At 43.9% G+C, this 576716-nt stretch overlaps 8 protein-coding genes and 5 long non-coding RNA genes across 25 annotated transcripts in view; 3 read left to right on the top strand and 10 right to left on the bottom strand.

The window, feature by feature from the left end:
- Positions 1-32270, bottom strand: part of RAVER2 (ribonucleoprotein, PTB binding 2) — a 35102-nt gene extending 2832 nt beyond the window's left edge. The window contains exons 1-13 of one of the 9 annotated variants that reach the window (XM_040566424.1): positions 31998-32270; positions 22819-22885; positions 16456-16925; positions 14128-14319; positions 12735-12861; positions 11708-11790; positions 8134-8238; positions 7827-7938; positions 6478-6731; positions 4155-4266; positions 3633-3778; positions 1529-1618; positions 808-936 (exon numbers count right to left, since the gene is read on the bottom strand). In XM_040566424.1, the coding sequence (XP_040422358.1) occupies positions 808-936; positions 1529-1618; positions 3633-3778; positions 4155-4266; positions 6478-6731; positions 7827-7938; positions 8134-8238; positions 11708-11790; positions 12735-12861; positions 14128-14319; positions 16456-16925; positions 22819-22885; positions 31998-32153 (2043 nt within the window). In that variant the 5' untranslated portion in view covers positions 32154-32270. Of the gene's footprint in view, positions 1-807; positions 937-1528; positions 1619-3632; positions 3779-4154; positions 4267-6477; positions 6732-7826; positions 7939-8133; positions 8239-11707; positions 11791-12734; positions 12862-14127; positions 14320-16455; positions 16926-22177; positions 22292-22818; positions 22886-31997 lie in introns of those variants that run through there. The other 8 variants (XM_040566416.1, XM_040566417.1, XM_040566418.1 and 5 more) reach the window with 8 other exon arrangements.
- Positions 32271-33909: 1639 nt separating this feature from the next.
- Positions 33910-38701, top strand: LOC121074151. The gene is made up of 3 exons (XR_005822172.1): positions 33910-34526; positions 34613-35480; positions 38111-38701. It is a non-coding gene; the product is annotated as an uncharacterized LOC121074151 (long non-coding RNA).
- Positions 38702-43229: 4528 nt separating this feature from the next.
- On the bottom strand, positions 43230-146337 carry CACHD1 (cache domain containing 1). Its single transcript, XM_040565754.1, has 27 exons — positions 146107-146337; positions 110138-110200; positions 99187-99335; positions 87933-88039; positions 78221-78347; positions 76025-76169; positions 74232-74448; positions 71097-71246; positions 69854-70087; positions 67464-67613; positions 66789-66912; positions 65924-66041; positions 64467-64635; positions 61820-61962; positions 61010-61191; positions 59259-59369; positions 55621-55743; positions 53548-53647; positions 53309-53425; positions 51910-52070; positions 51468-51554; positions 51144-51260; positions 50025-50176; positions 49636-49797; positions 48585-48662; positions 47553-47654; positions 43230-44909 (listed from the first exon to the last, which is right to left on the bottom strand). The coding sequence occupies exons 1-27, from the start codon at positions 146335-146337 to the stop codon at positions 44671-44673; spliced, it is 3858 nt and encodes a 1285-aa protein (XP_040421688.1). The 3' UTR covers positions 43230-44670.
- Positions 146338-156176: 9839 nt separating this feature from the next.
- On the bottom strand, positions 156177-177648 carry LOC121074096. The gene is made up of 4 exons (XR_005822119.1): positions 177171-177648; positions 175994-175995; positions 172323-172465; positions 156177-156450 (listed from the first exon to the last, which is right to left on the bottom strand). It is a non-coding gene; the product is annotated as an uncharacterized LOC121074096 (long non-coding RNA).
- An 8105-nt stretch (positions 177649-185753) lies between these two features.
- LOC121074095 lies at positions 185754-186737 on the bottom strand. Of its 3 annotated transcripts, none has more exons than XR_005822117.1 (3): positions 186234-186737; positions 186035-186138; positions 185754-185860 (listed from the first exon to the last, which is right to left on the bottom strand). It is a non-coding gene; the product is annotated as an uncharacterized LOC121074095 (long non-coding RNA). The 3 variants fall into 3 exon arrangements; XR_005822118.1 differs by having other exon boundaries at positions 185760-185961; positions 186035-186156; XR_005822116.1 differs by having other exon boundaries at positions 185760-185961.
- Positions 186738-206339: 19602 nt separating this feature from the next.
- On the bottom strand, positions 206340-362709 carry ROR1 (receptor tyrosine kinase like orphan receptor 1). 2 transcript variants are annotated; one of them, XM_040565292.1, is made up of 9 exons: positions 362370-362709; positions 257915-257986; positions 245500-245787; positions 244012-244042; positions 219091-219218; positions 217990-218307; positions 217142-217387; positions 212976-213187; positions 206340-209309 (listed from the first exon to the last, which is right to left on the bottom strand). In XM_040565292.1, exons 1-9 carry the CDS (start codon positions 362476-362478, stop codon positions 207885-207887), a joined length of 2829 nt encoding a protein of 942 aa, XP_040421226.1. In that variant the 5' UTR covers positions 362479-362709; the 3' UTR covers positions 206340-207884. The 2 variants fall into 2 exon arrangements, with proteins under 2 accessions (XP_040421226.1, XP_040421227.1); XM_040565293.1 differs by lacking the exon at positions 362370-362709 and adding an exon at positions 316520-316657.
- LOC121073857 lies at positions 347759-351430 on the bottom strand. Its single transcript, XR_005821969.1, has 4 exons — positions 351165-351430; positions 350795-350891; positions 350185-350457; positions 347759-350085 (listed from the first exon to the last, which is right to left on the bottom strand). It is a non-coding gene; the product is annotated as an uncharacterized LOC121073857 (long non-coding RNA).
- On the top strand, positions 361439-362083 carry LOC121073858. The gene is made up of 2 exons (XR_005821970.1): positions 361439-361540; positions 361767-362083. It is a non-coding gene; the product is annotated as an uncharacterized LOC121073858 (long non-coding RNA).
- Positions 362710-379966: 17257 nt separating the features above from the next.
- PGM1 (phosphoglucomutase 1) lies at positions 379967-402011 on the bottom strand. The gene is made up of 11 exons (XM_040564858.1): positions 401600-402011; positions 390598-390760; positions 390079-390225; positions 388799-388924; positions 387797-387987; positions 387215-387369; positions 386500-386615; positions 383723-383858; positions 382091-382274; positions 381601-381735; positions 379967-380668 (listed from the first exon to the last, which is right to left on the bottom strand). Exons 1-11 carry the CDS (start codon positions 401843-401845, stop codon positions 380579-380581), a joined length of 1689 nt encoding a protein of 562 aa, XP_040420792.1. The 5' UTR covers positions 401846-402011; the 3' UTR covers positions 379967-380578.
- Positions 402012-403302: 1291 nt separating this feature from the next.
- EFCAB7 (EF-hand calcium binding domain 7) lies at positions 403303-427199 on the bottom strand. 2 transcript variants are annotated; one of them, XM_040564855.1, is made up of 14 exons: positions 426938-427199; positions 424543-424730; positions 421637-421848; positions 419366-419452; positions 418619-418814; positions 417468-417592; positions 413823-413964; positions 413279-413388; positions 412172-412329; positions 411853-411986; positions 409490-409638; positions 407320-407529; positions 404952-405059; positions 403303-404077 (listed from the first exon to the last, which is right to left on the bottom strand). In XM_040564855.1, the coding sequence occupies exons 2-14, from the start codon at positions 424727-424729 to the stop codon at positions 404003-404005; spliced, it is 1893 nt and encodes a 630-aa protein (XP_040420789.1). In that variant the 5' UTR covers position 424730; positions 426938-427199; the 3' UTR covers positions 403303-404002. The 2 variants fall into 2 exon arrangements, with proteins under 2 accessions (XP_040420789.1, XP_040420791.1); XM_040564857.1 differs by having other exon boundaries at positions 426942-427199.
- Positions 427200-427210: 11 nt separating this feature from the next.
- LOC121073686 (integrin subunit beta 3 binding protein) lies at positions 427211-456462 on the top strand. Its single transcript, XM_040564859.1, has 9 exons — positions 427211-427325; positions 430946-430988; positions 434138-434273; positions 439649-439730; positions 441726-441804; positions 442931-443024; positions 444879-444938; positions 452746-452844; positions 455233-456462. Exons 1-8 carry the CDS (start codon positions 427321-427323, stop codon positions 452802-452804), a joined length of 558 nt encoding a protein of 185 aa, XP_040420793.1. The 5' UTR covers positions 427211-427320; the 3' UTR covers positions 452805-452844; positions 455233-456462.
- A 2135-nt stretch (positions 456463-458597) lies between these two features.
- On the bottom strand, positions 458598-480659 carry ALG6 (ALG6 alpha-1,3-glucosyltransferase). The gene is made up of 16 exons (XM_040565753.1): positions 480655-480659; positions 479612-479796; positions 478567-478677; positions 474913-474997; positions 471422-471511; positions 470437-470525; positions 468085-468167; positions 467348-467412; positions 465033-465218; positions 464415-464550; positions 462412-462497; positions 461729-461813; positions 460534-460604; positions 459687-459755; positions 459357-459555; positions 458598-459083 (listed from the first exon to the last, which is right to left on the bottom strand). The coding sequence occupies exons 1-16, from the start codon at positions 480657-480659 to the stop codon at positions 458886-458888; spliced, it is 1743 nt and encodes a 580-aa protein (XP_040421687.1). The 3' UTR covers positions 458598-458885.
- Positions 480660-484852: 4193 nt separating this feature from the next.
- On the bottom strand, positions 484853-486215 carry FOXD3 (forkhead box D3). Its single transcript, XM_040565853.1, is given in 7 exon segments — positions 484853-485088; positions 485091-485518; positions 485520-485658; positions 485661-485925; positions 485928-485981; positions 485984-486151; positions 486153-486215. Coding segments are annotated over 7 exon segments (1200 nt in total). The 5' UTR covers positions 486201-486215; the 3' UTR covers positions 484853-484990.
- Between the last annotated feature and the right edge of the window lie 90501 nt (positions 486216-576716).

The raw sequence follows: 576716 nt of genomic DNA, 5'->3' as shown, positions 1-576716 counted from the left end.
AGCCTTTCCTCACCCCTCGGCAGTTTTACTAATGAAAACCAAGTGTCTGCTGGGTCCAACACTGCTCTGCTCACGCAGTCTGACAGAGGCAGGCTGCATCTGACACGTTATGCACTTCAAGTGCAAGCTATTTTACCATGTTTTCCCTCCCAGGCTGTGGTTCGCACTATTACAGAGTGCTGGCTGCAGGTGACCCACCCGCACGCTGCCATAACCTAATCACTCCACTCCAGAGCTTTCACCCCAAGGGCACTCACTGCAAAACACGGCCCTGTCTGCACGTCAGACAAAAGCCATCTGAAACCAGCGCGAACCACCTCCTCACCCTCTGTTCACCTCCTCCTTCACCTGCCTACTTCGAGGCACTTCTGCAGGTTGGCCCTCATGGATTCGATCTTTCCCAGGAGTTTGTTGACAAATGTCCGACCTGTCCCTGCCCGTGGGTTTTGGTGCCTGGTGGGCACTCATCCTTTAGGTGCCGGAGGCTCCAAAGGGATCTACCCTACCACGGATTTCATCCATCACATCCACCAGGAGCCGTGTGTGCTCCCGAGCTACTCTGGATCCTGACTGGCTGTGACGCGGCGGAAAAGCTCTGCCTTCGTTTGTCACGGGTCCAAAGTCTACAAAAAGCATTTTATTTTTCCTGTTGAGGCTGGGGAAAGGACTCGGCACAGCTGGGCCTCCAAAACCCTCTCCTTTACCACTTAGCCACTTGGTGGCAGCATAAGACAAATAGGAACGCTTCCACCAGCAGCTGTAGCTCGGGCTGCATCTGCAACCGCTCTGCTCGGGATCTCCTCTCACCTTATTTAATTGGTTTTGTGGAGGAAGCTGCAAGCTGCCTGGCTGGTATGATCCCTGGGCTCCACTGTAAAATGTAGGCATGACCTGCAAGCAGGTACTGTAGTCTGGGTAAGATCCACCTGTAGATTCCTAAATGCAGAATGGGATCCGTGATAAACCACCATGTGAAAGAAAATAGGTTCAAGCATTCATGTTTACTCGATACAGTAATGAGCACCGAGCAGGTAGAAAAATATCTGAGTCCCACTCTGTTGCTAAAAACACAAGTGCACAATTCACAGCAGCTCAGGCATGCAGCAAGTTCTTCAGCAAAATGTAGGATTTCTTTTTTTTTTTTTTTTTTTACTTTACACAATTCCTTTAAAAAAAAAGTGTCCTCATTGTTCACACAAACCTAGGGCTATAAAATGGCCCGGGGCAGTCCTTCAACAGACACCCTGAGAAATAACGTTACGGTCTACTGTTTCTCCGTAGGAGTATTTTAATATCCTCCTGAACGGAGTAGGTAACTTCAGATGGAGGGATTTAAGGAGAGGAACAGCGGGCATCGTGAGTACGGATCCTGGAGAGTGGCTGTGCCGGGGCACCCTGCAGAGGGAGCGGGGCAGGGCCGCCCTCCTGGTAGCAACACGTGCAGCAGTGTCCAGAGTCCTAAAGCACCCGTAGGGCTGAGGGAAGAAACAGCCAGCAGAGACATGAAGAAAATAAAATTCATTCTCACCTCAGAGGCTTCATTTTCAAATTCATCGACTCTTGCCTGGGTAGAGTTATATGCCTGAGCATAATGCTGATACCACTGCTGAGCAGCCTCCTATAAAGGAGGAAAAAACCTCTTCCCATTAGCTGTCTACTAAGATCCCCTTAAATTAAAACACTTCTTATGACCTCATGGGACATAAGAATGAATTAAAGGCAAAGCTCTCAAAGAAGCATCAAAACACGGTTAACATGAACGATAAAACTCAATCCAAACATTTAAAACTATGTGAAGTGCATAAAGATACCCGAGGCACCGCTGCCTTGCAGTGGGTGCAAGCACTTGGTCATTGCTGTTACACGAGAGGAACGGACAGCACAAATGGAGGTGAGTGATGGCAAGAGGCATCTCTACACCTACGTGACATCTCTGGAGCTCTTCGTGCCTCTAATACTAAAGGTAACGCTAAGTACTCTAATACTGCAATACTACTAACTTTTTGACAGCACATTTCAAGGATTTGGGGATGCAAACTACCTCCAGGAGGCATCAAAATGAACTTAAAGCCAACAATCAGACAACAAAAATATTCAAGATGACGTTAGTGCTTGCATGATACACACGACAACCGCCCGTGGGTCACGTCCCCTGCTCCTCTGACCCACACTTGTCACCAGACCCGATCTCAGTGGGAGCCTGGCCCACCAAAGGTCCCCACTGCAATGAACGCCGCGCAGTGACCCCATCCCTGCCAACCCTCCTGGCTGAGGGGACACCCTCCTAACACAGAGCAACCCCGTGCCCACCTGCACGCCTGCTCTCTGTCCTCCAGACCCCACAGACCCTCACAGCAGCCCTGCTCTACCCGCAGAAGTCCTGGGGCAAGGCAGGGTTCCTCACCATCAGCCCAGGAGAGGAGAAGGGAGCACAGCGTGTTTCTGTCTGCCTGCTGTGGGATGAGAGATCAGGAGACTCTGGGGAAGAGGGAACACTGGGACAGGGCAGGAAGAGAGCTAAGCACGGTCAGGGTGGGTGTCTCAGAGCACACCCACGATTTTTTATGGAGCACCTGTTCTACAGTCCAGTTCTCGTATTTGTTTTGTATACTGCATTTCTACACTGGCTAACAAAAATATAGAAATGTTGTTTCACAAAGCATCCCAATGTCTGTGAAATCCTTCTGGAGGATCTTGAGAGGAGGCTCGGGGGGATCCCCCCGTGCCCACCAGCACCTGACGGGAGGTGCGGGAAGGATGGGGCTGGGCTCTGCTCCACGGTGCCAGGACAGGAGGCCCTGGGCATGGCCTGGGAGGTGCTGGGGGTCCTCGGGGGGAGCTCCGGGGCCACCTGGGGCTGGGCCCTGCCCGGGGGGGGCCCTGCTGTGATTCTGCATTGCTTTCGGTATTACCACAAAACGTTCTCCAGACCAGGGGCAGCCCATCACCTTCATGGCCGTGCTCTGACCACCAAACGGTACACACAGGGAAGAAATCCCAAGCAGTGAATCCAGCTGGCAGAGGCTATACAAATTCCCAAAGCTACACAAGAACTTCTGGTACACAGAACACACTCTTCTCTGGGATCTAGCCAAAGCTCAAGAAAACTTTAAAACTGTCTTGGGAAGGGAAAGAGAAAAACTTCGTGGTTTTGAAAAGAGACAAAAGCCAAGATGGAATTTGTAAGAGAATAATTATTTCAGCTGACTGTACTGAATTCAGGTTCTGAAGAAGCAATCTTCCAGCAGTTATGACCTCGCAGCAGGGAACGCACCAGGGCTTTTTGTGAGTGACATCAGGTATACTTTGTGCTAAATCTATTCTGCACCACTGAAAGAGATAAGCTACCAGCGAAGAGGACTTACAAGGTTCATTCTGAACAAAAAGGGTGGGCTTCGGTTGTAGGAAAGCCTAGGACTCCTTAAGAGTGATTCGTGATGTTGGGCAATGCTGTTCAACTGCATGCAGGGCTATCAGACCACGCGTACCGAGAGGTGCATTAAAGGTAGGTACACAGAGAAAAACAACGAGCAACTCAGGCAGGGATCTCTGAGCAGCCTGCCAACAATCCTGCTACCAGAGCTCTGAGTGACAAACCAGGCTTCAAAACAAAGTGCTGCAAAACGACGTACCTGTGTGTACTCTCCATGCTGTTGGGAGTAATTAAAATAATTTTCCATTCCGTGTTGTGATGTAGCTCCCTGAGAAACAGCAGCATCCACGATGTTGTTCGGAAGTCCAGTCTGCTGTGGTGGACTGGAGGCTTTGCTGGCAATCGCTGTTTGTAACATAATGAATATACACAGTTCACATAAATTTCACAAATTAGGTTGCACTAATGTAATAGCAGTATCCTGGGATGACAACAGAAATTCGCTAATTCAGATTAGGACATGCTTAAAACTGTGCTACAAATTATGGAACGGATTTCTACAAGTTTATCTATATCAAGCTAGCCCATCAGCTCTGAAAATCTACCCTTCTCACATAAAATATTAACTATGAGGATACACTACATTGTGATTTTAAGACAGAATTCAATATTTGCTTAAAGATAAATGCTGTGGTCACTGGAATCACCTGCCGAACAGAAGAATGATTTGTACATTTGAATTGAGGAAATTTTCAGCTAAAACTGATGAATGTTTGCTTACCTGGAAGACATATACCAGGCAACACACTTGCCAAATTCAAGTAGGGGTTGGTACTAAGACGTATTTCTTTTGGCGGTTCTCCTAGTAGTGAAGTCTGTTTTTTCAAAGGAGTCTGTGAAATAATTGGACAGATCAGTGTGCATTATGTTCATACAAGAGTTGTCAGAAATAAGATAAGTATCTCTGCATGATTTTGAAAAAAGTCTAGCCCTCTGAAATGTAACAGGACAAACTATTAAAATAAATACTGGGGACAACTATCTGGAAACGTTGCCTACATTTTTTTGACAAATGATTTTGTAGGAATGTTTCTCTTTAGACTGTAAGTTACTAAAAGATATTAAACAACAACAAAAAAAAACCTTTTACATTCAAGTAAATGCATAATAACCACCATAATGCCTCCAGATGCAGGTAGTTAGCATTTTGTACATGGCCAGGACAAAACCAACTCTAGTCCCCCAGACACAAGCAAATGAAGGACAAATGAACCCTGGCCTGGAGAGATGATACCATCTGCGATCTGCCATTATAACACATCTTACCAATCACTCTATTTATAAACCCTTACTTGAAAGAGGAAAATGTTTATGAGTGGAAATGAAGCATCAGAACTGACTCACTTCTCCAAACCACCAGAGTGTTTTCCTATGAGGGACTAGGAAGGGTACACTACCCGCTTATGTCCCCTTGACAGGGAAGAGCTCTCTGTGGAAGAGAAGAAAATCTGTAGCTATAGACAGAGTGTAATGGGAGAGAAAAGCAAAGCTCATTCCAAGGGAAAAATCATTGCCAGCAGCTGCTGGTTTCAATAACTGAGTGGCTGGGTAAGACAAAACATTACATTACGTGTATGAGCAAGAGATTTATGCACAGCATTAGAAAAAACACCAGAAAGACGGAGGAAATAAGTAGCTATGGCAAGTTACATAGCTTGTCTGAAATAACAGAGCTCAAAGATGTTTACAAAGCATTCTACTCTACATTTAGTCTGCTCATTTTTTCAAAGCCCATTAAAGAAAAACTCCATTACTTTAATGGATTAATGCTATTTTCAGTAAAATAGCATTAAATCATCAACTTTTCAAAAACTGTGAGCATGGTTTTTGAACACAAAAAACTTTAGAGTGCTGAAATCCTCTCTCTCGATGCAAAAACAGGCATTTGAGATAGTACGACTGTTCAGTATCAGGACAGGGCTTGTGGATGTCTTGCAAAGGAAGTGATTTTTGCTAATTGGGACATCTGTCTACTGCTGCAGAAAAGGAGACAATTAAAACATCTACCAGGATTTCCAAAAAGAACTTTTCCTGATAAACGTATGTATTCATAGAAATAAATGGAGTATCTAGACTTCTAATGGTTTAATTACATTTCCTTTTAACTAAATGAAAGGCAGAAATAAAACACTGATTTTATATATTTATACACAAACACACTGTGTATTTTATCCAAGTGTATCTACCCATAGGTAAAATCCCACTTCATTACAGTGAAAAGTGATTTAAGAAGCATACTTTCTAAAGTAGGATCAAAGGTGTCTAGCAAACGCAGACACCACTACTGTGTATAATCTAATCACTTCAGGTGCTCCAAAAACATATAGGGAAAACTCAGATCTGGTATCAATTAATTAAGAACTTGTCAAAGTACTTATGCATACTATTAAAAAAAAAAAAAAAAAGTAAATGCATAGACCAAATTCTGTTAGTGACAGGACGTGCTGAAAAAATTTCAATGGATCATTTTAATCCAACTTTAATCCCATCCCATTCCCCTCTTGCCTTCACGGGAATAAATATTAAAACTGATTTTAGACTAAGAAAATGTCAGCTATGCCTAAATGTGTACAGATTAAAAGTGGACTATTTACACACACACACAACATGCACCATCTGGAAACCCAAAGGCCCCATGTACCAGCAGAATTGCTCCTGATTAGTCATGTCATTCAACCACAAGTTCAATTTTCAGTCTTTAAAAGGGACACTGCCCTTGAGATATTTGCATCATCAAATACTATGAGACATACACAGGGGAAAAAAAAACCCTCTAGCACTGTAAAAGATTCCTTTGTTAATTCATTTGGACCACCAAAGAGCATTATTGTTCTCTCTCTATAATTCATAACTGAAATGACCTTAAAATGTCTCATGAATGATCCTGTGATCTAACAAATTTTAGTGAAGAAATACAATAAGCAGTCGCAGTTAACTCTAAAGGTTATTCAAAAACAAACAAACAAACAAACAAATCCCCACGCAAGAAAAAACAATGAAAAGCACCACAAGAAAAGGAACCAATTATATTTAATGTTTCTTACCCCCAAACTTGTATCAGTGCTTTTTAGTTGATTTTGTTGTTTGGCATGACCAGCCCGCAAGGCTCCTGCAGGAAGATTTGTTAAGGTCTGATGATAAGGCTGTGATCCCGAGACAACCGCTTCGGTAGTTGATTGTTTCTCTGGAGCGTTATTTTGCCCTGGTATAGCTTGTCCAACAATGTGCTGATTCGGAAAGAATGGCAACATGCCCATCCCTGCTGCTGCTGCTGTTTGAATTGTAGGCAGATTAGATGCTGCAGTCAACCATAAATGGAGAAACTTTTCTGTTAGACAAGATTTATCAGTACATTTTGTTTGTGGTTTTTATTAAGCGATGCAAAAAAACACTTAGCGATCTATTTTACAGCTGTACAAGAACACTGACTTCTGATGACAGTTTTTCTTCTTTTACCATCCTAGGAGCAAACTTTATTTAAAGGTAATTCTATAAAAGGAAACTAAAGAAAACTATAAAAGAAAGTTACTAACTTTCAAAAAACCTCTCAACAACATCCTTAGAGGGTCCTGTGCTGGAAAGCAGGGAAAACCCCTGACTTCAATTTGCATTAGTAAAATTCTTTACAAACTAAACAGCTAGAAAGTATCCTCTGAAAGTAAATTCTAGACATTCAGAACAGGTTTCTTTTTTTTTTTTCCCCAGAAGAAAGGTTTTCCTTGCTACTGGCTACTACCATTAACCTAACTGCTTGTGGAACTGCCGAATACACATCTCTGTGGAGGAAACAAGAGTGATGCTCCAAGCAGTATCACGACTCATCTTGCTTCATAAAAATTGAGGGCATCACTGGCGCAAGAATTTGCATTCAAAATTGATATCTGTCATAGATCAGACATTGAAGTTTAATAAACGGAATGCTAAGAAACTCTATTTGCAATACTTCTCCAGCTACTCAGATTTATCTTCTTTGAAGTAACAAACCCCAAAATTTTGATCCTGAATAAAAATATATTCCACATGTACTAGCATGGTAGTAACTGAGCAAGCAGGATTTTAAAAATACCTGTAAGTATTCAACAAATGGCACAGTGCACTCTTTCTTCCCTGAGTATGAGATAAGTCAGGTACGACAAAGCAAGGCATTTCAAGTTCATATGGCAATAACCTGCCAGATGAGCAGGCTAAAGCCAGTTACATAGCTATGTGCATTGTTAACTTGCCTAACTATATAGCTACATGACTTGCTTTATTGTCTAGCTCTATGCCTACCTTCCTGTGCAGTAACAAGGTTCAAAGACATTATTGCTTTTAGTAAAGTGGGAGAAAGTAAGGTGTTTAATTTCAAGGTGAGCATTTTTACTGATTTGGTATGAAATAAAATATCATTTACACTTAAGAGCTTCTCCACGGGTTCCCATGCCTGAAGTCACTGATGGCATTACCCCTATTCCCAATACTGTCTGAAGTAGCATTGTTGGAGGTTCTCCCAGCAAACCTGGTTTCTATAAGGAAGAACAGAAAACCGTGTAAATGATTAACATAATGTCTGTAGCTATTTCTTATAACTTTCACATTCAGTTACTTTTTACATATGCTAAATAGTTAAATTATACTAGATGAAAAAAAAAAACACACCACAATTGTTTATTAGTTCTAAGAATGTCCAAAGACAGCCAAAATTAAAGTGATGACCTTACACTATTGGCCTGGACATTTTCAATCTTCATCAGTTGCTGCTGTGGCAATGGCAGGTGAGCAGGGCTCTGCAGCAGTAAGTTAGACGCACTGCCTAGAACTGAATTCTGTGAAATTAATAAAAGAAGTGTCAGTTGACAGTCATGGAAAACAACATATTCTTGAAACATTTTCAGATGATACTGCTTACAGAAATTTAAACTACTTTCTGAATTAATGCAACACGGGAACATAACTATTTCTTCCACATAATTAAATTCCTGATTCATTCATAGCAAGTGACTTTAAGTTCTTTTAACCTCTTTCTCCTAGAGATTTTTTTCACCTCACAACCACAAATATGTTTTCTGATGGCTTTTAAAGGATCAAGAGTATAGTCCAAATATAATCCAGACTCCACTGAAGCCCCTGCATCTAAGCCAACAGGGAAAGTTAGATGTGTTTGAAGCCTCTGCAGACAGACTAGGCAAGGCAGAGATATGGGAGTTACCTACAGCGTGCCAGTAAGAAAGATGAGACGCAAGGACTTCAGTGGATTATGAGCTGTATGAATAAGGACTTCATTGTTTGTTAATGTTTGCATTGTGTCTTGCATTGCATTTCTAATACATAATCTCTGTCAAACATCTACACAATTTCCAGGACTGTTATAATTGGCAGGGACTCTCAACCCTTGCTTTGCAGTTGCCAAACAGTATCACTACTTTCAAAGAGGAATATCCACATATGTTTTTATGCCCTCTTCTATTTGGAATTATCTACATGAAGCTCTCTTGCAGAAACATTAAAAAGCTGACAATTTGTTGGCACTGTGATTTATAAAGTCTACCAAATACTAATAGTTTTCATTCAAAGTTCCTGGACCATCGGTTGCCACCACAATTGAGACACTTCATCAACAACCTTGGGGCACCATGGTCAGACTCTGCCACTGGTATATTCAGCAATATGTGCTCGGGCTCAAAAGAAGACTTACGGCCACTCTGTATCACAAAAGCACGTTGTGATTCATGCTAGCTGAACACAGGCTTGAAACTGTTCTCCTGGCAGCAGCTCCTGAGAGTGATTTGCCAGACAAAACATTAGTTGCTCTACAAACCTTCTCGTATGGCAGTGCACTGACCATGTCAAATCACAGCCAGTATAGCCTTCCTTGTGGTTTGAAATGTCCTATACAGGAAAGGTCACCAAAGCCAGGTAAAGAAGCTAAAAAGATGGCAGCTCTCAGGATGTATGGCTTTGCAGATCTTATTGTCCCCTGCAACACGCCTCACACATATTTTCGTGCCTAAGTATCTCTGTGTGGTAGGGTCAAATTCATAAGGGTAAACCCTCTCCAGGCCTTTAACGTGGTCTTTTCTTAAACAAATTCCTTCAGAGGTTTTCTAACTCTTTAAAACCTAACACAATACACCAAATTAGAGTGTCACACAAAATCTGATGAGCTGCAGTGCTGGATTCTGGACACAGAAACAAGCAGTCTAACACAAAGGGCCATATATACATCAGTTATGCCTCTGCTATTTTAATTGTATTAGCAATTTCCGGTAGAAATTAGCCATGGCTGTTTATTGTCACTAATGCATGTTCTTTCTAAACTTGGTTATATCAATAAAGAAAATATGCAAAAGTTCAACTGCAAAACTTTCAGAAATAAAAGACTGGAAAATCAGATTGGTTAGATTCCTCAGAAGAAAGTCTCTGGGTTAATAAAGACTTAGTAAAACTTCACTGCAACAGCTCAAAACGTATTGTATTGGCACATGATAAGTGTAACTAAGAGAAATTAAAAGAAAAAAGTTAAAAGTCATGCTACCTCCAGAGTTGAAAGAGTACTGGACGAATAACCTACTTGTTCAAATTTCTCTCTGTTGATTCTATTTTTTAATCAGTTATTTCATAATGTTGTGGCACAGTTATTCTAAAAATATTGTTTATACTCATTAAATTACTTTACAAAACTTTGAACATAAAACAGCAAAAGCAAGATATACAGGAAGCTGAATCAGTGTGCGTCTGAGGAGGTGGTGGGGAGAGTTAAGCCAAGACACTGTTTGTTCTTGTATGCTGTATACTGAATTTCGGGACAGTAACAACAGTGACCTGGTTCTCTGGCTTTAGAGAATACTCTGAAATAAGTCACCGAATAACAGAAAAACGTGCCTAATAGAAGGATCTGGGATAATCAAATCACTGTCAGTAAAATTCAGGTTATTAGATCAGGTTTGGAGCTAATTAAATGACAGGAGGCTCCCTGGAAGTGAATTAGACAAGTAAGTCTATCCAAAAAGAAAGAACTAAGTTGTTTGGCTACAGTACTCTAAGCCAAAAACATTGGATCATCATCAATCACACTGTTAGCTCTGTAGAACATGCCTCTCTCCAGCTGTGATTAGAAAACATTCACATTGCCTTCCAAGGAAGCATAGATTCTCCAAGAGAGAGCCCCAGCAACTAAATATACCAATTGAAAATGTCATTTAAATACAAGAAGTACAAGCAAATGATGATATATTTTTTTCATTGAAGAGGACAAAAGCAATTCATTTGATGGGGGAAAATTAAATAACATATTTCACATGCATAATGGATATATTCACCCTGTGTTTTTTTAGCAGAGAAGAAACAGAAAAGCTAAATATACTTAATATAATGAGTAACTCCGTATTTTAATTTAGTCTTTTTGAAGATCTATTAAGTCTATGTTTGCCAGAAGAACAGCACAAATAAGAACTAATAACGAAGTGGATTTTTAGATGGGGAATTTCTGAAACATCAGAAATAGTTAAGTCAAAGCAATTGACTAGTCCCTCAAAGATACTTAGGAATATCCCCCTCTGTTAACATTAATGGCATATTTTGGCTCCTGGCAGAGCTGGAGAAATCTCTGACAGAACCTCAATATAAGGTGGAAGCTACGCTGGCTACTGGCCAAATGAACTGCTGTGGTTATGGGTGCCACATTAGCCTGTTCTCCTCACCACTTCCTAGGACAAGGTCATCCCCAATATCCCTTATAGGGTCTTTCAGAAATTCCAGAGTCCATATGGAAATCCCATCAACTTTACACTGAATTACAGATACTCTGAGAACACTTGAAGCAGCCTATAGTCTTTTGTTTTGTTTTGGCTTTGTTTTTGTTGTTGTTGTTGTTTGTTCATTTTTTTGCTAAGAGCTAACATTTGCAAGTTACTATTTTTATGGCATATATAGCACATTTTGGTTCTTTTGAGCTTTAAAATGAAAACATCGATGCTAAACTTCTTGGCTTGAATAAAATAAAACAATTAAGTCTCTGTATGAAGCACGTGTAAGTAGCTTGACTTTTTTTTTTTTCCAGTTGTTGCTACATCAGCAGGTGTTAGCAAATAAAAAGCTAAGGTAAGGTAAAATAAGTCACTTGTGAATAGCAAGCACAGTCTGCTGCTCTTACATCCCCATAAGAACCTCATCATAGAGTGTGTTTTTTAAAAGACTGCTTTAGTAAGCTCACTTGCTCTTAGTTGCATTTTTTTGAAAGTTTTAAAATATTTTTTTCATGCTGAGATCTCCAGAAATAGCTGTTTTGATGCCTACCTGATGAACTTTATTCAGCTGTAAAAAAGGAGGGCCAACTGCCGTATTTATAAGGTGAGGAAAACCTGCAGATGCTCCAAGAACTGTTTTAGAAACAAGAAAGAGTTGCAGTGACTTTATAAGTTAGGCAAGTAATGATCTTTATAATAGTTATTCTATATTTTTTAGATTTGGTATCCGCAAAACTTTCCAGTATACTGTGGGGCATTATAATGAAACTTTTCAATACAGCCAGCTTTGATCTGCAATTAACAACACATTAGAGATCAAAAGTACTTTCCTGGAGCTCCTCTAAAGCTGGCAGTTTAGCTCCAAGGCAGAAATGCCTGCAGCTGATTGCCAGACCAGGGCATTAGCCAAGGTGCTTTGAAACACATAGTCACTTCCCACACAGTGTCTTTGTATCTTCTGATGTTATTGTAAAAACGGAAAAGTGAGAAGCAATACAGTATTTACATCACAAACTTAGCTGTCCTCCACTTGAGTCTTCAAATTATCCGTCTCCACGCCTATTCCTAATACCTTCACTATGTGGAATATGATGATTACTTAAAACATTTATTCACATCCATCCTAATGGGAAGGCAGAGAATGTTTTGGGCTAATGCTGTTCTTACTGTTGTGTACAACTACGGTAGCATACAAGCGAATAATGACTTTAAACTCGAGTCAAGAGGAGAGACTCTCGGACTGCAAATTCAGATCCCAAATCAGATTTAAAGTTGCAATTTTAATTAAATCTGCAAAAGATATTTCATTTTAAGCTTAATTCTAAATGACACTGAGAGACCACAGAATTAATGTAAGAACATTTCTATAGGTAACACTATATTCTACCCAGACACAATAGCCTATCAAACCATCTCTCGCTTTTGCTTTTATAAAATGTAAAAAAGTATCTACACAGACACACTGAAACAGTGCCTGCACAGATTTTGAAAGAGTATGGGTGCTTCTCTCCTTTGCAGAAAGCCTTGTCTCACTAAGAACAGGGTTTCTTTATTAACCCCTTTGTAAAACAACTTACCAGGTTTAACAGCATGTCCACGCAACTGGGGCTGCAGCAGTATTTGCAACATTGCTGGATTATTAAAACTTTTCATAATCTGCACTGCATTCGGCTCTGGAAGCAATCCTTTTCTATTGTTTCTCATCTCAAATTGAGAGATACAAAAATGTTACAAACAGGAGATAACAAAGAATGCATTTACATCCCTGGAAAAATTCAATTTCCTTGAATAAGGTATCGTAAAGATTGAAGTTTGAACATCCACGTGCCAACCCAAACAATTAACTCCTTCCACGTTTGTTCTCTAGAGCTAACTGACAATACTTTCCAGCACTACCTCTCCTCAGGTAACACGCATGTTGTCTTTCTCACCTGTCTTTCTTCGCCTTGTCTACGTTTCTACTTTCACACTTTTTCTGTTGCTCCCTAACATATTTAACAGCATCTCGATGTTTTCACCCTCTCTCCAAGATTTTTTGGAGTAAAAAAAAAGGTATAAATCATAGGTCAACATGGCAACTTACACATTACAAATTATTATTTCTCGGATCACAAAGAGCTAAAAGTTGTGTGACATTAATGTACATATTTCTTTTTACACAAAAAAATAATCCAAACATCTGCTTCCCAGTTCCCTGCTCCCTTTCCCTCAAAGGAAACAACTAACTACTCCTCCAAAACTTCAAGCGTATTATTTTCCTGAGAGGCATTTCTTTTTTCCCTTTTAACCAAGGAAGTGTTATCAATAAAGGAGGATATGAAATGCAGTGTTAACAACAACAACTCGTGCTATCTTGTAATAGCACCATGCATCACTTTTATAAAGATGTGGGCTAAAGCTCTCAGAAGTAATGAAACTGTTCTGCTTCTACTTTTAAGACAGCTTCTTGTAACACTTACCAAATCCAATTTTCTAGGAAATAATTTGATATGACAAGTGGGTATAAAAAGCTTTCTTCTATACTGAGCATGAAATTAAACTATTTCTCCTATCTTGAAATTTATCTTAAAATTGACAAATTCTTTTCTGTTTCAAACCAAAACTAAAACTCTGTTTTAGCTCATCAAATGTCTCCACCTCAATTTACTTTTGTTTTGAACTAGAACAACTTCTCTTGCAGAAAATTGATTTTAATAAAATCCCAAAGCTATGCAAGTATAACTTTGTAATATCTTCTAGCCATATTTCAGCCTTCCTCTTTGCAGTGTATTGCCTTCTTTAGCCTAGGAAAGAGACTGAGTTAGGCTGACTAGATAAAAAACAATAACAACCAAATAAAAACCCCAAACAGCTAAGGCTTCCAGAAGCTTGGCTAGTTTTTGTAATGCAAAGTGGTGAATCCCTTTGACACAACTCATGTTGCTCAAGGTATAACAAACCCATTCTGAAAACAGATTTGCAAAATCTTACCATCCTTTGTGCTGCTATAAGTGCTGCTAATGTGCTTCTGCCTGGCGCTCCTGGAGCACAGTAGGACACCTGGATTCTCTTCCCTTTGATAATCATGCCATCGGTGACTTCTTGTACTTTCTCAGCCTGCTCTGCAGTTTCGTACTCAACCACTGCAAAGTCACCAATACAGCTGTCTTCATCCTGAGCAAACTGAAACAACATTTCACAACACACTGAGCGAAACGGAGAATTTCAGGAACCGTCCTGAAATATTTTCACCTATTCCCTGCAAAATACTTTGCTAAAAGTTGACGTCCTATGTTAATGCCTACCCAAATTAGCATGTTTCTTTTTCAAATGTGCTAAATATAAGTATCATAGCTTCATATTAGATTTGGCATGCATGCTGTGTCTACTTGAATTACCACCTTAACTTCCATGTAATCTCATGGAGAACCTGAGTTGTGAAACATATTTAACAGTTATTTTACAGAATAAAAAGGGTGAGAAGAAGAATTTAAATACAGCTGTGTTCTACATTTTTTTAATTTTTTTTTTTTTCAGGATAAGAATTATAAACTCTTTACTGTTCAGTTTTTCAGACTACAATAACAAAAATGTCATTCATCAGACTGCATGATAGCTGTTGAAACATGTAACAATGCAAATTCTACTGCTATATACTGCCTTTTAGGAGAATCCGAAGTCTGTGGCTGCATTTAGTGTCAACAGAAGATGCCAGACTGATCAATCAAGCAGACTGGAAACAGGCTTACTTGTCAAACAATGCTCTGTCCTTTGTTTGCAGAGTTTTATAACAGAATGAGCAGATTTAAATCAAACAAAAAAATGGGAGTGAAAAGGGAGGGAGTAAAGCTTAGGCAAAAATATCCATTCCCAAAATGATCAGAAATGACACACTGACACTGGTTGTGAAGCGGAAAAGTAAAAACCTCTCTAGATTTTACTGGAAAAAAACCCCCAGCCTATTCCCAACAGTTTGGCTGTATAAACTTACAGTAACAACTGAAATAAAAATCTCAGAGATTTTCAAGAAAAGAGGGGTTGTCAAATCTTCAATGCCATTGCTAAAGACTCACCTCCAGAAAGAGCTCTAAAGAACACATATCTTGATAAATATTGCTGGGGAAGCTGATAACAGCCTCTGGATTATCTGACAGCTGGAAGAATGCCCCATACTAGAAGACTTTAAAACATCGATGTATTTAGCTAATTAAAAAAAGATTAGGCAAGTGACTTCATTACAGCACGCAATACCTTCTTTCAGAAGAAAATATTGGGGAGCGCTGGCTGCTTACCCTAGTAAGCAGTGAAGTGAAGCAGAAGTCAGATACTTTCAATCCGGGAAACAGAGTCGAGTACAAAATAACAAGGGATGGGCAGTTTCTGGAAAGAATTACTTGCAATTTATTCATCTCCCCATGTACTTGGATGAAGCAAGTATATGGATATGGTTAGCTGACAACAAATTACTGGGGCTCCAAAACAGCACTAGGTGGGTCAGGCCAGACAGCCCGACAGACCTGTCTTGTCTTAGATGCCGAAAGTCTCTGGTTACTTATCCTTGAAGCTAATCCCTAAGCAGCCTTCCCAGATACTTAAGAAAACAAAAAACAAGTGAAATCATACCCAACTGCGACTACAAACAAAGCTTTCTTCTTACTGTCTGTCTAGGTGTGTTTGTCTGCAGCACTTCTATGAGCAACATTTTATGTGTGGTCTAGTATCTCACAAGCCATTAAGACAGAAAGGAAACCTTTACATGTGCAAAGGCTAGTAAGGATCTACCTCTTCTGTACCTGCAAGCTTTCCAAAAGATGCAGCACTTCTATCCCCATCAAGCCCAGTGACTCATTCTCCCCAGTTAAAGAAAAACTCATTAAATATTTGCAGAGGTTTCTTATATGTGTTAATTTTATATATATATTCTTCCTGATCTCCCTGAACTGTCGCACTTACAGCATTCACACACTCTGGCTTGCTTTACTGAGCAATAAAACCATCAGCAACATTTACTTTAGAAGCTCTCTAAAATATTTCTAAAATGATTTTCCATAAAATACATGAGAAGGGGATGTGCTATAAACATTTTACTGGTGCTTAACAGGAGCGGTCTCCTGCAGAATTCCCAGATGACATGTAACAATCACTGTGAACCCGGACCAATAAAACAGTTGTACCACATCATATTTTGCAATGCAGATGCATGCTCACTCACCACTTAAGTGGAAAATAAAAGGATAAGACTACAAGCAGTGAAGTACACCAATACAGAACAATTTAAATCATGACCTTGATCTTCCAAAAGATACATATTCAACATACCTGGCAGAATACAGGTTTATACTTCAGTGAGAAAGCCTGCATCAGTTCTTTTGAATCAGCGTAGTCTTTTTGAAATTTATCTACACAAAGGCACTTGGAGTGAATAAGACTTGTGGTCAGCTGGTTCACATCCATCCACTGCGCAAAGAGAGTGCTCTCGTCTAACTGTTTCCCCAGAAGTTCCAGTCTCGCCTTCGCAGCAGAGTCCTTCTTCATATATTCCACAAAACCGTAGCCCTTGGAATAGCCAGTAACTTCATTATACACCAAAAAACACCTCTCAACGTTGCCGTAAGCACGCACAAGTTCTTCAAACTCTTCTAACGTAAATGAAATGGGCAAATTAGTGATGCACAGCAAAGCATCTGTTGGTTGGAGTTGCACAGATATTTCTTTTCCCCGAAGAGAATACTGGTGAAATTTCCGAATCGCATTTTGAGCCTGCTCTCCGTTTAACAGAGTAACAAATGCTGTAAGAGACCAAAACAAGTTACATCGCTTATTACTTTACAAATAATCACTATAGCCCCCCTCGCCTCTATAAAAAACAACACAAAACCCACCAATAGAAGTCACAGAAAAATAAGTTTGGAATTTACTCTGAAGACGCAATATGTAAAAAGAAATGCTGTAATACATACTTAAAAATCTGAGAAACTTAGATATACAAAACCTCACTACTTGTAACACTACAGAATTTTACATCTGAGAAACAAAAAGTAATTAATTACATTTTCTACTTAGGTCAACATATTAGTGATTCAACTAGATTTCTTTGAAGACAGCATCCATACATTCTCACTAGGGAATTACTGCATCCTTTCTGCATTTTGAGTCTTTAGGATATTTCCCAAAATTGCAGAATCACAGACTGGCTGAGGTTGGAGGCACTTCTGGAGGCCAACCCCTGCTCAAGCAGGACCACCAGAGCTGTCTGCCCATGACCATGCCCAGCCGTCTTTTGAAGATGTCCAAGGACGGAGACTGAGCCACCTCTCTGGGCAGCCTGTGCACAGCACCAAAATGTTTCCTGATGTTCAGAGGAAACCCCCCTGTGTTTCACTTTGTGCCTGCTGCCTCTTGCCATCTTCTTGCCCTCCTCTATAGAGGATGTAACAGTCTGTAGTGAATCAAGCAGATGAAGATAATCTACGGGTTTTGTTCTTGAGTCCCACTCAAGTATGCAGCACAGGACAGCCCCTGGCAAAATCTTTGGTTCATGTAAGGGAAAGAAAGACGCAAGTCTACAGCTCTGGCTGAGACATCCTCAGCACTGTCAGCCACTTGCAGACACCGGGTTGGGCGTTGGACATCTTTCATACCCAAAGCATGCAGCATCACCTCCAGACAGCAAACATTTTTCTGCTGGAGTTGAGCCTTCAGGCCCACAAATCTCAGCAGCAAGTACCACACGAATCTTTAAAACGTGGCAGTAGGTAGTACCTGCAGGATTTGATTCCCTTTTAACCTTTGCTGAGCTGCTGACCTTCAAACCGATCTTAGAGCTACTGAATTTCCCTCCCCAGAATGACAAGTGGCTGTTGTTTGTTATTATACTATTATTTTATTTTATTTTACTTTATTTTATTTTACTTTATTTTATTTTATTTAACCGTTTCTTCTCTTCAGGGGGCACTAGTCCTGGTGATGTCATGGCCATGCCACAGGGGACAGAATGTTGGCGGCGGCCGTGTCACAGGGGGGAGCCTGTGATGCGGCCAGCCCTGGCCGCTATAAGAAGGGCTGCAGCAGGCCAGTCTGGTCAGTCTGGCAGAGGAGTAGCCAGATGAATTTGGGCTGAGAAGGCAGAGGTAAAGGTCCACCGTGGCAATGGAGGGTTGGTGCTCCCCTTCAGCTGCTTCCTCTTATTATTTATTATTACAGATAGAATCCTGGAAAAGGACAGAGCAAGACACTTCGCTGGAGACGGCTCAAGGTTTTACAGGAGAGATCCCTGGACTCCATGGCCACATGCTAAGGAAGGTCAACTCCCAATCCCTTCCCACATTGTGCCGCTGGCACAGGCCCTGGTGATGTCACGGCCACATCACAGTGGGGCTGGTGAGACGGTGGGCCCAGGAGGTGGGTGGCACAACACACAGGGGTTCGCTTGGTGCTAGTGCTTGCTTCTCTGCTAGCCTCAGCACTGGATAAGGACACAAGACGCGTCGCTGGAGACGTGTCAACATTCTACAGGAGAGATCCCTGGACTCCATGGCCACATGCTAAGGAAGGTCAACTCCCAATCCCTTCCCACATTGTGCTGCTGGCACAGGCCCTGGTGATGTCACGGCCACATCACAGTGGGGCTGGTGACATGGTGGGCCCAGGAGATGCCTGGTGTTACACATGGTGGTTCTCTTGTTGCCAGTACTTGCTTCAATGCTAGCCACAGCACTGGACATCGACACAAGCCCATGACGCCATACTCCTGGCCTCTCCTCGACGCGTCGCTGGAGACGTGTCAACATTCTACAGGAGAGATCCCTGGACTCCATGGCCACATGCTAAGGAAGGTCAACTCCCAATCCCTTCCCACATTGTGCCGCTGGCACAGGCCCTGGTGATGTCACGGCCACATCACAGTGGGGCTGGTGAGACGGTGGGCCCAGGAGGTGGGTGGCACAACACACAGGGGTTCGCTTGGTGCTAGTGCTTGCTTCTCTGCTAGCCTCAGCACTGGACAAGGACACAAGACGCGTCGCTGGAGACGTGTCAACATTCTACAGGAGAGATCCCTGGACTCCATGGCCACATGCTAAGGAAGGTCAACTCCCAATCCCTTCCCACATTGTGCTGCTGGCACAGGCCCTGGTGATGTCACGGCCACATCACAGTGGGGCTGGTGAGACGGTGGGCCCAGGAGGTGGGTGGCACAACACACAGGGGTTCGCTTGGTGCTTGCTTCTCTGCTAGCCTCAGCGCTGGACATGGACACGAGCCCATGATACCACACTCCTGGCCACCTCTCTTTGACGCACCGCTGGAGATGCGTCAACGTCCTACAGTCCTACAGATGAGCAGATGGCACCATCAGCTGCAGACAAGAATTCTGCAACACCCCACACTTGCTATATGAACTTGTCTGTGTAACCTTTTCTTAATAAAAGAACTTAATTCTTAATAAAAGAACTTAATTCTTAATAAAAGAACTTAATTCTTAATAAAAGAACTTTTCTTAATAAAAGAACTTTTCTTAATAAAAGAACATAATTCTTAATAACTTTTCTTAATAAAAGAACTTTTCTTAATAAAAGAACTTTTCTTAATAAAAGAACTTTTCTTAATAAAAGAACTTTTCTTAATAAAAGAACTTTTCTTAATAAAATGTAATGAGAACCACTATGAATTGTGCTGAAGTATCTTTTAGCTGTTTCCTGCTGATTTCCTGTATGCTGTTCTCCCACAGAGACCAATGGAAACTTAATAATACCCATTGTTCAGCCCTGAGGCCATATTTACACTTCAATCCTTTGTATGCATAAAATATTAAACCGCTCCTACACATGTCTAGAATTAATTTATTTGGGAAGAACTCAAAAAGCTAAAACATTCTAACTTGAAAATAAAATGAAATTGAAAAGCTAACCCACAAAAGGTATTGTTATCCCTTCACACTTTGTCTCAGGCTTCACCCTCAACTCTTCAAACGCCACCCCTAAGTGTCTGCCACACTGAATAAATATCACAGTCCTGCCTGCAGGTAACTTAATGCAAGGCAGAAACACCCCAGGAAAGCTCTGCTTGCACCACACAGCCATGCCAAGCACAGCCCAGTGCCCACAGACCTCAACCTCCCTGAGCACTCAAGCTTTGCCATAAGGACGTTGGCCACCTTAACGCATCCAAACAGGGCAAAATCAATTCTCCCTACATCTCCTGGAGACAGAGCAGGAAGTTTTCTCCATTTCCAGTTTGCCTCTCCTGACTTCTCTCACAGTGGATACTCACGAACAGGATAGAAAAATGAGGAGCCCAGTTAGAAAGGTCCAAAGGCAAAAGAAGCAAGTCGGCAGCAACAATACTGCTTAGTGCAAGAAACTTTTCTGAAACCACAGCCTGAAAACTGCGCTTATCCTACACCCAAATTTGGAGTCTCAGTTGTCCAGAAACAAGTATAAACAATACTTTCCTCCTCAGTACACAATTATCACTTTTGTAAGAGTCACACAAGCCAAAAAGCACAGAATATTTCTAGCTATCCTGAACCTAACAGCAGCACAGAATTCTTTGTCATAAATTAGATGTCCTAGTACAATTACTTACACAATGCTTTTTAATTTTTTCCCCTTTAAACACAGCATATTTTTTTTTTTTTAGCTTTCTGCCTTCCTTGCTATCAATTACCACACCATGACTACGGGTAGATTTGTGCTAGTCACAGCAAAACCTACCATACTGCAATACAATCGCTTCCTGAAATTCAACTCCAGGAAGCTCTGGTTGCAAGATTATTCTTTAAACAGAAAACATCTTTTATTCCAGATCACCTATTAATCATCCGTTTCCACTAACATCGCTGCACATGTGAAAAAAGCAAACGAATTGTAAGATGACACCATTCAGAGGCAGAAATGCTAACATTTTCTTTCATGTCTAAATAACCAGAAGTTAAAACAGTCTAAACGAAGATTTCTAAATAAAATATAAACATTCACAGGGTTCTTAAAGCAAGTTCTGATCTATGCTGTAACTGTACCTATCCTGTAGCAAAGAAAACGAAGCAAGTAAAACCCATAGAATATATGGATAAATGCAATGAATTTTAAAAAGACTCATCTTTTTTAAGATGAAAATGCTTTTTCAAAACGTTCTGAGGTCATTAAAGACTTCTTCCTTGTGTTTATCACTATTTTAAATTAGTTTGTGTAATCAAGTGAAAACATTATTTTTACTCTGGAAAATTTTACAAGATCTCATTGGGAAGGTCTTCAGAGCTCTACAAGTTCTGATTATGTCCATCAAACTAAAAAGACATTAAATGTATCCAAAAAAAGTCAATACAAATGGAGTTCCTTATACAAGTAGTTCAAACTACAATATCTATGTTCATCACCACAGAGAGGAGAGAGTTGACTGGTGACAGCCAACATGGCTTCACTAAGGGCAAATCATGCCTGTCAAATTTGGTGGTCTTCTATGACGGGTTTACAGTGTTGGTGGATAAGGGAAGAGCAACTGATGTCATCCCCGCAGCTTTGTGCAAAGCTTTTGACACTGTCGCACATGACATCCTTGTCTCCAAATTGGAGAGGCATGGATTTGATGGATGGACCACTTGGCGGGTAAGGAATTGGCTGGATGGTCACACTTAAAGAGTTGCAGTCAATGGCTCGATGTCCAGGTGGAGACCAGGGATGAGTGGTGCCCCTCAGGGGTCAGTGGTGGGACCAGTACTATTTTACATCTCTGCTGGCAACGTGGCCAGTGAGATTGAGCGTGCCCTCAGCATGTTTGCTGATGACACCAAGCTGTGTGGTGTGGTCGACACGCTGGAGGGAAGGGATGCCACAGAAGGACCTGGACAGGCTCGAGAGGTGGGCCTGTGAAAACCTCCAGAAGAACTTCTTTGATTGTCATCAAGTTAAGATGCTGTAACCCAGGAGATGTTAATAGCTGTATTTTAAAAAATTTCCCATCACACCAAACACAGTCTTACAAGGACAGGTGTCAGAAACATCATTATCCTAGCAAAATCCTGACAGCAATTTGCCACAGTCACCACATTTGTCCTTCAATCCAAGATTACCTCCTGAGGTAATCCAGGCTGTAATATCTATGGCAATCTGGATGTACAGGATCATGTAGAGAAACATTTGTCCAGCTCTGTACTCAGAAGTGCTAAAAATCCGTGACTCCCCTAATGTAGAGAATTGATTTGTAAATGGAAGATCTGACTTAGATAATACAAGACTTAATGCAGGGCAATGTTTCCTTCAAAGACTTAAGTATTCCTTTAAATTGCTTCTGGCTCATGTTACCTGAAACAAATGCATCTGGAGCTAGGTACGTTTTCCTCTGATCAAGTCATATGCACATGTGAAGGTTTGTCCTAAGAGAAGCCTCAGGATTAGTTTTTCAAAGGGATTTGGACAGTTGAGGTTAGATTAGTCTCAAAGAGACACTGACTAAGGGGAATATGCCTGATAGATACCATACAGGGCCAACCTACTTCTCACTACTATCAATAGAGTTTCCAATTCTCCACTGGCTTCAGAAGAGGCTGACAAAGCATACAGCCAAAGGGCAATCAGGCTACATGCCAGCAGACAAGTTAATGACTTCATGCATAGCAGACGATATTCCTCACTAGTTTCATCACAGAATTGAAATGCGTGACACTGGAAGATTTTAATTTCTTACCTGTTCTTTTATTTCTGTCCACATAACAATACTTTATTTCATAATCTTTAAATAAGTCATGGATTTCCTGAAAGAGAAAAGTACAAGTAACATCAGAGAAATAATTCACCAGACCAAATAAATAAGTGTATAAATTTAGCTTTACTTTTTAAACAAAAACTTTCCCGATAAACACAAAACTTTACCATAGAAACACTATCAAATATTTGTTTTTAGAAGAGCTGGTTATACTACTACAGCAATGTTTTTATCTCATGTAAAGAATTGGCTTACTGAATGTGATTAATTTACGTTTCATTATACAACGTCTCATAAGCACAACAGACTGTCCTGCTGCCTGTCTTTTGATAAAGACAAATAACATCACAGCTCATTAAATAGCAAAAAAAACACCACACTATTTCTCAAAAGTACAGCTAGTAGAGTTAAAATGCCACACAGATGAGATATCAGCAACATCACATCATGCAATTTATTGAGGACAGGCAACACTGTAATAAAATAAAACAGCTGCTTTAGTTTCCTCTAACTGCTCAAGTTCACTTTAGCAGATTTTTGCTCTTTTAATAATGAATATTCTTTCAAGCAGCAGTGAATCCTGCCCAGAATACCCCACAGAAAGTATCATTTATCAATTACTGCACAGGTGTCCAATGAAGAATCAACCCCAACAGCATTATTTGCTCCCACTAATTAATGGGGAAAGAGCAGGGGAGTGGGAGAGGCGCAGTAGGAACAAGTGAAAGAGGTGTGTTAGTTTGCTAAAGCTGCTCCCCAACACAAGCAAAACACATGCCTGTGCCCCACACAAAACCCACGAACTATTATCAGCTCAGTGGCAAGAATGCAGAGATGGACATTAATCATCCCTAGGAAGAGAGCAATGCTTTGGGCATGTTTATATTTCAGCTGGGTAAGTCCCATACGTGATATCAAAAGACCATTTGAGTATCGAAGTAATCAACAAACTTTGTCTGAAAGTTTCAGTTCAGCCAATTTCCAGCAGACCAGTCAACTTGCCAGTGGGCTAATTCAGCGATATACAGCCTGAGTTAATTGGGCTCTCTGACTGGTATCAGGTGCACCCCTTTTAGTCAAAGGGACACCAATCTCTAGTTTCACTAGTTAACAGCTGTCAAATACTGCATTAATAAAATATGGCTGTTTCTCGATCTACCAGCCACCCTAATCAGACGTGATAAGGATATGGTTTCTGAAAAGCAAAATAAGCCAGGCACACTGCGAAGACCCGAGTCAGGAAGGTGACTTGGCTGAGGGCAGCTCTCTAACGAGAACCGGGCAGCAATGAGAGGTCCTCGAGGTCCTTGATACTGAGGGAAATGACACTTTCTGTGAAGTCGTACAGCTCAACTGTACAAAGACACCACATAAGTTGTTCCTGTCCTGATCAGAAAAAGGGGGACACAGTCACCCTTTTTTATTTCATATACCACGAGAGTAACTTTGAAAGTTTGATCTGGCGGTTAAGTAACAGGAAATGCTATTTCAAATGGCTCGTAACACTCTCTTGAAGGTCTTTTGTGTGAGCCAGATGATTTCCCAGCAACTGTTTGAAATTTTAATTGAGAGGGAAAATAGCCTGAAGCAAACTTATCTTCATGGGATAATCATGAGGTCTTCATGTTAAAAATTATGAGAACAAAAAGAAGATTTAAAACGATAACCTAGTTTAAGCTAAGTCACTTTAAAAGGCCCCTGTAAGGATTTTAACAGCGGTTTGCCCAGGTCGCTGCACACACTGCTAGCGTCTTGCACTCCCGCAGCAGGGCTGAGACCTGCAACTGCCTGACCGCGTCTGGGTATTATTTTGGCGAGGGCATTTTTCACATAAAGACAGTTTGAGACAATTTACAAAAATAAAACACAGCACGCTGACTCTTAAGCAAATATATACTCCTTCAAATTAAACAGATATCTACATATCTGTGTACATTAGACTAAGATTCTTCATAATATTTTCAGAAGTACGAAGCCAACTTTTGAGCTCGCGTCTTATTTAAAATAGCGACTCGGGCGCTTCTGTAAATCTCACCCTTACCTTCCAACGCTGGTGCCTGCTATAAAAGAATGAAGACTATTTCCATTTTAATTTATTTAACGGGGTGTGTGCCTGGCAGGCCCCGACCCCACGGGATGTAACCAATGGCCGTGGCTGTCCCCTGAGCATGGCAGAAGCAAATGTCTGTGGCTTGGGCCCAGCTCCTGGCAGCCACCCGGCTCAGGGCACCTGAGCGCTTCCAACCGTCTTCCATGCGGCGGTTACCAAACTGCTTCTCCTGAAGGATTCCTCCCTCCCCAGTCAGAGATCATTAAGGTTGGAAAAGCCCTCCAACATCTGGTCCAACCATCCCCCTATCACCAATGTCACCCACTAAACCATGTCCCTAAACACCATATCCAACCTCTCCTTGAACACCCCCAGGGATGATGACTCCACGACCCATCCCAATGCCTGACTGCTCTTTCTGAGAAGAAATGTCTCCTGCTACAAATGAATTAACCCAGTAGTCTAAAAAACGAGGCTGACACCCACCAGCAGCAACGATTTAACTGTGTCCTGTGACGTCTAAACAGAAGGGCAAGGTGCACTATCACGGGAAGGCCTCGCTGCCACCCCCAGCGCCAGGCCAGGTTACAGGATTCGGGCAGCACGAGCTGGAGGCACTTACAATGAGAGCTACAGCCGTCATGAACCCCATGGCAGCTCCAGTGCCAGCATCCTGGCCCCCCAGTAACCGTTACGAGTTCTCAGAAGTGGACTTCAAAAGCTAGTTAATCTAAGCACTACTAAAAATTAAAATCTTAACCACACAGTAATCCATTCATACTTAAGGATGGGCAGGAAAAGAAAAACCAAATATATTCAAGGGGAGTTAAGAGAAAGCACAAGTAAATAGAGGCTGGATACCCTTCCAAAATGTATTATTTACTGCCACAAGAAACGTCGTCTTGAAATACTTTAATTCTTGGCCTGTCCTGTCTTGTCTTGGGTAGAAAAATGTCAGCGTGAGTTTTTACCACATATTATCAATTTGAAATTTGCATCTCTCAAAGGGAAAGAATGCCTTCCTCAGAGACAATCTGTCTTTATGCTTTATGACCTGGATATTTTTTCTTTAAACACCAACATGAGTCATTAGCAGGAACATTTGCCCTACCTACCAAATCAATAAAGCTCAGCTATTAATTCTATTAAAATCACCTGGTCACACCAGGTGATCTAACAGCATAAGGAAAAAAGCAAAAATATATAGTCACCACCTGGATCAACATACTATATACAAGATTACAGCACCCCAAAACCAAGTATTTTTCTCTCTCTAGATGTAATACTGAATTACATTGTTCTGGCAACAGAAGCGTTTAACAGCTCTAACGGTGCCTGGCAATTTGCACCATGAGTGCAGGAAAGAGGCAGAGCATTACGTTTATGAATGATACAGTTCATTTAATTCAGTTTTAGACCACTAGATCGAGTCCATGACATGCCGCATGGACTTCACTACAGATATATAAAGTCTGTTGTGGAAAATAAGAAAAAAAAAAAAAGTTTTAAGCAAGAGAAGAGCAACATGCTTTAAAATAATCTTCTATTATTGAGGAAAAATCACAGAGAATCTGTTGGAGGGTTAGAAGTGCAGTGCACAGCACCAACAAGAGGGGTGGAGAACAACACACAAGGACTGGTGCAAGGTGCAATTTTAAACCCTGTCTGCTAGCAACTCCTGAGGTAGGAAATCCCCAAATTTTCACCACCTGGGCATCGACTGCCAGATGAAGCCTCCCTTGCTCCTACCAAGCACAGGTGCAGACAAAGATTGGGCTCACCATGCCAGCTGCACATATAAACTCATGGTGACCTATGTTCTCTTCTGTGAAAAATTCTCCAGTTTTCAAATTGTTTTAAAGAAATTTCTTCTTTTGTGAGCAATGGCTGTACGATCAAGCCCAGGATGTGCAGCAGATCTTTACCTGGCATTCAGGAAGACAGGACAGAGGTGGGCCCTGAGTCTTCTGCTCAGCACGTTCCCTCGGCACTGCCACAGGGTCACAAACTATGAGACTAGAAATAAAACCTAGCCTGGGATTCTAGGCCATAAACTGTCTTTAGGCCATACTAAAACAATGGCATCTTTTTGTTTGAGAAAAGACTTTCACATTTGTAAGACCATACCCTCCAAAGATCTTTCATATGATAATTTAAGAAAATATTGTCACTAAGACAGAAGAATTGCAATTTCTTAACAGACTTATAATGGGAATGAAAAAGGTAATTCTCTGGTCTTCCAAAAACACATTAGTGTGTTGATAAGAGGAAGACTATGGGATTGTAAACTGATTTCATCATCCTGGGTATGCCAGGTTATATGGAAGCTAAATGAAAGACGACGAAGACATTGTAGAGGTAATGTGAGAGAGGAAGAGCACAAAACAAAAGAAAAGCAATAAAGAAAATCAAAAAGCATGTACATCCTAAGGCGTGAGGGCTACTCACTACCTGGCCAATAAGCCTTTCACGTGCAGTCAGTGTGACGGAGGACAATCTAAAACACAAAGGCCGCTTCCACTTAAAAGTCCAGCATACAACAGATTGGGAAAGAGTGTTTCCTCAAATCACCACAGTTCATTAAAGGTTTTCAATTAAAAGGGAACATGGAAAAACTGTGGCTAATCAAGACAGAAAGAATAAAACCTCTGAAATAGCATCATTCTAAGTTGTAATTTGTTTTTTAATCAGGAACAAACACCACTGAAAAACCTGGACAGGCACATCAGGTCCCAAAACACAAAATAAATCCCCATTCTGGGTGAATTGCACCAGTTTCCTATGAATACCTAAATGTTTCATCTTTCTTTAGATTTTGCCACACCAAAGAAGAACTACAGGGCATTAAAATAATTAATCAGCCCTAATTTACTTCATGACCTACATTAAAGTAGAGCATTCCCTTCATTTTCTAGTCTCAGATATTAAAGGAGAAAAGCAGAATTGTGACTATAATACATCTGCATTCAAAGATTATAAGGGGCAGAAAAAAAACTTATTGAAAACAAGCGCAACTTCTGCACCACAGGTTCCTTACCTGCAAAGAGGGGAATCAAAAAGTGAACAGCCCTTGTCAGTCATCGGATCTTAGCAGTGAAGACTGGAGATTTTGCTACAAATCCCAGCAATGACTAGCAAGAAAGAGAATCCAAGTCCTACTGCTTCTAAAAGCAACTCCACGAGATCCTAACTGGTATGCCAGAGAACCAGACTGCTGACTTCCATCACATTTGTGAGCTACAGCTTCTATGGAAGTTAATCAGACAGAGATGACAAACCACTAACTCTGAAAAATGAATGACTTGGGGAAATCAAAAACAATTCTTCTAATCCGTTGGGATAATCGCGAAAAAAAACACAAAACACACAGAAGTTCATTTGCCATATGATACATATGATACGAAATAAAACTTCCCTGGTTTAGTATGGTACCAACCTCACTTACACATCCTGAAGTTATTGGTATCTCTTTCAGTGATGGAGAGAAGTTGTTATCACTTCCTTCCCTCCCAATCTCCCTCCACCCCCAGAAGTCCTCCTGCCTCCCAGCTTTTTGACAGTTCCAGGAGCCTTCAATCTGCGATACCTGCCTTTCGACACTGCACTTTCAACATCATATGCAACTGTGTTCTTTGCTATTGAAATGTATTAACCAATTCATCAGGGAGGCACTGGCACAAGGCAATTGCAAGAGACATCCAACTGTGGGATTGCCAATTGATTACCAAACATTGACCAGAGCAAAACAAACAACTACAACCAAGCTTACCTTCCAGGCTCTTTAGAAAGATCCTTGATACAAACATCAGTCTTACCACAGCATTGCATCAGATGATATTGACGCTGAGAAGGACAGACCCACCAGCTGACATTTCAAGAAGACGGACACCAGTGGGACGATCTTGCCTGTCTTACTGTAGAACATCACATACTGCTGCCCCACTAGGATTCCTTGGATCCCGCCTAATGCCCTTCATACTAATGGAGACACAAATTGATTACTCTGATGAGAGCACTTCCCCACTATCGCAAGAAGAAATAGAAGCCAGCAGAGTATGCTCTGCAAAGGCTGCAGGAGGAGAGAGGACCGTGGTTTGGAAAGCACATCCTGTACCCGAAGGCTGGTATGCAGCACAACATCCTTGACGTGAGCAGGTAAGCTCCACAAGGAACACGATGGCCAACTGAACACATTTTCAGCATAGCTTTCATATAGCCGCAACGATAAACACTTGATTGAGGGAGGGAGGAAAACATTATTTAAGACAAGAGATGATCTGGCAAGTTATTTTACTGACAGCACTAACCCAATGGACAGAAATCAGTCAGCCCAATAAAAGTGCATTTCTATCTAATTTTATAGTTCCAGCAACCTAAAAAGTAGTACGTGTATAGCTGCACGGCTCTCCACGTGCTTCATCTCAGCCCCAGAGAGGTGACAGCACTCATGCGTCAGGCTGCCGAGCCCCGTGGTCGATGGTGTGCACAGCCAGGCGCCGCGCTGGAGGAATTGGACGGGGACGCACGCGGGCACTCGCCAGGACGCCTGGAAGGCTTCACTGCGACAGGGCGCTACCAAGTTGAGTAACTTGCCAGCTGAACAGTAAATGGAGACTTTGCTTGCAAGAACGGTGAAGGTGGTAATAAAAATACTTACCACAGGTCTGTTGCAAAAATACCTTTCTCGGTGGCTGTAGCAAGAGAATTGCTTGTAGCAGTATTAATCCTGCAAGTACGTATTTGCAAACTGAGCTATAAAACCCAAAGCAGAAAGAACGTTCTTGGGTTAATTCTGACTTAATTTGTTCTCCCGTCAGATCTGCCACTCAATGAAGAAAGTCCTAAAGGGAGTGCTGATCTCCTTGGCTCAACAGACTGCAAAATGCCTTCTCCAGATTGCCCTTGCTCCTGAAAACAGGTTCTGGATTCCCTTAGCAGTACAGATGTTGCCAAATGCATTTTGAGGGAAACCCCACTTATCAAGATTCCAGCGTGGGTTACCTTTGTCCCCTCGCTACAGCCACCCAGCACCTGAAGTGCTGAAGGCTTCTGACACTTCCAGATCTGTTTGTCTGGTTTCTGAGACAACAAATCTTCGGTGCTCCACTTCTCTGTCAGAAACCTCTAAAGGTAACAGAAGATTATAACTCCAATAACAAATAAATAAGTTAATATGTAGCTATAATTGGCAAAGGAAAACGTTTGTTATTTAATTTCACCTGAAAAAAATGGAGTTTGGCTGTCATTTTGAACCTTCCGAAAAAAAAGTCATCACCTCCACCAATCATATCGCTATCAGCAAAAAAGCTGTTTCCCACTTGGAAACTATTTTGGTAAATCTTGGCCTCAATCTTCACTTAGTAACAACAAATGACAGCAAACCCAATGTCCCAGTGATTAGAGGTTAATAATTACACTTATGAAATCCCATTCTGGAAGACTTTGCATTTTCATGATGTTCATCTCTTTCTTATTGGAGAATAAACTGGCCAGGGGAGCAGCATGTTACCTGATTTCACTTGTCTAAGCAATCATTTCAAAAAGAAAACAGCAGAGAAATCACCTCTGCACAGTTTACCAAGGGTATTAGTTCGATTCAAGAAACGGTAAGCTTCATGGTAATGTTTGGAAATAGATGACAGCCAAGTACAAAGGTGTACTTAACATGCCTGACCACAAACACACTTCTCCTTTCCAAAACTGCTCCAGGACAGAAACTTCCTCTCTACAGCACGAATATTCTGCCTATGCATACGAACACCAACAGCTCGATGATGTTAAGAATCACACTGCCACCTTTTCCAACTGTAATTGAGAATCTGTATGTGGTGGTGCTGCCATAGCCTAGCAGCAGGGGAATGCTAGAACCTTACGTACGGAGAGAAAGCCACCAAAGTGCTACTTTTAAGTCACCAAAACAAAATGGCAAACTCCCACAGTGCTGCATGGTTGCTGAATTGGACCTTCATGCTAATGCTTCCTTGCAGCAGTCTTTGTCTGACCAAGCAACACCAAATTTGATGGTTTCTGCATACACGAGCCATGTTTTTAACTGGACCACAGGTGAATTCAGGTGAATTCAGCACCTGCCGTGTGGAACAGGAGGAGCGAGTCACACACCCGCTCGGGCGTCCGACAGAGCGATGCCGTGCCAGCCGCGGGCAGCAAGCAGCTGGGGATACACCAGCAAGCCCCTGTGCCAACAGCCGTGCTTGGCAGCTCCTCGAAGAGAAGACGAACATAAGCGAGGTTTTCCAAGTTGCGAGCTAGCGAGAACTTTTTATCGATTAGCTCGTGAGGTCGCTACACATGGCAGCGAGGCTCTACGTATAAATCACCACGCTGGGTCACAGCACAATCAGCATTTCTAAGTCGGTGACCACCTACGGCCATGCAGACCGAAGGCACCCGGCATGTAGGCACGGAGCACGGCGGTGAGCACGCTTGGGGCTCTGGATCGAGTTATGGGGATCTTTGGCAGACTCTCCCCAAAACGAGCGGACCTTCGGGAGCTGCTGAGAACCTGTGAATCCTCGCTGCACCTACCCGCGGGCAACAAAATTCCTTGTGCTCGGGAAAGCAAAGGGAAGAGACCGAGGGAGCGGCTTAGAACAAAAGCTGTAATTACAGGTTTTACCTTGTGCACGAGTTCAGCGCGCCCACCGGTCTGCAGGTGGCCAAAACCCGACAAAGCGACTAAATCGCTGCGAAGCTGACCGGCGTGCCGCAGGCTCAGGAGATCGCCGATGTTCCCCTGCGACCCGCAGCGCTTTCCCCCAGCCGCCAGCGGGCTCTGGAAGCCGCCTCCACCTCCCCCGGGCAGGACTCGGGGCTGGCGGCTCCGGCGCGGCGCTCCCACACGAAACCCCCCGACGGAGCCACCCGGAGCCCCCCGGGCGGGGATGCGCAGCCCGCGGCTCCGGCCGGGGGCAGAGCGGGGCCGCCTCCAGCCGCCGGCGGTAACAAAGCCGATCTCCCCTCGGTCGCGACGGGGCCGGGACGCGGCAGCCCCGGCCAGCCCCGAGCCTCCCTCCCTCCCGCCGGCCCCCCGGGAGCGGCTCCCACCGCAGCCCCCCTCGCCCGGTCGCCGCCACGCCGCCGCCGGCCGCACCTGGCTGCTGCTCTCGGCCGGCAGGTTCCTCAGCAGGATCTTGCGCCTGTTGCTCAGCTCCCGGCGGGTGATCGCCAAGCGCCTCGCCACCTCCTCGGGGCTCGGCGGCGGCGGCTCCGCGGGCAGCTCCGAGCCGCGTTCGGCTGCTGCCGCCATCTTGCAGCGCCGCCCGGCCGAGCGGGGGGAGCCGCCGCGGCGCTGGGAGGGCGGCGGGGGAAGCCGCGGGGCACGGCCGCCGGTGGGGCCCGGGCGGCCCCGCCAGCCCCCGCCGCGCTGCCCGCCCCCGGCCGGGCCCGCCCCGCCGCCGGCAGCCCTCGCCCTGCCCCTGGCGGGGGAGGCCGAGAGCGACGGAGCCCCCGTGAGGGGGCCGCGGGCCCCGCTGCCCGAGGGCGAAGCTGAAGCGACCCCCCTCGAAGCGCGAGCCCTCTGAGCAGCGTGGGTGCAGAGGGCCAAGTTCCATCCCGCACTAACACCTTTGAGTCAGGGGTTGGGGAAGGAGGCGAAGGTCCGTGGGGTGCTGCGGGTGTGGGGGAAGCCTCAGAGAGCCGTGGTGACAGGGGCAGCCCGAGGAGACAGAGGCCAAGGCCTGGACAGCAGACCTGGCACAAAGGGGCTCGTCCCTGCCTCCACGGGGTTCATCACCCCGCAAGGGATCGTGTCCACAAAGTCCCCCTGCTGCTACCTTCCTTCAATACAACTCTGCCTTCCACACCGAACTGCAGGGCAACAACAAAATAAAGCAGATGGTGGACGGGCCCGAATTCTCCATCAGCGGGTAGAGGGTTAGCGGGCACGCTAGCCCAAGATGATCTCGTTCTAATTTTGTTCTTCATCAGAAACATACCAAACAAATTACAAAACATCCAAATGGGTAAACCAAACCCTGGGTGCTGCGCTTGTGGCAAAAGTCACCCTCTTGCGGCAAGGCACACTGTAACGAGGGCCGGGCAGGCACAGAGACAGCAGTGCTCATGCAAAGAAGAGAAGGGCAACACCCCTCCTGAAGGAAAGTAGTTCTGGAGGTCACTCTAAAAGAAGGTTTGCCTTCTACGAAGCCTCCATCTTTAAAAGCAGTTCATGGTTTTCATTGGTGCATCAAAAAAAGTGTTCTCTTGGAAACCTAATTTCTCCATAACAACTTGCAATGCCATTTACAATGCAATAAATTTAGCTGTTTAACGTTGTCATCATAGCTATAAATGAATGAAGAATAATTTAAATAGTTGTATCCATTTTTAGATACGAGCCTGACCACAAAGAGCAAAAGAAAATCTCCAAACCTGAAAATCCAAACTGAAAAACAGTAGTCTTAAAAAGGAAATTGGAAACACACTTTGAGTTAAAATGGGTATACGTGAACACATCCTTATCAGAGAAGAATTTCATCCAGAATTAGATTTTCCTAAGTTTGAAGTGCCATTTTACAGACTGGATTACCAGCTACAGGAAACAAAAACTTGGCAAATACCAATAGTGATTTTAGAAATTTGCTTTGGTCCAAACCAAAGCTTGCAAGTTAAGACTACAAAGCATATAGGACCTTCATTACTTTTAAAAATTAATTTTCAAACTACTGAGCAATCAACACTCAAGGTACTTTTTTTTTCTTTTGGTGTTGTTGCTGACAAAAAGAATGGTCAGAGCTAACAAGCTTCTGTCAAGAGTTTCCTTTTCCCTGATTTCTTTAAACAGGTAGTGTTCCTCTTAAACATCTGCATTATGTTTAACCAATTGTTGGAAATCCAAATTATGAAGGACAGTTATAAACAGTTCGTGTATTTATCATGGAAACGTTTTAGAGCTGCCAGATTCAGTCTGTCTGAACAACATTAGCTTAGCCTTCATACTTAAACCACACAACAGGAAAAAATATTTTAACACATTATTAGTGTGAGAGCTGATCTAGAGAATCAAGTGAGGCCGATGAGTATAAGCTGAAGTATAGGTTTCTTATGCCTATGGATGTATGAATTATTAATAGTACTACCACTATAAAATTACCCTTGCAAAAGATTAAAAAAAGAGAAAGTAATGACTGAAAAGACTGTTAGTAAGTATTTACAAATTGATTTTCAGGTCAAGCTCTGAAATTAAAGAAGTAATACTGTCTTCTCAAAACATTTCCAAGTCGTATCGTAAATTATGTGATATAAATTGTCGAATCACTTTGCTAAGAATACTGCAACACGTAACTACCTCCTCAGAAATAACTGCCAGATTAAGCAACCAGAGTATAAATTATAGTTCTGCTCAAACATTATACAGCTTAGTGAAGCTAAAGAGTAATTAATTATCCCATTAATTTTTGAATGTGGGCACACTGAATCACCTGTGCTTTACTGATAATTAATCCTACCTGTAGTGATTACCTTCTCAAAAGTTGTCTTTTTTTTTTTTTTTTTTTGATAGGCTGCAGGTGTACCTGAATACAAGTCAAAAGTGCATTGCTAAAAGTATTTCAGAAGTTAATAGTTCTAATGGCAAAAATAAACCTACTGCACTATTAGTTCTAAATAGCTCCAGAGAAAAGTAAGCATTTTTCTTGCTTAGAGATATTTATTTAAAAGACTGTATTTTACAGCTAAAAATATTCACCTTTTTTCTTTCCCTTGCAGTGCTCACAGTTCATGCTGTATGCAGGCAGTTCGCATTGCACAGGTAGGCTACGGAACTGCCTGCACTACAAGGCAGCTACAAAGTGCTGCAGGACGAGAGCAGAAAAGTTTGAAGACGTTGCCGTTGTCCATGGAGATGGTCCATGAGAAGGGACAGGAAAGGAGGCCGTGCAGCACCTTATGTGACAACTCGAATCAGCTAAACATGCATCAGCAGCAACAAACAGTCTGACCCAAGAAAATATTCCTTTTTGAACCCAAATGTCATGCCTGTTTTGAACTACAATACACCATCCAACAGGTACCTGGAGAATTAAAATGTGATTTGATATAAAACAACAATCCAAGTAAGTAAAACACCCAAATCCTTTGGTGCCCTGACAGAGCACCTGTGGGTACATTAACACAATAGAGATGGTGCAAACCAACAGCTCGCCTCAGTTGAATCTCCACAGAAATATCAATGCATTAGATATGCAATTATCTTATTTCACAAGTTAATATTCTGCCCTCGGGAATCCTCCCATTTCACCATATAGTTTCTGCCAGAAGTTCCAAAAGACCAGGTGGGTGTCACAGGTTTCTGTCCCCTGAGCGGATTTTGGCCACTACCTCTTCAGATCAGCCATTGTGGCTCTCAGCTTTGTTCTTTGTAACTGCCAGCAGAGAAAAACTGCAAGCTTTACCAGTCCTTGCTAACCATTGCCATGAGAACTGACACAGTTTAGGGAACCCTCTCATGCGCCTCTGTACTGCTGCATCCGCAGGACCGAGAAACCTCTTCAGGAGGGTGGTGCTGAGCAACCCACGATGAAGTGCAAGCGGTAAGAGTCTCCACCAATACAGCTGTACTCAGCAGAGGATGCACGTATGTATTTTCCTTAAAGAATTTCCTGCTGTTGATTACAGATCATCCATCTATATGTATGCAAATGGTTGTATGAGTATAGTTACTTTATGTTGCTTTCAAAACAATACCCTACATGTTGTTTTGCACTCTAAAACTCTTCAGTTTGCTAATGAACTTCCATTTGGTTTCAAATTTGCTGCATAAGCAAAAAACACTTAAATACTGGAAAAGTAGAGTGATCTGCAAGTGTAACATTGGTTGCTAGCTTGATGCTATTAGAGATAAACCACTTTGCAGTAATTTATTTGTAGCTCACTAAATTCCTTGTTTATTAAGAATAGTGTACCTTTCCACAGGAGTTGCTTTTGTAGCTCTTCTAAGCTGAAAATTAACTTACCCATGCTTTTACAGCTTTTAAGAAATACAAGCCTATTATTTATTTATTTAAGGGACGAGAGCATTAAAAGAGAATTGTGGCACAAACATCCTTTCTGAATTACGGATGTATTCAGGTGTAAGCGTCCATGTTCAAATGTACAAACAGGTTCAGATCTCTGCAGATAAAATAAAAGCCAAAGTTTTAGCGTCTGCTAGGTTCTCAAGTATGGGGTATCCTGGGAATGCATCTGTAAGCTCTTTAGGAAGTTGGTTTCTTATACGAAAGAGAAATACAAACAGTCTTCTAAAACCTGAAACAATTTGAATCATTTTCCTGCAACAAGGGTCTGGAATCCATCAGTTGCTGCAAATTGCAGCGTCCATTAAAATCCACGATTGCTAGCACCACTTCACATGAGCAAAGTGTAAACAATGCTGTTCTCTCTAGTCCGTACTACCCCCACTGTTTCAAATCTCTAGATAGTCCTTTTGTTTCATCAGGAAACTACAATTTTGAAACCCAAAGATGTAGATTTGAGTGTCAACAATATTAATTAGTTCAGCCATGATCACATAGGCACTCAATCAACATGTTCATCTTACATCTGAGTTACTTCCAACGCATACCAGAGGTGCCACAAGGAGTTCCTTTCACCCTTTTACTAAAAAATTTGAATACACTCAGCGTTCTCAGTGTATCATTGTCACACAGTAACTGTGTGGTTCATTAGGCAACAAATGAAATTTCTTATCAAATTACCAAGCTAGCACAGCACAGCAAGCAACCGATACCGTCAGTACTGTGATGAAGCAAAAACTTCACCACACCCCTCTGCAGCTGCAGCATCATTTTGAGCTTTGCTTGTATCGTCTGTACAATTAATTCACCAGTTAACCATTAGAGTAACTCAGCATGTCTAGACTGCAATTTTGTTGAGACCAGTATTATGACACGGTCAGTCTTCCCAATTAGCTGCTAAGCTCATTTTAATACCAGAGGTATTTCGAATAAAGTTTAGTTCTCCGAGCACTTAGGAATTGCAGTAATACAGGATCAGACTTCAGGTCCATCAAATCACAACTCACCAGCTGTGACAATCTCTTGTCTAAGAGATGCCAGATGGGCAACAGATTGCCTCAGAGATCACAGCAGCCACATGCTTCATTCAGAGATGCAGACAACAAACAAGTATTTTCAGTTTGCTTGCACTCCTCTCAGGGTGCCTTGTCTGTACCACATGGAGCTCACACGTTCAGAGGAATTTGTCAGGTATTGCAGTGTATGACCAAAAATGGGATGTTTCTGAACTCCTGAAACATTCTTCCACACAGACACAAAAACACGCCGAGTAACTTTGCCTGCAGCTGAACATTTTCTTTTTAAGTGGGACTTGGTAGCTATTAAACTTGGTAATAACACTGCTCCTAAGTGCGTTAGGAATGATGGATTAAGTCAGTAACAGAACTGGTTAGCAACATCTCAGTTTCCATTCTGTAACAGTGGTCTGCAAATAAACAGTAAAGATAAAAGAAGTAAGAACTATAACTTATAAAGCGAGTAACTGTTCCGAGGAAACCATTACACTGAAGGGGAGTGTAATGGGCTATTTTCGGAATCATGGTCTTTGCAGTAGAATTTATAACCTTTGTTGCTTCATGCGTATCATTAGCAAATCACCGTGAAGGTTATATTTAAAGATAGTAAAAGCATAGTAAAACTCAAAATAAGCCACAAAACAAATCCAGCTTCTTGTATAATAACTGAGAATGAAAGACAGTAAGATCAAGCAACTGTTAGTCCAGTCCTCTTCCATAAATGGCCCTGAAGGCTGGAACCTCTGCAATACCTCCTCCTAAAACAACTCTCCTCCTGCTTTAAATCACCACTCTCGCCTTCATAGGCTTTATTTTTCCTCATTCAGACTCAATTTCAAATTTAACTCATTGACAGAAAGTATATTTTGACAATTTTAGTATAAAAAAATAGGTGATGTTCTTTGGGTTTCTAGTAAAAGCAGGTACAACCCACCGAGCATCCATTCCTGGAGTGTTTGTATGGGCTGACCTGTTGATATGCTACAAATCGTAGTTTGGAATCATTCTGCTTCAGCTTCTCCGTAAGTGCCTGTTTTCTAGGAACCAGAAACAAATGCTGATAATTCACAGGAAAACATGAAATTATTTCACATTAAAAAATAGCGCAATCCTAATACCGAATTAAAGCATTTACTAGTGTAAATCAGTTCATCTCCATACCATCTCTTTTACAGCCCCTACAGACCTGGCTAATTATAAACTTGAAGAAAATCTTCGAGATGAATGACTGAATTGCTGGTATGTATTGAGAGTGAAACGGGCATCATATGAGCCATTTGTTTTGATGTGGTAAAGCAGCCAGAGATTTATCCCTGCTAGTAGAGGTTGGAGACTTGAAACACCACCACAATATTTTGTCCTGAAAAATGCTGCAACTTGTTAAATATGGAAAACTGGCATGGGGGACATAACGCAAGCTACACTTTCCTAACGTGTTCTTAAAAAATTTATGAGAGTTTAAAGTGTTCTGCCATTCAGTTATAAAAAGGTTTCCATAGAAACTGTCATGCAACATGACTTTTTGCTATAAACACACCGAAGTGTCAAACTAACTTCTACATGTTTATTCTGCTTTCATGGGGAGCAAAAAAAAACCCATCCGCTTTCTGTTATCTAGGTTCCCTGGCAGGGGTTGGAACAGTAACATGTTTTGGCTTGCTTAGAGAGATTTCCTCAGTTAAGCTGCAAATGAAATAAACACACTTAGAGAGGTTAATATTATTTTGCAGGGATTATCTAGTTTAATTAATCAGCATTTAATCTCTCCCAGTTGCGTGTGATTTACATACTGTGTACCAAGAGAACTGATATCTGAAGCAAATTAAATGTTGAAAACTGTCAGAAAGTTGGAAAACTGAAAATAAGTATACTAAAACTATCTGACCAAGGTCCCAGTTTCCTGCTGTTCTCAGTGCCAACCTATCTCAGTGCCTGATTTTTTATTACCTCTAGGTGTGGCAGAAGAGTTTTAAAATTAGTAAAACCACCAATGTTGACCAAACTGGAAATATTTAGCAGTCTAATCTAAGGCCAGCCCATTGTTCAACGGGTGTGATGCTGCCTGCGCTTAAAGAGCAGAGCCTGCCAGTTTTATAAGAGCTTTTGTATGGCACGGCGATACCTCTTTCTTCACATTTTTTCATGCAGACATGCCGCTTGTAAAAAGAGCTGGCTTGATGGTCTTGGAGACTGAGGTTACTCACTTTAGTGGCGGAGCAGCTGTTGTACTCATGCCCTCACACTTCGCTGCCAGGTGCAGGGTGCGGTAGAAAGGCTCCTGGACTATGCTTTTTGGCCAACAGTTTCCCTTCCTTGCTATCATTATTTTTGTTCCATTAGTGGTAATAACAGTGGAGAGCCGTTCTTCAGACACTGCTCCAAGAAGCTGGTGGTTTTGCCAGTGTCAACTATAAAAACGTAAAATAAAAACAAAACAAAACATAATGGTAACTGCTGGCTCCCAACTTCTGAGAGCAGCGCCATTTACTGCTACCACTGATGAAGCCAGCCCAGGAATAAAAAGTTAATTTTTTTCCACAGAACTTAGATGAGGCCATTACGATTTGTCTTTGAGCTGAAGGTAAAAGTTCCAGACCTTATGAATATTCAGCCTGACACCAAATTTGTACTTGTCCGCTCAGGCTGTCAGTATTGCTAACTGCTATCAACTGTCACTTTCTGATGGGCATAAAATTGCCTTGGTTAAAACAGAGCAGATCTTATCATTGAAGGAAACTCTTCCTTTTGTACTTTGGATGCTTTTTTCCCCCTGAATATACTACTGGATCAACTAGTCACTGAAAAATCTCAGTTGAAGTTTGCAGAAGAGGTAGAAGAGGTTTACCCTGTGCCTGGTGCAGGCCTGCTATGCAAAGTGAGTAAGTCACTTTGGGAAACTGCTGTTCACATCGTGCTGGATATGCTCTAAATTCCTGCTAATTCAGGCTCCTTTGAGTTCCCAGGCAGAGGTTTTGTGTACCCCAGCCTCAAAAAGCACCATCCGAAGCAGGCAGTGTAAATCGTGCAGGGGCAGGGAAGCATCAGGCTCTTCTACTGGCAGCAATTCTGCGCAAGCACTGGCCAACATACCAGTTATGTTTGGCACTTTGCTAACGAGGCAGGGTTTGGAGGACTTCACTCTTGGACTTAAGTGTCTGAATTCCACTGTAGCCTTGGCTTCAGGAACACAAGCCCTTCTGGGCCAAGGTCCTTCCGTGACTCAGTTCAGAGCACATCAAGGAAACAAAATAATTACATCTCATCACAGAGACACTCTGCAAATAAGTAGTATGAAATACTCTGACATTTATATTATTTTTTCATAGTTAGGATCAATGGCAAAGGGAACATTGTACAGAAAAACAACCCAACAGTTACTGAATTAACTGCTGTAGGGATTAATATTCCAAACATCACCGAATGACAGAAGAGTTGAAAGCTCAGTGCAGGCTCCTTTGAAAATCCCAGCCATAGCTGGGATTCTTTTTTTGGAAAACAAATGAAATTGATATGTAAGAGCTCCAAATGCTGCAAACTAATCTTTATACTTGCACACAGCCTTTTGGATTACCTGCACTCTCTTAACTTGACCCAGGACTTTCGCACCCTATTTTCTCCCCTCCTCCCTGTTTGGTGCCAGCTGTGCAATAAATTCTACTCTGACAAATATACTTTCCCTCCTCATCACCATTTCTGGGTTACTTTACAGAATAAAGTCTTTGAAAGCTAGAGATCTCATTTTGACCAGTTATAGTCATAACTACTGCCCATGTGAACATCTGATGAATTCTTTCCTGTCCTCTCTCATTGCAAAGGGCAAGGGTAAAGATAATACTTCATGGTGTAAGTGGCCTTATAAGTGTTCATGAGCCAAATGTAACATACTCTTCTTTCCAAATCACATTTTTATCAAGGCAATAATGTAAACAAATTAAAAAAAGAGTCTCAATTCATTTAGAAGCAGCGTATTCTGAACACGTGAACAGCTTCCATCTCTATGCAGGCTAGCTGGTTTTGCGGATGGATGACCTGCTAGTTACATATAGGAAAAGTCGATACACTTCAGTGCTCCCAGACTGAAAGCATTAAGTCTATTTATCTCTAGTGAATGCAAACCAAAGACAAAACTCATTGTAATCTCAGAAAAAAAATTCAAAATAACTTCCTGGAAGAATGGAAGAAAACATACAGGAAAATAAGACAATTAAGTTTCAGAAATGAAACAAGTAACAAACTGATGGCCATGATATCTACCAGTTATAGGTAAGGAAGATACAGGATACAAATCCATGTCAGGCAAATAACTGCTCATTTTGTTCCTCAGTCAACACAATAATTATGGGGAGGGAAGGCCATGGCAGCAACGCCTGCAATAAAACTGGTAGTGCTATCATGCAGCTTCTTAGAAACCTTGACTACGTCAACGAACAGCAGTGTCTTTATCAACATTAAATGTATTCCTGCCGTAACAAGGTTAGCTGTCAGCATTTGAATTTGTGATCTGACACACCTCTAGATGTGTATTTTTTCCTTAATTATTCCTCAATAGCAACAGCTTCGTCTCTTCTCATTACCTCAAGCGTAAGCAAGGCTGTCCAGACCCCATGAATCAGGAACAGTTTTGTATGTCCTAGAACAAAAGCGATGAAACAACGATGAGATGCGGCTCATAAAAAAATAAAGATAAAATAAAAAGCAAGATAAAGGCAAAGGGCTTTTGATGGCTTGGACTTCTTGATAGCTGTTCAAAGAGCAACGTTATATAACACTTAGATATATTTCTAGCAAGGCTGCAAAGAGCACTGCACACACTTTATACCCAGCACATAATTCTAACACAACCACCAAAATCTCTCCACTGAAACAGTATTTTAGTCAAGGAAGTAATTAATTAGGGTTTGCTTGTATTTTAAGAAAGGTATTTTGACCTATTGTCTTCTACACTTTATGTACTTATTTTCATATTACTTTCTAACATTTTGAACTACTGTGATTTCTCACACTTAAAAAAAGAAGTACAGAATATGCCCGTGTGGCTGGGTATGGACATTGCAAGGTTAATAATGCATTCAATACAATCTAGAGAACACTCTTGTTTAATTAGAGAGGGACTCAATGATTTGTTTTGCACTACAAACATGCTCCATAACTTACCTGGTATAAATTAAGACTGACATCAGAGCAGGCAGGCAAGTGCAGATCTAGCCAGAGGTGCACTTTTCTTTATTTTTTGTTAATATTGTATTATATGCAAGGGAACAATTTTAATGTTGCTTGCCCTAAGAAAACTATGACCAGGGAGCAAATACTTAATTTCAAGAACTTGAGCAGCACAGTGAGATTCCTTCACATGTAGATGGACAAGATAAAATTTAAATTCTGTTTTACAAGTCGGTAACTTCCAGGGACACTGTCACGTAGCAACGACTTTTGGCTGAAAGCCCTCTACTGTTACATTAACAGATTCAAGCAAATAAAGTCCTGGCTAGAACTTCAAATTTCATCTACCTCTGAACTTTAATGCAATCACCTTCATGAGTGCTGCAGGACTAGGACACATCAACAAAGCATCTTGCTTGGTGTTTTACACAAACTCCTATTAAACTTACATATAGTTCAACAGTTTCCACACTGAAAGCTATTTTCCCGTCATGCTTACAAATTTTGCCTCTTGGCTGTGCATGTTTTTGTTTGGTCAAGCAGTGACATTAAGATAATTCATTTTCTTTTAAAGTCAAACCTGAAAAAACAACCAGTTTGTGCACTGCCCAACAGCCAGTGTCATTTTGGATTCAAAATTAGAGATTCTAGCAAGTTGGGTCTACAGATTGAACCATAAACTGTTATAGGACATCAGATTCAGCCCTTCGAAAACATAAAATGGTGCTTAATAGATTTGTACAGCTGTCTCATCAGCAAAAAAAACCAACCAAATGAAACAAAAAAAAACACGCAACCCCCTCTTACACAAAACACAACAGAATGACAAATCCAATGCAACTGACTTTTCAGTAACACACAAGAAAAAATAAACGTTTATCTTTGGTGAGCCTACAGAGTCACTGACCACTTCAAAATTGTTCACTTCCCAAACAATAACCAACAGGCTAAAACAAGAAAAAACTTTAAATCACACATCAATACTGTCATTTATATGTACAGCTTAGATCTTTCAAGATAGCTGATAAAACCAAGAGGAACGTGATCAAATGCTTCATTCCTACTACAGCACTCATTCAGCCAGAAAATTAAAGGAAATTGAGACCGAATAATTTCAGTCTAGCCAGTTATCCACAGAACTATACGTTATATACAGTTTATTTCACTAGAGATTTTAAATTTATACATAGTATAAAGGGGTATCCTGATATCACACATATAGTTATTTTACCGTAATGTTTAAGAACCATTTTTTTTTTACATAATACAGTATTAAGTACCATATTAATTAAAACAAGTGATTTAAAAAAACTACATATAAATGGATGTTTATCATATGCACAGTGCAAGAATGTTTTTATATCACTGTAATCACAAAATGTGAATCTAAAGTACAACACTGTGATTTAAAACTAATTTATAATTATGATGCCCTGTGTTGTAGACAGACTGATTAATCTTTGTTTGAATTACCAAGCAATGTTAAATTCCAGACAAACAGCAGCAGCTTATAATTATGATTTCAAAAAGATACCTTCCACAGTAACCCAAGTTGTACAAAACACTGGTTTATCCCTACTTCTGATCCTGACAGTTTCCTAAAGAAACACAAAAATGGCACAGATTTCATTTGGAATTCTCCAGTAACCAATGCTAAATAAACCCTTTATTACTTCCAAAAAGGAAACCTTTAAGGATGACCAAAGAGGTTAAGATGGAGAGATTTATGGGCAGAATTCTCAGAATTTTAGTAACAAAGTACAGGATTTCTCCTCTGCAAATAGGAAGAAAATACTGTAATGTAAATCCGGTTGTAAAATTAACAGAAAACAATTGTGGAGAAGAAAGCATTCATAATGTAAACACGTCAGAGACTACTTCTTCATTTTCCCTTTTGCAGAGTGGGGCAGTGGATGAATATCAGCTAATAAGAAACAGACGTCTTCCTCAGAAGAACCACTTCAGCATCAGAGAATATATGTGGTAGTTGTTGAAAATTGCTAACATGTTTTCTCCTCTCCCTCCCCCCAAAGTTTCAAGTTCAATAAATAGTAGAAAAATAATCCTTTACTTAAAAATCTTGAGATGCATTGTCCCAGGTTCCATACAGCAATTGTCTGAGCAACAAACTTTCGACAAGCAAAAAAACTGCAGAGAACCCGACAGGCTTTTCCCCCGCCCTCTCTGTCTGGCACCTTTTTAGTCTTCAGCTGCAGAGTTTTCTGCTCTTCCAGTTAAGGAAACCAAATCATCTCTGGCTCTTTTAAGCTCTCTCTTCTCTTGGCTCAGCATAACAGGGCTTCCAAAGCTTCAGCTGCTGTATAAACTTGCATCCCTGTTTTTGGAGGTCTAATGTGCCTCCTGCTCCATTTTATTAAATGTTATGGCAGGTCCATTCATCAAGCACATTTCCCTTCCAGTTCTGAGCCAACCTTACATTTATAAAAATGTAAAGCTTTATGCCTAACAATTTACTCAGGAAGTTAGCTAAATTGTTCCTGGTAAAAAGCACAGAACAAAGCTGCCCAGTGCTGCATGGATCGTTGTTCACAAGTTTTCTTTCTTTTGTTGTTCATTAGCATTCTGCATCCACAGTGTGTACCGTGACTGCAGCCTGTAAATGGTGGCTGTGGTGAAGAGTTGGGTGGTGCAACCGGTAGTGGTGAAACTTGTGACTCAACAGGGCAGCTGTTTGAGGTGGGGTATCCAGGTCTAAGTCTTCATCATGGTTTCCAACATCAACACCAGCTGACAACGGATCGTTGTTGCATGGAGGATTTTCACTGTCTTCCTGAGGACTCATAGTGCTGTAGCCTGGAACATAAAACAGCAGGGATGAGAATTAAAAGCAGACTAAAAGGTCAACATCCACAGTGCTGACTGCCACGTCCTGCATGGAATCAGGCACAGCTGGTGCTTTATAGAGAATAAAAAAGTAGCTGCCTCAATTAAAAGAAAACAATGCAAAAACTCACCTTCTCCTGTAATTACAAAATGCATCCCTTTTCCTGTCACGTTTGGAACCTAGCGCCTGTACAACACCTAGCAGCAAGACCAATTGTGCATTCAACAGTTTGTTATGGTAGAATTGCTAGCACTGAATTTAAAAACAAAACCTAGTAGAAGGGGTTTTTGGGTGTGGGGTGGGGATGGTATCTTTTAAGATATTACTTGGATTTTACAAACTGAAAAGAATTAAGTGGGCTCTACTACCACTACCTCTGTTACTATCAAACTGCAACTTTCCTAGTAAGGAAAAGTACTGAAAGTAGCAAAACTTACTCAGATCATCTCATCATATTATATTTAATCACAACGTTGTATTTTTAAAAGTGAAAGAACACTTGTCACCTATTAGTGGTCTATTTGCAAACACCAAACCCGTTTTCAATGCTGGTGATCTTCCCACACAGTTGAAGAAATCTACTGAATCCACATGGAAGTGTTTCACACAGTCCCATTAAGCCAAATAGTTCTGACTCTTCCAGATAAGCATGCACACACAGCATAATTGACTTGAGGCTCTTCCTTGGCTAAAATAACCTGCTACCAAAGTCTGAGAAGTTAAAACAAAAACAAACCAGATCAGCCAGATCACGTTTGTGAGTAACGAGGCAGTGCATTCATAGGGTTATCCTAGGGAAATTACATCACTAGAGAGTTAGCTAACAGCTAGCTGTTGCAAGACAAGATTGTGCTTTCTCAGTGAGAAAGCCATCTTGTAACAGGTCCCTTGGACCTGCCCCTTTCTTTTGAAGCAGGTGCTAGTAGTTGCTATGAGGTTTGGATTTACCACTAAAACCAGCTGTTACCACTCAAAACCAGTTTGCAGTGTCCCCAACAAAAACAGCTCAGTATTTCTAAATGCAGAAACGCAAACAGAAGTTTTCTTCTTTGAAGATCTTGCTTTAATTAGAACAATAATCCTTCCGAGAAAACTTTGGCTAAGAGCTGAACAACTCCTAGTGCTTCTGAGCATGTCAAGTTTTCAGCCTGAGACACCTAGAAGCAGCGTGTTAAGAAATATCAGGCTAAGTAGCCGAAGTTGGTTCTCACTTCGATGAGTCACCATCCCTGGAGGTGGTCTTCAAGAAACACGTAGATTTAGAACTTAGTAGCATGGTTTGGTGGTAGACTTTAGCACTAGGTTAAAGGTTGGATGATCTTAGAGGTCTTTTCCAACCTGAACAATTCTACGATTCCATGGTCTGAGTCATGGCTTCTAGTTGGCAGAGAAGAACTGGGGGAGAAGACTGGGCAGAAGACTTCAGCCTCTGAAGAAGATTACAGAGGCTAAAAACAGAAGTGCACATTCCGGAGACAGGTAGACAGTAACCCTGCTAACCCTCACATGTTAACGAGGGAAGATGGCAAGGATTTGCTGGGACTACAAGAAATGGAGCAAAAGGAGCATTAGTCTAGCAAATCTGTCTCAGCGCAGGTAATCAGACCCCAAATCCCAGATAATGCCTCCTAGAGCAAGATTGTCTCTCAGACATCTGTTCATTCACACTGCACGGTTTTGGCACTGAGATTTCCTGTCCATCAGTAATTCCATTAGTGCAACCACTGTCTTAAAATTGAACAGGTCTTCCAGACAATTGACACCCACTATGGCAGGCTGTTGTCTGTAGCAGACTGCCCTAACTGCCCTTCTCTTAAATTCTGTTAAGCTCTCCTCATGAGTCAACAGCACAACACCCTTCTAACTGCTTTTAAGACTTAAGTAGCCTCAGGGCATGAGAGAGGTATTAAAATTCTCTGAACCTAAACAGTACGTATGTGCATGTGTGTGGAACAACCACACAAGGCTGAACACCCTTCTAACTGCTACCCATGTACACAGTTAATATTGATATTTGCTTAACAGTGACATAAGGTGATGATCAATGGTGATGATATTGACTGAATGTGCAACAGAAAGGCTAAGGAGGCACCCGAGTCACTGACCTCTAATCCATGCTTTTTTTACCCTAACAAATGCAGGCATCCAGCACGTTGCTGGAATTTTATGAAAGACATGCATGTCCCATCGAAGACAAAAAGCAGTAGAGATGCTGACTTAATTGCAAGGGATTTGTTTCTCTCACTGAGTAGGAGAGGTTTATTATCTCAACTGAACATCTAGATTGTTACGGTCAGCAGTGGAAAACCAGTGTGGTAAATGTAGCAACATTTCTGTTAGTCTGAATTCTGGTCACCCAGTGAAGCTAGCAGAACCCAAGGACCAGACAGGGAGACCACAGCATTTAGCTGCTCTCACACGACCGCTCTGACAAAAACAGCTCCTTCGCCGGACAGCATCATTTGATGAAGAGTGTCAAAACTGTTTAACTGAAGCAATAACGTGCAAGGTGGTTTTTGGGGTTTTTTTGGCAGCCTTATCTGCAACATGCTAGACATCTGAATAACCACAATCATTAACCTGTAATTAGGATGGTGATTTTAAGGTATTACCGTGGTCGCTCTCTGTTCCCGATCGACCCCAGTATCGGCGTCTGCGTTCTGGGCTGTGGGCGTGCCGCTCTATTACCGCTGCGATGAACCGAGTGTTACTGACTGGGGGAGAAAAAGAAATGGAACTGACTTTTATGAGAGTGCTTTTACTGAATTTTATCAGTGGGACAAATCAGGCACAGTGAAACAGGCTTTCTGCAAGCTAACTCTACTCAAATACTACTATTAAGACTAAATTAAGACTGTCAAGTGACAGAGGACTAGAAGTAAAGAGATGGTATCTAAATATGGGATAGATCAAGATCCAAACTCATCCACCTCATCAACTTGAAAGAATTTACAGTATTAACTTATCCATGCTAAAGAAAGGACTTGGAAAAACAGTAGATGCAAGCCATGAAGCTCAGGTATGCTTATTTTTCCAATCTGTAAGTGTTGACAGAGTTTCAAATCTTAGGTGCTGTTTTAGTGTGGGATCAGAGGCAGGGATCTGGTCTGAATCTGGAGCTCTCCCAAAATTTCGGTACACCTGTGACATTTTACAATATAGCAGCATTACATTCAAAGTGCCACTTTTACTGACAAAGAAGAACAAGCACCCCAAATTCAATGCAAGTAAGATTTACTGACACATTTGTTGAAGGTAAATGCTAGACTTGGCCTCTCCTTGCCAAGGCTGAACAAAGGTAGCAGCTTTGCATACCTTTTGCATATTGTCACAATTGTAATTTCTAAGCTGCAGCTCAGCTGCTGTTGGAAATGGTCATGATTGGGGGGGGGGGGGGGGGGGGGGGGGAAGAGAAAAACTTCCTCCACACAGTTGAGATTATAATCTTTTAAAAATAAAAAATGCAATTTTTCAGCATGAGACTGTAAGTACTCTGGAAGTTACAACTTAAGTTAAAACATTGTCCAGTCATTTTCTACTGCTAATCAGCACGGAGTTTCCTTTTTTAATAATTCTAGCTTATTAAGAAAACAAATCGTTCATTTACTTTAATATTTTTGACAGAGAATTGATTTGGTACTTACTGATTCCTCTGTCTTCATGGCTGTCATCGTCTCTCTCGTCCCTATCATTTTCCAGGTTCGACATACGCACTGACATTTCTACACACCATTACAAACAGAAAAATGCAACTGTTAAGAGAAAAATTTTGGATCATCTTACTAATGGCTGTTACCCTGGTTTTATAGTGGAATCACTTTGTATTACTGCTTGAAGAGATGCAGCTTGGTGTGCTCTGTTTCCAAGACTGATGGGGCATAGGGATACCACGAAAATGATACACGCCACATCCCTGAACGGAACAGGCTTTATAGAAAGAGAACTGATTCAAAATGCAGACAGGGTAATCAAATCTACAGGTGATTAGCACCAATCACACTTTCCCTTCTGTAACTTTCTAATCACCATCACTCCTCAACAGCATTTTCTCCCAAATACAGTTTTGTCTCTCAGACTTCAGTGCTTCTGTCACAAAAATATCCTCTCATCACAAGTTTATAAGGGCTCCGTGACTCCAGAAAAGCTTCCATGCCCTGCCCAGGCAGCCACAGAAGAAAGGATTTTGCTCTGTTTTGCCTCTTTGATGTCTGTGATCAAGAACATCACGTGGAACAGAAGCAGGGATACAAGTAAAACAACAAACATGTCCCAAACAGCCCAAGCAGAAGGGGTGTGAAAACTAATACTCCCAAAATCATCACTCCAGTGCAGAAATAAACATAGATGACCAGCATGCTATGACAAGGCCCCCAAAGCTGTGAACTTGGGCTTATCATTTTAGCTCTGGAAAAATCATAACTTCAGCTTCCTGATAGGAAATGCTTTTGAGTTTTTCGGGCAGACTTTCCTCTGGAGGCAGCAGGTTGGACTACACCCAGAAGAGGGCAGCAATACACAAGCACCCTGGACATGACCTTTTACAGAGGCTGGCAAGAGAGAAATAAAATGGTATGAAGCACTGAGGGGAGAAAAAAAAAACAAGGAAAGTTTTTTTTCCTGCATGCGTTTTTGTTGCTGTTGTTTTCAGCTTTTAATTCCCATAACTACTACTTCTCTCAACAGTTATCAGCTCACCCTGTGCAGCCAAAGGTGACATGTGCTGGTGACTCCTCCGATGTATCTGGTGGCGATAGGCGTATACTGCTAGGACAAGCACCATAATGCAGCCCATAATGCCTCCAGCCACTGGCCCAACTGGTGCACTTTTTATCATGTTCAGAGTGATGACCTCATCTCCTAAATCAAAAGGTACAAAATATAGGGGGGAAAAAAACATAAGTGTTCTGCAGAAAGGTTTAAATCAACATCTCTAATGACTAGAGATGGAATCGGGTGATCTTTAAGGTCCCTTCCAACCCAAACCATTCTATGATTCTATTAATTCAAAGCATGCTCTGACATTGAAAGCTTAATGCTATCGAATGAAAAGAGTTAATGTAGCGACTGTTCAGAAAGACAGTTACCTATTGCGCCCAGGTCATCCACATACGGGCTCTTGGCTCCCACAATGCCACCAAAGCATTCCTTCTGCGGGGCACAATAGGACTTATCCAGATGGGTCTTCCCATCACTGTCTACCATACACCACTCACAGTCCAAGACACCAAAGCAATCCCTGAAAGTTAAGAACAAAAGAAAACAACATGTACTGCCAAGTCCAGAACTTTTCATTTGACACAGCTCAGCCTATTTTAGAATCATGAGACAAAGGGAGGCCAAAGTCATCTGTAAACTCTCACATTATGTAACATATGGCCACAAAAACTTCTCACTAAAATGGTCAGCTAGAACAAGGTAAGTCATACGGGGGAGCTGTATCTTGAGCTTCCAAGCCTGTTTGATTTGTGTTTTTTTTCCTCCCTCCCTCGCATTGAGCAAAGGGAGAACTTCCTATTTGTAACTCCTCCAATAAGACACTTCTCAGCATAGTGAAGTCTGACTACAGCTCCACCCCTTTTCTGCAATCCTTTGGAAGACAGAAGAAAGGATTTGGAAAAGTCTGGTCAGAGCATGATGTGTTCTAGCAATCTCAGTTCCCTAGAGACCACTCAAAACTGGCAAAAACTAAATAAGCCCTCAAGCATCTCCACAAAATGCCAAGAGTAGAAGAGAGACACAGGAAGCTGACAGGCAGCTAACATTGCTAGCATGTTCCAAAGTCACCACTGTTAATGTATTGTCTCCTTTCTGTGAACACTTCAGTCCACATGTTCCTCCAGAAGGCAGACAAACATAGCAGTACTATCTGTTTTGCTAAAAAGAAGAATTTGTCCTTTCAACAGCAAATGTTGTACTTGCACAATCCTCAGTTCTTCATAGAGTCATGAAGTGTGACTGGAAAGCCATTTGTTTGTTATTAACGGTGTTATGTGACTCAGACAGAAATAGTGAGGTCTTGTGTTCCTGCACTACAACATAATGTCATCATTGGTGTTTGCTATAATATCTCATTCTGGTATCATATTTCCCTTTTTTTTTTCTTCCTTCAAACCGTGTAAGGAGGAGCTATTTTCACTTAAAGGAATAATATTAATTATTTCAAGAACACCATGTATCTTCAGAAAGGGAGAACTGCACTTTACCCGCTCTCTGTCCTCTGATTGCACTGAGTGTTAATGCACTGCGGGAGAGCATCCTGGAGGCTTGGATCGATCGCTGTGAAAGTCATTGGCTCCTGATGTACTTCACAACTAGGATTCCTATATTGGGGCAAAAAGTAAAGCCTTGTAACGTAAGAAGTGGTCAAGTAACAATCCATGAAAAACATCATTTTACCTACTACATTGTCATTTGCTTAAATATACTAAAAAGTACTGTATGTTCTCTCCCGTACCACCTGCTAGTTGCATGAACAAACGCTCATTTTTGTTAACTTCTGTCCCATGAGACAGGACATTTGTCCTCACCTGCTTTCGGCGTTGGTGAGGTTGCCAGTACACTCGTTTACCTCCAGAGGGCACTCGCACGGGCACTCGCATTCGTTCTGCTCCATTCTTCAGAGGCAGAAAACAAAAACAATGCATCAGGCGGCTCGCGAATTTTAACCCCACCGTGCAGCTGCAGAGGGACTGCTCACCAGTGAGAAAGCTGTCCAGCATCCCTTCTTCTCTCACCCCCTCTTATGACCATGGCAAGAACAAACTACTCTTAATATAGTGACACTATGGATTAAAGGAATGCTAAACCACCATGACCCCTACAAGCAGCATGAGTAAATTAACTGGTTTTCTCTTTAGTTTTGCACTGCACATTTTCGTTTAGCTTATAAAATAAACACGTTTTAAAAAGCTTTTTATAAACTTTACAAAATGCCTCGACTAGCCCACTCATATCAGATCTCCAGCTGACCTGTGGCAGTTCAGACAGAGCCTGTCCACCATGCTGCAGGCACAGAAAGCAAGCGAGTCGCAGGTCTCGTTGACGATTCCCACAAAGGCATTGGTGCCCGGTATCCTTGTGAGCCTGTACTTGGAGCAGTGACTGCCATGGACAAGGTTTGTCAGATCTCCCTAGGGAAAAAAAAAAAAAAAAAAAGCTGCATTAATGGTATACCAAGAAACCTGTTCTTGCAGCTGAAGATTTTCCCCCTTCCAGGGAAACACACAAAGCCGAGGGAACAAAAATGCATGGGAGAGCTGCTATTACAAATATGAGGCTTATGAAGTTGTTCTTCAACCTGTTGAGTTTTGCACATCTTCCAAGCTGCTACTGGGTGGAAAGACTTTGATGAAGATAGAAAAAAGATGCTTAGCTTGTAAACATTATGAGATGCAGCGGTGGGGCTGAGCCTGACATCCCGCTGACAGCAGGTTACGTTTCACTCTGTGGCATTGCTCTCCCCACCCATCCCACTGCGCCAGCTCTCCGTGACCTCCGCTACGAGGCTCAGCTCCGACGGGGAGACACCATCATGACTTGCTGAAAACTTGCTGGCACACGTACATAAAGAACCCATACACCACAGCACTGTACAGCTGCGATCTATTTGGTAGGCAGGCTAATTTCTGATTCCGATTTGCACAGCGCAATCTTAAGGTTTTGCTCTGTCCTATACAATTTCCTTTAGAGTAATACGCTCTTTGCTTGGCATTTCAAATGCGGGGCAAATGTTTAAGCCTACCTGACACAAATCAATGTATTCTGACATCACTTTCAAATATTTTTGACACTCATTTCCCACCTTCTCATTAATAATTGAAAAGTATTATTTGAAGAGCAACTTCTGCCACAGAGCTTAACATCTTTTGAATAATTCTGCAGTAATCTTGCAAGGATGGATCTGTTACACTGCAGTCGGCGTTCACCACGCAGCAAGATGACAGCCCCTGGCTTGGACCTCGAAGCACGGCTGAGCACAAGAGGAATTCAGGTCTCCAGACTGCAGTTTGACAAGTGATAACCTGAAAATGCTCGCGCACGTTGCATCACCAAATGCATTTGTTTGCTTGCCTAGCAAACCTCTCTCATTTTCCTGATGCTGGCCTAGACTTTGCTGACATCAACCACAGTCGACCATCCATAATCCCTTGTGTGTCAACTGACTTCTCATGTGAGAACTATTTGTGCGGTTCAGATCACTGATTTCGTGTTTGGAGGGGGTGAACAGAGGCCAATCCACACAGAAGGCTGGCTTAGACTCATGTCTGCTGATCCTGGCAAGGCTTTGTGTTTCCACCAAAAGAAACCCAACCCAACCAATGCACATTCAAAAGCAAAATAAATAAATAAAAACAAACAACACACTTACCACTAAGCTGGTATTAAATTTATAAAACCGCTGAACTGTTCTGTCACTGAAGCTGTTGCAGAGGTTTTTCTTCACAAAGTTTGGGTGGTTAAGAATGTCATTCGCTACCAATGGCTCCTAAGTGAGAAACGCAGTATTTTATGCCTTTTAAATCAGGTACAAACAGCAACTTCTCTACAGTCCTTATCACTTCAGAAGCTAAAAAAGGGAGGAAGAGATCAACAAAAAAGGAGCCAGACCTTGTGCGTAATATGCTGTTGCTCTACTGGCGCATGTCCTTTGGGATCGATGAGGGTTGGGTGGGCCACGAGGTACCCCCTGTCCTCCATGATAAAGCACCTGCCCGTGACAAACAAGAGCCGTCAGTCTCCCGTTAGGCTTCCTTAGGCATTACAGGAACATGGTGAAATAAAGCATGATCTTCAATTTACAGCTGGAGGAAGAGCTTTTAAGGGCTTCCGTTTATTAAAATAACAGGGCCATTAAACAAATTCACTGGAAAACAGTTTTGAAGGCTGCATCAGTATTTCCCTGAAGATTTTAGGCCTATTATTGCTGCTGCAAGCCTGGGCTATGGAGAACTTGAAAACTGAACTGGTTAGAAACAAAAAGGGAAACCGATCGGTGCATGGTCATGTCTAATCTGGAAAGATCCTGAACTAAAGGAAGCATACTGAACTTCAAAAAGGTTTAAGAGTTCATTAATCTACCATGTTACTGATTAAACAGAGGTTTCAGACTCATTTAATGATGTCCTGCTTTAGAATTAAATCTTAACGGAGAGAGAAATGACTTGTTTCACTCGCAGCCCCCCCGACCTTTCCTCTCCCTTTGCAGCAATTCCCGTTAGTTTCCTGTGTGGAAGCGATGCCCCATCCGTGCCCCCACCCAGACAGCAGCGTGCTGCGAGGCTGGAGCCTGCCCTGCCCGCAGCAGCCCTGGGCTGCGTGTTTCCATAGCCACAGACACGGCGCTGGGAAGGCCGGGGAGCTGCGCGGAGCCGCTGCCGGCATGAGGGAGACAGGAGGAGGGCAACGCGGCTGCCCGACACTGCCCAAAGGAGTCATGAAAACATTTCATATTTTTTTCTTGGTTTTCATTTATATATTTATCTTTACTCCCTCAATCTTTTGGGGTTTTGCGTTAGAAATTCATGTTGTGGATGGTGTCTTCTATTTTTTTCCTAAAAGATGTTAAAGGAAACAGGAGAACCAGTGGGCTCGTGACTACCCCAGAATGACTGCAGAGAAAAGCTTTGTAGAGATACACTTAAAAACAAACAAATGCCTGCCAAATAGTTAGAATTGATATCCCCTGATACCTGCAAGCATTTATGCAAAGGCTGTAAAAGCATTAGATCCAGCTTCTACATTAGAATGGTCTAACAAAGCATTTAATGATAATGCTTGAAAATCCTGATTTAGGGAATACAGGAACAGAATAAAGTATAGAACTTTACTTCTGAAGCAAAGAATAAACTGGAGGAAAAAAAACAAAAAAAAGAATGCCAAACCAGAAATCCTGATATGCTTTTTAAACGTAATAAGATACACAAAAAACATCCAAACCAAACCAGAAAATAACTGGAAGGATGACAGAAAACCACTTCCCTTCCCAAATTCAAGATTTAAAAACAAAGAAAAAACAACAATGCCCAAACTACATTATCAAGTTACTCTAGATCCAAACTACAACCTCTCCCCCCATGATTCTTCAAATACAACCAAGGGAGGAGGAACAATTAGATACACGTAGGTCAAACTAAAATTAGATACTCCGGACACAACTGGACCTTTTACAACTAGTGCTGTGCTAGGTATTTTTTAAAAATATAATAAAAGTGTATTTTAATAATCACAGTTAAAATAACTAGAGCTAATATATCATTATTACACATGAATAATCACTGCTCACAAGAACTTGGTTGGTCAGTGTTCCAGAAGGGAGGTATCTAGAACAAACCCAAATCAAAACAAACAGAAGAGAAAGGAAGCGTGTTCATTTAATGAAAACTATCGGTCTCCCTCCCAAGATTTCAGTGAAGCCTAAATATAACAAATGGAAATCAGTTATCTTCCTTTTTTTGTATTACTGCAGACTGTTTTCTTAGCTCATGATCTTAGTTTGATCTTGAGCAATAAAACGTCCACATAATCTGTATGAGAACCAGCACAAATTCTAGTGCAAATCAGAGAATATCAACAGTAACAGAATTCCAGAGTAAGACAGGCTGGCAAGTACCTCTGGGTCACCTGGTCAAATAAAGAATAAAAACCACTGAGGATAGTTATTACCTGAAAGAAAAGGCTTACCTTATTTTGTTTCCTCCGTCTTGGTTACAAACTGGGAGCAGGTCCATGAGAACTTTGTAGAAGTACCGCAGGGTGAAGTCAATGCCCATCACAGCCACTGAATGTCCCGAAGACATCTGCGCGCTGCGAAGGAAGGAGAAAAAAGCAAAAAGGCTTTAACGGTTGTATTAATTAATATTTTAATTGCTCAGCTCCCTACTGGAACAGGGGACTGGATTCCCTGGCACGTGAACGACCAGCTCAGATCCATCCGTATATGGCTCAGATCCATCCGTACACCAGCTGCCTGCAGAGGAGCGAAGCTCCAGCACCTCTATCAGGCGCTATTTAACGAGCACTGTGTTAAATGCCTCACGTAGGGAAACTGCATGCTATTACCAGGACAGCTACCCATACTAGCGGGAATTCAACACGAGTAATTCAGTGATTAACCTCACATTGTCTCCCACTTGCCTACTGAGTGCCAAGTGACATTTCAATCCCCGTAATGTAACAAATGTTCTGATCCCGTATTTTTCCCCCGGTGCAGGGCAACAATAAACCACAGGAAAAGTGCAGAACCTGAAGTCTCTGTGGATGCTTACAAGCAGAGGCAGCAAGAGCTGCTCTGCATTCCAATATCTTGCCCACACTGAAAATGTGCTTGTGTTCCTATTTCTATGCCTCAGTCCAGGAATATACACAGTTGCCTTGGCAACTGATAAATGAAAGACCACAAGACAGTCTCAGGCTGATGTACAGAAGCACATTTTCTTGCAGCTCTATAAAGGTAAAAAAGTAAAACTTTTGCTCAGTCCTATCTTTTTAACTTTCCCCACCATCAGTACAGTAATTGCAAGAGCTCTCCTGGAAGAAGCACAGCCTTGACGTTTGGCTGAAACCATCTGGCTGCTGACAGCTCCAAACAGAAGTTATACTCCAATTACGCTGTTATTTTTCCGTAACTTCTGTCCCAGAAAGTTCCCATCTTCCCCTCAGGAGTCATGTCCGGATGCGCTTTAATTAAGGTGCAAATCCCCACTGGGAAGTTGGGCATCAGAGCAGCGAGGCCCTGGAACAAAACCCTTCTAAAGCAATAACAGAGGAAAAATACCTGATATTTATTACAATTATTTTCGTAAACTGCCTATTTTGCAGCGGCCTGTAGTAGCCCGAGGCTGGACTGAATGACCAGGCAATCCCGTCACATTTCTAACAGCCACATTCTCATTGAGCTGGCACGACGAGAGTACCTTACCTCTCCTCCCTGAAGAACGTAAACCATCAGCTCATCCGCAAAGGACAGGGTGTGCTATTTTGCACATATGTAGGCCTTACACTGATGACATAGGAGATGCATTTGACATGCTACTTAATCTACTCTTTAAAATAGTTTTATCTCTGAAGATAGGAATAAAATCGCTTAGAAGAGAACTGAGCAGCACAGCTGGACTGTATGAAGTGGAGGCTGCTGGCCACTCCCTCTGCATATAAAACCAACTCCATTTACTGGACTGAAGTTTGTTTGCTTTTAAAGAGGCACAGTGAAGATGTAGTGAAATTTAATGTAGTCAACTCTAATTTGTAGATTTCTAGATGTAGCTTTTAAAAACGGTATTGAATTTATTTTTAGTATTATCCATCTCAGGAAGAAGGAATGGAAAAAGAATGACAGTGAAGCAGCACAGACAAATTTAACTGTCTGTGACAAGGCATCAAGCTATGAAGTTAGCCCTCTGTCCTAAGAGACAAAAAGTCATGAGGAATGCTGTAAATATTGTAGCTTCATTATTAAGTATTAATTCCTTCTGATTTACTGATGCAAGCTGTATTAAGCAACTTCTTGCATGAATCTTCTATTCCCAGACTCCAAAAAAGAAGGAAGATACACATAAGATAGCAATGCGAGATAAACTTCAGTTCCAGACAAATTGATGTTGTTGCACAGCTGTTTCTAACAAGTATGTGTATTAACTCCACTGATCCCCTTCCACGCCCCCCTTTTTGGGGGGAGATTATAACTGCATGTGACTCTAAGCTTCAGAGGTCATATTTACCCAGGAATCACACTCACACCTGCCAAACTTCATTTAACTCTTCCTTAATCATGTTCTAGTCATCCACGCAACCTTTAAGTTTTTAATGCCAACTGAAACATCTCTTACTAGATAAAAATCAGAATTTGGATTACGAGCACTTCTCTTCTTACAAAAGTGCTTATTTCCCTTGAATAAATCTCTGCAAGAGGCACCACACAGGCATCTGGCTTGATACCACTCCTGACAGAAGAGGCAGATGTTGTGCGGTGGGAAGCCCCGAACAAAGCCAAGATGTGTCCGAGAACTAAAAAACCGTGTCTAAAAGATGCATCCAAGAACTAAAAAACTGAGCTTTGCTGGCTTTGTGATCTGTATCTGTTAGATAGAGCGTGCAAGTAAGCCACGTGCTCAGTGAAAACCTTGGGAGAGCCTCCATATAAAATCCAAACTGAGTACCAATATTTCTGAATCTTGGGAGTGCTTGTAACAGAAAGCTTCAGTACCCATTCTACCAACCGAACTCCTGTAAGCATCCTAAGTCTCAGAATGAACCACAGCCTTAGGCTGGGGGCCTGGCCAGGAGAGAGGTGAAACACTGAAGGTCTGGTCCTTGAGGAACGGGTCACCTAACACTGAGAAGGTTTTCCCAGACAGACAGACTCCACTTCACGGCAGCAATACTAATTGCACTGAGAATAACGGGAACACCGAGATTCTCTTCATCAACTTTGAACAAAAAAACATTAGAATGTTCCCTTTTTCCTTTTTCAAATCACAGAAGATGTTAATTATGAAAACGTTCCCTCCCATCTGGCTGTGATGTTCCTTTAGCTATATGTGGTGCTTTAACCCCAAAGGCACAGGCTGCTGCTTTCATTCTGATTTGTTTTCTGCAGTCCTGTAAGTACAGCTCAAGGTTTACGGGCTGCTCCACAAGTTGTTCTTCCTCCTGAACAACTCGCTACAGAAGTGCTAAATTTAAACAGCCCAGGCGAGGAGCTCTCTGAATTTCTGGAGCACAAACAGCTCTTTAAGGAGCAGCCTTGTGGATTCACCTTCACTGGCAGCTCAGCAGATCTGCTTTTACCTATCCCTGTCCGAGCATCACCCTGGTACATACGACTTTTGTGTGTGTGTAACTTCAGGAAACTTCCAGAAATTTAGAGATTAGCTGTCTTGACGAGAAAGTAGATCATACTATTTGACTAGTGACAGAGAGGGAACAGATCACAAAGAAGGACCACAAGGAAGTGGTCCTTCTCCCTCTCCTAGATCTTCATCTTGTACACATGAAATTTCTCCTCATGGTCATCCAGAAGCACTTTCTCACCCACCCAATCAATCTTTTATTTATGCTATTCTTATTCACATATTAAATAAATAAACCAGAATATAAACTCATTCATATCCCAGGGATTCTTCACAATGTCAACATCCTATTTCCAATGAATCTACCCAAGGTTAGATTACATTTCATCAAATGCACTTTAAAAACAGGCTGTTTTTCAGTTCTTGAACACACAGGAGTCACCCAGCCTGTTTCAGTCCCACCTAAAACAAACCTTTTCAGAAGATTTTCAGAGTATTCTCACTTGACACAAACCTACAAACACAATTTACCTGGAAGAATGGACTGTGTGACTGATGGTGACGACATAGCCTGCGCCTCCAACATCTAAGTAGGGACCAGTGAAGGTAATTAGTCCTGGATTAGCCACTGCATGCAAGTACCTAAGGGGAGCCAAAAGAAACATTTGCAACTAGTGAAAAACAGTTACTTTAAAAACTTTAAGGCAGTATCCTAGATTTTGCAGAAACACAGACAAGCATTGAATTCTGCACACTGTGAACGTGCTGCCAAATTAATACTTCTTAATATTAACCAAGTACTTAAGCATGACGAGGACCCAGATGTAAAAGAGACTAGCTCAATAAATGGTTCCTCAGTAGACAACCGCATTTAAAAAAATAAATCAATTTACTTGTGCATAGAATATGTGTAATGTCATTTTGGACATTTTTCTCCCACAATAACACAGGATGCAGTGTCAGCGGAGTCTCAGACTCTCAAAGGAAATACAATCAAAATCGTGACATCACAAACAGAGGGGAAAGTACATCCTACCAGCAGAATTCACACATGAAAATCTGGAAAGATGTCAGAAAGCAGTAACAAATCACAATCTTTTAAAACTTATTGTCAATGTAAAATAATCCACAACCTTGTCAAATATCTTCCTACTGCCACAAGAAAGTTTCTAAAACATTCTAACTGTTGAAAACGCTTTTATGCATGAAGAAGCTATCACCTGGCTTTTTTCTGCCCCACTGTACTAACTTGCAAGTTTGTGCTGCTCTGTGCAAGCAGCTGAGCCGACTTGTACTTTATTACTGTTTTGCTTGCATCTTCTTCCCAAAACACTAACATTTGGCCCTATTTAAAAACAAGACACTATCTGATGCTGCATGTGGAGACTTAAAAATGTGGTTTGAGGAAATCAGTGAAGTATGAAAGCAAAAAACCAAAAACAACAACAAACAACAACCAATAATAAAAACAATAAGAAAGGCCTTTAAAATGGAAACCAGGGATTGCAAAGGTACAGTCGGCTCATTTACAACATGAATGCACCCAGAAAACCTAAAGAAAAGGTAATCAAGAACTATGGTAATGATCTTTCAGGGGAAACATGGGTCAGGAGAGCTCCAGCATGGGTGATGCCAGGAGCATTCGGAGCCCCCCCCATACAGCTGGAGGGCCGGGAGCCAGGCTCAGCTTGTGCCTCGCAGCCTTTCATGGGCTTGCTCCGAGTCACAGTGTGGCAGCACCTGGCTGGCTGCTTTCAACAAAGCGCACGTCAAAACACACTCCAGACGGCTCTCATGTCTCAGGCTCTCATTTGTAATGTATACAAATATTTTCCCAAATCAAATGCTAGTGCATAATTAATAGCTCGCAGCCAAGCCAGCAAATTCCTATTTTGAAGCAGCGAAGAACCCACTGTACACAAACAAACAAGATGACTAAAATATTCACAACCAAAAATGGCACAAGGAGCTGAAAAGACTTCTGAGGGCTGAATTAGCTAATCCCTAAAGGGGATGCTCATTTTCTGAATATTTATATTCCCATCTGCTATAGCAGGGATATGAAACAAACGATCCTTTAAAATAAAATGGTTTGAAATTAGAACCAATAAAGGTTCTAACTAGCTGCATTTAAGCACCTTTTACCCACGATGAAAACATTTCTAGTTAAATAGTTTACAGCTGACCGTAACAAACCCAGGCTATGAAATCGATACCAAATATTCTTCTTTATTGCCCTCCCAGATTATCCAAAGCTTTGATAACAGGACCCTAAAACTCACCATTGTCTCCTGGTGGGATCAAATGCTTTGTCCATGAGGGAACCGGGGTAAATTCGGAGCACCCCATTGGGAGTTGCTATGTAACGGCGCACAATATAACTGTTCAGGCTACTCATTTCCATTTGTGTCATCCATTCATCTGTGACGTGACTGGTAGCCATTACTTCATTTCTGACAGAGAACTGCAAAACAAAGGCAGACCTAGCAGGGTTCCTCTAAGACTTGCATGAAAAGATAATAAGCTGCTCGCGGGGTTTCCTAAAGCGCGATCAGAGATCATCTAAACTCAATTACTTGTTTAAAGTCTTCTCACACCAGACGGATCTGGCACATTCCGAGCAAAGGAAAAGCTTATTATAATGAAATATTGTCGTCGTTATCTCTGTGGCTTTTAGCACTTGCTTTTTTAATTCAGGTAAATAAAAATGCTGCTTTGCTCGCAGAAAGAAATAGTTTTCTCATTTATATGCCTAGAAACACAAAGGTAATTTCAACTAACAATTTTCTGCAGCTTTATTTTTCCTCACATTTATTTCAATAGCTGCTTATCAACTTTTTTCCACCTCATGGGGAAGGATGCCCTCCCCTTCCTCTCTCTGCTCCTGTGGGCCTTCAGGCCCATGGCCATCTCTCCAGGCATGGAGATACCACTCCAAACCACCATGCCGCTTCAGAGCCCTGCGAGCACCAGGAAATAAATGTTTCAGGTAGTCCCCTCCGGATGAATGTTGTACAATCCAGGAGGTCGAGCCAGAAGCCCTGGATGGGAGGAAAGCAGGGACAGAAGAGTGGCCAACACCAAGGACATACCTTAAGGCCAGGATTAGCAATCAGACGCGTGTTGTCGCTGAGGTACGCCGTGTAATGTTCCACCATCCGCTTTGTCTCGGGCTGGCTGAGATGTTCGTAAGGAGAAGAGAAGCTGCCCGCAGAGAGCATTACCGTAGGGCTTTCTAAAAAGAGCAAAATAGTAAAAAAAAAAAAAGTTAAGGACAGTGAATGGGATGTATTGCATTGTAAATACATTCATATCATGAAAGGGCTTCTGATGTTGGTGTCCTATCTGAGGATATATGGAAGGAAATACACCAGCGTGCTCTTTACTCCTGTTTGCTCCTCCACTCTCCCACACATCAGTAGGAAAAGTACACAGCTTTCTGGGGTAATGAATGGACTGTGAGTGAGGTGAGGAAATGTGAAGCTCTCCACCCAAACCAGGACACTTATGAGCACAGCTTGTCTCCCGAGGCCCTGTCAAAACTCACTTTGCACAAACATTTCTACAGTGCTGGATACAGTTTTTGATAAAGTACCGATCTCACAGTCATCTAGGCACAGCTCTGGCCCATTGGGCTACGCTGCTTCCAGGATGTAGACAACATATTCTTTGCTTCTGGCAATAGTCTTAATTGAAGAGGGAAAAAAAGTTAATACCAGCTCACTGCATCGGATCTGCTATGCTGCTACCCATACACCTGAAAGGAGATCTTAATGAAAACAAAGAAATGGCTAACTGGGATTTTGGCCATTCAGGACAGCGTAAAGGTGTACAGCAAGGGAAGCCAATACTGGGAAAACAGGCTGGCAGCAGTGGAGTAATTTAATGTCTTACCGTAACACGAATAAAGTTGTGAAGTTTTAAAAAAAAAAAAAGCAGATATTGAAAAAAGGGAAGCCACTGAAGAGTCAGAGATGGAAACGCTCAAAAGGAAACAGAGGAGTAGTGCAACAGCTGGAGGAACCCAACAGTTGTCCTGCATTCACTCAGCGCTACAAAAACATGGCCCAATGTCAACTATCTGCTTTCGTAAACCCGAAAATGCCACATAAAACAGGCTAAGAATGGAGAGAATGATGCAGCGTCACATGGCAAGGCATATGAAATGCTAAGGGACTTCAACTCTCACACAAGGCAGTGGAGAACATAAATCACAACACAAACTCCCAATTCTGAAGCCAGCTCTCGACCCAACAGACCACGCTAAACGCTCACAAACTACCTTTCCTGTTTCAAACACAGAAGTGACAAAATTAATCCATTTACTCTGATCTCTGTGTGTTATTTGGTAGACTTTAGTGCCCTCGTTCTCAAAGTCTAAACAATTTCTGAATTGTTGGTTTTTGAAAAAAACTACAGGAGTTGGTTTCCCTTAAGAAAAAAAGATTTTGCGATAAAGAAGAAGAAATTATTTCTCCATGTTAACGCTGGCTATGGCAGAGGAAGACACAAGAGGAGCCTTCAGTTCTAGACAATGAACAATCAGAGAATTACAAATACAGAGGAGGGAGCTTACTGATAAATATATAGCTGGAAGGGTTGATTGTCAGAACAGACTAGCAAGTAATTTTTCATTGTACGTAACTGCAATACCAGACAGCTTTTTCTTTTTAAAAGAAAAATCATGATGATGGTGCAGGGCTGAAGGTTGAGAACAACATCTTCTCTGAATATTTGACCCATGTAACCCAATTCTCAGTGTGCAATGGTCTCCAGAAGAAAAAATTAACTGGAGTAAGTGAAGCGATCTGCTTTTATTCACATTCCTCTAAAACATATCACTGTACATCCAGCAACCATATGTACTGCAGTCATAACTTATGAACTTCTATTATAGTCCTTCATCTGCTTCCCAGACCAAATATTCTGATATGACTACATTTTGCTTTGCATGAGGTTTTTCCACTTGTCAGCTTAGTACTGTGGTTTTTGGATATTTTCCATTTATATCTTGTCTTTCTGGATAGAAGACAATCAAGACTAGGCACCACATTAAAGAAAGAAAGAAAGAAAGAAAAAAACACTATTTTAAACAATTGACAGCAATTTCTATAGGTTTGTCAAATTCCTCCATTACTCCTCCAGTCTAATCTCACTTCACTGTTTGTGGCACTGCATTATTGCTAAGAAAACATCACTACTGTCTCTCTAATCCATCATAAGACCTTAAAACCTTGCTACAAACAAAAGCAGTTAATGCAGAACTTCTTATAAAATAGCACAGATTTTAGCAAAAACACCAAGATTAAAATTTAAATGTAAATGTTAGCAATTTATATAGATATATAAAAGGTGTATGTTCTTAGGATGTATTATGTGCCAATAAACTGCTTTACAGCCAAGAGAACAGCAGTTAGTTTTAAGCTTGGTGAGACATCTTTCACTCTCCCCACTCCACTTTCTGGGAACTTGATCAAGCAGGACTGACAGCGTAGTTACCTCCTGCTCGGATGAGCAGTCCCACTGCATTCACCCACACACGTGCTCTCCAACAAGCAAGTTAGCTATGATCATTGAAGAGCAAAAAAGCCACGTAAAGCTGATTTTCTAACCAGCCTTGGAGGAAAAAAAGTCTCTCCAGAGGACAGTATTTCCAGCGTTTTGTGAGAAGAGTTTTCCTTTCTGCTGCCCCACTCCCCAGCAGCATCACAACGTCAAGAAGGACTACGAGAGCTTTACCTAAGGTTGCCAGCTGCTTGAAGTGCAGGCAGGCGTTGGGCTGGCCCAGCAGATCCAGTCGATGATACAGGAGCTTGCTGCTGGGGACAGTGTTGAGATTCTTAAGCTGCTTAACGGGTATTTCTGGTTGTATCACCACGACACACAGAATAAAGGAGGTGTCCTGGACCTGCAAAACACGGACAAGTCAGTAATACCTTCCCCTCCACTGTTTAGACAGCAGTGACTTCTAACACTGGGTCATGGATACTTATTGAAGGGTCATTAACAGAGAGGCTCCAACCTCACAGATGATAAAAACACACTAGTATTTGCATTAGGAAGAATACTGGCAACTTAACTCCAGAGAATAACATTTTATCATTGCCACACTTAATTGTGTGCTGCATGTGCCACATGCTTTCATGGTTTGCATATCTATATTTTTTTTAAGCACCGTCTAGTACTTCAGACTAGCAAAACTTGGAGCTGCCCAGCTGCCCCGTATGGGTGTTTGATATTTAATGTGGCATTACAACATTAGACAACCTCTTCTGTGAATTTCTGTTACCCAATGACAGGTTTAATCTCTTAAAGTTACTCAGCTTAATCTTTAAAGTTTTATTTAACTTAATACTGTGAAATGATCCACAGGCACCCTCTTAAGCTTGCTGGCACATAGAAGCAGCCAATTATTTCTGGCATCAGTAAAATTCACCTGGATTATATATAATTTTAGGTTCCATTTTAACCCCAAGGTCAAGATTAGTGTTCAGTTATGTTCAAAAACTGAACTGAAGAAATGAAGACAGCTGTTAGAAGCTCTCTTAAAGCTCTTACAACTGGTAACATAGCCTGTTGCATATACATTGTACTCAGCTTCAAGGAAAGCTGTTATATAACTATAACGTTAATAAGAAAAGTGTTAAATTACAGCAAACATCATTAACGGCTTCTGATATAATTCTGAAATGAGATACTATCAGAATGAGAAGCTGACATTTTCCCTATTAAATTAATGAATCACACCACTCTGCCCCAAACATAACAACAGTGATAAACAAAAGAATGACTTAATGCCATACAGTGCCTCAGCCCTGTTTTTGTACTTGGCCTCCTTACACATCACTCAGCACGCAGTATGCTCTTCGGCCCCGCAGATTTACTTCCCTTGGGAACGCAGGGTACAGTCACCATGTAACTGTACATCACGTCTTAGGAAACGGGTGCCGTCACGAAGAAAGAGCACACACGTGTCCATACAGACATGTCTCTAAGGTTTACATGGTAACAAACATGAAACTGTAATTTCACTCATTCTTTACTAAAAAAACAGATTCATGCAGTTTGAGTAACTGAAACCTTTCATGCCTCAACAGTAACGTTTCGTGCTTCAGTATATTCAATATGTTAATCTACTCTTCAATACTTTAACTTACTTGATGCCAACATACAACAGTGTCACTTTAAGCACTTACCATTTTCCAGGCATAGCTGACATTGTAGGCTTCTTTCCCAATTTCTCTCAGTTTGTTTACATGCCAAGACAGTGAGGAGTTCACAGGAACCGTAATGATCTGACTGCCCAGGGGAATGCTACATTGGCAAAAACAACATCCAACGCTTTATTAAACACAGAAAAAGCTCCTAAGCAGTATGCTTATAAAATATATCACAAGATACGAAGAGGTCAACTGTTACCTGTCTTCAATGAACAGAAAGATTGTTTGCTGAAAGTGTACTTGTGTACCACCACATTTTGAGTCAAATCTGTCTTTTCCAACAAAAAAAAGAAGCCTTTCAATTTCTGTTCTGTACATTCATATAGCACATGACCACAACTCATCTTTTCCTGGCACACTATTAATACTGGAATGGTCCTCATTTAGTATCACTTTAAATTTAAACTAGGAAAGGCAAGGCAGACTTGAAATTAGATGTAATTTCCAGAATCAGCAAGGTTTACATTTACATATATCATGTTGTATCTTTGTCTACTCTACTGTTGCTTCCTGGCCAGAAATGTTGAAATTCATGCTTGAAGACAAGAACTAGTCTACTTTAGCAACGTGCCAGTTCTTAAGAAGGAAGTCAAGTATAAGATTTGCAATGTTGGTCACAGAAGTGTAATTTCTCCAAAGTCTATCAGACATAGAGGGAAAGAAGGTGAAGGAAGTTCACCCCCTCAAAAAAAAATATCTTACATGATTAAGACTAGGAGATACCCAATTACAGCTGTAAGCACAGTAATGCAAGGTAATAGACAAAATGAAAGTCCTGTATTAACGATCATGTTAATGAGAATTCATTTACTCATTTGGACTTGCATCCCGGATCGCTTACCTCAGGATGTTCTGCCGCACCAGCTCAAATTTAGGAATGTTCTCATAATGTATAATATCTGTGTGGAGCGGTGGCTCAGACAGCAGGTAGGGCCTGGTGAGGGATGGGTGCATAAGAGTGTATCCTAAAAAATAAAGACAAAGACATGCATTAAACGTATTAAGATAACTAAGCCCAGAATGAATGTTTATAGGGAAAAAAGAAAAACAATACAGTAACTACATACAGGTGCTGCTCAAATTGTACATATTAATAGAAGCGAACAAGCAGTATTATCATCAAAGAAGTTGCAAAGTAAAAACTACTGAAGTTGCCAACAAAAGACAGCTCAAAGAACCAAGCAATAAAATCAATTTGGGAACAGAAGAAAACAGTTGACAAAGGTATGCACCAGTTTTGCCTTTTGCCCTATACACAGAAACATGTAACAACAATTTCAGCAGCAGTAAACATTTCCACATCAAAACTCCAATACTGAAATTTCGTGTCATGAATCCACCTACAGTCTCTAGCTGGCTGGCAACTCTCATGCAAAGCTAACCAAACACCACACAATCCTCTAATAAACATTACCATTCAATATTTATAGACAATTTAGACACATGAGAATTAAGCATTTACTTTTGATAGCTAATGACCTCAGTGGGAGTAAGATTATTTTAACCAAAAAGTTACCTTTGTTATCAATGAGAAACGTGTAGGAACCCAAGGAGTCCTGGTAATAGGTGACATCTTCCAAGATATATGCAAGATTAACATCTACTCCAACAATCCCCAGCAGCAGGTTTCCAAAGTAACATGGTTTACTTACAGTCATTATCAGGCCTTAGAATGAGAGAAATAACAGAAAAACATCAGCAATCTCCAGTTAATTTCTGGCAGAGGTAGCAGCATGTGCTTTATCATTTCAAAATGTTATGCAGTTAAATTTCATACAGTATTACATGCTGAAATATGGGAAAAAAAATGGTGTACCTATGGGGAAGCTGAGCAGGTCATCTGTTGTGCCTGGCTGTTTTTAGCTACTCTCACCAGTTATTTTTTGTTGCTGATAGTGACCTAAGGTACATTTAATCAATTTATTAAAATACACAGAACATGTAATGTTTTGGGTTTGTTGATTTTTTTTTTTTGTCAGCCTACAAATGAATGCCTTACAAATAAGAATCATTCACATGAAAAGCCAAGATACTATTTTGTTCCTTCAATGCTATCATTTAAGGCAACTGCAAAAAAGGAGGAAGGGGGAAGGGAGACAGAATTCATACCTGTAAAGTAACAACAGGATGAATTATTGCTCATCTAATTGCATATTCAGAATATTAAACCTCCTCTGCTCAACTAAATCCCAATATAGACACTGTACTGGGAATTATACCTGTAATTACACGATCGTTTGAGAAGCATCTCTTGTGCCTGAGGTAGGAACTTTAGGTAATACCTTACTGCTCCTACTTTCTGTGCCATTGCTATTTAGAAACTCTTCCTTCAAACCAATCTACAATTTATTTGCATGCATAAATACTGAAGTGTACTTAAAAGCTTATATAAGCAAAACTTTCTCTGTTGCACCATTTCTAATCCTTCTGATGCTCACATTTTCCATTATACTTGGATATGGCTTTGTGAGAGAATAATAATAAAGCTTAATTACAGAGGTTAGGAAACACAGCAAGAAACAAGCACTCTGACTCAGAGCAGATTTACTCGGGAATGGTCTTAAATTTGTTTCGGGACTCAAAACCTAAACTCAGGCACCTTTGAAAACCATTCAGCATAACCCCTAACTACTAGGTAATAGCCAACACTAAGAATATGCAAAGTCTTGAATGAACAAATACAGAATTTGTACGTTGTCATAGCAATATAAAATCACCAGTGTGATTTCCTTACATCATCGTCATGTGTTTCACCTCTCTTTACAGAAAGTCCTAGAGATATGTCAGGTGAGCTACCCAAGACCAAGCAGGGGTAAACCCTACAGCTCTGACCTTTCAGGTACATACACTGATAGCCGTCACTGACATCCATCAATGCCTACACCTTGATTCTCTCCATTATCTGGCTGTAGGAGCGAAATCAGATGAAGTTGAACACACTGTGTTTGTTAACGTGGCATCGAGTTTTAAGGTAAAAGGGCAGATCCACACACCTTCCACCATGTCAACACAAATTAGCCACTGATGGAAGAACCAGGCTGCAGACATCCGCTGCGCTAAGGTATTCTTCAGGATGCAATCACAGTCTAGGGAAAAACTGACAGCAGGCTTCCACTAAATTCGATGTATGCCTTGCTGCCAGACTGCTCGGGGCCACGGGCAGCTGGCTGTCAGGGCAGCCCAGCTCTGCTGAAGCTAGAGGAAGAGCTAAGGACAGCACATTTTGGACAGCATTTAATAATCTCTTTATGCCATTGTTAAGCTGGTTGCCTTCCCTCTCTTAACAGGGGTCTGACTGCCAGTGCCTGACATCCCCATCTTCACAGACAAGACAGAAAAATGGAAATTGCAGCAGCAATGATGGCCCAAAAGTCATGTGCATGGCTGCAGAGCAGAGAAGGAAAGGGAGGCTCAGGTGATGATAAGTTTTCTCTCTTCCAGTGTGGGAAACTATGCAATCCTCTGAGTCTACTGTAAGACCTCAAGCCATATGCAAGTACTGAAATAACGAACCCTGCAATGGTGCGGCATGGTCGTGGGTGTCACTTCAACGTGACACGATTGCTTTGCTCAATTAGAAAGAATTTCTCTCCACAGATTAAATTCAGGGGTGATATATATATATATATATATATATATATATATATATATATTCACATATATGAGAAACTCACCCCTGAGAATCCAACCTAAATCTATCTACCTCCATGTCCTATTACCCCTTTTTTCATAACTAGACTTTCTGCAGATAAAAAGCCTATGGGCATGAAAGGCTAATTTTACATCTGCCTTGGAAACATGCCCAGAAGCATCACCTTACAAGACTACAGCATATCTGGGAATACGTAAGCAAAAGGGAACCTGATCTCTTAGATTTTTATACCCAATTTCAATGTAAGCACTTACCATCTCCCATTTCATCTGAGAAAGGCAGACTGAAGACCGCCTCATCAATCATTCGGTTAGGGAGGTTGGTATAGAATCGGCCAACTGTAGTTTCCAGGTTACTCAGCTGGTTTAGGACCATCATGCTGCCCTTGATCACTGGCAGGGCTGTTCGATCTGGCACCCCGTACTTCACCGAGTTCTGCTCTGCCAAGTCTCGCAGGAAGGCCAGTTCTTTCAAACCTGTCACTCCCTCTGAAACCAAGAAATATAAGGAAGGAGATAAAAGAAGCTTACTGTCCATCACGAATTGTGCATCTTACTCTAAAGCGCCATAAATATAAGCAATTAGCTAGTACAAAATGTAATAAGGTTACTTCTCACATACTCTGACATACAGCACACAAAAATTCAACACGCTGTTCATACCACCACTTTAAACAAAGATTTCTTTTAACAAAGACTTATGTGACCTATAAATCCACAGGACGGCTCTTTGTTCTCCACTGGTGGCTAGTCCACGTAAAGAACCCGGAGCATATTATACGCCCTTGGAGATAACAGGCTTTGTTCTTTAGCTTAAACATTAAAGCCTCACGTTTTACATAAGTCCCAGGTTCAATTCCTGCAAGCAAATCAAAGACTTTTGTACATATTAGGACTCAAATGAGTATTTAAACGTACAGTAAAATGATATATCAGCTTAAGCATTAGTTTCCTTGGGTAGAGTCTGTGTGCCATTTTCAGTAATGCAACATGTAGCCTACTTAGTGAAGAGCTTTGCTGGAAAACGGATGAAGTCAAACTGAGCGGGTGATCTTCATATTTATCTTCACTCTCAAGTTAGGTCCTAAGTTATCAAAGCACTTCAGGTTGTTTGATGTTACATTCATGCTCACTAGCTAACAACTCCAATGTAAGTCACATGTATGCTCATTTTGTGGGAGCAAGAAACACTGGCAACGCCAGGAAGGTTTACAGTTGCAATAGTTATCAAATTTAATTCAGTCTGATTACCACTAGACATTCTAGGCAAAAATCTTTTGTATCCTGAGCAGCTGCACTTTGATATACAAGCATATAGTGGCACAGGGTTTTATACGTTAAAGAGGCAACATCTGGATATGGCCTGGGGATTACACGGACCAAAATCCATTAACAAACTGCTCCCCAACAGGGCGTGGAATTACACTTGGATGAGCTTAATAAACTGGCTGTGCTATGAAAGGGAATTTCCATCCACTGGAAGGAGAACATTTCTCACCATTCATAAGCGCGTAAGTGAGAATCATTACTGAGTTGTTGAGAAAACTATTTTCTTCGTTGATGACGCGTAGAGTAGCCTTTTTATCATCTTCTGAGGAATCTTTCGATGTGATCCCAGCCGAGAGATAAATTATGACCATATCAGTATCTAAAACGAATATAGCAGAAGGTGCATTAGAGTTTTAACTCAGTAAAGTATTGTGGTAAGAGTCCTTACATCTGCTTGCAAATATATACTGCCAACAGCTTCATTTGTAAGATTCACAGGAATCTACAGTGGATAAACACGCTGGAGCCTTACGAATTATATCTTTTGTTATTAAATGTCCATTCACACCATTTAGCAAAGCCCTGGTTGGTTTGGTGCCTACCAGCTACCCAGAAGGAACACTGATGGGCTTTGCAGAGCAGACCCCACCGACACAGTCTGGCCTGGCTGCAACTAGGCAGGAACACACTCGAGATGAGCACACAGCGTGCTGCAGAGGCCTCTTAACAAGACTTAACAAGAGCAATAAGCCTGCAAGTTTCACCTGCTGAGCCCTGCTCTCCCCTGCAGAGCGGAGCTGTGCGCCTCGCGGGGCAGCACCTGACTGCATTTCCTACAAGAGAACTGCACGGTGCTTTTTGACAGGCAGCGCGAGAGCTGAGGATGCCAGGGGATGAAGGGCACCTTACCTTTCCTGTGGTGTAGGTCAGAGCGTAACGCCTGAGAAACGCAACACGCAGCCCTTCATCTCCAGCTCACTTTGCATGAAGCTGAACACGTTTTTCAAGCCGAGTATGTTCTATGCAAACGGCCTGCTTCGAAGCCTTTGAACATGCAAATCCCAGTCTTTGCTTACACGCAATCTGATTTCATCATCTCAGTGTTAGAAGTGTTTTATGCATATAATTAAGACACTTGTAGTGATCATGCAACACCACATAATCTGAAGCACATGAGGCTTGTTGGTTGTATGCCAACTTTGTTGTCCCATCTGTTCTCTCTTATTTTTTAAATAGTTATGAATATTGACTTGTATATTTTGTCCTCCTGACTTGAGGAGACCTTCAGCCAGAACTGGGTTATGACACAAACGAGTATGAGGAGCTGTTTATTTGCAGGGAATTTCTGCTGTATTTTTTAAGAAGCTAAAGCTAGAAATAAAAGCAAAGCCAGATATTAATACAGCTTTAGCTGTATTTAAGGAAAGCCATTCATCTGTTTCCCAGACTACAGCACAGATATTTTATGTCGCAGCCTGGGCATGGTGCTTTTAACACTTTTTAAACGTATATGTTTGATTTAACATATCTGTGTGTGTGTATAGAGTTTTCAAGGAGTGTTGGCTCTCAGGGACAGCATTTTCTTACACTTTGGCATGAAGGTCTGCTGAGCAGGACTGCAGTAGGAACTGGCACAAGGCAGGAAATTCTGACGTGTTCAGCAGCACAATTCCTCCATCACATACCAGTAGTTCCCTTCTAACTTTTCCAACGCGAATTCAGGAGCAAGGCTGTATCTCAATAGCTTCCCTGACACACCTACACATTGTTCTTCAGGAACAGGATGTTAGAAAATTAACATTCAAATGAATAATACTTTTTCTAGCTTTATTTTATGTTTTTGAAGATAAAAAGATTATTTATAAGAAAACGAATCATGGTTTATAAACATCCTCTTCTCAAATCTATTGTGTCTCATCCTATGAATTCTGAAGCTTGCTATATTCATATTAGATCTTCAAAAATCTTTTACTTAGAGAAAACCAAAATCCATAGTATTTACCTTGTATTTTAATTTTACATACTTCTGCTCCCAAATAATTGTTCTAAATGAAACCTAGTAAAAATGTGTTCTTCCACATTAGTGAAGAGGACGCCAAAACCTTCTCATCCTAATACACAAACAATGCCAAACAGAAAGGTACGTAGGAGGATGTTGTAAGATTCACAGACAATGTTCTTGGAATAACTACCCATGACTAATACGTCTTATCCCAGCCAGCTTCAGCAGCCATAGATTTTTTTTTCTCTCTAGAAAGTTGCACCCCTTTCATCATTTTGCCAGAGGATGGTAAAAACCTGCCCTTGACAACCCTGTCTTTCAGCTAAGCAATGTACAGACAGATAAATGCTTCACTTTATCTATGGCCTAAAGCTCAGAAGTTGAATGAACCTTTAATAGCAAAAGCACCATTTTATAAACTGAGGGAAAGTGACCTGAAACAGGAGCACATTTCCTTAGTCTTTCAAAAGCACTTTCATCCCTGGGGTTTTCTTTTTAACCTTCTTCCGTTCTGTACAGCAATCTGAGCTGCTGCCCTCCAGGACAATGAAAAATTTGCAATCGTCTGAGCAGGCCCAGGACCAGGCTATGGGATCTGCGTTACATAAACAAATTGGCTAAAATGACAAGAGATCAGGGTGCTCTCTCCACCCTGCCACGGCCCTGACAGTGCTACTTGACTCCCACGAGCACTCGAGCACAGCCTTAAGAGCTGCCTTTCCTTGGCTTCCTGGTAAGCAAACGTGCCACTCGATTTCACATCCACCTTTCACCACGTCCCCATTACAAAAAACACACAAAATAAAACAGTTTGGGGAATGGGAAGGAGAAAGCCCATTATGCATACACCAAACTTCAGGAGGACATTAGATGAAGAAAAATTTAGCCAGGCCAACCTCAGATTCCATAAAATATCATCCATAACTGGTATTCTTAAAACACCCTTTTCCCTGAGAAGTAAGGACCACATCCTAGGATTCCAGTAAGGGAATTACCCGCATGCATACATTTTAGCAATATGCCAGTGAACCTGCAGCAACAGCAATTTCCATTGAAAGGACCCCTGCATACCTCTGGGACATAATTCTGTTATCAGCAATGCACTCCTGCAATTTCATATTATAGCTTAAACGAAAGGAAAGTCAGCGAGTAGAATAATTTTAAAAGGAATGGCGACATTCAACAGCCATTTGTGAATATTTCAGATCAAGTAAATGCTGTTTAATAAAAGCCATGAGTTTGTTTTTTTGGGAGGGGATATTCCAAACTCTACATTCCTTTGGCCTCTGTCAAAGTGAGAATCTCAAAAAAATATAATTGCAAGCCTCAGAAATAATCAGGATTACACAACAAGAGACTTACTTCCTTGGAGTTTCGTGCCATTGTTTGTATTTCGTATCAACTGGAAAGCCTTTTGAAATCCTACTGCATGCTGTGTAGGGCTGTCAGATGACTTTATACTGCTAACGAAGGTGGACATCTTCCTTTTTGTCTCACTAGTGGCAGGAGACAGAAACGTCTTATAGCACTGATCCAGCGAGCAGGTTCTTACTGTGTCTGCCACGGTTAACACAGAGATCTTAAAAGAGAAGAAACTATATTGGATTACCTTACCATTTATAATTCCTTACATACCAATATAGAAAACACAATGATAAGCCAACTGAAGAGATTTGGTGGATTTAAATCCAATTGTTAAGAAATAAATGCTTGAGGCATAAATCCATCAAATTTGAAAAGGATTAGACTTATGGTGATTTCAAGAAAAAGAGACTTCGGTCTTTGTTTCTCAGATGAAGTCAGCTCTGCTCTGTTCAGGGCACAAACCTAAGCAGACTGGAGATATCTGAAAACAAAATCAGCAGAGAGCATTTCCGGGAAATCCTTGGGTGTCTATAGAAATGTGGAGGGTGCACAGAAAATGAAAAAAAGAAAACCCTCTACAGAATTTTCACAGGAGAAGTGTTATGATTTTTTTAAAATGTTTTAATCAAAGCGACCCAAATCTACCATCCATTTTTATCCTGTAAATAAGTTAAGGCATGTAGTGGTAACACTTGCATTAATATACATACAACATACCAATCTAATTAAATGAGTGGCATACTTTATTCTAAATTATGACTGATGCAAGAAAGTCACAGAATAAAGCAGTAATTATTTACTCGTTTAACAGGTTTCGTAACCACTGAGCTACTGACCAAGTAATCTCTCTCTCAAATGTATTTTCTTCATTATAGGTCTGTATTCAGACAAATACGTTTGACACTTAGATTTAAGTACTATTAATTCTGGTTAACTGTAAGCATTATTATACTGCATTAAAACTCTCTAAAAGCAAAGAAGTTAGAGGTGTTTTTTCTATACTATTTACGGAAGGCAAAGATTGTAACCAGTAATTCTTCAATATAATTTGACTAAAACTCCCTTCCAACTAGGAAAACAAGCAGCAAGAACAAGCAAGGTCCCACTAACAGAGAATTACTGAAAGTAAAGACAAAACTGGGGACTGCTTGTGGACTTGTAGAAGCACTTTTTGTGCCCATGTTGTAATCCCTACTTCAAAAAAAAAAGATGGGTTAAGTGACTTTCTCAATGTCAAGTTGAATGTATATGGCAGAACAAGAAATACAATAGAGATTTCTTGGCCCTTTGCTTTATCCTTTTCTTGCTGGTATCACGGCTGTCTGGGAATCTTCCAAACACTAATTACATTTCAGATCACTCCAGTGTAACAGCAGAATAAATCATTTCCATTTTCCCAGGCAAGAGGACAGCTTCAGAGGCAAAATGAGTCACTCAAAGCAACACTTCAGTCATCAAGCTCCGAGCATGGTTCCAATTGCCTACTGAATCTCACTGCTGACCATGACCTAAAGTCTCTGCCAAGATCGATAGCCTTTAAGGATTACTCAGAAACAAGATTTTGCCTTAAATCAGTGGATTTCATCTTTTTCAGCCTCTGGATCCCCAAATGCTTCCCCCACAGTAACACGGGCTTCCAAAAGTTGAGTTTGATTCTTCATCACCCATGAGAAGCAGACCACAGATCTCCATGAATCCATGGACCACAAGTTAAAAACACTGCTTGGGCTGAAAACATCAAGCATGGCTGAAACCAGCAGAACCATGCTCATCGCTTACAGAAAGCTCACCTTATCGTGTTCATCTATAGAGCTCAGAATAACCTGAGCAGCATCTTTGGCGATCTGAAGCTGTGTCTCAGTGACCGAAGCCCCGTGGTCCACAATGACGACGATATGCTTGGACTGAGGTCGGACAGTAGAAACGTAGACGGGCCTGCAGGAGAATGGAACGCAAAGCACTGCCGTGAGTCATCATTTCCACTAAGATGTTTACAAGTGAAAATAGTCAAGAACTAAAAACAAAAATAGCCCCACGTAGAAACAATAACTTACAAAAGGAATTTTTGATTTTATAGAACTTCTACCAGGAAAGACCAGCTGGGAATCCAGACCTAAAGAAAAGGCCCTTGCTTTCACTCCCTCTGACTTTAACCCAAGTCAGGTGTCAGATCCTTCTCCCTCTAGCACAGCAGCTGCTTCCAGCTAGAAATAAAAATTTTTGCTGAAGCAGTGGCAGTGTTTGGGACTACTGTTCACACCAGGCTTTGGACTGAGCACGATAAGCACGAATTGTTTAATGATAACTGTTGGGTGCCGGGAACATTACTCACATGGAAAGGTAAGTGCAATGGTGGGTATTTGCTGGTTACATGACAAGTAAAAACCTGTGCAGCTGTGCAGAGTTGTATTAGCATAGGGAGCTTGGTTTATTTTAATAAGAGAAGGCTTCTGGCCAAGAAAAGTTTTTCTCTTGGAGCCCTGGAGGATTTCACACGGGTTGTGCTCCACATCCCCTCGGGTATGCGCAGCTCTGAGCCGCATGGCCCACCTGCGTCAAACCTGGGTCAGGGCTCAGTGCTGCCACGCGTCTGTTTGTGCTAACATCAAAAAACATTTTCAGTGAAGCGCTGCTCAGATATAGTTCAATATTGTGAGGTATGTGAGAAAGATTTCACGAGCTCTCTCGCCAAGGTTTCAACCTGGAAGAAATTAGGAGTATCTTCAGCAAGAAGGAAGGGGAAAAAAAAAGATAGGCCCCTTTTTCCTCTTTAGCCCGGACCCAAAAACTACTTAAGAGTCAAGTGTGAGTTCTGGAACCTAAATTTTGTTATATTAAAGACAGCCACAGCAATCGTATCAACAGATAAAGAAATGCAGAAGGTTTTAGACAAGGCACTGCAGTAAACAAGTGGCACAATATTAGCAGAAAAATAATATCCCTAATTTATCCATGGAGAAGCTAAGACCAAGATTAGGTGATACGTATGAAATCGTCAATGGTTTTAGTGTCAAAATTCTGATGGAGACTCAGGTACTCCCAGCTCTCATGTCTTCAGACCGCACCTTTCCAAGACTACAGGAAACTTAATCAAGCCCAGACGCTTCAAGCTTTGATGATACATAGAAGATAGTACCAGTAAACATCTGATTGCTCAACACTGTCGAGAAACCAAAGTGCTGCTCAGCTTCTGTGCATTCAGCTCTGTGGAAATGTACTTGGATGGGCTAATGCTTCCCCCGCGCAGATTGATTAGCTGGTACAATTAGCTAACTTGTGACTTAATAGTGACTAAAGCCGCTGCACTTTCTCAGAAGAATCCACCCTTCAGTCTTGATCAATCCCCATAGCGTTGACAGCAAACGCCAGGGGTAAAATACCGCACTGCAACTGCTCTGCTGCATGCCTACAGACGGAACAGGCAAGTTATTACCCTGAATAAGAAAATCGTGTCACCATTTGATCCTCTTTTCCTACAATTTTCTCAGCAGAAACAGAAAGTGTCCACTATTGCTGCTTCCCTGCTACCCACGACGTGCCACTTGAACCTCGGGGGGAGGTTCCAGAAGCGCTCTTGCTGAGGGCCTTTCCCATCTGTTATCTCCAGCCCCCTTCCCCAAAGCGATGCACCTGCCTCAGCAGCAGAGTACGTGCTTACTGCTTTGCTAATAGGGGTCAAGTATGAGTCAAACACAAACCAAATTTTGCCTGTGGGCTGACCTTCAATTTACAGGTTGCTGCTCTGTACAGCTTATTTGATCTGAGAGAGGTGAGGAACCTGTTGGCAACTGTATTGTACTCCAAAGTTTCTTTTTCTTAAGTGAAATCTAGTACTTTAAAAACAAACCTAAGGAAACCAAGGGACCCCAGCAGAAGTTACTCAGGAATGTTGTTGTCTTGGAAAAGCAAAACACTGGAAAGAAATCAGTACTCGAGGAATGCAATTTTTGTGCTTTGCCCACTAAACGTAAGGAGTCGAGTCGTACCTGCTGCGGTGTTCATAGCTGCCTTTGCACCGGAACTTGTGGGCTGGGAAAACGGTGAAAATGCCTTCTTCTGAGCTGAAATACTGCCATTTAATTCCCGGGTTTGACTTCAGATTATCAGCAAGAACTGGAAGTTGGACAGGAAAAACGACAAATGAAGAAGAGTTATGAAGGGAGGTCAAACTTGGAGCCATGTTTAATGAAAGGCCTCTCTCATATGTACTTGGAGAAGAATAACCAGGGTCCCAAGCAGCTCTGTTTGAGGATTGCTAGAGCTTCATGTCTGATTTGCAAACAGTTGAAGTCTTTTAGAAACCTAACATAAGACTTGATAGATTTTATTTAATGGGACGACTGTTCCTGAACCTCTGAAGCATAACTGCGACGAAAGAAGCCAAGGCAGGAGCAAAGAAGGAAGAGATTAAGGCAACTATATATAACATATATTGTTATGTATGTATATAAACATATATTTACACATAAACACAATGTCCATATGGAGTTTTCATCAAGAAAAAAAATGTTTAAAAGAAGTATGTTCTTTACACTGAAATAACTCCAAAATACAAAATATGTTTGCAGCTTACAGCCCCGTAACCCAAGTTACTAACATTACCTGTTTAAAAATGTCTACATGAACATTTGGCAAAAATAGTTTTACAAACAAATGTGGGTCAATGAAAACCTCACCAAACAAATAGCTGAAAGGGTTAAAGAACAGGGAGAATCTTTCTTTGTTCATCATGCTTTCATTTGTGAAGGGTAGACAGGTACAACTCCCACTCTCGGGACTGAAGAAGTTCTTCAGGTTTCTCATTATCCCCGTGCCATAATTGACAGGGCTGCATGCTCTCATGTTGCTTGTTAGGAGAAATAACCACTTTTCAGGAAAATCACAGCATCTCCTCTTGGGGTTATGCAGCAGCCATCCTGTCTAGGTGCTGCCTGGCAGCTGGTGGCTCCATGCTGGTTCCACCAAACTCACCACGAGCATCACCACCAGGTTCCCATTTTCAAAATCAAAGTAGAGGAAGAATGAAGGTAACATTCATCCTTAGCAGCTACACAGTGACTTTCCTCCAAATCTCTCTAACTCCTCTGTGCCAGGTGATAATTACTCAGTGTATGGATAAAAGCTATGAATAAAGAAGGTACATGACATGTTTCCAGGTAGTGTGGTCAAGCACGAACCGAGTTCAGAACGTAACTGGGGAGCACAGATCTCAAACCCTCTTGTAGTTTATAGACCACATTCATTCTTCTTAAAATGTGCTTACCTTCCCTTTCAAATAATCTTTAAGAAAGCGCTACTTAACACCCACAAAGTCACTCGAAAGCTCTAGCTCAGCAGCATTAACAAAACCGACTGCATCAGTAAAAACAAAGCACTGCCAAAACCAACAACCAAGTAAAGCAGCTTCCCCAGGGTTGAGATTGTTCACACTAACAACTTGAAGATATTTAAATCACACTAACCGAACAGCTTGTAAGGATATCGCAGAAATCATGAGCACTGAGAGCCCAGGTCAGGAGAACCAGCTTTGAGTTGCTGGCTGCAGAGGTGGCACTGGGCTCTCTGCCCTGCGGTGACACGGGGATGTCCCCGCTGCCACCTCCACTGCTCCCCGCAGGCCTGGCGAGGGGACAGGGGCAGTGCTCACCAAAGCCATCGCCAGTTTTGCCACACGGGTGACATTAGGCAGCCGTGGGCTTGCTGAGTCCCTTACAGTGAGAGCAAAAATGCTCCCAGAGAGAGGGAAGGGAAAGTCACTAGCACGGGAGGCACAAACATCTCACCGACACAGCGCAAGCAGGACTGTATTCTACCTAGGGGAAGTCATCTCTGCTGCTGCAAGCTGAAAACAAAACTCAAAGGTTTGAATTCTGTAATTTTCATCTAACAATTAAACGCACTTTATAGCTCTAAATGTGCTAAAAAGAAAAAAAAAAACACGTTCCTTGTCATTGCTCCCGTCACGTTTTTTGATTGAGGAACTTGGCAGGACTGGCGGAGGGAGCTCTGCTGTGCAGCTCTCCACCTTTCCTTGAGCAGTTCACTTCTGGCACTCCCCTTTGTGCTGACACTGAAAATAGGCCAGACAGCTTCATCTCCTGGATCTCATTCATTATCAAATACCCCAATATTTGGGTTGGAAACCACCGCAGGGCACATTCAAACCCTAACCAGATGTTCTACAACAAACTACGCAGGCAGCCTCAGTTTAAGTTCCCATCCTCAGCAGTTTAGCACCTTCTCGAGTTTCCCAGGCTGGCTGTGGCCACGACATTCTCCCAGCATTCAGCTCAGTGCAATTACCCCATAAAAACCACTATCTCTCCCCCCCCCCCAACCTTATGCTACAGTTGTTTGCATTTCCACTGTGCCTACGAGCCCGTGGCTGCATCACGCTGGCCTCTGCCCAAAGCGGCAGCTTTGCACGATCTTCACTCCGAAGAAGCTGCTGCCTTATGAGATGAGGAAGAGGACCCAGGAAGAAACAGAAGAACAAGGCTCCAAATCCCCACAAGGATGTCGAAGCTCGTTTCTCTGCCCCTGTGCGCAGGTAACATCAACCTGGTGATGTTCTTGGGAGCACAAATCATTTTTCCACTTCATTTTCACACTTTCAAAGAAAGCATCCGTGATCTTGCAACCAAAAGTCAAACTCATTTGCAAATGTTTTTTGTTTCACTCAAGCTCTCTATAAATTTCTCTCAAGTCCTTGTGTTGGCGTCACACTTGAGACGATGCCAGTTTATCGGTGCCATTTCTGTTTTGTAAAAAAGCAGGTTTTTGTCACAAGTAGTTTTTGTGTGGCAGGGACACAAAGCTGTGTGAAATTTTAATACTGCCAAATCAGAAATTTTAAGAAAAAAATCACTTTCCATTACAAATGAAATAAAGCTAAAACCACACCGAATTTCTAGCTTTTATAGCTAGGCCTACCAGCAATTCTTCTCCCCAGTCCCCTCCGGAGTGCACCCAACCTCTTCTTTTCCTCTCCAAAATCCTGTCTGGAAAGCCGGGATGTGTTTCAAGCTCATCTAGGGTGTTTCAGCCTCGTCCTCCACGCATGGGAGCATGATGCCTGGCCACAGCCATGGGGATCCAGGGAAGTATCTGGTAGCCTTTTATTAAGCTGCAAAGAAACACTTGAGGGGGAAAAACCAACAACACAGCACCGCCTTCCCAAAAGCACCAAAACCTTGGAAATATATAGATGCAGTTCATAAATACATCAAAAATGTAATTGATTTTAAACAACACTGCCTCTCAGCATCACGTGACAATGTTTTATTTTCTGAAAGACTTTGACCCAGACTTCCTTCGCCCTCCTGTAACCGCTGGGAAATCTAGGTGTCTCATTAAGCTAATTGCTCAGACTGCTTTTACTAACCGAGACCGAGCCGGCACCTTCCGAGGGCTCTTCACTGGGTCATCCTCGCCGGCTGCACGCTGAGCTGCCAAAACCCCAGGCTTAGGGGAGCTGCACCTGCCCTCAGAAGTCAGCAGTGCTGAACTTAGCTCATTAGCAGCATTATATATTTATAATATAATTGCCATCATAAAGAGGCTGAATTTCTGGCGTTTAAGTTCTTCTCATGTCTTACAGAGTCTGAAGACTGTATTTTCAAATCAGGTACTTGAGCACTCAAAGCCTGGCTAAAACAACGTGCCCATTTTAATTTCACCAAGAGCATTAAAATAAAGGAGTTTATAATTACAAGGATTTTTTTTAATCATTGCTATATTGAAGGCAAACTCCTCATTCCCACAAGGCCATGCTTTGTATTTACTTTCCCATGACAGCATCTGGGCTTAGATGCTCATTTTCCCAATAAAACAATTGGTTTTGAACCCCTAACAAATTGCTCGCAGCCTCAGTGCTCCCCGTCTGCTTTTCCTCCTTCTGCTCATGCTTCCTTTGACAAGTACATCAGGTCAATACTGCCTTCCCTAGACACTACCAATTTTATCGTGACTCGTTGCTTATTTCTTTTTCCCATGACCACAAGAGACAAACTCCCATCAGATAAGCAAAAGCTGAAAAATACTCTTTTTTTTTTTTTTCCTCTTTAGGTGCACTCTTAATTTTCCATCTACTAAAGTCACAACAATGCCCTGCAGATACTTCATCCTTTCTTGGTTTCTGCCAGGACACAAAGCAAATGTTCTGCCTCTTTTTTTTTTTTTGTTTTGTTTTTGACAAACCTCCCCTCCCCTAAACTTTTCACTCCCTCAGCTGCTTGCCTGTACTTAATTATCGCCTCATCCCTGCAGCAAAGCCAGGCTTTGGACAGGTTATACAATCAAAAGACCCCCAAAAAACACCTCGTGAGCTGCCTGCCCAGCCTAGAGCTAACATCGATGTTTGTCCGAGTAGGCAGCAGTAGCAGAAACGTGCGCAGGGCATTTCACCGCTACTCATTTTCTAGGCTTTCGTAGGCTTGCTAAGACCTGTGGTTCCCATTTTAACTCAAACACCAATCTAATTTTTCATTTTCTGGTCAGGTTCAAGTTATTTTTGCACGTACAGCAAGCCACCTATCTCCCTATTGTAATACAAATCACTATTTTGCGTTACATGCAATGATTTTGCAGTTCTAAAACGAACATCTCCGCTCCGCAAAGACCCAGCCTTGATATCCCACTTACTGGGAGGAACCCGGAGGTCTAAGCCTAACGCAGAAATCCCAGAGGTGTCCCTCACTTGGAGGCACAGACGGGGACACGAGCGTCCAGCTGGGACCTGCCCGCGGGCCGCCACCAGCAGGCAGCCCCGGAGCCTCCGTCCTCGCCACGCACGATGCGGCACCACCTGACCCCAAACGCTGCCGCAGACAGAAGTTGGGAAGAATTAGCATGAGAGCATTTGAAATGATCATTCTCTCTAATTATAAATATCTAACAAAGCAAAAAGGACTTTTAGAGAGAAAGCCCTGTGTGATAGAGTTTATAAAACTTCAAAGGGAATGCGATATGATAACACTTAGCACTTCTAGATACCACTTTACATCTTCAAAGCGTAGTCAAATCATTAACTAATTAATCTTCAAAGAAAAGCACAGTCAGTAAAAAAGAAAAAAAAAGGAACTGCTGAACATAATTGCTCATTATAAGAGTTTCTTACAGTCCTCTTCTTCAGCATTACATTTATTGAGCTGCAGACCTCACAGCGCTCACCAGGCAAAAAAAAGAAGTTGAGTTTTCAGTGAAACACACACACACTGCAGCTCTTCTCCAAGAGACAACAGCTCTTCTCTGTTAAAAGTCATCGTTATGGAGATACTTCAGTGACGCTCTGGAACAGCAGCAGACAGTGAACGTGTTTAGTTTACAAGTAAAGACACCCTCTGACTCCCCAGACCCACAAGACTTATCCGGGACTTTCTGAGTCAAGCTGCATTCTGCCTCATGCATTTTCTCCAGAAATAAAAGCCTGCAGCTTAAACCCAATTAAAATTCTGCTGATGGCACGAGCCAGGACTGAGCCCAGCTCACTCCTTGGGAGCTGTTTGGACTCTGAAGGGCAAAGAAGTAACAAACATCATGTGAAGGAGTGATCCCAGCTTCCGAGCTTTAAAAGGATTTGAGCCGTGAGTTACCACCCCCCTCCAAACGCCTCCCAACTCCTTTACCTCACCCGAGCTACCAGCTCGAAGTATAGCAATGTACGGAGCATGACCAAGGCACTCCACATCTTACATGATCAAGACCTTGAATAAGGCACAGACAAAATCTCTTGGGAAACGTGGTCCCACCCCTGCATGTTCCTGGGGAAAAGCACTCTGCTAAAGCTGCCTGATTTGAAACAGACATTTGGACGTTTTGGAGGCTGAGAAAAAGAAAGCTTTACTGGTTCCTTGTTTATTCAAGAAGATAAAGAGCAAGCAATCTGATAACATAATGCCCAGGCTCTGGGCAGAGTTTTGTCATCTAACAAATAAAGGACTACTCATAGAGTGAGGGCAGATCTCTTAATCTGACTGACTGAAGCCTGTGGTTCCCCGTGAAGAATAAAGACTCTCTCCTCATCTATTTCGTAGTCATGGCTAAAGGTAATCCAAATGGAAAACTGAAGCCAAGATAAAACAAAAACTTTTCAAGGAGAAAAAAAAAATAAATGACCACCACCACCAAATCACCTCATCTCACAAAAAATTAGCAGAAGTGGAATTTAAGGGCTGGGAGAAGAGATTTTTTTCTATTTTTTTCTATTTTTTTCTTCTTCCTCCCTTCTCCAAGATCATGTTTATTTTCTATGTTATAAAAGTCCAATCGAAAATTACAAAAAAATGTTTATTTTTGCAAATTTCACGAGCTACACTCCCCCCGTTTAACAAACTGCTCTGACTAGAAACCAGGCTGGCTGGCTGCACCACGGGCTCTCCGAGGCTCGGGTCCTGCGGCTCGCCCGGAGCCTGCGGTGCAGATTCCATCCCGTCCCGACACCTCCAGCTCCGCCACGCCAGCCCCGCGCTCTGACGCTCTTCCTGGAGCCAGCCAAGAGTAACATTTAAAGAACTGACATCAAGGCCCAACGCGGCACGAGTTGAATTTACGTTTTGCTGAGAGCTTTTTGTAGGCCAGATTATTTCAACTGCAAAATTCACGCAGGCAAAGAGGGACACCCACGGGGATTTTTTTACACGAAGAATGAAATGACCGACCCGGTCAGGAGGACAACCTGGCTGCCGGACCTGCCAGCCTCGTTTGGGAAACCCTGAGCAAACCAGAGCAGGGTACAGGAGCTCCTGCTCTGGGAGCTGGGGCAGCAGAAGGCTTGCAAAGCTTTTCTCTAGAAGGCTGACAAGCTCGGGGTCCATCCCCAGCATGCTGTATCCAGGGGAAAAGCCAGGATTGGCAGGATTTTGGGGAAGCCAGGGCTGCCCATCCTGCCTGGAAAAACATGATCAAAACAGCTTTTTAGAGCAGGAAAATAATTCAGACTAAGGAGGAGTCTGGATTCGAAGTGCAACAGATAGTCCTCACTAGCTCTGTGTGGGGACCCCTACGAAAGGAGTAAGGAAAATAAGAGATTAGGGAAACCTTCTCTTGTTTGACCTTTATCCTCTTTCGAAGAGATCGTTAGTTTAGAATAACAACTTTGCATGCACTGATTCATCCAGAAACAGCTCCTGCGCAGACCAAGTGCTCTGTCTTAGGTGCACCTTCTAAAGCAAACGGCCTCACAGAGCCGGGTCACTAGGCAGGATGGAAAATCCAGTTTCAAGAGAGAGATGACACAAAGGAAGTACTTTTAAAATACATTTCTAACCCTGCAGTAATCTGCACAGCTGTCTCTCCAACCAGAACTGCCTCCTGGTCTGTTTACATCCCCAGCCTGCCTAAGGTCATCTGTTGTTACAAGACAGTAAATTTTGGGGGCAGGACTGCTTTTCTGGCACAGTAGGTTGTGGCCTGTGACTACGCAAGCAAGAGCTCCAAACACCACCAACACAGTACCCTCCACCCGCTAAACAGACACGGCCACCCTGCCCCTGGGCCTCCCCACACCCCCTTTATTCCCAAACCCAAACAGTTTGGCAGGGACAGGCGACGTGCTGCTTGGGCAGCGGGCGATGGCAGCCCCGCGCCGGCCCCGAGCCAGGCCAGCCCCGTGTTTCCCAGCCGGGGCAGCAGAGCTGAGGCACGTTAGGTGTTCTCACCTGAGGAACGGGGAAGGAAGGTGGGAAACCTCCCCTACCGGACCTCCAAACACCTCCAGAAAAGGAGGCGAGGGACTAGGGGTGCTTACTGCTTGCAGCTCTCCTACAGAGAACTTAACTCGGTGTTTCACTGGGTTTCACTCAGCATCAGCTGGTGGTTCTCAAAGAAATCTGTTTCTGCCTCATTTTCAGCACCAGCCCCGTCTTCCCGTTCCATTCCTCTCTCAAGAGCATCTTCTCACTAGTAGAAAAGATCCCACCAAAGGCCGTGCTTGAGAGCTGCTAAGAGGAAAGCCAGAGGAGAGTTGTTCACTGTCACCAAGTCCTGCAGCGTTTCCCTGCTCCCACCATCGCTCCAATTCCCTTGTTGTGTGCTGCCCCGCGCTGCCAAGGCCATTTCGGGAAGCTTTCGAGACAGAGGCAAGGGCAGAGGAGGCACTCGAGTCTCAGTGGTGAGTCAGGACAGTGAGAACTTGCGCTCACTTTGTTTTTGTAAAAATTCAAAACAAACGTGAATGCTTAAGGGAAACTCCAACTTAGGTTGTTTTCCACCACTCAAGCCAGTCAGAGAAGGGATACTTTTTAATGCATTCTTTTACATGGATGTTCTGCACTATAAAAGTAAAGAATGGCTTTTCTGTTTCAAAGGACCAGTAAGTGATTGATTCAGTAATTTGCTTTTACTGCAGTGCCTGAAAATCTGCTTTCAAAAATTATTCTGCTTAATGAACAGTTGAATGTGATTCTAACCATTACTATACTAATAATTACTATTTTTTATTATTTTTTTAATTTTTTTTTTTTTTTTATAAAGAGAGCCTGCAAGTAAAACGAAGTCCAGTAGAACACAGTAACTGAACAAAGACTGCATATCTTCAGGATGGGAAACACCGCACAAATTACAGTGATGAGACATAGCAGGAAATTAGCTTGTCTGGCCAGCACCTGTATTCAAGATGCAGCATACAGTGGATGAGATGAAAAGGAACCTATGGGGGCTTCTGGGGGCTTTTTTTTTTTTAATTTTGTTAAGACAGTAACTAACCAGAAACAATGCAAAGCTACAAGAAGAGATACAGTAAGAGAGGCTAGGCAAATATATCTATATTATTTTTTTAATCCAATTCTATCCTTTTTTTTTGCAAATGCTCTGTGTGTGGTAAGGATAGAATTCTGGGTCTGGTACAAAAGATGCATGAGAATTAAAATAAAAAACATTCTCTCTGGAATCTGCATCATTTGAAAAAAAAAAAAAGGAAATTTATGCTAAATGAAATCCTCAACCAAAATCTATAGTGCTCTCTAATTTACAGCACTAAGCATAAAAAGCTGAAAAGCAAGATAAAACAGCTGGGCAAAACCTGAACCATGAAAGAAGAACCTGAAAACTACATATTAAGTTAAGTTGACTGTGTAAAAAATGAAAATCAAAAGAAAAAAGCAAACTGTGCCACATTGCAGAACCAAAAGCTTGATTGCTCAGGGATAAGTCACATGCATTTAAGGGTTTGAAGCATATTTCCAGCTCCTCAAGTGTGTTAGCACAACAGGTTGACAGTCAAGATAGAAATGCCCTGAGAAGACAAAGAAAGGAAATATTTTAGAACGTCCTCATATTTTGTAGTTTTTGCACGTCACTGCAAACACAGCCTCACATTAGCTGAACTCAGCTAAGAAGATCAGAGAAACTTCGCTGCTTGGCCCCATCAAGAGCCGGCACTACTGATGCCAAAGCAGACAGGCCTAGGAAGGAAAATGCCTTGGAAGAAAAAAGAAAAAAGTGCATAAACCACAACAAAATTATCCGTGGTAGGCTGGAATAAAATCTTCATGACATTTTTATAAAGTCCTTAAGACTAAGGGCATACTTTAGGTATCATCTTTCCATCATGAAATCTCAAATTAAGAGCAGTGTGACAGTTTCAAGGAGAAATAGCTTGTTGCTATGGCAATCCGTGCTAATTCTCCATGCCAAGGAAACGTTACAGTCTAGTGGAAAAAACCTACAAGAGAAGGAAAATACCCAAACTATACTACTTACCAGAATTTAAATCACGTCCAGGATTGAAGGCTCTGCTGTTGACAGTGGTGGACAGTCTATCACAGCTAATCGTTCTAGACACGTTGGTGTTAAAATTGCCATCAAATCTGAAACGACAACAGCAGGATTAGCAGAGCAGACATTACCTATTAAACACACACAGCATTTACAGTGGAAATAAATCTTTCTGAAGGTTCAATGAAAAAGAATTATTTGTTTGGAAACTCCAACATTACACATGTTTCTAGGGTCCATGACAAATTGTGAAACCCAAGAGCAGGGGGGATAAACTCATCACAGCTGGATTGCATCTGCTCCCTAATATGATACATTGCATTTTTCCTCTCAGTACTCCCTGAAAGATAGGATCAGGGGAGACTGAGCCCTTTCATCTAGATTTGTAGAGGCTCCAGGTTGGGAACAGGCAGAGCACCCAGGCCCTCGGCAGGTGTCTCTCCTCCTGATGTCGCACCAGATTTTTTCTTGCTACTAAGATCCTTTCATCAGCACTGATATTTCCTCTGTTGCTTTTAAAAAAAACATATAAACCAAATACCTCCTATGAAGGGGATTTCCTCTTTACGTCCTTAGGAAAAAAATCTAGAAGTAGATCAACACAAACCCACTTTCTGTAGCAATATTTGAGGATTTACATTCTGAAGAGTGCAAGGAATTTGAGTCTGAAGCTTTGTTACATTTCATTAGGCAAAATAATTCCAATACATCCCTAATTCTAATCCCAGAATCATCTAGGTTGGAAAAGACCTTCAAGATCATCGAGTCAATGCAAAAAGTAGTTCAGTGCGTAATTTTAATGACAGCAAAACCTAATTAAACCAAGGCCTTAATAAAATTAAAATAAAAAGGGTTTACAAGGTTTTAAGTAACTATAAACATTTCTGAAGCTTTCAAGGACTTAAAGGCAGTTTTGTATCATTTATATAAGGCCAGTTTTGCTCATTAATATCCCTGTGACCTTGAACTCTTGATGGCATTTGACTTACAGTCTCATTGTTCACGGACCTCCAGAACTATTTACCTCCTATCAGAGATTTTTCCTACCATCAATTTATTTCTGAGAAATCACAACAAACTGCAAGTGAGGCCTGTGGAAAATCATGTTTTGGAAGAGGAGCCTGGCTTGCCTTGCTGGAGTGCTGGCTGATAAGAACACTGTCTTGGAGAGAAACCGGGCAGAACAGGAGGTTGTTGAATATTGTCGAGACTGAAATAGCAAATTAGAGGACATACGGCTGTGTCAAAGGATACTAACTTGATTAATACCAGTGGCACATCAATAGCTTACATACATGTACACAACCCTCACCCAGTGCCATCCCTTTAGATCAAAGCACGTACGTATTGTATACACACTTTATTTAGTCGTTTATTGTCAACTGCACAGAGATGTTTAACCCGAGGTTATTTTTTCATGCACATGTATACGCACATATATAAACATACGTACACACACAAATACACACGTGCTGTAACACAGTGGAAGCCCAAAATGCTGGGAGTAACGCTGCTGAGGACAATAAGCAGCGCTCTTCTGGTTGAAAATTGTCATTAAGAAATTGAAATCCAGGAAGATGCAACTAGTTCAACAAGCAAGGTGCCCAGCAAGAACGGGAAGAGATGGATTTTCTTGTTCTGAACTTGCAGGGTGCGTGCTGTAATGGCTGGGCCTCCTAGGCACAACAGATAATGACACAACGTGCTTCTAAATCATCCCGCTAAAACAACCATCAACAGAAACAAAATCTGAGCCCACAGACAGATGGAACTGGTTACCACAAGGAAATATCAAGTTATGACCACAGGAAGTGAGCCTTTTAAAGCAAACTAAATCTCTCCTAATCCACTATCTTCTGTTCAGCCCAAATCAAAGTAATTTCTTCCTAAAGGAACAAAGCTGAGGCTGCCTCAAGCCAGCCAGACCCAGGATCTGCCCCATCTCCTGGCTATGGGACCCTCGCATGCAGGATGCGGCAGAACCTTTCATAACTTGGAAGAGATCTACAGAGACTAAGGAAAATAAAAAAATGTTAGTAGGCTTAAGGCCACCACTTCTGTACATGACTGGATCCACTTTCAGAAACGTTATCATCACAGAACCAAACTGATGTTATTGAAATGGGGGCTAGAGCTCACCGCAAGCAGCACGGCTGCTGCACGCAGAGGTCACGAGTTGGCATTTTGGGCATCGCTCACGCCAGCACAGCCAGACTTCAGGTTGGGAAGAATTATTTCCTGAAAGCAGAGGCTTAACTTCTGAGTGGAGAGTGCAGCACAGCCTTCCCCATATTTAGAAATTTGCCCCTCAAGCAGACAAGTCATTTCCTGAGAACTTGGTACTCAGCTCCTGAATAACTTCCTGAACCACAAATAATTACTCATGCAAATGCATAACAGAACGTCAGACACTGACTTCTTCGGTCCTAACATCAAATTAAATATTATGACTTCTGCAGAGTCACAAAACGTTTTGTTTTACATGGCTACAGCTCACGAGAGCCACGGCTCTGTTTGCAGAAGCCCTCTAACTTAACTTCGGAATATGCAAAAATAAGCATTATTGATTACAACTCTTTAATTTTTCGGATCTTCACTGCTATGTAGAAACCTCATTGAAAAAAAGTATCTCCTTAAACTAGCATGCTTTAAAACTGATTTAATCAATACTCATAAACACTACATACATTTTAAAGTGATTGTATTAGTCTTAAAAAGATGAACGAGACTGTCAATGGACAGAGTTAGAGTTACTGAGGCATCAATGTTTTTTTCAGCTCCTACCAAGCAAGCAAAAGTTGTGTTGATTTTTTGTTGGATAGGGAATCTCAGGATTAAGACGAGTTGATGAAGGATGGGCTGCCCAAAGAACACGTTTATCTTTGGGCAAAACCAGCTGGGGAAGAGCTAGAGACTGCAAATTACACATCTCAGTGCTAAAGAAATATTTCCAAGGAATACTACGGAACAAACTCTCAGGGAAGGATAATGACTTTTCAGGATGTTAGCTAATTGCCCCAGTGCTCCCATCAAAATCTATTAGCAATGGCAACAGGCTACCTCATTAGCAACTAACATCATTCGTGTCTCAGGGCACCAGCAATAAATGCTGGGGTTTAACTCAGAATCATCTGGAGTCTTCCTCCGCTCCTAATTTTATTTTATGGCAAAAATCACCTCTCACACCCACTGAAAACAACATGTGCACCCTGCCGCACAGTTCTTACACCGCTCAAACTACCAGCTTGAAGTTACCAGACTGAGAAGTTGCATTTATCTGGATTTATAACGTCGTGCAAAAGATCAACACAGGCAAGGCCCTCAGCTCTTCTCGGGGAGTCCTGTGCTGCCATCAGGAAAGCGAAGGAAGAGATTCTAAATAATCAGCAGCAGAGCTGGGGAAGGAAAGGGAAAAGTTACTGCAGCCTGTGCCAGCCCTCCCTTCTCTTGCCACAGCACACATATAACAGAAGGAGGATAAAGTTAATGTCAAAGGGATATAAATAAAATACAGAAGAATTCTATTAAACGCCACGAATTAACACCAGCCCTCAGAGCTGCCGCCCTAGCGCCGGGCTCCTCCAGCCTGAGCCGTGTGGGACATCTGCTCCACGCCTGGCCTCAGGTGCAGCCCACCCTAAAGCCGCCTTTGGGGTTTTTGCACCTTGCACAATGCAACTGATCTGCGACACACGGAGCTGGAGGGGAGCAGATCCCGTCGCTAGCGGGGGTGCTCGGGAGACCAGGAACAGGGGCTGGACTGAGGCAACGTGCGGCAAGCTGACAGTCCGGCATTTGTGACCACTTCGATCACGCTGGAGAATCTCACATGTGCTCCTTTTGGATGCCCTTATGTTGTTTCAATTGAGAAGGTGCTATTAAAGAACCCGATGATCCTCACCATTAAAACAGCAATTAAAGCGAAGCCTCAAGACCGCAACGTGTTCGTTGCGGTGAACACTGGTTTCCTCCGCTGTACCTGCTGGCTTTACCTCCCCTACGATGTACGCACGCGATGCACATTTTCAGCAGGAGCTTTGCAAATCTTCACATCATTTAGTTTGGAAGAAGTTATTAAAAATTAGTGATTGAGGATTTGCAGACAAGCATCGATCACCACCCCTTCTCTATACAGAAGAGACTGGATTTCAACAGTATTTCTCATTTAATTTTAACAGTATTTCTCACTTCTGCCAGCAGAAAAGATGACAAAGTGGACAAAGTGAGTACCAGCTGTCTGACTTGAGACCTCGGCTGGAATCTGGCCCAAAAATTTCCAATACCACATCCAAAACTTATGGATGTCTTCCAAAATTCTTACCAGAAGAAAAAAACAAAAACACCACCACAACTCTCCAGTCAGATGTAATTAGTTTTTGTATAAACTTAAACAAGAGACAAAAAAAAAAAAAGAAAACCCCCACACTGGCTGAAATTCAGATTCAAGAAAAGCCCTGCTCCCCCCATCCCCCTTTCCCTGCCTCTCTCTAAAAATCCCTTCCTTCTGGATTCACTTTAATGAACAACTGATCGAAACTGCATCCCGAGGGAGCAAACAGAGCCGCGACTCCCACTTTGATCTCTTCCCCATGGAGAAACGCGCTCCCTGCCTGGCTTGCAAGATGTTCACTTGATTGACGTTTGCTCTGATGTGCAAACTGCTTTGAACTTCAGACATTTAATTCCCATCAGGCTGCACTCATTTTTATTCTCCTTCAACAGGATTTACAAGCAGGAGATCAGCAAATGCAGAAGATAAAATAAATTTGCAGAAGCTTTGAATCTTACATCAAAACAGCGCTCAAGTGAGCTCCAATTGGATTTTGCTCAGCCTGAATTTGCAGTGTAAATCAACCTCTTTTGTACAGTTGCAGTTTAGGGAAAAATGAAGGAGCTGTGCACAAAAATGGCATTTGAGCAGCCACCGCGGGGTCCACGTTGTTTTGAGACTCATTTTGTTCTGTCCCAGGCCATTTATATGAATTTCAGGATGAGTTCAGTATGCAAATGAAATTAGGTAAGTTCACTGAAAAAATCAGCATTTCCTCTTAAGTTCTCCACTAGGCACGTTTTCCTGAGAGTAAGGCAAGATCTGCACTCCTATTTTACGTGCTAACGTACTTAGGTAGAGCAGGAACCATCTATTTAAACAGAACATTGGAAAAACAAAGTTTTAATGAATAAATTCAAGAAAAAGCAACCGATGATTCAGTTCACCACTTTCTTATGGCATATAGGTTGTTCTAATTATTTCAACTCCTGCTTGAGAAAGTCGAAGTGTATTTATTTGTATATGGAGAGAAATTTGTCCACGAGGGGAGTTTCCTACCTACCTGCTGCAGCTCCTGAACAAAACCAGGCCGTGCCAGGACTGGCACAGTGCACGCTCCCTACAGCTTCTGGAAAGCCACATGCATCGCTGCAGCCTGATACTCTGCAGGAACAGCAAACACAGCTTAAATTTCATCGAGTGCAGCCCACCCACTTCTCCTTTGGAAGTGCAGCTCTTAAGATACTGCAGCGACTGAATGGATCCCCGTTATCTCCCACTTGACTGCTCAGAGAGCAAAGATAAACACCGAAAGAGCTGCGATAAAACCCAAGCGCGTTAGCAAATATTTAACCATCTGTTTAAAAAGGAAAAAGGCAGACCACTTCTGAGGGCGCTATCGCGGTCCGGGAGTAAATGATTTTCCAAAATAGGTTTGTAAACTCGCTTCCTCAAACAGCTCGACTAGCGCGGGTAAGGCAGCGCTGCCCAGCGGTGTTTCACCACCAAATATTTCTGCATTCTGCTCCGTTCCCAACTTTAGATAAAGGCATTCCTTAAGCACTTGTCCACGTTGTTAAACAAAGAACCAAAACAGCTTTCCAGCTGCCTCAAACCACGTACATTAGCAGCAAAAGCACTAGATGCGTAGCCACGCACATCTCCAGGTCACTGTGACGCTTTTCGACGAGCGCCAGCAGTGACACCCGTGTCGGGGAGCAGCGAGGGGGACGCCCCACCTGCACGCACGAGGACAAAAAGCTGTTTGTACTCCTGGCAGATGGCCACTCCAGCGTTACACACACTGTCAGACACACTCTTTCCTTCTCTGCAGAGCTTTATTTTCCTTCACCTGCAAGCCTCCGGTATAAGTCGCCTGTGTGACCTCCTCGCGGCCATCCAGCCCAACCCCATTTTTACCAGCACAGCCGCTCCAGCTGCCATTCCCAAGTCAGACACCACAGACCTGCAAAATTACAAGCACGCGGAAAGCGAATGCTACCAAACAGCTCCCCCAGCCCCCTAAGTCCTTATTTAGATCCACTTTTGACAAGAACCCCGTGGGTTCCCACCGAAGGGCAGGGCAGCGGCAGGCACTCGCCAGAGCCCAACGGCAGCTGCACATCTCCCCCCATACACATGCTGCAGCCCCATCTCCCCCCATACACACCAGGCCATCCCAGTTCCCAGACTTCCCAGCCCATCGAGGGCTTTCTCGGGACAGAGGCATCCCTGATGAACAGAGACACGGAGGCATTATCCTCTTCAGCAGGAAGATGCTTTAATTACAACACTGTCGTGTAAATGACCTCCCAATTCGAACCTGAAAGGGGATGTCTGCAGACTGCCTGAAATCTGTTTTCATGGCTTCTTCAGCAGCCCAGTAAGTGAGGGAACACGAAGCCCTGTGTTTCCAGCAGGGATTTCTTCAAGGGTTAGAAGACGCCTGTCACCTGACATCCATTTTCCTTATCTCCCATCAGTTTACCTACGCACTTCGCTAAGAGCCCGGAGCACTTTACCCATCCCAACCCTGCCTGGCAGGAGTGCTGCCTCGCTGCAACCGCTGCAGGTGCCCCTCCGCGTGGCATGTGGCCCTGGGAAGGGGATCTGGGCTCCAGGCTCCGTCCTCCCCGGCAGCAGGGCAGGGAGGGGAGATTTGCACCGACTGCTGCTGCGCTCCAAGCGCCTCTCTCCGGTTGCTCTTCTCAGCTGTCGTCCCTCCTGCCGTTGCCATCTTCTTTTTTCCATTCCCAAACCCTGAGTAGAACTGAAAACACCAACAGCTGTACGTGAAGCACCAAACAGCAAAAACTGAAGAAAAAAACACAGCCTCTGCTCTGCTGCTCTACCTGGAACCACAGCTGCATGAAGCGCATTCACTGGGGCTCTTCGTTGCAGGAGCCAACACCACACAATGGCAATAAAACAAATATTGTTCTCCTGGTCGTATCTTACTACGCCGCTAAACAAGCGACCTAAAGGCCAAGTTCATTTTCTGTTCCAGTTCGTGTTTTGCTGGTCCTATTTGGTATCATTTATTTATAGGCGCTGGGTGTGGTATTCTCACAGCTTATCTCCAGCAACACAAACTGTCTGCTAAGCCAATGCTCAGATTTTCAGGATGAATACAAGCAAACGCAAGGCCACACATGGACAATTTTGTTAATAATAACAAGTACAAACTAAATAAAGATGCCAAGCCATTACAAAAAACTCACGAGTAAAACAATAAACCTCTCTCTACATATTTCACCATCACCAACTGATACAGGCTTTAGCAGGGTAACAAAATCAGACAGCAATAAAACTTTAAAACAAATGAAGATACTTGGAGGAAAAATGTGGAGAAAACCACTTTAAATTATACTGCTCTAATAGCTTTGGGTACTGCCTTCCAACGGAACGATTCCCAATTATGCCGCCTTCTTTTAATGGGTAGGGGCATGCAACCAAATAACGTGAAGGACATTTCAGGAGTTTTTTCACTTCAGTCAAAATGCTCAGGTTCTTCTTTTTCTGACCAGAGAGAAAGAAACATGATACGAGAGTTTTTACTGAGATCAGCTCCCTTCACGGAGGGGCATCTTGTATGTTGGTGCCTGAATGAGTTAAGTGGAAGAGGAGCCTCTCTCTCACTTTGACAGGTACACAGGACAGCAAGGAAGTCAAACTGACAGATATTATAAATACCTTCCACCCAATTTTTCCAACACCAACCCAAACTCCTTGCATTCCCAAAGCAATTTCTGTAAGTTACGCAGCAGTGTAAAGGAATAACGCAGGAATCACCTGCCAACATGAGTTGCCCTCAAAGTGAGGAGTGTCAGCGTGTATTTAGAGGCTGAACACGGGACAGAAAGCCTCAAAGATCCCGGCACAGGCCCTTAGATCTACCTAAGAAACACAGCCTGCAGGTAACGTGCTTCTGCCACTGTGCTTGCACCAAACTTTTACCCAAGTGAAGAAGGCTGCTTGACAAACACCGCTCTAACCAACAAAAGGAATACACAGGGTTCAGCAGAGGTAACAAAATATTTCACAGCTCTCCTAGAAGAAAAACAATAGCCCGAAGGATGCACAAATTTTCAAGTCACAATCTAAAACCATCTCCTAAACAGCACAGACAAATCAGGCTCTTTTTCAATGCTCTCTCTTCTATGGCACCACCTACTAAAGGCTTGAAACCAAACAGAAAGGTTATTACGTTTATTGTTGCTGGAACAGTGCTCACGCCTAACACTAATGCACTTCTTTTGGACTTCAAGGATAAGCTGTCACCAGCAAAACTGTACCTAACTTCACTTCTCAAAGTACTGACCTCCTCGTAGCTGGACCACGTCAGCCCAAACGTCAAAGGCAGAAGAACTGAGGTCAATCAGTACCTCTCAAAATACCATCACAGCGTCCCGGTGGGAAATCCTTGGGTCTGAAGTTTAAGAACTACTCCTAACTCCATGTTCAACTACTTACATGTGTCCCTGTTCTCAAAACTCTAACCATTAATTTAGGTTTCCTAACTTTCAGTATTTTCTGTTAAAAATGTCAGTATATAGCTCTTTTGACAAGAAATAAAGAAAAAAAAGAAAAACTGTTGCTGATTTCAGATGTCTCCCTGCAAAGACACTCACTCTGCTCACTGATTTCCCCCTTTTAATGAAGTTTGGAGATGTCCAAGAGGACAATGCTGACTCTGGCCAGGAAATAATCTATTTATTTTGATGGAAAGCTTCTGCTTAAAAAGAAGCTTCTCTCATTGTATTATAAATTAATCTCTTGTCTGGAGAGTCAGGGCAGGGGAACGGTGTCAGGCGACCTCCGGGCTTATCAGGAACCACCGCCTCTTGCCCCCGGGAACGTTTCCACCTTCCCCTTAGCATCCTTGGGTCAAACACCAGACCTAATAATGCCACCTGAATATCAACATCACCTTTCGTTCCAGACAATTTTAACCAGAACAGGCTAACCACAAAACAAAGAAAAACGAAAGGAAGAGCAACAGCCAGGGGAGGCAGAAGGGAGGGAGACCACAACTGACGAGCTGGCAATCGGCCAATTCACAAAGCGTGATGCTAACAACTTGGAAGCTCAGTTTCACCAGATAAACGTGGTTTTACATTCTCTCTCTGTACGACTTGCAGACAACTTCCTAAAGATGGCAGTGGATATACTTCCAGTGGTCTGCTACGCTGCAGTTCTTCCATCAGAACTACCTGCCTGGCTCTTGCCGAAGCACAGTCCGGAAGATCCTGCAGGCTGACAGACTGATCTGGTAACCACTTAAACAGATTTACTCTGATCAAGCCAAGTAACTAAATAATGGAAATCACATTATACAGCCCAGATGAGGAGCTCTGCAAATAGAAAATTCACGTCTCTGCTTTGCCAGCTGTCACCTCCAGTTCATTTTTTAAGCTGCTTTCTGTGAAGGCTCCTTACGCAGGTCCACCATCGGGAAGGACATTTCTGAAGGCCTTCCAACCTGAGTCATTTTGGAGGACAAAGTGAAAAGAAATTCATGGAAGCTTCCAGACTAAGAGCAGAGCTCTCATTTTTTATTAAAAATTACGCCATCGTGACAGGGGAGGTTGTAAGTTTCCTCATTCCTCCTCTTCACCCCTCACTGGAAGGTGTTACTGCTGATGGTCGGCTCCTGCATGGAGATACTAGGCACCTGAAAAGTTTTCATCCTCAAATAATTCTTGACCTTCCTACTAACACTGCCCAAAGTCTGGCCATTTAGCACCAGGTACACCAGCATTTTATGCAGCCCCTCTGTCCAGCAGGAACTGCGCTGAGACCATGAGATTTACCCCATAGCCACAACCAAACAGCAGGGTACTGCTTTCTTCAGAGCCACCTGAGGCTTAACCCTGTCCAGGTTTCTTCCTTTCATGCCAAGCAAAACAAATAAAACCCAAAAAAGCAGCCTCTCTCTTCATACACGGATTCATGACGCACGTTTTAACGCAGTGAATATTTTAAAACCTTACATAAATAAAGGTTAATGCTGTCATTAAGAGCTGTCTTAAAAAGTTAGATTACAGAAAATAGTTTTAACATTTATTACCCAAATTACCTTCCTCCCTCAAATGTTTTTAAATCAGAAATGAGATATAAACAATGAAAATATACTCTGTATTCAAAGTTTACTGTGTATAATAAATGGTGAGAAAGTTACTCTTGTTCTTTCCTAGCACATATGGAAGTGAAGTGTTTAAAATGTTGATTGTTTAAAAGAAACAATTACACTGTTACTGGAAAAATCAGGCACTCCATCACACCTTCCTGCAACTAGGAAACGCAAAGATGTTTCTGTAAACACGCAACATAATACAAGTTGATTAAAGACAACCAACTGCCTGCTGCCTGGATTTGGGCTATTCAAAGCTCTTTAAAAAACAAACTGAAAATGAACAAACTCAGTTTTCAAGCAATGTTCTCAGTTTCCGTAAATCTGTGTATCGAGCAGCAGCAAGTCAACTGGATTAAGCTGTACCGCAATACTTCTAGCATGTGATGTACTGACCAGCTCGTGATTTTGGTTACCGCACTTCAAAGGGGAAAAAAAAGAAAGTCCCATGACCAGCTTCAGAAGAGTTATTCAGCCTAAGTAGTGTCTCAGAGCAGAACAGGTATCTTGGATACGGACAGGCTCATTTCGTAGAAAAGTTTGTTCAACCCTTAATTGCATGAAATAAACTTTTGTGTGAGTGTGTTTTATTTTACGATCTATCATAGCAGAGCCCAGTCCTTGTTTAGAGCTCCTCATTAAACATGTGTATACTAGAAACACAAGAGCAGAGGAGGAGACAGGATACGGAGCACCTCTGGAGTACTGCTTTCCCTATTTTCTCCCAGTTAACAAGAGTAACAGAAAATATGTGCTATTTTGCAAAAGACAGATTTTCATCTTTTTTCTTCACATATTAAATGGCAACCTAAGTAATTTCAGAAATCGGTACTTACTCCATCATAGATGGTGGAATAGTGCAGCAGTCCTGGATTGCAGTCAAGGGCGACGTGAGATGAGCGGTATACGACGCTTCTACTACTTGCTTGTTTCGATTCACGACATCCAAGTAACGGTTAAACTTCTCACGGATTTTTTTTGCCAACTGAAAAAAATAATAAAAAGAAAGATGAAAATTCAGTCAGTTTCTTTGCAATACCATGTTCCTTACTAAGAAAACTGAACAGAAAGTAAAAACCACATATGTTAAAGCTAACAGTTGTCTGCCTTGCTCGCTGTACTCCCTGTTTTGGTGGCTCAAGGTACTGTGAAGTCAAGTAATTAATAACATTGGCCAAAGAAGGCAGTATATATAATAAGATAAAGTAATTTTACCATCTAGTACTTGAACACTGAGTTCTGCGTGCATGAGGAGTGAAGTTTCCATTATATCTAACTTTCCTTTCACCGAACTGGGACCCTGATAGGGCTCTACCTGCACTACTGCGCTCAGCACTGAAGCTCCAACATGGTGCTCTTGCAAGGTCTGACGAAGATACGATGCAGACCAAAATAGCTTGACTTGTGGTCTAACATCCACAAATGGACTCCTAAGTAATACCACAAATAATACCCCTAATGTTACCCCCTGTGAAAACGTAGATAAATATCGTACAGCTTCAGGAGCAAACAGACAACAGCACATCCGTCAGAGCACTGAACGTATTTAGGAGAGCAAGCTCACGACCCAGACAACTCCAAATACTGTCACGCAAATTTTCTCTTGATCAGCAGTCTCCTCAGGCAGGTTGATCGGTGCAGAAATATTTCACAATTCCTTTCACGTACTTCTCTTCACCTTGGTTTGGGCAAAACGAACCCTCCCACTTTTTGCTTCTGTCTTTGCCTCTCCTGCTGCCTTCCTGGGGTGCCCCAGGGACCGAGCCGAGCATCTCCCAAGTGAGGCTCCTACAGATCCAGCAGCTCACCGCGGCTTGCCATAGGCTACAGCTACTTAACTACAGTTTAACTTCAAATAACAATAAAATGAAAAATCTGTAATTACTATTACAATACAATAGGAAAAAGAAGGCAACGTCTCACAGACAGAATTATTCCACAAGCTTTTTGTCGTCAGGGTTCCCTGTCACGGAGGCAGCCTCTCACAAACCAGGACAAGGTTTGGAGGTTGCACTACCACCCGTAACAGCTGGCAATCACATTTCTCTCCTTTCGGAAAGTAAAGCCAATCAGCCTGAAGTCCTGCCCCAACAATTCTCGGACCTTCAGAGACGAGTGACTATTACAAACTAATTCTAACTTTAGAAATAGCTAATTTGCGTACATTAGCCTCTTTCTTAGATTTGTCTTTTAAACATTTATTTTAAAATGTCGAAATAATAAATACATTTTCCATCTAGCAATGGTACTTGTGCAAACATGCAGCGTGGGGCTGGCGGCTGTGCCACCGGAGCTACGGTCACAGCCCTGCTCTCCCCGTGCCCAGCGACTCCGAACCGAGGCTGAGAGGCGAGGGGTGCTGCAGGGGCACGGGGCAGGACCCCTGCAGCTGCCCTGCTGCGGGCAGGCGCTTGCTCGTGCATCATGCGAGGCACTTCACGGCCAGCTTGCCTAATGACTTGCAGAGGAAAATTGGAAGGGAAAATTTGTGGCTGTTATTTGAGCGGACGTGACAGCAAACGCAGCCACCAGGGAGCATCGGGCCGTACGAGGAATGTTTATTAGGGGTTTTGCTCCATCCTTCATTCAAGGTTAGGAATAAATAAAATAGATTGGGCATACAGAAAACTTGGGCTGGCACATTCGGCATGCTTCTCACACCTACACAGTCACCCCCCACGTGCACCCGAAATGAAAGAGAATACTCTCTGAGCAGCTGCGGTGCTGAATACTCGGAAATATTTCATTCTGCATTTCTGCAAACTTTCAGGGCTGGGGTTCGTTCGTGAGTTCACAACTCCCACGTGTCCTGCTGTGCTCCTCCTGCACGCCCCAACTCCGCCGGGCTGATCGAGCGGTGCCGCGGCATTTGTGCGCCCAGACCCGCGGCGGGTTGTGCCAGACCCCCTGGCTGACAAACGTCTCCCCTACCTGTTACTAACAGGACACTTCACCACAATTTACTTTGTTATGCGAATAACGAGGCCCACAGTGGTAAGGTCCATGACTTGGCCTCCACCGTTCCCATCACACGCAGCAGTTCAGCAGCAGGTCTCTGAGGAGCACGGGTTTGGCAGAACCTTGCCCGGATGACCTGCAGCATTACACCTAATTACCTTCCTGCAATGATTTATTGCCAAGGCACCAGAGGACTACCAACGGCCTCCTCCACGCGAGGCATCCAACGCTGTTAAATCGCTCCCAGCTGTCAGATAATAAGCTGCTGGGTGGTTCCTTCTCTTCTCTATTTTCAGGCAAACTTTCTCTTTGTCCAACCGTATGTCTTAACACGACCTTGGGAAGCGCTGTCTTCAGCAGTGCCGCAAAATACACAAGGCAGATTTCATACACTGTAGCATTTACATTTCTTGGTGACCAAGCTCCCCCTCTCAGTTTGGGCAAATGAAATACTTGGGCTTAAGCACTACGTAGTCCAGATACTTGGATCTATACACTTCTTTCTTGGTTCCCTATTTGAAAGCTTTAAATGGGGAAAGAGCTTAAGTTTGCTGAAAAAGGAACCGCGTGTCCTTCGTTAGCGGTAGCAAAACTAACATGGAACATCAGAGCACAAGGAGGCCCACCTGCAATCGCTGCCTCTCGCTGATAAACGCCTGCTGCACAGGGCAAGATTCAGCTATTGACGAGCTTTCGCCTTGCAGGTTGCGCGATGAAAGCTCCCCACACCCTTTGAATTCACCCTGCCGGGCAGAGTCTGAGGATCTGAGCAATCTGTTGTCAGAAGAGCCCGCACCTCAGAAGCTGATAAAAAGGAAATGCTTCGTGCCTAAACTGCATCTCCCACCTAAGGACCACTAAGTGGCACAAAGTCATTACGTTACCTTTATTAAACAGGCTCCAACGCTTCAGTCACATGTGTTTCATCAGCAAGGGAACCAAAGTCCCCCCATGCTGTCCAACCAACCAGCCTGCCCCTGGCACAGGCATGCAGGAAGGGCAGAGTTTGGCCCATCTAAGCACCCCAAAAAACACCACCCCCTGATAATATGAGGATATGCTCCCAACAACCAGAACAGATGAAAACCGGCAGGCTCAAAACACGCCATTAACGGCGAGATGATCCAAAAGCGTTTTTTTCATTGAAAATTCATCACCATGCACAAATCACGTTAAGACTCTGAGGACAACACACCAATCAGCTGAAAAATTTGTTTTAAAATGGTTCGAAGTCATCAAATCGAGATGTGTAATCCGCATGAAGCCTAACAAAGCTAACTTGATTTTTCTTCCATAGCTGGGCTTCACTGGAGCACAAAACATCCTAACATCCAGGACAGTGCACAGTCATTCCAGTTCTGGGTGATTAAACCAGCAGCAAAAACTAACACACATTTCCCAGCTCCTCATCTCGGCGCTGCGTGCCCATGCATGCACACACACTTCATTAGCTCGGGAACATTATTCAGCTTGCAAAGGGATGCACTTGGCTGTTAGCGCCTGTCAGAAGAAAAGCTGCAGCCTTAAATCAGTTTGTTATTTTTCTAAATTAAAAAAAAAAAAGAAAATAAAAAAAAAAGAAAAAAAAAAACTTTCATCCAGAGATCACTCGCTAATTTTCCAGCCCACACCCTGCCTCTTTCAAGCTGCCCAGAGCTGCGCACTGAAGGATGTGCGCGCTGAAGCTGTGCCACGTCTGTGGCCAAAACTCAAAGGTACAGAAGGAAAGAAAGGACAAATGACAGAGGAACAGAGCTCTGAAACACGAAAACATCCTAACAGGGTTATTTTAAATATTTTAGAAGGCAAAAATGGAAAACTGTGTCCTTAACCAAGCACATAAAAGGGGATGGAGGCTCACATGCCAGAGCTACCCATGGGCGCGGACCGGCTGGGACAGACATTTCCTGCTCCTGCAGAAGGGCTCAAATCCACCCGTTTTAATGCAGGCTAAAATAAACTCGGATACCTTGAGATTGACATAAAATGCTATTATCCCCAGGTGAATTCTCAAAGTGCTCTTCACTTCATTTTAAAAACAAAGAAAAAAACCCACCTTGCTCAGCATTCACTGCATGTTTTTCTTTGTTTTTTTTTTTTCTTTTTTTTTTCCAAGCCAGATTTTTACATTTTCTCCCTAATTTTAAGAAACTGGCTACCAAGAAACGAGTGCCCGCGCCAAACAATGCAGCCATTAGCTCTATTTTTTCCCCCTTTTTGGCAGCTGGCGTGCAGCCAGCGCCTTTCAGTTTGCAGACAGGTTGGACGGTAACACCTGTTCCTATTACAGCAGCACCCATGGGTAATGCACTTCAATTGTCACCATCTCCACTGACAACCTTTCATCACAACATCAGGGAGCTTCCCTAATTTTCCCAGAGACATTTTGCTCATTTGCATCGCTCCCTGGAGCTTTGTTAAAGCCTCGCTCCCCTCAAAGCCCCGCTGCTCTGAAGTCTTCCTTTTTCAGGGGGCACTGAGGGAAAGCAGAGCTCCGAGGTTAGGTTTTAGTTCTGGCTGCATCTCAAAAGCCAAGGTATTTTTCATGTTATTGAGACTGTATATAAAATATGTATCAATGAGGCTGACAGGCATGGATGCCCTAACGGACTTACAGGGGGGATTTAGTGCCGCCGGGCTCCTCGGGAAGCGCTGCTTACACACTAACGAGTTCAGGCAGTGGTTTTGTTTTTAAACCCCATTTATGAACCAGCAGAATCTGGAACAAAAGACGGCCATCACGCACCCCCCCAGCTGCATCACATCACGGTACTATGGATCCGCAGAGCCCTGTTCTAAGAGGTTTTTCCCATACTTATTCCCAGCCTGCTGGGCTCCTGAAGAAGCCGCTGCTTCTGTACAGACTCCGAAGAGGGTCTTGCTGTCTCCAGAAAGGACGCAGAACCACCGCCAGGTTATTCGTACACCTTTGCATTAACTTCAAATCATTCTTCCTTCTCTGGATGATAATGAAAATATATTCTAGATCATTGCATCAGGAGGCAGGAAACTACTTTCCAACACACATTTCTTCAAAGGGAATGGCACTCATTTGAGGCACTCCATCCTCCCGTAATTTTAGCAAGGTTTCCCAAGATATACCAAAGGAAAGGGACTTCAAATGTGGTCCACAGCAAAAGCTAGAGAAAGGACCACAATTCCCTAAATTATTCTGGAAAAATGTTAAACGCCGTACGGACCGCCTTTAATCACAAGCCTCATGATTAACGGATGTAAAATTCAACATCTTGTGACCACATCGTGGCTCCCAGCCAGGGAGATGTCATGCTTAACAGTAAAATCTTGATTTTTCACTGTGCTCGTTTCCCTTGGAAATTCGAGCCATGTCTGCCAACAAGGGCCATGCCCTGAGTGACACGAGACAAGTCGTGCTAAAACATCGGGAGGCTGCAGAGGCTGTCCTTTAATTGCCACTCAGGTCATTAACAGGCAGTGCTGCAATGTTTCTCCCACCCTACAGAGGAAGGACCACAGGAGGAGTCCCCAGCAGTCTCACCAACAATTAATTGTTTACAAAATCCGTTCCTTCTTTTCTCAAAATAGTTCCAAAAACCAGTTTTGCACCAGTTGTGTGGAAGTCCTCCATAAATCCAGAAGATGAGAGCAGCCCAGAAGCACTGAAACAAATGGGAGAGCAGCAGCGATGATGAAACTCCCAGAAGCCAAGTCCAGAAGTACAGCATTTCAACTGCTGGTAGAAAAATAAAACACCAAACATTATCTACAAACAGCATAACAATCCAGCGAAAGAAACCCAGAATATCATCATCTGGGATTTGTATTTGTCTAATGCTTTCCATGGGACAAAAAGCTAAGATAGTTTGCAAAATGGCTATTTAATCTTTAGGGAGTTCTCCCAAATTCTGTGTCTGACTGGGTCTGGACAGCTCCACGTCCATCCCTTGCTGTATTTTCAGAAGGAAAGCTGACCTTCTCTGTAGGAGCTCCTTCCATAACAGTCACCAGAGAGCACCGTGTGAGTTACCACCTCAGACATCCCTGAGACCCCTTCACAACCACAGGACCGCGTGCACTTCGCTCACGCGGCGCTACGTACCTAAGAGCAACTCAGAAAGGTGTCCTACCATTGAGAGCGCCCCAGCAGCCGTATCCCACTTGTGCCCAATTTCTAATGATTGCAGCTCAAGCGTGAAAAACATGCACCTCCCAGAACTCGCCCATGACAGCAAGATCAATATCTGAAATAACACTGTCCATCAGGAGCATAGGACCAACGCAGACAGAACTCCGTGAACAGGGGATCCACGAACTTGGATAAAACGTTCTCCAGCAGATTAACAAGAAATACAGTTAGGTGTGCCTTGTAACACAGTAAACAACAAAATAGAAGTTTTGCTTTACATTAGGTAACGTGTTTCACTTGATGTCTGATTTTTTTCAACCACTTGATTGAGCTTTTTTAACTCTGAAAAACGAGCATCATTTCTGAATTAAACATATATTCTGCCATTCTAACAAGAACGTTTTGTTTTTCTCCAGAAGGCGTTTTTGAGGCAGACATAATCCCATCGATTCAACCACAAGCCACTGATGATTTCAGCTTTCAGAGGTTTTTCAGAGGTTTACTTATTTAAGATACGCTATTCATCAAAAAATCCTTTAGGTAACCTGGTTCTATTAGAAACAAACATGTATACGTGCAAATATAAGTGTTTTGCCTTAAAATTCTGTTCCTGAGCCTCCTAACCAACTTCCTTCAATTCCTGAGCAGCTCCTAGCAGCTTTACACAAAATTGATTCTCTAGGTAATTATGGGTATTTTTATAGCTGATAATTACGCTCTGGATGAGCTAGCAGGAAAGGAAATGACTTTTCTAGCTCCACACATAGAAGTTACATAGGGAGTAGGAGCTATTAAATCAGGTAAAACCCAGCGGCAGAAGACATATCTCACTGCTAGTGCATTTACTTATTGCAAATTAAAATCCTTCCCTCTGTCCCCATCCTTCCCAGACCTCAAACTTCAGTGACTATGCCCAGGAATATTCCAGCAGGGTGATTTTCAAGGGACACGCGTGTCCTTACAACTGGCCGTCTCGATTAAAGCAGTCACCAGGGGCGCACGGGCAGGCTCTGCGGAACCACAAGACGTGACCACACACTTCTCTCTGCAGGGACGTCCCTGCGGAGCTGCGTGGCCCCGACCGCGGTCCCACCGCTGCAGGAGGCAGGGCAGGGCTAAGGGCTCCGGATGGGCGCGCTGCTGTCTGACTTTGGTTGTGCCATCAGGACAGACAGGACGGGGAGACATGGCCACCTTTAGGAGGAAGATTAACATTAAATAAATCTGTTTTACCATGCATCATCTCCTAGGCTGGTTTTAAACCTAGAGGTATTTTAGCCTACCTCACAAATACAATCAAAAGGGAACCGAGTAACCCAGTTTGAGACCGGAATAATTTGCAAGACAGAAAGGTTCAGACAGCGGGGAAGAGGGGACCCATCTGGTAAAGCAGCTCCCTGGAACAGCCCCTGGGATTTGTGCCGGTATCGTGGCTGCTGCGCTCTCAGTTCTCTGGCTAGAGCTCAAGCAACATGACTTTCTGCACGAGGCTGCTCAACACACACCTGCTTGGGGCTGCTCCGCCGTCCACCTTCCTCTCTGGTTTCCAGTGTCACGCTCTCTGTACTGCAGAACCCAGACGTTTGGCACGATGCTGAACACATGCTGCCTTCCCTAAAAAGGGCTAACCTAGACTGAAAATAACCATTTTCCACCTTTTTACATCACGAGTTCACACCACTACAATTTTCTTAGTGTACGAGTTCTCTGATACGGAAATAACTGTCAGGAAAGGTACTCAAGTTATTTTTGGCAACTGTCATCCAATTTTTGATAACCTGTTCAAAGTGAAAAAGGATACTTTGGATAGCAATCCTACAACTCTCGACCTTAAAAGTGTAAGCAGATTAACGTCAAAAGGTAAACGTCTCCCTGTGTGGCACAAAGAAAGCCAAGTGTATTAAATTGTTCGGCCTGAAGGCCAACAGCTGTAGTTTTTCCACTTTCCCAACGAACTGGAAGTCATTATTTACAGTTTGGAATATAAAAAAACAACCCACACAACAATCCAGTGGCCTGCCAGACAAAAATCCCAGCTGACATAACCGTAATTAATTGCCTTCGGGTATCAGTTGCTAAGAAAATGTTAATGAATGACAAAAGCAGGAAAAAAGTGACAGGGGATTGAAATCTGCTTACATTTGTTTGCATTTGCTCAAGATGATCCCATTCGATGCTCTACTCTTACTCATAAAACTCGGTTACATCGCTCGTGATTCATTAGGGCTGGAAGACCCAGTTATTAATGGAACAGAAGTGCTCAATTATTCTGCTATCCACTTCACTGGTGAGCTTTTAACCGCAGTAATTACGCTTCACCGGGGCCTCGTTTTTCTCCTCTGACAGCTCAGAATTCATCACACTACCTACAGCGTTTAGACAGTTATTTGTATCTACTTGGAGTGAATACGTCCATCTGTGACCGAGAGACAAGCAGTGCCTTTTTCTAAGGGCAGAATCTATAGTCAAAACTTCAAAGTAGTTTTAATTCGGTTTCTTGGTTTCCCGAAAACACTTTTGGCTTTCAAGAGCCATCTGATACGTATAATCTAGCCCACATGGCCCTTTTGTGGTGTGCAGACCACCCAGAAACACTTGTGAAAACCCGATCGCTGAGTCAAAGCCAGCGAAGCCTTCGGTGGAGATGTCGGGCTGGTTTCAGGCTGACACTTGTGAGGCCACGCCACAGCTCCTCTTCTGCAGCGAGCGCACCTGCGCGTGCCCCAGCGCCTCTCTCCTGTCCGTGCGTCCGACCTCGGCCCCTAGGGAAAGCAGCTGGCAGCAGAAGTGAGGGTGCAGTGCCCTGCCAGCAGCGGGTTTCTTGCACAGGATCCCAATTCGGGCATCCAAAATCTCTGTGCACCCTCCCCTCAGCTTTAGGTGAACGCAGCTTTTGTCATTTTTTTGTTTAGTTCCACTTCTGCAGCCAAACTGCACACGTAGGGCAGGGTCCCACAACAAGACCACACCTCCAGAAAAACTTGGATCAATGTTCCTTAGCTGACTGCAGATAGGAGAAACCCCCATAATGCTTAACTTCCATCAGAGGGGTTGAGACACTATTATCCACAGGGTCAAGCAATTGTTAATGCCAGCATTGGGGTAATTTACTAGAATTAATTCTTTGCTCTAGTTTCTTCCATCGTTTCTCACACACATCTGTATCTCACCAAACAAAAATCTGAAACAGAGACAAGCAGTACCAAAGGTTAAGCGCAAACAACTTTTTTTTTTAAGCAAACCTTACCAGTTTTTAGCTAACAGACAAGAAATTAATCCTAAAATCTGCATGATGTCATTCTAACAGCCTAATTTAAACCCCTTATCATTACTCACACGGCCGTATATTATCACAGTTGTCTGTCAGCATTACTACACACTACAGTTTAGTGCTGGTATAGGATTCCTACACCAAAGACTCGGTTTTTGTCTAACAAAACCCAGTATTTCTGGAACTTTTCCTGCACTCCCCCATTTTCTGCAGATTAAGCTCCCACATTGATCATAATCCTATCAAAAGCCACTGTGTTTGTTTGGAAAGAGCAGAGGAGCTGAGCCCCACTCTCTACTTCAAAATCACCCACAGCTTAAATATATCGCACATAGATTCAAAATCTCGTTTGATCCAACTCTGCTTTGACTTCTTCCTTGGAGAAAAAAAGAAGTATCTGGCAATTTTATTATTTTACAGTAAACATAAATTTGCTGCTATTACATGACTCTTTTTAATGCACGCGTGCACATACGGTAAGCTCTAGGAAACATCCAACAGAGCTCACATGCACATCTGACTACCTGCACAGCTAGAGAGCAGTTCCCCTTTCCCCAGGGAAAGCTCCACTCTGAGGCACTTTTGTTTTCGCTGAACATTAAAACTGGTTTGATAGGGGTCTAAGAAGGTCAGGTTACTCGCTGAAGGTTGTACAAATGAGTCTGTGCTTCAACTGGAAGGAAAAGACGGTTCTTTGTTCCAGCCCCCAAGCAGCGCCTGCCACTGCTACCAAAATTCATCATGTTCTGAATGAAGGTGCAAGTGGGAGAGTACAGAACCGGTACCTTCATTTCTTAAAGATGAAAATTGGATCTCTTTGATCTGTCTTGAAATTTATCCACCACTAATTTTCCAAAGGTATACATGCATTAAAATGCAAACAGCCTACATGTTAAAAGATACATCACCTCACTGTTAAATTGAAAGTTTATTTTCCCCACATCTTCAAATGTGATCTCATATGGGGAAAGAAAACACATAAAACAACAAAAAATCCTAAAACAACTGTTACAGGAGGCTGCAGCTGTCCCATATTTACACACAGCAATTGATACCATTTCCACATTTACAAACAATATTAGTGTTTTCACCTCAAATGAAAACAGTTTTAAAAGAGACACTTCCAACATGAAAACCAGTCAATTAACGTGAGATACTACACAAGGACCCCACCTCTGCATTTGTTTTTTGTTTCCGAAGGGAAGGACCCACAGAAAGCAGATGGAAAGGCTTTCCAAGACAAAAGAAAATTGTCAAATACACAGTCAGCTCATACAATACATTTCCATTTAGATTCTATTCCACTTATTTTCCTTGGTGTTGCATGTTAGAAAAGTGGCCACAATAAATTCAGACAGAACTATAAGTGCTAAGCTGACTGTGTTTGTGCAGCAAAACAGAGCTTTTGTCTGTGCCATAGGGCAGCAGTAGGTGGCAGGGGGGTCTGACTTACCTGTTGAACTTCACTTTCTCCATTCGATATTTTCTCTGTGTACACAAAGGAGTTGAATATCCTCTGCAAAAAAAATCAGAAAGGATGCATTAGAGACATTTTATCCCAAAAGTCACATTAACGCAGTTTCAAAAGGTGCACATGAGGAAATCTGTGTCAGAGATGGACCACTTCACCTGGAAGTCTCTAATGCCAGGTCTACCTAAGGGGAATCAAGTTCACCTGTACCTGCTCCTGGATCTGCACGAAGCATCTGTTCTCATGTTTGAAGGCAAAAAACGTAACAGGTTGTGGTTTCAAAACATGTTATTTTACTAATAAAGTGAGGATATTTAAGATTATACACTACAAAACAGAAAAAACACCCATTGCTTTGTGTCCTTCCCTTGATGTGATACTGGTGAAATTGCTAAGGCTTGTGTTTTCAGCAAGATACCACGACAGAATCAGATCACAAAATTATTAGTAATAACTGCAGATACTAAAGAAGTCTCAATTTCCTCCAAACACAGCGTAATCATCGATTAGCAACTCCTAAGAGTTTTCCTGACGCAGGTTTGGCTGATTTCCTCCTAGGAAGGACACCCGCAGCCACAGCTGGCAGAGGCAGCCCGGAAAACCCTTCAGTTTGCTCTGCTGCGCTTCCCATCATCACTTTCCCTTATCCCTCTCCCTCCTGAGGGCTCCAGGAATTTCAGAAATTTGAACTCTTAATTCTAAAGCAGCATTTGGAAGGGCAGCAATAAATCTCCTCAGTTTACAAGTCTCAGAGAGCCAAGGAGGACGGGGGGGGGAAAAAAATCTGCTCTTAAAAGCTGCCTGTACATAGAGACTTCCTCTTCTTCCAGACCTTTGTTTAAAGTTCTGCTTGGGTACTTTAACTACAAACATGTTTTTTTTTTCCTTCCCCCTTCATGAGATGAAAAGATAATTTAAACATCAGAAGAAAATACATTAAAGCATGTCATTTCGATGCAAAATGTTTCAAATGAATTGAATTTTTCTCTCCACGCAGCATTTAGTCTGCAGACATCAAAAGGATTGAGAAGGAAGCAGTCTGTCAGCTACCAGAATGGGCCCTCCTGGCCTCAGCACGGAGCTGACCCCTTCCTCCGCGCCTTTCGAGCACAGCTGTGCTTCCCAAAGTCCAAAACGACAACAGAGACCGTCATGCACAGTTACATAGTCACAACATGAGCAGGAATTTACTTGTGCTAAGCTTTCAATCTATTTTAGCTTGATTTGTAATCTAAACACGTTCTTTAAGAAGTGTTTGGACTGTGCGCTTAGTCACATGGTCTAAAATTTCGGGTAGACCTGTGTGGTGCCCGGAGTCGGATTCGATGATCCTTATGGATCCCTTCCAACTCGGGATATTCTACGATTCTTCAAAATGTTGCGTCTTCTACTCACTGAAAAGCTCAGTGCGTGCAGAGGGGTGGACAGGAGCCTGCTGGCTCAGCGTCCTCACAGACCAACCCCAGACACCAACAACTCAACGCGGACAAGGAGCACGAGCCACACAGGTGCTAACCATGGCCACAGCCCTCTGCTCAGGACGAAAATAGGCTGAACGTGAAGAGAAGCCACTTGTTAGCGTCTGTACTTCATTCTTCCCAGCCCGGCCGTGCAGCGGGGCCTGCCGAGCAGATGGCCGCCGGCTGAGCTGCTCCACCAGGCCCCACCTGACACAGAGCAGGCCCCGACGGCCATCACCCAGCCCTGTCACACCCCACCTGCAGCCAGTACCATCCCAGCCCGCTGCACTATCACAAATTGCCTGAAGGATCCCTCCCAGGTTGCCCCCCTTGGTGTCATCACCACCTATTTTAAGTGTATCATTGTCCGGAGTACTCAGGTTCTTGCTGCACACCGCCCACCTGTGTGAAAAACATTCGCTTTCCCTGCAGTTTTCAAGTTCCCTCAAACCCCACATCTGTAAAAGACACCGGCTCCTGGTGGCAGAGGGCAGATCCTGTGGACAGGGCTCCCTCCCCACACCTCTCTTCCACCGTCATCTCCTTCCCTCAGGAAAAATGCCTTCATTTTTTTAATTCCTCCCTACCCAAGGTCTGGCCGTGGCACTAATTAAGCTTGTCAGTCCACTCCCGATTCCTCTGCAGCATTTTTAAAGATTTGGGAACAGTTGTTTCATGGCTATGGTGTGTCCCCATGTGCCATAACACACCTGGCATGGGCAAACACTGCATTTCAGCCCCTCAAGTGGCTTGGTTTCATCAAGCAGATTTCCATAAACTTAAAATAAATAAATAAATACATACACAAAGACAAAGCAGCTTTTGTTTTCTGATCCAAACTCTGAATTAAATTTCAGGATGGTTTAAAATCCAGCACTGTTACCACTCTCCCTTTATGCTGCCAGAGATTACCCGGAATGGCAAGCAACCTTCACCTCATTCCCACCACAAAGCACCGGTTTTCAAACACAACCTTAAGAAGCAAACAAAGCTGAAAACGTCTTCAGAACCTACATAAGTTTGAAATCATCTGCATTTTCCATGCTTTGTTCTGCAGGAAAGCTGCAGCACTGACATGTAATTCTAGATTTGGCCAGGCTACAGTACTGGAAATGAGGGAAAGCGTAGTTTGCATTTTTCCTTTTCCAAGTCACTTCAAGCATCTGCGATGCTCAGTGGGAGCCCACGCTCGCTGGGCTGGCTGCACCCACCGCCCGCTGTTTCACTGCGCATGGCACTCATGCCCAGCGACACGAGCAGAAGCCAAGGGAAAATAAATACATAAAAACAAAAAATAATCAATCATGGTATCTGCAAGGACCGCTGCAGGATTTCTGCCCACTGGCAACGGCTCCAGACAAGAAGCACCAAGAGGTGCAGATGCGTCCACATCAGTCCGCTGAGGGTGAACACAGCCGGGATGGAGTCCTCAGAAGACTGGGTTTTGTCTTACAAACACACATTTCAACACATTAGAGACCCCTGCTTTCCTAAGATCGTTAATTACCTGTCTGGTTCAAATTACTTGCAACTTCCTAGAAAATACTCCTCTGCAGCAACCAGCTTTAATGATTTTCATGTAACCAAGTGCTTCTCGGTGCCACCAGCTGCCTCGCTTTCAGCTTTGAGGACAAGCGCTTGATGAGCGAGATAAATTACGATGTGACCAGGGGCTCCAAGGGTAGGGGTCCATGGGGGACCCCTTGGGACGGGGAAGATTTGGGATGCCGCCGTCGTGATGCCTTCCACAGGTGCGGTCTGACAGTGACGAATGGGCGCAGCGCCGCAGCCAGCCTCTGCTGCTAGAAAGGGGTCAGGCTTCCTACCGAGCCTCCGAGATAAGGGGCAGCTCGGGTTCAGCTTGGCGGCGTACTGAAACGAGACTTTGGACACTCACAATCTGTAATTTTAAATTCGGGAGGTGACTAAACTGAGCTTAACATAGAAAGCGAAACATTAACCAACGTGTTCCCTCAGTGCCTTGAGGTGAGAACAAACTCAGCAGCAACGCACTGCAGCAAGAAAGCACTTCAAAAGCCCCTAACTTGACAAAAAAGCACAACCACTGCATCAAAACAAACAACAACACAAAAGCAACAACCCCCAAAACCAAGCCTCCAAGATCCCCAACCAAACACAAGCAGCAGCTGTTCATGAGAGCCACCAACGAGCCGCACATCACTATTTGCCAGGCGAGATACGAACCCATCTCCCCACCAACAAAAACCGAATTTTTACAAACCCGGAGCATTGGGAAAAACAAATACAAGATCAGGAAAACATCAACTGAGCTGTAAATACATTGAGGCTGCTTTAACATTTATACTGCAAGGCATTTAAAAGAAAAAAAGTTTGAGCAGATTTTGGACATGGGCTGCTGGTACCTCGTATTTGGATCGTGCAGGATGAAAAAATGACCATATTAAGAAAGGATACAGAACAGCAGTAGCAAAATGTACACGCGTCAAATATAAGCAGTATTAACTCAGCGGGGCTGCTGTACTTAACCTCAAGTAGCAACTAACCAGGGTCTGTTTCTTATTTTAAAGGTTAATGTTTTAAAGTGAGCAACCAAATATATAACAACTCCTTTTTATGATGGAACTCGCAGAGCTAGACTGTTATGAGGGAAACCTGTGGCTTCTTCTGGAGTTTGTTTTTGCAGCGTCTGAAGCCATATCACATTATGTTTTGTTACCATTTTCTAAAACTGAGAAACATTAAATAGTGGGTTCCCATGAGATCAAGGATATGCTTCATGCTTTCCTCCAAGAAATTTATATATATATTTATATATGAAACTAAACTGGAGGAAGTCATAGCAAAAGGCAAACTCCGATGAGCGCAACGCCCCCAGCAGCGCTGCTACACCCCCTGCTCAATGCAGCTCAGCATCCCGAAGGACTGTCCTCACATTGTACTGCCAACGCCCTTCTCTTTCAGGGGGTTTCAGAAAAGAACAAGTTTTCAGGAAGGATTTAACTAATCGATGCTTTTTTGTTACACTATTTGTCAAGCAGCGCCAGGCATCCTCTTCAGACAGCAACAAAGAGATGCGACCAGAGCTGAGCTGGGTCAGTGCTCTTGTGGGAGGGAGCCTCTCCTTGAGGGCAAGGCACCATGAGAAGAGCAGCACCTTCAACTAAATATAATAAAATTAAAAAATAAAAACGGGAATGTAAGGACTCATACAACCTGTGATTTCTGCAGTTCTGGCCCAGTTCATCTACTGTCATCTACTCAAAATTCCCTTTTCCAATTCCTTTTCCTGTTGTCCTCAGACTACCTTCCCTGCTGTACATCCTCTCCCAGCAGCTCCTCACAGCGTCGGCCTGATGCTCTCCCCTCACACCTCCACCTGTCTGATGGGTGGCAGAGAATCCCTGCAAGGTCTTCAGTGCTGTTAAGTACCCTGATCCCAAACCAGCCTTGTGTTCATACGGAAAACAGCCAAAACCGACCTGCACTAAGGTATGGGTCTTCATTTTGACTAGCAAAGAGCACAACCTGAACAAGCACTTTTAAAAATCATCAGTAACTCTGGTGAAGTGCTTCTTCTTATATAAATCAGTGGGAGTTCTGCAAGTTTTTATCCCTTCCTTTAACAGCGAAGCATACGGGGCAACCTCCATCTGTTGTTCCTCTTACCCATCTTGCTTGTCCTGGCGTTTGGCTTCAAATACAGCATGAGGTTTGAAACCTTGAGGCACTGCCTGGTGCCCACCAGTTTTCTTGCTTTGAGGAAATAAATGGCATGGAAGAGGAGCAGAACGCAATAGTGCTCTGTGGGTATAAGAAATCTTCACAGTAACGCTGCTCAGGACCGGAGAGTAACTCGCCTGGACTCTGCGGTTTGATTCACTGCCCAGCACGTAACTGGAAAGTAAATAAAACACCTGGCTTTGAATTCAGAGGCCTGAGCATACATCTTCCTTCGTGCTCTCGCAGGGGCCATTGCCAGTTCACCAAGCTGCAAAATGGTTCTGTGGGACCAAAAAGTTCCCGGTAATCCCTCCCGAGGCAGACGCACCAGAGCCCTGCACGCAGCTGGTACCGAGGCAGGCTGCTGCAGCCCACCGTGCAAGGGGTGCTCCGGGCACAGCTGAGATCCCCCGGTGTCCTTAACCTGCAACTATTCATGGTAATCTGTACGGTAAATGATTGCAAAATTATGGCAAGATAGAGCAGGCTCCACCTAAGCAGTTATCTGGGGCTCAGTGTGTGACAACAGCATTCGGACACCACGTGGAAATCCCACTCCTGTTCCCATCTCGCTCAGTGCTAGAATATCGTTTGCTCCTACGCCAGCACCTGCAGAGCCTTTCCAAGTAAAATGCATGTTGCTAGTAGGCAAAAATCAGCCCACGCTCACAGGTCTTCCTTGGTGGAGCATTGTTAAACCACACCACCATCTGAAGAGATCCCTTTGGCAGCTTCATTAAATGACTTTGCGATTTTACATGTAAACTTCACACAAGGTTAGTTGCAATGGGGAGGAATTGGTGGAAGATACTCAGTTGTGAGAAAACGCTCAGACTATCTAACACAGCTTTCCCGTAAGCAAACCGAACACAGACCCTCCCGGTACTCAAAATGCGAGCGTGCGTCCATTTGCAGATGGATCTTAATTCTGAGGGGAGAAGGTGTCACAGAGCCAGCGTTTATAATTCACCTACCACCATTAGCCTGTGGCCGATAAAAGCCTTTCAGATCATTTCAGGAGCTGCATTCAGAACCAGGGGTGCTAGGTAGGTAGGGCATTGCTTGGAAACAGTCAGAGTTTAGCACAGTTCTTGTAAACGTGTTTCCCTGGAAAACTTCTGGCATTTACAATGAGGGAAAACTATGGAAAACTGAGTATCTGCCAAAACCGCAATCAGACACCAGCAGATTTTTCCCTCTTCTTTTTCAAGGGAATGGAGAAGAGGGGGGAAAAAAGAGAGTGAGAGGGGGAAAATACCCTAGGAAAATTAGTTCCACATGTTAAAAAGATTATTCATTTAGCCAATGTAACTTGACTAAAGTTATACTCATGACAATGTCAATGGCAGTATTTCAGAAAAAGGAAAGTTATGCTACCCAACCTTAAAATATAAAGCAGATGGTCTTCTCAATAAAAGTGGATTTTTTTCTCCCTGCACTTATCCCTCCTTCTAGACTTTAGGATGTGAAACTTATAATATTTATATGGATTTCTTCATGTTTCCAGTATATTCAAAACTGATTAATTGTCTATAACCAAATGGAGTTGAAATTATCAGAGCAACCCTGAGCAACACAAATGCAGCAAAATGTTGAATCTGAGTTTCAAGTTCTGCAGCCTGAGAGCTTGACAAGACCCATAAAAGCTGCACCTCTGCAATTCTCTGGCCCTGAACGGGACACTGCCTCGCAGCCTTCCCAGGAAGGGATTTAAGAACTGACAACGACGAGGGCTGCTATCTTTTATCTTCCTAGGAAGACGGCCAGAAGACGTTTTTATTGATCTCTTCCCAAGGACGAGGCTTGCAGAGGCAGAGTGCTCGGGCAGAGCTCTCCGTTCCTCCCCGGCTGAGACGATCCGACGCCGACACGAGCGAGCAGCTTGCCATCTTGCCGCCTGCTTCTAGGCACGGTGCAGCACTGTAACGCATTTCTAATAATTACTTTTAAGGTAAAAATAACAAGCAATGGTACTCCTACAGAACATTTTCCAACTCACTGCCTTTTTTCAGTCCTCCTAAGTCAACAGAGAAGTTGCCCTGGTGCTCCTTATTCTTCCTTAGGCAGTGTTTGGCTAGATGTTGTGCCCATCGCTCAAATAACGCAGTTACCCCTAGGTTGCTCTATCAGGATTTTAAAATCCAGCCCCCATTTGTCATCCTCTCTTCCTGACCCAGCCAGCAGCAGCCCCGGAGCAGAGCTCTCCCTCACTCCGTGCCACCTGCCCTTCGGGGAACAAAGGTGAGCACTTGCTGGGAACAAAATTAAACTGAAACTTCATTCAGTGGGGAGAACTCTGCCTTCATTTCCTGGTTTGGTTTGAAGTTCGCGTCAGAAATGACTGACTAAAAACGGTGCAACAGTTCAGCAGCAGACCGATACAGGTAAATAGATGTAATCCTATAGCCAGAGGAGTTTAACACCATTTTAGTATCCTTACGGTGCCTGTCCGACTGGTGGCGAATTCAGGATACAGCAAGCATGCAGAGCATGGATCGATTTACCTAACGCTCCAGTGTGTAATTTTACCGTGAAGTCAAAAGAGAAAGAAAAAAAAAGGAGGGAGGGTGGGATGGGAAACCAAGAGCACACGATTTTTTTTCCTGATGTGTTTAACACAAGCGAGGCAGAAGCTGTTTGGCTTTGCTTGGACAAACGCTGCAGCACAGAAGCACTGAGGCTAGAGCAACGCATTAAAGAGATCTACTTGAATCAGGAAAAAAAAAGTCCCAAACCGACCAGCTTAAACATAGGAATGTATAAATCATTACACTGAACTTCTGTGCATAAAATGGATGGGCTGATGCTAACACAATTACAGACTGTTTTCTTTCAGTGTCCGAGCGCATCATTTTTCAGGATCTCTCAGCAAGAGCCATCAGCGTTCGGAGCAAACACCCTGATAGCAGCCTGCCCCTGCAACCGCCGCTGCAGCGCTTCTGAACGGTAACCCTCCAACACTGCCTGCATTCACAACGAGATGAGGTTTAAACCTTCAACCACGCACTGTAGCCAGATCTCAGCTGTCTCCAAGCAAGACACTACATTTTTTCCAAGAGAAAAATCATTTATCAGTAACAACCTGAAGCAGACTGTCTGTACACACAAGTACTTTCCTGTCCAAGTCGGTGTCCATAATAAGAAGCACAAGAGCACCCTCCGATTACCATGTTGATTCATTAGCAGAAGTTATAAAATCACCTATTTCCGTATCTCATTTGTGTTGTTTTGCTTTGCTATAATCCACCCATTTCCTTGTTTGAGAGGCAGAGAGCAGGAGGAATTCCTCGTGCTCCTGAAGCCTTACAATGTTTAACTTCCCAAATGCTTTTAAAAGCAGATAAAAAATTAACGCCAGGAGATAAACACTTTGTGTTATCTTCATTATCTCAATTGCTCTCTCTAACCTGGATGTAAAGCTGTTTTCAGGTAACTCCTACGTTTCCAGCTGACCCCAGCTCCGAGGCCAGCCCCATCCTGGTGCTCACTGACTCCCGGCCGTGTCTGCGGGTGCAGCAGCAGGGGCACACCAGCCCTGGCCGTCAGACCCAGGTGAGCAGGACAAGCCTCTGGAAGTGCTCTGGGAGCACACGGCCGATGCCTGCGAGGTCTGCCACCTCCAGCCGCTGCAGCTCCACTCCTCTCCTGGCTTCCGTGTGGCTGCCTGCTCTTGTAGGTGTTGCAGCTAGAAAATAGTGCTGTTAAAAAAGCCTTATGGGATGGCATATATATATATATTAAAAATCTTCCAGTTTAATGTCAACATATCATATGGGTTAGAAAGAAGTAATTCCTTCATGTACTAGGGGCAATAGCCCACTTGCAGGTGGAGCCTTTCAAAACACTTCTCCAACCAGTCTCACCTGCTTTACGCAGCGGCTGGGAGAGCTGCAGGTGCGCAGGGGCAGAAGGGCTGCGCTCTGCCAAAAGCAGCCACTGGAAACAGCATTTGGGGCAGAGACAGCCGGACCGTGCTCAAGGAAGAGGTGCTCGGGGCAGCTTTCATTACACTGGATCCGGCTGGAGAACGCCTGGTGCTCCTCCCGCCTGGTACAGCCTCCTTTGGAGGCGGCAGCGAGGCTACGGGCAGGGGCAGAGCCTCCCGCTCAGGCAGCGCCGACCTGAGGGACAGACAGAGGCTTTGCAGACCTTTCATTCTACCATCACCCTCTATAACAACCCTGGTAAGACCAGGGCCAGATGATTAAGGGGTAGGAGAGTCTTTCACGTGAGGTGAGGCTGGGAGAGCTGGGACTCCAGGGGGATCTTACCCGTGTGGACAAATCCCTGAAGGAGGGAACCAGGCTCTCCTCCGTGGCACCCACACACAGGACAGGAGACAACGGGCACAAATTAAAGCATGTGAAATTCCACTTGGTCACAAGAAAACATTTACTTGCTGCGAGGGTGGTCCCACACTGGAACAGGCTGCCCAGGGAGGCTGCGGAGCCCCCTCCCTCCAACAACCCCACTGGTTGCATCCCACTGCAGCCATCCCGGGATTCTCCAAGGACACGGTGCCAGTCCCACAGCCACGATCCCCACACCAAAATGTTGGCTCAATCACCAGATTTTTACAAAAGCAGAAACAAGTTACTTTAATTTTCTCTCTCCAGCTTTGGCACTTGAAATCTCACGGTCCTCTCTGAGTGTTAAGTAAAGTGAAATGTTTCCTTAAGTGCTAAGGAAAATAGAATTACTCATCAAGCAGCACTGGAAAGATCCCATTTCTCTTCTCATTTTCCAACCGGGAGTGGAACGAGCTCAGGGAACAAGCTCACTAACAGATTACTTATCTGACAATCTCTCTCCATTATGTTTCACGAGCCAGAAGACCATCAGACATTATCAACACGGCTGAACAGACCTACACCAGGAATGAATGTTGTATCCTGGACCCCCAAAAACCAACGTACGGGTGCAAAGTAGCAACTACTTGCTAGGATGGTCAAACTGAAGAACGCTTCTAGAGGAAAGTGCCAGAGCCCATCGAAGCGAATCGCTAGAGCTCATCCAAGGTCAGCTGCCTCGCAGAGATAATGGACACCAGCAGCAGCGGAGCTGACCCAGGGCACCCAGCAGCCCCGCTCCCACTGAGCAGAGTCCCTGAGGTCTCCAGGACCGCTTTTCCCTCGCTCTGTGAGAGCCGCAGCCCAGCAGGAGTCACCCCGATGTTAAACAAAACCTGGCAGGCGCGCTCAGCGGAGGCTGGCCGGTTCAGCGGTCCTGCTCGTGTTTAACTCATCTCAGGGCACAGGAGGAGGCAGCGCAACCCGCAGAAAACAAATGCAGTCTTCGGGAAAGAGCCGAGCCATTAGATGTTATCTGCTCACAGAGAAATTAAAAATTGAGACCAAGGAGAGGCTCATGAATTGAATTCCTACGGCACTTCAAAGCAATTTGTGCATGAATGCAAGCATTTATTCTTCTAATTAAAAAAGAAAAAAGCAAGTAAAAAAGCAAGACATCATTTACATGAAAGGGGGGGAGGGGGTTGAAAGAAAAAAAACACAACAAAAACTCCAGTGTTAATCAAGAGCAGAGCAGCTTCCAACCCAGAAACGGGAGAGAAAGCTCAAGATTTAATGAGGGAAAGCGCCAAAGAAGAGCAGGACTTGCCTCAGAGCCTTTTGTAGCACGGTCTCCCTGCAGCCAAAACCCATGCCAAGGCAGCCCACGAGAATTGCCACAGCCACCCTTTGGGAGCAAAAATTATCTGATGCTTTGCAAAGCGCAGGCCTTTATCTCGTACCCTCATTGTTTTACAAACCGAGCAGGCTGCAGGCCAAGGGTGGGACACCAGAGGCCGGGAGGGGAGGACGGACTGGCAGGAGGGAACCATCCCGCCGACAGAGCCGCGGAGCGTCGAGATGAGTCGGGGCTGCACGACCCGCGCCCTGGCTGGCCCTAGGAGAGCTTGGCACTGACAGAAGGAGCTGACTTTTTTTTTTCCTGTGACCTTACTTTATTTTTATGGTTCTTTGGCAACCCCTTCTTTTCCACCTCTATACTGGGTCTCCCCAGTACAGACACGCAATAGATCGTGTGTGCGTGTTTCCTCATGTGACAAGCACCAGGCAGTTCAAGTTCGCTTAACATTCAGGTCCATGCTATCCATGGAGGCACAGTTATTTTAGTTAAACAGACTCCACAGTTGGACATTTAAGCACTTAAGCACAAATTTTTGTAGGTATTATATCGGTCTCTAAGAGTGCCTGACAGATTCTATTGTAATCAGGGAGTCCCTAGCTAACTATTTTTACGTTTCGAAGCCCTGGTTAGGTTCTGTTTCTTGCCACAACAGCAACTTTAACATAAAAATCATGCTTCAAGAACAGAACACTACATAGCACAAAGGCTCATGGAAAAAAAGTCTGAAAACAAGCCAGGTTCTCTAATCCACTGTTCTAATTATATGAATATCAGCAAACCGATATTTATCACCTTAAATAAAAATAGTAAGTACACACCATGAAAACAAGTTCCACTTTGAGTGACACTATTTCGTAACTGAAAATAATCATTCCGACCTTCTAAAAAAGATATTTTTCTGAAATTATTACAAATACACTTATCTTCCAAGCACTCAGTAGCAAGGAATTATGCTGAATGTCAATTTAAAAAATCAGCATATGCACTCTTCTGATGAGCTGCTGATTAGCAATACAGAGATGGAAAGCACCCGAATCATTTCCGTGTTTGAAAATGGATGCTACAAATCAGCAGTTGAAATTCGCAGGATTTCCCTGCCGCCCCAAATCTCGACAAGTGTTTCACCCCTCTGAAGACCTCCGACTGCAGGGCAGGATTTGCCCGTTTCCAGCCATGCCCCTTTTCGGACGGTCAGTGGAGTGGCTTCTTGCAACTATTTCAACATATCAGATCCTCAGCGCCGTGCAGTCAAATTCCTGCGCTTTCACATGAAAGCCGTACAAGCTTGGCAGGAGGAGCTTTCTGCCAGGACCGGCCCGGCATCGCCGCTGTTCGCCACGCGGTTTTCAAGAGAAACAGTATTTTCAGCTATGGCAGGCCTGCGCTGCTACGAGCTTCCGTAAGCTGTCATTGCTTTGGGCTTTGTGTTGGTTTTAACGAGTCTTTGCAAAATATACTTGTCCTAGGGGGTAATTAATACTGGTCATTTGATAAGTGCACCAAACGTGCAAACTGATAATGCTGAGCAGAAATTATTTAGGTATTAAAGGTAAATCAAATATATTTCGGCATGATTCCTTCCTACTTACTGAAAGAGATAAATATTTAAAAGATAAAGGCTAATTCTTCTAGTTTATACCAAAGTTTACAGATGCACATTCCTGAATTCCTCTTCTAACCTAAAGGGAAGACAATCTTCAGTGTCTGTTCTCCTTCAGCCCTTTGAAAAGAGTACTCCGATTTACTTTGAAAGCTCAGCTTCTTTGTGAAAATGCGAAGAAAAGGAGCAAGAATACAAATTGCGGGGTTTTTATTTTTTTAATACTTCAGCTGAACTGGCTTCTGTGGATTACCGAAAAGCAAGCACGTCCACGCAGGACGCAGCCAGCCCAAGGTGGACCAGCACAAGCGCCAGCACAGCGGCACAGCACCGCTCGGCGAGACAAGAGGCTGCGCTGGCGGCTCCCACATCCCCTTCCATCGCTAGATTTGACTGACATCAAGTTTAAGTCTTGCAACCCAAAAAACCACATAGAAACCACGCAAGGCAATCGCTACAAACCTACGAGCACAGTCCTGGGATCCTGCACATCCACACAGCCTTGCAATTTACGGCCAACCTCACACAGCACCGTGAGGGCAGGAGGAATGGAGCAAACACCACAGATCAGGAGCAGATTTCCACGGTAAAAAAAGTTAAACTGGAAGGAACCAAATTGCGAAAGAAAACAAAACAACACAACCTTGGAAACGCATTACAGTAACATTAATTCCTTTTATAATCTGATGTCATTGCCAGCTGGGTTGTACCTATTAGAAAGATCAAAAAGGACTCATGCATACACACACTGCTAAAATTAAAACAATGACAAAGGCAAATACTATTTTCATTCCTTCTGTAAATATTATTACAAGCTGCTTTTCCACAAAACACAAACCATAAAGTGAGCTCCACTGCTCCTGTCAAATGAACACAATTAAAACAATTTCTGTTTCAAAAGAGAAGAGAATTACTTGACCTTTTTGTAAGTCTCAATTCGTGTTTAACTTTGTCTAAATAAAGTATTTTTGAACCTCTGGAGAAAAGACTGCTCGTTTGCTCCAAATAAATCTCTGCTGTGATTTCCTTCTGAAGAAACCACTTACATGAACATTCTTATTTAAGCAGCCCTCATGCTGATCACACATACAGTGTCATCTTCATTAAGAATAATCAAGAATCCCTAGGCAGACATTTGCTCTTGGAATTATAAAATCTCAGTGGTTCATAGTGTTCAAGGTTTCCTAACATTCACTCATATTTAATTTTTTGAGGATGCACATGAAAACCCCTTTGACTGGAAAATATTTTAAATTGAAGTGTTTGGTATCAGCTTCTTGCTCAAAATAGCTTTCTATTTTCAGTAAATCCTCCAAGCTTTCATTTGTTAGACAAAATTTTATCCAAATTCAGAAACACAAGTAATCAATGAAAAGCCTGCACTTGCATTAGAAAGAACAGTGTTTTACTAAACCCCGTAATTCCCAAACTTTTAAAGCACTAGATGGTAATACCAGTCTTCAGGGTCGCTGGATGAGCTGTGTTAACGGGCATCGACATCCCGCTCCGCTGGGAGCCCAGCTGGTTGTGGCATTCAAAGCCACGCCGAAGCGTGCCCAAGGCAGCACCTAGGGCTGGGAGGAGAACCAGGAAAGCAGCGGCTGCCCACCTCATCATTTGTCACTGCCGGATGTTTTCCATTACACGTAGATAACTACGGTCTTCAGGAGGCTCTGACAGCTGCGTTACTTCCAGTGCTACCAGCGAGCACGAGGAAAGGCCAGAGCTTCCCTTGCGTTTCCCCGAGCGAGATAACAGCGGTCTGGCAAACCTGCAATTGAATTACGCATTTAAGGTTGCACAGAGACAGCCTCCAACTCGGCAACCTAAACAAATTCCTTTTCTTTTGCTTTTCCGTGCAATTATCTACGTATTGCACATATGTCTGAACACAGAAATGACTCTGTAATCCACTTTTGTATCAGGATTAGCGAGTTCAGACACCAAGGAGAAATAAAGGCATTAACGGTGCTTTGAATGCAGACACAACTGAGGCAGATTAATGCTTCTCCGAGAATGAATATTCCTGATGTCAAACACGGTTACTACTGCCCTGGGATCTGTATTTGACAGCCAGAAAGTGAAAGAAAACGTAATTTATCGGACAAGAAATTTTTCATTGCGTTGATACTGATATATTATCTTAACAAATTAATGAACAGATTTTAACTTTAAGGAATTAGTAAATGGCTGATACTCACCATTTCATTTCACCTCCCTGTTTCGACATGCAATCTCTATTTTAATTTCCAAAAGCCTTCCATGACGCAGTTCACACGAGTGTTTTCACCACATTTTTGTTACACCTGTCAGCTCCAGATGTCTCTAACTTGCTCCAATACCACTGCAACCCAGGCTTCTGCCTCGCCTCCCTGTCTGACTTTAATTCTTCTACGCCTTTTCAGTAAAGCAAGGATACAAGCACAAGGGCAAGGTTACAAGAGCAAAGATATCAAGGAATATAAAAATCCAAAATATTCAAAAAATATGATTCACCTCCTAATTTAGAGGTAACACAACACAGTACAGTGAAGTAATGGCAGGTATTTCAGGGACAGAGCTAAGGATTCCAAACAATAAGTCATTTAATATTGATTTTTTTCTTTTTTTAAAGAAAAAAAATCTTCTGAAAGCTCTGAAAAGATCACCTTTCCGTGCAAGGTAAGGTCCTTTCTCTGCAGCGCCTGACAGAACATTAAATCAGTGTTTCAACAACAGGTTTTTCCTAATTCACCCTGGGACTTAGAAGCAGATGAATAAGAAGTGGCAGTAACGCAGTGCCTGCATCTTCCCGCGGCGGATTCACAGCCTTTCACACTCGGTTTTTAGGATTAAAATTATGATGTGGCAATCGTAACAGTATCACCGAGTATGAAGTGAACTCCATTGATTCATACTCGTGTCTTCAGCACTCCTCAGCGACGTCTGGGGCCCCCTGACATCTGCCAGCATCTGTCAGAGCCGCACGCCTCCGCTGGCAGCGCTGCCAGCTGCTTCCGCGCTCCGGTTCTCCCCGCACGAAGTCAAATTTCCACCAGGAGCATTATCTAATAAAAACAAATTATCCGGACAGAAAACGTACCGCAGCATGCGTTTAATCCCACATGTTCAGAATTACGAGGTGGTGACCTTCACATGGAACCATGAGGAAGTGGAACGCTAACCAAATCCTTCCTAAGCAGCCACCCTATGGCCAAGAAAGATCCGAGTGCATCAGCCGAAGAACAACAACAACCGCAGCAGTTTAAAAACAATTTACAAAGGTCTCCTATTCGATAACCAGAGTAATCACTAGTTACTTGTGTTAATTCAATATTTTTTCATTTACTTGCATCCAATTTCCCCCTACTGAGAACCCCGAGCTATTACTCACACAACAGCGATGTGAGAAGCTGCCGCCTTGCTGCAAGCTGCCCCTCTTTTCAGCCACGGCAGCGAGGACAGTTTTTCTTCAAAGCACGAAAACCAGAGCAAACCCCTTACAATCCTTTGCAAAGTCTAGAACGCACGACAAAATTTAACACTCACGAGGACTTCCAATGTATTTATTTCATTAAACCAGCTCTGCCGAGGACGAAGCAGGCAGCAGCCGCTGGATGGTGTTGGGTTCGGTTTCGTTGGCCAGCTCCGCAGCGGTCGGGAAGGTTTACTTGCTGATCCTAGAGCACTACAGCCCCTCAAAACGCCACCAAGTCTAAGGATTACATTTCAAAACAATTCTGAAAACATTCACGCAAGTTCTGGGCACAAAGAATAACTCCAAGGTCCACCCTCCCACTCCCTGAGCTCTTTCTGGATGAAAGCAAGCTGAAAAAAGCGCTGCCAACGTTAACCTACCGCACGCTCAGTCCACGGGATCGGGCTAGAGCTAGGTCACGGCACACGCGTGGGAGTCAGGTCCTCAGCATCGGCTGTCCTGCCCTCCTGATCTGCCCCTACCACGAACCCAGACAGATCCACCCAGCAAGAGGCCTGGAGGAAGCACCACAGCTGTGATGGATGGGGCTCGCACTTCAAGCAGGATTAAAAGGTCTTTTCTCTCACTGTGAAGTCTAAACTCAGTCTTGAAACCTGGGATGACAAGCCTTCAGCGAGTGCTATTTTGTTCTGATGTAACAGAACAAAATTCTGCCTTTAAAACCTTTCATAGGATCCTTTAAATTATTTCCCCAGTGCTCTGTAGATCTTTCTCACAAACCCACTCACCATCTATTTTCCCTGATCACAGCTCCGACAAAAGCATTCTGCAAGTTCTGAACGTCACTACCCGATCCAAGCCGTGCCAAAATTTCTCGTTAAGATCTCTGTATGTCCACAGCGCTTTAAGCAGGGCACCCTGAGATGCACAGAAGCTGTACAACGCCGAGTGTGTTTTCCAACGTACGTACCTATGGCGCGTCCGCCAACAGCCTAACTAAAATTGCGGATGAAAAGCTTAGGGGTCCTTTTACACGTCTCCTGCCGTGCTGCATGCTAACAAGCAGCCCTCGGATTGAAGCAGTGTGAGCTCAAACAGCCCAAACCAACGCGCGGTCTGTTTTGTCGCTGCGCATGGGAACAAGCCTCCGAAGGACGAATTCTTTGAGACTGGCACGTAACAATGGCACGGTTATTGCTGACCCGAAGGGTGCAGTTCCCCACACCCAGGTGTGGGCAGCAAAGTGCCGTACAAAACGCCTCCCTTCGTGCTGCTGCGGCAGGGCACGGCCCCCCAGCCTGTCAGAGATTCAGAAGCTGGCACGCAGCCCGCTGCAAGAAAGAGGGCTGCTAGAAACAGCAGTTATCGGTGTGTGGAAGTGGTGCAGCTGATGGATCAAAGTCAATCAGGCAGTTCTGAAGTCCAACGCTCGTTTCCTCATTGCTTTGCACTTTCCTGGAAGCCTACAAGATATTTACAATGCAAACAAAGCCCATTTGTAAGCCCCTGGAGGCACCCGCACCTCTGCAACGTTGTAAAGCAGTACCAGTGAAAACGAGACCCGGGTTCCCACCTCCTCTTTTACCTTCCCCGGAGCTAAACCGTACTTTGCTCAGTCTCCGATTTGCTTTAGAGCCTCCTGAATAGCAAGACAAACAGGTCAATAAATGCTGTTCTTCCTGTCCCACAGATAAATGTGTGAAAAAGGTGCAAAGAAAGATTCCTTATTCCCTGCCTGACAAATGCTTTCCAGAAAAAGCACACGAGAATAAATGCATTTTAACAGGGCTCCAGCTGCAGCATCTGTAAGAGATACTCATTTTTCTTAACACTGCATTTCAAAATTATAATAATATCACTGCTTCTGGAACACATTTCTGGCATTTTTAGTTTTCAGGTTGGTTTTCATTTAATTGCAAGCAAAACAGGCTTGCTACAAGAATGGGATGGGGGAGAGGGATGAGCTGCTGGGAGGCAGGAGCCGTGGGACTGTCACAGCCACACGCGAACACGCCACTCTCTGCCCACGTACATTGGATCAATTTGATTTTATTTCAGCTTCTCACAGCGTGCATGCCATGACTCAGGCAGGAGATCGGATTTTGCAATTTCTACGTGCACAGCAGTTTCAGCTACAAACACTGCAACTGGGAAATGACACTACGGGAGCAGCAGCACAACCCGCGCTGCGCCCGTGCCTTGGGAAGGACTTCCCACCTGCAGGAGCTGGGGCACAGCCGTCTATTTCTCAACATTCTCTCAAACTACTCACCAAAAATCTCACAAGACACAACCTTAAAGGCTCTGTGAGCAGAGGGAGTTTGGAAACCCACCAGGATATTACCCCAGAAAACCCTGACGCTGCGCAGCGCAGCCGCTGCCCTCCCGCGAGGAGCGCGATTAGCGCGGCCGTTTCGTTTCTGTGCATCGCCTAAGCCCACCTGCACGCCCGCCGTGTCGGATCGCAGCACGCTCTTCCTGTATTCATTTTACATTCTCCTGCCTCGCAGACAGGCAAGGGAGCTAACAAGCAGTCCCCAAGGCTTAGTCTGAAGAGAAAAACTGGCACATGCTTAGGCAGCGCGACCACAGCTGTTGCCTAATAAAATCCTCGTCCGGGAAGGCAGAGGAGCTGCCCAACGGCAGCAGTCAGGCTGGTTTTAAGGCTTTTATTTATTTATGCTAAACCAGCTGTTTCAGACGGTAAGCTGCTTCCTTACCATTTCAGAAGTTACGAGCACGTAATGGTGAAGCGAAACGGTCTTACCTCAACCAGGCAGAGCCGTGTCAAATTCCTCCAGACCCATCGCTGCTGGTCATTTACCCGTGGTGCAGCAGATGTTCAGGCTCACAAACCACTGAAGTCTTTGTGAAAGACCAGCGACTGGTTGGATTAGATAGCTTCCGCTGGTGAGATCCTAATCTCCTGTATTCAAAAAAGGCTTGCTTTGATACACATGAGATAAAAAAGCAGGCTATTTGCCTCTAGTCTGAAGTATACCAACCAAGATGGCATATTCTGCACTTAAAAAAAAAAGTCAGAAGGATGAAACAACGCATGGTAACAGCGCTACCCAGCTGGAAACGTTTACGGGATCAGCAAGGTCCCAAGACAGTGTCCTTGAAACATTCCTACAACAATTTTACCTTCCAGGTATTCTAAACTTCATGGGAAAATAAGGGTAACCCAGGCAGAGCAGCAAGAGACGGACTGGAAAAGGCAGTTAGCTTCTCCATCTGGACAGAAAAACACCCCCTGAAGAAGACGAAAGCCATAAAAATCCACCCAACCACTCGTGAAAGCCCAATCTGATCTTGGGGTGAGGGAGAGGAGTCGTGTTTTACCGCAGTTGTGTCTTCCTGGTGCAGCCAGCTCGGGGAGAGCCCGAGGAGCCCTGTGGACAGCCCCGTGCCTGGTGGTAGCGGAGGGGCAAGCAAAACCCTCTCCTCTGGGCAGGCAGCCCCAGCTCCACTGCTTGTGTAACCCTCCTCACCATGGTTTGCCTCTGCAACCACGCTGCTAGGCTGCACGATGAGTCAGTCCGAAGATCCCCGGTGAAAATAAAGCAGGTTCTCCTCGGCTTGCTCCGCAGCCTTGCAACCCCAAGACCTGATGAGGCAGGAGAGAAGCATCTCCTCCTCCTGCGGCAGCCAGCCGCAAGGTTGGACGCGCCGTCAGCTGCCGATGTAGCCGGCCGCTGCCCGGGGCTGAACCCACGACAAGGTATCTGCCCCCTGCTTCCTCGGAGTAAGTCTGAAAACTCATTCAAAATGATTGTAAGTCAAGGTTTTTATGGAATTAAAACAAGGTTTTAAACCTAGCCTCTCGCTGCATTATTAGAGGAAAACTTCACAGTTTAAAAAAAGCAATCAACTGCATTGTTCTGAGGAAGAGAAAACGAAGAGCACCGTCCATGGAGGTGCTCTAGGGGAAGCGAGCACCACTTCACTTCGAAACTGCGCTCTCATCAGTCACATCCCGCTGCGTTACTCTGCCTCTCAGGATTCCTTCAGGACTTGTCCCTCAAATCAAGAGCAGATGCTGGACACCACTTAGTAACGGGCTTGTAGGTTTGTTGACTTAAACCACCCACTTTTGGATGAGACCTAAGTTACCCGACAGTCAGCGTTCTCAAACTGCGTGGGAGGGAAGAGGGAATAACGAACACGAGAGGGGACTGCAGGGCCTGCACTCTCATTTTTGATCCACTTATACCAAGAACCTGCACTTGCACCATATTGTCGAGTGGCAGAAGTAAAACAAACTTAAAACTGTCTGAATATCTAACAATTAATAGCTTTGCTACCTGAATTCAAACAATTCATCAAAAAAGCCTTTCTGCCAAGTATTTCACTCTATTTAAAACAACCAACAACCACCTTTGCCACGTGTCGGAAGGTTGCTGCCCACCACGGCGATTACAGCTGCATTAACCCCCGATCAGCATCCCAGTTGCCAGCAGAAGGCACCTCTCAGATTTAAACCCATCTTCCAAAGAAGTCCCATCTCCATACAGTAGTTCTGTAGGGGGTCGTGTTTAACGGCAGCGACAGGAGGGGACCCCATGGGCTCCCCGGGCTGAGCCGCAGGAGGAGCAGAAGGCAGAGCCAGCGGCACCCTGCCCTCACCAGCAGGCAGGCATACGGCTTCACCCGTAGGAGCTCAGCAAGGGAAATGGGGAGAGAAATCATGCTCCATTTCCTTGGAATTTGCCTAAACAAAAACAAAAACCACCACCACATTTTGCCGGGAGCAAGAGATTCTCTCATTCTCCCTTCACAAACCAACCTTTAGTAACACCTTTGGCTCAGTAGGTTTTTATTTCAAATTCCAGCTTCCCCCTGACCCCCAAAGCCACATTTATGCTTCCCATAATGTTTAATTTTCCTTTCGTTACGGCACTACTGTATTTCCTTGTCCTTGGAGGGTTTTATCAGGGATTATACACATGTCCTGAAACACAGCTGCTCTACTTCTTTTCTCCTTTTTTCCCCCCACATAAAACCCCGTCTCTGTCAGCCACCCAATTAGCTGCCCACTATCAAAAGGCTGCCTTGGCCTTTCATCTTCTTGAAGACTGGATTCAAGTGACAGGGAGTCATGGAAACTGGGGCTGGGGTCGTTTCCTGTTCCAGCATTTAGTCCCCAAAATAAAACAACAACAACAATCATAGTGGGGGTTTCTGTCGTGCAAAATACTGAACACCGCTCACACCATTCTGCAAAGCATGAAGGAGATATAAAAAAAAAATTCTCCACGAGCAATACTCACCTGACAAACCAGGAACCTGCTTTTCAATTCAGTGTTCATGTAACCATCCCTTAAAGAAACCGAAGTAAACGAAAATCAAAAGACAAAGCCTGCACCAAAGTCATACCTGCGTGAGCTGCTTTTCGCCGTGCTGAATACGCAATGAAATTAATGACATTTTAACAGTAAAATTCTTCCGCTTTCAGAGCCCGTGTGCTTTTTATAGCTCACAGGACGACGGCAGCACGCCCTGTGCTTCCCTAAGCATTCCGCTAAGCAAGGAGGACAGAAAGGCATTAGATAATTGTGCAGGGGCTTGTTATCACAGCCCTTCAGTTTCGCGTGCTTTATCTATTCCATCTACCTCCCTTCAGAAACCAACGATCTCCATTACCTCCCGCTTTCGCAAAAGCAGCTCGAAGCTTGCTGAATTTCAGAATTACACAAGAGCTGCATCTGACTGGTAAAGCCGCAAAAAGCTCATGAGAGACACCGAGTGCAGAAACACGACAAATTCCACCCAGCGGCTCCGCTCCAGGTACCGGCTACCACCACACCTGCGGTGTGAACCCACGCACGTGGGGAGCACAGGGCGCACTGCGACTTGCAGCGCCGCAGCACGTGTTTTCGTTTGCCTGCACCCACCAGGTGCTAAGCAACAGGAACCTCTCTCGGGAGCCCGCATGCATCGCGCTAGAAGCGAGCTGACTACTTGCGACCGCTGGGGCATCCCTGCTCGGCGCTGCAGCCAACGATCCTGCAATATTAACCAGCAGGGACTTAATTCCCACGCGTTCTGAACGCAAAACTTGCCTGTCATCTAACACCACGCAGCTCTCACCTGTGAGATTAATCTCAATTCAATTAATCTCGTTTTAATAACGGCATGGCTTGAAGGAACTACGAATCAGGAGAAATTTGGAGCCAGACCACTGTGTGGTAGAAAACTGCCAGGTTAACAACATCCACGTTACTGGGGAAACTGCAATCAGTGCTGGCCATCTCCGGTTTCTGAACCCTGAAGAAATCAACTCCTCATTTCATTTTTAAATGAACCCACTACAACAACGTGCTCTCAAAAATTCCACGTTCATTCTATCTTACAAAGGCCAGTACTCAAAACTGAAACACATGGGAGAGTTCATGAACCACGGAGCTTCTAACTTGGGTGGTAAATAAAGGTAATAAAGGAAAAAAAAAATCAATGGCTTAGGGACTTCAGCCCTTTGCCAGATTTTTTTTTTTGTTCTGATGAAAGAGGGAGAGAGAAACAAATGCTGTAAGGTTGCACATACATCCATGTAATGAAGTTTTCAAATGAACAGTTAAATGGAATCTAACACAGACAGAGACCCTCCTCTGGGAAGATGAATTAAACCAAGGATTTGGGAGCTTACTATCGCTGCAGCAAGATCTTTTCTTTGGCAAGAAGACAGTGAAGAAAATGAGGGGCACCTGAAATGAATCCAGGCACACCTTGAAAGAGATAATGCCTTCATCCAAAATTAGCACGCTGGCATCCTTTTGGTTTTACCAAAAGAAAAGCTACATCCTCACGCTAGGGCTGCTGGCAAAGAGGTATTGAGTGACTTGGCTTTTTTTTTTTTTTTTTAAGACAAAATCAGCACTCACAACAATGACAACAGTGCATGATATCTTAGTTAATCCTGAGAGAAGCACCTTCACATCATCTGGGAACACGGAGAGAGCACAGCCTACTGCCACTTCCACCTCTTGATTCATGCTCACTTTGGCCATGCACGTTCCTCTTTACTAGTTTCACGCTTCCATGAAGCTACCTGGGCGCAGCCCAGTCCTCCGCTTTCTCTCTCAGCCATGTCACAACTCCTTTATGCTTTGCGGCAACCTCCAGACACTCAAGCCAGACACTGACCTACTTCTGCTCTTCCTCGGCCATAATTTGGGATTCCTCAGAACTTGAAGCAATACCTGTAGTTATAGACGAAAACTCAAAAAAAAAAAAAAGGGAAAAAATACATGAAGTTAGACCAATGCTGATGTGTTGAAAGCTGCTTGAGTTCATGAATGAAAGAATGAAGAGACGACAGCCACCTGACCATATCAGAAACCCTACTCCAAAGAACTTCAATCCCATCTGTGTGGCATCACCACCTTAATTAAAAGGGCATGGCCTTTGTTCAAAAAGGAAAAAAAAAATCTCTGCATCTTCTATGAGATGTTCTCCAACTGGAATGCATTTCCTGGGAACGCGTAGTTCTTGCAACAGGATTAAGGTGAAGCTCTCTCTGTAACCCACAGAGCACATAAATTACCAGCAACTGCAAAAGGAAATGTGTTTATCAGAAAGCTTCAGTTCATGATTTTATTTATTTTATTGAAGTTTACTTCTTTTTGCTAGCTTTCAGTGGGAACTTAATTTTATACCTGCTAGATTCTTGCTCTCGTGAAGACGTTTGCCAGGTCAAACTGAAGGCATCTGTGTGCTTGCAACCTTATTTTTTCGTGAAAGAAAACCTTTTCCTTGCCAGGAATCTGTGGTACACCACAGATAGAAAAAAATACCGAAATCCAGCTGATGGATTAAATAGAAGATGAAAGATAACATCAGATCTCAATTAAAAAGAAATAAATAAAATGCTATTCTGGTAAAACGGCCACTACAGACAAACCTAATCCTTGGACCTAATCAGGAAAAAAAAAAAGGGCGGCGGGGGGTACCTGAGAAAAGTTGTCTCAATTTCCCTGGGCTGGGAAGCTGCTATTGTTGACTCAGACCCACTTTTACTGCCAGGAGAGCAGCGAGCTCATTGCAAATGCAAAGCCCCAGCTGGGGGTAGGAAGAACTAAAAGTGTTAAATGCTCGGCTCATGAGTGCCAATACCAATCACCTCTGCATTGCGGAGCCGGGGTTCCTCCCCCTCCCCTCTCGCTCCCCATTATTCTCCATTCAAGCTGAAAGCGAGAAGGTCTTTTCCTCTGCCTTTCTGTGTCAGCCAGACTTGGGAAGCTCCGCAGGAATTGCTGAGAGATCCAGAAATGCACAAAAGCCTCCTTCCACAAAGCGCCCTTTCATCTAGGCAGTGTGTCTATTAAATACGTCCTGTTAATGTGCGTACATTTTTATAAAGAGATTATAAAGTGAAGACTCAGTCACTAACTCAACTGCACAATAAGATTTTTAAGTCTATTACTAGAAAACCGGGGTTTAAAACGAGTAGCTGGGAATGCTTCATCACTCCTCTGTAGTAATACTCAAATAGGTCTCGCACCCACAAGTGACAGCCAAGTCGTACTCTGTACGTTTTAATGCTTTCATTTCTTTACCTGGCGACACGCAGGCACCTCCGGCCACGATCCCGCCGCATTTGGCGCTGTTCAGATAGGAAATGAAACGGAGGAGTCAAGCCCTAACAGCATCCCTGCACCAAACGCGATGCTCGGATGATATCGGTACCCTCTGCCTCGAGGGCCTTTGGGGTGACAGCTGTGTCACGCAAAACCCCACCGCACGTCACCACCGCTCAGACTGAAGGCACGCCAAAAGCTGGGGTGCTGCAGGTACGCTAAAAGTCACCTGTGCAGTTCCTGCCCTCCCTTCTTGAAGTGCTTTTGCCGACTTCTCACTGACCTGTTCCATTGGGCACAGTGGAAAAGAGGACACTGGGGTGCCCTGCCCTGCTCCGGTCACTTCTTGTCGTCCCAAGACACGCTCTGGGGAAGTCACAGCATCATCGCTGCTTCGGCAGGCTGGCAACGGGAAGCTTCAAAAAAAGACTGATGGGGATCCTGCTTGTCTGTGGTGGCTCCAGGATCAACTGGTGAGCTGCCCTTCGTTCCTTAGCATTTGCTTCTGCTCTCACCAAAACCAAAGCAGTAAACAGCCATCTTACCTGCCTTCTCCATCACATCCCTTCCTACACGTTTTTCTCCCTTTCCTTTGCCCACTGGGATCTCCCAAGAGTTTGAATAACTCAGGTAGATAGAAATTCCTGCGAGACCTGGGAAAAAACGAGTTATTTTTTTCAACCAAAAGGGGGAAACAGAAAGAATCCACCTTTCTTCCTTTCTGCATCAAAGCAAGGCCACAAGTTGACAGTCTTCACCAGCGTGGGTATGGCTTTACTCCAGCCTCACATAACGGCCTCTGCAGGATCTGCAGCTAGCCACACGACCAGCCCACAGACTTACTGTAGTAAGACTTTAATATTTTAAATATATTTTTGGACACACAGGCAATCAGACTTAGGGCCTTAGAACACGAGCACCACTTCTTGGGAACCCAAATTGTCACCTGCGCTTCCAGACGGGTCGAGGTTCGGGTCCAAAGGCATTGAATACACAAGAACTTTTTCTTTTCTTTTTGTATGAAACCCGTACCAAAGCGTAGATGAATAAAAAACAGCTAAGAGCCTGAAGAAGCCTCAGCTATCCAAGCGCACATCAAAGCCTAGCAGCCCTTTCTAACTTGGCTGAGAGGAGGCAACAGCTTTCATTACATCTTCAAAGCACCCCAAAACAATGCCGTTTCTCTGCTAACCTTTATAATGACTATCTTACCCTCTCCTAGCTGCTTATTTTTTCCTTTCACGGGTTTTCAAGCTGTTCCAAAGCATTCAGATGACACACGTGAAGCAGAGCACGAGGCAGCAGGCCCCGCTCCTCACACACGCCCTCCCGGAGCACGTCCATGTTCCCTCCTTGTGGGCCCGACTCGAAGCCTTCCCTTCCCTTCTCAGAGCACCTCTGCTCCTTCAGGAGAAATCCTCCACTTCGAGCACTGAGATCTGTGGTTATGGATGTTGGCTTTCATTTATTTTTGGAGGCTGTTATTCTATTCTTGGTCACTGCAACCTCAGACTTTCAAATGCTGCTTTTTCATGTGTCCTGAATGTATTTTTTTGACGTATTTCTAGACCCACAGCTAACAACTTACTGAATAAATGCATAAATATGAAGGGGGATGCAAAATTATACTTACATCATCATGATGAAGCACTATTTTAAAATTCATTAGGTCCAATTCCTTACCAGACAGAAACAAATGACTAGCCATTTCTATCAAGGCAGTTATCTGCTGTTAGGGTTATATTGAGGTTTTTTCTTTCATTTTGGCCTGGCATCCACAAGTTTTAATGGAAATACAGTACTGTAAGTAGGTCTGTATCTAAATTGTTAAAAACTGAATGGAACTTTGTGATAAAACGCCATACTCCTAGCCGAGAGCTGAGCACACAGCTGGGTCTTCCACTCACTGCCTTCAGCAACCATTAAATACCTCCTAGAAAGCCAGAGGAGTCACTGCACTCTGTTCCCTTCACCAAACTCAGTACCCAAAACTACTGTGAGAATCAAAGGGGAAGGACGTTGCTGTAGAAGAGCCAGATATTAAAATTTGAAGTGATAGCTCCATTTCAGTCAAAACTAAGCAACAAACAAGAAAAACAGCCTTCACCTTGCCCCAAATCTCACACCCAAGCAATAACGCATGAGGGAAGGTAGGCTTCTAAATGGCATCAGTCACTTGCAAACCTGACATTGGCGAAGCTAATCTAGAGCTAAAAAAGCTTGAAGATTGCTGTTTTCATCCTCCTCTGCAATGTATTCACTAACTTTTTTCCAAATATGATTTTTTTTTTTTTTAAATCATGGTCTCCTACAAGCAAAATACAAGAGACTGTATCCAGGAATAACACTTTCTAATTTTAATCTAACAGACCAAAGACTTTGAAATTTGCGGTTTAAAACCAGCTGCCTGCCCACAGCTGGGGGACGTGCCAAGTCTGCCATCCCCAGCGCTCATTCCCGTCCTCCTGCCGGCACCAGACAGAGCAGTTCTCCCCGTACATCGCTTCCTGTAGCCAAACTCCACCAAGCCAGACCGAGGGAATAAATCCCACATCACACCAGGCAAGCCCTGGAGAGCCACCAGGGCGAGGAATGAAAGGCAACTGAAAAATCCACGTTACATCAAATTCTCTGGGCAAAAAGTCTGAACGCCTAGCCCACGGTTGCAGCATATTTAAATTAAATGTCCTTTCATTGTTGAAATTGTTAAAGGTGTTATTCCTACATTAAATATCCTTTTGTTTTATCCTTCACATGCCTGTCATGCAACACAAAAGTTCTGCCCGTAAAGCGTTGGTTTGGCCACCGGCCTGCCTGTGCCGGCTGCTGGCAGCTGAGCCTCCAGAGCTCGCACCGGGTGAGCCTCCGCCACGTACAATTACCTCAACTGCAGTTTCTGATCCGCTGGAGGGGACTTTTCTCCTGTGTATTACACTTGTCGCAACGTGGAGAGAGCCTGCTTTTTTGCCCAATTGGTATTTAGGTCTCCAAAACCAAAGCCATCCATCCCATAAGACTTTCCAAGCCATTTCAGTACCGAACGCTGCTCGCACGCAGTAGGAAAGCCTGCTGTAAGACCTTACGCTCCTGGCCCGCATAATTCGGATTCCTTTGTTTTCCAACAAATAAAAGGCAAAGCAGAGCTCAGAAGCCTCTAAATGCAAAAGAATATCTTTAAGAGGCACGTTGCTAACAAAGCTTTTCAGCACAACAATGCATAATTGTACCTGACTTTTCCTTGGCAGCTTCTGTGATAATCACGGCACCTGAAGGGCCACCACAAAGGACAGACGGGATAAAGTCTGAGAAGCAGGGGAGGGACAGACCAGGGATGGCACAGCAGGGCCTGGGCAAGAACTGGGCAACTCCTGTGCGTGCAGAGCAGCCGCCCCCATCCACACAAGTCCCCCAGAGCCGCAGGAAGGTCTGCGGCGTCACGGTGGAGACCGCAGCCCCCGGCGCGCCAGGAGCGCACTCTCAGCAGCTGAAAAGCCAACAGTTTGTATCAGTGAATCAGCACAAGCTGCTCCCCCTCTCACTCAAGATGCAAACCCCTCCTGCTCCCTGGGCAGCCCTCCGCGGGCTGCTGAGCTGCCTCCAGCCGTGGCTCACAGCCTAGGCTCGCTCCAGGCAAGCAGGCTCCCACCACAATTATTTTGGGCAATCTGTACCTTCTCCCCTCCGCCCCAACACCACAAACACCTTCCCCTGCTGCGTTCGATATTGCTTCTGAGGTGAAAGTACAGCCCAGGAGGAAATATTTCTCATAGTTCCTCGGCAGAAAGGGAGAGAACCAGGAGCTGAACTGGAGACAGGGAGGTCATGAAGGCACCACACCGAAGGGTCGTGGTGCCATCACCCCGCTCTTGTGCCGCTCGGCTCACCTGCGGATGCAATCAGGGCTTTAGACTTAAAAACAATTTTCAAAATAATAATAATTATTTAGCTCGCACTATACATGCTGCTAAGGCTATAGCAATCAAAATTGGAAAAATTAGAGGCTGAACCAGGTGGCACGTGGTTTCCACAACCCCACTTTTAATCCAAATAAACGCTCATTAACAACAAAATAGGAAACAGATTAACTGCTTCTTCACACACACCCCCAAGCAACAACACAACCAAATTCCAGCCTTGATAGGTGTGTAAAAAAACCACCAATCATCAGAATAAGGAGCGTAACGTTGCCTCTTCCATTCATCCTCCTTGTGGCCGCAAAGCGAGCTTTGTAGGAAACCCACTGAGCTGCCAAGGGAGGCCGCTGGAAACACAGCTTCCAGGGGATTTGCTTGGTCTGGAATCCACAAAAGCAGCACAGGAATCCTCCTGCAACCCTACCAGGGCACATGCACAAGAAACTCTGCTTAAGAAGTTCCAGCTTCTAGAAGCTTTTACAGGAACTTCCAGATGTGTCTATTTTAAAGGCTTTTTCCCTGGCCTTATTCCCACCTGTGACAATCGTAAGCGTAGCCAAAAATTCCTCTTGCATCGCAGGAGTACGTGCAAAAGAGGGCCAAAAATGGACGAAGAGCACTCGCTAGACAGCCCCACAGAACTGCTGAAAGTGAAATTGCAGCTTTTCTCAGAAGCGTGTTACGGCTTTCCTTCTCTGCTAGGAGAATGGTTGCAGCCTCGAAGCACAGAGTGAAAACTGGGCAAAGCTGTGTTTAAAGGGAAACGACGCCAGTGAAAAGTTGGTTTCATCAGCTGCTCCTGGCTGAGAAGCCGGTAAAAGGAGATGTAATAGTTTGTTTTTACTAACGATTGGAATTGTGCAAATAGACTTTGGCAAAATCACTCGGGAGACTCTAGAGAGACCTCACCCACAGCTGATAAAAGTGACTCCGGGAAACCCTTCCGTGGCCCCGGAAACCACCAGTATTGATTTGTGTCACCGTCGTTATTTCACAAGGCAGCTCAGATTCTCTGCAAAATTAGCGCAGCACCTCCCAGAGACCCGTACCGGAGAAGGACACACGCAGTGCAGGATCCCAGCAACGACTTCGCACATACTCTATCCCATACTGCAAAAGGCACGTCTTAACGACAGATGCTGGATAAATATCAGTGTTAAATTCCATTTTCCATGGGAAAGAAAGCACGAGGATATCCTTTCAGACTTCATTAACACTGCACGTTATGCAACAACAAGAAGCTCCAGGAAAGCCATGACTGCAGAGCGCTCTGCTTTCCCCGATGCTCAGTACCTCACAGTTTTCGGCTTTATTCCGTGTTAAGCCCACGATACAAGAAGAGGTAGCACAGCTGTTAGTTAAAACTGCCAGAATTTCTGACATACAAAACCAAAACTGCTACATGAAATGCGCTACTTAGATTTTTAACTTATATTACCCGTGTTCAGGAAAAAAAAAAAAAAGAAAAAACCCAAGCGACTGGTTTCTACTCAACCACATGGAAATAAATCATTCCTGGGACGTTATCGAGCCCTTACAGAAGTCCCCAGCAGAGCCTCCCACGCACCCCGACACACGCCAGGTTGCCGTGAGCAGTCAGCATCGCACACGAGCAGCCCGGCATCGCAGCCGCGAGTTCAGGCCACAGAGCGGCCCTGGCAAGGGAAACGGGGAAATGGGGGACACTTCCTTACAGCCGGGCACTCCTCCACATCAGCATGCACAACTGATAAGGTTCCAATGTTTGTCTTTCTCCCCAGTTTCTTCATCAATAACTGATGAACAGAAAACAGTAACTGTTAAATAAAAGACTCAGCTAATACTTAATACACCCTTTCATCCATGAACATAAAAAACAACTGATAAACAAAATAAAATCCTTCAATACTTTATATCTTCTCCTATTCTCAAGCGTGTCTTGCCTTTCCATCTGAAATAAAGTGGAAAGCATTCAATTTTGCTTGACAATAAGCATTAAAGTTCTTCTCACGAGCACCTGGTCAAGCTATTGGCGCTATCGCAGCTTCTGCTGCGTTAGGACCATTAGGCACCAAGCACTCCTCCTCTGCTGAAGGAACCTACGAAAAAAAGTTGGCTGTATTTACTTTCCTGCCTTTGTAACCTACGTGTTATCAGCCCTGCCACAGCCGGGAGATTCCCCCTTGCTTTACGGCTCCCTTGGACGTCTTCCTGTTAGCGACTCCTCCGTCCCCCCACGCCTGGCAGGGTCCTCGGCGCGGCGGTGCAAGGGGACAGCTCATTATCTGCCGACCCACCTTGCTGCGCCGCATCCGGCAACTTTTATCTGCACAGGACAGCTGCGTTCTCCCTGTTTGAAGCGAAATGTCAGCCTTCGCTAATGCACCCAGGCTTACGGCGCTAACGATGCCTCGCCGCTTTGAAGAAGCAACTCAAAGCCTAATTAAAAATTCAGATTCGGTCTCCTACGCGCCGCCGTCCTCCCCGCGCTTCCACCAGGACCTCTCTGGATCTTTCTGAAATGTTTCATGCTGAAAAAAAAAAAAAAAAAGAATCCAAGTGGAACAGGATGAAAAACTGCTGCAGTCTCGGGCTTTCACAGAGCCTTGAAAAAGGCTGGCGGAGCTGGATTCAAACCAGGACATAATCATGTAAACCAGATGAGATTTTACTCCACTGATTTCTACCCTGTAATTATTACTAAAGCGAGCACTACTGCCAAATTGCAAAAAGGATCTACTCAAACATTTATCAGCCTTCCTTACTTCTTTTTCCCCTTTTGCATTTCAATTTCACAAGCTGGAATCTACCTGAAAATAAAAGGAAAAAGAACGGAAGCTGTTTTCCGTGCTGTCATTTGGTCGAGGGCTCTAAATTGTCCGCAGATGCCCAGGTTTCGGATCCAGTGCTTGAGGACTCGCAGTGTTTTACACCACTTGCTGCACAAGAACTTCCCAGTCACCCACAGATTTATTTGCAAATGCTTATAGAAATTAGAGGGGCAGTGTATGAAACCCCTATTTCAGGGGTGGAGAACCAAGGTTCTGGTATTTCGACTGGTCTGCAGTGCAGCTTGAAATGGGATTTCTCTCTGCCAAGCCGTAAATCCACTGTCACTAACCAGAAGAGCATCCCACTAGAAAAATATATATATATATTTGTACTCTGCCAGTGTTCTTTTTCAAAGGGATTAAATAAGCAGACGGTTCTTGTGACTGTGACTCTTTGCCATCACCCAGAAACCTTCAAAGACCGTGGAGTTTTCAGAAGGAAGGTGTCACCTCATCCTCCCCGCAGGAACCCCGGGACATCTCCGCGTTGCTGCACCGTTCTGGTCTGTGTACAGCCTGTGTGTCTTGAAGAACATACGGCTGGACGAGGTATTAGCAAAATAAACAGAACACATTTGCCAGTCAGCCTGCAGAAGCACGCACTACGCTGTTCGTTATTGTTACATGTCGCTACGTCATCTGAGCAAGTATTAATATAAAAACAAAAACAGAACAACAAAACCCACCACCGTTAGCGTGGAAAAAAAATGGGCAGCAAACTGTTATCTTCACAGTCAAAACCCATTTATTTCTTCCAACCAACAGACGATGAGAAAGGGCCCCGCTTCCTTCACCGAGTGAGTGTAAAGGATTCAGATGGCAGAGCTGTCTTCAGAAATATTCAAGGCCCTCTGGGCCTATAACTTTTGTTACTATCTGGCTAGAAACATCAGCGTGTATCTTGAAAGCTATAAAAGCACTTAACAGTGCTTTTCATCTTCAAAGCATTGCTTAATCCTTTCAACTCTCACCGAAAGCATTATATCCCCATTTTGTAGGCGGAGATGCTCCCTTGCCCAACGCTACCAAGAAAGCGCGGTTCAATAGTTCTCACCTTGTGCGCCCCGTGCCGCTCGGAGGGTTAAATCCTGCCAAAACCAAACAAAACGCTCGCAAAAGTTCCCACTTAACTCTTCTCCTGCCTTCACCTCCCGGCCGAAGAATTTCGGTTGGCTCAGCCAGCGACCTACTCGGTAATTTCAACTGAGTCACAGAGCCCAGGCTAAGCCTGGCCAGGTAACGGAGCCGAGGGAAATACCACTGGTAGACGAGGTCACGACACAGCCCCCATTTTTGCTGTAGTTTTAGCGTAAGGAGGTGCTTAGTTTGTAATTACCGCTGAAGTCTGCCGCCAAACTGAAATCTGTTCCCGATAACTACAGGGCCACCATCCCCACGCGCTCTCGCTAACCAAAAAGAGGATAACGGCTATGTGTCATTTCAGGTACCGTACCTGCATCCTGCTGCTGGTGCACAACCCCGTTTCTTTGCGTGGTTCTCTCCCATCACCCCGACAGGATCCTGCCCACGGGGCGAAGCCAGCAGAGCCCGAGCCTCACACTACGGCGCCTTTCCCCGCTCCAGCCCCACCAAAGCTGGGGGGCACGCACCAGTAAGGCATCTTGCCACAAAGACATCTTCCTTTGGATTTCATTTCCCAGGCACTGGATTACTTCAGGACGGGCCGTTACAAACAATAACGCTGTATCTTAAAATGGCAAACGTCTTCTGCATTGCTACGTCGCGTCCATCCACCCGCACGCCAAGCGGAGGCTTCTCCTCCTGCCTTTGTCACCGCACAGCGAGGAATGAAAGGCTGCGGTGTGGCTGCTTCTGGTTAGACTGGAAGCAGCGCTGATGAATTTGGGGGGAAACTTAACCGGATCACCCCGTGCAGAAAGACGGGCACACATTTGCACATACACCAACCCACGCTACGATGCATGAAAGGAAACGCACGCGGCGTTCAAACACGGCACCGTCACTGAGCGCGGCTCTTGCAGAACTGCCCTGCAGAGCAGGAACAGCAATAAATAGGTGCCGGAGAGAAGTCAGGCGACTGATGGACGTCACGTACCACATCTCTTCCCCAGGAGCAGCGCCAAGACCTGTAACGCCCAGCAGAGGCAGCAGCCCGCACACCTCCAGCCCAGCGGCACACGAGGGCTCCCACCCGGCGAACACCGTGCGACACCTCGCTGCCACACCGCTGCCCCGCCGTTCTGCACCCTCAGCTGCTCCACGCAGCCCCAGCGAGGAACAAATTCATACGTGCAACCGGAGCACTCGCAGGTACGAGAAAAAGCATTGCTTAGAAGCACCACAGAAGTCAGACACTCAGCACGCGTCTATAAATAGCTGAGATGCGAGTGCCAAAAACAATTGTCAGGGCGATGCTGGCATCAGAAATCTCTCATCCTCCTTCTTCCCGTGGCTTCAGCCGGTATCACAACGCCGATGTACACGCATCTTGTTCCTCCCAACGGGGCAAAGTAATGCGATTAGGTTAAAAACACCAAGCTCGCCTTACTGCTGCACTAATTACGTGAAATTCTGGTAAAGGAGAATGCAGGACAGGAAGGAGACACTGCGCAGACGAGACGGATCTTGTTTATAGCGCTGACTGCTGCTCCAGCAGAAATCCAGTGTATTCTCCATCTCCCAGCTTCCATACTTGTTACACCCTGCCCTTCTTCACAGGCATTTAAGGCTCAGAAATTTGGGGGTTCTCCTCTTACCTCTTCCACTTGCTCCTCTAACATCTCCTCTGTAGGCTCCACCTCGTCCTCCCTTCCCTCGCTTCTGGAGGCTCCTTTTACAGTTTTCTCTTTTCCCAGACTCTTCCCTGAGCTCAGACACACCCCAACCACCCTCTCACCTTCCCTCTCTTTAAGTAAGCATTTCCACCTGCTCCGCCACCCACTGGACGTTTCCTCTCCGACTCAGACCTACCCTTCCTCCACAGCCCTCTCCCCCACGCAGGTCCCGTTCCAGCGGCTGGTGACACTCCTCCTGCCTATCACCGGGACGTGCGGAGCGGGAGCTGCAACCGAGAAGGACCAAAGCGTGACGGCAGGGTGCAAGAGCAGCGTTCGGTCCTGCCGCTTCCTCCTCTACGACATATAGGATTGAATAAAACCACAGCTGCCAAGTGTTTGGGTATTAACCCTCCTCCTCACTGCCACAGCCACCTGTCTCCTACCTCCCCAGAACATCTCCCCCAGTTTCATCCTGTAATTATCGATGTCTCCCACCTCTGCCCCCTCACTCCCTTTGTCCTGCGCAGCCACAAGCACCAACCACCCATCGTCCCCATGGCTCCCCACCGACTTTGGACCTGCCTCCAAAACCAGGGCAACACCCATAGGTTTAGATCCAATTAAAGCACAAAAGCCCTCTCCCTTCTTCCGAAATCCCACCAGCCTCCCTTATCCGTGGGTAGAGCCACGCCACAGCGAGCACCCGCTTGTGCTCCGATGGTTTCCACGCTCACCACCAGCCCCACACAAGCGGAGAACAGGGGGACTCCGCGCCAGCTACACCCGGCCCCGTCTGGGCAGGCTTAGGCAAATTCTACCCTCAAATCAAGTACGAACCACGGGCTGCACTGACACATGTCATAACATTTTTTGTTCTACTGCGGGAGGTCAGCAAAGAAGCTTCTAAAATCGGGGGAGGTTCGTTTCCACCGGTTTTTAATCTTAAACAGCTGTAATAATGTTACAGGAGGGAGCACAGGACAGGCTGCACGTTAGCTTGATGGGAGTTAAGGCAGCCAAAATATTAAGCTTACAAAAATAGAGCTCGGTATGAAAAGGGTTTTCAGAGTTTAACTACCAGTTTCACCGCATTACATTACTTTGGGGCCTTAAATAGCCAAGTAATAGTAAATAAGGCATTCTAACGTTATTTGCATCCCTGTGCACCGGCATCCAGCTGGTTCCCAAGCCAGGACAAGCGACCCTCAGGGAGATGGGGCTCTCCCTCATCCCTGCAAGGCGCAGTGTGCAAGGTACCCACGTATATTGTTGTGCAAGTTGCTTGTTTTAAAGCCAATATGCATTGAAGATGATCATATTACGGTGTTTTTAATAGTTGATTTTTCTAAAACATGCCAGGACAGATTTAGCAATACAATTACACTGACTTACTTTCCACTACCCAGCACTCCAGCATTAAAGGATTACGCTCCTATCTTTTGAGGAGAAATATGTCCGTGGGGATGCACAGTGTGTGAAAAAAGCGACTTTCCCGAGTTGGGTACAGCAATAACCTCCCTCGTTAAGCGAAGCCATCTCAACCCACATCTTCCCAGCCTCGAGGACAAGACTGGCGTTCCCTCAGTGTTTCCCTGGGCAAAACGCGGCCCGGGGAGGCCGCCCCACACAAAGATGCTTCGGAGGTGACAGGACGGGGCCGGTTTGGAGCAGATAAAAGGCCATTTGGGTAGAGACCCCCGCTGACCGCATCAAAGCTTCTCCCTTTCAGCGCGGGAGGCTTTTAAAACTGAATTTGCTCCCCCCACGGCAGGGGCTGCCCGGGGGCCGGCGTGTGGGACCGCCTGGGGGCCGCGGGGAGCCCGGGGGCGACCCGAGGGGCTCGGCCCCTTCTTTTTGGGGCCGCAGAAACGCAGCGGGGACGGCAGCGAAGCAGCCCCCGGCGGCCCGGGGCCGCACAAAGGGAGGGAAAGTTTGCAAAGAAGGGAAAGGAGCAGGCGAAAGGGAAGAGAAAGGGAGAAAAAGGGCAGCGCGGGGATCGGCGGGGAGGCGTGTGGGAGGGCAGCGGGGCAGGAGAAGCGGGGCCGGCCGGGCCGTACCTGCATGGTGACGACCCCCAGCTCCTCGGCGGCCAGTTTCCTCATCTGCGCCGCCACAACTTGCGCTTCCTCCAGGATGGCGAACTCCGCCTCGGCGGCGCCCAGCCCGCACAGCAGCGCCAGGCACACGAGGCCCAGCGGCCCCCGGCCCCGCGGGCTGCGGCGGCCCCGGGCGGCTGAGGCGGCTGCGGCGGAGGCGGCCTCCTCCCGCCGCCCTCCGCCCCGCGCCATGCTGCCGCGGCGGGAGGGCAACTTCCCCCCCGGGCCGGGGGGCTCGCTAGAGCCGCGGGGCGGCCGCCATGCGGGGGAAGGGGACGGCGAAGGGGACGGCGGCGCCGCTGCCCGGCCGGCTGCGGGGGACCCTGCGCGCCGCGGCCCCGCCGCTGAGGGAGAGCGGCGGCGGAGAGCCGCAAACCGCGGAGCAGGGGAGGAGCGGCAGCGGCGGGGCCGGCAGCGGAGTGGCGGCGCGGAGAAGGAGGCGGCCGGGGGCAGCGCGGGGCCGGGCCGGGCCGGGCCCCTTCTCCCCTCCCCGCTCCTCCCCTCGGCCGCCGCCTCCCGCCCGCGCCGCCTGAGGAGGCCGCGGGGAGCGCGCTGAGGGGCCGCGACCTGGGAAGGCGGCGCGCTTTGTTACTCGCCTTTTATTTGGTTGTTTTAAACCAGCCCTGCTCCTCGTGTCAGCGCCGGGCACCCCAGCGCAGGAGGCTGAACGCCGGGCGCTGCGGCACCCTCCAGGCTTAGCTCCGTTAACACCCCTGACAGAAAACCTCGAGGGTCTGCGCTGTTTTTAAACGCATCTGACCTGCAGCGGCCAAGTGGCCCCGGTACCCACTCAGATAACTTTTCCTAAGAGCCCGTTGTGTCCTGCAGCAGAAATTCCACAAGTTAACGATTCATCACCATCCACCACCAGACTTGGTGCTCTCATGCTCTTACTTGTGCCGTGCCTCGTGTAAGCCGTGTGACTGCCCCTTAGCGCATGCTGTCGGCTCCTGGTGTATAAAGTACAATCAATACAGCCTCAATATTATTTCCCATAATCACAGAATCCCAGAATGGTTTGGGTTGGGAGGGACCTCAAAGCCCATCCAGTGCCCCCAGCCCAGCCCAGAGGCCAGTGACCTCGTTGAGCAACTCCTGGGATGGGGCGTCCACAGCTTCTCTGGGCACAAAAGATCCTATTTTCTAGAAATCGAGTTTCTACCATCTTTAACAGTTGTTTTGTTGGCTTCTCTCAGGCAGCTTTATCACAGCAATTCCCAGGCCCTCTTTGTGTAGGGCTGGAGCTGGGTCAGACCCAAAACTCTGCTCCCATGGGTGCCTCCCTGCACCAGGTTCCCCTGCCACCAGGCTTCTACGGGATTCAGCAACCACCTTTCATTTGGATTTAATAAATGCAATGTAATTCTTACTATACAAATGCTGTATCAGTTTATCCTTGGCTTTCGTCCTTCTAGGTGATTTATGGGCCTAAAATATTTTTTTTTCACTTATCCTGAGCAGGAATTATGGTTTAAGACTAAACCAAAATGACGCCTCTCAAAGCTGCTGTAATCACTATCTTTTATTTCCATTGCTAAAGTAGCATTAGCTACCTGAAAGACAAGGAATTTTCCTTCCATCATGCTGAAGCTCTTGGACTTCTGTTGGAATATTTTCCCTGGGCCCAAGAGATAGAGAGAGTGAGCCAAATTCGCTCTTAGCACCAGTCATTTTCATATTACATTTTATGTTTTTTTTATTAGATTCACTAGTGGGGGACGCAAAGGTTTTAAATTATAGTGAAAAGCCAAGTGGTTTTCAAATATCTTGGCTTGACTACCCACTTTTATTTTTTATTTCATTTCTGGCCCTAGCTGCTTGTTTGAAAAGAAAAATCCATCTCTGTAAACTTTGTTATATAAAAAATTGTCCCATCAAGGCTACAGCTGGAGCTAAGTCAGTAGCTAGCTGCATTAGCAGCACCACCGAATCTCCAGCTATCCAAGGCACCAAATTCATGCTCCTGATCCTGAAATCCAACATTCATTCTACAAATAGTCTTTTTTTTTTTTCTTTTTTTTTTAACAAACTAACCTCAGGAAATGAATGAGGCAATTGTCCTTCTGCTTCCAGAGCCCCAGGATCCTGCTTACGGCAAGGTAACCAACTGAACAGGTTTTGCATTTTCATACACAACCTAAACTAATTCACCCTGCAGCCCTCGAGGCAAATCTGGGCTGCTCCCGAGTTCCCGTCTGCTCCGTGGCAGCATCGCTGCCTCCCAGCCTGGCCGCCCAGCTCACAGCACAGCCGTGTGCATCCCGTACCCATCACGGTCCCACTTCTAGATTAGCTTTCACACATCTGAAGTTTTAAAGAAAAATAGGAAACAACTCCCTCCAAAATACCGAGGGAAAGAGCCAGGGGGGTGGGAAAAGAATATGATATCTAAAAAACCTTTGCTATTCAAATTGCGTGATCGTTGGAGTCACAGGACATCAGCCAAAACTGCCAACGCAGACAACCTGATGCTCCAGCACTCTCTCAAGCCAGGCTGGTCTCTATGCATTTATGTGGTTACACAGGTGTGGATTAAATCCGCCTCCTTTTGCCTTAGAATAAGCCTTGGAGAAGAGGGACATGGCCTTGTTGGTGCAGTAGTGTCATGGCATGGCCAGAAGAGGAGTCCCAGAGAGCAGGAGACTGGATGGGGAAGAAACAGATGCAATCAGGTCTATGCTGCGCTACCAGCATTCAGGCATAAATAATTTAGCCATTCAGATTTGCAAAAATGAGGCCATGCTAGAAAAAAAATGTCCTTTTTCTAAACAGCAAGGAAAAAATGAACACAGAGTTTAAGTGCTGGGGTATGGGAAGAAGAGGAACATATGTCAGGTGTAAATCCCAGAGCCATGTTGGGAGTAAGCATTCTCCTGAGGGCAGCATGAGCAGATAGGTTAGTGTGTGCCAGGAGGGGTAACAGAAGAAGTGCTGGTACATGTGATAACACCAATGAAAAGCCCTATTTCTGTAGCATATTATTAAAAATGTACTGAGCCAAGGTTTATTAACTGAATATATCTCTCTGTAGTGATCATGACTTTGTTGATGTATCTTCTGAAGTTCCTTTACTGATAAATATTTAATTTATATTTTCAAAACTGTAATCTAGCTATATATACAAGTACAGATCTGTAAGAGTACAGTGTTCTCCTCTGTAGAAAAAAGCAATGTCCTTAGCTTGCTGCACTTGCTTCACTTTGTAGCAAGTCCCTGCACTCTCCTAGCAAGTCAGGAGCATCATATGTCGGAAAGGCATGGTCTAATCTCTGGAAAATCTCCTTGAAAGTGGCACTTCTTGGTGATACCGATCTTCACACCTGCAAGCAATACAACACACACTCCAAAAATTGAAAGGCAGGCAGAATGTTCGTCTGGCAGCCCCATGCTTCCTGCCTGATCCGCTCTCCCAGTCCATAGCCCTTTTTGGATGGTTCAGCCTGCAAGCTGCATCCCGCAAAAGCAGCGGGATGTTGGTCACTCACCAAGGAGCTGGGAAAGTATTTGTGCCTCTCCTTTCTGACCTTGAAGCAAAGACTAAATTTAATCTTTTTGTATAAATCTGGCTTAAAATAGAGAAAATTTAAGTTTTTGAGGTTACTGTTTTTTGATTTTCTGCTATCTACCTTTTCTATCTCCCAATTTATGTGCTTTTACTCGCTTGTCTGATTCCTTTTCTACTTGTCTTCTAACCTGAGTAAGTTGTATACAGCCAAGTCAGAAGAGCTTACTTTGCTCATTTTGATTTTCATGTTTAGTTTCACTCCCCTCCCAGTATGTTTTTAAATATTTTCTGCTCTGGAAGTTGTATCTCTGTGTTATGTTTTGATACAGTTCTTACTCTCTCCATAAGTTTGATCTTTGCTCCCTGGTGAGAGTTACTTCCGAACATACCGACATGCTAGGATCAAGCCAAGAGTGGCATCTCTTACTCTTTGATTTAGCAGGGAAGATTGCAAGTAGTAATTGATCATTGCATCTTAAATCTGCTTCTCTAAACCTTGTTTCTGTTTATGCAGATTACAAACTGTGTTATACATCAGAAAGAACTGTCCCTGGAACATCCTTCATTAATTTCTGACTGGGAGAACATTTGTATACCTGTCCTTGTATCTACACTCCTTATACCCGTCTATTTTCATATGTATCATGTGGCAGGGCCAACAAGGCTGTAAACTCCAAGATTTATCTCATAGCCAGTGCAGCCTCTGCCCACCTAATCTGTCATTCCCCTATGGATTACAACCAGTAAAGAAAATGGAAAAAATGCCTTGCACTTCTCCCGCCCCAGCCTGGGTCTGTAAGTGTGCCTGTGAGAGTGTTCTTTCCATAACACCATCATCACCAGATAATATTTTTAATGAAAACCATCACGTTATGTAGTTTCTAAGTGTGTGGTGTGGGATTTCAAAGTGAGCATTGTGCCCAGCTGTACAGCTCGGGATGGAAAAAGCCTGATGCTAGCAGCATAGCTAGATCACAGCATGACTGGTATGGTCTCCTTTCAGGTCAACTAGCCTTTTACTAAATTTTAACTAAAAGGTGATGTAAGGAAGAAAATCCCTGCCGTGGGAGGAGGATGGCAGAAAGACAGGGTGGGATGGAAGCTAGAAGCTGATGGAAGGGGCCTGAGGTGCTGGGTACCTGTTCCTGCTGGCCCTGGAATACCCCAACCTCTGGTTGAGAGTCTCTCCTAACTCTGGCAGCCCAATATCCTCGGCATTTGTCTCCTGTAACCCACGCCTGGAGCCAGCCCTGACCTGATCAGTAATCTTAAACCACTGAGGAACAGGTCAGTTAATGTTCTACGTCAGCTGTACATCTCTATATATGTACATAAGTATATGTGCTTCACTTTATGTTTCAAAAATATAGCTGGTGAAGCGTCTTCAGTAATAAGGGTATAAAACATCCCATCACAGAATAGTTGTGATATACATACTTATATAGAGATACACACTATATATGTGTGTGTATAGTGCATGTACTGCATATATATATTACCTGGGATAACCTCTTTCAGTGACATGGCACCTAGTTCATGAGGCAGCTCCGCTAAGGAATGATGTGGTTGACCAGATGGTAACCCTGGCAAATTGTGAATGAGAGTCAGACTGCATTTGAAACGTGTTCAAAGAATTCTTGGCATATCAGTGGTTCTGTCCTGAATCAAGACCATGCGAATTATTATCATTTCTCATGCTTACGGATAAAAGGATGTGCCCATGCTGTGAAATAAAGGATGCTGATTTTCTAATTCACATTTCTTGATATCTTCATTCTTCCATGGTTGTTCTCATTCTGTATCATTTTTTATCTACACACATCTAATGGAAAGATCAAACACGCTTAGGAAGACACCGTTTATGAGATTATTGCTAAAATCAGAATATTGTGTCACTTGCACTTTTTTACATTTTTACAATAATCTGAAAAATATTTCTAAAAATAGCAGCAGACGCCGTCTCTGTTTTTATAAACTTGTTCCCGATTTCGGTATCAACTTGCACCAGGAGTACCCTGGCTTGGAGCGAGTGCACATTTGCCTCGGCAGCACATGCTAGGTTAGACCCACAGGAACCACGCATCAACCTTCACAAGGCTAAAACAGCTATTGGAATAACCAGTCCTGGGTATCCAAGAGTACAGGGTTGGACCTCTCATTACATTCAGCATCAGACTTCCTACTGATCACGAGAAAAATATAAGCCTCTTCCTTAGTTATCGGAATCACTGGCTTTCTTTATGCTGTGTGATTCCTGCCAGTTCCAAGCAAAGCCTTAATTCTGCACCAATTTCCACAGCACCCAGGGAGGGGACCGATGATTCTGGTTTTCCATTAAAACCCAAATTTTAATTTCCATTAAAATGAAATGAAATAAAATGGAGTTTAAAGAAGTCTAAAATTCCAAGTGAGTTATTGCTGTTTGGAAGGTCGTTGGTGCAGGGCTGTGTGAGCCACCAGTGCAGCCAGTGCCATCGGCCCTGCAGGGTGAGGACGGTCACGCAGACTGCAGGGTGCTGGGGACAAGAACGTGTCCAGCTGCTCTGCGACCTCTGCGGTCACTGCTTGGGTTTCCTACAGTCCACACATCGAGAGCAGTCGCTTCCACCCTTGGAGCTGCCAGACTCCAGCAAAGACTCACTGATTATACACAAGACATAGATTTTCAGAGACTTGTAATTTGGCTAAATCAGGCTAGGTTTTCAAAGGTGTATCAGATGGCATGCTGTTGGCCAGTGTGGCAAAACTTAAACAACCTCAGCTTTTTTCTTTTCAAGGAAACAACTTTGTTTATAGTTTTCTATAACTTCAGTCTTGGAAATGGCTGAACCCTTCAGCATGAATATCTTGGAGTCTACAGCAAAAAAATAGCTAGGAGCTTTCCAGCACAAATAGAAAAAAAGCTCTGAAAACCTGGCTCTTATCCCTGAGAAATGGCAGGCAGCCTTGGGAACAGGCACTGCTACTGGCAATATTTGTAATAATTCTGATAGGCTAATCTCTTTATCTTCCCTCTGCATCTCTTCTTTTATCTTTGTGTTGATGTCATGGAACTTGTGGCACCAAAACATTTCTTCTTTTCTTTTTCCTTTGGCTTCATTCTCAAAATTAAAATCACCTCATTTTTGTTATTTGAAATAAAGTAAAAAATACCGGGGTGCCTTCCATGCGCTCCCAGCCTCCCGTCTTGTGATAAGGTGCAGATCCCCTCTCCCTTGCCTAGGGGCCGTGTCTTGCCATGGGATCGAGCACGAGCACAGCAGTGCCCACCACGCAGTTATTCCCTGACTGGCAATGGACCCAGCACGTACTGGGGGGGTGGTGTAAAAGGTGATTTTTTTTTAGGGCAGAAGAGTATGACCTCCCACAGGACCAAAAGAGTGTCACTTTGTCACAGGGAGATGAGTTGGACAGAAGCATTTGTGTTGGCAACAGGGAGAACACGAGAGCCGTCCATCTCTCTCCTGTCCCTTGGGAAACAGAATACAACCTCAGCTGTCCCTGTAGTGGGGATTCCTTCAGATCCCCGAGCCGAGTCCCCCCTGAAGTACTGAGCTGGCAGTTTACACACGGTTCTGCACTGCTATTAATATCGTCGGCACCTAGGGCCCAGCCGCATGCAAGGCAGGCTTGTAGGCCGAAGTAATAACTTCTGCTCGGGCTGCTGACAGGGCTTGATGGGGCACTTTGTAAACACGGGCTGACAAGATCCTTGCTCCCAGGAACACGCTCTCTAATTAGGCAAAGGACCAAGCGTGCTCCTGGGAGCAGAGCAGAGTTTAAATCTCTCAGCACCAGCACCTGAACAAAACTTGAGAATGGTTGCAAGCAAGAGCAGGGATTGCCATGGAGTAATAGCTTGATCTCTGAAAGGTTTCACCAGCCTTTCTGGACCAGGGATGCAGGCAGTAACGGATCAGGTACCTGAGGGGCATTTTTGTCGTTTGGGATCATGCATTCAGCAGGACACAGGTATTTCTCCATCTCTCAGCCATATCCTGGGAAGTCCTTTCTGAAGTTACGACAGGATGGAGCTCCACTCACAACACCGAGTGACAGCCCTCTCTGTGCAGCACCACCACCCTTCCAGCCAACACATCCACTACCGGGTACGTCCCTCAGCAGCAAGGACGTCAAGCCTGGCCACTGGGCTCTGCTCCTCCCCTCTGGATTTTACATCCAACAACTATGGATAAAAATACAATCCCAAGAATGAAGGCCAAAATCCAGGGCTCTTTTCTGCCTCATGAACACCCTCGTCTGTGGCCTGGAGTCATCCCCTCCCCGTGCTCCTGCTCTGCCCCAAAACATCTGGCCCTCCTTAGCGCTTAGCAGCAGGGCTGCGAGGGCATCCTCACCCACACCGCCTGTGCTCCAGGAACACCTTGAGCTGGTTACAGTCTCTGAAATCAGGCAGTCAATAAGTGGAATTTTCTTTTATTGCATTTTTAGGAATACCTAATGTGCACCTAAGTAAATGCCTAAATTACACCATCTGTAAGTAGTTACATTTTCACTGCATCCAGTGGTTTGGAATCTGGCCACTCTTAAGGCCTACAGAAGTAACAGAAACGTGTATTCTGGTTTGAATATCAGCATCTCACAAGATCTGAATGAAAAGGTAGAATTTGCATTCTTCTGGGGAAAGTTATCAGAAAGAATCAGTGTCAGACTGTGCACAAGTACCAAAATTAAGAAACTCGGTGTAATTGTCTTGTCATTATTTTTCAGAGTACATTACTATCTTTTCTTTTGTCAGATTTTTAACTACTATTTTATGATCCATCTCTTTTCTTTAAGTCCCTCCAAAAAGTACCCCCTATAATCTCACCTCACTACCATGATATGTATGACTTTTTTTTTTTCTTAGTAGAATTTATTCTTGTAAAATCTTAGACCTCAGTCATCACTGCAAATAGCCAGTATCCCATGGGCAGGATTGTAAACTCTAGAGTCAGGATATAGTCAGGATCATATTTTAACTTAGTTATTAATTTTGCTACCAGTAACAATGAGAGAAATATAGATTTGACAATACAGACTGGAGTGCACCTGAATTGGCAGTTTGTAATGTTACAAGACAAAGAAAAAAATATTTTTCTTTAAAAGATTTTCCATTTTAATGGAAAATAGCAAGTAATGACACACTCACTTTGAACTTTGCATTTTTTGATCAATCAACTGGAGAAGTCTGCCTGCACCGAAGAAAATAAAGAACCCATCAGAGAGAATGGTTTTTAATTCTGCGTTCAGAATATAACCATGTATTCTAAACTACGTAGCCTACATGTTCATTAAACAGCTTGTTTACAGCCCAGTTGAATAACAATCAAAACATGCACCTCTGGTATGAATCCAGAGGATCCAGTCACTTATCTGCTGTTAAAGGATTTTTGTGGAAAAAGCCATTAAATGTCACTGTCAATGTTGACGACAGATTGCACGTACAAAAACTCTCTTCTAAAAATCGAAATCTGATTAGATTAGATGCTGGTTTTGGTACTGTAACTAATGAAGAAGCAGGGGGACGAGTGATTTCTGAATATCTGATTAACATCGAACTACTCTGTGCCTCCACAGGTTTTTTTGGCTTGCTCTTTGTCCATTGCTATTTCTTCTTTGTTACAGCAAGTACCAACACAAAGCTGCAATCCTGCCACTATTTTATTGTATTTAAAGTACACCGATACTCATCTGAAATTCTCCTCTAACCTAAAGTTAGACACATACATCAGCCATTATACATTTAAAGCCTGAGTTATTATCTTAAAGATAGTCTTTTAAAAAAAAATATATTGGAATACAATGAAATTGTGTATATTCTGTGAAAACTAAAACCTCAGACTACATTGCCTCATAAAAAAATCATGAAAAACTGTACTTACTTTCTTCCTATAATACACAAGATTTGCTGAAGAAATCTTTTTGAAGACTGAAACAGGTATGCCATTTTTTAAATGGAAAGCCAGGAGGGCAAGATGCAAAATCAGCTCGTTCATATTGCTTCCTTGTCATCAGTGATGTAAAATTCTAGTTTCATGGGAACAAGGAGTTAAATAAAAATAAAATTTTAATGTTTATTTTATGTAGCTAAAATAAATTTCAAACTGGGAGAAAGAATATTTCTGCCTTTGAAGTTCAGCTACGTTCTGTTAAGCAACCAGGATCTGTATAGCTAATATTTCATTTCTTTCCTAAATCCATTCTCTGTTCATTCTTTTAATTTGATTATTGACATAATAATCAGAATGCAATTTGATAAATATTTCCAGATATTTCCGCACTGCACAACGCATACAGTCTAGACTTAATTAAAAAACAAAGAGTGAAAAATCCCAGCTGGTTTTCTTTTTCTTCTTCCATCAACAGGATTAGAATACTTATCAGTTGGGCTCTGCCTGCTGATTCTTATCGCAGATTTCAGCTCCCCCACCTAATGAACAGCTGAAATGTGGTAAAGCAATAGACATTCATTTTCCAGTTATTCATGCCCTTAAATATGAAGGCTGAATCTAGCACATCTGAAATGCCTCTTGTTGGGCGACTGAATGAAACGTCAGAGAGCGTTATTTGCAGTCCTCCTTACGAGTGAAGATGAAAGTAGGGTCAGAGGGTAGATGAGAATGATAACATTTTAAAAGCTTCATTTAGTAGATTGGCCAGTAGCAACAAATGTAATAAATAATGTAATCATAGCTTGACTTTGCTCATAATTTCTCCCTTTTTTTTGCAGGTTTGGAAAGTACACAGCCAAGCCAGCACGGTCAGTCTGGAGGTGTTTGAAGGCCCTGGAGGATATCCTATTCAAAAGGAAAAGGAGAGATCATCATTAAAGAAAGACAAAAATCTGGTAAAGACACATTTTTTTAAAGGAGAAAAACAAACATTTGTAATGAATCCTTTGTTAGCATGTCACTGAACTCATCTAAAGATTTTTCATGGTTTCACTGCAGCAGAAGGAGATTCAAAAAATGTGATATAAGGATAGATAGCTACGTAGTAATGAGATCACAGCTCTGCAGGAAATACTGCAGTGATTCTTGGCTATTCCAGGCACTCTTAGCCTTCCTGGGAGGGAATCCATATATGTACATAGGCTCAGAGTGGCCTGCAATCAGCAGAACATCAATCATCTTTAATGCAAGTGGCAAGACTTGGTCTTGGAGCGCTGCAGCCATGGATGCCTTATGGGAACCACAGCATCTAGAACGGCTGGGGGTTTGTCTCAATCCCCACTTGAAACACCAATGTATTTCATGATGGGAGCATTTGATAAGTGCTACATAAGGCGATGTTCTCCATACATCGATGGAAGTGATCTTCACCCTTACCAAAAGGCAATGTCTAATGTCCAATTGCTTTAGTATGAGTTGTTACAGAACGGGCATTTCCAGTATGCCTAACTCTACCTAATAGCAAATTAATAGGAAAATAATATTACTGCATTGTGGAAACTGGTGGAGAATTTCCACAAAGCCTCTTGAAAATGTGTTGCTAATGATTCATCAAAGATAGAGGAATATAAATCATTTATAAATTGCTCCTGATACCCTTGTCAGTTAATTATTCACTTAACAACACTCCGTAGCCCCTGTATATATTCTGCAGAACGTTTGTACCCAACAGTCCTATTGGAAATGACTGTATACTTAAAATGAAAGAAAAGTAGACAAATCCATTCGTCATACTGGATATATATAGCCTGCTGGACTCAAGTGGTTGCAAGGAGCCTGCATTCTTTTGATCATCTTATCACCAATGGCCCTTTAAAGTATGATAGACGTGCAGCCATACCTCCTGCTGTTATAAACAAGGCAGAGACAAATGTCTTGCAAATAAAATGGCCTTTTTTAACAACAGCAATGAAAAGATCTCCCAGCAGACCCTTTAGCTGCTTTCCAGTGTGAATGACAAATTAAGATGGGGCCATGGATACAACAGCCTCAGATACATCAGAGCAAATCTACAGATAACAGTCCATCTTTTAGCTGGCGTCTGTTTAGCTCTGACTCCACAGAGACATTAATTCCTTCACTTCTCTTATGTATTATTTAACAATTACGCAAATCTAAATTGCACTTCTATTATAGGAAGAGTATGTGTTAAAATAGAACACGGAGTTGAAGCTGCTCAGATAGCAACATAAAATATTTCCCTTGCCTACAGACTCAAATTATTCCAGGTTAAAAAGCCACTTCTATGGTAGAACATTTCATCTTGTGCAAAGTAAATATATTTTAAACAATTATACAAAAAAGTCAGTTTAAATACATCTTCACCCAGCGTAACTAGCTCTGTATTAAGTATTTGCCACAGTGATATCAAATTTATTTTAAATTAGACAAGTTATGCTGGAACAAGCTCATAAATATTCATACATATCCAGGTTCTTCCTCCTTGCTCATCATTAATCTCAAAATAAAATAAAATAAAATAAAAAACAAAACTGTGGGCCAGTTAACTACTCAAATGCATCTTTTCACTCACTTTGACATTATAGTAAATTACCCCAGAATTATGATTTCCTTGAATTAGTTTTGATTTATTAGTCTAATTAGTTTCAACTTAGCTGGAGTACTGTTTCTCTCTTTTTTCTTGCAACTATTTTAATAATTTGCTCACTTTTCATTTCTCTTTTGGATTGTCCATGTAAAAGAAATTTAAAATATAACAGAAAACAGATGTGTTGAAAGCAAAATTCAGCATCATCTGTTAAATTGACTGTGGTTGCATGGCATTGCCTCCATTCAGAGGTGCTGAGAAAAGGCAACAAGACAGCACCATCAGTACTTCAGATATTCTTCATCAGTAGGAGTTTCATTTATTTCTGTATGCAGGCTATCCTTGGCTTTACCTCAAAGAACTAACATATACAGAGATTACATTGGAAATATTGAAAAAATACATAGAAATACTCAGATATATATATTTTTTCCCTAGCCGTTGAAGATGAGAAACAAGAAATTGGAACTAATAAAATTAATTCCTGGTCTAAAGTAGATGGTGTTGAAGTGTACCTGTGTACTTATACAGAACACTTAAACAATGTCTTGACTTGCTGAGCAGAAGCAATTTAGAAATTCAAAAATTTTGGCACGTGCAGAAGTAGGCAACTGCAGGAGTCAACCTGAAAGATAGGCTGGGTGTACATGCAAACAGATGAGTCACTTTGGAGAGATGCTTAAGAGAAGTATGCAACAAGACGGGTGCTAAAGAGAATGCGGTGGTCTCAATCCTGCCCTCACGGAAGGCTGCAGGCCTTCGGGGTGGGACTCTGTCCCTTTGTGCGCAGGAGATTTGGTGTACAACCAGGTGGGCAGAGAAGGGGATGTAGCGTCCCATCTGCTCCTGCTTTTCATGTTCAAGTAAGAGTTTGTAGAAGGAATAGACACAACAGGGTGGGTGGAAACCTGCCAACATGGGTCAAGGAGGATATTGTGTCTGAAGAAAGCAAGAATGTGGTACAATATATAGTTTGGCAAGAAGTGCAGAAATTGCTTGGATTGAAATAAAAGATAAAAAGACCAAAGAAGGAAGATAGGAAACTATTACAGCCCATCTGGAGCAAATAAAGAAGCAGCCTTGAATATTGGTGCAGATGAAGAGCCCATGGAAAAGTCTCACATCGGCCACAGCAAACTTCTCCTACGTGAGATGCGACGGTGAAACTGGTGTAACCCATCCCACCTTCTCCTTATCCCTGGCCACTTGTCCCACCGCTGCACTTATTTTGCGGTGCAAAAGCTCATGCGGGCAGATGAGGAGCCAGCCAAGGTCATGCAGGCAGGTTAAACTCGGACCACCAGGGGGAAAAACATGATTTCCACCCTGATCAGCTCCCCCAGATGGCTCAGGCAAGATGGAAGGGAACAAGTTGGCTTGGAACTTGAAATAAACTCATCCAGATCTAACAAGTTGGGGATGCTTTTACTTCCCTGGATGGGAACAATCCAGACCCATCCTGCCATCCAAATGGCAGGACTGAGAGAGGTGCTTGGCTCACCCACGGCACGTCTGCTGGCTGCGGCTGCTGTGGGGGACGAGGAGAGGACCTGCGGTGGCAGAGCCGTGGTGCCAGCAGGGAGCCCGTGCATGGCAGGAAATGGCCCCGGGGCACCCAAAGTGTGAATGCAGCCGTGGTGCTTCTGAATTAATGTCTGACGTTCAGACAAATTGTCTGCATTTTCAAAAGCAAAAAAGGAATTTCTAATAGTACAAACTTTCAAGTAAACAATGGGAATAAACAGAATGCTGCTTGAAGAAGGGAGCTACAGGAAAAGGCAGGTAGCCAGCACGGGGTGGGCTCTGGGCGCAGACGTGACAGTGTGAGGACAGCAAAGCTGCAGGTGGGCTGTACTGGGGGCATAATGCTTGGCCCTCCCCAAAAACACCTGGAAGTTTCCAAAATATCATGAGCAGGTATTGTAAATGCATTGAAAATATTCAGCTGTAACTTACACAAGGTCAACGGATAAAAATAGAGAGAACTTCAGGAAGGTGACAGCAGAGGCAGAGCAGAGGAGCAGGAGAGGAGAGAAGGGCTGCTTGTGTTTGGGAGCAATGCCGGCACAGAGAACGCGCAGGCACGAATTGACCGAGCACATTAGGCTAGGAGGTCGGATGGTCTGTAGCCACCAGGACACGCTATTCTGGACCAGCTGCCCAAAAGGAAGAACAGTGGGAAGAAAACCTGACACCCAGCTCAGAAAAGCAGCCAGAAGGTCTGGTGCCTGGCGGAGAAGTCCCTCCCAAGCCCCCTGCCCACATTGCGATGGTCCTGGCAGCAAATGGTGGAGCAAATCGAAACCACCAAGGACTGCCCCACCACAGAGCAACCACCACACGACGCTGGTGTGAGCTGCTTGAGAGCACAGGATCCATCGGGCAAGCTGAAACAAAGCATGTGTGTGCAGGGAAACCAAATGCTAGGGTAGAGCAACTGTTGGGGCAGTGGTGGGTATAGTTTATGATTCCAAGTGATGAGTATGAATTTTATTTCTGTTTTGTTTTCTCTATGTTTGGCATTCTGTATTTCAGACCATCATATTACAGAGAGCTACAAAGTGCTCATTTGGGGTTTTGTAAGCCGGGACAACGCCTTTTTCAGGAAGTGTCCTTTCAAAGCGAGCTTGAGCCTTATTCATGTCGAAAGAAGCCCAAATCCAAACCAAGCACCACGGGGCCAGTGTGGCTCCATGGCATTTGTGGTCATTCTCCAAATGCAGTGAGAACAAATCCCAGCAGGGGTTATCTCATGCTGCCCTCGTCAGCTCCTTCTGCAGGGATTTACGTTCCCCACCACATCCGATGCCCTCCTTCCACTCCTTCCCTGAGCCACCGCTCCCGCGCCAGCCAAAGGCGGCTGCATTGCAGTGCCAGGGGAAGTTTGCTGCTGCTTTATCCCTTCACCTACCTGTCTGACAGGTGTGGTGTCACAGTTAGCTAATGCGCTTAAAGTCCTGTAAGATCTTCAGGCAGAAGATGTCATAAAAGTGCAAACTGCTATTACTAGCTGGCAGAAAGATTGTGATTCCTGTTTCATGGTGGAACTATTATAAATAATGAGCAAAAAGTCCACCTGTATCAAATGCACTTACAAAACAAACCCTAAATTGCTTTAAAATGTTGGTGGACTCATTAGTCCTGTCAGCTCCTGTTCGTTATTACGTGTTTGAATCCTGGAGCATTTCAAGCCCTCTGCTGTGTGCGGTGCGTGGGTGGCGTGTGAGCCTTCAGTCCTGGCTAATAAGGGACTCGCGTCTGGTGACGTGACAAGATTGTATTTGCATTAGAGAACGATGATTTGGCGCTAGGAAAGAAGGGGTGATTGTGACGGACATTTTCATGGCTGTTTTCCATGCAGGGCCCTGAAACGTCGGAGCGGTGGCTGCTCCGTCTGGTGGGGGGCCTGACCCCTGCCCTGCACGAGCCGCTGGCCATGCCCGGGGCTGTACTCCTCGAAGTCCTTGTGCAGGGAGCTCTCGGACTCTGGCTGATAAAGAGCATTCAGAAATTTCTGTGAAAATAAGGTGTTAAAAATGGAAATAGATGACCAGATTTTTAAGATATTCTTTCTTTCTTTATTTTTTCCCCTGGGGACAGTAGCTCACTGCCCTGCTGGGTGGCCACTGCTTGAGCCGCACTGTCACACCTCCAGCACTCTTGCCAGCGCTCCTACCTAGATTAAGCCGACACGCTTACCCGCTCTACAATTATGGTTCACTTCTTTGTTGTGCAAACACACCTCCACTTTCTAGCTGAGTGCACCGAGGATCCAACCACCGCTGCAGCTATTTGTGCCGGGGCAGAGCACACGTGGCAGATCCAGCCGGTTGGATTTCTCAGTGTAAGACTGAGGACAGCAATGGTGTGAGTTTGGGGTGAGGGAGACATGGGGGGACACAAGGGCAGCTGTCCTGCTACGACACAGCGTTTGGAAATTTGTGTGAGATGAGGCAAAGCCAACGTGCTACAGGCTGCCTTTGGTCTCGGGCCTGCCAAGGGGCGGCAGGACGGGGGCGGTGGCCCCGCGTTCTGGCTTGTCCCGAGTGCTCACTTCTCCTCCCACCTCCTCTTGCTTTGTGCCAAGTCCCCTTTGTTCCATGCCAGAGGTGGGAGAGATGCTGTTTTTTTAAAATCACCTCCGTTCAAAGGAATGCAGCCTCAAAACCAGTGGAGCCTCAAATCCACACTTCCGCTGCCAGCGTGGGGTCGGCCTGGTTTAATCCGGGCCCTCAGCCCTGCAGAAGGAGTCCTGAGCCTCCCGAGGCTCCGGTGCTGGCCTGCACGTGGAAGGGAAGATCCACAACTCCCCTCCCAGCCTCTGGAGGCCCAGCTGCTGGGCCAGCCTCCCCCAGGCCTGACACCGGGCATCTCCTGGCTCAGAGGCTCTCTTGTGCATTAGCTGCAAGACTGGGGTTTCGTGAACGTGCCTCCCCTTTGTCACCCTGCCCTCCTTTTCGTCCTTATTGAACCTTTCACACTCAAAGGGCAACAATGGGAATTTGGGCACAGCCGGAGCTACGCGTTCATTGCAAGTGGTTTAACCACAAGCTTCAAAAAAGGGCGAAGAACAAAAGTTCGAAGTGTCCCCACTGCCACAAGGAGCCTCTCCAGCTGCAGTGCACGGAGGGGTTTTGCTGCAGTTCATAGCCCAGTGTTATAGCACATTTTTGCCCTTTCAAAAGCGTCAACTTGAGAACCTGTCCAGTCGGGCCACTTGTTATCTTAACTCTCCATTAAGAGGAACGAACAAAGTTCACATTTATCCCACTGTTATTTTAGCTCGCAGCCTAAGCACTTAGCCAGGAAGCATCTCAAGGACTTCAGGAGCTCTGTCGATGTATGCAGAGCCCAGACATATTTTATCTGATGCTCCAAAGTCTCTCTTCAGTTGCACCAGTGGATAATTTCTCTGATGTGCCAGTTTACTGAGAGGACAATCCAGATCTGTTTAAGTTTCGCGATATTCTAGTAGTAACTTATTTGACTCCACCAAACATTTTCTTTTCCCTTGCAGGGGCTATTTTCCTTGATAATTAACCAGCACAGTTACAGCTTCTGCCAGGCTCACCACCCTTACATACACGTGAAAGAGCTGACCGTGAGAACTCTGCCTGGTAGTTACTTGTTTTCAGCTGAGAGCTTGAGCTCTATTGCTGCAAGTATTTTTCTGGGACAAATATATCCAAAACCTGAAATTACATCCTTGCCTCTGGGAAAAGCTCAAAATCTCTTTTTGTCCCTCTGGCTCACCTCGGCTCTCAGCCTGCTTTATAAATTGCACTGCTTTGACAGGTAATAAGAACCTGTGCTATCGCTCGGCTGTTCTCCAAAGGCTGAATTTTGCAATTCTTGCTCAAGCAGCACTATCAGAGGTCAAAGAGAATATTGCCCCATTAAGCACTGATTAAACACTGCCGAGGGACCTCAGCTTCTCTGACTGTTTCCAAGCATCAGCAAAGCAAATATTTCAATCAACTCTTACATGCGTGGCGTAGGGTGATAGCAACCATCTGGCAATGTTTACAGCTCCAGCATTTTTTTTATAAAGTGAAATTTTGGTGGTGCAAGAATAAAAAGCAATTAATGCATTTCAGTGCAAATCATCTCTTAACCCTCTTTAAAAAGGAGATCTGCACCCCCTCTGCTGGGCTGCTTCTGATATGCAAAGATTTACCTAAAAGCAAATGCCAGATGAAGAGACCAGAACTGACTGTGAGTGTCTAGGCAGAGGAGGAGGGAGCTTTGCAACAGAGATAAACCGCTCATTAGTGCTTTTGAACCAGGCACAGGCACAGTATTGCTATAAAATGTATGGAAGAGCTCAGTCTGCCAAGCACTAGCAGGAATGCTGTACCTGTATGGATGTGATTGTTCTGTACCCACACAACTGACAGCAGGAAAGGGGTTCAGAAAAGAGCAGTGGAAATGCTGATGGATTTCTAAGGTAAGACGTACGAGGACAGTTGGGAAATGTTGACTTTGCTTCATACAAAAAAGCGAAGACAGATCAAAGACTGTAACAATCCTTGCAGGTTACTTTACCGAAGGCAATTACCAATTGGTTTCCATGTCCTCTAAGCACAAAACTAGAAGAAATTAGCTTAATTCACAGCAAGAGGGATTTATATTAGCTACTTAGAAAAAAAAAAAAAAAACATGAATATTATGCAATTGAAGGATGGCAGCAGAGGACACAGAGCTTGTGGATCCCATCACGGGTCTGTAAAAGTGAGCGAGACAGACACCTGCTGAGGATGATCGATAGACATTTGTACCTGGCCAGGACCAGGAGAAGGGATTAGGTGACACCTCAAGATCCTTCCTAGGCCCCTTTTTACAGCTCCCAGATTTAACAATAACACACAGTAATTCACAAGTCCTGCCAAGCTCAGGAAGGCAGAGGAGGAGGTTGCATGGGACCTCACGAGCATTTCCAACCCAAGCCATACCCAGGGGCTGGGGGCTGAGTGCTGGGCACGGTCCTGTGGCCAGGCAGCCCCTAAACCTCTCGTGAGGTCTCACAGGGGTCTCCCCACCAGGTCTTTCTCAACACCATGGCTGCTGTTGAAAATTTAAAACCTGTGGGATAGAATGGACAGACATACACATTCCCCTCCTAGGGCTGTTGTGGTGATTAACCGGGTCAATGCCTAGGCAATAACACTACAGAAATGCTAATTGATCTATACACTAATGAATCCATATATATTTCTGCCTGTGCACATATGCACGTACACACATCCTAGGTACTCAGATTGTAAAAATAAACATTCAGACTGAAGGAAATGCCAGAAGTGAGGCTCTGTGCTAGCTCAGCTCAGCCCTGCTGGAGGCAGCTAATTCATATGACACTTTGTATTTGTATTTTCTCCTCAAAATACCATTGACACATTCAGTACCTAGTTTAGTGCTCATCTAATGAGCAGCCATTTAATAATTTATTCCATTCCCATTGTCATCCACGCAAACAGTGCCGAACTCAACACTTCTTTGGTGTGAGAAGAAAGATTTTCCTTGTGGACTCCCTTGTCGTGCTTGCTATTAGCTTACTGTGTGCTTCCAAACCAACACAGGCCCTTCTGCCAGTCCCCTTCAGACCCGTACCGTTTGACACTTAGATCTCCATCAACAACCCATCTGGTCCTAACCTGTGCCTGTATCCCACCCCTGTTTGCAGAGGCTCATCTCTGTGTGCCCTGCACAAACCCCATCCAGGCAGTCGCTCTCTACTCCCATCTAAGAAAAAGAATAAAATTTGAACTCTGACAACACCAGCAGTCACTCGAGCATGTGAAAAACCCTCATATTGGACAAAACCTATGATATGCCGCAGGGAAGTCCTGCCCTGTGAGGAAGACATAGGAGCACAGCAGGGATTTCCCTCATTTGGCTCGACCCCATCCATGTGCAGGATGCAAACTGCTCGGGTCACTGCGTGCTACTGGGGCCGCTGCCGCTGCAACACCAGCACAAACCCCGCACTGACTTGCTAGTGCCTCATTACTGACTATGCTCCAGATTATGCAAGCCACAGCACTTCATTTAAAGAGAAACTGTCAACGTAATGGTGAATAAGTTTGTAAGCTCCAGCTTATTTGTCATTATTTTTTCTCTTTGGCTGTATTTTACATTTCAGTTCAGACAATGGGAACCTTTGAAGTCAGCCTCAGTCCCAGACTCACTGGGCTGAAATAGCTGGGTTTTAAACACTGTGAGGGAGGAAAGTTATTATTTTATATTTTTTCTTTTTACTATAAAATATAGCTCCTGATCACTGGCTTTATTTCACACATATTTGAAATGCAGCCAATGGACAACTGGTGAATTAAATAATCTATGTCCGTTGAGTGCGATGGTGGGTTTAGCTGCCAAATTTGAAGAAAGGAGAAGTGAAAAATAACTGTGTTGCATTACTTGATGGTGTGATGTGGTGCCTGTGTTCCCAAAACACACAAATATCCCCATGTAAGAAAGCTGCATGGTCGGTAACGGCAGCTGCGACGCTTCCCTTTCAGTGGAGGTCAAGAATAAATGGCAGTTGTGTTTGTACCTAAGCACAGCGCTTCAAGTGTTTTGAGTATTTATGCTTTATCCTAGTCTTTTCTCTGCCACAGTCCTGTGTTTTGATGCAATAACCGTTTGGGTGTCCTCTTACAGTCACCACACGCTCGACCTTCCCACGTGGGCCCACAAGAGAGGCCGCAAGGGCCAGGCACGGTGCTGGATATGCACCGTGGGGACGTGCAGGAGCCAGGGAGGCTGTGGGGCCTGGGGCATGCCTGGTCTGAGCTCCACTACTCATGGGGAAGGGGCTTCACCTGGCCATGGCTCGAGCACGGCCAGCATGGCCATCAGCCTCATGGCCATTAACCTCCCAGCCATCAGCCTCCCGGCCTCCAGCTCGCGTGAAGCAGCCCGGGCACCACGCTGGGCTTTGTTAGAGCCTTTCCTTCCTGTGTTAACACGGTTATTATTTATTTGAGTACATATACAGCAATTATAGTCAAGCTAAAATGGTTTTACTTCTAAAGTGTGCTAAGAGCAATTACTCTGTGCATCTACAAAGGGCTTTGATGCTATTATTTGCTCCCTAAGTGGGACGCAGATCTTGTATTTTAATCCGGTTCTCTAGTGTAGAACATAATGATGGAAATATCTGGGAGGCACATAAAGATCACACAGCATCGCAACTCATTCTAAATATTTACAGCACGTTTTAGAAAACGTCTTTGTTAGTAAGAATAAATAAAGTTATTTTGTTTACTTGGATAAGGAACTGTGGTTTGCTGACAGATGTGCAGCTGAAGTGTATTTCTGCTTCATAGAAGTTATTATGTGCAAGAAAATAAAACTAGATGATGAATTGCAACTGTCATTGATGATGACAAAAATAATTGAGATCACATTTTGGGTTGGGTGCATCTGCAAAAAAGATGGGGAAAATAAATACAGTGAAGTGCCCTCAGATGTTTTCCTACGCAGAGGCACTAGGGCTGAGACAGCCCGCCAGGCAGGATACAACCCAGCTGATGTGCGGGGTCGGAGTAAGGATCAATGGGACTTCCTTATTGGAAACACAGTTTCCCCACAAGAAGGGAATAATAGCAATCTGCATCCCGTGATCACAGCTATCAACAGCGAGACAATGCCTGTAGGATCAAACCAAACAACTTCCCCCCGCATTTAGACTTAACGATGCAGATACTCTGTTGGTGTAAAATAGCATCGCTTTGTAAATGCTAACGGTGCTCAGCTACTGTACCTAGCTAAGGATACAGCCCACAGCCCACAGCTGGTGACACGCTCCCACGGGAGAGGAATGCCGCGTGGGCCGACGAAAGGCCCGTGGGACAGCGCCCGCAGCGCAGGCTGAGAGCCGGGACCCCACCAGGCTGCAGCTCAGCCAGGGCGCAGGGCTGCCCTGGGGCACCCGGCAAGCATCACTCAGAATTTAGAGACTGGAGAACGGGAGAAAAATATGAATTCATCATGGATAGATGCTGAAATCTACGCTGAAGTGTAGCCAGCTTCCCCACCAAGAGGGCAGCAGAGGTGGTGAGCAAGGCGAGGCGTGAAGTGGCAGCTGGAAACCTCGTGAGCTTTGTTTTGCAGGGGTCGAGCATGAGAGGTGCAGAGCTGGAGAAGCTGCTGCTGCACAGAGCCTGCCTTCTCCTACGTGCCTTTGCTGTTTGCTCTATTCCTGGGCCAGCCTTGCCAGATCTAGGGTTAGATATGTCACAAAGTTATGGTTGGTGTATATAAACCATATGTAAGTGTATGTACGTGTGTACATGCACGCTATGTACAAGTATAGACATACTAGTTTATAATATCACATTTTGCATTAATACAAACCCAGTGCCTTACATTACTAGCGGCATATGCATGCCCATATAATTCAATTTTCATCATTTAGAAACCCTACCTTTTGCTCCAGCAACTGCTTCTGCATATGTTTGGTAAATACATAACTAAAAGAAATAATAGGGTTGACCCTGGCTCCAACCATTACAAACAAATCCTCGCCAGGAGCTGAAGCCCAACGGCAGGTTTCAGAGCAGAGCAGGGGGCACGTTGTCCAGTAGACTTCTACTTCGGAAGGGCAGGCCAAAATTAGAGGGCAATTTTAACATTACCCTACTGCATGTGCACTGCCCAACCTGCTCAGAACATGCCAACCAGCGCCGCTGTGCTAACCAGCTGCGCAAACCTCCGCTCGTTATTTCTTCCAGATGCTCCCCTTGTGCAGAGCCCGTCTTTGAACCATTAAACCTCCAGCTCGGGCCACAGCTGAGGGCTGAACCCCTCCCTTTGGTGTTCAATTCCCTGTCAACATCTATTATGTGAACTCCGAGGGGCCGGCGCTCTTCTGACCATAGGCAGCGTCCTCAGCACAGCAGCAGGATGAAAGGGCTGATGAATGCAAAGGACAGGAGATGGGGCAACTGGAAAGAACGGGCCGGCATACGGGAAAAGTTAAGTTTTCATTCGTCACAACGGCAGCCTGCTGACAACAGCTGTATTTCTGGCTTGTGTTCGGCTTTTGCCTTCGCAGGAACAGCCATAGCCGAGCGGCTGCCTTTGGAAATAGCGTTAACAGTTGGACGTAGCCTGCATCAGCCCCAGCTGCAAAAGCTGCCAGAGCAATAGCAAAGGGAGGGGTGAGGAATGGACCGGGCAGGGCTGCGGGTGTCGTGCTGAACCGCGTTATTATTCACAGCGAGAAATTCCTACTGGATTCAGGCACTGAAACTGATGCCCCGCGTCCCGTGTAATCAATATTGCGAATGCATCCCTTGCCTGTCTGTGGCGCCGTGGGCAGAGGAGCTGCCTGAAGGAGCAGAAGGAAGACGCAGGACTCCGGTCTGCAGGGAACACTGGCACTTTGCTCCCTATGCTCAGACATCTGCTGCAAGTCATCCTTTCCCAATACCTTTGTGCTTGGAGGGAAGAGTTCCCCCAGACTCCCAGTGAATATTATTACCGAGTCCGTACACATTGCCAGTGAGTTCTTTAATTCAGCTGCGTCTCTCGTGCGCGTTTAATAAGACACTTACTGGCACACTCGCTTTTGGGAATTACTGCACAACGTCACCACAAAACGCTCACGCTGCTCCCAGCCCCATCCCAGCGCGGGGCTGCGGGAGGCTTCGTGTGATAAAACAGCCCGGGGGTGCTTTGGGAGGGGGCTCGGGGTCTGCTGTGCCTTCACAGGGCGCCTGCGAGCACAGCGGGGTTCGCAAAGCTCCGTTCCCAGTCTGTGGTTAATGCGAGACAAACCAAGCCGATCTGTTTTTTAAATGGTTGGTTCCCTCAGGTGTTTTCTAAGACAAGTCTTGAAACGAGCAGAGACCCCTGGCCTGCAGTTAGCTGGGCTTCTCAAAACCAGCTTCAGTGTCTGGGAAGCATCTTCCTGGGGAAGAATCAAAAGATGAGAGAAAAATATTTCTAAGCCCAGTTGCATTCCACAGGGGATTATAAATAATACAGATGTTTTGGTATCTTTGGGCTCACAAAGAAGTCATTGATAAAACCCATTGCTTATCTGGCTGTGACTGAGTACACTCTATCTCTCAGGATTTTCCTATGACTGTCCAGAAATAACCCTTAAGATTTCAGGCTGTGTTTATCTGACCCAGAAAAATCACGGTATATGAGGGACTTGGTGATCTTGTTTTTGGGAAGGGTGCAGACCCTCTGGTCATTTTGCACCGGGCTGCACAAGATTTATTTGTAAACACACACCGATGCCGGACTGCCCTTTTTCTTCCCAGACTTAACAACCCCTCAGGGGCTGTGGATGGTTTAGGCAGACTGATTAAATCTGACTCGTCAAGTCAATGGGATCAGGAAGTTTGCAGCAGCTGCTAGAGGGAACACGTAGCTGCTGTCCTACGCCCCCCGCGCCCCTTCTGCCCCAGACACGCAGAGACGGGCAAGGGCTGGGCAGGACCGCAGCGTGGCTGGGCCTTTGGGGTTTTGCGTCTGGGGATGAAGGACTGCTGCTTGCCTTTGGTCAAACCTCCAGACGAACTCTTCTGCCCCCCAAAATCCCTGCACATCTCCCTTGTTAACTCTTTGGCTGGTGCACCCTCGCTGCAAGCAGCTGCACGCACCGGCAGTAGGTTGGCAGCCACTTGGCTTCTCACAAAGCATCCACACGGGATTTTTCCAGACTTGCCACGTGCAGGCTCCGTGCTCGTATCTCTTTGCTTGCAATAAACACAGAGTCTTATGCAGAGACTGCATGAATATCCAGTGTGTTTCACTGCAAAGGAAGCCTCTTGTGTCAGCCTGAGGTCAAGGCAGAGCTGTTTCCTTCTGCGTAGTTTCCAGGGCTTTTAATTTTCCCTCTAACTGAAAAAAAAATCTTCCCTTTTTTTTTTTTTCTTCTCGTGAAAATTATGAAAAGAAACCCATAAGCCTCACTGTCAGCCTGCGCATTTTCTTCTCCCTAATGATCAACCTAAGCAGTGCATTTCCAGCTTTGATATTTCTGGCTATTTGCATTCTTGCAGCCTCAAAAATCAGCTTCTTGCCCTCTTGGGCACATGCACTCTGCCAGCTCTTGCAGGTTGTAATTATAGCGGTAGGAAGAGGTGGTGGGGAAGCTGGTTAATGTCAAGGTCTGCTGGAGGGGAGAGTCAAGAATTCAAGCCTTCCCCCTACATTAAAGGCTATGGGGTTTTATTCAGAGCTCAAGCCAAAATCCTGACTGAGCTTCAAAAAACGAACACGCCACCTTAACATAATCCAATTTTGAGATGATTCCCCTGACACCTGTGCCGGATAGGGAACAGATCCCAATTTGCCTTCAAGCAATTTGTGCCTTCAGCAAGCCAGAGGTGCCAGCTGTGCTTGGCTGTGGGGATCCCCCTGCACTGCCACTGCCTGCACACCCACGCTGCTGCTCACACTACAGCCAGATCCTGCCGGCATAGGATATTGTGAAAACAAACAGCTCTTGCTGCCCTGCACCATGCCTGTTGCTGCTTCCCAGCCCGTAGCCCAAAGAAAGTGCATTTTCCCTACCTGGGATGCGTACGCAGCGTATTCAGAAATTTGTGTTCTGCTATAGAGGGAGACAAGAAGAGGGCGCAGGGATTTCATTGCCAAATATCAGCAGAATTAAATGTGTCACTGCTGGTTACAGGCTGATCGAATAGAGAAACATGATGTAAGGAAGGGAAGCAATGCTGCTGACAGTGAAGGGTTGGTGAAGGTTGGGAAGACAACTCCCAGGGGAAAATACTTATTGTATTTCAGAGTGCAACTGATAGATTTAATATATGATTATTACAAATTAACCATAAATTGAAACCCAGACAGTTTCCTGTTCACGGGGGTGGAGATGGAATATTAAGTACTTCATGCAATTATGAGGAATTGTTTCCATTTGGCATAAATCATTCTTCGGTCTCCATTATCTGCCCATAAAAAGCGCAAGTGTCTTGGCTTCTCCATATAAATAACTTCCTTTAAAATTACTCTTGCAGGGTCTGTGAGTGATGGGGTAATCCTGTTATGAGATTTTAATGCCAAATTACATATTCAGGCTGGAATGATGCTATTTAAACTACTTTACAGATGAAGAAAGAACATAATCATAGTTTTTCATTTCAGACGCATTTTCCCTTGTTAGTGCCTAATATCATTTACATAGACAAGGCTGTCAGTAACAGACAATGCCATCAGTAATCCACGTGTAGTGCTTGAGCTTCTGTGATATCAGAAATGTTCCTCAGATATACGGGATTACGTTTTGTTATCCCTGCACATATGGAGCATGATCTGAAGCAATAAAATGGGATGTGAGGTACGCCACTAACCAGGTGACCAGCTGCACAAACACGGCCAGTTTGTTACACTCCAGCAAACTGTTGCTATAATCAACAGCAATATTTCTTCCTTTTCAGCCTACAAAAGCAGACTTCAGAGTAAAGGTGCCCAGTGAAGATGTGCTGTGCAGAAAAATACACGGGTGTTCAGAAAAAGGAAAGCAGTGATTTCCGATGAGAGGGATACTCCTCAGAGTAGTGTATTTCTGTACTAAGGAGCAAAGAAAACAGCACCACATCCAAGCAGTAGAAGAGATTTGCCACCTTCCCTCTCCACAGGTTGGAGCACAGAGTTGTTAGAGCTTGTTTTTGGGCCAGCCCTAATTCACCTCTCCAGCTGCTGCAGAACACCAGGACAAGAGGCAGTGCCACGCGTTGGGGTCACTCATTTCTCTGGGACGCTCGGCTTCCTTGGGCGTTGCAATATGGTTTGTGTTCAGGCCAAACTTTCTGATGGAGCCACGCCAATCTGCTGACAAAATGCGAATTATTCACGAAGAGTATCCAGACCACGTATGCAGTAGGTATGCAATTACAGCAGGTATCGGCTGGGGTACTGCTGGCATCTGGTTAGGACGGTTAAGAAATACAGGAGCAAACCTGTATTCATTAGTCACCCTTAATTATCTAATTTTGGAAGGAGAGAGCATTAAAAAAATAAAAAGTGAGATGAAGTTTTGCAATTAATGCTTGTCTTTAATACAATTTTTCTGCTGTTACAGCTGTGCCATTTGTGTATTTTAAGAGGGATGTGCAGAGTAGCCCTGAAGGACTTTCTTTACTACGTGTTTTATCTCTGTATTTCTTTCGGAAAAGCAAGATTGCTCTTCACTTTTCTGTCATACAGAGACATTCAGGAAATACAATGAATGAGAGAGAGAAACTTCTTATAATAATAATAAAGATGAGGTAGCAGCTTTTGGTTAAATGATAGGAACAGTAAGATAAAACTGATTGACCTTACTGACTGTTATGGCACGACCTAATGTGCCTCTACTGTAGCTGCTAGAAAATTGGTTTTGCCCTACTTGAATATTCATCAAAAGCAGCTTTGATTCACAAATGATAGAAAATCTACAGGGGCTGGTTTGCTCTACAAATAGATGCAACTAATAATATAGCCTACTAACAAGCGCATTAACCAAAGAGCCCCCTTACCTATCAGAATGGATATTATCCTATTTTAAAGACCTAAAATTTAAAAACACAACAAACAAACAAACAAACAAACAACACAATTTACCAGGAGATGTCTACACAGATATTTCTTATAGAAAATGTTATGTGGACTTTGCTGTAAGTAGCTTCACAAATAATTTAAACAACTAGTTTGAACTTATTTCTAAATAGCTTCAGACAGGGCAACATGAATGGTGGTTTCTCAGACCCCTGCGTTTCCGCGTATTTTGCTGAGTGACAGTACAAAGATCACATCTCTGTTTCCACAGTAGATTATAAATAGCTTAACCAAACCAGAAATGCTTTCAGATCTACAAATGAAAGGTGTATTTAGATAAATCTGCAGGATCTTTGAAATGACAGGCAATAGACCATGACAAAGGATTTCCTTTTCAAGGCTTTGGGTCCCAAACAGATGGAAACCAGTGGAAATTCTTCTTGTGATTGCTCTGCAAGTTTCTGTTTCAGGAGAGAGGAGGAGAAATAATGCTGGCAACATGCGGTTCTCATCAAAAGGCTCAGGAGGCCATGGCAAACCTGATCTAAATATTTAGATGTTAAACACAGACCTCAGCAAGGCACAGAGGACGCTTCGGGTTTACATCACCAGCTCTGCAGAACTGATCCCAATTTCTGCTGATGCAAGTTTCTGGTTTCCAAAATTATACTACATTCTGCAAAGGTGGTTTGGGTGCTTAAAAGCTGGTGTTTTTAAAGCTTTTTGTGCTTTGACAGTTTTAAGTATTAAGAATTGCTCCCGTGGGCCTGGCAATCGGTACTTCAGGGCTTGAGGTTTAAGAATGTCCTGACCAGGGAAAATTGGGCTTGCCTAAACTTTGAGCACATTTGTCAAGAAAGCTCAGACCCAGCAGGCATGGGAAGCGGGGCCAACAGGCATTTCCAGCCTGGTACAGGGAGAGCTCTCTTCTCTGCTAAAAACAGGAATTTCCCTTCCGTTCTCCCAGAAATATGCAAGCAGCAAAACATGTGGCACGACTCAGCTCGTGAATCACCGCGGCGGTAAATTGTTTTAGCAGCGGCAGATGCATTCGGCGGCGTTTGGCTATGAATAGATGGGCTTTAGAGGTGTGTCCCGCAGCCGCTCTGCAGTCTGCACCAAGAAGGCCGGATAATAACTTGTTTGTCTTCCCTGCTGCACTTCTCACAAGCTCTTACCAAAGCAGCAGGCAACAAAAGGGGAATACTTCTGGTAGCGGCGCTGACTGCTTTATTCTGTGGTCTGCGCTGCAGGGACAGAAGAAAATGTAAACTTGGAAAAATGATCCGGAAGGCAGCTCATCCGCTAAGCTCCTCTGACAATCAGTTTTTCACATAATGGTTCCAAAACTTCTTTCTCCTTATCACCTCTAATTGCATCATAGATATATCAGGTTAACAGATTTTTAAAACATGGTTCACGTTCATTAGCCTTAATATTAGACTATTGTGTCGGTGAGCTTTCACAATACATCAGAAAAGTGAGCGTATTTTCAAGTCACTGCAACCATTTCCAGGTAAAGGAGCAAAAGCAACGTGCACTGCTGTCCTTTCAATGCATCGGAGAGGTGCAGAAAGCCCGTGAAGTAAAGCAAAGCAACCAAAATCAGTATATTAAAAATTCATCCTGACAAGCCTACCTTCATTACTGAAGGAATTAAAGCAGTGGAATGAAATAACACGTGACATTATGTTCTTTAAAATGTTAACAAATTGCTGCATGCTATTAAAAGCTGATCGTGAGATGTTTTTGCTTGCAAGAGCTGAATCAGCATCCTGATGGGGCAGCATCCTCTAGCCTTTGCACACTAACTTGGTCACGTAAAATGGCTCTGATCCATGCAGATTTCTACACTGGAGGTAGAGTAAAATCTAGACCATAGGTTTCACTTGTCTAGATAAGATTTTCTCTTACATGATTTAAATTAACATGACATACAGGTGATAAGATGGAAAGTCACCTTACTGTATCCCCAGGGCTGGCCTTTTTACATTTACATGTATGGAGAACAAGGGAAGGACCAAAAAAAAAACCCAAACCAAACCAAATACTAAGATGACAGTAAAATGTAGACAAGTTCAGCCTTTTCTTTTCAAGCTCATGATGGAGGGGTCACATTGGAGGAGAGGGAAAAACAGAACAGAACAAAACATCCCTTCTCTTCCCTTCCCTGTGTTGTAAGCCAGGCAGACGAAAGATGACTCCGGGAAGCCAAAATCTCTTCATGGCCAAATAGCTTTCTGTGCAGGAAGGGAGAGGTGAAGCTCTGGGATATTTCCCAAATACACTCAAGCCTGTAGGATGCCTCTTAAGAAAACACTGATCAGGTAGTGGGGGCCATAAGCAATTAGATTGATTAGATAATCCTCCTCCTTCGCCCCAGCCTGCTCCTTGCTGTGGTGCTCTAGAAAAGGCAGCTGGGCTTCATTCTTAGGTCTTGTTTTGAGAAGGCGGCACAGAAACGTCTCCATTCCTTGTGTTCCCTCATCTCTGAGCTCTGTTTTTTCCCGTGCCTCTCGCTTTAACGCTGCCTCTGACAACGGCAGTTCCAAAAAATCCCTGCCATCCACCTAGGGGTCACCCAGATTAGAAGTCCTAGCAGCACCAGGGACTTGGACTGGAAGCAGCAGAGCGCAAGCTCTGGGAGCTGCGGAGGAACCCAGGGTGCCTGCTGACTTCTGCTGCAGCTGGGCCAGAAGGCCGGCACGCCGCGGCTCTGCGCCTCACAGCTCTGCTTTTGGGCCTACAGCCCTCTTCTTGCTGCCACGTGGCAAGGGTGTGAGGGTGAGTGAAGCCCCTCTCCACTTCCAGCTTTCAGTGCACATCTGGGTACAATCTGGCTCTCCTTTAACTCCACTGGACTTCAGCTGCTGATTTCAAAAAGGAGAAGTCTGTGCTTTGTCATCTGCTTCTGGGCACAGGAAGATGTTCTGTTCGTCTTGAGAGACAGAGGTGCATCCTTCTAAACAGAGCCAGCCCTGGCACCGCTCCACCCGGCTAATGCGAACACATCCATTTGCACCAATTAGGATCCAGTTACTGCAATGCCATCCACCAGTGCATTTTAAAAATAGCATGCCATTAGGTAGAGTCTAGGTTTGCATGCCTTAGTATCACTGCACAGAAAAGGAGCCTGAGAGGTTTAAATATTTAATTCCTCCCCCCCTCCTTTTTTTTTTTTTTACGCCTTATACAGGAAGGGAAAAGTTACCGTGAGACTGAGGTTGTCTTCTATAAGAAATGAAGCTCTCATGGTACATCAAAAACATGTACATCAACTCCCTTTTAAAGCCTCATTTCTGCAGATAAAATAATGGAAAAGGAGAAAGAGTTTGGAGAACATTTCATAACTGTCACCAAGTCAAAACAACGATGTTTATGTACAGATAGCAGTGCTGCACTTTTCATCCACAGCTGCTGAGGAACCCTAAGATGTCAAAGTGACGATCACGTCCTGCGTTTGGGGGAAACGCAGCACAGAGAAGCAAGGCACCTTGCACAGCACTTCTGGCCCCTGGCAGAACCAAGAAAGGAGCTTTCATCTTCCCAGCCCCACACCCTGGCCTCTGGACCTTTTCTTTACATAGAAGAGAATAATTTTTCCATTTTCTCCAGCCACGTTACTCCCTGAGATGGAGGCAGTGCTGAATGTTGTCAGCAGGCTTTACATCAAGAGCTCTAGGAGTATGTGATCTGTGATTGTTTGCTTAGTGGAGTTTTGCCTCCAGAACCGGCCTGTGGGCAGAGCAGAAGCAGCGTACGGTGAAAAAAGATACACAGCCCGCAGGGACGGAGCTGATTTGCAGCTAGCAGCCCCCTTGGACCCGAACGGTTTTGGGCAGGATGCTGCTACTCCACCTATCTGTATTTTTCTGCTAACTGGAGCGTGGCAACCCCTCAACGCTGTAACTGGCAACGGATTGTGTTTGCCAAATTTAATGCAGATTTGCTAACAATTCAGGTTAAGCTTAAATAGGTTTTCTCCGTAAATTACTTATACTTGAATTTTTCTTCACTTTCCTTTCCACTGTAGGCAAAAACATTGCAATATCATTCTCATTTTAAATGTTTTCCAACTGCGTGTGAGGCTTTGTTGTAAACAATGATCCCCTTTCTGTTAGCACCCAGCAACAGCTCTACTCACAGCTCTTTTTTGACTGCCAGTTGTGTACTCCGTAGAGAAAGGGGGAACAGCTGCCAAATTGGTCTCCACTCTTAATTTACCCAGCATCATTCTTGTTTTCTATTTAGAGCCACAGCCTGGAAGCTATTAACCTCCAAGTTCTGTTACGCAATAACTTGAAATAATCCTTCGGGTTTTGCTCAGGTACAACTTGGGGTGTCAGAAGCAGCAGGGCTGATGGAGGCTGCAGTCCGTTCCCGTAGGTATGATTTAGGAAATGGTATCCACCTCTTCCAGTGACTGTGAGTAAGTTAATTCACCTCTTATGACTTAGCTTCAGAGACAATGCTTTTCCTAGTAAAGCACGTAATGTTTTTCTATGCATTGTCACTGGAAATTGCAGCTTTCGCTTTAGTTTGAGACTTGTGAGAATTAATGAAGTTTTACTTAAAATCAATTTAGAATGGTGGACGAGGACAAAAACATGCTAGATTCAGCGCAGCACGAAGAATACCTGCCCCAAGGAGATGCTTTTGCTTGTCTTTGCTCCCGCATTTTTTCTTTTATTTCACTAATCAATCACCAATGGCCATTATGTCAGCTCGGCTTCTTCTGGCATACATACCCTGGTATAATTATCGGTATGAATGGGTGATTGGCTGAGGAGGGGATCTGGGTGTTGTCTCTGGAGCCTGGCCTTTCTTTCCCATTGTATGCGCCTTCCTCCCTTGCCGACAGCTGATCAGACAGTGGTGTGGAATGTGCTATTTAATTTCTCTGCAATGAATCCACCAGCTCTGCCCTGTCATTGCAATTAGTCATACCCTCTCGGTGCATTATAATCCTCACATATCACATCTCACCAAGTCGTTCCTATAGTGTTAGGAACAAAGCTCACTCACAAAAAATCACGAAGAGAAGCATCCAGAGGAAGTGACTGCCGGGTGCTGTGTTTGGCGAGAATCACCACAAACAGCAATTTGATCTAACGCTAACCTATGGTTAGAAATTAAGAACGTGCTGGTGCCTTTTGTGAATGCAGGACTGTGCCTCGCAAGGCAAGGTGAAAACCTTCTTCTGCCTGCTCTGAGATGGGCACAAGGCCTGAGCTGTCAACGGGTAGAAACGATACCCAGATGCGAGAGAGGCTGCTGCACCTCGTCCCAGTCAGAGCAAGCACAGATTAATTTCACATCACTGTATATCCAGCTATGCCTTACCACGCAGACTCGATCCACAGTGCGTAACACTAAACTGAAGGCAAGAGCAGTCAAAGTCAAGGCTGACCTCAACACACAGAACCTAGCAGTTTCCTTCTCCAAAGGCTGCAGCAATAGGTATGCTCAGGGGCACTTGCTGCCCCTTGTACTTCCAGGACCATATAATTCTTCAGACCTTAGCAACATACCGAATGCTACTAGATTATTTAATCTGTGTCTGCACTAAACTTTAATACCTACTCATCTGACCACTGAAAGTGGGAAAATTGGCATCTGTTAGCTGTGGGAATGTAGATTATGGTTCATCACAGAGTTTTAGCCCAGAAAATGACAAGGGTAATACTTATCACAAACCACCACCCATAGTAATGACAGGCAGCTGTTGCGGTAATAAGAGAGCAATCAATAATTCATTTGATATTCCTTGTGCAATTAATCATGATAAATTAACGTGGCTTTAATGTGGCACTAACAAGCATTTCCTGGGCTCTCCAATGTAATTTAACAATTAATGTGCCATCATTTTAAATTGCAGCTGTCCTTACTCTGCAGACACACGGAAATCATCAGAGCCACAATATCCAACAGAGACGGGATAATAGCTGGAAAGCTTTCAAAGACTTGGGTTCTGGAAGGCTCATTTGCCCAGCTATGAGCATTTTGGTTTTGTCCCCCACCCTCCCCCAAAACTATTTAGGATTATTTCTGCCTTCAGGGCAGAACAACATTGCTTGCACCCAAGGAAGTCCGATCATGTATTTGCTGATACTATTTTTCCATTAACTACAAGGAGTGTATGTGTTCAGGTTATTTAAACTACCCAGATACATTGAAGGAACAGTATTAGTTACATCCAAGAGATGATTAAATACAGACAAAAGCTAGATAGAGTAATTTTGGATTTGTTCTTAATTCACCCACTGAGAGGCTACATTTTTTTCATTTACACCAAGCTCCACAGAGAAAAGCTTTTTAGCCCTCTCTGTGTTCAGAACTGCTAAATGGGCCAGATTAAAAGATCCAGAGCCATCTCTTGCAGAAGTGAAACACCTGTGGAAGGTATTGGGGCTAAAAAACAAATTCAAGATGACCAAATGGGTCATTACTGGGATGTTGTTATCATGACAATGGGGGATGCTATTCTCAGGAAAACAAAATTAAACATAATGTCTGCCTCCCTACTCATATCCCAAAACACGGGGCTGTATAAGGCCACGTGGCTTCAGCAGAGCATCCAAGAAGTATCCCCTGGCTATCTCAGGACTATTCTAAAAGTCTCCAAAATCCCTAACTGAACACTGCAGAAAAGCAGCATGCAAGGGCTGACTTGTGCCCTTACGGTTGCTATTCAGAGCAGCTGGGAGAGAGGGGCAAGATAGGGCTGATGATGCTGGCAGTAACTCCCCACAGGCTGGGCTTCACTTTACAGCAAATCTTGCAACATTTAGGGCTATTCACACCTACAGTCAACACGATGGGGGACCTAGCCACAAGACTTCAGTTTCTTATTTTATTTTCTATTAAAAAATAATAATAAAAAAGGCAGCCTAACTTCAGCATAAAGCACTTTGCCTTTGGGCATCAATCTCATTATGAATTTGTTCACACCTCTTTCTTATGCTTAGAGTCAAATGAAAGATGTGTTTGATTTAGCTGCTTCACAAACAACTCATAAACTTCTGCCATTCTTTCCCTCCTTTTCAAGCGCTATCTTTTTGTCCTTGGATGCTCTAAATTATTAACATATTTTACAGTGTGCTCAAGATAAAAGAGATCTTTCAACTTTCATTCTCTCACCCCTTGGTTGATCCAGTCACGTTGTTTCTCAATGGATACCTTTGATCAACCTGCTTGTTGGATGTTAAACCGCAGGACACCCCTAGTGAGAAAAGAAACCGGAGGAAGCCTTTCAGCAATCCCTTGCCATCAGAATTTTCTACTGATCTAGGGCAGCACTTTGAAGTCACCCCAGCTTACAGCTAGGCTCTGAGAGAGGTCACCCTTAATGTAAAGAAAAGCATAATTATAAAAGGAGCACATGATTGTTACAAACATCTTACAAAACTAGAGTACATGTAGCCATGTGTATTACTTTGCCTATCAGTGGAAGTTGCTAGCAGGGGTAATAAATCGTTTATTGACTTGACCCCCAGGCTGGTGTCACTACGAACAAGGTCCTCTGTACTTCACTAACCCTTTCTGACCTATTTTTCAGCCTGTCCTTAACATGAAATGTCATTGTGATACAGCTGCACAGAGCAAGTAATATCCTCTGCATGTAACCCTGCAGCTATTCACAGGATTATTTAGGGAATGTTATTCAGAACGAGGATAGCACAGTGCTAGAAAGTACAGCAGCCAGGAGACAAAGCACCTTCAGCTCTGTGTGTGTCTCCTCCCAGCACTGTGATCTGTATCGCAGACTGAAGACAGCATACTATCTTTGCTATATTTCTGTGCTAATTTGCAGACGTGCATTTGATGCTGTGCAACAACAGGGCCAGAAACCCCTGCAGAAATAAGACGGATTCCTGCTGTCCCACTGGCATGCCCTTCGTTGTGGCGGCCAGAAGTAGCGTGTGTGTCCCTCAGCAGTGCTTCACAGCGCTCACCAGCACCGTGCCCAGCACCCAGTCCTTCAGGGACGGTGCTTTCTGAGGGCTGTGTGACACACGGACGTTTATCACTTGTAGGGGATGGCACCAAGTCACCCTAACTTCTACCGGCACTCTGCAGGTGAGCGTGCAAGCCGGGAGCTCCCGGAGAAAGCAGAGCGTGCACAGCAAAACGACACCGATGCACATGGAGCCGACTCGTTTGGCACTGTGTTTTGAAGGGACTCAACCCCCTGCGGTAAGCCCGTAGGTCGCTCCCCAAAAGGCCGGGGAGAGCCGAGGGCCGCCGGGGAGCGGGGTGCCGCCGACGCGAGGCCCTGAGGCCGGCCTAGGCCCGGCGCGGCCCTGCGGTGCCACCCAGCGGAGCGGGGCTGCAGCGGCCGGGCCGGGGCCGCCCGGGATCCACCGGTACCCCGAAACAGATCCCGGGGGGATCTGCGGATCAATTAGTTTTACTTCGTGCGTTTGATAAATGGCGAGCGAACAGCCTCCTCCCTTAGGGGAACCGCCGCGAGTGCCGCGCCGCCTCTCCTCGCAGCAGACGCGCGCAGGTTGAAGAGGCAAAGGTCACAGATAAGAGCCCATAAAGAAGTGTGAAATTTAAAGGACTGCAGTTCAGTGTCCCATTACCCTGCACACAGGAAAATCTGGAGCTGGATTTTCATCAGAAAAGCTGTGAGGCAGTTGTAGCTGCAGATAATTTTCCACACATGGTCAATAGGATTAAGTGATATCATCCGCGTCCACAGGCTGAAGCACAAGCTGCAGTTTCAGTCAGATACGCCTTGAATTCCCAGCTGTGAACAGTTTCTAGAAAGGCACTAAAGGTACAGCACGGTGCCCTTCCATGCCTTCAGACACCTGTATGACAGAGCTAATGCCTATCCAGACCTATTGCATGTTCAGTGCCTGCTATCGTGAATGCCATTTTTAGGTCAAGAATGATTATTTTTCCAGATGTACAGGTATAGGTCTCTACAGGATGCAGCTTTGTCCCTTGTTTACCAAACCCTGTTACCTTGTTTAGTTATTTTCCTTGCTCAAACTAAGCAGATGTCACAAATCAGAGGCTGTGATGCACACAAGGTATCATAATGCCTCATATTGCAAGCCCAGTGTGAGAATTTTTTTTAGAAAAGTGAATTTATTGATAAGCTCCAAGTGTCCTGCTTTGCTTGAGAAATACCGCAATCTTTTCAGAGCATGGAAAGCATGCTGTGAACATTCGAGCACATCAAAGAAACAAACTCTGTACCTTTACTGCCCTCACAGACGGGAGAGGTCAAATGAGAAAGAAGTCTTAGGAAGGTGAAAAGACTTGATCACGGTCACATCGTAGCAGCACAGCTGCGGAGAGATGACAGGTTATCTATTCTTCAGTCCTGTGCTCTCTTCGTAAAGACTGCAGTGCCTACAGGCATGGCTGTATATAGATATAATACGGTTTTCGATGTTTTTATTCTTTCAGGACCATCCTCCTAGTCATAAAAATCCCAAGATGACTGTTAGTGAGAAGAAATGTTGTGTGTTACACCCACAGAGCCCTGGCTGTGGAATAGGGTTGTTTTATGATAGCTGCCCTGCTTGCCTGCTGTGTCAGCTTGGGAACAGGTTTCAGAGGTCTGACATTCATATCTTTTTATCTCTATACATTCTGCTAAGAAGTATTTTGAAGTTTAATTACACAACCAACATTTCTAATGGATTCCTACACCATAGTACTCTCATCTGTCATCATTATGCTCCAGTCCTGAGGTTTATTTTTTCCCTGGGACAAAGTGTAGAAGTATTAAAGCACACTTACATCTCTCATTAGGCAGTGTACAGACATGCGAAGAAGCCAGTGCCCTGAAGATTGTAAAAGTGTTTCTTTTGTAATCTCAGAGATCTGTGAATGTGATCCCGTGGACTTTGTAACCACATGGCTCTGGCTTACTTAATGAGTGTACCAGGCTGCCTCTTGAAACCTGAGCTTGGATCCAAGCTGTAGGAATCTCTACTGTCCTGTCTACCTACATGTCATTTGCCCTTTCTATAGGTCTAAACACAGCTGTGTTAATTACTTAGTGATGGCTGCAGCTGATAAGCCTGGCAGAGATAAGAGATGAGTACAGTTCTTTCAGAAAAACAACAATAGGCCACATTCACACATTTCATATACAGTACAGAAAAGAACACAAGATCTAATTTAACGCTGGAGTGCAAAAATAACATTATTGGTTTTTCAGTTCCGAATATATAGTCTGATTCTGAAACAAGTAACAACATCTTCTCGCTCAACAGATATTTTGTTCTGTGCATTCAGAACTAGATGTTTCTTCATAGGATTGGCTACATCTGTCAGTGCTGTAGTACCAGCAGAGGTTACAATACCTAAAGACACCAAGCTATTTAGGTAATAAGATTCAAAAAATTACAGCAACAGACCACCAAGGACTAGGGGAGGGCATAAATCCTGATAAAACGCCAGGCCTGCATGCACAGAACAGATCCTTATTCCATTCCTACTCAATCTCTAACCGAAGCACCATGCTGAAAAACAAATAAATAAACAAAACAAGCAGTGAACTGAAGATTTGCCTGGTAGGAATTGTAAGAAAAAAATCGTGAGATATTTAAAAATAATAAAGGACTTATCTGTACATGCAGCCTCTCTGATTTAATCACTTAATCTTTTGTTAGACAGAGAGTTAGTCCAAGCTACTAGATTATCCCGTTCCCTCTCCCATCGTTCTTCTTGCTTGTCATGACCATCTTCATCAGCTGTTTGTCTTTCTGACAGGAGGTGAGGCACATCTGTGGTTTGAAACAAGAAAGATTAATAATGACTGAAGGAAATGAAGGGCAGCAGGATGAGTAGAAAGGATGCTTCTAAAGCAAGCCAAAACATATTTTTTTATTTTAAATGCAGACCCGGATTTGTCATAATACATGAAATGCATCTGCTGGAAATACACAAGGAACAAGCTGATTCACATGCACTATAAATAGAGAAGTATTTGTATAACAAGTTGCAGAATAATGTAATAAACTACATTTTTTCATCTGTCTGACAGTTCTGAAATCTGACCACTAATCCATTTAAACTCAAACTTCATTTGTTCTTCCAAACTATTTTGGACAACTGCTTTTCAATCTGTCAAAAATAAAGTTTCTTTCTATCTGAGGCTCTGACTATGACAATGTTCTGTTCTGAATGAGTGAAATATCCTTTCTACCGCTCCCAGCATTATCAATATTAACGATTCTGTCAGCAGGATTCCTATTTACTCTTTTATGGCTCTAGGACTCTGCTGTGTTAACAGTATTATAATTTGTTTTTGTCAGTTAAGTAAGCCCATATGCCTCTAATACAAACAAGGAACAGATTTATTGAGAAAATGGTGCTATTTTTAAACATTTTTCTGACTAATTTGCAGCCAGTTAGTGATGTCATCTACTCTGAATGCTAAAAAATCACAATGCTCCAAACCACTAAACTCTTGCTTTGTATACTATTCTGAAAAAAAAAAAAAAAAAAAAAAAAAAAAAAAAAAGGAGCTTAGCAAATGTATTTTTCACATGCAAAACATGTGGTAAAATGTTTCAGGTTGTGAAGAATGGCCCATATTCCCATGAAGTACATGTAAGGATTTTCCTTCTGAGGTACTGACAAAAACATCGGTTTCAATGTGTCACCTATTTTCTTTCCAAGCTCAGGCCTGGTAATGAAAACAGTTAGGCTTATAAGGGAAAAAGCAATTATAAGACAGTGTAATCAAGCTGCAGAGTTCACTGCTCAGTCATGTGTTCTCAATAAACAGCTTCCCCTGCCTGCTGTACTGTCAGCCCCAAGTCCTGCCCCTCTCTTACTGAGTATGGAGGGTTCAAGCTGCACTGACTGTGGTGCAGGACTTTACAGAAAACGTTTTTTTTTTTTTTTTTTGGTCTCTGCAGTCAGAATTTTGCCATTTCAGTAGATCTCCATGTGGATGCAGCTCCTCGCAGCTAAAGCCAGGAGGGTGCTGGTTGATTTAGATTTGGAGATAGAGAATTTAGAGAATGAGGCATCCGAAACAAACAAATTTAATGCAGTACTATTCAGGCTTCTGATGATCTGATATCTTAGCAATCTGAGTAAGCATTATTTTTGAAAAATATATGGGGTCAACACAAATTATATCAAAAATCCTATGCAGACTGTCAGCAGACTGATAAATTTTGGAGAGCCATTAACAGTGCTCCCATAAAGTAATAAATATTTAAAACCAATGTGCAACAGCTGTACTTCAACAGCACCTCTTCCTAACTACTTTGCATCTGTTCTTTTTTTCTCTCTTGGAAAATGAAAAAATAATAGTAAATAAAACCTTATGCTAATAAAAGCATGTAACCCACCTCCTGACTTTAGATATGTAGAACCCAATTCTTCTTTCATTTGTATTACTTCTATTTCGGTAAATCTTCTACAGATTTTGGTTAAGTCGAGCCTGATTTCCTCCAGTTGGTAGGGAAAAACCCAACCTACAACTCTAGTAAAAATATGATCTGTTGCTTGGCTTAGGGCAGGCTTCTAGTCAACCCTCACTGAAGAAAAGTTCATCTATTTACACTCCTCAATATGTAAAAAAATAAAATAAAATTCTTGTGACTGTTACTAATATGCTGGGGATCTTCACGTGTATTTATAGTGACATTGATTTTCTTCCATAAAGTTTTGTTCTGTCCATAATTTCCAACATGATTTTTTTCCCTTGATGGAAGCACAGTTAAATCCACAAATGACACCATTAAAACACTTCATTCAAGACTCCCGATATCATTAAATTACAATGAAGTTGTGGCAGATTCACACTTGGGAAAAGAAAGAGTGGAAAATGTCATGTATATTCGTAGAAAAGATTAATTTATGTGGTACAGACTCTACCTGATGATGGGTGTTTTGCTGGCTCTATTTTGCTCATTCCAAGCACTCCTCTAGCGGTTTGTTTCCTTCACTTTCTGATGAGTTGAGAGATGATAGCATTGCATCTGTAAGCAAAAATATGTCTTGATGGGCAAAATCAATTTAGTATACACTTGCTTAAGACAATTTTATATAAAAGATGCTTCAAAGCAGTGCTTACAAAATGCATTTGGAGGCAGAGCTGAGTGGGAGTTGTCGGAAGGAATGTGTCGGATTTTCAGATCGCTCTTTGTTCGTGAACCAAACTTGAGGGGACACGCACGTGCACTTGTTTTGATCAGGATGTCATTCCTGTTGACATCTCTGTATCTTGATGTGTCTAAACTCAGAAAAAAACTCCTTCCTCTTCTGTGCTCGGCTTTATCCCCTCTCTTTGGTCTTGGAGATCAAAGTTCATGCTCAAGTCAAAGCAGAGAATTAGACTATCACATCCCATATCCTGGGCCAGCAATGCAGCACAAATACAGGTCTCTTACTCTGACCTCCTCCTAAGAACATTTTTTAAATGAGAAACCTCTGGAAGATGCAAAAGCCACCTGACTGAGCAGCTGCAGCAAATAAAGGGCTGAAAACGACACAGGCCTTAGAGGCTTTATCCTGTCAAGTGCTGAGAACTTTGACCCAGCCCCAGAGCAGCACTAATTGTACAGCAAACTCTGCAAGTACTGTTAAGGCACTCTGAAGTTAAGAGGTTGGAGACAATTACCTAGTTGTCTATTTTGAAGATAATCATTCAGTAAGGACTTTGCTGGTTCATGAACTGTTGAACGCCTTTCAGGACCGAGTCTCAAAAAAATACAAAATTGGTTGAAATTACTTACATGCTGTGAAAGAAGAGAAATGTAAAAGGGTACCAAGAGAACAAACAAACAACAAAAAAACAAAACAAAACAAAACAAGAAACAACACAAGAAATGTAACCTAGTATTAAAAGAAAAAAAAAAGCGATACAAGCATTTGTACATGCAGCTTTGTTTCTGTCACATGAAATGGTCCTTGGACTTGCCACATCCATCCCAGTTTTAGCAAACAAAACAATCTCTTTTTCTATTTTAAATCTGACAAACAAAAAGCACAAGTCTGAAAGGCAGTGGTGTACTAGGGATGAAACAGAACAAAAGAGGGATTAAATACAATTCTTAAAAATTGCTCATGTCCTCCACTTTCACTCCCTTGAGTAAAGTATTACTCTTTAGTTTGACTTCTCAACACTTCTCCCATGCTGGGTCAAAATATAACTGGGACTGGTAGAGAGAATTGTTGTAAAGAAAAAAATCAGAGAATAATATCCTCTAAAACACAGGCCAGACCATTATCTTGTCTAATACCTGTCACTCTGCCTTGGCTTTCAGAGGTTATTTATTATGTTCACACTTCCTGGAACATTCATGAATTATTTGTAGTGGGGGAAAACGGTTCCTAGATACACTGCTGTTGATCAGATGTTTGATTTCTCTCTCATGAAACAAAACCGAGTAGTCATCAAAACAGAGCATCTGGTTGCATCTCGTGGCGTTCTCTTTCCAGCCACGAGATGGCAAACTAGCTTTTAGCATGCAGTTAAACCCCAGCACCTCTGGGTTTAGGTATCTTGGCAAAACGCATGCACAAAGGCTGCCTGTGTGCTCTTTACTATCTTATCTTAGCAGCAGTGGTTTTTAGAGAGCAGAGCGAATGCCTGCTATAGCAGACAGGGAGAAAAGGAAAGAGATCTAAAAGAGCTAAGTACGTCTCTGCTGTGCATGTTTTTGTTTTACAGGTTTCGTAGGTATTCCCGAGAAAGGGCACGCAAATGCTGGTGCTGGTTGAAGGCCAAGATGTTGCAGAAATATTTCAGTTGGCTGTAACCTATCTCGTAGCACTGCCTCAGAGCCCTGCAGATTAGCATGTCTGGCCACATGAGTATTCACCTAGCTTCTCAGAGGGCTTTTTCAACCTGTACTGAAGCTCTTGATATGATAGCCATACCTATGAAGGTATTTATTCTATCTTACTCTAAGCTGACACAGATGATAGTCAGTGCAGCAGAAGCAGTCCTCTCTGCTTGTTCAACTCCCTGAAAACATGTTTTCAGTTTTATTCTTTTATCCCTGCACAGTAAGTACCACTTCTTCCTCTCACCATCTCCACTGTGATTGCTGAAGTGCTGCATTGCCATCCACTCTGCTTCTTGCCCCACAAGTCTCAAAGCTCACCAAATTGTAATCACATTTTTATACCTTGCAACTCCACATTTGCCTGTGTTTCACCATCATTTTTTAACACTATTCAGTTCTTCCTAAGGATGATGTGCAACAAGCTGCTCATTACAGCAGGACAAATCAGTAGTCCCTGATGGCTTACACTGATTTAATGAAGTCGGAATTGACTCAGTGCCACTGTAATTAGCGAACATGTAAAAACTCAACAGGGGCAAACTGCTCACAGTAATGTGAACAGCATATTACAGAAAAGCAAGCTATATTTCAAATCTCTTTTATAGAAGTAATTGAATTTAGAGATCCAATTTTATGAAGAAAACATATTTAAGTCGAACATTTGCCTTATTATATAACTGAAATTAAGATTTCTTCTGCTGCACTTATGTCAGCAAATTTTTGGCCTCTTTCCTCTCTAATCCCATGCCAGGAGTTAAGAACAGACTGCAAGCTTTTAAAAAACAAGCATGTTTTGTGAGCTGTTTGCAATTGAGGGAAAAAAACCCCAAACACAAAGTGAGACACCCTGTGTTTGAACCTGCAGCTTAACGCTTGGACCTGCCTTTGATCAATCAGATCCAGCAGTTCAAAGGCAAGCAGAAATCTGTTTAAAACATATCTGTTGCCACCAGGTGGCACCGAGCTGTGCCTCTTCCACATGACCAAGCCTCCTGTCCCCATCTCCCCGAAGCTGAAAAGTTCACCCTCGCAATTTCCTCTCCAGTTCTTACGGATTTAATGGGGGGAAAAAATCACTCCAGTTGAAGACACCACCCTAAAACAAGTCCAGGTTGTCGGAGCTGTACGCGCAAAAAGGGACGTTTGGAGCATTTCCTAGAGTCCCGTAGGATGGTGTGCCACTGCATAATGAAACAATTATCAAACATATAAAACATAGGAGTTCTGTTAAAGGAAATAAAAACAATGAAACTATGTCAAAGGAAAATTAACCCTACATTCTAGGTGCTTCTTGTGAAAGAAAAAGTCATCTTCATTTGAATCCAGGACTTGCTGTCCTTCAAATTCAATGAAGCAGCCCTAATCTTTCTAATTGATGTTGAAAACAAATGGAATTCAAAGGGAAAAGGGATTTTTTTGAACCGTTATAGAGTTACCACATAAGAAATAATAAGAAAACTCTAGTTACCAGTGTGAGACAAGGCAGCATCCTGGCTTTGAGATTTCCCTACATTTTTTCCACAAACTGACTCACAGAAGAATTCAAGAATTTAAGAAACTTGATCACATGTTCAGTGAAACTGAAACATGTAATTTGACAGTTACAACAAGGAATTATTTCCGCAGTCAGAGCTGTGTTTGGTACGGAGAGCCCCAGCGAAGCTGCCGGATGGACAAGTGTCCTCCAGGCTACCCCGTGTCCTCCCTCCCAGCCTGCCCTCAGCAGATGCACCTCACAGAGGAACACTGGACTTAAGGGGGGGCTTTTAAGAAAAAGATGAGGGCTGCTACAACTTAAGGATTCACAGGGACAAACATCCAGAATCTGAAAATACCGTGATACCCGGACATTGCCACTGCACTTACAAAGACCCCCAGGTGTAAATGTTCAGCAATGTAAACTTCTGCATACTCGTCCCAGTCTTCTGTTCTTTTCACACTTTTTGCCTTCTAGCCATAGGAGTTCCCCACAAATTCTGTGTCTTCAGAAGCTAAAATGGCATAAATACAGAAAATTACATTTAGATGGAATTATAGACCAACCATTAAATTCTCCAAAACCATTCACTGCGTAAGTCCTGCTGATATTTGCAGTGCTGATAATAAAATACCATTTTTATTATACTTTGCTACACATATTTAATTTTATTATAAGTCACTATGAATTTTCCTATGAATTTCAACAAGGACCTAACCGATTTACTGCTGAGCACTATAATTAAATATATTCCCCATGCTGTACATCTGATCTCACATCCACGGGTGGCAAATTCAAAGGAACTCTATGGCAATCACCCTGGTGCCTTCTAGACATCACCCTAACACTTCCTAGTGTAATTTAGAAATAAATTTGTCCACTTACACTTAAGGATGTGGCAACCCAGCACACACAGAGTTGAACCAGTCAGTCTCCTCTGCCTGTGAGTGGATTATTTGGGCTGACAAAAATTATTCCCCAGGCTCGGAGATACTTGTACTTGCTCTGTGTAGACCAGAGCAGTCTGTGCTCCATGTAAATGCAGCTCTGCTACATCTAAAGCCACCAGAGGATGAGAGGAAGGGCAGGCAGCTGCCTTTGTGCAAAGCTGTGTCCCCACCCCAAGCTCTGCAGGACCCCAGGGAGCTCAGACACTCTCCAGAGGCCTCAGACGAAGAGACCTCTTCAAAGACAATGGGGACACTACGTAAGTGTGTGTGAGGGAAGGAAAGGGATGAATGATCTAGTCCCCTTGGCCTCCATTGTAATTCCTCCTGGATATGCTGCTTCTGAACCCCAGCTGCTTCCACTGGTGGGATTGCCTCAACCCAGACACACTGGGGACTTTGGTGCCAGAGACAGCTTTATTAGCAGCTACGTGGGTCTCGCAGGTGGGTGCTGCTTCAGGTTTTGCCTTTAGTTGTGTGGCTTCCTCACCCTCCATGACCCCCAGTCTCCCACATAACAGAGAACCGGTCAGATTTGGCATCCCAGGGCAGTACAGAGTTAGCACTGAGTTGCTTGGCAGAAGGAAAACCCCAAAAGGGGATTGCCTGCTATTTGTTTTCCATACAGTACTACACATAATAATGAAACCCTCATGCCGCAGACCCAGATTAATAATAAGCCCATAAAAAAGCTTCGTAAATCATTACTAATTACCTGGTTTGGTTAGTAACTTAGGTACAGCAAAATCCTACAGAAGAATGTTGGTCTTTGCAAAGACCACAGCTGACATACATACACACATTTCTCCTCAGCTCTCGATGCTTTAATATTTGTGATCCTCAACATGACGGTGTCCAGTTCAAACTCAGATGCCCAAGGCTGTCCTGGGCTTGCATGCAGCCAACACGTTGCTTGATTCTGAGTCACATAACTAAGGCCTGAGTCCTAGCAGGTGCAAACTGCCACGGGGTCCTGACACACGTGGGTTCACGTCAACACATAATCTTGACTGCAAATTTTGGACACAGGTTTGCAAAAACAACCCAGGTACAGTCAGAATTGACACACAAAGATAAATCTGACATGAGGACAGCATCAAGTCCATTATGTTCAGTTTCTTAAAACAGGCATATCAACTTACATGAATGTTCAAAACGGCCTCTTGCTTTTGATGTAGCTATTCTAGACCACGTCCTGTGGTAATCTTCACATGAAATGCTTCTAATCCCTCTGAAAACTTAAATACAGAACAAGGGAAGAGTTACTGGGAATTACAGAATTGTAACACAGAGTCTCAGGTATAACTTTCACAAAAGAACTTACTCAAATAAGATCATTTAAAACTCTTACAGTACTTATGGGTGACAATGACAGAAAGAAGTAGGTGCACAAAGCTCCAACGAGTGCAAGAGGAATGACTTTCACAAGAAAGTGGTATGTCTGCTCATTACTGCTGCTAAAAGCGAAGATTCTTTTAATATTCTGTCCTCTCCTTCTATGCCAAGGAAAATAAAATGTTGCTTAAAATTGTTTAAAAAGCAAATCTTATGAAGCGAAGAAATATTTTTGCCATTAGGTAGAGTTTTGTAAAATCTACTTGGCATTTTTGCATGGGTTTTCTCTCTTAGTTTCAAGGTTGCTACACAAACACTGAAAATAAGTGAAGCAAAGTGTATATTTAACTATGATTCCTTCATGGCTCTTCACGTTGCTGGGTGGGCTATTCACACTGCAGGCCTTGTTCCTGCCTTGGTTAGACTATCCCTACTTCATCTTCATCTAACCTAAGTGAGAGAAGCTGCAACCTACTTAAGGTAAGGCCAAACAGGAACCTTCGGTTTCCTGGCAGCTTTAGAGAGTCCGAGCCAGTGCTGCCATGACCCCACCTTCTGCTGTGCTTATGTCCGCGCATTCCTGTCCCTCCCCAGGGCTCATCTGATCCTGCTGTGAACTGAGAGGGAAACCATCAAAAACTAAGGAAAAATAAAACACAAAAAAGGATCCTTTTTCTCCCAGTTCGGCTTTCTGAGCTGGGACCCTGAGGGGTCAGGCAGGCCCCAGGGCTGCGGGTCAGGGCAGGACCACAGCCATTTTAGAGAGGGTAAGAGTCCCATGGAGCGTCATCCTTAAAACAGAAAGTCTTGGGGGGCCGCTAGAAGCTGAGCTGATCTAACAGCCCAGGATGAGCCTCTTCCTTTGTTGGGCTGAGGTTCGGGCCAGGGCAGCAAGCAGGCTGGGGTGGTGGGAGGAGGGCTGGTCGAAGGCCCCATCACCATAAAACTAAGAGCTGCCAAGAACACCGAAAGCCAGCACCGATCACTTCAATGAACCCCATCTTAGGGCACTTCTTTTGAAACAATTCAGAATGCTGAAGGTTATTTAGCAAGATATTTTCATGGGAAGGAGGAAAATTAAAAATTGCATCCCCTTCACTGGCCTCCACCAAAAACCTGGCAAACTTGCCCCAGACTCCTGTCTACTCCCAGCTAGCCAGCTTTGTCTGACTTGGCGCCCTCCTAAAGCTCTGCATTATCTCATTCTTATTGCTCCTGCTTCTATAAAAATAGTTGACTGGGGGAGCAGACTAAATTGTAAACAAAACATACTGGACCAATGTAATTTTATACATAACAAAACATTGAGTCACCCACTGTCTGAACTGTGAAATCCCCTGTGATCCCGCTACTGTCTATTATTTTTCAGGAAGTACCAATGAAAGTGAGAGGAAGACACCAGTTATGAAAAAACATGGAGCCTTGCGCTCAGTGATCAACATTATTTTTGTCTCTTTGATATCCTTCCAACCTCCCTTGCCATGGTACTCCTGTAAAATGTCAAAAACTGCTTGCCAGGGGCCTTTTGCTTTTAGCAATATTCAAAGCTGTGTCCATAAAAGGAAACAATTCCATTACAGATTTCAATTTCCTTCCATTCCACACTTGGAATTTGTGATGAAACCAGGGGAAGTTGTACCTGAGCATTGAAGGCACAGCTAGATCAACAGTATTGTGCAGACAAACCAGCTATTTATTTGGGGTTTGTAAGCAATCCGATCCTGCACCTTCTGACACAGAGCAAAAATTATACAATGACATTCTGTTTTCACCAAAGTGAATTAGAATTTAACTTTAGCAGGGCCCAGATTTTATCCTTAACGTCCCAGACACATCCACATCACTCAGGTCTGGAAATAGAATGAGTTAAGAATCTGCTGCACTAGTATTACAGGGGCTGAGAACTTCATGTCCTGAAGGCAACTGTCAGCAGGCCAAGTACTGCCAAACTCTGGAGGGAGGCAAAGGCAACTGAACTGAGAAAAAGAATCTGGCTCCCTCTGCTAGTTTGGAAGTTAGCTTCAGAAATATTTCAACAGTGATGCCATGTACAACCCTAGAAGTACAAAACGAAATACATCATGAAAATGACCTAGTATTTTTTTTATATTGAATTCACTGGTTTCCTTATGCTATTTATTAATATAATAAATGACCTTAAAATATGTATTGCCTGAAATAAATGTCATTGATTAGGTCAAATAAAAATATCACTTGGCCCAACAATGACAAATTTCCTGGCTGTGCTCCTGTAGGCCAAGAACTTGTTTCATTTAGGAACAAGAGTTACTGGCAGAAGCTGGGAAGGAAACTGCTTGCCAAATGTCTCCATAGGAAATTAAATAATTGAGAATATTCACTAACAGGAAAAAGAAAATAATTGCTCACTTTAGGGTACAGACCCAAAACATCCTGGACTTATGTTGCTTTTTCTGAAATAGTGGCAGTGAAATCACAATGTTCATTGTAATTTGTTACCTGACAATGCCAGGAGAAGACCCTTGAGCTGGCTGGTGAAACTTCAGAGAAGAAATCCAGTCCTTCTCAACAGGAGGGAGTTCTGCAAAGGAACGCAGGTTCTTTTAAATCATTTTTCATCCAGATCCTACATGGTATAATGTGAATCTGTTCAGTGGAAAATGGTGCTGACTTTGTAACAGAGAAGGAATTTTCTCTCCTTCCCCCTCTCTAGTAGTCACATTGGCAAGAACTACGCATGTATTTGGATAGAGAATGGGGTTGATTCCCATTTACATGCAGTATATTTCCCCCCAGCAGAATACAACAAGAACATGGGAAAGGAAGGAACTCGGGGAGGCCGCTGACCCATGATTGTGGTGGCCTGAAAGCACAACTTTCCTGCTTTCAGAACAATGGGAACTTCTTTAAGATCAGCAGCCTCTTGACACTTTTCTGCCCTACAGGCCATCCATTCTGGCAGCTGAGCACTGTAAAACAGAAGCACAGGGCTTGGTCAGCCCCTCTGCTAAAAGCATCGCACCAGCATCTTTTCCAGCCCCTGGAGAAGAGCTTGTCCCCCTGCGTTGAGAAGCACCATGTCCCTGCTGTGGGAACCAACAAGGATCGGGATTCCTGGCTAAAGGGCTTCTCTGAGGGCATAGCAGGAAGGAATGGCAGAAATAGGTGTTTCTGGAGGCGGAGAACTTTTAGGGACTTTCCTTTGGGAAAGAAGGTTTTTTCCTTCATGCCAGAAATATCTGAGCAGGGAAGGAGAAAAAGACTCGAATGAGGGTTTCTGGCTGCTTTCACCGAATGGTTTGAATAGACAGTTTTGTTTTCTGTTTGTTTCCTTGAAATAAAGCCAGTATTTGTTGAGTGGCTGCACTGTGCTTAGATTGGAGGGTCGAGAAACCAGCTGGTGTGTCACAGCGAACATATCAGCGCTTCCCGTCTCCCTGTTCCCTCTCAGCTGTGCTCACCAGAGCCCATGGATTTTGCTGGTCTCATTCACCACCACGTCATTTGTAAGCTCAGGTACCTGAACTCAGGCCATATAGTTTCTTTCAAAACACTACTTCTTCATTAAAATTGCATCACCATTCAAATTCACTTGTTTAACAGGTTCTAGAACTTTTTTAAGAGTTTTAAAAATTCTGAACATTTAATTATGAACAAAAACAACAAAAAAAAGAGATAGTCCTACCTTCTGGGTGCAGGCTTTTTCTCACACACGGCAAAAGCACTTGCCTATATAAATATATATTGTTTTTTGGCATTTCTGCTGCATCCACAGATGCTGCATTTTCTGGTACTGGATTTGAAAGCATAAGCGTCACCTTAGGAAACATGAACACACACATGACTTTCTAATGCATGAGCTATCAAACCCCTGATTTCATACATAATTAGTAAAATTACATGACCCTGTTTTGTTAAACTGGTTGTTCTGTGGCCAGAACAATCATAGTAGCCTTTTAATTTTAGTATTTTGAAAAAGAAAAAAAAAAAAAAAGGAGACAATCTTCTTGCTTCTTTCAATTTTTCCTTCATTCTTTTATAAATCCCAGCAGGCAGCCATAAATGGTACACGACTTTGCCATTTGTTTTACTCATAATCAATATGAAGTTGTCTGGAAAAATCATGCATACACCTGGGGGACATATTCAGTTATGAGAGCAGAATATAATATTATTCAAAGTGATGGCAGGCAGCGAGGCTGGAAATGAGGATATAAAGAAGGGCAGTCCACAAAAAATCTGGATTATTTTTTGTCTTAAAAAAAAGGGGGGGAGGGGGGCAGTAAATCTGAAACAGAGAGGCCCACGTGGCAGAATGAAACAACACTTTAAATTAGCACAGATCTTAAGACTCATCCCAACCCTCTTGATCAAGATTGGCAACATGATAACCTTACTTTACTTTAAAGTTATCAGCTTCTTTAAAGCATTTTTCTGAAGCACAGAGAACTGGGTGGGTACAAACCTTTTGAGCAGTTGACTTACATGAGTTAAAATAGCTTAAATTCTAAAGATCAAAGGAACGAGGTAGGCTGGTCTATCTTAAAATTAGCATTAATAACAGCTCCAATAACAGCCCTTCACTTCATCATCTGGTTTCATCAGAGTTAAGACACTGCCAAATGAGCCACTGGTCAACAAATGCAGAAGCGAAAAGAAATTTTCCTGCGTGCAGAAAAGGCTGGCCGGCAGATCCTGTTAGCCCAAGCTCTGGAGTCAACCCAGAGTTTGCAGTTTAAAATTCACAGCTACTATGTAAAGCACATTTTAACATTTTCTTACAGAGGAATGTAAAACTGCATCTTTTTCCTCATCTGTATAGCAAGTAAAACATTACTTATTGCTAACTTTACTTTCCATTTCTCGGGATTGTCAGGGAGGTCTATGCATGGCCTTCCACTGTAGCAATCCTCTGCACGAAGGGGAAACATTCAGATGCTGTATAACTTTAAGGTACGCTGACTTTGTTGCTAGAGTCTAAGGGAACTAGAGATCATTGCTGTTTGCCCTATATATCTTGTATTTTTAAATGACTCAAAACCTGTTTGCAGACTTCCTGTTTACGGGACTATTTGTATGGTTTCCCAAATATGCCCATTTTTTTTTCTACCCAGAGAAATCTGTCCTGGCAAAAACTCTTAATATTTCTATTTTTGTCCAAGATTTTTGGACATTTAATGGCCAGGTTAGAACAAGAGCTCAACAGTTCCAAACAGCCTGTTGTATTTCAGCCCTATTTTGATGGCAAAAGCACTGAAACAGCAGAATGCAGCAAGTCCTACCTGCTGTAGATGTCCCTTCTTCTTGTCTTGGAGACAGGCATGGCGACGCTGCCCAGGTGACCTTTCAGTTATCTTCCTCATTCCCTTCTTTCTGATTTTTCAGGAATTCACACATTCCTCTGAGCTTCTAGTTAACAGCATGCCCGTATGGACATTGCCATAGCAATCTGATTGTTAACTTCACCTCTACAAGAAGGGCTGACCCTGCTCCCTCCCTGCCCCTTTCCGGCCATATAGTACCATCATCCACCTCGTACTGGGAATGCTCTCTTCCCTGCACGATCACACACGCTTTTCCTCCTTCTTACACAGTTTTCTACCAGCTTGGTGAGCAAAATTGGCTCATCAAGAGGTTGGACAAGCACAAGAGCTGGCAAAAGTGAAGTGGTAGGTCTGACCTTTCCTCCATGGCAAAGAGCTGTTAGGTTGACACCATCCACCTCATACATCAACAGCCTAAATGTTTTGAATTGCTGCGGGATTGAACCAAGAACTGAATGCTGACCTCAGCTGGACTCCTGTCACCCTCTGCAAGTCACTTCAACCAGCATTATTTTGAGGAGCTAATGAACAGGCACAAAGCAGCCGGCAGAGAATAAACACACATTTGCAGTCAGCAAGATGAACACTGACATGCAAACCAGACTCTGACCATATTTCTGCAAGCTGCTGCAACGGCAGAATAAAGGAGAAACAGTGTGTGACCATTCTTTTTGCACCAGCAAGGAGGAATACAGCATGTACAGTGTATTCAAGTACTGCACCATACACAGCAGCAGCTTTTGTATGATACAAACGAATAATAGCGTTAAGTCTTGATCCTGCTCTGCAAGTGGTCTGCATATTTTCAGGACTGAGTCTAGCTACTAGATAAGAAAATAAATACATAAATTATATTGCAAAGAAATTGCCTACAAAGCAATGTTTGAAAGGAACATTATTTATATTGCAAGGCTGAGCACTCAGAAATTAGGAAACATCAGATTTATGGCTTCTTGTGCAATCTTCATCGTTTGGCTACTTAGGAAGGCCAGCTTCCTTAGAATTTGAGATGTTTTTTAGCATAAACTAACTTGTACCTATATACAAAAGCAATTTTAACCTTTCTATCCAATCCATTTGAAGCCAACTGTCTTTGGAAAAACAAACAAACAAACAAAAAAAACCCAGTCTTTTTTGAAGATAAGGCTTATGTGAATCTAGTTTGGAATAACTATTCCATTTCTGGCACAGTTTCCTGCTATACCATAACGTAGTGTCCAGACCATCTGTTTATTTGTGTCTTCTCTAATGTGCCTAAGCTATTTTGCCTGGATCTGACCTCTTTGAAATGCTAGCACACAAGACACACGCTGCGTTATGGCTGGGACTCATGGTGGTTTTACAGGCTCAGAATCCCACCCACCCTCAGCACGTCAGCTTGGTCACGGGGCTTTGCTATTCCCACTGGGACCTGCTGCCCTCTGAGCAGCATGAACCCCTAACAGGAGCTGCTGGAACTATCAGGCTCTGCAAGCAGAGTGCCAAGGGAGAAGAGGCAACGACCTTCCGGAAGAAGAAGAACACCCATTTCTCAGCTAGAAATGCTCACATTGCTCCTGCTCACCAGGGAACTCTGTACAGATCTTTAAAAACATGCTCCTCCACAGCTGCAGCTGTACATCTGCCTGGGGTCCTTACTGTTCTGAATCCTCGTCTTCTCCCAGAAGTCAGTGTCACTGTGTGAAGTCATGTTAAAATCCTCGTTGTTCAGTTTCCTCCTTCTCCTTGTCCAGCAATATCCTTATCTCACTAGCACAGATATTCTTCAAGACAGCCATGGCCATCCAACAAAGTACCTGCCCTGATATATAGAAAAGCATATTCACAGTAAGCAACAGTCAGGCTGGCACTGCTCAGCAGTTGTCCTCCCAAGGACTGCAAGCTTTTGGGACAGTCACGACTACCTCACCTACCAGCAGCACCTCTGACACAGAAACCTGGAGCTCAGCCTGGGCTGCTCAGCAGAGCTTTTACCTCCAGACAGGCTCCGTAGCCCACCCGTGGTGAGGCTCGTACTGGCAGATGCAGCTGGTACCTGGGTTATGCCTGCACTGCAGTAAAGCTAAAGCAATGACTCCAGTGTGGACAAACCTCAATTCTGAATGAGAACACTTGCAACCTAAATAAAGTGAAATAATCTACTTTTAGAGAAGGCGTTTGTGCACAAAGTCCCTAGGAACTTTTGAAAAAGATATTGTCATAAGTGAAAGTAACAACCTCCTCAGGTCTCTGGCACAGTAGACAGGAGCAGCTGAGCTGCAGGAATAGCTGCTACCAGCAAAAGGGAGGAGAAATCTGCTATTTTATTGATAGCAGTGTCAGGAGACGGAGGTGTCTGTCTGCTTCTCCCTTTCCCTCTCCATGATCCAGAGAGCTCCAGCCCCGAATGGTCTCACCGTGCACTGTGGAAAGTGACTGTTAAGCCAAAACACATGGAATCAGCAAGTTCTGGACTTGGACTTTGTTAGACAGATGAAGTGGATCCATCCCATAGGGCGGCCTGAACATGCTAAGAAATATGCTGTGTGTTAAATAAGTTGCACTAAAAACTAGTGTTTTATTGATAACTAATAATAACACAACTGAATATTATTGCACTCTTCAATCTGCATGTAGTGATTTTTTTTCCAGAGAAATCTTTTGAAAGGATCAAAAATGATGAAACAATAGAAATAAACTGACAAGTTGCATATGATACTGCAAACACTTTGTCTTTAAGAACATGACAGACCTTCCCAAGAGACTCCTTGAATCCTTGGATTTCTGCTAACTTTTCCAGGAAGTGTTCATTAAAGGTCTGGCAACAATGCCTGAAACAAGGAAAAAGAGGGTAAATCTCACCTGTACTGCCTTTAAGTATGTTGCCTTTCTTTTTTTTTCTTTTTTTTCTTTCTTTTTTCTTTTTTTTCTTTTAAAGAAGTATCTCTAATGCACTCAAGTTCTTTGATGCATAAAAGTATTAGAGACAAGAAAATATGGTATTAAATGTAACTACAACAGAACAGCAAATACATTTTCTATGGTGACCCCGGATCCAAGTTAAACCCCTGCTTCGTGATGTGAAACTACCCAGAACCACTGTGATTTTTGCACAAGGGAATGAACTGTGATTTGGACTCTGCTCAGATTCTTATCACATTTCCTGTAGTTTACAGTGAAATTTGAGAATAAGCAAGACCTACTGGAGCAGAGTCATGTACAGCAAAATCTGTTTAAACAGCATTGGTTCAGCATAATGATTTTGAGTAATACCAATGAAAAACAAAGACAGCAGTATTTAAAGAAAACACGCTGTGACTTCCACAGACTGAGATTTTGCTTCATTTGCTGGAAACCTGGGTGTGAGAAGCTGAATGCAACCAAAACAGGGGAAACCCACAGCTCAGCTGGAAAATATTTCACTTCTTGTAAGTCAGTTCTGGAGAGCTCGGGAAGGGGCTCGGGAGTTGGGTGTGGGATGCAGCTGCCTCTCCACACCACCTCACTGGGCTCTGCTCTTCTCTCCAGATTTTGGCCAAGCCCTGACTCCAGCCCTGGTCGGACTGGGTGTGGAGAAGTCCCATGTAATGTCTGTGCCCCATCAAGAGGTGAATCAACCACTGTCTCCACAGCAGGGCCTCCTGGGGCGGCCTTGCTGAGGTAACCCACCTCAGGGCGCCATGTTGTGCTGTCAGGGGGATCAGGCGGTCATGGCTGCCCTGTTTCCTTGTGGCCGCACCCAGCAGGGTCCCTGTCTCCCAGACGGGTCATTCCTGCTCCCATCCCCTGTTGTGGAGGCACCTCAACCTTCATCTCCTGTCCCCCCTCGTCTGCCACGCTGGGGCAGTCATGGCCCTGCAGCCCTCCAGAGCCATCTCCACCTCATCTCCTCCACATGCCCATCTCCCTCGCTGCCTCCCCACAGCCAGCTCCTACCTCAGCCCTCATCAGTGAGACAAATTAAGCATGCTGCAGACTAAATGGGCTCCCCAGGTCCAGGCATGCCCAAAAGGAGATAAACAGAGCTTAGGGCTTTCTGCAAGAAGGGCACATTATGGCTGCTGTTAGGAAGCCAGAATGAACACTTGTCCTTTTCTATTTTGCCCTTAAAATAGGAAGATTTCTACATGTGTGAAAGCAGGTGATCTCACGTGAGAGGATCTTTTTTCCAAACATGGGCTATTCTGCTCATGGTCCCCAGCACTCTGGCAGCCTGGCTCCTCGTTTGGCTGATTCATCCCACAGCTGCACCAAGAGCCAGCATCCAAACCCGAGAAACCTGGCACCGCTCCTGCTGTAGGGACACATAAATTAGAGATTGCACCATAAAGGCAACATTTTCTGCTTCTTCAGCTCTGGATCTACCCAAGTACACATGCCTGTGTTTACACTGAGGGTGACTGGAAATAAATGTTATCCTGGTTCCTGTTAGTTACTGTTTCAAAACGTTGTTGGATTTTATTTTTTTTTATCTATGGAAATAAGTACCAAAAACATTTTAGTGTGTATGGATACGTGTACCCACATATATAAACAAACACATGCACATTGTACTCCAAGCACCAGCTGTGGCTTAAAAATTTACGTGCTTCTTATGAATCTAATAGATATTTCTGTTTTGTTTTAAATTCCTCCACTGACTGGAAAAAATAACCCAACTTCTTCATACTGGCTGCAGGTTGCAGCATTGGAGAACATTCCTTTGTACCTCAAGGTCAAAGCTCATTAACCAACAGCTGTGATTTCCCTCTTCAGGAGCAGATAAACCACGGGTTTTGGGGTACAAATCAGAAAATTAGGGCAGTACCAGGTTGCCAGTCTGAATAGTTAAGACATTCCAGAATGTGTTGCACTGTTAAATGGGAAATAAAGGACACCACAGATGCTTCTAATAATTCCAGTTTCAAGTCAGTTTTCCCTCCTTTGTCTTGAAGAGCTTTTGATGTGTAGTCACAATATTGTCTCTCTCTCTCTCTGTTTTTAATAATTTTATATTACCTCAGCAATATAACTGTCCTGAAATATACTGAACTTTAATCTTTGAGAGATCAAACAGGAAGAAATATGATGGGATAGAGAGTGACTGACTTGGGGGCAATATTCTCTCCTCCTATAAAAGAAAGCCCACAGCAAGATAAAAATTGCTTCTCAGATTCCACAAACATCACATCTTTAAGAGAGGCTTTCAGGCCCACAGAGAGAGCAGACTTGGGGCCACAAAAAAAACATAGCCATTGAAGATGCAGCCAAAAGAAAGCATGCTCTCCCAGAACTCGAGGATGTGGTTTGTGTGACTACATGCTTTAAGATTGGTCCCAGCATCCTCAGACCTCCTCGGTTTAGCATTGCTCTGCAAGGCTAACAGCTGAGAATCGTTTGGCTACTATCTTTCCACTGGAATAAATGCTCTGTCTCAAGCAAAAGAAGTATCTGGGACAAAGGTATGAGTTTACATACCGCAAAGACATTGTGATGTCTGGGGAGGGGAATGTAAGACAGCACCAGTACACAGAGATGATGGGACATAAAGGAGGTGCTCCAAGGCGCTGTTTCAAAACACAGCTAGTGCTTCCTCACTGAAAGACGTTTATTCTCCATTAGTTTAACCCACACAGGAGCCCAGCTTCCTTGGTTTTCTGCTGAGGTTCTCCAGCAGAACCAGAGATGGTGAAATTCAGCTTTGGATGCCTTGTCACTCCATTCTCTAACCACAGAATGATGATTAATTCATATTCTAAAAAATGTACTGGTTGAAAAATTTTGAAATACAGTAAAGATGCTCTTTTTTTTTTTTTTCGTGAAAAAAAGGACTATTTTTGGTTTATTGTAGCATTTTGGAACTAAAGCCAATTTAAAGTCTTTTGAACAAATGTGTCAATGTCTCTTTTGGCTGGCTTGAGAACCAGCTTAATGATAAACTGTGCATGCATCAAAACTGTTTACAAACTTGTGCTGCAAGATCAAATTTCTCACAGGTACAGCCTGAAGCTCCAGGGCTTCATCAAGTTCTTTAAAATTCCTAAGGACTCTTTAGATGGTAAAAAGACTGATTCAGACACCACTAAGCTCAATGAAAAGACTTCACGGATGGTGTTTTATGTCAAGCCATATGGAATGAGAAGCTTTTTATTCCGCAAGTGGCATTCCTATGACATTACCATCTTTGTCACAGGTAGACGGCTCTGTCTCATTGCCTGCAGCTCTCTCACCTTCATGAATTTCTAATTAATACGTATAATTTACAAACAGTTATTCTGTCATATGTTTGCATGTGGATGATAAAGTCATAGCTACTTTAGTATACGTAATATCCAGTGTTGACAGAGTGCAAGGGCAGAGGGTGGATTAGACCTCCACTCTCTCCCCACCAGCACTACACGGTGTCTCCTGAGAGCCACCTTGAGCAGCTCGGCCTAACGGTATGAAACAACAGAAAGTAGGTATCCTCTGGTCAAATGCCTCCATTTTGTGAGGAGGCGATGACAGTGGTCAGGCGTACTGAAAAGAGTGAATCCTGCCCACAAGCCAAATGCTCTTTGATAAATACCCTAACTAGAGCCAATAGATACTGAAGGCACTCATTTCACAGAATCGGGTCCGTAGGGAACAGCATGTGTTTGTACTTGAGATACTTTTTGTAGTGCCTGCTGTACTGTCAGGAGTGTTTTGAGTTAGGTGGACATTTAAAAGTTCTCCTGGTGAATGTAGGTTACAGAACAATATGGGAACAACAAGCAAATGTAACAGGGTATTTCCAGGCCTGCAACTTTCTTGGCTACCCTTATTCATGCAAAGCAAATAATAGATTCCTTTTTGACAATTGCTCATGCTCTGGATAAACATATACTGCTATTTCTGAGTTTTCCAGCTCCAATTTCCACACAAGTGCTTCTCTGCTTTACCTTCTGCTTTCAATCCAGAGAATGCAGAAACCCACTATAATCACTGCTTTGTGGGACCAAAGGATACAAATCTTCACTTCAGTCTCTGTATTTTGGTCTTTAAACCAGCAAATATTTATTCTCTTTTAATGAAATATAAGCTCACCTGGAGAGGATGAGATTGTCCAGATTGGAGGCTTACTAATCAGTGTTTATTCAGAGTTTTACTTCCAAATCTCTAGAGCTTCTCAGTCCGTTATTACATTTCCAACAGTCTTGGCTGTCCGTCTCTTTGAAGGAACAAGGTAAGATGATTCTTGCATTTAGCATGAGGAATCTGGAAAATTCCCTCTTATTTCGTTTGCCATGAAAATAACTTTTATCTGTATGTCTGCATTCCCACCTGAGGAGTAATTCTTTAATTTCTGGCAACATCTCTTTTCCACATTATCTAATTGGTTTTTAGAAGACTTATTTTTCCCCTCTAATCTCCCCCTGATGAATTCCTGCCTCTCTGCTTTAGCATTTGTTCCCTAAGCATCGTTTTTGAGCCAAGACTGTGATTTCAGCCTCACGGTTCACAAACTTCACCCACTGAGAGAGGGAGAGAGAGGAGGGCAGGAAGAGGTCTTCCTAAAAGTTTTCAGGTGTATTGTTCAGTGCTGGTTTCCATCTCCTAACCGTGAGTCTATTTAACCTTAACGATCCAGCTTGCTTTGAAATAAAGGGAAATAAATAAATAAATAAACAAACTAACCTGATCAGTGAGTGAGCTTGCACTGTAGCTCCTTTTTCAACACAGAACCACAAGGTGTGTGAGGGACCACATGAGGGATTACAGTCTTGGATTACTGCTGTCCTATCCAGATGATTAAAGTTAAGTGTGCAGATTCACAGCTACCCTTAACATGCATAAGACAGCAATCCTGTGGCAGTACGTACAGTATTGATGTGAGTGTGGTTTGACTTAAGTTTCATGCTTGTCTTCACAGAATTTAATTTAAATATGGCCTTATGTCTAATATGTTCAAATTTGCTCTGATGGGACATACATCACTTGCCATTCCAACTGGCAGAGACCATCTGACCTGATGTCTTGTGAGCTGGTTCCACTGCTGTCTCTTCCAGCCTGACGAAGCAACAAGAGCCTCTTGAAGGTATTTTCATTTTCTTCATACGTTCATCGAGTGAAGGCTGCTGCTTAACAGTGCTGAGCAAATATTTTGAGATCATTGATCATGGTATCTCCATATCTTTTTTAACTGTGTTTTTCCATATACTATGCATCATCCATGGTGCAAAGATTCTTTTTTCCCTATTGCCTTCATTTACAGCATGTTCTTTAATGAAGATTTTGCAACAGCAGCCTAGCCTAAGGACCACAAACCTGCTTGGCTGCATATAGCTTCTTCTTTTTCTGAAACTATATATTTATGAAGTGACAGACTCTCATTGTTGAAATTTCAAGCTCTTAATGGTATAGGCTAAGAAATGTCATAATATGATGCTGGTGAAAAAAAATGGCTTCTTCCTTCTCAGTGCATTTGATGCTTAATATGCACAAGAATTGTTTGCACTGGTGCAACCACTCAAGCAAGTATGCAGGAGTACATAGAGGAAAAAATGGTTCAAGAATGACAATACAGTGACTGTCTACCGAACAAGACACCAAGTGAGTGCTACAAAGCTGTGTGTGTAAATGAGTGAAAAAGAGCAACTCCCTAGCCACTGCTTACTTAACAGCTACAGCTCAGAGAGAACACATCTCATTGATTTCTGTAAAACAACTCTGCTCAAAAGTAAGTTTTCAGCATTTGAAAGTCCGGTAACCTGATGCAGATACAGAACTTTGTAAGATGTAATTAGTGTCTGAATCTTCAAAATTGAATTCTACCTAACGTGTAATATATATTTTCATGACTGATCCAGACCTAACTTCGATCCACATGGGAGGTGACATCTCAGATACTTAAAGTATCTCAGAAGTCACAAAAGCCATTGCTATTTAATTACTGATTGTTCTTAACCTGTAACTACAGCTTCACACCTGTGCAATGGAGACATTTGGACTCTGGCTGCCGCTGCAATACAACACACCACGACAGCTCACAGGCAGCGGGACATAAAACCTAAGCAAGGAGCTGAAAGGGCAATGCTCGGTACTCAGCTAAGCTGCACCTACGAGAGCACAGCAAAGACAGCAACATGCCCTCTTCTTCTGGGTGCTCTATAAATACTTGCATAATCAAGTGTTCAGCTAAGGCTGAGTAACCTGTCTGCAACTATTATTTTCAAAACTCTTGTGTCTTCTTCAAAGGAGCCTTTCAGCAGGCTCCCTACCAGAGCTAGGTGAGCAGATTTTAGCTCTCTGTTAAATACTAAATTTTTCAAATATCTTTTGCCAAGATGGAGGAAATACTGATATATTTACGTTAAAACAATGTTTTAATAAACAGCAGCATAAAATAATCAGTGTTTAATATCATCTCTGGCATGTGAAATACAAAAATGCACATATCTTAATTATAAAATAGCCTTTGTAATTACATTTTCATGCTTGCCTAATTGAAATGCCCATAATTAATAAAACAATCATCAAGTAATACAGTGATTAAATGCATGCAGTGAAAACAAAGAAAAATATTTGTATAAGGTAGTGGCTGAATATCACCATAATATATTTCAAGAACATCTACATCAGGTTAAAAATAAAAAGAAACAGACCAAGATATAAAATGCAGAGATGTATTTTCACTTCTGCTGTACAAAACATCATCACACTTTTGTGCAAAAGATAAAAATAAAGTCATATTATACAACATTGTCAACTGAGCAAAAGATTGTTTTCATTGTGTACAATAAAAAATACTATTCGGTACAAAAGAGAGTGTGAAAAACCATAACGTACACAGCACTTTTGTAACTCATTAAAGTGGTTTCAAATGAATAATCTAGATTGCTTATACCTGAATGAACTTTAGTAATTATACAAGTGATATTTCTAGGATGAAAATTAACACTAATTCACATTATTAGAATTGATAGACTAAATTGCTATCAATGGATTTGCTGCCTGATGGAATGTGAGTTTCCCTTCTTTGGGGTTACTGGAGTCGTAATCACTGAAATTACGGATCGATCTGAAACAATAAATATTCCTGGGAAAACTGATTGTCATATATAAAATTGTGGTTTGGAGCCTTTCCATTAAACAGTTGCATAGCAACAAAAGGATATAAAATTTCCACTTTAACTACCTATAAAGATTATGAAATGTTATCTTTGAATAAGTTGATCCAGGTTCTGAAATTAAAATACTTTAATTTCATTTCCTTTAAGGCAATTTCTTACACCTCCAGCCATCTTTGGCAGCCAATATCAGATGATTTTTGTAGACTGCAAGTTGATAACTCAAACTATTGTGCTGTCATATAAAAAGACTTTTTTGGTCTGAATCTGAACTCAGACTCCCAACTTAACAAAAGACCAAAATCCTACCTGAAGTAAATCATTCAGCTCTCAGATCACATACTTGAAACATAATCCTTGACTGCAAAATTTACAAATATTTTAACTAGCTATTGGAACTGAAATTGCACACCCAGTAGGTCGCCGAATATTTGCATCTCCTAAAAAAGAGACAAATATTAAAATATGTTTTCAGTATAAAAAAGTTTCTGTGATTTAAACCACATCAGATGCTTAAAAAGCTGTGAAAAAGCATATGATAAAATGTTTTTATTCTAAAAAATCTCCCCCTCCCCTTTTTGAGTTGTCGGTGGCACTTAAAGAAACCATGAGTCCATTCACGAAGCTGGGTATTCATACCACAATGATCTTTGTCTGGTTGAGTCTGCCCATCCTGTTAAGCAGTCAAACTTCACAGAAGATACTTGCTGCAATGTCTGTTAAACAACCAGAAGAATCTTTAATAAAATATTTGAATATAAATCTTTTCTACGACATTCTAGTTTGTATTGTAAATAGTTATATTTACAAAGGCCTCACTTATTTACAATTCAGCTGAAATCATAGATTCGTTAGGTCCATGGATGCTGGAGTCTCCTAAAAGGGAAGACTGCTTAGAGTCTATTTTGTACGGTTTTTGAGTTTTGTTTCCAAAAACTGTTATACCGATCCCGCCCGGATGACTAGGAATTGACATATGAGATAGCAAAGGAATATTTGCTTCCTGGTTGGATCCTGAAGACGGCAAACTAGTGACGTGACCTGTGCTGGTCGACCCACTGGCACTGCTGGGAGAACGACTCTTTGGAGGAGGGCAGTGCTGGATTACCCTGGGTGGACCTTGCGGCTGATAGTGGGCAGCTGGGAAAGCTGCATATCCTGGTGGAATCGGGTACCCATTGATCGGAATATATCGTTGGTTTTGAGGTATTGGTGGTCCTATGAACCCGGCAATTTGGCCTTGTGGTATACCTTGTGCTGGAAACATGTAGTTAGGGTACCTAGGATTACTTAGGTTACTCACTGGACTTGCACTGAGGGAAGTTGTTTGAGTGGTGGCATTCCCACCTGAGGGGGTGGTAGAACTAGTGTGACTTGAAAGGCCCTCCCAAGAGCGCAGCCTGGCATGGATTTCTTTAAATCGCGGCCTCCGAGATGGCAGATCATGCCAGCACTCTGTCATCAGGCTATACATTCTAGGAGGACAGTCTTCAGAGCATGGCAGCAGTTGTCTTTTCCTGATCATCTCGATGACTTCTTGATTACTAAATCCATAATACGGTTGAAGTCCAAAGCTGAATATCTCCCATAAAACGACTCCAAACGACCAAATATCTGAATCAGAAGAGAATTTGCCGTACATAATGGCCTCTGGTGGCATCCAGCGAATTGGCAAAAGAGATTTGTTTTGAACTCTGTAATAATCTGCCGAGTAGATTTCTCTTGAGAGTCCAAGGTCAGAAATTTTCACATGAAGTTGTTCTCCAATTAAAATGTTCCGAGTAGCAAGATCTTTATGGACAAAGAAATGACTTGATAAGTACTCCATCCCTGCTGCAATCTGGACTGCAATATGCAGGAAATCCCCGTGGTCTAGGCTGGATTTTACTGTCCCATCCTCATCACTGCTACACCCAACATCTGAATGTGGCGATCGCATGATGAGGAACTCATGTAGGTCTCCTTGGTTCATGTACTCGAAGAGCATGCAGACAGGTTGTTCCTGCGTCACAACACCTAAGAGGCAAACAATGTTAGGGTGATGGAGCTCGGCCATGAGAGATGCTTCTTGCTGGAACTCTGCCCACTGCTGGGGGTTGTTAAAGTCTTTTAGTGTCTTGATAGCAACAAGCTGAGCATGATCCATGCCTGGAAGGTAGAGATGTCCCTTGTAGATTTTGCCAAAAGCACATTCACCCAGTTCTTCCATGAAGCGAACAGCAGAGAGAGGCAACTCCTTAGCCTTACTCTGGGAACGAAATGACAGCAAAAAGGTGTTAGAAAAACAGGGCTGAACACGTGTTTTTAAATAAAAGATCTCTTCACACAGGAAGTCTGAAATCCATGCAAACCAATATGAGAGCTCCTGGGGCTGCAAACCGTTGTGGCAGGGAACCTGTGAGATGCAGGCACTAGTGCAGCAGCCCCAGTTCAGTATCCCAACACCAGTATCCCAACATCAGCACAGTTCAGGGCTGAAAATCACTTAATCTTACTCTGTACCCTGCTCCAAAACTAGATTTAGAATTACTTTTTACCCTCTGCACAAAATCACATAAAAGTAGTAAGTATTAGATATAAATATACTCAGGAACCATCAGCATTTCAGCAAAAGCACTTATATACTTGGGCTTGGGCATTTATATACTTGAAACTGAATCTGACTGATTTCAGGAATTGAGGCAATTCACATACTTTAAGTTAAGTGCATGCTGAAGTGCTTTCTGGGCCTGCGCCTAAAGTTTTAGCAGAAACCCTTTTTTTTTTAAGCTATGTTCTTGTAGCCAATTCTTCCTTGACTTTGCTATTAACCCTTCAATGTACAATAAAGACTCTTTCTGTTCACATTTGACTGAATGTTCAATCTCAAACATGCTGGACAGAGTCAGCTGGAAAAAATGAGATATTGGTTGAAGAAGAAAGGTAAACTTTTTAAAAACTCTGTTGTTCTTCACTCTTAGACCATAAAGAACTTGCATTTATATTCAGACATCAACTTCCACACGTGCTGTTAACACCTACACACAAAGCCAGTCATTTAGGATCTTCCATATAGCCATAGGTAGTAATTTAAGACTAATGAGTTTGGGATCTACATTTCATAAAACAGTGTAAACATTAGCATCTGCCTTCCTGAAATATAACTGCAGCTTTACAGCAACAATATAGGAAAACTGACATATTAGAAAAATCATTAAAAAGTGGCATTTTAGAAGAAATGAATTCTAATTATATTGACCACTTTCAATTTTCAGACAAATACTGCATAAATAATAATAATAATAATCATCATAAAGCCATTTAAGCAGGCAGCCAGTAGACTGTACGGTGATGGCAGGAAATTAGCTATATTGTTGAGGAACAGATGGTTTATATTATACAAATCCTTTAGGCTAAAACTTGTTTAGGTCTGGCATATTGTAAATTATATTTTAGTAATGAAAGTGAAATGACCTCTGTCTGACCTCAGGCAGGGTTTGTCTGTTTGAACCAACATAGTGGAAAACTATGAAAGAAAATGAAGTCATAAAGTTTTGGCAGGAAGGGCTCATTTCAAGTTAAGCGGTTATAAATCTGCTTAGTTTTTGTTTGACAAGTATTTGTCATACATCGGTGTACAAAATGTAAAGAAGTGTAAAATACATATGAGGCAGCACGCCAAAGTAAACCGAGTACAAAGGAAGAGCAGAAAGAGCGGAGCCCACCGCCTCTATCTCTTTATCGGCTCCTTCCATTAGGTGAATGACAGGACAAGCTCGGTTTATTATATTTTTTGAAGGCAATTAAAATCCCTTAAAACTGAAACAGGCTTTTGGATGAAATGCTAACATTTTTATTTGTACGAGCAAACACACATCTACCTCACTTGGAGCTTAAAGCTTAAGAGTGTTTTTCCCCAAAGTTGACATTAATACTGGATACCGTATTTAAAAATAGGATTCTACTTCCTTTCTTTTAAAATTTTGTTTGAAAAGCAATCAAAACATTTGAAACAGGGCGAATTGGGTTTCCCAGTAGGAAAATAGAGAATTAGCATAAATAAAACAGAAAGCTTTTTGCAGCATATGACTTTAAACATCAAAAGAAAACAGTCTGGTCTATATTTGGAGAACACTTCTGAGTAAGTTGCTTCCCTATGTAGTGTGCATAAGGCATCAGTGTGTCGGCAGCCTAGGTGGAAATTGTGACCTTGTTAAAATGATGCCGACATTTCCTTTATCTCCTGTTTAGCCGGGATTTTACCAAGCTACCTTAGAAGGGGAACCAAGAAGCAAGTCCAAATTTATCAAAATATTCCATGGTGGTTGGACACAAGATGTACTTTTGACACTTACCAAATTAAGTGGTTCTGGTACTATTACCTACATTCTGTCATTAAGCACATGTTTTGTTTTTAAGCATGTATTAAGCATTTTCAGCTGCTCTAAGCTGTACATGGAAGCTGAAATTAAGAACATCAAAGGGAAAACCAAGATAAAGTCACTGGGCTCGTGTGTGTCCAGGGGCTGAGGAGTTAGAATACACCAATGGGCCTAGCTGCCTGTCCACCCCAACCCCACAGAGCTGCCCTGCAGTCCCAATGTCCGTAACTGTTTAAAACAAATAGTTTAGCCGTAAGCTATGTAAAAACATCTCTGCATGCACTTTGTATTACTAAAGGGCAAAAGCAGCACCGCATTCTCCAGCAGAACCATGCTGTGGGTTTACCTTTATCATTGACTTAAAAGAGTCTTCTACACTTTCTGTGAGTGGGTGGTGAGCTGGAATTTTCCTCTGCAACGACCTTCTGTGTTTATCCCGACCGCTCTGAGCCTGCCACTCTACAGACACTGGACAGCACCCCCAAAAAAGCACCTCATGCCAGGGTGGCACAGCTCCATCCATCCCCTGCCCCTTGTACTGTACTCCCTGCATGTCGTGGGATACAGTGACTAAAGTAATTTTCCCTGGTCTGCCACAATTAACTCTTTATAATCTAATTCTATAAACCTGACCTTTAAGAGCAAGCAACAGTGGCAGCCCATAGCTCCTTTATAGAACTTAAGAAGCCACACTCCACTGCGTTTCTATTCTAATTACTTGTACATGTTGATTTTCACTCCGAAATGCTTCAAAAGAACAATCTCCACCAAGTTGTTGAAGAACTGGCATTGTGTGCAAAACAAGACAATTAAATAATCTTTCCAGGGCATTATTCTGCCTGTAGGTGGCAGAAGGCATTTACAGCCCGGAAGTGGGTGATAGATACAGGTTTGCAAATTGGCCGCCCAGCCCATAAACAAGAAGCTCATGGTTAATCATGCTTCAATCTGAAATGATTTTAAAAACGTTTCATGAACTGGGGACTAGAGTGAAGCAAAACAACACCAGCAACAAGAGCAGCTTTGCACCAGCTCTGCTGGCCAGCTAGAGGTAGATCCTTGGGCTCTGTTGTGCTAATTTCTCTTTTAACTGAGAAATCAGGTAAGCCTGAAATGGCCTGAAAAAACAAGGAACAAATCTTTCCAAAGTGATTTCAGCTGAGTTAAGGTGACGCATGACTACAGCAGATCCAGGAAAAAACTCTCTTGAGAAAATGCTGAATCATATCTGTACTACTTTCTGACTTAAAAAAGGCCTCCAAATAAGCTAATTAATCTAGAGGTACTTCAGGAATGGGCTGCCTTTTTTACCACTAAAAGCTCCAGCTCCTATATATGCAGACACATGCACACGTAGGAGTTACCTCCACAGGCCCAGCATGACACTTGCTATGCTGCTGACAAGAAAAGTCCTCCCAAGAAATAAAGGCACCAGCCAACAGAAACCTCAAGCTGGAAATCAGCTTAACATTTCAGCGCTGAGTTGATAAAGGATTTCACTCCCTGCCCTTATAGGCAGCAAACATGGAAGCAGAAACGAGCTGCAGGCTTACCTTTGGTTTATAGGCATTGAGCATTGACATCTCCACATTTTGTCCTCTTACATGTTTAGGCTGTCTTTGAACTGGAGGGGAGGATGACTTCTGATTGTTGCGACAGATGCAGATGAAGAAAAAGAGCAAGGCTATGGCCAGGGGAATGGTTACACTCGGCACCAGGATATATAGGATTTCCATTTTATTCTTTTCCTTGGAATCCTTAGAATCTGGTTCAGGGGAAAAAACAAACAATGAAGTATCCACACAGTTGAATACACCCCTGGGTCAACTAGAAGTCTTAAGAAGAATACAACTTCCAGGTAATACTACTGCAATCCACTTTCTTCAATAATAACAGAGCAGTTCATTTTGTTGAGTAATGTTTCTGCAGGAGCACAGAATGGAAGATACACCAACAAGGACAGGAACAATTTCATTGCAGCATGTCAGTTCAAACCTACTTATGGTTATGAAATAGCTGGATACCCTTACGTGGCTATTGCTTGGGGGGAATGAAGTAATGGTCTAATAGAGCCCTACAGAAAAAAATAATTTCTAAAATAGCTTATGGAAGAAAGGCTCCCGTGGGATTATGGGCAGCTGTTAAAAGGGACAGTTTCACCCCCCCATTTATTTCCAGCCTCCTATTCTCAACATCTAGCACTTTTCAAAGGATGCAGCAGTGACAGTTGAAAGAAAAGCTATGGCATGGACAAAAGCTGTAAAAAACAAGGATCTGGAAGAGGTTGGGATGCCAGTTTATTTTACAGAGTTCCAACACTAGCTGCAGTCTTTGCTCCCTCTGCACACAGCTTTCTTCACAGCTAGGGAAAGAGTGACTAATTTTAGGAGTACGAAACCCTCTTCTACCACTGCCCAGTGAGGACATCTGACACTCACCTCTCTCCAGCTGACTCTGGGTTCACAGAGCTTGTTGCTTAGGGGAAAGGTGTGGTGCAGGAGGAGGGAGAGGCTTTGGGAAGGCGATAAAACCCTTGCATTCATGCAGCACCTGCCTGTGTTGACAAAGATGCTGTCCAAGCACACAGCTACCGAAGCTTGCTTTGCTCTGGTATTTCCCAGCAGCATCCAAAAATTGAGGGTGTAATTACGCACAGATTAACACACCCACTGTAGGGCACCCCAGGAACTTTGAAGATCACCTGGAGCTGCGGGACTGGCTGCTGCTGCCCACTTGTTTTGAGAGGTGGTGGAAATCTGCAGCAACATCAGGCCAAGCAGATTCTGGCAGGACAGGGAATGTTTTATTATTCATGCAGAGTCATTTCACTTTGTTTGTCTGTGTTTTCCAAGCTGCATTTGTAGAAATGCTTAATGGCCCACACAGATATCCTTCATGCACTTAATTAAACATACACTCAGTCTGAAGCTTGGTTTGGCTCAAATGGTGCCAGAGGCAAAGTTCATATGTTTCTGAAAGTCACTTTACGCAGCCCCTCTCTACTGACAGGCTCACCCCGTCCTTCTGCTCACCCATGGGCTCCTTTTTGACCCTTCTTTTTATACTAAGTCGTGCCATCTGCTTTTCAATTGTGAGGGGAGGTCGTCCAAACATTTCTGCAACCTCTGGGGAACAAGAGGGACTAAAGCAAGGTCCCCTTTGTCGTGTCCCTGTGCCCAGCAGGACGGTGTGTGCTCTCACCCTGTCTGTAGTGAACATTCAGCTCTCCCCACCAGGCTGCACAGATCCCTGTGCCACAAGCAGGCGAGAGGCTCTCTCGTGTCCATGGGTGTAAAGACCAAGCCGTCCCTTCTACCTTCCCTACTCCACTGCCATCAGCGGGTGCCTTCCATGAGTTGCCATCTAGCACAGACATGCAGTGCCCTTCCCTCTCCTTCAAAACCTTATTATATTTGTCTTTGCCAAGCCTCACTCTTGACTTGCTCCATGTTTCAAATCTTCCTATATTCAGGCTGACAAACTTTTACGAAACCAATCTCTTACAGATTGTGAGACAACTGAAAGATACAGTTGAAGAAAGGAAAAGAAAGCAGCAGCATGAGGCAGATGGAGACCTGGGCACTAGTTCATCACCTGAGCTATTTCAGTCAAAGGAAATTATTGTTCTTATTAAGTAGCAGCCCTTGCCATGAAGCCTCATTAGGTTAATAGGTTTCTTGGGAGCCACCCCAATTAAATTCATTTCCCATCTAGGCAATTCCTGGTGAGGCAGAATGCACAATACTTATTAAACTGTGCCTGAAATGGCTCTTTCAGCCAGTGCAAAACCAGCAGAATGCAAGTCCCATGTGGTATCTGGGTTTTAATATGCAGATTGGCATTTAACAATTAAATTAGTACTCACCTGATATAGTTCTATTTGTCTGTATTTAAAATAACAATCCCATATAACTCGGCTGTACAGAGAGTACCATGTAAGGCAATGGTGAGAAGTAATTAAAACCCTTGTTAGGAATTCTTCAAGCCAGACAGCCTATCTCATTTATTATCTAGTAAAATGTTCAAATCAGAGACTTTTGCAACACGGCCAAAAGCGTTCTGCTTCCAACTATCCCAGATCAAAAGACCAAAACAGTCCCGGGATCTCAGAGCCCATCCAGAGCAGCCCTTGGAAGCAGCTCCCCATCCTCAGCTCTCAACTACCCAATTATCCCGATGCCCTGTGGGAAACAAAATGTAGGAAACACAAACTGCACGTGGCTGAAAGGTCACAGACTGACAGTGCCGAGGCATGCCGCGAGCTCAGTGGCACCAGAGACCCCTGAGCTTGCCCAGCCTGAGCTGCCCGAGGTCCCCAGGGCCAAGCCACATTTCCTTGCCCGGACCAGCCCGGGCACCCACAGCCACGCAGCTCCTGGGGCAGAGAGCCCAGCGCTGACCAGACCCTACAGGGAGTCTTGCTGACTGCTGCCTAGACCCAGGTTTCTGTAGTGAAGGGCTGAAGCAAGGCTCTGGCAGAGTTTATATAGCTTAAAGTACTCTTGTATAGTCAATCACTGTGCCTAATTAAGAAGAAAAATGAAAGAACTTATATGCACTGAAATAACATGAAAAGAGATACAAGACTCTAAAAAATATGTATGAATTTTAGAGAGGGTTTGTGATGCACGTGATATATCCCAAACTGTCTGCCTTTCCCCGATCTATTCTTTCACTAAGAACATAATTTAGATCCCACTTTGGCATCGATCCCCATCTTTCCATTAATTGAAAAAGACTTTGGAGCAGGCTCAGCACATGTCTCACTGCAGGAATGTTCATAACCATAACCAGAAATAATTTAATTTGGTTCTGGCTATCAAACAGTAACATCAAAAGCTATCTCCTTTCCAAGGGGAAAGGTACTGTTACTGTCACAATTTGGAGGCAACATAAAATTTTTTGTGTGAAACTTTCTTCTGCGGATTTCCAGAACATTTCTGCACACATTTCTGGCATGACCATGCAAATAGCTGTACGTTTTCTTGGCACGCTATTGATACTGCTGTTTTTTAACGCAGGTCAAACAATTAGGAACCATTTGTTCAGGTCTTCCATCCACTTACCTTGGGTCTCAAAAAAGCAAACTAAAATGTGAGCTGAACCTCAATTTTTGTTCATTTTGCAAAACCAAAACGCAGCTAGGGCAGTTTGGTAAACACCAACCTAAAAGGCAGCTAAAAGTATCTGGCAAACTCGTCTCTATTTTTTAAACAAGGCCTGAGCTCTGTTAAGTGATGTTTGCATTCATTAAGATGGTTCTTACTAAACCAAGCAAAAAGTAGAATGTTTTGTTAACTACTTTGCGGATCAGCATCAGCAGCACAACTTCTCTGATCCTATTTCGTTTGGATTAGAGAGTCATACTGATCGGAATGGCAACCTGGAAAGCCTGGGATGCTCGGGCTGCCCCACCACCTCCTGGGGAGCGCTCAGGTATTCCTTAGTAAAATATTTTCACGCCAGCCCTGCGCCAGCAGCACGGGCAGTAAGTGCTCATAGGCCTCCCTGGAGCAGGGGGATTTCCTGCACTGGATGCTGTGGCTTCAGCTACAAGCACTGCATTTATCCTTTCCTAGAGCTCTCTTTTCAGGGATTCGAAAAAGACACTGTGCACACAGCTCCTGCGGGCTCCTGGTTTGCAGGAGGGCTGCGCAGACGGGGCGAGCCAGATTCCCTTTTTCTCTCAAAGTGAGACATAAAAAAAGGCAGTAATTACCACACGCCGGCACGTCGCAAAGCTCGGACTTGAAGTTCTCGTCCAAGGTGAAGCACCACGGGGCGTCCTTCTGGTTCCCGGGGTTGCGGCAGTAGGAGTGCCCCCCGTTGAGCTCCGGGTACCTGATGGCAGTGAAGGTGTGCGTGTGGGGGTACTGCGAGTTCCACGGCTGGCACTGCCGCCCCGACCTCGTCACGCTCACCGTGCCCCGGTAGTCCACCCCCGTGCTGTTGTAGCATTTGTGATCTGAAAAGAAAAATAAATAAATTCAAGGCAAGGGTCGGTCACGGTGAGACAGATGGCGGCCGGACGGGGTGGGCACCAAGCCCCCCGCCGTGTGCTTCTGCTGGCCCGAGGCCGGCAAAGCCAGCTCAGGAGCACGGGCTCCCAATTTGCTGCGGCTGCAATGCGGGGCCTGCTTTGCATTCACATTCCTGGGAGGATTTAAAGCTTATGCTTCTGTAATGAAAACAGCCTATGCCAAGCGTTTTTAATATAAGATACACAAAAGAAGTAAAAACTACAGTGGGAATCTGAATCGCAGCCATTATTTTCATATGAAGGTGGAGAGTTTGTGGGAGCCACGTTTTATATTTGCCTGTTCAGATGTATAAAGATTGGGAGCAGGCTGCAGCCCAGCCTCACCAAAGACCAAGGTCAGTGGATCACTGAAACAATATTTCTGAATTTCAACCCACTCAAGACTGGCTAGGGAAGAAGTGTGGGAGTACAGTAACGCAACAGCGTGGTGCCTGTGTGCTTTCAAAGCCCAGCACTAGCTCCAGCACTAAGGCACAAGCAGCTTCACGGTCTTCACCACGGTATTTTCTGCACCGGTTTTCACTTACTTTTATTTATGGGATCTGCCATGGGAATCCCAATCCGGATACAATTGACGGCTTCGGGACTATCTGGCTGGGGCAGATCCTCGCAGTTGGGCAGCTTTAATCTCATCAGAATCATGGGATTAGATCTTGCAAAAATATACTCTGTCTGACACAGGACGTTTTCCAGAATTTCACACTCGTCACGGCACAGGTCTCGCGGCTTCGGAGCTGGCGAAGTCTCATCGCAGTAGGGGAAGGCGTAATGGCAGAGCGAAGGAATAGCAAACTGGGAGCATTTATCCGACAAATGGCTGGAAGTGCCAATCATGGTGAAGGCAGCTGTAAAATATACAAAAGGATTTTACCTAACCCGGTGGGAATTTTGCTCCTGTGCTCTCGCCTTCCCAGTATAACCCTCCCTTCCCATTGCGACTATTATTTTCAGACAGCCAGGTGATGAACAGGCCTTGCAGAAATACACAGCACTAATTACATTAAAAGTTATTAATGATGCTAATTTCGCTGACAGAGAAAAAACATCTGGTTTTCAACACTGGCCTAATGTTAAGCATGTTACCAAAACCCCAAACCTAATTATACATTTTTTCCCCAAGTAATTTATAATGGCTTACAAAGTCATAGAATATTTGGATGCTTTTGGCCCAACAAGTGAAAAATAAAGTGCTTGCAGGCTGCCCAATGACAAAACCTGTATCTTTGTGAAAAACGACAGCTTTCCTACCATCACAAGTGACTTGTCAAAATTTCACGCTTTTAAATTGTGCGTTTAAAACCTGTTTGGGTAACAGCAGCCCAGGGCAGCCTGGCATTGAGCCACCCCCAGGAGCTGTAAATACACAGCCCCTGCTACTCAGAAAATCAGTTCTGTAGCTTCTTTGGGTTAAGTGGGCCACCAGAGACATGAGGCTGCTCAAATCCTCCCTCTCCAGACGACTCCCTCCCCTGACACTGCGCGACGGAGGGGTCCCAGGCAAGCTTTGATGGGGAGCTCACAGCAAGAGAGGATAAAAAGCATACAAAAATAGCACTGCGGTTTATGAAACTTTAGCAGCTTTGGGGGAAAAACTTCTTGGGAAAGAGGCAAGTGCATTTTTTACCCACCTGTAATCTGATTTTCTATTTCACCTTGCATATGCAAAGACTCCATATAAATGGTCCGGTTTCCAATAAACCGCGCACAAGCGATCCCCCGGTAGGGCTGGCAAAACCCATCCTCTTCATACTCGTCACTGAAATCAATCATAAACACAAAAGAGCGAAACGTTTCACATGCGATTTTGCACCAGAATGTCCCTCCGGGGAGCTGGCACTCGCATTATCCGCAGCCGATGCGAGGGGCTCGCCGCGTTTGTCTCGCAGCCGGCGATTCGTTCTGGGGCTGCTCGCCCGGCGCGGGAGCCCGCACGCCGCCCTCACCTCCATTAAGAGCCTGTGATAAGGGATTATATGGTCTTTAGGTAGTGCAGAGGGCACGGCCCGGGCTTTGTGCCCGCGATGATTTTAACCTTAAAGGATTCCCACAGTGCTGCAGGTAGTTTTCAGTAGCTCGCAAAGGTTTTCCAAGTGAATATTAGGAATATACAACAGCTTGAGTTTTCAGTTGCATCACAAAATCAGGTAATGGCATTTTGGGTTTGCAAGAACATGCACGAATGTCGTGTGAAGCAAATGTTTTTGGGGGGCTATGAGGGGGCTAAATGAGGGGGCTATATTCAGGAATATACCCAGCCTTGCACAGAAGAGAAAACATAAACTGCCAGGAAAAATAAAATTACGTTTATTTAAGGCAGCTAAGATGCTGTTTTCTATTTGCGAACCAAACTTATACTTTAATGGTGATAAGCACAGCAGGAAGAGTCAGGCGAGCAGAGACAGAATTAAAGGCGCATACAAAGAATCACCCCCTCCCCGCGCTGATACCCTGCCATAGGAAATGTTTCCTCAGCCCCCACCAGCGTGGTAACAGTTATTGCTAAAACAGAACCGAAGCTAAAACAGGAGTTAAATAGACAGATTTCTTTCATTAGGTGCTTTGTTTTATACACTATAGGAGACATTTAATACATAAATCCAGATGTGAAATTATTTGCCAATATTCTTCAAACAGAGCAAAGAAAGGAAATTACTGAGCCTCTGCAGACCAGAGCAGTCACTGCTTACGTTGAAGAGATAAGCAGTAGCTCGCTGCTGCACACCGCAGAGCCCTACAGATGCTTTGAGGAGGATTTGAGCATACGTGGTCACTGCAACATGCCTCCAGTGGGTCAATCAGCCCTGTTACCTTCTCGCTGCGAGGATCTGGTTGGAGATATTTGGGACCTGTTTTCTGAACAGACACCTCAGCTCTGATGAGGCCACAGCAAATGGAGAAGCTTAATGAAAATTTCATAATTTCTCTTACTCCTTCCAAGACCCTCCTATTTAGCTCTCAAATTAGGAAATAATTGATATTGGAAACATGATATATGGGTATGATCATAGCTGGGTAGGCAACAGGTCACTTACTTTGCGTACTTTTTTTCCCCCAAATTCATCCTCCCCCAGCCGCCAAAAGCGTAACAGTGGAATCAGACTATGACTCTAATAGGGAAAAATCACAGCTTTTTTAATCAACTCTGCCATTAGGCTTAACAAAAGACACTTTCATCCCCTCCTGAAGACCTTGGCTGTGAGAGCTTGGAAATGCAAATTGCATTTAGCCTCTTTGAAGTCACCCACTCATTGTGTGCTGGGCTTAGAGCCAGCGGCCAGCCCAGCAGCCGGGCTCCCACTGCCCTGACACAGCGGCCAGGGCGAGCTAATGGGATTAGCGGGAAGAAGTGCTGGGATCGCCTTCCAGGACACCCCAAGCATCTCCCGGCCCTCTGCAGCTACCAGCTCCAGAGCACGGTCCCAGGACTCACGCAGCGTTGCTTTAAATTCACACGGAGGAGCTACGAACCGGGAATTAGCGGCGGTAATTTATGACTGTGAAGACAGGGGGTGGGGAAGCGGGCTGGGAGGGATGGAAACCTTCCCCAGCCATCCCGCATCAGCTGAGAAATCAGTGGGAAGGGCTCCAGGCTGCGCTGGATGATGGTCCCAAGATGTTCCCAAGTACATTGAAAACTGGATTGCAAAAGCACAACCTCTAATCTGCCAATTTAACTCCTCGTTACCTAGAACAAGGGTAGGCTGAGCTGCCTTGGGTGCTGGGCAGCACAGACACCGAGATGGGAACAGACCCGAGCACAGCCGCGTGTTTCTGCATGGAGTCGGCTCTGGCACAAGCGCCACGATGGTTCTTGGAGAGGAGCAGCCGCTGAAACCTGAACTGAAAAACCACAATGGCTACCGCAGGCACGGGAGGCTAATTCTCCATCTTTTAATCAATTAATCCCCCAAGAGGATACACATCGTTATTTATTTATTAACAATTTGGTTTTTATCCTTATTTATTAAATTGTATTATAATTTGTTATGGGATTAAACGCAGGGACTACACCTAATGGCAACTGCTCTTGAAGGCAATCAAGCAGCGCAATTTAAGCACACAATTAGCGAAGACAAAACCGGGAGGAATGCAATTAACATCAGCAAAGCAAATTCACCTCACACCGAGGTTCACCTTTGAACTAAAGAAGATTTAACTGAAATAGCTGCAGCAGTAAGGATTGCTGTGAGCAGGGCCACCAGCTTACCTTGATGGAAATGCCCCGAGGAGCAGGATTTGGGAGATTATCTCAGAAGGTGAAGATTAGAGGAAAGAGGAGAGCTCGGATCCTGAAGCCTCTCCCTGCCAGGGCTGCATGCCAGAGCAGAGTTTGCAGAGGTAAGACTTAAGATTAGTGGCTCACGTGGAGCAGGCACTGCTTTGAATCGTCTTGGAAGACAGTTCCAAAATGGAGCAGAAGGATAAATCAGACAAAAGGAACAGGAACACTGGAGTGGAACAGAAATACCCCCGGGACACCAGACCTGAAATGCCCTGGTCTCTGCTCAGTCAGGTCATGGAGGTTAGGAGGTGGTCCCGGGGGCACCAGGCCGTGAGCTTCATCTCTTGCTCCTGACAGCTAGCAGGAGTTCAAACGGCACTCCGTCTGATGGAGTCCTCATGGGATGTGTTGGTAATGTCCTCGTGCTGAAGTTACTGGCACGTGCTCGGCAGCAAACACCAGCGGCCACACAGCGCTCCCTGTCTCCGTTTCTGTATTGTCCTTCGTACCACAAGTAATCCGCTCTTGCCTCTGCACCTCTAAATGATACCTGTCCCCTCCCTTGTGAGCTCATTTCCCTCTGTGTGCCTTCTTTCTCGTTTCTCTAAGATGGCTCAGGATGGAAGATTTCACACACAGTGTCTAGAGGCTCCCCAGGCATCCTTACCTTCCTTGACAAATGACCGAAGCTGTACCCAGCACTACGCAGGCCGGAGATGCCCCTGCGGCCAGGCAGTCCCCACACGGCAGCATTTGGGGGCAGCTGCCAGCCCTCCATCTAAGACTATTCCCCACTGACCTATAGCCGAGGCTGTGCACCCTCTGCTTGCCAGAGCTTTCATCCAGCAGTGGGGGTGCAGAAACGGCAGTAAACCTGCCCCAAACCCGAGCCGTAGCCTGACACAGAGCTGCAGAGCTCAGACCCAGCTTAAACGCATTCCTCACCTCCCGCTGCCAACTGGCAGCCGCTCTGGTGGCTGGCGCTAAAATGCGGCTCTGGTTCTTGGGATGGAGGCAGATCGCTGTCTCCTTCTACACGATTCACACATCACGTACTTCGGATGTGTTTTGTAAGCGAATCACAGTGTCACTGCTCAAACACCCGCTTCGTGGTCCCCATACCATCCTACCACAGCTAAAGGATGGGGCCCCGTGGCTCCAGCAGGAGGTAAGGTAGGCCTGATGCAGCAATTAATGTGTTAAAATTAACGCATGAGCTCAAGTCCTAATGAAATGGGAGTCAGTCCAAGCCCGCAGGCATTGCTGACTGGGGATGGACTTCACCTGAGCAAATTCTCTGCCGAGCTTGCAGCAGCCACCGCGCTCCTCCCAGCCGGGCTTTGGGGTCTGGGGACTGCCCCCACCTCTCCCACTTCCCACACCCCGTAAAGCCCTCACAAAGCCCCCCAAAAAAGGAAAGCACTGGATTTTAATCCCTGACAGATGATACAGCACTTGCATGTTTAAGATCATTTCTTTTCAAATTTGGTTCCCACTCGGTTTGCTAGACCAGCCTTGGTGTTTATCTTGGAGCTTGCCCACTGCTTCAGATCCCACTGCAGCTCCCCGTGCAACTGTGCCTCTGGCTTCATGCATAACAGCACCACGGACTGAAGTTACACACCATACTCAGGTGCCTTTAAATATCTGACGGCTCCAAGTTTACAGAAGACAGAGCGAGAGCTTTGGCAAGCATTTGCCAACTCGACAACACGACCTGACCTTAGCCAGAGCCTGCAGCAGAACACGAGGCACCGCATCTTCCTTCCCCCCAAAGTCGAGCAGCATCCTTCTGCTGGTTACTGAGGGTGCTAGGAAGATGGCAAAGGTGTCACGTGGCAAGGGGCACCTGGACAGCTCCAGCAGGAGAGACCAAGTCACGACAGAAAGTAAGTTTGCAAACAATGGACTAAGAAATCACCGTCACCACTTGGGTTCATTTTCCCCTCGTTAGCTCTCCTTTGTTTTGTGCTAGCAATAGTTACACCTGTCTGCACTGGGTCACCAGCAGCTCACCACATCCTGAAATGGTAAGAAAATAAGAAAATAACCCTACACCAGAGAAAGGTTGGTGCAAATTCGTGCTTCTGCTCATCCCCTGCCATGCATTTTCTCAGCGTGACCCGGCTGCACCTCGAGGTCCTGCTCTGCTGGCGGTATTCCTGGTCACCCACGATCAATCGGCAATAACCACAATCAATCCGCAATTTGTTTCTTATCCGCACGTGCTACAGCTGGAGGGATGCATGGCGCCCACCTCCGCCAAGCGTGTCCCTGCACAGGCTGGTTTGTAAATACAAACCATTTCACCTTCCGTCAAGGCCGGCTTCCCAACACGCCGCCTTTTCTTTCACAGTCTTTTTCTAAATTACCAGAAATTGCTCACATTTAAACAACGTCCTCAGCAAACACCAACAACTGGGCCAGGAACTTGGTTTAGCATAAGTTTTGTTACCAGACTTCAATATGAGTTCACTTAGAAAGATTTAATAAATTACTAGAAAGGCTGGACCTTGTGAGATCATGTTGTATTTATTTTTACAATATCCAATTTATTAAAAATACATATTCTAAAGATGGTGTAATCGTGCAGTCATTTCTACCACACCTCACAGATTTCTGTTTCTTTTTTTCCTGTTTTTTTTTTTTTCTTTGAGAAGGATTTGCATGAGTATGTAACAAGAGAGACAAAAAAAAATTGACATGGACAAAATTTTGAAAATGGACAGATGAAAGATGTAGGACAAGGCAAGACGAAGTCCCAAGTGCTTTGAGTGTCCCCAGACAAGAGGTAAGAGCACCACTCTCCTTCCTGATGCTTTTTCCAATGCCAGCACACTCCAATATATATTTATACTTAGCTTAGTTAGATGCTTAGATGGGATTGTTGGATTACCATTATTTTGGTAACCAAATCTTTAACTGACAGCAATGTAAATAGGTGAACGTCCAGAGAGGAAGCGAGGATTTTATTATAAAAGCAGCAGGGGAAACGGCATCGTAATGTTCAGTGACACGGGAAGATGGCAATGTAAAGCCAGCATGGGATTAAGGTGTGTTTGCAAAGCCTGACTGCTGTAGGACCACTGACTGATCTGAAGATAGAAGCAAATAAATGTGGTATTCTCTCTGGGATCTGCCCAGTGGAGACGGAATAGCTTTGGCTCTGTGTGAAGACTCTCCAGACATTTTTTTCACTTACAAAGTGAAAGGTGTTTTGTCTTAATTTTTTATTTTTTTTACCGTAGCACGAAACTAGTCAGAGCTGTTTATCTAGATAATTTATATCCAGCAGCGGAGCACTGACGGGAAAAGGAGCCGATGTTGCCCAGTTCAGACAACTGAGTGCTTTATGCCCTTCTCTTCCAAGGAAAATCTGCTGCTTGCTGCAGCGGACAACAGAAGAGGGGGCGGACGGCTTGGTTTGGCTTCATCAGCCCTACACAGACCACCCGTGTCCTCGAGAGCAGCACCACAAGGGTCCCACTTACTGCTGTACACCTACAAACCTGCAACCCAAAGCCAGGGTTATGGAGGGTGCTGCTCTGGAGGAGCTGAGTTCATAACGAATGCCAATGGGTGACGGCAGGGAGGGAAGAGATTTGCTCCAGCAATTTTTGCCATTAATTAAAAGGTGTATCGATACTTTTTTTATTGCTACATATATCACATACACCCTCTATACATGCGCTAATGCCATATAAATTATTTTTACATTGTTAAATAAATTGTGTTCTGTTCCATTCTCATGTTCCAGCTTCACCCAGAAGAAAAGGTAAAGAGTTTTTACTTGGCAGATAGCCCTTAAAGCAAACAGATGAATAATATTCTGTCATACTTTCCAAAGAGCAAAAACCAGTTGCTTGTGCCTGACTTTGAAAGTGGGAACACATTGGCTCTGTTTCATAACAATATTTCAGAAATGCGAAGGCTGCATTTTGCTTTGCAAAAAGAAGAGAATTGCCCAGGCTTGCACGTCACTGTGTAATTTAAGCAGAAGTCCTGTGTAATATAAGCTATTGGTGTTTTGACACCCCTTTAAAGTCACGGGGCAGCTCGGGCTTAGCTGGATCACTAGAAATGCAGAGGTATGAAATAAAAAATGAATAATGCTGGGCTTTGTCATCACCAAACTTACAGAGTCCCACAGCACCACTGATACGCCTCCTTCCCTAAAATAATCAAAAAATAATTCAGTGAGAAAACATGGTCTGACTGAGGAGCTATTTTACTTGGTTAGTTGTTCTTCCCCACTCCGCACTGATAGCTGGTTTAACGTGATGCCTCCAGATGGATAAAGCCCCAAAAATGAATGCGAGTTTCGGCTGCTGTTCTGCATAGCTTAGCACAAGGGATGGCACTGAGCGGCCCAGCTCTGAGGCCACATTAGAGCCATTCCCTGCTAAACCTGGGACAGCCGGAACATCCTGGTTCCCCTACATCTCCCGGGCTCACAAACACTGTCCCGAGCACTCCCAGGGCTGCAGAGGACGTAGGTTTGTGCAGGGAAGGGAACGGCGCTGGGGGGAGCTGATGTGGTTCCCACTAACCAGAGCCGGGCAGCGCCGCAGAATCCTCAGCTTTGGAAGCTTAATAAAACACATCTCAGGCAATTAATCCCTTGGCAAGGATGCACCGATTCATGACTGCTTGTTTTTCTTTGTCACCATAAGAAAGTTTTACAGTGTCTCTATCACCATCACTCACTTTTGGAAAAGCAAGAGCTGCCTGGAAGAGCTCAGTAACGGTGGCCACGAACTCCATTTAAATAACAACCAAAAAATAAATAAATTAGCCGGGACGTCAGCCTCCAAGATTCACTCCTTTTCTCCTCTTAAACACTTTATAACAATCCCTTCCCTACCAAAACTCCTCCCGCAAAGTCGAGAGGCATTCCTGCGAGCGGGAGAGGCGGCAGCGCCTGCTCGGCAGCTGCAGCTGGTTAGGGACCGACCCCGGTGCGAGCGTTTGGATCGCTGCTGGCAGATCTCTGACATCATTAGGCAAGATGAACTGCAAGTCATATGCTCGCAGTTATGGGAATGGCAGGAAACCTCTCGCACTCATGTTTTGTTTGACAAAGCTATTTTAAGGTTACGCTTGGAAGGTCGCTTCGTCGAAGTTTCGAGATGCGGGGGGAAAAATGTAAAATGTTTCTGAAGAGCAGGCAGGCAGGATAAGATTACGAGTGCTGAGCATTGCCTCTTCTATCAGACCTTTGTGCTGCACACCAAAACATCCCCCCTCCTCCTGGACCCTCTCACCGAGCTGCGATGATCTCACACACACGTCCCTTATCCGCCTCTCATCAGGCATTAGCTCTAGATAAGGAGCTTTTGATGGAACGATCATCGGCAGCACCCCATAAATCGGCTGCGTGAGCGATACCAGGCTGCCTGGCGGCCCCGCCGGGGCTCATTCCTCCGTCTGATGGCCCTGGGGAGCAGCTGGACAGGACCAGACCACGTCACACCCACACTTGTCTCCTTCGTGGCCAGAAAGTAGCACCCAAACTGTCCAACAGTCCCCAGAAGTAACCCCCAAACAGTCCAACAGCCCCCTATCAGCCCCCCAGCCCACCACCATGTCCCGGTGCAGCTTGCTGTGCACAAGTAATGCCAAGGCTCTGGATCCAAGGGAACTCCTCACAACCACCTCCTCCTTTCACGTACACCACAGCTACCCGAGTGACCCATCTGGCCGGGATGCTGATAACCCCTGGAGACCGTTCCCCATCCTGCCACAGGGGAGAATTACTGCTATGGCACGAGACTGGCACTTTTTTTGCACAGAACCGGGAGAACAACACCTTCCTGCCTCGCGGGGCTCTCCCAGGGGGATACACGCAGGAGCACAAAGAGCCAGCCACGTCACAAAGTGCACACTTAGATTGTATTCTGCCTCTTGTCAGATAAAAGCCCCCAGTGTCAAGGAATTTATTCATTATTTAGTGATGAAGTTAAGGAGGTTGTTTAGATTTCATTCAGCTATAACATAGATGACATTGTGTGCCTCTTCCCCACAAATTTGACACTTTTCCCCTCAAAATTTACAGAAAAGTGCACCTCTGCAATGCATTTTGAAACGAAAAGAAACTTTACATATAGCGGAAATACAGTCAGGGTTCAGACACCTTTCAAACAGCTTCATCTGGACATTAAGGGCTTTATTCCCAAATATTTAACTGCCCCTTTACAGGCATAACGGGGCCTCCGAGCGAGTGTTCATGCAACTGATACCACATGAGAAGGTCTCTTTACACCGAATGCGTGGCATAACCTGGCTTTACTGCATAAGGAGCTCAGTCCTCCGAGGAGCACTGGCTTGAGAAAACAGCAGGGAAAAGGGCGCTTTGAACCCCTGTTAATCACAGAAGAGAGTGAGAATAACAACAAGGTTTTAAGTAACACCTTTTTGTTTGCCTTACATTAAATCTCCTTTGTCAGATGTCCTTTTTATAGGAAAAATTAACATTTAACATTTTCCATTTAGCTTTGCTAATGATTCCTGTCTGTCTCACAACTGCTTATTCATTGCTGACAACTGAAACTGCCCAAGTGTTCTGCAGGAGATTTTGCTGCTGCTGTACGACACACACCAACTTTCGCAACACGACTGTCGAGTCTTCCAGAATACATAGGAAATAAGATACATTCATAAACGAGAACATCACAAATGAAAACACTTAATCCAAAGCAAAAGATACTTTTTTATGGCATTAACACACAGACCATTTCAATAACGTGGGAAAGTCTCTTCATTTTCAAGCTACTTTCCCATCCTATGAATTTTTTGCTTTTTCTCCCACAGAACGGCACCCAAACATCCTATTCTCCCGCCAAGCATCTAAAAGACCTGGCTTGTTCCTTGATAAAACCACTGCAGATTGTTTGTTGCCCACAGGGACAACAGAAGAAGGCAACATCCCACTCCTTCCTCGGCCTCAGGTCACTGCAAGTACAGCTCGGAGCTATTTGTAACCGATACAAAATCTTGCATGGCTCCAAAAGTCAATACTGAACACTACAAAAGGAGTTTCAGGACTTCTGCAGCCCATTTTATCTCTCACTAATCTTTTCCTGCTCTACCTTATTTTCTTAAGTCACAGCTTTTTTTTTCCTTTTTTCTGCTCCTCCCTCCCTTCTCCTTCCTTCTAACATTTAATTTGTCTTATGTGACTCAAGTAAGCCTTTCTTCTGGTGACCTAATATTTTAACCTTAAGCATGATGAAAAACAGACTTCACAAATCTGACACTTGAATTAAAAGTGAAACACATGCCTCAGCAGAAGTTAATTAAAAATAATACATATAATGTTCGCTTGTTTAAACTATTATTTGACCAAAAATTTGCACCCATCAATAACTACTACAGTCCCCAATCACAGCAAAAAATAAGAGTAACCACCATAAGCACAAGCTCACTGCAAACCTTAGCTATTTTACTTCTCCTTTTATTTAATAAAAGCTTATAAAGACCCTGTTGAAGCTGCTGAGCTCTGCCCAGAGGGATGTTGGAGCGCACGCTGTGTGTGATGGCCCACATGGGCCTGGCATGGGCACATACAGCACACTGGTACCAAATGCACGAGCCTGGTACCTGCTCAGCTCTTTGCACTGCTGTTGGATGCCCGACTCCTAAGTCAGATACGGGTTGCAGATAAATGATTTTACAGGCACGTAGCCTTGCTCCTCTGGACATGGGAAGTCTAGCCCTGAAATGCACATATGTGGTCCCCTTGCAAAGGAAGGACAGTGGATGGAGAGCAACTACGTGGAAAAGGGTGACCTGAAATCCCAGACTCCTTTAAAAATCCTAGTGGAAAACACATTTTTTTGAAGGGCTTTCCTCGGAGCTATGTCAAGGTACAAATGCAGCGTTTTTCTCTGCTGACGAGCAGTCTGGGGGTTGCTGGGTTTATGAGCATAATGCTCATACTTCAGCTGGGGGTAGCTGGTAAGTCCAAAACCATTTTAAGCAGTTAGTCTTATTGAAATAGTTGGTCAAGTTTAACAACTGTGAAAACATTCAAAGTTCACATAACTTGCAGGTCTATCATAAATTCTGCTACTGACAGACACACATAAATAGAGGCTGCTCAGCTGGGAATAGCCAGTCTGCTTTAAAGGGCACCACGAGTTATATTAAACTGAGAATGTCTTGTGAAAAAGATTGCTTTTGAGATAAGAAACTCATTCTTAACATAACAAACACGAGTGAAAATATGCTTCAGTGAAAGTTAAGATCTGTCCATCCACTCCCCAATGGTAACAGGATAAGGCAGAGGGAACTTGTTTGTTTTCTTTAAAAGCATTATGCCTCGCTACGTAAGCTGCACAGAGCAGCGTGAAGCAACCACACTTCAGTTACTGGGCTTGGAACCAGCAGATTCATATTTCAGCTAGCCTTGAGAAAGGCGCCTAGCCTAAATTATGAAAAGCCTGATTTGAAGGAAGAGCTGCATAAAAATGGCAGCTTTCTACTCAGAAACAGACCAGATCCCTCCTAAAACTTCTGTTTGTAGGACAAGAGGCAGTCACTGTAATTTTCTCCTAATACCCCAAAAGTGAGAACATGTTACAACACACCTTCCGTTCTATTTTTCTGGCAGCAGCACTGAAACAAGCAAATTCTCACCTCCCTTAGTTGTTTTTTTCTTTTTTTTTTTGTCTCATTCTAGTAAATAAAGAAGGAAACATGGCAGATTTTGCAAGGCCAAACAGTTAGAAACACTGCAAACTTCAAATGTTTGCCTGAGCAACCCAAAGAAAAGCCCAACTTGTTTGCAATAAGGTGTTGTACAAAACATGTAAGATAATGCCATTTTGTAGTTCATCTGCAGCCAATAGCTGGTATTCAAGTTGGAAAAAAATATATACTTTCCTGCTCTCCACACCAGTGCCATGTTTCTTATGATTCACGTGGCAGAAAAAGGAAAAGTTACACATTTTCCTGGACTGGTTGTCCAAGTTTTCAAGATACGCAATAAGTTGATAGTTACCAACAAATAAAATTATCCCAAATGTTTTATTTGGTTTTATTTTATTATTCCAGTGTGTCAGCAACTGAAAATACTAATATGACTGAGTTCTGCATTAGAAGTAATTAGGCTAACCTGCCACGATGGATCACAAATCTCTAAGAGAATTTGCAATCTGTGTGCTTGGACGAGGAGTATGCTCAGGGTCCTTCCAGCATCCAGCTGTACCACTTCGCAGAGTGGTGTCTGCCAGCTTTCCTACCTGCTTCCAGCCTCAGCATGGCCCAGCTGAACAGCGTGACACAACATTTCAGCTGTAACTCTGAAACTAATTGGTATCGATAAGGTTATATGTATGTTATGAATTATATCAATGCATTCCCTCACTGGAAAAATATTATCTGAGATAAAAGTAGCTCGGAGAATTGTTTCTAAAACCTTGCTTTAATAAAGTCTGTCCTGGCATACTTTTACAGTTGCACTTTATCAAATCTAAAAGCTGGTTTTTATCTTTGAGTAGGTGAAATGCTGGTTTGTATCAATACTAACTCTTATCATGGTGTGGTAATATAAAACATGCATTTCACAACTGCATAAAAAATTAAGTGAGGATTAAGCCAAACATCATTTAAAAAGTCATGCGCACACACAATCCATGCAGCAAAGTGATTTACGCATAGCATGTGTGAGATGAAAATCTAAGGAAACACCAGTATTTGTACACTGTTGCTCCTTTTATCCAGCCAAGGAGCTTAATTTCGCCAAGACCATGACTGTCTATTTTGTCCCATAAAAGTGCCTGACATGCCAAGGATGGTGTAACATTCCTGTGTTACTCACACTGAGGAAAAGTATGGAGCAGCTCCGCAGACATCCATGGAGTTGCTCTGGGCTTATCCCCATAAGCTGAGACCAAAATCCGAAACAGTGGCAGCTCCCGATGCCAGCTACAGCCTCAAACCCGGCTCCCAGTGCAAGCAAACATTCTCCAGATCATTCCTCCACATTTATCATCGCTAAAAGCATATTGTCTCTCATTATCTTTTGCTCATTTCAAATCTGCAAAAGACTACACTCGCTGAAGACCAGATCCTCACCCGCTGGTTGTGCCCACGTTAATTTGCACCCATTGAGGAGGAAAAATTGACACCACCTTAAATAAATGACACCATCTTAAATAAATGTTAAAAATTGCCATGAGAAGCAGAAGTCATCAAGGAGATTTCTAAAACTTGCTTAAATGCAGGTAGTAAAGAAAAGGGCTTTACCATGCTTTTAGTGCTTTGAGACCAAGGGATTCCTCGATAATTCCTATCTCCTTTTCACACAGTGGAAATGGTGGAATAACAGGGCAGAGAAAATGCAAAAGTGATTTACATAACATACCCTTATCACATAAATACAAGGAAACAGTTTCTATTCCAAAAGTAACTACAGGAAATGTTAGATAGCAGCTACTAAAATCAGATCTTTTAAACATACGCAGGTCAAGAGAGCTTGAATCTAAGGCAACTTTTCCATGATCTTTTCATGGCTGTTGACTTAACAAACCTCCTGAAAGCTCTGGCACTGCTGATACCCACACACGTCATGGAAAGACCCCAGTGACTCCACGTCTGCTAGCCCTACGCCGTCCAAGACAAAACAGTGCAATGACTGAAATGAAGCCCAAACAAGAACGGATTTGAGGTAGTAACAGAGCTGGTGGCAGCTCCCAGGGGTTTGTGGAAAGGAGACCTCTCAGACGGGCTTTGGCAAAGTCAAGAGTTGACTTGTAAAGATAACAACGTTTGTATATTTAGAATCTTATAAAGGCATTCGACTTCACACAGCACAAACCTGTGCAGAAGTTAAACACATAAAATCAATGTGATGCTTATTTTTTTGCAGGGATGTGTTCCAGTTAAGTCAAAAGAAAGATCTGAAACGTAACATAACTGAGGGGGAGAAAAACTAACTTCAGCTGCCATTACCCAGGCTGGGTAGGTGGAGGACTGCACCAGTCTCTTCTCACCTCTAAAACCTCTGAATCTCTAAACTAGCTGTGAACCCGGGAAGGGGATCGCCTTGCTAAGCGCTCTTGGTGCTAACTGCCGGGCAGCACTGTGGCAAAGAATGTCTCCATTCATCTCAAGCAAAATCACGATTGAAAGAAAATGTATTTATTTTAAGTACGTTTACTGACATAAGACATTTGCCTGGAAAGCCATGGCAGGGTAATGTTTGCGATTAATTTTTGCTTAACATGGATCATTGCGGGTTCAAGCATCAACAACAGCATCCAACTAGTAACAGGTCAGATATCTGCTTTCCTTCCCACTGAGGTAGCCACACACATATTTTCCTGTTAACAAGATCAATAAACCTGACACTTTCTGAAATCGATGATTAACTCCTTTTACAGTATTTGAACTCGCCCAGGGTTACTGCTTTGAACAGCCAAGGCTCAAGTGTTGTGCATGTTTTTAATTATCAGGATAAATAATGTAACACCTTATAATCTTCTTCCCTGCACTTAATGATTTTGTGAAGAAGGAACACAAATTGCGACCAGGTAGGTACATCCAAGCGGGTTGTGCAGTGATATTATCTTTATAGGAAAACTCCTTCTGAAGGTTTTATACCGCATGGCAGTAGTGAGAGCAGCTTGGGTCAATACAGATTTATTCCCATTTTTAATGTTTTTACTAGACTGAATAAACACACGCCCTGAGACCGAAACCACTGGTTCTCCTAACGGCTGTGGAAGCCCTGGGTAAATGCTTACACTGACTGCAGGAGATCAACACGTCCCCGCAGCAACGTGCGGCACTGCGAGCTCAGGGTGGGCACGGCTCCCTCAGGCCTCACGCGGGGCTATACCGCCCCTTCGTCACGGGGCTCTTGGTCACAGTGCTCACGACACTGGCTGATTACAGCGTGCCAGCCGATGATACCGGGTGGCCCTTCTAAACTGCTCATCCATGCTGATTTTCATGTGGCCTTCACCAGAGAAGCCTTACAGCGTGCTGCTCCTGACGCTCCCTCAGGAGCAGGCCCGCTGGGCCAGCCCCAGGGAGGCAGGATACTGTTCACAGTGGAAGGAGCGGCACCCCATAATCACTGAGACATTTGTGAAATTGGAAGATTTATAGATACACTGGGGAAGGAAATTTAGCTGCTGGCCGGTTTGCAGCTGGGGCAGCGATGTGGAGGGCTGCGCAGCGAGCAGTCCACCACACAGCCCCAGGGCCCAGTCCTGGGCTTTTGTAGCTCCCGTTGAGCCCCTGCAAAAGGCACATCCCTAGTCTCAGTACGTCATGTCACAGAGGGCCCAGGGAAAATGTCCCCTTCGTTAGGTGAAAAGGCGAAGGCTCAGTACTGAGTCCTTCTGAAAAAGGAGCCCACAGGAAGGGGACAGAAAGACAGGGTCACGTATGGAGCGATTACTTTTCACGTGGATGAAGGAGAGCCTGGGACAGGAGACAAATCCATCACACAGAGGCCACAAATGGTTTTTATGCTGCCTTTTTCCCTTCCAGTACCCAAGTTTTGTCTGTAATACTCTAAGTTATTAATATTATTATTTGTTCTCTTGAATAATTGCTACCACGAGCAACTGGAGCTTTCACCACCCTAATGGTTTATATGCTTCACCCTAATTCAGTTTTCAGCCTGTTGGCAGTGAGGCTGGCAGCCAGCAGATAAAACAAAAAGATGTGCAAAGGTTTTCCCAGCGTTGAGCCGCTGCATGCCAGCAAGATCTAATGAGCCTCCAGCAGATCTCTCATTGCTCCACATCAGTGCAGACTGAAAATGGCAGAAGAGGATTTGTTTAAGGAGTATCAGTGACAGCTGGGCACTAAAGGAAAAGAAGAATGAAATGAGAAAGAGATTGAGATTTGCCCACTGAGATTTCACTACTTGGTTTTGCAGGATATTTTATTACAACCACAGAAGTATGTATTATAAGCCTTTAAACAGGATTTCCCCTGTAATTAAAGGCCTTACAGCAAAGGAGAATCTCACCGTACCTTGGGGACAACCTCTGACATTAACTGGTTTCTGAAAACTCTGACTACTTCTTTATTTTACCCCTTACACCTGACCAAATCCCACAGCCACACAAATGGCCAGATGCCCAGGGAAGTGCCCTAAGAACGTATGGCCACCAGAAAGAGCTCCATCTTAACCTATGACCCTCCCTCCCCAAAACTGCAGCACCCGGCTCTATTTTAGCAGCTCTTACATGAAAAGCCATTGGAGACGACACTGTGCTGTACATACACACAAATAAAACAACAGAACAATAATCTCTGCCAGAAACTTTTGGATATCACATTGCCTGAATACAATACAAATCTGGTCTACTCACTTGCCAATCACAGAGACCCTCCAAAACATCAAAATCAAATTTTATTTGCTCTTTTTGAGGTCAAGACATGCACTCAGGACAAGCCCTTACCAAAAAAAAAAGCAGCACAAAGATAGGCTCTGTTCAGCTAGTACTGTAACCTGACACAGATCAGGAGGGTGACATGCATTGTTACTGTACTACTGTCAGATCTTACCTCCCAGCCTTTAGGCTCAAAGAAATCTTTATAAGGCATTTAAATCACCCTTATAATTACAGCTAAATGAGACTTTTTTTTTCTTTTTTTTTTGAGGAGAATTGTCTTAGATAGAAAAAACATCATCTTCTGAAAACTGGAATGTTTCATAAAACACAGTGGTTTGGATGCCATTGCCACTGCAATCCTTTAGCAGCTCCAGAAGGGTTTCTGGGCTAGATGAAACTTGGCCTCAAAATCACTGTTATTGGGGAAAAACACGAGGGAGATGGGGAAAGCAGGTTATATGTGTGCTGTACGGCACAGCCAAAGCCTTCCTCCTCTATGGTGAGCACGTGCTGGGCTGGGGGCTGTGCACTGCTCGTTCCCTGAGAAAAATGCCTAATGGTCTCCGCTTCATTTCGACACGGAATGAAAACAGATACTGAAGGCTCAACGTTTTTAATCAAATGCAATTCCTTTTTACCAGCCAGCCTTGGCTGCAGCCCTAACATGGAGCTCAGCAGCATGGGTCGCCTGTCCTGGGGTGCGTTGAACCAGGCAAGTTCTGGCAAGGAGTGCGGTGGGAAAAAGGCCCCCGTGGGACATTAAAGATCTATAGCTTAAACAGGAACAATACTTGGCCACTCTGACTATGTGGTTTAACTCACAAGACTCGGTTTATTAGCAGACTTAGTCCAACACCAATTGCTAACTGCATAATGATCACATTTTTTTGCAACAGTTAAAGACTATCTCCACAAATATGGTATCCCAAAGGCTGCAGGAGACGATCAGAGTGAGGAATGCAACTTCTCAGCTTTTCCTGATTTTTTTTCCCATTCTGTTGCCAAATAGAAGAAAGAAACTTCAATATGATGCTCACTTTGCTCCTTTTAAAACAAATCAGGAAAATGAGCACAGTCTGTAGCTCAGGGTCAAATTATATAATTACAGGATTTCCTTAAGTGTTTGTATAAGCCAAATTTTCTAATGATCCACTGAAACTCCTTAAAGAAAGGACAATCTATCCTCTCCTGCTCTTCATGTATCAGCCCCTTAAGGTTTCTGCATGGGATTTGAAATCTTCCTAAATCCAGTGTTAAAAGACAGGAAGGTATCTGAGCCTAGTTCATAATGACAGCATAAATTCCTCTTTTGGTGCTATCTTCAGCACTTACTGAACACAGTCAAACAAACTCAGTGCAACAGGACTAACGCAGCATGGCTAATTGAACATGCTAAATATAAAAGGCACAAGACTGACCCAGTATTTCCAAAATGCTGGAAGCCGAGCATTTCCCAAGCAAATAACAGCAATTTCACGTTTTCCTCTTCACTTCCAGGCAGTGACTGTGCTTTTGCTGCTGTCCTCAGGTAGCACAGGGCGGCTGCTGAAGTGACCAACAGCCGAGCGCTGAATGCCGTGCCGGCACAGCACCAGGCGCACGCTCAGCCCTGGATGTGGCCGTGCCTCTCCCTCCCAAAGCTGCCTGTGCTTGAAAAAGATTTGGTGAGCAGGCAGCAGTACCATTCATAAGCAGACAAGCTGGCTTCAGGACAAAACGCTGGGGTCAGTGTTTCAGCTCCCCAAGTCTGCTGGGGTCCTGCTACAAACCCTGTGTACGACGCCCGTGGTTATCGACTATGGGCAACCAGGTCATACTAAAGCCTTGTAGAAATACAAGTACAAATACTCTTCAAATATTATCTGTAGCATTCCACAAAGACCATTTCTACACCAAACACTTATTTGCATATGTAGTTGCTACGGGTGATAATGCGCAGAATGAAAACAAACACATTTCTTAATAGCACATTGTCTTTTCCTATGTATTATAAAAATGCATTAGGCAACTCTGGCTCCCGATGTCCAAGTCATAATGTGTTTTACTCCCTTCTCTCTGCCTACCTAAAAAAATATTGACATCAGTGTGATTAATTTGTTTTCAGATAATACAACTATGTCTCCATATCGTGTCATACCTTTCCTTCAGACCACATGAAGACAGAAGGGCTTTTTGTTTGCACTACAGGACAGATAAGAGTGGAACACTGTAGTTAAAATATGTAAAAATATTTATCAGGTACCCTTTCAAAATGAAAAGCACTTTCTAAGGTAAATCTCGTTCCAAACTCCAGGCCAGTTTCTTTTCTGCAGATTTACCGTAGCATAACAAAACACAATTTCACCCACTTCATTGGTAAGAGCTGGGGTAAGAGCTCTGCAGCAGAGACCTCAAATTTTTGCAGCATTGCTCACATGAAAGCCCCTGGATGATGCACAGCCACAGCATACAACAATAATCTACTAGCATGGGTATCGGTCTGGGCCTTCAGAGACAGAGCTCAATTCTCTGTCTCGTTACAGGGTGTACATGTAATATCTTGAGCAAAAACCCAAGGGTGTCAGAGCCAGACAAGGTGACCAGCATGACTTCAACTGCATCTGAGCTAGCATAAAACAGCTGCAGTGAAGGCGACTGAAGCACACCTTTAATCTCACTCTGGCTCAGTTTCCCATATGTGCTCTGGGAGATAAGAGAAGGTAAAGAGGCAAAGGAGCCTGGGATTCTCAGATAACATGTATATTTATCTGTAGATAAAAAGCACTAGAACACTGGCTATGACCAATTCATTTAATACCAGACATAAATACAGCATCCTAAATCCAGTGCTACATTTACCCAGAGGTTTCCATGGACTTGTGCTTGCTTGGGGAAGCACAAGAGCGTGCTCCCTCCTGAACCACACACCTGGTGGCGTCAGCAGTCACCTGGTGCCACAGAAATGTTGCCAAAAAAAATCACAGAGGAATAACCAGGACAAGGGAGAAGGTGAGACAGCGGCAGAACAGATAAGCGTGCACCAGATCAAAGACACAGTGAAGAGCACAAGCCCAGCTCTCCCTGGAAACATTTCATTTCCATGACTGGCACGCTCGCAGCAGCTAATCTGACTCTCAGACCCTGGCAAGACCACGAGAGTATTATTTTCACTCAAATGAAGTAATGCAACAGAACATAACATGGTTTCTGTCAGCATCAGCCACTCCGACTTCATCTTCAGGCTGCACGACTTTTTTGCACAAACATATTTACGTTGGCCTCCCTGTACAATATCCCACCTGAGTTAGCATCTCAGAAGCCCCGTGGTGAAGGAAATGCATGCAGCTCCTCCACCTGCAGCCTGCGGCAAGCCTGGGTGCCCGGCCTGCGGAGCCCAGGGGCGCTGGGTGCTGAGGGCAGCAGCAGGGGGGTCAGGCTCCGGCTGCAGCTCCTGGTGAATCCACTCTCGCCTCTTTACAGGTATTTTTTCCTTCTCTAAAATTTAGCTTCTCTGGTCAAAGGGGAGAAGTCCCTCTGAAATCCTCAATCAAACGCAGTTGGCCAAGCCTCCCCTGGATGCCGGCCAGTGGTTATGCGTTTTCTCGTAGCAGAGAACCATGCTGACATCCAGCCACACGGAGCCACTGTATAAAAGATCTGTTTTACTAAAAAACCCAGATGTGTTTCACTTAAAGAAAAAAAAAAAATCTTAATCATTGAAAAAGAGGATGGGAGAATCCTGCGGGGTTTGTGGTTTCACAAGCCTCGCAAGCAATTTCTGGGAATCACAAACCCCATTTGATTTTATGAATCAAGTGCCCCTTAAAATTACAGCCCTCTCCTCTCCTCTTTTCCTCCTCTCCTCATTCCCAGTGGTTAAATAAAGAGCAAAACAATACCATATATTTAACTTATATAGAGAGAAGGCTCGGTTAGGAATCAGAGGGCTGTTCAAGAGCAATACCGACACCAGGACCGGGTGTGCTCCCCACGGGAGGTACCAGTCCGTGGCACACACGTCCAGGCTGATTTACGTTCGGGCTATTGTCTCTCTGCCACGCAAGAGGATCAACAAGAGTCTCTCTCTGCCACAACAAGAGCAGTAATATTGATGAACTAGACATTTTTTTTCCTTTAACATCTAAAACACCACGTCTTGTGAACTCACAGGCGGCTTCTAAGAGGTGCCATGCCATTCTTCTGAGGTTTCCACTGTAAAAAAGCCAGAAGTCTGCCTTGCCGAGTGACACATTTCTCCTGGAGGTTAAGCCTTTTCAAGACGTGTTCACAAAGCAATAGATTCTGTGTGGGTTTTGTACGCCTTCAACAGAGAATTGACATTTTGCTGAACTCTTCCCACCGGACTACACTCCAGCAGGGTTTGTCTAGCTCATTTTTAGACTGGACCACATAAAAAGGCAATTTGTTTTCTCTCCCGCTACAGCTCCTGTGGCAGTTCTTGAACAGAGTGCAGGTGAGTTGCCTCTCCTCCAACTTTAGTCACTTGCACCCAGGGTTTTTCCTGGAGTTAGCGAGTGAAGTTCTGGGCAAGTACAGAGCATCGCTCCAGGCAGTGGAAACAATACAGATGGAGGAAAAAAGGACGATATTAATCGTGGAAAAAACTGGGCACACAACCATTTTCCAGGCCGAAGTACCTCTATTGTTACAGTAAATTATCCCATCTCCTGGAACCTGCTGTGCTCTCACCTCAGTCCTTGCTGTCCCCTATCTCTGTAGCCACTGGAGAGACCTGAGATTGATGTGCAGACTTCTGTGTCCTTAAAGGACCAAACCTTGCTATGGACAATGATTAAAAAGTGAGTTTCAAAGTGTTGTGAAGCATCAGAACTTCAAAAATAAAGAAAAAAAAGGGCTAAATTGGTTGTTGGTGGCCTTTCGCACCAAAAGCCAGCAGGACCTGCCTTATCTGCCAGATGAGACGCCCCTGACTCCTGCCTGCTGCGGAGGTGCCCTTGACACCATCCACTTCATGGAAACTATTTCAGCAGCCCAAGAACTGGAGCCGGCGCAGCCGCCCAGCTCCCGGCACGCATCCGGACTGTGGACAGCGGCGTTCTCACTCTCCCCACAGCTCCCCGGGCTGCTTGTAGCTGGCCCTGTATCTGTAGCACCTTCCGGCAAAACACAGATAAATAATGATGTATTTATAAAGCAGGAGTGAGCGGTTTGGGGGGGAAAAAAAGCATCATCATCTTTAAGCTGTGTTCCACACGTTGAGCAGCAGAGCCTGCCGATGGAATGCAGCTCCCCGGCCTTGCAGATAAGGGCTTTAAAGCTGACCTTTGCCAAACACAGGAGAGTTAAAGGAAGGACATTCAGGTCAGCCAGTGCTTTGCACTAGGGCAGTACCTTGCTTTAGTCATTCCCTTATACTGCTGCTGGAGTTTCTTCCATTCACTTCAGACTGATTTGCAAATCAGACATTTGGCTCTAGCTAACCATAACAGTGTTAAAGGAAAGCAGAAAGAATAAGGATGTAACACACGCATGAATTATGATGTTATCTAGCATTGCCTGTCTTCTTTTACAGAAGTTATCCGTTTAACCTTTTTATTTTTAAGCTACAGTTGAACCATCTATTTTTCTGCCATCACATCAGTGCAGAACTCTGCACCTATAAATTATATGAAGAAAAGTGCTGAGCATATGGATTTTTTTAAAAACATGATCCTCAAATTAAATCCTTAAATGAACAGAACCTTCCACTTATGGTAGATTAATAAAGACAGCATGGGTAAAGCATGCCCACTGAGAAAGGCAGCTACTCGACATCAATTTGGTTGATTGTGTTACTTATCATAGGAGAAGAAACTCATGCTGATAAGGCACAAATATTACCAAAGTATGAGCTTTCATTTACACAACACGTTTTAAAGAGCTTTCCCTATTTAACCACTGTAAAATAAAATGATATGTCCCTAGGATGACTTACAGTAAGTGTCATTGGTTCAGCCAACACCAGTGGTCAGCCTTCACAGCAGGGGGAGAGAGGCCTAAGTTCCCATCAACGCATTCCGCGGTCTGAAATCAGCTGAACCCATGCACCCCCACTCAGTTTATCCAAAGCACCAGAATTAGTGCTTTAACTCTTGAAAAAAGGGCAGGAAGATATTTTACGACCCAGCTTCCAGGACTATTCCCTGTAGTGTTTTCCCTTTGGTCACCCATGAGTCTAACATGAAGGGAAGGGAGGACAGCCACGTACGTGCATCTACCACTCTGGAACTTGAACACTGAGGTTGGCATGGATGGGGGGAGTTTTCACAGGTAAACGTAGATGTTTCTCATGACTGTACCTATCGTTCATCTACTAGCAATGAGGAGTCCTAAAATGGCATCAAGACTTTGAAAGAACATCACAGTCCAAGGGCTGACGCCTTCAAAGGATCCTACACGGAACAGGCTCCAAGTTCTCTTCATATCCGAAGAAATTCACAATCAAAATACCAAAGGTATTAACCTCTAGGACTTCAATAATATTTTCAGGCAAGAAAATTTACCAAAGCTGTAGTAAATGCTCTGCTCCCCTACGATGAAGAGTACTGCTGCCTTTAAACAGTTCTTCAAACACTTGTGACATTTACTTGTGTAATGTGGAATCACTCTTCCTACAGGCACTTCCACCAAATTTTCATTAATTTCAGAGCTAATAATTTGTTTGCTAGTTTGCACGAGGAGAAGACTATGTATGAGCAGCCATACACTTCTCAAGATATTTTTAGCACTGAAAGATGAGCAAATAGCGAGGCACAGAGTCTGAGACAGTTCTCCCCTGCACTCCCCGACACATCATTTCTCTCTGCAGTTCAGCCCAGTGCAGCTGGAACTCGCCAGCCACTGCAATCCATAAGGCTGCTGCACTCAAGCCACTGGCAGCAGATATGAACCAGGTTCAGGACAATGCACACTGACATTTTTTTACTCTAATTTAGCATGACTTCCAAGTTTATCATTTCTCTCTTGTAAGCTTCTTCCTGATTCTCTTATTTCATAGATTAAATCTGGTTAGCTGCTACAGGAATGTAAATGTTCCCCATTCAGCAAAACAGAGATGCCTGTGCACATTTCTTCGCATACGTTACCTTCCAATGTTCAATACAATGCAGCCTCTCATTAGACAGACCCACAGCCTCCCAGGGTAATGAAGTGCGATTAAATATCTTTCTTGGTTACAAATTTAAAAGGCACAATTTTGAAGTCAACTACTGCAGAGGAAGTCTCACTTTATTTTCACCTTTTCACATCTTTGTTTGTATGCATGTATAACAATGGGCAGGGCATGCCGAAAGCAAAATGAAGATCTTGCATTAAATGACTTTAGAGCCAATTTCATGTTTGATACGGAGCATATGGAAAAAAACAAAGCTAGTTTGTCTTTTTCCTTGCGGTCTGGATGATATTGTGCAGACATCGCCCCAGAGCTCAGTCTGACTCTCACTGAATTAGTGGGACCATTTGCTGTCACTTCTCCATAACTGGGTGAGGCTGTTAGCTAGTTAAGATGTAGTCATTTGGGAGGGGGCAGGGGGGAGAAGGAATAAATTGCCAGAAAGAGAAATGGGAAAAAGGTTCCCAAATCAATTCTGTTTCAAAAAAAGCAAGGCAATCCTCAGTGGCCCAGACAGGGAAATTCCAGCACAGCTCCCTGCTTTCTCTGCTCACACTGCTCTCCTGTGAGCTTCTGACAGCTTGGGACATATTGCCTAATGTTACAAATTTTAGAAACCCCAAACTAGGCAGAAGTAGACCCAAAATGCACACTTTCTCAGATTATTAAAAAAAGTCTCCAAACCAGAGCACAACAGCCTCCACTCCCTGCCATGAAGCTTTTCTCCCCAGAACACTGCAGTCACAAAAAGGAGTTTGAGATTGAGCAAAGAGCTCCCCTTCCTAAACCAACTCAGTAACTTCGTTTCAGGTACCTTCCAAAGGAAAGACAAAAGCACATTTTATGATGTTCCATTAGAGGGCATCCTAGCATGTCCTTTTGTGGTCAGATGCTTTCGCTAATTCATTTCCTCTGCAATACTTTGTGAACAATCTTCCGTAAAGACAGTCAGGAGCATTCACGTCCCCAAACTTTTGCATCCCTTGTAAATGTAATTATAATTTCATTTCACTTTTCTGTTGCTGCGGTATTTCTCTTTTAACAGAGCAACTTCCTCACTAGGACAGGTGGGTTTTCAGTGTTGTTCCACATGTGTAAGGCGTGAATGAGCTGGACACAATCACAAAATTAATTTCAAACTTCAGAACAGCTGAAGATCAGACTTGAAAAGAAATGGGGGACTATAGAAGGTGATCAAGTTGGTTCATTTATCTTGAAACTAGAGATTGATATGTTCTCAAAGCCTACCACAGACAGAAGCTCTACTGCCAAATACAAGGTGGCAACTGCTCAGAGGCAGCAGCATGGACCCAGCAGCAGGAGCAGATCCTGAGCTCCAGGATAGGGGGAGGCTGCTGTAAAAACAACCACTACTCGAACCCAGGTATCTGATCTTTAAAAACTCAGTTTTATGACTGTTTACCACCACAGATACAGAGAGACACAAATCCAACTTATGACCCTTAGTTCCATTAAATTAGTAAGAATCCCGTAGGTACTAAAATTTACTTATAGCGACAAAGATTTTTCTGGACTGGGCTATGACAAGTGTGAAGATCAGTTTTTACTTATACGGTATACTCTGTTTGTACACTGAGATCAGTTCAAAGGCTGAAGGCATCAGGGGATCTAAAGGAAATAATATTGGAAATTAAGAAGTCTAGCTTAAGAAATAGGAGTTGACATGATAACATGAAAATTTATCTACGAGACAGATAATTCAGTTATAATAAATTACTATCCTATCTGACTTAAAGTGGAATGTAAAAGTGCTTCTGTCACACAAAATGAAAAATGAACTTCTGACTGATGAAATGCAAGATTAATGAATCAATACAAGAGACATGAAACAACTTACGATGATCCTGGACTTGCAGTTGGTGGGGGACCTGGAAAAGTGACAGAAGAAAAACAGTGTGATGAGTTATGGCGAGGTAACAAGCAGGAAGCTTTTGTAAACCTTTAAAAGATAAAAGTAACAGTCTGTCATGTTGGATGTGGTTTATGTAGTTTAAGAGGCAAGTCTCAGTTTCTCAGTACGAAAGACAAGACTGTATCCTGTAGCGGTGATTGTCTGCGAAATGCCATAGATAAGGGCAATAAACAGGTGAGGGATGGATCCTGAAATTCAGCTGAGTTCAGGGCCATAACAAAAAAGGTTATGGTAAACCACAGGAGGCTTATACAAAAGCATGTTGTGACTGTAACTGGGAGAAAACAGCGTCATTTCCCCCTATCAATCTTCATTATTTTTCAGGGTATTCATCCTTGGCCTGATCCAGATGCATTGATCAAATTTCCTCTGACCTCTGCAGGCTTTGACTGACAGCGTTTCGCTGTTACTGCCCTCGGCGTTTATATTTTGGCAAATACTTGACAGGCTGAGCTCGTGTTCACCAACACAGAGTAAACTGAAGAGTCAGCTGCAGCAGTTCATACTAATGAGCATTTGCTCTAGAAACTGAATTGTAAGATTAAATATTGCTCCAGTCAGTAAAACATGAAAAATACCCAGTGCTTTCTACAGGAATGTCTATAAAAGTATCATTGTTCAGATAAAAATCTCCCAAATTTCAGAAACAAGCTAAAGGACATCTGCCTTATGAGAACATCTAGTGATTGATTTCTTATTATGATTTAGAAAATCTGGGACATTTACAACAAAAGACTCTGAAATGCACTGAATACACCATTCATTGTGTGTTGCTGTGAGGACTAACTAGGACTCCATGCAAATACTCTCATCCGAGTCAAGTATTTCACCCTGAATGTGGAGGTGGAGGAGAAGATGCAGAAAACCCGTTTCTGGTTTGGAATCTTCCTGGTATTAGGATCATCCATGAAGGCAATCATTTCATTATAAACTTTGATGAAAAAGTGATTATTTTATCTGAAAGGCATATGTATCATTAATGTGCTTCCGATCTATACTGCATTTAACATTTCCGTCCCAACTCCATCTTTTGCAAGCTGAAATTTCTCACTTACTAGAGAAAAAGGAGGTCACTCAGGCACTTGAGAATGTAAGTTTTTCTTGTCTGGTCTGAATCCACTCAGGTAGCATATTAATGAACACTGCTCTTAAGTGGCCCTATGTTTCAGTCCTGCTTCCACCAGGTTTTTATATATTAAAAGGCACCATTTCAGCTGGCAACATGGGCATCTCAGCTGAGCAAAGAGCAAACAGGCAGAAGGGATAAACTGCCAGAAATAGGCTGAAACAGGCTGCTGCTGATACCACTACATCAGTGCACTCATTTTCAGTGGATAAACACACCTTTCTTCAGAGTTTCCTGCACTGTTTTTCTAAGCAACAGTTTGAACAACTTAATAGGAGAAAACCTACCAAATTTGACAAAGAGCACACCGGTGGTAGAAACAGTCTTTCTGCCATTAGTTGCAACGCACTGGAAGTAGCCGGTGTCTGTAGTGTCAAGGTTCCTTATTCGCAGTCGAGATCCATAGCTTGTGGCACGGAAGGAGATCCTCCGGGGCTCCTGGACAACCGGCGCGTCGTTCTTCAGCCAGCGAACCGTGGGAGGAGGATTGCCAGAGACTTTACAGTGCAGCTCTGCCGTCTGGCCAAGGGTGGTAGTTATGTTATTCATAGGTTCATCAAGTGTCAAGAAGTAATCTGTTACGGAAAAAGAAAAAAGAGTGAATAAGGAATTCCAGCTCAGAAAATGTCATATTAAAGTCATCTCATTCCTGTCTTTGAAAAGTAAACAAAGGAAGTGGCTATCATGTTTAGCAAAAAACTCAATACTTATTAATTGATAGGGCCAGTGATAGGTTCCACATAGTTTTGCATGCTAATAAAAGGAACAAATTTCACAATTTCCATTGCACTATAGTAATACTGTTTCTCTTCAAAGTTTCTTCTCCTTCTTATGCCCATGGATTTTCTCTACTTTCTCAACATCATCCTATTTCACTTCATTCAACGCAGAAAAGGGAGATAACGCTACTTCTCTATCTCCTTTTTCCTTTTTGCTAACCAGTAAATGTGAAAAACACCCTTTGTAAATTCAGCTGCTCATTTTATTGTCTCTGCCTTGGAGATCTGCCCCTGCTTGTGTTAGGATCCACAGAATGTACCGATATATGGAATGAATCTCTCAGAAATGAAGGTCTCACAGCCATTTTTAATTGACTTGCAGAGCAGCGCAGGCAGTATGTTGTGAATGATTTTATATAAACCAACTGCACAGATGAAGGAATAAGGATCATATCTAGGAGATGAAGGCTTTCGTTCTTACTCAGTCTTTTCCCTGCTAAGAGAACTAAAGTTTATCTTTAATCTGAAATAGGTCTCATGATAGGTACAAGCAGAAGATCAAGAATTCTTTCATTTTGTTACGATGGGGAATGTTAAATGAAAATTTCACAAAATTAATCTCTTCTAATCCATTCGTGAGCATTGCCTTCTTCTGTCAAGTGCTATTTCATTCTGCACCGGTCAGGAAGAAGGCTATTTCTAGTTAACTGTATTCAGCATTTAATTAAATCCTTTAAAGGCAGGGAGCAAGATGGATTGGGTACGAGGAATGGAATACGCGGGCTTTCATCTCAGTGTCACAGGTTCAAATCTAATGGTGGTCATTAGTGGCCAAAAACCATTATCATCTGGTGGCTGTCTCAGCAGGGCAGCCGAGCAATGAGAAACCCAGAGACTGTACTCTGCTCCCGTGCTCTCTGAGCGAGCCCGGGAGGTCAAGAAAAGCCCATCAGTAAGGAAATCTGTGCTGTGCCGCTTACGCTACGCCGTGTTAAGGTACATCTACTGAAACCTCCAGCAATAAGCCTGCCTAAAATTATGAAAAAGACCTCCAGCATGTAATAAAAACAGCTCAGCTAACTAACTTGCCTAACTAATCCACTTCCCTAATTAGTTATTTTAATCATGTCTTCGCTGGCTACTCCCTTCATTATGCTTTGTGAATATCAGTATCTCTTCCCTTTGTGTTTAATCTACTTAGCATGTAAGTTCCTACCCTGTATTTACATAGCACTTTATACAATGCGTCCCTGATCTCATTTGGTCCCAAGGAGCTATTAAGATAAACATTACGCACAAAGAAACTGCCCACACATTTTTCTTTCACTGATCAAGTAGTCTTTTAATGTGCAGGTATGAAACTATGCAAAGTACTACTGTTACCTCTGCTCCCGCGGATCCAGTTAGTTCAAACTGTGCATGGCGTAAAAAGAGCAGAGATCCAGCTGCCTGGTGAAGACAGACAACTGGGTTCCATGTCTTTAACCTGGGCGTCAGGTTGGCTTTTTAGTTCCCCAGGATCATTTCTGCATGCTTCACTGCAGGACTAGAAACGCTTGAGACTTGCATCTTAACAACCTCACTGGGAAGCATAATCTAAATCAGCACACGTATTTTTGGGTTCCCTCCACAATCTGTGTTTAATAAAATCACACTAATGGCACGGAGCTGGAGAACCACACTTAATTATCCAATGTAACATTTCTATACCACAGTCATTTATATAATTCCTGATAACATTTCAAAGAGAGTGGCTCAGACATCTGCAATCTAATACAGACAGAAAACAGAATGGCCTCAGTCCTGTGACGGTCTTGCTGACAACCCACACAGTAAATATAGTATTTTAAAGGTCCTATGGTATGCAGAGGAGGCAAATAAAGGAGTAAAGATGTAATGTAGGTTACCAAATGCAGGAGAAGGAGTCTAAAGGAAAAATACCAACAGTGAGCCAGTGAAAAATGGCTATTACAGCCCGAGTTATGATGAAACTTCTCTGTAGGTACAAACAGAAACAACTTCTCAGTGTCAGGAGCTTCTGACTCTTCTTCAAGCTCTCTCCACTTTCCTCTACAAACTACTACAGAAACACTAAAATGAAAGGCATCTGCTAAATTCAGCTTAGCTTGGTTCTTAAATACCTACACTTTGCACCCAAATCTTAAATCTGATCAAGCAGCAGACTGTAAGGCACCTGAGATGAGATTTAAACAGGGCAAGTTCCAAGCAGCTGGAATCGTCATGAGAAGATTCTCATGGATAAAACATTTCTGTAATTGAAAATAAGCTGAAGGTCTAACGGTGCTTCCAAAAAAATCCTGTGGTGTTACTGAGGCGTACCAAATTATGAGCATTCCTCCCCTTGCACGCAGGAAAGCCATCCATTGCTGCCCTTGCATTGCATGGAGGACCCAAAGAGAAGCCCAATTTTATTTTTAACACTTTTGTCCAACTCTCACCTACCAAAGCCCATCAAATCTCCAAAGCTACTGCTACCATCCTCTCCTTTTAATAACACCTATGCAAAGAACATAGGAAATAATTCCTGCCTGTGTCCAGGTTTCTGTCCAGGCCGCTCCCCATCAGCCACTCGCTGGTGCCGTCAGCATTAACACCACCTCCTTCTGGGACAGAAGAGGCCAAGAAAAACAGGGCTAAATCCACCTTTTGTGCTCTCAGCAGGAGGTGAGCACTGATGAAATGGGAAGAAGTTGCTGCTTGCACACGTGATGACGACACCGTGTCGCATGGCCGTGGCCTTACCTCACGGCACGTTTTTTACTGTGCTTCACTTGACAGCCTCCCTGTCATCGAGGAGCTCCCCAGTTGACTCTCTCTGCCCAAAACAATAATTTCTTAGAAACAGGATGGTTCTTACCTAGAAAATAATGACTGTGTTTCTGAGAATTAAATAGTCTAGTGGCAAGGGCCGTTGGAAAGTCTGAGTTTTAATGCTGGCTCTGAGCAGTCTTGGGTGAATCACTTCAGTTGTGATTTTTAGAAGAGCCGAAGGGAAGTAGACACCCAAAGCCAATCAAAGCTCACTTGGGATTTGTGCAACTAAGTCCTTTTAAAAACAGCCTTAAACCTTTTGGCTCAATTTCTCCAGCTATAAAGTGAGGATAATAATCCCTCTTACATCATGGGGAGGCTGTTATGTACATTAATGAGATAATGCTCGTAAAGCACTTTGAAGGTGAAAAGTGCTACGCTGGGATAAGCACTGTTATTATATTTTAAGTTAAATCTCAGGATTTCAAGAACATAACAAAAGCCAGTCCGTATTTTAGAGTCGCACTCTATAAAAACATTTCAGACACATTTTAATTTACAGAAATACAGGAGAATAGCCGGAAAAAGTTCTAAATAAAATTTACCCCACCTATAATTTAATAATAGTCAAACTGATTTTTTTTTAATTTGTAAAAACAATTTACTGCTAGGCCTAGACCCTGAATGCCAAGTTTCAGCCCACAGAGATTTTTTTTTTTAATGGCTGAGTTATAAACCCTTGAAAAATGCTGACAGCCCCTTTACTATAGCAGCACTAGCGGGTGCCCTATAATGAACTTTTAAATGACTTGAGATAATATCTGGAAAGCCAAGCCTGAAATATATTTCTGGTTTTGAGCCGTTGCCAATGCAAACACAACACATCATAAGTCATCTTCATGATTCTAAGCGCATAAATTGGAGACACTGCATATAAAATCCAAATATTAGGTATCCTTCATGGCCAAACTCTTTGCTGGTTTGATGTTACAGAATAGCAACAGCTGTGCGAGGACGAAATGTACTGCGTTGCGTGTCTTGAAAGAAGAAAAGTGTGTGTATTTCCACAGCTACGTCTTGACATTGTTAAATAGGAGCCTGCCCAGTTGTAATAAATTCTTAAGTATTCTACTACTTTTAAGTGGAACCCAGGTGGCTTTCAAAATAAAAGCTCGTCCTCCCCGGCCAAGGAATGTTAATCTCCTCTGTGACCACATGGTTACTCTATCTTAAATTACCAAAGACACTTCTTAGAGCAGTAACACCCTCTTTGCTCAGAGGAGGACTTTGCTGGCCACAGCGAGAGGGTCTTTTCGCAAGCACCGTGCCCGCTACGTGTTTCTGGTTTCACTAGGTGTTTAAAGCATGACGGGGATGCAGGATTAGACCCTGAAATGATCATTTTATGAGAAGAATTGTTGTTTCATTTATCCTCTTCTTTGTGCCCTTCTGATCTTTCAGAATATTTAAAGTCTTCATTCAAGCCACGGCAGTCGCAGGAACAGCTTTCATCCAGGTGCAGCAGGGGCCCGTGCACCCAGCGCCTTCCCACCATGCTCACAGCACACTTCTCGGCAAAAGGAACAGCTCCAAACCTTCTCTGGAGCAAACCTACAAATGCAGGGACAGCATTTCCAGCTGCTGAACTAGAGAAAAAGTTTAATTCTGGATCTGAAAGTTCAAATCTTCCTTGCTGTCTGAGCAGGCCGGAGCTGGGCCATTTGGACAACAGCTTGCAGGGTGCTTACCGGCCTTCTCCTTTTGCACCAGAAGGCCTAGTGGCTCAGTGCTTTGTCATAACATACGGTGACAATAAAAAATGCAAAACGAGTCTCAGTCATACCAATACATTCATTGATTGGTAACTTAGAGAGCAGACAATCTTTATCTAAAAAGAAAAAGACCCAAGCCCATCAGTGGGCCTGTCAGAGCCTTTCCGATGTACTATACCAGTGTGGAAAGAAGCATTTTCATTCACTCCGAGCCTTGGATGAGCCATGTTAGTCCAGCCTGATGCTACACTTGGATGCACCCCGTCCTCACATTTATCAGCACCACCATTGAGCTCAGACAGTCGGAAATTTTCTGTGTGGAATTGTTCTCTTTGGGGAAAGTCAACAACCTGGAGCCCACCCAGCCTGAACGCGCTGGATGGGTTTGTTGTTTGTTCCATATGTTCAATCGAGTCGGGTTTTAAGCTATTCCAGTTACGCTGAAGAAGGAACCAGCAGGATTTCTTACTGAAGTGTAGCCATAGACAGAGCACATATTTCTCACTTGGAAAAAGGATTAACCATTGATTGCTTCATCTGCCCATAACTCACAAAGGAAGGCAACTCCCGGCAGGTCCGATCTGTGGGCCCGATCAACAGACCCTTGTTATTAAAAGGGGCAAAAGGAAGACTCCCGGCTGGAATTTCACTTATTTTAAATGAATAAAAGTAAAGGAATGACAGTGGGAGGAAAGCGATACAGCACTCGACCCACGATTTGGCAACCCATATGAAGAATATCAGAGTTAAAGAAGTCCAGACAAAGAAGCGGAAATATTCAATGTCAACTGTCTTGGGACAAAAGGAAATACACAACTGCATTTGCTTGCCCAGCTCATTTTCAAACGAGTTTCCTCAGCGGTGTGTATGTGTAAGGCTCGATTCAGGATACATACTGCAGCTGTGTCTTGGGCTTCCTCTTCCCAGACATTATCTAGAGGCACGAATGCCACCCGAGGATAACATCCTGAACTGAAACACGCCAACTGATGCCCAAGGCCTTATAGATGTCGACACGCAACATTCACTGAATTTGGGATTTTCACAATCAATTGTTGCTTTCCAATTAGCAGCTTTGAGACTGCCTTGGGTCACAAGGGAGGGTGGGCTTCTGGAGGGAAACCAGAGGACTTTCAAAAAATTATTGGGGGCCAAGCACCTGAATCCCATTGCTCTGGGATGGGAATTGGACAACTCACTGCCCTTCGTGCCTTTGTGAATTTTTAATATGAATCTGACAGTTCACATCTGTCTCTCCTTTTCTGAGTTAACTCCCAGGTTTAAGGACAGCTGCCTTGGTGATAGCTTTGACGCTGTAATCTGGCAAGGGGAAATGAAGCTTTTCTTTACTCAGGAACCAGTTTTATAGCACAAGTAGGAAGCCCCTAAACTTTATCACAAAAAAAGTGATTTGGGATAGGTAAACAAACGTCCACATCTAGCTATAAACCAAACTACTGAAAACCATCAAGGGATTTTGTTGTCACTTTAGAAGCTGCTCAGCAGTAAAGAGCCACATACAAAAAATCAAGCTATTAAAGAAAGGGTGTATAGAAAGGTATGTGCCCTGAGATTAATGCTGTAGAGTCAAAGAAAAGCTGTTATTTTTGACATTTTGACATAGCATCACTTTAGGATCTGGTTCTTATTAGCCATTTCTGTGCCTTTTAAAGGTCTATTTTTTTTAAAAAACAAAAATGTCAGGAAATTTGGAACAGAAACTTACAATAAAACACGTCCCTTGACCCTCTGATCTATCAATCTTTCAAATAAACAAAGATAGCTGGATGAGCCAGGAAAGGGTTATTATATATAGTTACCTTATGTATAACGGTCAGATATTCACTGCACACTCGGAGGTTATAAAAAAATCCAACCTAAGCGAAGCATTTCGTGCAAGATTTTTACCATGAATGCCGCATGTTACTCAGGGTGGTTTCTTTTTCATGTTTTGTTCTGTGACCTCCAAATTTCACACCCTGTATTATTTATAAATGAGACATTCAAGAAACACAAATTCTCAAATAAAAACATGCACTCCATCAGTGGAAAAGCAAACAAAAGGAGCTAATGTACTGTGGCTAAAAAAATTTTCAAACAAAGTAGCAGTAATTTACTGCCGCGCTACTAACGGGACCCCACAAATAGAATCCGAACCCTGTGCCCCATCAGGGTAGCTTGATTTACCGAATATCCCCCAGATAATAAAGGAAAATAAAAAGGTAAATTGTGCATGAATGTGAAAGCTGTAATTCTTCCCCTTTCACCACGCATATCAAATTCACATCCAGTGATTTCGAAAGAAAATCTGGAAATCTCTAAAGAACTGGGGCCGAAGTCAGGAGGCCTCGATCCACCCGGCTTTGTCCACGGTTGCTTTTGTTGATGTTTCTTAAGATGTAGTTTGCCTAAGAGCCAAATTCTCCCCGGGCCATCAGAAAGATTTTCTCTACGAAGACTCGTGGCCAGGTCATATCCCTTCCTGGAAAGACTTGCTGAAGTGACAGCTTTAGCCTGGATTTGTCAGCACGGATGGCAAGGCTGGCTTCTCCAAGAAGTTAATGACATGCAGTGCCATGCACAAGGTAGTGGAACAAAAACTGCAGCTCACCCACGCCCTGTTTCGCCCTACCCCAATAATTTTCTGCTCTGGACCCCTACACCATCCCAGAGGAGCGATGCTGCTATAGGTGATCCTTGTTATCAATGCGCCTTTGAATACTTAGGGATAAACCCCAGCTTAACCTTAAACCACCACTGATGGATTTGGGGAGCATTTTGCAGAGTCCTGACTCTCGCTGCCCTCTCCCTGGGGGATGTTGGCTCTCTGCACAACACCTGGAGCACCGCAGGACTGCAGCGTGCTGCTGAGGTCTGTGCCAGGCAGAGGAGCTGCGAGCAGCAGGGAGCTCTGAGCCCAGGCTGGGGATTGCGGATGTCTGGAAATGAAAATGGTTCCCAAGCCCTGAATCATTCCAACATTTTATACTTGTTTGCCAAAGCAGACAGGCCATGAAAAGGGAAAGGAAAATAGGCAGGATCTGCAAAAACTCACAATAAGAGGTTTTCTTTGGAAAATGAAGGAAGAAATGAGAAGGTCGTGGGAGGAGGAGGCACTGGCACTGGCATAGCACTGCTGCAACCCAGCACCCATGTCCTTAGCTCTGCTCAGCAGTGGCCAGGACCCATCCTGGTGCCCGGCCTCGGACCTGCATGATGACATGAGTTCCCAACGAGGCCACAGGTGGGCACGGGGGGGACCTGACCAGGGAAAGCCTCAGCAGAGGCACCGTTGTCTTACCAGTCCCATGGAGAGTCCTGTTCAGTGAATGTCCGCAGGAGTTTAACCCCACTCACAATTAAAAGAAAATAATACTTCAATGCTAGCTCTTTCTTGGCAGAGACTCCAATAGTATCATTGTCTAAGGATGAAGAGTTCCCAAACAATTCCTCTGCAGTACCAGATGGAAGTAGGCTCTCGTTCAAATTCAGGCCTATCTATTTCCTTGTAAATAAACACAAGACTGATGTGAGGAAAAGCCTACCCTTCCATGACCATTTTTGTGAAAGAGAAGCAGCTGAATGAAGGGCTCTTTGCCATTTTAAGTAAGGATCAGGGAAAAGAAGAGCTTGTGGTAAATGTGAAGCTTCCTCAAACAAAGAGCTGGGGCAGGGGTCTGTCCCGCAGGGGAAGGGGAGAGACGGGTGGCAATGCACGAGCACGGAGAAATGGGAAATCAAAGTGTCTTCAACAACAGGAAGGAAAAAAGAGCAAGAAGTAAGGGACAAAAAGGCAGTTGAAGAAAGACAAGAAAGAAACGAATGTGGTGAAGGACAAAGCAACAAAGGGGAGAAATACTACTCAAACACCTAGGGAAGAAAGGGGCGGACAATGAAATCCCCAAGTCAGGCACAGCGAAGACGTGCCCTGTGGGACGTTTCCCAGCCTTGCCAAGCTCCGGGGATTGGGCCCCCGATTGGGCTTTCTCCTTCCACCAGACACCCTTTTTTCCCCTTATATATATTTCCCCTTATTTCTCCTTATATAATTAAATACCTATTAGATGGCGTTTTCATTTCTCTTTTTCCCTCGTGGCAGTCCCTCTGCATGCCATGATTTACCAGTCGGGAAAGAGGAATATGTTCATAGCTAAATTTCTCCTATTTTAAAAGTGATTATTTTTTTATTTTTATGCATAGTTTGTTTGTTTTTTTAAGGTTTTGGTGAGAAACCACCTCCTCCCTCCCATCAATCGTTGCTTTCAACAGCTCTTCACGGGTGGCTGCGTCTCTTTTAAATTCATTTCCTGTTAAAAAGAATAAACAGGCAACTGTTTAATGCTGTCGATTTAGCTTATTTAATAGAAATTGAAACCTGAATAGGGCTCAGTTGTAAGATGGTCGCTGCAGAACTCTCCGAGTTAGGGAAAGCACCGTATTAAGTAATTATTTTAAAATGCAGAATGTTGTTCAAGGAGACGATGAGCTGTTCCTCCTTCTGCAAACCCAGGAGACATGTTCGAGGAAGAGACGTTCGTTTCCAAAAGACAGCACACGGAGTTAGAGCCACTTAATGCGGACAGCCATTTAATTGGGAAATTTGGCTGGAAACCGCTTTCATGTGGTGAACTTAATAGGCTTTAAAATAAGTTTTACTGGGACGCCTGCGTGACCTCACGGCTGACTGCAGCAAAGACAAGTGGATGTTGATCTCTTGAGCCGCTTGCTTGCAAAAAGAAATGGCAACTAAGAGCATGCCTCGTGCTCTCCCCCGAGGTTTCGCCCGTGCTGTGGCGCGTCGGGCTGCACCTAAGCGAGGGTTTCAAAGACCTTCAGCGAGAACTGGCAGCACCCACATGAAAGCCCCCGCTTCTTTCCTGGGCAAGACGAGACGTGTGTGCCTCGCTTCACTTGTGGGCACGCTGGAAGAACCCTCCCCTCTGACTAAGCATTTCGGGCACCAAATGCATTTTAATCACATATGTAAATCTGCGTTTAGGTGTGCAAGCTTACAGCAGTCTAAATGCTAATCGCGGGCGGGCAAAGGGGCCGGTAATCCCCCAGGAATGCAGGATTCAGCCCAGCCAGTGATAATTGCCACATTCCAGGTGGATTAGAAGTGTGAAACTTCATTTTACCTGTTCCTGACAATAGAGCTCAGGAACAGGTGCCACGGAGGTAACATGGAAAATGGTTTAATTACTAACGTTGAGGCCCGCGGGACGATTTCTGTGCCCGAGCTGGTGGCAGCCGCCCAAAGCCTCACCTCTGCTAATGCCTGAGTCGCTGCTTTCCGACACAGCAGGGACCTCCGAACCCTGGCTGATAGAAGCTGGTACTTTGCATTTTGATGATCTGAGAATTTGGAGTTGAGAGTACTTTGAAGGCAGCAGACTCGGAAGGAAGCAGGCAATCCACACAGTCCCTGCTGCCAGCAGGCAGCCTGCTCTGCTTCCAGGCTTGGTCAGTCAAAGCAAGGGTTTGGAGAGTGCCCATGTGGGGCATGTCCTACTGAAAAAGCAGCATTTGAACAGCCAGCTGAGAGCAAGCCTAACCAAAATATGGGCAAAAAGTCACCTTGGTCATAAGAAACCAGTCTACACAAAATCTCTCGTAAGCAATAATAACAAAGAAGCTACTGAGGGCTATTTTTCAGATCAGCTCAGTCTTAAATTGCTGTAAAATTATACTGTCTTCAATATCACTTTTGTACCTTCCCCTCTGTCCGGGTTTTGGTTGGGAGCACACAGCTTTCACACAGTGACAGATAGCAACCTGACCATGGGCACATAGCCTATCAAACCCTTGGGGCTCACGGGGGAGAATGAATATCTCACTGATGACGGCCAGCAGAAAAATATTTCAATCACCTCAACAAAGTGTGACTCTGACGTCTGTGATGACGGGCTGGGTTCCTAGAGGAAAACCTCCCCTATAGCTTAGTAAGGGTCCTGCTAAGGATCACATCGGGGGCCTGAATTAAGACTGTCCGATTGCCTTACCTTGGCATTTCTTAACTTTGGAGTGTTTGCCTTTGTGGCCTTTACCTGCTCCTTCTAGGCCACTTCTTACCTCCTAAAAACAAAAAACCTGCCAAACGAAGCAAGAAGCACAGCGGCATCCTGCTGGGGATCACTGCCCGGGTTCCTCAGCAGCTTCGGGACATTCCCAGCACCAAGCCCAGGCCTGCCAGGGGCACCATGATGCCACGGGCACTGCAGTGGGATAGGACATCCATCCCTCAAGGACTTCTTAGAGCAATTTGCAGTGAGTTGGAAATCCTGGCCTTATTAACTATATATTTTTCTGCCTTTCCCACTGGAAAGCACAAGCCCTTTGGCTTTATTCCTCTCTGGTCTGGTACGCAGTTGGTCTTAGCGCAAGCAGCAGAGCTGCAGGAGTCTGTAGGCAAATGCACAAAGGTTTTCACCTGAGTGTGCATCAGCTGCAGTTTTGAAAAAAGTTACAATTCAGCCACATTTTAGCAGGAATAAAACTGCAGGCAAACCCACTCCCAGCAATAATTGCTTCCCGGAGAACTGATGCACTCTTGCTCTCAGGGAAAGAGTTAACCCTTCCGTAAAGAGCTCAGAGCTACAGATTCTTTTCATACTTACGCACAGAAAACGTATTTAAGCTTAAACATTAAACTTTATGCACACATGTTTGTACAAAATATTAACAAAATACAGACAAAAACATTTGGGAAAACCATCTGTGGCAGAACTCGACTATGGGAAATTTCAGTCTAAATAGTTAATGGTTGGCAAAATTATACACAAGTGAAAAGAGATTGTTTGACAAATTGAACAGTTAGTGTGGCTAACAGCATCCTCCACTGTAAAGGATACATTAGAAGCATTTCAAAGACCAGACTGACTCAGAAGCTGCAGGCCACTGCCTTGGAATAAGGGCTACAGGAAGCTAAGCAATTTGGTTTAAATAGTTGGTGGTGCATAATTTACAAAATGAAGGGGAATGAGAAATATATCCCTTTTTTCACAATATATACCCTTCAGAAAGCTCAAAATCACACATAATTACCACTTGCAAATGCATTTTCCTTTCTATTAATTCCAACCCTCTAAATTTCACAATAAAACACAATGAGGCAAACTGACTCTGCCTGATGCTTGTTAATTTTGAGTTCAGATCCTAAGATCCACCAGACAAAATGTCAAGCAGTTCATAAACTAACAGAACTCACATCTTGAAATATTTTTACCATGTGGAACATTTTACTGGAACAAGAAACGAACACAGCATTCTCCAGAAATCACAGTACCACACGTAATTAAATGTCAAATGATCACAAGGCAAACAAGGTTGATCTTAAATGCCCCCTCATCCTTTCGCTTGCTGATGTGGTGGAGTCAAGAAGAATAACTGAGATTTTAAAATCTGATTTCACATCTTTCTGTATTTTTCTGTCCACTTACCTTTATCTAATTCACTTGAGATGTTCCATGATGACGTAGGCATGAAATCAGCAACCACTGATGAATTTGCTCCTGGAAGGGAAAAATAGAAGAAAAATGCTGTTGGTATATTGATCTTGTACCGTGAGAAGTGTAAGAGGCATTTATAAAGTTGTTGTCGCAGTAGTAAAATTATTTGAAGAACAGCAGTTATTAAAATGTGCTCGATGCTCTGCATTGGCAGGCTGACACATATGGGTAGCAGAACCAGCAAAGTGGAAAAAGGCACAGGGCCAAGCTGGAGCTTGTTTTGCAGGGCTGTCACTGGGAGGCCTTGTGTTAATCAAGCAACCAATCTCTGAGATGTGTTTGGCCCACCTTAAAATCTCTCCACGGGTTTTATAGAGGTAGAATGACTCTGCAGTGCTGCAGCAAAGAAAAACACCAATGCTCCGACGCTGCTGAACATGTTATCTATTAACATTTACGAGAGATTTTAATCCTGCAAACCCATGTGCACAAGAGACACCATTTATGCACTGAAGTTAATAGGGCTACTTGTACGAAAACCCCTCGCATGACTCACATAAACACAGGCTTGAGAGACTGATCTGAACATCAGGAGCATTTCCCCGTGGCTGTTACACTGTTTTCCCTGGGAATTAATACGCGTATATAGGAGATTTAGTGAGGGACACGGGAAGGCTGGGAAGAGGAGGGGTGCACACGCATTACGTGACACAGTCTCCAGTAGCACCAGTAAGGGTTTAGGCTGGACACGAGGAAGAATTTCCTTATGGAGAGGGTGGCCAAGCACTGGAAGGGGCTGTGCAGGGCAGTGGTGGGGTCCCCAGCCCTGGAGGTACTGAAGAGACGTGTGGATGTGGCACCACGGGACGGGGTTAGTGATGGGACTCAGTAGGTCAAGTTAATGGTGGGACTTGATGATCCTGAAGGTCCTTTCCAGCCTAGACAATCCTGTGATTCTGTGACATGGGAACACCGTGCGCTTCCAAATTTCTTGTGTGCCCCAGCCCTGGGAACAGGGCTTGGCCTAGAAGAGGAGGTGCTGCGGCAACACACATGGGAGAGGACAGCACATTTGAAGTGAAAATAAGAATATGCCCCATGTGTCAGTGTCTGATCTGAGTCAGACACAGGGAAGACTCGCTACAAAGGAACACCCCGTGGCCTGATCCCGCACCCTGGCTGGACCTCCAATGCCCGCAAATACAGAGCTGAGATGCTGAGCATCACCACGAACCCAGACGAGAATGTAAATATCACAAAGTGTAGTGTTCTTATTTTGACACTGTCCCTTAAGCTTGTTCCTTTAACGCCAAAGCAATCTCAGTACGAGGATACCCGAAGATCTGCTTTTATGTGATCGGTGAGCAACTTCTCTATTTCATTAAGAAATCACGAGAAAATTGTAAACACGATGTCACACAAACGCACGAAGCAGTTAAGTTCAGATTTAGCCACTGCACTTTTTATAAATATCGTCTTTCTTAAAAGCCCACCTGGTAGCACTGCTTATTTAAGACTCTGTCAAGTATTTCCAATGTAAACACAGAATCTGCAGGCATTATAACTCACCTCCGAACACAGCCCCTGGCCTGTGCAGATACGCAGGGCCGAAACCCACTGATGGGGACAGATGCTGAGCCACGTGCAAAGGCCTTGCTCTGAAGTCAGCAGTGACACCCATTTACACAAGATGAGGCTTTGTCTCACCATGTCCACCCCCCTGAACTGTTTACTCTTTAACATCCTTACGCTTTTGTGAAATTAAGTTTTTTCCAAGCATTTGCCATCTTTTCCAGCGCTGTGCCCTCAGTGAGAGGAGCGAGGCTCCTGCTTTCTTGCTCTGGCTTCAGGTGTCACCACAAACCTGTGCACGCCCCGTGGGGCTTTTTCCAACACCACTGTCACAAATTCACCCCCCCACACTTTACTGCTTTTAGGACAGTTATCCCCAGACGCAAGTTCAGCTTCTTAACTAACCCAAACGCTAGGTACTGCCTGGCTGAGCAACCTGCAAGGCTTGAGGCAAACAGCATGGCTCCAGAGCTTCGTGGTGACCACGGTCACCTGCACAGGATGACGCAGATGTCAAGGAGGTGATAAATAACCTGTGGGCCAGCCCTGAGGTCCAAATGCTGACCAGGACGTGGTCGGTGCCAGAGGTTGGGATGTTTCGTCTCCTCTGCCTCACCCTTCCGTGCCTCCTACCTGAGAAATGGGGCAGCTCCTTATGACCGAACCACTCCTGCAGGCTTAGGACCAAACCCCTCCGAGAGAGGTGCCACCACCTTCCACACCTCTTGTTGAGACCAACTTTATCTCATACGTCCATAGTGCGCGGCTCCAACCCACGATCAATAGATGAAGCCCCTCATGCTTCTCATGCATTCAAGTTTTGCACCTGACAACGCATTTTCTGTGGGTAACGTTACTCCTGTTCACCTGGAAACACCCCAGTACTAAGAGCCCCCTTCATGTTGCAGACAGCTAACACTAACCAAAATGAAGGAATAACTACTAACAATACCATGACGAAATACAGTATTTCACTGTTTACAACTCCAGAGTGTTCATATTATTTTTTTTCTTCAATTAACACTTTGATTTCAAACAATTATTTGATCGAAAGGAACACGCTGAGCAGCCACAAAGCGCGGGGGCGTCCCGTTCATTCCCAGTGAACGCAGAAAGCAAAAGTAACCGAGCAATCAAGGCCAGCATTAATTTAACATCGGCCTGCGATGACTTAGGATTGCTGTGTGTGCAAGTGAGAGCAGCGATACCTCTCCTTGGAGAAACCGAGTCCCAGCCCCCAGCCAAATGAGAAGCGCGCCCAGGGGAGGTGAGTCACGGCTGGGAGGAGGATCAAAGTCTTGAGCTGGTTCCTCCCCTGGGACCAAAGCCACCTCGCTCTGCCTCCGGGAGCAAAATGCATTTAAAAAGTACAGACTGGGAATGAGTAAGAGTTTTTTGTTTTTTTTTTTCCTTTGGATTTGTGAAATCCAGGTTTCTGTGTCCTCAAACGTACAGAAAAATGGCCAACCAACTCAGAAGGTGCCTCTTGTGCTTGGAAGGCTCTTAAATACTTAAAAAGAGTCTGGACTACATCTCATAATGTAGTGTCTCCTAACCTGAGTCACCAACAAGATCCTTTGATTCCAGCTCTGTTCTACACGAAACAGGAGTTTTGCAGAGGAGGAAAGGCTGAGGCACCTGTGCGGCAGCCACAGGAACCGCTGTGAGCTAGGGAGCAGGAGGCAGAGCAAGGAAGAGCTGATCTTTACATGCATGAGCACACCCCCTTATTTTTTCAGACTTTACAACCCTTAATGGCCCACCCAATCGCTGTTGAGCCTGAAACATTTTCACCGAGACTCACGCATCCTGATTATGAAGCTCTGCATGGAAAGCACCGTCAAGATCTGGGTCTCTGGACCACACGGGTGCATCACCTAGCACAGCAGAGGAGCAGTGATGTACAGGCTGTGACTGGGGCACCGGGTACACTGACCCAGAGCCGTGCAATGTGCCAAATTCAGTCCAAACTGCATCATCAGGGCCAGCAGAAGTTGGCTTCCCCTCATATGCATTACAATGACCGTGCTGGTTTATACAAACGACGCTCAAAGCAGGTCTGCTCAGCTTGTGAGCCACCAGCGGCTGCGTGGGAAGCACAGAGTGCACCCCGCATCCACCCCTGAGCTCTCCAGCATACATCCACCCCTCCCACCGTGCACCCAACCTTAAAAGCATCCCACAGGCAATGGCTCCCCTCATCCTGTGAACCCCACCTACAGGATGTACTGAGAGCCTTGCGCATTTGGTGTCACCATTCAAAGAACAAAAAAAACAAAAAAGAAAAAGAAAACCCCATATGCTTAATACTGCAATTGGATATCAAATGAGGAGTTTAAGAATTAATCAAATTAATCCTTAGTTGTTAAAAACACCCTCTTGCACGCTGCTTTAATTATTTGAACAGCAAGGTTTGGTTTGAAAAAAAGACAATCTGAGAAACGTGATCAGCAGAGGCCCATTACCCTGGTAAAATTTTATTTATAGATGAAATCATCCCAGACGAATGAAGAATCTTATCCTTAATTCACAAGAGATAGCTATCTGTTCAAACCTCTATCACGATTAAGAAATGCTGGTCTCAAGTTAATGAGAAATCACAACAGTCAATTAAAACCTCTGTGAAAAGCCAAGCCGAGTGCATTCAAATACCCACCCCACCGAGAAGTTGGCTAACATCTGACTTTATTACCGTATTGCATAAGTGTGGAGCGAATTTCACACAAGTCAGTCCTTTTAAAGCCTTTGTGATTAAATAAACTTCAATAAGGTTTACAGAAAGTTGCCCGTGAAGAAAAACTACAGAGCCAGTTCTTATCACAGGCACACACCACTGTCTCATTTTCTCACCACCAGCAGCCATCACTCAGGGCCTAGTGTTTGTACTGTCACGACTACAGACCCATCAAAGGACGGGGCAGCCTCGTCTGCTGCCCACAGAACCAAAAAGGAGAAGATCCAGGCCCCGTGCCCAGGCTAATTAATATCTCCGAGCTCTGCGTCTGCTACACAAAGTAAAGAGAATATAAGTCAAAACAGGAAGAAGGCAGATAGCTAGGACGACACCAACCCCTGAGATGATTGAAGGTTTTAATGGGAAATAAATCCGCTGTACAGAAACAAAGCAGAGAGCAAAATAAGTCTATGAACGTGGATATTCTGCTTGCCAGGCAGGCCGAGGGCTGTACGGGGCTGGATGGCTGCTGAGCGTATGACTTTGCACGGCCAGAAGTGTTGCCTGGGACAGGATTTCTTCTTGGTGGCACAGAAGGAAACCTCAGGTCTTGCAGGAACCCAACTTTTCCATGTGGAAGGTATGTCTAGTTAGAACACACACAAATAATTCAAAGTGTCTTCTAAATGGGCATCCTTTGTCACACTTTGTATCGTACCTGTGGGTCCTTCTATACCCTCATTAAATGCCCTACAAAATTCTGGACTTAGATTTTTTTCTGACACAAGTAGGAATGTGACTGCAATACCTGCAATTCAGACCTCAATGCAGGATACCCAAAATAGCAAAAAGAGCAAGGAGGGCTTTAAAGTAACCAAGGAGTTCGAAGTCTGAGTAACAAACTAAACCATGCAGAATTGAAGTTTAAGCTAAATAAAAAACAAAGCTTTCCATTTGCAAATCTCTTTCTGAAGCTGCACAGAATGCCTGAGCCAAGTGAGATTTCTTATCCCATGCAGGAATTTGCCTAAGGAAGTGATAAAACCCAAATTACACGAGACACTAAAAACAAGATTGGGCAAGACATTCCTACACGTACGGATGGGGAGCCGTCCCATGCCGTCAGGAAGGTCAGGACAGGACAACGTAACAGCAGGTTTGGGCACCACTATTTCAGCCAAATCACTGGTAAAATCACCATTTATAGCAGCTGTTCTAGAAGAAACACCAATTCCCCTTAAAAACCTGAATGCAAATCTTCTGAACGTAGCCTTGTTTAGCTGTATTGTTTGGATATAATATTGGGAAAACCAAAATCATAGATAAAATTATACAGAATTAGAGTAAGCCCTAATTACTCTAAGTGTTCAGAATTTTTGCTTTTCTGCACATTCCACATCTACACTTCATCTTTCTCTTTGTCTGGTTCCTACCTGACTGATCTCTTCCAAGATCTTCCCACAAATACGCCCCGTGGCTGTTTTTCTTAGCCGTATCTCCATCATCTTTTTCCTTCAGCATTCGCTGTTTCACTGATCCTTTGTGAGCTCCCCACACGTTCTCATCTGATCTCCCAAGATAGTACGTTTTGCAATCAGCCAGTTACCATCCCATCCACAGCCCACCCTGGAGGTGCTGAAGGAAATCTAGACATACTTTCTGCAGGCTGTAATGGATACGACCTATTATTCACTAATTTTCTTGTCTGTTTAATTGGCACCATCCTGAATTTCCATAATATATCCCCCAAATGTCGCTTACATCTTTAATGCATGAAAGGATTTTATTTCCATGACATCAGTACCTCTGCGTGTCAGTAGACGTGTCCGCCTTACACAGTCCTCGTGTTTCAAAAGGGGGTAGGAATCACACAAATACATCACTCAGCTGAATGAGGCAAAACTGCGCCAAGATGGGAAATTACCGAGAGCATTTCTGCTCCTCAGATAAGGCAGGTGTCTCAAGGAGAATATACTGCCTTTATTGGCATGCAGTACCATATGTCGATGGCAAACCTTCCATTGATTAGTTATGGATACAGCAATTTCTGCACATGATGATGTGTAAAAATACGGTATGCTACAGCAAACACTTCACGGCGAAAACACATTCCTGCTGAAAGTCTCAGCCCCGCAGGTTCAGGTGAAGCTGTTGGCCTTTGTACTGTCACTTGAAATGTTCTGAAGGAGAGCAGCCTGTACGTTAGATGCAATAAAAGCTGCTGGAGAACAGACCTTAACCAAAGCTCTATGCAGTAAGGAAGATGAAATGTTGCACAACGGCACTTCTCCTTCCAATGCTTAACTTTAAGTCATCAGCTTTACTCTGCCTGGTTACTCTGTGGCTGAAAAAGCAAATGCAGGGCTCGTTGTGCCAGCACCTTGCACAGGCAGACGCAAGGCAATTTTGGCAGAGCTCACAGCAGTCATCGCTCTGCTAGAAACCACGCTTCCCACTGGCAAAGGCTTGCTCGAGCTCTGCAGGCTGCTCCATGAAGATAGGGACAGAGACGATACTGCACGATGCTAACAGCTTTCAAATGTTAATTGTGTTCTCACTCTTACAGTGTAAAACTTTCAAGCAGAGCTATCTGTTCTTTATCTGCAGTATATCGTTACTGATAGCCTTGGGCAGATTAATGATTGGCATTAGATAGGGAAATCTTCAACACCCATGAGCAATTCGAGCTCTGTGGATTTCACACATACGACGCATTAATTTTCAGCTTCCAAAGCAAGAAGTGCAACAAGATGGTTTAATTTAGTGCAGGACTGGAAATTGTTAGGGACCTCATTTATACCACAGCCTCTGCCACCCCGTCCCTGCTACCGGCGCTTCCATTAGCACATACGAAACGAACAACCTCTCTACCTGGCTGTCTTCCTAAATGCTCCGTGCTCCTGAGGGGTCGTGATAAGTGGAAGGACTGACCCGTTTGGGATCGGAGGTGGGAAGCCAAGAGCCCTGCATGCACCTGACTCCTCTGCCCTCCGTCCTCCTGCAGAGCTGCTCTCTTTGCTGAGGATACACCTGGAGAGCTTTGGCTCAACGTGAGCAGCCACAGGGGTTTTCTGGACTTAACGGGATGCCAGTAACACCCACCCCAAGAGGTCTACTGGGGAGGACAGCAATAGGCAATACCGTCAGAAAATTATACGATTGCTACGTACGCCCTACCTGCAAACTGTTAAAGCACCTTTAAACATGCTGGCAGCTTCCTAATGACCTACACAAGTCTGGGCTGACCTCAGTATTTTTAGTAAGCTGCTCTTTGGCTGAGGTCGTATCAGTTTAAAACTGTTTTCTTCCACGGGATCAGAGCTGTCTCTTGGAAGAAGAGGTTTTTAAGAAGCCTTTTTTATATGCTAATACTTTAATCCTAAATTTCTAATTACTGAACTACAACTCCTTTTCATTGCCGCTATTAATTACAGATTATCATTAATGTTGGATGGATTTAGAAGTCACTGTGGAATCTGGGTGCACTTTACATTGCCTAAATTGGGTCGTTAACAGTTCCACTTAAGAAGAGCAAAACACTGCACCCTGGAGCAAGCCGCAGCTTTTAAAGACGGGGGAACGAAGAAAAGAAATGGCCAGCTGGCTGAGCGCCAGCCCTACAGAGCTCACAGTCGGGTCTTTGTGCTTAGGACCGGCAGGAACGTGGCCACGCTCGCACCCCAAGGCACATCGCCCAGCCCTGATGTTTCTGCAGGCACAGAAAACGCTCAGCTCCGGCTCCCGGTGACCAGGCAGGGTCCTGCTCTGCGCCAGCTCCCAGGCCCTCTGCCTCTCCTGCCAAGGAACTGGGGGCAAACCCGGGGAAAAATAAAGGTTGGGCATCTAGGTTAACTCGAGGCTATAGTGCCTTGGAGGTCAGGGACTGGTTCCTGACCCTGCTGGCAGTGCAGAGCGAGGATGCAGAAGGAATATGTCCACCACCCTAAGGCTGGCAGCCGCTGAAAGCCCCTCAGTGCTTTTTCTAGGTTGAATCCTTTGTACTCTGCACAATCTGAAACATCAGGCATGTGAAAGTAAGATGTTGGAAGAACACAGCTTTTTCTTGCCCATGAAGGGAGCTTTTATTGGACACAGATCTCAAGAGGAGCTGGTTGTTTTGTGTAACAACCCTGGAAGGGAGCACAGCACAGCTGGTTGTCATGCCAAACTACAAAGCTGGGAATTTACATACTAAGTGCCGACTTCTCATCTCTCCTAGCCTACCTGAGATAATACTGGGTTCCTATCCATATCCTGAGCTATCCTCTTCTGAGCGCCTGGGGCTGGTGGAGGGAGAGAAGAGGAGGTGGAGGTGGGAACCCCGCAAAGGGAACGGGACGACTGCAACGGAGAAAAGGCAGAAACCCAGCAGCAGCAGCAGGACATCACTGGGCGGCGAGATGGGGCAAGAGGCTGTGAGAAGAAGCAGAGGAGTCACAGAGAAACATCAAAATATCAAGAGGGCAGGGAGATGGAGGAATACATCCCGGGACACTGTTAGGGCAAACGTTTCAACACCTGGGGTGAGCCCAGGGAGGAAGAGGAGGGGGCAGTGCTCTGTTAGGCAGTTTCTGGGGTAACGCCATGGCAGCAACATGTGGGCACAGGGGCTGGGAGCTCTCCTAACAATTCTCCCAAAGGTCCTGAGCCTGGAGGGTGCCAGGAGCCCCCCCGGGCACGAAGGGGCTCTCGCAGAGCGGCTCCGAGTGCCCCCATCACCCGGCCCACGCCTGCTGCGGATGCTTGGCTGACGACAGGCATCAGCGCCCCACAGCAGCATTTTGGGGAGCTGCCCCTCCACCGACACAACAACCACACAAGTTCCCGTGTATTTATCTCCGAAAGCAGCACGACCGAGCAGCGCCCATGAGCGCACGGCTGGGACAGAGGTGCTTGCGGACGAAGCATGAAGTGCCCAGCCAGGGCTTTGCGTTGCACCTGCTCGCCTGTCCCTGGCTTCCATCAGTGCCACTGCACTAAATCCACCCGCGAAAGCTTTAAGGAAGGCAAAGCCAGCCAAGCACAGGGAGGGCAAACAAGAAATCATTTACATCCACCATAAATCGCAGCACACCGTAACTCCTTGCACCTCAGCACTTGAGGGCCAGAAGTGATTGAAATGGATAAGGCTACCACCAATCTACAATTAAATGCTTATAACTCGTGAAGAAAATTGCAGGAGAAGTCTGCCCTGTGCAAATTCATTATTATTTTTCGAGCTCGATAATTATTTTTGTTGCAGTGAGGAAAAACGTACCCATGTCAGCTCATGAATTAATGAACGGTCCTGAAACAATTACTTCTTAAATACACAGAAGTCTCCCTAGTGTAAACACGCTCCGTTTTATACCATATCCTCTTGGTACAAGGCACACATTGCAGCATGACTTATTGGCTGCGTATGATGAAACAGTAAATGTTGCACGTTTGACGGCTTCAGCCTCATGGCTAGGATTTTACATCGGTTGATGTTGATTAATGTACAAACTGCCAAATTTATAAAGAGGCTGAAACACAACGATACACTGTGAAACATATGCTAATAGAGCACAATTTATATAAAAAGGGGGGAATGTAAATATTTAACCGATGCCAGAGCTGGTTGCTTTGGCCAAGTCAGGACTGAGCTACATTGATTGTTCGAGAGGAACTTGCACCCTGCTCGAAACCCACACAAGCCTGATCTCAGGCAGCCTTACAGCCTCCACGTTTTAGCAGGTAGACTTAAAACCTCATTTCTTCTGCTAAAAGGCTGATTTTTTTAATTTTTCCTTGAAGTCAAGCAGACAACACTTGTGAGTAGGAGCTGGCGAGCGCGTGCGCGCGGCACTGGGTTCGGCAAGAGGTGCGCTGGAAGCAGGGTGCTGCCCCTGCTCCTTCTAGCTCCTGCCTGTGCAGGCACAGCGTGCCGAGAGACCGCAGCCACCGCGACCCCTGGCCAGCTTGCCTTTACCCGCAGCCCCAAGGCAAGGTCTCTCTGGGGTGAAGACTGCAATCCCTTCAGATGGCTCCGCACCGGGCTCCACGCACAACGCTGACACGACACGGGGACGCCTGAGGGGCCGCTCTCCTGGTCCCGTCCTCATGGGACCCCAGACTGGGGCTGTCCTCAGCTAGCTAACAGAAGCAGTTATACAGGTAATTAGTCTGCACAAAAGGTTTCCATTAATATCGTGGAGCTGTTTTTTTTAACTCTTCATTGCTGGAATGAGTTAATGTACTGAGGAGCCGCAGTTACAACTGATTTGCTACAGAAGAGGCTCAGCAGCATCTCCTGGATTCAGATCTCTCTGATATCAAGAAAACTGAAATCCAAACTTAACAGGAGGACCAAATTTGTTGCCATTGATATTTGATTTTCAAATGCTTTCATCAGTGGTTTAAGCGTGCCCTTCTGCTGGATTCCCCGTGACTTCAACACCTGCAGAAGGAGGCCAGCTTCGCAGGGCTCCCATCACAGCCCCGCTGTCCCGCAGCCCTGCAAGCCTCGTGCCGGCACCTGAACAACGGCCCCAAACCCCGCGGCTTGGCCAAGTCAGCTTCCTGAACCCTGAAATCATGCAGCACTTTCTCGAGCACACTCAGGATGGAAGGAATTGTCAGTGCAAAAGCACCACTTCTGAACAGCACGACTACGACTTAGCAAGCCTCCGTCTTAATTGCACCCAGAAGTACAAAGATCTGCAGTGTTCACGACCCCGTAATGTCTATGCCACACAAAAAAAACAGTCTCTAAAAGTTAACAGCCTGCACAATAGGAAATAAACAGGAGCAGGGCAAAGTTGGCTTGTTCAAGCTTAACTGCTTTTGCAGCCGCGGAAGCCTCGTGGAAAGATAAACCAACTGATGATTTTTTTATTAGCTCGACAAACAAAAAGCCAGGCTTCCGATGTAATGCTACTGCGGATCTACCGAGATCAGGTTTCAAAGTCGTGGCAACTGCCATCCTTTAGGAACCTCGTTAGCTTGGAAATGGATCCAGGATTTCTCTGTCAGGCAGGGCAGTCCGAACAGGCCGAGCACGGTGCATCCAGATCCAGCTCCAGTGGACCAACTGCTCGCCTAAGGCTGCACATCACACAGCTGCACCCAGGTTTTGGATTGCTGTTCCTAATTTCTTGTTCTTTGGGCCAAAGGACTGCGGTGATATCGAGCTAAGCAGGTGGTGAGGGCGCGTGTCTGCTGAATTAAGCCTAAGCATGGGCAGAATTTGACGAGTTCAGATGAGCTCATATGTATTACAGGGCTAAATGTGACCAGTGGGTTAACGAACATCAGTCAGTTCTGACAGCACTCAGGCACACTCAAACTATTTTGCACAACCTATTTGCAAATAAAGGAGAACACAATTCTCCACGAAGGGTCCAAAGCAAACAGGACAGTCAGAAAACAAAACAAAGGACTGTCCTGTGGCCTTCTTGTTAGTTTTGTATCTAGTACTTACAAACTGCTCTTCCAATTTCTCTCCACTCATCTGTAATTAGTTCCCAAACGACTCTTTATGGTCAAGCCCAATCTTGAAAGCCAATCTTCTGTTTAATCTTTCAGTTTTCCTTAAGCCCACGTACAGTTCCTGTCCTCACTCTGCCAGAAGCTGCACCGCCTGTTTTGTCCCACTTCTCAGCTCTGGCCAGCTTGTACAAGACTCCCTTTTACCAAATCAAAGCCACGATGCTACCAAAGGGGCGTCCGAATGAACGATGGAGACTGGCCATACACAACTGTGACTTTGGCCTCTTGAGGGGTGGCTGTAGTTTTGGGAGGGGAGCTCCCATCTGACAGATACAGAGCACTGGTTGCACAGGGTCCAAATGCTCTACCAGTTATACCAAAAAGATGTTGGAAATGCCTGGGTTTGATTCTGGCAGATCACCTCCTCATTTTCGTGATCCTGGTCAAGTACCACAATCAACCATGTGTTTAGTTTAAGTTCAAATGCTGAAGTAATCAAACTGCTTACCCTCTGGCTGTACAAGACTAAAAACTTTCCATTAGTTAATACATGGATGTTCAAGGAATATTTGAACCTAATCCAGACTGTACTGAGCTACCTGCAAAATGCAGCAGAAGATGATGATTTTGGATGCCATTTCAGGTTTGTGCACGCCTTTAGTCCTCCTGAAACATGGCACTGCTAAATTGTATATTTTCCTACCCAGCTTCCCACATTAATTGACTTTGACAGCGGGTTTGTGAGCTGCTGTTAGTCATGCTGTTTACAGAGTGCCAGGGATAACAGATTATAGCATTACAATAATCTTTCAAAAATTTAGCTATTAAAAACTCAGAAGTAAGAGAAGGGGTTTTCACGTAGGTTACCTGATTTGATAATGACGTTACATTTGGTGCAGCCAAGCACCCCGGCTGCAGGAAGCCCAACCAGCAGGTGGAGTATCCCTGTGGGCAATGCACAGGGCGAAAGGACCGAACTTCTCTCCCTTAGTGCATGATCCCCCAGTGCCAGGCCTCCTCCGGGATATTGCAACTCAGGCTGGAGGGTCCATTAACTTCAGGTGATGCCTAAACACGTGCATGGAGCAAAAATCTCCCTATTCTCATTGGAATCTGTATTGAAAAAGTCCTCAATTTCTCAATTTATGACAAAGACAGGACAAAAATCAATGAGAGCTCCATCAGCAGGTATATTCACAAAAATATGGATGACACCTCAATAGACCAGGAGAACTGAACTCAACACAGAGGCACATTTTGGGCAAAGAGATGAAATTACTGCTGCTGCGTTGAGGGCCACTGCGACGGTGCTGAGGAACATCCCAGGGCAAGGGGTGGAACTAGACAATCCCTTCCAACCCCATCCATTCTATGATTCTACAATGCTGTGATCCTTCAGTGCAAACATACACAAACCATAAATATCAATCATGTGGAAGTGTCTTTTTGACCACATTTCTCAGCAAATTGTGTCTCGTTTGAAATGCCTGAGCTTGGTATGCCGAAGGCGGGACCTCTCTGAAGATGTGGTTCTCTCCAAACCACAGAGCAAATCATGCCCTGTGATTTTGGTTTCCTTGCATTACTGGCTTAAAGCTCTGAAACCATTTAATACATACAAACACACATCCATACACGCTCACAAACACATGCATGTGCACTCAACTGAGCAGATACAGGCTTGGGATTCAGACACACAATCCTGCACGTGCGGTGTCACATCGCAGGCATGAACATCTCACCGGTGATGAATTTCACAGCAGCAACCACAGCACAATGTTCATTGAGAAGCATTTTTTGTGGTGATCGCCATAACTTTGCTCTTGGCTTTCTGATTTAACAAACTGAACCACTTGTGGACGTACCAGGCAGCGGCATGCACAGCTAGAGACACAGGCTCCAAACACAGCCACGGGAAGGGACGCACCCAAATACCCTGCAGGGTGCTTGGTGGGGTGAGGTGGCAATCCCAGCGCTCTCCCACATCGGGGGATCTGCAGCTGCGGTGGCTCAGGCATGGAGGACAGATGAGACAAGAACCACTGGTGGCAAGGACCTGATCGAGTCATTCCCTGGTGAACAAAGAAGTTACCAAGTCCTGCCAGACAATGAGGAACCCTGAAGTCCTGCCTGGCGGCCAGAAACCCTGACCACCTGTAAAGTGCATTTCATTTATGGAACTGATGCAGACAAACAGTGTGGAGGAGTTTACTAACCAAGGCTTTGCTGTTGCTCCTCCAGGCCAAAACTGTTTGAAAACAAAGCATTACTGACATGCGCCATGCCACTAAACTTTGCCCACTCCTACCTGAGCCCTTCAGCGACAGCCTTGAGCTTTGGTAACCTGCAGTGTTGTACCCAAAGCAATGAATGCAATTTTTATTTCCACCGATGAGCAGAATTTATGTTAGGCATGTTCCAGGTTGGAAGTAATGACTAAAAATACTTGTGCATTCATGTGCAGCTTTACATTAACAGATTCAAGAGACTAATCTAGAAATAAGTGATAAGAGCTGAGAGAGCCCCTCTCTGTGCAAACCCAGTGAAGAACAAGGAAGAGCAAAACTAGTTTTCTGTGACACTGGGAAATTACACTTTCCAGCTTTGCCTTATGAGAACAAACTTCTTCCAGCATGTTACTGGGTTTAAACAGGTAATAAACTCACTTAAATGGAATCAGAGACGAGGCTGACATCCTTGTATCCCGCACCCTTATATCAGCCCCAAGATGGACTCTTACTTGCCAGAGGTGAGAGGAGATGGAGGTGGTGAGCAGGACGAGGAACATGTGGATTTTCCAGCTGCCTCTTGCAAGAGGTCTCCCTTTACACCCAGAGACCTTGATGTGTGGCAGGGGAAGAGAAGAAAAGCTGCATAATCACTGCATTCATACACCGTGTGGCATAAACCATGGCACCCTAAAGAGATTGCCATTTTTTCAGATCCAAAAAGCCTATTATTTTTCTGGTAAACCTTCACACGTGAGTGCAGCTGACCTTCTGCGTGCAGGGACACCCCGCACCTCGCACAGAGCCAGCCCTGCACGTATCGCCCTCAGCTCTTCCGCTGGAGGCTCCCATCCACACGTTGCTTCCCAGTTCCCACTGTGGTCGAGGGAGTTCTGACTAACCAGGATAAATAAAGGTCTGCCCAAAGCTTTCAGGATTTGGCTTGCTTAGTGCCATTATGCTTGACATTGTGCCAGGCAAGGAGAACTTGATCTCTGCTCCAAGTGGATAAACACTGACTGGTAGATTCGTGGAGATCTCAGCATGTATTTATGTAAAGCAGTGCAGGTGGGTTTACTTTTTAAATAAATAAATACAAAAATACTTCATAATGCTTGGAAGTCAGCACAGAACAGTGTGGTGGGTTAGCTTCTTATGTGCTGGGTTGAGAAGAAAGTCCCAGCTGTACCAAGAGTCACCAATGAATGGAAAGAGCCAGGCCGGCAAGAGATCACTGAGGGCAGCAGGAGATTCCCCAGCACCGAGAAATTAAATGCAGAGCAAAACCAACATGCAGTACCACAAAAGAAAAAAAAAAATCCCATGTATGCAAAGGGACACATTCGATTTGAGTAGGAACTTTTCCTTCACAACTAAATCTTAACAGCTAATTAGTGTCTGGACGTGCCCCATCCCTGCCGCAGCCTCATCGAGAGGCCTGTCTGATGACCCTTGAGTCAAGCAAAGAAACCAAAGAACATGCTGAAATTTTTAACTTACAATTCTCACTTGATGATGCTACTAACTTTATTCTAGGAACTGGCAGAGACAAAAAGACAAAACAGAGGAAACCAGTGTAGCTTTTAAAGAAGCACTTGGTCTCACTTCTGCTTCCATTGAAGCCAACAGTAAAGCTGCTATTGAATTAGGAAACGCTGAGCACTTTTGAAAGCTGCACAAGTGGATGAAAAGTGCTATTAGTTCACAAGTCCTCTATCAATTACAAGCAAGGAAAACAAAGAAAGTAAAGTAAAAGCAAAGAAAGAGGCAGAAAGGTTTGAAAGCCCTTCTAAACCATCACGCGCTGACTGCCTACATCAGATAAGCAGCTCCAGTTTTCTAGCAGTCCTTTCATCTGCACACACTCTACTGAAGGCCACTTCATCTTGGTCTAGGTTTTAATTAAATTTAATGTTTATTTGCACATGCTAGATCTCTTATGCACGAGACAAAACCAAAAAACTTGCCATGAAGCCATTAGAGTCAACTTAGGGAAGTCTGTGGAACCCGAGCAGCCAGAGCCTCCACAGGCTTCAGCCCAGGCCCAGCCGAACCAGGCCGGCCTTGAGGCCAGCACCGTTTGGGGCAGGCTTTGTGACATCCAACGCCTCACAGCCCACCGGTGGCACCCCAAACACTGCAGGACCCTACAGATTATGTGCTCTTACGAGCCACTCCGACATGCTGAACGCTTTACCTCACTCACACGCTGGAGAGAAGAATTACATAACTCCGAAATTTGCTTTGGCAGAGGCAGAGGACACTGTGGCACCATTTGTGTGTACTCAGCAATTTTAGAATCCAAGGATTTCTCCGCGTTGCATACTTGGAGATCTAATAAGGGCGCTCTGCGCAGTTTCTGGCTGGTTAGAAAGCAGACAAATAAGAAAAATGAAGACTGTTGTTTTTACTAGGCTGTCAGTTAACATTTAGCAGTATGGCTCAGGTTCCTTTTTTAAGGGTGTTGTGCTCCGTCCTGGCTATTATGTGAAAAATGACACAAGGTGCTGGTTTTTAAGCAGTAAGTCAACCCCTAACGACCTTTTATACACAAACATTTGTAGTCTTTAAAAGGTGAATGTGGAAGGACAGGAATGAAGGAAACCTCCCTTCAGACAACTAAACTAGATTTAGTTTAGCAGCGAGACTATACACAGCACTACTAGAGCTCCCCTCTGCTTGATTAGCAGCCCCAAAACATTTATCCACTTAAATATTGCTTTCATTACCTCAGTTTTAGGGAACTGCAAATTCAAAGTGCTATTCTTCCCAAGCACTGATGGCTAAGACCAGCTTTGAGGTGTGCAGTGGCGGGATGATAAGGATACCCATATTTACACCCAGCCACAGTAAGCGCCAGGTTCGATCCAAAAGGGAGAAGAAACAGTGCTTTACTTTCCTGCTGAATGATGCCTTCCACACAGCTTGGACAGGAGAAATAAATGGCAATACTGCAGACAGAAAAGGGAAAATATGACATTCCTTGCTGTCCAGAGAAGAGAAAAGAAGGATGGGCTTAAGGAAGTAATTTCAAACATAGGGAGCCGTTGTACAAGAGCAACTATGAAGACTATTTCCTCGCGCTCATCTTCACCTTAAAATAATAAGGAACTTAAGTAAAACCAGACACTGGACCAAGGGTTTTATAGTCTTTTCTTCATGTCCGACTGGAGCAGAGGCAGCTGGTGGGACACAGAGGGAAGAGCCATACTGTAGCATGCATTATGTTGCACAGCACAGTTTCTGAAAAACCCTAGGCATAGTGGGTTTTTCTTGTAAAAAGGTCAGGAGAAAGAGAGAGATAATCACTGAAAAATAATCTTCGAAATAAACAGATCAGCCTACGGAGAAAGGACCCGCACGCTGTTTGGTGGGATCCAGCAGAAACGTGGCTTGAGGAGGATCACTTATTTCTTCAACAGGCTGCGCCCCTGGCACCTCAATTCTCTCTCCACTAATCATTAACTCTCTGGTTTCAAAAGTGCCATAAGGCTGCAAATACCGTCAAAAAGAAAAGATTAAATAAAAATCATACCTAGGAGAAAATGGAGATGAGATCCATAGCAAAAAGGGTGTTTCCTTGTGAGTAGCTGCCCAGCTCCACGCGATTACAGACACTGGGAAGTCACGCTTGGAAGGAGCGGTGAGCCTGGTTTTCATGTCTGCATGGGCAGTTCTTACACAAAGGAAACACCACACCTGTGGGCACCACGTTTACATTAACCAGTCAAAAAGACATCAAGATACAAAACATCCAGGTGAAATGTATGAAGGCAGCTCTTATGCATGAGTGGAAAAATGAACAGACAACGGATTAGCCTTGCTTGCAAACCGGACTGCAGTTTCACTTATGGTCAGTTCACATAAAATATCTGTGGGCTTGCATGCTATGCTGCAACACAAGCCTACATCTCAAAACATACTTCTGAAGGACTGATACAGGAGCTGCAGCTGCAGAAAAATCTCTTAAAATATCCTTCGGTGGTGCAACAGTGCCTTGACAATCTGGTCATAGAGTTAGTAGCACTAGCTATTAATAATACGTATTTTAAGCTCTGGATAAGATGGCTTTTCTGTCTTGCTTTCCTTTTGCATATTTCTATACATTCAGAAATGTGGTGAGGGACACAAAGGTGAAGAATAAGCATAAAATGATAACTGAACATAAGTCATGCAAAGAGAAAGAAAAACAGCGAGAACAAGTCCAAAAAGTTGATTGATAATTGCAAAGAAGATTTAGTTCAAGACCAGAAAAAAAAATACTGCAACCCGGAGCCCGCATCTTTTGTGCCAGCTGCCTGATCTTTAAACTTAATCAGTGCTGACTGCTGAAAGCCTTGCTGAGCCCGAGTCCGCTGCGGAGATATCTGGCACTCCTATTTCACAGCAAGGATGATTTATAACTTTGCTTTGTAATATTGCACCTTTGGAGCACTGGGTATTTTGAAACCCTTCATAATAAGCTTATTTTGGGGGGGAATTCTCGTAATGCCAGTTGGCGAAAGTTTAAACTGAAACTCTTTAAAGGTATTCAACTTTGAAAAGATTTACTATGAACATAATAGCAAATATGGTTGGTATCAGGAGCCAATGACATTTTTTCAGTCTAGAGAGAGCAAGTAGTCTGTTGTTTCTTACATCTGGAACAGTAGTAATCTATTCCTTAAGCCTGAGCAATCAAATTACTCTAATTTTCTGTTGTCTTGGCTTGAATAAATATTTTCAAGACAAGTTATGTTAAAAATATGCACACGCTGACTGCACAGTTAAATGTGCATAACATCTGTGCTGCAGCTTAGTGTGGCAAGCTGGAAAGGTATCCCAGCGGAAAGGCACTTAAAAAAATCACTCAGTTTCCAGTTGAATTAATAACCTATTAAATAATAACTATTGCCAAAAAAAAAAAAAGGAAATATAAATAACAAAATAAAGAAACAGAGGGAAGATGGGGAAAAAATAAGGTAGACAGCCGTCATTCATGGGATGCAAAACTGCCCCATCCGGGCTCACTGGGCAATGGGGAAAAAGTGAGCAACCTGCCAGGGGTTTGCTATTCCCTCCCAGTCCCAGTTCCTCACCACTGGAGGAAGTGATTTGGATGGCAATTATTCACTAGTTGGTTAGGAAAAAAGTGAAAATTTGATTCATTTCACTATTAAGAATGGAAAACTTCTTAAATTTCAGAAATGTTGAGTGAAATAAACAGAGGCAATTATTATAACTATTTCCCACAAAAAGTCCCTGTGAAAAGCTCCCCATTTTGGATGCAAATTCCATAAAAAAATCTAATGGGTGATGAAGGAAAAGCAAAGTTTGTATAAGCAAAGTTTGTATTTTTGGAAACCTGTATGAACAAAATCAAACACATCCTGCGAGCCTTGCTGTCTGAGCAAAAAGCCTGCATACCTACAAGCACGGGGTAAAACTGTGTACAATTTGGGATCAAAGTCCCATGTGCTTCCCATTTTTTTTCTATGCATCAGTGGCAGGGGTTGACAAGCGTTTCTTAAACTGTAACAGTATTTCCAGTTTTAAACAGGTCATCTAAAAGAAAAGTTATTTTTCACTTGCAAGACACCATTTACATTCCAGCCCGACTGCAGGAAGAAAATGAAAGCAGTTAACGGTTCCCTTTTTTACTAAAGCAGTTTTTCCTTTCCATTGCCATTTTCCCTTCAGGTATTGCCATATTAAAAGACGGAGATTAAGCTCTGGTGAGAAGTTCTTTTTTCAAAAAACTGGTTTTGGTCATTTTTCATTTTAAGGAATGAACATTTGGTGTTGCTTGCACTTAATGGAAAATATTGGTATAATGAAAGCCCTGGTTACAAATGAAGATGTGTACGTTTTTAGATGTTTATTCACCTGTTCAGCTGCTCAGTTAAAAAAAAGTTGCTGCTCTTCCTCCCCCCTAAAATCCGAAGTGACTTCAAATTGCAGTGTTTGGAAGCTAATGCCCTCTCCTGCTCGCTGAGTCACAAGTCTGCATTCCCATCATAGTTCTGAGCTTCTTCCTACAAACACCAACACAGGGGTTTTGCATTCAAGGAAATGAATAATCACAGCCCTCCTTTAAGCAAAATAGCAGACAAACCCCAAACAGCGCTGCAGCTGGGGTACTTCTCATTCATCTCTCTGTTTCTGCAGGGTGTAAAGACCGCTGGGGGCTGAGAGCAGGGCTCGGCCAGCCAGAGGCAGGGGAGGGGGGTTTGAGACCCAAGAGCTGCACAGCCTCCCACCTCCTTCGGGGAGAGAGTTATGTCTGTTGAGAGAGAGCGTAATTGATGTTGAAAACGCATGCATACTAATAAATTAATATCACGGCAAACACGAATTACAGGATTTATGGGAATGCAATATCGTCCGCTTGGTAAACAGATCTGAAGCACAGACGATTCGGGAGGATAAGAAATACAGAAGCTTGGTTTGCTTCCAGCTGGGGAGATTAATGTCAATATTTAAGAGAGCACCAATTCGCTTGCATAGAAAAAAAATCAGTTATCTGAGACAAAATATTGGGTTGCCTTAGTGCTAGAGGATTATCCAAATACAGTAAAATTTCCCTCCTTGCTCTTTCAGTGTTTGCATCTGTCAGATACCACGGACCTGCCCCTTCCAGCACTGTTCTCAGGGAAAGGCTTCAAGTGATGAAGGGGCTGGTTCTTATTTTTTGGCCAAAAGACAGTTCTCCCGTTCCAACACTGCTCAGCTCAGCCGCAGAGCATCCTCGCTCCTGGGTGCCTGTGGCTCACAACCCATCTTTATGGCTATGGGCCAGGGTCTGATGGCCATTTAAAATGCTTCGTGCAGAGAAATGCCTCTAGCACCGCTGAGAATAAGTTCTTCTGGAAGTGTGAGGTTTTCTTCCGTAAGAACAGCAGTCCTAGCCTAATTTTCTGTATTCCCTGGCATATGGAGCTGAGCCAGGTGGGGAGGAAGGTCTTCTGCTGGAGAGGCGAGGAGCACACCTCCCTCTGCCTCCTCCAGACACCCACCTGAGGAACAGCACCAGCCACTGAAGTCCCTTTTTATGCTCTCTTTCCCCAGAAGAAGGCTCTCTGGGCCACTCAGACCCATATAATAAATTATCCTACGGAAGGAGCGACTCAGAACAGTTTAAACGTATCCATCCCTGTAATTCCTTAGAAATAGTCTGAAAGGTCAAAGGTTTAAAGCGAGTTCTTTGAAAGAGTCCCACATTGCTGAACTTTTAAAGGAACCTTAGCAGGAATGTTAATTACTCAGAGTCATGCATGACACACACTTCACATGCCCAGTGCCTGGTATAAATTTAACAGAAAAGCCTCAAATCCATTTTTCCTGAGCGCATTTCAGGGCCCGGTTCAGCAGAGTCCTTCAGCACATACTTAACTTTAATAAGACTTAAGCACGTGCTTAAATATGCTGTATGAGGGGCTCATGGTCCCCATCGCAAAGGGACCAGAACCATAAAAAAAACAGGCCAAAATGCCCAGGATACTTGAAAAATTAATGGGAAGCAGTGACCTAAGGTGTTATTATAGACAGCTTCAAGGGGAAAGCTGCCCTGGGTGCTGCACCGGGCTGGGGCTGGCCATCATCACCCACTCTTGGGGGACTCCTGAGCTGCACCCACATGGCCAACAGGAACAGATTCCTGCCTCCAGGCTCCTGTCTGACACGGGATCACAAAACCCCTTGCCATTAACACCCCTCTGCTCTGGCCTCCCTCCCCAGCCACCCCAGCTCCCCCAGGCACCACCGCCGGGTCAATTCTCACCGCTTCCCCGTGACACCCGGTCCTTGTCTTCCACGTTCTTCCAAATTCACAGCTTGTCAATTTCTGCTACGTTTTCACCAGTTCTGTTTCTGCTACACCAGCAAACTACTCGGAATTGCACCACTCTCACATTTATAATTAGAAATATTTTAATCTCTCCCATGGAAAGGAAGATAACTTATCTTTCTTAAAAATAAACAAATCCAAATGGAAAGAATTCATTCATAATTAAATCACTCTCTCCAGAAAAGCTACGAGCAAGATTGATGATTTTCGGAAGAGATAAAAGGATTAGAAATATAACTTTAAACTTGTCTTAAGGGTAAAAGCTTACACCCACATCAGCTAAATGATATCCATATCAGTTACAGGGAACGAGCTTAGATCAGTCCCAATTCCAAGAAAAAATTAGCAAAATAAAACTAGAAAGATAAAACGAATAGGCAGCATCTTTCAGAACTGTAACGTCCCAAAGTGCGGAGGGCCTTAAGAGAGAACATGTAAGGGAGAAATATTTAAAGGAATCTGGAAGGTTTTAAAGTGCAGTTTAAATATTGCACAAATAGTTTTTTTTCATGGAGTATTTTTAAAACCTTTCCACACTTTGGTTGCACTGTAACAGTGTACTATAAGAAAGTATTTCAGGGTGAAAAGCGGAAGGCAATGTGAAAACACCTGTGAATTAAAGAAACATGGGGCAAAAGCAGGAATCCACGATTCACAAACTGGGGGTGCAGGAGCCAGTTTTTATAAAGAGCCAACTTTGGCTCATCAAAACTTTGAAGCATGCCCAAGCCGTACCCAACAGCGAAGAAATTTGGTTAAGTGCTCTTTTTTTTTCCTCGTATCTATCAGCACCACTTGATTGCAAGCAGTGACTTTCTGGATGGAAACAGATCTCAGAAAATGTCAAAGACCTCTGTTCCCATGGTGCTCCAGCCTTGCTGGCCCTCCCTTCCTCCCTCAAATTCACCAAAACACAAGAGGCAGGTTGGCAACTTATCCATAAAAACGCACGAGGCACCTTCTAATTTTCCCTGCTGCCCAAAAGCAGTATCCAAAAAAAAAATCAGGTAATTATCAGAATGCGAACACGTGGACGTGCAGTGCTGGTCATAGGGACCGACTTGCCGAGATGGCACTTCTTGTTGTGACATCTGCTGGGGGATACGTTTATCAACAGCACCGACAGCACATTCGTAATGGACAGATATTTACGTAAGAGTGTGAAATGTTTTCAAATATTTATCAATGCTCATGCTGTACCATAATTTGGGCAGGCTCTACTGCCCACTCCGCTGCCGCCAGTGCCCTCCTCTCTTTGTCTGAGCTCTTCTGGAAAGTTTTTAGTGCACCTTGGTGGATACTGTGAGTTCAGTAAAGCTGGTATATGAATTACATTTTATTAAATGTCATGGTAAAGTGCTCAGGCACTGATGCACAGCCTATTAGTAGCTTTAAGATTTCAGTGTTTTGGTGGGAATGCTTCAAAACTGAAGTATGTTTTCTTTGGCAACAGCACCGCCATCAGATGCAGTTGCTCCTGACATTTTAAGAATTGTTTTATGACTGTTTCCATGGAGGTCAAAAAGGAAATTACTGTTCCAGGAATGCTTAGATAGCATCCACGGCAACACAAAAGCCTAAGTTATATAGCTGCATTCTGGCCGGTCTGATGGTGTGATGATTAACAAGTTGTGCTGCAGCCGTGGGCCCTGAGCTGGGAATGCTGCAGGGAATAGTTTCCGAAGCCAAACCGTGAGTTCCAGGGCCTGATCTGGCATCTTCCAGGTCGTACATTTTCCTGCACGCCCAATTATCAAATTTTCTTCCTATACATTTCATCTGTCACAATTATTTGTATTGTTTCCCCACCAACCGCCAGACATTAGAGAGATCAAACAACAAAGTCTTCCCCTACCTTAAGAAAGAAAGTGAGTCTGCTTGAGACTTCCATAGGAACAGTGATTGTAAATTTATTAGCTTCACTTGCTACGAGGAAGCTGTTAAAGGCATCAGGAAGCAGCCAGATAACCAAGGCCATAAAATACTTTAGAAATTAATGAATGAAAGATGGGCTGAAGCCACAAAGTGCGGGTCTGGTTCTGGTTTTTGAACTTGCAGAGTTCACAGATGCTCGCAGGCAGGGCTTTTATTCCAGAAGGTAAAGCATCAGGACTCCAGAGCAGAATCAAATTTTTTCCAAAGCTCACAGTTACCCCAAATCCTTGGGTTTTGTTCTGATACATCACTAAAATAAAACACAAATCCTGTGAGCTGGAAACCAATGCAGCTGGCTTTGGCCAAGCATTTCCTGGACAGTGCTTGAGAAAATATCACTCCTACTGCTACCACCAGTTACTGTGCTTGGAATACATAAAGAATTATGTTAAGAGAGTGCTTGGAATACATAAAGAATTCATGTTAAAAGAATTCACCATCTGAGGAGGTAAAACACAGGAAAGATGGAGCCGCACTCGCACAAAATGATGGAGGTAATTTTTGGCCCATGTTTGCTACCCTCTGCCCTGCACTAGCCCTTCTGATGCGTGCTCCCCGATTGCCCACGGAGAGGTTGAATACTTACCTTCCTCAAAAACAACGTTAATTGGAAACTTTACCCAAATTCTACTGAAATCTGAGAGTTCTGGACTGGTTTAAATGGATGCCTTGGAATAGGGAAATTAAAATTCATGCTTTGGATGCTAGTGCCTCTATCACCGTCATTGGTTTGGGTAGGGAGAAATAAAGTCTTTGAGTCTCTATCAATATTTTGTCACTCAAAAAGAGAAATACCCTGAAGAAAAGGACACTGGATACATGAGAAGAGCTGAGACGCCTCCACCCACATAGTCTTACACAACATGTTCAATAAACCAGGCGTTGCACACGATTGTGTGCACTGATGGTGCATTCTGTCCTCAAAAATGAAAATTACCTTTTACAATATAAACCTTTTTCTTTTTCTTTCCTTACTACACCGTCCCTTTACACACCCTTACCCTTACGTTAGCACACTGAGACCAGTAACAGCTGCTAGGACTCACTATTCATTTCTTCTTGTACGGTTCCTCCTTCTCTGGCTTGTATTTGCTAGCTGAAACGCATCGCTCCAGAGCCTTCCAGGTCCTACATAGCATCAGCCACGGTACCAACAGATAGGGTCAGGGACCACCCACGAGACAAAATGGCAACCAAGGCAGTTGCTTACATGGAAAAAATAATGTTAGAAAACTATTTGATGTATTTTTAGCCTCTTTTCATACACTTTAGCAGCTGGAAACAAGGTGGGAAGCCAGGACTGTGGGCCAAGATCCAAAAGGCACTGAAGGCGCAGAGTTTTTCCGTGAACTTCGACTGGCTTTGAATCAGGATCGCTCCCGACAGCCTGCCTCCACGCACCACTTGGAGCTCCGCTATTCAGCTGCTTTCTGGGATTACATTCATGGTTCTCCTCTCGTATCACACACGATCTGTAAAGAATTACATGCTACTAGCATCCTAGGCAATTAAAGATTTACGGGGAAAAAAATCTGCATACAAAAGAAAAGATCTTAGCCTTGAGAAATGCACGTAGCAGAGGATGGAGATGAGAAGAATGATTTGCACACTTCTTAGCACTTGGAGCTAGGACTTTATGTACAGCATCCCTTTTCACTTGCATTATAGCACAGATAGAAAATGCCAGGTTAGCTGCAACTTCAGATGAAAGGTTAGGCCTAGAAAGTACTGTCTGCAGCTACCTTGAGTAAAAGTTCATACCAAAGTCCAACCTGACTTTCTATCTGTTTTGGAGATAAAGGGCTCTGTGAATACACTGATCTTCGGGGTTCCAATCTGGGAAAGAATCATAAAAGTAACAATAATTCAGATCTATGATTAAACTAAAAATCACATTTTTCTGAGCGCTTCCCAGGTCTGCAGTAATTGCAGAACGCAAAGAGTCCCAGCTATAAGCAAAGCAACGTGCAAAACGTCCCCAAAAGGTGGGATCACCAGGTTTTAGCAGCCCAGAATCACTAACGTGATTCATTCTTTCCCACCCTAAAGGAGATTTCCAGGCTGTCTACAACAATTCACATTTAGAAAAAAAGCTCTCGTTAACTAAAGAGGGATTTTTCCATCCGAGAACATCAACTGGGAGACCCGAATCAAGTGGGAAAATGTTTTAGCAAAAGCTGTTACAAGAAAGCACCGCACTTAGCTGATTCCGTAGCGGGGCAGAAGCTCTGCAAGCACTCGAACAAGGAGCTGTTTGGCAGCACGTGCTCTGGAAATAGCCGCATAACCGTCCGTTCTCCTGACAACTTTCTTCCTGGATTTTCTTTCCTCAAATCCTACGAATGAAGGCTTACCAGGATTTATGTAGCAACTTAATACTTTCAGGAAAGAAAAAGCACACAGTGCAGGAAGAGAAACAACAGGACTAGAATGGATCTATCATATTTTAAGTTAAACTTGCAAATAAATTTCTCCTGACGTTGACTGATAAATATCTAGATGATTTGAACTCGCTTCCTGGGCTGTGAAAACTATCCTGCAGCTGCTTCCTCTGGCTGCCCAACGCCAAGGAGTTTCGGGAGCACGGCCGCGCTGCACAGGGAGTTGAGTCAACGACACATGAGAGCAATTGAGAGCAATTCATCCCTTCTGCATTGAACATCGTTCTGGTTTTTAAGAAGACCTTAGGAAAGATCACTTGTCTAGCAGGCTGTTCACAGTACCTACCCAGGCTATTTGGCCTGGATATTTTTTAAAGCAATTTTATATAATTTTAAAAATAAAGGCGTAGCTTTCGAATACCTCGATGAATTGAACAAAATAGAAAACTTAAGACTTTGCACACTGAGACTTAGGGATCGGACCCATGTAGTGTTATTTGAAGCATTTGAGACATTGACCACCCCTGTACCACGGACTTAACTCCACCATTTATTCAGACCAGCACGTCCCCAAGGTGTCCCACATCGCTGCAACGAGGCGGCAGCTTTCCTGCCCTCCTCCCTGCCCACCTTGAACTTCTCCGGGCCTCACAACCCACCTTTACCTCCACTGCTCTCCCCTCTCAGACCTTATCAAAATGGGGGCTGGGTTAAGCAGCCCGAATTTTCATTGCGTTTTCTGCCGGCAAGAATTAGAAAGGTGACGTGACCCGGAGAGAGGAAGGCTCAAGGGAACAGTAGGGTCAGTGTGACTGGCAGCAGGCTCGGCCCCACTGATAACAAGGCCTTTTTGTGAGGTCTCAGCAAAGGAGAGCTTTAAGGAAGGATTTCTGAAGCAGCATAATGAAATAGCCTCGCAGATACCGACAGGGAGCTCCTTCCATGTGCGAGGGGAGAGGTAAGAGAAAACACAAAGTCATTTGTTTGGAAATTTAATGAGTAGATGATGAAGGCTGAGCCGGCAAAAGGCAGGCGCTCCCCTTCTGAGCCCCAGGAAATATGATAGAGACCAGAGCAGGGTGGGATGGGCTTTGAAAATGAAGGGAAGCAGCTTGCATTTGATATGGCAGAAGAAGAAGAGGCAGTTGAAAGCACACGGAGGAAATGGAGCTGGGCAAAAAGAGGCTGAAAAATTTATTTGTCCTGTACCGCAGCAGACGAGTCCTCTTAACTCCTTCTGGGCTGCCTCTCTGTTGGGTGTACGTCCCCGTATGTGCACAAGGGCTTTATAATTAAACTCCTGTGCGTTAATACAGATGGGTGGATAAAGGAGAGACATCCTACGTGCCCTGACAGAGGGGAGGCAGAAGTGTGAGCTCAGCCCTTACAACCACACAGAACCACATTAACGCTGAGACTGCCCGCCAGCCTATTTTGGTGTAGGCTGGGGGCAACCCCACAAACCTTCATGCCACAATTCAGATGTCCATCTATGTATGGACTTTTTACACGTAATAGATGCTTGGTTCCTACCCAACAGTAAAGAAAGGAATGAAGGAAAATATGCCTCTGAGCGACATCTTTGCATGGAAGTGACCGAGATACATATGCAATGAACAAATACCTTGATCAAAGCAAACAATGTCTGGATGCAGATTTAGTAAGGGAAGTTTGTTTCATGACTCTATGCTGGATATGTTGTTCTACAAAAAATGTGAGGGAAATTTAGCACGCGTCATGCTTCCCTACTGTTGCTTTTGGAGGAGTCACGGTGTAGGTGCTGACTTCTCATTTCCCAAGGGGCACGGAGAAGGGATTCAAGCAGCCTTTGATCTGCAGGTTGGGAAGCTCTCTGGCCCCCACACGCCACGTGGGTTTACATGCTCCACAGTTTGCCTCCCAGCATCTTTGATGATTGTTTTTTGCTAGCTGAAGAGCTCATCTGCTTTTGAATGATGATTCTCAGGCTGAAGCCCCTCTACCTTCAGATGACAATGTGTGGTTTTTAACCTAAAAACATCAGGTCAGCTATCGCTGGCACAGGCATTCTGTAAATCCTTCCCTCCTCGCTGCTGGAAAGTAAGAGGTTAAATCCCTTTCCATTTTAACAAAAACATATTTTAACTAAATCCAACACTCTCTTATTTAACTTTTAAAAAGAAATGGGCATGCTGTGCTCTAATAAATTTTTTCTTGGCACTCTCCCTTCCCTTTGAATGTTAGAGGGGAAAAAGAGAGAGCGAGAGACAGAGACAGAAAGCGAGAGAGAGATTAACTATTTGGGCTAGGCTGACTGCCCTTTAAATTGTCAAAAAGCTTGAAAGGTATGTGAGCATGCTGTACTGACAGTACCAGTAATGTAGGTCAGACCCTCAGGGTCCCTGAGGCTTTCAGACCAGCCTATCTGCAGATACTAGACACAGGATGTTAGCATCTCATTTAACAGCTTATAAAAAGCCCCCAAATTGCAACACGGTCAGGCCAGGCCAGAAGAAGGCTTTTTTATTCTGTTTAATCCACAATTGCTAAGTTAACCTGGCAACATGCACGAAGTTAAATGACATTGAGGCTTGAACAGACCATTCTGGGCGCCTAACCTTCCCCTCTATGCTGGGAAATCACATTAGCATTTCTATCTCTTCTTGTCTCCTACCTAGGTAGCACTATTTCCCACCGCACTCTCTTAAAAGCAGACTTCACATTACTGCAGCAAACCCAAGCAATGGAGTTCCCACCATTCGCTTTCATAGCTAATCCTCGAGACTAAATAATTCTGCATTAAGGGCTCCACTCCTGCCACTCGCTCTGGATTTTCCATTTCTCAGTTTCACCATCACTCCCTCGGACTACTTTGTTAAAACAGTTCCTCTCTTTGCTCGGTTTTTCCCTTTCCTACTCAATGCCACCCACTTCAAGGGAGTTGGCGCTTCCCACAGAGTTATTTGCTGCTCTAAACTCAGAGGCAAGAAGATGGCATCCGAGACGACACTGTGTGGTAGCTATTAGCAGGGGCTGAATTGTAATAATTACCACTGTGCTTTGAGATAATACTCTCGTGGAGTCTTGCAGCTTAGGCAAGCTGCGTGTACTTGAGACTGAGGGGTAGGTGCTGATTTTGGTTTCTACTTTCTCCATTCAAACACATTTCTGAGGGCTTCCAGACGACTTTGTGAGGTCTCTAAGTAACTTTAAGGAAAGAGAGGGAGAGCTGCTTCTTGCAGCCAGTTTCTAGATATTTTATACATAGTTTATGTACCACTTCCAGGCATTTCTAAGGGTTCCTCACCTACCTCTAATTCAACTCCCAAATTGAGGCCTGAAACCTTACCAGGAGGCTGCATTTTAATGCCTCTGTTCCTTTGTGATTCTTTGCTATGTGTTTGGGAGAAAAATAAGTAAATAAATAAATAAATAAATAAATAAATGAACTGTTTGGAACCTGAAACTCTGCTGCCCAAGTGGCCAAAGCCCGAGCAACCAGAATACCTGACATCAGCAGAGAAGAGACTCCATTGCAGTGCTCATGGAGGAGCGAAGACGGGGATACGCTGGACTCGTCTGGTTATAACCTAGGGATTCAGAGAGTTAACCACAACCTGCTGGGGCAATAGGAGCCTCCACTCCTGGTTTCTCAAATAATGCATTACAGTGGGCAGCAAGACAAAAAGATCATTCACCTACATGTTTCTCAACAGAGTCTAATCAAGTGGGACTACGAGCGGCGCACGCTTGCTGAGGGAATTGCAAGGGGGGAGGTAAGAGGAGGGCTGAATAGCATTTAATAACTTTGAAATGTGATAGCTGCCTACAAAGTAATGTCATGGTCAGCAACAATGGTATTCCAGGAGCTACTCACACAATGACTGAATTCATTGTTTAAATCTATGTGACATTTTATAAATACGAATTAGTGGTGCTCAATGAGTTGGAGGTTTAAAAAGTTTCTGTTCAGCTCAGTGGGGTGATATTTTTGAAATATTTATCTTATAAAGAACTCTGAAGGTAGCTAAAATTTTACCTGGAAATCTCTCGCTCACAATCCAATTTCAAAACTGCTTTAAAAATCTGAGCTGACAAACGAGATTTGAGGTTTACAGGATAAGTACGGTAATCGTGCGTATTCACGTCAGGGCTTTTCTTTTATGGCTTCAACTTTGGAGCCAGCTGGAGCTCTCCCTTCACAGAACCTGCTAGGGGTGTATGAAAAACAAATCTGGAAACCTCTTGAGTTAACAGCCATCTCAGCCATCCTGTCTTTATCAAGACTCTGCATTTCAGCTATGCCAAGTGTCAAGGAAAACAAATCTATACCTACGGGCTCTCTTTAAATGCAGAGTTTAACTGCAAAAGTAAACTACAACCACTTAGTGTTATCTCAGTTGTGTCACACAGGGCATTTGAAATAATTAGAATGTAACCTAAAAGATCTTAGAAGCAAAATTGTCTAAATCTCATTCAACAAAGTTAAATTACTGCATGAGGTTGTTTTAAAAGTCTTTACATCACAGCCGATTTCAGTCTCAGGCATGTCAGCATCTCCGCACCGAGGCTCCCGCACCCGTAATCATTTCCCTAAAAGTACGAAACTCCCTCCAATACGCGATTGCGTTACGGGCTGTGTAATGTAGTTTGGAACATGCCAAGAAAATGTCTTCAGCCTTACTTTTACAAACATGGCAATGATCAACCCAAAGCACGATATGAAGGTTGCTTATATTTAAAGCAATTTAACATGTTGCAACAAAGGTACGCTTAAAGCTACTCCATCAAAAGAAACTGCAATCTTACAGCAGCACAAACATGAGGTCTATGGACCTGGTCCTACAAACCTGATTCACATCAGTAACATTTACCTACATGAGTAATCTCCCTGAGGAAAAGATAACGGATGAAAGGGGAAAACAGGGAAGCTGGTTACAAAACTTGGCTTCTGCAGCGCAATTCAGCAGGCAACTTACTTTCTTACTTTAAAAGGGCTGAAAGTCAGGCCTAATCTCAACAGTAACTCAAGTGTTTCTCATCCATTTCCATCTGCTTCCAAGCTTTCAAAGACTGCTGTAGGACACCCCAACACTGCTACCACTGTGTTGTGTCAGAGAGATTTCCTTCTTCAGTGCATCTCACCAGGCAGACCACCACTGTGCCCACCATGGCCACGAGGGTGATGGCTGGTTGGGGTCCAGGAGCTGAGGAAGCCACCCAAACCACTTCCAGCCAACCTCTGCTACACAGCAAAAGGACACACACACACGTATACACACATATATTTATATATATATATATCCACAGCTATCATATTCCCAGAGAACTTTTTTGTTTCACAAGGACAGCTCTGTTAGTATCAGGACAGGGATGCCATCAGTGGTGAATTTATCTATTTTTTGCATAGTTTGATTACTACTCACTACTGCTTTTCATTGTATAGCATGTATTAAAATCACATAAATCTGGTTCACGAAAGTAGTGATGAATGCAACACTGCAATACAATAGCAAAGATAATAGCTTCACAACAATTTGTAGATCGCAGACCACAAAAGCTCTACAAATAACAGCTTCCTTTATTTATATGTCAACAGATTTGATACTTCCCGATAATCAAGATAAACAACTACGCATCTTTCAGAAATAAACAGGCACGGGAGATGGAAAGCAAACAAAACCACAAACGACCGAAGTATGCCAAAGCGAGCTGTGAAGCAAGCATTCCCAGAACTGCCTCAACAGGTACCACACGGGAACCCCACTGCGACCACAGCAGCTTTTAGCGTTAACAAAAACGGAACTGCTTCAAAGTAAGGTAATTATCACTGCCTATGCCATGTAAACTCAACTCCCTTTATACAGAAATGTCCTGAAATCACCTGCAAAGATCAAGGGTGTGCAGCCTACCAGGGGTGTCACTTTGTGTGTCGGGGTCATCCCTACAAGGCCTCGTCCTTGAGGCTGGGCCCTGCTCGGGGGGGACCCCGAGGTGCCTCCGGCCTCGGCCATCCTGCCATTCAGAAGGCCACTCGTGTCCTCCTGCCTGCCGCCCCTGAGTGCTTTCGGGGCAGCTCAACACAGCTCAGCCCTAATGCTTTCCAAAGTGAAAGAAGAAACCAACTTTAAAATACAACTGCAGACATCTTTAGATTATTTAAACATGTAAGTGTCCACGTTCAGTGTCTGAATTAAACAGGAATATAGATGGAAAACGTTATCCAACAATTTAAAAAAATCTGTGTTCATCTGTGTGAGATGCTCATCACCTTGGTAATTTAGCTGGCATTCAAGTGTAGACCAAATGCAATTACAAATGTATGAAGATTTGTGGGTAAACCATCACCAGATTCTGTTTTATTTTGCCTACCCAGATTTTGCAAACAGGCTTTTCTTAAGGAGTTAAATATCTCTTTGTAGATATAAAAACTATTTTGGGGGGGGGGGGGGGGGGGGGGGACATAAAAAGCACAGCCTGAGAGCTATCAAAGTTGAAGTCTACCTTTGTACTTCAAGTATCTGACCTATTCACTCAGTAATAGGCCTAATCAATCTTGCTATCTCCCATAACAGTGATTCATTGCAGCGCAGCCTTATCTTTGTATCAAAGTCAAGAAGAAAGGCAGGCACAGATATAAGGAAATACTTCACTTCTCTCTGATATACTATACATAGTTTAAATACCAGCACTGATAATACGCTGGACACTCGTGAGTCCCATGTACACTTAATCACTCATTTCCTTCATCGACTAAGAATAATACCGGCATAATTTACTGTGCTTCCCCCCTGCTTTTCCGAGGCATCTGGCCCGTGCCCAAGGGGTGGCACCCCTGAAGCAGGAGGAGCACGCTTTGGCGGCGAGGCTTTGAGGGATGGGAAGGGGTCTGAAGGCTGCGTAACGGATGGGAGGAAAATCTCCATCAGCTGCAGAGGTATTTGAGAGCTCGGGAGACTCGGAGACCTCTGCATGACCAAGACTGCTTGACCTCTCCTGAGCCAGCCAAGGCACTGTCTCCACGTTCTGCTGGCTGTTAATCCACGCTATGCAGCGCCTAATTCACAGTCCCACTTGAATCCCTGCAGAACCTGGATATCCAGACAGCGGGGGGAAAAATACAGCACACTTTCACCTCCAGCTTGGCTAGGAAACTGCATTCATCCCTCCTCCACCAGAGGGAATTTCACTAGGAACATCAGTGTGGGCTTGGCGGCCTTCCTCCCATTTTCCTTCCCACCCTCTTGCTGCGGTACTCTCCTCCTTTCCGAGTGTAAGGCACTCGACCCCGTTGCTTCAAGCCCACAAATCTCCACGTGCTGCTGTAAAGGACTGGCTGCTCCATTTAACATCGTGGCTGACCGTGCCCCTTCACAGCCACCCGTACACAGAGTGGGAAAGGAGCGAAGCACTTGACATCTCCAACAATACCTTACTTATAAACCCGACCCCCTCGGGGTCTCTCTCCGAAAAACCTGGAGGTTAAATCAGGCACCCAGCAATGGTTTGTTTCTATCCTCACCCTGCTGCAGCCTCCAGAAATGCTGCACTTCATTATATTGTTTAAAAGGAACGAGGTCGTCTTTGGCATGGCGGTTTCCATCCATGAAAACACGGTAATTGATCCGAGTGAAACTAAAGTATACCGACCACTTAGCGTGTTTTATTGCTTTTACTACTGTGTGCACCTGCAGAAGTCCAGGAGTGCAGTCCCTCAAGGCCCAATCTGCAGATTTATATACTCTTAACACATCTTAAAAGTTACGGAAACGATGCATTTTTCTCTCAGAGGGATTTGATTTATAAAAATCCCAAGGACCGTTTCACTGTCATTCCTGATATTTATGCAAGAAAAAGGGTACAAACTGTAGGTGGCCTGTATTTAAAACAACAGGCTCTTTTTGGCTCTGCTGGTAGGAAATACGGTGCAGTGCTGCATTAGCTGGATCTCAGGCAGGATGGGAACAGCGTTTGCAAGCAGAACGGCCACTGGGCCCTCTCCTGGGAACGACGGTTTGGTAAGATTCAGCTCGCGAGCAAAACGGTGCTGCAGGCAGATGCACACAGAGCTACCTTCTTCTGGAAAGCATCTAATACGAATATTTCCAGTTTGCTCTTAAAATCCACGCTGTGTTTTGTAGATGCAAGCAATTAATCTGTTTTCATGCGCAAGGTAAATGCACTGCATTGAGCAGCTGGCTGTATTCTGCTGGTGTAAACTTGCAGCAAACCCATTTCAGCTTGCTGCAGCTCTGAGAAACACAGAGGGAACGGGAAACCCTAGAAAAGGGCAGTGGCCATAAGCAAATAAAAATCTATGTCATTCTATTTTTTTTGTCACTGTTTTCAGCATGAGCACTTACAATTGCAATTCTTTTGCAACACCACGAGGATGTCTGAAACCTTGTTTAAATTACAGAACTGAGACTTGCTGAAGCAGAACACAAACACCAAAACAACTGTGCTTTCAGCTGTTTTTCAACCTTTCCTTCCAGTGACATGAAAACTTTTTCTCCCCAAAGACTTCATACAAGTGTCAGCTTCAGTCATTGCAGTTTTACAAGACTATAAAGTTAGCAGCCTCTAACATCCAATTAGCAGTTCCCTATATAAAGCAAAACCAGTTCCATACTATTGTATTTGTAGCAACCTGAAGTTGACCGCATTTCTTCCTTTCCTTGCCTAAATACCAGCTTGCGACTCATTTTCTTTAGAAGACTGAAAAGAGAAGTGAGAAGGATTAACACTCCTAACAATTAGTAAAGACATGAAACTTCATAGACTTGCCATATTAAAAAAAAAAAAAAAGAAAGAAAGAAAAGTATTTAGATGTCCATAGGTGGATGGATTTGGTTCAGCTAGAAGCTATGCAGCTAAGGCAGCTGACTTTTACCTTGCTAAAAATCATGGCGTTTTCTGACCATCTCAGAAATATTTGCACAGCTTTTTGTCCTATGGTCTTTTCCTCGCTGCTGTTTCAGGTCAGAGCCGTACCTGAGGATCCTCAGCGAAGCCCTGGCTCCTGCCGAAGCCCATTAAGAGAGAGTTCCCAACCTCACAGGTTTGTAGTTCAGCAGACAGAACAAGAGCAACAATGGGAACGAAATGCTATCCTCAGTTTTGCAGACGCACGAGAGACAGAGGAAAATTAAGCATTCAGGTCACACAACACACGTGTTCACACAAGGCATGCGTTTGTAGCCGCACTCTAGCACTTGACCCAAAATGCCATCTCCCCAGCAGCCACACACGCGGATCGCTTTTTCTCACCTGGAGCAGGGCACAGCCCCTGGCCATGCAGCAGGGCCGTGGGGGCTGCCCGCCTGCAGGACCGCGTTCGCCGCAGCCCAGCCGGCTGGGAAGCGATCACAGCCCTCGGCTTGGGGCCTGCGAGGCCACATCTGGAGCGCAGCTCTGCCTCCCCCACGCCTCCCCTAGGAGAGCGAGCAGCAAAGCAGAGGGCTCGGCAGGACACTAAGGTGGCCGGGGCTGGAGCAGACCTAGGAGGGAGTCCCGGGGACCTGGGCTTGTGTTGCCTGCAGAAGAGAAAGCGAAGGAGAAAGCACAGAACAGAGGAGACGGAGCCAGTAAAAGGACGAGAGAAAACAGCCACAAGCTGCAGAAACTACAGCTGGATATAAACCCAGGATGAGAACGGCTGGGCGCTGCAAGAGGGACCCAGCGGGGCTGGAGAATCTCTGCTTTGGGGTATTTTCAACACCAGCCTGGTGAGGGTCCTGGGCAACTTGATGCCACTTTGAAGCTGGCCCTGCCTCAACAGGAGGTGGGATGAGCTGACCGCCAGCGACTCCTTCCCAACTACATTTTTTAATGATTTCTAAATTCCAGGCATTGTATCGTTATGCTCGCGCAGGATCGACAACAAAGTAGGTGTGAAGGGCAGGTTGAGAGCAACATGACCCCTCTGCTGTCACTTCCCATTAATTCTCCAGCATTTACACATAAGATTACAGCTCGCTGGGTCACGGACCCTGCACGAAATGGCAAGTTCCTACAGAAAGGTGCTGCTCGCAGCAACAGATTCTTGCTGCGTGTTCGTGCGAAAAGGTGTTATCCCCATCCCACGTGTCTCTCCCAAAAGTACTGCTTTCTTTGGATGAAAACACGTCCAAAAATACACTTTAGCGAGAAACGCTGCTCTGGCAGCATCCGCACGCCAGCTTCCAGGGAGCTGCAGGGCTGCGACCCCGCAGGGCTTTCAGCACAACCAGCTGGCCTGAACTCCCTCGGGCAGCCCGGCTGGGGCAGGGGACAGCAATCCACCCGCCTCGCCCCGAAATTCACTCTCCAGCACGTGCGACTCGGTCAGGCTGGCTGTCACACCACATCATGTCATCGGGGCCGTGACTTCCCATGACTGAAACAACCCAGAGCAAGTGATGTAAGGCAGATTGCATCTGACACCCAGGGAAGACCTCGGTCCATGTGTCTGCCATCCAGAGCCCTTTGTGTTTAATTACTGGAACACTGCATCAGCAAAACGCTGCAAGCAGGTTACCCAGCGCCGTTCCCTGAACCAGCAGCCCGTGCAGGAAGATTTCTTTCCTTTCACTGTCTGCATGCTGGGACATCGCACTACATCCAGCCCCAAAACAGGAGGCCAAACCCCGCTTCTGCAGAAGCTAAAGCTGGAGCCCTCATTTTGTCTTTCCACCACTCCGTAAGAGATGCAATGAACTGTCCTAAGGAAAATACACGTTGCACAGCATAAAGTACAGCTCCCTGGCTCTAACTTACCAACGACAGACAAGTAAAAATGCAATGTACAATAAGCTCTCTATTTGACCCAAGAGCAAAACAATAGTTATTTTAACTAAGAACCTTTCCTAGGAGTACATTTCTTCTTTAAAAAGGTAGGGCTTGGAGTCAGACTACAAACTTATGTGATTTTTTCACTAAAATAATCTAAAATAAATCAATCATTCTCATTAAAAGATCAAATATGAAAAGTTTCAAGAAGGAAATATGCTCATTTACAGTCCTATTTTGCCAAAACCAAGTTTAAATGATTTATCCTAATGTGTAGGGATTTATCCCAGCCCTTCCCTTCCCTTGTACCTTTTGCATTTTTATCCTTTTTCATCTCTCTTCCATTACTAAATGGAGTTCCTTAAACAGGTGTGAGCCCACAGCCCAGCTGGCCTGCTTCCTAAGGACCCTGAGGACTGTGGTGGTGTTTTTTGTTGTTTTTTGCTGCAGGCAGAGACTTTCATCAGCAAAATCGAGTATGACTCTGTGTACCTTCACCACTGAAGTTATGAAAAGAGCATCCACTGGGTTTCACTGGGGAAAAAGGGAACTGGAAACTGGGTAGGAAAAAAATGGGAACTTCATCATATTTGGGGCGACAACTGCTTTGATGTATCTGGCTGTAAAATCTCCCCCCTGGGTTCACCTTGCCTCTCATCTGATTTACACAGGCAAACAGCCTGACCCAGCTGCAGTGCTTAGGACTGCTGAGGTTTTCGTTTCCCAATCTTCCCTGTAGCAGCATGTGCTCTGGATGAAGAATGCCTTTCTCAGGTTAAGGAACTTGAAATGCTATTCAGTGGCAATATTTAGACACACCTACAGAATTCCCCAATTACTGTTTCACCTACCAAAACAAAAAGTAGCCTCATGCTCGCTCTGACCTCTGAGGTTCAATGGAAAGTCAGCTTTGGCCACCTGGGAAGCCAGTGAATGAGAAGCTGGGGGAAAGATAAAAGAGTCGGCTGGGGAAAATAAAACTAGTTTAACTGAAGGAGAAACATTCGCTTGGTTTTGGCCAGGATAGTAGCATCCATCAGGTGTCCCCACTGGGACTGGTGGGGATCCATCAGGGGTGCCCCACTATTTTTTAGTCCACTCCAAGTAATGTAGGGATCGAGGTGATCACACAGCATCAATCCTAATTTGATGGCAGAAATGAGAACTGAGCTCTTCGCTGCCTGTCGGACCTTCACATGAGACTGAACCTAATGCTGACCTACTGCTTTTGGCTTCCAGGATCCTCTGTCCTCTAACCTGGTGTGCGTGTCCAACTCCAGTAACACTGTCCTTGGACTTCTGATGAGTTTTGGCTGGGGAGAAGGGGAGACAAAAAAGTGAAGACATCTTACTCTCTTAAAGATTTATGAGATGAAATTTGTGCCAGTTTCAAGTATGGGTCACCGTGAGGCGTCAGGAAAAGTTCTCTGCTTTCTGTTTTAAGAAATAAAATAGAATTCGCTTCAGAAATCAACCATAAGATGCCTGTCACCAGAAAGATTTCTGCACATCCCAGGAGTGACAAAGAGCTTCTGGGAATATCTGCGTCAGTTTGATAAAAAGCTCTAGCAGAATTCCCTCGTTTCTGCCTTTAAGTGCACAAAACCCTCAAAGCTTGGTAACAAGGCTTCTTCTACAGGAAGACAGGCACTGCAACAATGAGGGTTGTTTGTAGATCAGCTCCAACAAGCACCGCCTTTCCTCAGAATGAAAACCTGGTTGAAAGAAACGTATTATAACTTTTTGCATTCTTTGAAACTCAGATTAAGCATAAATCTAGAATAAACACTGGAAACATTATCCTCAAGGAAATGATGACTGCACACACAGGCTAAAAATCATTAGAAGGAAAATCAACAGTAGTCAACCAGAAAAGAAAACACCACACTTCTCCCTCAACTCTCCAGTCCATTATTTAAAAAAATAATAATCAAAAATAATCTCTCTGGCTGTGTGAAAAAAATTTAGAAAATGAGCAATGACAGAGAAATAATACGTCATTATATTATTTTCCACCTTCTAGTGGGAGGCGTCCCTGCCCACGGCAGGGGGGGTGAACTACATGGTCTTTATGATCCCTCCCAACCCAAATCATTCTGTGATTCTATGATGACACCATGCTCATTTTTAAAGCACTAAAGCAGCATCTGTATATTAGGTTAAACATAAGCATTATCTAAAGCAAGAGTAAGCAAAACTCTAGAGATTAAAATATGATGCTTCTCTGCAATATCACTAAGTTGGAGACACAATCCAAATGTTACAGATTGCATGGATACAAATACAATTATTTTATTTGTGACTGGAAAGAAAGTCATTTAGGGTGAATACATGGACGTAGAGGGGGAAAAGGCAGTGTAGGGCCACCACACAGATCTCAAAAGCTTCTGCCACCCAAAAGGAGCGCTGCACCTCTCGGATGCAACCGCGTGGCATCTGGACAAGTTTAGCTGGTACGGGCACGAGAAAAGAGTTTTTTCACAGACAAAAGTTTTCAAAATGTACAAAAAGCAAAGCTGGGGAGGAGGGAATTTTGGGGGGGTCCAGACGGGACTCCAAACAAACCTCAAAGAGTAGCACGCTCCCGGTCCAGCTCCTCAAGGGACCAGATGGGCTTGCACGAAAGGCGAAAAACTTCCAAACCTTTTCAGACATCCTGGCTACCACTCGGAGGGGGTGAAGCCCTGAGACAGACAAGATAATATCCTGCTACTTAAGACCTAGAATAATAACCTGCAGAGGGTGTTAATTAATTCCCAGCAGAAGGCTGCACAGACAATCTCAGAAGGGCCCACATTTCTCACCATTTGCTCTGTTTTCATTAAATAAAGCTAAAAATCTCCCAAAGCCCTCTTTCTACCAAAGCCAGTTGCCATCTCCAGCGGGAGCTGCATCGCTTTCTTCCTTCTTATCCATGTCAGACATATGCCCAAGTGGGTTTCAGCATGGCATATATAACAGATATACATATATATATATATATATATATATATATATGACATATGTAACAGCTGCTTGCAACACGGCCTCCCGTCAGCGAGGTTTGCTATCTACAATTTGAACAAGAGCAGCATTATCGCCATTTTACAGCTTAGGAGGGGAAAGTTGATTTACAGCCACCCATAAATCTGTGCTGGTGCAAAATAATCAACCCAGATTTCTTGGTTTGAACACACTTCTTTTTTTTCTTTTCTTTTTTTTAAAGCAAAAACACGTGTTGATTTATGACACGATTTTTTGCAGGTTCACGTTGACCTTAATGAATTGTTTATGTAAAAACAAAAGCTTCATACCGGCCTGAATCCTCTTTAGATGGCTTCAGGGAAATTGTAATTATTCAAATTGAAATGACCTTTCATTTCAAATTGTTGCTGAATGTAATTGAAAACTTAAAGCAGTCAAAACCAAAGAAGATGGTTGATTTTTTCTAATAAAATTAATTGACTCTAAGTGAATCTTTTTCCAATGTTTTAACAATGATTTTTAAACGTTCATTTTCCATTTGTTCCACTCTAAACGCTTCGCTTCACAAAAAATCTACCATTTGCCAAATTCCCAGCCCCGTGCTTTGCTCAGAGAACAAAACTGACTGCTCTGAGTTGAGATCCAAACCTCACACTCCACAAGTGATTTGTTAGCGTAGCTGCCCCACGCTGCAGCACCCTTCCTAGCTCTGGCTGGGAAACAGCCGAGGAACGAAGGTGAATGGAGAGAGGCAAGGCAGCAGGAAGGGAGAGGATGGAGAGGAGCCAGGTGAAGGTCCAGCAGTACGAAAAGAGCAAGTCTGAATGCTGGAAAAGGCAGCTCTTCTCCACAGTCCGCGGCGTGCAGCCAAACAAAAACCACTGGGAAAGCAGAAGAGAGTGGAGAGGAGCATTTCCGAGAGCCTGTGCTCGGGCTGATTGATCACAAAAACGTCAGCGCCAGAGGAATACTCGAGTTCATCGGGTGGTTTTGTGTGCTGAGCGCCTTGGCCATGGTCACCAGATCTGGTCCTGGTAATTTCCCCTGGTGGTCACCACACTCCTCCTTCTCCATAAGGAACCCGACTTTTTAAACCAAAACGAAACCTCTCCCATGCGGCTGTTCAAGATATAACAATAAATTCTATCTGGTCTCTTTTAAGAAGAGCAATGAAAGTGATACAGGCGAGTACCTGAGCATCGGCTCTGCCACAAACACAGCTGGAAGGCCCTCATTCATACCCAACCAAAATACAGAAAAGTAACATGGTCAAATGCATTCTGGTGGTAGAACGGTGGTGCTCTCTAGGGTCATGGCCAAGAGCAGAGACGGGGGTTTCAGAGCCGGTATTCCTGCGACGGTCTGCAAGGCAGCCCTGGAAAGGTGAGCCTAAATCTGCTAAAGGCGTCGCGGGGATTTCCAACCCCATACCTGCACTTCGGGGCTCGTGAAAGGATCAGGTTTTCTTTCTATTTAGTCTGTGCAGGGAGCTGACATAAACCAGACCTGACAACCTTTTAGTAAGGAGGGGACTTCACCTCAATTTACGAAAGGGCAGCTGCAGACTGCACAAAGAGCCCATCCCGTACATATGGGATGCAGCAATTCCTTTACGCCTGCACACCAGCCTATTTACCTGTGTTTCCTGAAGCGAGCACAGGGAATTCCAGTCTTTATTTATCTTTTAAACGAGAGAGAGTACAATTAATTTTCTTCTGCACTGGAAAGAATCTTTTGAAGGAATATCAAAGGCTTTTGTAAATTACTTAACTTGTAGGGTTCGGCAGTGGCTAAAGACCTGCACACTCCTTAATATTTATTTGCACCACAGACAATGAAGTGCCTTCTTATTTGTGGAAGCCCATTAAAAATAAACAGTCTGAGATAACTTGGCTTTTCAAACCTTCTTGCACATTCAGTTTATTATTGTCCTTTCCCTCGCTCTTATCCAAACAGCCCTGACAGCTTGTTTATTGAGGGGTCTGCAGAGGTCTACCTATGCAAAGTGTGCTGTTGACAGAATCAGAGAATCTCAAACTACAGCCTGAATTAAAAATAATAATAATAAAAAAAAACTTAGATCACAAGAGCAAACTGCTTAATTTGTGGCCAATAACTGTGCAGCACTCTCCAGTGGTTCAGTGCCAATGAGTTGGAATTTTCACCCGAAAAGTTACACGTGGCATCTTTCAATTTGATGTCGTATCACCACAAATATCGGGCAATAAAAAATCCACCCATAAAAACTTCTGCTTGTGAGATTTTTAAGTACAGATAGAACTCATGATAACTTCTAGTGAATTCCATTAAAGCAGAAACATAAATGTCCATATATTCAGTGAACTTATTCAATGAAGCTGTATGTATGTTTATATGTAAGCCTGTGCACATTTCCACAGCAAAGGACACATATTGTTCTCTAGACAGATAAACTTTTTTTCTTTTTTAAATTTGATTCTGGGAGAATGTTTAGTCTTGAGCCAAAAAGGTGCACGTTTATCCATGCTACACTAAAAGCATATGTTGCAGCCATTTAGCTTTCTCAAGCACTACTCCATTAACATCCTCATCATTTACCCAGCACCATCTCAGGGAAGATGAAAGGTAGCTTAGTTTCCAGACCTTCTCGGAAAGGTAGTCTGTTCAGCACCACGTGGTCTTGGGAGCTGTTAACGAAGACACTGAATTAAGACAACCTCAACCTGGCTTCAGACGTACCATCAGTCACGCGAAGGAGCTCGGGGCAGCTCTGGGCTAGTCCCAACAGTTCCCTTCCAAACCACGATCGCGCCACCTGTAACGCAGCAGTTACCGCTCGGGGACAGCTCGCTCGGCCACTTGCCTTGAACAACACCGTTAAATCCACTTGTAAACACAGGGCGAAGTTCTCGCCTTGTTGATGCTCCTCAGTAAGAATATGGCTTTGTCTACAGAGCTCTCATGGATGACACGATTATTAAAAGCAATAATCAAAAAAAAAAAGCTTTTTTTAAGAAACGATTTAGGGACTTTTAGGAACCATGTATAAAACGGAGCCTCTTCAATGAGGTCATAAAAGGCTTTATAGCTAAGTACTCTGATAGCAAGCACATGCTGCGATACTGAAATTTTGTGCTGAATTCACATTACAATACAGTGTTAGATAATTGCTGCATGACCCTAAGAAAATCAGAAAGGCAGAGAATTTTTACTCAGGACTAAAACTGCATCACCGATTTCTGCAAAAAACATGCTTTACCTTTGCTTCATGCCTAATCACAAACCTATTGCTACTCGCGAGGATGCACAACTACAGCTGAGGACACAGTCTGACAATAACAGAGTTGAGGGGGTGATGCTAGAGCTAGAAGTGATTTTTGTAGTTCTGTCAGCGATGCACAGGAACTATGAAGAAATCTAATTTCCCTTTTCAGGGCTCAGGTGGTTTTGCTGAGCTCAAAGAAGTCCACTCATTCCTATATATTTTATTTACAGATTATTATTAAGCAAACACAACTCCGAACCTGCTCGTGCAGCAGGCTGCCGGAGAGGAACAGGCTTTTTACAAACAGCTCAAGAGTTAGACAAAGACTTGCACATTGTCTTACTCGGGTACGGGGGAAAAGGATTTCCCACCTGATGCAGATCTGGGGTGTGGTTCGAAGAAGCTTTACTACATCTTCTGCACACAGAAATTGGCATAAAGAGGAAAAAACAACAACAACAAAAAGGTGAGAGGCAGCTGAGGAGGCTCTTAAGAGACAGAAGGGAAGAGAGAAGACAGAAACAACCTTTTCCTGGGTTGCTCCCTCTTACGTCCATCCAGTGAACCGTGGCTCCTCCGAGTCAGCTCCGTCCCAGGCTGCTCTCCAGGAAAAGCGCTCGCACACAGCGACGTCCCAGGCCGTAACTCAGGGCCAACATAAAAACCTCTCCCTGGCCCAGCTGCATTAGGAGATCTTTGCTAACAGGCAGTATTTACACAATAGACTTTAAAAGCTCTGAAGTGGAAACCTGAATTTGGGGACTTGCATAAAGGCAATTTTTGACCTCAAGGTTTCACAGCGCTGGAGCAGTTACAAACTATTGTGCCAACGAGTATTTAGGGAGTCTTAAATCCAGAGACTATTTAGTTGTTGTGCATGCATGCAGTTCCCAAGAGTCCTGAATCTTGACTAAATGTTTGCTGAAAAGCAGGAATGCTATGTGACTCCCAAAAAAAGATGAGGGTAACTTAGTCTCGTATTGTTTTCTCTATCCAAATTATCCAAAAGGCACTAGTCCATAAAGTGAGCTAACTGCCTGGAAAACTTCACACTTATTAAAAACAAACCCATTTTTATATTATTTAGAATTTATTTTTTTTAAAACAATCCCTCATACAAACAGACAAGAGTTTCTGCTTTTGCCTCACATGTAACCCAAGAATCCCTGAAAATGAAATTCAAAATGGAAAAGCTGAAAGGAAACTAGCAGAAAAAGAAAGTGCAAAAAGAAACCCACACATTAAGCAGAAAGACACCATCCTACCCACTCCTTTCACCGCAGAAAGGAAAAAAAATCTAGATAGATCTGAAATTGTAAATGAAAGCTTCATGCAAAACTAACCAAATAATCACACTGTCTTACCATGCTTAAAGAATAATGGACGAGGCATCTCTTTCAGCACAGCACCTGACAGAGCACCTAACGGGCAACACTGGGGACCACTGCTACCCTTTCCCATTTCCATTTTTCCTTTTTCGGATCACAAACAGTAAATCTGCAAGTGTTTGGAAGTCCAGAACAGATCCTCACCAACTGGGTGCTGGGGTAGCTCCATTACATCTAACTGGGCTATAAAAAACTGCATTCATCATTCACTCACACGTTAAAATTTGTTCCAAGCAATCTTACATATTTTTCCCATCTTCTTTTGAAGTTTTCTTTTCACACCAAACACAGCAATATTTACTCTGTTGCTAATACAGGAAGAATTGTTATTTATCAGGTCAAAGGAGCTATTTGTACTATGTTTTTTGGCTGAAGTACGCCAAGTTTAATTGCTGAAATAGCCCCAGACTTTGATAAAAAGGAAAAATAACATTCTGTATTGCTAGAGGAATTTCAGAGCATATAAAAGGCTGTAAAATAACATTAGTGGCTCAATTTAAGAAATGTCTTTCAAAAATGTAGCCCCCAGTGTCGGCTCTAAGGCCTGCCATCCATCAGCTCGCGCCACCTCTTTGCTGCATCTGCACCACCAGGACAGTGCTGGGAGGTGCGGGGCGGGCACCTCTCCTCCAGAGGCAGGGGATGGGGATGAGTTTCACATTCCCAACCAAAAGTTGTATCTAGGGTTTTGCATTTTGTGACAAACAGAGAATATTCTCCATCTGAGCACTGCTCAAGAACAGAGTACGGTTACCTCAAGTTCAATGGTCAGGCCAACCACCAGGCAGGGAGAAATTTGGCATTTTCTGAGGTCCATGAGATACCCCTGCAAAAAAACTGTCAGATCCATCCATCCGAGGAGTCAGGAGCTTTTGGGAAGCTCTCAGTAATGTTACAACTGGTTTGCTAAACCCCGGCACTTCCTTATCTAGGGTGCAACAGGGAATATTGACGTATTTTCCTAAGGACACCGCACAGCTCCTTAAATGCTAGCAGCTGGCAGAACGGAGAGTAACTGCTCAGGGGTCTCTGTGAATAAAGGCTGGGCAGCATCTGACCGATGAGGCGAGGCCCTGATCGCAGACCCCAGGCACTTTCACTCGAGTTCACTTCAACAGCCCGAAAGCATCCAGCCCCACGGGAGGACCGCTGCTTCGCAGCCCCGAGATATACCAAATAAATAAATAACCACGACCTACATCTGGAATAAATATCAATCAGCGAGTTAAAAAAATGCATGCTATTCAAGAGGTGCTTGTATCAACCTTAAATTCTCGCTTGGTAGCAGAGTAATACAGACACTGAAGCAATGTAATAAAAACGTCTGGCCCCCGATATGGTACTTAAGGGTTAAGTGTGCAGCCTGCTGATTGCTTAACCTTACCTAAAACATATGGCTTTGCACTTAAGGGTAAACCCGTGGAAAGAAACCGAGTGCCCAGAGTGTGTGTGAAATTCTTTGAAAGGTCACTCTGAGGCAAAACGTATCTAAACACTTCGCTTGCACACATTTGTTTCGGGAGACCTCACTGCTCCCAGCCTGCAAAGACCACTGAGTGCCCTATGCCCCTACGAAAATAAGTAACAAAGCCTGTTTAATTAATTAAGCAAGTGATTCATCCATGAGCAAAGGAACAGTAACCAGTTTACAAGCACACGAACTAGCCAAATAGCCTGTTTTACTGTTCCTTGCGTTGCCCCATACGGGATGGACACTTGCGACCTCCAGCATCCTGCCACCTTTTCATTAAACACTAACGAGCTGCAAACCGAAAACTTCTGATCACTCTCGCTCGAGGAAAACCCAAAGGGGCTGACCAAAAAGCACTGAGAAACTCCTTCATCATCTCAAGCGAGCGAAGCAGGACCCGGCTCCAGCAGCACGGCGCGCTCTGCAGGAGCAACCCCGGGGGACACGTGCTGCAGGAGGCAGGGGCGACGCCAGGCTCAAGTCCTTGCCTTCGGCCACCTCCTGCCCTATTCTCACCGTTCCCGGCCCTTGCACCATTTACAGACATCAAAACACCACACGCTATGCACTATGGTACGTCCTTCTAACAGCTCTGGTTTACTCGGTGCGTTTCCTTAAGCAAAATTGTAATGGAGAAGATTTGGGGGTTTTGGTGTCCTAAAAGTAGCCACTCTGGTGCCATACATATCGAGATTCCTGATTTTGAGTTTTTCACCTTTGCGTGTATTTCACATGGTCTGTAAAATCTGCATTGGGACCTCTGCAAGTTTAACAACCAGCAGCCTGTGGATTCAATACGGCCAGCACTTGAGCAGATGCTTAAATTCTTTGCTATACTGGAGCAAGGGGCGATATCCAAAAAGCACACAACCTTATCGCAGTGGCAATAAGTCAATATGAGAAGCAGAGTCGGACTGTTCAATATTCTACAGTACACATTTCCTCCCAAGAAAAACCCAAGCGAGTTCATTCTGTCAGCAGCATTCTGATTAAATCTCTTAAAAACGGGTAAGGAAGAGCAGGAAGGAACAGGAACATCATAATCTGCTCATAGAAGCTGGTCATAAAAAGTTAGAAACCTTTAGGGAGAAAGCCTGAATAAAGGTACTAGACAAGTATGAGAACATTTTCAAATGTCCCTTAACTTGTAGAAGTTGCAGAGTGTTTCACAAACAGCACTGTCAATTCCCTCCAGCACATTTTTGTACAAACTCAAGAAACCAGCCTGCTGGCCCAGAGGACACCTTGCAAGCCTGCAGACCTGCACTCGGAGCAGCCCAGCTGCTTTGCTCAACACTCACTTGCCCGCTGAGCAAACACTTGTCTGTTTGGACAATTCAGAAAGCAGACCTTCTGCTCTGCCGTGTAAGTCGGTACCAGCGCGGGGAACTTTTCCACGACACTCACAACTGGGTACAGACCGCGAGCTGCTGAGCCAGGCGGTGGTCTTGTGTTCATCCACCTCCTGTGATGCTTAAAGGATCCATGGCTTAGATTTACAGTTAAAATTAAGGGTCAAGTTGCTATCCAGTCCCAGGAAAACGTTCCCTGGCAATACTGTGGCCACATTAAACATTTTGCAAACATAAGCCTGGCTGGGGCTTCACATCTGCAGTTACCACTACACGTAAAAGCATTTGTTTATAAGGCAAAAGTAGGATTTCAAGAGAGAAATAGTTAGAGGAGGTAATATGTACTAAACATCTTTGTAGAAGAAAAAAGGTAAATTTAAAATGCCAAACTGATAACAGAGCTGAAAGGTTAAAGTTAACAAAATCTGTAACACACTAGCAATAGTAATTCTAACTGATAATAAGTACTTTCATTAATAGCTAGCTTTGTAGATAGCATCTCAGGTGCGAAAGCATAAATTATCCATGCATCGTACAGAGAATTTAGGGAAACAGCTCCAGTTAGCTAAGGTGAATGTCTGACTCTGAACTACAACTTCTCAAACACATAACAAGCCACTAGGACCTCACTGCGGAAACACTACCTAAAAGACTTCTTTTTTTGTAATGAATTTCACAGCAGAGTGTAGAGTTTCAGATGCTTACCTCTGATGACTCAAAATGGGACTTGTGAAGGGTAAGGCCAATACAACGCCGTAGGAGTTTGCTCCTTAGGTAATATAAAATGACGTACACGTGAGTAAGAAATACCAGAAGTTCTGTTTTTGTAGAAAGTAAGAAAAGGGCAATCATATTTGTATAATGCTTAATCCATATTCTTGCCTTTTTGGACTACCTTTAATACCATGCCAATTACAAGTGCTAAATTTTACTGCATGGTAAAACAACGTGGGTAGTAAGGGAAGCAAGACAGAACAGCTTTATCGCTGAGATTAAATAGGAGTTTGTTGGCAACGCTATCAAAAGAAGCATGATGCAAAAGTCACCGGATTGCCACATCACCAGCAACCCAGCACGTACCCACAACCACCATCAGTGCCGTTTCGGTTCCATGTACACACAAATAGCTACTGGTTCACTGGGACCCAGGAGAACACCTCTTCCTCCCCGCTCACAAACGTGACTATTTGGGACTTAAGCGGGGATCCTGCCTTATGCAGCCATCCAAATAACATAAACTTCGTATGTAGTAAATAATGGTGTGTAAATAAATAAGTGTGCAATGTGTGCTTTCAAACCGAGCCGAACTCGAAATGCCATTTCGGTAAAAGCCAGGTTTCAGAGCATAGCGTTTGGACACTTTGCACCAGCGCACCACACTCAGCGGCGCTAAGCTCAGCCTTCCCACATTCCTCTTGGCTGCTCCCCACACTAGATGATGTGGTGACAGACATGAAGGGATGAAATCACAGCGCTATCTTTTTTAAATTGCCAGAAAAGTGATTTCTCGCCATATGGGATCCGTAACAAGGCTGAAGCCTCTTACATCGCTCTTTCCTTCCCTCGGCGTGACACAGTTCCCCACCCGAAATTCACCCCCTCAGCAGTTTCACTGCGGTGCTAATCCAAATGGGTTTTATCTACCCCGACACGTAAATTAAAACTTAAGTTAGGAACACCACGTATCTAGATGATGGAAAAAATAGATGTATACATAAGCTTGTCTAATGTTAGTACTGGCAAAGCCTGACACAGAAATCATGTCTGGAAACCTTATCTGGGAATTACTGCCCCAACAGCACAATATGCAAGCGCTCCATCGCTCCCAGCCCAAGTTGAGCTGAATTCACATTTTCTAAGTTAGGCATGGCTATCAAGCACCACTTAGTTAAGCACCACTATTTATTGCAAATCCTGTAAACTCCTCATTTCTCGCATTCTGTTAGATTGACTTTAAACCTGTCTTTGAAGAATCTGCTATTTAACATCCTAAAATCTCCCTGTTACCAGTTTCATCGCAGGTGACTTTACCAAAGTTTAGTTCTCCACAGAATGAATAATATTGGAAAACTGGAAAAAAGAAAAATGGGTTATAGGGCAAGACCGTAATGAAAATGCTGTCTACATCAACATTAACTGGCAAGCTAAATTTTTGAAGTCAGTAGTACTTCCATTACACATAAATCTATACTTTTAAGTGATTTGTTGAACTGGACTGTTTGTGTACTTCTCCACTTGAAGCTAGTCAATCACTAGAAACTGGTTTTGAAGACGACCTATTGGGTTATAGGTCATATATTTTTCCAAAGCTAAATTGTCTGAATTTCGCTAGTCATAAGAGAAGTGCAAAGATTTTTTGTACTTAACCCTCAGTTCCTCTCCTTCACTTTTCCTGGGATACACAGACCAGACTTCTCTTAATGCAGAGCCACTATTTATTATTGCCCTGAAACATACCCAGGCATTCCCTAATTGTGAAGGACAAATGCACTAGTGATTAAGTCTACGGGAAGAAAATGAGGAGTCGTTTGAGGTTTACTTAATGTATGTGTTCAGTTAGTCATCTTTTCCTGCTACTTATTTTTCATGGCAAGTTCTGAGTTTTCACCTGGGGTTCATCAAAGCCGTGCTCAGTTTTGTGTGTACGAAGCGAACACGAAGATGATGAGGTTATTCTGCTAACTGCACACGCTGCGGAGGTGGCTCGCGGGGTGGTCTGCTCAGGTCCAACAAATTTCTCACAGGAGTAACGGTGTCGTTGGAGCTACCCCGAGCTCACTCCTCCCTCGCAGTGGGTCTGATCACAAAGGCTGCAGGGGACAGTACTGGGTGAATTTCTCACCAGGTCAAGGCTGGGGCCCATTGGCTCAGGCAGCACCTGAAGGAAGCCTGTGCTGCAGCTTTCCCATGCCGCGCTCATTCTCTGGTAAACAGAAGACTTCAGTCTCCGCGGCTGTCAATCTAGCGCCTTTAACGAGCAAGAAGTTCATTTTATTAAAGGAGGAAAAACGTAGATTTCCATCACTCCTTATAAAAGGGCTAGAAAATGTCAAACATGTAGGTAAAAGTAATATTTCAAAACGGCTCCAGCCTAAACTCCCTTTCCCCTCGCACCTGCACGGTGATGAACATGTGCTGTATGTCTCTGTACTGCCTCAGTGCTCAACATTTGAACTGGACCCGCTCCAGCTTTTGAATAAATATCTCTTTTGGGGGAGAGGGAATTACATTCCTTAGTCAAAATACAGTTTTTCTTCTCTTAAATTTTGAAAGAAAAAAAAAAAAAACGCGTACTTGTGAAACGTTAGGAACCAGTCAGGAGAAGAACTGGAATCCTTTCTATCTCCGGCCTCGGCGGAGAGCCCTGCTCCTGCAGCCACGGGGCTGCGGCCTGCAGCCACCAGGCCGCTGCTGCACGGCCCTGCCGAGGCAGGGCACACATCTGGGGAGCTACCTGAGGCACTACTCGCTACAGCAGCACTGAGGAGATCCAGTGGCCCATTTGGGATCAAAAGACCCAATTTGTCTCTCATAAGGTGCTGAATTACGCGCAAACTAAGTTCCTTGGGAGTCCTGCTTAACAGCAGGAGGCTGCCACCCCAATTAACGTGGTAACAGTTAAAAGTGCTTCCTTCCCTTCCAAGCAGATATTTCAGTCCAGTTGCACTCACGGTTCATTAGGGAAGATTACACAGCATCAGTACTTTGTAGGGAACTCCATATTCTCTCATCATTTGTGCCATGTGCAAGAGAACAGATCAAGTAATCCTCAGGGTAATCTACAGAGATCTACCTCCTACGGGTGACTTGCGTGTGTGCTGCAGAGAATGACTGCAGGATGTTAACCCCAATATGAGATGACGACCCCATAAATGCAAGATCCTTACTGCAGTCGGACCACAGCCCCACACAGCAGCAATGACAGAAGCTGAGAAAAGGAAGAAGTATGTGAAGGGGAAGCTGAAGCCTAGCGCAGCTTGGGGACATCAGCAGAGAGTTTCATGTTCTCAAGGAAAGGCACCAAATGCACGCCACAAACTTCCACCAGTCTGGAAATGCTCAGGGTTGGTAAGGCCCCTGTGTGGGTTAATCCCACAGCTTAGTTTATACATGTCCGAGTGATGGTAGAAGTGGGTTTGGGGATAATAAGAACAACTTTAAATGTTCAAGAACTCTTTGGAATCCCCAGTTTAGGTGTGTGGTATAAACAAGCCATGGAATTAACATAGCCGAGAACAAAGACCTGTGAAAACGCATAATGAAGGAAGCTGAACAGAAAAGAAGAAAGGACCAGATGTCAGATTATACTTAAAGCAAAGTTACCAGTTTGTTTTCCCACTGATTTCAATATCTGAAATACACGCTTCTGCCAAGACAAACAGGTGATTAAAATATATTAAAAAAACCAGCAAGCAAAGGGCTACATTTGTACTTGCTTTACATTTGTCAGCCATTCCAAAAGTTATAGCACATCCATAGCACAGCAATAATCATATTAATTTTACAAAGGCTGACTGTTTAATTGCAATTAACTGTGGCCGTACAAAAGGGAAGAGGCGCTCTCTGGAGTATTCACAAACCTCATTTATCCTGCAAGGACAGCGAGATGAACCTGGCATGAAATATTAAGATCACAATTGCTATTGGCAAGCCATCTGACGGGAAGCTTCTAGCTTGAAAGAGCACGGATTATACAAAGGAGCAAAGAGTAAAGACACAGCAGTGAATCAGCTCCACAAAATGCCCTTTCATTGCGCAGCATCGGCACCGGGTGGGCCCTTGGCAGCCGGCAGTGGGCAGGAGGCAACGGCTGCCGGGAACACCGGGGTGCCAGATGGGGGCACAGCATCCAGAGCACACCAGGAGCCGCCGACAGGAGCACAGCACCACGGCGGTGAGCTGGTGCAGTCCCCTTTTGTGGCAGGCACGCTGCACTTCTCTTGAACTGAACGAGTGCCATCCTCCAGCTAATTAAGTTTCTTGCCCCAACTGCTCCTGCTGGGAAGCTCTTCCAGTGCCTTAGAGCTTTTCCACTTTGAAAACATTAACTTAAATTTACTGACGGCCAGTTTAGGCAAATTTAATTTTGCATCAGCATTGATCTCTGCCTCCCTTCCTGGCATCTATGGGGATAAACGCTTTATTCATACAGAATACCGCATGATGCTGTGGCAAGCGCTTGGTTTGACTGAACAACCCTATCTGAGTCTCACCAAGGAGCCCACCCATTTCAGTGATGGTCTTTGTAGGCAGAAACCAAAATAGCACAGAGAATTCCTAACGAGGTCTTTCCAGGACCTTTTACATCTACGCTGAAGCCTCCCTAGTGCTACTGTTAATACCACTTACCTGATACACCTAGGCCTTTCCATCTGCCTCCCCACACTGATGGTTCACCATCCATATTGGGTTGGTTGGTACACTCCAGTCTCTCTTCTGCTTTATTTTTCCATGTTTTCCACACATTCCAAAATAGAAAAACATGGAGGGCAGAATCTTACACACACAACTCCTATTTACCTTGGTCAGTAAACAAGACAGAGGAAGAGGCTTCTCAGGAACCCCAACCATGAGATATAAAATTTTCTAAAGGGACAGAACTTGGGCTGGACCAAGAATTTCAGACAAGAAGCACCAACTTATGTGGTGGCACATGTGTGATTCGGGGTTTGGTTATAAGAAAAAGAAATTCAGGACAGGTACTAGAAAGAACAGCACAAATGGAGAAGAGGAAGAGTGTTGCTGAAGGAGAACGTGTGAGATGGCTGGGCCGGGGCACAACGGCAGCAGACAAAAAAAAAACAAAAAAAAGTCATCATTTTGATACTGGGAAAGGAAATTTGCAGCCCAGGGAAGACTGCCTGTCCAAGAAATCATGGCACAGGCGCTCAAAGCGCAAGCTCACCAGGGGTGCCCTAGCTCCTCATGTTCCTCCGCCCTGCAGAGCTGGGAAGGGGCTGCTGGAAGAGCCAGCAAAGTCGAGGAGAGCATCAGCAGCCCCGCGGCATGAGCAGCGCTGACAAACTTTGTAAGCATGTGTTTGTGTTTTGCAAACAGCATAGCTCTTGTGCAACGTGTTTATGCAATAACTGCAAATAATGTATGGAGGTCTTTGACTACGAGTTCATAGCGGTTTGTAAAGCCGGTGGTTTTCCCAGGATCCTTGGGGTTTGGCTTTTTGGTTTGGGGGTTGAGTTTTTGTTTGCCCTTTTTTTTTCCTCTCCCCACTTCAGGTGCAATACACAATTTCTTAGCAGAACAACCACCAGTGCTTGCAATACACCTTCCAACTATTCTCTGAGGTACAATCGACAAGTTTTATGTCAATGACAATGCCACATGTCAACCTGAGGACACGGCCAGGGCCTCAATTTCCAGTCCCGATACATGGCAGTAAAGTTCATTGGTCTCAAATTTGTACGGACTTCTGTGGGACGCAGATCTTCCCCATGTTGTACTTGCCCGAATTTACACTCTGCCGTATGGAGGACGGATTGATCAGCCACTTGGGCATTTGATACAAGAGGCTGAACAGAAATCCTGAACTACAAACAACAACAAAGGCACAAAAGAAAAAAAAACGGGTGATCTGATTGCTATAAAAGCAAGACTTGAAGCAACCAAGTTCATTGCTGTTTGAAAAGGAGAAAGTCCTTGGATTTTTAACAAAGCTGGTCAGAAATTCTTTAAGAGAGCGAGTTTCCACTGGGGAATGCCAAATCTGCACAATCAAAACATTACCTGGAGATGGTTCAATTCTGAAGCATTTGCCGCAGAGCCCCGCCAGGGCTCTGATGGGACCCTCGCTGCCGACCCCAGCCCACCACCAAGGAGGGGTTTTGCCCTCCCAGCTCCCCACCCTTTGGCGAGCTGCCGGCCAGCCCCCCCAGCGCAGCTCACCCCGGGTCTGCTGGGAAGCTCTGGCTCCCCATCAGCAGCTGACACCGAGCCAGAGCCGGCAACCGTAGCTGAGCCAGACACGTTGGAGCCATGGCTCCCAAGACTTCCAGTTTCCTGGCTTGCCTTCAGCCCACCTGGCAGATTAAAGGGCAGCCCAGAGCTTGCAAACATCGCTCCCAGGACTGGGTCTCGTACCGAGCCCCGGCTCGCAGGTCGGCAGCTCCACGCACCCCAGGCAGCGCGCCCAGAGCGAGGATTTCACAGGTCTGGTTTCCAGCACAGCCCTGAACAAACCCGCAGCCTTCCAGCACTCCAGTCCTCCGCAAGTGGTAATCATCTTTCCCCACACACCTCCAACTTTAATCCTTTAAAAACACAAACAGGTTAACAGAGGGAAATGGGAACAAACCCTTCCCAGTTTTGTAGGTTACAGAGGGTTTCTCCGCTAGCGTCTGTGGCCCTGTAGCTTTCGCAGAGCTGCCTCCAAAACGTGATTGAGCCACTACCTGCTGCGCTGCTCCCGCGCTCACCTGCCAAGCCCTACACATGCCGACAAAGGTGCTGGAGATGTTTGGGTAACACCGTGCTGCTGGCCCCGGAGTGACATGGTCAGGGTGGAAGAAGTCCGGGACAGAAAACAGCGAACATAATTTCTAAACTGATGAATGAGCAGATTTCCAAACCGGATTCGTACAAAACAACGGAACTAGGAATGTTTGTCCTTTGGAGTAAAACATAAGCTCAGAACCAGGAACTAGCCCTGAAGGTTGAGAAGTGCTTTAAAACGTCATCACACAAAGCTTCCCTGGCCATTTTTATAGACCTCGAGGTCTCCTCTCTGGGCTGGATGCTTTGTTCAGGAGGTTTAGTGCAGTCCCAGGAGCTCCAGCAACAGATCTCACTCTCCCTAGATTTTTCGGTTGTTAGCCAGAGCACCGCACACACCCCTGGAAGCTGATGGATGCAGATGGGCTCCGAGACATTTCCCTTCAAAACGAGATGGGTCCCTTGCAATACTTAAACGCAGGTGTTCCTGGCCTGCAGGAGGAGGAAATACCACGCTGGTGAAAACACGGATCATGCTTGCCAGGATGGACCCAAATCCCCTCCCTAACTCCCTGTGCCTCCCTCCACAGCTCTTTTGGCCAAACAAATGGGCAAACATAATTGGTAACTCATCTCAGGGGTCCCAAACGGGACTTGACAGCCTCTAATACAGGGCAGGGAGAGCACAAGTGGAAGCAGCGCCGGTCCATGGGGATGGGGTGAGTGCAAGGAACCTATAAAAGTCCCAACCAAAACAGTTCAAATCTCCTATTCTCTATGTCATCTAAAGAAAAAAAAATACATGGAAATATTTTTAAGAAATCACCCTGAGCAATGTACCTCAGGCTCCCGAGTTAAGACACCGCTTCTGATTCCTCGAAGCTCTTCCCACGCGCCCGTTCCCTCCCGCTGGGCGCTGGTGTGGGGTTTCGCCCCGCTCCCTCTCTCCCCTCCCCTGCTTCACGTTTTGCATCCAGGCTGAAACACACCCCTGAGCACTTCAGAGCAACACGCCCTGCTTTATATTAGAATAGACACACATAATAAAAAAGAAACGCCAGCTCACTTTCCAAATGCCTTCTCTCCGAGGTGTAAAAGCACGGAGGGCTGCTGCCAGCACAGCGGTGTCACCTCAGGCTGGCCTCAACATTTGGGGTTCAGCACCTTGAACTGCCACGGGTGCCAGTGGCTGTAGGACCTTGGCATGGGGAGACGATGAGTCCAATTTTGGGAGCTTGGGGGCAAACAGAGTCCCATTTGGTGCTCCTGGCTCAGCACCACCTTACGGAGCAGGAGGAAAAGCAGCTCAGGCAGCGGCTCCCCTCGCCTCTCCGCTCTCCCAAGAAGTTAACAGCTGATGGATCCCAAACGCACCCGCGGCGTGCAGGGAAAGTGGTAAATAATGGATCCTTTTACACGCAGAGTGCTTGTCTCAATGAAATCACATCGGCGGTTTTTTCTCCAAAATCAGGCCCACCAGTGCTTGCTTTCTTTAAGAGCCAAACAACATTCTTGAACACCGGTTCAATATCTCCAGAGGTGTAAATCACCACGCTCTATCTTATTAGAAACATTTGAAAGAGGGCAAGTGCTTTCAAAGCCATAAACTTCAGATTCCATACGTGTTCCCAAAGCTGCAGTGAATACGCATTCCTGACTTGAACTGGTTTTAATTTGCAGTCCCTTTAAAGCACAAAGGCAGAAATCTAAGTATTGAATCAGCCTAAATAACAATAACAAGACATTTTAAAAATGGTCCATTTGCAAAAGAGCCTGAAAATGGGGATAGCTCGAATGCCTGAAGCCATGCAGCGGGTGGGTGCCCGGCAAAAAGGCAGCTCCTGGGGAAACGCTGTGCGGTCCCTGCTGCACCGTGGGTTATTTATGCTCACAAACCTGGCAGAGCAGGATAAATGAAGGCAACACTTCTCCCTGCCTGCTGCAAAGGGCTGAGCACCCCAATACACAATGGGAACAGCCGAATGAAATCCACATGACGGTTAAAGAAGGAAAAAAAAGGCCGCATCCTTTGTGAACACAAACAACTAAGTCATGACGAGATAAAAAAAAAAAGAAACATACCTGAAAGCCTGGGGGTGGGCGGGCACATGCCGCTGGTGCCAAAGCGTGCAGCGCAAGTCTCGCAGCAGCACCGCTTCTGGTAGCTGGCAGAGCGCCCTTTGCTCTCCAGCAAGCCTTTTAATTAAAGATCCTCCCATTATCGCTAACCGCAATCGCTGTCCTGGCGATCAGATCGGAGCGAGCGCCGCGGCACATCTCCCTTAGGAAACTGTGGCGCCAGCGCTCACAAGGCAGCTCCGCTAACGGGGGGTGGGGGTCTCAAACGCGCGCTAAATAAATATACCCGCAGAAATCCCTGTTCAAAGGCACCCATATGGAGCGGATAAAATGCACTTGCTGATGCAAGCGTACGTGTGCTTGCAAAGGCCTAATTAAAACTCTCGGCTCTCTGCGAATATTCTCAGGGAACGAGCACTACTGAGAAACGCTGGGAAGGGGGGGAGTGGGTGTGAAAGGCACGGCTGCTCGGAAATGGTTTTCTCCCATGTTAAAACCTGAGCGGTGGAAATCTTCCCAGAAGAGTTTTCAGTCTTTCATTTGAATTTAAAATCAAAGCAACGTACTTCTAAGGAAAAATGGTAAACAAGACTCTGAAATGTATCATTTCCTACAAAACTTGGCTTTTCATTAAAGAAGAAGAGTGGTGTGTTTTTTTCCCCCCCAATGTGACTTTTCCACCAAGCTCAGTTGCAAGGCATCTGGAGTTTACAGTATTTTCTAGCACAGAGGAGATGGCTTGCTGCTCCACATGCAGAGAAAGCACCTTTTGTCGGCAGCTGGAGAATGGCCGAACACAGAGCACTCAAATAAGTGTCATTTAGTCACCGAGAAGAAGCCTTCTTTCCCTCCAGTCCATTGTTAGGAGAAAATGCTGTGTTATTGAAAGCCTATTAGTGACAATACCGGCTTACACAGAAACACAGGCCACATCCAGAGGGCTTGTTTCAAAGTCTTAAGTGTTCAAGAGATATTATTAACCTCAAGTACTATTGCTTAGCAAATTAATATCAACCCCTTAGGTCCCACACGGCATAAACCATTCACCTGACGAGCAACCCAACCCAACGCCAAAGCAGGACCTGACTTCAAAGCCTTCAACGGGGGCTCAGACCACATCACCCACCTGTAACCCACGCTGCTCTGAGTCTATGTCTATCCACCAGACACCTGGTTTTTAAATGCTGAATATATCAGATATAATGCAAGTCATGGGCACTGAGTAACAGAACTCCCCAGCTTCACTCTTTGGTTGACCTGGTGGCTAGCACAGGAAACAGCTGAGCAAAAACCATGGAACTAGAAAGAAGTGGCTACTGTTAACACTGATTTGTGACCATGCCCTGCATATATATGTATTAAACACAAACTGTGATGATCTCCCACTGCCCGGTGGGCAGCAGGAGGCAAGAACAATGAGAAAAATGCCAAAGTGGGATTCCAAATCACCCCTGCCTAACAAGTTGGGACAAGGACAGAATATGCCGTGACCTTACGCAGGCAGAAGCCTTCTGCTTCTCAGAGTGCACAGGGACTTAACCTTCTATTTTCCTCCACAATCCCCTAAATACTTTATGGTGAGACAATAAATTCTATCGTTAGTCTTTATTTAATCCTGATTGCTAGTCTTGTATACAAATTTAAGTAATTTCCAATCATTACCACTGGAACGGGGAAAAACTACAGTGCTTGGACAGAGTTGGTACGAAAGAAAAAGATCTTTTTTTCCAGTAGAGGAAAAAATATGCATGTCACAGGTGTTCCTGTAATAACAGCACCTCAGGCTGTGATGGTTTCAGGTCAAAGAAGGTGACAGAGGTCAGATCAGGTCAGTACCTTGATGTGAGGCCTCCGAAAGAAAGCAAAAGGCTGCAGGAAACGCTGACAGCGATCCCCGGAGGTGACACGCAGCTCTCAGCTCTGCAGAGGTCCCTGACGGCAGGAGGCAGTGGAAAAAGCAGGTCAGGAGCAGTGTGAGTTACTGTGGTTTTGCATGTGCTGCTCACCAGGAGACAGGTCTTAACCACTTGTGGTTAGTAAAAAAAAAAAAGAGAGAGAAGAGGGTTATTAACTGCAGTGAAACGGAGCAATTCATTCAAAAACAACCCAAACTCAAAAAAACAACCAGCCAAGCAGAACAAACACAAACACAAAACCCAAGAGACCCTCGGGAAAAACAGCTATGAGAAAACAGCCCAAACGAGGGAAACCACTTCAGGAAACAGACACAAACACAAGCTGCTGCAAGGTGAGCGTGAGGGTATCGCCCTCCCCTGCTTCTGCCGGCACTCCCCCCCCAAAACACCAGCTCCCGTCTACCTCACCTCTGCGGGCTGAGCTCTAAACACAGCGACGAGCTGGGATCAAAGGGCTTGTTAGCTGCTCTGCAGCCCTCCACAGAACAAAGGAAGTTCCCACCACGCTTTCCACCTCTATTTTTCAATCAAAATTAGGAGAAAGCTATCTCAGGGCAGCAATAAAATACGCCTACAGAACCATGCCCCTCAAATTCCTTTTTGCTGCTGTTTTTTCCTCCACATCCTTCCATCCTGTGTAGTTTATCTGTTTGAGTCAGGGAATGCCTCCCAAACCTATGGATTAGCAGAGGTATGCGAGGCAACGGTACACAGGAGCGGGAGACTCATTTTTACCTTTGAAGTGAGTCACTAAAGGCTGCCAGCTAGAAAAAGGGAAAAATCTCCCACTTTGTAATGCCAACACGGCCGCCGTGGGCTCCTTCCCAGGTGCAGCACAGGGACGTGCGCGCACAGATGCAGCCCACCCCTGCCGGGCATCGCAGGACCTAGCCATCGGAGTTTATCCCCAAACACCACCAGGAGAGGTGACACCACCGTGATATTCGCAGGAGTGAACAGGGAGTTACCCCAAAGCACAACACAGAAGACGTGAGAACTTGCCCCGTACTAAATAGTCAGACTTTCCACGCTTTTCCCAGCCACCAGGCTGAGCTTTTACTTTGTGCCAGTTACCTTATTTTAGGATCCCGTGAAGAAGACATTTACACAAACAGAGCTTAAAGCAGCACAAAAGTGATATCTGTATGCTAATATAAGTCAAAAGCCCACAGGTTTTTGACTAGTTTTTGCCCTGTACATTGATTCCCCCTCTACATTCCTGCTTATCCCAGAACCTTTTGGCTTTGGAAAGGGGTTCAGCCTCTGAGCCAGAGACTGAAAGCACAAAACAACCAGCAGTGGAAGGCTGTACCTTCTGTATCTGTTGCTTCCCTTGTGCTCTTGTTAAACTCTTCCTAGCAAATGACAGACACCTGAGAAATACCTGCCCCTCAAATCAGCTGCGGCCGGCCCAGCCCAGCTACGCAGGTGCGCATCGCGAAGGCTGACCCCCTCCCGGAGCACACCACGTAAATCATCAGATCTCTTGTAAAATCGGCAGGGCAGCTGATCTTACAAGATACCAAGCCCCACACCTGCATTGCTGAAAGCAGGAGCAAGCCCTCAGCATATGCATACTTTTTCCCCTCCATTCATCTTTCAGATTTATTCTTGTCACTAACAAAACCTATTTCCTCTGCGAACCTTGCAGAAAGGAAAAGGAATAGGATGGAAATAACTTGATAAATTGGATGTTACTTACAGCCTGATCAAAGCCCACTAAGATTCAATGCGAGTCTTTCTGCTGACCCACCAGACTTTGGGTCAAGCTTTTAAGCACTTACTTAATTTCAGCCCTGGCATTTAGAGTGCCTAAGTCTTCAGTATGGAAACGCCAACTCTCGGGTGTTTCAGGGAGTCTCGCCGTTCGGCTCGGTCACGTTACGGGTTTAAAACTTGTGAACAAGCAAAACCCAGAACAAAAGCGGTAAGGAAAGCACGCGGCTAGTTCCAAATGGAAAAAGCATCAAGAAAGCTGGGAATATCATTGCCAAGAGAAGTGAAATCTAGAAATTTGATCTAGTGCTGGATTATCAGCTGGTCCCAGCGCCTCGTTTTAACACCATCTGCTGTACTTGTTCGAAGTTCAAAGCCATGCACTACGTGGGACCCAGCGCACTCTTTTCGTTTCTTTATGCATGGTTGCATGGCATGTAACAGCTTTCTGCAGGCTATCGGGTAGATCTTAACAGCATATTTCATTAAGAGCTGTACAGACAGAAACAAAATAATGAATTATTAACTTGTTAGGAAATTAAAACCAACTTTCCTTTGAGCAGGAAGGTGCTTTTTGTTACCACTTTTGTCTTTTTTTCCAGAAAAGATGGAAGCAAAACGTAACACAAAGAGCACTCTACCTGCCTTAGCACCAGGCTGAAGATAATTAAAGCTGCCGAACTGTTCTAGGACTGCTCTCCAAAACTGTGTGCAGCCAGGTACACGTTACTGGAGGCCATAAACCAATTTACAACTAGAGAAAACGTTGCCCTATCAAAGCAAACAGAGAGCCAAAACACAGGGACTACACGAACAAAAGTGATAAAAGCTAAAATCAATTACCTCCGTTCAGGTACTGCCTACCTAGGAACTCCATAGCATAGCTAGAAACTGCACTGCTTGTCCCACGAGAAAAATGATTCCCTCCAGCTACGACAGACTGCCTCAAGCCTCGCAGTCAAACAGTGAATTATTACAACTCTTCCCATTTTTCACGTTATAATTTTCAATATAAAATTAGTCCTGAGCAGTCACATTTTTTTGGCATTTCTACTTTGAAAGTGAATTCTCACACGTTTCTACTTAAAAATTATGAGGACCAAAGTAGAATGTTAATCCTTGTAATTATGTCAGTATTACGGAAGTACTAACTAAAGGCTTGCACTAACTAAAGGCGTACACCAGCTTCATGCATGTGATTGCCTAGAGCCCAGGGGGAGACCAGAGGAGCCAGCAGCCTGCCTCTGACAGAGGCCAGCATGGGAGCTGAAGAAGAAAAAACAAACCCCAAAAAAAACCCCCACATTTTGGCAGGAAAGAGAAATCTGCCTTCAAATCACATCCATTCAGGGGGATGGAAGGTGTAAGTGCTGGAATCCTTTATTTTTTTAATGTTATCTCGAGTTTTATGCCAACTGTAATCACTCTGAGTTGCTTTAGCTTGCAAGGGACAACTTAAAATAATCATTTCCAAACAGGCTAAAATAAAAGTCTCATCTGAAGTGCAGAAAACAGACAAAAGCTGTTCTGATCTCCTCTCCATGAAGGTTCTGTGCAAGTCTCCAGCTCTTTTCTGTTTCTTTTAATTTGTGAGGATATCATCCCTAAGTAGAAATCAGCAACACACCCACTCAGCCAGCTGGCTGTAAAACTAGCCCCTGACTCTCGCTCCAGCCAGAAGTGCCAGTTTTGCCCAAATGATGCTTCGACTTTTTTGGGAAAAAAAAAAAAAAAGATAAAAGATCATTCTTAGATGGATGCGGTAACTTATAAGCACAAAACTGAAGCAGTGTGAATACCCACTCTGCAGGGATTAAATATATAGAAATAATTTTATACATAACTTTTTATTTCAAAAGACTGCAAAAGCTCCAAATCCTAAGCACGGACAAACCTCCAGAATTCGGACCGTGTTGGTGCTCATCACACTGCGCCCCATGTTCGGGGCATGAACCTACCCCGGATTATCTCTGTAGCTACAGCAGGTCCAAAACGCGTCTGTGACACTACATCAGGAGAGCTGCAACTGCTACAGCAAACCCTGGAAAACAGAAACACGCTTCAGGGAAGCTCCTAAGGACAAAGAGAAAACTAGATGACAAAGAAGGACAATCGGAAAAACTTAACACCACTAGCAGTCACAGTTTTTCCTATTGTTTATTTAATACGACTATGTCATGACACCGAAAAGACACAAGGGATGAATATTAGGCTGTGCTATTTTCAAGTTTGCAGTTGCGCTGTGTAATTCTGAATTTGACTTCCGCATGCCTCAGTTTCTCCGACAAGAAATCTCACGCAAACTTTGAAGTGCTTTGACGGCAGCAGGAACAAGGAGCTCTACAACGCAGATCCTATTATTATTTTATTCCCAACATGGCTCGTTGCCATTTATGGAAGAAAAATTAAAAGGCATTGATATACCACTGCCTTCTGTCTCAACCAGTCTCAACTTCACCTCATAGAGCTAATCCACCACTTACTACAGCCAATGTAAAGACTCTTGTTGCCTCGAGTAGGCTTTGGCTCACATTCCTGCTCGAGAAGATAGGGGAAGTGTACAGGAGCTGCCCTGAGAGCAGAGGTTTTGCTGCTTCAGCTGCCTTTCAACCTCCAAAGGTTGCAAGAAAGACAAAGAAGTGGCCATGGGTAGTAAATACATTAGATGTAACTTTCATTAAAAGAGGAACGTTTTTCGTGTGTGTAAGAGTAACACAAAATGTAAACGCAAGAATTAATTCTGGGCAATGAGAGTGATGTAACGCAGAATAGACGCGATTTCGCATTTGCTCCAGCGCCCTCAGCACCTGCCTGCCGAGTTCTCCTTGACTTGCCTGGTAGCAGTTGCACAGTTCATGGCTTATGTGAAATGGTTAAAGGAAAATAAAAGACAAATAACGTAAATAACCCACGCTTCTGGCTGTGCAGTGATGAAAATGTTTAGCCCGGCCATGTGTGGAGCAGGCCTGCTCTTTGGGCAAATCCATCACAATACATGACAAAAAAAAAAAAAGTCTGTATAAATACCTCAAAAATAATAGCCAAAGTACACGCTAAAAGTAAACTGGACACAGAACAGACTTCACTGTCCGTAATTTTTTCATTAGGAAGCAACTAAAAGCAGCTAACAGATAGGGTAACTCAACGAGGAGTCAAATCCTTTGTTATGACCTGGTTTTCTCTAAGCACTACCACTATCCTAATGCATTTCCACCTTTCCTGAAGAACCTACAAAGAGCAAAAAAAAAACCACATAGAGTTGATATGCATGGCTGTTCTAAAGCTTAAAAATGAGAACAAGCTGCTGTTCAAAAAGTAAATAATTTATAATAGATTCAAACGATTAGGATTAACCAGCTTAGCTCTTAAAAAAAAAAAAAAGAAAAAAAAGGATATTTGATTATTCTAAGATCTGTTTTGGAAACCATTTCTACCTTATTTTTCTTGGTAACACAATTTCATGCTACAAAAAAGGCATCAAACGATGAAAAGCATTTGTTTCTTTCTAGTTCTTAAGTAAAACCAGCAATGTTAAACAGGTCAGATATAATAAATACAGCTATTTCGAGGGAAAGAAAAATGTTTTCCTGTCCTAACTTTGAGTGACAAGAGAAAATTTTTACCAGCTTGCAACTCCACTTTAATAAAAGTGTTCAATTTTATTTAATTGGATATATATGTATATGTTATATTGGGTTTCTTTGTTGCATTTTTCAAATTAATCATATACTATAGAAGCAACGTTTTAAAGTGCGTAGATGTTCTAGACACCTTTAAAAGTCCTGTTCTGTGGCAGCCACAGTCTCCTAGCCCATATTTTTAAATTTCTGATACTTGGATTACCCCGGCAGGAAGGCGATAGTCCTTGAATAGAGCTTTTTGTTCAGCCTTCTAATAGCTTCCAGCACTTGCCCCAGCCCACAAGATACATACCAAATTTAGTTAGACATCCAGGCCAGACGTGAAGAATTTCTCTGTCAGATCCAGTAAACGCCACCACTTTAACATTTTGGCTTCTCAAGGGCAAGGAGGAGACGGCGAGGCAGTAACGGTGCCTCGCAGCGGCCCAGTGACACACGGCGGTTCGTTAAAGGAAGTTAATTAATGAGGCTACTAACCTCTGCAACCCGCCCAGACGTCCCTCCTTTAGATGAAAAAAGAAAAAAAAGAAAAAAGGAACCATCCATCCTTAGCTGCATCCAACCCTATGAGGACTGGTAAGAGATAGATACATAGAAATACGATATTTTTAAGTCAAGCATACCATGTAATATTCCCTGAACTCAAATCTATCGCGCATTTCCATGTGAAGACACCAAAGAAATTGCAGCCAGCTCACAGTAACTCTTCTCTTTCGAACTTGTTTTAGATTTGTAACCAAGAGCTGCGACCTAATGAAGGCAACCAGTAGGCAATTTGTACTCTTGCATTAAGTGATTGTGGTTTCCGTCGCTAACTCGTCACGCTGTCCTCCTCCCGTGCCAGAGCGGTGCGAAGGGAACGCGTTCCTATTGCCATCACCCAACACGACCCAGCAGCGAGAAGAGATTTGTGCCACCAGGACGGGCACGAAGCCCTGCGAGATGCCTCTCACTGTGCCCTCGGTAGGGTTTGGCTGTGGGAAGAAGCCCTTCTCTCCGGGCTGGCATTCCTCTGGGGAGGACCGGCAGATGTAAATGCTCAGGAAACCGCAAGGCAGCCAAGGGGGACCCGCGGCGGGGCCGGGCAGCGTGGGGCCGTCTGGGGACCACGATGCTGAGCGCCCGTCGACGGTCCTCATTTGGAAGCAATTGCCCCGCGCAATCCATCAGGAGGGGCCAGCGAAGATATCTTTGTGAAGTGGAAAAAACCGAGTTCTTAATTTATATATGACAATTACAGCAAATTGGATTGATTTCTTTTTTATTTATGAATATATATATATATATATATATATATATTTGAAGACTTTAAAATGAACTGTAAGTCAGAAGATCTGCCAAGGCTCCCTTCCCTAATTAAACACATATCTCGTACTAAAACCCTTTTTAGTCCAGCTGCTGAGAGACCGTGGAGCTGCGGAGATGTATGGTTTGTGGGAAACATTGTGTTCCTTCTCGAATGCTTCAGCTTTCACAAAAGACAGCATGTGAACACTTTCCATAAATACAGACTGTGTTTTCTAATTAAACTACTGGCACTTCCATATAATGAGTTAGCAACCCAAACGAAAGTTTAGACAAATATTTTCAGTTAAAGTAATCGGTTTCAAATGAAATACACCAAGTTCTCACTGTAGCCATACCTTTAGTAATTCCTGTAAGGGTTCTTAAAGAAGAAATAACACAGTAACACCAACTGAGACAAAGCATCGCCACTGGGAGACTAACCAAGGCAGAAGTAGGGGTGACACACCAGAAAATATCCACAGAGAAAGATTTTCACTGGTAAATTCTTTAGAAAGGTAAAATCCCACTTTAGAAGCAACTTCACTGGTCATAGGTAGATCAATCTCAGAGTTCAGATGAGACATGCAAGTTTCTTGTGGAAGACTACTTTTTTTTTCCTGCAATGTAAGAGTTTAGGCTGGTTTATCAGTGTTGACTGCTAGGTAAGGACAGAACAATGTTTGGTCTTTAATTACCTCTATCCTCCTGAGAAGGCACATGGAAGCTTTTGTATGAAATATTACATACTCACACAGGAAAACAAAGTGTTTCTTTTGTTGCATTTGTTGCTGTACTAACATCCAGCTAGCTTTCTACAAAAAGAACAGAGCTCCGCAGGTACTGCGCACACAAGCTTCCTCTGGCTTAGAAAAACAAAACAATTGACAAATATCAAAGGCCTAATCCCGTGAAAACAGCTCTTCCTCTAAACACTCCAACTGTTTCCAGCCCTAAACGTGCCGGGTAAATACCTGCACGTTGTGAAGGGCAGCTTGGCCGGGCAGGGCTAGGTGCCAGCTAACGCGGACTCGGGTCACCTTGGTCAAGCCAGGGATGTGCAGCCAGAGGTTGTCTTTGGGCCAGCGAAGAAAATCCTTCCTTCCCAGTGGGAATCACCTTAAATGCCCAAATTAACACATCTAAGAGCAAACTGCTCTTATGATTCCAACCACGAGCCCTCTTTTACGCTAACCCTTCGTAACAACAGTTTTATTGTCTTCCTACATCCTACACTGGAGTCTGACACACCTGAATTTCTGAGTCTATTCACGACACTAACAAACTGCTTCCACCTCAAGCTGCTCCCGTGAAACCCTACAGGGAAGGGTCCTGGTCCCGCACAGCTTCTGCCACCGGCTGCGGGTGGCCGGCCGTGGCCACGCAGCAGGCGATGCTCGGCGGCAACCAAGGCCCCCTGGGGACCCAGAAGTTCCCCTAAAAACGAATACACACCGCAGAGCTGAGCCTTGGCAGGCAGGTGGGTTTCCGTCTGGGACAACCGGATGAGTTTTCATCTTTTTTTCCATAACAGTTGGAGGCTCTAACGACCCGCTCACAGCCAGCAGCCGTGGGTGCCGAGGGGAAATGGGCTCTTTACCCCCTGACAGCCGTGAGCTTCGTGCCTTTGTCATGCGAGCACCTTGGTAGCCCCCTGCATGGACATAAAGCCCCCTGTGCACCCCCGGAGCACCCGCAGCAGCCAAGCAGCCGGCATCGGCCCTTCCACACCTGCCCTGCCCCGAGCTAAGGACGCCGAAATCGCTTTTCCCTTCTCCAGCCCGGCTCCCCTCCCACCAGAGCAGCGCTAGCAGCCTGGGAGCGTGCACCGAGCAGGTTTTACTGAATCCTCTCACACTTAGGTCACCGTTACACAATCCCCAGTCCTTATCGTAAGCGGGCTCCCCACGGTCTTCTCCGTGGAGCAGTGACGCCAAGAAGAGGCAGCGAAGGCTGATGGAAAGCCACTTGTGCATGTGCTGCTAGAGCCATTTCGCAAACCTCAGTATTTGTTTTAAAGACATCTCTCAACGTGAAAAATGCTCCTACCTCCTTGTTAAAAGAGAATGTCGCAGACAGTTAATCTTGACCATTTATTTTATATCATCCAAACCAAAATATTGATACATCTGGACAAACTCAGTCCAAGAAAAGAGCACCATTCCCAAAGCATTCATGAACACAACCAACAGATCATAAATCGTAACTATCCAGAACTGACCACAATTAAATAATCTGTCAAGGGAGGGGGTAGGCAGCCAGTCTGGCTAGGTTGAGGCCGCTGATAGAAACGTAGAAAAAAGCTAAATTAAAAGTATCAACAGTTTGTTGCGCTGGTGTCTCCTGAGTCACCGAGTTAAGACAGCCTAAGCTCCAATAAACCCCGCAGGGTGGGTCAGATGTTTGTTAAATCGTGCCCACGGGACTCTCCCAAACTCAGGAAAAGTCATTTATAGGCTCAGCTCTTCCATCAGAGCGAGTTCAGGACAGCGCTCTGCCTGCACAGCTAGCAGAGGCGTCTCCCCGCGCTCGGTGGAAGGAAGCCGAGGACGAGTCCCCACCTGGCTGCCGACAGGGAACGGGGGACGTGGGGCCAGTCCCTACAGATGGAAGCGTGGGCTACAAGGCACAGCCCCACCAGTTGGGGCTCTGCTGCTTTCTGCTGTGTGCTGGGAATCATGGCAGCACGTGAGACTCGTTTTATTTTAAGGCAAATCCTAAAAAAACAGAGTGATTAAAAAAAAATCCTCCAATTCCTCCATGTTTTTTTTCACCTGTACCTTAAAGAAGCCAAACTTCAAGCCAAATTCACACCTGTAGCATCCCTGGCTTGGAAAGCAAGGGAGGATCGAGATAACACGTGAGCACCCCAAGTGCAAGACAATAGCTGCACCTGAATGCTGTTTTAAAACATCACAGCTTGAAAGAAAAAGAAACTTCAAGACAGAAATCTGAAGATTAATTCCAGCTCTGCTGAAATCAGCAGGTTTGCCATGAACTTCAAAAAAAATAATGTTTTTTCCCATTGTAAAGTTAACAAAATTAGCATACCTGAAATAATGTTAAATATTCCCAACTACATCCCCCAATTAGCAGACTGCTTGCACTCCTTAGTAACTCCAAATCTGCGCGAAGGGCTGAGCCTGCAGTCCTTGTTTAATTGCGGGATGGGCTGCGGGAACAGAGAGTGCCTTTTCAAGCTCTCCTGAGTGCCAGCTCTGCTGGGACCCTGAGGGTGAGGGGTCTCCTCCCCGCGCCACCGCCTGTGCAGCTTGCTGGTGCCTTTTTGTTGTACAGCCCCCCAAAGCCTGGGCCGACAAGTCCACCACATTCAGCGGATTGCCACTATAAATTTTTTATTTCTCTTGATGGGTGCATTGGGTAGACAACCTAATATTTCCTGTTGGGTAATTTGGGGTTTACGTCTCTGAATTGTAAAGGATTGGGGGCTTTTCCCATATAGTCCACGCGCCCTCTCTTTATCTGTGCACCTAGACTTGATGCCAGCAGTGGCTGCTCCTCATCAGGAACCTGCAGGCTGAGCTTTCAGCTCCGACCGTAGCAGGGAAGGACCTAAAACTCTCCTCTGTTTAAATCAACGCAACCAACCGCTGAGAGCTCCATGCGCTCGTTGCTCTTCTGTGAATGTCCTGAGACACATTCATTGCCTGGTATTTATTTAGAGTTCATTTCTTAACCATAACACAGACTACTTCAAAACTACATGGGAACAAAAGTCACATTTACAGAACCCAAAGTATTAAAATTAGGTAGGTTTATAACTGGTGTTTGATTAAATGTCTCTTGCGTGGTGAAAGAGAGCCACAGCAGTGACATGGGATTGCAGTTCGTCCTCAACGCGCCTGTAAATTACAGTAATTAATTTAAACCATGACCTTGTTATTTCCATTACTGTAGTATTTTAAAAGTGAACACAGAAGCGTGAATTCAGCTAGGTATATCTTCATTTTTATGAAAACACTTCTTTGCGATAGGTAATAAGATCTCACCGCTGTACTTTAGTTTGACCTCAAAAGAAAACTAAACAAAGATTTCTGTACCATTGTACAAATTATAAAAAATGAAGGAGCATTCCTTCCCATCAGGCCTTATTTTAAAATAAAGAGGCACTTTCCTGGCATTAAAAACCTCAGCATTTACCGTTCCTTTTCAACCATCTGCAGCAAGTCACTCAGCTTGAACACAAAAGTTTGGCACCAACTGAAATAAAATGCATTCAGATAGCTTGTATCTGTAGCTGATAACAGGTCTGAATTCAGTGACACTTATTTACACAAACGACCTACAAGCAAACCATAGGCAATGGTTAATAATAAAATGTAAGCATCTGTAATAACAAATTCATCAAGTGATGTGAAAAAAATCACATTCTTTTAAATTGAAATCCCAGTTTGAATAATGTAACAAAAAATTCTCCATCTGAAGCAGTCTTTTGTTTTTGTTCAAGAAAGAGAAGCATGTCCAAATTATTCTGCAAATTTCATAGCTTGTCTTTCCCATCGAAAGGGAAGGAGAGGTCAACTGAACAAACACAAAGGTGAAAAGGGATAAAGGTTAAACACAAACCACTCTCAAACTGAAGGAAACTGAAATAGAAAAATAAAAAGAGGAGGAGTACAGGTAGTAACTTGGCTATTACCACCTTCATCACTATTTGTAGCACCATTAGGCAAAGAGGTTCCAAACAATGCCATTCCTCTGATCTGGAGTACCTCTTTAAAACATTGCCTTTAGGAAATAATAGTGTTTTTTTCTACTGACAACATCAGTGAAAGCCACTCTGCACAACATTTATTATTTGCATATCTGTGCCTTTATATAGATAAACAGATAATTACGGCCTTTCTATCCCTTCAAGCTTCACAGTTGGATCAGTATGGAAAAGTGTAGAGCATCACCACAAGAGCACGTGGTTGATTTGGAGTCATCTGAATTACGTCCGCTCCCACGTCCCTTCGGCAGGCCGGTGCTCCTGAAAGACCTTATCAAATCCCACGAACGAGCACAGTTATGGATCAACGTAACAAACCCCAACCGTCCTGGAAGCTTCACAGATCTTATCGCTGCGAAATAACGACAGGAATGTGCCTCATCCGAGTGCCCGCACGACTGCCATTCGTACGTCTGGCCAGGAAGCACGGCGCAGCCACTTCGGCCTCCTCGCGAGCATTAACGCCCAGACAGAGCTGCAAAGATAAACAGTGCTTTTGACGAGGCCCTCACTTTGATAAAACAAGATTTATTCTCAAGAATTACTGGAGCTGCTCACAGCTTTCAGGAAGAAAATAAAGAAAAGGAAATACATAAGCTGCTGGAGTGGGACTAATGATGATATATGCTCGACATTAAAACTGCTAAAACCCGGCTGTATGTTGGTAAATTCTGTCATGTGCCTGGGAGCCTGGGTCCTGGCTTTTGAGCCAGCAGCCCGCAGTTTCTTGTGCTGCTTTTAACAATAACTTCTTTTATTGCCCTTGCCAAGTCGTCGCTCTGCTCCTTGTGCTGTGAGAAGAGGCCAGTGCTCACCTACCAGCCGGAGGCTAAGTGGGCTTCCACTGATGTCTCCAACACGCTTTGCAAGTTCTTTCAATTATTATTATGAAACCAGTCCTGCAGACAGGCAAGTGGCAATCCAACAAATCTGTGCTCTCTGCAGCCTCCCTTCTAAGTTCAGTAACCCCCATTTGACACGTTAGCGAGGGTGGTGCGCAGCGCGTAGCTGGTGGGTGCTCGACACATCACCTCTTCCCTCCCTTCAGCTCAAAGGTGTATCAGCCGTACCACAAGTGGCTGACACCTTAAAATGACCTAAATAACAGCAGTTCCCTTAATGCTCCATGAAAGATATCCCATCGTACAACTGACGGTTCGCTCTGTGTGTCCCTTGCTGCTGTTCAAGGCCCAGTCCCAGTGGACAACAACTACTGCCTTCCACGTGGTGGCAGCTCCTTAACTTACTGGAAGAACATCATCAATTCTGCCCTCTCATGTCTGCGTGTAATTAATTCAGTAACAACTGTTTCATCGTCCAGCTCTCCTACCTTTGCCCCCAGCCACGGAGGTTAGGCTTGATGAAAAGGGCCTGTGGCCCTCCTGGAGAGCCAGGCACCCCAGTCTTTTGCTCTGATCTCGGCCCTTCCGCAAAATAATCCTCGAGCAAATCTTCTTTCCTTCCCCACCGAACATAGCACCACACACACAACATTCTCAGCAAAGGAGAGGTAATGGTTTGAACATTGTGCAGAAGAGCTGAGCATGGTGATACACACTGCAGGGAAAGTTCCAGGCACCGTACATCTGAGAAGCAGGGCCACACGTTAATTATGCCCCAAATCACCTCAGAATTCTGTGTTTGTTTTTCTTAATCAAATAGCAATCATTTCAAAATATTTTTCATCTCTACTCTCTTATGACTCATTCTGAATGACTCCAGCAGCAGCAGCTGCCTAGTCTTACCTTATTTGAAAGATAAAACCCAACCAAACAAGCACCCTAACCCCCTAAAAACCATCATGGAGCGATTCATCTGGCAGGACTGAGGAGAGGAAGCGTGAAAACACAGACCTGCCACATACCAGCGTTTTGCATGCCCTCCGGTGACAGCCAGATCTCACCTCTCACAGACTTAAAGCCGTGCGGTGTGTGCCTAATGTCACCATGGATGTTGGTCCGGATCCCACCTGCTTAAAACGGAAGATTTATTCAATAAAATGACATGTAAGCCAGCAAGGAGAAAGCAGACTTCTTATCTGCTCGTTTAAATACCAACTTGAAGGAATTGCACCTTTTCCAAAAAGCAGCAGTGGGGAAACAGAATAAACTCCAGATCACCTCCAACAAGTACAGGCTTCCACCGGGGGGGGCTTAAGTCAGGTATCTTCCTCCCTCCTGAACAGAGAAAACAACCGCTCTTCCCCAAATAACCGCAGAGAGAAATTACAGCTAGAAAACAGAAGTCCGCGTTAAAGCATTTCCCAAATCAAAGGTGTTGCAATAGGAAACGGAGAAGTGAGAGGGACTGCAGGGCCACCTCGGGCACTGCGGGGCCACCTCGGGCACTGCGGGGCTGGCAGCCACGTCAGGGCCTCAGGCACCACCACCTGCAGAAAATAGGGCCTCAGCCACGCCAGTATATGATGGGCAGTTATGCTCGGATGGCAGCTTGATTGTTGTTATTATTGCTTTTTAATCATAACTCAGAGCACAGTCAAAAGCTGCTACCTCAAATTCACTCCTTAGGAAAATGCAGGTTCCCTGACTCCACACTTCAAGATTCCTACCTGCACAGACAAAACCTCAGAGAGTAACCCAGATACCATCCCATCAGCATTACTGCCCAATTAATATCAGCAAGGGAGAAAACTGTAGTTAACACCACTGTAATTACAAGACAAAGAGCACTGCCGCAGTACTAGCAGCCCACCAGAACAGAACCGCCGCGCTAAAGCAAGGCTCCGCTCCCTCCTGGAGCAGCTCAGACAATGGCCGCATTGTTCAGCAGCCTCATCGCTGCTGAAGGCCACCCACATCTTCCCCACTCCAGGCAGAAGTCAAAATCTTCCAGCTCAATAGACACCCAGTCAAAGGAGAAAGCATCTTTACAAGGCTTGTTCATTTTTCTTGGACAAGAAGGGAGTTCAGCCTTTGCCTCCAAGCCAAGTCCCCGAAAGGAAGGGAATGAGTTTGAAGTTCCTGAAGATGGACATGCCTCCAACGCTCAGGCATTTTGTATCGCACAAGATTGATTTCCTCCGACTACAAGAGGCCTCGGGTGAAAACGATCCTTCACAGCCTCGTGGCCGGGAGCCAGCATTAGGCTGAAACACAAAGAACGCATCGTGCTTGCCTCAAGATGTCAGGGGCTTTTGATAAATTAAAATTCATCTTGGTAAATGAAAAATTCCCAGAATCTTTTGTTCATGCTAACACGCACAGTAACATTTCACATTTAAATACATTACACACAAAAAAAAAAAGTAAAAAATTAGTCAGTCCTTCCAAAAATTGTACAAAACCCCCATTTTTGAAAAGTTTAAAAGGTTCTTCTACTTTTTACTGGGACTCCTATAAGAAAGGAAAACTAAATGCACCTACCCTAAAAGTGCTGGAGGATGGGAAAACAACAAAAATAAGATAATTGCTGAGCCAGATGAAGTCCGGACAAGCTGTGTCCAAAATCACCCGTGGTTCTGGGTACACAACACCAAACACTTGCCACAAGGTAGGGACAATGCCATGAGAACAGAGTAAATGCTGCAGTGTACGAGCTCATCCTGTACAGTTTTAAGTGCTTTCAGGATTCACCTACGGAGCAAAAGAGGCTCTGGAAATAAGAGTTGCCAGATGTCTCATTAAAAACTAGGATTTTTTAATATTTCTCCTGATGTCCCATTAACCTCGTCACTACTCGCATACATGCCATCTGGCATCCTTCTTGGGATGTCCAGCAAAACTAGCAGACATGTGTTAACATCAAAGGGAACAAGGGAGAAGCCCTCACAAGCTCAAATTCAATTCCTTCAGCCTGCCATGCCTGGAACAGGGCAAGGACAGCAGGGAGGCAAAGGGAAACAGCTCTTGGGTGACATAAGCACAGAAAGAGCGAACATAGCCCAGATGGATGAGGTAGCCCAGCTCCTGCACGTTTCTCAGGAGAGAAAGCTAACACAGAGCTTGTCTGGGAGAAGAAAAAAGAGGAAAAAGGGACCTTAGCACGAAACCCCAAGTGCCTTCGCTACAGCGGAAGGCACACCAGGACTGCCTGGGGCCGGCTGCACACAAGTGTCTGCTGCCGTAAACAAATTGACTCGTCCTCCTAAAAAACAACTGATCAGCAAGCACTTGTCCCTATGAAGAAAGCTCTTTTTTTGTTGTTGTTGTTAAATATTTTACATAATTTTTTAATTAAATTTTTTATTAATTTATTTATAAATTTTTATTATTTTTTATTTAATTTTTAATTAAATAATATTTACAGCAGGTCTCAGGGAAACCCAATCGGTCCTTAGAAAGCATTTAGGAATAAAGAGGTGCACAGAGTTGTCAGTCTCTCCATCCCCTGGCAGAAATGAGATATTCCTTGGGAGCTGAAAGGGATCTAGTTTATCACGTCCACTGAACACCTGCCTCCACGTAACCCTTTGGGGACTTTCTGCTTCAGCTGCTCTTTTCAGCGGGGTTAGCAGATCAAGAGGGCCCTAAATTCTTCAAAAACCGTTCTCCTCCTGCCTCCTTTTGACAATATCTTAGGCCAGTCTTTCAACACAGGGTCTTCATCCCTAGGATCTTCAAAAAGACTCCAACCGAGGGATCACAGAAAGTCAGGACAAGGCGGTTTTGTTCCTGCCACGTGTTTGAGCTGAGATCCCCCCGTTCGCACTGCAGCGCTGCCTTCTGCCCTGCTCGGGGAGGCAAAGCGCTCCTGCCTCCACGTCGTGCACCGCTCCACGCCGTGTGCGACGTCAGCAACGTCTGCAGCAAGTTCAGCAATCCAGCACAGGGCATTTCTGGAATACGGACCATCTGTCCTCATCTCTACATGGATATAAAATTTGTAGCAATATTCTTCGTGTACTTATGTCTAAAAAATAATTCGTGTGCAAAAGCAAACTGTGTACTGAGGAAAAAATAAGACGGGGAAACATCAGAAAGGAGAATGATTTGGAGGCTTCTATTTACCTGAAAGTCAAATTTTGCTCTCTTATTCGGGTGGCCACGTAAAATATTTGAACTGAGGCGCTCGGACTCCAGCGACAGCAGAAGTCAGGCCCCGTGCCTGCGGTGTTTACACAGAGCGCCGCAATACAATCGCTGCTTTGGGGAGAGATAAAAATGACATTCACCCTAATCAAAACTTAGAGGCTTTACTTCTAAAGAAAAGCTGAGATAAGATTAACCCGGCAGCATTATCTTAGCATAGGAGAGTAAGAGCGCTCTGTTTATTTACCTACTCTGTTCTGAAACGTATTGAATGTTCTTGGTTGTAAATAGCACAGCTCCTTTCCCCTACACGCTCTGTTTAAATAGGACTATCACTGTCATAGATTTATTTTTTTTTTTAGACTAAATGCCGTGTAGTCAGATTGGAAGGATGGAGCTGCAAACGTCTGTCCCAGTGCTGAGCCTACAGAAAGCTGGCACTGAAAGGACACGAGAGTTTGGTGGGAGACTCAGCTGACTGCATGCCCGCTCCGAGCAGAGCACAAAGCATCCCCCAGACCCCTGGTCAGAGCAGAAAGCGTCCCCCAGACCCCCAATTAAAGCAGAAAGCATCCCCAGGCCCCCCGCACGGCAGCGGGGCCGGGCAGCTCCCCTGCAGCCAGGGGACTTATCAGCCTTATCGGCGTTAACCCCTTTGTGCCGTCCCAAAGAGCTGCCTCCGGCAAAAATGCGCGCACGGTGCCAGGAAGCGGTGCCAAGAAGCACTGCTGCTTTCCAGAATCCAGTTCCAAAGTCTGTAACGTGTACGGGCCAATTATTTGAAAATATGGGATAATATATGCATTCCCAGTCCTGTGCCCAGAAAGCAGGCAGCGGCTGCAGGGCGGAAAGTGTAAAAATTTGTGTCGCACAGAAAGACGACCGGGACTTCTGCTCTGTGTTGACAGAATAAGAGCAGTTTATAGCCAGTTGGAATTAATTCATTGCTTTTTCATTGCAGAACAGGACATGTAAAACACAGAGTGCTCAAAACAGTAACAGTTATCCCGAATTACATGAAAAATTGCTTCGAGCAAAACCTATAGAGGAGCGGGGTGTTTGCTCTTCACGTTAAGTATTGCACAGCAGAATAAAAAATGTAAAATGCAGTATTTCATAAACACCACCTCGTCTGTATGGTTGTACTTTACTGTCTCTCATAATTTTTTATGTCATGCTTAGAAGCTGAATGAAGTACCTGGCACTTCAGCAACGGTGTCGGGGAAAGTACAGGCTCCTAAATGAACTGCTGGGTGCTTGGGATTTTTTCAAAGCCACTCTGATGGCTGCTGCGGGGCTACCTGCCCCGCCGGTGACACAGCTAAAGGCTGTACCAGAGCAGTGTCCCAACGCCGAGCGGCCTCAGTCGGAGCTCCTGAGCAAACTGCCTTCCTCACCTATGCTGATTCTTTCTTCCTTGAAAGATTTTTTTAAGCAACTTGCTGTAAAATTCAACGTGTCCAACTAAAATCAGATTTGTTTACAAAGAATGTGTAATAAGAAGTAAACCCCCCAAACGTGTCCACTAAACACGTGAATGAGGGTTTCTTAACCAGCCCTGCTGTCTCCAGGGCTCCCTGCAAACGACCTGGAGGTTTCGGGGCCTGTCTGAGCGTGCCGAGCTCCGGGCTGAACCCCAAATAATTTCCTCTGGGTCCGGTGTCAGCCTGGACAAGTTACTCAGCCTCTCTGTGTCTCCATTTCCCACCCAAGCAATGGGAATAGCAGTCCATGCCCGCCTCAGGTGGAACATAAGGGAAAACGATGTCAAAGACAGGCTTTGGGATGGTTACACTGATAAGAAGCATGTAATTAGCAGAGGATAGGAAAAAAATGCATCTTAGCCAAAATCAGCCTGCAAGTCATTTCACAGTGCTCCGAAGGGCAGCACGGGTTCAGTTCTGTCGTGTTTAATAAAATGGGTAATTACTAACCCTCTTGATCCCTCCACCTGATATCAGCGAACAAATACCTGTGCAGAAAGAGCTCCATCTCTGAACAATGCACGAGAGTCTCTCCAGGCCGAAGCCTCAAACAACCCCTCGCTTTGCTCACTCTAGCAAAGCGTTGGCATCCCAACATCCCAACGCGTGGCCCGCTGCAGAGTTCCTGCTTCCCCTGCAGCGACGAGCCCGAGCGCCAGCACACCCCAGGCACCAGCGCTGCCAGCACGGGGATGCACACACAGGATGCTTCCCCCGGGGACAGGAGAAACGAGTCTGCTGTGGCCATTTAAAATACTTTCTTCCTCTCCTTCGTACTCACTTAAGAGGCTCGAAGCGCATGTTTAGTGCCCGAGTGCGTCTTTCCAATGGAAAAAGACATTCAGAAAAGCTTAAACGGCTGTGGGAAAGAATGCACGCTCAGGAGAGGATCCAAAATGGTGGCCACAAATCTGCCCTGTGGATTTTGGGGACGGCAGAAGAAGAGCTGAGGCCGTCTCCGTTTCTGTGCAGCTGCAGCATGCTGTGCAATGACTGAAAAGGCATCTTCCTGCTTACCGCAGAAATAAGCAGCAGAGCGTTGACGGTGCCAAAGCTCAGAGGATGACAAAGAAACCAACAACAAAATAAAACAACAAAAAACTCAGTCGCTATTTTTCCAAACAATTCTCAGGATAAAAATATGGTTTTATAGATTTAAACATTTTTTCTTTAAGGAAAAAGAGTGCATTAATACCAAGCACTAAATACGAACTTCATAAGGTGATTTCGGATAGACAAGATTTAAATACAAGATTTAAACACCTAAGGAACAGGCCGACAAGCTAAGGTGCAAGCAGGCTGCCACGTGCCAGCAGGATGGATTCACGTCCCCACGAAGAGCTTGCTCCGCTGTTGAAGCCACAGTTTGCTGAGTTCTTTTGCCCCAGAGCGACGGCCAAAGGCACGTCCTCTCCAGCCCAGGCACACCACCAGCCCTTGCTCTATTAACTACACATGGCAGGGAAATGAGGGAGGAAAAGCACAATACGCCACAGCTCTTTCCCACAGAGACGTAGCAGTATCAGAGGATCATGCTGTGTTATTTAAATCTGAGAGACTAAAAATACGGCTCTTTATTGCTCTGGAATTCAAAGACTAAGAGCGGCTACCCGATCCGGGGCACCAAACCTAAGGCCATAGCGCAGCCCCTCCCAGAGGCTTGAATTTGCTATGCTTTATTTGTCCCTCAGTAAAACAAACAAACAAACAAGCACATGCTGCCAATTGCCTTTACGTTACACGCTATCAACCAAAATCTTTATTCGGGGTTTTTCCAAGACTACCGCCAAGGCTCACATTACGGAGACTTTGCATTAAGTAGGTTGTGTTGGTTTTTTTCTTTTGAACAGAAAAATCTTGCAACTTTAATGTTAATGAAATAGTTTAAACTTGTCTATGAAAAATCAAGAGGAAAAAAAATGCATTCCCCTCTCAAGGGGAATCGCTTTTAATCTCATGTTAATAAGATACTAAGGCTGCGTTTGCCAGCACCCATCGGAGACAAATAAAATAAATAAATCCAATTGCAAGTGGAGTCCCACCACCCTTCCCACCCCCTGCTCTAGGAAACCTGAAAACCTGGACGGACGTTTACACACAGCTGAGATCACAGAAACTGGAGCAACATCTTCGGTCAGTGCAGGTCTGATCCAGAGCTAGATGAAAGACCCTGTTGACTTCCCCAGGTGCCGGACCAACGCGCACATCCCAGCCCGTGCCAGGGAGGACCTGCTGCCTATTCCCCTCCAGTGCTGCCCAGTCCAACTTAAACATCTCAAGCTATATAGCTTCAATAACCCCCCTCGCAATATTACTCAGCCCAACAGATTTTTCTCTTAGGAAACTGCTTCTGAAATTTAGGCTTCCTTGTCTGCATTTCCTTCCTCCTGTTTAAAGCCAGGTCTTCCTCTGCACTGCTCTCAAGAACACCCCCCTGCCCGCCGGTAATGCAAATGAAATACGTGCAGGCAAAAAGATCGTTCCTCTTAACTTCTATGTGCATTCCAAGAAAAAAAAAAAAAAAAAAAAACATTTTGATGTTTTTGCTCTCAGATTTCCCCCCAATTTGTTGAAAAGCTTTCTCGTATTAGCTTTCCCACAGCTGTATGCAATATTGTAAGCGTGCTCCCATGACAGCTGGAGCGAAGGCCCGCTCACCTCGCTGATCCCTTGTATATTTGCTTTCAGGTTCCTTTCAGCCCAATATTAGCAGTCAGCCAGATTTGGGCACATTTTGGCCACCGCAAGATCTCACCGACAAGCACCTATTTCTTGTTCGCTACGTCCCTGGTTCCTCCTTTGCTCAGCACCACGCAGAGAACGCCGGCAACGGCTGCAGGTAACAAATGCTCGACAAACTGCGGCTGGTCCAGCTCCACCGCTGCACGAGAAGGGGTTTACACGGTGGGAGAATGAACCGTATTTAAGCAGTTTATTACGACTGTTTATTTGAATAAGCAACATGCAAGTCTCATATGAGGCCGCCGTGTCCGTGAGCAGCTCGGCCAGGAGCTGAGGCTGGCCTGGAGCAGCAGGAGAGGCACGCACTTCTCCGGACATCTCCTTCTCGGCTTCCCGAGCCAGGCAGTGAGCTTACCAGCACCACAGCCTCCGCAGGATGTCTCTGCACCACGTGCAGCTTTACAAGGCCTTGAGGAGCTACCAGAAGAAAAACAGCAAAACCCACGGAGAGGAGTAAAGCGCACGTGCGGGATGCAGCAGGGCCCCTCGGCCAGCACTACAAGAAAATCCACAAAATCCAGATATTCTGCATCCCAGAAAACTGTGTGATTCTGGCAGGGCTGACTGATGCCATCATACACAACACAAGATTTCTTACCTCGAATCTAATTAATAAATATTAAAAAGGTGAATCTGATCCTTAGGGAACAGCAAGCAGCAGCAGGCTTCACAAAGAGGGTCACGTCGGGGGGAAGTTACTGGGGCAAAAATGTGCTGGGGTTTCCAATGGAAGGCAGAAAAGTTAAACATTGCCCTCCGACTCATGAGGCTACAGCTCAGCCCAGCTAGGGAAATCACTCATTTGGATAAAAAATTGAGTATCACAAGAAAAAAAAGAAGGAAGGGGGGGAAGCATATGTATGTACGATGGGGAGGGGAGGGAGAAAGGGGAAAGTAATACTTGTTATTTGAGCAGGGCATGCCTTTTTTTCTTGGCAATCTCTGCCTCCTCTTTTCAACAGACACATCCTTTGGGGCCTAAATTGTGAGTTAGACACATGTACGTAGAGAAACAAGCCTCTGTTTTCTGTATAACGACAGACTACTTATTTTTCAGCACAGACAACCCCTCATATCTGGTATTTAACTTATATGTAAACTAGTCCCAGCAGAGCTACCCCTCTTAATGGCTCACACAACTTTGGAAGATGGATTTTTTTTTTTTCTGCTCTTGGACTAGACTCATCACTGATGCATTAACTCAAAACGACAGTGAACCTAAGTCTATTCAGTTTTGCGGGTTGGTGTTGAGTGATTAGGCTTCTTGGCAGCCCCGAACTACTTGGGAAGTCAGAAGTGAATCAAAGACTATTACACAGATACAGAAAAAACATTAGAGATTCTGACATACTCAATCCTTTCAAAATGTTTGATGCTTTGCTGTTCTCAAGTGGCTCATGTGATTAATAAAGTAGACGTATTTGTCATCTCCTTGGACGGGACTAAAAACGTACTTTGTTACGAGGAAAGACTAATAGGCTTCCAGAGAAACACCGCAGGTGAATACCACCCACAGCCCCGCTGTCCTCCCCCGGCGTGCGAAAGAAAGATGTGCAGTGCCGCAGCATCCTTCCTTGTGTGAGCAGTCCCAGGAGCTGGGAAGAGGAGGGCTTCAGGATGTGTATTACAGCCCAGGTCGGAACAAAGTTTGTTACCTGTGGACTTCCATAACAGAAAACATTTCATGCTCTACCAGGTCTTAGGTGAGAAATGGTTTAGGTACGATACCATTATGGCTTTAATTCACGTATATATTTGTAAACACCAGAAGAAATAGGATAGGGAGTTGTTCACAAATTATTCATTGAGCCTAGGGAAGCTTGCTTCCCCAGGATCTCCTCTGAGTCACCAAGTCACCTAGGGTAAAAGAGATGTGGCCGAGTCCTCATGCCATCTCTCTTCCTGAACCCATTCCTAATAGATGTAAATCTAATCTCTGTTAAAGACCTTCACTGTCTGTGAAGTCTGCGTTGCTTCCCTAGGCTGTGAGGGGCTTCATTTTCTTTACCCTGGGAAGCTTTTCCTCATATCTAAATTAAATCTCTTCTCCTGCAAATGAAGCCTAATATCTCTTGTCCTAGCAACTGCTGCCACTGCAGACAAAGCTGTCCTCCTCATCCCCCTAACAGCTTGTGTACCGAAGACTCGTAATATCTGGGGTTTTTTTGCTTGTTTAGTTGGTTGGTGAAGCAGCCCCAGCTCATTCAGCCTTTGTGGGTCATGTTTTCGTAGCTCTGTGACAATTCTCGTTGTTCTCACTGGGCTTTCCCCAGCTGATCCGTACGTTTCTTAAGATGTGCTTCCCAAAACCAGGCACGGAACGGCTCCAGCTGAGGTCTCGCCCACGCTGAGCAGAGGGACAGACGGCTTCTTGTGCCCTGCTGCTTCTGCTGCCGCGGCCAAACACAATGTTTGCCTTCTCCTCACAGTACGCCACTGTCAGCTCCGCTCCAGTTCTGTTCCGCAAAACTCCCCAATCGTTTCAGAAGATCTGCAACCCAACCACATTCCTATTCTGTAATTCATACAGGTGATTGCTCCTTTACAAGCCTAATATATCACACTTACCCTGTTTCAGCATATTTCTTCGGACTGTTTCTCCAGCTGAGCGAGGCCGTTAGGACCAACGCACCCGCCGACACGCTCCCACCCGCGTACCCCCGTACAGCCGCGGCTCCACACACCGGGATGTGGGCAGAAACACCAAGCAGCTCGGCCCCAGGCTCCGCCTGTGCTCTGCTGACCCCGAGACCTACCCCAGGCATGCCCTCCGTCTGGTTTTGCCTTTCCACCACGGTCTCACTACAGCCAGGTGCCTGGAGACGGCCTGCAGGAAAGGCACACGAGACGTGACCCCAGGAGCTCGCAGAACCCCAGGGACGTTGTCTGTTCATCTCTTCCAGCTGCTTGCAAATAATCAATCTGTTGTTGAGCAGACCAGTGTATGCTTGCTTGGCACTTCTCTTTTCAGCAGGCTTCGTGTTTTCCAGCTCTCCAGCAGCGCGCACCGTGAGCAGGTGTGGCTCCCGAGACTGGCTGGGACTGACCGGCTCGGGGCTGTGAAAGAACCCACAGGAGCAATCTGAAAACACCCACAGTACCCAAGGATTCTCGAGATTTCTTTTTCTTATTCTAGCCTGAGATTACAGTCCTGCGTTCATTGTGCCTGCTAGTTTTCCAGGGCAGGGTGAAGAGCAGTAGAAAAAACAGGCATTAAACATTTTGCCCTTTGGTTTCGCCTACCAAGAATTGTTCCTCTGCACCAAATACAGGTCAGCATTTCTCCTGGCTTTCTTTCTCTTTTTCTGCTACTCTCATCAGCAGTTAGAGCTTAAGCCCTATCCCGTGCTTTAGCTTTTCTGTTACTTTATCATAAGCTTTTGTACTCATCTTCAGTAATCTCATTTCCGCTTTTAATGCTTCCCTCTTGTGTTTGAGGCCACTGCCTCTCTCATCTGCACCTCTCGTCATTCCCACGTAGGAAGAGAACATCCTCACATCACCAGTGTAACCTCTGTGAAGAACGAGAGACTCCCTTATGCACTTTTTTCTTTATACTTGTTTTACATAGGATCTTATGAACCAGGTGAGCCTACTACATCACAGTATTTTTACGTCCTCCCTGTTTCCTAAGGACTTGAAGCTCCATCATTCAGGACCGTTAAGCAAAATACTTTTCGACGTCAGGATACCAAATTAAAGCACTTTGTTATCTTATATTTGATAGCTATAGGTTTAGCTAAAATTTGCACATCACATGATACATGGAAGTGCTCCTTGGAAAACATATTCAACACAAAGCTATTTATCATGGTGGTGCAAGTCCAGTTTTTTATACTTTTGTTTGTTTGTTTGTTGCTGTTGTTGACATAGCATCTCAGTCGTGGCGCTTCAAGAAGTGTTTCATGCTACTTACAGGACATTCTGAGTCCTGTTTTTTCTACAAGGCATATTACTATATAGGTAAGACATCATTGTTATGCAGCTATTTATCTCCTTTTGCTATATGAGGCTGCTTTTACATGTCTAAATATAGATAGTTTTAGTCCAAATTTGCGTTAGAACTGTTGACATGCCTCATCTTGACTCAAAATGCACAGAGGCAGCACCACAAAGGACCCGACTCTTGCCAAGGTGCTGCACACCAGGACCACATCTCCGTTTCTCTTGGCACGCAGGTGGCAGTCACAGCTCGGGGACGATCTCGGGCAGCCGCAGTGTGACCACGGCTCCCCCTCTGCCCTGGAGAGGGGCAAGCCTTCACCTCCAGCTGCAGGCAGCCGATCAGTACACGGCCTTGCGTAGAAAAAGGTATTTCAACCCAATGTCACGAAACGCTAGAAAACGCGTTTGTTGGATGAAGGTAACTTTGAAATTAGCAGCTCCAAAACCAATTTGCTGACAATTTCTTTCTGCCAACATCCCACTCCCCTCCATAGTTTTCCAGCCTGGGCACGGCAGGAGATGGTGCCAGGGCTTGGAAGGTCTAGGTAGAAGGGTAGCGGTGGAGGAGTTTGGGCAAACCCAAGAAAAAGGGGCAATGAATGTAAGACGACTGCTTGTGTACCAGGTGGAAAAGAGACACGCACAGGCAAGGCCTCAAACTGCTGCAAAAAAATACGGTGCTTTGATCTTAAATTTTTGTTAAAACGGGGGCATCTGGAGGAGAACGTCCCTGGCTTTTATTCCCTGCTACGGGCTCTCTTTCAGGTTCTCAAAAAGTGATTAAACCTGTGCTCCTCTGCATGTACCTAAATGGAGAACACGCATCTAACTCACAGCAACAAACAGCGAGAAAATATTTTTTAAAAAAATGTTTATAAACAATTTTGAGATCCCTGGATCAAACCTATATAAAAATGGAAAACTTCTGGACACGATCACTGAGAGACAGCAAAGAAATAAAAATTGTGCGCGTTATAATTTTTTTAGATGGAACATCGAAAAAATTTGCTTTATTTCTGAAGCCTGCCAAACTGCAATAGGAACCATATTTTCTGCATGAAATTTAACACCCAAAAGAAACTGTAAAGGACCAGAGGGTCTCCTGTCCCTATCCAGTTATTACTGCTGTAAGCTCCGTGAGCATATGGCAAGAACACACTCTGCTTTGCCTTTCTGGATGTAAATACAGATGAATGTATTCATCTGTATGCTGAAAAAGAAAAAAAAAAAAAAGACCTACAGACCTTATTAAATGAGTTATCACACACACACACAAAAAGCAAGCAGCAGAAGTACATTATTGCAGTACGTAAGTTCAGGCATATCATTTTTTACACACTTTATACACTCCAGTTTTTATGGGCATTTTGCTCTGGCTGCACTGCCTCTTTCTTTCAGGCCTCGATGAAAAAAAAGAGCCCGGCCCCTGCACACAGCAGTTCCTGCGTTACTCCCAGCTCTGATTCCAAAGGCATCAATGATTAAGCTATGTATTATCATCAGCCTAGAATATCTTTCAAGGAACGATACCAAAATATGACAGGTGTTCAAAACATGCTTTTTGTCTCTCTCCTGCTCTCCATCATCTGGCTTTACCTACTACCGAGTCGGATAAGCCAAAGAAAGTGAGTGCAAATGTTAACACATCGCGCGGGTTTCTCCAGGAGCGCCTCTTCCACGCCCAAATCACTGCAAAAAAAACAGCCGCTCCAGTTCAGAGCAGGGCAAATCCCCACAGATTACACAGAAGTACCGCTTTGTGCGAGATTTACTAAAGAGCACGATAATGGCACAGCTGATCCCTTGCACGGCACGGGCCACAGCTCTCTACCCCCAGCAATCCTCGTGCACAGCCACTTGCAGCCGTGGGGATGCTGTTCGCAGCTCGGCCCTGACTGAAAGGCTGCCAAGGGATGAGGCGTCTGCCACATCACTGAATGCCCGCTTGCAACACACAGCTCCTTAAAAGTGAAAAACTTGCAGAAGAAAAGTGAAGTTGGCTGCCTGCCTTCAGGCTCATCTACCTTTATTTCAAGCTGTAGATGCTGTGCAGAGTACAGCTACACTGCAGACCACACGGAGAAGTACCTGAGGATGCTGGCCCCAGAAGAGGAGCTCCAGAAGGCCCACGAGAGCTAGGAGCACCGCCGTGCAGAGGAAACCTGCTTCCTTAAAGCATCAGGCACCCACGGTAACTCACGTGTTCTTGTGCTGAACCAGTCCGATTATTTTTGCAGAGCTGAGTCTGTGTATTTAAAACAAATTCCGAACAAACCTCTCTTTTGTTTGTAAGGGTTTGCTTCCCCAGTAATTTCAGCGCACTTGTCTCTAAGGACAGCGTTTCCCAAACATGCTCGTGAATCCTCTGGGAAGGCACCTGGGACTCCAGGACTTGCAGCCACGTCACCGTGCCTACCAGGATTGCAAACCTTGGCACCCAACCCTTGCAGGGACCCTGCAGGCGGATCCCAAGGAAGGTAACTGCATCAGGAACGTGTGCTTACACCGAAAGTGTCGATCTCGGCATCAGCCCTCACCCTCACTTCGTGGGGCCTTGCTAGAAAACTACAAAGTGAGATTAAGTCTGCAGCAAAATCAGGATTACACAGACACAAGACTAGGTACAGAAGAACAAAAGCTGCTCTCATGCTAGAGAAAACCCTGCCTCCCCCTTCCACCCGTATCTCCCCAACTACTTTTATGAAGTTTAATCAAAAAATATATATTTTTTTTTATAGTGCAGTCCTAAAGTTTGGTTGAACCCAAGTGAAATCCCGAACGGACTGTACATGTTAACGATACCGTGCTCTTTTCTGGCCTCCTGCCAAGGAGCAAACAGTGCCAACATTTGCAGACTTCCAACAGGAAATTAAATAACTGCCCTGTTGGAAATATAAACCCATTTACGGTGGTCAGACTTGCATTTTCCAAAACAATGATACAGTTTGTGCGCTAGGAAAATTTGTAGGCGGATTTAGCCCAACAAATATGAAACAAAGCCTTATGAAAAGGTGTTTTACGCAGCTCCACGAATTATAGCGTTGTCAGGTGTACTTCCTGACCTGGGGCTTAGCTGGGAACACTCACATGGGTCCTTACTGAGCATGGCTGTATACACACACGCTGCCCACGGCTGGGGACGAACAGAAGAACTGCTTATTTCACCATCTGTACTCTTTCAGGTCCTCCTCGAGGAGTGCTGTGGGCAGCTTGCAGGGTGCCTGCCGGACACGTGGGAGCCTTCGCTTTGTTGTTAACCTGTTATGGGACGTTTGGTCAAGTCTCTGCTCCGGGCTGCTCTTCCTCCTCACACTTCACCACGCATTTAAGGCAAACTCCTCTCCTTACTGAAGGCAATGGGTTTTGCCACTGACATCGCTGCCACTAAGATTTAGATGAGAAACGTGCCAGAGCAAGGAGCCTCCTCCTTACCGGCTGTGTAGACGCAGCACAGGCTGTGGCGTAAACCTTGTCTAAGCCCTGCAGGGGCTACCCACAATAAAACAATGCTACTGTTAAGCATTATGCTTTAGCACATTTGAATCTTATCTTCGATCCTCTTTGTCACCCTGCTACTGGGACTTTCGTCCTCTGTCAGCTCTGTGCTGTTCGATACCTGCAGCTGCCAGCCAAGAAGCCTGTATGAACACAAAACCTCCTTAAAAATTAGTAGTGTAGCTCTGAGGAACAAACTCAAAGGCATACTATTTTCCCATCAACATATCTGCCATTGGGAGTCAGAAGTGGGACGGACACACAACCAGGAGAGACACAGGAGGCAGGCGGTGCTCAGCACAAACAGAACAGTTCAGGAACAGCAGCTGCTGCATCTCCACACCTGACAGGTTGAGAAAATTGCCCTTCACATTTTTCGAAGACTTAGCGACAATTGCGGTGTTAATCCCTAATACTTCCTTTTAAAGCAGCATCATGCCCTAGCGCAGACCCAGTGCACCTTACCTATTTGTCAAGGAAAACTTCTCCTCGCTCCTTGTGAATAGCCTGAAGCTGCAGGTACAGATTTCCCCCCCGCCCCCGATAGTGCTACCTGGGGTTTCTGCACAGTAGGGCCTTTCAAGCAAGGATCTGGACTTGTATTACACAGGTGAGTAAACATTATTATCCTACTTCACACGGATGGGGAAGGAGACAAATGGTTGCTGAGTAATTCCACGGAGAACCCAAAGCAGAAGAGTACTCAGGGGGCAGGCAGCGCCCAGGGGTGAGGGCAGCTGCAGGGGGACAGTGGGATCAGGCACACTGAGCTAGTTCTTCCCACTAATCAAAGCCATATGGGGATAATTGCTTGAAAAAATCCTGTTACCCTAAGAAACGCTTCTAGGATAGATTGAAGACTCGGAAAAAAATGCAAATTATCTACGTAGGATTGGATATATTTTAAAACCTCACCTATGGTTTGATGTGTATGAACTTACACCTGTGATGTAGAAACATACCCACACGTTGCCATTTTTATTGCTCCTCCTTTCTTCCTCTAACACAGGGTTGAGGCCCTTTGATAACGTTATCACTCACACCACTACCTGGCCCGTGGTGAAATACCTGCATCTTTTAGAGCCACGTTCTGCTTAAGTCCTTTGACTTGTGAGCAAACAAGTCAGCGAGGAAAAAGCAGCATATCTGCAGGAAAGGTAGCAGCAGGGACAGAGCCCTGAGAAGGCTCCCTGAGAGCTCAGCTACCCCAGGACACCGCAACCACTGGTCAGGTCTCACTTCCAGGCCTCACTCTTGTAAATGACCAACAATTCAAGCTCTCACTCACTTAGGCCCTGATCCAGAAAGGCACTCAAGTGAATATCTCACTTTAAACACAAAAGTAGTTCCATTTAAATCAACTGGATGTCTCGACTGTTTACAGTTACAATATATGTTTAAGTGCTTTGCTGGATTGAGGCCTTAAGCAGAGATTGTTATTTAACACTTTCTTCAATGTATCTTGCCAGTTCCTTGTGCCTCAGCAAACTTCATCAATTTTCCATCCACTGCATCTCCTGTTGTTTCTTGAACAAACACAGATGTCCCCAGTCTGCGCGCTTCGGATCCTGCCATCGCAGTCATCTAGGAATCAGCAGATATTCAATTAAAAAGCACGTTGCTATTTTCAAAGCTCTGCTCAAGGCGAGATCTAATAAGAGGTATTCGCTGTCAATAGAAGACCAAGGGCAAACACGAGGAGCGGTGCGTATGCTGTGGGGCAAAGGGAAAACAAACCAGCCCCGGGGAGGAGGGAACGGCTTGAGGCACTTTTTATCACCGCAGCAATTGCCTCTGTAAGGAGATTAACAGGAGGAGTCCTCGCTCCTTGCCTTAGCAGATAAAGCAGCAGGCCTTGCCGTAGGACTTGCCTGCTGAGAAGGACCAGAGACGTCTGCACAGCGCCATGTGGAACAGCTTTTCTTCCAACAGGAGCGGAGGCTCTCCCAGCACCAGCCTGCATGGGGCGGCTTCTTCGCCAGCTTCTCCTTGCTCTCTGGGTGCAAAGACTCATTTACAACACCCCCGGACCAGGGTGACAACCTCAGGGTGCACAAAAACATGCCCTGGTCGGATGGCGGAGCACCGGCACCTCTCGCCTCCGCTCCCCCCCAAGCCCTTCCACCCCAAGGAAGCTAATCACAAGGGCAGCAATGGAATTACTTAATTAATCAAAGGGAATGGCTCCTTTTAAACCGGAGCTGAAGAAACTGCTTAGACAGACCTCAAAATAGTCAGCAGGGGATCACTTTGAAAAAACAAGACTCCCAAGGACCGTGAAAAAAACACAGCGGAGAAAAGATTAGAAAAAAGGAAAGGAACAGCATGCAGAGGAAGAAATTCCATGTGCTCCGCTAACTGCACCTCTTAATTAAAAGAATACAACTCTGGCCCCGGGACCTGATGTTGCTGCACATCCCTGCTATAACGCACATTTTAAAGGAGATGCATTCCTGGGCTTCGCAACGCTGAAGGACTCGCATTCATCTGGCTACAGCATGTTACAGAACTGAAGACATTACAAAAAGATAATCTCTGGAAAGCCTGGGCTGTTACTCATATATTGAAACATAAGTAAGATATTATTGGTTTGGAAGCTGTCAAGACACTTCTCTTTGTGTGCTGCAGCAGAAGTCAAAACGAGACATTATCCAGCCCCTGCGAAAGGTTTCCATTGGGCACTGGGAAATCAAAAGCCAAAAATCTTTTGGGGTGTTGACATTACTTTTCTAAACTAAATCATTACAAGTAGAGTTCCCATTCACATAAAGCTAATTTTATATGAGATATAAAGCTTCTCACATAAACAAAGTTTCTGAAAGAAAAATAGGTCAATCATTTTAGCTGACTTGCCAGAATTAAGCGGCAGCTCTATCAGTTGCAATACCTTTATAGGGTTTGGGCGTGTGAGCATCTCTAATTCTGCTGCTCCCCAGTACATTCTCCCCTGAAAACGTAGACTGCTACAGATGGATTTCTTAATTTTATTTCTCATAACCCCGGTCTCTAAAAAAACTGGAAAGTAAGAAAAAGCACTGGAAACTGCACTGTCATTAGAGCGCCTGCACTGTATTAGCCCAGACACATCTCTGCTCGGAAACAAATTGCCTGCATCTCTTGGTAAATCAGTCACACTGTGGGTAATATACCGACCGTTCCCTACATTAAAGAATAAGCATCTGCTTATAAACACAAAACAACTGACGAGCTGGCACTGCTGCGCTCCTTCGTGGTACGGTATGCTTCTCTGCTGTTCATCATGCGCACATGAGAACTGAACCGCACCGCGTTCCTAACGCCAGATCAGGGCGTTCATTTTAGTCTATAGCTGTCCCACGCTTTTGGCACGTGTACAAAAACATGCGTTTAATTATTATTTTTTTTGGTTTACACAAATGTGAAGTATTTCATGAATCAGCTATCAGTGACTACCACTTCCCGTTCCTGACCCGTAGGTGCGTTCTTCCTTCCATCTCTCCTTCATTAGGCAGCCCAGGTGAGCAGGCAAGCCTGGCAACGTGCTTCGATGGTCAAGAGATCGGAGTCTTGTCGAACCAAGGGAACTGGAAACTTTTAAATCATGGCCTCTTCACCAAAGACAAGCTACCAGCATCGGTCACAGCATGCATTTATTCTGCATGTCCATTAGCGTAAGGTAGAACAGGTTTGGTCAAAATATCTTCCTATAACTTCAGAGTTGCAATTGAGCAAAGCATATCCCCAAATTAAAGGGATGCTAACAGAAAACATCCAAGCAGATGTTGGCTGACAGAAGAACACACTAAAACCCAAACAAAACCCCAGGTCTTTGAATTGCCAACAGAAACAATTCGGCAGAGTCGCTCCGCAGCACTGCCCCAAAGAGCACTCTGCTGCTGATAAAAGAACATGGGTGAGAAATGCAGGCGCACTCTGGACCAGATGATGCTTCCAAATACTCTCAGCAGCTTTGAATAAGCCTTCTGCCAAAGACAATGTAAATCACAAAGGCCAGCATATGCCATTTCACTTCCAAATCTCAACAAACAGCGGAGTTCCACAGAGGGCAAGATCATCATTAAAGCACAGCACAAAAAATAACAAAACCACTGCCTTGGCAAGCAGGCAGTGAATTAACAGTGAATTTCCAAACCTCGAGTGTCTGTGTTCTCTAAGGGTGACCCTCCTGCAGACTGCATCTTCAGACAAACCCGGGTCTGATCTGAGGGAGACAAACCCTGGAACCTCCCTGGGTGAAAACTGGCCCAGGACAGAAGCTGCTGGTGCAGACCAGAAAAGGGCTGCCAGAACCTCACCTGCCTGGCGCACCCATTTCCAGGGCATTTTTACCCAGGCTTATGTCCAACACACACCATGGAAGCACCAAATCCCAAAACATCACAGATTAATGAACATAAAATATCCAAAATATTTCCTAGTTTGGCTTGAACTAGCAAGTTCTGCAGAACTTGAGCAAGGAGCACATCTTGTGAAACAGGAAAAATCCACTTCAAGCTGTTTTCCCTTTCACTTCATTGAAAAAAAAGTTTGATAGATTCAGGCAAAACAGAAAAAAATGGAAGATTACAAAATCCTTCTTCTGCATATACAAAAATCACTCATATTTCAGAGCTCTGAAGTGATGAGAAGACTAATAAAGACCAAAGAAGCCACATGGGAGACTAAAAAACAGGAGCTGTTTTCCAATTAAGAGAGCTAATTTAAATATACCACATTAAATACTTCCTTTCTTATTTATTTATATTCCTCTGAAAGGTGAAAAGTAAGTTCATGCTCAGAGAACTCCTGCTACTCTCCTCCAATTGCACATGCAATTACAACACACAGGCTGCAAGAACAAATATTGTTTCAAGTAGCAACAGCTTTCATCAAATCCTGCAAATGTTTTCCTGACATACACATGAATTTAAAATTTGGAACCAAAACCGCTCGTTTCAAGTCACACATTCAGCCTGAGAAGTATTTCTAGGAGAAATAAACAGTATCTAATCGTTAGGATTTGACTGAATTCCACGCTATTTATTGCTAGCCAAAGTGAGATGTCTTTTTAATTTCCTTGCATATATTTCTTTAAGAAAAAAAGGATATTATGGCTAAGGTTGGTGGAGGGCATGAGAACACAGAGGGAACAAGAAAAGTAACCATTTGCATTTGGCTGTTCGTTTTAACCCCATTATGGTATGAAAGCCATGCAAAGGAGGTCGGATAATATTTTGTTTAGTGAAATCAAATACCCCCCGAGCAGACATTTTCCTGTATGCAAAGCGCTCGCTGCCTCCCTTCCCCCAAAGGCCATGCGAGAGCAGACACTGGTTTCTCACATGGCGCTTCGGATGACAGCCGTCTTTCATCCCCGAAAGCTGAGCCGGCCCCACATCGCCGGACGGATGGCGCTGATCAAAACTGGCCTTTCTCCCATGGCGTTCGGGGCAGGAAGCGATGGCAACTCTATATTCTGCCTAAAGACAAAATGCAAGGCGTTCAGGTTTCACCCGCGCTGCACATCTCTGGGAAAGGGGCAGGGGCAGAACCCCGGAGCACCGCCAGCTGCCCGTTACCTTCCCTTCGCTGCATGGGACATCCAGCTCGGAGGCACCATTGCACATCCGAGCACTGATGCTGATGGAAATACTCTGGATTTGTAGCCAGCTCGGTAACGTGGCCCAAAAAACGTATACTTCCCTGTAGTTAAAGCACCGCGGGTGCTTTAGGTGAAGTCACTGAGAACAATCGCACTGCCCTGCTCCTCGGGATGGGATTTTCTAGGATGCTCAGCACCGGAACCGCTTCCCTTGAAGGGCTCCCGCTGCTCTCTGCTGCAAGAAGAGTGCCTGGAAGCAAGCAGCAGATTTTCTATGAAAAAGACCGGACATAGCAGGATCTTAAAAATGAGGAGAACTCATGGAGGTAATTTTTCAGTGTCTAGTAGGAGACAAGTGCCGTCATTAACCAGAGCGAGTTCCTGCTAACTGTTTAAAGAAGCATCTTCCAGGCGATAACATCACCGCGCTCAAGGGGCAGCCTTGCACTGCACAACATCACTTTCACGTTGGAACCTGCTCTCTTTTTGACTCAGAAGTCCCAAGAAAAGCTTACAGAGTGATTCCAGAGGCCAAAATTAGGACAGATAAAACTTTTCAAACAGTAAAGAGATAATTCACTTTTTACCTCTTATTTAAATAGAAGTGACACGCTGAGTAGCTTCAGACCCTTGGGTTTCTTAATATCTTCCAGTTCAAAAGACAAAGCTTGGAACCCAGGAACACTGCAGAAAAAAACACATTTCTAGGGCCCTTAACACCGTTTGTTTTTTCTCTTTTAACAAAAACATTGTTAAATAGGAAAACCTATTTGTACCCAGGAATGTTCAGGCTATTTTAAAAGATACCGAAGACAACAATACCTTAGGGAAAGACTGCTGAAAGACTACACGTTCCTTAATAACTATTATTTGGCCTAGGTTAATCCAAAGTTTTCCAAGGTAATACCTAAATTCCCAGTTCTGTAAAATTGGAGACAAAAAGAAGATGGATACAACCTTCACAGGACGCTGAAATGCCCATTTCTGGAGCACAAGGACGCGTTTGCGTGAGCTAACAAGGAGGTAAAGGCCGGACGGAGAGCCAGCGCCTGCTGCTGCTGACTGTGGATGCACGGGGTGAAATAATTGAGAATTTCTGAGTCAGCAAATGCAGTGATTTCACTCTTCAGATTCAGATTTTATTCTGCAGAAACCAAAAGATGACCATTAGAGAAATACTTGTAAAGAGAACACGTAATTAATCGAGCCTGCTCTTTCCAACACAACCGTATTTCCTATCACGAGTCCAGCATGGCAGGGATTGTTTTAGATGGGAAACATTTTAGCTGACCGAAAGCGACTGCCCACTGTATTTCCTGGGAGATATATTATGTATTATTTAAAGGACTTGGGGAAAAAAAAAGTCTGGCTCAGTTGGTCAAACTGACCATTTTAATCATCCTTACTTAATCACTGAGCCCCAGAGGATCACGTCCACTTGTAGGATCTTTAGGACAGCGAAGCAATTAGAGATTGAAAACTAATATTTCCTTCCTGCACCGGAGTCATCTTTGTTGTAATCACCAACCACCTCTGCTGTCAGTAATTTACAGTCTAAGTACAGCAACAAATAGCAGGATAATATCAGGCCTTAATACCCGATGAAATGAGAGCTAAATTAGCACAATAATCCTTCAAGAACGTAAGTGTCTTCTTAAGGAGGCTGACACTAGCTTACGCAGGCAAAGAGAGAGAAAAAAGTGCATTAAAAGTGCATAAAACCAGCTTCAGTGAGATAACCCAACAAAAGCAAAAGAAAGGCGAACCTGCGTATCACCACACAACTACCCTTCGCAATATTTCAAATGATTTTACAGGTCTTCTGACAGCTACGTACAAAGACACCTCCCAGCAAATTACACTGAATATATACACACTTAATCCCCTGCTTGCAAAGTAGAGACAGAATTCTTCCCCTCAGGCCTTTTCAGTTATTACAATTAGTCCATGCGAAGTTACCCTTGATAATCTGCGGAGATAATAAGTGGCAGGGGGAAAAGCCTAGCAGAACATCCGACAATTACAGGCTTTGGGTAGGAGATTGCTGTACGGCTGACAAAAAAAAAATACCTACAGCACAAAACTGTGCAGAACCCTTACACACTGCAATTTTCCCAAATCAAAGGCAATGGGAGCACTGCTCCTGCTGCTATGACCCTTGCTGGGTGCACGTCTACAAGCCTGGGGCAACAGCTTCAGTCCTTCACTGGCACAGCAGGAAGAATGATGCCAGGTCAGACATTTGTGCTGCGTTCAGTCTAAACCTTTTGGTCCCACGGATTTTTAAAATATATGGGACCATTATACCAAAGGTATCCCAGGGTAATCATAACGCGGGACAACAACTTGTGCCCAGTCCTTAAGAGCTCCAAGCCCGGCGTCCTCAGGTTGGCCTCAAATGGGAACAGAACCCAACAAGCCCCATGAATGATGAAAAAGGGACCGGACACGTTCAGGTTCCCCCAAATCCTTGTATTTATAGGATCGGTTTCCACCTGCAGCACTCACACAGAAGATTATATTACCCAACCACGAGCTCTTTTGGCAAGGAAAAGTAGCAAGTCTGCTGGTAGTCTTTTTTATTTATTTATTTATTTATTAATTGAGCAAATTTACTGGAAATTAACTTTACCTACTGTGAACACTGAGAAGACCTCTTCCCCATTGCCCCAGTACCAACCTCTCACATTTTATGTTTTCAAGACAGATCAAAGAGCTTCCCCAGCACTATTACAGCATTCATAGAGTTTGAAATCAGAAAGACAATTCTGACCGCTGCCCAATCTGGCTCCCATTAAAGCCAGTTCAGGGAGAAAGGAACGGAACAGTTAGCTTAATGCCCAACCTAACACACCTCTGTAGCCCTGAGTAGCACAACCAAAAAATAAACCAAAAGCAAATCAGTCTGACTTTGCGATTCCCTGCAGATTTTCAGACTGACATGGAAAAGGTTGATGGCAGAAGTCCTCATGTCTGGAGCTGTTTGCTTCTCTGCTACGAGAAGTGGGAAACCAAGTATCTTGGAGGAACCCACACGAAATGTTAAAATTTCTGCATGGAAAGTGTTCTGCAGGTCTGTGAGCCTTCTGGTGCTGGTCAGGCTTCACTATAGCACCAGTCATAAGAGTCAGAAATACTCACCAGGATTTAAAGACAACTGTATGTTAAACAACAACAAAAAGTCACAAAAGCAGAATGTGAGACCATAAATCACATCCCACAAAGAGACTCTCCAAGGAGAAACAGCAAATCAGATATCATCTCCCCCTACATAACTGGAGAGAATCAGGAGAATGTCTTCTTTTGATCCCTGATGAATTAGACTTTTGCTAATGACTAAGATTCCTCTATAATGAGAGGATGCCTTTGCAGCTTCTTCCCTTGCCTGGGCCTCTCTTTTGAGAATTTACCTAACAGCAGAGGCTAAAAGAAGCAAAAAAATCTTTAACAGTTGGTTTTTGCGGGGCCTCTGAAGGCCTTCCTAGAGCTCCTCGCCGCACTAAAATCTGGTTTATGCACATGTCAAACGCTACCTTCCCTAACATCCCGAAGAACATGTGGTTTTCAACACACAGCAACATACTGTACACAGGAAAAATAAAGGGGGGGATAAATAATTACAACATCCAGCGTAGGGCCAGCAGGGGAATGACCCGTAACTTGGGAGGAACAGGGCCGGGCGCTGCGCCGGGCCCTCGCTCGCTCCACTGGGGACGGCCCCGTGCTCCGCAGCGCCTTCTGTGAGCCCACACCAGGTTTCAATTACTCATCTCTTACTCAACTTCAGATTTACTTATTTAAAAGGATACAATTTTAACAATAAATCTCATGGACAGTGTTAATTAAAAGCTAAACCTTGCCCTGAGCTGGACTTCTGAAGTCTACAAGAATGTTCGCAGCCCATTTATTTATTCCAGCATTGTGTCAGTTATTAAATTACAGCAAATTAAAAACACAGCGATAGACCAATAGCTCTAAGAAGTGAGGCTTGTTGCATCTCACTTGCAAAAGGTTGCCAGACTTGGGCTCTGACAGACTGCCAAAAAAGTGAATTTAGAAGTAAGGGGCCCCGAGCTCAAAAATGTCCTAGCAGGAGCACGACGTGCTTTGACCTCAGAGGTCCGGCAGCCCGGCATGCCCAAGTTTATCTAACCTGCTTGATGCAATGCGGGGCAACGGGACCACGCTCCCAAACCACAACTCCAGACCATTCAGAGCTCTACGAAGCACCAGCAACACAACCAAGTCCAAAGCCGGACTTGAGAATTTAGAGAAGAGCTTTGAAAGTAGAAAGAGAAACAATTCAGGACACTAGAAAAATAAGTCAATGTGCAGAAGCAAAGATTGACCTGGTGCTATCTAGACCTAGAGTGGCCTTCTGAAAGTTTTTAATGACATAAATCAATTTTCCCGACAATCAACTGGGAATTAAATGACCTCTTCATGCTACCCTGAGTGAGGCATACCGAGAGCAGAGCTCAACATGCAGCTCTCCACACTCAACTTGTTCTGGAAACAAAGGGATGTCTCCAGCAGGTTTCAAATTCTTAGTAAATTCACCAGAGAATGTATTAAAAAAAAATCAAAACATATGGAATGAATAATTAACATATAAAATAAAATTAAAAACTTAAACGCACCGAGTGCTTGGTACTTATACAGCACATCAAGAATTCAAAGCAAACAAAACAATTACAAAGATACTTCCTTTTATTTGGGGCCAAGTTAATTTTGAAGAAGAGATGTTCAACCATGATAAGTGACCTCTTGCAGGAAAAATTGAGAGAGGCAATAAAAACTGTTGTAAACATGGCATAGACTCCTCAGCGCTCAGACATACAGGAACTCTATAAAGGTGTCACGGATGAGAGCGATAATCGCAGTATAACGAAGATGGCACTTATCCATGAAGAGGAAGGTGGGTTACAGAAGTTTTGCAACAAGGACTTAACTAAAAATGTGTCTAACCTGAGCTCAAATACTCACTTTTTTTTTGTCATTTTGTTAAATTTCTGGTCTCTGCTGGAGTATGCAGTAACAGTCATCTCTGAGGTCAGAATTACTGAAACTGAATTCAATAGCTAAAAAAAAATTTAAAAAAATCCCTGTCCGTTCCAAAAATGATCAAAGGTACAGATGCCAGGGTTGTAAGAAAGGCTTGTACATTTTATTCGGCTGCTGTTACAAATGCAATGGTGGTATTACAACACAGCTTCTCTGCCAACCAAGTCATAAAAGGTGACTTACGCTTGCTGGGTAGCTCAGAGAAGGTAATTTTTCTGCAAGTGGGCTGAAAACTTAAAAAGCTTCATCAAATGCAAGAATCTAATGGCAATATCCAACCCCCTTTCAATTTGTCATGAGAGAAAGACAGGAACACACCCACCTGACCTCACAGGGTGTACTGAGGCTGGACTAATCCTTTCTGTTTTTTTCCAGATGTCTAAATATCTCACAGACTTCAACAATTAGCAGTTCCATAACATGTTAATATTTGGGGAAGAAGAAAAAAAAAAAAGTCTCTTGCAAGCTGTTTTAGATTACCCAAACCTACCCAGTGCATTTCTTGTAATAAAAACTGGTACCAAGTTTAAGAAAGGAAGGATGAAGTGCTCACCACGACCAACAGTTCTAGGAGAACATTGAGACCCCCGTGACCTCGCTTGTATCCACTTCAAACCTATTGGGACATACATCAGGCCAGCCTTGTCACAGCACCCCAAAATTCCTTATACCATCTCGGCGTATTTTCATTATCCAAGAACCCTTATATACGTACATCGCCACCTTTACATCCTGCTTTTAAGTCAAAGCCTTCGGGAAGAGCAGCCCTATCAACAGACGCCCAGATTCTGCTCACAAATCAGACAAAAACTCTCTGGAAGACGGTGGATAAGTCATTTGAATTAAAAATAATTTAATGCAACAAGTATCAAAATAATTTTTCTACAGAGTTCGTCCTAGAGGAGATGGAAAGATGAAAAGAAAACAAAATACTAACCGGCAGCCTTTGCCTAGCACAAGTCAACCTACGTAGGACTGGAGGCTTCACCACTATTTTTCAAATATTTACACAACTTCAATAATTTAAAATAACAAGGAAAGGTGGTGGTGTTATCATCAGGGCTTACTAGTGACCACTCTTGTTTTCAGGTCCAAGCCCACGTTCTGCACTCAAAAGCTGGGCTAATGAAAGGTAACAACACTTCTCCCTGCAGATGTCAGCCCCCTTCTCGTACCTAGCTGTGGTCAGAAGACCGATTGCAAAGCCAGGTTCTTTTCAAGGTGACAGCAGCCCAACAAGAGATGAAGGGCTCTTGTGAAACATCTCACTGCATCACCTCAAGGAGCGCCACCTCTCACAGGGCTTCTGAACCCCCTGGACCGATCCGTGCCTCCATTGTGATGAAATTTTGAGAAGTGAGCACCTCTCCAAGTCAGGAGAGCTCCAAGGAGCTAAAGGTCCTCCCGAGTTTTGAAATTAAGGCCATGCAGGTAACAAAATCCCTCCTCCTCCAGCACGCATCCTCTGCGCAAGCAGCCCTGGTGTTCTGTACGGACCAGCCACCACACGGGCACTTTGGCAGCGTGCTGTACCTGCAGCACTGACATTTAAAGCATGGCTTTAGCATCTCAGGGAGGAACTGTGCCACCTCCTTCAGGGGAAGGCAACACAACTGCCTTAAGGGAACTCTCACGCTGTGAATCTGGAAGGACATATCCCCCCCAAAGATAATCTCAGGTTCCAAGGGTAAGAAAAGCATAACCTCGGATATTTCCAGTCTCTGGAGGGGACGTGCGATGAGGTTATAAAGTTGCCGAGCATTTTTCCTTGCTTATCTCTGATCTCTCCATTTCCCATGGCCCTCCCAGCAGACGCTCGGGGCTCCGCGCGGCGCGGCTGGGAATGGGGCAGGAGCACACGGAGCCGACAGCCCTCGGAGGAGAGGAGCAGGAGGTCGCAGGAAGCCACGGAGAAGGATCAATTTCAACATATGACCTGACCGGTCTGAAAAAAACACTTTTAATAAAGCGCAGGCTTCCACTGGGGCCTCTGCCGACTGTTTTCTCAAGAGCTCATCTAGTCGTGAAACTGGCCCGCTGTGTTTTGGGATGGCTGAGTCCTAAAGGAAACCTGGTACTGAAGACTTGTTTCGGAGTGAAAGCACGACTTTGCACAGCACAATGCAGAACAGGGCATCGGCAGCCCTTATAAAAACCATGCAACATCTGCACAAAGTTACCAGCACTTCTACTTCAACTCTCGAGGAGGAGTGTGCCTTGCCTCTATGCACAGTACCTTGCTGCAATTTTTTTAGTCAACTTCCCCGACACCAAGGCCAGGTATCTCCTTTCCCTTTGGTGGTCCCAACGTGCCCCGAGCGTCCCAGAACATGAGGACAGAGAGGCTCGTGTGGATCAAGCCACGCTTGGGCCAGCCCAACTGAGCTGCTCCCGTCCTGACCAGCCCATGGGGACGCGCAGCCCAGACCGTGCCACCCTCCGAATCTGCGTCCGTCTCACAAACACGCACCGGGGGATTCTCTTTCCAAGCCACCGGCCGTTTCCTTTCATTAACTGCTCCGCAGATGTGCTTGGAAGCAGCAGCACAGCGACGTCTCCACTTCGGGAGGGAAAGTAATGCTCCTCCCTGCGGGATGCCGGCACGGAAGTGTGCTGGGAAGGCTGCATTATTGCTTTCCCTCACTAAAGGTTTCCTTTCTAAAGCTACCTTTTTCTTTTTTTTCCCCAAGCTGTCCAACTTTGGCCGAGCACCATTTTCAATATCACATTGCATTGGCCTCCAAATATGCAAGTTATTTTATTTATATCACATCCACTATAGAACCTCGAAGACTTCATTAAACAATGCTAATATTTAGAGCCGTATTATTATATAATACACCAGCAGTCTCTTTTTAAGCTGAAGTTATTTCACTTTTTCCACTTAGCAAACTTCAGAGCCTTTCCATGCCTTCAGTCATCCCAGCCCCACTAAAAGCCATGAAACAAGGCCAAGCCTCTCACACGCCGCACCGCTGGAGGCTCTGCCTGTAAGCAGAAAGAAGCAGCTAACTTCTTCCACAGCACATGACCGAATGAAATTTTACACCAAATGTAAAATTTCAGGAATTTTTGAGTGCTCTTCATTAATCCTAAAGCATGTAAAACTGTGGTCACCAAACCTACAGAAGAATCCTTTGCTTAACGCTAATATTGTGTTATTGCTTACAAAGAATCACGGACTCGTGCTCCCATTTACTCATTTAACTATTGTTCCACTTATAAACGAGCAGATCCGTTGTCTTTCATTATCTCCATGATTAGTATGAAAACGAAACCCTGACGGAAGAAACCCCGCAAAGCCACTTAACTATTCAACTGCCGTCCCAACCCCAGTCAAACCAAACATTTCTTTAGGCTCTGCTCCACAGCCCCTCCACAGCGACAAAATAACTTATTTTGCTGTCCATTTAAGTGTCCCGATCCATAGGAGACCCCACCAAAACATGAGCCGCGCTGTCACCGGCTGGGTGTGAGACCTTTCAGCTTTGCCCTGGCGCAGTGCCTCGCCTCCTGTGGTCCGGGGAACAACCTCCCCGGTGAAGCACCAGCACGTATTTTGGGGTTTCTTTACTTGGGTACCTGCAGCAAGAGGAGAACGCCACAGGAACAGCAGCTAATGGATATTTATTTGCAGCCCCAGTTAGCTGCAGCCCACAGCCTACAGGATTATTAAACAATTTTTCTAAAGACACGGTTTCAAAAACACGTATAATTGTCTAAACATAAAGCTTGCCATTGAGGGCATGACTTGACATTTTTTCTGGGGTTTGGGGAAGAGAAGGTTTACACTTTTCATTCTGCATTACTGAGCTTTCCAGATATTTCTGGCTTGCAAGACAATCGCTACGTGGAAAGCAGCTGCATTTGGTTAGAGGCTTTTTAAGAGGGTTTTCAACTCTGGGGTGCTTTTTCAAGTCTCAGAAGACTACTGCATTTCTGCATGTGTTTCCAAAGACTGGTATCTAGTGTCACACCTCAGGGAAGCTTTTTTTTTTCCCTCTTTGCCTAGCTTTAGGTATTTGTATTTAAAATCCATACGCAAGCTTTCAAATGCTTCCCTGCCCTGATCTCATTTGCAACACTTTAAGTTCCTGTGTGCGCCTAATCAACACAGCAGCTCCAGTAGACTTTAATTACAGAAGCAAACAAATGATATCCTGGAAGACAATTTGCTGATACTTCGAGCAACTTTTGTCAAGAAACATGAGCCCACGGGCAGGCTGAGTGAAACAGCGAAGCCTTCTCTCACCCTTTTATAGGCTTATGGCAATGAAATCATTTTGTTTGTTTGTAAACTCCTAAGAGGACGCCAGCTGAAACAGCAGCCTGCTGATCTAAGGATGAAACAATTATCCACCAAGATATTACAGCAACTTATCAAGAGTTGGGGAACTTTATCCCAACAGAGGCAACTTTCAAGGAAATCAACAGCCCTCCCTACAATCTCAAACATAATCTAGAGATCTGTATGCTTTACTGCACGCTCAAAAATGTTTTAATATTCTTCAAGCTCCTTCCATGGCAAGTCCTCGCACAGTTACATGATGCAGAACAGTAACAAAGCTGAAGAGGTAATACCAAAAGTCACCTCAGATGCTGCAAAGAATAAAAACACATCCAAGTTGGAGTTCCTGTTCTTTATATCCACATAAACTTTGCGGTTTTATTCAGAGTGCTGCTGGGCCAGCCTGCGAGCACCTTTGGGAGGAACATGCATTAAAGACAGCACAAGCGTACAAAGAAAATGTGCTTTTTGTTTTGCTGTGCTCTCCACAAGGAAAGGTCACTGACAAAAAGGAAGCAAGGGATGATAGGGGAAAAGTGAAAAGGGCAAAAAAGAGCTTTTGGAAGGCAACGCAGCAAAGCAGTTTTGGTCACTTGACAACATCTCAGCTAAATAGGTGGTTTCATAAGAATCCCCCCGAAGAGCCGTGACAATAGCTGCTCAGCTTCCTGCCCTAGGAGCAGATGCACATCTGACTTGTCCTACCGAGCCGCATCAGCCTGCTCACAGGAGGACGTCTGCGCACATCTGCATATGTTTACTGGCTCCCAGCGTCGAGGCAGGGCTCTCTGGAGTGCCAGCCGGGTCTCCGCAGGTGTTTGGACCAAGCGCAGCACAACGAGGCTCTCATCCCTCCGCACCTCTGGGAGCTGACAGCCAAATCTGCTCTTTAATATTTATTTCCGCTGTGTCAGGCAGACAGATCTTGGACTCCTGGCCCATCAGCACTGGGGCTTGTCTGGGAGAAGTCAGGCTACTACCAGAGATGGACTTACATTGAGGTCCTTATTTGACATGCTCAGGAAAAATAATGTCTTTTACTCAGCTGTCCTTTTAAAAAATGTGAAGGTGAAGGGTAGGGACTGAAGGGTTCTGTTTGGCTGGTTGGTTTCCTGGTGGAGCAAAATCTATCCACTCAGCCACTCCAAATATCTTACAGAAATTTACAAAACACTTTATACTTTTTTTTTTTATTACCATTTCAGATGTTCAGGTTCCCTAATTCTTCTATAAAACCTATGTTTTAAATATGTTTGGGGAAAAAAAATGTAGTATATGGTTGTAACATAAGTGATGGATGTCTGTCTATCAAAAACATCACTTGATCTGCCCATGAGTCAATGTTGTAAATTTTTGCCAAAGACATTGGTTTCAATATAGGAAATATTTCAGTGTGGAAAGTAGCTGTACTTTAATGACTATATCAACGGTCATTAATTACCATATGTGCTGACATAAAAGTGAAGTCATATCATGAAATAAACTTCCAAGCAGAATTCACAGTAAATGAAAATGTCCAGTTTTGGACCCAGTATGCTTCGTTGCTTTATGTTTGTGGGGTTTTCTTTTCCTCTGGGCTCCTAGAAGCCCATAAAACTTCATACTATAAGCCTAAAGTTTTGAACTTACACTGAAAAAATACGAGGAGAAGAAATTCAAAAAAAAAAAAAAAAAAAGGATGTTGAGTGTATTTATTTTAGTCACATCCTCAACATGTTCAACATTGTGCTCTCTGCTGGGCTTTTTCTCCCCCTCTTTCTTAAAACGCAGCTATTTGTTAAACATGCACAGCATTCCCTAGAGAAACTGGAAAACAACATTTGAAATTTTTCCCACTGAGATGTCATGGAGAATTCCCGTCCTCAGCTAGAACATCAGCCAGCCACTGAATCTGCACCGGGAGCCTCCTGCGTCCAGCCCAGCCCCGCTGCGGTCTCTGGAAGGCTTTCAGATGCATCCAGCACCTACCGCACAGCTCCAGGTAATGGCATCAGCGGGGACGCTCCAAAACACACAGAAACCCACGCACGGGCGTACAAGGGTGCTGCATCTGTGATCTGCAGCTGGCTTTTTTCCTGGCAGTTACCCTACAGTATCTGTATTTCGGCTTAAGGGTTTCAAAACCACAGCTTTTTCGCTTCTGAACCCCTAAGTATTTAAACTCATCAGCTTTATACCTCTTTAGCGTTCGCTTTTTTATTGTGTAGATACGAGATAGGGCCACGGCATCGCACAGGACTTTGCAGAAGTGACTCGTGATTTACGCACACGCCATAAAATACCTTTGAGGAGACCGAGCCTGTGAACATCCACCTCTCACTGAAATTCTCATGCAGCCATCCAAAATCACCACTCGCTTTTTACTGACTTGGCCTAAGAAATAAGTCCTTTTTCCCGAAAGCAATCCAGGGCCCTTTATGCACGCGCTACGCTGCGGGTTAAACGCGATTCACGTGCGAAAGGCTGCAGTCAAGCCCCTGACGAAACAGAAGGGCTGCAAATAAATACTCCTCGTTAAAACTAAGTCGAAGAGGCTTTCTTTAAGGTCTGAGGTCATTGTTTAAAACGAAACACTTGGAAAAGGAGGCAAATCACCGCCCAAAGCCGGCACCACAAGCCGTGCCACCGCGGGGTGCCACCAGCCCGGGGGGTGCCACCATCGCGGGTCGCCCCGAGCCGGTGCCTCGGCCCGGCCCTCGGGAGGCTTCCACAAAGCCGCCGGGCAGGGGTCGGGCACCAGCCGCCGAGGGAAGGGAAGGAAAGGGAAGGGAGAGATCCGGAGCCGCCGAGCTCCTCGGGGCGCCCCTTACCTTGCGTGGCGTCCGCCAGCTCGGCCCGGCTCCCCGCCCGCAGCAGCAGGAGCAGCGGGAGCAGCAAGAGGCTCCCGTCCCCGCCGCCCGGCCGGGGCGGCTGCTGCATTCCTGAGCCGGCGCCGCGCTACTCCGACATCCACCGCGCAGCGCCGGCGTCCCGGGCCGGCCGCCCGACCCGCGCTCCGCCGCGGGGCCGCCTCTCCTCCTCCTCCTCCTTCTCCTCCTCTTCTCCTCCGCTGCGCCGCCGACCCGTCCCGCGGCGCCGCGCCCTCGGGGCTGCGCTCTCTCGGCGGGCGGGGAAGCCTCAGCTCCTCACTTGTCACTTTCCGCCAGCTCCGCGCCCAGCCCGGCCCAGCCCCGGCCGGGCCCCCTCCCGGCCACCCCTCCCCGGCCCCGCCGCAGCCCGGCCGGGCAGCGCCCCCTGCCGTCCGGCCCGGCCCCTACCGACCCATCCCGGCCCGCCCGGCGGCCCCAGGGGGCGCTCGCCCCGCCGCGCCCGCCGCCATTTTGCCCCCGCTCGGCCCTTGGCTTTCCCTCAGAGGGGGCTGTTGTGTCAAGGCGGGGAGGTGGTGAAATCCCCGCGTCGAGGTGTTAAAGCTGCGATTTAATCCAGTCCTGGGCACCAAGGCTTCCCAGAGGGCTCACCGACACGGGGGTGGGTGGTGGTGGGATCCACCCATGGATCTGAGCCATGGGGGAGGCACGCAGTTGATGCCAGCCGCTTTCTGGCCTTGCTACCAGCACCACTCGGGGTGCAGCTGAGGCAGCAGGAAGGGCAGCTGGTTGGTTTTATGTCAAATTTATCCTGCTGAGCTCTGTGGATGTACTAGTCTATGTTTAAGACCATTTTCCACTGAAACAAAGCAAAGAAACCAAGCACTTACAGTGCAGGGAAGCTGTTCTTCATACACGGGTTGAGAACTTTCAATTTTTCCCTCACAACATTTCAAATTTACTGTGCCTGTCCTTTTGTCAGTCAGGACCTCAGAAGTCCAGGCGGCATCCTAGGAATCCTTTTCAGCCCTCTTCTGCCATAGAGAAATCAACGTGTAACATACTAATTCTCTCCTGGAGAGTTTTTATTTAAAGAAAAAAAAATCAACTTACCTGAAAAAGTCATCTGTCTGCTGAAAGGAGCATTTTAATTCTGCTCTGTTCCACCTTTTCTCCATTCTCTGTAAGCACCAATTCACCGTACTTTGTACCACAGCTGTACCTGCAGTCAATAGCAAGTAGCGCTATTTTGCTGGGGTTGAGGGACGCTGCCAAGCTGGTCAAAGCTACTGGGAATGACGACCACTTTCCATTCAGGAGAACAATCACATTCCTAGGATGCTTACATTAGGTTTAGGATTTCAAAAGTCAGTAACTGCTTAATAAGAAGTTCATTTGCAGAATGGACCGAAAGACAAGATTAAAGGAATTTCCTCCTTGTTTCCTGCATTCCCCCCAAACCTCCCAGGTTCATTTTCTGCCATATGAATCTTGCACTTCTTGTCAGATGCTAACAGAGTTTCAAGACCCACACTGTCGGCTTCCCTAGGCAGCTACGTGGTCTTCCTAGTCTTGCATGTGGTTTCTGACACAAAGAGACAGGAGCTGAGGTGGTTCAAGAGCTAAGCTGACAGTCATATCTTCAGAATGGAGATGTTTCTCCCATTTTAAACCACTGAGCCACCTTTTTGTCTGTTCCTTACGGGACAGGGAACTAACTGAGGGAACACCACAGTTACCAGGACGGCAGCATCACCAGCCAGAGGCTGACTCACTACCCTGAGTGAGGTGAAGGAGGTAGGCCTGGGTCCAAACAGGGGTTCAGATCATCAGGCAAGTTCATGATGGTGAGGCAGGTCTGAAATCAAGCTGAAAAATTAAGTCACAGGTCAGAGTAAGGTCCGGTGATAGTCATCAGGTCAGACAGGCCCATAGCAATAAGAGAGGTCCCAGATCAAGCAGGGAAGTCAGTTCAGAAACCCGCAGGATACATGACCAGGCACAGCTGAGGTAACATCACAGACAGATACACCTACAACATAGCTGAAATAGGGGCTGAGGGCTCAGAGCCGGGCTTAAACGGAGTCCGTGGGCAGTGGGGGTGTGGGTGGAGGCCTCAGGTGAGGCTGGTCAGGGCCCTTAAGACCTATGAGTGCTCTCAGGGCCCTGACACTTATCTTATAGTTACAGGAATATTAGAGTTAATGCCAGTGAGAAGGTCAGCCTGTAGAGCTGGGATAGGTCAGCCTGTAGAGCTGGGATAGGATTTCTGCAACACCAGCCCAGACTCGCTTGCACTGGTCCTCTAGGGTGACATTTTGAGTTACTTCTAAGCTGATCTAACAGCAAGCTGCCCACCATAAAAAATCTCTTTTGCTTCTCATATGTTCATCGTGACAAGTCCATTCAGCCACTGGTTGCATGGAAAACACCCTCTGATGAGACAAAAAAGAGCAAAGTTCCTCCAGATCAGCCAGCAGGGTCACTGCCCCCACAGCTGCTGGGGTGTTAGGTCCAGCAAAGGCGAGTGGGACCCTCGTTCAGGGGTGGAACCGCTGCTTTTGGCAGCAACCTGCTGTTAGATTCATTTAGCTGTTACACAAAATTGTTTCTTATTCTCCTTGTTTGTTGTTTAATGAAGCAATATGGCTGTGAGGTCCAGACACCTACGAGCTGGGCCCAGGGATAACCCACTGAGAGTGCCTAAGAATACAAAAGATGTCTATGGCAGATCAGGAAACTAAATGTAGATTCCCCAAGTCTTTGGTTAGCTTCAAAATGTTAGATACACACAGTGTGAAAGGATAAATCATTTATAATTAAAAAACAAACCACTTATTTTTAGCTGCAAATCTACCAAAGTGCATGCAATTAGCAAATATAAATCACTTCCTGGCTTGAAGACTGTTCAGCACAGCACATAAACGAAAGCTAAAACATACGTTTTGGGAATACTCGTACATCTGCTCTTAATCTGCAGCATTTTGAAATCAATACAAATATTCTCCCAACTTTTCCTTTAACAAACTGCAGCCTGTCATACCACAGTGGAAGAACTAAAAATATATTAAACAAAGGAACTGGAGTGGACACAATCCTAAACACTACAAAATGAATAACACAGAGTATTCATAAGGATCTGATGGCAAAAAGTAGCCAAGTTAATGATAAGCACTGGGCTGGGCGGACAAACTAGAGACAGTTTCTCCTACGTGGTTTGCAGAATGCTTGGGAGATATGATGCTCAGATAAAACTTCAGAAGGTAGCTCTGGGGAGAAGAAACAATTGTTTGATGCATGTCTACATATTTTAAAACAACAAAAGGCTTGTAGTCAATATCTTTCTGGAATTAGTTCCCGCAGGGAAAATGTATTACATGCATTTTTTTTTTTATTATTTTTTTTAATGAAAAGATATCTAAGAAGCAGACTGTCTGGGAATGATTTGTAAGTACAATAAACCTAACAAGAGGATGATAAGCAAAATATTGTAAGAGAACAGTGTTAGAAGTACAGCAAAGTAGAAGAGAAACATTGCACATTTGTACTTACTGACAATGTGTGTTCTTAAGTATCATGTCACATTAAAAGAGAGCTCTTGTTTTCCTTTCCATCTCTCACTAACACTCCTATTAATCTATTCCAGATCTTTTTCATTTCAACTACTGAGACTATAACAACCATCCTTTGCCCATTTGAAATTCAACTGGAATTAGACCATGGTAAGGCTTCCAGAGTGGAAGCTGAAGATAGGGCTAGGCCCTCACATGTATTCCTAGAATCTGTACATCCATGGAAAGTCTGCATTTAAATCTGATTTCACTGTTGATTTTTAAGTGCTGACACAATGTAGAAAACAGCAATTGGTGATAGTTTTTGAAGAGTAGAGATTTACATATATCTCAGCTTACACTAACAATTCTTTAGGGTAGGAATTCTGACTTACACGTGATGACGTTGTCTCAATGCATCCCTCATTTTCTAGCTGAGTTTTCAGGAGCAAATGCAGAACAAATAATGACACATTTCTTTAAAATGAATAGAAGAGTGAATGTAAATTTTATGAATTCTCAAAAAAAAAAAAAAAACAGAAAAAAAAGAAAATTAGTTACTGTATAGAGAATAGGCGTGTACAAGAAAGACATCTCTCTTGTTATGCCACTTTTTCCAGCATGTCAGATTCCTTGTAAAAAGCCTGTTACAGACAGTTTAAGAAATACATATATTGGCCAACATGCAAGTAAAAAGTATTGCTTTATATGGTCACGTAGCAAAAGCTTGTCCTTTTGTTCATAAGCACATGCGAAAACAGTTGATAAACCCGGTGATCATGGCAGAACGCTATTAAGCAATTAAGCCTGCTTTCAGTAATTGTGTTTGCAGCAGGAGTAAGAAAAGACACCAAGAGCAAGGAGGTAATGGATTGCTCTTGATGTGTTGTCTCAGTTAAGAGATAAACCCAGCACTGGTCCTTGTCAGGACGTTTCCTGGCATGCTTTGCACTGCCTGAGCCCGGCAGGTCAGCTGCAGAGACCACGGAGTAGCTCCAGGGTGTCCGTAGGAGGTGGGATATGCAACCCCTCCGGGGCCTCAGGTTGTTTTGAGGCTGACAGGTTATGCCAATGAGTGGGGGTGTTCGTGCCAGTCCATGCAACAGCTCTGTCCCCTTCTCAGGCTGAAACCTTTGCCATAAGAGGAAAGCAAAGGCCTGGGTAGCTGTAGGGAACAGTGGGCGAGAGCACTGTCAGGGGTCAGAGGACAGGTTGTAGCCCTAGGGAATGATAGCAGGGAGTATCAGGAGGTTCAGTACGATCTTGTTCAGATAATCTACTTCAGTTCTGTGATCTGGGAGTACTTTGAAAATTGGCAGGAGGCTATGGAAAAGATAAAAGGAAAAGCCTTGAAATAGACCACAATTCTTTCATATGTGTACTACACTGGAATTTTATATATATAGCAGAAGGACTCTGTTCTTTATATCCTTGAATTACATAGCTCCATAACATGTAATGTTACCCTTCTGGAAAAATGAGGGTGATAAAATGGGACACAAATGCTAACAACTACTTAATAACCCATGCAAATATCAGCATGCTTATTATGCATTATTTTTGTTGTTGTTTATATTTAATTTTCATAACTGTGTGCTGGCACATCAGCATTTCATTAGGTGCTGTATCCATTGTGCTGGGCACTTTCAAAGCGTTAATTTAACAACCAGACAAGGTACAGAGCAGGACAGGCAACAGACGCGTGCAACAGCGACGCTTCCAAATAGTCACACAGGCTGGTGATTTACATTTCAGATGCTGGGCTTTGTAGTGATCTTTCGGGAGGAAAGAGTTACAATTGTTTTATCTCTGACTTACTCATTATCCCCAGAAATGAGTCTCGAAAAGAAGGTAATGGATTTACAGCTTGGTTCAGGCGTGACAGGGTTGTACTCTGCAAAATATTTCAGGTAATTTCAGGTGAAACTCCTTGTTAACTTCAAAGGGGCCACAATTTCTCTTATAGAGTTTGTTTGCTTTTTGTAACAGGGATCACTTAACCCAACCCTAGAAAATCTAATTCAGGGTGGAGGTCATTAAAGCAATACTTTGGAAAACTGAACTACTGTTACACTCCGCTGCCTTGATCCCTGACTTCACACCGTATTAGACAACTTTGCAGGTAGCCCCAGCCCAACGTGTAGTAAGCAGTCCTGCCAGGAAAGGGCCGTGGCATCTGGTCTTTACCTCCCAGTTCTCAACATAAATTCATCAGTACATGGTCCCGCAGTCATCAGCATGAACAAGGGAGATTTCACCACCTTCCTAAACAGTATCATCTTTGTTGCCAGGCCTGCAAGGCAGTAAAACACTTCGGTCATTAGAGGAAGAAGAACGTCACAAATTTTGCGGGAGAAAAATAGATTCCAGAATTCACGGTTTGACAGGTTAATAGGAAGGCCTGTACATTTGCCTTTACAAGTTATTTACTTGTAAGTCTACACAGGGATTTTGTTAGGGATTTGGCATCTTAAACAGGTTTTTATTCCAACAACATTTCAATTCACCTTTAAGACTTTCAATTAAGACAAACTCAACTAGAGATCCATCAGTGGAATTTGCATGGAAGTTAGTGGGGGGTTGCCAAAACCATGATAGCAGGTTTTAGGTATCGGGTTTATAGACTTGTATCGTACTATCTAACATCTCGTATTTTCCACTCATTTTGCATGTAAAACTTTTATTGATATCAGCGTGAGTTTAGCACGCCACTAAAATGGAGACTGTGCCCCTAGGACACAAAATGATGTAAGGTACCCCGTTTAGTTATAACAATTTGGCTGCACTAAATCTTGATGTTGAATGTTTGGTTTAGTTCCCCCATAAACTTTGTCTGCTGGATTTATATATTTTGGCTCCTTTTATTTTGACTCTAGTGGCTAAATTTGCAATGGGCTTAAGTGAATGCAATTCCACTCACACCAGCAGCAAATCTGCAGCACAGTGGGTATTTCTTGTTATATAAATACAGGGCCTCATCTGGCAAGATGCTGGGTGGACTGACTTGTTCGGATTTCCATGAGATCCGGGAGTGCTCTGCACCTCGAGGGAGAAGTTCCAGCCTTTGCAGCAGCCACATATCTGTGGTCATTTTCTACAGCCCTTTGTCAGGATCAGAATACACGGTATATTTGCTTATCTTTTTTCTTAATCACAAAAAAAATGAAAGCTAAAATATTTCTTTTCCTGGCTCTTATAATAGCACAACTCTATCTGCAACACAGTCTGTAAATTATGGGGATGTTGCAGCTTTTCTCCTCTCTGAAATTTAGCTTTCACTTATGTGGGTGTGTTTTTTGAAATAAAGCACTATTTCAACAATGGCTTCAGTGGGATTTTTTAATTCTTTTTCTCTACTTAGAGGTTTTTTGGGTTTTGTTTTTTAAATCCATTTCAATTCCAGTGAAAATGTCTCTGATCTGATAAAGGAGATGAAGTCACTGCATAGGCTTACCATTTTATTTCCATAAGGTTTGAGAGTTTTGTTCCCTGCAGTGTTTTGGAGCCCAGGAGTATTCATCTGTTTTGTAAAAGGAAAGTTCTATGGAGCAACATTTGGTCACTGTTGTCTGAATTTCATTATTCTGTTCTCCAGACTAGCAGAGGGGAAAAGTGCAAGTTAGCTGGGTCAAGTCTGAAATGTGAGAGCAGTCAACTTTTTCTGAAGTTTATGGGAATGAAAGGAAATTTAATACTGTTCAAAAGAGAGATTTAAAGTTGCATCATGTGAAAACAATTGGAGAAGTTTAATCCTGAGGTCTTGGGTTATTTGGTAACTTACATGACCATTTGTCAGCCTGCAAAAGATGAAGTTGGCTTTGCCTCTGTTAACAGTTGGCCTCTGTTTTGGAGTAGTATTGCGATGCAAAGGAACAAATACAAGTTATATTGGTTTTATAGACCACGATTAATTCTCTTCTTCTTCATCCTTTTCAACCCATGCCATTTCTGCTTGTCTCCTCTGGGTTGCCAGTGCAGATCTCCCACCAATCTCGGCAACACGTGCTGACAAGCTCTTTGTGTAAAAGGGACTGCAGAGCTCGAGAGTTTGTCTGAGTTTTTAAACGCTGAATACAGAGCCATAATTTAACCTTTACCTCCCAAACTGCTTCAGGCCTCATACTTTTCATGGTACATGGAATAAAGGCGATGGGACTCCGGGAAGTAACTGAATACTTAATATTTTGTTATGTTTCTAGCGTTTTATTTATGTTAAAAGATGTCGAATAAAACATTTGTTACATTTATGTTAGTTTCTGTGGAGTAAATGAAAATTAAAATCCACAGAGTTTTATGTGTATAAAAATTAAAGATATTTTCCACAAACTCCATCAAATAACCCTCTGCAAAATTTCATACTGTTAAGAGAATTCTCTGAGATGACAGCCCACACCTCCCCGTCCCATCCCATCCCCTTCTCCTACCACTGACGCCTCCATTCTGCTCTTGGCATCCCGCTGCTGCCTTCTGTGTTTGGCCACCACTCAATGTCTCACTTGACTCAGATTTAAAACGCTGCTAATCATTATTAATGGGAAAAAAATGAAGGGGACCAAAATAAAGAAAACTTGTTCTTGAAGGATATTTTATATGTTTTTAAATGTTGTTTTGAGGGAGTTAGGTCCCACGACAAGATTAACTTTAAGAAGATCTTTGAGCTTCGCATTGGCACCAAGTATCACTGACCTGTGCAGCCGGCAGGAGAGCTGGAGCTGGGGAACAAGACCTTGTACGTAGCACAAAGAAACATGCTTGTTTCTACTTCGGGGTTAAATATTCCTCATTGCTCGGCAGTGCCTGAGTGCCCCCGTGCATAAGCTTTTGCCCACGTTCAGAGCTGGGCGAGTACCGAGCTGCTCCCAGCAGTGAGCACGTGGGGTTGCGGGCGTGAAGCTGTCATGCAACAGGACAAGGCATGGTTTAATCCATCCCGCTCAAGCTTGTGGTGCCTGACAAACCTCTTTCCCGCTGACCCTCAGTGGGATTCGTTTATAAGTTGCTTATACCAGTTGTGAAAATTTGGCTTTGCATGTATTTTTTTCCAGTCAGTGCTTCATTACTCCAATTTTCCTTGCAGCAGGTCAGTGCAGACAGTCACTGCAGTACTGTCAAGTGCGGGGCCGAGGCATTCCCATATGCTATTGCTACTACAAACACTGCAGTTGCTATGGAACGTGTTCTTTGCTTTAACAAACCCGTACACATTACAACATCTCTTAGGAGGACAAACCTACACAGCTGAGGCTATATGGCCAAAACTCTCAGGCACCTCTTTCACTCGCAGCCAGCCCAGAAGGGGCCGCGGCAGCCCCTTCAGCCAGGGGAGCACTTTTGGGGGACATTATAAAAAACTGGATGTCTGGTCAGCCTCTTCTGCACGCTCTCCTGATAGTACAGTAACTACATAAACATCTGAGCTGGAGTTGTATGAAGGGAATTTTAGTCAATGCTGAAAGCACAGAAAAGGGAAGGGTGGCAGGTGGTGGAGGTAAATACTGCTCTTGAATTCTGTGTTCCTGTACCACAAAAGAGGAAAAGCTGGAAGGGAAAACCCAGAAGGGAAAAAATATGATGCATGAAGATGGAAAGTCGGAAAACAGTGAAGAAGAACGAAGAAGAGAAAAAGTTGGATGCGAAGAAGGGAGAAGAAAAAAAAAAAAGAAAAAAGGGAAAAGAAAGTCCAGAAATTAAGGTGGAATAAAGAGTCAGTATGCAAGCACTGAGCTACCAAACCATCACGCTTAATTTCGCAGGAATTAGTGCATAGTGGGAGGAATCTGCAGCACTTCTCTGCATCTGAAAAGCAATCCCTATAAAATACCCAGCAGTTATATGCTGTTCAGCATCAACCCACTTGGTAATGGCAGAAAAAATTAGTAGCATATTATTTATACATGAGCTGAGGTATACTCTGTACCTTCTTTCTGCCGCACAACAAGTTTAACATACACGCGCAAGGGCATCCAGCTACTTAGTGGGCTTTCAAGGCCTGTATATAAAATTGAAAAATGCAGCTCAGCTGCTTTTTATAAGACATTTACAATAATCACTTCAAAGTAGAACACACAATAGCTGCTTAAAAAATGACTTTGATTCCCACTATGACAGAGAGCTTACCAGTACAGCCTGAGCATTTGAAACCACTAATGTCTAGTTTAGTTTCTGCTACTTTTTAATTTGCATGGATCTAATCCATCTCTCTCTTTTTTTTTCTAGTGAAAGCAGAAAAATAAAATGTCCTACATCGCCAGTACTGACATAACTGTTATCAACAGTAAATGCTTGAAACGGTGCCAGAAGCTCTACTGTCCCACCTGTTACTGTGAGCTGGACACTAATGAACAGTGCTATACGTGTAGCAGTCTTGCTTTGTAATAAAGCAGAAAATAAGCAGCTTCAATTGACAATAAACATTCCTCTCAATCAAAATAAAAAGTACAAAAATCAGGAAGTTTCTCTTGAAAATGCAGAAAGCTCAGCTTAAAAATGCCTCCCTGATTTTCTCAGACCAAAGCAGACACGTACCTGCAGCAGCACGAAGTGAAGGAAAAAGTGTAAATTTTTAAACACGCTGCAAACAGCACAAGTGACACCCTGCAGTGTTGTGCCCCTCATCCTTTATACTCGCACCTCAGAAGCCTCCCACAGTGTTTCCAGCACCCATCGTGACTCCAGCACCGTTTCCCACCTCCTCGGGCAGCCCCGGCCTCTGCCCTCTCCGTCCTCGCTCCGCGTTCCTGCTGCGGCCGGTGCTGAGCTGCTGGTGCTGCTCACCCACACGCTGGCCAAGGGGCAGAGCAGGCAGAGGCTGTGGTCACACCACAACTTTTCCCTTAGGGAAATAAGCAGAAAATTGAGTAAACAGCAACAGAAAAAAAAAAAATATATATATATATATATAGCCTTCCAGCAGCTCCTTCTGCAGCTGACCGAGTGTGGCTGCTCGTTGGTCTGGGCCTAAGGAGTTACGGCATCCCCTTTTGTCAGTGTAAGCACAAAACTCCTGCATTTGGAGCTAACGCCTTAACGCTAACTCTGCATCTATCCCAAATTGAAGCAAGGCAATAGGTTTCCAGGTGTAAAAATTGGTACTCCTGACAAAGCAGATCAGGACCTAAGGGGACGGTAGCCATTTTAGCATTCTAATAAACTCTGATTGTTAAAGAGATTGCCAAACTGTTGTTTAGAATAACACTTACATACGAATTCATTTCTTGAGCCTAAGCTGCATATAACTGATGCTTTCATTTTGCTTTGGTTCTTTGTAAAAGGCTGCGCTTTATGCTAAAAGATGTAGGCATCTGGAACTAGACAAGGCCGTCATTTAAATATATATAATTTCTCTGTCATCCAAAAGGTCAGACTCTCACATTGTGAGAGTTCAAATTTCTTACAAAAGGAGAAACACCTTCAAACCGTTGCCGAGCCAAATTAAAAAAAAAAACAGCATTGTTTAAAAATTGCGTTCTTTCATTTTGTGCCATGGGTTGTTAGAGCTGAGCATCTGATTACTGCCATCATAAAATTTCTTCTTTGAGGTTGACGGTAATTACAGAGCATTTTAACGCTTTTATCTTTGGGCCGCACTGGGACAGGGTAGATTCGTAGTCTCTGTCTCCTGTTTCATTCAGTTTTGCATAGTCAGAAGAAGACACAGGAAACTTTCCCTTTCCCCTCTTTGAGGACAGATGCGTAGCATTAACACAGCCAAAATGAGACTTCGGCAATACATTCAGTTCAGGGAGGAAACAGCATTAGCGACCTGAGGAGGAAAATGCTTACAGACGTGCTTGTCTGTGATCCCAAAGCTCAGGAAAGCCTCTCCCTGCGTAAGGCCCACAGATGGCCCCAAAGGGGAAGGCAAGGCCATGGCACAAACCCCGCGGCCTTCACCCACCCCGGGAAGAGCTGCAGCCATGTCGCTGCAGGCCGGCGCCGGGCACCTCGCTAGGCCGGGCGCCGTGCGGAGGTAAAGCTGCTTCTCCTTTCGGCAGCAGCTGTCTGGAGCGATTCAACCTTCATTTGTCAGGTTAATTCTGCGTGGCTGGATCCTGCTCCACCTTGCTCGTGGCTGCGGCCTGCGGTCCGAGCTTTGCTGCCACCAGGAACAACTGAGCAGGTCATCCTGAACAGGAACGGTGGAGACGAGTGTTCCTGAGGGTCTCCCAGCCCTGCCATGGGAGGTTAATGTCATTGTGAAGGGACACACGTGGCTGGTCATTTTGCCAGAAACAACACAAGCACTCTGCTTGCGAGCTTCCTAAACTCCTCCGCTTCCCTCCAGCTCCCCCCGTCTCTGAGGAGCCGTGGATAAACACGGAGTCAGATGGTTCAGAGCTTCACGTGCTTGCTCGCTGGACACAGGGCTCCCTTTTCCCAATTATTCCCCTCCGACTTACTGTTCCCTTCACCTTTCTTTCTGCCGTGGCTGCAGGGAGGTTCGCTGGGCCTGGAAGAGCAGAGGAATGACCCCACAGTGGTGCTGTGCACCGAGGCGCAGCACGTCTAAATACCGCCCTGTGCCACCAAAACAGGCGCCTCGAGGGATCAGAGCATGAAGGCTTTGTAACAGTCCTTCCAGAATGGGTTTTATGAAGGAAGCAAGGGATATCAATTGATTTTAAGTTGGTGCAGAGTCATTGGAAGCAGCGCCATGGTGTTAGACGCAGCCCAAATCCTCTAACAGCTATCTCATCCAGTCTAATTATGGGACATGGCACAGATGTGGGCGTGCAACCCCAGGTGTGTCAGTGCCTTTGTTGTGAGGGATGGTGGCCAGGAGGGGCCGATGGCAGCAAAACGTTTAACCCCAGGCCATTAGTGCATGCCCTGCGCTCAAACAGTGATCACACTGCTATTGTAGAATGAAAATACACAAGCAGAGAGAAGGGTCAAATTTACAGCAAATTCAATCTGCCATGGGCCAAGACGATGCAAATTATAACTTCTGCCATTGGAAATGTGAGGGTGGATATTTAATAATGACTTCAGATGCTGTACGAGTCCATCCAAGTGGACTGGCTCCGCTCACGTGCTGTTACGCAAGCGCACATTGTGCTGCTGAGTATCAGATCTGGGCTGTAGCTCCTCGCTAGGAGGCCTCATCCCAATTAAAACCTAATTCATTCCCTGTAATCAAGCTTCATGTGAGTATATCTGATCTTTTAGCCACAGAGGAAAATTTGAATTTACAGAATTAAAATACAGGTGGGATGCTGTGAAAAGCAGGCCCCGCACTGGCACAGAAAGCCACTTCCCATGACGGGGAATAGGGCCGTTACCTCTGCTAACGCTGCCTTGTAATCACAACCTGTGGAAATACAGACAGTAAAACCAAATCAGTCAGCATTCTGAGGGTTTAAATCCTTCTGGTCTCCACATACATCTTTCTGCTCCCTTCGTCTCCAGCTTCGGATCCCTTCTTGCTCTTGCCACGCTCCCCTGACCCCTACCCGTCAGCCAGGCTCCTTCCCCCCACCTGGCCCCGCTCCCCGCTGGTCCCAGCTCACGTTTGCTGGCCAGGGCCAACGACGGAGAAAGTGCAAACACCTGGACATGCTGGTGGTCCCACACGCCTGGACTGTGTGTGAAACATTGAGAAAAAGAGTGGTAATTGGTTCGTTTCATTTGATAATTGGTTTGTGCCATCTACAGCCCCTTCCTCTGCCTGAGCCTGCTCGTGGCAGCCGGTGCTATGACTGACGCCTGCTGAGCACACGTGTTCCTCACTACAAAGCTGGAGGAACAGTTTCTTTTCAATGGTAACTGGAAATTTTGCCGCAAACTCCACATGATGAAGATTCAGGGGTTGGACTTTGGATTTATCACACATTATGTGCTACACAACCAGCACTGCACAGCGTTTTCCTGAATTGTTTCAGCCAGTCTCAGTGACCTTTGCTTTATAACACCTTGCAGCCCGGATGCTCACCTAAGGACCTTCGAGGTGTAATTTTGGCTGGGGAATGAACTCCTGGACTTCAGCTGGAATCACACAGAGCCGAGGTGTAGCAAGACCCTGGGTCCAGCGTGGTGCCCTGAGACTCCTTACCAATACTGCCATCTAGAGAGAAACCGTCCGTCCGGGTGGAGCACTGTCAGGTCCTCCAGAACAACGGGGCTTCAGAGCTTTTTTGCTGCCAGCACAAGAACTTGGCCTTTGCTGCAGGGACTCATGCCACCAGGGAATCAAACCATCGCCCGAGCGCTGGAGTCGCTCACCGCTGCCGCCTGCCCTGGCTTCGGGCAACTCCGGCTGTGAAACGCCCAGCCTGGGGCTGGGACAAGAAATCGGGGCGGTAGTGCTGATTGCCACTCCTTGAATGAGTTCCACTCCTTGAATATCTGTGCTTGCTTTTGTCAGGGAGACCTTGTGATATATTTTCATTTTTTGGGCGGTGGGAGCTGCGTGCAGAAACCAGATATTGCATTACGTAAAGTTGGGGTAGAGATTAAAACACGTACGAATAGTGAGACATCTGGATCTAATTGGGCTCCTTGGGGACAGCAGTCTGTAGCGTTAGCCTGAAGAGAAGCAAAGAAAGAGCAGGAGTAATTTTTCATGCAAATATCTGTATGCTCAGAGGGGCTGAGTCTCTGCAAACACCTCCATTGCCACGTCTTTGTCCAACGCGGCCCATTAGGTGCCAGATGGGCCGACCACGTTTCTCTGGTGCTGCACACAGTCACTGACTTGGAAGGAGTACACTATAATCCAGCCCAAGGGTAAAAGTGAATTTCCTGAGAAAATTATGAATAACCCAACCTAGTAGCTCAGAACGGAAGTCTCCCTTAGTCAGAGCAATACGAGTTATCCTTGGCAATCGGCCGCTTTTGCCTCACTTTCTGCGTGTTCCCAGTAAACTCGCTGGCACTTGAGCTGCGTCCCGCCCAGCGAACCCACGGGGACAAACCCACACGGGTGTCACCAGGGGCGGTGGCACCGACCCTGCAGTGCCCTGAGCCTGCTCAGCTCCGCTGTGGCCGCTCTGAGCCCTTGGCCCTCGCCCACCCAAGCGTCCCCACCAGGCCGGGGCGAGGGCAGCGCGAGCAGAGGCAGCGCGTGGTTTGTGTGGGGTGAAGGGCACAGACAGAGGGGAACGGTTTGGGCTCTGCTTTGCAGGGGAAGCCTCGGATGCCCAGCCCCGCCAGGTCGGGTCGCACAGCACAGAAAGCACTGCTCAGGCTCAGAAAGCTCCCCCAAACTTGTGCACGAGCTTTCCTGTGTCAGCGGCTGCCTCGCTGCTGGACACCGATGCTGCACATGCACACATACACGTGCACGCTCACACAACCACACACAACCTCCCGATCAGCTGCTTGCAGAACAAACCCGCCGGCAGGGCACGCGCAGCACTGGGGTCACCGAACCTGTGCCACAGGGGGATGTGACCCAGGCTTTCCGATAGGTTTGCAGAGGTCACGGACCAATTTACAAATACATTATTTGCAATCCCAGCTTGTTTTTATAATCACATCGGACCAAAGCTCTACGATGTAAATGTGAATCCTCCTTTTGTCTTTCAGAGCACTTTATAATCACCGATTTACATTGTTTTCAAGTTTGTTATTAGCTGGCTGAGAGATCAAATGCTTCCACGCCATGTGTGTCCCTCCAGAAGAAACTGTCAAGCAGATTTAGGCTTGGTCTTTCGAGCTCTCAGAAGCAAGGCGACTCCCCGCATTAATTTGGACGCTTCCTTGCTGACTGCAGCTGCCCTTCCCCGGCCACACGGCTGGCACTGGCAAACCCATTCATTCAGCAACAAGTCCCAGCAGCGCCCGTGCTAACGATGCCTGACGCGTGGTGTCAAAACGGAGCCCTTCGTTAGAGCCCCAACACCTCGCTCAAACAATGGCAAACCTCCTCTGCAGATTAGGAAGGGGCGAGGGGCCGGCCCCGTGCTGCAGGGCAGCAGAGGTGGGGCGTTTTCCTCACAGCCCAGCACCAAGAGCTCTCAGGAAACGTCTCAGGGCATCTATTACAGGACTGAAATCACTCCTTGCCAGTCCACGCGTTAGAAAACACTCAGAAAGGAGCTCTCACAGCAGTGACTTGCTTGAATAAAAGAGGGGCAGCCGAAGTCCCACGCTAACCCTTTTGTGCTGGACCAGGGGAAGGGGCAGAGATCTGCCAGGAGAGGCGAGAAGCAGCGGGTGTCAGTCCTGTGCCACTGATGCTTCTCTGCCACAAGCGCCGTCCTGGCAGGAGCTGGCCCGCAGTGACCCACGAGACTCTGCAAGGGGGTGAGGTGGAGCTGGTGCCACCCAGAGAAAGGCTGGAAGCAAGGATTTACAAGTGAGAGGCTCCAGCTTTCATCACCACGCTCCAGACCCAGCCAGGCATCCTGTCCGACAGAGATCAAAGTCCCAAGCTGAGCACCCCGCTCACACCTTGGAGGTGCCAGCGTTGCACAATTCCCTTTGGTACACCTTTCACCTACTGAGGATGTAAGCAATGAGTGAGGGCTGGGCCCTGTTTAACTTCCATTCAGACACAACTCAGGTTTGATTAAGCATTTTTTCCTTTTCTTGTATTAACACGGAAGCTGCAGCATTTGCTGGACTTCCGTATTGCCTTCCTTGTGTTTCGTTAAGTGACACAACACGGCTTGAGCTGGGTGAGGCTTCTGTGCTGCCTGTGAGCAGCAGGAATCAGCGAGCCCCCCAGAGAGCCCAGCGCCTGCCCAGGGCATTTATGGGGACAGCCGGGGGCTGCCCAGTGCTCCCAACACCCGATACGTTTCAGACTGACCTTCGGCATCAGGTTTTCCAAAGACCCCCATCACCAAAGCTCCTCTCCTCTATCCCCTACCACACACCAGGTACTCTGGTCCATCTCCGTGCACACAGAAAACAGGTTGGTGGCTTGTTTTCCTTTTTGCTCAGAATGGGAGAAACCCATACGCCACCGCTATTTTTCATTCTAAGCAGGAATCTTTGCTGCCCATTTGTGGCCAGCTCCCGAGCACAAGCATTGCTTCCTCAGACGGATGGCACGGGGTTTATTCAGGCTCTCTCGGGATTCTTCTGCCTTGCTGACCTGAATCCACCCAACACAGCAGCACAGGGAGATGGTGGCAAGGCTCAGCTGGGGCTTTCCCCCAGCACCGCGTGGCTGCACAGCGGCTCAGGGGACCGGAGCTCCAGCAGCAGGGCTCAGCACACCACGAGCAGCAGCAGCAGGGCGTGGGGGCTTGGTTTTTAACACGCCCTGCACCAAAACAGCTCTGCTGGCAGAGCTGTTAGCGTAGATTCAGCAGCAGGTCTGCGTCAGAAGAGACACCTCATCTCTACAGAAGATGAGATAAAGAGCTTTTTGTCAGCACATCTGCATCGACCTCAGAAGTTTTTGCTGGCAGCGTCCCCGGCTAAAGATGTTTCACATTCCTGGGAAACAGAGCTGTTCCCTCAGGGCAGCCCGGGGACCCAGCCCGAATTTGGGCTGTGTTGGCAGCGCTGCCGTGGCCAGCCTCATGCCACCGAGCCCAGTGAGGGCAGAGAGCATTGCAGGGCTTGGGTGACAAAGGCATGCCAACCAAAAGAGGGAAATCCCCTACTGTCACTCCCACGACTCCAACTACTTTTGTTAACACAGTTTAAGCCATAAAGGCCTTGAAAAAAAACAAAAAAAAAAAAAACAAAAAAAACCCACGATAAACCAACAGGGTCTTGTGGATTTACCTGAGGGTATCTGCCAGAGCCCCCCTTGCTGGAGAGCATCGCCTCTGTGGATGAGGGGCTCCAAGTCAGCAGCAGGAGCACGTCCCATCCCTTCCAACCATCCCGTTGGAACACGGCTCGCTCGCAGGGGATGGCCTCCAGCTAAGGGGCAGGCAGCTGTGTTAGCATCCGACAGCTACGACTGTTTCCAAAGTGACCCCTCTGTGCCCTTGGATAAGATTCTGCACATTAATGCCTGCAAATCTGATTATTCCAAGAATCTCACCATGCACGTTCAACCAAACAAGAGCTCATCGAAACAGCCTTTTGCTCTTCAAAAGGGAGCCTGTCATGATGCAAGGAAATAAAAGAGCACTGAGCAGTACGTGTAGCCCACATCACTTTAATATCCTGCAATGTTTGCTATTGCTTATTTCTGTGGGGAGGGTTTGTTACATTTTTTTATACAGATAGCATGGCAAAGAGACCAATTTACATAACTGGTTTTTGAAAGGGGAAAAAAATCCACACGAGTGAAAAATACTCAGCCTTAATACACAGCTGTTGCTTATTTAGAGACATCAAATTTAAATACAATATATTAACAAGGGTAAAATGCACTTCTTTTCCAGGACAGTTTCCAAGATAGAACCAAAACCCCTGAATTATTGAAGAATTTAGTCTCTTTGTTATTTCTAGAGCCTTTTGTTTAAGCAAAGAAAAAAAAAGTGCATATGCTAAACCAAAAGGCTGTGCTAATGAGCACCATACACAGCTTGCCAGCAGCGCGGTGTGACGCAAGAAAGCAGCACAGCAACGTGCGCACAAATTGTTCACAGGGGCTGGTTTTTATTGTCTATCCGTAGCGGTTCAACACTGTACTTAAATACAGAGATAAAATTAATATTCCTTTTATAGTGACAGATTTGACAACACAGGGGTGACAGGCTGCCTTCCCTCACGCGGCGTGCTCTCCAGCGCGGTGCCAGGACCAAGCCTTTATGTTATGACAGTCGGGCCGGTGCGGCCGGTTCTTTCGTGAAGCTGTGAAAGTTTCAGTGCAATAGAAATGAGAGGTGCCAGCATGACCTGCAGAGAGGGGAGAGATGGCTCAGAACCGCGGAGCGGAGCAACGCACGCACCCCACACACGTTGTGCCCACCCTGCCTGTGGCTGGCGCCAGCCCCGCGCACCCCGGCTCAGGCTCGGTCCCTGCCAGCAAAGGGCTGGTTTGGGTCCTCCGCGGGAGCTGTGGGACAGGCGGAGGAACAGCACGGTGAGGCAGGCACTGTTCGACATGCAGGCTTGGAGGGAAAGCCTGCACGCAGCTCCAGAGTTGCTGCTCTCACCGTGTGATACTTCGAGCCCCCCCTTGCCCAAATGGCTCAAGCTGCTCGGTTTAGTTGCTGCCTCCCAGAACTTTTCCCCCCCGCCCCTAAATCTTTGTGAAAAATGGCATAAGTTATGCAAAAAGAGTTCAAGTACTCTTTGCTGCAGAATATAAAATGCGGACTCTTTTCTTCCAGTACCTGCTAGAGAGCATTTTTAAATGATGCTGTAAAGAACATGCACCAAACTTAGTACAGAACGAGTCAGTGTCACCTTAAATGTGACTGCAGCATCCTCTCACCCGCATTTATTTGTTTTAAACAAGTATTTCCTGAATTCTGTATAGGAATGAGCTCATCTTATCCCTAGCAATGCAACATTTCACCTAAAAGGTCAGTTCAGGTCTGCAAGTGTCCTTCCACACCTGGAACCAGCCACAGATGTAACATAAACAAACAGAAAAACTAATGTGCAACTCCAAAGGAAGCCGTGAGGGGTTCTGAATAAGTAATGCTTGTTCCACACAGAGCTTTTTTAAAAGCTATTTGCACTGGGATTAAAGATACCAAAGCTCTTGCTTCCAAAACGCCCAGCGCCTCCACACTGCTTAGTGCTGCTCTGCTTAGGGCCAAGGTCTGTGTGCACGAGGAAGGCTGGGAGCCAGCGCTGCCGTGACTCAGAGCAACACCTACCTGGGGGTCTTCGTATATCTTCTGGGCGTCTTTCTCGTAGCTGTCTATGTACAGCCGCACGGTCGCCCCAGCGCTGCCGGTACCGCTCAGCCTGAAGATAATGCGGGAGCCATCGGAGAAGATGAGCCGCAAGCCCTGGTAGGAGAGAAGGGGAGGAGAAGAGCCTCTCAGCCACGCGTCTCTTGGGTACCCGAGGCGCTTCCCATGGCACCCAGCGTGGCCATGCCTGACCCGCGCCATCCCTGAGCTCCGTCCTCCTGGAGGAGCTGCAGAAGGCACCTCTGCTATTCACTCCTGGAGGAGCAAAAGTGTCCCTCCTGACCCGCTCTGCGCCTCATGCAGCAAGTTCCCTCATGCAGGCCAGGATCCCGCTGACAAACACAAGGGAGACGCTTTTCCAGGGGTCAAACGCAGTGCTTGGCTTCAAGGGAAGTGCAGATGCAATGGACAAAACTGAGGTCGTGTTCAGCCCAGGCGAGGCTGTGCCCACCTGGTTTCTGGAGACGCTTCCATCCACGGGATCGTTGTACTCGAAGTTGTCGGCTTTCTCAACCGTGTAGACTTTGTCACCAGACGACAACTGCTTCCCTACAAAGGAGCGGTCGAACATCATGGTCTCCAAATCCTTCATCATTTTATTAGCTGCATCTGCATCCACCTCCTCGTAGTCGTATCTACAACCAGTCACCAGAAAACAGAGATTAGGAAGGTCTGTAATGAGTTAGCAGTGTTTTGTGATGCCCTTGTTTAACAACGCTGCGGTCAGCCCCACGTTATGTTTTCTACTCTTAATAGAGAAAAGGAGGGGAAGGAAAGAGAGGAGGATCCGTGCAGCAGTTTATGACTCCAACACAACGCTGTGGGACACACTACAACCTATCACATTTAGCATTAGGAGAGGTGAAAGCTCAAATTGTGCTGTCTTGTGCTAGATACGTTAAAGACAGAGGGCCAGACTCCACCAATGCTGACTGCAAAGCATTTATTCTAATTCCACCGATAGGATCTCGACAGGTTCCTCACGATCACAGTTTTGCCGGAGCATCCTAGCTCGTGTCCCCACAGCAAAGCGAAGGAGTGATTGCAGCACACGATAACATACCGGTGCCAGCTTTGATCTAATGACTGGTGGTAAGAAAGGCAGCAGAGAGCAGCAGCTCCAGCATGTGCTGAAGCGCAGATCAGGACCCGAGACTTTGTACTCTGATTGCCAGTGTGATTTGTGTGGTTTTTATTTGCCCAGCCAGCTAGACGGAGCACGCACGGGCTTGCTAACTTGCCTACCGCTGCACTTTGCTTGCTGCGCAGACATACCTCTGGTGCTAAAAGACTGCCTTTTTATTCTAGGCTTTGGCATTTTTTCCACAGGTTTAAATGCCTTAGATGTATGCTGGCTTTGTGGTGCAAAGAAAAAAAAAAAAAAGAAAAAGAGGAAAAAAAAGGAAAAGGCAAGTTCTTTCACTTGGCAATTTGAGACAAAATTTTCATGTAGGTCTTCTAAAGTGAAAGACTTCTGCCTAACGCTCTCCCTCCAGACAGCACCTCCCCTTCTGCTCACGTGCAGCTTAGCTCTTCCCCCTTCCCCTTTCCTCTCCCGTGTCTGCTGTAGCTTAAATTGGAGCAGTTTGGAACTGGACAGAAATCCAACCAGCTGTTATTTAGCCTAGGAGCTGGATGCCCATTCAGTGATGCAGAGCCATCACTGAAGATACTGCAAAGCAACTTGTAGCCTAAAGAAACACGCTGCTCTAACAGCGAGAGAAAGCCTCCGCTAAGAGAAAAAAGCTACCCTGCAGACACAAAAAACGTACAGCCTTTACAGAGTTTGATACTGAGCAGACTGTATTCAGAACAACAAATCCTACACTGGACACGATGAAAGGCTGAGGTGAATATCCAGCTTTAATCAGCCCGGATACGTTGCGTACTGCAGGAAACCGGTCAGGGAGTTTGAAACTGCTGCAAGGGGACACAAAGAGCAAGTGCAACGAGATGGGAACAGCGCTGCGGCAGCCAATGCTGGCGCTGTCAGCACGTGGGGCTCTGCCCTCCTTGTGACGGCTCGCCCTTGGTCGGCCACAGGACAGAGGGACGTGGGAGGTGTCAGCAGTGCTTTCCCCACCTGGTGAAGAAGTTCCTGCCGTACTTCTGCCAGTGATCCTTCATGATGTCCTCCACGCTCTGCTTGCGGGTGGCCAGGATGGAGAGCCAGGCCAGGACAGCCCAGAGCCCGTCCTTCTCACGGATGTGGTCGGAGCCTGCAGAGATCCGCAGCAGAAACACGTTTCCCACCTCCTGCCAGGAGAGAGCCCGCGCTCCGGCTCTACCTTACCTCCTCTCCTCCACCAACCTGGCAGCTGCACAGCCTCACAAATGGAAGGCATTTCGCGAGCTGGATCCCCGCTGCATTGTTAAAGCGGTTCAAGATATCACCTGCTTTCAGCCATGGCCCAAATAAAACATTCGGCCCCTTTTAACGCGCACACACACGCTCATTGTTCACAGATCCTTAATTCTGTTCCCAAGGAAGCAACAGGGAACGCACACTAAAAAGGTCATCAAAAAAAAAAAAAAAGGCAAACGCAAAGCTCAAGAAGGACTAACGGCAACCTCCTCGAGCAGCTGTCACGTACCGTCTGCCAATTCAGCACACCCTGCCCGGCACATATGCTGGCCGAGCACCAAGAAAAATGTCAGCCCTCGCTGAGGAAGCCAAACCCTAACGACTCCGAAATTATGCTGCAACGGAGGGCGCAGCCGCCTGTCGGGCTGCACCCGTCACTGGGGCCAGCAGGCAGCAGCACGAGGGGAGACGTCGTTCACACGGGGAAATCAGCTCAGACCGGCCCCAAAAACCTAAATCAAACACGGGATCAAAGAGCAGCCCAGAGCACGTCCAACCCAGCCCCCTTGTTCCTGGCCGGCGCGTTCGGTGCCGTGCCCCACCGACACACAACTTCTCAGCTTCATCCTTTGGGCTTTGGAAAACCTCCAAGCGGGCATTACCAAAACCCCAAGGAGCCAGGGTACGGCTGTGAGCACGGCGAGCACGCCCCAGCCGCCCTTTTACCCTCCCAAGAATTGCCAGGGTGGGCGATCGCCCGGGGAGAAGGGCTGGGGCCACGCGGTGCTCGACACAAACGCCACCATTGTGGCCGCGGCGGTAAATCATCCTCACGGTCCCGCACAGCCAGGCGAGCCGCGCGGAGGTGACGGGGAGGAATGCTACATAAACAAAGAGTCCCATGTGATGTATCAAACTTCCTGCTGGAATAAAATCCCCAAGAAGGCGAGCAGGAATTCTGTCATGTCGCATTACTCTAATTGCTGCCGGACTCCGGTCCCACCGGGTCGCGGTTTGTTCCAATTTTTACCGGGTCTGTGTGGCTGCTCCTTCACCTCGCTCCCCTTCAGCGCCCACACTCCGTCAGACTCCAAACAACTCCTCATTAACTTGCTATCAACCAGCCTCCCTCGTCCCTTTTCCTTCTTTAAAAGGTCTTCGCCAGATGGACAAACGCCCTCTGCGGTGCGGGGAGCCCAGCACGGGCTGCCCGGGCCCTTTCCCACTTTGTTCCTTGCAAAACTGCTCCGATCCCCAGCTGCTCTGATGTGATGCGGCACAGCCCAAACCCCAAACCTCCCTCCCAGCCCCTGCTGCAAAGGGTCCCCGTCACATTTATTTGTAAGGTAGAGTCACCTGCTGTGGGATGTGAGAAGCTATGAGCTCATCACACGCGACAGAAACTGGAAACAGTTTTAGAGAGCTGCTCGCTAGAGACCTCCTATCAGCAGCTCCACGAATCCTGTGCTGCTTGTTGTTTGCATTTACCAAAACGCTGGTGCCCTCTCAGCAGCCAAGGTCCATAAAGTAAACTTAATGCATGCTGGAAACAGTCAGGGCAAGACTCCAAGATCTTCCTGGCATTTTAGGATGTAAGGCCACTCTTGCTCTGTGAGACACGTAGGAGCAGGCTAAAATGTTTTGCTGAAATATGGGGCGGTGGGAGGAAAACGCAGAAGGCTTGAGCCTGAAATCATTCAGCCTAGATTCCCCCAAGCCCCTGCACCTCACGTATCCTCCCGGCTGCCCTGTGGTCCTCAGACAAAGGACGAACAGGATCTCGAGGAGAACTCCGACCAGATAAACCACGGCCCTTGTGCAGGCGCCGGGTGCTGACCTCCCTCGTGCAGGGCAGGTCCCGTTTCCCCCGTCGGGACGCCACCACCACGCGGTGGATGCCGTGGGATAACTCGGCCTCCCGGGAACGCCGCGCATTTTGATTGTGAGTGAAACCTGCTCACTTCAGCCTCCCTGCACGAGTAACTGCCGCGCGTCACGTGCGCACCCCTAGTAAATTCCTTAAGATGTTCGCTTTGTTTCTCAGTAACCTAATAACTTGCTTCAACTGTTCAAAGGCAAGTGTTAATTTAAACTTTATAAATCATACCTTGTTTTTAGAACAGGAAAATGAGGGCCCTATTAAGCTCGGAGATTTAATAGTGACCTGAAACCTCCCCTAATAAAACTGCATGCTCCAAACCATATTTCTTTCCAGAAATGAAAACATTTAGAAGGTTTTCCTGGCCACCAAGAGTTGAAAAATACATTTAACACTGCACTTAATCCCCATAGACTCAATGACCGGGCTAGTAAAGAGGCCCTTAAACTTCCTGCATATCGACGTATGCCTTCCTAACTAACTGAAAGAGAACTAGCTTTTGCCTGACAAAACTCTCAGCGTTGTGTACGCTTCCACCAGGGATTCTTGAAAGCTTTTTTGTTTTATTTCAGAAGCGTTAACAGCTACCCACAAAAGAGAAATCCCAAGTTACCCAGCAAAAGAATTAAGAGGAGGAACAGCGCCTTCGTTACTGAGCTCAGGAACACCCACTTACCAGTACCGAAACTTTCCTCTCCACACAGAGACAGTTTGTTTGCATCCATCAAGTTTCCAAAGAACTTCCAGCCAGTCGGAGTTTCATACAAAGCAATCTTTGTAGCGTGGGCCACCCTTCGAAGGCAAGAAGGCTACGTCACACCACAGCCGGGCTCTTAGTGCACCCATGTGAAATAACTGCAATAGGAGCCCGGGTTGTTACCAGCATCTCTTTTGGGGTAACACTGCAGGCAGCTCACGCCTCTGCCCTTTTTTTTGTTTTGTTTTTTAGATGAAGAACTGCTCTTTGTGTAGCAATGCTCTATTTTATCCCGGTGTTACCTTTTGGGAGATGGTTGGGAAGCATAACTAAGGAATAAATACAAATACACAGCTCTTCTAAAGAGATGTGCAGTTGTAGATGTCAGAGCATTTAACAAAGAAAGTATCACTAACAGATTTAAATTTAAAAAAAGAGGTGGGGGGGGGCATTTTTGGGGGCTTATCTGTAGAGAAGCAAGAGAGCAAAGAGCAGAACCCAACCCTGCCATGTTCCTTCCCAAAGAGGGAATTCATTAAACTTCCCTGCTCCTCTGGCAGGCAGCCCGCGGCAGCCCAGCAGCGCATCGCCCTTCGGGACGGCCACGCGCTCGCTCCCCACTGCGGGCGCGTGTCCGACCACAGGAAAGGGACAGTCCCTCCCCTCCGCCACCCCGCGCAGAGGCAGGTGCTACCTATCGAGAGCCCCGCTGGTGGGCATGCTCCGGGCGAAGCCGCGGACTCCAGTCTGCTGGAAGTAAGGGATGCTGAAAATATTGGCAGCGATGACGGCAACGGAGTCGGAGGGGTTCACGAAGAAGCCGTGCTTCCCGAGGATCATGTTGCGGTCCTGGTGAGGACAAGAGAGAAACAGCTCACGTCCCTGCTCTGTGCAAACAGGCTGCAATGCAAAGGCGTTCTACTTGGCAGGCGCAGGCTACGAACCCCGCGACACGGAGGGTTTTGACTGCACTGAACTAAATATGACGTTTGGAAACGGTTAAATAGCAACACCTCTACAGTATTTCAACCTTCCTGCTGATTTTTCATAACCTTTAAAGCTATTTAAAAACAGTTTGGGCTTCATTATTTACACAGTAGCCAAGCACCGCCGTGGTGGTGAACTGCAGTGAGTGGTTCACGTCCACCTGCAGTTACAGCAGGGAGAGGAGGAAAAAAAAAAAAAGGTCTTCGCCTCTCTCCTCCTCTGCTGACGTCCTGTCCTGCACCACGACTGACTAGAGGGCAAAAAGATGAACAGAGAGCAGCCCATTTACCCCGTCTCCGTCAAAGGCAGCTCCGAAGTCGTACTCTCCCGTCTTCATGGTCTGCACCAGGTCAGCAGCGTAGGTCAAGTTGGGGTCGGGATGGTGGCCACCGAAGTCCTCCAGCGGGGTGCAGTTCACAGCTGAGTTCGCCGGGGCTCCGAGCTCCTCACACAGGATCTTCTTCACGTAAGGGCCCACAACTGTCAGGGCAGAACGTGGGAAGGACGCGAGTCAGGCACGGGATAAAGAAGGGCTCGCACCCCGAGGTGTTGGTGTGTGTTGTGGTTTAGCCCGGCTGGCAGTCAAACACCACACAGCCGTTTGCTCACCCTCCCCCCTCCCTCTCCGGGATGGGGGAGAGAAACGGGAAAGTGAAGCCTGTGAGTTGAGATAAAGACAGTTTATTAAGACAGGGAAAAGAATAACAACAATAATAATAATAATAATAGTATTAATAGTAATAATGTGTACGAAATAAGTGATGCACAATGCAATTGCTCACCACCCGTTGACCGATGCCCAGCCTATCCCCGAGCAGCCGGCCCCCCCTCCACCCCGGCTAGCCACCCCTATATATTGTTCAGCATGACGTCAGATGGTATGGAATACCCCTTTGGCCAGTTTGGGTCAGCTGTCCTGGGTCTGTCCCCTCCCAGCTTCTGCTGCATCCCTAGCCTGCTCGCTAGCAGGACAGAGAGAGGCTGAAAAGTCCTTGGCTTGGTGTAAGCACTGCTCTACAACAATTAAAACATCAGCATGTTATCAGCGCTCTTCTCATCCTAATCCAAAACATAGCACCCTGCCAGCTACTAGGAGGAAAATTAACTCTGTCCTAACTGAAACCAGGACAGTGTGACAGCCCCGTGTAACAGGAAAACAGAACGGACGCCTGACTGACACCTATCCAGCAGTACAATAGGATTTTCTGCTCTCACACACCAGCAACAAAAAAGTGAGAGAGAGCTTTCCCTGGGCAGCAGGAGGCATCCGCAGACCCACGGCCTCCCGTACCTCCGTGCATTGCGTCTATGCGAATCTTGAGGTGGTTCTTCCCCGAAAGCAGCTCCTTCAGCGCGCTGAAGTCAAAGATGTTCCTCAGCATATTCGCGTAAGCTTCTACCGAGTCCACGATTTCCACTGGAAAAAGAAGAGGAGAGAGACTAACTCCGACAGTCTGAACTCGACGTAGAAAAGCAATTTTGCTCCACGTGGCACTGCGCTGGCAGTCCTCCGTGCAAAGGGCCAGGGCTTGGCATAAAGCCTTTAAACACCCCACAGAATCATTTCATAAAGACAACGATAATGGTCCTATATTAAGAGCCGTTTAATTACAGGCTGCCACTGCTAATCGGATTAGAGACCAAACAGAGCGACAGAATCCTGAAGACAAACATTGTTCCCAGCTCTCTGCTGGTCACAGCCTCCATTCACAGCCCCAGCCCCCCGGACGTCCTTTGAGAGGCCTCTGTTCCACTCTGGTTATGTGTAGAGAGGGATTAGAGGGGAAAAAACATACATAAACAGACTTCCGCCAACATGAGCACGAACTGTGCACCTTAGAGTCTGAAAAGGTTGCACCTCTGCAACTAATGGGCCATGTAAAAATAAAAAAAAAGCGAAGAAAAAAACTATTTACACAAAAATCCCGGTACACAGAAATGGAGAATGAGAGAAATACGGATTTTTAGCATCTTTTGATTTAATTTTGTTTACAATGAGTGATCATCAGGAGGCGGTGAAAATCCTTGCAGTAACTTTTTTTAAAAGTCTGTTTTTTAAGATGTATTTTTATTTTCACTGCTAACTGACAGAAATCATGCGTGAAATGTCACAGCTTTCCAACTCTCAGACAGTTCTTTTATACGTGAAACTCTGGAAAAAGTCAGTTACAAAGATTAAACACTAACGCTGTAACATTTAATCCGGAAAATGAACTTTAACTGCAGATTTGTCTTTGTTTCCCACATGCGTGTTAATGGGAGCCTTACAGACCAAACAGTCTGATGTTAGTGAAGCTCAGTGGATCAGATTTACCTACTTCAGTGGAACCTTTTGTAGGACAGAAACAATAGTAGAATTAAAGTATCTAGACAAGGTGAGATGCAAGCAAAAAAATAAAAATAAAAATCCACAGCAACCAGGACAGACAATTTTGCTTGGATTATCCGGCAGCTGAGAAGGAGAGGTCAGAACGGCCGCATCTGTCCTTCCAAAACACCGAGCGTCCTTTCGTAGCAGGTCTACGCTAACTTCACCTGCCAAGAAACTTTCCAAGAAGAACAGTCATTTACCTGTAAATGGCTTAAATTTGTTCTCCAAATCAAACTGCTGTTTCCCAATGGTGCCCAGGTCCACCTGGAGATCCGGGCAGATCGCGTACTCTTCGATTTTCTTGCTAATTTGGAAAATTTTGTCCGTGACACCTTCAGGAGCAGGACCTACGAGATATAACGGGCGAGAGGGAAGAAGTTAAGGAAACAGACTGCAGAAGTGCCCTTCAGACGTACAGTAGACGACCTGAGATACCTCATTAGGAGAGGAATACTGGGAAGCAAGGGGAGCAGATCAATCGCTCTGGGCATGGACCTATGCAACCTGCTCCAGGTGGCCCTACTTGAGCAGGGGGGTTGGACCAGATCACCTCCAGAGGTCCCTTCTGACCTCGACCATGCTGTGGTTTGGTTTTTAGGGGAACCCAGTGCTCAGGCCGCTGAACCTCCGTGATGTCAAGACAGTTTAATCAGGTTCCTTGGTACCAATAAAGAACCGGCAAGTAGAAAGCAAGGAAATAAAAGAGAACTAAACCTTACCTCCATTGGCGGTATTGAATTTAATACCAAAGTCTCCGTTGGGCCCACCAGGGTTATGGCTGGCCGTCAGAATGATGCCGCCAATGGCCTTGATTTTCCTGATGATGCAGGACACCGCTGGAGTGGACAGAATGCCGTTCTGCCCTATGACCAAGCGGCCGATCTGAAAATTGAAGGGCAAAAGGAACGACTTAAGTCCCAAATGCTAAAAACAGCAAAAGCACCAGACCCCCAAACACTGGCGACAGGCAAAGCAAAGCCTCCCAAGGAGGCACCTTGATGGTAGGGGTGCTGAAGCAAACTGCGTGTTCCTGGGAGGCTGTGAAGCTCTCTGCTTCATAGTTTGAAGGTCAGCAGCCCACCCCGTTCTGCTGTGCCTTTTTTCCCTTTATGAACGTTGCAGCTCAACTGGAAATGGCAGCCTGCGCTGAAGAGCTGAGCTTTCCAGAGCCATCTAAACAAAACACCACAAAACAAAAAAACCAACACCCTTTGGCTACGGTCTTGAACTTTGCTTTCAAAAGACACAATGGGATTGAGAGAAGCCAAAGCAAGAGCAAAATAGATCATCATCGCTGATCCCGTGGGACCAGATGCAAATTCTCTTCCTCGCAGCGGGTAACACACCTCCCTCCCATAAATCCGGTAATATCACCGAGATTAAATCCAGACCGATGTGCTAAGCAGTACAAGGTAATCAGGATCCAGTTCATGTAGTAAAACAGAAGATAAATATTCTCCTGGAAGAACATGCCCCTTACCACAGCCCCCAGATGAGGTGACAGAGATTTAAAAACATACCAGACTACTCCCCACCAGCCAAGGAGATTAGACCCTGTATACGACTGAGGAAAGAGGAGGAATTTCATTCAAAGGCAGGACAAACCAGAGAACAAAAGCCAGCCTGCCTGGAGCGAAGGTTCCCGCGTGGTGCTAAGCCAGCGGCACGGGATGACGGCGGTTCCTGCCCCGCAGCACCACGGGCAGAGACCTGGAACAGCAACTTTTAAACCCAAAGTGAATGCAGCAAGGAGACTCGCTTCCATACAGGCTGCTCTCTGATTCGGGGCCCTCCTCGGCCGTCAGAGGTTTTCAGCTGTCATTTCCCAGCAGCCCGGTGCTGACTCCTTCGGGGTAACCACGGGAGAGGCTGCTCAGCCTAGCAGCGCGCTGAGCTGCTAGCACTCAGCATCTTTTTCAGTTTTCTGGAGTTTCTTATGAGCCAAAGCTAAGTAACGGTACAGAAACACCTTCCACAGGATGCTCCAGACAGCTCCGTTCACCCATTCCCAAGGCGATGTTGGGTTACGGCCCCGTCAAGCAATCCAGAGCTTCCACCTGGAGTCACCAAAAGCCCCACTAAGACGCACGCAGAGAGTGAAGGACTCCTGCAGGTCCCCTCCAGCAACACAGGCTGATGTTTTCAGTGCTTTCACACCAAACCCACGTTTTCCAGCTGAGGACGCTGGCGGGCACAGCTCCACTGCCCTCCTGTACAATCCATGCATCACAACGCCCTGCACCGGTTACAGCCCCCAAGCACAGAGCTTCCTGTCCATGCAGGTAAGCAGACAAACAACCCCAAATCCCTTCCTTTAACCGATAACCAGCATTTAAAGCAGGCGATGTGAATCACCCTCCAGCAGCACAGCGAGCGTGCTTGGCGCCATTCGGAAATCCTGCTGATGCCGCGTTTGCGGAGGTGACAGCACCTGTCCCTGGCACATGCCGACAAAGACGCTTCTGCACATCCAAGACACGACAGGCATGCCCTCCTCGTGCCTTTTTATATTTTAACACATCCTTGGACTCATCCCTTCGGCTCTACAGAGCGAGGTCAGCACAACGTCGATTAACGAAGTCACAGGTTTCAGCCAGACTAGGTAAAAACAGCCAATGAAAAATATCAAACCCAACGGTGGAACTAGATGTTAGCCAGACATGGGCCACGCCGCCGGAAAGAAACGCAGGAGAGAAGCCTCATCTGGTGAAGATCAGCTTAATCTCATCTTTACCATCAGGAAATCTGTCCTGGTGTCAAAAAGCCCGAGCAGCAGGCCTGGCTCTTACTTTGTGCGCATTCCCCAGCTCTTCTGCTCAGCCCGTACGCTGACTTAAGTGGAACACATTAATTTGCAATGCCAAAGGATTCTTTTTTTCCAGCCTGGAAAACGTGTTGGTTTAAGAAAATTCTCTCCTCTTATCTGCCTGCTCATTACAAATTACCCTGTTGTGATCAAACAAGCTTTTCTGCCAAGCAAATTCCTACGCCACGTCTCTTAGCGTAAAGTTTTGCTCTGCGTTAAGAGATCCAGGACAGACAGCAGTCTTCCCTTCTTAAAAAGGGAAAAGAAGCAAAGACACAACCCAAGAAGCTTGCAGCACTTGAACCACGCCGTGCCGCAAACAGACCGGTCTCCTGCTCTGCTTCCAGCCCAACCAGAGATCTCTGCAAGGGCTCCCCCTCATTTCTGCTCTCATCTCATTTCAGTTTTCGGAGGCTCTCCGAGTACTTACCGCACAGCCACAGCCTGTACCTGCTGAGAAGCAGCAGAGCCTGCGCTTTGCCTTCTCAGAGCAAGGCTGAAGGAGCTTTTGCCAAGCTGCCACCGCAGGGAGAGCCGTGGCTCTGCCACCTACTCCTCTTCCTACCGTTATCAGGGTTTTACGACCTGATGGAGATACTACAAAGTCCACAAGTGCCAACAGCTTGAGGCATGTCAAACCACGAACTGGGAACGCACAGAAAACGTGGACTATTTATGTTCTTTGCTCCGTGTGTTTCCCCATGCTTCTATCCAACTGTACCACTTAAAAGCGAATAAACGGTAATTTCAGCATTACCAGTTGGATTTTCTGTTAAAAAGTTAACCGTTAGCAGTTAGTGACTCATAGTGACTGATTTGTTATGGTTTTCTGCATTTATCAGCTACGCAACCCTAGGAATTTAGTCATTTAACAGTTACCAACCCCGTTGGCTGCAGCCATTTGGACTATCAGTTCCACCGCAGACTTATTCAGGTACCTCCCGTCGCCTCCAACTACCATAGAAGCTCCTTGTCGATCTCTTAGATCTATGGAAAAAAATATACTCTGGATAAAATTCTGCATATAGTTCGTCTTGGATTCAAAATAAAAGGTCTTCTTCCGTAGTCCACTTGTTCCTGGCTTCTGGTCGTTGTAAGGAGCCGTTGGCATGGTCAACAGAGGCAGAGGAGCGTCTTCCATGGTCTTTTTTCATATAAGCGCATTTAAGAAGTAAATTGTGATGAAATACAAAGGAAAAACTATGTAATTTAAAAAATATATCAATCTTGACACCAGCAATGGCACACCTACTGGACAGAAGCTGAGTGAAGTTCTTGAGCACCCAAAAATAGCTCCTTGAACACCGAGCTGAACGTGGGTTCTGTAACTGAAGATGTTTCTTTGCACTTGCTGAGGAGGATCAATGTCACGGCGAACACGCAGCTCCACGCCGCTGTCCCAACGGGCAGGAGAAGGCAATTTTTGCCTCCTTCACCACCTTCTGCTCCCTGCAGGCACGGCTCCTCGCCGCTCTGTGCTACCACCCGTCCGTCCGCCCGGGTCTCCGTCAGCGCATGGGCAGCTCGGCGCCCCGCTCGGACACACCGATGCGCTGCCCCAGCATTTTTGCCAGCCCAGCAAATCTCTGCAGCCGCGGCAGGCCCCGGAGGAAAAGCCTCCAGCAGGCACGGCAGCACGCGGCCGGAGGTGTTTTGCGGAGTCCGGCGAGCTAAAGGTCACTCTTAAAATGGAAGGCAGCAGATCTGTTACCCACAGGTCACTTACACGAGTCCCGCTGCGACAACCTGGCTGCCCCACGGCTCCCTCCCAGATACGGGGACGCTGTCCACAGCGAAGAGTGGCTCAGCCTTTGCTTAACTAGGGAAAACCCAGCACAGCTCAAAGCCGCTAAAACCACGGTTTCAACCGAATACCCCCGCAAGTCCTACTCTGGGTAGCATAGGTGCCAAAAGTTATTAAAAAAAAAAAAAAACCCTATCAAATACTTTAGAACACAGCATGATAAAGCTATCGGGTTTGGAACAACTTACACACAGAAGAGATCCAAATGCCAAGAAGCTTTTATGAGGCATCGTCTCCCTGAGCTTGGGGAAGGTAACTTCAAACACTGGACCGGAATCACGGTCTCCTCCAAACCCCTTTAATAACGCTCAACGTCCCCTGCCCGAGCTGCTGGCAGCGTTTTATGGATATTACAGGAAAATTAGAGACCGTACACTTCGTAATGACTCAGTTCATCCCATTATTAAAAAGGGGTAGGAGAAAGGAGTTGTGTACGCAGCTGGATTGTGACAATTTACCAAGGCTTCCACAGGACCGTCTCCCAAGGTGCTGCCTCTGTCATTGCTCCAAAAATCAACAGATTTTTCCGAGGGGCAAAGAGATGCTGCTATGGCCATCTTTATTTTATACCAACGGCGAGAATGCCTGGGGTAGGCAGGCAGAAACAGTCAGTGTACATTTCATACCTCCACGCTAGTCCAGCATCTGCTATTCCCTACCCTGCAGCTGCGACGCCCTGAATTTCCATGCAAAGGCACGGGTTTCCCTCTAGCGGCACAGAGGACAAAATCCAGCTCCCAAAACGAGCCTCCCACTGAGCAGCCTCCCCGGCAGGGAAAGGCCTACGCAAGCTCTGTCCCTTCTTCTTCCTCCCAGCTCCGTGGAAAGCCGTGGCACTCGGGGACACGAGGCCACCCCCCAGAGGAGGTGCCCACGCGCTGACCGGGTTGGGAACTGGGGTGCGTAACGAAGCGTGCACGTTCTGGCCATTCGTGATCGGGGAGGCATTGCTTGGACAGAAAGGAATGCAGCGGCTAACGGCTCCCTCCCCAAAACTGGTGCACGATCAAATACACCCAGGGCACCCTTCGGACAGTCCACGTAACCTGTTCTTTATGTCTTCCTCTCCAGGTAAGCGGCGCCAACGCGTAAATCGCCTTGCAGCTAGAAGCGTGTCCCTGCGATCTGGCCTACGTCTTCCTCGCCGTGGCTCAAGCCCTCCCGAGCTGTCAGCGAACAAATTGACCACAACCCTCTTCCCGACAACTTCTTGCACGGTAAAAAAAAAAATCCTTAACAAACAGAGTTGGAGCATCCTCTCTTTTCCACAAGGAACAACCCCAATTTCCTTAACTTTCCCTCGTGGCCACACTGCCTAGGTGCCTCACTCCCCACGTTCCCCCTCCGAACGGCCAGCCTGCCCCAGGCAGGGCTGTTTGCTCACGTAGGTCCCCGTTTACAGTCCTGCACTTCAGACACGCAAGAGCAGAGTCGAAGCCATGAACTGTTGTCCTTTTATCATTAACCGAAGTCAAACAAGGTTATTTTGAGAGCCCTTAAACTTCAGTCAAACCTTGTAGAGCACGCAGCCCCTCCCTCGGCTCGAGATTGCTGGCCCCTGCCCCATCCCCTCTCCCCGCACGAGCTGCAGCTCGGCCACCTCTCCTCATCCCACCCCATCCTACACTGTGACATTCAAAACAGGCGGGGGAGAACACTCCACAGAATCCAAGCCAGGTATTTTGCAATTGTTTCACAGCCTTCCTTTAAAGCACGAAGCACGTTTCCCCAACTCCTGCCCACAGCAAACCTGTGCCCTGCTGCTTGTGCAATCCCGCCGGAGGGGCCGGCAGCCCCGATGGCCCCGGGGCTGCCACAGCCACGCACCTTCTGCCTGATTACAGCCTGCTGCCGGCGTGACGTTTGGCACTGCCAAGATAAATGGAGGCAAAGTAAAATAAACCAACCGCGAGCCCGTCGGTTATGCAACTGCAGGAGCTCTGCTTGCAAGATTCTTTGTTTCCGTAAGAATTAATTAAAACGTAGTTTTCTGAGGCTGAAAGGGAGAGGGGCAGAGTGTCTGGCACCATCCGGACAGCCTGAGTGGGCACACAGGCACCCACGTACGTGCCGGTCACTCCAGAACTGAGACGTGCTGCTCTGTGCCGACCGTGCACCCCGGTGAGGATCAGGGGAGAAGCCAGGTGGGGGCACAAAGCAGATTCCTGACACCCTGGGAAACAAGCTCTGCAGGGCTAGGGGTGAAGCCACCATCTGCAGGGCTGCTGCGGACCCCACGAAGGGCTCCAGGTTTGTCACGCTGGCAGGGGCTCGTCCCCCCCTTTGCCAGAAGAGGAGCACACAGCCACAGCCACGACTGCGAGGGTTTCTGTCCAAAGGTCAGCCCTGCAGCGCACACCCAAGCCTGCCCGTGACCGCGGGCTGCCCTGGCGTTTGCTGCCCTGCCTGGCACAGGGGCACGGGAGAGGGATTTCAGCCCGTTTACCTCCAGCAGGCCCACTCCAGCTGGGGATCCTGGCCCCAGCCCGCCGGGAGATCGCCCCTGCCCCTGGATCCTGACGCGGGGGCTGCGCGTGGAACAGCGCGGATGGAAGGGGAGAGAGGGAGACGCACGCGGAGCTTTTCTCACAAACTTACAACGTGCTGGCAAAGCTTCACCTGCAGGCAAGGAGCAGGTAAAGCACAGGGGTAGGGAAGGGCTGGGAGTGCTGTGGAAAGCTCACCCAGCCCCTGCCCTGGGCAGGACCAGCTCTACCCAAACCCTTTTTCTAGACGTTTTTCCCAGGCAGACATTTAATGACCACCCCCAGGCAAGGCACTCTTTCCATTAGTATTAAGCTTCCAAAAACGCCTTCTAATGTCTAGCCTAAGCCTCTCCTGCTGCAATTTTAATTCTTGCCCGGTCCCCAGCTGACCAGAGAGCGATTTGTTACCTTCTCCTCTGCAGCATCACTGCAGACAGCAAGCGTTTTTCCCAGCTCTGGGCTAAGCTGAGTCTCCCTGTGCTTTCTGGCTGGCCACACGTGCCCGACCTCGGGATCTCTCTGCTGCTGCCTGCTGGAGTCTCCCCCAAGCACCCCACGTCCTCCCCAGGGGCGTACCCACACCAGGCACCATGCTCCCGGTGAGACTATTTCCAGTTTTATTTCTTTTTTTTTTTTTTTTTTGAGTTCAGCATTTGAAGCATTAATCACTATTGGTTAGCTCCGAGACGGGAGGGCAAGGAGCCACCGCGATGCTTTCCTGGAGCTGGTCTTGCACCAGCTCAGCCTGGCTGTAAGGCCTGCAGGCAGCGCCTGCTGAGCTCAGCTCACCTAACCCACACTTCGGTGTGACAAAGAGAAGGCGTCCAGAGCTGAGGCGTCTGCTTAGAGTCACTGCTCCAGGAGATTACGGTTAAGCCCCTGTTAGCGTGGATTTCAACACTCTGGCTGCTGGATTTGCAAAGATTAACTGCAAAGCACCCTGGTTCTCCCCTTCAGCCGGGGTTTCAGTACTGTAGAGGATAAAATTCCAAAAAGCCACCGAACCTGGACAACCTCACCACTGCCTTAATAGCCTTCAACTGTGAACTGATATAAACCAATGAATCTGAGAGGCAAAAAGAAGGTAAACCAGTGTAAAAGCAGTCTCCAAGCTGTAGGGAGCTGCTGCACGTATGGTTGTCTTCTAAACCCCACCATAATCTGGAGCCAGGACATACCTGCACGGTAACGCCAACTGCACTCTCGGGCTCTATCTCCTTACTTCAGATACCAGACCTCACTTTCCTCTTCTGCTTCTGAGAAAAACAGCAATGTAACAGAGACCAGAAATTGAGATTTCTTATCGGCCCGTAGGATCTAGCATCACTGCATACAGGACTGGTTCATGGGGTTTGCTTTTTTGGAACACATTTCTTCACCATCACTTGAATTTGATGTTTTAGTACCAGGAGCTTTTACTAAATGGGAAGATTTGAGCCTGAGGACTGACAGAGCCTGTTTTTTTAGGGTAACGTCGCTGGCTGCTAAGTGGATGAAGGGCTGTAAAGCAACAGGACTGAGGCTGACCTCGCAGTCTTGCGCAGAATCAGGAACAGCACAAAATTAAAATGGAGCAGAGCTACCAAAGTAAGCTACAACAGAGCCCTGGCAAATAACGAGCTGCTGAGCAATGCAACAGAATTTAAACACTTGGTTTCCCTGGGATAATTGGGTGGGGAAAAGCTTAATAGCAGCCAAGCCAGGAAACCAAACTTTCTGGGGCAGAGCGCAGTATTTCTAACAGAAGTACCGTTTTGTCCTGCAGCAGTAAAACAAAACCAGGCTAGCATTTAACATGCAAAGCAGCGCCTGGCAGTCAAAACACCTTCAAGCAAATTGCTTTAATGCAGATACCTTGCAGCACTTTGAAATCTCTTTATTTGAGAAGGAACCAGGGGCACGGTAAATTTGTTGAATAGCAGGTGACAACGTTAGTGAATCAGCCTGATCCTAGGTACGTGATCAGATCTAGGTATGTAACCTCCGTTCTGTAACTTGTGCCTGCTTCTGACTTAAAGCTATTGCACAGCCACAATTCTACTCCAACAGGTGACGACTGGAGCTTTTACACCTTATTCGTTAATTAAGGAGTCAGACTTGCTAACTATGTGGGGAAAAAAAAATAAAGGATGCTTGGCACAACAGACCAAAACAAAGCAGGGAGGCTACGCGGCTGCCAGCTGAGAATGGCGAAACCAACAACGACTATTTCAGTTTACTTTTATACAGGCAAACTTGTAAATAAGGTAAACACTTGTTAATCACGGAACTACAAATTGAGGTGTTGCTATTCAAATACCAGTATTTAAGTATATATTAACCATTCCAGATACAGACAAAACTAAAACTCACTTTAGCATCCTCACCTTTTACTCTGTAAAACTAACAATCATGAACCGCACTCCTGTTTCTCCTGTGGCTTTGAGAGGACCGCTCAGCCAGATCTTAAAGGCCGAGGATTTTAAAGTAGTGACCCCTTCACCTCTTACTCCCTAGGACCAGAAATACGGCTCTGCAGCACTGCTTTGGCACAGGAGGTGGGCTGGCTGCTGTTAGACGGGTGAATTCATCCTAGTATGACATACCTTGGTGATCAAAACAAGCAGAAAGGCTATGTTAGAGAGGCCTGTAGCCCAAACTTGGCTTTATTATATCTTTACTCCCTACTACTTGTTTTTCAGTTTTACCACGTTCTTAGTATCCAATGGACCTATACAGTGGATCCCCTTTAATGCACTGTAATAATCACTTCCCTACAGACAAAACAGCACTCGTGCTTCAGGTGTCCAGTTTTCCTCTATATTATTTAGTATTTCTCACCATGAGATTACGGAGCCTTCCTCTGAGACCTGGCTGCTGGAATCAGGAGACCCCCGCAGGCCGCAGCACTCAGGCCAAAACAGTTTCCAGGAACCCGCTGCCACGTGTTTGCAGCACGCTTTCTTACACATTAACCAAAGGAGGTCACCCTTCTCTTTGAAGGGTGGGTGACCTCCAGTTACTTCACATCCATTATGAAGAAACAGGATTTTCATAGCCACCACAGTGCAGTTGAGTAAGAGCCTACCAGAGAACTAGCACTTGCGATTACAGAGAAAAAAACATGAAGCAAGCATCCCCTAACCACTCCAAAACACAAAAGCAAATGCATAGAAATTCATTAAAAACAAGCATTACGCATTGAATAAAGAAACTTTCTATCTTCAGTTACCTCATTTCTTGGGACCTGAAGGTTTTGCCACCCTCGAGTATTGCATTGCCAAACTTTGTTTAGGCCCATGCAATTCAAACTTAGCCAGCAATTGTCACAGAATCACAGGATTGTATCAAGCTTTCAATATCCCTGCACTCTGCAGAGCACTTCACCGTGCCTCCTTCTGGTTCCTTATTCAGATTTATATCTGCTCTTCAGTTATTAAAGGATTTGGGGGATAGTTTTCTCATTTCTTTAATGAGCCTTTGAGGTCTTTCTCCCCCTCTTTTTTTAAAATAGGATATTGAAATCTATGATTTTGCAGCACTTCTGACCTGCCAGTCCTCCTCATATTTTGGAGGGTGGCTGGGGAGGGGGGAGTTTATTTCATGGCTTCCTACAGCACTCCAGAAAGCCCACGCCGCTGCCTTTATTCTGCTGCAACAAGGGCATAAAGAACCTGCAAGCAGATGAAGCAGATGGCTGGCAGTGCTGTCGTATCACTTAATTTTTGCTTGAAGAAGTCTAACATTTTGTCTCAGGCCACGGCCGTTTCCTTGCTTTATAAATTAAAGATTCAGAATGAAAAGCTTTTAAAGTAAAACTTCCCACTTCGTATAGCAGCGTCTTGCCTCTTAACCCACTTATTCACCCACCTGCTTTCTCCTCCTGTTTCCTCTTGCCTTTCCAGAACATTTCTCTTTCTTTAGAGCCAATTCTGCCCTAGCGCTTGGAAGCAACTTGGACGAAACACCGCAGGGCAAATGCCCGCTGGTGAGCGGACCCCTGGGCGCTGCACAGCCACGAGCACAGGACTCAAGCCCCTCCTGAGGGGTCCCCAGCTCAACCACAGCCTTCGACCCCTTGCTTGCTGTGGGGCCGAGGCGAGGTGCAGGAGGGGAGCTCCTCAGGCCCTGGCGGGCCGCCATGTCCCACGGCACCCGCACCAACCGGGGCTGAAGCCCCACGTCCCCCAGCCTGCTCGGTCACTGGGACCCAAGGTGCTGTCAGTGCACATTTCAGCCCCAACTCTCCTCAGAGCTGATAAATAAACCAGTGCCGGCCACTTTTCTGCCAGGGAAGGCTGCATCGACCGCGTGTGCTGGTGCTGTCAGGGGGCGCGGGCTGATGGCTGGGCACCCACCCCGGGGCACAGAAGGCACATTTCTGCACGGCTTCAAAAGACACTCATCCACTTCCTTATTCCGTAAGAAAGCAGCGAGCTCAAATTTTTGCCCCCAGGTGGCCTAGCCGCACTTTTTACAGACACCGAGGCACCCGATTTCTGCAGGCGCAGCAGGCTTCCCCCCAGCGCCTGACGCTGCCCCCCAGCATCCTCAGCTCCGCTTTTCTGAAGGAGGCCGGATGGCAGAGGAAGCCTCCCTCCTCCTCCTCCTCCTCCTCCTCCTCCTCGGCCCCGGGCCGCACGTACCCCGTTGGCGGCGGCGATGCGGACGATGAGCCGGATGGCGTCCCGCATGTAGTAGCGGCCGTCCCCCCCCACCACCAGCGTGGCCTCCTGGCGCTCGGCCGGCGGCAGGGTGGCCAGCACGCTCTGGATGAAGTTCTCGGCGTAGTGGGCATTGCTCTGGAAGACGGAGACCCGCTTGCGGAGCCCGCTGGTGCCGGGCTTCTGGTCGCCGTACGCCTTGGTCTTCACCGTCACGATGCGCACCATGGCCGGCCGCCGCTGGCAGTTCCGGGCCGGCCGCGGGGGGAGCGGGCTGGGCTCGGCACGGCACGGCTCGGCACGGCCCCGCTCCACGCCCCTTAAAGGCGCAGCCGGGCTGGGCTGGCACCCTTCGGCCCCTTTCGGCTTCCTTCAGCACGGGTCGGCCCCGGGCAGCCCGGCCCGCCGCTCTGAGGCCGCCCCCGGAGGCGGTGAGGGAGGCCCGGGCGGCCAGGCCGCCGCCTCCTGTCACGGCTCCGCGGTGTCACGGCTATCGCCGCTTTTTGCCCCCCTTGCCTCCCTCCGAGGAGGGCAGCCGGTAGCTGAGTCCTTGTGATCGGCCTCAGGTGGTGGCCGGAACGGTTTTATGGTGCCTGGGCTTGGAGCAAAGGGGAGAACACCCAGCAGATACGGCTGAGGTCTCGCTTCTGATCTCCTCCTGGGCAAGAAGGGTGGAAACTGCCTTGGAGCAGAGAACTTGCCTATGTTCCCCCTCAAAAAATCAGATAATGAAACTTCTTAACAGCAAGATCAGGACAGCAACGCAGTTCCATGCCCTGCTGCTGTGTCATGTTTCACTACACCTTAACTGCAGCGAAATCAAGTCCTTCCACATGCAATGACCTCTCAGCCAAGAACTTCTCTCAGTTTTAAGCATTCCTGTCCTGAAATGCAGGAAGAACAGCATAGCGATTCCTGCTGCGTCTACTGAGACTGATGTCATAAACAGAAGAAGGGCAAAATAAGGGAGAGCTCATTTTGTACCGTGCCTCATAATTTCCCTGTTCCTTCTCCGAGATGCAACTAGGAACTTGTGATGTATCCACACGTTGCCTGAGGCAGCATTTACAGAGCTCTGTGTTGTTGGCTGGAAGTTACCAAAAATGTGTGGAGTCTCTTAATACAACTTCTGCTTCTTCTAGACAGTTCTGGAAATGAAACGATATCTGCTGTATTTGCTAGGGGGGAAAAAGAAGAAGAAGAAGAAAAAAGAACGATCACCAGTAGACCTCCTTGAGCACCAGTTGCTGGAGCGCATAAATCACAGCCAGCCTCTAGCAGCACTCTCATTTTGTAACTGACATTTACTTTCCCAGTGTACGATTACAGCAGAGGAACACCAGAGTACAGGAGTTGCTGGCAGATAAATATAGCTTTTCAGAACTTCTTGCTGCCCTTGCAGATGAGGTCACATACATTTAATGGCTATTTTAAACTCAAGCACTTTTTAAGCATCCAGTGACCAGGGTCATCATTTTTTACATTAACAGACATTTAAAGGAACTAGAAAAGCATAACAGCCTGGATATTTTTAGTACCTCGAAGTTGTTTTTCATTTCTATTGCAGCCTATATTAGTGGACTTTAGCCTCCTTGCTTCAGTTACCTTTGAAATAATTAATTGCAGTTAACAGTCAGGAGCACAAAATAAAATTGCCTTCCTCAATGAATGTTATTTCCTTATCACATGTGAAAAGCCAGACTTTATTTTATGTAAAAGAATATAAAAACAGTTGGTAATCATTTAGGAAAAAGTAAGATAAGTATTATAAAGTTACAAAAATAAAAGAAAATAATATCAAAAAAGGGAAAAAATCAAATCCTTTACCAGGTGATTAAAGAACCCCACCCCTTTATATTTCTCACATAAAAATCACGGGAGTGTTGAATTAGGAATCCATCAGACCAATTTAACAAAAGTTTTTTCTCAGTGAAGCAGTTCTGGCATGTGATGGAACTACCTTACATATTACAGAAAATAAGGGCGTACTTAGGGAAACTAGCCCTTATAAAGCACAATTATGTTGCAACTGTCAGCTATATTACTGAACAGTACTCACTTTTATTGTCTCTCAACGTTTTCATGCCAATGTATTTCATTAGGCAGTATGTGAATATTCTACTCTGTCAAAGGATTTTACATACTTACTGTTATTCCGTCCCTACGCTATCACTATTCATGTTTCTTAAAAGCCATTAGCAAAAGTGGGATTCCAGAAATAAATAAGTACTTATGTGATTCACTGGCTTTAACAAATGAAACTCTGAGAAGCAGCCAGCTTTGGAGAAGGACAAGACTAGAAATGGTCCAGCAGAAGCAGCCAAAAAAAAATAAATCGTGGCTTAGTTTGAACACTGCCAAGAAACAGCTCTCTAACTTGAATGTTTAACGTAAAAGGGAATGTACACAATTGTAAAGCCATTCTTCCTGCTCGTTCAGCGGCATCACATGCTGAGAAACCTGCATACAAGAGAGAAAACATAGGTGAAACAGATGTTTATTGAAGAATTGTGTGTATGATACCTAAAATACTATGTAAGCAAAATTAAGTGTTTCAGAACTTATATCACAAACATTAAATGACACACATTCAGCATCCCTAATGAGATCTTAGTATTTAATTTAATTGCATGACAGCAAAAAATCCACAAGGGATGCGGAGCCTACAATTTGTACTGAATGAAGCAGAAATTAAAATTAATAAAACACCTTACAGGAGCAGGCTATAGATATCTAAATTGTCAGCAGCAATATTAAAATAGGCCCATATCCTGCCAGTGTCTTGGGACTGATTAAAGTGGATCTGAATGCATCCACACTGGAAAGCTGTGAAATATAAAATTATTTGGATGCCTTTTCATTGAAAGAAAGAGACCGTAGCTTTAGAATAATAAAGACTGGTTTTTCTTCATAAATTAATAAAGAAAAATATCACCATATTTTTGCCTCTGAGTAGCACATTCTTGGTGTGCTTCTCAAAGCCATCTATATATCTGATTAAAATTGGTTAAGGAAAAAAAAATATAGCCTTAGAAAAATAATATTAAAAAGTATCAGTAAGTGGCACGTGCCTGTTTCAATTCAATACATGTATGAAAAACTGAACAGCTGCATACAGCAATCTGCACTGGGAAGCATGGATACATCAAACATGCCTGCAGCTCTGCAATATCAAGAGCTGTATCTGATCTGTACTGGTGATGAAGACAGACTTCTCCACTATCCACATGCTCTTTATCATGACAAAAGACTTGCAAAAGATGACTTGTGAAAATGTCACATGATTTTTGCTTTTTGCTCAGATTTTGAATTGGCTAAGCAAAAAAAATCTTACCGTCATGGATTTTGGTGCCACTTCCACAGCAAAAACGGTAAGTCCCCTGTTACTTAGGCAGTTCTTACTCTGCTCATTGTTGACATGAATTATCACTTTGTTTTCAGACTGCAAGTGAAAAAACATGAAGAACCCCATTAGCCTTAAAGGTTAAGTGGCTGCTCTTTATGTAACAATCACACAATCCTCTTACTTCCTCAACAATGCTATTTTTACAGGATACGAGGACTTTCAGGATGCTGATGGCCATTCTCTCTGAAGAGTAAAAATTTCAAATGTACCTTAGCATCATCAGAGCCCAGATCCATTCTCAAAAGTCACTTAAGACTGATTGAATTAACTTCAGCACTTTTGAAGGTGCAACTTGGGAGCACAGTTAAGTGAGACAACTATGTGCCATACAGTGTTACAGATGCTAAAACTTTACATAGTTTCAAAAGGTGACTGGACAAATTCTTACTAAAAATAAATAAATAAATAAAAATAATAATAAAAAAATAAGTGGAGGGTTTTTAAGCACAAAGAACACATTTCTGTCTCAAGTAGTCCTTGAGTTGCAGATCACTAGTGGCTAGGACTGAGATCTGGAGAAGTGTCGCTGAATGTTTACCCAGTTTTTGTACTTGCAATATCCCCTGCAGGACATTTTTGGAGACAGGGCACTGACTTAAAATAATCTTCATCTGATATTGTATAGCCATTCTGCTTTTCAAAAATCCTAACCCTCCAGCAAAAGGCCATTTCCTCAGGAGCTCATATTATACGTTCTCAAATTCTCACCAACCACGTAGGCATTCAGTGGAGACTAGGCTCCTAACAACTGACGTTAAATGCCCAACGTAAGGAGTATTCATATTCCTTTGTATTTAACTTCCTTTCATAAATAAATGACCACTTGGACTGTCACAAATCAAAGACACCACACACAGGTATTTGTAAGAGATGCTCGTCAAGATGTGACCCATCTGCTGCTCATGGTTTGTTCCAAACTCTCCCTTGAGAAAAGCAGCTAACCTTAACAGAGATTTAAAAAAATATCTGACTAAATAAATATAAGTACAGCCACTCAAAGAACAGACACTCTTACTAAAGGTGTGCAAATGCTTCCCAGAAGGATCCAATATATAAAACTGAAAGCTGAGGTAATGGAAAATTCTTTAACCACCAGTTTACCCCAGGCAATATGCAGACTCGAGGCCTAAGGACATGCTACTATACCCTGTATAGTACATTTTCTTAATTTAATTACAGAATAACAAAGACACAATTATTTCCATTGAAATCACCAGCACAATAACTGAAGACATGATCAGACTGCTTACACTGTGGAAAGCTTAGAAGAAGGCAGATAAATAAAACTGCATTTTTAGTATTTCTTTCCAGATGTTTACAATACAAAAAGTCTCCAGCCAACTAATTCTCTGATGAGATTTGCTTCAACGCAGAGCAGAGCTATTTATGAAATGGTGTAAATGGTAACGGTCAGTGATTTTAACCAGACAGCATCCAGTTTCCTCAGTAGAGAACTTGTCTCCTTCTCTGACATATCCCCAAACATATAAATAACTCCAGTATATCTACCCTAAAGGGCGAAGTGCACATCTAAACCTGTGGTTCCAGAGAGCCTCAGCATTCAGTCCTAATATTAGTCCACCAACCCACACCCTTTTGCATGTTTGTCCATTTAAAAATATACTTCTTGCTGTGAACTTTTAAGATTTAAAGCACTGTAAGTTTAGCATCGTACTGCACGGCATTTATTTACTCAAGGTTCCTGTTCTAAATGAAACTGAGAACGAACAGAACATCCACCAGGATCTATGCAAAAAGGTTTAAAATCTCTGCATCTCACCAACCACTTTTGCCTGGATTTATATTTGTTAGCACAGATTAATAGTGAAGTAGACCTGTAAGACTAGCAAACTAGAAATTCGTTCACAATATGCCTCTAAAACACAATCAATGCAAATCACTTTCCCGTAAACACTGAAAATATAAATGCTGTAGTCTTTGCTCTTTCTGTAATTCTATTTCCTGTTCTTAGTAGTATTATGTTCTATTATAAATCTGTCTCCAATAATCATCAAAATATTGAAAAACTGAAATTTGAAGAAAAATATTCTGCACTGCTAATAGAACCTCATTACCATAAACTGTCCTTTCCAAAAACACTGGAACTTTTGAGACTTTTGAACTGAGTCATATCTCAAAAAGGAATTTGTATCAAGCACTTAGTTATTTTTTTAATGAACTAGATAGAGAAACTTTTTATCAGAAAATGTAATTCTCAAAAATGAAGCACAGAGGGAAGAAGATAAATAATAATGGACATTAACACAAAGTACCTTACAGAAGTATCATGCCGTACCTTATTTTCAATAACAGAAGTGATTCGCGTGCCTGTTCTGTAGGTATAGACGATTATGTTTTCACAGCCATCCATTACTTTGGCATCTCCTTTATTAACAACAGACTTGCAAATAGCCCTGTTGAGTTGCCAGCTGCCTGCCTCTAGATATATGGCTTTAATTCTGGGTTTGCATTTTTCTGCATAGATATCAATGACAAAGGGGCATGCCTGCAATGGAGTAAAAAAGAGTTTTATCATTAATTTACCCTTGGTTTTTCCCTTCAGATTTTCATCCATAGTTCTTAAGTATTTGCATATATGCTCTGAAGAGAAATAATCCAAATGCAAGTGTGTCGCTGAATAGTAAAATTTCAAAACCTGAAGCTGTGGTGATCCTTTAAATTGAGCGTAAGGTAAGGACAGATGAATGTTCTTTGTGCCAGTTACAGTACAGTCGATATGCAGCTTGGTGCCTTCCACTCCAACACAACCATTCCTTCCTCAGATAGCAAAACATACAGGAATTAAGATGACATACGAATGTCAGTGTCCGAAATAGAACTGTCTGCTTTACCTGTCACACTCTTACTATTTGTGCCGCTTCACACAGATTTAAAATATCTGCAATGTTGCATTAAGCACTCTGCTCTTGCCATATCTTGGCTAAGAATAGTATGCGTAACAACCAGGAGTTTGCATTTTCTTAGACTAAATAATAGCAGCTTGGTTTCTTTCAAAAGGCTGTTGGAACCCGCTAGGATTTTTCAGTACTGTCTTGAACTTGTTAGGCTCAAAGTTCCTGAAATATCAAATACTAAATCTTCAAAAATCCAGGAATTAAGAGGTTAAATTACAGACACAGGTTAAGTAGATACACATTTTTAAATGAAAAACTAAAGCATTCAGAAAGTTACGTTTTCCTTTAGAAAGCAAAAACTATAGCCATGAACCACAGTTAATAATAAGGCACAACGTATCTACAAGATACATCTAACTTGATAAAATCCTCCTCAAAATTCATCTTTCTTAGAGGATAGCTCCCTCTTATGGGTTAAATGCAGAAAGACAGTTTTGGACTTGCAATGTTGATCATACTTGCAGGAAAAGGAGAAAGTGCTACTTGTTACATAATCATTCACCATGATGTCCGCATTTTCACTGAAGCCAGCTTTTCTTGGAGGAAAAAACGAATTATGAAATTATCTACATATTTAATGTTTTTAATGAATTGTTAATATTTTTTCCCTCTTCATTCAAAATATCCTCTTTCTTTAGTGAGAACTATTAACGCCAACACTGATAGTGTTTCAAAAAAAAAAAAAAACACACACCTATAAGCACACAGAAAAAATAAAGAAATAATACCTGGTTCATTAAGTAAACAGTTGCCACCCAAAGCCCTTTCATTAAAATTTTATGTTGAACATGTTCAGACACTATTGTGAAAGGCAACATTGGGCCATGTCTGAAAATCTTGAACTCAATCCTGTTAAAAACAAAGTTATCCTAGTCAACACAACACACTCCAATACTTTCTAAATCCATTCTAGTCCCCTTGTTCTCCCTCTGATGTTACTGTATTAATTTTCAAGTTACTGTAAGCAGTAACAACTAGTTTGCATTACAGTAACTTTTTTGTTATATCATGACAGGATATTCAGGCTGGATATCAGGAAAAAGTTCTTCACTGAGAGGGTGGGAGTTGGACTCAATGATCCTTGTGGGTCCCTTCCAACTCAGATATTCTATGATTCTATGACTGTTCGCTTCTTTTATGGCTTGGGCCAGCAAAATAACTCTTTTAAATAGAGCAAGTCCTGCATTTTGTAGGTTTGCTGACAGGTCACAGTTCTACCAGGTCACTGTCTTCTTATTACTGCTCACCAGCAAGGTGCACGAGTTCTTTCAAGAGGTACAACCTGTTGAAGATTCCTTCCTGTACAACTCCACAAAATACTGTCTTTCTCTAAGGCAAAAGGTGAATTCTCTATTTCAACAATAATAGGGTTTTTCTAAGAAAAAGAATGTGATACTGACTGAAAGTCTTGGTGTAAATCCTGTATTAGGAATGTTTGAACTGGATCACTGACCTACTGAGATCAATTTATGTTGGACAGAAACAGTACTGCAATTAAACGTGCAGCAAGTTGTATGTGAAGCAATTGCTTTTGCTATACAGCTATCATACCTCTGTCATTTCTAATGCTTTATTGTAGCCCAGTGACAATAAAGTGACCCAAAGGTCACTAGGATCCCCTTCACGGTCATTGGCTTCCATGAGATTCAGATCCAAAAATCCTTGTCTTGTTAGTTCGTTCTTCTTCATATCAAAATTCTCTGTTTAAAAAGAAATAGAAGGTAACACTTCAACGTCTGAGCTCTCTGCAAACACCCTTTGTCTTTCCAAAGCCAAACTCCCACTTAATGGTAATGAGGTCTCCAAGATGGAGCCATCTTGCAGCCTCAGGCTGTCCAAACACGATTTGGGAAAGAATGCCCTTGATAAGACGCATGCTTTTTGCAGAGCTTCACTGTGGATTTTAGATAATGACAAGAAACAGCTGGCCCCTTGTATTACCTAAGAGAGGGTGAGGTTTTGAAACAGAAATAATTCTTATTGATTTATTTATTTATTTGCCAGCAGTATCTGTTGCGGCTGAGATTTGCAGAATAGGGTATATTAGGAATGGGAAATGAAAGTCTGGTGGGGCCAGCACCCTTAGTGCTTGAGGTCCTTGATATAGAAATGATTTACTTAGTTCTTAAAAAGCAATAAAATGCCAGTAATCCTAACAGCCCTCTCTTGATAGAATATGGTAGATTGACCACTCTAATGTCAGCAAACACATAATTGAAATGTCCTTGTGTCAGGGATTTTTAAAAATGGTTTTCTCATCTTCATAACAATGCTAAATCTTTACTATATATTATTAAAAAGGGATTACCAATTTAATAAATCTATCTAAGGGTACAGATGCTGTAATAAATGGCTTGAACTTTGGTGTCAAGATTTATGATATTCGTCTGAACCCTTCAACTGATTAATGACCTGGTAATACATTCACCATATTCTCTTCTTTCCCCTCTTTCACACTTCACACACCCACACCCCCCTCCTACTCACATTAAGACTAGTTCACAAATGCGTACCACTGACAAAGCAATCAAGTGGGGAATAACATGTAAAGGGATGAAAGAGAAACTGATTTATTGAAAAGTATTTTTGTATGATCTGTCCATAATTTAGGAAAAAAACTCCAATATCTTTGAGTGATTTGGGGAGAAACAGTTGGCACAACTTGCCAGATCTCAGGTATTTTGGCCCAAATTAATCAATGTGTCATAGGCTACAAAGCAGTTGTATCTAACAGATGCTATGGGCTGGTATGTGATGATACGCCATACAGGTATTTCAGACATGGGTTGCAGAAAAAACATGTATTTTGTATAGAAACTTCTAGTTTTCATACAATGGCTTCTGAATTTCCAGTTTGTGCAGTCACTTCAGGTAAACTGTCAATGCTTTGAAACCACTGCTTCCACACACTGTGTTATCAGGGCAGCCTACAGTCACTGGTGGTTATGTTTTCCTAGCCCTGTTATGAGGTGAATATGTCAATTCTAAAGGCCTTTACAATGTCACAGAATTCCTTTTTTCTCAAAATTGACATTTGTGGCCCAATGCTGCTCCTGCAAGCTGGCAGGATGTTCAGTAACATTGGCAAGATGTATCTGCAGACAGAAAACAAAGTACAGCTGGAAGAAGCTCAGCTATCTGTCAGCTTCCCCATCTCACTCATGGAAGCCTCAGAAATCTCACAGCTCTCATATAGCACAACATGGACAAACTGACACACCATATATGAACCTTTGAAAGACAGATTTCCAATGAAAAAACTGCTTATATCTGAAAAAAGTATATAGTTGAAATAGGTGTTTTCTAATGTCTAATTTTCTAGGCAACCATAGTAAGCTCCAGATGCCCTTGTAAGCACCTTACATGATTAAATGCCCCCCTCAATACCTTGTGAGATATGAAAGCAATATCTGTTTAAACTACAGAAAGGAAATTGAATCAATAAATACCTGTTATAGCCCAATTCAGTATATGATCTGTGGATTAGAAAACCTGTGTTTTTTGGCAGCCATAACATCTTGAACCTACAGAACTTTGCAATTAGCAATGGGAAGAATTTTCTTAAAAGAAGGTCAGTGACACACAAACCAGAAGAAAGCAAAACAAAGGACAGGAGATTGGAAAAGGAAAAAAAAAAAAAGAGGGGGAGAGGGAGAAAAGAACAATAGCATAGAATGGTAAAGAATTTCTTCCTAATATCTAACCTAAAGCTACCCTTTTTTTAGTTTAAAACCATTACTCCTTGTCCTATCACTACACTCCCAAAGATCCCCTTCTCCTGTTCTTAGCGTAGGCTACAGAATGCTCAGCCCTTCCGGACTGTATACCACTATATACATAATAGGGTGCTACAAACAGGTTGCAAGTAGATTTATAGCTCTAATTAGTTGTATCAAGTGCAGCAACAAACTTACCTTTACATACAGCCCATGCTTCCTCATCACATTTCTCACCACTAGTTCTCAGCTCAAAGAAATTGTATTCCTCCAAACTCAGAAGGCCGTTTCCATCCAAATCAATTGTTTCAAATATATCCAATAAAACTGCTCTAAAAGATGAAAAAGGCAGAACTATTTCCAAATACTTCAAATTTTTCTACTGTTTCATAATATTGTTGATAGCTATTCAGTTTACAACAGTATTTCAGTAACATATAGCTAATAAAAAGCTAGATGTTATTTAGAGTGCATACTTCTGTAGCAGCTACCATGCCTATTTGAGAAAATGGCTCACCGGCACTCTTTGGTAAGAGCTAGTTCACTGTCTTCACCTCTATACACCAGCTTTGCTTCTCCAGTAATCTGTGTTTTCACCTTCTTCAGCCTACAGCCCGTTGTGAATGGAAGTAGCCAGTAAAATCCTGATGCAAGCTCCCCTTTCCATCCAAACATCTGCTCTTAAAAAAGACAAATCTGTAAGTTACTCCTCAAATGATACCTTCCTTTATTATTAGTAATAGTGAAACAAAGGTGATTAATTACTTGAAAGCACTGGTAATGCTAGATTCTTTCCTAAAAAAAAAATGTCTACAGTTAGATGCCATGTGATGTCATTTTGAAGACCCAAAAACTAGTGAATCTCCTAGTTGCAATAAGAATTAGATCTTTGGGACGAGAAAGGAGAGGAGAACAACTGTTACTGTAAATGCCTAATAGCAGTCCTATCATTTTTCAGATCTGTAACTCTTTCCAAATCTTAAACTTCAGAACAAAAGCAGTCAGAATGAAGCTGACAAAACCCAGAGTCTTTCATTTCCTCCATGATTTATCAGGTGTGTTCAAACTAGCAACTTCCTATGTAAAAATTCACAAATGTCTTAGGGTTTAAGAAGCAAGCTGAATACCTTCTGAGTACCAGTTGCTTCTCCTCCCTTTTTCCTGCTATAGGAATGTTCTATGCACCATGAAGTTTAAGATCTTATATACGGCAAGCAGAAAGAAAATTAAAGGGAATTGTAACAAATATTACTTTTTGTTTTGTTTATGCATGAATACAACTGAGTTTCCACAGAGTATCTATATGGATAACCAGTAATTTGGCAACACTTGCCAACACACTACTTTATAATAAGACCCTCACAGGCACTTCATTAAAATTCCAAACACGTGGCTTTCAATTCACCCCATCCAAAGGTCATAACTAAGACGGTATTACATATTACCTTGTGTAAATTCTGTCCATTTTGAAAGTGAACAAGCACAGAACAACGTTTCTTCTCTCTTTTAGCCTGATTAGGTACAGTTTTGAATTCCCTCCAAACATATGAGAACTCCCATGCAACAAAAACACATACATTGAAGGTATAAAAAATCAAATAGGAATATAACAGAAACACCTAACCTCTTTGTTTTGTTGCTCGGTAAAGCTCACAAGCTGTAGATTTTCTTGGGTTTCATTTTCCTTCAGAACATACAAAGCTGTATCCACTGACAACCAATGACAAGATTTTCCTAAAAGAAAAAATCCCCAAAATAAATGCTTTGAATTTCACAAAATTGTTTTTTCTTGGAATTCCAAAATTGGTATTTCTATTGTATTTACAGCATTGATCCCTGTTAATGTAATTAAAAAAAATCCATTATATATTTCACTGTTTTCTACAATTAGTAGAGCATTATTACTTATTAGGTCTCTTTATACTAAGGCTCCTCAATCCCAGATATTTGCAATTAAGGATTTTAGGAAACTTACATCATATTCTCTTCTGAAGTTGTATAAAATATTTTTTTAAATTTTAAAAATATTGCACAGTTTATGAAAATTTTGCAATAATTGCAAAATATCACAAAATACTGTGAGAGAGAAAAGGCAAGTTGTATCAGCAGGAGGAAAGAAAATGTTTTTTAGAGAGGAAAACTCTCCGAAGGGATACAAATACATTTACCTTCTGCCTGACGAAGGTTTGAAGGCTTGATAGTAATACACACTGTAGACCTTTGAGGTATGTGCAACCTGTACTTGTGACTAATGATTTCACCATCTTCTTCTAAGTAGAAGCATCCTCTGGACTGTGCACATTGCCATTCCTGGAAACCAAAGAAACATTAGGCGTTGCCTTGATCTTTTATCAAAATAAAGACTCCTTTTCTGAAATATATTAATTTGATAACTTAATGAATGCTGCATAAAATTCACCACAAGGTGTAGCACTGATCTTCTGCTCTTTTTTAAAATGAATTTTCTCACATAGTCCTTTTCATAGTCAAGTTTTGCAGACCAATTAGTAGCATTGCTTTACTTACGAAAATGCTCCAAAATGTACAGATTACCCCAATGCTCTAATGGTTGAAATGAAATTTGAATTGCCGTGAAGAACCAAACCATATTCATGAAATCGACTAATTGTGTGATTTATCACTGAAACACTGCAATTTTGCTACTTTACTTCCATCAAACCAATCAAGCAAAAAACATAACTGATTAGCTGAACAATGAGGAGTTATTGCTCAGATGAGTGACAAACAGGTACTAGTAAAATCAGGTGATTCTTCTTGGCTTCTGTTAAAGCCATTGGAAAGTCATAAATAGAATATAGCAGTGTTTGTGAATAGTACAGTTCCTAGAGAAGCCATCATTTTGCTAAAATGTTAAAACAGCTAAAAGCTTCAAATTTATTTATTTTTTAACCGTAAGTCACTATTTTCAATTTCAAATATCTTTTAGCAAAAGAAAAATAAAGTCCTTATGGACATGTTGTATGCCTCAAAGAAAGGAAGATGTTCTTGATTTTACTTCTCTGTGATTAAGTCCATTATTTCTAGTTATTTTCCTAGCAATGGAAGATTAAGTTTCTGAGCACAGCCTAGCAGAAGGAATCTTTCAGTGTAATCTCAGCAGAGAGCTCTGTCCCGGTGGCTGTACTTATCCATGCAGAGTGTTCAGTGTAAAAGGTAAGTTAACACAGATTTCAGAAGTGAGCTTGTAAAAAGTAGAGGTCTGCAGAAGGTCTGCACGCAACTCCCAGCAAGGAGACTGACTCCTAACTCAATTTAAGGCCAAACAGTCTTCATCAGAGTGCCATGTCTCATTTCACAGCTCTTACAGTTAGTCCTCACTGCGATGCATTCACGCTCAGTTGGTGGTACTTTGCAGGCAATGACCTAAAGGTGTCAGGCAAGAACTGGACTTTGCTAGTGCACGTATACCCAGGGTGTAAAATGCCACAGCTGGTAACACATGCAGCTCTGATCCTCAATTTATATTTCTCTACTCAGAACTCTACGTTTCTTAAGAATATAAATTACTCAGGGACTCATGAATTTAAGAGACTTCAGTCCTGGCCCACAGTTTTGCCACCAAATTCTATAGAAATTCTATAGAAACAGCTCACCGAATTCTATAGAAACAGTTAAGTAAAAGTTTGACAATGTGTTAGAAACCAAATACTAAACTGTTATCCTCGCAGAGAGCATAAGGTGGTGCTATATTCTCTAAATTATCATTGTCAAACTAGAATCAGAGATGTAAATGTAGCGAGTTAAATGATGTTTGTGTGTTGGACTGGATGATCTTTGAAGTTCTCTTCCACCTGAATTATTCTACTCTAATTTTCTTTCAGGGAAAAAAAAAAAATATCAGCAATATATTAGTTACCTGTCAATCAGCTACAGATGAAGCCCAACAGGTCAGTGTGTTGTTTACACCAGTTACACTTCTGTATTTGTCTATTTCTTATTCTCAAATTATTTACATCTTTGAATATGTCACAAACCTCCACAGGAAAAGAAAAAGAAAACACACGGAAGAATGTGCTATGAACATATTCCATGGGTTTTGAAGTGTTTAAGTGTAGATGTTCACCATGTTTTGACTTTCACTGTAATCTTCTGCCAGAGAAGTGAAATTGGAATCAGCCCAACTTCACAATGGCAATCATGGAATGGTTTGGGTTGGAAGAGACCTTAAAGATCATCTGATTCCAACCCTGCTGCCATGGGCAGGGACACCTTCCATTAGACCAGGTTGTTCAAAGCCCCATCCAGCCTGGCCTTAAACACTTCCAGGGATGGGGCATCCACACAATTTTTACTTCTTGTCCCCAAAAGACACATGAACTGCAGAAAAAAAAATTACTTTTCTATATACTTTTATACTGTGAACTCAAGGTGCACATTTTTAACACATCTTAGAAGTCTCCTGTTAATGTGTTAAATTCCTACAGCTATTCTTATTTAACATGCAGAATAAATATATTTTCTACATGTAAGATAAAAAAGAAGAATTTGGGGGCTCTAGATTCCAGTCCATAGCTCAAATGACTCATTGTGTATATGTTCATTGGTTTTGACAGAGCTTGTGTTGGGTCCTTAATAGTTAGGGTTAACAAATTTAGCAGTTCAATTTAAACTTATTCATGTTTATTGATTGATTGATTTTTTATATGATGCTTATCAATAGTATTCAATATCTGCAGCTGCTTTTTTTCGAGGCAGCTCTTACTGGCTTGTACAAAGAAAGAGGGATCCAATATTGGGAAACTGCGCAATGGTTTTATATACTACATATCATGTTTGAACAAGGTGAAATTGCAGGTTAAATTGCATGGAGGTCCAGATACCTAAACAGACTGCAAAAAATTCCTCTGAGATTATGTTTTTAGATTTTAATATAGAACAAATGTCACTGTATAGCAATGCCGAAGATATAAAGGACTTCAGAGTTCAATAACAAATACAGAGTTGTTATTTGAAACAAAAATGTAACTCATGAGAACAATCAGTTCAGTTTTCTAGCAGCAGTTCTACTATGTGGTCATAACCATTTTTTTCCTTTCATACGGAGGTCTCAAGGTGCTCATTTTTAATGTATCCTAGCAGTCTCCAGTTAATGTTTTATATTTCTACAGCTATTATTTTCTGTTGAAAGAAAACTAGTAAAGGTTCAGTCGAGAAAGGGAAAACAAAGGAAAAAGATCAATATTAACACTCTACAAATATTGACTTAGCAAAGTGACTTTGTTGTCTTTCTCCCACAGGAATTTATATTGAATGAGTGATTTATTTAAAAGAAAATAGTGATAGAACATATTAGTCTAACTAAAAATCAATATTTTCAAGCTACAGCATATATTTACAAATTAATGCTCAGCAAACTGAATATGCTCAGAGATCTGTTATTTATTTCCAATTACCTTTCATATAAAGGTTTATGATACACAATCTTTCAGACTACTTAAGCATTTAAAGTTCTCACCAACCTAATAAATTATTCAATTTTAAATTTCTCAAAAAGTCGTTAAACGTTTTATCCAACCGTGGTTTCATTTATAAAAAACACACTTTGTTCTATTAAACCTTCACACCTGAAAAATTATTTTCAATAATTAGATGTCAGCAAAACCAACAGTATATAAAAATGTTAGTAATAACACGTATCAGGAAACCTCTTGATAGTTTATAGCTGCCCTTGACAAACTGTTAATAAAACATAAGCTAAAAATCAGAGAAAAACAGTTTCTTATTTAAAATGCAGTAACGTATGTGCCTAGAGGAAAACAGAATAATCTCAATAGGACTAGCTTACATGATACCTTTATTGTGTGTGGCTCAATTAGCTTTGTGTTTCTGTTGCTACTGGCACCCATGCTGACAGTGAAAGAAACGGATGCTTTGCAACCTTGAGCTGATAAGGGTCTTGAAGGAGTTCTGCTGTCACCTATAAACATAGATATTTAGTTATTATTGCATTATTGTATCCCACCTCTAGTGCTATTTGTCATAAAACCTTACACAGACAGAAAAAAAAATGGATAACAAGAACTTCAATCTGATAAACTGACTTCCCTTACAATAATGTAACACAGTCATTCATTAGCCAAACATCTTTACTTCCCTGACTGTGCATCCCAGGTGAACGGGCATACGAATGGAGAACCTTGGAATCCAAATCTGCCTGAAGGACAAGAAATTGTTACCACGGGATTCCATTTACCTTGGAATCAAGGTAGATCTATCCTAAGTGGATAGATTTAACCTGCTTCAAATGCACAGTTGCCCAAAGCAATTACTTCCAGGCCTTTACTTTCTGGTTCCTTATGTTAGAGCAACTCTGCTAGTACAGTTGTTGATTTAGCTACGTACATTCAGTGTTCACTGCTGTTTTGTCATCTTTGCACTTCCTTAGTATTTCTTAGAATTGAAGTAACTTAACCAGTATACACTCCATACAAAAACAAGTATCTTGTACATAGTACCTTTACAGTCCATTATCCTGCAACCTTTTTCGAGTTTGGGAAAGTTTTTAAGTACCTTTATAACTTCGAGCATAATCAGTCTGAGAGCTTAATGTTCTTCCTGAAAAGTGGCCTCAATAATTGAAACAAACAGACTGTTTATTCGTGGATGTTTAAGGTTTCATCTCTGATGTGGAACAGAAATAAATAATTTGGTATGTTACAACACCCTGAGCATTCTTTTTTCTCTCTTCCATCTGGACTGTGTCACAGGAGAGTCAACCAAATTCACCCTTAACAATCTGACAGCTTCAGATAATAGATGCAGCCTAAGTCCACTTGAACAGGAGAATCAGATATCCCATTGAGACATTTAGCCACAGTAGAAATGAACGTTAGTCAACAACAGCCTCACTAATCTGAGAAAATGTAAGCAAATACTCAACTGCTCATTGACCCAGAACACAATCTCTAAAACAATGAAAGCTCCCATTATGTAAAATAAATACCTTTTGTTGGTGCTAGTTTGTGATCAGTCTTCCTGGAGATTTTTGGTGATGGTTTCAATACTGGCAGCGTGATCCCCTCAGTGGAAGTTTCACCTTGATTTCCAAACTGCTGACGCTTCAATCGACCGTCAACTTCCAGTTTCCCTAGTGCAGTCTTGCAGCACTGCTCACTGGTTGCCATATATAAGTCACAGAACTTGAGATAAAGAAAGGTAATCTGGTAAGCAAAACATTCTTTCTCAGTTTTAAGAATGAAGATGTAACATTAGTAACCAAATGTCAGTCATTGCTTAGAGATGCTGTCAGTAATCGATAAGATGCTGCATCTTGAAAATTAGATGCTCAACATATAAAATAATGTCCCCCCATACAAAGAATTGTGAAATATTACAGACACAGCAATTCTCGTAAGTTAGCTAAGTTTGCTTTCAGTTCTCATCTTTATTCTGCCATTCCTTTAACCCTTATTTTCAGCCATGCTGTTAGGCTTTGCACTTACTATTAGCCTCTGCCTAACACATTAGGTTCACTTGCAGCAAGGAAAATGGCCAGGGCAGTACCCTGCCAGAAAAAAAGAGGGAAACAGAAATAGATACCTGAAGACATTCCATGTTGCAGAACATAGGGAGCTGGTGGGCTGGGGTAAGGTCATCGATGGACCAACACACGGAATTGGTATGTACTGCATTTGATAACACCATTACTGCCCATAACATCAAGAACGCCTAATATCACTGTTTGCCTTACCTTCTTGTAGTCGAGTTTGCCACTGCAGTTAAAATCAGCTAGGTTAGCTATAGCGCTCACTTCATCCAAAGTCATTTTTTCACCTTTCTGTAATTAAAAACAAACAAAAAACAACTCAGGTTTGGATTCTAGTGAAGAATACTGATCACCTACAGCACACGTTCAATAAAAACACGAAGAAAGATTATTTTAATATCCTTTCAGGAAATCTTGTCTTGCAATACATTTAAATGGATTTTGATCTGAATCACGAAAATAGAGGTCAACAGTGTAAAAAAATATGACCCTACAATGCTACTACATACTGAACAGATTAATTGCATCAGCTTATGCAATTTTGTGGTACCTTCCGGAAAGCCATCGTGAATGACACTTAACTCAATTTCAGATCTTCCATAAGCTGGGGAATACCTGTTCTCAGTCATTTGTACTTGTAATATAGCACGCTGACAACCAAGATCTGACTTCGTAATAGTCTTTCTCACTCATTTACTTGAACTACCCTGTGACACCTACAGTAGGTCATTCTATATCTGCAATTGAGCTCACTAGAAGGGTTATTTCAGGTATGAATTCACCTTGCACCTGTTTATGTTTGGAATCATTAGTGTGCATTCAAAGCAATTTCTCTTCTTTCAGAACCACGTTTGAAGATGCCTTTCAGAATATCATCTTGAGCACCCCACTTCCAACGCGGCCAAAAGATTTACCTCTCAGGAAGCATGTCTTCCACAAGGTCTTCCAGCAATTTCCTCTATACAGACGCGTGGGACTGTTAGCAACGACCCAGCAGTATGCAACTGCTGTACAGAAATCTATTCCACATCACTTTTCAGCTATAGACGCATGGTGTAAACCAGGACCAAAATCTAACATGAACTTCATTGCTGAGAAACATGTGATGTGGATATATGGTCCTGGAGCTACAGTGCACTGCAACAAACCTAATCCTGATCTTCCCCTCTTTGAACAGCACCAGTTGCTACTGCAGGCATGTCTACTAAGTTCTTCGGTCTGGGTCTGTACAGAGCAATGCGCTGCCTTTCTGTAACATTTCAGGGTTTATGGATCTTCATGGCATAACTACAGTCGCACTCAACATCTGTTATTTCTGTCTTCTCCTATATGAAGAATGTTTCCTTACCGTTGCAACTTTATCTTTCTGATCATGCAGAATGAAGATTGAAGGTTCTGCCACTATGCTCAAAGTGAATAAATGAGTCTGGCTTGTTGGGTCAACAAATACAGTATGTAAATTGTTTCTTCCTTCTGTCCCAGTTTGCTCTCCTCTACATTTCCTTAAACTTGTTTCATACTCACTTTTGAGCAGTCTACTAGAATTCTACTACTAGCCAATTTTTAACTGTTCCTGCTCCTTGGTGTTTGTCTCGGATTCTATAATCTCAGAATACCACAAAAACCTCAGCTGCTATTTTAAAAAATGCTTTTCTAACCTTTCACGTTATACAGTGAAATCCAATAATATGGTGGCAGTTCAGTAGCTAAATAAAAAGTTCCAGATATTTTTAAATGTCCTTAGTTTAGGCCTATTAATGACATATACAAGTAAACCTTACAACATTTGCATGCATCACGTTGACAATGCATCACCTCTAACCAAAGTATTGACACACCCCCACACAGCCTGAGACCGTGATGAACTAAATATAGGATCCAGCGAAATCACTGAAGTTACAGCCAGTTATGGCTGTGATAAGACTAAAACATTAATCTTAATGTTTTATTATAAGATAAATAAATGGCATTGTTTTTTAAACTTTGTATCTGAATATGCATAGACAACTTGTAAGGGGAGAACAGCAAACATATGTCATTAACTCTCTTGCAAAATCTGAAAACCCCAAAGGGGTGCAGAGGGACCCTGTAGAGAATAGAGGGATTTGCACTAGCTGAACCAAGGGAGAGACACATACATGTGCTTCCCCTTCTGCTGCTCCATTGCTGTACAGATAGAGCTTCAGAAAAGTATGTGGAAGTATTAAAAACATCCTTCTGCCAGTTTCCACCATCAAGGAGCAACTGCTGAAATGGACAGACAGGTTATCAACTGAAAGACTATACGGAATGTACAGAATGGAAGAAAGATCGTAGATGACCACAGAAAATAAGACCCAAAATTGGAAGAAAAAAAAAAAAAGGAAAAAAAGACTCAGTTATTGATTCTTTTGATCAAGAATAGTTTTACTATCCAATTTCCAAAATCTCTACTAAGGGCTACAAATGGATAATTATGTTTCATCTGATACTTACTGTTGTAAGAATTTTATAAAGTTCATCGTGTAAAATATATCCAGTGTTATCTGTGTCTATTTTCCTAAATGCTTCAAGCAATTCAGCTTTTGTGGCTGGTGTTTCTTCTTTTAAAATAGTACAAAAATCATCAAAATTCAGTGTAGTTGTTTGTGAAGTCCAGTATTTATTAACTGTCTTCTGAGATGGATTTCTTCCAGCCTGTTGAAGTACTGAACAATAAAACACAATGCTAAGTATATATTCCAGCTGTCAGTGGAGGAGTTACCTCAAAACATCCTTTAATCACTTCCCATGTTCAGATATTTTTTTATTTTTATTTTTTTTAGCACCATCAATCCAAGGGAAAACTGGCTGTAAAAGACAGTTTTGTTTATAATCTCAATCCTGTGTTCTACTGATACAGATCGACGGTGACCTTCCCTGGCCTTGAATTCTGTGGTTAGTACCAGGCAGCTCAGAGCAGCCTGAGGGGCAGCTGAGCACATTTGTTCCAGGCAGTGCCTGTTTCTAGGCCTGCATTCTAGATCATCCCTCACAACGTATGATCCGGCACAGAGATGACACATCCACACTGTTGAGAACCACTTTCTTCTACAGAAAAATGAAGAAACAGGACAGCAGTCTTCTAATAACACGAAAATATCACAAGAACCATTATTTTGCTTAAAGCTTACATCTTTACCCACACTAACCTTGGGCACATAGCAATCGTAGCACACTATTCACTTACATTTAACAGAGTACCCTTCAAATTTGCTGTATTTTTATATAACCTGAGAGATCAGCACTTGCTATATGCTATGTCTCCCGAGTTTGTGGTTTTGAAAGTTCAATTAGACTGAGCCTTTTATTTATACTTCTTTACAGATTGATTCTGCGAAATACCCTAAGTAATACTACAACACAGGAAATGAAACTACTATCTGTGAGTAAGCACAACTCCTACAAGTAAAATTTTGCAGGGCCAATCTCTAAGGGAATGTTGCACAGTTTAAATTGCGATCCAAACAGCATGTAGTCACAGCTGCTTCAAAGGCAGCACCGCTCATGATAATTGCCAGAATTTTAGTTGCAGCATAAGTCTATAATAACTCTCAGTAGTTAACATTTTAAAAGAAGCAGATTCTTTTATATCTCTGAAAAGACCGGGAGCCTGAGCTACTACTTGCCTTTTCTGAGTTGACCTTGAAACCAAAATGCCCAAACACCTGGTACGTACAAAGTGCCATATGGATAGAGATGAAAGCCAAACCACATATAAAAGAGATGACACTTGTTCGCACCACTCCTATTTTAAAATCCAGATTACCCAAAACTATCATTAGGATGTTATAAAAGCACTTTCATTGCAGCCCAGACAGCCTGGATAACATTAAGTCTAGCGGGCAGAATTTCAAGTGGTGGCATAGGGAAAGAAGCTACAATCAATGGATCCAAAAAGTACACTCAGTTTTTGTACTGGTGGCTTTCCATGTGGAGGCCTCGTGTACTTTAGGCATGGACGATGCAGCAATTAGAAATGTTTCCTCACGTATGCAGAGAAAAAAATATGGTCACTAGAATTTTGATCTAATTAAATGATTTGATAACACAGCATGGTTTTGTCTTTAACCATTGCTTGTTTTTCCTTACAAAGGATTGCAATGCCACAATACGCATACCTCTTACTGGCATCATAATTGACGAGGAGGACTTTAGAAAGCAACCTGTAGTATCAACAATCCCAAGTGTATTATGAGCTGTACCTCAAAACCCGTAAGATCAAAATAAAATCGATGACTTTTTAAATGACACATTTGGGTTCTTTTCATCTAACTGAAGGTTTATGTCTCATACTTTCTTTGTCAGCTCTGTGAGCTAAAAACATTTCTTTTCAATACAGTAAGCTATGATTTTCACATAACCGCAAAACTCCAGGTAGAAAATAGGACTGAAAGCCACTTCATGGGTTCTCTAACACAATCCCATGCTACTACATACAACACAAATAATCCTTTTCATCAAAGGACAAAGATATAATACAGATGGGAAAAAAAAACCAAAACATTTTAGTCTATGGAAACATTTTAACTCATGGGCAATTTTAATAAGAGTAAGAATTCTTAGGAAATGCCAATGTCTGAAATAATCCATTTGGTCACAAAAATTTGGTATAGGAAAGGCAGCATTTTCACATATCACTCAAAGTAGCTTAAAACTGACCTGTGAGACTATCTTTAGGGATGGTAAATTATCATATCCACACCTCTGACAAAACCTCTCCTATGAGTCTGCAAAGCTCCGTGTCATTCAATGCCAGTTACCATCGTGATTTTCTGTGATTATTGGGGTAATTGTCCACTAGAAACTGAACTGAGGTCAACTCACTTAATCATGTGTCAGGGAAATCAACTATTGCAGAAATGTCACAGTTCAAAAGCAGAACCTATGTCCACCCCATGTAAGCAACAATGCTGCCATCGAATTTGGCGGTGTTAAACAACTCACTTAGGTCCCCTGTAAGCTGTCAGCTGGTATTGACTTTTGCCCCTTCACAGTGGTGATTTAGAGCTGAGAAGCTCTGTATACTATTCCCAGTTCCATGAGCCATCCAACACCTAGCAACAAAGATTAAGGATTTGAGGAAAATGAAAAGCATTGAGGAACGGTAGTTTCTATAAACTTTGAAGAATCACTGCGTGACACATTTTACAACAGGTGAGTGATGGACATGTCTTCAAAGATACGGCAACCAACGCTTGAAATCTGAACCCTATCTAAAACTACTGTAAATTCCTTAAAGCAGGTACCGAGTTTATGCACTGGGACACTCTCACTGCTGAATTACTGGCTGCTGTTAGTAAACTACCCATGGCAATCACCACACACAATAGTTATGGGGGAAAAAAAAATAAAATTATTACCTAAACGGAGTTGTTCTTTTGATTTAATATTTTCTAAACTGCTTTTTAAAACAGTTAGATAAGCTGCTCGGCAGTTCTTGTAGAAGATTGCTTCCTCTGCTTGCTGGGACTTCTTTGCTTGTGGACTTTCTGAGTGTGTGACTTTCTGATCACAGAGGGACGCATTATTCTCAGGACTGCTGGCCATTCTGCAAAGAACACAATCACAGTTAGAATTTGTTACTCTTTTGCCTGTTTGATAAGAGTCTTCTTTGTCCTCGGATACATGGATTAGCACAAATTATCCTAACATCTAGACTGAATGCTTCCCATTTTCTAAATGAGATACTTATCTACATTTGCAGATCTCATGGCATTTACCTACAAACAAAAATAGCTTGAGTTATTGAGCTACTTCTTATGCACAATTTGTTTGTTATTGACAGTAAAAGGTTTTCTTTTATTGCATTTTATTTTCATTTCAGACATTTGATGCCACAGTGATTACAAGTTCATGTTATTTGAAAGCATAATAGCAAATTTTCAAGTTATCATCTGTGATGCAAACCATTGCTATCCGTGTTTAGAAATAAATCAATACGACTTGTCCTTATAACATATTTCCCCTAGAACTTCCACTTTTGCCACGCTAGCTACATTTTCCTAATGACAGAAACAACGGAAGAAATTGTACAGAAGTGCACTTGTTGGCTCTGATGAACTCACCGCTATTTTGCACAATTTGTCACAATGGTAAAATGAACGAACATACCATATACCATACCTGTGATTGTTTTGCTGCCAGTGCTTCTCTCATTGTTGCTATTGGTCACCAGCAGTAGCAAAAATAGAGTGGTTTGGGGAAAAAATGCCAATTTAAGCATGGCCATGGGTTGTGGGAGGCACAGACTAATTTAAAAAGCTTTTTTACCAAACATCAATAACAAAGTAAATTGATACAGTACTTAAGAGCTCTGTGTCTGTGATCACGACTGACTCAGGTGATGGGGGACTCCCTATTACACTTGTTGGTGTTAGCAGAAGAGTGAAATCCTCTTTGCCCTCCAGAGAAAATGACAGGTGAGTGTGCTAACGTTGGACCGTGTATTTGTCAGGATTCCCTCTATCACCTAAAAGTTGACTTTCATCTTCTGAACTAGCTGAAAAACTGGGTAGTCTTATACAGCTTCAGCAGTGATACTGTGTAATGTCTTAAACACCATATAATATTCAGTGTTTAAAAAGTGACACAATTATTAAACTGATTAAATGCTTTTTTTCTGTTGCCACCCCATATCAGAAGGGGCTTTTGTTTTCTGTTTCTACAGTTATAACTCCTTAAAAAGAATGGCCAATAGTAAAATTGATCAAAATTTTAACTCATCAAGCATGAAGTTAAACACTTAATCCTAGTTTTAAGACTTATTTATTTCTGTTCCTTATATAAGTCCGAAGTTAAGCATGTACAAAACTGCCTTAGGACTTTTAAGAACACTACCACTATAATTGTAAAAGAATTTTTGAAAAAACTTTTTTTTTTAAGCGATTCAAAGCAGTAACTAGTATTGTTTGCTCACTCATGGCCAGTAAACTTTAACAGCAGCTTTCTGCTTCCACCAAAGGTGATTAGGGTTTTTAGAAGACCACCACAGAGGGACACTAAATCGCGCTGTACTGTTGGTCTAACAGCTTCTCATATTATTTTACCCAATGTTGACTTCAGAAAATATATTCCAGTATAATAAATTGAATATCTCAAGTTCAGCAACAAGACAACAGCATCGCGGGGTCCCCTTCAGGACTCATTGGATTCTTACTTGGGAGGCCTAAATCACTCTCACCTTCTTGAGTTATATAGGTCTTTTACACTTGGGAAAGAAAGATAATAATCACTTATCATGGATGAAGTACCCTATTTATAATACACAGACTGCCTGCCTGACACTTTAATATTACACTGGCATTAGAAGGACCCCACAGGGACACTGCGATACAGTCTGGTTCCTGCAAACGGGTGTCACTATAATTAAGGACCAGCGGTACACACACACAACGGAAGTAGGTTAAAGTCAAGGAGGAAAAGAAGAATAAATGTTAATTTTCCAGTAACTAGTTTATAAAATGTGCACCCTCGTGTGCGCCCCTCGGACTCCCTGTTACAAGCGATGGGTCCGTGGCTGCAGCTCTGACGGGAAGAGCCGCCACAAACAGCTCGGAGCTCCAGGGGAGCTGTTTGGGGCCAGCAGCACGCAGCCCGGAGCGGAAAAAAATGAAGTTTTGGACAAAAACCAGAGCGAGGGGAGCTACGCAGCCCTGCTGGGCGGGAGAACAGCGCTGCGTGATTTCAGCCCCCAGGTCCCAACACACAAAAACCCGTGTTAGGAACTCGGAGTCCCCTCCTCGGCGAGGCACCTACCGACCTCCTGGGCTGGCCGCCGCGGTTCCCGGCTGAGGGGGCAGCTCCCGGGACTCCCCTCACCACACGAGCTCCGTCCCGGTGGCCTCAGGGCTCGGCTCAGCCCCAACCCGCTCAGCCCGACGAGGGGCCGGCTGAGGCCCGTCCCTCCCGAGGCCTCCACCGGCCCGGGAACCGAGAAGCGCTGGGATCGACCCCCGGGCCCCGAGCACCGCCCGGCCGCCTGAGGGACCCGGGGCTCCCCGCCCCGGCCACCGCCCCCGTCCCGCCCCTCGGGGCCGCGCACCGCCCTCCCGGCTCCGTTTCCAGCCGGCGGCGTTTGGCCGCTGCACGGCGGTGCTCGGGCGGGAGAGCTGCGAGAGGCGGCGGCTGGAGGCGCCCACATGTCGTAGGTAGCGGGAGCGGGGAGGGGGGCGGCCTCGCCTCTCCTCTCCTCGCCTCCTGACGGGGCAGCTCGGGCAGGGGAGCTCGGTCCCCTGCGGGGGGAGGCCTTGTGGGGAGGCTGGCAAAGTGTCAGGGGTGTCGGTGTGAGGGGGTCGTGCTGAATCCAGCAGCTGGGCTCTGTGCTGCTGGGGGAGCCGAGGGGGCTTCTGCCTGCTGTGGGGAGGGCGCGGGGCTCGCTGGGCTCTCTTTCCGCGGGGCTGTGTCTCTTCGTGTTGGCTCCGTCTGGAATAAACCCTGTCCGTCTTGTGAGTCTGGTGCTGTTTTGTGGAGCTTTGCTAGTCGTGGCCGTCTGAAGAACAACTAGGGGAAAAAAAAAATGCAGGATGTTGCTGGTTTCCACCCCAGTACGGTGAGGCCGTGAGACGCCAGCACGCCGCCTGCGTGTGGGTTTGGGGTGCTGTCCCGCTTCACAGCTCCTTACAAAGTTAAGAGTTTTGTTAAATCTAGCATAGGTTCCAGCTTCTGCCAGCCTTTCTGTTGACTGCTGGAAGTTAAAGTAATCATAGAATAGTCACACAGAGAAATTGATCAATACACAAGCTTTGATTTCTAGCGTTTAAGTCTGTTTCTGACTTGAACTACCGTTTTACTACTGATGTAGATAATGATCATGCATTCTTTCTGCTTTCCCAATTAACAATACAGTTTTGTTGGCAAGTTTTGGAGAGGGAGCAGCAGAGAAATAGCGTGGAGGTGTTTTATTTTCTCCCCCAGTAAAAGCAGAAACTTACGAGGAAGCTAAATGGAATGGCCTCAAAGTGGGCTACAATAATCCCCAGAGTATTTTTAATGAAAGAGTATAGTCATAATACAGTTTTTTGTATCCTAATCTGTCTGTGACTGCTACCATTACGTTCATTCATAAATGAACTATGATGGAAAGAAAGAGAAGAATATGTGGAGTTAAAAACAAAATAAGAAATCCATTTCTTTATAGAAAGTTAAATTGCATACCTAGACTCGCAGTTAACCTCAGATTAGTGATTTTACCAAAACAGTATGTGAGTGAGCAAAAATCTCTGAATATTAGCGAGGAACTGACAACATGGCCTAGAATGGTAGGTCAGCAATATGCTATAGCAGTAATACGTAGTTCTTACACCTGATAAATGTTATGGGTAAAATAATCCTTGCAGGGTGTACAGCGAGCTATAAACACGTGTCGTCATACTCTGCATAGTTCAGAAAGTAAAATAAGCCTTGTTAGGGAATTTTGAACCAATTCAAGAGTAGGAAACTCAGATAAATAAGTTAATGTGTACTGTAATCGCATATGCATCATCTTTCTGCCTCTTCTTCACATTCTGGCTTTGGATTCTACTCCAGAGCCATAGCAAGGCTTTTCTACCCATATAAAAAAAGGTAAACCAAACTAAAGTTGGTACGCTTCCTCCATGGTGTTTCCTAAAATGCTCTGGGAATTTTGTTTGGAGTTAGATGTGAACATAAAAAAATTGTTCATCTTTTGAAAAATCTGAGAATAAAGGGTTTGTCTGACTGGGTCTTCAAAACTCATCCAGACATCTAACATGTTTCGGTGATCCTAGCCAAGGAGTGCATGTAGGCTAAGAGCACAAATGTTAACTTGTTTTGGGTGAATGGCAAATGCCCAGCGATTTTTGAGTTCTCTTCTTATAGAAACAGAAGGACGATTACTAAAAGGAAGCCAATGAGCAAAAACGACTGCTGGATAGGACAGAATCTGACCGGGATGAGCAAGGCTAAGCTGACCTCCTGAAGCCAAACATATACCCATACGGCTCCTCCCAGCATAGAAGTGCTTGTCTGGAGTGAGGCTGCTTCATCAGCACCGTGGCTCAGGGTGTTTGCTGGGGTTTTGCAGGCCAGCAGAGGGCAAATCGGGCTGTCTACAGCTCTATTGCCGTACACAATATTTGACAGACTTTAAATAACATGGTCTTGACCAATCCACAACTTTTTCTCTAAGAAATTTTCTAAATGTTTATAATTTAGTGCAATTTTCATGCGATTTCTCATTTATCTTTATCCTACAGCTATGTTCAGTCCTGATTCTCCTTTACTTTGGCTTCCAGCATCTTTTGAAGTCCATCATAAAAACTTCCATCGTCACAGGCCATAGTATAACATGCAAATGTATCGGCCCCTAGAGCACCCTTTTGGAGTAGATATATTAATAAATATGATGTTTCCCTGCTGCCACTGGGGTGGAAGATGTAATGGAGTCTGCATTCCTTAAGCAATATGGGTTGCTATTTAAAAAAGAAATACGTTGTAAAGAATTCCATCAAACCCTTACAGCTTTGACTGCCCTTTGGCAAGAATTTCAGTCACTTTTTTTTAATTTAAATGTTACATGTTTACTTGGCCTCTTTTAAGGTAGAGTACTTCTTTCTTTGTGTGTGTGTAACAGAGATGATTGTAAACCAGTATTCATTAAAAACCTTTACCTGAGTTACACTTCAAAGACATGTTTTCCACGTTTCCATTTTTACAACACTTTAATCAGGTTTGGAGCAGTACTGTAAATTAGAAGAGGATGTATTTGGAATAAGGTCATCTTAATTCCCTACAAGACAAAACATTCTTTTCTGAGATGAAAATTGTGCAAAGTTCTTGAAATATGATGTATTTTCCAAATCTTGTTTAATTTGATACAGTATATATGTTTCTTGGGGACTGTTCATATAAAGATTTTAGTTTTTTTCTTCATTGTTTTATATAATGCTTTAAACTGTTGTTAAGATTTAAGAATGTACTTTAAAAGTTTCAGTTGTCTCTGGGAAAAATAGTCTTAATTTATGTTGACCTTTCTTTCCTTTGAGCTTTTAGTCTGCATTCAATAAAATTTTGATGACTGCTCTTTAGAAGACAGCTGTACGATATAAAGTATTATAAATATTCAGCTTTCCTCTTCTAGCGTTGCCATTAACAGCTGGGCATCCAGTTCAGCAGAGCAGATTTTGCAGCGAGAGCTTGGCATGTTCCTGAATCAGTATAGTGAAGAAGACTAGCAAATAGTTTCTTATGGTTTGGGGACCTGTAAAGACATAGAGCATCTGTTCCCCAGTTAAGTCATAGTCTGGTAGCACTGAATCATGTTAAGAGCTAAAATGATGGGAAGAACTACTTTTTTCACCTTGGCTGTATCTGGGCTTTAAATGCCTGATGTGTTATTTCTACTAATGGAAAAATAATTTCAACCCTTGCTCAGAAGGTAGGTAAATAATAATGCTTTTGCGTTTTTTCATTGTTTATAGTCTTTTAGAAAGAGACAACTGAACATTTTGTGTTCTGTGCAATTTCACTTAAGTGTCTTAATTTTTATCTCTAGTATAAAATGGAGAATTGGATTTTCCTACGCAAACGCTTTATCCTTCTAAACAAGCTATGTTTTTGTTGCACAGTATTTTAATCAGTTAATGTATTTGTTTTAGATGAGATTAGTTTTCTTGTGCAGCATTAAAAAAAAAATGAAACATATGAAAAAGAAACATGTCTTTAAAATAACAGATTATAAACCTTACTACCAGAAATCTTTGTGTCTAGATGATTATAAAATTTGTCCATATTTTTATCTTGCAGAGCTAAGAGATCACTGAAGTTGGATGGTGGTAAAAAATATAATGTAAGTATTTTTGGTATGGGATAATTTAGGATATGTTTGTGTGTAAATGCACGTATACCTGTATGTAAACATGGTATTTCCTTAGTTATGCTTATGTTACAGATTGGTTGCTGTCCAGAAAAAAATCTCAGGAAGGCACAAAATTACTGATGGAAATATTTGTATAAAATCTGTTGTATTCTATTTGTCATAGAACTGCCTGGCTTTAAGTAATGTATAACTGAATGAATCATCTGAAAATAAGGGGTGAAATATGCATATTTTTATTGCCTTCCCTATTTACCCAAGAGCTGAATGAGTTAAGATCCTTGGTGAAATCATTTATTAGAAATTAGCTCCGTTATCCTGGAAGCAAATGTTCTGCCATGTAATTGTACATGTAACAATATGGAATTATGATAATGCTGTAATCTGCATATTATAAACTGCAAAACTGAAATGAAAACATTAAAGGCATTTTCATGACAAGGATATAATTACCTCCCTCAGCAAATCTGGCATAATGAAACAATAAAGTACTAACACTGCAATAAATTTCACCACAGTTATCACAATAAAAATAAAATTGTACTGTTGCTATTATTTTTTGTAAATGCAGCTATAGTATACTCCCAGTACCAGCATGTCATGACATATGTCAGTTTATTATCTGCTTCTACCAACAGTGGGTGTTGCTGCAGACACCAATGCACAGAAGCTTGTGAGGATGGCAGTGTTTAAGGGAAGGAAAATTTTGGAGAAGTATATAAAGAGGAAATAGCTGGTCAGTAAATGAGCTCCCAATAAATCTCCACATCTGTGTCCTTTTGAAGAGATTTGTTTATATGCAGCACATACTTGGAGGTCTCGCTGGTAGTTTGCAAAATAGAAATGTGCAATTTTAAAAACTTGCTAGATTTTTTCTTCCTTTAAAGAAAGATGGCAAAATACTGCAATGGCACTAAAAAAAATCATTAGCAATTTAATTAGCAGCTTAGTGTACCATTACCCAACTTGTTCTGCTCAGAATGCAGCTGTGACTGTAATTTTGCATCTGTTTCTTGGGTTGTAGTAACGTTTTTGTAGATGAGTGGTCCAGCTGAAATTACACACAATTCTTTTTATGCCTTAAAGCTATTCCTTCCCTGCCTCCCTCCCCATAAGATAAAAAGGAAGAGTTGCTCGGTGGTTACCTGCATTCAGGAAACCTTGTTCAGCATAAAGCTTAACAAAAGCCCATCTGAATAATGAAAACTTTTATTGGAATCTCAGTAATAATGTGGGTTTACACGATGATTTTTAGTTCATACAAAGCCTCTAACAGGTACGTACCGATGATTTAAAGTGTGCTATAATTAAATAACAGAATTGAAGGTAGAAAGGAATGTAAGGTAATAAACACACAAGGTTTGTGTGAAGTATTTCTTTTAGCTCTGCCCCTTCCATTGCCATTTCTTCAGTTCTTCTCCTGTTATTCAGGAGGACCTCGTTCCACCTGCTGGTCAGACTACCCAAAGTATGCCCAAACTGACCAGATCAGAATCAAGTATTTTTAAAATTTGTAATTTTGGTATGCTACCATTTATTTATATATATATATATATATATATATATGCATAACTGGACTAGGACCCTTCTATCTAGAACAGAAGTTCTTACTGCCAAATAAATACTGTCCTTCTAAGTACTACAGTAACTTTTTTTTCCAGGTAGCTGCTCAAAGGAGATTGGATTCATATCCAGAAATATGGTGGCTGAGGTGACTGCTGGTCAGTGTTAAGCAGGAAAAATATCCTGAAAGTGTTAGCAGATTGCAGATTGTCCCTGTTACAAAAGAAAATTTATGACAATTAAATGCCTAAAGTGGTATCAATACTTTACAGTAATTAATATTTCATTAAAAAAAAAAAAAATTCTTCAACCTGGGTGAACGTGGCATAGTATTAGTGCTGACAGACTGATGATTTCTATCAGGTACTGTTTAAAATACCAGTAGTCTGCAAAGAGAGTATGAACAGCTGATGCAAAATGATTTAGGGTATTCAAGACTAAAACAAGACAGATTGATTTCCAGGTGGTATAAGAAAGCTAGGTAAGTGGGCAGCAAATTATATCCTTTGAAATACAGTGTAAGTCATAATACTGATGACCAATACTAACACTGTTAGGTTCTAAATTAAGGATAACCGCTCAAGGGAGAGTAAGGGAAGAAAGGCATCGAAACTGCAGCTTTGTTTAAAAGAAATAGAATAGCTAGCAGCACTGGAGATAGAAGGCTGTTCCATGAATCAGTATTACATCTTCACTTGAATTAGAATTAAATGTATCGTCACTGTTTTAAAGTATAATTGCAGAAGTTATACTTTGAACCAATATCATTCTGTGAAATAAAATGAGTGTGAACGTGGGTGGTGGTACAAGTGGCACAGGAAATGCTTTCAAATGAGAGATGAAAAGATCAGGAAGCTTTAATACGAGTTTGGTACATTGACTTCTGGAGCTCATTCTGGAATTTTGGTGAAGCCAAGAACATAGTAGAAGTTGTAATAAAAACACTCATTCGTACAGATAACGATAGAGTGCAGGTCTATGTAGGTGTGAAAAATTGAGTATTGTGCTTTAGGACACTTAAATTAACAGCTGGCTGGAACTGAGAAGAAAACTTCTGAGGGTTATATAGCTGCCTGTTATGCTTATAGGTACAACTCATGTTCCTTTTCTACTATTTATTTCACCTGTAAGCATATACTTTTTAAAGGAAGTTTCCTTGTTATAACACTGTAACAATTTAATTCTATAAACATTAATATTTTCTTTTATTAAATTACTCAGCAATGAAATACAGCCTTTTCCCTGGGCTTGGATTCTTCCTGGATTATAGAGTTTTGAGTAACACTAATGTTTGTGCATGTATTATATGCTTCCCATAAATGGGAGTAAAGTTTGGAATTACTTAGAAAAAAAATCTTTCACCTGATAGTAAATTTTCAGAAAGGCTTTGGCTGATTTCGGATGCAGTATGCAACTCTGCTGATAGGAAGGGTAGAGGCTGGAATGCATTGGCTTTGCAGAGGGAAAGTTTGTAACTATTGTGGGTTCAGATGGACGCAGATGCCCCTATATCTTCAGCCAATGTTGATCCAGATTCTTTGTCTTTTATTACATCTCAGCCATCTGAAGCAACACCTTTGACCAAAAAGAAGAATCTAAACTCGTACTCACCGACAACAGGAACATGCCAGATAAGTCCATTTTCATCTCCCACAAGTCATAACGCACAAGATCTCAGAAATGGCCTATCAAATGGTTAGTTGAACATTTTGTCTTTCTTATTGCAACATTTTTCTGGTTATTGGCTTGATTTAGTAATTTATGTCTCATGTTTGAATTCTTTTTTGTCTTAAAGCTTATGTACTTCCCAGTGTGGGGTAGAGGGGCAGGTTTAGCTGTTCATGCCAGAAAAATAAATGAATGCATCCATGCACACATACTGCATTTCTCAGTTCTGAGTCTTCCTCTATGAATATTGAAAGTTATGTAGATGTTATCAGATCAAAGCTAAAAAAAGAAGCTGAATTAGTCTAACTATTCTTCTTTGCCTTCTTTTATGTAACTTTTGTACCATTGTTTTTCAGAGTAAGGCAGTGTTTAATTAAGTTAACATAACGTTGAATGTCATTAGCTCTCAGAAAATATACCATTATTTGTTATTTCCCGTTCATTTTAGGACGTGTCCACTCATGCAGTCAGTTTTTGATGCAAACTATGACTGCTCAAGAAGTGTATTTTTGGTAGACTAACCTGCTTGTATGCTTATATAAGTTGTGGATTTTAAGTGTAGAGGAATCACTAACTCAGCTATTATGACTTATTGTATTAAAAAAATAATACAAAGAGACTTGTCGTTTTCCCCAGATAGCTTTTTTCCCAAGAGCTTTTGTTTCCCTGCATTGTAACTCCTATAAAGATGGTTGTCTCAATCCGAAAACTTCAAATGATTTTAAAAAACAACAATAATAACAACAACAATAATAATAATAATCCATCACTTCCCTTGTTAACATGTTCCTTGTTCAGTTCCATCACTATCTTAAAAATAAAAAAATCTTCTGTCTGATTTTGAATTTGTCTGGCTTTAATTTTCAGCCATCAGTTCTTGTTCTGCCTTTTTGTTGGGTTAAAGAGCTTTTTATGCCCCATATATTTTGGAATTTATGTGCAGTAATTGAGGCCTCACTAACATTCATGAATTATGATGAGTAGAAACATTCTGAGCAGGATAGAATAACCACTGTTTGAAATTTATCTGGATGTCTGCAGATTTTTGTGCTAGCTATTGCACCATATGCTCTCATGAGGATCTGCAAAAGTGGATTTTCTTCACACACGCACACACAAATAATAGATTTTTATTTTTTGGAAAGGAATGTTGGAATTCTGTCAAAACTGGCCAAACTAAAAATGAGAATTACTAGAATATCCTGCGAGTGGAAGGTATTACAATCTGTGATCATTACATCCCTTTTCCTTAATAAAAATAGCAGAGTAACAAAGCATGCAAGTGTTTTGGTGGGAATATAGCTATGCAGAGTTACACGCCTTGTGTGGTGTTTTTTCATTAATTTATTTTTTCTCCTAATTAGTAGTCATGCTAGAAAACTAAACAGAAATAGGTATATACCAATTCTTTATCGTGCTGCAATTATTCCTTATGACCTGTCTTTAAATCTTCCTTATCTGTTTGTCAGACAGTTTTAATTAATGTCAGTTGAGTTTTTCATGAGCATTCACTGCCAATTGGAAGGTTCACAGCTTTCCTACCAGGTTGACTGCTGATTTCTGTTCTCCCCGGAGTAGAGGTTCTTCTCCGTCAGCTTTTAAATTGGGCATTTGCCCCACCCCCAGAACTAGTACAAAAATGACTTTGAGCCATCGACATTCCAAGAAGCCTTTGGAGGAATAATTAGACTAATTTCTCTCCACTCTCATGGTGAATGATAGCATCTCTCAACTAGTTGTGTAAGCCGGGTGTCTTCAGATAGGACCTATATTTTAGAATACCCTTGCCTTCACAAACTGTGAACTGATATTTCCTGGATTATGTGAAGAGTCTGTGTGTCCTTTTTTTTTTTTTTCCCTTGTGACAAATATAACTTTCTATATCCTGTACAAAGAAACCTTTCAATAAGGAGAGTTGCCAAGAGGTATTCTCCATCCGATCGGAGATCTGGCTGTTAGTGCGATCAGTTGATATGTCCATACTGGCATCTGGCATGTCACAGAAGAGTCAGTTATTTTTCCACACTTCAGTTAATTGTTTTGTCTTGACATGGCATCCTACATTCTTACCCAGAATGGAATAGTAAGTAATCGGATTCCAGCAAAGTGACTGCATGTTAAAGCTAGTAGCTGATGATAACTGAATTAGGATTGCTTGTATCCTGAGGGAAGAATCAGATTAGAATAATCTATGTCCCCTTTCTATGTTATCCTTTTTAATACTTAGCTTTGCAAAAAGTTTTTAAATTTTTTTATGATGGTAGCAGTGAGATACAAAATTAAAAATACTATGGATCATTAAATATTTTCTCTTGAATATTCCTCTGTGTTTGTATTTATCTGCTTTAATGACTCTTTCCTTTATTTTAGTCGGGTGTCCTTCTGTGACGCAACACATGGTAGTACACGGATGTTTAAATCTATTACATGTTTTAAAACTTTTTTCAGTAGCTCAGCATTTGTATTACATGTCTTATCACTTAGGTAAAAGAAAAAAGGGAGCAAAACGGCTTGTACTAAAATGCCTATCTACTAGGATGTCAATGGGAAAGGTGAACATGTACTGCATTTCCATACTATTATTAAATATGGACATAAGGGAACATTCATTTTGCCTATAAAAAGACCCGTCACATGATCAGAGCTGACATTTAGATGGATAATTATTCAGTAATGTAGTACTAGCCATCTTTGCCCCCATATTCATATAGCTACCAGCTGGTGGAACAGACTTCTTATATCCCAGCTTCAAGTTGTCCTTTTAAGTCCACCATTTCTCTTCTCCTTCTGAAAAGACACTGTTTTTAAGTGTTGTAGTGTTTTAACAGATAATGGATATTACCTGTAGGTGAGGTGTTAGTGTATAATCTGTATTCTATTTTTCTGTGACCAATGGGTAAGAAAACAACGGAATTAATTTTTATTACAAAATAATGCCATTAGCTATAAAACAAACAAAAACTTATTTTGCATTGTATAAAGTATACAAAGTTCTATGAATCCATCTCACTGGAGGCAGAAGGAAATTACTTGGCTTATTTTTGAATAACAGTGTGGAAGAGTGCCTCAAAGAAAACTAAATCCCTACAGAATGCTCAGATTGTTCAAAAGTAACATTTATTTTGTGAGAAGACAGGAACCATCCCAATCAATTTACTTATATTTAAATCAATCCAGGATTCTGTCATTCCATAGTACTAACCTAAAAGTGGTATCTGTTTGATAACTGATGACTGATTTAAATAAATGTACTTAAATTTAACATGAAATCTTTTGGGGTCTTAACCTTTAGCTACTGTGGCGGAACAGCTTGAACTTTATAGCAGCTTGTCATTCTGAGGTATTTCTAAATGTTTTACAAAATATTAAAATTAAAACTTAATCTATCCCTATGTGCTGATACTTCTGTGTAATAATTTAGATCTAGCTAGAAGAAATCAAAATGTTTTATTCTTAGTGTGGCCTCTCTTTCAGTCTGATGTCAGAAAGGAGAGAGATTGAAGTAAAACATCAAAAGTATCTCATTCTCGAGTGTCTGTTCTGGGATGAATGCATTTGGTAAGGCCACAGTAAAGACCTTACATATCTGTTGTAGGGACAGATGTAAACTCTGAAAACACCTTGTCGTGAACTTCTTTGGCACTAGACAAACAAAAATCTTTCTTGTTGTCTGACTGTTTGGCTACAAGTACAGTGAACTAAAGCTGACTGACTGGTAGGCAGTTCAAAGTCACTAATCATTGAATGTGTTAATGATCTCCTTTTTAAGAGGAACACTGTTACCAGAAGACAAAAAAAAAAAAAATGAATGCATCAGTTATGCCTCTGCCCCTTCATATGTATATATGTACACCTCCACTGTTCTCTCCTTAATGACTGTCAGATCCAAAAGTAATCTGTTACAAAGGAGGATAAAACTGTGCTCGAAGAAGTGAAATTGTACATTGCAACAGAAACTGAGAGTGATTCTGGGGGGAATTCTTAAGGTGGGAGTTTCTAAAAACTCACATTATATGATGTTTTTGACTTCAGCCACAATCAAAAATAATCTCTTCAGATGTGACCTCTTTTTAGGTGGAGCATAGATAGGTACAACACCTGAGGTCTTGAAAGGTGACCATACGGGCTGTGTGAAGCACGGTACTGTGAGTAGTTATGGCCTCACTACTTTCAGTAGACTCACCAAAGACTTTTGTGCCGTGAGATCCTATGAAGTGTGACAGGATACACTATTTTTCAAGAATTAGTTAAAAGGGATGCAGTATTCTTGCAGAAAGAGTATCACCCTTCTGATGTGCTAGCTGGAAGGCAAGCAGAACTGACAAGCTAAGGTACTGACTTTGAAAGCAATGGAAATTGATACACAATACAAAGGTTTAGTCTGTTTTGCTCTAATGAGGTTTCTGTCTGAGTTGTATAAGTAGTGATAAGTTGTTTAAATAGATGGAAGTTCAGAAAGCCTGTTGTGATCAGGGATACATTGCGTATCTTGTGTGTTACACATAATGAGGTTATTGAGCCACTTCAGCCAGCAGCCAGGGAGCTAAAGGTGTTATTTTGTTGCTGCTCTACCTTTCTTCATCTCATCTGCTTCACCGCGAGCATCCTGCCTGTCCACCCCCTGTGGGAGAGCACTCTGTGGTAGACACACTGGAACCTGGTCATTTCACAATGCCCAGCCTACAATGACAGGAGGACAGTTTGTTTCCCTTACACCACTTGTGAGTCAAGGTTTTGCTAACAAATCCATAGGAATGGACTTTTATGGTAATAACCTATTCTGTTACCTCACAAAACATGCAACTACTCAAGGTATTGGCGCGCTGAAATATAGAAATATGGCTCGACATGCAGAATAATGGCAACTGGCATATGATTTATCATGCCCCATCATACGACAAGTTAGAGTATTATATTGTCAGTATAGTATGTCAGAGCCTTTGGAAATAATTTGCACTGTCTCCTTGTAGTTGTTTACAAGATGGAACTGGGAACCAAGCACTTATTAAAGGGAAATGGAGGTTTCATTGCTCAGTCATTACAGTGTTTTCATGGTAAAGCTCTGTGCTAATATGTTGTATTTAGGCAGCTAATAGGATTAAAAAAAAAAACATGTAGAATGCAGACACTGTGTCAAAATTATACAAACTTCCAGTTATTAATATGATAATGCCAAGCTTTTCACAAATATAAATGTCACGTGAACTGATGAGAGGTCAAATTATGACAGAATAAATTATAGTCAAGTTAGGGTGTTTCATTACAAGGGAATCTGCCCTGCCTCATAAGTGAGTGTTTTTCTCTAGCTAAGAGATCGTTCAGCAGTCAAGGTTCATATTAACACTTTCTTCACGTGCTTCAAATACTGTGTTTTGTTTTTATCATTGTTTCTTTCCTTGTAGACCTCCCAGGAGATGGAACTGAGCAGAACAATTTGGAAAGCAGATTATCCAGAAGAGGGCAGCCTGAAGCAGAGAAGCATGCGTAAGCGTGTTAAGTGCTTTGTGGATGCAGTGCCGTGATTTTTACTTAGGAGAGATTAATATTTCAGAAAGAATCAAATTAATAGTGATTGTTTTTTAATACTTGCAATTCCTCAGGATTGGATATTTGAAGGCATCGAATGGCAGGCTTAGTTACAGGTACAAATTTATGCAGGGTTTGCAGTACAACTGTCCGGCCAGTTCTGGCTCTCACCGGTAGTGTGGGGCATATGACACTCTACCAGTTATACACCCGTAGTACTACATAATGAGGTATCATAATTAAGGTACCTAAATGAAGATATGCTTTGCCTTTCCAGACTCTTCTGAAAGTATACATTCTTTACCTTATTTTTGGAAGCATTAACTGCCGAAGATAAAGGGCCAGTAACCACGGGACACTGAAGTTGTACATGGTGTCCCAGATGAAAATTCTGTTGGGGCTAGATACTCTAATTCATATGTATGTTTTTACTAACAATTAATATTAGTGACATTCGGTCAACTAATTATTATGTTTCTGATACTTGAAGTTGTAGCTCTTCCGTTTGGTTATTGCAGATGAACTTTTGATGTGTCTCTCTCTTTTTTTTTGTGTGTGTGTGTGTAATGGACACTTCCCCACCATTAGGTAGAAATTCCCTCATCATCGAATGGTACCTTCTTAGTGATGGAGCTTGACAGACAGTAGAATTGTCTGGATGGTATGCTAGATAGTAAAAAATTACATCTTACAGTTATATCAGTGGAAAGCTGTAAACTCTGATGAAAAGGGGTGTTTGGTTTGGTTTGGTTGTGGGTTGTTTTCTGTCTTTTTTTGGTGATACAGCAAATCTCTCAATCAGTACTTACAGGCACATTTCATAGTGATAGGAACCTTGAACCTGCGGAACAATTTGAGTAATCAGTGTCTCCCTTGACATGTAAATGTTTGCATTCAATAACTCAGTATGCTTTTTTTTTTTAAATACAAGACTTTTGGAAGATTAGTAGTTAGTGACATGTCAGAAAAACACGTTTATAAACTAACACCCACACAGCAATATTTATGTGAACTTCCATTCACTTTATTTTTGCAGGTGGAGAATACATTGTACAATACACTGACATTAGCATTTTCTTCTCTGCATAGTATAGCCTTCTGTTGTCGTGTTGAAATGCAACGATGATACTTTTATTTTCTCATACTGTAGTTGTCTTTCTAAGCACCGAAGTACTGTCTTTGGGATTTCTTATGAGTGTGATTCTCCCTTCTGTGGAAAGAATCAGCAGATAGATGATTTCTGTTGCCTTCGTTTAATTTACATGTTTGCATGCTTCCAAGAGAAACAAGATAAACCTTTATTATAGGACTTTTTTCAATACATATTCAGTGCGAATCCTTAACCATGCATTAAAGTCTGCCTTTTAGATCTAATCTGACAGTATTTTATTTTAATTTTTATTATAAAAATCATTCGTCTCTGAAAGCTGGCCATCTTTACACTGGTAGTAAAATATATTTGTGGTGTGAAAGAGGAGATAGCACAACAAAGCTGGAAAAATGACCTCGTGCTATTTTGTCCCCGTGGAGCTCACTATTAACTTTTTGTGTTTCCTATGGTTACAAGCAGTGGTGTACGATCTTGGAGCCCATGGGCCTGGGGAGCTTGAGCTGTTGATAAAATTCCTGTTCTTGGGAATAAATGAGTTAAAATCCTGTTTTACTGTTGCCATCCTGTGTGATCATAAGAAAAACCTGGTAGCTGAACCTGAGTTTCTGTCCTTAAATTTAGGATACATATTTTTAGTATTTCCTATATAAATCCTTACAAAAAGCAAGCTGTATTTGGTGTTTATATGACACCACCAGATTGCATAGTTCATCAGTTCATGGTTTATCTCCATCCATCCTGGGTAGGATGTTAAGAAATTCTGGGAAACATTGTAAACACTGATTTTTCAGTAAATTGTGTTGTGACTAATTGAAATTGTTTTATTTTATTTTTTTACGCAGGTTCGCAGAATTGCAGTCCAAAGTGAAAAGTTCATTGGTTAGATTTCTGAAAATGAGAGCAAGTCTGACAAGCCTACAGGTCTGGTTTACGCTGCTTTATTTATTTTTAATCTACATTTAATATAGGAATTGAAATAAAAATAAAATCTTACATACAACATTTGAGTTTAAAGGAATAGGGAAGCAAAAAAAATTCTAGAAACCAGGAAGACTTGACCTGGAAATACAGAAAACAAACTCCCAAAAAAACAGAACTTAGTAGCTATTTTTTTTTCATATTAGTGAAGTTGATTTTCCAAGAACACCATGTTAAATTTGTATCTCTTTCCTCATTTTGTACAGGAATAAAAGCATATGAAGTAGTTACCAGCTATTATTTATTAGTTGAAGTATGAATTATTACTGCATACATTTTTATGTCCTTGAAAATTAAATATCCCTTCGTGTTGAAGTGATTGTACTATTTAATTTACCTCTAATGTATCATCATTTAATAGAATCTATTTAATACATGCTAAAATGCAAATCATTCTTCTGGTTTATTCAAATTTTGTTTCCTGAATAAATTTAGCACAAGGTTGCTTGCTGTATATCAATATCCTTGAAACAGTTCAGTGTACTCAAAGTATTTTATTAATTTATTTTACTTGCATGTGTGGTCTGACAATGTATTATTAAAAAAAAAAAAAAGGCTGCTACTAACTTAAAATATTTTAATTGAAATGTTTATTTAGAATCCTATTGAAAAATCCTTAGTATTTCTCTTAAGATTAATACCATAAGTTTTCAGATCTACCATGAAATGCTGGGGAGTGAGTTCCATACAGTGTTAGATGCTTGTAGATTTCCATTTTACTTACATATTACAGCAAGCTTGTATATGCTCCAAGATTGCTTTTCTGGGGATCAAGTGCTAATCTGTTTAAACAGCTGAAGACTTACAAATGAAGTGCAAATAACAGGAAATTTTTAAGTAATACTTTTAAAGGCACCTGAATGCCATTTTCAAAAATAATATACGTTCTTACACCCTTAAACTCTTTAATCCCATTGATTCTGTGAGGTGAAGTCTCATGCATCGTTGAGAGTTTATGAAAAAATCCCCCAAATTCTGTCTTTAAGGTGTCGTTTATAAGTTGTTGACATCGAAGTAGGTAGGTTGGGAATGAAACTTAACAGTGTCTTTTAACTGTGTTTTTTTCCAGGCTTTAGAGGGCAGTAGAGAGCTTGAAAATATTATTGGCGGCTCGGACTTGAATTGCATCTTGAGTGCTGAAGTGCAGAAAACCCAAGTGCTAAGTAAGGAGGATTTTCGATAATATTTATCCCCTTTATAAAAATTTAACTATGACAACTCCAATTTTTTCCTAGATTTATACACTGCTCTGTGTTATAGCAGAGTGTTGTAGTCCAGGCCTCTAGCATGTGAACTCTTCTGCTCACAACAAATACACCTTAAATGTCCTTGTGCATCCAACTGGGGACATAAAAGAAAGGCAACCCCAACAGCTCACTCTTCTAACTCAGTCACAGATGGAGAGGAAAAACTTGCAAGAGCAACACGTTTTCTTATGTAAATGGTTAGATACTTAGTGGGCAGTTAGCTAGTGATTAGGCTAAACGTTTGCACTTTGATTGCATTGCCTTTCTTCTCTTTTTGCAAGGAAGTTGTTTTGTTTGTTTGCCTGTTAGGAGGATTAGGCTGAATATAGGTTTCCAGGCTTTAAAAATTGCTATTCATGTGTCTGTAAATGATGGACATACCAGATGCTTATTTTGTTGGGATAAGAGTACTTTACAAATGGCACATCTGTAATACTTTTCCAAAGAAACCCAGAAAGTCAAAGATTTTCTTTTAAAAATTTCCTGAAATGGAAATTTTCACACAGATCCTTACTACAAGTCAGAGGTTCTTGGGAAAAAAAAATAAAGATCTCCTTTACCAGGTCATTCTGTAGAGACAAAAGTAGCTCTAGGCACCAAGGAGTTCTGTTGGTGTTCAGGCCCCGATCTTTATGCCTCAGAACAGTTTGTTCATTTGTTTTCACAGCAGCAGCACAACAGCATCCATATCCACATGGCATGTTTGTGGTACAGCTGTGTGTCTAAGATCGTACATACCAAACAACTACTTCTCCTCAAAAGTTTGCATATATGCCATTGTTCCTTCAGATTTTTTTTTACCACCCCCTTATAATCCAGTTCCCAGCTGACCAAGGAATATAAACAATATATACATACACGTAGTCACTGTGTCCACTCCATGGACAAGCATTCAAATAAGATAAGTATGCAAAGTTATCCTGCAGCAGATGTGATGTTTCACTGGTATGCATTATTCTGCAACCCATCCGATTCCTCTGTTTTCTGCAGAGTTCAGTAACACTGAAATTAGCTGTAGGAGAGCAGAACATCCTCTGGCTGAGACTGCTACCTATGTTTGCAGCTGGAAACAGGTGGACAGTAAAGCCCCAGGTACTAGAGGATGTTTCTGACCAAAGAGCGCTGTGACTCCTCTAATGCATTAGGTGAATGCACCCCAGCAGTGGAATGTGTGCACCACACAATTCCAGCAGTTCCTGTTGTTTAAATTAACATTTCTTTCCTGACTTATTCCAGTGCTCATTCAGTTTTCATTTTGCATTTGTATACACTGTACGAGTTCCCACTGTAATGCATATAACCAGATGCTTTCTTATACAAAAGGAAGTTTTGTGAAAACAGTCTGTGTTTACATTACTACCCTACACCCTGGATAGGGCAGTAAGACCACCATATCCAGGAGAAGGTTGCAAATGAGATGCCAGACCTATTGTTGACACTTTCTGTTATGCCCACTGTTTCTGTTAGCTTCCTGTTGCCTTTAAAATGGGGAAGAATCCTCTGAATTGGAACAAAGCACCATGACAGCACTGGAAGACAAAAATGGGAACAAAATGTAGTCTGAGGCTTGTAAGCATAACTTTTCAAAATTACGTTCATATTGAAATATTTTTTGTTAATTTTTTTTGAGCACAATGTATAGATAAGGTTTTTTTTTCTGTTATCTCTTGAAGAAAAATACAAATGCTTTGAAAGTGAAAAAAAAGACATTCTTTTCTTTGAAATCTCTGGGGTAACATTTATTGATTTTTACCTTTATTTCTTCACTAGTGGGTCAAGCAGAAGAACTGCAGATGTTGGAAAGAAACCATGGAAAACTTCCTGCCCAAGGTATATAAAAATATATATATATATGTATACAACTCCTATGTAATAGATATTGTGATGATTCCTTTTAGTTGATTTCTTCTTAGTTCTTTCCACTTTAAATAACTTGGATAAACTTTAGCATATGAAAATGGTAATAATCAAATATATTTTTTCTGAGCATGCAGGCCAGCCTAAACTCTTGCTCTATTCAAATGTAAATTTCATCTTTTCAGCTATTTTATTGTGTTGGGTATTTCTCCATAAAATTGTGAATCATTAACAGTCCTGCAGTTGAGGCATGGTCCAGAAATAAGTGCAGTCAGATCCCAGAGACTTTACATACCCTTTATATATACCAGTTATCCTTGTTCTTCCTCACTCTCTTCCCTCCCCCTGCATTTTCAGTGTATAAGCCAAGTAACATACACTCTGCAGCAGAACCTTTATCACCTTATATGTATTGGGAGGTATTTAGCACACTCCAGGGGACTGTGAAATCCTGACTATTAGGTTTCTTCATAACTGGTGCTGTGAAAATATTTGAAGTTGGTGGCTTTTAATATAGCATGGCCCACATAGCCACTTTAGTGCCTTGTCTAGCTGGGAAGGTGGCTGGGGGGATACAAACAAGATTTTTTTTTCTTTTTCACTCTCGCTGAAATCAACTCACATTCACTTGCTGTTAGTTTCATATGTTCGATATTGAAATAGAGCAAAACCAGAATCAAAATCAGCGACGGCAGTCGTACTGCTTTGTCTGCCAGCTGTCCCAGCCAGTGGGACTGCTTAGTGTATCACAAGGAAACCCTTGGTTTTGTTTGTATCTACTGTTCCACGGGCCTAAACTCTTTCTGCTGTGGGGAATTCTTTAACTTTAGTGAAGAAAACTGATAAAACTTAAGTTTTCATGATTACCACAAAATGAAAAGGAGTGTCATTATTTTTTAAGGAATTTGATTCATTTGCGCAATCTGCTCTTTCTGATTTACTGCTTGTATTCCCCCTGTCCTTCTGTTCAAATGATCGCAGCCCCATCACGCAGTGATAATGGTGAGCACCATGGGCCACTGCAGATTTGAACAGGCACTGCTTCCTTTGTGCGCTGCTTTTTAATGATCACCAGGATACACATTTATAGTCCCATCTTTGCTCTAAAACTAGCCCATAACACTAAACATATATCTAGTGATCAGTCTTGTTGGATAAGAAATGGTGTATTTTGTGAAAGTAGGATGGGAAATCGAATGATGAGCTTAAGCTGACCAATTTTGATGAACTTTCGATGTCAATTTTCCTTTAATAAAGAATAGATTCCATTTTGCAAACTTGAAAATGTAGGAGTAGGAGAGATGAAAGATAAAAGAAAGCATTTAGAAATGTTTTACTTTGCCGTTTAATTTTGGATGTGGTTTTCTGTAACTGTTTTTAATTAGTTATGCTCAAAATTTAAAACCTATGACTATTCTGTGGCTTGATACAGATGGAATGTCACATTATCATCACATGGTGAGGCATGAAATTTATTTACTTTACATAAACAATCTCTACATAAAACAACTTAATACAAAACATTCCTTGCTCAATGGGCAGCATTATGCAGGACTCCATATATCATCTTGTGTGACTAGCATAAAAAATGGCATCATTGTTTGTCCATGACTAGCATTTACAGTAAACAAAATGTTTTTGAATAGAATGTAAGCAAACTGTAAAACAGCTGCCAAGAGATGAAATCTAGTCAGTATGCTGCTCTCCAACACATGCTTTATGTGTGTTGAGAATAAATGTGTAGGTTGCGATATGCATATTTTAAGGGAAAGTTTAATCGTTTCAGTGTTTGAAGGAGTGAAGATAATATTCTAAAAAAAAGAAAACTACTTAAGCTGGTCGTTGCAAACTAGATTAATAATTTCTGTTTTCCCAAAAGATAAACAGTAACATAAATCATGTCCATGACTGTGCTGCCCAATTAAGAAACAGTAAAGAGTGTTGTGGAAGATCAAATATAGCATTAGGGAAAACTTTTCAGACTGGGTCCTGTAATGAAATAAAAAATACTTGATTTTTTGTCTTTTTGTTCATCTGACAAGCCCAAGGCCAAATATGATCACCCCTATTAAGTTTAGTTCTAAATGTTCCTGACTTTCATACTATTTTCAATTCAAGTGACTCAAGTTTGTACTCTCAGCAGCAGTAATGGTTGCTTTCCAAGGGACCAGGTCAGGGTTAACTAGATGGGTTTTCATCTAACACCACATGAAATTAGTAATGAAAGCAAACTGGAGAAATTAGAGACAAAGTACTACTGAGTTCCCATTCGTCTATCCCGTTTTGCTGTCCTTTATAGAGTAGACGGTGAAAACGTTGACCTCTTTGTTCATAAACAAGTGATTCCTTCTTTACTTTTTGTTTAGTTTAGCCTTCTTACCTGCTTCTGGGTGATTTTTTGTGTCCAAAACAACTATGTATATATCACAAAGCGTGAAAGCCCATTTCAGAGACATTGCAAAATATAGCAACTTTCTCAAAACAGATAAAATTGTAAGAATACAGTATTCCACAGTTTAACCCAATTTATGTCAGTTTGAGTTTGGCCTTTTTATTGGGTCTTTGTGTATAAGCAACTAAATAGCTTGGGTCTGGACTGCTTTTGGGTTGCTGTGAGTGAAGGTAAATCAATTTTACGATACATTTCTAACTCATCCTCAAATGAAGTAGAATAAATTTGTTGAGCTTTAGAGATACTTGGGTGTTTGTCTCCCACCTATCCTTTCTGCTTCCCTTCCTATGGAATCTTCTGGGGAAAAGGGAAAGATATCAAAATTTAGTTGTATGCTTTCAGTAACATATCTATAGGGTTTTTTTTTCTGACTGTAAAAACTAACGTAAAAAAACAAAGTGTTTCTCTCAACCCAACTTTGCAATCACTTGCAGGTAAGAAATTACACCTTTATTGGGTGTAATGTCCAATGAACTGGCTAATCAGAAATTACCAAGCGAACTGAATTAATTCACAAGTTAATTTAGTCAGAAACTGAGTTTCTTTCCAGAATTTCCATTCCTTGAAAGCAAATGGAACTAAAAGGGGGGGAGATCTAGATTAGAGGTTAGGAGGAAATTCTTCCCTCAGAGGGTGGTGAGGCCCTGGCACAGGTTGCCCAGAGAAGCTGTGGGTGCCCCACCCCTGGGGGTGTTCAAGGCCAGGCTGGATGGGGCCCTGAGCAACCTGATCTGTTGGGTTGGGTCCCTGCTTGGCAGGGGGTTGGAATTGGATGGGCTTTAAAGTCCCTTCCAACCCAAGCTGTTCTGTGACTGTATGAAATACCATGATTGTCTGTACTACTCTCTTTTCAGGGCAGTAAATGAGATGGATGCAGTGGTTGGACCTAGGTATTAGAAAAGATCTTTTTATTTAGCAATTTTACAGTCTTCTTTCGTAAGAACCAGTACGTGAGCTGAATATAAGAATGAACAACACGCTTTGTTTGTGCCAGTCCCATTCACAGGCATTTGTGAGAGGGTTTTCTGAAGTTCAGCTCTTCCTTGATCTGTTTGGGAAAAGCTGCTAATACTGACCAAAAAAAAAAAAAAAAGGCAGGTTAGACCCTTAAGATGCAGGCAAATGGCAGAGGTCAAGGAGAAGAATGTGCTTACCCACGGCACACATCCGCACCTGGTGGGTGATGCCTTGGAGCTGAAAGCAGCTGATGGAAACGAGCGGACCTTCTGAGCGTTACGTTGTGTGTAATTTGTCAGACAGCTTCAAGAAATCATAACTTTGTGTGGTGGGACCTGGCCTTGTTCATCTTTTCTTTGTGGGACTGCTATCTGTGGTTCTGCTAGTAAGGATTTTTCTGCAAGTAGCCATGCAGCAAAGTTGATCTCAGCTTCGTTTTTAAGCTATACCTCAGTGTGAATGCTCCTAAGTGGGCCTGCCTTAAGCAAAACTGAATTAGGACTAGTTCAGTGCGGAACGTGTGAGTTTGCACATGCTCACAAGGCCTTACTGCAACTCACCCATTTTGTTTACTTATAAATTGTTCTGAATTTGCCCGAGCAGAGACACAGAGAAATCATTCTGCCCTCCTGCATTTACAATCAAAGCTGATTGTAAGATTGCCCCCAGAATGCACCCTAAGGAGGCGAGTGTTGTGTACTGATTTGTATTTGGTGGATTAAAGCCTGTTGCCCAGGCTAAATTTGACAGTACATCTTCTCATTGTGTGCAAGCGGGTCTTGTTTTAGTTTGTCCCCGTGCTAGGCCTTTACAGTCTAGAGGAGAGAGCAGAAACCACTGCGCCTGGTGCCCAAAATCTGCAGTGCTTGTGGTTTGCCCAGAGCAAGCGAGTAATGTTGTGTACTGAAGGAGTGCTGCTGAAAGGAAAGAGAGCTGCTGGACAGGTCTCCGTTGGATCCCCCACCACCACAGCCTTCCCCAGCAGGTCACGGTTCTGTTGGATTGTGCTTGCACCTTTCGAGTACATATTTTAAAATACAACCCGAGATTTGAGAAGTATCCGGGTCTGAGGTTGCAAGCATGATAAGCTTTTTGGATAGAAAGGGGCAATTTACAAACCTCTCCAATGATTTAACATCTTCTGCTATGTAGATGAAATATTAAGCTATTAACTTTGGTGGCAGATACAGAAATGCACATGAGACGTATGACTATAGGCCTCGGACGTATATACATACAGAACTGTCAACCTGCGTTTTATATCTAGGTGTCAGCCACACTTATTCATGAGTTTCACACTTGTGTTTATGCTCTATTTTCCTGTGTACCTTTTTACAGACTCAATAACTATTAATTTTTAATTCTAGTGGCTCTAGACTTCAGAGTATTAAGTTTAATGAAAAATTAAAGAATTGTAGTTCCTTCAACAGCTACATGTAGTAACTCCTACATGAGAATAAATGCTGCTTTCTCCCATGAATATAATTATTTTAAATAAAAAAGAAAAGAAACATTAGTTTGGACTCACTTAGTAGCAATTATATGTTTAAGAGGTGTAAATAACTTGCTATCCAGACGTTACAAATATCCAGGTGCTCTGTATGTGCTGATGACAACAAAATTGAAAAGAAAGACTGTAATAATTCTGACTGGTTTTCTCTGCAGAAGATATTGATTATTTGTGTGTGGTGAGAGATTTGGAAAATTCAATTAAAGGAGTTGTGCAAAGGTTTCATAAATTTTCCTTGTACAGCGTGTACACAGACATTGTTGCGTATTAAATCAATGCAGCACTTCACAATATATTTTCTTTGAAACATAAAAATAAATAACATTTAAACAGTTCTGCTTACTACAGAAACAAATTTTATTTTCTGTGAAGCATTTAGTCATGTGCTATCACTGACTCATACACATTTGCCAGCTGTAACAAATTTTATAGACGTTTTCTCCAGAGACATAGCTCATATACTATGAATTTTTAAATGAGCAAATGGTGAAGAAGGGATGTCAGCAATATAAAAATTGATCAGTTAAAAGATAAAAGCATAAGTAAAGAGATTTGTATGGTAGTCTTAATAGGTTTTATTAAATAAAAATACTATAAAAAGACAGTAATGAATAGACTGAAGGTTTTAACTGTGGTTGAGGTGGAGAAAAATTATTCTGGCACATTTAGTAGAAGATTGGTTTTATATCACCTGACAGGTGAACATTTTTTTTCTCTCTGCTTTTTAGATCCGTAAATGTTTTAGAGCAGTCAAACTTGGGGAAGAATGGTGGTGGAAGTAGGAGGGGAGAAGAAACTCAGGAGGATTCTGCCCTTTTGGTGCTGTTGCAGGCTGGGGACAGGAGGCTTGGCAGAGGGCAGCGAGGCTTTTAACAACCCACTCGCACGGGAGGTGAGGTTTCTGGTGACTGTCCAGCTGCTGCCTTGTGGTGAGCAACCCTAAAACATTGAGCTGATGAGAGGAGAGCGAGGGCAGGCTGCTCCCTGCACCCAGCCAGGGCTTGTCCCGCAGCCCCCAGGAGGCTTTCAGGTCCCCTCTGTAGGTCCCCTCCTTTCCTAGCTGCTGCGGCCACAGCAGGTTTTCATCCACACGTTTTGCTCATATTTGGTGTCTTTGCTTGTATGTACTTGAGCTTACACATGAGTTCTGCATGTAAGGTATCGAGAGAGAGGGGTACATACGAGTTGTGCATGTAAGATATCAAGAGAGAGAGGGGTTGTTGTTTTGTTTGTCTTGTTGAGGCATTTTTTGAGCAACTTATTATCCTCATTAACTCACAAAAAAAATAAAAGCATAAGCTGTTATGACAAATGTGTTGTTTTGCAGTACCTGGGTGGTAAATAGTATTATTTGACTCTGAATATCTAAATCTTAATGCCATCTCTATAAACATTACTATAAATGTGACATATCATGGTATATATTTGGAAATCTATGGTATATATGGGAGAAAGCTGAGTTAATGAAGTTATGAACTTCATTACATGAACCTGGGCAGCTTACATTTTTTAAGACCTTCTCAGAGTGAAAGGCAGACCTTGGCATGGTTGCTTCAGCGTGTAGGGTTCTTTAAGTACCGTGTAGTCTGAATGCTGCAATCAGCAAGTAAAGGGTTCATAAAGACTTCTGAATTAGTTGCATTCAGCACAAAGAAGCCAAAGAATAGCAACTTGTAATTAAATCCGAGTCTTTTTCTGTTGCTTGTCATACAAGACTGGACAGTTTTCTATTTTAAGTGACAGTTAGTGGTAGTTTTTTTATGATAATTGGAATGAACAAAGGGTGTTTATTAGGTATAATGCCGAAAAGTTGTACCTGAGGCAAAGCCGGGTTGGACGCTTTCTTGTGGAGTAACCTCAGAAGCCCTACTTCAGGGCAGAATTTCCGGCTTACTCCGGGACTGCTCCAGGTAATGTCCCTGGCACCTCCCGGGAGGCACAGACAGGGATTCCACATCCCCTCATGCCGGCAATGTGGGACAGCTGAGCACTCAGCCTGCCGAACGGGCAGAATGAGGAAACTGGAGGGAATCTCCTCACCATCGCCCATGTCTCTAGTGGCTTTGATGCATCTCTGCGGAGGTTTCTGTGCAGTCCCTTTCCTCACAGGAGGAGTTTTTTTAGCTGTAAGTACTGTAAATACACTTGTTTTCCTCTGTATGTTTAATGCATCACAAAGAACTCTGAATTCTCTCTTCACGCTTTTGTGGTGGTGGAATCAAAATGCAGCGTGAAGCGTCAGCAGCCACTACGAGCCCTGAGACCAGAGCTGATCATCTGCTGCAGGAAGCCGTTCAGAAATCTTGGCACTCAGAAGCACCTGCTTCCAGGCCCTTCCCCCTTATGTTCTCATTCCCTGAGTTCCTTTCTGCCCTTGCACACTTTTCCTCTGCTTCTTCCAGCCATCTGCTTAGCCTTTCACCCCGGCCCGGCCCTCTCCGAGCAAGGGGAACAGTCAGCAGGGCTCAGGTACGGTCACCTCTCTTTGCCATCCTCGCAGAGGACGCAGGGCATGGTCGTCCCTCTCATGCAATCAGGTCTGCTACTTGTGGTCCTTATAGTTTTTTATTTCTTCTTTTGTTATTAATGGAAAAAAAAGACCAGGCTCTAACACTGGTAATACATCCTATTCTGTTTTGTCAACGTTGCTAATGATGTGGCATATGTGCATACACTCGCAAGTAATTAAGACTCTCTCTTAGCTTACCGTTGCTTAGCTGGGACACAGTAACTGTATGAAGTAAAAGGAGTCCTGCTAACCATTGCAGAAATGTATTTAACTTGTATCGGTGTGGCGATTTTCACAAGTCCTGTACAAACACCATTGTTCTGTTCATGAAAAACTGCTTTTCTTCCTGCAGAGTATGCTCAGGCTGCCGGTAGCGCTGCGTTCCTCAGGTTGCTCCTCGACTCTCAGTAGCCTCTTGGTCTGCTGCGTGCCCACCAGCTGCCACGTCCAGGTAGTGTAATCATAGTGACTGAGGTACCTAATTTCTAAGCATTTGCAAAGTGATCCAGCATGTAGGCCCGCAATCAAACTGCAATAGCTTGATGGGAAAACTGCATGTAGTACCGCTTGTTACTGGTTTGTTAAGTAACATGGCATTTTGAAGCTATTAGAAAATCTATCCACCTCTAAGACATCTGATGGCATTTCTCCTTGTCACCACTGTCAGTCTGTAACTGGATGGTTTTTTTTCAAGAACAACAATTCAGTTGTAACATGTTACCAAAGTAAGAAACCTTGTGTACTGCACCAGTACTGATTATACCGTCTTAGATGCCACGATAGGTTCCTCAGAATTCACCAAGGAGTGTGCCTGTGGCAGCCCTGCTGTGCCGTTAGCAGCAGGAGAACCTCACTGCCCGAGCTCGGGGCCTCTGCTTTCCTGCAAAGCTGCTGTGTGCACCCCTCGCTGCGTTGGCAACGCACAAGTAGACGGCTCAGCTCCCTGCTGGCAGGCAGGTGCAGGCACCCAGAACAAGTCAGCCGCCGAGGGCCTCCAAGCAGTTCTCTTTTTCCGAGAGAACACAGTGGGCTGCAGGGCAGATGGCCTGGCTGAAGTGGCAGCTGCAGCAGCTCGCTTCCAACCACCAGCTTTCCCAGGAGCATCTCATGTTCCTGTTCCATCTCTGCACACGCACCTCAGGCTGGGCTGGCTGCATGTGCTCTAAGTCAGCACACGGTGCAAATGCGGAATCTCTGAGAAAAGGCAGCTTTAGGAACGCTCCGATCCTGCACCTGCACAGGGCTGTAGCAGAGCTGGGATGGACCAAACCCACTGACACACAGCTATAGTCTAATGAGGACGTTAAGGTAATCACTGTTAGAGAGTAAGAATTTTGATCAGTAAAAGGACACCTCCCTGTTCTGGCTGATTAGTCCCAACGGGGTTTGAGCAGGGGCTGCCCAGCAGCAGTAAGATGGAGCAGGTTTCAAGTCCTGTTTCTTTCTGAATGCCCAGGAATAGAACACACACGTGTGAGGGGTACAGGGAAAAGACAGCACGGAGAACCTGGGCGTCTTCAGAGGTCAGTTATCACAATTTTGGTATAATTGAATATGCAAATTTACACACGTCTTTTGCAAAAGTAGTTGTACACTCCTCTCATTCTGCAATCCACTGCATCTCCTTTCTTAGTCTTCCCACAGCAGAAAGCATAAAACAATACACTAGCAGACACCTCGAGACATGTTTTATGGGCTTTTTAATTCTTCCTCCTTTGGCTAGCTGTCTGTTCCAGTGTTGTAAGCAAAAGCCCAGTTAGAGGCTGACCTTGTCTATCATCATATATTACCTGTGCATGGGAAAACTAACTGCTGTTGTGTTTTATAAATTCCAGTGAGCCAAAGAAGTCTCTAAAGAACAGTATCTGCAGGTTATGTGGTTTCCCTTTATAGTGTGAGAACATCGCTCCTTTTGGAAAGTTAACGTATTTCAAGTACTTGTAATTGAGGACCAGATCTCTGGTTTTTATAAGCCATATGACTGAGTCAGTGCAGGGGTAAACTCAGACGCGTGCCATTTTGCCTCTCAATGAAAGTTAAATTCTATTTTGTAATCAAAAGTAACCTACCTAGAAGGAGAAGAAAAAAATTAAAACCTGCTTGATGACAGGTTCTTATGCCAGAGATTTATCCCCTTCCTTACTCTTTCCAAACCAGCTACACGCCATCCCCATGGTGCCTCGCTCGCTGCAGTGCACAGAGCACTCCTACACCTTACGGGCTGGGAACAGAGCAATCAGGGATGGAAAGCAGTGCAGGAAACCAGAGTTAGCACCCTGTTCAGCAGCTCATTTTCTCCATTGAGGTAGTTTCGGAGTCCTACAAGATGCAGAGTAGCCTTTCTATGGTAAAATAATAGGATTAAGTCTTACTAAGCTGGCTTAGTAGCTTGAGCTAAACTCATCTTCAACATAAAGTTAGCTCAGGGAGCCCTCACGTCTCTACTATTAGTTCATGTCTTTATAACTGGATAGGACTGTTTAGTCACTGACTATTGTATTTGCACACTTTCAGGTTCTCTGTCCCCTGCCACGTGACCAACACTGTAAAGCCCTTCGCTTTCTTATTGTTTAAAAGTTTATAGCTGTGATAGCTAAACAATTGTTTAATAATTATTCAACTTTTTCTATAGATAAACTCTCAAACAACTTCAAATGTTACTACAGCTCAGGGGAGACCATCTGTTGTTCTGCATTGCCTCAGGATGTGTGTGTCTATTTTCTATGCAGTGAGGCTACTGCTGGACATAGGACAGACCTATAATTGTGAACAGCTCGTATGAATGATGCTGCTGCTCTCTGATTGCTATTTATTTTAGTCATTCCTTATCTCCCCACAGATATTATGTGAAAAATGCATTCCACATCAACCCAAAGTTCTACATCTGCTTGATGGTACTTAAAAGGAGAGAAGAAACGACTGTAAACCAATCTCCCCTCCAAATACCAGTTCGGGATTGCTCATTGCGCTAGGCAGGTGCACATCTAGATAAAATTTCTGGCATCTATTTAAACTTACCAATGTGCACAACAAGATAATCTCAATGTAAATAATACATTTCTTCATGGTTGTTTTATGCAACTGTGTACAGAAGGCTGATTTAGATTTACTGATGCATGGAATATAAACTATTTTTTCTGTATGTTCTTACCACAAATGTATTATAATAGTTATGCTGCCTTAGCTTAAAAAAAATGCACTATAACCCTCCCTCCAAGAACTGGATGAGAAGAAACTATGTTAAAAGATGAGCATTAGATCCCACGCCTCCCGGGAGCAATGTAGAACTTCGCAGAAATAAGGTGCTCCAGGAAAGGGTTGCTCCTGCTGGGGTAGGGGGTGGTCATTTAACCAATTCATCACCCCGCCACTAAGCCAGCAAAGTATTTACTAAACAAATGTGTCTGGGTTTGCAAGAGGCTTCCTAAAAAGTTACAATATTTGACAGATGACAACTTTTACTAATGATGATTGTGACCAAAAGATAAAGGAAGGAAGGCAAGGAATTATTCTGATTACTGAACACATTTCATTTGTTTACAACAGGTAATTAACTGTCCCTAGCTGCCTGTTACAGACATAAGTCATCTGTGAAGATGTTTCCTCTAACATTAACCCAAGGCACACTATATAAAGGTATTGAATTCAAACCCAGTTAAAACACAGGACTCTAATCTAAACATTTGCTTTTTAGGTCAATGTTTTAGTTTAGGTATTTAATGATATATGGGGAGAGTTGTTATAGAACCGTTTCTTCTCCTTCATCATGCCCAAAATCTCCCCTACAGCATAGTGAATAGCACACTGCTCAAATTGGTGAGTTAGGTACAGCCTCTATTGTGTTGAAAAAGTGATTTTAAAAGAAAAAAAGAGCAAAGTTCAGTATAAATGCTCAATATTGAATGTCATTTCTTGCTACCCCTGCAAAGTACTGTTACCTGAACAGATAAACTGATTTTTACAACTCAAATTCTGAGAATCAAAGTGCTAAATGCGTTGTAGTATATGCTTAAACATGTATGTACTCAAGCTTTGGGAATTTTTATTAATAAAAGGCTTTTTTGCACTTGTATACCTGCGCAGTCTGATAAAGAAAAATAAAACTTTCCAAAAAATTTGAAGGAAACTGTGTCTGTTACTCTGCTCAACTTCTACACCATTCTCATCATGTTTTCTGTGCTGTTTTTCTGCTATATACATAGGATTCACTAGCTGATTGCTTCCATGATAATGGAAAAATAAATAGTTAGGATGAATTGGTAGTAGTTTATATAACCTGACAGTAACCTTTGTAGCTGAAAATTAAATAATTATTGATCTGAGAAGAGCCTGTAAATGAACAGTGTGCTATCCTACATCAAGCTGTCCTGCACAGCGCTTAGAAGAATAAAAAGAAAATACTTTATAGAGAATAAGAGTAAGGATGAGGGTGGACAATCAGCTACAGCAGTAAATTACACAATTGTCACAATATCAGAATAAGGAACGTTGGTATTTAATCAGTTTTTAGGAAAGGGAAATATGTTTTTACCCTACGCTTCTGCTACAAATACTCCTTACACATGCCTTAGCTATTTAAGCAGTTACTGTTTCTTTGACCTCTTGGTGTACTGGGCTTCTGCCTTTCAGAAACAGCTGGGTCTGTTAAGAACCATTTCCAGTTCCACACAAGGTGGATCGTATGACTCTCACTTTATCACCCCTGGAGGCCATCTCAAGGACAAAGAAAAGAGATACACGCAAAACTAATGTTTTTATATGGGTGGGAAGGACTCTGCCCTGATCTCGTGATGAGTACAGGAAAACAGGCTAATTAGGACCTGAAGCTCTTCTGCTTCCTTCCATCTTAAGTGACTACAGAGAACCAACCTATATACTGTTTAAAAAAAGAGTTAGCAAGCAAGCTACTGGCTTTGTTAATTGCTCCAATTCCAGGAAGGGCTCAAACAGTAAATAGTGTGGCAATACGGAGATACGGCTCCTGGTGAAGCCTGTAGGAATGGCAGTCAGTATTATCGTAGCGCAGAAACAATCACTGACTGTTAGCTTTTAGTTGAAAGGAATGTTCTTTTAGTTAGGAAAAACTTCGTAACGTTATTATAAGAATAGTCAGACTCCTAAATAAACTACCATGAATTGCTTTTTGATTTACTTTATGCTTTTTTATGTACATAATTATTCAATCAATTCGTGTTCTCTGAACTATTGGCAGCGTTGGCTGCAATATGCTGAGGGAAAAATGCAGTTTAACTCAATTTAGATCTGCAAATTGCTGTGCAGTAAGAGGTGGCAGGGTTTTTGGTTGGCTGCTTTGTGGTGGTTTTTTTGTTTGTTTTGTTTTCAAGCTACATTGTAGTACCTAAGCTTTTACTTCAGCAGAACCAAGTTCTTTTGGATGTTACTTTTTTGGTTGTCTCCCAGCTAACCTCAAAAAAATATTTTTCTTGACGTATTTAACAGTGAAACCTAACCATGCTGAAAATACAAGCTTCACTGTTCGTTTTTGGTGAGTAGCTGTTGAAATAGGCTTTTCAGTTTTGTTAGAAACACTTGTTGAGAGACACGTAACACCGCAGTGTTAAAACCAAATCATAGCTGATGATTTAAAACAGGAAGAAAAGCACTCCAGCTCCCCCCAGGAGCAGGAACCTTCCCCTTTCCAAACGATGCAGCCTCTGCTTCTGCACCCAACATTAACTTTGTGGCTTATGCTACTCTTCAGCGTTCTGAAAGTATTGGCATTGTGGAAAATAACACGTCATACTACCTAAAAAAGACACCTGTGGGTGAACTACCGCTGCTACAGCGTTGTCCTGCTGTGCTCCACCACGTGGCTGAGTGCCCAGGTCACTTACCAGCCAACAGTGAATTTTCTTCCCTGCAATGTTACCTGAAGAACCAACCGCTCTCTGGAGATCGTAGCAGCCGGAGGGTTTCCCACATCGATACGCGGCCTCGTGCAGCAGCTGGGGTAATCTGCAGCGTGGTAGATGGCAGAACGTTGCAGGACAGTGACAGACTACACAAGACAGTTTGTGCCATAAAACAATTCAGCAAGACAACTCGCAGTTGCCACTTAATATTTAGTACTTAACCTGTATTTCTTTGAATTGCTTGTGTTTCTTATGCTGGGAAATGTGGAAGCTTACTGCTAACACAACAGTTTGCTGTTTTGCTAGAAAAGCCAGGGTATTTTAGCGTTAATTCAAAATTTGGTCCTTTATTGGGTATTTTAGGCTTACAAATGGCAACAAGTATTACAATCCTGAAGAAAACACACCGACTTCCATTTCCAAGTAAAAATACTTCTTCAAAGTACTTCGCCTTTAAAACAGCCTTTACACATATTTAAACACAAAATGATGAGTGTGTTTTCTGATTTTCTTTAGATCACAGGAATTGTATTACATCACAAACAAGTTCACCTGCAAGGCCAGACACTGTTCACCGAAAATACTGTCCTGTCACAGTTTAGTCCTTGATCTTCACAGATTAACTGACTTTCTTCTGACTCCTACTATTCTTTGAGTCCCACAGTATAATAATATTAAAATACACCAAAAAGAATAAAAAGTGTAAGCAAGAGATACTGGACACTGATACGGGGAATAAATCCGGCAGCCTCTGTGGAGGACGCACTGTAGCACTCATCAGAGACAGGACACCCATCAGGGTTACAGAAAGCAGGAACTGCAAGACACAGAACGATGTATTAGCTAGTATTGATTTAACACCTCGAATGAGTAAGCTGCTACTTTCGTTACTTGGGTGCTCTGTATTCTTCAATCTTCTATATATAGATGACATCACAGGAAAAAATTACAGCGTACCTCTACACTGACATAGCATGGCTTTGCCCATATGAGGCTTTATTCATAGTTACTGATGTAAAACTGGTTTATGCAAGTATTTCAGTACCACGAAGAGCTGCAAGTAAGAGTTAGAGGAATTAAAGTTACTTACCAGACTCCTGACAATCCTGGGAAATGACTTAAACCACGAAACGTATCTCTTCAGGAAAAGGGAGAATGGTTTCAGCTGCAGGTCCTCTGCTGAGGTCTTCTCAAATATTGAGAAGGAAGCCACGCAGGCCAACAGGAACGCCAGCGTGGTCACAGTGTAGGCCAACATCAGGCCGTCTTTCAGAAGAAGGGGCAACATACTGTTAAAGCAGAATTACCCACAAGTGAGTGAGTGCACGTTGACTTATATTCCAAAGTGTATAAAAAGAGTAGAAAAGGAATTAATTTATACTTACTGGGATCAGGGAAGAACATATGGTGTCTGACTCACCTGAAGGTTGATACAAGTAAGAACCACGTGGCCATAAGAGGGATTTCACTTAGGATTAAGCAGACTGGTCTAAAAGGTAGAAGAAGAAAAACAGGTACACAAACACAGAAGTGACAGCCCTTCGTCATCTCAGCCTTTCACGTGGATTCTATGTGCCCCACTAACAAGGGCTCAGAAAGCCCAGGACAGGCAGCACCTGAAGTGTTGTGTACACTGCCCGGGCACCGCGCTTCCCCCTGCTCCCCTCTGAAGGCTGGGAACATCCTGCCCGGCGTGAGGGTCTGCAGCTGGAGAGCCCGATGCCAAACACACCGTCAGCATGCGTGGGGAGCCTGATCAGTGCCCGTTCGACAACAGGACAGTGCAGGCTCTGAGGAGCACCTGTACCGCAACATCTACGCAACTGCCTGCAGAGATAACAGCAGTTTCTAACTACTGGTTCAGGCTTCTTTTCAGGCGTGAGCAGGAAGTATTAAGAGGGCTGCCTCTCCAAATCTGCCTTTATCAGACACTCCTTCCAGGTGCAGGTGAGACAACCACACACAAGAGTGTGTGTCTGCTGATTATGGCAGCACACCTTGGCCGACCTGAGTTGGTGCCACTCCTGGACAACAAACTCCGTTCTGTGCCACATCATGCTCCACTGAATGGCAGCAGAGCCCTGGTCCTTCGAATGGAGCAGGAAAGACCAGCATGGCTGTACTTCTATATTTTCATTTACAAGTTATGCAGAAAAGAAAGTGTGTAGAGTATTTAACATCAGATATATTTGTAAGTGAGAAAGCAGCATGCAATAAGACGAGGAAAAGAAGATCAGAATATATGTACAGAAAAACAATTTACTTACACTGACACTAGAAGAATAGATTTTTCATGTACTTGAAAGGAGAACAGGAAAAATGACAACGCACAACTAACCTTAGAAAAGGAAATCAGAGATGTATTAATACATGTGACTGCAATGCAAAGCACTGTTCTAGTTTCTCTGCTGGCATAGTCTTTGCATGAATGTATGAGCTAAATGATGTGATTTTTCTAATTAACTGCTACATTTACTCCAGTGCAATTTGCAAGTACACAGAGCTGCTTCTGCAACCACCTATATACAAAGAAAACCACATTGTTTGAAAGTTTACCCAGAATTACTCATAAAATGCTTTGTGTAAAGAGTCCCCAGTCTTGCTTAGCTTTACTGACAAGAGCATCCCCACCAAGTACACCCAATATTCATGCACATTAGCATTGGCAAATTTCAGTCACAGCAAGAACACATTTTTTTGACATAAATTCTGTTTGTCATCATGAACAGCCAATACCCCAAAGGAAACAAACTGTCATTTTTTTTTTTCTGCCAAACAGAAACACACTGGAAGACATGCACCGATTCTTAGAAAGGCTAAGTGTTAGTTTTAGGCAATATTGTGACCAACTCTCAAGCATCACTTATGTAAAATTAAAAATAGAAAATTGCGTTATAACTCTTGAGACCTTAGAACTGGCTCCATATAGTTTTGATTTAAAAGCAAAATGATTTAGGTAATGTGGATGTAAATGTTAATGAATTCAAAGATATAAGGAGACTAAGCAAATGTAAACATTTGGGAAAATAGCATCATTTTCTTTTGGAGCCACTAATGAGCTTACGAAGTCCACCACAAGACTTTTTATTGAATTTTGCAGGCAACACATTAAGAAAAATTAGCACTTTGGAAACTAAAGACAAAGAGGGGAAAAAAAGGAAAAAAATCAACTCCATATTAAGTTCTGTTGTGTAGGAAATCTTTTAAGAACTCTCCAGAGGAAAGTAATATTAATAATAAAAAAGGCTAAGGTAAGAAGTCTGGATTTAAAAGACCAGTCAGACCTTCCTGGATATCTCTGATAGCAAAACAGTTTTAAACCAATCTCTTCAGCAGAAGCAAGACAGCATTTTATGCTACACACACCTCTGCACATTGTGGAAACTGTAAGTAGAACGGTTAGTTACACACCAGCACTCAGGGTGGATGTAAAATAGGGAACAATTAAAAATATACACTTACCAAAGCTAATTTAAATCCTCGTAGAGATGGCTGGACGGTTAGCTTTATACAAGTAGGAAGCAGGCTCAGGAATGTCACAGCAAAACTAAAAAAATATGCAAGAAAAACAGTGTGAATACTTCGTTGATATCATACAATCACTTTTTAAATTTGTAACTTCCACAGAGATTTCATTGTAATTTTCAGAAGTACAAAATCCCTCAAGGAGACTCAATTACAGAAGGACAGCACTGAATGGTCTCTGCCGACATAAGTGCTTTTGAAAAAAGAATAAAGCACTTCCATTAGTATTTCAGATGCTGTAAACCTAAACTTGAATGGTTCACTTATTTGAAAAAAACATGAACTCCTATTTTTAAGAGCATTAAAAGATGTAATTATTCCTCCAAGAGGAAAGCATGTGAATTTTAATTCAGTCTCAACCAACTACATAGTTTAAGTCACTACATAAACAAGCAGAAAATTTTGTAGTCATAAGTATTCCTAACAGTATTTAGGGAAACCCTTATCACTTGGAAGAAAAATACATATTTTAGTATGTATTTTAATACATATTACATAGAAAGAAAACATTTTCTGAAGATTTTAAACACCCATTCTCATAGTTCTTCAACAAAAATGACTGATGTTGTGAAAACCCTTGCAGACCAAAAGCTACCTAAAGCACTTCAGCTATGTCTTACCTGAGTTTGAGCTGAGTTTGAGGTGATACTACGTTCTTTATCTTTATAAGGACACTTAGACTGCACCAAATATTGGCTACTTTATCCTGGGGAAGAAAAACAAACAGATAATTAGTCATTAATTCCATCATTTAAGCTTATGTTAGTGACAGCAAGAGTGGTTGGGCGGGATCGTTGGGTTTTTGTATTACTGCAAAAAGACAATCGCCGGTATGTGTCATGTTCTGAGATATAATTTAAATGATTCTCATCTTCAATCAAATGTGAAAAGTTCCAAGAGACTCAGCTACAAGTCCTGATGAGAAACAGCTCTTTAGTGCAAGAAACTATGTCTTAACTCATGAGACCACACATTTTGTGAGAGTAAGGCTCTGAAACCACGTGTCCCCAGGAAATCTCTGATTAAACAATGGCACATACAAACCTTTGTTCAAATGTGAAGGCATTCTATATACTGTCACATTTCATTACATACCTGAAAGTATTTAGCCGTGCTTACTGCTTGCTAGCAATGACAGAGTTAACCACTAATAAATCAAGAAGTCTAAAGACATTAGCAGTTGTGCTAGGATCACTTTCAAAATTAAATTTGTAACTACAGCTATCATGCTCATGAAACTCATCCCTAAACAGCTGCTTGAATCACAGCTGTGTAGACATAACAGCAAGAAAGCTACTAGCACCAGCAACTGAGCCATCTTCCTCACATGCTCACTAGCAATACAGAATATGCACTTCAAATCTGCTGAGGATTACAAGTGAACAGAGGGTTTGGCAGCACCAGCAAACACACAAGACGCCTACTTAATAGCCAATACGATTTTACAGCCATCAGCATTTGTTACTGCTTCTGTAAATGGGAACCAATTCAAAGAACCTGTTACACGCACCCGAGTATAAATTTACTGCGCATTGCTTACGTGGACAATTTCTCATTTTATCTAGATTAGCATCCAGCAAGTCACTCCCCTGATCAACTCAGAAAATATTTGGGCTAATATTAGACTAAAATCCTTAAGCTTTGTCAGACTCAATGGTTATTGTTTCTTACAGATTTTAAGCTTCACACTGGATAAAAAGTGTGGTGACCAAAACTACTGAATTACAAATTTCAGATAATTCCTAAGGAATGAGGTCATTGTTTTTCAGGGGGTGGGGAGGCTTTTTTTTTTTTAAAGAAACAAATGCACAAAAAGATTAAAAGAAAATTTAAGATGAATCAAAGCATGTATTTGCTTAAATCCCTGTGACATCAGACATCAAAAATTGAAAATTCGAAGTTTCATTTCACTGGTTGTACTTGAAGTTGAGAATCTGCCTTTAAAAGTGTGATACTGAGATTCATGCCTGACTAAGCAAAACACCTACAACTCACTGCTACTTCGGAAATGAGCACCCTTTCTTTTACCAGTGCTACTCCTGTAACAGGAGGAAAGTGACTAATTGCTTTATTGGATTAAGGCCGCAGTACTCAGCACCTTGCAATATGCAAATGTCAGCAGCGTGAGGAAAAGTAAAAGCAGAACTGCCCAAGACTTTTGGAAAACACTGAGGAAACTTGCACTGAAAATACAAGCTAGGTCAATAAGGAAGAACTAGTCTGCACCCAAAATGTTTTTATAAAATTAAACCTGTCAAAAAAAAAAGTTGAGCACGAGCAGAGAGAGAGACTGAATCTGTTAACGTTTAGGGTTTTATCTTCTGACACTGTCAATTACTATGGAATCTACTTCAATGGAAAAATGTATGGATTGAGGTATGGGTTTGATGATGGGATAAGTGTTGTCTACTCATATAATATTCTGGAAGATGCCAGCTGAGCTGGGGTTAAATACTGGATTAAATAACTGGCAAGAAATGACTGCTGAAGAAGCCATCTCAAATTACTAGTTCTGTGGTGTGTCTCCCACATGAAATCCCTAAAGGTCATGAGGAAGGTTTCTCAAGGGATCTAAGAATACAGAACATTTACAGCAGGGCGGGGGAGAAGAAAACATGCATGCCTCAAACAAGCCTCGGTCAATGGGAAAGAGTCTTCTGAGTACTTGCATCATTTGTTCCACGTCGGTACAGAACGGGAGCCAGCACGCAGCAAAGGAGACCACCACTGTCCCTGCTATTTTAGTTAACAATGCCAACCTGCAATAAAGAGAAAAGCTTACATCAGAGAAGATAAATCCAGCTACTCTTAACAAATGACAGCCAACCTAAATCTTTTTTTAAAAGGAGAACTGAGGTAAGAAGTCTGAACAAAAAGAGCTACCAGTACCACAGAAAAAGTTCATAGTTCCCTGATAAGTAAGAACCACACAGAGCTACTGCTGCCCATCGGACCTGGTTGCCCGTCATAGCCCACGTTTAATTTAGTGGACAGAATGAAGAGTGCTGAGAAAAGACACCTTAATGGATTTTGCTATCTTTGCAGTGGAAACTTTTAACGTAGATCTCTACAAGAAATGCTCATTCTACAAGAGAGGAATACACTGTGACAAAGCAAGTATCTTGCACTAGAAATTAATTCAGAAGTGAGAACATGCAAATAAGGTGAATCAATCACATTCTCAATGCCAGGCTGTGTGGGTGTATTCTTGAACAAGATAAAATGATTTAAAGTCACTTACCCCTTTCCTTTCAGTCCCTTCTTGAAGCATTTTCCAAGTAAATAGCAAAAAAAAGGCAGAGAATGGTAGAGTTCCATTTGCTTATAATTTAAGGCCAAGCAAAACGCCACTGACCCCAAAAGGTCCCAGTCATAAGACAAGCAAAGTACGCCCCACAAGGCAAAGCCAAGGCTCACTGAGTTGTATATGTTTTTTTAACGTTAAGGACAAGAGACACATCTTAGAGTAACAAATGCCCTGAGGTACAAGTGTGAAGGAGCATGGAAAAAAAGTTTTTGCAAGTTTGTTTTAAAAATACATTGACAGTTGTGACTATTTTCTTCGGAGAAGTCAGTCAACCAAGCTTTGATCTAAACCAGTGAGAATACCTAGTAAAGTGCATCAGAGTAACCCCTTTTTCTGTTTGTTTTTCAAGTGACAATATTTAAACTGTGTATTTTTTAGTTCAAAGATTGTTGGGGTTTTTGAAATTATATTCCACTTGCAATATATCCATGACCAGACCCCTTGGTTGATAATACCGTACAAACAACAAATAATAGCCACTGAAAGCAACATTACTTCCTTCAGACTTTGAAAACAGGTTCCCTAGCTCAGTGAAGTTTGAAGAGACAAAGATACTATTAAAATGCAACAAAAGATTAGCTTTGTCATTTGCTATTATTGTTACACAAGGAGAGAAACAACAAAATGCTTGTATTCTCAGAAATTTCAAAATATTTTGTTTTCTCTTTGTCGTTATAAATAGCTGTGACAACACATTCAGATTGTTGTTTTCAGCCCACTCAAACTTCCCACGCAAAATCACCACATACACTTGAGATCTCATCAATTTCACATCAAAGCGTTGTTAAACCAAAAGGCTATGATCTTTAAGAGATGTGCAGCAGCAGTTAAGTACATCTTTCGACTTCCTGGGAGTCGGTCACAGACAGTAAAGTTATTCACACAGGAGTCACCGGGCTGGCAGAGACCGCCAGGAGACTGCGCAGTACATTTGTACCCCTCAACAGGGTCTGCTGCGCCCGGGCCGTTACCTACACAATGTTTGCTGAACCTTGTCTTAACGAATTTGACACGGCAGATTCCACAGCTCCCACAGACAACCTATTCCAGCATGTCACTGCAATTTAAGTTTAAAATATTTTTCCATGTATTTGAAAACCAAACATTCCCTGGGTTAGTTTAGGGACATTATTTCTTCCCCTATCCACCATAACATGCACACACACACAAGAAAAAAATTATCACTTTGCTCTTTGTATCTCTTACAAATCAAAAAACCAACCCTCAGCCTTCTACTGTCTCACCAGCTTCTCTCATCTAAGATGAACTACATTCAACCCCAGCCCTCTCCTTGTAAATGATGGCTCCAGCCGACCTATATCTTTAAAGGGTGAGGCCAGAAATAGAATTTCAGAATTCCTGAACTGTAACTCAAATATCCAATAGCATTATGATTTTTTTTTGCCCTTCAAAAGCTGCTTCCTAAGATGCTTTGTCTTCCAAGTTCACCATGCACTCTCTTGGAAGAAAAACACAAATTAGTAAATTATTGGGTTATCAAAACTTGATTTAGTAGATGCTGAGATTTAATATCCCCTTGAAATATTTAAGCGTCCGTGTTTATCAGCTCCAAGACCGTGTCCCTCTGCCACATGGCACCAAGCAGCACTGCCTGGAATAGCCAACTAACAGCATTTACTTGCTGATGTGCAGAGTAAATGTAAGAACAGAGATTTTATTAAAAAAAAGACCCACCTGTGAAGGTGTCTACCACCACTACAGTTAGTTCCAACGACGTAACTCGTACTAGATGCCTAACTTTTAACTGGCTAGGCATTAAGTAAAGTGAATCCAATCTCAGGTAATTGCAAAGACAAGACAGAACGGCACATTCTACAGAAATGAACATTTTACACTACTCTGCTTGACACACTCCTCTGCCATCTCAAAAAGATCTCAGGTGACTCCTTCTCCAAACACAAATCACAGGAGCACAAGCCATTATTCTTTTCCACTGTTGTACTACCGTTGACGTTTTCTGCAATAAAGTGACTGACAGAAATATGAGCTTGAGGCACAGAAAGAATGCTATTCATGTTTGGATTGATTTGTCCCAATAGCAGCTCTTTATCTCCCATATATTCTAGACTTTACGGATTTCTCTAACACTTGTGCTTTGGGGTAGGCAGAAGCCCCTCAGATGCTTTCATATACGAAGGTAACCTTCCCCCCAGCTAAAGACAAGTACCAAAGAAGAGTGTTACTTCAAAAATGGAAATTCCTTTCATTTCACAGCAAAACAAGGATACTGGAAGTGTCCATGGTCAATAAGAATGAGACCTGGATAAAGCAGTATACAGAGAGCGCTGGAAACCTGGAAGGAAGGATCAAAACAGAGAGGGAAAAATAATTTTTTGTAAGTTAAACATTAGACATGGGAACTTATACTATTTCTCCAACAGACAAATTTGCCCCTCCATCATGCAACCTAGAGGTAGGAATTTTTCTCTCCAATTAATCTTCTGTCAGTAATATTTTGAGGAATAAAAATAGATAAGAAAATATGGAAGACGAGCCTACCCCTTACCAACCAGCTCAAAGATCACCTACACCCATCTTAAACTTCAAAAACGCTCAAAAAATCAGAAGACTTCGTACCCCAGAAGGGTATTTGTTCTACCATAAGGAGTGTATGAGACAGAGCAGCTCCTAGATTCCCCCATGCCACATCACAAATCTTGCTTTTACTACCCAAGTAATAAATTCAGAAAGAAATACAATTCAGGAGTTCATGGCTACTAAACTTCAGCGCATCCTGTTATTGAAGACATTAAAATAATACCTGTAAAATAAGTTAATGGCTTTTTTTTTTTTACCTGAGAAGTCTTTCATATAAGATATACTGATCGTCATCAGTTTTATGTCAACTGAAGCCATCACAATGTTCTATACATTAATTAACTCTTACCCTGTTAAATTCCTACTGTTTTAACAGTATGGGTTTTACCGTTTTTGCTTTTTAATTGCACACACATCAGATACTTGCCTGCTTTTTAGTAGATGTTTCCTTTAAGGAACAACAATATAAAATTACTGCCGGAATATAAATCAGCAAATCAGCAACAAACACTGAAAAACAAAGATCACCTTTATATTAGAAATCTCCCACATACCTCATCTTAGTGCAATTCACGTTACATATTTTTTATCTGAATTAAAAATTTTTGCTTACAGTTTTAACCTCCTAACGCTCCACATCTTGGTTATATTTTGTGTAAAAACTCGGATAACTACACAGTGTTGGATAACTTGTTGCCTATCTGTTGAATGTGGGCTTTGCAGCTGTAACTTAACATGAAAACTTCATTTTAGTCAATCACCTCAACCGAAGTTCGAAAGGCAGGTGGTCACAGTTTCAGCTGAATACACTTTTCTATTGCCTTACGTTGTGTTACAGTAGGTACCATTATTTTAAAGATAGCTCAGGTTTAGCAGTTACACCAAAGCTATGTTTTCACCCCCAGTTAATTTTGGGGAAGACAAAGGAAAAATAAAGGCAAATAAACATTAAAATATCAGGAAGTTCTTTATTAGAATAAACTAGGTAGTTTCACTTTAAAGGACAAAAAGAAATAGGTCTACAGAATTTGATCTCGATAATGTTTCTAACGCTATCATTTCTGATGTCCAAAAGCTGCTGCTTCCATGTGTTCAGCTGTTTTGACTTCTGGCACAGCCTCAGTCAATAACGGAGCATACACTAGTTCCTCACATGCCAAAACGAGAGAGGCATTCTTAATTCTCAAAAGAAATCAGCTACGAGAAGATCCAGTCAAGGTTGTGTTTTGGTTTTGTTTTCTTTTTTGTTTTGACAGAATGTATAGTTCAAAGGCACAAATAATTAACAAGTTCTAGATTATAATCAATTTCCAGCATATTTTTGTGTGAATTACCAGTGATGTGGTTAAACAGACTAAAATTAGTTGGTTTTGATCATCTGTCCACAGCAAGTATATGTAAGAGGGTCAGTGAGAAAACAAGAACCAGCAGGTTCACCTGCCTACAGCTATGTCAGATCCTGCTTGTGCTTAAACCACCGGGTGAATTCTTCTCGAGTGTTGCCTTAATAGCTTGTGAAAAGTCTCAGATTATTTCTATAAACAGATTTCAGAAAGCGTGCTGTTATTGCAAGAAAAATATCCTTTGCTTTTTTGGTCACGGGCTTTGGAAGAAAATGTTTAAAGAAATAAGTTATTCGATGTAATGATCATTTTGTAAGCTTAAGCCACAATTAAACAAATATGGCCTAGGCACTAGCAAAACAAATACACTGACACTTTATAAAGGTGTAACACCAACAGCTGACACTGAACATTCTGAATTATTTTAACACATTATTTTAATGGTTATTGCTTAAAAAGTGTTTATCAGTCCTCCAAATCCATCAGTGGCTTGTCAAGTGAGTTGATTTCAAAATTAATAAAGACCATTTCAAGGATAATTAAGTTCTAGAGATTTTTTTGTTTCATTTCAATCAATTATAAGAGACCAGAGAGGTTTGGGAATTACAAAAAAAAAGCTATTGATGAACAACAAATCCTGCCAGTTATCAGGAAGCATTTTGTGGAACTGTCACATGAAGCAAAAGAGATTTAAAATGAAGGAAAACAGTAACAAGATAACTTGGCATCTGCCATTGCTCAGAGAGCAGAAGTTCACTGGATGCATTGTTTGTTGTCCTACTCAAACAGCTAATTAATTAAGTTATTTACATTTTTTTAGCACTTGTTTTATTCTTTATTTTGAACTGCCTCTACAAAAGAAATCAAATGGTCAGAATAGTGACCACAAGAAAATGAGACTTAGTATGGAAGCGATAAATTACATTTTTACTTTTTGTTAACTCAGGTTTATTTCCAGAAAGTAGCAACCATTAAAAAAAAAAAAGTGACATCTTTAAAATATCAAATATGTCCCTTTTTCAGGTAAGGTATAAAAGCTCACAAGAAGGATCCTTCAGTGAAGGCCAGTCTACATGTGAAATATTTTTACAATAAAAACCAAGCTAAACTGAAAGTAAAAAACATATCTATTGGAATGAAAGGGAAAAGAAAATTTTAAAAAATGGCTGTAGGCTACCAAAAAAGTAGCGTTGTTTTAGAGTTTTTACTGATTTGGTTTGGTTGAAAACTTCTCTGCACATTTCAAGCTATCAGCTTCACAAATGACAGCGGAAGTGAAGAGAACAGAGGAGTTTGGTCCGTAACACATGCACCTGACCAAGCCACGCAAGTGATCAGAAATTGGTGAAGACAGAGAAGATGCACGAAAGGAAACATACTAGATTAGTAAACCATACAAATCTGTGTAATCTTCCTAAGAAATACATTTTTCCTACCTGTTGTACGCATAAATAACTTATGCGGCTGACTCTCATACCCCCGAGAAGCGTGGAGAGCAATCCAATCAGGATTTATTAACTTTGCACTGTAAAACAAAGTACAGGCACATCAAAATGTGAGACAGTTCTCATTTCCCTTTACACTCCTTTCAGCAATAAAGATGACAGCATAGGAGCATATTCCAAGAATTAAGATGAATGAGAAGAAATATTTCAAAGAGCAATAATGATCAATGAAAGGCTTTCCTCACTTCTAGAGCTGCTTATACTATAGAATTCAGCTGCTAATTCACAATTAATAAAAAATGTTTGAGAAAACAGAACACAGCATTTATTGGGACAAGATAGCTACCTTCAGTCCAGTTCCACTGACTTTTAAAAAAACAATTGTAAATACTTCTCATGCTTAAGTATTAAATATAAACCATTTACAGTTCACATAGATGCCCCACATAACTGTGCCTGTGCACTTTAACCTACATTCTTATTCCATAAGTCTCATTCCAATAGCAGTAAAGCTCTTGTGGAAAAAGTATTCCAATAACAGAATTCTATTTACATGATATCCAGTCATCAAATGTCACTCAGGCTCCCAATACAAGAGAAGTTTCCCATGCAGCGCACTCAATTCCTACAACACTTTTTTTTTCTTTCTGTGCATCACTGATCCAACAATGGCTTACGTGAAAAACTAAAAGCTAAGTCACATCTAAATCTGCTAAAATTCAAGGACCTGGCAGAATAATTTAACCCTTCAGTCCCCCTTACAATAAATATGAGACAGAAGAATAGTAGTATTAGTTTTAAGCAACAGGGATACTTAAAATTTATTTCCCTAGCTTTAAAGTAGCAAACAATACTTCCAGTTTCATCAGACCAGTGGTTTTTAGCTCCTAGTTTCTCTCCTCAGGCAGGAAAAAAAAAAGTCAATTTGGTGTTTTCCGTTCCTCCCAGTAGTAAATACTTCAAACAATGAACTTACATGTAAGCACACAAAAAGCTGTGGTAGGCAGTAAGAGGTGGATAATCAAGGCCCCAGTACAGGAGGTTGTTATCACTTGTATTGAAGTACCTGAGGAAAAAAAATTATACACATATACACATACATACACGTGAAGAATCTGCATTTCCAGCTTTGTTTTGGCCCAAGGAAAAGGCTGAACAGTAAACCAAGTATTTTTACCAATGTACTCAAAAGTCAAAAGGAAGTTAGCAACTTCTTTACCTGCCTCATTTTAATCTAAAAACACACACAAAAAAATCTCAAGCAACATAACGAAAGCAAAAGTGATTCAGAATATACTCACTTGTACTTGCAGAACAGATGATTTAAAAAAAAAAAAAACTGTTAGAACTTACTTACCTGAAGGGGAAAAAGAATACTTTACAAGAACCACATTTGATAAAAACCCAGAGACTAAGACAAAGCCTACACAAAATCAGTATCTACTATAAATCTGGATATTTATGTGGAAGGCTTCAGAGGTGCTCACCTCCACCTACAAAGACAACCTGTATTTTTCATGCCTGTCGATTATCCCGGAAGACAGCACTCAATTTGCCAATAAGGAAATAGAAACAATGTAGTTAAATGGAAATTGCAAAAGAATGGGAATTCACTAGTCCTTTTCCTTATAATCATCCTAGGCTCCTGTTTTCTGGACTTGGAAGACATATTTAATATGCAACAATGATTTCTGTATAGTCAAAATTTACCTGCCACTCTTTTACACTGTAGTTTACCAAGCTGTGGACTGCTGCTGTTCAATAGATCTTAATACAAAAGTTTTGAAGAAACATCAGTGGAAGTTATGCTGCTGAAAAGCAACTAAGCAGAAGTGAAAAAAGGTGACATAAAGGTATTACACAGACAAACAAAAAGCAGTGTAGGGGGCTAAAAAAAGTTTCTTAAAAGCTCCAAGTTATCAGAGTTATGCCTCCCGAACAGCCAACACAAAGTCATGAATCTCCACCAGTTATGTCAGCCACAACTGCTTCACCTTTTTCTACTTCAGAAGAAAACTCAAAGAGGACGCGAGAAACAAGGGAAAAGAATTTTCCCATTTGTAATTCCATCGTGTCCGTATTCCTACGGAAGGCTGGCAGCAGTTAGAACTAAGTCACCTCCAAAGGAGGAACAGAAGGCTTTATCCAAGGAAAACAGAAGTTACAAAAAGAAGGCATCAGACCCGTTATACCGCACAGTGAAAAAGACTGACTAGTCTATTCTACCGCCAAGGGGCACGCTCTTGGCTTTTCCAGTTTCTCCCTTCAAATACGGTGAATTTTTGACATTTATTATTGTAAATGATGTTTCTTGAATTCCTTATGAGCTGTCTGAAGTACCTTACGAACTCATGATAAATCGCAGTTCTTTGAGCTACATCTCTGCGTCTTATCCTACCATTCAACATTGCTCGTGCCAAGGCAGTTCAGGTTTTTCACATGGATTTTAATAGCCTGCAACTTAGTAGAAAGCTTTCCAGTTATGTTGCAGGGTGGTTTTTTATTTTATTTTACCTTCCATAAACTCATAGCTCCAAGAAAGCCAGTAATATTTAGCAAAAAAGCCTTCACAGTTTTAATTAGTGGTACAATAAGAAAGGATGTCATTTAATACATAATGACAAGACTCTAAAAAATATATACTGGAACTACTTAAATTCTGGCCTCTGGCTCAGAGAAACCTCACATAAGGAAACTAAGTACCAACCATACTGTAGTTTACTCCAGCATTTAAAAAAAAAAGTCTTTTTTCCATATCAATGTAAACATGCATGGGACGTGCAGCTGTATCACCTACACAGGGCTGTTTAACGACAAAGACAGTCTGTGAAAGATCAGGAGATCTAGAGATCTTCCAGGACTACGTCCTCACAAGACAACTGCTCTCTGCATTTACCTCAAATAATTCACAGAACACATGCTTGCTGCCTAGGCAGCTTTTCTGAGCACTAAACAAATAACACCGGAAGCGATTAGAATCCCAGCTTCAGATCTGAACTCTGTTTTTATGTACCAGAGTACAATATCTTTTGATATTGCAAATTTGTATAGCACAGGAGGGGAAAGAGATCTTGGCACTCCACAAAGTAATCCCTCGTATGTCAGCTGAAATGTTTTTTTTTCCAAACTCCCCAAACCAAGTACGACCTCACCAGAGATTCAATTCCCAAAGCAGACCCAATCTGAAAAACTTCTGTTATAAATAAAACGAAGAGCTAATACAACAAGACCGAGAAGCCCAACTGGCAGCCCATAGGCTAAACACAGCCTGCAGTACAGTTTCATCTGACCCCCGGGAATTCCTAGAAATAATGACTGCTATAACTCTTAATTTTAAGTACATACAGTTCTGTGTAGCAGAGGGGATCGAAGCTGCCAGCTCTATTATTACATCAGCTCTCCATTATCCCACCTCTGGCACAACGAGAGGTTCAGACATCCCAGAAAGAGTGAAACAAAATGGTAATACAGACGTTATATTGTGACTTCAGATCATCCCGCAGAGCCATCTGCAAAGTTCCACAGTGCCAAACTTTCAGGATCGGCCCCACATATTTGCAGAAATAGAGCTGAATTAATATTCCATTCTAAAGTACGTCTGTTCCCCAACAGAGAACTGAGAACAAAAATGACTCCACAACGGAACGGAACTATCCCTGCTGAAGGACGACCTGGAGCTTCAATTTGTTCTGGGTTGCGTTGTGGCATATATATGACTAAATAAATTTTACTGTTCTGCACAAGCTCTAAGGAACATTACAAATAATATATAAGTAAAAATACTGGGAATAATTTTCCTACTTTTCGGAGTGATCTGTAGAAATACATTCACTATCCTTACATCTAGATTTCAAACACCCCCAGTTTAAAATCTATATAAAGAACATGGGTGCGAACAAAGAATTCACGGGTGTAAAAAACAAACTGTGCCTCCAGCACAAGAATTCAAGTCTCTGCGCTCACTGGCAGGCCAATGCCTTTCAGCTTGAGTAAGATGAGCAGAGTTTTTGGTTTTGTCAGTGCTGATAATCGTGAGAGCTTCTGTGCAGCAGAATTGGTTGACACTCAGGAAGCTGAACTGATTTCTTTTGAAACTGAGTAACGAGGCTTCTCCACAACCTCTTATATAAGCTTACTTAAAAATTGCTTCTTGACCTTTCCAGTCAATTCCAAACAAAGTCAGAGCTTCACAACACAGTTACCTACCAGCCAGAACGTCCCATGTACAAGCTAATACCTAGCAAGTCAAAATTCCAAATTTTAGCATGTTTATTTTGTGAAGAAAAAAAGTGTTTCACTCTAAGTACAGGATGATATTATGTTACCACAAAAGGATTTTGAGAATAGTCCTGGGAACAGTAAAAGATGTTGCAGAGATGTCAGACAAATGTATATTTAAGTAAGACATGACACAAAGTTTCATTACATTTACCCCTTTGTAACCTGAACTACAACAGCACTACTTACCACTGTCTGATGGGTAAATTGTAAGTAACTTCTTGCCAGTGTCTCTGGGCTTCATAGTCCCCATACATAGGTGGCTTTCCTGCACCTAAAAAGAGGTTACAGTACTCATTAATGTATTCTGTTTGTACAAGTTGCTTTTCCTCAAGATATTTATTTGCATAATTACATAATACTAATTTTATTCTCCATTCCTCTATTACATTTGGGAATAAAATAGAGACCTCATCTGCTATGCTGTCTAACAGTTAAAAAAGTGTTAGACATTCTTTTGGCTTTCTGGATATTTCTGTGATAAGCATTTATCAAGATATTCCGCTGTGAAGAATGGCTTCCTCATCTGACAAAAAAATCATTACCGAGTGGAGATGAAAAATGCGGCACATTCTCTGAAAAAAAGAAAACACACGTAATAGACATCTCACGCTGATTTTGAACAAACTCTGCTTTTTCAGTAAACAATAATTGACAATATTCCCACTTGCACTGCAGCCGTGTCATGTGGTACCTTGCTATTGTAATTAACAACCAGCCTTATTTTTAAATTTGCTTAGAACTAGCACCTGCCACAAGCCCCCAGTTCCTCTCCCTTTGCTCTGCTGCCTGCCCTGCAACGCTAGCAAGAACATTGCATATTCTGTCTTTCTCCCCATGACTCTTAATAGAGGGTTACCATGAGCCACTTCCTAAAACAGGCTGCCCAGTACACAGAATAGGTTCAGAAGAAAAAAAAAAAAATCTTGTAATCTACAAAACCTTCTAAATAATAACTGTTCCACTTGAATTTACAGGAATTCTCTCTCACATTTTTTAACTGATTGTTATGTAGCAGTTCGCAAAGGAAATTATATTAAAAGACACTTTTCACACATGCATACATAAGTCTCTCAGAAAAATAAAGTTTTTTTTTTTCCATGGAAAAAAAGCTTTTATCAATACAAATACTTCAGATGTCTACTCATAAACAATTCCTTAACATAAACCGAACTCCGATAAAGGCAGTGTGTTAAGCATCTTCATCACAGAGTTTATTTACTTCTATTAACCCGTGCTTATTGAGAACAGAAACCAGACTGATAGTGCTTCCAGTAAAATATGACACTAAAGAGACAGAGATTTAAGAGTTTCCTTAAAATACAGGGAAGCCATCTATAATTTTTTCCCTGTGATCTATGTTTGCGGGAGACACACAAGCTCAGATATCCACTATTTATTCCGAGTAGTAGAGAGAGTAGATTACCTCCACTAATTTATTCCTGAGTAGGAGGAAGAACAGATTATCTTCACTGTGTACAACATTTAACTAAAAGTTTCCCAAATATCTGAGGTCACTGGAGAATAGGAGTTTTATCAGGGTCCATTCTATAGCTAAAATCAAGTGGAACAAAGAAACCTGTCACAGCATTGCTGAAATACAAAAAGGTGTTATCCAGGGGTTCCATATGCACACACACATTTTATTGCAGCTTTATCCCTTCTCAAGGAAAAAAAAAAAAGGAGAAGAAAAAAAGAATTGACTTCTGAATGATGAAATGAGATCTTAATCCACAGGTTCCACGTCTAAAAGCCAAACACAGAGATTGACACACTTCAGCTAGTTTGCGAATCGGTATTTGGCTTCCTTCTGCAGCATGCATCAAGTACACGGACAAAAAGAATCCAGAACTAATAAAAATCTGACTTTTTTAAAGTTGTCACAAATGCTCTAATTTACAGTGGTCTTAATCAGTTTTAGTATTAAACAGGAAACAAATTTTTAAAGGTCTGAAGCTGCCTTTCAACGCAGGTATTTAGCTTCTACTCATTTAGCAGGAGCTTTGTGACGCATAAAAAAAAAAATCAGATCTACGAAGCCTAGTTTTCCTCAATAATTATACAAGACCATCTAATCTAAGGTCATCATAATTAGTAACCTCGCAAAGCCAGGTATTAGTTAACTATTTTAGAATCATAGAATTTTTGTTTATCCCCATTGTGACCTTAATTCTAGAGACAGATCCTAAGGCATGCTAGATGGCAAGCAACAACAGAAGGGAAATGATACAGGAATCCAACCCTATACAGTAAATTAGGGCAGAATTAACTTCCTCACATCTGGCCATCCATGCCACGCATGGTTTCAGAGTATGCTGAATCAGCATTTCTACCAGAGCCTGCGTCGGAGAGCGATGACTACTTCTAATCCTTCGCTCAATTATACTGCGCTGAACAGCGGTGAAAGCAAAAAGGGACCGTGTCCGTTTAAACGCTGCCCTGACCAATTTTTTTCTTCTCCCTGTAATTAAAGATTTATTACATCTGAAGGAAATCAAATCGGGAAGGGGAAGGTTCTAGTGTACTTTCGCATTTGACAACTCTAACGTTCAGATTTGTCTTTTTTTTTTTTCCAGACAGCTATAGCTGGAAGTTGAACACTTTAATAGTTTGTTCGATTGGGTCAGACTCAGTCTTCCTTGTTCCAAAAGAAGTTATACGGTTGTTCTGTATGAAACAAGTGTGCGTGCACATGAAAAAATACAGGAAAAAAATGTTATTTTAGTTCATTCTTTATGTTAAGACTCTTTCAAAATCTGGACTGGTTTGAAATTTGTCAGCTTAAAAAAAATAGTTAGCAATGTAAATGTAAATATGTGCAGTATGGAAATTTACTCTATTTTGGCAAAAGAGAGGCTGTTTTTCTGTATGTGGGTGGGTAGAAGAGAGCCTCAGCTATTGGCAGAACGGATCTTTTATGATGGCATTTTCAGGAAGCGAACTAAAAATAACTATTTAAGAAGGTACGCATGCAATTTATCTTCAAGCAAACTACTTCATGTAAATAAAACCCAGGAGTTACCAGTGTAAAAATCATTAGAATAGTACTGAACAGCTCCAGCTGCACAGGGGATGAAAATCCCAATTGCCTTAACAGAAAAACAGAGTTGAATTTGACTGAGCTTGTGATTCTTTTAGCTGATAGAGATTGAACGTAATAGTGCATTAAGAAAAAAAAAAAAGAAAAATCCACAGAGAGCAAGCTTTGTGCAAGTCTGTGCTAAGCGTAGCACTGCCATTAAGAGGTTTGAAAAAAAAAATGGTAGTTCTTTGCAAGTATTAGGAGATGGGGAGGAGAAATACTCATTTATTAAAAGAATATAGTTCTAGTTCACGCTGTAAACAATCTGAAGCAAGTCCAGCTATGGGGCACAATATAATCACTCACTCCACGTCACCTTTGTGCCATCTTCATTATCACCAGTACAGTCTTATCTAAAAATAATTTAAGGTTATATCTGTTATAGAACTTAAAGGATAAGATTAAACAAATATATGACAGGACTGTGGTAATACGCTGCAGCTACAGCCTGCTGTTCTTTTGCTACTCCTAAAACATTACTGACCCTGCCTCCAACTATAAGTTGTATTTTTTTTTTCAGCATTTTGTTCTGAATGGCTGTGAAAGTTAACATTGAACACTCCAGAAAAATAAGAACAAGATATTATACAAACCTTTGGGAAATAGGCCCTAAAACACAACAATACTTGAAGTAACACACTGCTTCCTACTTGCATGATTTTACATGCATGTTTCCTTCACATGCAAGTTTACTTTAATTTAACACAAGCTCCATAGTTCACCTTTGTGTGGTTATTTTACAGACCGCAAACAAGCATTACCTGAGTAAGAACTAAGCGATACAGTCCAGCGTACGGTAAGCGCCAGTAAAACAGTAATTGTCATTAAGCTCACTTCTCCATAGCTGGTCTTTGTAAAAAGCCCAAAGGTACCTGAAAAAAAAAAACATCAGAAACATTGCTATGATACTGTCTGGGTTCGTTTCTTAGGCACTTAATGGCAGTAGTGATAATTTCTCCCAGTTCTGAGCTATAAGCTGACCAAGCATCTGACAAAACGCATAGAAACATAGAAACATACATAGGCTTCATCCTAAGGAGCACACCATATTTGTTACGCAAACATAGCATGTTTCAACACAAAATTGTTAAGTATCTTTAGTAGCTCGTGAACTAGTATTGGCACTGAAAAGAAAAACGTTTTCAAAGAAACATTGACAAGAATGCAGTTTATAGCACCGAATAGATGCCATGGTATTTGGTCAATGTCACTTAATTTCTGGAGTAAACACAGCACAGCTGAGTTATGGAAAGCGTAGATTAGTATGGGATTCCCTTCTGGTTTAAATTTATGCAAAAAGTTATATAAACGTTAGCTACACGTAACAACACAAAATGTTGCTACATCTGCCACATCCATCAACCTGGGGACCAAAGTAACAGGGAAAACGGTGCTGCTGCCCTGTGCCAAAACCACTAAGAACAGAAAATGCAAAATCTTGACCCAGAACACCAAAACTATTTAGGTCGACTTAGAAAAGAAGAAAACGAAGAAGGAACAGCCCCAGCCTTGGCAGCAGAGCACTGGGGCACACCGCCCTGCGCTACACCTGTGCCTGAGGGCACCGGGGGGGGACCTTAATTCCCTCAGGTAGCCGCTGGCAGGACACAGGGGGCACACAGGGCCACACGGGCACACCACACGGAGCACACCGGGCACGCCACACGGGCACGGCGCACGGGGGGCACCGCGACGCCCCCCCCCTCAGCGCCCCCCGCCCGCCCTGAGGGAGCGGGCAGCGCCCGCGCCCCTCCCCCCCCCCCACCCTGCCCCGCCCCTCCCGGCCCTCCGGCGCGCGCCCCCTACAGGACACAACGGCCGCCGCCGCGCGCGCGCGCTTCCGCGTTCGAAGAGGCCTGCCGGGGCCTGCGCGCGCGCCCCGCAGGCGGCGCGCGGGAGGGGAAAAGGAGAGAGGCGTTGCAGCGCGCGTGCGCCGAGGCCCGCGCGTGCGCAGTTGGGCTCGGAGCGGGGCATGGGGGCGGGGCCCGGTCCTGTCAGCGGCGGGGCGCGGGGAGAGCGTGTGGGGGTGCTGGTGGGGGGAGCGCTGCCCGGGAGTCAGTCCTCTCCTCAGGAGGAGAGCCCGAATCGTTGATTTATTTGTTTGTTTTAGCAGAAGGGAAGCGGCTCCTGGAGGATCTGTGCTTCAGCAGCGATCTGGGGAGCTGCTCCTCAGCCGTTGCGTGTGGGGGACAACGTCCAGGAGCCGGACCTTGGGCACCACGGGCTTCTTGTCTGACGGCCTTTCGGCTTATTTCTGTGGTGCCCCCTTCAGGTCTAATAAAGTACAAAACGTAACGTGAACGAGCCCACATCAGCTTCATACAGCCCGTGTCAACACCAAAAAGTACGGTCTCTGTTCTTAAGATTGATGTTTTCCTCAGGTTGCACGTCTAACTGAGATCAGGATATCCAATTTAGTAGAAAACTTATTTTTTTTTAAACCAACACCACATACTCAGACTTTCATGACTTTCCAGAACAACTGGTTGACCGTGTTCTCCTTGGGCAGGAATCCCAGGACTGAAAGTTTTAAGGGATTTAGAGTAAATAAATAAATAAATAAATAATATTAGTTCAGTTGGAGGGGACCTACAGATAGTCCAACTGCCTGACCCGTTCAGGGCTAACCAAAATTAAAGAGTAAACCCAACCTATTTAAAGCCAGGCGCTGCAAAATAGAAGTGTGGTCAAGAAGCACCTGATCACTTAAAATATTCAGGTTTAAAATTAAGAGATTGTAGGGAAAACAAATTATCCATAGATTTATTATTTTTTTTTTAACATTTCCGGGTTATTTTCCAAATGCACGAACACCGGACAAAGCGATATTTCTAAAACGGGTTCGGTACGGCATGCCGGCGGAGACTGCTTTTTTCCCTTCAGGTTTTTCCACCGCAACGGGGTCGCTGATTTCCATAACCCCAGCTTGTTTGCCAACTGAGAGCAAATTTTTTTAGACATGTCGGTGTCTCTCACCTGCAGTCACCTCAGCATTTTCGGCAAGGGTCGCCTCCAGCGCTACCTCAGCAGGGGGGGATGAAGAGACGGGGAGTTCGTGGGCTTGTGTGGGCAAACCTAAAGCCGCCCCCCCGGGCTGGCCGCCCTCGCCGGGTGCTGGGAGCCCCAAACCTGTTGGAAATGCCCCGTTTCGGTCTCAGCTGTTAGGCTTTGTGAGCTGATCCGTGAATTAATCGCCTTGCCGCTAGAGGAAACGCTAGCGAGGGGGCTGAGGGGTGCCTGAGGAGGGCAGGCACCTCAAATAACCAGGGGGGCTCCGCAAAAACACCGGAGCCCCGGGGTGGCGAGGGAGGCTGGACGGGGGGTCCCGTCCCCAGCCTGTCCCCGTCCCGTCCCCAACCCCATCCTGTCCCCATCCCTGTCCCCGTCCCGTCCCCGTCCCGCACCCCATCCTCCCAGTTATCGCAGCCCGCTCGTTCTCGAGGTGCGATCGTTCCCTTCCCGGGAATAAAGCTTTTATATCGAACGCCTCCTGAATACTGCACCAGGTCGCGTCGCCTGGAATCGAAGTCCCTGTCACCAGCATTTCTGCGGTGACTTTGAGCGGATCAATGGCTGGGAAAGGCACCGCGGACACATCGAGCAGCGGGGCAGCCGGCAAGCGGCTGCCGTTCGGCTCCCGGCAGCAGAGGAGAAGCCGATAACGAGCGGAACAAACGGCCTTTCCTTAACCTTTTGCAGGCAGCTCAGCCGGCTCTTTGCCTTCCCCCAGCTCCTGGGGCGAGGAAGGAAAGCCGAGCAGAGGCGAGGCAAAGCCCCCCCGGCACTCCGGATCTGCGGCCGGAGCAGAGCTCCCGTTCCCCGATCCGAATCGAGTTGCGCGGCGCCCGCTCCCCGAGCCCGAATTAATAAAGTTTGCTCAGCCCTTCAAATAGACGAAATGTCACGTTTAAACGGGAGGGGAAGGTTCTACCTTGCTGACCTATTTTTCATTTCTGATTTAGGAAAAAAAGCGAGATTAGCATGGATATTGCATTTTCAAGGACCTCGCCACTATTAAATAGACTGTAAGTGCATTTTATGGCTGAGGAGTCTGTTCCCAGCTCAGTCGGGAAGACGTGCTAAGTTCATCTCTACCTGCTACATTGAACATTCACTGACTTAAAATACTTCTGTGGGTGTTAATACCTATGCTCTGTGTCTTTTAAGTACATAACGCTTTATGTTTTAGGACTGCCACAACGTAAATTCACCCGCGAGTCCCCCGGAACGCCGCCGTGCTCCCTCCCGGCTCCGAGGACGCTGCGGCGGCCGGAGCGCGGGCGCGCATCTTCCGCGCATCTTCCGCGCCCTCCCGGGGCGGCTCGGGGGGGGGTCGCACGGGTCCCTCCGGCCCACGAGCTCCCACGGGAGGCGTGAACGGGGTCACGGCCACCCCAGCAAAAAGCCACGGGGGTCGGGGCCGGGCTGAGCTGTGCGGAGGACCCCGGACCACCACCACCACCCCCCCCCCACCCGCGCTCCCCGTGCGCCCCAGAGCGCACCGGGACGCCTCTTGCGCTCGGGGCATCCGTCACCGGTCACCGGCCGCGGCCGGTTTTGCCACAGGGGGCTGGGGAAGGGAAAAGAAAAGGAAAGAAAAAGAAAAAGGCTTTCTGCTGCCCACCCCCCGCGCCCCGCCGCCCGCTCTGTGCCCGGGGGATGCCCAGCCCGGCCCCGCACGGGGGATGCTTCCCAGTCCCCCGGGGAGGGGGGTCCCGACCCCCGGGGGAGGTTACGGGGGGGGGGGGCTCCCGGTCCCCGCGCCCCCTGCAGGCCCCGTGCCGGCACTGCACCCCCCCGGGGAGCCCTCACCTGCCCGCGGGGCCCCGGCCCCGGGAGCCGCCGCCGCCCCTTCCCCGCGATGCTGCCGGCACCGGGGGTGCTGCCGGCCGCCGTGGGAGGGAGGAGGAAGAGGGGACGGAGGTGCAGGGGAGGAAGGGCTGCCGGGGGGGGGGGGGGGGGTACAAGGTGCCGGTTCCGCCGCCGCCGGTTTCGCTCCGAGCGGCTCTCGCCGCCGGGCCCGGAGCGCAGATTGCCGAGCCCGAGGTATTGCTGCTATGCGCGGAAATATGAGCGAGCGATTTTCTGAGCAACAAAGGCCCGGGAATGGAATGAGCCCCTGTATCCAGTGTCACTTGGAAGCCCTGGATCAGCAGCTTCTTGAGCGAGAAGCGAATTCAAGCAGAGGCTCCTTCCTCTTTTCCCAGGGGGGATCCGCTAAATATAGCAATAACCCCCGCGCGTGTTGCCCGCATCACGTACCATTTGCTGTTTGTGTAAAACCGATTAGCCAGACACAACTGTGAAACTCCCCGCGACTTTATGGCCGCAGCACGCCGACGACCCGCGGGGCTCTCCCGGCCGGGGGGGCCCCCCCGGTGCCCGCTCCCGCTCCCGGCCCGGCGGCTCCCTGCCTGCAAACTTCCAGCCCCTCCTTTATCTGGGAGCATGTACGCGGAGGTGTAAATATTGACTTAGGAAAAAATAATATTTACTCCTCGCAGGAAAGCAAGGACGGAGTTTTTTTGCCCTTTTTTGCTTTTTTAAAATTTTTTTTCCCCCTTTTTCCCCAAGCTGCGCTCTCGGCTCCTCTCGCAGCGCCCGCCGCCGTTCACCCCCGCAGCCGCAGCGCTTTCTAGGGCCCCGAACGAAATCCACCGAGGCTTCCAGCACCGACGAAACCCAAACGTTTCGCCAGGGAGAGAATAAAGCAGCGAGCCCGGGCAGTGCGAGCGCCGAGGTCTCCGCCTTCCCTTCGCAGCCCGAGCCCCTCCGCAGCCGGGCTTTAAACCCTGCGACGCTGCGGTTATTTTCTCCCCTCGGCGCTCTCCGTATTTTAGCCACGAAAACGCCCAGAAACGTACATTTTTCGCAGCCGCCCTCCAAACTTAGTTGCCGGGAATTAGGTGAGAAAGGACGTTCCCTGCCGCCGCCACGCCGAGCCGCTTCCCCAGCACTTCTCCTCTCAACGAAAGAGCCGCGCTCGGACCCCGCACGGGCACGGTGTTTTCGTTTCTTCTTCTCTCCCAAATAAATCTCAGATTTATTTGGCTCTTGGATGGCCCCCGGCGTTTTATTTAAAACCAATTCCCCCCCGAACAGCCGCGAAAGCCTCCCCGAAGCGTGCCTGCGCGGCCGGGAAGGGCCAGCATCCCGCCGCACCGGCGCGCAGAGCCGGGTCGGGCACGAAAAAAAATTAAAGAAATTTGGGGCAAATCACGGCGAGACCGGGAGTCAAAGCACGGGGCAACGCAGGGGAGCCGCGGCGATGCCGGCCCGCAGGAAAGCAGCGGGACCCGGACCCGGCTCGGTACAGCCCGGCTCGGCTCGGCACGGCTCCGAACGGCTCAGCCCGGCTCAGCACGGCACGGCTCGGCTCAACCCGGCTCGGAAAGGCGCGACATGGCTCGGTTCAGATCGGCACGGCTCAGCCCAGCCCGGCACGGCTCAGCCCGGCTCGGCACGGCTCAGCCCGGCTCGGCTCGGCCCCGAAGCCGCCGTCGCCCGCGCCTGTCAGACAAAGCCGGGCAGAGCGTTTTAAAAATTATTTACAAAGTTGTGTACAACACGAAGGGATAACATTTTAGAATACATATATTCATTCATATATAAACAGACTTCTATAATAGAATGACAGCGTTTTCCTCCTTTTTTTTTTTCGTCTCCAAAATTCATTTTTTTTTTTTCTCGCTGTGCTGCTGTTCGTTCGTTAATATTTAAAGTTTCCCCCGCTTATTTCTTTATACATTTTTTTCGTGGGTTTTTTTTTTTTTTTTTTTTTTTTCGTTCGCTCGCTTATTCGGATAAAACCGCTCGGAGCGCCGGAACCTTCAAAAAAGTGAAAGCCCGCGGCTGCTGGTCGCGACCGTCCCTTCGCCTCTTTAGAAAAATAAAAAGCCCGAAAAGCCAGCGGCAGGCGCTGCCGGCAGCGGTCTGTCTGTCTGTCCGGCCGGCCGGCCGTCTGTCCGTCCGTCCGAGGGGCGCGGTGGGCTTACCGGGCCGGCCGCCTGGGCTACCGAGACGGCCACCCGGGGGCTACCGGGCCAGCCGCTTGGGGCTACCGGGCCGGCCGCCTTGGGGTTCCCGGGCCGGCCGCCTTGGGGTTCCCGGGCCGGCCACTGGGCTACCTGGCCGGCACCCTGGCTACCTGGCCTGCCACCCTGGCTACCGGGCCGGCCACTTGGGCTACTGCGCCGGCCACTTGGCCTGCACGGCGGCGGCCGGGGCGGCGGGCTGCAGGAACTGGCCGGCGATGATGTTGGTAGGCACGCTGAGGATGGGGCGATGGCCGCGGTGGTCCGGGCGAGCGCCAGCGGCTGGTGGGCCACGAGGGCCGACTGCACGGTGACGGGCGGCCGCAGGAAAGTCTGGGCTCCGGCCGCCGAGCTGGCGGCGGGGCCGCCGATGATGTTCTCGATGCTGAACGACGGGCGGCTGCTGGGCTCCGACTTGACGATGGAGCCGGCGGCTCCCAGGCTGCCGAGCTGCAGCTGCAGGCTGGGGCCGAGCTGCGAGTTGAAGGCTTTGCGGCTCAGCTCGCTGGACGGCAGCAGCGGCACGGCGGGCGGCAGCATGGGCCCGACGGGCGGGATGTAGGGTACTGCAGCGGCGGCGGCGGCCGCAGGGTGCGGGTAGGCGCCGGGGTGCAGCCCGTAGGGGCGGCCGTAGGGCCCGGCCAGGCCGTAGGCGCCGAAGCCCTGCATCATGACGCCGTCTGGTCCCGCAGTGCTCCTGCTGGTGCCGCTTGAAGCGCTTCCTCCGGCGGAGGAAGCTGCCGTTGTCGAACATGTCCTCGGACTGCGGGTCCAGCGTCCAGTAGTTGCCCTTGCCCGGGTTGCCGGGCTCCCGGGGATTTTGACGAAGCAGTCGTTGAGCGAGAGGTTGTGGCGGATGCTGTTCTGCCAGGCGGGGAACTTCTCCCGGTAGTAGGGGAAGCGGTTGCTGATGAACTCGCAGATGCCGCTCAGCGTCAGCTTCTTCTGCGGGCTCTGCAGGATGGCCATGGTGATGAGCGCGATGTACGAGTAGGGCGGCTTCACCAGGCTGCTCTTGGGCTTGCTCTGCCCCGCCGCCGCCGCCGCCGCCGCGCCGCTCGCCCCGTCCTCGCCGCCGCCGCGCCGCCGCCGCCGCCGCCCCCCTTGCCGCCCTCGGCCGCTCCGCCGGGCCCGCCGGGGCCGGGCTGCCGCTGCCGCTGCTGCCGCTCTCGGCTCCCGCCTCGGCGGGCAGCGCCGGCTCCGCCGCCCCGTCCGGCGGCGGCGCCCCGGGGCTGCGGGCCTCGCCGTCGCTCTCCTTGCCCAGCCCGTCGTCTCCCTCGCCCACCACGTCGATGTCCACGTCCTCCGCCGCCCAGCGCGCTCTGCCCGGCCATGGCGCTGCCGCCTCCCGACAGGGTCATCCCCGCGCCTCCGACGGGGCCCCCCGCCCGCTCCCGGCGGCCCCGGCAGAGGCGGCGGCGGCCCCGGGCGGCCCCGGCGGCGGGCCTCCCCCTCGCCTCCCCGCCGCGGCTCCTCCGAGCGCCGCCGCCCGCCGCTACACCCGAGCGGCCCGGCTGCCGCCCGCCGCGCCGCCCCCGCGGGGCATGGGGGGGCCGCGCCCGCTCCTCCTCTCCCGGCGGCGGCGGCGGCGGCTCGGGCCGCCCTCGGGCTCCGGCGGCTGCGGCCCGGTCACCCTCCGGCTGCTCCCGCCGCCGGGCATCGGGGCTCAGGCGGCTCCGCTGCTCCCAGCCGCCCTCCGCGCCGTGTGCCCGCCGGGCATGGGGCCGCCGGGGCTCGCCGGCGCCCTCCGCTCCACCCGCTCCGCTCCCCGCTCCGCACCGCTCGTCCGCGGGTTGCTTTTGCCCTTCCTCTCCCCCCTTTCTCTCTCTCTCCCTCTAATTTTTTTTTTTCTCTCCTTTTTTTTTTTTTTTTTTTTTTTTTTTTTTTGCGGAGGGAGGGCGGAGGGGAGGAGGGAGGGGACGGGGGCGGGAGGCAGCGCAGGGAGGCCGGAGGGAGGCCGGAGGGCGTCGCGGGCCTCGCCGGCAGCGTGGCGGCGCGGCGGGCCGGACTGCCTGATCGATTACTTTCCCGTTAAAGATATACTCGGAGGCGGCGCCACGTGACCGCGTGACGTCACGCTCCCCCCGCCGTGACGTCACGCCGCAGCCCGCTGAGCTCACACCGCCGCCGCCCGCCCCGTCGGGCCCCGGCAGCCCCCGGCCGCCCCCGGCTCCTCCTCGCCCTCCGCGGCCGCCGGCCCCGGCCCCGGCCCCGGCCAGGAGCGCTGGGACCCGGCGAGCCCGGGCTCCGGGAGCCCCTCCGGCGCTTTCCTTTCCCTTTTTCCTTCCTTTTATTTATTTTTTTTTTTCCCATTTTTTTTTCCCACTATCGGCAGCAGCAGCTGGGAGCGGAAGATCAGAGCACGGCTATTGATTGATCCATCCCGTTAGGTGCTGGGAGAAATAAAAAGACGTAAAATAACAAAGGGAAACTATAAATAAAGAAGCTTTTAGCCGGCTCCTTTTTCTTCTTCTTCTTCTTTTTTCCCTTTTTTTCCTTTTTTCCCTCTTTTTTCCCTTTTTTCCCTTTTTTCTTTTTTTTCCTTTTTTCTCTTTTTCCTTTTTTTTCTTTTTTCTTTTTTTTCTTTCTTTTTTTTTCTTCTTTTTTCCTTTTTTTCTTTTTTTTTTTTTTTTTTTTTCTTCTTTTTCTTCTTTTTTTCTTCTTTTTTCTTTTTTCTTTTTCTTTTCCCTTTTTTCCTTTTTTTTTTTTTTTCTTTTTCTTTTTCTCTTTTCCCTCTTTTCCCGAGGTGTTAACGACTTACCGGTTGCGGGCGTTAGCATAAGAACACGTAGGAATGAGGCAGTGCGGGTGAATGCGAGGAGCGCGGTGCCGCGGCCCCAGGTAAGCCCCGGCCCGGGGAGCGGCGCCCGGCACAGCCCCCCCCGGCCCCCCGGCCCGGCCTTTCCCCCCCTCGTCTCTCCCGCACGGCTTTGGGGATCCCGGTAAACGCAAGGAAATTAGCACAGAGCCTCAGGACAGATCAATTCCGATCCGTTGTGTTTTTTTTTTGAAATTTATTTTTAAGGAAAAATACAAAAATAACAGCCCCGACAAGCCAAGCACCACCGGCACCCCCCCCCAAGCAGCCCTCACCCCCCCCGGGGAAGCACACGGGAGGCTCCGCCGTGCCTCGGCCCCCCCCCACCCCCCGCAGCATCGCCCGGAGGAGCTGGGGGGGTCCCAGCGGGGAGGGGAGGGGGGGGCAGCGGGACCGGACCCCCCCAGACCCCCCCAGACCCCCTCGGGGCTTCCCCGGTGCCGTTTCAGGCGTTTGGCGGCGCAGCCCCCGGGGCCCTTCGGGGGGAAGGGGAGGGCCGGGACCCCCCCCCCCCCCCCGCGCCCCTCTTCATTTGTTGCGCATTTCCTCGGCACGAGAAAAGCGCCGGTAATTAATCGGTGCCGTTAATTACGGCGAAGAGAAAAGCTTCCCCTCCCTTAGGGCTGCGCTGCGCCAAGCCCGGCCCGACGGGGCGGTGCCCCCCCCCCCCCCCCCCCCACCGCCCCGGGAGCCCCTCCGGGCTTGGGGCGAGAAGTTTGGGAAAAAAGTTTGGGGGAAAAGTTTTTTGGGAAAGGTTTTTGGGAAAAGTTTTGGGGAAAAGTTTTGGGAAAAGGTTTCGGGAAAAGTTTTTGGGAGCCCAGCCAGCCAAACCCGCACCCCGAGCAGGGGCGAAGCTGTCACGGCGGGCATCATCCAGGAGGAAATCCCCCAAATAAACCCGGGGAGGGGGCTCGGAGCCCCCCGGCCGCCACATTTCGGGGCTCATCACCGGCGGGACCCGTGCCCTGCGAAGCGAGGAAATAATTCGGGCAGCGGGAGCGGAGGTGGCGACCCCGATAATGACAACTCCAGAGCTGGAAAGTGGGCGCCCATACAGACAAATAGATTTAGCGGCGGGAGAAAAACAAACTGTATGGTCCGGATCGATAGCGAGTCAAATAGAGACACGGCAAGCGCCAGGGCGAGGGAGGATGGAATAAGTTATGGTAGAGAGGGAGAAATTAATTCCAGCCCCGTTGGGTTCTAATATGGCCAAGCGAGAGCCTGGCTGCGGGGCGAGTTAAAAATAAAGCCGGAGGCTGGGGGGGATCGAGGGGGAACGGCAGCGCCGGGGCAATTCTGCTTCTATAATCGTTTTAAAGGAAGGAGAAACCAAAGGTGTCCCCTTTCAGCTCCTTAAGCCTCTTACTTTCACTGAGGACTTCTATAAATCGTTGACCTGACCCGGATTACACCGGCCCCGCCGGCTGGGGCAAGCGCACCCCTGGCACGGGGGTCTGGCCGAAGGTGCGCGTTTGGTGACCCTTTTTCACGTCCCCCCCCTCCTTTTTTTTTTCATTTTTATTTTATTTTTTTTTTCGAGGCCTCTATCCGCACGTGTTCGCTTTGCTTTTTTTTTTTTTTTTAGTCGCAATAAAATCTCCTGGAAAAGCGGCGGAGCTCGGTGTTAAAACGAAATCGGTCGCGTTTCCAAAGCGCTTTCGGATTTATTTGGATTGGAAATGTACAAACATCCATTCCGGGAAAGGCAACACGTTTAATTAACGATGAGAGAGCAGTTAGGGGCAGAAAGCTAGTAAAATTGTGTGATAAATTTATGGCATTGTTAGCGTGCTTTTAATTATGGCTATTATGTTAATTATTTCACATTAGCATGGAGTTATCAGCGGCATGTCAGATTTAATCAAAACGAGCCTTTCTCTCGAAAATTGTGCTCCGCATTCGCCGCCACCAGAACGGGGGGTCCCGAGCCCAAGCCGCCCTCTCTCCCCCCTCCCAACACTTCTTCATTTCTTTAAAAATAAATAAACGGAGGCTTTTAAATGGAGGACTTCCCCTGAAAAGAGCGGCTGGACGTGCTGCGGGCTGGTGCAGGCGGCGGATCCCTTTAGGCTACGGCGAGCAGCGCAGGGAGGCAGAGGCGAGAAGCGGCTCGCTTGTTTTTTAGGAATTCACCATTTTCGCCCCCCTCCGGAGAAGGCACTTTATCATTTCGGATCCCTCTGTCAAACAATATGATGTCGCTCGTTTTTATCCGTCCCGTTTCACAAAAGCCCCCGGCGGCCAGGACAAGGCGCCTGAGTACAAAAGGAGAAAAAGGGACGAGGAGGGAGGATGCCGGAGGGCTGCGAGGGACCGAGGAGGAGGTGGGAGCGGGGCTGGGTGCGGGTGCGGGTGCGGTGCTGGGCGGTGGGGGGCCGTTCGGAGCCCGGCGCTGCGCCCAGGAGCGCGCCCCTGCTCCCGGCCCCGCACCGCAGCCCCCGCAGCTCCCCCCGGGGAGGCGACCCAGCGGCTCCCCAAGCCAAAAAATAAATAAATAAATAAAAAAGAAGGAAAACGGCAACATCACCAAAAGCCGGGGCGGGAGCAGGCGGCGGATCGGCAGGAGGCGAAGTTTTGGGGGGCCCCATCCGTGCCCGGGTGCGGAGCTGCCCCGCACAGCCCCGCGGGACCGGGGGGCTGCGGCCGCGGCAGCTGCTCGCTTATTTTTAGAGCATTTCCATTCCTCCGGTTAATTTTAGATCGATTCATTATTTAGCCCCAGTTCGCCTTCAGGGAAACCCAAGCTGGGGGGAGGCCGGAGCCCTGCGGGACTTGCGCCTGTGCGGGGCTGCCCCCGGCCGGGGCGCTGCGGGACTCGGCGGGTGCGGGTCTTCTGCGCTGCCTGGCTGCGGGCAGCCCTGTCCCCAGGGAGGGGGAGACCCAGCCTCCGGGATGGGGCTTGCACAGTGGCCATGGACACGGAGAGTGGTGTGTGGGGCTTGTGTGCAAGTGGACAGCGGGGTACGGGTGGGTATGCGCGGGTACGGGTGAGTACGGGTGGGTGTGGGTGGGTGTGGGTGGGTACAGATGGGTATTGGTGGGTATGGGTGGTTATGGGTGGGTATGGATGGATATGGGTGGGTGTGGATGGGTACGGGTGGGTATGGATGGTTATGGATGGGTATGGATGTGCCCCCCATCAGGGCCAGGCACCGTGTCCCTCCTCGTATGACACTACTTTCACATCAAGCCTCTGCCTGCTCCCACCCCGCAGGTGCTGGCAGGATCTAAGCACCAGCCAACAGCAGGTTATGCGTAAAATCATGAATCCAGCACCGATTTTCCTTGAGGTGCTTAGTCTCGCTGGCTGTTTGCCTCCTCTCTGACTTCCCATCCCCTGGGAACTGAATGCCACAGGTGGGTGGAGGCTGGCGGGGGGTCCTGGCGGTGCTGGCCCTGCTGAGCTCACAGGGGGCACCCCACTGATCTGTGCACCCAGGACCTGGGTGTTGGTCCCAGGCAGGGATGTCCCCATGACCTGGCACAAGCAGGTGGCAGTGCTCAGGTGTCCCCACCAGGATGTAGGCTCAGGTTCCCAGGAGACAGCCTCCGGGGATTCACAAAATAAAGCCAAAATCATCAGAAGTAAGAGTAGAGCCCAGTACTGCTTAGAGATTTGGGTGCTTCACAAGCAAGGACAGAGCAAAGATCATTGAATTAAGTCAAAGTACCAAAGTGCTACTGGGAAAATTGGGGTATGCCAGCAGAGGAACTCTGCTGCCTTTTGTGGAAGATGGCTGCAAAGTTAGCTGCGATCTGGTTTGGGAAAAAAAAAAAAAAAAGACAGTTGGCAGACATTCGACTGAGATTCATTTATTCTTCAGATTTTCATCTTGCAGCCCCACCCTCTAAGCAGATCTATTGGGGTCCCCAGCCTGCAGCCCACACGTCCCCCACACATCCACCAGTGGCGCTTCTTGGAAGGCTCCTGCTCACGTCCACCTCGAACAAAATGCCTGAAACTTGTCCTCCGAGCACCCTGTCACATCACCATCCCTGGGGGAGGCTCCTGTACCACGAGGTGTAATAAATACATGGAAACACGAAGCAGAGGCAAGTCTCAAAAATGTCTTTAAGTACGTTTTATGCAACTTTGCGGAGGGAAGGGTCAGCTGGGAAGGGGGTCCCTGGCCAGGCCCCATGCACAGGGCGATGTCTGGGCGTGATGTCCTCACCCACAGGCTGGAGTTGGGGACATGCTCTGGCCATCGTTCCCCCTTCCAGACCCGGGGTTTGCTCCTCCGTGCACGGAGGGAGTGGGGAGGCTCTACGGGCTTGGGAAGGAAGTTATATTTTATCTGGAGACACCTTTATTTGCCAGAGGAAGGGGAGTAAATCAATGTGACATAATCTTTTCCATTCATCTATGCAGAAACTGCAGCCCAAAGGGATGGTGCGGGCACCAAATATTTGGTGGAAAACACGGAGATGCAACCCAAAAAGGGGGGATGCATCCCAAAGTGAGGGGCTGCAAGAGGCTGTGAGGGAAGCTCAGTCCAAGCCCTCGGTGATTTGGTACTGACTGCAGGTAGGGAGAAGGTGCAAGGAAGGCACAGCGGGTGTTTTGCTCAGGTGTTCCCCCTGCCAGCAAGATGCAAATCGTGCAAAAGGAGCTAAGAGGATTCCCAGGGCTGTGAGGAAATCCCTGTGCTGACAGCAGCGTGGATGGGAGCCCTCCATGCATTGACCCCATCCTCTCCCAGCACGAAGCCAATGCCTACAGAACTCTGAGCTACTCCTCTGAGATTTTGCACATCGTGAGAGCCCCCTGGGAACCCCAAGCTTACTCAGGATTTATTTTTATTAACCAGCACAGCCAGGACTCTCATGCTTCCCCGGGTGGGAGGAGGCTTCGTTTGTTTGTTTTCTTTCCCGGATAGTTTCGTATGCCGCTCCTCTGGCTCACGCGTAACACCCTCGATTCCCTTTATTAAGCACAGAAAGACAAGTGGTGAATTAGCGCCGTTGTTAATAAAATCACTCTGCTAATATTTTTCCCCACCACGTTGAGCATCATCGATCGGCGGCGGCTGAACCCCTTTTGTGGGCGGCCGGCACAGGGCCAATGCATCACCGGAGCGCCACGTGCGCCATGCAAATGGTGCCTTGGTGGGACGTAAGCGGTGCGTGGGCCTTTTATGGGCCTTCTGCAGAACGGTGAATTTTACCCAAATGCAGGTTAAAACCCATGCTAGGTATTTATGCAGTCAGGTCCATAATATCTCTTCCAAACCTTCCCCAAGCTCCTTTTCACCTGCTAAACCAGGTAGCTCCTTATCCGGAGAGCGCTGCACGGCATTTTAGAGGACTCTTTTATTTTGGCAAAGAAAAGCCATGCTACAAAATCCCTCCGTGTCCTGACCTGACCAAGGGCCCATCCTGACAGGCTGCCTGCCCCAGCTGGCCCAGTATTTTCCTCCTCCACCTCCCAGGGACAGAACGCAGCGCAGTTCTTCATATAAATAGTGGGTGCCCTCCACAAACATCTTGGAAAGAGAACTGACAGCTTCAGAAACTGAAATTTCTGCTAGTTTTTGGCCTAAATCCACTTTGTGGGGCCCAAATCTTTCATTTTCTTTCTTAGTTTTGGGTGGTGGGGGGGGCAGAAGGAGCACCATGCACACCATTTCCAGTGTTTGCATGATGAGAGCACACATGGGTGACTTACTCCTTAAACCACATCAACATTGTTTTTGTGTTGGGTCTCCTGCCTTTGCCTAGGTGAGAAAGGTTTCCAAGAGGGATTCCAGTTTAGGAGGTGATGACAGTGTATTGAGCATGTGGGGCAGCACGGTTTGTAAATGAGGTTTATTTAGGGGCCCTTGTTCAAATATTACATGATGGAGGAGTTCAACAGGTGTGCTTAAATGGACTTTAAGTGACAGAACAGAGAAAAATATATATCTGTGGGACCATGAGACATTTACCTGTCCAGAAGGAGAGGGGGAAAAAAAGCTAGGAATGATCTATCATAAGGGAGGAAGTCTGCACCTCAGCATTTGCCAAAATGTCTTAATTGCTTTTAAACTCATCTAAATAAATAAAATTCTGCTACAAGCAAGTGTGGCTGGGAAGATGGCAGGGGACGAGGACCCAAAGCCTTCCTTGCTCTGCTGCCTGGAGGCCTGACTGCTGAACGTGGCCCTGGGCAAGGCCCGTCCGTGGCTGCTTGCAGGATTCACCCTCCTGGGGGCTGTGCCACGTCACCCTCATCCATCCCTGGCTTTTACTGCTCCGGAATAATGGGTGGACGTCCTTCCTCCTGGAAACCCAAGAGGGGTCACCCATTGAGACCCACCTCCATGTATGTGCCTGCAGCTCTGAGGTCTGTCAGGGCCCTCCCGGAAGCCCAGGGATGAACGCGGAGGCCTCCTCAATGTTCTCCCTGCCCCAGAGCCCGTGCTTCCAGAAATAATCATCGCATTTAAACCTTGTAAATTAATGGGACTTAAATATATGCTCCGAGTTAACTGTATTCTAAACCTGAACTAAAGCTTCATTTTCCAAGCTAAGTCTTGTTAAAATTCGTAAGGTAAATTCTCATCTTCATGTAGATGAAACACGATCGTCCTTCCTTCCTGGCTTTCTCCTGACAGTTTTTACCATTTTATTTCCATTTCCTAGGGCGACTCAGCCTGGAGCAATGGTCATTCCTACATTGAAGCTGCAGCGAGGGCAGCTCCTGAGTACCCTGAGCAGCGGCAAGAAGGTTCCTGCAGGGCCCCTTGGCGTCAACACGCGGCTTGCCAGGCGATGATGACCAGAGCAGGCACGCGGCCAGGACTTTGTCACAGTGTCCTGACATTTTGGCTTCTACCATTAACTAATAGCCTGGTCCCGCATCCCCTGTGTGGACAAAAAGGGGAAATTTTCTCGGAAAGCTGGGCCAGATCCTGGAGGGCTTTGCTCATGAGCTTGCTTCCATTGCAGTCATTCTTCACACGCATCCCCTTGAGTCCAGCAGGATTTTGTGGGCTGTCGTTCTGGGAAGGACATATGTCCAGCATAGCTGTAGCTAACATGTCCTGCATGTTTTACGTGTTTCTTATGCGTGTGAAATGTAATATACTATATGTTTTGGAGTCATGTATTTAGATATGATCTCATATAAGTTTGGCAGATAAATATGCTCATATCATATAGCACGGGCGTATTTTTCACTCAGGACTGCTGGTATTCAAGGACTTCTTCAGTGCCTGGTGGAGCCACCAGGACCCTTGGCATTGGCAGAGCTGGAACACAACGAGGTCCAAATTTTCCCTCCGCATTGCAGCCACTCCTTTGGAAGAAAAACATGAGACTAGACAACCCTCTGAAGGAGGAGCAAAGTTTTGTTTTCCACCCAGGACACCTCAGCGACCAGTCTGTTTCCTTTGAAAATGGAGAGGTTTAGAAAAACTCCCAAGGAGAAATTAAATAAATAAATGTGAGGTATAGAAGTCAAACACACGCTGCCCGACGGAGAGCCGGGCTTTAATGGCATAATTAGCGACTAATCCTGCAGAAAGTTCTCTGCGCTCACTGCCCCGTGCTAACGTAGTGCCCGCTTACCTGGTGCAGCATTTGCTCCTGGCTTCTTCTGGTACAGCTTCTAGACACAACTTCAAAAAAAGGGGCAGCTCTTCTGTAATTAGCTGTTCCCCAATCTACTGCATGAAATTATGCCCCAACCCCGTGCCTCTCTGCTGAACGCGAGTCAGGTGAGAGCTTCATATTTAGTTTAATAAACCATAATTTCCGACAAAGGTAACTGTCACCTTTTGTTTCATTCTGCGCGTTTATTTTTCAAGCACCACAGCTGACCTCCGAACTCAATCTGCACTTGCCTATTGATGCATAAATATCTGTAATATCACAGTAAATTAAATTCAGTTTTAAAGGGTTTCTATTTAACAATCTGTCAGAACTTTCACAGCGTTTGATTTCTAGTTTCCTCTGTCCACTGACAGGTTTATCTCAATATGGCTTGATTAATGAAACCTTTTATTTGGAGTAAGCATGCCTATTATTACCATAATCTCTTAATGCTTGCTTAGGCAACATTGTACTCTGACAGCAGGACTCCAAAAACTCCCGGCCCCTTCAGCGCGCTGTGGGGCTGGGGAAGCGCAGCCCATCCCTGCCCAGCACTCGCAGGGCTCTGAGCAAAATCAGGCAGCTTCCCAGCATAACAGGCTTGGCAGCCCTGTTTCCACAGCCGTTGGTGTTAAACGTGCCTTATTACCAAGAATTTTTAGTGAAGATCAGCAAATGTGCATTTCGTTTATGATGAGTGTTATCCCACGGAGGCAATGGATGTTGTAAAATGGGTTCTTACGAAGAATTCGTTGAATTTAGGGAAAAATACTGTAGCTTAACCTAGGAAAAAAAAAACTATATAGATTTAGATATTAGTTGTTGACTTCCAGTCCTTGGCTTTCCTATCATACAGCCCTGGGTAAATCATTTCATCTGCTGGTGCTTTAATCCCATTTCACCAACAGCCACGTGTGCATAGAGCTGCACCCGTGTGAACGGCAGGGTAAAACTGCTCCAGCCGGGAGAAGAGTCAGGGCAAAACACCTCCTTTTTCTCCATTGAGCAGGAATAATAGTGCTTCCTCACTGCATGGGAGGGCGTGCAGGCTGGGTGCCCGACCTCCCCCGTGCTGCCAGCACACAGCGTGGCTGCTGCTGCTGCTACCGCTGCGGCTGCGGGGTGAAGCGCTGTGGTGCCATTTACAAGACAGAAGCAAGGAAGTGACTAGCAAGCAGCCTCCCTGGATTAGGAACAGATAAGGACTGTGCTTTTCATCCCCGAGAGATCTTTCCATTGAGGCAAGTGAATGGTAACGGTGCCTTTTCTCAGGCTCCCCATGTGTTATGCCTGGCTCGCATAGGCGCTGGATGAATGTGCACCTGCAGGGTGCAACAGGAGCTGTGACACTGCCTTCAGCTGGGCCAGGGTTCATGGGGAGTTTGATCCCATTTGTGTTCTTATTTACAGCTGGTTTTCTTTTTTTCTTTTTTTTTTTCTTTCAAATTGCTGAGACTTCTTCGTTCAAGAATTGATGGTCAGGCTCCATTAGGATCTCCCGAGTCTGGTGCTTCCAAGAATGAAGACCTCATCTCCCAGCCTGACTGCCTAGAAAGAGACTGAATAACCTCAGTGGGCCCTGACAGCTGGGTTATCTCCAGCTTTGCGGGGACACCCTTTGCTTTTGGTGCTCCTGGGTCCTGGTGCTCCTGAAATCCCCGTCCCGCTGCAGTCGGGCACAAAGTCGCCACCAGCGTCAGCAAAGGGCTCGTTGCCTGCATGCCAGCGCGGGGGCCACGTGTGAAATGTCACATGTGCTGTGTCACTCCGGAGTCACATAGCGTTTTGTGTAGAAAAATAGAGAGCCACCTTGTCAGCGTTATGTAACTCTTAAAGATGAGAATAATTATTAAGGTGGTTTGTGTGCTCGCTTCTACGGATTTAAAATGTTTCGAGACATTTACTTCATTAAGACATTAATTGGCATCAGGAAATATATTCTCCTTTCTGCATTAATACCCCAAGAGGCTCTGTCATTCATATATAACTCACATATGAGGATATATTTATCTACCAGTGTGCACATACAAAGAGCACAGAGTACAACATACACAGCACTTTGCACATACATACTCAATCACAGAATATATTCACGGATAAAAAGTTGGAGAAACTCATTAGAAGCAAATTGTATATTTTCAGTCAATAAATGCAGTATGGTTCAATGGCATTGCATACGATGTGTGCTTCTGCAATACCAGGAGCAATGCTCTCAATAGCCGAATGCTTTTGCTTGTCATAAAAATGTTTATTTGCTAGAAAGTACAGACTGCTGCTCATGAAATCCTCCTTGCAGAATTATTATAATTCTCCAACACGTTTCAGACTTTTTGGGTTGTTTCACACTCTGCTTTTTAACCTTCAACAACAAATATTGTTGTATCATGAAGACAGCAAATCCAAACAATTACATATGTAGTCCAAAGGCATACACAAGAAAATCAATATTTGACATCTTTGCAACTCCCTCTTTGGAGCAGCGCTCAATAGCTCTTATTCATTATACACTTATATCTCTTTCAGATTCGCCTTTGTCACCAGAAACCCATTTTTTTTTCTCCTTTGACTTCCACATAACTTCTTTGCCCTGTACTTTTACAGATGCCTTCTGGCTATAAATACTAATGAAATCTCTTTGCTTAATTCAATTTTGCTGGTACACTTACAGTTATGACCTAACTTTCCCACGAGAGAGACTGATTGAACATTCCAATACCTTATGGATGGGAGCAAACACTGCACAGAACTGGACTGACAATTTCCATAATTATAGAATTCACAGCCTAATGACCTTAAAAAACAATAAAAAGATCTCTTGTTAATTCCATTTCTGTTACTGACATTCAAGATATTTCATTTTTCACAGGACAACAAATTTACTTTTTATTTTCAAAAGAGCAGTCTATCCTTTTACCCTAGATTAAATTTTCTGAATATTGAAGGATTTCATTGAATATTTAGCATTTCTTTGTCTTTTAAAAGTTAGAATATTTATGATCCTTAGAATGCTTCTGACTGATTTATAGCAATCAATTATAAGAGTGCGTTTTCAAATAGCCCTTTTAAAAATGAAGAATAGAATAATTAAAAAGATCAGAAGTCCTCCCTTGCATATAATTATTTCATTATTTCATTACAGTGCAGAAATTGTTTTTGCTGACTGCGAACAATTTTAATTGAGCAAAATCTGTATTAATATACGATAGCAAGCAGTTCTTCCTAAGAAATAAGATCGCTAATTGCCTAAATTTTTATTCAGCACAGTGAGCCTTAAAAGCCACATTGCAATATAAACCTAATCACCAGGTACTGCGGCTACCTATGCCTTAGCGGAGACGTTCCCCAAGCATAACCTTGCCGTGCAGCTAATTTATTCCTTCAACAGGTTTATTGCCACCTGGAACATTTCCCTGGGGCTGGCCGGCTGATGGCGGAGCAGAGCTGCCCGTGCCATGGGGGCCTCGAGCTGGCCCATGCCATGGGGTGTGACCCAGAGGGCTGGTGGCCACCCTTGTCCCCAGGTTTTGGTGGGGACACTGCCATGGATGGACAAAGCTGACTTGGATTAGGCTTTGGGTAACCCAAGCTAGTGAAAGATGTCCTGCCCAGGGCAGGAGGGTTGGACCAGATGGTCTTCAAGGGTCCCTCCAACACAAATTGCTCTACGGCCTTTGCAGCAGGCACCAGCCCTTGGCCTGCTCGTGTTGCTGATGATCTCGGCATCGGGTGCTGTGCTCAGCGGCACCCCCAGGCTGACTTTTACCTGACGAACCCCGAGGAGGAGCTGATGAGTGCTGTGCACTTGAGTTGGGATGTTAATACTTGTTTCTGTGTGCACATGTGGCATACGGAAGGACTGGGGCCTTCCGGCCGCCTCTGCACACTGCTAAGGGGCATAGAGGAGGCTGAAGAGACAAGGCTCTGAAGGGGCAACACTATAGGGGCTAGGCTATAGGGGCAAGGGCTGCTGTATGCTATAGGTGCTAGGCTATGGGGGCTCCCACCAGCTGCCACTTGCTCCCAAGCCCCCCCAGCCGCTAGGCTGTAATATTCCTGTGTGCTAGGCACAGGCGGTTCTTGTGTTCACCTCCCAAGTACAGCAAATCCCACCTGAGCTGACAAAGCAGACCAAGAAATAATGGTGAGGTAGCTCGGATTCCTTTAACTTCATCTGAGATGCTTCCCTGGAAGGAAGAACAGCCTCATTCATATAGCCTAACACCTCAGCATGGGCAGATGGCTCATGGTATCTTTTGCCTGCAGTCTCCAAGCGTAGCAAGAGAAGCATTGCAGGTCCATGCAGAAGCCCACACAGTGCCTGGCAGTGCAGATGTGATGTTTTCAGGAAGCGGTGGCTGCAGGGGAGGCCTGGAGTTCATCCGACGTGCGGGTGTCTCCTGTCACTGCCCTGCTCCTTCTGGGGTGCCGGGAGACGCAGCGAAGGGGCTGCTGCTGGTTGTGAATGGGGCCCTTTGTCAGCGCTCGGCCTGACCCCTCCACTTGGAGCCTGGCTGGAGCCCGTGCAGTGAAGAGAAGTGGGAAATTGGAGATAAAAACTCTGGGCCAATGCAGCAGCCTTAATATAGTGTCTGAACAGAAAAGATTTATAATTACCTCAAACCGAGGCTGGAATTTTCCTCTTGAGCTCATTGCTTTCCCGTAAGCCTTAAATGCAGCTTTGGTGGTGAATTAACGTCGTCGTGTTAAAGCACGAGCAGAAGCCCCAGTACCAGCAATCACACACGGCCGCGTCAGGGCTCACCTGGCAGCAGGTGTGATGTATCCCCCTGCTGTCCCGCGGTGGCAGACCGCAGATACGGAGTTATAATTCTTGTGAGGGGCAGGCTCTGGAGATGACAGACTGAACAGTTGCAATCTATCATGAAAAATTTTCAAGGATGAGTTAATGATTACGTGCAATTTCCAGACCAGTTTGCGGAAGCTGGATTCTCCCCGGGCTGCATCTCTCCAGGAAGAAGGAAACGGTTTTCCTTGTGCATCAGTTTCCCCATCTATAAAATGGGAACAGCTGCTGTGCTCCTCACCCAGTGGCTTGCTTTGTCCAAGCAAAAACTTGGGGGCAATTGCGAAGTTCCTGCCTCCAAGACAGCTGGTGGCTGGGCTGGGAGGCAGCTATGGCACGATTCCCAGGCCTCCCGTGGAGCCCTGTGCCCAGGAGGGCAGCTCGGGCATGGAGAGGGACCAGTGCTGCCTGCACGTAGTCCTCAGGGACAAGAAGCCAAGCTTCTTGATGATAACTTGACGATAAACCGGAAGTTTTAACAAGGACAACAGAAATTTCGCCATGGTCTTTTCAATCTGTACACATCAGGCAAGACGACAGCAAGAAGAAGCAGCCAGGCAAATGTGGAGTGAAAATCAGTGCATGGTTTTTAAGTGTGGGGAACAACTCAACAAGTGGCCTGTGGACCTGGGGTTTTGCTGGCCATTTTAAATTAGTTTTTTAATTTCTCTGAAAGCGGTGCTGGTGTTTGAACAGGATTGTCTGTGCCTGTGCTGTGAGACTGCGGGATGCTCGCAGCTCTCCCTGGCTTTGAGGCCCAAGTGCTCGCCCTGCCCTCAGCTCTGTCCCTGCAGCAGGGCCGGACCCTCAATCTACAGTGCAAAACCTTTTCTGCACCACCCAGAGACACACACTGCACTTCCAAAGGCAAAAGCCAGAATATCTCTCTTAGAAAGGCTCCAAAAAATCCACTTTTCTTTTATAATAATATTTCCACAGGCCAAGCAATTGATGGCTGGAGCAGGGGAAAACATACATCTTTGCTCCCAAGTAATAGGCTGCAGATTTGCAAGACTAAATCCTTTTAAAAAGCCAGAATCACATCCATTCAGTCCGTAAAAGAAAAAGAAGTCTAATTTGATAACGTTATATGTAAAGCGTTTTCTTGACTTAGATATATTTTAGGTGTGCCAGTTATATAACACAGAACAAGCAGGGGGAAAGGAGTTGATCACATTCAGATGATACTAAATTATCTTATGACACAGGCTGTATCTTTTTTACAACAGAAAATGGAAACAACTGTGTCCTTGACCTTCAAAAAGGAATTGACTTCCCTAGCTTAACTATTCAAACAAACAACTGTGTACTCTCTTCAATTCCTGTGATAATTTTGATTTACTGTAAATGACTGAATTTAATGAACTAAATTATGCTATTTAAATGCATTTTGTGAATGGTATTGTAGTTTGTTACCAAGCATTATGTCTATGCTAAAGTGTGCTGTAAATGATATGATATGGAACATATGTGCTGTATTCATAATTTAACTGTTGCTATGGAGTGCCTTCTTCAATAGGCTCCTTTGAAAAACGAGTTCTTTATTTACCTGGTGAAATGAAGGTGATTTCTCAGCAAATCTCTAGGTCTCACTGACCTTGACAGAATTACAGTGCTAATATTTTCACATGGATGAACTGTTCTTCAATAATTTTTCCAAAATAGATGGCACAAATAGGTTTTCCATTAGTGCCGGGACATATTGCGTGTTTTCTAATCTCACTTTTCTTTTTGTTTGAACAAATGTTTATTACAGCTACCACAGAATGACTCCCCTCCTCATTAGCGATAACAGGTTTCTGAGCTCAGAGCTGGATCTCAGGGTCTCGGACATGATTTCCACAAATGCCTTCAGCCTGATGCCGCAGAGACAGACGGTGCGTGGCTCCCGTTGGCCATGCAATGTGATGTGAGCTGCTCTCCTCGAGGCAAGTTGTGCTGTGGGGAACAGAAAGAGAGTGCTGGCCCCAATGAGCATCCCTGGCAGCCTTGGAGGGGCATCAGCACCGTGCTCAGGTCTGCGCTGAGGCCACCCGTGACTTTTTTTGGGATCCAACCCGTCCTTGTGCTGCTGGGCAGGCACTCCTTGCTAGCGAGTCCTCCTTGTCCCTCCGCCCCTTCTGCAGCCAGATGGCAAAACCACCCCTCTCTTTTGGGAAGGAATGCTGTAAATTATGAATTGTACACAAAAGCCCAGGAGGTTGATAATTGTTTACGATTCTAACCCTGTGTAAGGCCTTACTTTCAGACATGTCAGTGATCATTGATACATGGTTAATACCCAGTAATCATTAGGCAGGACGCCACTGATAAAAGACCAAATCCCGATCCAGCAAAATCCTGCAAATTAAACAGTAATTGGATGTAGAAAGAATGCATTTCTTTAGCTAGTGTGATTGCTTACTGGAAAATATGTGAAGTTTGGTTAAAAATTTAAACAAAATGTGCAGCTATCCAAATACAGCAGCACAGTGGCAGGTTGCATTTTCCTCTGCATAAGATGGATGTGTCGTTTATGTCCCGAAAGCCAACATGTTCTTTGGCAAGTTGGAGACTGGAAACTAGAAACACTACATATAGTAATGTATCATGCTTAAAGGGAAAAGGCTACCAAAACAGATACTTCTGATACTGAGAGTCAGAAATTTGACTCTGTTTTGTTGGTATTGTTATTTTTTGCACTTAAAGCAGCTTCAGGAGAGCTAAATCCAACAACTGTAGTTGATCTCACAACTGTTTGCAAATTTTCTTTAGACATATACAGGGCCACATAGCTAGCAGTTGCAAATTAAGGAAGTTATATGTAAAAATAATTCTAATGTTTTCAGAAAATGATGGGAAATTGAGTAAAGCCTCCAGAATTGCAACGGGTACTTAAAATTTTTGCTTTGACGCCTAATTAGCCTCATTTCAGATTTTGCACATTCTCTTCCTCTTTTGAAAGGGAAAATAGTAATACTTTCTGACAGCAAATACAAATGCAGGAAAATTCTGGCAAAAACAGGGAAGGTTTTTTACAATATCTTGGAACATATCACGCTTCATACAATGTGCATTTAATGGGTCAAATAAGGACACTCTCTAAAGTACTGGTGAAACATTGGGCCATTTATAATACCACCTTTTAACTAATTTGAGCATTGACAGTAAATTATGGTTGGATTTCATAACTGTTCATCAACCGTCAGCTCCCAAGGAGAACAGCTGAGTTTTCTGAATATCAGCTCCTTTGGAAAAAGTGGCCAGTTTTAACTGCACTTTGTGTGCTACCATTGCAAACAAATGTAGCAAATATTGTAGGTTTTTTCTTTAATAGCCATATTTCCAACAGCATATATCACTGTTGGCATTTTTATATGTACAAAGGCTCCTCCTGGAGGTCAGTTGTGTTGTTAGATGCCCTGCTCCACCGCTTAGCATACTCAGGTGGATCTTTGCAGACCAGCCTGGCTTCCTGCATATTTTAGAAAAAGTACTTGAAAACCAAACTGGCAAAAGTATAAAATCCAACACGTGTGTATGCTTATGAAACTTGTACTGAAAAGCTTGTTCCTAAATGCTTGCTCACCAAGTGGTAACGGGTCTGTCAGTCTGGATGTGTCTACAGAGGAAGAAAAACCTGAAGGCGGCTTCTTATTTTCACTTTCTGTTGGAAAAATGAATGGGAAGACCTGCTGAAGGAGTTGGGCTCGCCCCTGCAAGGTGCATGAACACTTTCCTCCAGAAGGGGATAACATTTCCCAAGGCCTATCTAAAATGGGTACCCACAGAATCTCCTGCTGCGGGGAGCCTAAGCGCACACCCAGCATGTCCAGGAGGACGAACAAAGCTTGGGCCTGAGCTGAAGTTCAGGTTTTCACCTTTCCAAGTGCTGTGGGGTCCAGGCTGAGGCTGTGGCTTATGGGAGCAGGCTGGGACCCCTGCCCACCTCCTGTGCAAGCTCGGCTCCACGAGGGGAGTTTGCTCTCTAGCACTCTGTCAGCTCTGTTTTTATTTTGGGTTAATCAACTGCAAACCAAAATGATGTGCAGAAAGTGGATGAGGCCTCTTGAGCCAGGAATTACCATGACATGAGCAGTCTCCCCTGGGTACCTGCTCTGCATTGTGTACCATAATTGTGCGAGAGAGAAGGAGCTATTTTTCAGCAAGTGGCTATTGGATACTTCCTGTGCTGCATATCAACAACCAGATCTTGACCCAGAAATGTCAGTCCCCGCTCAGAGCAGACAAGGAAGCATAATTAGAGATGCTCTGGCAACGTATTTTAGCACTGACGGTGACAATGTTTAAATTTTTAATCAGGCATGTAACATAAAAAGCACATAACATGAAATGTGAAAAGAAAATTGGCAAATACCGACGTGCTGTTTGACACTTTATTCCACTGAAGGAAGTGAACATCAATAAACATTATTTATCATAAATGACAGAGAGGAAGGCGTGTTTCTAATAAAAACCTTCGCATTGCAAGGGGTGAATCTCATAAAAGTACCCTTATAGTACTGTAAAAGCCATGCTGGTCCCAATCACAAAGGAAACCCAGAGACCAACCTTGTGCAGCTGTAATGCGCAGCCAGATGTGCTCCCCAAACAGCTGGCCTTGGGGGCAGAGCGGATCCCCAAGGGGCCAGAACCCTCCTCCTACACCTGCCATGTCCAGATGTGGCACAGCTCTGGTAGTCTCCTGGTGTTTTTGCAAAGCCTTTCAGCATCCATCTCTTTCCAGCTGTCAACATCTCCTGCCTAACACCATCCCACCACCAGGCTTGTTCCAGTTGGGCTCTGCTGGACAAGGCCCTGTGGTTTCCTGAGCCAAGAGAGGCACCGAGCTCGCTGTACAGGAGTAGATGAATGCACCCAAAGTGACACGAGGGAAGTGCTGAAGTGCCAATCCAAGTATGACAAAACTAGAAGAGGCCTGATGTAGGGCTATTCTCATCACCTTAATTTGTCTCTGTCATACATGCGAGTGGAGTCTCTAACGGAGCAGTTCCAACTTCTGCAACAAAAGCAGTATAAACTCAGAGAAAAGAGCCCACTCGTGCCGTGAGCCCTGTGGCAAACAGGGTGTGATTGCTTCTGAAGCCCACATGAACACACACGCACACTCCTCTCACATCCCATCTGCAGCTTGAAAATTCTCCCACTTTAAAATCCCCTTCTCACCCAGTCCTCACCCCTAAGCCTTGCCTCCTTGATCCAGGTTCCTGTGTTTGCCTCCTCACTGCCAAGTTTGATTCCTGTCTCTGCACCAGTTATGTTTTCCTGGTCTCTGCTGTTGGGATGTTGTGGGTGAGGACCTGAGGGCACAGAAGAACCCGTGTCCTTGAGCAGAAGAAGTCCTGCTTGAGTGCCAGGGCTGTGGGCTGCTCTTTGTTTGCTTGCTGTGAGGGGCTCAGCTGCCTGGCTGATGGGAGCTGTAGGGAGAAGACAGAGTCTTTGGAGGATGTAGTTGCCAAACTCTAAGACCTCTGGTGAAGTTATGTTTCTTTTTTTTTAACTTGACCAAATCCAGAAAGATTTTGTGGGAAGAGTCAAATGTTCACTCCCAAAAGCAATGAAAACCCCGTGGCCAAATTCTAAGTCTAAACCACACTGAAGCAGGGTCCCTTCAATGTGATGGTTATGAGATTTGTTTTAATGTGGGTAAACCAAATTCTTTTTGCTTTATGCTTGTTTTAAGGAAGATGTGAATCCTCTCTTCTTTTTTTCTGAACTTCTGCAAGATAAACCAGCTTGACGCAGACAGTTATCAAGGGACATTTCATCTCCAAAGGATAGAGGCTGGCAAAGATATGGGCAACTGGAATCAGATTTATACAATGGGAAGTGTCAGGCGAGCTTCACTGTAGGCACTTATCTGCCCCACTTTTCATGGTATTCATAATAGTGCTTTTCATGGGAGCCTGCCTGGGTTTACTCCTCAATGTTCACAAGTCTGCATGCTGCTAATAATAACATCACTGACTACAACATCTCCATATTTACTGAATTTTGTGTTCCAAAATTGTGTCTCTGTTTTGCCCTGCTTTTCCTCTTTTGTTTTCCATTCCCGTCATGCTGTTACACTAATATTTTCCATGTTGGTTCCAAAAGCTGCCATCACTAGCTCCTGCACCATGTGAACATTTGTGTCTCTCCCTCAGACCTGTGAGAAGGCTGCTATTGCATGGCCAGCTCTTGTGGCAGGGCTTCCAGATAGCAGATGGTGACAGCAATGAGCTCCAAGGTGAGTTCCCTTGCTTGGAAGCAGGCACCGTGGCTGGGGCATGTGTTCAGACAGGGACGTGGCTAGAACTGGTCAGAAAGTCTGGGGAATTTGGGCAGAGAAGAAGAATTTCTCTCTCTCTCTCTCTTCTCCTAAAGAGAAGCTCTTCTGCATTTGTTTCAAATTAAGGCAACTGATAAAACGTTCTGCTGCCTCATTACCCACCAGGAGTAGCTGCTTCTACTACCTAGAGATGCTATTGCAAAGTATCCCCAAGCTCAGTCCCATGGTACCTGGTAGCTATTACGAAGGGTAATATTTGGGTAATGGGAGGAACAGAGAGTTTGTGGACTGGTAGTCCTCCTATAGACTCCACAGTCCCTGCTCTAATTTCCTAGCTGAAAGACAGTGGTAGTATTTCTCTGCCCTACAGCAGACTTGCAGTGGGTAATTAATTATTTCATATTTGTGGGCTACTTTGGGAAGAATGTGCTTCATATTGCTCACATATTAACTTCTGGATTAACACTAGGATGGAGCTCAGTGCTTCTGTGCTGTGTAGTCCTTGCCACACTTGAAATCCAAGGAATATTCAGAGGTTTTGACAGGGAAAACTCTCAGTGACACAAAGAAATCCAGCAGGATTGGGGTGCTTGGCCAGCTGGTCAAAAGAGGTGATTCTCGTGCTATATTTAGCATTGCCATGGCCTCATCTTGAATATTGCGTGCCATTCTGGGTTCCCCAGTATAAAAAGGATGTTAAGGTCCTTGAAAGCATCCAGAGGAGGGCAACAGAGCTGGTAAAAGGGCTGGCAGGCATGTCCTGTAAGGAGGGGCTGAGGACAAGTGAGTTGTCCAGCCTGGAGAAGAGCTTTTGGTTAGTCTCAAGGTGGTCAAGCAGTTGAGATAGATGAAGGTCTCTTCTGACTGAGCTATTCTACTCTACTCTACTCTACTCTACTCTACTCTACTCTACTCTACTCTATGGAAATCATGGAGAACTGTCAACACACAGCCTGTCTCCTTGTTGCAAAGTGAGTGTGTTTCCAGCTCAGATAAAATCCCTACTTACTTAGCTTGTCAGATGATTTTGTGAGTGTGTTGGAGAGGGCAGGAGCATGCCAGGGTAACTGAGTCAACGTGCAGAGAGGCCGTGCTCAGGCACCTAACATGTAAAAAGTGGTCAGGATTAGCATGGACAGGGCACGGGGTCTGGTGAGGAGAGGAGGTACACAGAACAAGTTAATGTAATGTGGGACAAATCTGAGCCATATAGTTATATAGCTCACACCTCCCTCTCCCCCTAGTCACACATGCCAATGCAAGTTAAGTTGGTACGTATATATTTTCCTCAACAGGGATGAACTTACAAATAGACTTCATCAAATCCCAGTTTACTATTTTAGAAATGAGGGGTACGTCTTGGACTGATCATTCAATCCTCTGAATGTGTGGTGACAAAATTTCTTACTAAATAAAACATCCCTCTCTCTGAATGTATGTCTGTACATATATGTGTGTATGTGCACATGCCTGTGTGCACTCAAAATTCTGTCAAATGGATGTGCGCTATGCAGAGCGTGAAGAAACAAACGTAAACTTTTCATATCATGCAAAGAAGCCTTAGGCAACCCATACAGAACTGTTTGGTACAAACATTATCCACTGCAGCATGCATCCACTCTGGCCATGCCGCTTCATATTTTGGCTGGTTCCTGTTCCTTTTCCTATTCCTACTGGTAAACAGGTATCCGCTGAATTTAAATTTCTGATTTTTTTGTTGTTTGCAATGGAAATCTTGACCTGGCTTCCTTCGAGACATTCAAAATTAACTTTTTTTTTTTTTTTTTCCTTTTCTCATTTTTATATCATTTTTGATAATTTCCTCTTGGCTTGTGCTATTTTAAGATGTTTAACTAAGTAGCTCCAGAAGAACCATTTGCAAATAGTGTTGATCTGTGTTTTGAAAGTTTAACATACACTATCCAACGCACATTTACATACACCACCGAAATCCGGCATTTGGGAAATTAAAACAACAAAACTTGATTGCATATCATGATTTCATATTTTGCAGATGTTAATATTTAATCATATGCAGAGCCATTTAGCTTAAGTGCATTAATGTAACTCATTTAAAAGAGGCCAGTAATTGTCCTATTAACTCCCAGCCTGGATGTTATCCATGCTGCCCTGCTGGTAAGGCCAGAGGGAGAGTCTCCTACTGGCACCCACAGAGATTGCTCTGATCTGTTGAAAATCCTGTTAAAATCTAATTACTTAGGAGAATAGGCCAGGGAATATCTGATGAGCTTCAGGAAACCCACTGAAAGAAATTCTCTTTTAATACAGACTGAAACATCTTCTGTATTTCAATTACAGTGATACCACATGAACATAATTACACTTGTATAGAACGGGACTCTTCTTTGTTATTTTAATTATATATCACCAGATTCTTCTTAGTCATGGAAAAAAATAATTTGATTCCCCATAAAGGTTAAATGTTGGTGAAAAGCTTAGTGTTAAAATAAATGTAATCTTTGTTTATGATAATTTCTTCTTTGTTTTGTGAGAAAATGTTAGTAAAACCAGGTCACCAAGGGAAGCTGACCAAGCAAACACATGCTGGGGAAGCCTGCGGGCTCTACCTATGGGAAAGCTTTCAGAGAAGGGCATTCACTACTTTGCCTGCACGAAATTTAGCCATATTTTTGTTATGGTAATTTAATCTGTTGACATTTAGTCAACAGTAAAAGCTCATAGCAGCAGCAAAACAGACTCCTTCCAACAGGGCAGTCTGCTTGTGGTTTCTTCCATGTCTGGGCTCTCAATTCAATTCATTTGAACATTCCCTGAATTTCAAAATTCATTTGAAAACGAATGTGACCAGCACTGTCACTGACAGCTCTCTGCAGTGCTACAAAGTGCACTGGGAAGTCGGTGGGCCTCTGATGCCTTGCCCCGTCGGGAAAGGCAGAGCACGGGACTGCCACTTGTGGATTTACCCTGGTTGTTTGTTGTGGCTGCCGAAAAACCCAGAGCCAGAGCAGCTGATCCAAACAGCCGGGAGCATTCCTATGGACGTGATCACCGGGCTGTCTGGGTGGGAGCAGCTCAGTCCCACAGAATGCGACGGGACAAGGCCAGGAGGAGATGGTGTAGGCCCAGATGTTGTAGGCCGCCGCATCTGCCCACCTGAAGGAACGATCCAGGCAGTGGAGATTGCATCCCAAGGAATGTTCACCCCAGATATTTCCACCTCTGCGCACTGTCAGGCTCGTCCCAGGACAGGGACATCAAAGATGACAGTGACATTGGGGGTCCCTGTCCCTGTCCCCACACCCAGCCCAGACCCCGGGGGTCCCCTCACACTGCTGTGAGAGACAGCTTTTGGATAGCTCTGTGTTTTAACTTCCTCAGTTTATCTTTTGTTTTTATCATCGAATGCATTTTACAAACATGCCTTTCTCACTCTGAAAATAGTCTAATACTAATACCAGAACAGTTACAGAAATGTGTGCTGATGGGAAACATTAGCAAATTCCATTGTGGATGACTCCCATAGAAGTCCTACTGAACAAGATGTATCAGTATTTTCTTAAGATGTTGGAGGATGAAGGTGAAGGGTCAGAGAATAAGCTGTAGAGACAAAGGTTTGTAAAAGGCAAACTCTCCAAAAGGTTTTTCTTAGAAGTTTAAATAATGAATCTTAGTCTTACTCTTCCTAAACATATTTACTGCATTTATTCCTCCTGCTATCAAATTCAGCTGAATAGGATTGCATCTATTTGGTATCACTGGAAGTGAGGTATCCAGTACTTCATTTGACTGTATCCAGGAAAAAAAAAAAAAGTGCTCCCTCAAGCTGAACTCCTACTCATCTGCCTGGAATTTGTAGGCCAAGAGCCTTAGAAATCCCTTATAAAATCTATCTGTAATATTCCTCAGTACGTCTTTCCGTGTTCTGCATATACAATTAAGATGCACATTTTGCAGGGAGAGGGAAACAAGCTCAGGGAAAATACTATGATTTGGCAGAACTGTAAAATCTGTATCAGGAAATGATCTAAACTTTGATTTTGCCCATTAAAAAACCACAAAACTAGATCTAGATTCTGAAGAAATCATTCTCAAACTCTGAGTCCCAATTTGGTGTGGGACTACTGAGTTCCCAAAAATCTACCCGAGGCACTCGGGTAGGAAAACCCCTGGAGGTGACACTGGCAAAACTTGAGTTATTGTGAGAACCAGAGGGAGCTCCTAGGCACTGCACCAAGTGATTATTGTTAAAACTTCTGCAGTATCTTTCCTGAATCTCATCCCGAAAAGGTTTTGCATAAAAATGGGATATTCCACCTACAGAATGATCAAAGGGATTTTGAGACTATAGAGACTTATGGGAAGAAAAACTCAGTGACATGAAGGAAAAAAAAGAAGGGTCAAGAGTAGGAAGCAGGGAGGAAAATGGCTACCACGAAAGATAGTTAAAACCACTTGAAATGTGCCCACCCCCACCCAGCATCCTGGCTCCAGCTCAGTGTTAAATTGCCTCTTTGGAAAAAGAGCCAGTCAGAGTACATTCTTCCTCAAGCCTGAACGTGTGCGTTATAAAAATGTAGAGTAGCATGTAAATCATTCATGGAGACAGGGAAATAAATAACCCTTTATGCCCGTATAAATACTGATCAGATGTTCATAACGGGAATTTACATGGAGTTTTATTCAGTACTGTCAGCCATTCCTCAGTCTTCCATCATTCCTGCTGTGAAGACAATTCAAAATATGGTGGTGGAGAGAGCAGCCTCTCCACCAATTGATCCTCAGCACATCATGTAGAAAGCTCTGAACTTGCCCTCAGTACTGCTGTTATTTTTATTATGGCTCTTAGCCGAGTGAGATCATTCTTCCTGGTTTGCCTCCCAAGAAATAATGGGAAGCAGTATGTTTAGTCAGTGGATTGATTCAGTGATCTATTAGTCTAATCCTGACTCTGCCAATCATCTACTAGGTGACTACAGGCAAATCACGTCACTTCTTTGTGCCTCTCTTTCCTCTCTGACCTTCTGTCTGTCTTGTTTATTTGGACTGTAAGTTATTGAGGGCAAGGGCTACCTCTTGCTGTTTGTATGTATGTACCATGCCTAGCACACTGGGACCTTGGTGATGGCTTAAGCTCTGAGTGGTGCTGCATGTAAATAACAACATCCAGCCCCTCCTCTAGGAAGTCACAGAAAGAGAAGGAGTTGAGAGACAGTTGTACAATCCAGTGGCAGGCTAGAAAGAAATGAGGAAGAGCCTCTAACGTTTGCTATGTGGTAAACGAGCACAGAATGGAAGGATATTCCCTGCCCCACAGATCACGACGCAAGGCTGCTTTGGCCATGGCTAGCTGTCCTGAGCGCTCCAAGCATGGATTCACCACTTAGGGGCACTTACAGTGCATTGGGAGCCTCAGGGACTGGGCCAGATGTGGTCATGGCCTCCTGCCATGTGCCAAATGGAAACTAAGGTGACTTTCTTGGCCCAAATTAGGCTAGATTATATGATGTTATATCGCATATAGTGTGGACAAGGAGAACAGCAGAGCAGCTCTTGCAGGCCAGTTGGAAAGCTGTGGTAACCCAGCCCTGTGTTGTTCAGGTGAGCCCTCACTTTATGTCTGTTATTTCTAGAAGGATTAGATTGAAATTCTTGTACTTCAGGGGAACTCCCATGTAATGGCAAGATCCATGAGCCTCAGCAGGACTGTGTCAGGAATGGTTTTCATGTGTGGCAGTAGTGCCTCTTCCCAAGGATCCTTTTAGCTGTTATTCTGGTTTTGAAGCCCCTCTTTTAGGTGCAGGTAAGCTTTGGTTGTACTTGGTATTCCCTCAGTAAAACCTGCATACCAGCACTCCTCGCCTTGTCTACTGTAGACGAGGTTACCTCAGGATACTGTGGACAATTTGTTCATTATTTTAGTGTGTTTTTTTTTAGCTTTTTTTTTTTGATAGCCTTAAGAGACATATAAACAGATAACAGATTCCGGAAATATTCTGTTCTGGTGGAAATCAGGCATGGAGGTCAGGCAGCGTGTTCCAGAATGAAGCCTGGGATTTTATTTGGTACTGTGCTCGTCTGGCTGACTCCCCTCTAGTCCTTGTAAAAGGCGGTCTAAAAGATCAAAAGAAAGAGGATGATGCTGCATTACGCTGCATAGTTTTGAATACGAAATTCAGCATGTTGCTTTTTGTCCTTAGCACCAGCTTTTGAAGACTCATTTTAATCCTAAGTGTAGCGTAATAGTTAAGATCAGATTTTGGGGTGATCATCCAATTCAATAGTTACTTACTGCTGATGCTGAAAACTTAACTTGACCCATCAGATGCAGATAAATAGCAACTTAAGTTCTTTTGTTAAAAATGAAGTAAGAAAATTGAAGTGAGGGATCTTGTATGATACTGTCCTAATGGGACGATGCATTAAAATAGAGCTAAGGGATGTCCAGCGGTAAGGGAAGAAGTTCCAGGCTTATGGACTCATTTCTCAGTGGGGTGGTCATAGATGTTTTGTAACAGAGAGAGAGCAGCAAGCTGTTTACCCTACCCCAAATAGCAGTATCTTCAAAATACAATGTAGAAGTTTAAATAAAAACTGGTGTTTTAGGCAGATGTTGTGCATCAGTGTTAATGGTCATTTCAAGGGGACACACACAAAAAAAAGACAACTTAAGATGCATTCAGTTTCAGTATTCAAAAGCATTTCTTTGGAAATGCTTCCTAGTGGTGTAAACAGCAACAACTTTTGCAATTATTTATAAAGAACACAATAATCACAATTACGCATTCTCCCATAGCTCTTTATACCAGATCCTCTTATGGTTACAAGGGGCACTGCCCTGTTGTACGTGATGGTGAGTGGTATAAGTATATTAAAGAGCAATATATTTTGGATAATGTCCTAATCTGGATGAATGGGAATTTATTTAGGCAGGGAATTCCTATGAGTTTTAATGTGAGCAACGTTCATAAATCCATGTGCTTCAAGAAGGTGAAACTAAGCACTCCAGTTTTAATTATCAGTTATAACATCTTTTTATTCATAAAGCACTGTCCTTGGCACTTGGTAAGGGAGCCTTGGTATGACCGCTGGCCCACTCCTGAGGCTGGCTGGTGAGGGCTTGCGAGGCAGTGAGTGCCTCTCCTAGGGATAGATAAACTTGCTGCATACTTTCTGACAGCCACCTCCAAATCATGTGTGTCCTCTGTGAGTCTTCTTCAAAACCAGTATATGGAATATTAAAAAAAAAAAAAACCTGCAAAATTAGAATGTGTGTTGAGCTAAAGCTTTGGTGAGCTAACCTGCCAGTGCAAAGTATTTTGTGGCGCAGTGCCGCAGCATCTGGAGCCACGCACATGGTGGTACCAGCGCTGATATCCACTGCCCAGACTGGACTGGCAGACTGGAACAACTCAGGCCATAAAGATAGCTGCTTCTCTTTTCTTTGGTGTAAAATAATATGGGAAAACATCCTCAGCTTGCACACATCAGGAATATTCCATTCACAAACTTCAGTTCAGCTTATTAATTCAGTCGAATATTATGGTGCTACATGAGTTTATTCTAGGTGACAATCTGCCCCATCGCTTTTTCAGTTGCTGAAGAATGACAGCTCAAAACTAACACATGCATACTATATGTACTGTAAAGCAGACATACAGGAAAACAGTTTGGAAACAAATGATTTGAAAGTTAAAGCAAATCTAAGTGCCTGAAATCCAAACTCTGATTAAATTTTAAAAGGTTTGATAAATAGCTTTAAAATTAATAGTATGTATATGTCTGTGTATTTTATTTCTTGTTATGTTTTCTTGTAATGTGCTTTGCCAAATATCCAAAATAATTATTACCTTTTTGTGAAATCTGTGTAGTTTCCATTTTAGTTTGGGTTTTGCAGAAAAGTAAATCAGACAGAAGCATAAACATAAAATACAGTGGTTAAATATAAAAATTTAAGTACCTGGAATCAAAAATAATAAGATCATTGCTATGAAATTAGAAGAGACTCATCAAAGTAAAAGTAACTGTGACTAAGGACTATGAAAATATAAAGGGATTAACATATGTGGTAATAGGGCAATTAAATCCTTAGCTTTTTCACTGTGATGATTTTATAGCATCTTCTTACTGTTGCCAGTTTGGAAGCTGCCAGCAAATATTTTCTTAATTGCAAAAGGAGACAATATGTGTCCCACTGTTTCATTCATAACATTTGATTAAGTTAAAGAGGCTGCACTTCTGTTTGAGAGAACAAAGAGTTTGAGATGGAAATAGCAAAGACACATTGTGTGTTTGAAAAAAGATCCCTAGAACAAATGATTAACCAGAAATTTTGCAGGAAAAAAAAAAAAAAGTCTACTTGTCTTGACAGAATAGCCTGATCCTGTAATAAACCCTCCCAAAGTCAACAGTTCATAAAGTCTTTTGTTCTAGTAAAAGGGTCTTTAATTTTTAACACAAACTCACACTTTGGTATGCATGAGCTTAAGTAAAATTAGAAGACATGTATATAATAGGATTTAATGGATTATCATCTGCATTTTCCAAAGATGTCAGCTTCTCTCGGCTCTGATGGAGTAGCACTTAATGTAAATTTAATTTGAAGTGATGTATGGAGGGCTTGAGGTGGTACTCTGTGATTCCCTAACTGCCTGGAGAGGCTCTGTGGGTAGCATCTGGATTTGGCTGCTCCACATGCCCAGCAGCATCTACTAACTAGGATTAATGAGGTGGCCTGTTCACCAGTGATCCAAAGGAGGTATGCTACATTTACTCCCAACAATATGAATAGGAGGGCCAGTTTCCTTTGGGGGCACACTGTTTGATGAAACTTAATGATGGTCTCGATATTAGGTGTAATAAATATACTGTATAGAAAGCACTTCTGCTTGGTCAGATTTAAATGTTATTTAATCATAAAATGGTGTTTGGCTTAGCAGGGCTGAGTTAAAGATCATAATGGCCTCAGATGATGTCTTCAAAGCTAATATTTTGCCTAAGTTGGGAAATAAAGTACCAACTTAAAAGATCTAGTATTTACCTTTGAGTCAATTTTTTTTTTCCACTTTGGGGAAGATGGGATAAAATCTCTGCTTGTTTTAAAGTTATGAGACTGTCTTGAAAAATATCTTTGCATTTACCTCAATATGTTTACGTAGAAATCAACAGCTATTAACTTAGGCAAAACTTCTCCATGTGGTCTCAGCCTCATTTAGGCGTCAGAATTGTATTTTGCCTTTGTGTCTAACTGAGCATTGAATGAAATCTCAGCTAATTTCAAATTCCCTTTGTCATCATGGTTTTCAGCCAAAAGTCTATAATAAATGGTCAGAAGATGAGCTGAGACTGAATGAATAGTGAGTGGTATTCATCAGCCAAACATAGAGTCCAGATCCAATTATATGTATTCATTAAGTGATAATGATATCATGGTCTTTAACTAGGAAGAAAAGAGTGTAATTGAATAATAACAGTTGTACAATCCCAGCGGAACACACTTTCCATCCCAGCACAGCGACCCTCGGGGATGATGCAGAATTGATGGAATTCTATTACTCTTTGATAGATTTATTATGAAGGGCTGAGTGGACTTGCTACTCCACTTTGTCACTCACACTAATCAGTATCGTAAGGCCCCGAGCGTGCAGGCTTTTGTATCCCTTTGACAAAGACAAGGTTAGGGGAGGATGACAGACACCCAGACCTTTACAAACCCATACCGCAAGATGAAATGGGCCAGCTGAGCTCTGAGCTGGGACAGAATTTTAATTTGTTTATCAATGGCTCACATGTGCAACACCATAAGGATATTTGTCAGAGGAGTAACACTGAAGCTAAACTCTTTTGTTTGGCAAGTGGAGCTTGGAAAAATATTTATTGAACTGTAAAAAACAGGGTAAATGAAAGGAAGGTGAAAAGTCTAAATGGAGTGGAAAATAACTTGCATTACTGTGCATAAAGTATAAGGAGGACGGTTATCTTTGTCTATTTTTGTTTGTTTCAGTAGAAAGAAATTTACTTACAAACTCGAGTCTGATCTCTTGTTGATTTAGATTCTAGGGGGGGACTCAGACAAAACAGAAGTGGGGAAAATGAATTTCATGTGTTGTTTTTTATTGTTGTTTATTTATAAGAAGCTTCCAGTTCAGACAGATGGATTGCCCTTGTGCTTTTTCACCATTGAAAAAACAGCAAAGTAAATAAAATACCCTGGCCTTACAAGCCAAACTTGTAAATACAGTTTTGGATTTATAAAAGCAATCTTGTATGTGTTCAAGTGTAGCTGTTTCTACTATTCATCGTTCCCATTCAAATGCAGGCAATGGGCTCTGTCAGCACGGTCACTAGCTATCAGAGCCTGCTGGATTCAGGGAAACAGACAATTTGTTGTGCTTCTGATCCGAACGGAGCTGCAACCAGCGTTGGCATAAACAAGGCATTGCTTAGGAGGCTGCTGCCAGGGTTTGTATTTTTGTCAGTGTTGTTGAATGATAGATATTTCCATCCTTTTCTTCTCTCTGAATTGCTTTTCCTTTTCTCTCTCTCTTTTTTTTTATTTTTTATTTTTTTTTTAGCCTAGCATTCTGCATTCTAAGAGGCACTTAACAATTCTGAGCCAGGGTTCAGTGTCCCTGTCCATAAAAACAAATAACTCGAGCAGAGCTGCTGTCCTGTGTGGATTCTCCATGCCAGCTCCTCGGTCTCTGGTTGGGATTTCTGTGTCAGAGGCAGCACGGTCAGCTGTGACTGCAGCAGCAGTTGGCTCAGCTGGCTCCAGGGTGAACGCTTCTGTAAAGCAGAAGCAGGGTTACCAGTGACCAGAACAGAAAGCATTTAGGAGAACATCAGTTTCCCACATTCTGTGCTGTGGGGTCTCTCTAGGGCTCACCTTCCACGGAAGCTTTTTTTTTCCTCCCCTGCAGCTGAAGACACAGTTGTGTGGATGTGTCTGTGAGGCTTGGTGGCCCTGCTGGGTACACCTGAATGGCAAACTGGAGGTGCAGCTGGAGTGGGGAAGACATGCCCACGCTGGTGATTATCCTGCCCCCAAAAAAAAGGGGGAAGGGAGGATGACCTGGGTTTTACCACATGCAGCAACCAAAGCCCAGTCGCTGGCTGCCTGGTGCTTGGGTCTGGAGCCCAGGCAGAAGCCTGGTACTGCATCAGCACCACTGATGTGTGATTTTTGTTTAGTCCCTCTCGTTCCCCCCGCACAAGTAATTCTGAGGCCTGGCATCAGACTCTTGCTCTCTTCCAGGACCAGCCACATCCACAAACTCTGTGCTTGCTGGGGTTCGGTTACGTTTATTTGGTTAAGGTGCCAGGGACTGCCTGAAAATGTCAGGACTGAAAATGGCTGTCTGAAGCACCACCACGAGCTGCCCTGCCAACAGCCCCCCTGCACGTCTTCCTTTGTGTGGTACAGCTGTGTGTTTCCCTTTGGGCCGGATGGAGACCGCTCGCCCATGCGGGCATTTTTCCCCCATTTCTTTGCATCTTGCAGTCATGGGAGCCATGAGCAGATGGTAGCATTCTGCATCTGTTTCACAAGGGGATGCCCAGAAAATCGGGTTCTGTAGATGGAGCGCAGGAAGGGCAATCCTTTTCAGTGCCATGCGTTGTGGCGGCAGCGTGGGATTTCACGTGCCTCTGTCGCTTTCTGGTCTCTCCCAGGGGTGGCTGTGAATTGCCGCCCCCTGTCCTGCTCCGCTTTGCTCCTCGGCGATGGCGCACGGCGATCCACAGGTGAAATTGGGTGGAAGGGGTGTGCGGCACCAGCGCTCCCACAAAGGACAGCTTCCCGCAGAGCAGGTGTCATCTGCAGCGTTATGCTGCCTGCCCGTGTCAACCCCTCTGTGTCTGGCCACGGACCCATCGATGTGCAGGCGGGCACGGTGCCTCCCAGACAGATGGGCACCAGCACAGGCAGGCCAAGGACCGCATGTGAGCACGAAATATGTTGGAGGCGGGCAGGATGAGCAGCCAGGAGCGTCGCAGTGTCTTTCACTCCTAACACCTTCACAAAAGTGGCGAGATCAGGTGCAGCTTAGAGGTGAGTTAACACTTAGAAGCTGAAAAGGGGAGGCACGGATAAGGGAGAGCACAGGGCCAGGCAGAGGGGCTACTTGGAAGAAGAGTTTTAATGATGCCACCTCTCCTGCTTCAGATAACGCAGAGGAGTGTATATAGAAGAGGCCAGAATAAATGTTTGTGGTTAGTTTTGGTGATTTGCTGAGCAAAGTTATTGCAATGAGAAGAGGTGTTCACATACCTAAGCAGACATTGATAGAGGACAAGAAGGTAATTGCAACAGGAAACCCAGTGTTAAAGCTGTTGTGAGTTCACTGCTGTCACCATGAATCCACTCTCCACAACGTTTCTCTTGAGATTCCAAATACTGAAGTATTCTGCAATTTAAAAGAAGTATTTATTAAAGAAAAAGGGTCTAGAATAAGAAAGCACAACTTACAGCCAATAGAATAGGCCAATGGTGCCATAAAAATGTTTTTGATAAAACCTACAGTACATCAACTAGAAAAAGATGATGTTCAAAGAAGGAAGTCTTGCTAACTCTTTTCTCTTCAGGTTTCACTTTCAAATGAAATTGAAGCACATATACATTGTACATATACATTGTATATGTGCTTGTCATATTTTGATCCACTGTGTTGGCAGAGAACTGATAACTATACGAAACTCATTATGTGAGTAGGATCTTTGCATTGCAGAGTGGGAATCATAAACCAGGATGCTAACTCATGCCCTGTGCTACTCGCAGTCAATGGACTGAGTCCTTTGGCATTGTTACCAGTGGAGCTCCACTGAGCGTAGAGGAGCTACCCCCAAATTCACCACTGGAACTGAGAACAGAATTAGGCTCCCTGAATGTTCTCAGGCTTAAATCAAGGCAGCATTCACCCCTGGATATATTTGTCATTAACAAGGGTAGCAGTGGGGGTCATTCAGTGGGATATTCTTTCAATGGGAGATATCAAACTAATGATTTTATGTTGACCAGATGTTTTGTTACAGATGATACCAAGTCCCTCGTGCAGTATGCGTAGGGACATGGTTTGGTGGTCAATGGCTGGACGTGAACTTGGAGGTCTTTTCCAGGAGCAGTATTTCTATGGCTCTGCACACCAGCATGTTCCTCTGGGCTCTCCAGACCGATGTAACCGCGGAGCCCAGCACTGCTGGCATGGCTGATCTGGAGTCCTGTGCTGCAGCGAGGGAAGTGGACGCTTGCAGTTCTGCCAGTAAAATGCTGAGGAACCTGTTCCTGTGTGTGTCCTGGGATTTACTTCCCACAAGACAGTACAGTGTACACTAGCTGACTTATCTGTGAACCATGGAAACATTTTGAAAAGGTAAAGCAGACAGTACACTGAAGAATCATTTGTCACAAGTAATTGCAGGCAGTCAGAAAGAGCAGAGAGAGTATATGAATCATGACGTAAAAACAGTGAAGGGCAGGCATTTAGTCTGGTCCATGGCTATAAGTGCAGTGACACAGGTTAGTCCTGGCATGATATACAAATGTTATGTGCAGAGGGACAAGTACAATGAATAAAGAATTCCCGTTTTCTCATTATCTCATGCAGCAGAGAGGTTTTTTACTTCACACATAACTCATAACTTTTAGTAGGCAGGAGATGGCTACATTGAATTAGTGGGAACATTTTGTTTCCTGAATTTAAATATTCTCGCTGTGACAATTTATTTCCAGTGTAAAATCCTGGTAGAATGCACAGAGGCAGGGAAATTAGCCCAAGCAGTCATTGCAGCTGGCCAGAACTGGAACTGGGTTCAGCAGACCCACCACCACCAAAGCACCAGATGCAGACAGGGTCTGGCTGCTAGGCTTGATAATGCTGACAGACAATCAGACATCAGTGCAGGTTAGGTTTTGTAACTTCCTGGTCTATAAGCAGGGTAAGAACTCAAAACACAGACCATCAGCAAAAAATAATGGTAAAAAATTAGAAACAAGACAATTTTGTTTTTATAACTTTTGCTTCACACATCAGTGTTTCAGTTCTGAAATACCAAAACCAATAAATCCCATATAACATAGATAAGGAGAGAGGTAGTTTTGGATCTTGAGTGAAATCTATCATTCAGAAAGGAACAGCTGAGAAGTCATGTACAATGCTATTGCTTATGAATTTGTTATAAAGGCAGACGATAGTAGGAACTTCTGTTCTTGTGTCTGCCTCAAGAATTTATTATTTATGGGCAAACACATGCATGATACATAATAACTTTTAGTTGTTCTGTAATTCTCTTCGCTCATACATCTCAAAATGATCTGTAAATGCAGGTAGAATTACTAGCTCCATTTTAGAGGAAGAGAAATTGAGACCAGGCTGCCAGCCAGCAGTTGTCCACAAGGCATGGCTGGATGGAGGAGCCCATGTAGCACCTCAGTCTTCCATCGCAAAGATGGGCCATGGGTCTGCCAGGATGGGATACGCTGATTTCTCTTGCTCCAGTCTTGCGCCAAGGTAATAGCGTGGGTTGAGACTTATGATTCACGGTCACATTTAGACTTAGTCAAGGCAGTTGAAAAGATTATCACCAGTATTTCTCCCCCACTAACAGCTGACAGTCAATTTTCAGCCTAAAATACTTGCATAATCATCTAAATAGCAAAAATTCACTGGGCTGTGAATGGATTAGCTTGAACAGACACAGCTTGGGGGCAGGAACCTGGTGGTGAGAGTAGTAAGGACAAATGCCATTAGTAACTCTTTAAACCGTTCCAGCATAATTCAGCAAAGCTCACAAGGGTTGCACTCTGAGTTACTGGCACCTAAAACGTAAGGACCTATGCGAAGTGTGGTACTCACATCACCCAGTGGTCAATGTGCTACTTCACACTGGCAGGCAAGAAGGCTCAGTGTAAGCAAGTTATACAAAAATACAGATTACATGCTCCATACAGCAGAAATTGCTTGCAACTAGTGTTCTCAGTACACGAAACACTGAAGGCAGCACAAAACAACTGATTATCATCTTTGGTGAAGTACTGAAGATACTGAAAGCTCTGCCTATTTTCTTGTCCAAGTATTTTCTTGTGCCACTCCATAGACTTAGCCACAGATTAGGTTGTAGATTGCATGTCTGTCTGTAACGAAGTGACAAAGTAGTTAACAAAGAAATGCAACCCGTCCTAACTGCCTCTTCCTCCCTAGCCTATCAAATACTAAGCTATACTGGGTAGAGGCACTAGGAAATGAATGGCTGGGCCTGATACCACTGGGCGTAGTGAAGTCCATCAGCTTCCCCTTTTCTGCTGACAGCAAGTTGTGCCAGGGATTCATGTAGATGAGTAACAAGCTGAAAGTTCGCGTTTTCAAGTGAAAATGGGAGGGAAAAAAGTTCCCAGGAAGTTGAAATACCATGTTTTGACATTTTCTGTGCAAAAAGTGGAAATTTCAAATGTTAAAATTACTTTTTAAATATTCAAATTCTGTATTATATTTAAATATTGTTAAGAGATAAAAAGGTCAAATTCTAAAAGGCCATGTTAGAATTATTGTTTCAATTTTGCTCTCAAACTATTTCCCACATTGTACAAATTTTCCTCCATTGAAAATTTCAGGTTTCATTTCTGATCAGAACAAAGACAAATGTTCAGACTTCAAAATCCAGTGCTCAGCTCTACCAAGCTGCCTGAGTCATGAGAAGCCAAATTTATCCAGTGAAAGCAATCAGGAATTTTCAGTAACCAAACCATGCCATGAACCAGCCTTTTGGGAATTCACAAAATTGATGCATCAAAACTTTTGGCTGATGGATAAAATAAAAAGTAAATACTGAGCTTTTTCAGAACAGACAGGAAAAAACAAACAAACAAACAAACAAACAAAAACATTTTTCTCTCATGCATTTTTCTGTATACTTCCATATAATGAAGCCAGAAGATTAAGAGTGGAGGATCTTTGTAGACTTTTTGTGCATGTTTTTTTTTTTAAACCTAGTACAGATAAAACTGAACGTCTGCTTTAATAAACCAGGGTTCCATTTTTTCTCTTCAGATTATAGACATCAGTTGTTACAGTTTTCACCTCCTTTCCATGTCTGGAATCAGTTGTCACCTCATCTGTCCTGTCTTCGGAAATTTGTATTTTTTCTGGCTGTTTGTTGTTGTATTGGGTTATTCTCTAGCTATTTCTGTATTGGCTTACTGCGGTGGGGTAAATCGGTGCCTGCAACAGAAAAGCAAATTTCTGAACTTCAGTAGAACTAAAATCTCACCCTTCTTGCTCTGGGTCTGCAGTCTCTATAACATTTTGTAACCCATTTGACTTTTTTCTCCGCATCCGTCTCATGTTTCTCTTTTGTTAAGCAGTTGGGGTAGCCATCTTTGAAGTGAAGGATCAAGCTCAAAATCTTACTGTTTTGCAAGTGAAAAGAGAGATTTGGAATGTAGTGTCTTTTTCAGCCTTAACAGTAACATCACTGCCAGCAACTCTATAACAAGGACTGTTATACTCCCACTCCTACTTAGTGGCAGAAATTGGTCTGTTTTATGTTCCTGCTCAGACATTTCTATTCATCTCTGCCTTGCTTTTAATGGCCCAATCTGTACCACTCTCGTTAGTCAGTGTTTACATTCATGGTCCATTTGGGTGGAACGATTTCTCACCTGAGGATTGCACAGCCATCCCTCCGTTTAGGTTTCGTGCACTGATTTTATTTTATGCTGAATCTGGCTGTGGGTGGCCTCGTGTTTTACAGTATCAGTATGTCTGAGTTGAGTGCTGTTGTGACAAACACCGGCTTGGCTGGCATGCAACAAATGGTATAGGCAGATCCCGTATCACAGCCCTGTTATTATACCCTGCTGTGAAAGGGTCCCTGTTGCTGGTCTGGTGCTAGACACAGAACGGTGTACTTTTCCCTCCAGGACTTCTCTTGAAGGAGCTCTGTGGATGGAAACACTGCAAGAACCCCAGTGAATGTATCAGCTGAGCAACTGAAACCATTTTGTTTAAGTCAAAACCTCTGTAAACAGCTGTTAATTTGAAGTGACTTGTTTTTGGTTTTGGTTTTGTTTTTTTTTCTGCTGGTTTTGTTTTTGTTTTTGTTGGCTTTTTTTTCTGTAATTAGGATGTTTCTTTTGTTCTAGTTGGTTTAAATTATGCATCTCAGCTGCTGATTTGATTTAAATTTAACATGAGTTATTATAAGATAATTAGATACCAAAGTGTTATTAAGAATGCTTTTAAAATTTAACAGTGATACTTACTACACATCGATATACATACTTTTAATAACCAATTGGCCTTCAATCACAAAATTTTCTCATGAAACTTACGTTAAATCTTACTCAGATATAATCTAAACTGAACCAAACAGATACTCAAATACCTGTTGCTGTAAACCAGCAATTTGTCTTGCCTAGCCCCATCCTACATGAGTAGTGGTACACAGCATTCAGAGTACTACAGCAGCCTGGTAGGACCTCAGATGAGCACTGCTGGGCAGGTGTGAAGCAGATGAAAGGTGGAAGAAGCGGGCAAAGTTAAGGAGAGAAATAACAGATGGAAACTGCTGGTGAAGCTACCTTTGCTTTTATGCTGCTGACATTTTTCTAGTCATGGCTGAAGGTGGGCGTTGAATAGCGTTGGCATTTGGTGGTAAAGCAAACTGGAGACCGTTGTACTGTGTGCCATATTTTATAACAAATTTGTAACTGGGGAGGAAATGAGAGGAGAGCTAAGACCTGACTTTATTTACTAAGGGGATGAGGTTCAGAGGTTGTAACTCCTGTTAGACATCTGCGATGAAATGACATAGGTGTCTGCTCCTCTCCCTGTTTGGCATATGCAGGGATAGGCAGTGGAAACTGGTCTGTGTGGTAAAGACAGCTGGCCTTGAGATGTGTGTTGGATGGGATGGGAAGAGAGAACCCCCAAAAGTGGCTGTTCACTTGGATGAAGAGAAGACCCACCTGAATTTCTGTGGGTTGGCGTGCAGTCAGCCAAGTAAGATCAAGTCTAGCCGGGCTGACCCTCTGCTGCCTGACTGCTGCCCTCTTGCACTGTGCTGCCCAGGAGACCCAGTAACTCGATTAATTCAGTTCGTCTTCACTCCACCCTGTTTCTTCTTATTCCTCATTCTGAAGGCTCTTGATGTACAGGAACATTTGGAGGAAAAATTCAGGAGCAGTTCCAGACGCCTGCTGTGCTGTGGGAGAGAAGCTTCCTCCTGCCGGGAGTTGTACCTCACAGATGGGGTTTGGACTCACAGGCCTGTTGGGCCTAGCTGTGTGTAACAACTACATGTGCTGGCAACTACGAGTAGAAGCCAACCTCGTGTAGTGCCTGTCAGTATCTCAGCAAGCTCAACATTTTCAAGGCAATGCAGAGGATGTTGGTGCTTGGTTGGTCCCGATTTTGGTGTTTCACCCCACACATTTTTTACACAAAAGCCTTCGGTTTTCTTTAATGTGATGTTTATATCTTTTATTCCTGGCAGTAGAATATCACAGGTAGGTGGGAACTTCTCCTATGCTTTTTCTGCAGTGCAGGACTGTATGCCCTTCCTAGCATTGCCAAATTCCCAATCTGAATGGGATTTCAGTACAGTACTGGGGAAGTTGGCCACTGTTTAACTAGCTGGTCAGAAGTGAAAAGAGAAAAAGCCTGAAGTGCTGCATTTAGTTTTTGCTTCCATCTTGGCTCCTAGAGCAGCCATGAGCATGTTGTGTGCCACCTTTTCCTATCAGAAGCTGCCTCTGGCCAACTGATCCTCGTGTGTGTGGGCACAAGGCAGCTCGCAGCCTTGCTCCGACATCCTCCAGCTGAACACAAGCTTTGCCTGAAGACCTTCTGTGCGAGCTGGGCACCTTTATTTGTATGCTGTTGGCTCCTGGCACAACTGGGGAAAACGTACTTTGCATTTCAGTTGCCCACTTGGTGAATTTTGTGGGCAGACAGTGTGTTACTGCATATATAGTCAACTCTTTCTATGCTTAGGTCTCTGCTCAGCTATGTCCTCTAAGTGGCTATATAGTGCTGATAAATGATACCAAAAGGGACTAAGGGCCAGACCCAGTTCTGGCTTTTTTCCTATGTTGTCAGTCTGGAGGCAGCTGTGCTATTACCTTTTTCATGGCTTTGTTCTTTTCTAGTGAAACTATAAGGTGAAACTGCAGTAGATTTATTGATGTTTAATTTCTGGAAGTGATCTAGCATCTACTAAAGTAAAAGGCAAAGTCCCATGAAGAGGAGCAAACCAAGCTCAGAGTTGTTGTTGATCTACTTCTCGGAGATTTGGTATTATTATTTTTGATTAAGGGTCTGGATACCAAATGTAAGCTTGTAAACTGTCTGTAGCTCCAAACGTGAAGTCCACGAACAAATTCGTATTGCCTTCAGTTAAGAATTTGGAGAACAGGCCCCAGTTATTACTGAGCTGTTGCCATGTTTGTGAGAGGCCGCAAGGTACAGTGCAGAGTTTCTCAGCCATCAAAAGGGTCACAAAAGACAATCAAGGAGGTCTGAAAATGGAAAATGTTATTACTATTTGAGGCCAAAACTCTTCTTAGCCTTCTATTCTCTCATCTTTCATGCTTAAGTATTCCCTGTTAGCTTCGTAAAACACATGCGTGAGTACATTACATTGACTTACTGTTGTTACCCTTGGTACAGGGGTAGTATCTTACTGTTATCTCTATAGTAATGTTTTTATGTAGCATAAACCTCACCAAGGCAGGATAGGTGAGAATGATTAATCACGTGTGGTTGTCCCTCTGCTACTAACTTAGTCTTGCAGCCAGTGACAGTACTTGCGTTAGTACCTTGTGGGGTAGGCTCAAGGCTTTGTTATGTTTCGAAGAATCACTGGATCTGAATTTGTATGAACTTGAATAAGTCATCTCAGGGTCTGAGGGCTCCTACAAACGCGACTGATCTGGGTTATGATGGCTGCTTCCTCTGCAGGTTATCAGCCTTCAGGTATGACAGCACAACCGCTTGGGTAATGAGTCATTAACCCGGCTCAGTCAGAAGTGATCCTGTACTAAAGCTCTGTAAGCTAAGCCAAATCATTTGACAGATCTGGACTAACTAGTGGCTACCTGAAGAGGTACATTGGCTGCTCTAAGGAGGAGAACATCTGCAGCGGGTGCTGTGGAGTAGGGAAGTGGGGAGCTGCTATTCTCTAACCTAGACCAGCTACTGCATCCTGGTGTCGTGGTAAGTTACCCTACAGCTGGCATCCTCATTCTTTCCTTCTGTACAATGCAAAGAAAACAAGCTGGTCTCAGGATGTAGCAGGGACTGGCTGGTTAGTATTTATACTGCTTGCACATAGCTGCCTGAAGGCTATATTTATTCCAAACCAAATGCCAGGCTGTTCTTGAAGTGAAGGGGTAGCTCACATCCTGTAAGATGCACTGTCAGGCACTACGAAGAGGGAGTATTAGAGGCAACAAACACTTTGTTGTCTCTAAAACTGGGAGGATCATTGGACTGCAGCAGGGCAAATTTGGAAGGTTTTAGCCTGTTTTACAAATGAATTTACACATGACAAATGGTGACATTTACAAACCATTGCAGAGGGCCCTAAAATAAAGAGAATGGAGGTTGAAAATATGAAGACCAGTCTGGAAGGAGATCAGGAGGAAAGATATTAATAGCAAACCCCTCCCTGAAATGCAGAGAAGTAATAAAAGAACTCCAATAACATTCCTACTATTATTATATTTTTTTCCTGTGACCCTTCTCAGAACATTTCATTTAGTTCTGCTGCTTTACTAAACATCGTTGTCACTCGGCTGGATTGTGCATGACTGCAGGAAAAAGGGCAAAGCTCTCTAGAGCAAAGCCTCACAGCTCAAGGTGAAATCCCTCTGCTTTCAGAGGGGTGCCTTTGGGGCACACCCAGCAAGAACTTTGCAAGGTTTTGTATCGAAAGCCAGTGCAGGTTTAGCACATTTCCTCCATGGCCCTCCAAGACCATAAATATGGAGGCTAATCAGTGCTTAGGCAGCAGGCTCCAAAGCAAGGAACAGAGGATGGTTCTGTTTTGAAAAGATTATTATGTTGATCAATGATTTCACCCTGTGCATTTGGCGTAAGTGTGTGGCCTTGAATAAATGCATCAGCTGGCTGTGCAGTACACAAGAAGCAAGTCTTAAGAGAAATGAACTGGATTCTCTACCTCCTTCTGCACCTTTAAGAGGAGAATTGTCTAACTAATCATTATGAAGACCATCAGTTTTATAAACATACCTATATGTGTGTATATATATACACAAGCATATTTGTATATAAGTACACGTACATATACACATAAAACCCTAATGGTAGCTGGCAGCAGAATTCTTTAATGAGGAAGCAAAGGAGGACTGGTCATAAAGAATGCACAAGAAGATGAAAGCTTCGTAAGCAGAATTTGTGGACGTTACTTTTTTTTAATGTTAGCTTTTGATTTGAGCAACGCCAATATCATCCAGTTAGCATCCAGTAAACATTATTAAACATTAAACATCTCAGGAGGGAATCACAAAAATTGCACTGAATTCTAGACATTGTAAATAGTTATTCAGTATAATAATAATTTATTTATGTATTTATTTATTTATTTTACTAAAGCAAAAGCATTTCAGTTATAGCTGAAAATCTCTGTGATCATGACTGCAGAAATGGATGTTACTGACCCAGGGGTAGTAGTCTTCCGTTCTGCAACTACAGTGTCCTAATATCCCATGGTACTACAAACAAAAGCTGTACAGGTAGCATGTGTTAGCTTGAAATGTAAACCCAAGGTCTTGAAAACCTGGGGGAATTAAATATCTTTTGATTTTGTTTTAGATAGCCCTTGCATCTTGGCTATAGCTGGATTATTCCATTCACTCTTCCTGCATTCTTTTTGAGGTCTCTGAAATACATTTTTCACTTTCCCTCCTGAATAGCTGACACTATTGTGGTATCACAGTATGCTGCTAAATAGCTGATTCCTGCTACTCCATATGTGGCTGTATTTCTGAGGAATCCCAGATAAATCTTCAAATAGAAAATGTGCATAATGTCAAGTTATCATTGTTATTACCTCTGGAGATTCCATTAACACTATTGTAAACCATCAATAATACGCCTGGGATTCTTTAAGGTATAAAATAAGTCATTTTGCAAAGGGAAGTCACTCTTTGGCATATGAACTGGCTTTCGAGAGAGGACCATATGCCACAGTCTTGCTGTTCCCAAGTGAATCCTTTTTCCTTTGAGATTTGAGCGTGGCTTAAATGGCAATTCTCTGTAGTTTCCAAGACCTATAACAATTTCTTCTCCCATTTTATTTTAACAACTCTAATAAATCATAATCTGGTGTGACTGGGGAGCCTTATAGCTATGGGGTTTGTGAGCACCCCAAAACTTTCTTCACTGCTGGTTAGCACAGATGGGAGGAGAAGCAATCCAGAGCATGTCAAGAATCTCTGCCTCTCTGCATGGATAAGCTTAATAAGGCAAACTCGTTGTTGAGAGAAAGCACTGAACTGCTTCCAGAAACAATTAGGAAATACAGCAAACAAATAAGCCTTAGTGATTTGAATGGCTGAGGTGATCCACCTAATTGATATGGTAATAAGCACGTTTTGCTTAGTTACAGACTTGCTATTGTCTCACTGATCTGGAGCAAAAGCTTTCAGAGAGTCGAGTCGCTGCCATTCAGTCATTTTAGGAAGTGTTCAAGTGGATGTGCATAAGTACATTAAGACTGTTGGAAGAGGTGGGCCAGCTTTATTAAAATAGAGTGCTAAAGAGTTTGGATGCCCAATTGGAACAGTCCTAAAGGAGCCTGATTTTTTTCCATAAAATCCCAAGTTTTTATCTTCTGAAAAGTAGAAACTGTAAAGGTGCCTGATGATACTGTGAGTGCATCTTGAAAATCTTGGCCATGTGATTTGGCTGTTAGCTAATGTTCATGTGGAACTTTTTAGCTTTCTCTAAAAGTTTTCTGAGCTCTTTATGGGTTACTGCTGTATGTGGTGTGATCAGTGCCTCAGGCAGGAAAGAGAAATTTGGAGTCATCTTTGCATTGTGATAATACTAAATAGAAGCCACCTTGGCTGCATGTTTTGTTATTAGCTCCTACCTGCAGTTTTATATGAGATAATCTGATGAATTTATGCAGCTCATTCTTCTTAACAATGAATTGTGTTAATATATATATACAGCAAGGAAAAGGCAAGTGGGAGTTGAATTGTTGGGCCAACAGACTGCACTGCTGCCAACTCTGTGAGTATTGCTTCAGTAACCAGAGACCTAAAATGATATTACACAGCCTTAATTCAAGATTAATCTACTTTAAGGAAACAAGCCACTTGATTTTTTTATTACAGCCAAAATATCAGCCAACCCTACATTAAAACGATATTAAGGGCCATGCAGTCAGAAGGTCCTGCAGAAAAAAATGGCAGGCAATTATGCTACTAAATGCTGTGCTGTAATATAAAAGGGAGCTAAATTAGAGTTATGTGGAGTAAACTTAATCCTGATGTTCCTGAATGGGAGTGCCGGTGTTTGTTGTTTTACTGTTGGTTTTATCTGTGTGATTTCCTCGGCTGTTAAATAGACAAACATGGTCTGACTGGGAAAATCTGGTATGAAACATCAGATAGCTACAGCTTCAGATTGCCTGAAGAGCTAGTATCTTTAGATTCACCACAGTGACTTGGCTTTTGAGTTGATGGATTGATTAATAACAGAAAGTGTCATCTTGATGTGTGAACCAGCACAATACTGGAATGAGACATACTTTACCACTGGATTTCACAGATGCTTGCTGAGAGTGGAGGAATTTTGACATGCAAGAAGCCTGGGTTTCCCTCATGTCTCAAGATACGGTCAGTCTTTTCACCTGACTCTCATTTCAATCCCTTCCACTCCTCTACTTTCTGTTTTCTTCTTGGATTAGTCCTGCCTCTCCCACACACTTCTTGCTTCTTACACATCATCCCCTTCTTATTCGCTCTGCTTTCTCCCAGCTTCTTGTTCTTACATGGCAAACATTTTCTAATTTAATCTTGGTTTATCTCTTAATCACAGCTAACAAAGTTCTTCATCTAGTATCAGTCCCCCCTAATTTCCCACCTGCTTGTTTCTGCCAGTCCTGCGTTCCTTGTTCCACTTCTTCTTCCAGCTGTTAGGCCGAGACTTTCACCAGCTTTCTGTGTCCTGGTCTACACCAGCTGATGGTGTCTCTTTCTGCAGGGTGATTCCTGGGTGTCTCACTTCCTTTTGCTGCCTGAGTGCTAGGATTGAAATAGCTGATGGCAGCAGCAGGAGAGAGAGAATCTTCTTTGTGCTGACTTCATGAGGCTGGATTTCAAGTCGTATCTACAGGATCAGTGAAATGCTTCCGTCTAGAGGATATGTTTTTATTTCTGTGTTTTAGTCTTGGCCTAATGCCAAACATGTAATGGTTCTGAAGTCTAAACATACTTTAGGAGAGGATGAAAACTTGACGGTGTAAGCTGCTACTGGGGAGAAGACTGGCGTGGGATGTCTCCTCTGGCACACAGCTGTAATCTGGGCGCTAACCAGGAGGGGGGGGTGTTCTATGTGTTGCATGCGAGGACGGTGCAGGTACAGCTGCTCGGCCAGCTGCTGCTTTTCAGTGAGAAACTGGGGAGAAAGCGGACAGGAGAGCTGACAGATAAAGGGGAGTCAAGAAGATCCCCAGTCTGTTGACATCTCTTTTTTTTTTTTTTTTTTCAGCTTCTGGCTTCAAACTTGGGACTGGTGGGCAATGAATAATTAAGTAATTCTGTAGCTTTGCAAAAGTGTCTGTAAAAAGGACGCTGTCTGAGACATATATTAATCAACAGGGTCAGAAATACTAGGATTGCCCAAGGCTTGAGGGTTTCTGTCACCATTGCAATGTCTGACACAGTGCTGAGCACATTTGCAGAGCCACATCGTAGTCATGGATTGAGTTGGTGAGGAACCTACCTTGTGTTTGTTGGACTCGCTTTCCCCAACCCAGAACTGCACCCTTCATGCTGTCTGTCAGCCTTGTCACATTCATGAGCATCCTGGATCAAACTTGAGCAACCTCCTGGGACAGCCCTGAACCAGCCTGAGCTCAGGGAGCAGGGTCTGCCCCCTGGGGGCTGCGTTAACCACCTGGGAGAGTGGCAGCAGATTTCAGGGCCAGCCTGATGCCGGGCGTGCTGGGGAGGCAGGCAGGCCTGTGAAGCTTAGATCCTGCCCTCGAGTGATGATAAAATATGCACGAGACTGCTTCTGTGAAGCATGGTGTGTCCAAGAGTGCAGCCAATGTGGGCAGTGTGACCGAACCATTTGCAACGGGAGCCAGAATGCCAAGTACCCTGCTGGTCCTAGTGCTTCCTTAACAATCAAATGCGTTAAGGACAAACATAATCCAATTACAAAGCAGAGAGCCCATGGTAACAATTCAGTAGCACATGGGATGAAAAAATAATGTAGCTAAAAAGTCATAAAAATGAATACTATTTGATTAGATCCAAACCAGTGGTATCAACTGATTTTGCTCATTTAACCTGTCTCCTGCTCGCAGTACAGCCGTCATTTAGCTGCAGGGTGGATGTGTTCATACCGAACTATTAATCTGTTTCAAAATGCCATAACATTTCCATGAAGAACTTCCTAATTTTTTTTTTCAGAAATTAAATGTCTGTTTAAAGTTCATTCCCTCCTGCTGCAACTAATTGAAATGAGATTTGGTTTATCTTTATGACATGAAAATGAGATTGAGTTTCATAATAATAACAATAATGATAACTCTATAGATTTTAGGACTAGTAGTTAATAATTATAGTAATATGTGGAGATTAGAGAAGAGTAATGCAGCATAAACAGACCATTGTTATTTGTTGAGATGTGGGATTGGCTAGCAAGCAGTTAATACCAATTTTCTTATTTTTTATCTATTTTCTGTTCTCATTGAATTTTAGCCAAGAGTACTAATTAATTTTGCTCCAGTATATGATAGTTTAAGGAAGCTTTTTTGAACTATTGAACAATTTAATGCATAAAGAAATGGATTTTATGGAGGGCAAATTCTTAAAAAGCAAAAAGCTACGGAATATAAACATTCATCAGCCATCTATCCTCCCCACCTCCCCTGGGGGTGTATGATCAGGAGTTGGCCCTGGGGGTGGCCGTAGCAGTTTCAGCTGCAATCTGAAGGTGAACCTGAAGGTCTTCCATGCTGAGCACTGAAGTCACAAGGAATGCTGCTGAAGGATGGAAAGGGCCCGTGCTTTGCCCAATGTGTTGCACGCCAGAACAAAAGTCCTGGGGGTACTTCCCAGTTCTGTTTGAGGGTGGGATTTGGGTCCAAACTGTTTTAGCTCACCTAGAGCCCAAGCCTGTACAAAGCACTAGTGGAATGAGCTCTGCTGAGAAGTGCTGTGAGACTGACTGTTGTGCCAAAGGCCTAGGTCAGAAGAGAGTAGCTTTTTTTTTTGGAAATGCTGACTGTGTATGTCTGTAGATATGTATATGCATATAAGCTACATAAATATATTTTAATAATTACTAGAAAATGTGCTTGTCATCTTTTGAACAGCCCTAGGAGTCGTGTAATGGTTATAAGTTTAGATATTTTAAAGGTTGTGCTGCTTATTGAAAGGATAAGGATTTGAGGCATCAAAGAGATAACACACCCTGCAAAATGGAAGGGTATATTCCAGAGGACATCTGCACGTCCATTTTCTCTCCTGGCAGATTTCGTTTTCTGTTTTATCTTCTTTGGTTGCTTTTATCCACTGAAGCTGAGTCATACGGTACTTCACGTGTAGAAAAATATTGTATTTTTTTTGTGCCTCTGATTGTATTGCCTTTAACCATGCTGAGCTTTACCTTCTAATATAAATGACTAGTGTTTGCAGTGGGGTTTGGGGGAAGTAAGGCATTGTTTAACGTAAGTCAACAAGAATGTACTCCTTAGTGCTTTGAATTTCAATGCCTTCTTTCTTATGGTAGGAGTCAAAGAGAAGAAATATACAGCATGCACTCAATGGGGAGCCGGATCCTGGGCTGGGTTTGCAATACAACAGTGCGCTGCCACGTGCTGACCGGTGAGATCGGCAGGAGAGGTGAGGAGCCAGCAAACAGCCCCTGGAGGAGAGGACAATGATTTATATTAGCCTGTAGAAGAGATGGGAGGAGATCTGGGCAGCAGATTTGAGGCTCCTGACACTTTTCCCTATGAAATTCAGGTTTCTCAACCAAAACAGGAGAAAAAAAAATGTCATCTTATGGATCTCCATCCATGGTGGGTACAGATCGAAACAGTGATTGTAGTAGCTTGGACTGAGGACCTTTTTACCTTGGGGACGTACACCAGCCCCTCTGTGTGCCTCGGGGGAAAGCAGAGGCTGAGGATTTGATCAGGGTGGGAAGCTGGCCATGTGGTGAGGGCTTGCTGGTGCGGGGAGGAAGGGAGTTGTTATTGGAAGTAGTATCTCCAAGGGGGACTCAGCTGAGACCTTTGGGGAGGGGATGGAAGGAATTAGTTGACACAAAAGACAATTGGCTGTAATGGCTCTTTCAGATCGTTATGTTTTATTGTGTAAATGTATGTTTATAGGCTTTTTTAAAATGCAGATTAAACACCTAGCACTGTATTTAAATACTGGGAAGAAAGCATGTCATTGACTCAACAAGTCCCTGCCCCTGCTTTTAAGCTGATAAGTTCCCTTATGGTAAAACGTGTTTGGGTGATTGGGTGGTTAAATATGTGTATTGCATAACCAAAGTAGTCGCTGCTGCTGCTGGCAAAGCTAAGGCATCGGAAGAGAGACACTCTTAAACAGCATCTCTGAAGTGTCTTGGAGGATACAGACCTAAAGATTGCCCTTATTGCTGTGCAGATGGCTAGAAGATGGAAACAAATTCACTTAGTTTGAGTTGGAAGCCAATATACGGTTTACTTGTATGGCAGATTCAGTGAGAGAAAACATCAGCCTCTGTTTTTTTTTTTTGTAACACCTGATGGTGAGCTTATAGTATGGACAGGTTGGCTTGAATCATCTCTCATGATGGTGCAAATTAGAAGAAACTCCACTGAAGTGGTGGGAAGGACAGACACTTCACACTGGTGTCAGTGGGGGGGAAAGCAGGCCTGCACTTCGCCAAATACTGCCCTTAAGGACACGAATTAGGTAAGATCTGAAGAGTCAACACAGACTTTTAAGTGAGGAAATACTTTTTCTTCGGCATGTACTTAGTTTCTTAATCACAAAGATGGTTCAAGCTCTCCTGCTGCGGTGCACTGAAGAATGTCAAAATATTCCTTGAAAGACCCGCAGTTTAAAATGTGTTTTGAAACCTCTGAATGGTCAGGGTGGCTTCTGCGGGAGCAGGCGAGGAGCACCCTGTCCCTTCAGAGCAGCTGTGCCAGCCCTCTCTCTTGAACCCACGTCTCTCACATGAGGCAAGAGCACAATCAATAGGCCACAAGGGCAGCCCCAGAATAAATTTTCAAAGACATGTTCTTAACTGTCTTCACAAAAGGAGATATAATGACAGTGCTGACATGGAATGGCACTGAAGGACTTCTGTAATAGCACTGGTCTATTTTTTTTCTGTGTTTAAAAGAAAATTAGGTTTTCTGCTATGAATATTTTTCATGACAGGTGCCCACTTTCCTCTAAGCATGACAGTGTCTTGTTAAAAACAACACTTCAAAACCGATGTATTTAATTTGAAAATGAACGTTTTTCAATTTTTATTTATTTATTTTTGTTACCTGACAAGAAGTAGGAATTTTCCCAGGAATACACTGATGTAGATAGAAAAAAAATACATAATTTTCTAAGGAACCAAACTACTGTTTCCTGTTTTGCTCTAACTTGTATTTACACCTGTAGACAACTACTTAGATCATGAGCATCAGAGAGATTTTTAAATTGTACCACATTTTAGTGAATCTGTGTATTAATAATATATTTTCTATGTTTTTATTTATGTATATTTTTATAAATGTTTTTACATTTTTATTTATATATTTTTTCCCATATGAGCACATATGGGAATTCTTAAGACATTATTAGGGAAAATGATAGAATCAAACCCTAAAATTTAAAATGCTTCAAAAACTAAAATTCAAAATGCTAATTAAAATTCTGTCAAGAAACGTGGCAAATTAGCTCACTCTGAGCTCAGGTCTCATGGGGGTGCCCTGGTGCTCACTGTAACTCGTTAACTCTTAGGGTGTCAGTGACTGTAGCACACTCATGTCCTGTATGACAGAGGCAAGAGCAGAATCCAGAGGGAGAGCAGCTACATCCCCACTGATGTAAGCATGCATTTGTTTTTTTAGCAGCTGCTGCTGGTATATCTGGGAATGGGTGGCATCTCCGCTCATTGCACAGGAGCTGTGGGTGAGGACTTGGGGGACACAACAATGTGTGGTGTCACTTGGGGCTTTTTGTTTCTTGGCTTGCACCATCCTGAGCTGCTCTTGCTGTGGCTGCATAGCTAACTATTCCTGGTATCTTCTGAAGAGAAAAATGTTGTAAGAAACAAACCTAACCGTAAGAATCATAGCTGTGTGAACCTCCTAGGTGGTTCGGGCATGTGTTGGTTTGTCTACAGCACGTTTGGTATTGACAGAAATACTTGTTGAAACGCACTGGACTGAAACTACACGGTAAATCTTTCAAATAATGTTGAAACACAGAAAATGTTAATCTTCATTATCCAAGGAGCCTGACTTGTTCTTGTGGCATGGTTTCTTCTATCACGTTTTTAATAGATTTAGACATGTTAAAGCTGTAGGAGCTTACATAAAGAAAGAAATCTCTTTAATGGCATTGTGAATGCTCACCCAGTAAACCAGTACATATTTAATAAGCCTTTGAGCAACATTCCCTGGAATTACATAGAATTTCCTAAAGGACAAAATCTCATTGCACTATTGACTTTTTATTGTTGAGGTCTCCATATTTACTGAGATAAACATGTTGTTTCTTTTAGCACAAAAACATTTTGAATGTTTTTAAAGGATGATGCTTCAGATATCTCACCAGATTTTCATTTGTCCTGTTACATCTCAAAGAAAAGGAGGCCTTTGTTTTTCCTGCTGAACTGAGTGCAAATAGAAGGATTCTTTGATTGCTTACACCTACCTCAGAAGGCATTGTGGCGTTGGTTAAATGTATAAGGTAGCCCTTGGGGATGAATGCAACACTTATTCCTACCCAGTAAACCATGTCCTGTCTGGTAGCAGCTACTGCTAAATGACTGACACGGAGAAGCTTTTGATGTGTCAGCCGAAGGTAGCCTTGGTAGGCTTATTGTTTTGCTATCTGTGCAACCCTCTCCTCCACAGTATGGGGTAATGTCCAGAGGAGTCGCAGCGTCCACACCAAACCCCTTGCTATGGCAGCAGCCACTTCAAACATAGTTTCATGAATAGGAGCTCATTTGACCCTTGACCACAACCAGCCTCTAAATTGGCAGACAGAGAATCAGAGTAATTTGTATCATTTCAATTAGTTACTAGCTGCATAACAGGGAGGTCATGACTTTTTTGGGATGATTATTGCCCATGGCAACCAAACTTCAATGTACCATCAGTTTCCAAATACTTTCACTTAATAAATGTAAGTTCATAAACAAGGCCCAATTGTTGGGGACACAACAAAGCTAATTATCTGCGCTGCTACCAAGTGAGCGGAAGATGACATAACTTTGTCGGCGAAATCCTTTTTATTAGCAACAAAAAAAAAGTCGCTGATAAATGGCTTTAATAATGTTGGCTGAATGAGCGTTATTGATCTTTGACTATGTAAAATGGCGAGGAAAGGCAAGTTTATATAAGAGCACTGTTGTTGTACTATTGAGAGCAGGCCGGTTTTGTTTCACAGTTTGTTCTATGCACCAAAATTCTGAAATTCTAAAATCAATGTTGCCATTGTTGGGCCAAAACAGCACACCCTTACCACAGACAATGCAAAGAATTTCAAAATATAGATAGCTCCCTGATACATACAGATTGGATTGTAAGAAACATTGGGTTGTTTTTCCTTCCCGAAGAAAGGGCAGCTTGTTCCAGGGCGTAGACAATGGTGTGTCTACATGCCTGTGAAACTTCATGAACCCAGTGCAATAATTCAAGCCTTTGATTTGAAAAATGTTTTGTATGTCTTCCTCCACATCTGCAAATACCTCCACTTTCCCTTGATGCCAGCCAAGAGTTGTTAGCAGGCGAATGTTTTCCACTTGAGGAGGGAAAAAAAAAAGTTAGGCACGTACATAAGTTTTGCTATTTGGCTTTTGTTTTTTGAATTAAAATAAAGGTTTCCTTCTTTCATGTCACAATCTATTAGCCACTGGGATACCTGGTATCACAGTTCTTTCCCCTTCACCCCTGCATTTGTAGCAGATTTGACGGTGTGTGGAAACCAACACAGGCACTGCGCTGTGACTGCGTCACCTGCAATCAGCCGGAGATGCTGCTAAGATTAATCATGACAGTAGGCAATATTTCCAACATTATTAGAAGAGAAACCTAATATTTTGGGACATCAGGGATCTCTGAGCTGTTGTCCATCAAACTGAGAACCTTCATTTTCTACTCCTTGGATGGGTAACCTTAAGTTTTAACCATTTCACAGACAGAAGGTTCACACACACAAACACGCAGCGTGCTGTGCCAGATGCATGAAGTTAATCCTGGGTGCTCTTTGTAGTTGCTCCCAGATAGTTGTACAAATGGGGACATTGCGGTCAGATCAAGTCTCTGCCTCCTCTTTAGGTTTTAGCGTGCCACCATTCACTGCCCTAACTCCTCATCCTTTTGATAATTTGTTTATAAATGATTTGCAGGACATAAAGCCCAACACTGGTGTTTAGCTAACATCTGTCTGTTCTGCAGCATAGGCTGCAAAGGGGAACTCATTTACCTCACTGATGATCTCTCAAGTACAATTTTAATGAATCATATTTAAGATACAATTAAATTTTGGGGCCTTAGATTGTAGAGTAAAACACTGATATTTAATGAGAGTCTACTTGAGGTGTTTAGACAGCACCATTTTTGAAGGATAGAGTTAATGCAGCTTTTGTCTGAAGCTGGAGTAGTGCAATATCCACGTTAATGGGCTGGGAATTTTCATTGCAGTCCTACTTTTTTCTTGCAGCTGTTGGTTGTAGGTCAGTGACATAAATTTTATTTAAGGCTTCATCCTGCAAAACTTTATTATGGATGGTAGTGATTATTGTCAGTGGTACTGGGCACAGCAGTAAGTGCAACCTTTCATGCTAAGGACTTGCAGGGTCAAGCTGTGCTCTATTTGCAGGAGTAAGCAGTGCCTCGGGTTAAAAGATATGGGGGATCTGGCTCTTAAGGAAAATCTCTAAGATGATGTACGTCACTGAGCACATTTAGTCCCTCATGAATGCAGTGGGAGTTGAAGGCACTCAGCACCTTCTGGGATTGGGCCCAGAATAATTGTTTTCAAATGGGACTGTAATCTCTGATTTTATTTGTAAAGCAGCTGGAGTCCTGACTTAGAGCGGAAGGCTGACATTGTTATGAAAAAAAAATCAGGGATTTTGTCCTCACTCAGCAGAGGGCCTAAACAATTGCCCTTTGATTTATAAAGAAAGCTCAGTGCCCAAGTAACTGCAGATCTGAGATGAATTTGCCTGTTTACTTTCAAGCTGTACTTGAGAAACCAGTGAGAAAAGGTCATTTTTAAATGACCACTGCACCTTCGACAGAACTGCTCTGCAGGTGGTTTGGGACGTCCCCATACATTGCAGTAAGTTGCCTGAGCTCACACACAGAGGTGAAGGTGTTTCTGGAATAAACCAGAACTTCAGTAAGGTGCTGTGAAGATACAGAACCAGCATTTTCCTACTATTCCTATTTGAAACATCATCCCTGAGAGAGGCTGAGCATTCTCACTATCCACAGACTCAGTAAGCCAAGTGCAAAGATGCTGGCTTACATGCCATTTTCTTCATAGTTTAATTCTTTTGGATTTTAGTGACAGCCAGCCTCTCTATAGCCCCTGAAAGGACTCAGAAGAGCTTTCAAGTTTGGTCCAGTATGGAGCTCAGCAGCCCTGCAAGTACTGCATACGTATCTTGCCATTAGAGTCAAAGAAACAACGCACCTCATCCAGGATGGAGCCCGTAATAGTCTCCTAGCATTCACATTTAGTGACATTATACAAAGTCATTAACAAACTCCATAAAGCAAAATGACTGTTGAGACAGCAAATAAAATCCAATTGCTTGTGTTCCATAATAACTTCCAAGTAAACCAACAACGCCATCCCGTACCCTTTCTCCACCCCCCCCCCCCCCCCCCCCCCCCCATGATGCATTTCTGAATATTTCTAGAACCTTTTTACACTCCTTTGGCAGCTGATCCTATCCCACCTTATCCATCATCATTGCTGCCTTGCGAGCTGATTCATTTATCTCGTTGCTTTAAGGCTGTCACCTCGAGCTTTGGATACATAGACCCAATTTCTTGGATTTGGTCTTTCATGTGGCCTCTTCCCTGCTGGCATCCACTCAATCATCCCCTCTGCCATCTGATCTTCTTCTAAGCTCCCCATATGTCATACACTTCTCAACCACCTGGTGGTTGCACACAGTATCTACTTTTAGATCTTTCTTTCCCCCCGCATTCCTTGTTTACTATCATGTATTGCAGGATTTATCCTTCCGTGTCTTTGTGTCTTTGCAAGATTGCTTTTTCTTAATTAGAGAGCACAGGAACTCAGGCAAGTGATGGTTTTGTGTCCTTTCTTCTTTATGTTCCAGAATATTTCTTTCCCTCTGGAATACAATTTCTGATGCCTATGAAATTCAGTTTTATTCCACACCTTCTTTTCCTTCTTATTTCTGTTGTGCTGTCTTGGCCCTTCAAAAGTTACTTACGTTTAAAAGTGATGTCCTAACTCACTTTCCTGCCATCTCCACCAGATCTCCCCTGCTAGCATACATTGGGATGCTTCCTTGTAATCATACTAGTTTTCCTCATGCCACGAACTCTGACTTTGTTAGATGAGACACTGCTGTTCAAAGTTCCTTTCTTTTCGTCTGCTCTCCTTTCCACCAGCCCCACCACGATTAATATTCTTTGCTGTGGTTAGCATCTTCTGCATATTCCAGCACCTTTTGCTCTCTGAGCATAATTCTTATATAACTCTTGATATGATAAGTCATACTGGCCAGAGTTAACCTTATTACTAGAGATGTACTGAGCAATCTTGCAGTCATGAGATACCAGGGATATTTCAGTAATGGGAAATCTGCTTCCCATACAAGATTGATTTTACTTATGACCTTTAGCTAGAACGATACCTGTAAATTCTTATCTGCATTAATTTCTTGTTTTCTCTTGTCACATGCTGTCACTGTATGTGTATCTTGCAGATTTGAAGAACTGCCCATGTAACACACTCTCTGTAAGGACTCAGAGTTATTGTAATACATTCAGCTTTTTTGGTTTGAAGAGTCTGGATTCCTACACTGCACTTAGGACATAGTGGCTAAGAAACATACAAATCCTAATACTGACTTTTTTGATGCTTATAGACTGAGAATTATTTCAGTGCATCTGCTTAATATTTCCTTAATGTGAGGTGTTAATGATACACGGCCATAGTACTCAGTTTGCTAAAATCAGGGACTGAAGAAATGAGATTAAATTTTAAAATAAAAGTTAGGGTTTAATTTCTAATGTAATCTTTTCTTGTGAAAGGCTTTTTGTGGCATCCCAATCACAGAGTATTTGGAATTCTGTTTTCCTCCTTCTAACACAGTTTGTGGTCATTGCTGATAAGTATGAGTTAATCAAACTGTAAAAATGAGTCACGAATGAAGGTTGAATGTTCCCCTTAAAGATGGATTACAGCTCACACAGTACGGTATGCTTATTAGAGAAATCAGTGTGGAGGTCCTGTGGCCATTGTTATGCAGGAGGACAGTCCCCTTTGACCTTAAAATCTATGTGTATGTATAGATGAGAGGACCCTTACTGTGTCTTACAGAATTTTTTCACCATTAATTAATTTTGGAGACCTTACGTGAAAATCAACTTCCTAGTGCTTCTTTCTGTTTGCTGTGGACAATATGTATGTCATACTTCATTAAACAGGTAATTTGTTTAAACTTCTGCCTTTATATGCTGTGTACAGTTGAGCATCTTACTGTCTATAAATAAGAGATGAAATGCGTTACAGATCATTTAGTAAAACAGACATCCCATTTCCTTATTGCTGAAATAATTTCAAGGGAACCTTCCCATTAGGTAAGATGAAAGCTGCCATTGACAAGGAAATCTTTCCCTTCCATCCATTAAACATTTTGTGCTGGTCACAGGAACTGTTAAGTGTTTTCTTACTTCTCTTGTAATTTTCAAGTTGCTCTTGAATATTCTGAATTTAGTTCTGGAATTAATAATGGGTAGGTCAAAGGAACCATATGACTGAAATATCCTGGCTTGTTCTCCAGTAGCTTAACAACAGCATTTCTGGAAGGAAAGAATGGCTTCTCAGTTCGAGTGGCATCATACTGAAGTTGCACTGCCAACTGCATTGCTCAAATCTTTTTGATTTGCTCAAATCAAAAACTTTTGTTTCCTAACAGGAATTAAAGAGAACGTTTTCACAGATAAGGCAACCTCTATCAAGACTGTGTTGTTTTCCTCACAAAATCTGTAGGAAAATTACAGAAACACCCGTATATATTGCAAAAGAGGACTGTAAGTGCTACATTGCTTAGAAGAAGGTCAGAGCTGTGAAGCTTGACGTAACTTCATGTGACTACATTTTTATGTTGATGCCAGTCTCCTTTTCCAATTCAAAGCTGGTCAGGGACCATTCTTTATAATGCATCTGATGGTTTTCTCTTGTGCCATGGAGACAAGCACTCACCACGAAGCCTTAAGTAATAGGCATGCTGTACTAAAAATGTTTTCTCATGGCATAAGATTGGTTAAAAAAAAAAAAAAGATAGGAGTATAGATTTTTCCTCAACATTATGTCAATACTAGGTAATATTTTTGTCTTTGACCTCTTGGCCAGTTCTAGTTGCTGTGTTTTGAAAAGTTGTAGCTGAAATATCAAAGATCCCAAAAAGAGCAATAAATATTGTTGGAAGCTTGAAAAGCTTCTATGTTGCAGGAGTCAAAATGTGATTTCTGTGCTTAGTTCAACGAGAAGGTTGATGTTATTTGTTGTGTGAAATGTATACAGTAGAAAAAAATGGTTGGTTTAACTTCTGTCTCAGTACCCAAACAAGGGAACCAGGGTTGTAATACCACTAAAAGCTAAAAGGATTTTGAAAATACAATATATTAGTTCTGAAGTTCCCTGCCACTAGATAGTGAGGCAGAAAAGGAGAAAAATAAAAGATTAGACCATGGTATGAATAATATCTGTAGATACATTAGGTAAGAAGGAAATATATAAGCCCTCTTACTTCAGAATAAAATCACCTGGTATTAAGAATTTCCCCAATAGGTATCTTATTGCATAACTGTCCATTATAGGATTTTATATCTAGTACTAGATGGACCATTGGTCTGATTTAATATTGAAACTCCTCTCTTTCTACCATCATTTTCTCTTAGGGATACTTCCCATCCAAGTCTGCAATGTCATTTGAGTTAATTCATTAATTTTCATTGGCTTCTTCACTGTTGTAAGCTGGGTGCACTGACAAATCAATTAAGGTACCTTACAACAGCCGCACCTCATTGTGGATCCCCGCTGAAGACTGCTTGTTAGCTGATCCATCTGCAACCAGGTACCTGGTCACTTGGGTTGGGGAGTCAAAGCTGGCCCCGGAGGAGACTTGGTGGCACTGGTCACCCTTGTGCTGGCAGCTACAAACCCTTAATGACCTCCTTGCCTGATCCAGTCTGGCTTTGCTCATAGTGTTCTTCTGCTTATTCCTCCAGTCCTCTGCAAAGAATTCTGCTCCCACTTTTCTGTTTATCCCTTAATAAGGTCAATAGGAGAGTTTTCATTACCCCTTTCATTCTCTTATCAGCTTCAATTCTTTCTCCTAATTTTTCCAGCTGCATGAAATCCATTTTTCTACCAACTGGTTTTAACAGATCACAGACTGAATTTCAAACACATTTGGTCTTGGGAAATCTATTTTGGCCCAGTATGACATCAAAATACAAGGACACCAAAATACAAAAGGACTTTGCCCTTCTGTATTTTGTTGTTGTATTTAGTCTTTGAAATTGTGCATTATGTACACCTGATGTACTGACTCAATATGGGGCAACAGGTAATAGAGCAAAACAGCAGTGAAAATAAATTACTGTCCTCTGCTCTAGTAACAGAATTCAAATCACATTTTTTCCTAAGTTTGTCAAATGCAGCTTTATAATTTAATGTTGACAAAACTATGAGAAGAGGAAGTGAAGCTGAGGGAAGGGAGATAGAGACTAGGGGTTAGAACTGGGAGAATGGGGTTAATTATGGCCACAAGGGAGTGTGAGAATGTCATTGCCTAAAATCTCCTCTTTGCATGCCAGAGGATGGATGAATGCCATGAGTGATGGTAACTCAAACACCTTGATGTTTCCTCTAAGCTTTCTAAATGCCTGTCATCTACCCTGCACAGTGTGGTCCTGTGTGAGCAATGACAGGTCTTTTCTATGCTATGGCTTTAACCCTTGGCTGAGGCAGCCAGCCTTAGGTATAACTTGTTTCTTACTGTGTTTCGCCTGGGTCTTGTCTTCTTTCTTCTTTGGAGTTTTAGGAAGGGCAAGAGTGGTCATGGCCACCAGTGCCAGCTTATTATCAACTCCAGGTCTTCCTCTGCCTCATGAATTTTCCCCCAGGTCCTTGAGTGCACTCACATACAGGCAGATCCAGGACCTAGGAGTAGTAGGAAGCATCTTCTTAAGCTGCTCAGAACCTAGTGAGGGACTCTGGCTTTTTAGTGCTCTCCTGCTGTTAGTGGAGACTAGTCCTATGCATCCTTTTACCAGACAGCCTGCATGTGATGTCATGAGAACACGGTGATTTGCAGCATTGACCCCCAAAGCATAAATCTTATTGGTGTCACAGCACAACCATGAGTAAGGAGCTGAAGGGTAAGGCTCAGGTCATGTAGCCAGGTCATGTAGCCACAGGCTATGAGGAAAGGTCTCACCCCTGGATATTATTTGCTTACCCAGCTATAGTGCAGCTATAGAAAACACAGGTGCAGAGGGTTGCATACTCAGGCAAAACTCCCAAGACAAAATGTGATAATTGTGCCTTAAAAGGTTATCTCTGTTTGGCTGGCAAAGAGACAGGGTCCCAGAAGTACCATCGGAGGGTAATTTGGAAAAACATTGAAGATTGCAGCACTCTTGGGGCTCCTGTGGTGTTCTTAGCCTGGAGTGAAGCTTTTGCTTGCAGCCCAGTCTCCCCCCGACCAGCCCCGTTTCTTGTAGCGCAAAGCCCATCCTGGTCTGAGCAGATCTGAGCGTTGAAAGATCTGAGGACAGGAGCAGCACCCACCCCGTGCCCTAATGCAACAGGGTGGTGAAAACAAGGCCTTAGCTTTTCTTCGACTGCTTTAGGTAATAAAGGAAACTGAAACATTGTGAGGAGTGAAGCAGATCTAAGAAAAATATAAGTACAGACACTTCCAGTTTCAATGTCAGATCTACAGGCAGCCTGAGTCCTACTACTATTCCTCTGTTTTAAGATGGTAATTTAGAGCCTTCCGTATGGCTCGTCCTCCTCTTCTCTTTCTTTTCCTGCTGTTGGAATCCTGAGCTTGAGCATCTGCAGCTCCTCAGTGCTAAGTTAGCTTTCATGTTCTGGGATTCTCGGAGAACCTGGCTGCATGTTTTCAATGCCATTTTATCACCCTTTTAGCTAGCCAGCATTTGAGTGGGAGGAAAATAAAGAAAAAAAAAAAACACCAAAAAAAAAACAATAAGCAAAGAATTACTCTGAGCAATCTTTTTTTTACCTTTCTGAGTGTTTTAGGCTTTCTTCACAATGCTTTTGCTTAATCACTCCCGCCAGCTTCATTTGGAGCCTACAAGATGATGGTCAGATCCAATTTAACATCTCTGGAAGACTCTTTGTTTTGTACAGTGATGCTAGGAATTCCTCCTTACTATCACGCAACCAGTTAGAGCCTTCATTTACTGAAATGTAGAGGAGCTTGTACAGTTTTTTCTGCCAAAGAATATGTAATTCACAAAGGTGCAGAAATGTAGCTGCTTGGGTGCTGCAGGCTCCGTCACCCCAGTGCTGCGATTAATAGTTTGCTGCTCTTGCAGCAAAATTGTGGCTCTGGGCTTTGATCTATTTTTACACTCATCCTATATGCATCTGTTCTCACTTTATTCTGCATCCTGTTGCTGTCCTCCTGCTCATCTGTCTCTGCCACCTTTAGACATCTTCCACTATCAGGTTGACACCACTGTAAATTCAGTGCCATCAAAGGAATTGCTTCTGAGTTCTGTCAGTAAGTAAAGACTTGAGGCTTTTGTATTTTCTCTCTCACACCCACTTTTCTTTTCTTGCTGTGTACAATTGGACCTTCTGTTAAGTATGGGTGTACCCTGCTCATCAAAATGCTTTGCTATCAAATGCCAATGAAAAGTCATTAATGTCCTTATGACTCTCTTTCTGGGCATTCCTTTACCAAATGCCAGTGCAGTATGGGATGGAGAGGATGTTCTGAGGAGGGGCATGTCTGTGCTCTGCCCCTCAAGCTGATGTGCATGCTTAAAGCATGCTACATAGCTGGACCACCCAAAAAGAAGAAGGTATTTTGCCTGGGGAAGTGCGGTGATAGTCCAAAATAATACAGTGAGATGTGGGCACTGTCAGCGTGTGCTGTGTTCCTGGGTTTCTGGCGGTGTGATACTGGTGGCTGCATGGGTCATCACAAGTTACTGCTTGGAAACAGCACAGAGGTTTGGAGGCTTTGACTTATTTTCAGATAGACATATATATGTCTATCTGAAATATACATATGTCTATCTGAAATAAGTCTATATTATATATAATGTATATATATATATTCAGATAGGGCTGTTAGGAGTCTAGGTTTTGTGGAAAGTCCAGAGCGTGTTGGTTCACGAGTATTTTAAAATATTTCTGATATGGAACTTAAGGTGCATAATCAAGATCCCAATCTGCCTTCCTGAGTTACAGATACTTTAGACATTTCAAGCTTAGATTTGTATCATCTGAGTATTTACTCTGGATTCACTGCTATCACCTGATCGCGCATGCAACTCCATTATTGCATAAGAATCAATGTAGATGATTGCATAAGAATTACCTAAGAAAAATGAGATTTCAGTTGTTTTAAGGACCAGGCTCAGAGGTACCAAGCCTGCAAAGTCTCTGGTTGTGGAGTGAGTGCTCTTTTTTAAGCACTGACTTCCATCATAGAGTATGTGCTAGTTGGTCCCAGCCCTGGCCTCAGACTACTGAAGAGACTGGTATTGCTCCTGTGAAATTCAGTGGGGCAGGCTTCAGTCCGTTCCATCATTCTTGTTCCAGCATGTACTGGCCTTGTATAAAACTTTGGTAAAATAAGAAAAATGTTCTACTTACATATGCTTGATAAATCAGTGGCTCTTAAAGGGGTATTTCTTTGTTCCTGGTACAAGTTCATGATGTAGTCTCACCAAATAAATAAATAAAAGAAACAGAAAATAAAATGTGAAAACTCAGGCTGAAGAAGGTCCAATCAGTCTTCCCAGGATGCACTAAAATTTCCTTAACTTTTGCCATGACCACAAAAAACACTATCTAAAATTCTGACATTTTCTCTCTAACAGAAAACAAAGGAGAGCAATATGCACAAGAAGGCAGTAGGAAGCCTGAAGCTATTAGCATGTCATTGTCAAAGGCAGAAAGAAAAAACACAAAAGTTAAAGGATTCTGGAATATAGCAGAAATCTCCAGACATGAGTCAGACACTAAAAATGCCCAAACTCATTTAAAAAGCTCTTTGTCACAGTCCAAAAAAACAACATTTTTAGTGTTTTTCCTTTTACTTTACATCCCGCTATTGCAAGTACATGGCTAATTATGATCTGAATGATATCTATTATTCCTGTGTCCTTCTAGATCAAGCCGGATGTGTTCCAAATATGGCCACAAACATATTACAGTGTGCTGTAAAATCAAAAGAATAAGATAATTCTGTTTTAAGGGTTAATGGTATTCACTCCCACTCAGTTTGACTCACTGGACAAAAGCTCTAGTGTGCCTATTCTAGGCAGCTGTGCTGAACAGTAAAGATTTGGAGTCCTTTGTAGGCTGGAGAAAAATAAAGTCTTTGTAAACTTTTTATTTAGTATATTCTACCAAACACCCATGTGTAACAGTTAAAACATTTGGAGTTGCAACAGGCTAAGGAAAGTTTGCACAGATAAACAGAGTTATTCTAAATTTTGTGCCTACTAAGGTCTGAATCACAAAGTCTCATTGCATTTCATTTAAAATGCATGTGCAAGAAATCATTTTTCTTACCAGGGCCATTGTATTCTTAGGGCTTTGTTTAATCATGTTAAAACATTAATACAAAATAGCAAAATTATGTATGGTTTGAATCACTACATGTTTACAGTAAACTGTGAGTGATCACGCTGTAGAAGAGCATTGTTTTTGTGCTGGTATAATTCTCTTTACTTCATTGATGTTGCTCTTGGTTTATAGTGCCACGAGAAAGTAGATATATCTAGGCATATTCTTTCACTATCTAGATATATCCCTTTGAAACAGAATTAGCTTTTGCAATAGTCTCTCAGCATGTGCATGCCTCAGCTATCCTGCACAGGAAGGCACCAAAATATTTAAATACAGACGCAGTATTTAGGGCACAGCAGAACTGCAAGAACCCTGGCCTGATGGGTTCCTCCTTGGGGCTAATCCCATGCGGCTGAGGGTTTTGTAAGGCCCCTGGTGTGATGCAGGGTTCGTTGCCTCTGCTGTAAACCAAAGCATCTACAGCCAGGCACCATAGCCATGCCGTAAGGGCAATAAAAATGAACCCATCTGTTTTATCACCCAGACAACAAATGTGAAAGAAGGGGGGAGACAGAGAGAGATGGGGGCACTGCCATGAGGCGTTTCAGCCCTCTGAGGCCTTCAGCGGTGCTGCAGGCCGCCCATGCTCCCAGCACGTGCTCTGAGGCAGCCGAAACGCCCCCGAGGCTGTGTCAGGTGTTCAGTCGGTCTCTTCATTTTTCTGTCTAGTTACCCAGTATTTCACAGCCCCTTTTATGAGGTGTAGTATTGCTGCTATTGCAGAATGTTTCCTTTTCCAGCAGCTGTCTGCTGCATTGGGTACCAATTGGTAGCTTTTCTGTCCGGGGCAGGCTGCATTTTGCTGGGATCCTGTGTTTATTTTCCACTTTTTAAAGTGTTCTGTGGAGTAAAGATGTCACAGAAGCGGTTTTCCCAAGAAAGAAATGTGAGGAGATGTCTCATGTTTTGGGCTGATGACCAAATCCTGAAGTTCTTACGTTACTTTCAGCCAGTGAAATTCTGGTTAACTTGAACAGGAGTTTGTTTTGTTAGGTCAGTCAAAAATTTCTTCAGAATTTGTGATTCAGGCCACAGCTGAAGTAGGTGCTTAAACACATGCATACATCCCACTGAGTTCAGGGGCTCAGGAGTAATGTAGATATTTTGCTTTAACTTAAGTATCTGCTTAATATAAAGTACCTCTCTGAATACCACAGCCTGTTGTTTTTTGTGTCAGTGCCTAGTGTTTGCCACATGCATCAGAAATGAAATGTTGATACAGAACTTAAATCTGAGGTTTGGAAGTGAAGTTGTGCTTTAAACTAAGTGCCAGAAGATTTGCCAAGTTTTGAAGGAAAAAAATGTATTTTTTGTAGGTATTGCATAATCCACATCTTACTAAAGATTTTCCTACTTCCACTGGATGCATGGATCGTGTCTTCCAGGTGTTTCAGTCAATATGTAATGTCACTCTCCACTGTGCTTATTAAGAGCACAAAAGGTGAAGGCACTTACCTAAGAAGATTTTAAAAGTATATGTAATGTTATTCTAGCTGCAATTATCTCAGATGAAGGGTTGTGATTCCTTTCCAAACTGATTTTGATGTACAGATTTGCCAAACTATTTGAAAGAGGCAGACACTTTAGCATTCATGACACTATTATTCATGACCATAAATCTAGGTCAGATATGTGCTGTCTGAATTGATAGTGGGTATTCTGCCTGAGAAAAATGTGTTCCCCTTTAACTTTTAGCAGTGACATTGCTTATGTTACATCACTTTTCATGTTACTATGCATCATATTGGTCAAAGATGTCATTATTTATAGCACAGAGATTGTGTCACTATAATTAAGGTTGTGTTAGGGTTTATATTACCTTATAAAAGCTCTATTTTCAGGAGCTTGTAACTCCATTACCAAATTCATTTTGGCTGTGAAGCTTTCAGCTGGGAAATATCAGAAATGAAACACACTTTGCAGGCTAAGGGCGTGATGGCAGCTTGGCTTCCCGTTCACTGTCTGCTAGCTGACTTCCAGTCACTGCCGTGTTTGGGGTGTTTTTGTGTTAATCTAACACTGACAGGTAAACAGGTCCTTGCTTCTTTACATTTTCTGTGCAGGCTCTGGCCGTGGGGCAGTGCGTGAGCAGCGAGGCCCAACCTGAGAGCATGTCACAGTGCCACAGACTGCGAGCATTTTGTGTGAGGTTTTCTGCTGCACCCTTGATCCAGGGGTGGCTCCTCTGGGTGCTGCCCCACTGCAAAGAAAAACATGGGGTGCAAGGGAGAGAGTTGCCTTTTGGAAGTATTAAACATTGTGGCCAGGCCAATTCCAGATGTGTGTCCAGTGGGTACAGCTCTTCTATGATAATGGATTTCTTTGCTTTTTGTAGTTTGAGTATCTTATTATAGGCATCTATAAAATTTTTCTTCTAAGGAACAGCACATAAACACTAAAACTAAGTCTGTGGACAGAGTCTCAGCTGGTGTTAGTCAATACAACTTCCCTGAACTACACAGAACGGCTCAAATATATACCAGGCAGAACGGTGGACCCACTAGTTGTTTTGTTTTGTTTGTTTTTGGTTTTGTCCATGTCTATGTGTGTAGACGTAAAGATGTAGACACGGGATGTAACTACAGCTTAGTTAGAGCAGTCCTCAAGCTTGGAATAATTCATCACAAAATGGACCTACTTAAAAGTCATAAAAGTGTTGACTACAAAGCTCAGATATTTTCTTTACAGACTAAGTGTAGAGCCAATGTTTGAGTAATCCCTTTTATTGGACTAACTGTACACTATTGACAAACCAGCTTTCTGGGTATAGGAATCCATTCTTTAGAGTCAACCCTTTCCTGACCTGCAAGGGAGTTTTGTATATCCCTAAAGCACGACTGTCAATATTGCTGCATTAGTCCAATAAAAGGGATTACTTGAAACTTGACTCTAAATTTTGTCTCACTAGTAAAGGCAAGTAATTAAAAATATTGAGTTGTGTAACAAGACACACTGTGTATCATGATGCACTAATAACCGTGTCCTTCCAAAATGATTTGCTGTATTGCTTCCAATGTACACAGTGGATAAAAACAAGTAGGAAACTTCAAAAAAACGAAAACAGCAACAAAAACCCACCCTCAACAAACAGCAGCTGATTTCTGATTTCCATGTGATAGAAAGATGAATATGCAAATTCAGCCAAGCTGAATATGCAAATAAGCAGAAAGAGATTTGAACATATTTTCTCCTTCTGGGAATGGATCAACTGCTCCAGAAAAATGAAGGTACCACAGCAAGTGGCCCCTAAACGTGACAGGCTGGATTAGGTCTGGGTTGTAAACAAGGCAGAGGAACTACTAAGCATAGAAACTGGTACTCTGTTACAAGCCCTCCAGTGCAGAGCCTCTTTTGTTCCTGTGTATGTAGTATCCCAGACCACTGCATCAGGAGCCAAAAGACCTTTACAGTACCCTCTTTTCTGATGGACACTTGTAAAACTGGGAAAAACCTGCTCTTCTTTTCAACAGAGAATTTCCATCACGGACCATGTACTCTGCAGTACGTACACCGGGCCCACAGCTGCACGGTGCGACTGGGAAGGCTCCGTGTAACTCAGCCACTGCGTTAACCCAGGGGATGCACACTGCCTTGGCATTGCCCACGGCCTTCCCCAGCTGAGGATGCAGACTTCCCACGGCGCAGGGCACGGGAATCCTGTCCTGGCTCTTTGTTGAAAGCTGCCTGTTGGAACAGCCCGGTACCTGACCCTGGACACTAAATGCTGCCAAATTTGGGGAAAGCTGGATTTGATTAGAGCTCTACTACTTAGGCAATTTTCTTTCAAACCACCAAGAAAAAGCCAGCCTTGTTTCTGCCACCTTTGCTCACAGCAGAGGAGTGCTTCTTCTTAAAACAGAGTCCCTGCCAACTTCTGGCACCCAGTTCATTACTGTTGGCAGCAGTGCAGGAGAGCTGCAGCAGCAGGGAGCTGCAGCGTAAGGGCTCCTCTGCAGTGGATTTGTGATTAAAGTAGAATAAAATGTTTAGATTCACCATCTTGTTTTATTACATGTGACTTAATCTGTTTTCTTTCCCCCTCCCACTTTCTCCTAGAAGGAGAGGAAAGCACAGGATTTATTTATTTATTTATTTATTTATTTTTACCAGCTTTATTTACTTGGGTACTTCAGGATCCTAAGTTTTGACAAATTCTTCTCTGCAGTAGCTTTTGGCTTCCTTCTTCTTTGAGCTCTGTGGACCTTTGAACTGCTGCCATTACAGCTGCCTCTGAGCCTGTCATGTGGCTGTTGAATTGAGCTTTTGAGTATGCCTCTGCAGTGCTCTCATTCCTAACTGTTGTACTTTTAACAGTATCATTGTTTTGAATGAAATAGCACTTCTGTGCCAAAAATGGAGGTTATTTCTCCGCAGTACATTCTGGGCAGGCAGGCATTCAGTCCGTCTGCTCTTCAAGCCAATCCAAAGCCCTGCAACCACATTAGCACAGCATTGCGCCTGACTAAATAAACTGGATTTGCATTTGGGCAGAAGTTGTCTTGAAGCACTTGACTGATTCACAGCACAGTCAGAGGCAGCTCATCTCTTCCAAGAATGTACAGGATGGATATGTTTTAACTGGTGAGATACAATTTAGTGGTGATATATTATTATTATTACACAGTACTTCTATTCCATTAGTGACTCAGGCAGAATAAGCATTTCACTATGGTAGGCACTGCACATTCACATCCATCAGGGAACCACAATGTTAACAGATCTTCATCTTGCAGACACACATATTTTTACTTTTTACATAAAAACAATCAACTGACTGCGTGTCTTAACTGGATGCATAACTGTTTTGTAGACTGGGAGGTTTAGAGCTCACCAAGGTTGGTCTTTGTTTCCACCATACGTGTCTATAGGCAGTAAACTAGACTCTGAATTAATGAAATGGTAGCATTACTTAGAGCCAAAAAGCACTCATAAAAGATCATTTGGTTGCAAAAGCCTATTTACAAATTCTCTTATTGCTTAGGCAGGGCCCCTGATCATTATACCGAGAACAAATATCCAGGGGAAAAAAAGCAAAAATGTGTCTTGAGTGCAGTGAGTTAAATACACAGAGACAGTGCTGCAGCCAGCTATCAGTAGGACAAATTTCAGAGACAGAGCTAGGGGAAACAATGACTAGCTGATGTTTTCTACAAATGCCACTTCAGAGATGAATACGATGGTCTACTAGATTTTGCTTCTTTATTCTCTGGCTTGAGTAGGAGCATTACATTAAAACCAAAGTAACAGAACACTTAGCACTCAAGCTGGAGAACACATGATGAGTTTTAAAATAATCTTGAGGAAAAGACAACAGAGAATAGAAGAGGCTTTGTATCGTGTTAGACTTAGTTTTCAAGCAAAACTAAACATCAAAATATTAGAACTCAAGCACAAAAACTCATTGTCAGTAAAACTAATTAGTGTTCTGCTGCTTAATGCAAAAGCCTACATGATGTCTTGACCTTTTTTACACATTGTGTCTAAGGTTGTGCAATAAAACAGAGGGAAGCACAGAATGCCTCCAGTTAGCCTCAGAGGTTTTCTTCGTTAAGGAGTTCAATTGATTGCAACAATACAGGCTATGTATAGAGCCCTTTTTTAAAGCCCTTCTATTTCTTAGAGCTTGAGCCAGTGAATTAAAGCAGTCATGCTGGCAAATAGTTTTCACTACAATGATTGCCATGCCATTTGCATGTAATCTTGAATTTTTAACAGTTACACACAAAGATAAAAAGAGAAGTAATTGCTTACAAGACATACAAATGCTTCCTTCCAAGAGTTTTTATGCAAATGATAACTAGACAGCCCTCTTTGAAACTGATAGCCAAATCTGTTTCACATTGGCCAGATCTTACAGAAGTACTGTGCTCAGTCATGCTTTGCTACAGGCTAATATAGTATCTTCTCAGATAGCAACGAGGACTAAAAAGAAGCTGCCAGAATTTGGGAAACACAGTTTACTGCATTCAGCTCTTTAAAAACAAGGCTTTAAGGCAGCCAAAAGTGAGTCTTAAAGCAAAACACAGACCTGAGCCCCTTGCTGGCTGCACAGAGTCCTTAACTTCCCTTCAGAGTTGGTATTGGATATGTAGATCCCTGAACTCTGGATATTTAATTTAAAAGTACCTAAACAGATTTAGATAATCTTAGGTGGGTTTCCATTAATATTTGGTGTTGACCTGAATGGCCGTCTTGTTGAAGTCATTGTTAAAATTTCCAACCAGGCACAAATCAACCATTCCTCCACTACTAGTTACAAAAAAAAAGCTACTCTTAGTGTGTGAAGCACAAAACAAGTCGATGTGAATCAACTAAAGTTAATGCCTACAGGTGATTTTGAAAGAAAGGAAAGAGGAAGGCAAAGAAAATATGGAAATGACTTATTTTTACTCATAAGTTTGAAGAGAGATTGGAAACCTTTTATAGAACCAAGAATGTGTTTCTTGTTCTAATACAAAATTTGTTCCAAGGTTTTTACTGGTATAAGAAATCAGAAATGTTCTACAGAGACCAAGTTTTCAAACTGGAGCTAGCCAATTGCACATTTATTTGAGTAAGACACCTTAGAAAAATCTGTCAGAAGGACTGTGAGTCAGTCTGGGAAAAGCATATGAATTTCTCTTTGCTTGGACTACTGAAACACTCCAGCTAATCTGTTTGCTGAAGGTGCATCTCAATGCCTGGTAGAAAGATGAGGTAGAAAGAAAATTGTGTAAACTGTAGGACGATGAAAAATCACGGTCTGGTCACAATGTACAGGAACTTTTGCCTTTTTTCATTCATGCTTAGCTACCCGGCTGTAGTGAATGAAGGGCGCGGTTCTGTAGCAGCTGTGCTGTTTCATTATACGAACTCCTAGGGTCCAGTTTTGAAACCCAGATACTTCTCTCTGGGGTCCGAGTCCTTCAGCAAGGTGCTGTGGTTGCCATTACGCTGCCAAGGGCCATGGGATGAAACATCAGAGGTGAGGCCACATTTCCCATCAGAAAAGGCTTGCAGAGCTGTTGAAGTTGTGGGACTGTTGTGCAAGTTACAAAAAACAGAGTCCCTGCCTGCCTACATCCATGCACTCACGTACACCTCCCAAATTTCTGAGAGTCTCTGCCAGAGTTTGGAGCACAAAATGCAATTGCATTAAGATATTAGGGGTACACATGGGGAAATCCAAGATGCTGACACAGACGGAACACGAAGTGGGAGAGGGGGAAGTGGTTTTGTGTGCCTGCCAAGTAAAAATATGGCTGTCCAATTACTGGAGTTGGACTCACTAATTCCACCCTGAGATAAAACGCTCATTCTCCTCACCCATTTGCTATTGCTGTTACTAAATCTTTTCATTTAGGGTTTCCTTGCATGTCAGGATCTGGTCATATAAGGGGAGGATTCAGAGGTCAAACTGAAGCATCTAGGTTTGAAAACAGGTCTGGAGATGTTGTTTTATTGACTGACAAACACAACCACAGCTTTTTCCTTGCTCAGAATTAACCTCCCAGGTCAGAGAGTCTGAAACTGACCTCTGCCGAAGATAATATTTTCAATTTTGTGATGCACTCGGTTGAAATCAAACATTTGCTAATTGCAAAGGTACTACAAGCCATGCCAAAATCTCTTTTTGTTGTCTGGAGAGTTATAACAATCCTTTTCTGGCAGTTAGTTTTAAGATCATTAAATGATCCTCATTTGCAATATATTTGCAGAAGATTACAGCCCATCTAAATTGACCCTGAAGGAAGACTTATTTCATTAATGGGCTGTCCTGTGCTAATGCATAAAGCTAGAAAAATATATCTATTAAATTCTTAATGTGTAAATGATGTTTCTGGCTTTCTTCTTAATTACAAAGCAAAATGAGCCTGAAGTGCACTCTGTCTAGGAAAAAATGATCAATTTAATCCATCTTCCAAGAGAAAACTTTTTTCATGAGTTCCAAAATTCCAGCTATTCTCAGCTAAGACTGGAGTCTTATTGCTTTGTTCAGAAACACAATAAAATGTGCCAACACAATTTATTTTTTCCCTAGATTCCAATGAACAGAGCTTTCTCGCATCAGTTTAGTTTACTTTCTATCTGTTGAGTTTTTGTGGAAAAAGCTAATGCAAAACCTGGATGTGCAGTGCTTTAGAAATGAATAATGCCATGAGATTATGGGTTGATAGGGTATATGCAGAATATTAACACAGCCCATAGAAAGAGATTTACAGTACATACGATTTCCAATGTACTCTCTGTACAGAACCACCTAACTATGCTCTATCATCACAATATAATTCCCAGACAAAAAAAAAAAAAAGCAACTTATTAAGCTGAAGATAAGGCTATAAATACATATCAATAATTCAGATGGGGAAAGAAAGGTAATAGAAGAGAGAGAGCAGTTTGGAAAACCAAGTGAATGTCAGGAAATTAATTCTAAGTTAGCGTTAGGCTTAAAGGCACCAAACAGTGGAAGCGTGGCAGCGAGGGAAGGCGCTGCAGGCAGCCTCCTGTCCCTGCCAGCACCCCTCAGCCTCCGTGGGAGATATGCTCTCAATGACAAGTATCCTAGCTAGCTGACATGTTTAATCTAAGATACGTCTGCTTTGGCCACAGCCCTTGATGGCTGAGGACCTTTTAAATCCTGTGTACTTTGGCATTTCACTTTCAGCTGATGACATTTTAAACTGTGTCCAGTTTACACAGCGGAGTAACTGCATCGTAAGGAAAGATTGCAGATGTCTGCAGGTGCAAGAGCTCAGAGCGTGGTGGGTAGTAAAGAGCTTAAATGACAGTCAAATTTTCCAGTGCCTGTCCTGAAAGAAGTTGATTACACTTTATTATTTTTTTTAAATATTCCTGTAGTTGACCATGTTGCAATTAAGACTGATCCTGCATAAGGATCTGTAGGGAAGTGCTTCTCCCCCTTGGGCATGAGCCTCCCTTCTTCTGCCTCAGTCCTTTCCCCTTTGCGGTAAAGTGTTTCCTCATGTTTCTTCCCTCCAAGCTCCTTGTATCTGCCACTTACTTCTTGTGGCCACCACCATGGGCTGGAAGCAGCAGCAATGATGGCAGCAGTCATAACACCAGGTAACACCAGCATCGTCTTCTTTTGTACCGCTTTTACCACGGTTCTGGTAAAGGAGAGCAACTGCACCTTGCGGACCCTGGGCTGATGACGTTCTGTGTGCTTTGTGCACCCAAATGTCCCAAGAGGACCTGTTCACCTGTTTTCTGCTAGGAAGTTGGTGAGTGGGGCTCAGGAATGCATTGCTATGGATTGATGTGTTGGAGGAGCGCTGCTGTGGGCTTGGTGGATGGGTGCTGCCCCGTCACAGCTTCAGTTTGCTTTGTGGGCGATGTGCAGTGCAGCTGCATCCTTGAGAACATTACAGATCTACGGGTCCTAGATCTGCCAGTGTAAAGAAGGTTTTAATCCTTTCCCTATAAGCAGATATTTGAGGAATTTCTTCCTTCAGTTGAGTATTTATATGAAATTCAGCGCCTTCACGATGTAATTATAAAACAAAACCACAGCTCCATCATTTTACAGAGTGAAATCTGCTCCTGCTTTGAATTCAGGCCTCCTGAAGTCTCAGTTTTATTTCCAATTTATTCTCACTTATTATTGCTACCATTCCACTTAATGAATTTGATATTTAATACTTTATTCACACATTTTATTTTTGCACCAATTACAGGGCAGACAGATACATTGTTCTTACCATTTTCTGTAATCTTCAGGGCATTTTTTTTCTCTTGCATTTTTTACTTCTTTAAAAATAACAATCATATTGGTATTTAAAGAGAATAATAGCAGGAACAACATTCTTTTAATACTTAGGGTTATATTTAAATGAATCTTTTCACTTTTATGTACTAGGGAAACAAAAATGGTGAGAGAACATCTTCAGAGTTTGTGCCCTTGATAGGTCAAGCGAAGTGTGTCTGAAACTAAAGAAGTCCTGCTATAACCATGCCAGCGGAAATGAAAATTATACCACTCATACTAACAAGTATATTTCCAAAGGGGTTGGAGGTATTAGAAGACTCTAAACAGATGCCTCTGAACTTAAAATACACTTAATTCCAAAGGCTTGTCTTGTAATTAATTTAGCCAGCATAGAACCTATGAAGAGAATGCAGGGCATAGAATGGCATTACTCAGCATCCACAAACTTCAAGGAGCATAAAGATAAGTAATTTAATTAAAAAATAAACAAACATTCACACTCATTTTTCACATTCATTTCCATCAGGACTATAGTGGCAAACGTCAAGGAGAACATTCTCCAATTTGTAGCTTAATCTCCTGTAAGAAAAATATCCATCTGCTATAAAAGGAAAGTGCACACATAAGCCACATCAAAAGGATATCACTCATACTTCAGTTTCAGTTTTTATTCACATTAACTTGGACTTGCGGTATGCAAGTCTGTAAACAGCGTATCGAACAAGTGAAGCTTACTCCTGACTGTTTTAGTAACACATATTTGAAGCGACAGTTTTAACATGCCTCGTGTTAATGCAGCTTGTATTTCATTAAGAACTACCAAATCTCAGCTGTTCCGTGAGAATTGACAGCTGTATTTTTCTAGCATTAACTAATGTGCAGAGAGGAGAGCAGCACGGGGGCACTAACGCGCAGTGAAGGCTGAACTTCGTCAGCTTCTGAGGCCACTTGGTCTGCAGTCTTGTTGCTTTAAAGAGAGCGATTGGTACAGCAAACCCACCACCACATGCAGCATTAAGGGAACACAGGCTGCTGCCTCTTCTTCCTCCAACTGGTTTTTGCTGCTGGGTATTGGAGGCAAAATCCCCTCTCCCCCAGTTTGACCTCCTCCCAGATGGCATTTGGGACAAGCGAGCCCAGCCCTGCAGAGCTGCTTGTGTGCTTGTGGTGTGTGACTTTAAAGCTCTGTGACAGAAAAGGCAGTTGCAGATAGAGAAGGTTACAGATTGAGCCCATCATTTTTCATGGTAATTAAACATTCTCAAGGGCAGTAGATCCAGGGACTTCATCAAAGAGTGACATAAGATATATAAAAAATCTGAGAAAAGGAAATGTTGGTAAGGAGATAGAGTGCACAGTTTTAAAGTGAGCGTGTGTAAAAGTAGGTCTCTAAGGCAGTGGAGAGACCCTGCAGTGGAATTTGCGAGCCGCCTTTCCCACCTCTCTCTGCAGATGTTGGCAAAGCAGCTCCTGGCCTGCTGTACCTTACGGCCTGGCATTGTAACACAGACCAGCACGTGTTTCTGCTCAGTTGGTGCACAAGTTGAAGATATTGAAAAGTTGCTTCTGAAGCAGCTGACCAGTGCCAGCAATAGGGTAGGTTACATGGAAGATGGGAGCACAGTCAGAAGTGTGTGGCAGGTGAGGATGGAGACCAGCATTGTCACTTGATTTTATCCTACTTCACGCTTTTCAAAGGACATCACTTGGGCATAAGGTTTCCGTGGAGGATCAGTGCGTGTTGACTGCCTCGGTCTCTTACAGCTGGTAAATTCTTCCCTAGTAAATAATTTTAAAATCTAATCATTCCCCATTTATGATTTGAAGAATCCCCATTTCAGAGGTGCTGGTATCATGGGGAGGTCTTCATTGGGACCAACAGGGATCAGGGACCCAGCTCCTGATGCTCTGTGGAACTGAGCTCCTCTGGCACTGATGCCTCTGCGGATATCTTCAGTGGTGGAGCAGTGACCGAGGCTTCCAGGTGCTCCTGCTGTAACCCCGTTCAGGTCAGTGCAGCTAGTTTAGCTTACTCAGTTTGATCTTACATCCACTGGCCTTCACTATGCAAATTTCCTGTCTAATTGTTATTTAATAAAGTAAGAATGAATCGCAGAAGCTGCTAGCAAGCATGCTAGTCTTGTTGCTAGTGAGAAGCAGCAGGAGGGTGGGTAACCATACAGCAGTTTAGGAGGAAGTAAATCCAACTGCAACCAAACAGGTACGGATGGGAAGGTCTGAATTTCTGCTGCAGGAAATACCGACTGGGAGCTGTTCTGCATCCTGACCCAGCAAATACTGGAAAGAACAGGTTTATCTTTTTGCTCTTTCTGTAAAGTGATAACACTGAATCATTAGCAACATCTGTGCTTAATTGTTGGGTTTAATGTTGTTAGCCTACTAAAGTGAACAAGAGAAAATTCTGCTTCTGAAAGAAGCCATTGCGTTAGGCTCTCTTCACGTTCAGGTAGACATTATCGCATGAAACATCCTTTAACCTTTCCTGTGTTCTCTTCACATCTTTATTGCTTTTTCAGTGAAATTTTAGATTTTAAAGCATCTGTTTTTCTGCAAAGTAGGAAAAGAGGTAACTACAGGAGATCTTGAGATATTATTATCAACCCAGTGTAGTTCACTGTGGTTGTTTCTTCTCCCACAATTTGAGGTAGACCTGTACAAGTTACACCAAGAGAAAACTACTGGGCCTTCTCTTCGCTTATATTGCAACATCAAGAAAGCCATCAATGCAAAGCCACTGTGAAAGACTGTTTTCCAGTGAAGACATAACTTTAGACAGGCACGTAATTTCCTTTTCATGTTGGTCCCTGACAAGAGACAGTATGTTATACTTCTAGGAATGGATAACAGGGGGAAGAGGGGAAAGTATGATAGCTTTATTTTAAAGTCTGTACAGTCCTGCTTTGTTTTTAAAATAGCTTTTTGGAGCTAGGTTGGTTCTCAATAATTTATCCTATTCTTTCCAGATTTGCTACCAGTTAAGTAACTAGTTCAGGGTGTTTCAAGACATCTGCTCTGGCTTCCTGGAGGATTATGATTAATAAATGCTGGCATGCAAAAGCAGTTGAACATTTGTGCTTTGCCTTCCTTATAATTTCATACTTAAGATATGTTATGCCAAATTCTCCGCGGCTTACAGACCCTCTGTAACTTCAGTGATGTTTCCCATTGCTGTTTATAAAAAAAACAATTTATCTGTTATAGTATGATCAGTTGTGTTCACAACAATGAAATGACACTGTCTAGTTTATTCAGTCTTCTTTGGAATAGCATTTGGAGATCACTTTTTGAAATTGGCTGTTAACATTTGTTTAGGGAAAATTTTACTTATTTATGAGTTAGACTAGGTTGTAAGTATACCATTTGGTTTTTGAACAAGCACATGATAGGAGAAAATGTGTATCTGGTTTTGAATATTGACCAGAAAATTCATCTTGTGGAGCTGATGGGGAATTATGCCCCATGTGTATTATACTGGTACTGTATAGCACATTTATCTAGTTAATTGATTCATTAGGCTTTATTTCTGTCATACTGTTTGTTACTTAACTTTTATTAAAATTTTAAATTTAAACTTTTGACCAACAATAGCCCAGATATTTACAGGAATATTAGCTCCCATTTTGATTACCTCTTCCCCAAGCCCTGACCACACATTTTTCTTTCTAAAATAATTAATTCCTTTTAGTTTTGTTCCTTCTTCTGAAAAGATACGGGCTTGTTCTGAGGGACAAACATTCTGGGGAAATCTTAGAAATTCTCTAGAGATGCTGAGATACCCTAATGGCATTTGGTGTGATGGTGGTTGATAAATAATGGTAGAGAAATTCCTTTGTAGGGATCCCGGGTGAGGGAAGTTCTTTTCTCTCCATTTCACAGATGAAATTGTTCCCCCGATGTTACACTAGATAACCCAGCATCCTGTCTTCTCTCCAGATTAAGGCTTGAGTCTGTTCAGACATTAAAGAAGCCCCTATCTGATGGCACTTTTGCCATCTTTGCAGGTGTTCGAGTGCAGGAAGCAGCCTAAAAATGATGCTTGAACCAACAGTACATCAGATCGTTTAGGTTCTATCTCACTGTAGCCAGAAATAGGAAATAAAACTTGCAATCTGACTGTTTTCATTGTATTATTATAACAGAACAACTATGAAATATGTGTTTCATGCCTCTAGTAATATTATGAGTATTACCACTATCTAGATCTCTAGTAAATCCTGCAGAGCTCCAAATCATTGAGTTTTTAAAGGAATCTCTTGTAATCACACCAAAATTCAATATAATATTTGTGAAATTAGATTGGTATATGTGCGTGTATATGCGTGCATGTAAATCTTTAATATTTTATCCTTAATATGGATATAATAGTGTATAAGAGAGAATTTTCTCTTCGGTGCAAGACAATTTCATAGAGATGAGAATAGGATTTTTACTGTATTGGTATTCATGTGATAAATCATTTTATATTGCTGCGCTCTTGAAATTAGCAGATGAAATAGCATTCTGCATTGAAAGGTACAATATCGGGAAATTAAATTTATTGATAAACATGGTCTTGGTTATTATTTTATTTTTCTTAAACAGGTATTTTGCAGGAAAATATACGTCTTGTGTTTACTTCTGTTTGTTAACGCTTTGATAAATCAGACATTTTTAGTATTCTATCAATGGCAAAAGTCTAATTGCCTTATTGTATTCTGATTTATTTCTTTCCTTACTTTCTTTGCATCTGCAGCCCAACAAATGAGTCTCCAAAGAGATATATGTTATGATACAGTGTCAGTGAAATTAATCCTGATCAATTTTAAAGTTCACATTTTTATTTGATGACTTTCCTGGGAATCACTACAACCGAGATTGACTCGGTCTCTTTTTTGTTGGTTAAATATTGTTGTTTGAGAGCACTCCATACAGCGGGAGAAATCTTCTTGTACTTCTAACCCTTCTGCATCTGTGTCAGAAAAAAGCAATGGGAAGCAACTATGTTTGGCTAATTAACAGGCACCGAATCCTGCTCTGTGCTGACTCCAGTTAGAGGTTCTAATGAAGGCTCCAAGGGTTAGGGTGTGCTGCAGGGTGCCTTACCCTGTGCGGGCCTGCCGTATAGCCCGGGGGCCCTGTGTGTGCGTGCTGGGGCAAGATAAATGCTACAGCTTTTTCAGATGTCTTCTGAAAGCCAGGCTCTTGTGTCCTTTAGGATGTCCATGCTGTGGTTCTCATGAGCAGGGGATGTCCCTAGAGCTAGTTGGTGTTTGGGGTTATTAAGGGGAGACGGAGATGGGATCGTGCCTCGCCATTTTTTCCGCTCTGATTTTCTAGGAAAATAGTTTGGCTCTCGAAGAGTAACTGCCTCCGTATCAGCCTGAAAGAAGCCCCTGGCTTCATGTTAGGTGGTGCTTCTGTACTGCCCAGCTGGCCGAGAGGGTCAGGCATGCGCTTCTGCCCCACTTTGTTTGCTCATTTCCTTGCTTAGGCAGCAGAGGTCGGCTTTCCAGGTACTCAGGGAAGCGATGCTTTTTGACCCAAAGGAAACAAAAGGCTTACTGTTTTGGTTCTGCAATTCCTGCCTTCTCTAAATCAAAGACGATGGGAATGTACAAGAGTTATTGCTATCAAAAGGAAATAATTATATTGTCTGAAGTGCCCAACAAATCACATCTTAAGCAGTTTTCCCCACTCTACCCCTACCTTGCGAAAGTTTAAATAGCATAACCAGTTTCTGTGCGGAAAACAGATTTTTTTTTTATCGTTAATGTCAAACAAACATTTATTTCAGGTGCAAAGCCTCGGGATATGTTAGTGAAAACAGTGGCACTGCTGTTCTATTGCTTACTGCCCACTAAGTGGGTGGGAAAAGGGTACGGTGACCCTTTTACCCTTCCCACCAGTCTCCCTAACAGCTTTGGCCTTCAGGTCAGCTCAATTTCCCCTCCGCTGAGTGGCCATTACTGCGCGGGGCTGTGATAAATGCTTTTTGTAAGGGGCTGCGTTGCCGGCAGCGAGCAGTGGGGAAGGAGGCGGCCAGGCCCCGGCGGCCGGAGCGGCGAGCTGGAGCGCCGAGCATCCCAGCACCAGTTACCTAGCAACCCATCGGAGGTCACCAAAAATGAATAGACCCACAAACAAAAATGAAAAGGAGATAAAAAAGAGTAAAAGTCTGCGGGGCTCAAAGGTTAATATTCCTCTATCTAATAACTTAGTTTCAGAAAATTGCATTTTAACCTTTTCCAAGCGTTCGGGGGAGAGATTTCTTTGAAATCAAATTAGATCACATTTGTATGAAACGGAGGGACAGAAATTAAACGCAGAATTTATTATTTTTCCATCTTCCTACCCAGTATTTTTGCAATTCCTTGTATTTTCTGTTGACTACCGCTACTTCACTCCCCTTCTGGCTCAGCTGTAGCTGGCAGCCTGGGACAGAACTACTGATGGCTCAAGGGGATAGCCAGTGTGAAGTACTGTGACATTATTTGGGGTTTTCGTAGAGTTTTCTCTTAGGGAAACAGAAAATCTTCCCCAGCATGGCATAATTAAGCCTCGTGCCCCTCTGTAGTCCCCATCCATCTCATACTTCTTGGAAGGAAGTGAGTGGCGCATTGAAATTCACAAAGCAAAAGCTTGGTGGGAACGAGAGCGCAAGCTGGGCCGCGGGGTTTCTGGCTCGGGTTTCTCACTGCTTCCTCTGAAATTCCCACTGTTGTCACACACTGATGTCCACAACAGACTTGCAGCTTCCTACAGGGAAAGGCCTCCTACCGGCAGCCGGCCTTCACCCCAGGTAGACGTGGTCCAACATCTGCCTCACGGCTGGAGGCGGCCGAACGCGGAGGAACCTGTGGCAGAGCACATTGTGCCCTTATGAATGCCTCCCTTAGGAAGTAGCTTCGCTTACTCACATTTCATTAAAAAACAAACAAACAAACAAAAATCCCACAGTCTTTCAGATAAACTAACTCGTGGTGGGGAGCTGAAGCCCATGGTAGCTGCATTTCTGATACAAACATGCTGAGCTTTCCCCTTGCCTTCCAGCTCCGCTGGGAACCATTATAAATTCCCCTTTGATTACATAAGCCTCATTTAAACCTCGGGATCCAAAATACCCTTCCAGTTACTCCGGTGCAAATCTGGAATAACAGCGGTTATTCCTGCGGGGTTATTTTCCCCTTGCAGCAGCAGGATCCAACCCACGAATTCCTTGGCTGCCAGGGAAAGCCGTGTGAAGCGATTGTTCTATTTGTGTCGTGGCTGTTATATTTAACTTCACAACAGAATGCCTTTAAACTTTACTGCCATCTTTAAACCAATGAACTGTATGGCTAACTAATTTTCTTGTGCACTGTAATACAGGATCGATAATACTGTTTCCTCACATAATATATATGCTCGCTTTCACTCACTCTGTTCATATATATCGTATAATTACAAATACTGAAATTTATGAAGCATGTAAAACCGTGTTTTAAATACAGGAGATCACTACGGTTGGGATGGTTGCTATTATTTAACATATTCCAATCAACATCTTCCACCAGAGACGCAGCATCTGTGAGCCCAGAGCATTGCCGTAGAGCGGCTGGAGCGGTTCCTTGCGGGGCATTCCTGCTGGGAAGGGAGTGAAGCTTCAGCCACCCTTTAAAAGTAGATTTTCCAATCCTTGCACCACTGGAACAGGGATCAGAAGGCGCAGCAAGGTTTTCCATCAGTTAGGAGTAAAATTAGTTTGCTGTATCGTAGACGCCGTCATTTTAAATGACGCTATGCTAATATCTTATTATTATCTTCAGAAGGGGCAATCAGATCCTTTATTTGAGCTGTTTCCCTATTTCTTTCTCTGTAATGATACAGACAGTAATGAAAGGGCTAGAGCTAATTAAAAGACAATAACTTCTTGAAGGGGAGGTGATGATGATGAGGCAATAAACTGTGAGAACAAAGCTTGAGGGGTTTTAATGACTCATCAACCCCTTGATGGGAATTTAGCCTTACCATCACTATCCATTTATAATGCTCAGTGATATACCTTCCTTAAGAAGAGGAAAAACATGCTGCTAGTGATGGCTGCCCATGCTGGCATCTGGTGCTGGGGGACCCTTGTGTGTCCCATGTCCCTCGCTACTTCCAGGTGGCAGTGCTCGGAGTGCTCAATATATTCAAAGGTAATTTATGGTGCATTGAACTCTTGCTGTGTCAGAGCCTCGAGACATGCAAGTGACAGTGTTATAACACTTGTGTCTGGATTTTTTACGATTGGCAACAAGATGAGGAGTCAGATCACTGGCAAGGGTATAATTCTGGCCAAGAAGGAGGTTGTGCTGCGTGCACAGGCACACGCAGAATGCCAGCCTGCAGTCTTGGGGGACCTTTGCTGTAGGATGCGAGTATGGAGCTGAGAGGTTAATTAGGGTAAAAGCGTTCAAATGGGAGGTTTCTTGGGAGAAAGGTCCCATCCTTCTACCTTGTGTAGTACTGCACCCAGCCGGATCCCTGGCTAGCAGAACTGCAGGAGGTCCCAGGTTCTCAAACGTGCGGCAGCTTCCCTGTTGGCTTTGTGGGTGTGCGGGTTCGACATCGCATCCTGCTTGCTAGGAGAGAAGGGTCTGAAGCAGAGCTCCAACGTGTGTGCACATTCAGGGTGACATGAAAGCAGCAGGGAGAGCAGGCCAGTGGTGGAGGTCTTGGTGTTCTTTTTCTTAGGTGAGATGATCCCAAAAGTCTGAACAAAGTATCCCAAGGAACACTTAAAGATCTCTTTCCTTCTGAGAGCTTTATTTGATCCTTCCCTCTCTCCTGATTCTCTCGCTGCCTGTTTGTGCAAGGGAAGGCATATTTCTTGTATCTTGCCATCTGTAAACTGGAAACACAACAACATGTATATTAAGAAAGAAGAAAAGGAATCTACCCATACCCACTGAACACCCAACTTTCCCCAGAGAAATGACCAGAGGACAAATAGCAAATACTTCACATATGGCTCATTTCAGGGCACCCAGATGCTCATAATGAGTAGAATAGAATAGGTTATGTTAGTGTCTATAGCAAATCCACATAAATGTAATTAACAAGTGCTTTTTCTCACTTTAGGCTTCATCTCTCCCACCTCTGCCATTCTTCCTTGTTGTTTTTGCCCTTCTCTTACTCTTTACTTTTTCCATTCTCTCTGTTATCCCAGTGCTGCGTTATGAACTTTCACCTCTTTCTGGCTTTCTCATCTCTTCTGGCTTTTATTTTTATTTATTTATTTATTTATTTTCATTTTTTGCCCAACCACTGCCAGTCCTTCTCTTCTCCCTTTACTACCACTGCAACAGCTTCCTCTTCTCTTCTCTTCTTTCTCCTTGAACGCTGAGTTTCTATGTAATTCTCTGGAATTTCTCTGTAACATTTTTCTGTAATTTTTATAAATGAGACATACCTATACTGTGTATTTTGATAGGGAGTAAGAGACTTAGGTTGTTCTGGGATTGTGTTGTAGCTTGCACCATATATTATGGCTCTTCAATGCCTCAGAGTCCTCTGATATTGACCCAGGCTCTGTTAGCCTCCCTGGGTCAATTTTATTTACTGTTCTTTCCACTGGGTTTCTCAGGCAGGGCTGAGGGCAGCCTGGCCCTGCGTTTGCTTGGTTCCCTTGGCTGTGAGCCCTTGTGTGATACTGAGGCCTGGAGAAGCAGGAGACAGGGGCAGAATGCTGTGAACCGTCCTTACAATAAACAGATGTCCTAACGGTAATTTAGGGATATTTTGGATTACTTTCTTTACAAAAGTTTTCTGAGGGGGATCCTTTCATAGCCATCATGTCAGATATGTGGAGAAAAAAGTAGGAGCATTCTGGTAAGCCAAACTAGTTACTGTATTCCGTTCTGAAAATGAAAGTCCCAAATATAAAGCGTACCTCGCTATATGAGGCATCCAGAAATGCTCCCAGTCCTAACATGTGCATGGAAGTGAGAGCTTTACCTTCAGTCTTGCTTTCTAATACCAATGACCAGAAAGGATCCAAACCGCCCAAAGATTCGGACAGCTGGGATGGTCCTGGATGGGTTTGGAAACTCAGCTGTCTGTCTGTGCCTGCACAAATTATTACAAGATACAAACGAAATTGCTGCCTGTGTCCGAATTTGGACTGTTTAAGCTCTTTTTAAGAAGTCCAGTCTACGCAATGGATTCTAAAGTTTCGTGTGTTTTACTGCTAGTCAAGCTCCTGAAGTGGTTGTGTTTATTAAATTGATGCAATCCCCCATGCAAGTCTTGCTTGCACATACAAAGAGGGCATGAAAGTAAATTAGTGTTAATCCTTGATTATTTCATTAAAGTACATTTTCCTAAGCTACAGCAGAAAAGAACACACAGAAAATGATTTCAAGTGAGTTATTCTGTCTCTCATTATCATTCATAATTTGCCCTTGCTATAATTCACATCCCTTCACAAAATAGCAACATATTAGTTAGAGCTTTTAATTAAAACCCCAACACCTGCAGGTGAGAAAACACAGATGGATTCGCTCCTCCATGGAAACACTCAGCTACATGTGAACTGGCCACAGAGCCAAAGAGAGAATAGGTGTTAAAATAACATGCCGCCTCTCACAGTGACTCCATTCATTCCCACAGAAGTGAGCATACCTTGAGTGTGTACACAGCTTGCTCCCTGCCTTAACCCTTTGCCTCTCTCTGTCAGCTGGACCATGCTGCCTCCATCAGAGCTTCTCAAACCGGCATTGAAAAGGCACAGCTGGGGTTTAGATGTGCGCTTTTTGCGGCTCCCAACTTCACCTTTCTCTGCTGGACCTCTGACTGCCTTTTCCCTTTTCTCTCCCTGCCCTTCTAGTGCCATGAGTGAAATTGAAATTCAAAACTCACTAATAAGGCACTATGTGAAGTGATGCAGAGCGGCGTGCAGCAAACCTGCTCGCTGCAGCGTGGGCATACACCCGTACCCGTACAAAATGGTCTCTGGTTGTGTTTCTGTGCCTGTCACGGGGCACAAGGGCAGAGCAGCAGCGCTGCCACTGCACGGGGCAGCCTCCCCAGCAGGCTGGTGCCAGTGAGCTCCCCACCAGGGGTGCTGGGCGGCTGTGGGGTGCTGGGCACAAGGGCACATGGGGATGGAGGTTGTGGGCAGCTGAGGAGGGGCTGGGGCTGTGCACGGATCCAGGGGAAGCTCTGTAAGGCTGGGGCAGGAGCCAGAAGCAGCGGGACCTCGGCCTCAGGAAGGAGGTACGGCACTGAACTGCTGCTTGCAGGAACTGTTTTTTCGTGGCTACTATCAGTTGCAATTAAGAACCAAAATTAACAGCTGTATTAGTGAGAGGTTTGGGGGAGCATACGAAAACAAAGTTTTATGTTAGGAAAATGAAGCCAGTGAAATATTAATTGTCCATATTGGACAACATAACATTCTGGCATGTTAAAATTGAAGTAATTTATTTTTCTGTTTAAAATATTTTAATGGTTATATAAAGGATGATGAATGTAAGGAAAAATGCGTTTTTATGTACTCCATAAGAAAACAGTGTTAACAGATCATTATTTCAGTTGCAAAAGCAGGCACCCGTAGGTGAAGAATAATATATAAATAGCAGAGGTTACTTGAATTCACTGGGAGGCTTTCCTGTGTAGTCAATCAAGACTTAGATCAAAACTAGCATGTCTCACTTGTCATGTTATATGTCCCACACAGGATAGTGTGTTCTAAATGTTACCATATTGATCTCAGAAATGCCGAACTAATTTGTTCTGCTAGACTACATGAAAATTTTAATTAGCTCTTAAGCTGTCTAAGAGAGATTCCCAAAATTCACCAATACTTTCATATCACCAGTCTGAACCTCAGAATAATCTCTGTAGGATAGGATAGGATGGAATGGAATGGAATGGAATGGAGTGGAATAGTTGAGTCGGAAGGGACCTACAAAGATCATCTGCCAGTCCAACTGCCTGACCACCTCAGGGCTAACGGCCAGTTAAAGCACATTGATGAGGGCATTAGGAGATCATACGCTCCGCACCTCTCCGGGTACTGTACTCTGCTACATAAAACACTTAGCAAAGCAGTTTCTGTTGCACTGTTAGTACCAAAAACTGTCTCGTCCATACACCCCTAGGCTCATGACATGGAAGTCCAGCCCTAGCCTCTTCCCAAAACACCTGACGCAAGAGGCCCAGTCCAGGCATTCTCAGGAACTGGTGTTCAGGCCAGAGGAGCAGCAGCACACAGCCTGCAGCTAAGCCAGCCATTTTCAACCCATAACAAAGAATTTGTGTGGCACAGGGCCATGCCATGCTGGTGATGGCGAGTGCCACACCTCTACCAGCCCCGGCCTGCCCCTCCTGGCAGGACTGCTGCTGTGCCAGGCCTCATGCGGCTCCTGACACCTCACCGTGTCCTGCCTGCAATGGTGCAGAAGTGTGGAGGTCTGTCCCTGTAACTGCCTTAGCACTGTTCCGTTGTTTGGATGAGTGCTCCTTGCTTGTTTATCCGTGATAAATAATTACTTGGATTAATTATGTGATTCAAAAACAGTTAGATGCCATAGGGTTCAGGCCTAGTCTGCATATATACAACCAACAGAAAATGCCTCTGTCAATCTCTTTATTAAAAAAATAGTTATTTTTATTTGGCTGTGATAATTTTTCATACTTCACGATTTTTTTTTCTCTGATTATTCCATTGCATCTCTTGTGTTTACTGACAACGTATAATTGTTGCTCTTGAAATACTCAGGAATGAAAGCCTCTGAGTTTAAATGTGAAAATCCATCTCTCATTTAGTCTGTAACTGTCCCTTCCGATCTAACCTCTCCATGTATAACTCAGTAGGCAAATGAAGGATTCAAAACATTTACAGTAATTTTATAGGTCAGCTTTAAAATTGCTCTATAACAAAAGGCCAATTACAAGTAGATTTACAGTACATTCAGAAAACAACTTCTCCGTTTCTGTATACTGTGAAAACACATTTATAAGTTATGTTTGAACTATAACACATTTTTACAGTAATTTTTAATGTAAAAATTATGAAAAAAAATGCAACATTTGCCATTCTTGCATGTTACAAAGGATGAATGCATGGTATTAGGCACGCTCTGAGGCTTAGGAGAAAGAAGAGATGGGGAGTTAGAAGATTAGGCCTGTGGATCGAAGGACTGGTGACTGCATCTGGACAAAGGTACAGGGCCAACCTGGAACTGAAATCCTGAGTTTTGCATTCAACATTTCAGTGCTGTGAAAGCCCAGCCAATAAGTGATAATATTTTAGGTGTGGAAGTTCTGTATCTAATTTATCTCCACACATAAATGCAAGCACTGAAACTTTTTATTTAAGGTGACCAGGCAGAGGAACTGAAAAGTTCAGACATACAGCAAAAATGAAAAATAGAATGTATTGTGTTTACAATATATTCTGTTAAATATAGAGTATTTTTCTATTAGAGGTTGAACATTATATTACTGGGTGTCTTGCAAATACTGTGCAGGGACTGCCAAAATCACGGACTGTAGTTCAGGTTTCTTCAGAAATTTTCTTCACCTCCGCATCCTGTTTTAGAGTAGGGAGTACCTCTGCAGCCTGGAGGTGGGTAGTAAGACTGGGTGTACTTAAGGTAGCAGCTTTTGTCTGGTGTGAGAGAAAACACAGTAAAGCATCGTCAAGGGCTTTAGCACGTTCTGGTGACAAGAACGGGTTCCTGGAGTCCTCATGGTTTGTACTCCAGTTTGCATGCTGTACGGGAGGCCGTGCTATGTCATCTTCAACACTGTTATTGTTGCTAGGTGGGAGAAGATTTAGCTGTAACTGCAGCTTCTTTTTGTTTTGTAGTTGTTCCTTAAGGTGCAGCTGGGCCTCTGACAACTCAACTCCTCTCTTTAATTTAGGCTGCTGGGCTATGTCTCTATTCCTGAAGGCCTTCTGAATTCTAGGCCTGGCAGCCACCACTCACCACATCCTAACTCTTGGTCTGGATGAGACTAAGATGTACACCAGTCCTTTCTTTTCTTCCTTGCTCCTGTCTCTGGATTTCAGCGCAGGGGAGCCCTGGAGCAGAGCCCATCATGCAGCTGATCTGTAACTGAGTCCTCACCTGCCTGGTCCTCAGACCGGGCTCCTGGAGCAGGCTCACACATCAGCATCTCTACAGACACCCTGCAGGTGCCCTACACCAGCACAGCTCCCTCAAAGCTATTTTTGGTGACATAAGTTAATGCTTTGTGCTTCTTGTCATCTTCCCTCCCTGTCCCCCCCCATATTTGTGATCTTTTGCTTATACCCAAATATACCCATTGTGTGCTAGTGGCTATACATAGAGATAGAAGCACGAAGTTCCCAGGGTATAAAAATTAAGTTACCAAAGTTGGTGCTCCTGTCTCTACCCTGTTTTGAACATGCATTTCCTCATGTCTCAGATTCAACCACAATGAGGTGGTGAGATATGACGCTTGGTGTCTAAAAATGTTAATGAGACAGGTTGAGGACTTTCAAGCATGTGCATGCAGCAGGATGAAATGAGGTGTGAATCCACCCAGAAATTTGGTCTGTTGTAGCTAGGAACTGACAAATTCAGTAAAAAAAAATTAATATTTTCCAAGAATTGAATTTCCATCTTATATTCACTTTTCTACCTAATTACTAAAAATTCTGTAGGGTTTCCAGGAAAGGATGAAAGTGTTTTATCTGTGTAAGGCGCTCTGAAGATGCGGTGTTAGGAGTGAACTCTGTGGCCTGTTCAGTCTATTTAGCAAGCTCTGAGATGTGTAAGTACATTATCTGCAAGGCTGGTAAAGAGCGCTTAGGGAGGATTTGTGGGTCTGTGGGAAGGACAAAGAAAAATGTTTTCTAATAAATTATTCACAATCTCACAATCCCTTTCGGGCAGATTGTTGCTCTGTTTGCCCCAGTGCTTCACGTCTTTTCTCTCTGCATTCACATCCACATAGTTTCTCACCTCCAGAGAGCAGCAGAGATCTCAAGCAGGCTGCTGCAGCTAATGGTGGCAATTAATAACTTGTCATAATCCTGAGGATGAAAGGGAGGGCTCACCATCAGCAGTCAGGTCATGGCGCTTCTGTAAAGCAAATGAGGTGCAGGTGTTGTCCAGATTTAAGAGCTTTGCTAGACTGTCAGTACACTGCAGTGCCAAGCCATAGACAGAGCATCGCCCTACAGGTACCTAACTTACTGTACTAGTTTTCATGCTCCAGGTGCACACGCATTATATAGCCCCCCTCTTCCCCCCGCTGTTCATTAGTGCTGAAGAGGAATCCTCAGAACATTTCAATAAATCATAACACAGCACAGTTAATTCCAAACATGTAATTGCAGTTTGCCTATATATTTGCATATACGAGGCAGACCAATGAAGCTTTATTTTGCATTTGTAAACAGAAATGTGTTTGGAAGTGAATGTGTTATCTTTTTCTTTTAATTGAGCACTGTAGATAAATAGCAGCTTGGCTACCTAGTAGTGTTTTAGGTCCATGTGCTCTATTCAAGCTTGGGAAAATGAAACCTCATTATGCCTTTCGTTAAACAACAACCTACAGAATCACTTATTTCTAGACAGCTCAGTTGGCTTTTCCTTTTTCCATTCCTGTGGGTCAGTTCTGCTTGAAATGAACCAAGTTTACAAATCTCTACTGGTTTGTACACTCCTATTATGCATACTAGCTTATGCATTTGTAACTGTCACACGAGTCAGGGTGATACAGCATTCTCATCTGACCCTATTCATTTAAATGGGTGCGTCTTGTTGACATTGATTCATGTTATAAGTTATATCGATGCATTATAATCCTTTTGTGTCACCCCACTGGTTATTTCTACTAAAATGTTGTGAATAAATGCCGGCAATAATGGTCAGTGGGATTTGGAGTGGTTTTAAGGGATGTGGAGTCCATCTGAAGTCCTGGGTCAGTGCATTATGCTTGCGTTTTCTCTGAAAGACAATTAACATGCAAAGTATCCTATTCTTACACATTTGCATGGCAAAGCATCTACTGGCTTATTAATAATTTGGGGCTGTGCATTCCAAATGTATATTGCACTCAACTAACGGGATAAGTAAACATGATTATGCATGCATGTAGGTCTTTATCAAGGTGTGGTTGATAATGTTTTAAAGCAGAACTATTTCTCATGAAAATAGCTCCTCTTAATAGCCTCTGTCTCTTTATTGTGCTTCTTAGTGAAACATAAATCACTAATATGTTTTCAGCTGCAAACTACTCTCTTTTTCCATTGTATTCACAGATTTAGTGGCATTTCAAATAGATAAACACAAGCAACATCTATCAACACTACAAAAAGGGGGCCTTAATCAAAGCTCCAGGTCCCAGGTCTCAGCATCTCCATTTACCTTGAGATAAATCCATTGGTGTGACCACCACTGCACAGGGTGACAAATCACCCTAGTCAGCTGAGCAGTGCAAGGGCTTATTGGCCTTTCTTTAAGTGGTCTTACCCTTCAATGAAAAGGATGGTGCTTGTCAAGCAGGGCCAGATTAAAGTTAGACAAAAAGAAATGATCTGTTATTAGAAAACTCCGATTGAGAATCACAAAACAGGAAAGAAATATGAATAAGAATTTACAGTGAGGATGCTCCCCCCACCTTTCTCTTCCTCCCCCAAGCAGAAATTAACTTTAATTACTTTCCTAGCTTTGCACATTATGAATGTCAAGACAACAAGGCATTAACATTAAATAAATATGTGGCTGCAGGAATGTGCCTGTTGGAGTGCAGGAGAACCGGAGCCCGTGGTGGGGCTGGGCTTGCTGAGCTGCTCCAGCCCGGCTGGAGCTCGTGGGCTCTGCAGGAGCGCATCCTTCACGTGCAGCAGGATCATGGGCAGCTCTCAGAGGCTACTGCTGGGTGCCTGGCATGGAAAACCTCTGAAGTGATCCACACCGTCACCTGGTGGAGGGCATGGGTGTCTGGAAATGAAGGGTTAGGGTTCAAAGGGAGGAGAGCAACAGATGTATGAGCAGAGTCTTAGCTGGGTTTGGGAAGGGCCTGTTCGTGCCAAGGGCAGGTTGGAAATGCTCTCAATGCTTCTGGGGCAAAATTCTGACCTTATTTACAGTGGCACAGCTGCAAAAGCATCAAGTCTCCTATCAAGTTTGGCCCTTAGTATTTACGATTGCATAATTCCTAATGAGAAACTTGAAAAAAAAGTGTGTACAATAAAAAAGTATATACAGATAAGCTAAAGCCCCCCAAATGGCATGAAATTATCTCAATTAATAATGGGCAAATTCTTCCTTCAAAGAGCACCCAAAACCTCTGCAGAAAAGTGCATTTAGCCTTTCATTTAACCTTTTGTTTTCCAGTGACCCACATCAATGTAAGTTTGTGTTTTAAAAAGAGCTTTTAAAAACAAAATGACCAGGCAGACAGCAACTAAAAAAAAAAAAAGAAAAAGAAAAAAAAGCAGAACAAGGATATGTGAGCAAGGAAAACTGAGCAAATATTTGCCCATCCAGTCAATCTGTTTGCTAAAGAAATTCACAGTGAGAGTCTAGAGAGGCAGTAAGTGGGAAAAGATGGACGTGGTTCATGTTTAAGTTTATTCATAGGGCCCATCTGTAGGGTTGTTTGCATGTGGGTTGGGTTTTTTTTGTTTGTTTGTTTTTTGTTTTTGTTTTTTGCTAACATTTAGATACATGCATTTAAAATGCACTTGATTTCTCGTGACTCGATAGACCACTGTAGAAAGATTAATTTTCTGTAATCATTTGATTTGATAAATGTCTACACAGCCCAGCGTAAGTTTATTTTCTATTTACCCAGATCCCGAAATTAGTTGCTAAGGGTACTCAAGGGAAACACTTCAGTAATTATAAATAGGTCCTAACAAAAGACGTTTAAAATTGTAGTAATGTAAAATGGTTATATTTCACATCCGAACATAAACTTACACTGGTAGGGGCACACAAAGGAAACGCGTACAGCTTTTTTATACATAGTCCTGTGCATAAATAGACATGGCACTGCGGGCAAAAATTTCAATAGCAGATATGCTTCATTATTTTGCTTTTTTAAGGTGAGACAGTGAGATAGCAAGGAACGAAGGGACTTGCACAAGATCACAGCAGAAGCAGGTAGGAGGGGTAGAGAAAGATCAAGGTTTCCCAGCTCCATAAGTGGTGAGAGCAACTGCACCACTCCAATTTATGAAGTAATGCAAAATTGATGTTTGTATTGGTGCCTTAAGAGCTGTATTCAAAGCCCAGTGAAGCCATGGGGAATGATAGACTTGGTTCATGATTACTTTATGGCAGAATTGCTTGTCTTCACATTCGTCAGCGAGGCAGGCGTGTACCACAGGAGCAAAGAGAGGGTCACTGCCCCCAAAGGTGCTCGCAGAGGACGCAGCTCCAAAAGGTGGAAGAAGTGGGGGTTTGCTCCCCCACTTTAGTTAAGGGGATGTAATAATTATCTGGTAAAATGTCTAATATACATAGGCAAAGCCTTAAACTGCCATGGTGGTTGCACAGTAATTTAATATAAATTGATTAAGTACATTTTTACTGATGCTTAAAGACTAGTCATAGCATGGGAAACGATGTTTTGTTATCAGCTGTTACTAAATATACAGTATTTTCTGGAACAAATCCAGGTGAAAGCTTTAAGGCACAGTATTTAAATGGAGTGCAGCTGCTGTTTCTGCATTCAGGTTGAATACAATTACCAATCACCTGATACTCATTGCAAAAATGGGCATAACTTCTTCCTGCACTGACCAAAATGTTCCGTGCAATAGTGCTGTTATTGATAGGACTCAATCACCCCGATGTTGGATTGTGTATATCATCGCAGTTCTCCTTTCTGAACAACAACTAGCTGTTATGGACGGCTTGTGGAATAATGCATGCTCGCTCCCAGGTGAGTCTCTAATGAAGTCTTTGGGGTTCATCTCCATGGTGTGAGGAAAAATTCTCCAACAGCTCAGGAGCTGCAGGACTCAACCTCTGTCAACAAATCATAATATCATAGAATGACTCAGATTGGAAGGGACCTTGAAGACCACCTAGTTCCAACCCCCTGGTCATGGGCAGGGAATCACAGTCCTCATCTCCAGTGTAGGGCTGTGGCCAGGAGAGCGGGGAGCCTGTACACCCCTGGCCCTGCAGCGCCCAGGGGTGCCCACGTCTC

This window comes from Cygnus olor, chromosome 8, assembly GCF_009769625.2.
Source record: "Cygnus olor isolate bCygOlo1 chromosome 8, bCygOlo1.pri.v2, whole genome shotgun sequence".
NCBI classification, from domain to species: domain Eukaryota; kingdom Metazoa; phylum Chordata; class Aves; order Anseriformes; family Anatidae; genus Cygnus; species Cygnus olor.
The sequence above is the reverse complement of the archived record's forward strand: the minus strand, read 5'-3'. Positions and strand labels throughout refer to the sequence as shown.

What these genes read in the sequence shown, in the direction of transcription:
- PGM1 (XM_040564858.1), bottom strand. Translation starts at nt 401,845, where the DNA reads ATGGTGCGCATCGTGACGGTGAAGACCAAGGCGTACGGCGACCAGAAG. An exon ending in GCATCGCCGCCGCCAACGGG is followed by an intron (nt 390,761 to 401,599) that starts GTACGTGCGGCC and finishes TTCAATTTTCAG; the next exon opens with ATCGGCCGCTTGGTCATAGG. An exon ending in GAAGCGTCTCCAGAAACCAG is followed by an intron (nt 381,736 to 382,090) that starts GTGGGCACAGCC and finishes CTCTCCTACCAG; the next exon opens with GGCTTGCGGCTCATCTTCTC.
- ALG6 (XM_040565753.1), bottom strand. An exon ending in AAACATCTACTAAAAAGCAG is followed by an intron (nt 467,413 to 468,084) that starts GCAAGTATCTGA and finishes CCTTCCTTCCAG; the next exon opens with GTTTCCAGCGCTCTCTGTAT. An exon ending in CCAGGATTGTCAGGAGTCTG is followed by an intron (nt 459,084 to 459,356) that starts GTAAGTAACTTT and finishes TGTGTCTTGCAG; the next exon opens with TTCCTGCTTTCTGTAACCCT.
- CACHD1 (XM_040565754.1), bottom strand. Translation starts at nt 146,337, where the DNA reads ATGGCGCGGGGCGGAGGGCGGCGGGAGGAGGCCGCCTCCGCCGCAGCC. An exon ending in GAGAAAGTGAAGTTCAACAG is followed by an intron (nt 99,336 to 110,137) that starts GTAAGTCAGACC and finishes TATTTTTTTCAG; the next exon opens with TTGGCAAAAAAAATCCGTGA. An exon ending in CTATAGATGAACACGATAAG is followed by an intron (nt 74,449 to 76,024) that starts GTGAGCTTTCTG and finishes TTCTCTTTTAAG; the next exon opens with ATCTCTGTGTTAACCGTGGC.
- EFCAB7 (XM_040564855.1), bottom strand. Translation starts at nt 424,729, where the DNA reads ATGGCCAGCAGTCCTGAGAATAATGCGTCCCTCTGTGATCAGAAAGTC. An exon ending in TTGAGCCACACACAATAAAG is followed by an intron (nt 413,965 to 417,467) that starts GTATCATGTAAG and finishes TTTGGTTTCCAG; the next exon opens with GAATGGCAATGTGCACAGTC. An exon ending in AGCATGGGCTGTATGTAAAG is followed by an intron (nt 409,639 to 411,852) that starts GTAAGTTTGTTG and finishes CTTTTTAAACAG; the next exon opens with AGAATTTTGATATGAAGAAG.
- ROR1 (XM_040565292.1), bottom strand. Translation starts at nt 362,478, where the DNA reads ATGCAGCAGCCGCCCCGGCCGGGCGGCGGGGACGGGAGCCTCTTGCTG. An exon ending in CTCAAGTGAATTAGATAAAG is followed by an intron (nt 245,788 to 257,914) that starts GTAAGTGGACAG and finishes TTTCCGTAACAG; the next exon opens with ATTACTTCTTGACACTTGAT. An exon ending in GGCAGATCCCATAAATAAAA is followed by an intron (nt 217,388 to 217,989) that starts GTAAGTGAAAAC and finishes TTTTCTTTTCAG; the next exon opens with ATCACAAATGCTACAACAGC.
- LOC121073686 (XM_040564859.1), top strand. An exon ending in CAGAAATGGCCTATCAAATG is followed by an intron (nt 434,274 to 439,648) that starts GTTAGTTGAACA and finishes CTTTCCTTGTAG; the next exon opens with ACCTCCCAGGAGATGGAACT. An exon ending in GCAGAAAACCCAAGTGCTAA is followed by an intron (nt 443,025 to 444,878) that starts GTAAGGAGGATT and finishes TTTCTTCACTAG; the next exon opens with TGGGTCAAGCAGAAGAACTG.